Below are 576,716 nucleotides of genomic sequence, written 5' to 3' on the forward strand. Positions count from 1 at the left end.
TAGGGAAAACAATTTTTAAAACACTTGTAAGTTGCTAAGGAACTGAGTTTTTGGTTTTCACTTTTAACTGTTGATGTGCTGCTTCAGTTGGCCTCTTTGGTTATTTTTTCTTCAGTATTTCTTAGCCACCAATAGGTCACATTTGCTCTGATTGAAACAGCTAGACCTTGTTAAGGGCTGAGCAAATATTAAAACTTCTTGAGTGTATTATAATATAATAATAATATTAAAAATAATATTATAATATTATAAAATTATAATCTAATTTAATAATAATATTAAAGACTCAAACCTGAGCATGTCATGCACCTTCTTAAAGTTTTTTTTTTTTTGGAGTACATTCTCATCTGTCACTCAAAGTGCTTCAATGTTGAGAGCTTCTCTGCTAGTCTATATAGAAGAAGTGCCCCTTCCTCTGTCCTCTCCCTGGGTTCCTAAGAGGTCCTTTGCTGGCCTGTCATCTCCCTTCCTCCTCTTCTCTCTCCCTGTCTCCCTCCCTCCCTCTCCTAGGCCACCCAGCCCGTTTTGTTTTTTCCCTTTGCTGTTTGAGCCTCTTAGAGAGAAGCAAGGATCATTGAACCGGGTCCTGGGGCCCTCTGAAAGGCTCCCGGGTCTCTGGGGAGTAGTCAGATGACAAACTCTCAACCCAACCAGAACGGGTGCCCGGAATCCTTCCCACTAGGCACACACAGGAACCTAGATCCCATCCTGGAACTGCCAAACCCAGGGCTCCGCCCACCCCTCCCGCCACCACCGGGCACAATTGCCTCCCTCCGGATTTCCACCGGGGTGAACGAATGGGCTTGAAGGGAGACTCCAGATGCCAGAGACGCGTCTCGAAAAACGTGTCATTTCGAAGAAAGTCTGTTCCCCACAGGGAGTGCAGTTGGCAGCTGTAGCCACAGTCGGTTGCGAGAAAGCTCCCCACCTGGGGAAGCCAGGCGGCTCACGTGCGCGCTCGGCAGGGAGGACGCGGCGGCCGCGGGACTCGAACCGGTTGTCCAGAGGCGTCCTGGGGTCTGTCTGCGGCCTGGCCTGCTGGCCCAAATTAAAGTGGGAGGAAGCCGGCGTGCACAGCTGTCATCGGTCCGGCTGAGGCCTCCGCTCCCAGCCTTCTCCCCTCTCTCCCGCCTCCCGCCCCAGAAATGATCTCAAGCGTTGCCAGTTTGATTCCAGAGCCCCACTCGGGTGGGTTCTTTTGTTTCTTTGTTTTAATGACAGTTCCCAGCCCTTCGGCATGTCATGCGCAATTAATTCCCTGGCTCTCTCGAAGGCAGCTGGGGTGAAATTTTTTTCTGCATCATCCTTTTGGGGATAATTGTTTATGATGTGACGTCAACGGATTGCTTTTTTTCCTCTCTTGAATGGAGGTGAGAGCGAGAGAGCGAAAGCGAGCGAGAGAGAGAGAGAGAGAGAGAGAGAGAGAGAGAGAGAGAGAGAGAGAGAGAGAGAGAGAGACTCACAGATGTGCGCAGAAGCCACGGATACTGACATTTGGCATTCCTTCAGGGCAAAAGGAGGTTGGAATGGGAGCGTTAAAAGCGTGTTGCCAAGACTTCGGGCTGCACGGAATTATTAAGAAGTTTTTCTTAAAAAAAAAAAAAAAAATCCCCGCCGCAGCGAGCCACTTAGGTGCTCCTTTCATGCTAGAGTCCGCTGTTAAGGTGGCAGCGCCTGATAATTAATCTCGGGCACCCAGGCGCTGCAATAGGCTTAAGAAGAAGACGCGGAGGGGCGGGGGGAAGTGCGTCACCAGGTGGGGAAGGGGCTCTGTATTTGGTGACAAACGGGAGGCGCTGGGGTGGAGAGGAATGGGGAAGGGAAATAGGTTCCGTGTGCTCTCCGGGGGTATTGTGTCAGGAGATGCAGGCTGGCTACCATGTGACGCGGTCCAGAGCTGAAGGGATTGGCCGAGGCAGCGCAGGCGGTGCAGCTCGGCCGGCTTGCTGTTCCTCTGCCTTTCTCTCTCAGCATCTTCCTGGGAGCCTGTAGGTGAAGCAGCACCAGCAAGCATCCATGGCCTGTCTTTCGGGTTAACACTTGTCTCCTTTGGCTTCGGCAGCTGACACTGCAGACCTCAGCAGCGGCGTTGTGAGGACTTAACTGAGACCTGGAAGCGTATCCTCCTGTGTTTTTTCAGACTCCTTGGAAATTAAGGAATGCAATTCTGCCACCATGATGGAAGGTAGGATGCTTTCTGCTGAGGTTGACTGGCTTCGGGCAAGATTTGGGCAAAACAGCACGGAAGAATGTGTGCAGCCAGTGTTGGTGGCCGTTCTAGAACCTGGTTGCCAGGGTTTTGCAAGCATAAATGCTGCAGTTTCCTTGCAGAGAACCAGGGCTTGGACTAATGGAATCAACCACAGGGCTTCTGTCTAGCTCAGAACCTACAGAGAGCTCCCAGCTCCTTTGAGAGAGAAAAGCCTAAAGTATTTGTAGGAAGCTGAGCCAGAGCTAGGAAAGAGCTTGCAGAGCAAATAAGTTGGGAGAGAAGATAAGGTTTTCTTTGCTGGGTTCCTGGAACTACACTGATTAAACATTTACAATGGAAACTTGTTTTCTGAAATTGACATTAGACAGGAGAGGTCATTTACAGAGTTATCCATACTGTCATTTTCAATGAGCTGCTTAAAAATTAAAAAAAAAATCTTATAAGATATTTTTGTCTTTGCAATTTGCATCATATAATTAGAGTGATGGTTACAGCAAATTTGGTCCATGAACTGAAGTTTTACATTTATGCCATTGCAAAGAATGAACAATATAAGGAAAATATCTGGGCCTCTTGGCTCCTGAATCAGGATCTTATCAGGTTAAAAAAAAAAAAATGTGCTTCCTAAAAGCTTTCCCCATGCAATGGTTCTTAGCCAAGCATCAAATGATTACTTGCTGATTATCTTTTTGCATTCAATATTAAGTGTAAGGAGGAACTTTCCCTGGGGAGATGCTATTTAAACTATATATTATTCTACCAAATTACCCTTCCCAGGCTGAGATAGTGACAGCCAAGATTGCCTCAAAAAAGCTGCAAGCAGATCAGGAAAGAAGCAGTCAGCTCTATGCGAGCTTTGATTTTCTGTTTTCACACTACAGGATGGTGCAAAACTCCTGGCCTTTCCTAAGATGACAGGCAGAAATTTGTCCCCAGCCTGGATTTTACAGTGCAGAATTGAGTACATAATGGGTCTCAAATCAGCCATGAAAATGGCAGAGAGGCCACCTCTTAAGCCAAAGTCTGTCTTTCCAATTTTAAATATTCCTTAGAAATTTACCAAAATGGAATTAAGGGGAGGATGGTTTCAAAAAAAAACAGCAGTGTACTTATTTGACAGAAATGAATTCTTTTTGCTCTCTCTGTCATCATGTCAAATGTTGTTAGTGTGATTTGGGGGAGTGAAGAATTCCAGTGTCAAAACCCACAGATTTTGGAAAATAGCCTTATAAGAGAGATTGGGTTTCGTTTTGTTATGGAACCTGATCTTGTTTGTAAAGGGATCTCAAGCTAGTTCTTTAAATATAGGCAGGCCTAAATAAATTGAGACTGCTAGCACTTTAAGATTAAACCATTTTTCATTAATTCAAAATGAGTTTAATCTTTTAATAACAAGGTAAGGCAAAGAGAGCATCACTTATGTACTTTTCAATTAAAAGTCTATGTGGATTATCTTCTTCAGTTTTCTTTTTTTTAAATCTTCTATATGGAAGCACTGTATTTCACCAGATAAATTTCTTGTAGCTTTTCATAAAAATGCATCTGTACTCATTCTGATTAGATTCCAGTTACATATGGGCAATTGGAAGATCTAACATTGTACTTCTTGCCTTGCAAACTACAGAGCTAGTGTCTTCTCTGAAGGTAGTAAAATTTACTAATGCTCATTAATGATCCTCCCTGGTAATATGGTCTATTGTGCCAACCCAGAATGTCAGTTGAAAGCTCTGTGATAAGCTTATCTGAGCTGCCTACACTGAAATGAGAACTGTAACAAAGACTTGGGTTGGAGCTGAATTAGCACTATCGCCGGGTTTGCCAAATTTATCTAATGAAGGATATTATCTTAGCTCTGGTAGGAATTAGAGGTGACACTGGATGCAGTTGCCTTGTATCAGACCCTTGCAAGAGAATTTGTACAGATATTGCCACTAGTTCAAAAATTAAAGTGAAGCAAATAATTTTTTCTACCTATAGTCGTTATTTAAATTCTTTTCAAACCTTGTTATTTTAATGGTTCAGTGACCTTGGGAAAGCAGGTAGGAACCTTAACCAGAAATCCATCTGCATGTCAGTGTTCTTCCAACTTAGTTGCCAATCTCTTTGGCAATAATCTGTTTGTATTTCTGATATTGTATTCCAGAATTTCACCTCTGAATTGCTCTTACTCTGAAGATGTGACATAATGGTTATTTTCACTTAAGTCACCTGAAAAAAAAGCCAAGGTGTTATATCTACCATAGTAACCTTGGAAAGACAAGGAACCCCCTAAAAGGCATCCTAAAATGTTGTCTTAGCTGAAATATCAGTGGACTCTGAGAATGTGCCACCAAATATCTAGCTCGTTAAAATAGTGTCTGATCTCAACTTGTACATGTGTCTCTCTCACACACACAGTCACTCACACATACAGTCAGCCACATGAACAGCTTTCTATGGAGGGGGAGAATGAATGGCTGCAATAATATGTGTTCATTCTATATTGCTGAAGTATTTCAATCTGCTGCTCAGAAAAAAAGCATGGCCAGGGCAACTTTTCAAAGCCACTTCTCTACTTTGTGTAAAACAAGAGTAAACAAATATGCAATGGAATGGTGCATAGTTTAGTTTTGTGTCCTTGTTTTTGTGGGACAGGATACAGGCTCCATTCATTCAACAGCCTATTCGGAATCCTGGTCATAGAAGAGGAATGTAACTACCTCCCCAGTGATTCTAAGGTCATGAAAGACAGCTTAATAATTCTGCAGGGACCTTAAGGGGGCCACCAGTAGTTTGTGGGTTCATGATTCTATATCAACTATGTTTATTAAAAATATATATTTAAAAAAATACTTGATTTGTTGCTTACTATATTCTTCCTTTTTTGGAAGTGTTTGGTATTGATTTGTTACTTTTCTGAAGAAAGCCCAATGATATAGATCATATGTGGTATAAATGTGAAGGGAAAGATAAGCAATAAAGGGGATTATTTGCTTAAGTGTGTGTGCATTGGCTACACTTACAATGTAGTCTATTTGGTTAGGGCAACTTCAGGACTATTTTCCATATATTATTATTAAAGTTTAAAAATGGCATTTTTAAAGTTATGTTTCCAAAGATAGTGAGGCGAAGCCAGTATTTCTTAGAATATCTTTTTATTCATGAGGCTGCCTGGAAAGAACTTTCCTTGTTCATGCAGAAGTGACTGAAAGTGCTTTGTGTTTTTAATTCCATACTCAGGGTTTTAGGTGCTGAATCAGAAAGATAAGTTTCTGGGTGCTGATTGTTTCATACTATATAACAATGTTCAAAATCAGCAAGTGTATTTTTTAAGGGCTTCATTGAAATTCAGGGTGATTTAAAACATTGTATTATGTTTACTACTGAAAATAAATGTATTTAATATAGCAGTACTTTTGCAGAAATTTTTCTAAATCTCAAAAATAAAAGATAATACACTGACACAGAAAATGATGGAATGAAATTTGAACCTATCAACAACAAGACTCTAGAAATTGGCCTTCTAGAAATTTTTTCTTTTAATTTTGTATGAGGATGGGCAAGGTAGCCAAAATGAAAAAAAAAAAGAGGCCTTTGTTTCTTTAGTTATATATTCCATTTTTCTCCATTTTAAATATGAGAATTCATGGAACCATATCCTTTGGTTCCTTTCTAATTCCTTTTCTGTCCAAAATCATTATTTAGATGGTTTGGACACTATTTGAGGTTAACTGAAATTCTGTTATTGCAGTAAGCCCTATAAACAATAAAGGCTTTTTTTCCTATATAGAAATGGAGTTTTATAATACTTAAAAAAAACTCTTTGATGTGATCAAAAAGGAAGAAAGCAACTGAAGCTGGAACTATTTATTTTACAGTTAGCTAAGAAGTTTTTTAAAGAGAATGCTAATTAGCTCTGCCAATCCCCTTACCTCAAATAGTGAAGCTACTTTAGAAAATCTAAGCATGTGTGTGAGATTCTAATATATATCCCATCATTTATAGTTTTTTTCCTTCTCTGGGACTATGTTGTTTAAGACTCTTTAGATGTATAAGTTCCCATCTAATTCTAAGGTCAACTTTAAATCTCTAAAAAGAATACATAGTCTTAAAAAATTTTAGATAATCCATGCTAGATGATTCTGAACAATTCTTTCTGTTGCAGTTGGCATATTTGTTACCTGTGTTTCAAATAAACAAGTTGCAGAAAGTCACCAACTCACAGTTTTTTTGGTCCTCAAAGTTCATTTGTGAGTTACTGGAACGTGTTTTCTCATAGTAACAGTGACATAAATGATGGTATCACACTAGTCCTTTGAAAGCTATTAGCCCAATATTATCGCATATCTACAATGAGATGTATAAACAACAGTACAGTTACCATAGTGATTAGCCAGAAGGGGAATGAATGATGGCATTAAATATATTTGTAATTTCAAATATTGCTGTTTGTTATTGCTATTAGTCTTCCATCCTGGTTTATCTAATTATTAACAAAGAAGTCTTAATTAGAGGATAATGAGAAGCTGGTAAGAATATTTGAAGGTATTGTTAGATATTTTCAAAAATTTTTAAAGACTCATAGCACTGGATTTTTCAATTATTTTCAATTTTACTTTCATTCTTGTGGCTTGTTTTTAATTCAATGTTATCACATTAACTCTTATTAAATGTGAGTAAGGTTATTACATAGATTCAAAAATGGAGTTGAGGGAGAAGGACAGAGAACTTACTGAGATGACTATAAAAAAGGCAAAGGGAGAAAAGGAATAACAGATTATAATGAATTTGAACTTGTATATCTGAAAAAGTCCCTGAGAATAAATTAACTAAATAAGAAGAAGAAGGTCATAGATACAAGGGGCTGGGAAACATTAAAAGGGAGGAATCCCTTAGGAGAAAGTGACTTATGGGCAGAGGTGCTGGGTCTAAACAAATCGTGTGGTGACTGCCAGATATATCTATGGGCACAGAATGGCTTGATTAGGGTGAGAAAGCTATGGGAGAAGTACTTTAGGGGGAATCTCCATTTTTTTTTTTTGGAAGATACTTTACTGGGTCTACTTTAAGGGGTCTCCATTTTTGCAATCTACATGTTAGTTAACTGCATCTACAGGATATTAGAAAAAGATATTTCAATACCTTATATCATGTTGGTACCTTATTTAAAAAATTCATTATCTTCCCATTTCTTTTAAAATCCACATCCCATAAGAGCCTGCATTCTCTGTCCTTCTTTCTTCTTCAAGTTCGTCTAATCCTTTACTGAGAGGCACACTAGTGTCTATCCCTAGTGTTTAGAATAAACTCTTTCCTGCCTCCTCTTCCCCCAGCTCATTGAATTGCCAATTCTCTTGTGACACGAGCATCCTCAGGAAGACTTCCCTATCGTTTTTTGTCATCTTAAGCTCCTAAACACACACTTGGGCCACTGAATCCGCAGAGCTGTCTTTATGACTTGTTGTTTAACCTTGTGTTCCCTGAATGTCTCACTCACAGGTCAAGCTCTGTAAGGGAAAGAATCTGGTCCACCATTTTCACCTCTGTTCCTGCAGCCCCCAGTAGATAACTAGAATGTTTGTTTACTGAATGAGTAAACTTAGGTCCAAATGACTCTGATGACTTATTGTACTTTTTTAGGTATTATTTTGGTATCATTATATTTAATAGGAAAAAGTTATGTTCAACTTACATTCTCACTGGAGAAACAAAACTCACAAAAACATGACACAATTAGAAAATAAGACAATGTATTATGAAGTGTTAAATTGTGAGACATAGATAATACATTTTGAGAAGCAAAATAAAGAGTTCATTTGAGAACACATAGTTGAGCTTTAATTATTTGGGTGATTATTATTTTTTTAATGAAGGTAACTTTTTTTTCATAGCTTTATTTTATTCATTCATTTTTTATGTGGTACTGAGGATGGAACCCAGGGCCTCACATGTGCTAGGCAAGCACTCTACCACTGAACCACAACCCCAGCAATTGGTGATTATTTTTAAGGAAATGATTTTTATAATGGAAAGATATACATCATGGCACAGCTCTTCAAAGAAATTATGAGTCGGTTTTTTTCAGTATCCTGTATGCTTTTTTCTCTTCTTCCCTCTTTTTGCCTTTTCTTGCTCCATTTTTCCCAATCATTCATCCCAGTTTTCTCTTCCTGGGTTCTTTTACCTTTTCTCTGCTTTATGACTAACCCTGAAAATGGTGTCTTCTAGAGTCAGAAGGCTTGACTTGAAATCAGGGAAATTATTTTTAAATAAATAAATGAATATAGATAAGTGTAATGTCGTACAACGTGTTCATGTGTGCAATGGCAGTGTTGTGGTATGTGAAGTTTTTCAGATGCCAAATTTTCTGATTGGAGTATTGGCTAATTTTAGGAGCTCAAGGTGCTGGGTGAAATTGTGCAGTTTGAGCTTTTGGTAGAAATAGCACAGACCTAGAAGTCAGACTTGAGTTTGAGTCTGAGTGTTGTGACTGCTTGGCTGTGTGCCTTGAAAAAGTTACTTTACATTCCAGGGCTCTGCTTCCTTGCAGACAAAATGAGATTCTTGATCTGCCATACCTCTAGAACTTCCAGCTCCAAGAGTCTCTGGCATTTGCTGATTGATTTGGATTCTCCACATAGATTCCCTCCAAAGGCTGAATTCTAAAGATTGACTCCACTTTCTCTCACCTTAAAAATATACTTGCATCTGGCACACAAACAATTTCAATGCAATGCTCTCTTCTTCTTGTTGCTGTAATCTTTTATCCACTGTTATTCTGTCTGTGTGCCACGAGTTGGTTTTGCATTTTTGCTGTATTAGAAGAAGAAAAGTGAATTTATGCAACTCTCCTTTAATAGTACCTGCTATTGCACTCTTCCTTTATTCTTCAAAAATTACATAACAAATGTTTCAGGCATCGTTCTGGATGCTGTGAGTTCAATAGTGAACAAAATAGATTAAAAAAAAATTCTTCCTATGTCGAGTTTCCTCTCTGGTGCAAGAGTGAGATGATTTAAAAACATAAAATACATAGTACATTAGACGGGGGTAAGTACTTGGGAAAAGAATAGAATGAATTGCATGTGTTTGCTGTAATAAAGAGAGTGATGTTGAAAGACCTTGAGGAGGAGACATTTGGGCAGACTTGAGGGACAGAAGGAAGGCAGTAGCTGTGTGATTATTTACATGAAGAGTTCAAGAAGTAGGGAAAACAGCAATTGTAAAGGATCAGAATGGCAATGTGTTAGGCACAGCAAGGAGGCTAATATGTCTGGATCAGGGAAAGTGATCAGGAAAAGAACACAGAAAGGTAATATATAAATAGGCACCTATGAGTCTTCTTCATTGGTAAGAAAGCAAGTTTCCTATGCAGAAGACTGTCAACATTAGCCTTTGTGATTCATGCACTAAATGACAGTTGGGCATTCAGAAAACTGCAGTTTTCACATTGATTCTACAAATGTCTAATGACGATACCTCTTGGATTTATTCTTCCCAAATATTTCAGTAAATGGATGAATGTCATGTCATTGCCTTAGCTCATTCTTCCAAGCTCAAAGTTAGACCTGAAATCTCAGCTGGATCTCTGAGCTTGAAATTCTCCATAGTCAAGATGTTAGCCCCCAAAATAAGGATTATTCTAGAATCAGAAAGGTGTGTCATAACTTTTAGGCCATATTCCAAAGATACTCATTTTTACTCTTGGTTCATATCCACTTCTATTATGCACCTTGACAATTGCTTTAGGATTCTTAAAAAGGTTGAGAAATTATTGTTGTAATTTGTACCTTTAACATCCCCCCAAAAGCTCTCATGTTAATGCAGGGATTGTTCAGAGGTGAAATGATTAGATTATGAAAGCTGTAACCTCATGGGTGAATTAATCCATTTGATGGATTAATAATCAAAATGGACTACTGGGTGATAACTCTAGGTAGATGGAGCATGGCTAGAGGAAGTAGATCACTGGTGGTATGGTCTTGGGAACTAATCTTGTCCCTGACTCTCTGCTCTCTCACTGTCTCCCAGCTGCCTTGAGCTGAACAGCTTTCCTTCATTATGCCCTCCACCATGATATTCTGCTTCACCTTAGGCCCAAAGCAATGCAGTCAGCTGATCATGGGTTGAGCCTCTGAAACCATAGGCCCAAAATAAACTTTTCCCTCCTCTTAAGTTGTTCTTATCAGATATTTTGATCAAAGCAATGCAAAGCTAACAAACTTATCCATCTTACATATATCTAATAAACGGCATAAGAAGGAAAATATTGTTCTCACATTGTTTTAAGATTATGTGACATTTGCACACACTTAAAAGTTTTAAAAAGTGCTTTTTATTCAACAAGTACATTTGGAGCCAATAAGTACATTTAGTCTCAGGTTCTGTGCTAGACACTGAAAATGAAAGGTGCGGGGCACACAATAGGGGGGTGACTGCAGTTCCCAGCCTCAGGAGAATCAAGTCTAGAACTGTCTATGATGTCACCTACTTAGGTACATATTTTATTCTCACAATGTCTGTGTGGTGGAAAGGATAAGTATTGCTATTCTTTTTTTAAATAGGAGGAAACTGGGGCCCAGTGAGGTTTAGTGACTTGCTCAAGGGACCAACTGTCAAGTGACAGAACTAGCAATCCTGACTCCTAGTCCAGTGCTTTTTTACTTGTGTCATAGTATGAAAAGTCCTGCTCATGCTTCAAATTGTCTGGCTGGGTTTCTGGATGACAAGGAAACATCAGACTGCCTGGATTTGATACAGTGTTTTCTCCATAACTAAGCAAGTTCATTTATTATCAGGTCATGATCCTTCAGACTTGCTATCAACTTGAAGACCACCTAATACAGAAGTGTCTTATTCCAAAAAACTCCTTTCAGGGCCACTCATTGTCACCAGGATGGTGTGATGAGAAGGGTCACACTGTGATGTCACTAACCCAGCGGACTCTAAACTTTCACAGCTTCCATCTGACAAACATTTTATTGAAAAGCCTGGCTCCCACTATGAACAAAAGTCCTTTTTCTCCTAGGAAGAGCTCCTGTTCCCTGGCATTCTGTGAAAGCGTTGCCATTATCATGAACACATGATATTGTGTACCATCAGTTGAAGAGTAACCAAACTGGCCAACCTTGTTTTACCATTGAGGAAGCCAGGGCCAAGTGAAAGAACTTACCCAACTATTTTTATTCTCTTTGTAAGAGGACAAATCAAAGTTTATTTTAGTAATGATTCCAAAAATGTGAATAGACAAAGACTTGGAACCCATGGTGTCTTTCACGTTCAAAGGTGCTGAGGATGGCTGGGTGACTGCCAAAAGACACACAAATGAAATGTGTCCCCAGGATCATCGTTCTACTGAGTGCACACACAATGTGACCATTTATAGCTCTCTCCTCTGCTTTCACAGCTCATGCATCTGCTGTGGGTGAGTCAGGACAGTAGAGCAGGAAGACCCAAGAGGGGCTGTGCCTCTTTACTAGTCATATGACCTTGAGTGAGGTCTGGAACTGCTTTGGCCTCAGCCTCCCCATTTGTAAGAGAAGAATAGCTTTGGCTTCCTATCTCATCGAATTGTTGTGAAAAGTCAAATAAAATTATAAATATGAAAACATCTGAAAGAGTGTAGTGGAGATGCCAGTTGTTTTCTCATGAGGTTCTTTCTTACCTTAGTTGTTGATTCCCTAGTATTTAGAGGCTAGATATGACTGCCTGCTGATTCGTTTCTTATGTAGATTATTCCTGCACCAGAGATGATATATCTTATCATCTTTGATTCTCAATGTCCAGGTGATAAGCTGCTCTTTTCTTGACTATGGATGGCATCATTAATCAATCACATCACCTGCCTTTGATTATCTCCTGTGCTTTGAAAATGAAGTCTGGTTTCAGCATCTATCACAACATCATATTCCAAAACCACCTCTGTGGGTTGATTGAAGTTGGCACATGAAATGACATCACTTTGCTTTTCCTACCATGGGCAGTTTCCTAAATTTAAAATACAGTGATCAGGACTAGGGGCTGGAGATATAGCTCAGTTGGTAGAGTGCTGGCCTCTGATGTATAAGAACCTGGATTCAATGCCCAGCACCACAAAAATAAAATAAAAGACTAAATAGAAAATTGGTGGTCTAGCTGTGCACCCACCATTACAAATGCCCTTAGAGAATCCCTGAAAATGACAAGTGAAAAAAATGCTCACAGCACCAAGCTATAGCAACAATGATAGGGAGTGGTCTTTAAGCCCTACAGCAGGTAGAACTCTGCTGCTCCTGGGCTACTAATTTAACCATGGGCTTCTTTGAGCCTCCTTGTGTCCCTCATTTGAAGAACTGTGTCTACCAGATAGCCAACTAGAGTTAGTGTTTGGATTTATCCATGATTCCTCCCTACTTCCAGTCCCACATCATTAGTCCTCCGGAGATGCAGACATCCTTCCTGAGGAGCTCTGGACTCTGTTCTCTTCCTTTTTCCCCCTGCTCACAAGCTGATCAGGCTTTGCTTTTTCTACCTTCCAATTTTGTCCTCCTTTCAGCTGTCACAGATCAATTTCCTCACCTGCCTTTGATTATCTCCTGTGCTTTGAAAATGAAGTCCAAATGCCTTAGTATCCCCTGCAAGACTGTCACACACAGGCTGCCTGGTTCTCTCATCTCCCACTGTCCCAGCCAGCCAGAACTCCTTGCCCATTCTTTCCCTTCTTTATGCAGTAACAGTCAGTTCTGACCATTCGAGGTCAGACCAAAGTGCCCTTTTCAACAAAGCCTCTTTACATGCAGCAGGTTGGGTGAGGTGCTCCCTTCCCTGTGCTCAGGTGGTTCTTGGTTCCTGACTCCCAAGGCCACATAGTGGAAGACTGGAGAGTATTGGCTTTGGAGTTAAGATTGACCTAGGTTAAACTCCATGTGGGTGACCTTGGAAAGCTAGCAAAAACATCTCCTTATTAGGAAAATGGGAGGGATGATAAGTCTTCTTCTCATAGGTTATTTAACATGTAAGTTATAAGAATTAAATCAGAAAGTGTACTGGTAGCACTCAGCGTTCTCCAGAGGCATGGCTGAACCAAAAGGAGATATACCTATGTGAGAGAGAGACAGACAGACATACAGAGACCAAAACAGAGACTTTTCAGGAATTGGATTACATCTGTCATGACAAATTCAAAATCTGTAGGTTAGGCTGGCAGGCAGGCAGGCAGGCAACTGGGGCAGGGGTTGATGCTGCAGTCTTTTGCTTAAGTATTAAGCTCCCAACAAATCTTAGCTGCAGTTTTCTGTTAGGAAAATCACTTTCTTGTACCTGCATGTTGGTTCGTTATGGAAGACCAAGGATTCTTCCAGGGCAGGGACCAAATCTTGCTTGACAGTCCCAGTGAGTGACGTGTGTAAGTGCTTGATAAATATCCTGTGACTGCGTAAATCCTGTGTAGGGATCACAGAGTTTTGGGAAAATGATGAAGCCATCCAGTATGGTTATTATGAGAATTGAATAAGCTAATATATGCAAAACTTTTAGGACAGCATTTGGTCCATAGCAAAGGCTTATTAAATTTTACTTTTGTAGTCATTTATTCTTATCTCCTAATCTGCTAGAATACAAGTCCAATCCATGAGAGCAAGGACTCTAAGTGTATCGCGTGTGTCTCATGCCCAGACCGGTGGCTAAAGCATAGCATTCCATGGTCACTACAACATTTCCTCTGTGTCCACACCAAAATGTAATCAAGAGTGTGCTTCGACTGTGCTCTCTCTACTCTCCTGCAAATACCCATCTGCTGTGTAGGATCCCTCTGGCTGAGAGCCACCCTCTGGTCCAGCAGCATGTGGTTTCTCACACATTTGCCTGACGTTTAATTGTTTTCTTCTGATTTTGAGAGGCCCATTTTCATTGTAGAACTTTTAAAAACAGGAAGACTCAAAGAAGATATTGAAATCGCCAATAATCTCACTGTTATGAAATAATCAATACTGCTACAATTTGTAGAATGCGGAACATGGACTTTGGAGTCAGGAAGTTTCTTAACCCCCAGTGATCACATCAATCAAATGGGTGAAATAATACCTACTGTAAACAATTGTTAAGGAAATTAAGTGAGATAATGTATCATTTACACTCAGCCTAGTACTTGGCGTATTAAGTAAGCACTCAATAAATTCTCTATCTATCTACATATGTCAAAAAGTTTAAAATTACATAAACACAGGCATACATACCCATAAGACTTTTGCACTTTACACTGGATTGTATCCTCTATCCTAGGCAGTGTCTATATTTGTAAAGAGAATGGGCTCTAGAAATAACTGCTCAGATTCAAATCCTGACCTTTACCAGGTGCATGAACTTATTCAAGTTATTTAACCTCCCTGGGCCTCAGTTTCTTCTTCTATACACATGATCTCTACCTATAAAGATTATTATGAGGATTAAATTAATTTAACTCATATTATTATTATTATTATCATAGCATATCGTATATCCCATATAATACATGCAAAGAAGAGTACTTGGTACAAAGTAAATATTTAATCAAGAAACATTAACTGTCACTGTCATTATCAAGAAGTCATCTCCAGAAGTGTTATTTGTACTGGCTTCATAACAGTTCATTGCATGAGAATTTATTTATTATTATCCTGTGGTCAGGTGTTGAGACTATGATCTGGAGCTTAGTTTGTGTATTGAGCTGGAATTGCTCAGGTTAGTGAGTCACGTGGTTGATATGAATTCTTGGCTCTTGTTTAATGAGCCACCTTGCTGAAGGGATGAGCTTTCTCTCTTGTGTTCCAGCCTTGGCATTGTCCCAGTCAGCTGGACGACTTTGGACTAGCTATTTAACAATGAGAGAGAAAGCAGGTAGTAGAAAGACAAATTGATTTTAATTCAAAGAAATACTAATATTTCCTGGCACCCTTGTTTCTTGGTGTTATTAAAGATGAGGCTAAGAATGTGCTAGGTGAGTAGGAAGTAATTTTGACATCTCTCTACTAGCTGGCCATCCCTCTAAGGCAGGTGACCTCTTCTTTACCTTTCCATCTGTGGAATGGCAAATGATATGAGCATTCCTAACTTTCTCAATTGGTAATAAGTATTCAAGCACAAAATATGTGGAAAAATATTTTGAAAACTATAATTTTTAAAATAAAACATTATGCAGAATTAGAACCATTAGCATCTTTAATATCTTGGAAATGCTTTTCAACTGAGGGGTAGGCTAAATGATTTTGAAGCCGGTGACTAGTGTTAGGAATCCCTGATGAAACCCTGCTACTATCATCCCTTGTCTCTCCATCTTTAATGCCCACAAATGATTTGCTTATTTCTGGAGACCAGGAGATGAGCACCTTTCCTAATTTGATAAATTCTTTATTAGAATGAGGAAAGGTATATGTAATATTGTTTAACATATTGTTACTGATAATGGATATGTAGTGAGTCAATTTAAAACCAGTTTAAAGTGTGTTCAACTGAAATCTGTCTTGGCCTAGTTACAAAACCACATAGAGACCTGTATAAAGTTTCAGATTATAGATAGAGAGGATTCAGTCTAATCCTCTCACTCTAAATGCCAGATCAAATTATTTAATCTGGATATCTTCTCTTGAGTTTTCTGCTGTCTTCAGATTCATGGCAACATAGTTCCCAGGGCACATTGAAGGACGGAGCTTGGCACACTCTTGATTACATTTTGGTGTGGACACAGAGGAAATGTTGTAGTGACCGTGGAATGCTATGCTCTAGCTACCGGTTTGGGCATGAGACACACACGATTCACTTAGAGATCTTGCTCTCATGGACTGGACTTGTATTCTAGCAGAAAAGGAGATAAGAAAAATGACTACAAAAGTTAGCTTCAGATGGTGAAAAAAAACAATGAAAGAAGCACAAGAAAACTGAAGAACAGAACATTTCAATGAGAAGAACAGAGACAAGGGGCCTAGGACTTATAAGCTGCTCAAGGATCAAGCAAAAAAAAAAAATGAGTGGAGACCAGAGACCAATAAGGAGGAAAAGAGACAGGAGAGAAGAACAAGATTCAGGTCAGGAAGGGCTTTGTGAACAATGAGACGATCTGGAATCTATTCTGAGGTCATGGAAAGCCACTGGAGGAGTTTAAGGAGAAGGTCATGAGCTCGTTTGCATCTTTAAACAATTACTTTGGGTTTTGGATGGACGTCAGCAGCTACAGATGACAGTTTTTTTTTTAATTTTAATGGAGTGTTGCTTTGAATCTGTGTTTGGTAATACGTACTATGGTTTTATTTAAATTTCTGTTCATTTTCGGGAAAGCTGATGGAAATTGGAAGCCATGGCAGTGTCCCTCCTCCAAGCCACCCATTGGCACCCTCACTGATGAGGTCTGAGGAATCAAAGGAAACACTTAGTTCAGCCATGGAGTCGTTTTTTTAAATTTTTTTTTTCTAATCCAAATGGTTCTGGCATTAGGCTTTTTCAGAGGTGTGTTGAGAGGTTAAAAAAAATAAAAAAGACTTTATTAGTGATCCAGGTGTATCATGTGCTTTATTTTCATGCACTTGCTTTTAAATGGCTTTGAAGTACTTTGATTCTTTGATAGTCATTTTGATAATGAAGCCGTTAGTTTATTAGGCTGACTTTCATCACTGGGACTCTTCCTGTGTAAGCCAGATCAGAAAGATAGAAGTACATAAGAGATCTTGCCCTTAACAGAGGCCAGGCTCTCTCTATTCCATTTTCCTCCACAAATGTTTCCATTAAAACCTCTTGTGTCCTCTCAGAATTTTATCAACTGGGGAGATCTCTACTGCACTTCTCCAACTCCACGGCCCCTCTCTTCCTACCTATGCCAAAACTCCCTGTGCTATAAAATGTATCTGTACCCCAGAGGAAAATATATGAGGTTTTCTGTAAAAAAAAAAAAAAAAAAAAGGAGTTGTTCCTGTTGCAGTCTTTTTTATACTACAAACTCTAGTTTTCTTTTGTGTAATTCCTTATACCACATAGCAGCTAAGGGAAAAGACTTGGAAGTTAAATATAATTGGGTTTAGATTCTTACCCTGTGAAGTACTGTGCCTGTGGGCCAGCCTGAGCTTCAAGTTTGTTCTTTTCTTTCCTCCATTCCTTCCTTCCTCCTTTGCTCCTTCATGTGTTTCTCTGCTATTTAAATATTTCTGTCATAAATTCACAAGATTGTCAGCAAGTGTTTATTGAGCTTCCAAACATCGTGCTAGGTACTATCTATGAACATGGTGAGCACATGTGAAATAGACCTTGTGGATCTTAGAGTTTTGTGACACAGATATTAAATGAATACAGATCACTCAATGATAACAAATGAGCCAAGTCCCATGAAGGAAGTACTGAAAGGCAGTTTCCAAAACCCGAACTGGTCCTGCAGGAGTGAGTAAAAGTTTTTATGTGTATTACATGTTACTCACTGTTCGTGTCTAGCCAAACATATTCCCTCTTACCTTTCCATTCATTGGAGCGTAGCTGCTGTTATTATCATTTCTCTTCTCATTACTAATATGACTTTTGCCTCTACATGTCCTGATTCAGTGAGGCTTCCTGGGACTTGTTACAAGGTACTCCAAGATGTCTGTTTGCTGTATTCTTGGTTACTTGCCTAGATCTGTTCTGCACCTGTGCTTCCTGACTCCTGCCAGCTTACCTAGCTTCTGACCTGGTATCTGAGTAGTTTCTGGGGCTAAACACACTGGAAATTTAGAGTATTTTTGTTTCCATCCAGGCTTTAATTCTCTCTTGGAAGGCCCCTGATTTGATAGCTCTTTCTCTAAAATGAATGTCATCAAAATCCTGGCACGACAACTGCTATGTTGCTATGCTGTTCCATAATAAAGCAGGAACATTTTAGGTAACTTTCCAGAAGTAAAGGAGGGTACCTTTCCCTGCTTAAGGACTTTTGAAGAGCTCCTTGCTGCACCCACTCTGTGCTATTAGCACCTGTTCTGGCTGAGTTACTGACCTGGGGGATATTGCTTCTTCCCATTATTATTGAGAAAGTCTTTCTTGTTCAGCATGACGTAGAAACTAGGTGTTTTGGTCACCTTTTTCACTACTGCGACTAAAAGACGTGGCCAGAACAATTGTAGGGAAGGAAAAGTATATTTGGGGGCTCATGGTTTCAGAGGTCTCAGTCCATAGACAGCTGGCTTCATTCCTCAGGGCTCAAGGTGACGCTGAACATCATGGTAGAAGAATGTGGCAAAAGGAATCGGCTCATATGATGATCAGAAAGCAGGGAGAAAGGTCTCCACTTGCCAGATACAAAATATACACCCCAAAGCCATGCCCCAATTCCCATCTCCACCAGCCACACCTCACCTGCCTTCAGTGACCATTCAGTTGATCCCGATCAGGGGATTAATTCACTGATTGGGTTGAGACTCTTACAACCCAATCATTTCTCCTCTGAACCTTCTTGCATTGTCTCACACATGAGCTTTTGGGAGACACCTCACATTCAAACCATACCACTAGGCCACAGATCTAATCCTCCAGCTTCATTATTCTTCATACCAAAGCCTGTAAAACTGTTTTTAAAATTTTTAATATTATCAGCACATGGGTTACATACATCTATGCATGGCAAATCTGTGATTTCCCCCATCAGATTGGTGAGAGAAATAGCTCTTTCTACATTGGCTCACAATCGCTTCTTCTGTCAAAATTGCTCAAATCCAAGTTCATTTTTTTTTCATTTTCTTCCTATTCTCTAATCAGATATTACTAAAAGATAGATTCCCTTCAATTTAGCCAAAAGATAGCTGCCCCCCCCCAACAACCCTGGGTGTCTGTATATTATATAATAAGAAAGACAGAAAATAACATTGACTCTGAAATGTTCCATAATTCTCCTAACAAGCAGGTAAAACATAACTACTGCCCTCCTCCAGGAGAGGGAAATGTTCAAATAGTGTACAGATTTATTAACATAAAAATAGCAACCATTTCTTGAGCTCTTGCGGTATATAAGAAACTGTTGAAATTATCTGTAGTATTCATTTCATCTAAGATTCACCATTCTATGAGGTCAATTCTGTGATAATTATCCCTCTTACAGAAATAAGAAACTGAGCCTTAGCTAATTTATGACTCACTGCACTAATTTATGACTCATCACACAAATGATAAATTTTAAAAGACGTATTTGTTTTCTATAATGCTATGAAACAACTACAATACCACAAATCAAAATTGCTGGCTAATGAAAAAAATGGATAAATGGTGGTAGAAGTAACAAAACTGTTATCCAGGATTTCTGTGTTTTGATGGTATTTAATCAGATTTGTTTGTAGTTTCTCGAATTCTGCTTTATAGTTTTCTGTGGCGCTGTCTTTTTAAAGCAACTTTTAATGAATTATCTAAGATGTTTGAGATAAATTTTCAATGCCTTTTTTAGTATTTATTGAGATTCTCTTATGCGCGAATGGGAACTCTATTTCCCCCCTCTTGCTTCAACAATTATTGGGTACATCTTCTAGTTTCCGCTATAACAGAATTTTTATAGTGTTTCAGAGGAAATTCAAGCATCAGCTGACCTTTGTTTAATATGAGAAATAAAATCATTCTGACTGTGTGGCTTGCAAAGGGTTAGAGTTCCCAACTTCACATTAATACCTTCATTGTAGTTACAAATTCACACCACTTTTGATTTTAATATTCCTAACAGATGCTCAGTTCTCTATAACTCTAATAAATTGCATATTTTAGAAACATGTAAAATTATGCAGCTCCTCTCCATGTTTATTTATAGGCCTGAAATAGAGCATGTATGCCATTTACTCTGCAGGAAATACAAATAAACCCTTAGGTGTTGCCTTGTACTTCTGCTCTGAGATTGTTATTCTCAATGCAAGTTCTTCAGTCAGGGTGGGGGAAAACAAAAACAGCAGTAGAGTTGGATGTCATGTATAAAGCACATGACCTCAAACTGCCGGAAGTCAAAAACTCTGCAGATTCTCTCAGGGTGAGGTTGTCTCACAGAAAGGCAGGCAACAGCCACTCAAGACTGGTAGTAATTAATATTTGTTATTAATCTGTACAGTTTTTCAATGTGCCGGACTCTGAGTCCAGGTCTGTATACATGTGGCTTAACTATCTCTTACAATAACCCTATGAAGAATATTCTTAATCCCATTTGATAAATGGGGAAACTGGGGGTCAAGGTCACATGCATAGCTATGGAATGGCAGAACAGGGTGGTACCCCTGAGTCCCAGTTCATGTGATGGCTGGGACCACTGATGGTTTGCCACCCAATTGTCACCATGGGCTACTGTGATGTGGCTGCGTTGGTAAGGCTCCTGTCCACTGTCATAAGCAAGGACTTCAGGTGGGAACTGTTCATGGCCTCCTCTGAGTTCTTGAACTTGCCTGTTTTGCTGTTTATGTATTTTGAAGGGCCTTTTGAAACTTCAGTGATTTTATTTAGCAAAATAATTTCCAGGACTGCGCTACCCTTCCTTCCTTCTTTTCTCTTCAGCCTTCTTTTAGATACTGTGTGCAAATTTGCCCTTCTACAATGAGCCCTCTTTTCTTTTCTCTTTCCTTTTTCTTCTCCTGTTCCCTTACCTGGTCTGCATTGTGTTGCCACTTCCTGTGTTCCTGTTCTGTGGCCTCTGCCCTAGATACTCCCTCATTTGTTCAAGTTTACGTAGCAGCAGGACATCATATAAGATGGAAGCCTGAGAAGCTAGTTTTCAAGCCTGAACCCTTCACTTATTCTCTGTGCTGCCCTAGCTAGTTTGCTTCTCTCTCTCTCTCTCTCTCTCTCTCTCTCTCTCTCTCTCTCTCTCCCTCCCTCCCTCCCTCCCTCCCTCCCTCCCTCCCTCCTCTTCTCTCTTTCTCTCCCCCTCTCTCTCCTCTCTCTCTCTCTTTTCTTTGCCATTCTGTTTTCATAGCTTTAAAATCAGTATTATAATACTAATGCCTATTTCAGAGTTTTTGTGAGGAATAAATAAGTTAACATATTTAAAGTGTTTAGCTTTGTGCCTGGCACATAGTAACTGCTCACCTAATCAGTTTTCTTCACTAAGTTTTGTTTGTTTTTGCAGAATGATAGGCAATTTGTATCAGAAAATCCCAACCTCAGGTGGAAGGAGAAATGACTTCAACCATCACAAGGAAACCCCTTACCCCAGGAAGAAAACAAAACAATTCCTCCCTTTAAGGTGCTTCCCATTTGTTCGTTTTCAAGTTCCCGTTGGCCACAACAAAGCAAGTTGGCTGACTGCCACCGGGACCTCAGAGACCAATACATCAGCCAAGTTTTGCTTTTCTCTTAACTCTTGCAATTCCTGTGTCTCCAGCTCCCCAGCCACTCGTATTCACAATGCTGGAGGATGCTGAAGCAAGCCCCACATTGTGCTGAGGTTGAGCTGAGTTTTGCAGTCCTAGAGGACAGACAGAAGCAGAGAGAACAGAGACTTTCTGCTCACCTGCTCGGTACCAGTCAGGCATCAGGGCACACATGGTAACTTCACGTGCAGGTGCGAAGGGAGGGAGCAAAGAACTCAAAATGACTCTCAGAGCCAGTTGCACTTAGAACTTTCCATGAAGCACCAATTGGATGCTCCATGACATTATAGATAGTATTATTTTTTTCCCACTTAAAAAAATAGTTACCAAAATGTGACTGAAAGAAGTTAAGTAACTTGGCTAAGATCTACCTGATTCCAGCCCCTGTGCTCTTAACCCTCTCATGATCCTGCTCCCTTTACTTCCTTTACTTCTTCCTTCCTATACTACCTCTCCTGGCCTCAGTTTCTTTATCTGTAAAGGGATTAGGGTTTGCCTCTGTGGTTTTAGAGTTTCCTGCCAGCCCTGATGTTCTGGCATTCTGGCGTGGGCATCTGAGTTTAGAAGCACTGTGCCAGTGGTCAGTTTCTAAGCGTCCATTTGAATGTGCACAGACAGGCTCATGTCCTCACTGCTGCTTGGTTTAGGCTGCAGCTGTCTGTGGCTCTGTCACTGAATCACATTACAGCTTACATTATCTCGCTTCCTGTACCAAGCAAATATACTTTGTTCCATTACCACTGAGCAAATCCTCTAAGGAATCCAACAGAGCTCCAAGAATTCTCTTCTGGTAGTTGCTTAATATGTGTTGCCTTGACCCACAAGTTAATGCAATTTCAGAAGAAAAGACCTGCCATGGCATCTAAGTAAGGTTGGGGTCAAATGGGGAGAAGAAAACACCCACCCGCCACTGAGCTCTACTGAGCTAAGTATCTTGCTTTGCTCTTCGAAACCTCGTGAGATTAGACACTTTCTTCATCACTCAGAGCAAGACCCTTGACATAGGCAGAGAATTCAAACCTGACTCTGCCCATACGTTTTCTACGATACTGTGGCCTTTCTGCACTGTGGTAGTAGAAAGAGTCACAAGATTAGAACTATTATTCCAGCCTTGCTACTCATTTTTAATGTGTTATTTCAGATAAAACACTCTTTATCTATAAAAGCAGTCAATAAAATTGATAATATCTTTAACTGACTAATCTTAGAGATTCGATATCTTGAGCCAAGTTAATGTCCTAATGATCTCAACTGGTTAGAAGGAGGATGAATTACATTTTCTTCTTCCTTTTCCTTTATCGGGTAAGTTCAGTCACCAAGGACTATCAGTCCTCTCTTCAAAATGCATCTCTCTGTCGCCTTCTATTTCTGTCACCACTGCTTTAAATCTGGACTTCATGCCACTGCTAGAATCCTAAAATAGATTCCCCTCTGCCCATACTCCCAGCTTGTACCCAATTCCCCCTCCATGTATGTGCCTGTGTGTGTGAGCGTGTGTGTGTGTATGTGTGTATGTGTGTGTGTGTGTGTGTGTGTGTGAGAGAGAGAGAGAGAGAGAGAGAGATAGAGAGAGAGAGAGAGAGAGAGCCTTGTGTGCTAGCTCACTTCTTGTTCTCATTTGAAACCTCAATTGTTCCTTCTGTATCCTTAGTGGCATCGAATTCTCTGGGCTTCCGTAAACGGGAACCACCAAAATAAACTTTCTGTTCTCCCAGGGCTACCATCTTTATCTTATCTCTGAACCTTTGCCAGAGTTGTTTTCTGCAGTTCTCTTCATCCAGTTCTTCCAAATCCTCCAAGGCCCAATCCAACTACAGAAAAGAACCCTGTCCCTCTTGTTCCTCAAGAGGGACGTATCCCAAGCACCCACACAATGCCAGGCTCACCAGAAGTGCTCGGTAAATATTTGTTGAATTAATGAAGGACTCCTTTGCACAAAGGTTTCCCTGACTACATCAGCCTGCATTCATGTCGGAGTCTCTCAACCCCAGTGGCTCCCATTTACTCTATGGTCTTTTAGTTTCAGAGAACTGTTTTGTTTTTATCCACTTAAGGAAGAACTAAAATCAATGAAACCAAAAGAAGGTTTCGAGTGGGATGAATCCTTGCCCTAGCTATTTTCTTTTCTTTTTAATTTTCTTTTGGGGGGAGGGGTACCAGGGATTGAACTCAGGGGCACTCGACCACTGAGCTACATCTCCAGCTCGATTTTGTATTTTATTTAGAGCCAGGGTCTCACTGAGTTGCTTAGTGCCTCACTTGTGCTGAGGCTGGCTTGGAACTTTCCATCCTCCTGCCTCAGCCTCCAGAGCCCCTGGGATTACAGGTATGCGCCACTGTGTGGGGCTGCCCTGGTCATTTTTCTTACCGAGGAATGAAACACTTCCTGTGCATCAGGCCCTGTTCCGAGTGCTCTATTAATACTCGACCCATTGAACGTAGCATTGAGAAGTAGGAACTTTTTTATCCTCATATTATTGATGTTAAAATTGATATCCAGAGAGTTAAGTAACTTCTTCAAGATAAGAAAGCTATGACATGGTTATACTAAGATGGAACCCAGACGTTCTAACTGCAGAATGTGCAATTGTCAGTACCACGCCATCTCTGGTACCACTGCAAAATACAGGAAAATATTGAGTGCCTCACCAGAGGAACCCTGTAGCTCCTAAAGCAGCCTCTATAGTCAATGAAACCCAATATCATCTCCTTCAGAATAGATGGGCTTTAGAGTCAGCTCCTGTTCATTCATAATCCCCAGTAAGATGCTCTCCCTGCTGTTTATAAAGGGATCCGCTCTGGTGTTTGACACTGTGAAACCGCGCCCTCCCTGGAGCTCCTCTTCTTCCTTTGAGGGGAATTCTCAAGGCTCTGAAGTGTCACATGACCACAGCAGGATGTGCCTTCTTTAAGGAAGCCCTACTTCCTGGCGCTTCTCTGGCATGGCATCCTAGGAAGCTCTTTACTGCAAGTCTCTGGTCAGCTGAATAAAAATGAAGTGGGCATTTGTGTTTCCCTGATGATTGGGTTGGCTCAACCTGATGTAGGTTCAAGTTCACAAAAGCGTAGACAGGCTTGCTTCCAGCCTTGCAATGGAGCTGGAGGAAGGCAGGCTGTGTGCCCAGCTTCTTGCAAAGCATGGCCTTGGATGTGTGTCACTGGTACCCTTAAAACCAAGGCTCCAGAAGCCCCCACCCCCACCAACAAATCAGGGAATGATTTGTGCAAGATGCCCTACTTCTGATGCCAACTGGACCCCATTCAAATGAATGTGCAGATCAGAAAGTGTTTTCTAAAGGGTGAGTGCATTCATCATGGTGAAATGTCCTATTAAACAAAATGTCTCAAACTGTCCCCCTGTCGATTATTCAGTCTTAATATTTTGATTCCATACTTGAAAGTTTTTTTTTTTCTCAGAAAAGCCTTGATCTTTATCATGTCAGTGCCGATTCATTAAGAAAATGCCACCCTGGTTAAATTATGTGCTCTGAGTTCTTGTGTGACAAACAGAAATTACAGTAGCATCTTAATGTTTACCAATTTACTGTTGGGGGTTCATGCAGTGCACAATAAGTTCACAACAAGGAGTGATTTGTAGTTTTCCTAAGGTGTAAACATGAATCATCCATTTGGGAATTTAGGTGGGATAAATTAGAGAATATACCTACCTAACTGGTCAGCACCCCCATCTCAACATGGTTATTCTCTGGAGGAGTAATTATAAGATAGGGATTCCCTGCAAATTAAAGGTAAAATCTCCTTCTGAATCAGATGCATTGTTTTGGATTTTTGTACAAATGGTTATGACGTGAAGCTTTTGGAATTTTCCCATTCTGTTTGTGGGGCAAGCATTGCTAATCAATCCACTACACTAGCAAACGCAGCCTCCATCAGAATCTTCTACAAAAAGTTAATTGGATTTCAAAAGGATTTAATGCCTGAAGATGAGAAAATTGCTCACGGTTGCTGGGCTTTGCAAGGTCTAAAATAAGCTGTCTCTTTTTTCCTTTATAATTTGAGCCTGATATTAAACACAGATTTCTCCATTCTCTCCTACACATATTTGGGTCTCTTAGAAAGAACTTGCCAAATGTTCTCCAAATACATCAGAAAAATGGGTCACTTCATTTGGTCTGCCCACCTCTGGTAAGGCACTAGAAATAGATGTTTGGGGAGGAATAGTTGAAGAAAAGGAGGAGTAAGGGCCAAATTCATAAAGGAGAAAAATAGGTACCTTGTTATGGTTTGGATATAAAGTGTCCCCACAAAACTCCTATGTTGATGCAAGCATATTCAGACCTGAAATGATTAGATTATGAGAATTGGGACCTTATCAATCCATCCTAACTTGGAAGGATTACAGTACTGTGATGGGTGGTCATTCTGTGCTGGTGGGGATTAACTGGAGAAAGTAGGTCACTGGGAACATGCCCTGGATGGATTCATCTTCCAAGTGGCCCCTTCATTTTTCTGTCTCTGCTTCCTGGCCACCATGAGGTAAGCAGTACTCATCACCGGGGCCTTTTACTACAATGATCTGACTCATCTTAAGCCAGAGTGGCGGAGTCAGCCAACCATTGACTGAACCTCTGAAACCATAAGCCCAGAATAAACTTTCCCTTCTCTAGGTTGTTTTTGTCAGGTATTTTGATCTCAGTGACCAAAAAACTGACTAACACACAGTAAACAAAATTTTATAAACAAATAATATGCCAATTAATCATCCAACTTATGGTACTGTAAGATAATCTACTTCTTGGCCTTGTTTGCGTATTTTGCCACACTCAAAATTAACTTTGGTTAGGAGAGAAAATTTACTAATCTATAGAAGACACTTAGATTTTATGGATTTGGATTTGTTTTCAGTTTTTAATAGTTAATACTTTTTTGGATTCCTCTCCTATAACAATCTGATGCCTCTCCTATAAACCTATTTGGATTCCTCTATTATAACAATCTGATGCCCCTACCATAAGCCTATTTGGACGTTAGTTTTCCTGCTGCAGAATAAGCTCCATAAAGACGGGAGGAGTGGGTCCTTATTTTTAAAATTCTTAATTTGCATCCAAGAAGTTATCAATGTGCCTTGGGTGTGGTAAGTTTGAATGAAGAAATGAATAAACAACATTTAACATGAATGGGTTTCATCTCAGAGCCTTATCTACCAGGAACTAATCATAGACCTGTTCCAATGACAAGTTCTCTTGAATGCAAGTTTTCTGAAATTGGAGATGACTGCATTCATCCTTCTTCTACTTTATCCTGAGAACTATGCTTGCTTCATGGCCATGAAACCTGTGTAACTGTATAAGAGCCCACACATAGAGGAGCCTCACACTTAATCTAATGCTTGGCCATTGCCTTCTTAAAAGTTCTAATAATTTTTGATCAAGGGGTCTACCATTTTCATTTTGCACCAAGTCTCACAAATAAGGTAGCTAGTTCTGCCCGAGAGCCCAAAATACTGTGCTAGAATGGCAGCTATGGATTAGCCTCCCTCCAATCTGGCTTTTCTCAAGTAATGGCAGGTTATGCATATGTGCTTCCTCTTGCTTAATAAAAGCCTCAACTGCATTCATTTCATTAGAAGCATCCCTTGTCATTTGGGTTCTAGATGAATAATTCTAGATTCCTACCATGCAGAGATTATGATTTGGCTTCAGAGAGTCAAAGACCAACAGGGAGGGCACCCAGAGAGGGGCTAACATGTGCAAATGACTTCCAGGCTCATCCTTCTAACTGGGGATGAGGGAAAGGAGAAGGGAGCTGAGCAAACCTGAAAGATCCCCCAAGAGATCCCTCAGGGACCCATGTTGCTGTGCACCTTTCTCAGCTTTCTCTTCCAGGGCTCAAGTGTCCTAGGACAGTTTTTCTCCAACTTTAGTGCATGCAGGAAACACCTAGTCATCTCCTTAAGATGCATATTCTGAGGCATTAGGTTGGAGCCTGTGATTCTTCATTTCAAATAGGCTCCCAGGCAAGGTCGATGCTGCTGTTGCATGGATTACACTCGCATAGCACGCTGACAGGATGCCAGTTTTCCGGTTTGGGGGCAGATCCTGAATTCCTGTTTCATCCTGGCTTATGGTAGAGTTACTGCCTTTCCTAAAAGCAGTCTGGCTTTCCCTCCCTTTTTCTGCATTTATTCTGACATGTGCCTGCACAAAGGCACGTGTACATGCTATGACTTAGCATGGTCAGAGCTTCAAATAAAACGTCTGACTCCAACTTCCTTAAACAACGATGAGATTTACTATTTTACACAACTGAAATAACAGAGGGAGTGTAAAAAACAGGCCCCAGGTACAATGTCATCAAAGATCAGGGTTTTCACCTCTCTTCTCTGCCATCCCGAGTAGTACAAAATGGCTGTGATTGTTACAGGCATTGCCTTTAGATAAGACAATGTCCAGAGGCACAAAGGAGCAGTCTCTCTGGTGTCTCTCATTTTAGAGCCTGGATACTTGTCTTCATAGCCCATCAGTTCCCAGAAGCCCCAGACATCTCACATCATGGGTCTGTTCCTAACTCCATCAAATATTTCACCAGGGAACAGAGTGGCTATGACACTCTTAGCTTGACGAAGATAATCAGGAAACACTTCCCAGAGCCAGAGAGGAAAGAGTTGGCATCCCTTAAAACACATGGATATGTAGAGGAGTAGATATCTAAAAAAAAAAAAAAAAATTCCGGTTATCTTGGAAAGAGGGAATGCTGAACTATGGGGGAAGGGAAAATGGGTACTGAGTTGGCAACCAAATACGTGTCTGCTCACACATTCTCCCACCTGGGTTAGTGAGCTTTCCATGGCTGTGACAAAACGCCTGGGAAAAATAAAGGAGAAAGGATTCATTTTGGCTCCTAGTTTTTCAGGGTTTTTAGTCCAATGTGGGTTGGCTCTATTGGGCCTATAGTTAGGAAGCATCATGGCAGAGGTGACAGAACAAAGCTGTTCACTTCATGATGGTGGCCAAGAAGCAGACAGAGAGAAGGGGGGGTCTAGGAACAAGACAGAGCCTTCAAGGTCAGGTCACCAAGGACACTCCAACTAGGCCTAACCTCCAAAGTTTCTGTCACCTCCCAATAGTCCATTGATTTATTAATCCATCCCTGGATTAATCCATTGGTGAGTTCCGAGCCCTCATGATCCAATTGCCTTTCAAAGACCCCCACCTCTGAACACTGCTCCCTCGGGGACAGAGCCCCTAATACATAAGCTACGGGAGGACGTTTTAGATCTAAACCATAACACGAACAAAAAGCCTTTATTTGAAAGAGGGCAACTGACCATCTCTTTGCAATCTTCCCAGGAAGTCCCATAGTATTCCATGGTGTATAGCTGCCCCAGACCTTCCACTGGAGTTGTCCTCCCCTGAAGCTGACCTGGAAAACGCTTAATTTGACTTTGAGAAAAAAAAAATAACCTTTATGGCTCCTCTTGGCTAGGCAGCTGGTCATGGATGCTTCATGACAATGCAGGACAAGGAGGAGGATGTGACTGTGAAGTAAGCACCTGGTTGGGTGTGGCTGTCAGTTTTACTTGATTGAAATAGTAAACATTTTCTCAGGTCCACCTTCCTCGGAACTCACTCCATCCTTGTGATTCATGTTCAAATCAAGAGTGGGAACTCTGAAATCCAAAACTTTCTCCATCCAGTTGTAGACATAGCACCATCTTCGCCAGCATGGGGGAGCGTGGTTCTTCTGTTTAGACACTAAAATGGATTTTACAGCCAGCCTTCTGGATAACATTCCTAGAAGACCCAGTGACCTGCCAAAAAAAAATACTAGTTTTAAAGTATGTTCAGAGAATGTGTTCCTTGATACAAATTCCTATAGTTAGAACATGCATGGAAAGAACCTTCTGTCCTGGTTATTATGAGTGTTATTTTAAAACAAAACAAAAAAAATAGGCAGGAAACATGGGGAACAAAGTCTCAGATTCTGAACCCCAGCTGAAGCCTCAGCTGAAACCTCAGTGATTTCTCTAACCAGTGATCTGAAACTAGTTACTTAACCTCTTCTAAATTAAGTTAAATTTATTTCTTATCTGACTCATCAAAAACAATAATTATACATATTAATGGGGTACCGTGTGATATTTCCGTATATGTATACATTGTGTAATATTTAAATCTGTTTAAGCATATGTCTTCTCAAACGCATATTATTTCCTTAAAATGAAAACATTCACAATCCTTTCTTCCAGCTTTTTGAGATATCTATATATAGAAAGAGAGAAAACATAATTGTTATATGTAGTCTCCCTACTGTGCAATGGCACACAGGAGCCTCTTACTGCTAGCCATAACTCTGACAATCCTTTGCCCCATGCCACCCTCCTCCTAACCCTCCCTCCCAAACTCTGGTGGCCACCTTTCTACTCTCAACTTCTATCTGATCAACTTTCTCTAGGATTCCACATGAATGAGATCATGTAGTACTTGTCTTTTTGTGCCTGGCTTTCTTTATTTAATGTGATGACCTCCAGTTTCATCCATGTTGTCACAAATGACAGGGTTTCATCCGCTTTTATGGCTGATTGGTATTCCATGGTGTATACTTGCCACACTTTCTTCATCCATTCATTAGTTGATGGACGCTTAGTTGTTTCCTTTTCTTGGCTCATGTGAATAGTGCTGTGATGAACATGGGGGTGTAGGTGTCTCTCTGATACACTGACTTCAATTCCTTTGAATATATTATTCAGAAGTGGGGTTGATGGCTCATATGATAGTTGTATTTCTAATTCTTCAAACTGTTTTCTACAATGACTGTTTACCAATTTGCATACCCATCAGCAGTATTGAAGCGTTTCCTGTCTCCACATCTTGACTATGCTTGTTACCTTCTGTCTTTTTTATAACAACTCTTGTGGGAGTGAGGTGATACCTCATTGTGGTTTTGATCTGCATTTCCCTGATGATGAACCTCTGTATGGTCTGGTTTCCTCATCTGAGAAATGAGGATCAGAATAGCACATATGTCTCTTGGATATTGTGAATATTAGGTATGCATATAAATCAAAAACTTATTAAATTATGTTGTAATCATGTACAAATATGCCACTATGAAACCCACTATTCTGCATGATTAATATGCACCATTAAAAATTAAATGAAAAAGAATGCTTAGAATAGAATAAGTCCTCTATAAATCTTAACACATGTATTTGTCTTGATATGCTTTCCATGAGGCAGGGCCTAAATTTATACACATTTTCTCTAATCCTCAAAATGATCCTGGAAGATTACATATATTGCAAACAACAACACCTAATGATAGCTGACATTAATTGAGCACCTACTATGTTCCAAGCAGCTTTGGTGACTAAACAGACACCATCTCATTGTAGCCTACCAGTAACTCACAGAAATAGAATTTTTCAATTTCACAGATGAGGAAACTGAAGTACAAAGAGATCAGTTAACCTGCAAATGACGTTCACTTTGTCCGTGACACTACTGAGACTGGAAGGCAGTCAGCCTAAATCTCACAGGCTGAACTTCACAACACCATTGATACTGGAGTCTATAGGCTATGATGTTGCGTGACTTGTTCACTCCACTCCTCTATGTTGCTTCCCCCAGTTGGGTATTAACTATCTACTCCATGTAAGAAAAGGCAGAGGGATTCTGGGATAAATGATCAATAAAACACAGCAGGACAGGAAGAAACAAAGAAAAAAGTTTCAAAGAGTACTAATAATAGCACGTAACTCTTCAAAAGGATTTGGAGTCTGCAAATCACTTTCATATTTAACTAAAGTAAATGAGGATGTTAATTGTCTTCGGTATGAGCTGTGCCTGCTTTACAGAAGCAGTGCCTGTGGGAGGGTACAAGGTCAGGTTCAAGTTCATAGCCAGGTGGAGATGACACACACAGTCCCAAGAGTCAGCTCCACTTCACCTTAGATGATACCATGACCATGCCGTCTTAGATCAACAATACCACCGCTTTAGGTATCAGAGCACTTTTGTGCAAATGGAACATTATAGGAAACGCAATGAATAAAAAATTCAGATGTTTTATTAGTATACATTTCTACTTTCAGTTTTATAGTAAATTGACAATAAAGTCCATAACTAGATCAGTTAAAATACAACAGCCTTAAATTGTGCTTCCAGTTTTTATCTATTTTGCTTTTGGCCGTCCATTCCTAATAAAATCTGGAGTCTGACCATAGTAATAGCTACAAATGTCAACAGCTCTGGACTTTTTAGTTCCCAGAGGTTTCTTATATATCAGTTTGAGTAGGTATAAGAGTTTCTTTTAGCCAAAAAAAAAAAAAAAGTGTGTTCTTTATTCGTTGGCATGTATCAGTGAGCATCTGCTATGTGCTAAGCACCCAGAAGCACCGCAACACCCGAGGGACATGGAGACAGGGTCCCTGCCTATGCAAAATTTTGGAAAGTGGTAACTTTAATCTGGAACCTGCACAGTAATTAGTTTGCATTGTTCATTTACATTTCTTTAAAATATAATAGACATTAGAGGAAATTTTCAAGCAAGAATATTTTTGTTAGGCAAGAATTTCAGGAGGCAAGAAGTTTTCTCTTTAAAGAGAAAAAGGATCATGTATTGGGTAGAATTTTAGAAGGAATGGAAGCACTGGGCGGCAGGAACTATGGTAGATTGAGTAGAAGGTGTACATGAGCAATAATGACTGGGACAAAGTCTACAGTGAGAGCCCGAAGCTGAAATGCTTTACCCTGGTCAGTAAGGAAGGATGGGTAGATTCCCACGCACTTGCTGGGAGTACGGAGGTGTAGGGTATTTTCTCCCAACAGCAGAATATTCTTAGGACTTGAACTTGAATTTTAGTTTGTTTGTTTACTTTTAACAAAACTGCTTTTTAGCTTTTTGAAAGAGGGTAGGGGAGAAAGAGCTGAATTGCTATAGAAAAAGATGTTAGAAGAAGTTTTAAGTATCCAGGAATTACCTAGAAGGGGACTGTGCAGTAACCTTGCCCTGCGACTTTGAAGAAGAGCAATGTTCCAAATTCAGTTTCACCTTACCTGCCTTGCAGGATGCAACCCTTCCTTTGTTATTCTCTGTTTGTTGTTGTTGTTGTGAAATTTTATCAACCACTATTCTGTGTGAGGAAAAATAAAATATCAAAATTTCAGCCTAACAGACAGTCTGAACAAGATATACCTAAGAGGAAAATTGGACTAAGCAGAGGGTCAGTGAGTGTATCCTGGGATATGTGGGCGGGGCTCAGGCATTTCTACTTCAACACTGAAGTGTTGTGTAAGGGGTCTGGGAGGAGGTGGCTCCAGGGAAGAGCCCATCGCCTGGCATGCTCCAGGCTCTGCCTTCGATCCCAGCACCATCACAAAGAAATGTTATGTAAGGCCAGAGGACTTAGGGCTGCCCATTTGGCCATAATGGCAAGAAGGCACTTTAGCCACACATATATCTATTCCAGAACCTTCAGTTTACAAATTTGATAATCACAACCAAGGAGAGGTAAGGCCAATGAAGAAAGATCATGAACAGATCTCCCCACAGCAAACCTGGTCCTCCCTCCACTCTAGCCCTGCCTCTTCACAAAGGATGATTCTGTGGTCTGTGGATGTTTGGGGAAAGTATTAGTGATTTAGAGCTCTCCAGTGGGCCGACTGGCTTAGCAGCTGGGAAACTCTGAATCACATCGGATGGAATGTTTTGTTTACTTCCTCCCCACAGGGCTAAAGGGGAGAGTGGGTTTGTTCCCCTCCCCTCTTCCCCGCACCCCCCCCCCACAACCAGTTTGCTGAAAGAAGTAAATAGTTTCCCAGTTCATCTGGTATCACTTCCAACCACTCTTTCTGTGGCTCATTTCAGAGGAGGGATATCATTTGAAATACTTGATTTCTTTTCAGAACCCGGCAAAGGGGAAGAAGACTGTCTCTTCTTTAACCCCTCTCTTAGTAAAGCTGTCCTTTGCTGTGATGGCACACTGTCACAGCAAAGTCCTCACTAGGGCAGCCAGGGCTACTGGGAAAGGAAGTGTGTCCAGAGATTGTCAAACCAGCTTGTCCCTTCAGTCCGCTAGCTTACTGGGCCAGAAATCCTTCTTGAAGGCAAATTAGTCAACACCCCGTGAACAAAACAATGGTGAGACTGGAGCTGCTCAGGTAGAAGGTAGAAGCCCAGAACACCTCCATCTCCTCCTTAGCTCGTAGAGTGGCCCCTGAGACATGTCTCTGTGGAAGACACTGGAAAACTACTAAAGCCATGAAGCTGATGCACACTATGATCACTATAAGCTCCAAAGTCGTCTCCCCAGGTCCTATGAGTGGCATGTCTGGATTTGAACTCACATTCTCTCTACGCAGGCTCGGCCCATTGGCCTTCTGTAGCTCACTCCTGTGTTCTCATGACTTATGCCCCACAAGGAACTCAGATCTCCTTGGAGGCAGAGCAAAAGGATGAGGTTAGACATGCAATATGTTGCTGTGTCCAGGAACCAAGGAAATCCCAGTGAGGTTGAGTCCGAGGAAGTTTGTTTGAATTGACAAACATGCAAAGATGGGACCCCAAAAATTATTTAGTGTACATTCACATGCTATTTAATGAGGTGAGTACCTTCTGAGAGACGCATGATCAGGTGATCCCATCACTGACCGATTGCACTTAAACAAACCCCCATGGAGCAGCCTACTGCACACCTAGGCTACACGGTATATATCTATGATATAACCTGTTGCTCCCAGGGACACAATGAAAAAACAACACAAGATTAAATCAAGCACAGGAGACAATGATGCTCTCAAGAGACTCAGTAACACGAGATGTATGATGCTGCTGCTGGATGACATAGCACACTGCTTGATGGTGAACATTACTTTATAAATGGGAATGTACTCAAAAATAATAAATAGCATAGTTAACACATAAGCCTGCAGTGCAGTCATTTACCATCATTTTTGAGCATTACAGACTTTACATAATTTTATGTGCTATACTTTTTTTATGACTGACTGCAGAGTTAGCTTTATTTTTTCACACTGACATCACCATAAACATATGAGCGATGCATACGAAGCAATAGGGATTTTTCAGCTCCATTAAATTCTAAGGAAATACCATCATATAGACAGGTGTTGACCAGAATGTGGTCATGCAGCATCTGACTGGAAGTTCTTAAAAGACTTGATATTTCTGTGTCACCTGCCATTTCCTCTCTACATGGGTCCAGATACTGTCCAAGGATGCCCTGTAGTCCTGAGCAGAAACAATATAAGTAGGAAATCATGCTGCATTCATTATTCTTTTTTATTAAAATGTCATGGTGGGAGATGTTCACCAAGCCACTCAAAGAGGAAGGGAATTAATTTTGATTGAATGCTCACTAGGAGTCCTAGTGTCACTACCTGTGGGACAGATGCCACTCATTCTAGCCCACTGAGCTTCCATCACCTACATCACAAAGAGGAATTGAGAGAGAAATGAGGTATTACAGAGAGCCCTTGGCCCAGTGCCTGGGTATAGTGAGCAGGCCATAGTACTAGCTATTATTTTTATTATATATCTAGTATAATAATAACACTTCTTACAATAACCCTGTGGGGCCTAGTCGTCAAAGTCTTCATTTTCCAAATGAAGAAATGGAGGTCTGGAAAGTTTCAGTGACTCAAAGTCACACCTTCAGGAAAGAGGCAGAGTAGATACAAAACCAGGAATATCTAACCACTGTCAATTTTAGACTACAACAACCTCTGATAAATCACTGCTTCAGTTTAATTCAGGAAAGAGATGTTTCTGCCAATGAACTGTCGTCCGACTGGTAATTCAGGTATTTCCCTTTTGGGAATCAACTTTATTGCCAAAGTATATTGATCTACTTGATCCAACATAATTTATCTTTTTTCTTCCATTTACATCGGCTCCCTTTTCCTGTGACCTGTTTTTTATTTACGTTTTATACAACTTTCTGTATTACTCTTGCTCAAATCTTTCCCCAGACTACCCAGGTTATCAGAAACTTGTAATAATTCAAATATAAGTATTTGAAGTCTATCTTAAGTTATAGGGGATATAAAAAGGACAAACTGAGATTTCTGACATTACAGAAGTCACAGTTGAGGACATAAGATCTATGCATGAAAATGATGAAGCAGGAAATAAATCCAGGTGGAGGGGTATGGGCAGAAAGTATAAATAGCACCAAAACGGCAAGAGATTTCTAAAATTGGAGGTTACATTGAAAAGCACTCTGAAAATTGAGCTTAGAATTTCAGAAAATAACATGTTATAGTGGAATTCAAAAGCTGGAAGACTCGACTTTAAATAAATCATTTGCCTTCCTCCTTTATTCAACACATTTCTGTTTACCTTATTTGTATAGGTACCAGGTAGTGAGTACAGTAAGAATGGTCTCTGCCCCCATAGAATTTAAAGTCTAATTTGTCAAACAACAATAATAACAACAACCCCAAATTACTTGTTCTGACATGTTGTACTTCTAGGAGAAAGCAGGAGATACTGAAATGGAATAGTCTAGTCTGAATTGCGACTAGTCATCTTGTTCCCACTTGCCAGTCTATTTTATTAAAGGCAAACTCTTATTTTAAGTAATTTATTCTAGATACTTTATTTTTCAGTTAGGTTCAACACAAACCAGTCATTATGCTGAAGAAATGATGTTGATGTCTTCCTCTTATGGAAAGAAATTAATCATTCAGCTAGAATATGTTGGAACAAACAAACACTGTATAAATTTTATTTTTAGAAGGATACTGGGGTGATTTCACTGGTGGCAAGCAAACCATCTCAACACACTCTGCCAGCTAATTTGCTATTTACATCATAGGACCATTTCAAGATTGATGTAAATAATAACCATTTTTTTGTTCCGTAGGACCATCAACTTTCTTAGGAGTTGGTTCTCACTCCATCAGAAACATTTGAAATAACATCTGATAATTTTGAAAAGGAAACTTTAATGTATTTGATTCCAAAATTCTTTATTTTATCTAGCCAAAAAAGTGTACTTTTTCTAAAGAAGTTCTCATTAATTTGGGGATTAATTTTTATCCTAGTATGCAGAACAGTGTACACCAATGAAATACCAGTCAAGAGGGAGTTAGATCTGAGTTTTAGTGGTAACCACACCACTTGATTGGTCTTAGTTTTTCAGTGGTGATGTTGGGATGATAATGACAACAAGGTAGTTGTGAAAGCATAGTACAAAATAGAGTATGTTTTATTATTTTTTTCCTTTTTAGGATGTTTTTACTCTCTTCTAGTAATAGTATCCAAAATTTTCCTTGGATATTAGCCCCTTTCCCATGTGGCGCAGACTTAGCCAATCAGAACAGTAAATGGTGATGCTCATAAAAATAAATGAACCACATCAACTGACTCAAGATAGCATGTGTCATACAAATTGGTCAAATAAAAATGAATTTTTGGAATTTTGTGGGCACTACATATTGAAGTAATTTTTTGTTTCGTTTTCCTGACCTTAAACCTGAGGCTACAGGTTCCAAATAGTGGGCTCGAGAATGAAGTTTCCACAGATAAGTTTTCTTTCTCAATCTATATATCTTTTATTTCCTTTTCTTGTCCTATTGCAATAGCAAGGATTTCCAATCCTATGCTGAAAGGTAAGGCAAGAGGGGATATCTTTGCTTTTAGCCTGATCTTAGTGGGAAAAGCTTTTGAGTTTATCACCATTAAGCTTAAAGTATTATTGGATGGATTTTTGTTGTTATTGTTGTTGTTTTTATTTTTGTACCTATTCTTCATCAAGTTAAGGAGGTTTTGCTCTATTATTAACTTACTGAAAGCTTTTTTCATTAATCTATATAGAATTCTGTCAGATTCTTTTTCTGTATCTATGAATATGATCATGTGGATTTCCTTTAGACTCTTGATGAAACAGATTACTTTAGTTGATGTTGAAATGTCAAACCAGGCTTGCATACTTAATGTAAATCCCAGTTAGATATATTTTATATAGTGTTGTATTAAATTTGCTAACACATTTTATATAGTGTTCTATTAAATTTGGTAACATATTACTAAGAATTTTTGCATCTATGTTCAAGAAAAATATTTATATATAGTTTTCTTTTATAATGTCTTTGATTTTTTATTAGAGTAATTTTGACCTCATAAATTAGTTAGGAAGTATTTCCTAAACTTTTACTTCTAGAAGAGATTGTAGAGAATTAATTATAATTTATTTCTTAAATATTTGGTACAATTCACTGGTAAACCCATTGAGTCCTGGGTGCTTCTTTTTTAGAAGTTACTAATCATTAAATTGATTTATTTGAGAGATACTGGCCTATTTAAATGATTTATTTTTTTCTTATTTAAATTTTGGCAGGTTGTGCCTTTTAAGGGTTTGTCAATTCAACTTGGTTATCAAATTTGTAAGCATAGAGTTTCATACTATTTCTTTATTATCCTTTTCATGTCCATTAAATCTATAGTGATGTTCCATCTTGTGTTTGTGATATTAATATCTTTTTTCTTAGCCTTGCTAGAGACTTATGTTTTATTGATCTTTGCAAAGAATCAGCTTGGGTTTTGTTGATCTATTATTATTTTTAATGCTCTTGACTGTATGAAATGCCATGCGTAGCCATGCATAAATTCTCTAATTACCATCATCCTAGGAACTTTTTGAAACTTCCCCTTTATGGCTTGAGGCCAAAACATTTTACAGAACTGACTCTTATATTACCATAATCCAAATATGCAGTCCAAGAAATAAATTTATGTTCTTTTGTCTTTTTCTATATATCTTTAAGCTGTGCAATATGGAAAATGCATTATAATGTTAAGCATTTTCCCAAGGCACTGATAATTAATAGACAAATATTCTATAGGCAAACCAAATTTAAAGAAGTACTATGTTATCTCCCTGACTATTTGATTTCTGTTTAATAATGTGAACGTCCAACTAGTTCTTTATTTTAGAAATTTCATTGCCATCCATTTATCCATCTATCCATTGATAAATATATTTAACAAATGTTTATTGAATACACTTACTATGTGACAAGCACTGTACTAACCATCAAGGATTTAGTATTAAGCAACATTCACATAGTCATCTGCTGTCATGGAACTTAATGTTCTTTTGTCCTCACTACTTGCTCACTCACCCTGATTCCCATCTTCCATCAAACTTGTAATAAATTCAAACGTTCTAATAATTCTATTCCATAATACTTTTTAATCTGACAATCTGTTTCTCTGCTATTTCTGCCTTAAATTGCTTCTACTTCATCTCTCCTAAAACACTATAGTGCCTCATCAACCTGTTTCCTAGCTTTGCCATAGTCCATCTTTCACGCAGCACCAGTAAAGTTGTCTTCTTGATAGCAAATCTCACGATTGGTCTTTGCATCACTGTGAGTGGGTTCACCAGATGTTAAGGGTCTCTCAATGGTATGCAGTATCACCTATAGAATATCACCCATGACATATTCTTGCCTTAATTAGTCCTTGTAAAATAAAGGACTATTTACAGATAGAAGAAGAAAATAAATGACACCAACAGGGAAACAAGCAAAAAGACAAATGCAATATGAGACATAGTCCCAATGGCCCTGTGCCATGTTCTTTGAGTAAGTCAGTGGTATGGGAATATATGAGTTCTGAGAGAGGAGGAGGTGCTATAAATTAAGATCTCTAAGAATCATTATAATCTAGTGCAACTGATTGAGGTCCTGAGCTGAGCAAACATACTATAACATGGATATTCATGAGATAACTAAAGACTTTAAATGTAGACTTGGTTAAATAGTACCAACAAAATATTTATAACTTAGCTGTGAAAATGGATTGTGGTTAGACAAGAACACATCCATATGTAGAAATATAGGGATGAAATGAAATAGGTTGAGAAGATTGCTTTAAAATCACTCATTTAAATAAATCAAAAGTGGCAATATCTTGACAACTGTTGAATGGTGATTTATACATGGTGATTTTTAGGTTATTCTTTCCTATTTATATGTTTTCAAGGAATTTTAAAGTAGTCAAATCGTGTAGTTATGTTTTTTAAAGTCTGCTAGATCTCTTGCTGTCTATGGAACAAAATTTAAACTCATGAGCTTGCCAAATGAATTGTTTCATAAGCTGAGCTCCAACTACTTTTCAACCTCTTTTTCATTTCCCCATGATTCTATGGTTCACAGCTCCTTTTCCTACACCTACATAGATGGCCCTCAAGTCTGTGTGCATCCCATTATCACTGCCCAGAATGTCCTTGCTCCCATTCTCACATAGCAAATGTATTCATCTCTAAAGACTCAGCACAAAATATTTTCCACCGAGATAAGAAAATCTGTAAAAATTAGTTGTTTTCTCCAAGTTTCCTCTTAATTCATGTAAGTCTTTCTACATTCTGTTGTAATTATCAAGCCTACGTCTCTGGATCTCTGTATTCCTAGCCTGCAGACATGGGGTGCTGGATAAGTCTCAGATAATAGTGTAAATATCCAAATAGCTCTTGGTTTGTAGTGAATGTCTACAGCACCAGTCCTTTCTTGGTAAATCCTTTCTTTGGTCTTCCCAATACCTAAAGAGGACAAATACAGAAAAAATAATTTTTTTATCTTGGCATTTTTTTTCCCCATCTAGTAAATCTTCTTAGAGATTTGATTTCTCTAAAATGGAAAAGTGATCACAGTTCTAAACTCCTGGGCTACAGAAATATGCTAATTCATTTATAAACACCACCAACAAATTGGCTCTGTCATTAAGATTTAATGGCTCTTAGAATAGCTGGGATTTATCTTTAGAAAAACACTGAGACTTGATTCCTTTAAAGAACTTTTTTCCCTGAGCCAGCAATACCTAATTTCTATTTAATTGCTTCGAGTTGACATTAAATTTAATTCCTTGGGTTCCTCCCCGAAATACATCCTCAGGGAAGCTGCTCTGGGGCTGTTTGACTGCAACACATTATTTTTTTTCCTTAACCCATGAATGAAAAGGTTTGAAATCATGTCCTTTCCTCTTTTTTAAAAAAATTTATTTTAGGAAATCTGTATATTATTGATTTCGCAGTAGATTCAAGTTTTCTGAATGCTTTAAGATTAAGTTAACAATATTTGGCAAAATTTGGACTTTTGTCACCCTCAAGGCTTTTAATGTGCATCCTCTAGTTAAATGAGTCTTCACTTTAGTGTGACACTAGGATGTTTTAAAAAGACGGCAGCAAAGATAAGAAAAGCTTAAACATGAGTCATTGTTACGATTTAAGTAGGAGGTGTGCCCCAAAAGCTCAGGCATGAAACAATGCAAGAAAGTTTAGAGGTGAGATGATTGAATTATGGAGGCTTGACCTGACCAGTGACTTAATCTACTTGAATGGAATAAGTGGGTGATAGCAGTAAGCAGGTGACTGGAGGAAGTGGGTCATTGGGGGTATGCCCTGAAGGTATATATGTTATCCCTGGTAAGCTTAGTCTTTCTCTGCTTCCTGATTGTTATGTTCTTAGCTGCCTTCCTCCTCCACACATTTCTGCCATGATGTTCTGCCTCACCTGGGAGGCCCAGAGCAACAGAGTCAGCCATCTGGGGACAAAAACTTCTAAAACTGTGAGCCCCAAATAAACTTGTCCTCCTATATACATGTCAGGTCTTTTGGTCATAGCAGTAAAAAAAAAAAAAGAAGGCAGTCATCCACTAGTGAATGGATCAGTATAATGTGACCTATACACACACTGTGACATTATTCAGCACTGAAAAGGAACAAAGCATTGATTCGTGTTACGATATGGATGAACCTTGAAAACATTGAGTCAACTGAAAGAAGCTAAACATGAAAACTACACAGTGCATTGTTTCATGCATAGAAAATGTTCAGAATAGGCAAATCCATATGGAGAGTAGATTAGTGGCTACCAAGGGCAGGGAGGGTGGAGGGTAAATAGGGAGAGAGACTGCTAATTGGTTTCTTTATGGAGTGATTGAAATGTTCCAGAATTAGTGGTGATGGGCTCACAACTCCACAAATGTACTAAAACCACTGAATTATACACTAATAATATGTGATTCATATGTCAATAAGGCTAGTTTATTCTTAAACCTAGGGGGAAAAATCAGAAGCATTATTTTTAGAGTAATGTTAGCTAAGGCAACAAGCACACCTAGATGTTAGTGTGACTTCTCATGACCAATTTGATGTTTCTTCATTTACATAACTGTCCAGTGCAAGTGGAGAGAGACAGTAGCCACCCAGCCAGTCTTTGAGAGATCCAAGTTCTTCTCATCTTTAATCTCTAGGATCTGCATCCTCTGCACCAGGCTGCCTCTATATTTAGTTAGCCGATGGAGAAAGACAGTGGGAAGAATCATCTCCAGTTCTCTGCCCTCTCAGCTTAGGATACTCCACCTCATTTCTATTTGAACTCCACTGTGTAGCATAGCACACCAATTGTGAGAGACTCTTGAAAATGGAACTTGGTCATGTGTCCAGAAAGGAGGCTTGTTTGGCAAGTGGCTCTCCAGTCCCTACCATAGTGTTCCCAACCTTCCCATTGCTGTTCACCCTCCCCAACTTGCTGTTGCTTATCTCCAACTGTTCATTATGTTTTACGCATCATCTAATATTAATTCTGTATTACATACAGTATCAGGCTTTAATTAGGCACACATGGTACATACCCATGAGAAAAACTAGATTGCTTTTCATCCTTTAAGGAAAGTGATCAAAGATAATAAAATGGGAGTTTTCAGTCTGTTCCTTCACTCCCGTTAGCTCATGGTCTTGTCCTCAGACATGTCTTTCTTCAGCAAATCTATTCCTGACACTTCCTCTTCTTAAGACATTCACTGGCTCCTTGTTGCAAATAGATGTGGTTTTCACATTACTGTCTGTAGACTGATTTTTGTTCATAATAAAATTATAAAAATTAAGATAATATTGTGTGTATGTGTGTTATTTATATGATTGCCAATGCCCTTACTAAAGACATTTATTTAAGAGATTTCATTTTTCTGATTTGGGGTGTGAAAATATTTTCTCTCATGAAACCGTGGTGCTGGCTGATTATTTTTAAATGTCCTTCCATTCCAAAGTAGGTTTAACCTTTTAATTTGTCAAAATGTGGGAAAGCAGGTGCTTTGAGAGTACAAAGCTTTAAAAAAAAATGTCTTTTGAGAGAAGAGTTTATACAATTGCTACTTACAGAACACTTGGAAAGCACATGATCTACATAGTCTGGACCACAGACACATATTTTGGCCTTCTTAAAAGGCCTGTGCCTATCTGTGGTTCATGGAGATTAGAATGAAGGGACTTGTGGAAATTTAGAAAGAGTTACACACAGGATAGGAGGCTTATACTGGATCATGTCTGAATTGGCCATGAGACTGATGCTATTCATGAAAAAATAACTTATGGTCCTAACTAAAGTCCATAATGCGCATTTTCAAAACCCATTTGGTCAACTTTTTTATTCTTATGTTTACTTGAATTTATGATTACATTCAACCTTGATCTTGCATTTACTTGTAAATGTAACCCAAAACTCAGTTTGGCTTTACATTTACTTATAGATGTACCTTCAAATCCTCTCTACTTAACTTTTGTTTTAGAAATGAGCCATTTAAGGGGCTGGAGTTGTAGCTCAGTGATAGAGTGCTTGTCTTGCATGTGTGAGGCACTGGGTTCAATTCTCAGCACCACCATATAAATAAATAAAATAAAGGTCCACCACCAACAACATATTTTTAAATTCTTGCGTATTATATGTATATGTATAAATGTATTATAAATGTATATTATAAATATATATTATGTATAACACACAAGAATTTAAAAATAGAAATGAATCATTAAAAATTTACAGTCAAAAACCTCAAAATTGAACCTAAGTATCCCTAGCACAGAGTTAATTTAGTAAATGTTTGTCCTATAACTCACATTGATTGACATCCTGTGCCTGGCGCAGTGTGTGTCCCTACTAAGCCACTGGGGCTTAGTTTTCATCAACAGAAAAAAGAAAGAATGGGCCAGTCTAATTTCTAATGTCTATTTTTAATTCTGCATACATCAAATGCCTCGTATATATTTACTTCACAGTAATATCATATCAAAAGCTTTGTTTTTTATTCATGGTTATAATCTGACAAACTTCACAGTAATTAAAATTTGTTTGTATGTTTTAAACTGAAGTAGAAATGATCTGCCATTTAGGTGTCTTGGAAAGACAGATAGAGGCCAAGTTTGCTTGTTATCCATGACATGCTTCAACAGAGCTAGGCCTCAGCAGCAGTTTGATCATTACCTCAAGAGCACTGTGCAGCTCACTGAGTTTCTAGGACCTTTCTTTCCAGAAATATGTGGGCTGAAGCTGGTAGTGAAGGAGCAGAGATCCAAGGTGGGGCAATATGTATTTATATGTTGCAGTGAGAGGTCAGAAAATAAGCATTTGCACTAAAAATATGAAGATGGGACTCAGAATAGATCCATCTGGAGTCACAGGGTTGATCAGAAAAAGAGATAATCTGTCAACATTAATGTTTCTCTTCTTGAAAGGGAGGTGCTAAGATAGTATCAGTTTGGAATTGCTGAAGATGAGCAAGAATAGAAAAACCTTTCTTCGTTAAGGCAGAAATTTTCTCCAAGAAGCTTCCCATCACTGAACCTGAGTAATTAATCCCATTAAGATGGGAGGGGGGGTGGCATTAGGAATAAAGTGTTCTGTAGTCAGCAACCTTGATTCAAAGTCTGGCTCAACCACTTAAAAGCTTTATTAAACTATTCAAGTCATGCACCTTTTCAAGCCCATGTGCCTTCAGCTATACAGTGGAGATCAGCAGAAGCTCATGATAAGGATTTAAAGAACTATGACCCCTGAACACACAGTAAGCAATTGAGGAATCGATACCATTTTTCTTATTGCACCAGCCTTGCATACATATCCCCAAATCTCTCCGACCAATCTTTTCTGTCTTTACCATTTTTGCTCCAAAAATTCATCTGTTTAATTTTATGAAACTGTTTGCAGTTTTACTCCTTTTCTTCTTCTTCTCTTCCTCTCCTCTCTTTGCTGATCCCTCAGAGTAGGTAAGGATGGGTGGTAGCCAGGTACAGACTGTTCTTAAAGGAATATGACTTCCAATTAGCTGTGTGGCCTCTGATGTTTGGGATCTGGGGATTATTCTTCAGTCATTGCAAACCAGACAAGGAGAATTACGGTCTTATTTCCTCTCCACCTCCTCCCCAGGCAGAGCTGCAGTGCAAGCTGTATGGTGCCTACTTCAAGGACTGCAGGGCAGCCACGGGAGTGGTGCCGCTCTGGGCGTGTTTGAGAAGGGCAACTGCCAGTGGGTGGGACGAGCTCTGGTGTCTCAAATAACTACCTACCTGTTAGACACCAGCCTGGTAGTTTCTCCCAGCTGAAGCTCAAGTTGCTGTTGAGATCACCCTCCTCCTATCTATGCTTATTAATATTTTGTCCATTCTTCAAGGTCCATGTCAAGATCCAGCATAAAGGCCTTTCTTAGTGTCCCCTGAACTTCTTCCCCTCTCAGCTCATAGCATGTCTGATAGCAGAGACTTTTGTCTTTAAATATCCTCGATTAATCTGGGGGAAATGTCTAGGGGCCTCCTCATGTAAAAGAACCCCTTTTAAAAGGTTTGTTTACATAGAATGGCTCTGAACAATTTCTTGTAATGTTCTCATTTTTTCGATTTGATAACCATCCTCTGTTTTTTAATCCAACCTAACCTTGATACTTAAATTAACTAATTTTATCCTCCCTGGCTTCTGATTCTGACCACATGGGGGGCTGATCATTTGCAAGTGAAGTGCATAGAGGAAAGAGGTCATGGGATGATTTTAACTGATGGGTGCTATGTTCATTCATTTGAGTTATAGTGACAAGTGTATTTATCCTTGTTTGAGCAAGAGTCCAGGGACTTGTTTCCTATGTAAAATGAGGTTTTGAACATAGCAGGTGCTCAAACAATTAATAATCTGAATTTGATGCACTAATTTATTTAGCAATCTGGAAAAGTAATACAAATGCAGTCTCTGTGTGTGTGTGTGTGTGTGTGTGTGTGTGTGTGTGTGTGTGTTGCATAAGCAGACAGAAGTAGAAAAGGCAATGACAGCCTTCTAGTCCTAGGTTACATATTTGAAATTTTCCTTCTGTGACTTCTTTTGCACTTTCCTTCATGAAGACAGCATTCAAGACCAGATGATCAATTCCAGCTTCCAGGTTGGTTTCTATGAATCGCTCCTCTACTAAGACCTACTCTAACCAAAATATCATGCTGACATTTATAAATCAGTATGCCTTTTTCAAGATGTTACCTCTTTTTTAATATCTGATTACCCCTGGGTAAAAATCTGTATGCATATGCAACTAGAATAAGATATATTCCATGCTTATGTAATTATATCAAAATAGATTCTGCTGTCATGTATAACTAAAAAGAACCAATAATTTTAAAAAAAAAGTTATCTCTTGAAGCAACATTTATATTTTACTCTTTCTCTTTTATCAGTTATAAATTACCATCATCTACCAGTACTGGCCATTATCGAGAGGTAGGGGACACCCAATGTTGTGAAACACTAGGTCCCCAACTGGAAGATCGCCTGAGACCGCTGGGAGCTTTTATTCTTCATCCCATTCCCTGCAGATTCTGAGTCAGGATATTTGGGATGGGTCAGGCGCTAGGAATTTTTTTCTTTAAAAAGCTTCTTAAATGGGGCTAATGAGGAACTGATGTAGAAACCACGGAGATAAAAAGATTAGGTTCTTCCCATTAGGAGTTGATGAGCTGCTCAGGAAGATAAGACATATGAGCAAATAACTCACAAGTTTTAATTATATGATGAGAGACCTCCTATCTTATAAAGTGTTCTCACATACCCCATCCCCTCTGCAGCTAATGCATTTTTTAAGATTCTATCTTTTCTTATAAGTAGGTAGTGAGGCAAAGACTGGCTTGTCTAGAAACCCAATGTCCTGACTGAGCCCAGCTGCAACATAGCACACCCCATTCCCTTGACTGCACAAACTGACTGGGTGGGGGATCCATGGTATCTGTTGATGGTGAAACAAATACCAGAACAGCAAGCAGAGGGCTGGGAGGTGCATCTACAAGTAAAATGAAACTGACAGTGCAGAGACACATCTGTGACCAGGTGTTTTCCAGGCATTTCATTTCAACCTGTGTGATGATAAGATGAACATGTTTTGCTGTTCTTGATGCTAATTTTTCATTTTCTTTTTTTAAAATTTTTTTCGTAGTTGTAGATGGACAGAATGCCTTTGTTTTATTAATGCTTATTTTTATGTAGTGCTGAGGATCAAACCCAGTGCCTCACGCATGCTAGGCAAGTGCTCTGCTGCTGAGCTACAGCCCCAGCCCTTATTTTCGTTTAAGAAGCTAATGTGAACGGAAGTGACTGCTCTATACTCCCACCTTGTCAGTACCCCACATGCTATTTCCCAAGACTACATGTGCATGGTCTCACCTGTTTTGTGCTGGCCCAGACCTTTATGTTAGTGTCTACAGGGATACTCATTAAGGTTCAAGATAACAGGTATTAGATGGTAGACATGGGGATGTCAGAAGTTTTGTTTATTTGGTTTTTTTTAAGCTTTTATAAAATGATAGACATAGACAGAGGGCAGAATTCCTATGACAAGAGCTTTAAAGCTATGCATTCAGACCTTATTTCTTAAATTCTGTTCATGTGACAAGACACCTGTAGAGTAAAAGCCAAGCTTATTAGTGCACATGAAAGGCTCCTTCCTCATTACTCTGACCCTGCTGACTCCCCAGTCTTATGCTCTTTGTCCTAGTTCTAAAAGACTTCTTGTATGTTCCCACAACATTCTCATTTTTTACATGCCCTCATCTTGGCTACTGATACTCATTCTGATAAAAATAACCCTCCTTGTTCATGCTCCCTGGATGAACTTCCCTGACTTTACAATACCTACTCAAGATTTTGTTCAAGTGTTATTTACCCCTCCAAAGCCTTCTTTGGCAATACTCTACCCAAATACAACTGGCCATCTTAGTAAATGCCAATTTTGTAAGTCCAATGGCTCTAACCGAAAAATTTTGAGTCATCCTATCCTCTCCATTTCTCCTGTACCACATCCCCATCTACCAACCATCTAATCATCTCTCAGATCAGAATATATCCCAAATACAGTCACTCTTGGTCATCTAAAAAGCTCTCACCCTTAGCTTGTTTCTTTTAATAACTTCCAAATAATCTTCTCTGTTTCCATCTCAGCCCCATTTGTATGTATTTTTCTACATGATAGAGCGATCCTTTTAAAACAGAAGGAAGACCATGTCACAACTCTTAAACGGGTTTTCATCTCACTCAGAAAAACCCTCACTACTAATAACTGCCTAAGAGCTAATACTTAGGCAGTAAGGCCCCACTGTCTCTCTGACCTCCTCTCTACTTCTCTCTGAACCTATGAGGGCTCCTTTTTCTTGTACCCCTTCAAGCACGTTCCTGTCTCAGAATCTTTGCACTTTCCGAAACCCCCTTCCCTTGATAACCACATTGTTCATTCCCTTACTTCAAGTCTCTGCTAAGTTGTCATCTCTGTTAGGTGACCTATCTCTTAGGTCTTTCTGAAGTGTTAGCACAAAGAAGCAAACATCACTTCAAACCACACAATCCACCTGGATGTGCTTTTTCCCCATCCATGGTACTTCTCGCCACCTGAACACAACATACATTATTTGTTCACTATCTCTCTTCCCATACACAGAGAGAATTTTGTTTGTTACTATGACTTTAATACTCAGCATAGTGCCTGTGTAAAAATGACCTGAATAAAACCATCCAATGTCGTGATTCATTGTAGTTATTTATTTTTATAATTAGGTATTTTTCCTAATTTGACAGGAATTCATTTCTTAACCATTCTTATCTCCAGTATCATAGCAAATAGTAAGTATTCAATAAAAGTGATCCCTGGGTTACTACTACACAGTGCCTTTTATGAAGCACTTTGAAATCCTTAATTGCTGGTTTACTAGTGGAATATACAGCTTTATGCATACAGTATAAAATCATGACAGCAAACACAGGCATAAAAAATGAGCCATTGTAACTAATAATCAGCTATGTATAAGTTTTATGTTAAAATGTATTTATTTCTTTATCAGTTAGGCCCTCTCTGCTCTAATCTGTAAGAAGCCATCGCACTATACCAAAAGATTAAGAAAATGCATGGAGAAATTTGGAGAATGATTGTCAAAACCACTTGTTTCATCCGTGGTCAGAACAGAAGGCCTCCTGTTGTACTGACACCCTCTGAGACATGAGAGCAAGGGTTGCCCTGTTCACTTGTCACTGTTCTAGACCAATAAAAGTTCCAACTATTTAAATTGCCTATTGGTTCACTAAGGCAGGGTCATACAGTGATTTAAGAGTAAACACTCTGCCCTCAGATTGTATATGTTTAAATTCCAGCTTGAACAGTTCCTAATTATTTGAGCATAGGCAAATTCTTAGCCTCTCTTTCCTTGCATATAAATAGGCACACTAACAGGAGACCTCAAAGTACTGATGAAAGGATTTAAGGAGATATAGCCACAAAATATATAAAACTATGCTTTGTTAATAGTAGTATCTCAAATGATCTATTGTTATTTAAATTATTATAAAATATAGTTTTCATTACATTTAATTGTACACAATACCTGCTAATTAGGTATTTCCTAAAAGGCTCTGCTAGTCTTGACTCAAAGAATAAATAAAAACGATTCATGATCCAACTCCATTTTATGGTCCATACATTCTCTTCTGTTTAAAATGCTTTGCCTGGCACATCCTTCACTCAGCTCAAGAGGAGTTATTATGCACTCTTCATTAGAAAATTCCACATTAGTGGTTTTAGTTTGTGTTCCCTGTGGAAGACTGAAGAATGATTGCCTTCGTAATACATGGTATTAAATGTAAGGTTGATATTAACTTATTTAATACTTCACCATTAAAAAGCACCAGGGACTTTTATCAAATTCTGCTTCTTCACCATGAAAGATACAGGACAGGTCATGGCCTTTCTCATTGTGTAGGGAGCTCACGACAGGCCTGGGGACCTGGTGAACAGGAAGCATCAGGAAGAGCTACAGCATGGCCCATCGTAGGTGTCTCAGTACAGACAAAGCTAGGTACCCAACTACTTTGGTGCAAGGAAAATTATGCCAAAATGGTGGGCAGGAAGAAACATTGGATTATACTCAGAGAAGAAGAAAAGAGAGCCTAAATCTCTCACTTCACAGAGTCAGAATTCAGGTCTCCCAAAGTCTATTTGATGCTCTTTATATTCTTGCAGCTCTTGGGGCTGGTAAAAGAGATTGTGACATAGCTGGAAACCTGGGAAAAGTTCATGATGATTTTAAAAAGGCTCATAGATGCTGAGTGAGAGTAAGGAGACAAAATAGTAATGGGGTAGAAAATACAAAACATCACTTGTTGTGTGATGTGGCCTTTGAAAATGAATGGCTATGCTCTGAGGTATTTTTTTTTCCCTTGGGGGAACTGGCCAGATGAACTGGCAAGTGAAGGTAGAAGGACGATACTGTTCAGCATCCCTTCCAAGGACACTATATGAAAATGGGTCAGGTCCCAGCTACAAATATGAATGGAGAGTCATTGTTCCCTGGGTGACCTCAGGAAAGGCATTTAGCTCTGAGTTTTTGATTAAGTGAGGGAAAAGACACTTCACAGTCTGAAGATGATTTTTTTTTTCCTAAAGGGCTTTGCCAATTTATGTCCATTGAAAAAGCAATTAACTCCTTCCAGTCAAAGAGATAGAAAGGATTTGGAGTCATCAGTGCATGAACAAAACTGAAAAGATCATCCACCTTGAACGACCCATGATCACCTTCATATAAATCAGCCAGGAGATTTCATTTTTAAATCTTTAAAAAATCTTTGTTAACTTTACCAGAGTGGCAACCAGTTGTGCTATAAAGAAAAAAAATATATATATATATATTATCTACAGGTATTTGTTGCTTTAAAACAAACCCAACTTAAATTCAGAATTGTGCAAAAATACAAATTGCGGAGTGACTTAATTTCACACATATTTATAAAACTCTTTAATATATCGAGTGCCTAATAGGTTCAACATCAGCTGCCTCAAAAGTATATGAGGTACAGATGGCTTTCTGGACTCTGTCTAAAAATTATTTATCAACAAGAAGGCGAAACAGAAATGTTTGGAAGTACATCAAAATATGTGCTTCCTCAGATAAGGTACCCAGCTATAATGGTATAACGGAAAAGCCTTAGCGATTCTGATGAAATCAGAAGATGAATTTGCGCAATAGAGAAGCCATCAGCTCTTTCTTATGGGAGAGTTAAAATACATGGTCTCAAAGTGTGGTCCAGGGACCACTTGTACAAGAGTCTTCAGAAGTGATCGTTATAAACTCAGATTAACGCACTCTGCTGAATCTTGGCAAGTGAACCCCCATAACTTCAGTGCACCAAGTTTCTTAGTTTTTTTCACATGTACAATCAAGTTTGTCAGCCGCTGGGATGGACTATTTTACCTTTGCCAAAATTGATGATTCTACTTTTTATTTTCATAAAGATCCAAAGTTTCTCAGTTCGTAATTAAACACATTTATTTCTCTGAATCTAAATAACACTTTTTAAAGTGAATGAAAGAGAAAACCCTTGTGCTGTCATTCTTGGTGAAGGTGTCCTATTTCTTATTTATTTCCTTCCTATTTCCCATTTAGCACTTTCTTCTGCATATCATTTGGTCACATGATATTGCATTTTTTTTTTTTTTTTGCATAGTTGGCTCCTGTCTACTCCACTGACTTTAGAATCCGGAAAGGAGAAAATTTTCTTTAATTACAAACCTCATAGTATAGCAATCAAAGTGTAGTAAGTGCTCAATAAACTTTTGTTGCACAGCTTTATCTTTGGTTAGTAAGGGTTAATGTTTGGAAGTCATGTTGAACTAAAATCTTTCTTGGGTAGACTTGGGACTTTCTTGCTAAAGAGGAGTCTGACCCCTAGAGGAGACCAAATAATCCCAAGAAATGCATCAGAGATAAATTAGTAAGTAGAATGCCTGGAGTCCTGCTTTGTTGGGTGATTTTTTATTTGTCTCTCACAAAGTAACAGAGGCTTGTCAGATTAAAGTGAAAAATGTTGTTTGAGTATCTGCTTCCAATTAAATTATAAGCTTTTTGAATTTATGAATTATATCTCAATAATCTCCATGTCTCCAATACCTGGCATTTAGCATAGGTGTTAAAAAGAAAACAATTGAATTAGACTGAATGTAACTTAGCATCAGGTATAGCCCTTAAAGTTGGAAAATGCCTAGAAGATGCTGTTTGTATTGCCCAGTGCCTACACAAACCAAGTTAAGTTCCTTAAAGATAAGAAATTTCTGAATACTTAAGGGAGAAGGGACTTCAGAAGTCATCTCTCCATCTCCCAAGACACAGACATTTCTTCTACAACAACTGTTAAAATTCCTCCAGTTCCAAGAAGCTCGCTGACCCTGAAGGCAAATGTGTACATTTAAAGTGCTCTAAGTATTCACAAGGTTTTCTCCATGAGCCAGAACCACTCAATCCAATGCATTACTGTGGGAACTTCTTTCCCCAGGTGACTATTTTCAAGAATTTCCATGCTGGTGTACTTAAGAATTTCTGAAATGTGACAGTAATCTTTTAAAAAGTATAATAATGTAATAATAAACTTGGTTAACAGAGAACATTAAGAGACTGGAGGCTTATGAAGTGGGGAAAGAAACTTGATTCCCTGCAGCCAAATTCTGTGCCAATGAATATGATGCAGGAAGTAGGACAGATGATTCTATGTATGCAAGGTCCTTCCTTGTTATCTGATGATTTCCTGAGACCACCACAGTCGTGCCCTGAATTTGCCTTACTTCATGTTTTTCATAAAAGTTTTAATTAATAGTATAACTTGATGGCAGGCTTACTGTACCTCCAAACATGAAGAATATGCCTTAAAAATGCTTACTCTTTTCATTGCAGTAAGGTCAGGCAGTATTCCAAGGTGCAAACCTTACCCAAACCACCTTCTAATTGCACCTCTGCTTTCTTGCGTTGTCATAATCTTTTGTACCCACTGGGCTCTACTTCCTGCCCTGTCACTTCTGGTCACAGGATGGTTTTATATCCTGCCTGGAATGTCCCTTCTTTCAATCACTGCACACACATCCTTTCCCATGGTGCTTCTTGCATTCTGAGCCATGATTTTGTTTATTTTGTTCTGTTTTTGCCTTTGATTGTCTGTTTATTTTGAGGAGAACACTGCATCCCTGAGACTTTGATCCCTTGTTCTTATATTTGTCTTCAGTGTAACATCTTTTATGCTTTCTCTTATGGAGTCTGAGATTTTAGTGTTATGATGTGGTGTGTCAGAACATTTGCTCTGCAAAATATGGGTCTAGTATATAAGGTGATGTTGGGTTGGATCTGCAGCTTTTAAAAAAAAAAAAGACCTTGAAAAAGCAAGTGACCTCTAGGGGCAGTGCTGCTTCCAGAAAAATAAAAATGAGCCTTAATTTTGTATAGGTATCCACTGATTTCCAAGTTTCATACCTACCAAAGAGTCTGTATCAGAGCAATTCCAAGTCTAATATTGCCTCCAGAGTTTCTGCTGAAAGAACTTGCTTGCTTGCTCTTCAATTGTTCTATCAATTGTTGGCAGAAAGGTGCTGAAGTCTCCCACTATAATTATGGATTTGTCTTCTTCTTTCATTTTCACCAATTTTTGCATCACATATTTTGCAGCTTTGTGGTTTGCTGTATACACATTTAAGATCACTAATGTCCCTTTTATCATTGTATAGTTTTGCTCCATGTCTCTAGTAATTTTTCTTGTTCTTTTGCCTACATTATAATAAATATAGTATAATACATATAGTATAATACAACATAATAAACAAATATAATGAATGATATAATAAATAAATATAATAATAAGTGTAATAATAAAGTCACTCCTGCTTTTCTTTGACTAGTATTTGCATAATATATCTTTTTCCATATTTTTACTTTTGATCTGTGATCTGTCATTTTATTAGAAGTGAGTTTCTTGTATACAGCATATAAATGGGTAATAGTTTTAATCCAGCTGGTCAACCTCTGTTCTTTTAGTTGATATGTTTAGGCCATTTGTATTTAATGTAATTATTGAAGTGTTAAGATTTGCATGTGCTATTTCTTGGTTGTTCTGTTTTCGCATTTGTTTTCTTTTTCCTGCCTTCCTGATGGTTATTACTTGTACACTTTTTATAAGGTGATGTTTTTAGAACTCTGTTTTTAACTGTACCTTTCATATAGCTTTTCTAGTGGTTGCTCTAGTTATTACATTATGTATACATTACTTACCACAGTATACTAGTGTCATCAGTTACTACTTTGAGTGAAGTATAGAAATTTTACTTCTCTTTGTCTCTTTACCCTCTCCCATTTAGGATATTGTTGTATCCCTTCTGTATGCTTTCTGATACCCCTTCTATATGGCTTTAGAACCACATCAGACAATATTATAATTTTTGCTTCAACCATCAAAAATCATTTAGAAAACTTAAGAGACAATGTATGCCTGTGATTTTGCTTATCATGTATTTCTCTTCTTTTCATGTTAGCTCTTCTATCATAGCTCGCTTTTTAAAGGCATTCTTTTAGAGCAGGTTGGCTAGGTGATGAATTCTCTGTTTTCCTCATCAGAGAATGTCTTGATTTTCCCTTATTTCTGCATATTTTCCCTGAATACTGTATTCTAGGTTGATGGAGGGTTTTTGTTGTTGATTGGTTAGTTTTAGGATTTAAACGTATTGTGCCACTTTCCTCTAACCTCCCTGGTATCTGATGAGAAATACACTGTCATTAGGATTGCTTTTCTCTTGTAAGTATGATGTCATGTTTTTCTGGTTTCCTTTAAAAATTTGTTCTGTTCATTTAGTTTTAAGAAGCCCTGTAATGTGTATATCTGTAGATTTCTTTGGGTTCGTCCTCTTTATAGTTTTCTCAGCTTCTTGAATCTGCAGATGATGTCCTTGTCAAATATAGAAAATGTTCAGATTTTTTTTTCTTTGAGCACTTTTACAGGCAATCCATCTTTTACCTATTTATCTGAGTCTTCAGGGACACAAATAAGAGCTCTCTTGTTATAGACCCATGTGTCCTTATAGCTCTGTTTATTGTTTTTGCTCAATCTGTTCACTTTATTTTCAGATTTGGTAAATTCTTTTTCTTTTTTTTAAAAAAGTCTTGACATTTTATTTGAATCATCTACATTTTTCCTGTAGAGGTGTCTATTATAATTCTTAAGAATAATGGTGTTAGAATTAGACAAAAATCCCTTCAAATTATAGCCCAATAATTCCTTGGCTTTGGCAAATTTACTTAACCTCATCTTATCTCCAAAAATTAAAAATAAATAAATAAATTTAAAGGATAACATCAACAGTGGCCTTGGGCTCTCCTCATGGTTCCATGAACTAATCCATCATTGTACTTTGTCTATCACCTGGCACAGGATAAATACTTTTAAAAGAAAATATCATGCTGATTTTGAAATCAATGTCCTTGGAGATTATTTAACATCATATGTTGCCCAAAGATACAGTTTTTTTAAAAAAAAAAAAGTATAATGTGATCCCAATTTTGATTTTTCAAATATTAAATAGATTGACACAGACAGGAATGAAATGCAGCAACATGCTAATGATGATGTTCTCAGTTGTACAATTGTGGACACTTCTTATTTTCTTTGTAATACAATTTTGAATGTTCAAATGCTTCCAGATTAAATCTTTGTTTTTCTTCCACATGTTTTTCAAATTTAGTGATTTCCATTGTTCTATTTTCCATTTCACTTATTCCCTGCCATTGAGCCCATCAACTGAACTTTTTATTTTAGTTAGTTTATTTTTTAGCAGGATAAATCAGATTTCTAATAATACAACCCCTGCCTTTTTTGTATCACTTTCTTTGGGGCTCTTGATATATGTTGGAAACCTGTGTCCATAACAAATTAGAATTAGGCTCACTGTTTAATCCTGGAATAGCTAGGTTCCTACGCTCCCAGTGCTTATGTGGATATTCTAGAATACTCTTAATTTTTATTGCTTTTACCTTAACAAATGCCAGGGAATCATCATTCTGAGAGTGAAACAATCACCCTGTAAAATTGACCACATTACTTCCTTTTAAGATAAAAGCAATCCCTGCTTTCTTGTTCTGTTCTTCTGTTAATCATCTTCAAAAAGGATAAGGAAAATGGAGGCTGCAGAAAAGAAGGAGAGGTGAAGGAAGAGAAAAACCTTTGTAAAGCTTAGTGATGTTTTCCCTAAATCTTCTCCCAAAAATAAAGACATCTTTTTATTTAACCTTTGTGTAGAAACCCTATTGCACACATTTTTAATTTTTGAACTTCCTTTCATTAAAAAGACAATAGCAACAAAATTGGGGCAATACTTCATCTGGATTATAATACTAGCCCTTGAACTCACAAATGAAATCTGCTGAGAGTTTCAAGTACTATCATTTTTATTCTGTTTGTTGTTTAGATCTTCTTTGTATTAACTTCAATTGTTATACTTCCAACAGGGTTGCATTTTTATTCTTTGACTAGGAATGTTGCTAGGAGATCATCTATTATTATCATCAAGAAAAGTTGGATCACTGCAACTACATTTGTCCCTTTTGCACATGAGAACAGAGTAGCACAGTAGTTAAGTATTATTCAAGTACTGATGCTTCCTAGTCCAAGTTGCCCCTAACTCACTGTAGAGTCTCTGGGAAGGCCCTGGCCATAGTTCTCCTTCAGCAGCTCTACCTGCAAAGGTGAAAAAATCAGAACCTCCTCTCCTTCAGGGAACTATTGAAGAAGAGTGGAGCAATGGTGTTCCAACCTCCCATGGAGGACATATTTGTTAATATGCAAGACTTGCCAATATGTGAGACCATGTGCTCTAAGGCAGAGATGTATTCAGTCTAATAATATTTGGTAATTTGATTTTTACAATAAGGAAATGAGTTAACTAGAGAGAGTTAATTTTTCACTCATTCTAGTTAGTCTTTCTGGTTTTTGTGTTTGTTGTTTTGTTTTCCCATTTTACATGGTCTGTGATCTAGAAAACCCCAGCTGCCACTAACAATACAGATTAAGCCTCACGATGCCTCATTCCTACTGCCCTCTTGATTTCACTTTTAGTTTGGGTCTGAGTCTTTGCATACTATTAAAATAGATTCTTAGTTGAGTATTTTCTTTGGTGGAACTTTATTGTTATTACTAGTTCTATACATTTTTAAGTGAGGGGAACATGCTGCTTCCCTGGTTATGTAACTTTGTAAATTTCGGTAGAAATGTGACATAGAAAAAGAAAGAAAGAAAGCTTCTAGCTAATAAGAAACAGACGCAGAATTTCTTCTTCTTTTTTTTTTCCTTAATTTTTTCTAACAGAAAACACAGACTTGCTTTAACTACTATTAAATTATATTTTAAGTTTTGTTAAAGATGTCAGCATTAATTTTCTTCATTGAGATTTCTCATACCTACATAGTAACTCCCTTTTTTTTTTTTTTTTTTTTAAACAGGGTTGAGAGTAAAGAGAAGGTGAAGGGTTCAGGGATTTCTCAGGACTAGAAGGAAACAGAATGAATTAATTTAATGTTTGCTGAAGAGGCTAAGAACTGCCTATTTTAGACTTTGTTTTCTTAAATCATTCGGGTACAAAAATTCCCTCTGTACTTAACCCCAATTTCTCTTCTTTTTTTTCAAAACAAACAAGTTCCCTAAACACTGTATCTTCTAGAAGGGCAAGAGTCTGTAAAGCAGATTCAAACTGTTGATCTTTCTGGGCCATAAATTCCACTGAGATTGGTTTTCCCAGTGGCTCCTGCATTTGTGAAGGGACTTTATGTCTCCTCAACATCTGGCTTCTAGCAGATGCCTGTGGTGAAAACCCAGTCACCATGACAAACACTGTCCTGATGCTGTCCCTTTCTGCCTAATGGACCCCAGCCCCTACAGCTCAACAAAAAGGGTGTTTGACAATGTTATCTGTAAGTACTCATTTAATGAATCCTCTTCAGCTGTGATAGAAATGTCTGGCTCTTTAAACCTTCCATGGCTATAAAATCTCCAATTCTACTTCTGAATATCAAGGTCCTACTCAATACTTTTGAACTTAGTCTCACCTCCTTTTTAAAACTCTAAAGTCATTATCCAGTAACTTTTGTAAAATTTCTTTTACAAATAAACGGGAAGCAATCGGGGCCCCAAGATGATAAGATGCTTTTGTTATTTCCTGTGTGTATGTGTTGCCTCCTCAGGATTTTAAATTACTTCAGGACAGGATCTCAAAGGAGCCTCAATAGAGAAAAGATTTTGGCATTCTCTACCACCACCATATCTAATTCAAAATAGAAATGACATCCTTGGGTCAAATAAGGAAAAGCAAGTCTAGCAAATTTCAAATTTTTCCATACTTTTTTTTTTTAAAGAGAGAGAGAGAAAGAAAGAAAGAAAGAGAGAATTTTTTTTATTTTTAGTTTTCGGTGGACACAACATCTTTATTTTATTTTTATGTGGTGCTGAGGATCGAACCCAGCGCCCCCGCGCTACTGCTTGAGCCATATCCCCAGCCCCATACTTTTTTTGAAAAATGTCATTCATTAAGTTTTCTAATTTTTGATGTCCCAAGAAAATGCATAGAAGACTTACTGGGTAATCCTGACCTGTTTTAAAACAGAATCAAATCTATTCTCCTCATAAGTTTCTAGGAACAACTAGAATCTGCTCACATCCATTTGTTTAATTGACAGTCCTATAGTAGGTCACCAAAATATTGGAGGACACGTTAGGAAATTATTTTCATTTGTTATTGGTTTTATGGTGTTCTATCAAAATTTCTTAAAATAAGGGATATATTCTATTTCTGTAGCACAGATGACAGTGACCTACTTGTCTTGCTTTCAAATTTTTTACCCCAACAAAACTCCATTCTTATCACAGCTTCTATATTAGTGAGAGAAGTAAAATTTGTTATAAAATATTTTTAGGGGAATAGAGACATTTTTGTATCATGCATTCATAGTAAAATTGAAATCTTATGTGTTCACCTTTCTCTAAGTTTCTGATGGATTCAACATTATTTCTGGAGGGAAAAGAGTTCTCTGACTTACCCTCTATCCACAGCCTTCCTCCACATTACGGATTTGGAACCAAAGGCCAGAAATAGCTGACCAAATCTTTTCCCATCAATGCCAGATAACTCTTTTCAATGAATCTGGATCCAATTACTAATAAGAGTTTTTTTTTCAGATAATTATACCTCATTTAGACAAAAAAATCTGATTCTTAAGTTCAACACAAAACTGCTAGAATGATGATTTCCTCAGGTAATAAATCTTTCTGACCCCTGTTTTCTTTATTTTTTTTTGGGGGGGGGGGTACCAGGGATTGAATTCAGGGACACTCAACCACTGAGCCACATACCTAGCCCTCTGTTTTGTAATTTATTTAGAAACAGATCTCACTGAGTTGCTTAGTGCCTTGCTGTTGCTGAGGCTGGCTTTGAACTCACAATCCTCCTGTATCAGCCTCCCGAGCCACTGGGAATACAGGCATGTGCCTATAATCTGACCCTTGTTTTCATAGGGTACCTTCTTTTCCTACTCCGTTCCCTATTTTTTCCCCCTCTCTGATGGATTTTTCTTTTTGTTGTTAATAGATTTTATTTTATTAAACCAGTTTTAGTTCATAGCAAAATTGAGCAAAAGGACAGAGATTTCTCATATGCCTCTTGCCCCAGCCTACACATATAACCTCTCCCATTATCAAAATCCTGAACCAGAATGGTACATTTTTTTACCACTGGTGAACCTACCCTGACACAGCATTACCTCCTAGAGTCTGTAGTGTTCATTTTTGGTGTTGTATTTTCTGTGGGTTTTGACAAATATATACATGACATTTATCCACCATCACAGAAGAACACAGAGTAGGTTTACTACTGTAAAAATATACACTCTGCCTATTCATGCTTCCTTGCTTCTTGCCCCTGGCAACCACTGATATTCATATTGTCTATAGTTTTGCCTCTCCCAAATTCTCATACAATTATAATCATGCAGTATAGAACCTTTTCAATTGTCTTCTTTTACTTTAGTAATATGCACTTAAATTTCTTCCATGTCTTTTCATGGCTTGATAGCTCATTTATTCTTAGAACTGAAAAAAAGTTTTATGTCTGGATGTACTAGTTTATTTATTCATTCACCTACAAAGGACATTATGGTTGCTTCCAAGTTTGGGCAATTATGAACAAAGCCGCTATAACATCCATGTGCCAGTGGTATGTGCATGTGGTTTTCAAATTATGTAGGTAAATGTCCAGGTTCACAATTGCTGGATCAAATGGTAAGAGCATGTTTGGTTCTATAAGGAACTGATAAAAGTTCTTCCGAAGTGGCTACACTATTTTTTATTGCATGAGAGGTCCTGTTTGTGCCACTGGGCTGTTCACTTCTCCCATGGGTTGATTGTGTCCATTGGCACATAGCATTTACTAAGACATGTGGCGGGTCAGGCACATGGTTCCCTTATAAGGGCCATTTCTAGTCATTTAGCGGACACGCAATGCTGGTCCTCATTTGCTGGACAACATGAAATGACTTTGTCTTAATTTCTTATGTATTTTGGTTTCATTTTCTTCTGTTTAAATTTGAGAGACATCAACATATTTTAAAGAATATTTATCTAATAATACTCTCAAAGAATATAATAAATATTTTAATAAACATTCAAGCTTCCTGGTAACATTATGAGAAGTGAGGTCTTGTACCCACGGTTGCCTATTTAGAGTATGTTTATCATTCTTCACAACTTGAAAATATAAAGTGTAATGTGAGTATAAATTGAGAAAATCATAGCTATTAAATATAGAAACAAGAACAGAGATTATTCATGGGATGATCTAAAAGGAATTAAAGTACTATGTGAAAGAAAAAGATGGATACAGTATTTTTTCTAAAATGTAGGATTTTACATCTCTACACCTCCTAACCCTTCATCCTCAAAACTATTTCTTTCCACTCCCTTGTAGGCCTCCTTGGAAAACTTGTTCCAATTTATCAGACCTGTTGCTATTATAATGAACATACTTTCTCACCCTATAGATGCTTACAAATTACATCTACTTCTTTTTCAGCAGTTTTATCATTGTGATGTGACCAGACAATCCAGACTCATTAGAGACTCCTATATAAAGCATAACTCCACTTTTTTGGGGGGAAGTGGGGGTACTGGGGTACCCATCAGTGCTCAATCATATTTTATTTAGAGACAGGGCCTCCCTAAGTTTCTTAGGGTGTCGCTAAATTGCTTAGACTGGCTTTGAATTTGCAATCCTCCTGCCTCAGCCTCCTCCACCTTTTTTCCTTTTTTTTTAGTTGTTGATAAACCTTTATTTTATTTATTTACACGTGGAATAATGAGAATCGAACCCAGTGCCTCACACATGCTAGGCTAGCACTCTACCACGGAGCCACAACCCCAGCCCTAGCCTCCTCCACTTTTTTAACATACAATAAGAAAGTAGAGATCAGGAGGCAAGAAAAGCAATGGAGACAGACAAAGGCTTTTCTTTCCTAGCTTGGGTGAGCTTCTGAATTTCTTCACTCCTCAGTCCTCATCCATAAATGGGGATGTTAATAGGAAGCAACATCACAGGGCTGGGTGAGAATCATGAAGTAATGTATGTAAAATGCATTAGCACCCTGCTTATCACTTACTAAACATTCAAATATTAGGGGGAAAAGGAAAACTTCTAGTTTCTTTGCACAGTGATTTTTTTTCTCTCAGCCTGGGATTTTTTTAGGTCTAGATTCTGAATAAAAGGTCTTCAGGAGATTGCAATGAAGGAGAATTTGCCAGAGGCATCCTTTTTGTTACTGGAAGCTTCTTGCCTGAACAGTGCTAAAGATGCCCTGATTGGGTGTTTTTATCTAAACATTGTTCGGACATACTTAGCACACTTAGTGCTAGACACTTACCTTCCAGTTGATGTGGTCTTTCTTTAGCCTTCTCAACACCACTGCTGACAAACACCTGGCACAGATGTGGCACTGCTTCCACCAGCACCTGTGGCGGACAGTGAGAATCTACTATGATCTGTTGCTGCTGCACCTGCAGTCACCCTCCAACCCCTTCACATCCCTGCCCTCCATGCAGCCACTACTACTCACCCATAATTTTTTACTGGAAGTGAAATGCATTTACTGACCTGGGAATCGACCAGAATGAAGTCACCAATACCTTCTTTTGAATGGGGCATGATATACCTCATTTCTCATCATTGTGTGCCATTTCTATTCACCATGGTAAGGGATTTTTAGGTCAACTTCCAGACCTTCCACAACTTCACAAAATAGGAGAGAATAAAGATATATAGCGATCTCCATAGTAAGTTTAAAGGGGCTGGTCCTTTGGGCATTTCCATTCACTGGTTCCTTAACCACTTCAGACAATTTACAAGAAGGATGGCTGGTTACACCAACCATCACAGGGAACAGTGTTCAGTGATGGAAGAGCCAGCTACAGACCCAAAACACGCTGGATGGAGGAGCTCCAGGAAGTTGAGCTGTGCTGAAAAGACCAGGTTCAAAAGGTCATACAGCTTTTGGTTCCATTTATATAATATTCTTGAAATGACAAAATTATAAAGACAAAAAAAGAGATGAGTGGCTCCCGGGGTCAGGAAAAGGGGAAGAGGTAGGTGGTTAGGCTGTTGAAGAGTGGCACGAGGGGTTCTTCTAACAGAAATATTCTGCATCTTGACTGTGCTGGTGTTCATGAGAATCTTCATGGGTTATAAAACTGCATTTAAAGAATACAAACACTCCTGAATGTAGAACTGGTGATATCTGAATGGATCGGTGGATTGTATCAATATCAGTTTCTGTTGATGATACTGCACTGCAGTTATAGAAGAGGTTACCATTGAAATGGGAAACTAAGTGAAGGGCATATGGGGTCTCTATTATTTGTTACAACTACACATGAACCTATAATTATCTCAAAAGATTTAAAAACATCTATAATGGGCATTTTGAGAATTGCAACTATTTTATCATAGCAATTAAGTGTTAAATAAAGGGGATTTTTCCTTCGGAATTTTGTAGAAGAGAATGTAGCACCAGTGTTTTCAAGCTTAAAATGGCTGTGTTCTACAGGGACACAGCCACATCTATGTTTATAGCTGCACAATTCACAATATCTAAACTGTGGAAGCAACCTAGATGCCCTTCAATGGATGAATGGATAAAGAAAATGGGGTATATATACACAATGGAACATTACTCGGCAATAAAAGAGAATAAAATCATGGCATTTGCAGGTAAATGGATGGAGCTGGAGAATATAATACTAAATGAAGTAAGCCAATCCTCAAAAAAACAAACGCCAAATGTTTTCTCTGATATAAGGAGGCTGATTCATAGTAGGATTGGGAGGGAGAGCATGAGAGGATTAGATGAACTCTAGATAGGGCAAAGAGGTGGGAGGGACATGGGGATAGAAAAGATAGTGGAATGAGATGGACATCATTACCCTAAGTACATGTATGAAGACACAATTTGGTGTGAATATACTTTGTATACAACCAGAGATATGAAAAATTATGCTCTATATGTGTAATATGAATTGTAATGCATTCTACTTTCATATATAACAAATTAGAATTTTTAAAATTCCAAAAAAAAAAACAAAAACAAAATGAGTATAAGAAATTGTCAAAATAAAGGAGCCTAAGGAGACAAAATGAGTTTTGTAGTATCCTGTATGGTATAATGTAACACAAAAAGGACATTACATAAAAACTCTGGAAGTCTGAATAAAGTCTGACTTTTAGTTAATGATTTTTTAAAAAATGGCTGTGTTCTTAAAATTTCCTAATATTTCCACTTTGGGGAATGTTCCCAAGGACATCTAACCTGAGTCACCCATGTTAGAGCAGAAGCTCTTTACCCAACATCTCATCAGCCTGAGAATCTTATTTAGTATTTTAAAGAATATTGATTTGTAGTTTGTCTCATTTTCTACTTTTAATATGACACAGTATAATAAGTAAGCAAAAATGAGTTAAGATGTTTTTCCCCATAAAAATAGAAAAGCAGGTGGTGCATGCCTGTAATCCTAGAGGCTCGGGAGGTTGAGGCAGGAGGATTGCAAGTTCAAAGCAACTTAGTGAGGCCTTAATCGACTCAGTGAAACCCTTTTTCTAAATAAAATATAAAAAGGGACTAGCTCAGTGGTTAAGTGCCCCTGGGTTCAATCCCTAGTACCAAGAAAGAGAGAGAGAGAGAGAGAGAGAGAGAGAGAGAGAGAGAGAGAGAGAGAAAGGAAAGAAAAGAAGGAAAGAAAGGAAAAGCCAGGAGTATTCTAGAGCACTATATAGTTCAGCCAGAGATGGCAAACACGGGGCCAGTGCTGCCAGTCAGCACACAGTCTGTGATTGATGTCATTTGTTGATCATGACACTTTATTTTCTGAAGAGTCTGGATGTTTCCTCAGAATCCTTCTTAACATACACTGCAGGTAGCCAGTGACAGTGAGTTGCCATTGACACAAGTTGCAGTCTCCATATATGTGCTATTTCTCCTTCTCAGAATGAGAGATTTTGCAGTGTACTCTATCCCCTGTATATGCCAAATAAAAAGAGTTTTATGCATTCACATTGTTTCCTCCCCCAGTTTCCCCTCATCGAGCTTGATTCACATGCTTGCTGAAGTGCTTTTATCTTTCATAAATCTTTCATAAATAAATACTCCCCAATGGGAGTGTTTTTGCATTTAAAATACAACATTTAAAAAATGCAGCACCATATGCAGCTGGAAAACTGTGAACAGATTTTTAAATTCCTTTATAAATCAAGAAGAAAAAGCAAACAACAGGTCAACATGGCGGAAAGTAAGTTCTCTTGGGCAACTGTTTATTTTTAAAACTATTTGTCCCTTTTTCTGCAATAACTAATACTTACTGGCAACTATAAGTGTCAAAGCTTGTCTAAATGCTGACATCAGTGACTTGTTTTAAGATAACTTTTAATCTAGGAGAAAGAGAAGAACGGGCGATTTAAATTTATTTTATCTATAAACACATGCAGAGTAGTGTAAGAAAAGCCATAAAAACTAGCAAATCATAGAATGGTTTGCCTGCAAGACAGAACTCTTCTAGCGCCCATACTTCTGAATATCTGTTGTATTCTAGGATCACAAGGTTCACACTGTGAACCAGGTTTAGAGGAATGAGCTTAAGGCAGTTCACACTTCCAACCTTAGACCATGATGCATTCCTCTAAATGAGCTCAGGTCTTTGCAAAGCTGAGTTTTAAATGGTTACTGTGATGGAGGCAAGTAGACCATGAAAATCAATGTGGAAGAGGGACTGAAGGAGGTGGGAGCTGGTCATACCATCAAATTGTGACTGTTATTTTTTTTTTCAAATTACATGTAGCATTTTATTTTCAAAAAATCTAGTAGGTTGTTAAGGACCTAAATGTTCATCAAGTTATTTGGACCTAACTTCTTAATAAATGGGACTGTTAGATATTTCTGTTTTATGAAAATATTACTTAGACCTCAAGTGAATTTGGAACCTCTGCCCTGGGGTCCTAGGGAATAATTTCATCCATGTGATCTCTTGTATTCCTTATGAAATCCCATAAGATAGGTATGATATGGTCAAAGAAATCGAGATTCACCTGAGTTTTAGGGACTTGTCTAAGTCTACCCCACTGGTGAGTGACTGAGGTTGTATGGGCTGTGAGTTGCCTAAAAATTTCATGGCAAAGGGAGGCAAAACTAAAACAAAATGCTGGCATGATTCTCCCAGGACACCATACTTTTTCTGCAAATCCTCATTTGTCTTCTTCCTTCCAAGTTTGAGTTGACAATAGAGAGAGGTAAACTTCATTTCACCTATCTCATTTTACTAAAGGAATATTTGTGTGGATTTCATTGTTGCCCCTCCTGGGTATGTGAGGAATATAGTCTGCCCTGGTGGAGTGAGGGTTTGTGCTCAGTCTGAATAAACGATAAAATAATATTAAAACAATTTGGGCTCCTGTAACCAAGACGACCCTGAGGTCCTGCAGAGAACCTCTCCTCAGGTTTCCTGCAGCTAAATGGCTGATCCAGCCTTTCAGGGAATTGGACACTTGGGATCTATTTTCAACCTGGTGAGCTCCAATTTAACACTGATGAGAGCGAGGATTTTCCCTCTGGCTCCTGCAAAAATGATCCCTGATACCATCTTTTTTTAACTTAGAGGGACAGGTGATATTAAAACCCAGAGTCTATTGAATGCTGATAAAACCTTTATAGGATTTTCTGTTTTGGCCTCTTTCGTAACGTTTAAACTGGTTTAAAACACAGTTCTCTCCAGGCTCAACCAGTTTCTGCGTCGCTTGTGTTGAATAGCATTTTACATGCAGCCTTCCGAACAGCATGTTAAACAGTCTTTATGCTTTCCAGCTTATTTCAATAAGCTTATAGAAATTTAATTTTAAAAAAAGATTTATTATAATGCTGAGTTAAAATGACTCACATTTAGACACAAAGGTATCTCTAAGATTGAATCTTTCTTTGATTTGAATAGCTTCCCGTTGTTCAGATATTTATTGACCTACATATTATTTGACATTCTTTCTGTTGGAAAATAGAGACCCAAAGGGGAGCAAGCACAGAGACCCCCTGTATAAATAGAAGTCGTGCAGTTAGAATTCCACTCTTGTGGTGGTTGGCAATAATAAGGCATTTACCAGTTCTGAGGGCTACAGGGAGAGAGTAGAGGGTTCTAGATAGTGCTACCAAGGCAACCTTTGAGAAGAGGTGCTCATTAAGTTTTATCCTGAATCTCGAGTAGGAGTGTTGCTGGGTGAATATGTTGAGAAAAGGAATTCAGTGCAGAAAAAAAGTATGTACTCAGAAATCAGAGGCCAAAATGGCATGCTGGGAGGGAGGAAGCCCATAGCTGAGAATTACTGGACTACAGAGTGATGTGGGCAGAACAGGAGACAAAGCCAGTGCACATATGAGGTTTTGATAGTCAATGGTCCTGAAGGCCATAGAAGTGAATGGGTTTTGTTAGCACAAAAGGGCTGAGTTGGGTGCAAACTTCACGGACCAACAGAGCCTTTATTTAGCAGTAGATTCACATCTCTGATGGACCCACTTTCCTGGTGGAAAATTGAGCCATTGGCCAAAGGGGGAGTCTGTGATTATATAGGTTACACTGAGAGGTGACTTAATTAATGAGTGTGTCAGTTTGGGCACTCAGGAATTTGAGATCTGTTTTTACTGGGCCAGATGGAGGGTCTGGGTTCAGCAGTCAGTACCTGGAATCTGCTTTTACTGAGCCAGATGGAGGGGTTGGGGTCAGCAGTCAGTATCTGGGAAAGGATTTATTTTGGGAAAGATCAATGCTTTAGCCTCCTCCCAGAGACTGTCATTCTAGGTTTGATGAATAGCTCCTCCCCAGGGCTTATCTTGTCACTGGGAAAGAATGTATTGGGAAGGGATCAATGTTATCAATGTGTTGCTTTCTTCCTCACTCCCCCTCCCCAGGCCACACTATTTGGGGGTTTGTCATTTTCCATATCTAATAGGTTTTATAGGGAAAGAACAAAAGGGCTGGGGCATGACCTGATCAGATTTGCAAATTTGTTTAAAAAAATTAAAAAAAAAAAAGTCCCTCTACTGGCAGTGTGAAGAATGGCTTGAACGGGTATGAAACCCAAACAGGGATCCTGCTTTCCCTTGGGGACCACTATGAATGTTGCTTGTCACTGCAGAGGATGGGAACAAATAGGCTAAATAGATACTAGGACCTTGCAGGAAAGTGCATGTTGGAGTAAATGTGTGAGATTTTCAAAATATTATAAAAAGTAATTTAAAAAAAAAAAAAAGGCCTTATGGACCAACCTAGCCAACTTGAGCTTGCCCAGGTTCTCTGCATGACTGGTTGCTAGTCCCTTCATGAATGACTCACTTGGAAGGCCACACAGACATTTGAGAGTCAGAAGCCCCAAGACCATCCATCCATGTCCTTTTACTTTACAGTGAGCATTTTAACTCCTCTAACCTTTGGTTTTCTTTTCAGAGACTGGTGAGAACTACATGATAATTATTCAATCTTAATTTAATTTATTAAATTATAATTATTCAATTATATTATTTGTATAACTTAATTATAGCTGCTCAAAATCTGTTCCCTTCTTAAGACACTTTACCTAAAGGACATTTCAGAGGTTAAGAACAGGTGCTGTTGCAATATTTGCAATATTCTCTTTGCAGTATTCTCCTTTTCTAGGGCTTCAGAAATGTGGCCAGTTTCCATGTGACAGAGCAAATACCTCTTCCACCTATGTGTTTCCTTCAAATATTAATACCCTCCAAAGTTCAAATCTTTCCCTGGCTGTCTTCTCAAGAGAAGGCAGAACATAGAGGAAAGAGCTGTATTTTTTTTTTCCCTTACTGTGAGACCTTGGGTGTTATGTTTTAAATGTGAGGTGTTCCCCGAAAGCTCACATGTGGGACAATGCAAGAGGTTTAGAGGAAAAATGATTGGGTTATGAGAACCAAATCAGTGAATTAATCCCCTGACAGGATTAGCTGAATGGTAACAGGAGGCAGGGTAGGGTGTAGCTGGAGGAGGTGAGTAATTTGGGGCATGCCTTTGAGCTATATGTTTTCTATCCTGCAAGTGGAGTCAGTCTCTCTCTCTCTCTCTCTCTCTCTCTCTCTCTCTCTCTCTCTCTCTCTCTCTCTCTTTCTGGTCATCCTATGAGCTGCTTGCCTCCTCTGTGCTCTTCTGCCATGATGTTCAGCCTCACCCCCAACCCTGAGGAATGGAGCCAGTTGTCTGTGGACTGAGACCTTTAAAACCAGGAGTCCTCAAATAAACTTTTCCTCCTTAAAAATGTTCTTGTCAGGTCTTTTAGTCACAGCTGCAGAAAAGCTGACTAAAACATTGGTCAAGTCATATCATCTGTCCTGGCCTCAGTTTTCCCATTTCTTAAATGGGGGTTATGCAGCCTATCTCTTAGGGTGTTTGTGAGGACTAATATGAACTCATTGCAGTAATTGTATTGGCTCTCAGATACCAACAGTTGAAGCACTTCTTATGTTCCATGTTTTTCTTGTAATTATTTTATTTTTTTACACAAATGGAGCACAGCTTTTCATTTCTCTGGTTGTATATAATGTAGAGCCTTTTTTTTTTTATCCCTGGACCTCAGAGCAACAATCCAAATGCCAACTGGATATTTCCACTTGCCCCTGCCTCTGACATCTCATAGTTAATAGACTTATAAACTTAACTTCTCCTTGAACTTACTTATTCTCTCGTATTCCCGTGTTCACAGCAATTGGCACATGGCACCATTATTGATTCTAACTATTAGAATAGAAACCCATGAGTTTGTCATCTGCCTCTGCTCAAGGCAAGGTCCTTGAGCTCATGGTTTCCTCTTGATTTTATCCTCTCTTCTCCATTCAAGCTTTCCTGGCATCACCACCCCTCACTTGGATCATTGTGAAGCTCTTTCCTCTTGTCTTCAGCCCAGAGTTTTCTATCCAGCAACACACCTGTTGATACCCATCCCTTCAGTGGTCCTCACTGTCTTCAGGACAGAGTCTCTACTATGTATCAAATGATGTAGAACTTGATCATGACCTTGGAAGGTTTTTTTTTTTTTTGCCATCTCATCTTTCTTCACATTTTCTTCACATTCCAGTGCTTGGAGGTACCCTCAGGCTCCCATGAATACCATGTCATTTCTTGCCCCCCACCCCCGTTGGTTCATGCTCTCTCCTGTACCTGTCTCCCCCCTCCCAGTTCTTCTTTCCCTCATTAGCTTCAACCAAATTTAACACTACAACTACAACCACCACCCTGGCAAGCCAGGGTAGGGGTACGATGTTAGAAGGACAACTCTAGTCTAGTGTGAAAGTTTCACAATCTACTTTTATCCCTATCTTCCTCAGTCCAAGCAACAGGGACTAGTTGTCACTGAACACTTCCTGAACTGAACTGCCCGACTATTCATTGCTGATGCTGATGATATTTCTGTGGTATTTTTTTTTTTGAGGCAGTAGTTAGTATGACTTTCTTGTGCCATTCTACATCACCTAGCTTCCTGGGACGGTGTTTAGAGACAACTATTTGCATGGTGAAAAGTTATTAACCTGGGGCTGAGGATGTGGCTCAAGCGGTAGTGCACTTATCTGGCATGTGCAGGGCACTGGGTTCCATCCTCAGCACCACAAAAAAATAAAATAAAGATGTTGTGTCCACCAAAAACTAAAAGATAAATATTAAAAAAACTCTCTCTCTCTCTCTCTCTCTCTCTCTCTCTCTCTTAAAAAAATTTATTAACCAAGACTCATTTTTAAAAAATATCTTTTATTTACCTATCTATTTATCCATATCTGTCTATATATTTATTTATTTATTTTATGTGGTGCTTAGAATTGAACCCAGTGCCTATACATGCTAGGCAAGCGCTCTGCCACTGAGCCACAACTTAGCCCCCTAAGATTCATTCTTGAAAATTTTGGTCATTTAGTTCCTCAAGCCCATCCTCCTAGTGAAAATGACTCTTCATAATGAACACAAAGAGAATTCTTGGCCTTCCAAGACACAAAGGTTGGTTTGGCTCAAAAAAAGTAAAAAGATTCTGCTGAAGCAATTTTCATAGTTCTTTAGAAATTTCTACAGTTTTCCTTTTCCTCTATTTCTTTTAGAATTTGGGGATTTCTCTTTTTTGTGGGGGGGTATGGGGGGGAGAGAGAGAGAGAGAGAGAGAGAGAGAGAGAGAGAGAGAGAGAGAGAGAGAGAGAGAAGAGCAAGAATATAATTGGAAGGAAGCCAAATGGCCTATTCCAGTGTTTCAAAATTTTTGCTCAACCCACTATAATAAAAACATGTTTCATTGGACCCAGATATGCAGTTAAACATTCATAAACAAATTACATGTGAAATGCTTTTAAAACCCAGAAAGTACCGATTTTCCCATATGAGAGATGCTCTATTTTCTACTTACTCTCTTGTATTCAATTTCATTTTAAAAATGCTCGTCAACTTCCAGTAAGTTGATTCCCTGACCCACTAACAAGCAGCTGATTGCAGCCTTAAAAATACTAATTTAGTTCAACTTCTGTTCTGATGCAGAAAGCCTTTCCTTATAATAAATTCAATAAGCAATCCCGCCTTTCTGAGGCAATATCCCAAGCATATCTGTGTATTTTCTTCCTGTCAGGGGAACGTAGAGATTCCACTAAACTGAGAAATTAGACCTCCACATCTCAGGCCTCATGGGTTTTCTACTAGAGTGACTTTGAAGTCCAAGTAGATCTAAGCAGTTCAAAGCTGTGGTAGTAGAAAAAAAAAACTTGACTCTAGACTTGGCCTGTGACTTCAGCTTCCCAAATACTGAGCTTGGACTAGCTGCATCAAGTTACCTGAAGAATTTTTTGATGCACTAGTTCAGAGGCCTTAACCCTAGATTTATGAGCGCAAAGCTTGGAAATATGGACATTCCATAAGCTCCCTGCATGATCCCCATGTGACCATGACTAGAAACCTATGACCTGGGATCTTCTTCTAGAGAGTAGTTATGCAGTCCACCTTCCTGGTACGGTTGTTAAGAGGAATAAATCGAATTCTATAAATTAAAACACATTTTATACACACTCACAAGCAAAAATAACCAAAAGTCTTAGGTGCCAAAGTTAAGGTCTTCTAGACCTTCCAATCAGAGTAAATTAGCAGGGTAATCTGGGAAAATTAACAATGGTTTTCTGAATTTTGAAATTTCAGAATCAACTGCAATGTTTAGACTGAGCATAACCCAACAACCCAAAAAACCACAATATAAATCAAAAAGTAGCATACAATCATCTCCCAGCTGGCTTGCTCTGCCCTTGCTCACCTAGAAAATTATTAATAATAGCTGAAAGTGTAAAGAGATGGATTTCTTTCTCCTAACAAGCTTGCACATTTTGCTTGTGGTAACACCAAGAATTTCTTAGAGCTTAGATAAAAATGTTCCACGTAAATTTTTAGAACTATGACAAAAAGAAGCCCTCAGTGAAATGTTGGCCTCTCTGAAATAAAATAACATGATGTGCTCTAGTTATTACCTGCGTAAAACAAAGGTCTTTGGGTATGCTCTTTTTTCCTCCCCCTTTACAAATGCATAACAAAATGAAGACTCAAGAAAGTCCACCTTATGTCTTATGAATAGGTAAAATCTAAATGAGTCAGTCCTAAAGTGAATTGTGGATGTTAAGTTAATGTACTTTGACAAGAGTTTGTACTGGAAAAAGAGAGGTACATAGAATATTCAGAGTGAGGAGAAGATATCAAAGGCTTTTCAGGTCCTGTATGAAGATATTTTACTTCAGTTCTCTCATGGTGATTATGTAGTAAAGATTTATATTTAATAATATAACATATAATAAGATTTATATATAAAGTCACATTCTATATAATATTTGTATATCAAATTCCACACTTTCTGTTTGAGTGATTTGGATTCTCTCTATAGCTATTGCTGTATAAAAGTTATGTTTCCATGTTAAAAATAAGCAAGTAATTATTTCCCAATGTTGCAAGATATTATAAAACTGAAGATATTTTAAAAACTAAAACTAAAGGGCTGGACTTGGAATAGTCACTTGCATGGTTTCTACTAGGGCACCTAAAATGTAAATCCCTGTATAAAATAGAATAAGGACTAGTCACTCAGATCACGTTATGCTGGACCTATCATTGAAAGACCCTTCTTTAAAACATGATATAAATTTTCAGGGTAGGAAAACCCAAACTTTTGAGGCATGCTATTTAAAGGAAAGTCTTAGAATATAAGTAAAATAAATAAATAGAAAAATAGATCAATACTAAAGATGCTTAAAATTATCATATTTGATACATGTCTGAACAATTGTTTTCCAGTTTCCCCCAATAGTTGAATAAGACAAGCTGCTAGAGAGTATTTTTTTCATCTTTCATAGCTAGATGTAATCAACTCCTAGCTACTTTGTCAACCTCAAAGGAACTTTGGAATGTGCTGATATAGGGAATAGACAATCAGAAAGGAGTATGAAGGATATTGACTCAAATTTTTTGGTCCTCCTCCCTTTTATTCCATTACTGACCAGAGGATAACAACACAGCAATATGTGCTGGGAAACACTTTGTAGTTTATGAATTCCCTTCATCTGTGTTATCTTATTTGACCTTCAGGGCATTTGGTGAGGTAGGCAGGATCTGTCTCTGGAAACATAGTCTAAGGTAAACTAAATAAGATGAGGTATCTGGGGAAAGGAGGACACTTGTCTACTGATCAGTTACTGAGACCATAAAGCTCAGTCTTTGGATTTATTCCCAGAGCTCTGAGTTTGATCTTACAATGCAGCAGAATATGCTATGCATGTAATCACCAAAATATAGAAGCAGAAAGACTCAAATGATGAATGAAGAAACAGCTTACATTTCCATTCTGGACATTCCAGACGAGATTCTTCCAGTGAGGAACAACACGGCATAGTGTTAGGTCAAAACATATGCAATTATGAAATAGTCAGAACAGACTGCTTTATGTGGTTTATCTTAGAGAGAAAGTCATTTTCTAGATTCAGCTGTGAAAACTGGAGTCTGAGCCCCCACTCTGACACTGTTGACCATGACCAGGTAAGTTTCCCTGAACTTGCGTCCTCATCCATGAAATGAGCAATATAGTGTTTATCTCACGGGACAGTTGAGAGGATGAAATACATGATGTGTTGAATATCCAACTCATAAACTATTTCCACTATATAAAAACGTGTGCTTTTACACTGGATCAGCTTTGGAGTGAGCTGGTGTTTTGCACAATCAGAAACAGCTCCCCCTAGTGAACATGTGGCCCCTTACTTCTGACTCTGAATCATTTTAGTTCTCACTCCCTCAATCCAGTATCTAATTATCCACTAAATATTTCTCACATTATATCCTAAATGATTATTTAATCCACTTTTTCTATTTTTATAGCAGTGCCCTGTTTTAAGACCTCCATAATATCTCTTGACTAGATGGTTACAATAATCTCAAAACTGGTCTCCTTACTTCTAGTCTTGGTTCTTCCACCTTTTTCCTTGATGCATATAAACCTAACAAAATGACTTCTAATAACCTACAGAATAAAATCCAGCTCATTACCATAGCATCATTTGTCCACCCCCCAGCCTGATCTTTATCAAACTTCCCTGCCTTGTCCCCTGTCTCTTTCACCTTACTTAGTTTTAATAGCAAACAGCAAATTATTTTTAGCTTTCCATGCACACAATCCAATTCGTTCTTCTGTGTGAGACTCTGGAAGATATCATCTGGTTTGACTTAATAAGCTGCCTTATCTGACAGACAAATGCTCCATGGCAGTAGCTCCCCAGTTGGAGCCCCATGGGCAGGTTCTCTAAACACTAGGCCCCTAGACTGTCTGCTTTCCTCACTTCAGTTCCCTTGCCCAATAAAAAATATATAAATGGGAGATTACCAAAGGTCGAAGAGATGCGACACCTCCAAAGCATTTCCATAAAGAATTGTAATGAGGCTTTGTTTTCAACCTGGATCCTTGATTTCAAGGAGACTGCTCGCCGTCATTACAGCAGACTCTGTCTAAAGGGACGTGGCAGGGAGGTGATCAGTCTAGATGTCAGAAAACCACTGTGTTATCTGGTGTCTCCCAGAACCCTCAAGGACTCCAACACAAACAGTGACTCACGACCCCTTTATATCCCGAAACAAGCTGACACTCTTTGTCAGCACACTTCTGAAAGGTTTTGACTTTTGATCCAGAAGGAAATACAGGCGAAGGCTAATTTGGTGACTGAGGGCTGAATAGAAAGAGGACATGAAGTTTTATTCTTGCTGCCTGACACCATGATTGCCTCTGTGGTTCAATTAGCTGTGTCTTGAAGAAACAAGGTAACACGAGTCTGATGAGCCTGGATGGAAGCCCGATTATACAGGTTAGGTTTCAATTGTTTTGTGGCTCAACCAAGACCATGTGACCCCAGTATTGGAATTACCTGAGTACTCTAGAAGGGGTAGATCACATTTTTCCTCTCTCCATGCAAGTCTTTTCATCTGGACATGCCTTAAGTTCTCTCAGACGTAATTTCAAGATACAGGAAGCAAAGAGTTAGATTTCAGATTTGTTTTTTTAAATAAATGCTTTTAAAAGCATTATAGAGTAGAAAAAAATACTACTCCTGGAGTCGCACGAAAATATATTAAATCTTAGTGCCATTTATCAACCATGGGTTTTGCATGAGTCACACAGTCTCTCCAAGATTCTAGCTGCCCACATGTAGAAAGAGGATGGCTAATACCCATCCAGTAGGATTGATTTAAGGGTGAGATAGATACTTGTATGGGAGAGGGCCTAGCATTATAATTAGCACTCAGGAGGGACTGTATCTTTTTATTTTCTTTCATCATCATTGCTAATGGCCAATCTCTTTGTTTCGAAAATAACTAGGTTTTTCTCCCCCGACCTCCTTCTACTCATATTTGAAAGCTTCGGGTCCGGCAAAATCACTGTGGCTGTTTGTAATAAAATCAGATGGATGACTAAACCAGCCAGAGAAAAAATAGGGCGGCTCCACGAGGGAGACATGACAGAGGGCTTGGCTGAAGGACTGTAATTTAGAGCATCCATCATCTTTGGCCCAGGGAGCAACACTGTAGTCTAAGCCTGACTTGAGCTCTGATTTCTTCCAAGGTGTTAAGAACTCATTTAATAGTGATGAAGACTCACCATAGTGCTTGTTATAGCTGGGTTGTCTTTGCCAAGATAATTTCTTATATGTTGCTGTTATACATTCATGCAAAACAATGCCTTCCTACAGAATAAGAAATTTAATATGCCCTTTGTGAATACATTCAGGTAGCCTATATAAACTCCCCAGAATAGTACACACAGGTTGGTAGATATATGTGCATGCCAGAATTCAATAAGGAGAGGATCCATAGCTTTTATTAGGCTCTCAGTGAAGTCTGTCACCAAAAAGAGTTTTTAATAATCACTGCTACTGCTACAGAGCGAAAGACCTTATTTGTGACAGCTATAAGAGACAGTTTTCAACCGTGTGTTTTTCCTGAAATCTCAGAACATGTGTCTTGATGAAAACAGAATTCAAGCCACACAGTTTCTTTGAACAGTATGACGTGATAATAGTTTTTACTACATTTGCAAGCATGGGGGCACACACCTATAATCCCAGCAACTCTGGAAGCTGAAGCTGGATGATCACAAGTTCAAGGCCACACTCAGCAACTTAGCAAGAAGGACTGGGTTTAAAAAAAAAAAAAAAAAAAAGTGGCTCAGTGGTGAAGTGCCCCTGGCTTCAATTCCTGGTGCCCCTCCCCCAAAGTTTTTTGTTTTTTGTTTTTACATTTGTTTCTTAGCTACTCCTACAGACTGCCCAAGGTCTTTCCTAAAAGTTGATAAAACACGCTCAATTTTATGATACTCTTCTAACCTTAAACTTTCCCTAGTATTCCCTCAAATATCAAAAATTAATTCTTTTTTTATTTTTTTTGTTAGTTGTTCAAAACATTACAAAGCTCTTGACATATCATATTTCATACATTTGATTCAAGTGGGTTATGAACTCCCATTTTTACCTTGTATACAGATTGCAGAATCACATCGGTTACACATCCACGTTTTTACATACTGCCATACTAGTGTCTGTTGTATTCTGCTGCCTTTCCTAGTGTCTGTTGTATTCTGCTGCCTTTCCTATCCTCTTCTATCCCCCTCAAAAATAAGTTCTAACTGTTTTTCTCAAATGACAGTTTCTTTGAGCATGGCTTGGAGTTTCCTCTTACACTGTCCAGGTAACCTGTGTGCATTACTTATAAATAAAACCTCTGACTATTGGAATACCCTCCCACAGATGTGAAACTGAGCTACTTCGGACATGGCCCACCCACAACCCGGTATTAGCTGGGTGACAATGGTGCAATCACAGTGGTGAAGTGGATTTTGCTGGAAATTGGTGGCTGGGAGTATTTGAAAAGAAGAAGTTAAAGTGACTGCCTCTATCACGAAAATAAAAACTGACAATTCAGAGAAAGAAACAGTGCATTCTTTTCCCCTTGCCCTCTATTCTATACGAAGGTAGTCCTGAAGGCCTGAAGGGATGCCCTACAATCAGGGGACACCTTGTCACAGAGATGCCTTTCTGACCTCTTCAATTTCCTGAGGCGAGGCCCACTTGAAAGGTTAGCAGTTGGTAGACAAAGGAACGTTCAGTTGGACCATTTCAGTCCCCTACAGTTCTTGCTATTGCTTTTCATTTCCTTCTTAAACTTCCTTCTCTATACTATTGCTAACAGGGAAAGGAAGCAGACCAGAAAAAACAGACCAGATAAAGCAGATGCTCCCAGAAGTGCTGGGAGAGAGAACAAGAAGCAAGGGAGGTTGGGGGAACTTGCCAGAAAGCTACTGAGTCTTTTAGCAAGTGTGTGGTAGTGGTGGGTGGGGGGAGTTGAACACCACATGCTGTCTCCTCAAACACCCAGCAGGCAGCATGCAAATGGCCCAAACCACAGGCTTGGAGTGCCACAAACCCAAATGAAACCCCATTATCCATGCTGTGTTGGCAAATGGTGGAACTTCTCTGAGAGGTCTTCCTCACTGCAAAGTGGAGATGATTGTAGCCACCTCCCAGTAGGCCATAGTGTATTAGGGTGATAATGCTTGAAAAGTACATGGTGGATATTCAGTAAATGCTAGCTTAAGCCTAGATACTTTTATTTCACAGGATTAAATTTTCTGAGAAACTGAACCCTTTAAAATCTCATTTTAGGGCTGGGGATGTAGCTCAAGCGGTAGCGTGCTAGCCTGGCATGCATGCATCCTGGTTCCATCCTCAGCACCACAAAGATGTGTCCGTTGAAAACTAAAAAATAAATATTAAAAAAATAAATAAATAAAATAAAATAAAATCTCATTTTAAATAATAATGTTTCTAAAATATGGTGAATATGCAGTTGGCTTTTCATATCCACAGATACCATATCTATTGATTCAATCAACCATGAATGGAAAAATTTTGAAAAAAAAAAATAATACAACAATAAAAATATAAAATAACACAAAAATAATACAACAATAAAAATGTAAATTAAAAAATAGTGTAACAACTCTTTACATAGCATTTTACTTTGCAGTACATATTATAAGTAATTGAGAGATGATTTAAAGTACACAGGAAGATGCAGAAATTTCTGTACAAATGTTGTACCATTTTATGTAAGGGACTTGAGCATCCATGGATTTTGAAATCCATTCTCCAAGAATAAACCAAGGGAAAACTATATATTATATATATTTACGTATATATACATATATACATATGCATCAGTATATATTCTTGTATTTCTTAAGCAAATGTCATCAAACATTATTTAGCCTGTTTTTTTGATGGTGAAAAGGAACATTTTTATGACTATTTAAAGCAATTTTAAAAATACTTTTTATGTCAGTCATTGTTCAGCATATCAATGGATACCCTATGCTGTAATTCACAGAGCTATTGGACATTGTTGTTACCTTTGGGCTGGTAGCCTGGAGAAGAAAGCTCTCTGGTTTGCTGAGGTGTGTAGTGTTATTTCCTCTCTGGCAGTCACCATTCCTACTGCTATTTAACTTTTTCTATTGACCCATTCTAATTTAGGAGGGTTCTTCTAGTCTGGAAAAGGCTCTTAGTAAGGGTAACAAGAGCAAATTATCTCTGTCCTTAAAACAAGAGGGACAGGACCCTGATTAATCTGAAGGTTTTTTTCTGTTTTGTCTACACAAGTGTTAGTACAGGGACTCAGACCTTATTTCTCCTTTCTTTCCTACTACTTCATTTCGTTTGCTGCATGGGTAGGGTGTCGCCATATTTAGAGTACATGTTCTTTTGTAAGTGAAGATTAGCTGGTATTTAATAGAGCTTATTTCCCCAGTAATAGAAGTCTTAACTTGGAAGCTTGGAACTCTCCTCTCAGTTCAGTGAATGTTAAATCTGTCCTGTGAAGGTCACTGGACTAGGTTTACCAATGGGGTACAAGATGAATGAGAACTGGATCCTGTCTTGAGGCAAGTCTAAGACATGTAAACCGTACTCTGAGGCAAAATCAGTTACATTCTATGATGAAGTCTTAAGTGACATTTGGAAAAATCCAAGGGTAAAGAATAGTTTCTGAAGACCAACTTCCTACAGGCATGGCAGGACATTTCTGGTCAACTTGGCAATAGGCAGGTTTCTACCATCTTGACTGAAAAGAAGGTCATCCAAAGAGAGTCATCCAAATACAAGCAAATAGAGCACAAAGGTATAGACACACTTAGAGATAATTTTCATTTGATTGCAGAGTAAAGTATTTAAAGAGTTAGAGTAGCAGATAAATCTGGAGAAATATAGTAGATCACATCCTTAAAGGCCACCCTGAGTAAGGAATTCTGTGTCCTGGAGACTTTAGACCAGATTAAATTCTGCTGAAATCACTCAGGCGGCTCCATGTAAACCAAATGGCAGAGGACAACAAGACATGTGAATGTGCAGTCACAACTTGCTTCATGATGGAGAAGATGCTCTGGGAAATACTTCATTGGGTGATTTCATTGTTGATGATCATCTTAAAGCACACTCATACAACCTACTTGGTGTTTGCTGGTTAAGCAACACACCTCCTTGATGCCATCAAGAAGCGTGGCGAACTTGGTGTATACGAGGCTGCTGCTGGCATAACACAACACACTGTTTTACAGCAAACTTCTTTATGAGTAGAAAGAGTGCTCTCTAAAATAATGACAAAAGTACAGGCTAGTCAATACATAAACCAGTAACAGTTGTTTACTATCATCTTCAGTGTGACATGCTACATAAAATTGCGTGTACTCTACTTTTGTACAACTGTTATCATGGTGGGTTTAGATACAGCAGTGTCACCACAGTGTCATCATGTCCCAGAACAACACGTTACTCACAGTAACGTGTTGTTCTGGGACATGATGACAGCTACGACATCACTAAGTGGTAGAAATTTTTCAGATCCTCTAGAACCTTATGAGATCACTGTGGTGCATGTGGTCCATCATTAACCAAAACATCACTATGAGACAAGTGACTGTATTTAGATGGTTATCAGTTCAGGAAAAAGAGAAGACTAGAGGACTGGGGATGAGAGTCCTTGCCTGGCACATATGAGGGTTGGATTCATCACCAGCCCCACAAACAAACAAAAGCATAGAGACAGAGAATGAGAGAGAAAATCTAGTGTTACCTCGGGTTTTTAAGTAATTTGAGAGGAGAAATATCTGGGCCAGCCTGACTGGGATGCTAGCAGACTTTTATATTAAGCACACAGCCTCTCTTGTAAACATGACTGTTCCAGGAAGACTCAAAGTACATTTTTGAAAAGACCACGTAATTAGTTTAATTCAGGTTCAGCATTTGGATCTTGGTATCTCTGTAGACCTCATTTCTAATGACATTTTGTTCTGTTTTGTTGTACTTTTTATCATTATTTAAGTCACCTTTGACTTTCCTTCTGAAAACTGTGAGACTATAAGTCAAAAAGTCTATTTAGAGTACTTAACAGAAAATTTAATTAAAATGCTGAGCCAAATTTCAACTAAAAAGGTATTAACGTCAGTGCAATTGTGATTCAAATTCAGATTGTCAGGTGCCGCAGTCCAGCTGCAGCAAAATAACTGGCGGGGGGGGGGGGGGGGGGGGGGGGGCGACAAGAAGATGACACGACGAACAACTTGTGTACATGTACATTGATACAGCAGGAGTGGGAGCCGTTTATTGTAGGACAGGAGGGGTATATATACATTCCACACAGCTTATCGTAATTAACATAAACTAGATACAGCAGTCAACCAATAAGAAATCTCCACACTTAATGGCTCACTGGCGCCACCTCACAAACCACTCCCCCTGGCAAAATGCCAGGCGCCATCCTGACTTCTTTACAGAGCTCTAACAGTCAGGGTAATGCCATTCAGACAAATAAAGGTTTGCCATACAGTTCCAGACATTTAGAAAGTAATGAGATATTGAGCATAGAATAGAAAGGGAAACTATATTCAAAAAAACCAAAGCTACTCAGTATGCTAGAGTACTACAGAACACAGACACATCATTTGTATCTTCTCTTTCTCAATGTAGTTGTATTTTTCATATTCAGACACATCACACACACATGCCCACTCATGCTTATAGTCATATGTGGTAATGTGTACTGAACTGATGGAAGGGGGTGGATGTTTAAATTCAGACTCAAAACTTCTAAAGATTTCTGTAATCATCACTTTTAAAAAAAAAATATTTGATCTTATTAGTTATACATGACAGATGAACAAATTTATGCACTTTGATATATCATACATAAATGGAGTATAATTTCTCATTTTTCTGATTGTACATGTTGTAGAATCACATTGGTCATGCAGATATATATATATATATTAATAATGATGCTTGTTTCAATCTACTATCCTTCTTACCACCATACCCCCTCCTCTTCCTTCACTCCTCTCCATCTTATCTAAAGTAACTATTCTTCCCTAGCTCCCCACCCTCATTATGAATTAGCATCCACATATCAGAGAAAACATTCAGACTGTGTTTCTTTGGGATTGGCTTGTTTTGCTTAGCATGATATTCTCCAACTTCATTCATTTACTGGCAAATGCCATAATTTCATTCTTCTTTAAGGCTGAATAAAATTCCATTGTGTATGTGTGCATGCACATATTTTTTTAAAATCTGTTCATCTGTTGAAGGGAACCTAGATTGGTTCCATAGCTTAGCTATTGTGAGTTGAATTGCTATAAACATTGATGTGGCTGCATCCATGGTAATATGCTGATTTTAAGTGCTTTGGATATAAACCAAGAAGTGGGATAGCTAAGTCAAATGGTGGTTCCATTCCAAGTTTTCTGAGGAATCTCCATACTGCTTTCCATAATGGTGCATTGGGAATGCACCAGCTTGCATTCCCTCCAGCATTGTAAGAGTGTATCTTTTCCCCACACATCATCGCCAACATTTATTGTTGTTTGTATTCTTTTGATAATTGCCATTCTGACTGGGGTGAGATGACATCTCCAAGTAGTTTTGATTTGTGTTTCTCTAATTTCTAAAAATGTTGAACATTTTTTCATATATTTGTTGAACAACTTCAACTATTACTTTTAAGGGGGAAAGTTAATTCAGTAAATCATAGTATAGATGTGTGTATTTTAATTTTGAAAATTTTAACAACTTATCTTAGGCCCAGACTCCATTTCCAGAAAATATGGATTGCGATGAGCCATTTATGTTGCTAAGCTTGCTGCATGCAAGGCAAATGTGATCTTCATTGCCAACTTATGAGATAAGATCCATTTTATGGATTTTACTTGGAGAGAGAACCTGGCAAAAGACTTGCTTTGGGGTCAGGTGATGAATACAGCTCTAGATCATGCTGTCCCGGGTAAACACTGTGTAGGATCATTTTGATAGATTGTTGAAAATTAATCAAGACTGTACAGAATCTTAACATTGCCTAATGGGGAAATGGAATTTCTTCCCCTTTTCATAATAATAGGGAAAGAGGGAGACCTTATTATTGGAACTAGATAGGATACTTTACTTTTATATATTTTACCATTTATAACCCTTAATTAAAATGATAATTAATTATACAAATAAATGATGGTATTGATTTTTACTCATGTAGCACTTTATATATATGAATAATTTTTTTCTCATTTAATACCACAATCACCTGAAGCAGGTATTTTACAGTGATATAAGCTGAGTCCTTGAAATATTAAGTGATTTTTTTTCAGTGTTACACAGCTCATTAGCATTAAAGCTAGAACCTATTTTCAGGTCTGAATGCAAATATAATAATTCTGAGAGGTTTGATTTCTGGAGTTATGGGGGATTAAACAAAAGGATCAAAATTAATCTAAATCTTAATTGATTGTCAAAATAGGCATATTTACCTACTACCACAACTGGAAAACTTAAGAGCTGAGAAGTGCTACAGTATTCAGTTGCTCTGGTAAATTAAGTATTTTAATTAGAGAAAGTTTGTGTTTCATACTCAACTATAGATAATAACTCAAATGCTAGTTTTCAAACAATTACATAACAGTACCTTTAGCACTAAAACTATATTTGATGTCATTTTGTCTTTGGGTGATCTAGAAAACATGCTAGTTCTTTATGTAGCTTATCATAGTCCTAATTATATAATTAATTGCTATTGCAATTGCCTTGGAGTTTTTTGGTATTTAGTACTTGGTAATAGACATCAATGGCAGGGGGAAAAGGTGTCACTTCTCCCACTCCAGGGCTTCCTAAGACTGCTACTTCATTTAAAATCTAGGTCCTTAACTTGACAATTAAGACTTGCATTGCTGGGTCTTGGCAACCTCATCTCATGTCACTCTTCACCTCAAACACCACACAATCTATGTATGTGTCCCTTGATGAGTAGATAAGGAAAAACAAAAAGTCGGTGACAGCTATCTAATGGAAGGAGTGTTCGCAGGTATCAGGAACTGAACTCTCTCACACAAGTCAAGGGTGACCGTAGATGCTGTATCCCCAGCCTAGAAGAGTCTCTGGTACATGATAGATGTTCAACATTTATCAATTGCTGAATGACAAGATGAAGAAATCTTCTGATAGTGATCCACAATACTCCAGAATTTTCAGGATTCTCAACACTGAGTGAAATGCTGGCTTTGTATCCCCACCCCAACTGGGATATTGGTGAAGAGAACACTGACCTGTGATGGGAAAAGTTCCCATTCTGAGCTTGCCAAGTAAATATATAAACCTAGAATCAGAGGATCGGTGTAGAACAGCACATGAATTTAAATGTTAAAAATGTAAGCAAAGAAAAGAGAATAATAATATGACCATTCAGCCCAAGAAGATGCTGAGGGACTGGCTTAATACATCTTCATGGCTACAAAGGTTTATTTTCCAGGAGAATTAACTTGATAAAAGACTAAGGAAGAGCAGGTTTTCAATGCAACTGGATGGATTTATGTGTTACTCAACTGCATAAAATTCATGACAGTAGACTTTGTTACCTATTGGGATTTATAGAGAAAGGGTGGGTGAATGGAGGACAATGGATGATTGTTATTATAAATCTTGCAAACAGAATCAATCCACATGTATCCCAGAGGCCTTAAGTCCTCTCAAAAGAATTTAGGTACATTTAGTTCCTTTTAAACCTTTTATTTCTGTGTGCATTTATCTGATAGCTGATCTTTTTAAAAGTATTAATAACTCTATGCTAATGTGTTTTTAACTTTCTAAACCATTCTCATTCCTTTCTGGAAGTAGGCTTCACGGATCCTAAATAAACTTGGCTGAAAGCCGGTGGTAGGTTGAATGAGGCAAGCCTTGTAAATCTTCTTTCCCTTTGCATGTCTCTTGCCTCTACTATGTAGTAGGTTAGAATAAACCAAAGGAATATGTAAAGGTTATGTTCCAAGTTTCTCATTTAATTGACCTCTGAAAAGTACAGTGCAAAGCATCACACAGCATGTGTAGTTATGGTTTGTACATTTTTAACAAAGAACTTGCTCCTTCCTTGATAAAAGATAAAAAGGCCAGGGCATATGAGAAACACTCCTGTTATTGCCCAGTTGGTTTTCTTCTGGATTTATTTTCTTGTTGAAAATGGAGGTTTGTTTTTTTTTTCCTAAATGAGGTGTGATGAATTACAACTCAATTGAATTCTTACGTTCCTACCTGAAAAACAGAGCCTATCAGAGCAGACCTTTAATTCAGTGCTGTCTACATGTCAGTGTCAGGCTGGGGAGATGGACAGAGACAGAGAAGCAGTAGAACAAGGAGAACAAAGGAGAGAAAGAGAAGAGGGAGACCATTTGACAGCTCAAGGTTCTAATGGAACAGGTGGTATTAACTATCTAGAGTTATTCTTTAAGGAGAGTCTGTGTCTCCCTACTAGGCCAGAAGCAGGAAGTTCCAAATTCTTTATACTGAACCTCTAGCTCAAGAAGAAGGAGCTCTGGCTTGCCTTCAGACCTCCTGGGAGGATCACCTGATCCATTAGTTTGTGACAGATTCACACAGAGAGAAGATCACCAATGCTTCTTTTTTTTCCTGCAGCTCTAGAAAGTTATGTTGCTTGCTGTGAGTCTTTGAATCCCCACTTATCTTTTTTTTTTTTAATTTTGTTTTAATTAGTTATACATGACAGTGGAATGCACTTTGATACATTATATATAGTGGAATATGATTTCCCACTTATCTTTTATGATAAATGTTAATTACATTTCTTGAAGCTAAGTTTTGTTTTGTTTTTGTTTTGTTTTGTTATGACTGTGGTAGCCAAGAAAAGCTTGAGATTTTGAAAACTGAATTATCTTTACATTTTGATGTGTTTTTATTTCCAAAGGAATAGACCTATAGAAGCTATTTGTGTTGAAATCAGGCATGTGGTTTCATTTAATCAGTTAAAATAGTTGATTTCTCCTTGTTTTGTAACTATAAACACTTCAAGAAACGCAAGAGAAATCTTCATGAAGTGATACCCTATGTATTGCAGGTGTTATGCAGGGCTCTTAATATTCATTTAAAACTTACATGAACTTTTTTGATTAGTAGATGAGGAAACTGAAGTTGGGAGGTTAAGCAGCTTGCTTTGCTCCTGGAGGTAATACAGACGAGAGTGGAACCCACATCTTGAAGCTCAAAGCTCACACTTTCCTTACAGCTGTGTATGTTTTCCGTGGATCTTAGTAGTGTATATATAGCTTAGTAGAAATTGTTTACCTGCTTAAAATTTTAGTGATTTCACTCAGTTCCATCATTACATTGATATTGGCATAGCAAACATCAAATCCTTTTGTATCAAATATATTCCATGGTATCTTCTTGAATATTTTCTTCCCTATTTCAAACCAAGGTCAAACATTTCTTTTTGAAAAAATGCATATTTAGTCCATTGGGGTTTTCAATTGCCTTTTAGAAATCTCTGATGTCTCATATGAATTTTCATAGATTGAATTTGAACCTCAAGGTACCATCCATCTCTGACTCATTTATGATTCATTGATATTAGAGCATGCCATTACAATTTCCCCAACTGGAAGTGTTGGGGAGGGATATCGGCCAAATTAATTGTTACATTGTATGCATATGTGAATATGTAACAACAAATACCCCTATTATGTACTACTATAATGCACCATAAAAAAAATATTTGGAGAGAAAAAATAAAAATTTCCCCCAAAATACTCAGCTCAGAGAGACTGGGTGCTGTCTTGTAAACAGGTTTGTGCTTCCTAAGCACAAAGATCATCCGGATTTCCTTTGAGTCACCTAAACATCAAGGTAAAGCATTCAAACCAAAGAGCATGTACCACCAACTTTGAACAATTTGTTTTGGTTAAAATTATAAATATGTAGCATAGACAATAAACATTGAGTGACTCCCATGACCTGGGTACTGAGAGACACTAAGCATATTTCCTGGCACTTGCTTTTATTAAGCATCCCATGTCTTCAGCAGTAGAAGAGGCACTTGAAGTTATAAGTATCATAAAATGTCATGGAAGGGTCTGGCCTCCATCTAACTGGCCTTTGGTCTTTCTATAAGAACGTCTTATGAATTGGATTACAGTAACTATATTTAAAACTTAGAGGAAACACTGATATGCAAAGAACCTTAATCCTTCCTGACAGAAATACAGTGACCATCATAATGAATAGACCTTGCCAGTCTGGAGTTGCTGTCAATATGCGGCATTATGCCCAGGGCAATTAAATTTGCCTGTTTTTCATTACTAAGACTAAATGTTTGGCCTGAATTTATGCAGAAAATAAGTAATTCCATTACATGTGATTCACCTTTAAGTAACCCTCTAAGTGGATGAAGACTCAAGTTGAAAACTTACATTTATTATAGAAATAATCTATTTAGCAAACATTTATTAGTTTACCTTATGTTCACCAGGAAGCATACAGAGGTTTGAACATGCAAAGTACAGTTCTTGTGTTTAATAAATGTGCAACCTAATTTGACAACAAAAAAAAAAAACACTTTTCATTAAAAAAAATCACATGGGAAGGGGTTGTTTTTAATAAGAAGGCAAAATTAATTGTGATAATAAGATACTCTAAATGCACGAGGAATCTGGACTCCGGAGTCAGACAGGTTTCGGAATGTTGTCTGCCAGTTACTGCCTGTGTGACCTGGTGCCAGTTATTTCTCATGCCCCATGCTATACAGTCTATATGATAATAGCTCCCACCTTATAGCATTGTGTTAGGCCAAGATAAGGAAGTTTCTGGCAAATTTCCTGAAATATAAATACTCAATAAATTGTCCCTATTCATTTTTATGATGTGTTTTAGGCTGAACTCAGTTTTTCAATGTACCATTGTGCACATTCTCCACCTAAAAATGTAATGAGGTCACAATATGCCCCTCCCCCTGAGCCTCTGCTTGCAGGCCTAATGCCCATGCATTCAGACAGGTCCATCCTGTGCAGTTTGAGGCTCCTTCTCCTTCCCTCATACTTCCAAAATACAAAAATGGATGCCAAAAAAACTGAATCTCAATGGAATGCAGATTGCAAAAATCAGGACAACTCATTTTTTTTTAACAATTATACTGACTGACTTTTTAAAATAAAATAGTTAAACAAGCAAGAATTGGGTGATGTGCCTGTTGAACTGGGCACAGCTCTGGGTGCTGCAATAGTCATCAGGATCACTCTACGAGAAGTTGGTTGACTTGGGAAGCAAACAGACTTTGTCTCAAAATCTTGGTCTCTTATGTTTCTTTCATGATTTCAGAAGAAGAACACACTCACTTTGAGTCTGTTTCATAATCCCTAAATAGGGAGTCAGTTACCTTCTGGGGTTGTTGGAAGAATTAGCCTATCTATATGCCCAGTGCTTGGCATAGTGGCTGACACAGAGTACTCCATAAATAGGAGCTGCCTTCCCCTCACTTCAAGTGATTACAGAGAGACAAACTGACACTGCCTCTCCAAATCTCATGTCCAGCAAGGAGATGGATTGTGTTTATAAAGTAGCACAGTACTTAGACTCTCTGTTGTTGCAAATGAGAGTTCTCACGTAGTCAAATTCAGATTCGAATCGAATGCCAAAGACAGCCATACATTTTTCATCCTTCTCTGCTGTCTTCCTACTTCTGTTTTGGGGGAGTATTACATGGGGAGACATGCATGAGATGCATTAGATTTCCTATTAACTGTGTCTCTGTACTGACCCTAAACTCCAACCTTACCGCCTCTTCCCAAAGCTGCTTCTCTTCCTCCAGAGCTCTAGGTCACTGAGGAGCTGGCTTTGTTCCTAGTCCTTGCCTTGTCCAGCTCGGCTCAGAAGCACAGTGTTGGGAGGGGAGTGGGAAGCAGGAGGAGAAGTGATCCAGAAATGTGATTCCCCCAAAGTGGCGCTTTCTTAAGGATCTTAAAGGTAGTTTACATGGGTGTTTAACATCAGCAATTAGACAAAGCCATGTGTAAGCCAGGCTGTGAAATGAGTAAGCAGAACAGGCAGAAACAGCGCCTTCAAAAGGCTGCTCCCCAACAATCAAAGACACAGCCAGCACCAGTCACCACCTACCTCCCTCCACCCACCCCCAGTGTTAGAACCAGGCTTTCTCCTTAACTGTTCCTTTCATCTCTTCCTAGCCCAGTCTGTTTAGAATGGCTCTGTGATAAACTAATTGTTGCCAAGATGTTAGGGAGATAACCATTCCACATGTGACCTCTCCTCCATGTCATTTTACCAGCTAACAATGGAAAGGAAGGAGTCCAGGACACAGAGAGGAAGAGGGGCTTCTTGGTGGGATCCTCACCTACACTTCTAGGCATCTTCTATGTGGCTGGTCCTCACTGTATGCTTACAGGATGCCACCCCCTCAGTTATCTCCTGTTTAAGACTCAGCCAGAACCATGCTAGCCCTTCATTATCAGTGCAACAGAATTCTCTCGCTTTGGATCTTTGTTTTGATATTGGCAGGGAAAAGTCCTTTCATTTTTCAAAAGCACTTAATTTTTACCCTCCCATTCTCAGTAAAGAATAGGTGACCAAAATCTCTGCTAGGAACAATTTAACTGCAGAAATTAATATTACAGTCTTCATGTAGTTATGGAATCAAAAGTGGGAATCACTGGATAAAGTGTTTTTTAAGCTTATCAGATTATCAGAGTATCTGAAACTTGTTATTTTTAGAGTATCCTTAAATATCATTTCTCCTTTTTGAAAAGTTTCTTTGAATATTTTTTCTTATAAACTCTCAAAAGACATAGTCATCCTTCTCCATTCACTTTTAACAGTGTGATTGCTTCTTCTAAAATTTTCTGAAAAAAACGGTTATAATAAGAACAACGTATACTTTATAACTTCATTTGCTGTAATCTTTTGGTTTTCTTCATACTTTTCCATACTTCAGACTTCTCAAATCTTTCCACTTTCCTGGGGGATAATTTGATCAATGCTTTTTCTTATTAAACAATTTGATTTGCATTTTTTCTGGAATTTCACATATATGATATATTGCTACTTATATTCCATGTATAAGTGTATTCTATGTATTAGAAACATGACTTTCAGTGAAACTATACTTACAAATTGACACGGCATTTTATGAAAGTATGCAAATTCTTTTATCTCATTACTGGCTGATTTGGTATATATAGGCCAAGAGGTTGACACACAAACAGAATGTAGTTTATATTAAGCTGTGTGATTAGAAATGATGCTGGGAATGGTTTTTAATGTCTCCTAACTTCGGATACAATGTGCTTTTTACTGGAAAATGGATAACTCGTAATGTTTTTTAATTCCTATTGTTTGTTATCCAGATATGGTGGTCAAAAGCAGGATAGGATCTCTGGAAAACTACTATAGCCTATTCTGTTGCTAATTTAATACAATAATTACTGAAATTTGTGTGTATTTTCTAATCTATTTGATAGGGTATGTTATCTCTTAAAGATTGGGCTCCCAGAAATCAAGAACTTGAAAGCAAAAGATAAAAACAAGATTAGTTTTGTGGTCTTAAAATCACCAGTCATGATTTGTGAATATAGCATTTATTGTGAAACAAAGCTAAACTGGAAGCATAGAGAAATCATTTAGGAGAGTAGAAATCTAAGGAAAATTGTAGGAAGAAAACAATGTGACTATGATATTTTTTCCCTATAAGAAAATACAACCATTGGAGGTGAGAGAGAAGTAAAAGGTTTTAACAATAAAATTTTAAATGAAAGGGGGAGAGACTGTATCCCTAAATATTGTGGGTAGATGGTTTTAAATGTCAATAAGTTTTTCTCTAAACTCATCATTTGAAGAATAATAGAAAATTGTTCCATATGGAAAGAGATTTTTTTAAAAAAAAATAAACACTGACATTTTAAAGACCTAAGTGTCTTAAATGGTATGATTATTACAATGCAAAATTAGACTGCACAGAGACATTTTGGAGATTATATTTGAGCAGTATCCTAAGAGGCAGATAATAAATGACTCAGATAATCTGAGCGATTTGGGCTGACTCATATGTTTTGGAAGAAGGTGTCATCAAATCCCTGATTCTGTCAGTGTTTTTCCCTTTGTTCCACCTGGTAGTGCCAAACAAATCCCAAAGCGTCAGGGAGTTTTCTACCTCCAACTTTTCAAATCAACATTGGCATTTAGTATATTTGAAAAACATTCCCTAACATAAGTAACACAGGCCACATGTTTGCTGGCAACGTGCAGGAGATGGGAAGCTCAGACAGAGCCTTGACTAAATTAGAGCAGAGACCCAAGACTGGGTTTGGTTTGTCAGGATAGAAGAAAGGGGAATTTTTACCCTACTGCTGCCTGAATGGTGCTTCTTGGAACACTTATAATCAATAAATATTATCTGGTACCAATGTGAGATGTAGGGGAACATACAAATAAGGAGGCATTGGCCTCTATCCTAGAACGGCTTGGTCTATCACAGAAACTTAGGTAGTAACTAATGAGTGGTGACATTTGATATAAAGTATATTAACAACATTCTGGTGGAAGAGCCCAAATAGTCACTGTCTTCCACCACTAGGATTGAGAGGCCCTCACAGACGATGTAGCGTGTGGCTTGGGCCTTAAAGAATGAATTAAAATCTCAACCAGAGGTAAGGATCTTGTACACAAGGAAGAGACACTGGTACTAATGTTGAGGTATGTTCAGAGAATGGTTAATATCCAATCTAGCCTTGAAAAAAAAAATAGAAGACCTAGGAAAGAATGAGATGGAAATATAGAGTTGTGTCAGGTCAATATAGTTCTCTTGGTAGAGTTCACATGAGCCACTTCTTAGTATGATCTCAGTCTCAAGAATATGTCCAACCTGGAAATGGCTATTCTAAATCTGTGATTCAATTTTTTGACAGAGCCTCAATCTAGGTGATGAATAACAGTAGTCTAAGAAAAGCTTGCAATTCTCTCCATACCCATACGTCCTTATGTTGCTTGTAGTGCTACGAATTTACAGTGCCAAGTTCTGATAAACATCTATGGAAAATGTAGTAATGAGTCATGTATATATGCACAAACACATACATAAACTTGCTTTTGAACATGCAAGTTTAACAGCTGATGCAACTTCCAAACTAAATTTACTTGTGCTGCAATAGAACTCTTTGACCCTTTCCTATTTCCCCACAGGATTGAAAAAACGTACAAGGAAGGCCTTTGGAATACGGAAGAAAGAAAAGGACACTGATTCTACGTATGTACTCTAAGAGCATCATGCCTCTGCAAACGAACTCTCAGGGTGCTGCTGTCACTCAAAGATTGCCTCAGTGTTTCCTTGAATATCCTGTAGTTTTCTTTGTTCTCCTCATTTCTGGGAAACTGTAGTTTCTCAGCATAATTAGTTAGTTATTAGATTTGTGCTAAAAAAAAAAGGTGAAAAATTATCATCATATGTTCAGTTTTTCATCTCTCTCTCTCTCTTTTTTTTTTTTTTTAAACCACCTGGTAGCCCTGCTTGCCAGCAGTCCTGGGAAGCACAAAGTATGACTGATGGTTTTGTGGGGACCTAGAAGCACTCATTTCTACTTCTAGGGTTGCTCCTAATATCTGAATGGAAGAAACAACAAAGCACCTGTTTAGCTAGATTAGTTCTAGCCAAAGACAGAAATGTGTACTACATACTATCCTAAAGCTCTTACTTGAGATGCCAAGATTTTGTACAAGCAGAATCATAAATCAGCCAACAGAATTCACAGGAGTGATAGGATATTTGTCTGTGAATAAGCAACTAATGCCAGAAACAATGACAGGGATGCTTTTATGTGTTTAAATGGTCTTATTCAAGAGAATTGATTGCCCATGGACACTGATGGGCCCTTGAAAACATCAATAAATAGCAGTTTTATTCTATGTTTAGTTATTTGACCATCTGGAATTCTTTTTCAAAAGTATTTGACTCTGATACAAAAATCTCAGATGTCCTTCTGAGCCAGGCAGATAACTCCATACATGAGGTTCACTGGCCAGAACTCGGCATTCCAGTGAAATCCCCATAAGGAGAGAATCGTGACTCAGCTGTGGCTGGCTGTGACCAGGTGGAAGAGACCTGGGGTGGTCTGCTGAGTAGCAGAATGGAGCTCATAAACCCCTCATTTGGCTGTATTCCCTGAGAGAAAATTGGAAAATGGAAAAATCAAGGTGGTATGAGTATAGGTGAAAATGAAGGCAGACATCTTGATTCTCTGTACATTTTGTGTGTGTGCATAAATTTTCTCACAAGATGCTCAGTATTTCCCTGTGCCCTTGTCCTCCACAAACTTGTAATTCATGGATAAAATACTGACTATATGAATTAAATGATCTTTCCTACAACTAAATGAGATAATATTTGAAATGCCTACTAGTACTTAGTGTTTCATAAATGCTCCGTAAATGACGGCTGCTACTATTCTTATCATTACTGATACAAATCAATAATAATAAGTTCCTTGTGAGCAATTGAAATGGAATTTCATGGGAATTTGAAGGTGAGAAAGTTTACATTTGGACTGAGGATCTATGATGCTTCAAGGCAGGAGGAGTCCTTAGTTTGGCCTTCAAGAGGAGGACATGCATTTCAGGCAAAAGGAGCCACAAAAGCAAAGGTAGACAGGTGGGAAAATCTAGGCATCCAGGACCAGGTAAGTGGGGCAGTGTCTACCTAGGCTATAGGTAAAGGTGATAATGGGAGGCAACGCTGGAAGGAGATGAGTTCCAGATAGGAAGGGCCTCAAGTGCCAGGCTGAGGTATCTGGACTTCCATTCTTACTAGTGGGTAAGAAGACCTGAATATTTTTAAGGCAAACAATGTGAAGGATTGGGAGGAGAAATGTTGTTGTTGTTGTTTTATGTTTTGCCCAGATGCCAAATGTCAACTCTCTTTTTTTATATTTTCTCTTTGGGTAAATATTTCCTGAAAATTACATTTACAGAATTGTTTTCTAAATTATTGAGTTAATTCTTTTTTTAGGATCATATTTACATTGTTTCTGAATACATTTGTCATTTTCCTAAAGATTAACCTTGCAGAATAAGTGCTGGTCCTTTTGCTAGGGTTGAAACCCCTGGGCTCTTATACCAGTTCTGCCCATAATTCAACAGCCTTCGAAATTACATTTTCCCTCTCAGGGCCTAGTTTCCTCACATGTTTAAAAAAGAAAAAAGTATACACTAGACGAAATCAGGTTTCCCTAAAGGCCAGATACCCCACCAGCATATCAGCAATCTGTTGACACCTACAGTGTGCCACCTGTTGTGTGGGACACTGCTGCATGCATCTCAGGAGGACATTATAGCAGAAGCCAACTAATTTTCTATGAAAATAGTGTTGATAACTGCACCAGAGATTTCTGGTTTGTGAAGAAAGCTAAAAAGCTTTCCTGAAAGGAAAAGAAGAGGTTAAGTCACCTCCCTGGGATCAGCTGAGCTAATTTACATGTGGCCAAAGCACTGTTCTTCCATCTCCAATACCAAAGCTATGAAGATGAGTAAGTTATTCCCCATGGCTTTGGGTGGACGCCCAATGTCTCTCTGTGGTACTTTAAATGAAACATTTGTTTAGAGAATCCCAAGCGTCTCTTCTTAACTCCTTATCATTTGAGTGCCCAAATTACTTACGGGATAGCAAATTAGTTGTAAACTGGTTCCCCTATTGGTGATTGGTCCAAGGACAAGCTGTTTGGTATTTTTTTTCCCCATGAACTGCCCCCACCCCCATTCTCTAGTTGGATCTCATATCATTTTTGGAAAATGAATCATAATTGCAAAGGGGTTGGTGAAATGCTCTGGCAATTTACTGTCCCTTCAGCTTTAGTTAATGCTTATGTTAGACTGCACTCATTGAGACCTTGTGGATGCAAACTGTTTTCAGGGCTGTTGCAATTCACTGGCGTTGCTAAGCAACCTGCTAGGGTAGCTGCCAGCTCCAACTTCAGCTGATTGAACCTCTGTAGATAAAGAGTCGGGTAAGGACCAGAGCTTCCTGATTTGATCATCGTTACAGTGACTGGTAGAGGAAGAGAGAGAGCCTGTGCTAAGTGGCAGGCCCTGTGCAGGATATTTTGTGGCACTGATACCCTTTTTAATCCTCGAAGTAATTCAATAGGATTAATAGTAATATCTCAGTTCTAGAGATGAGAAATCAATACCAAAAAGAGTGAAGTAACTTGCTAAAGATTAGGCAAAAAATAAGGCTTGGAACTAGTATCCTAGTCTAGAAACCAGTACCTGTGCACTGGTCATCCAGAAGAAGAGGTGTGGGTGGACGAGATTGTAACCCAGGGTTTTAGTCAGCTTTTTCACTGCTATGACTAAAGGACCCATCCAGAACAATTGTAGGGGAGGAAAGGTTTATTTAGGGGCTCACAGTTTCCGAGATCTCAATCCATAGACAACAGGGTCCATTCCTCAGGATTCGAGGTAAGGCAGGACATCATGGTGGAAGAGGGAAGCAGCTCACGTATCGATCAGAAAGCAGAGCAAAAGAGCGACTCCACTTGCCAGATACAAATGTATACCCCAAACACACCCGCAATGCCCACCTCCATTTTAATTACCTCTCAGTTAATTCCTATCAAGGGATTAATTCACTGATGGATTAAGACTCTCACAACCCAATCTTCTCTGAACCTTCTTGTATTGTCTCGCATGTGATCTTGGGGGATATCTCACTTCCAAACCCTAACATCCAGACAGGAGGGTGAAAGACAAATGGTAGAGTTTCAAGAAGTCACGAAAACTTCTAAAACAAGAGGCCAGCGGTCCACAGTGGATGACTAGTTTGAAAATAGATACCCGTGAATATAATGGGTCTGCCATTAAAAAGAAAAATACTATGTTAAAATAAAATTAAAGACTTCATGAAATGAAGGAAATGAATTTACAACATATACCCAAGTATCTGAGGCAGTTAAAATCTTTCCCCATCCTGGAAGAGATTATGTAAAAATTATTCTTTAAGATAAAGTTTAATGAATATTTACTGTGATCTAGGCACCATTTCAGACTTTTCACTTTTATTAACCTATTGGCTCCTCTCGTAGTCCTGTGGGATACATGCCATTTCTAGATAGGGAAATCAAGACACAAAGGGGTGAAGTAACTTGCCTGAGTTTCTATAGCTGGGAAATCTACATTGGTTGTACCCAAGTAGTCCAGCCCTAGAGCTGTCCTCTTAGTGACTATGTTTACTCCTCCATGAGAGAAAATACCAGCCCATGTGTATTGACTGGATTAAAAATCAGACTCCAGTGCTGTTATGTACAATACAGTCTTTCTGGTTAAAAATTTAAAATAACATTCCAATAACTACTGTAGGCACGAGATCAGGTGGCTTCCCACTTAATATCCCCTAGTGAAATGTCCTTGTGTCTGAACCAACAATGGGCACCACTACAGCCAAGCTAATTTCCAAAGGCTTCTCTTCTCCACATCTATTGCTGACTGTCCCTAAAGGCACTTCCATAGAATCAGTACCTCTGAATATGTCCTATCCCTAAAGTCATTGATGCAACCACCTCTTTCCCAGCTCACTTAGCAGGGGTTGAAATCCTAACAGGAAATGCCCATTTTTGCACAGATAGATATATGAAGGAAACTAATCTTTGATTAGTATAAGTTGGCCTCTGTCTTCTTGCTTTTGTCCTATTCTGGGCTTATTATGGCCACCATAACTCACTGGATAGACTTGCCTGCCTTGTTCTTTCTTTGTTGAGCATGTCTTTTCATTATTTTTACCCCATTGTCCTAGCCACTTGCCTGTACATTTTAAGTACCCAATATTTGTTCAATGAATTATAACTTTTGTCAGATGAGATTTTTTTTTCTGCCTTTCTATTTTAGATGAAATTTCTTTGAACCATTTAATTCCCATGCCCAGGAAATGTCCAAATATTCCAGGGTTTCTATCAACTCCCATTGTCTTTCAACATCTGAGTCCTCTTTGCTTTTGGCCTGAGTATCACTGAATTAACCACTGCATCTGTTTGGACAGAGAACTAATTATCAAAAATGATGCTACCAAATGTTTTGTAATCCAGTTGGACTATTCCACTCATTTTGAAGTGGTGTTGATGGGGAAGGGAATCATCTGAGCCCAAGTGTCTAATTGTCTTCTCTCTCCTTATAGCTCTCCCTCTCTATTTCCCACCACTCCCCCCCCACCACCACCCTATGAAGCAATAAAGAATTTCCTTAGCTGGTTCCACCTTCTCAAGAACAATTCCAACCCCACCAAATTCCTAGAAATGTCACAGTTCTCTTCAAGTACTTTTTTAGATTTTCTTCCCCAAAATACAAGTTTCTTTCCAAACATAAATCTGGTAAGCTCCTTACACAAGGAATTAATATCAGAAGTTACCAAGTGACAGTGGATACCCTCTTTGCTTCTCCCTACTTCTGCTCATCCAGTCCAGTTTCCAGTGTGCCTGCAAGTGAGCAGTTTTGTGTTCCTGGTGAAGAGACGTCATAAAATAGAAAATAAATTATTATAATCTCTAACACCTTTGAGGACTTAGAATGTGTCAAGAATGTGTTATAAGTTTATTTTATACATACATTTATACAGACCCACACACAAACTTAATATAGCTTAAAGAGGTTAAGTAACATGTTCAAGGTCATAGAACTATGAAATGGTGAAATCCAAACCTACAGATTCATCTTACACTAAAGCACTGAGCACCTCAGCAGAGTGTCCCCTCAAAACAACTCCCCTGGATTTTAGTTATCAGAAGGAGCCATTTGGCAAAATATGCCCTCCTTCCTATTCTCCTATAATCAAATATATGTAAATACAGAAATGAGGAGAAAATTCAGATTTTCAAAATAAGCTCGAAAATACCTCAGAAGTTTCACCTAGCAAGAGACAGTTCAGGACCACTTGCAGTGGGTGGAAAGAGAACATAGGTTCACATGTGACACTTTTAAAGTAAGATTGGCAGACTCTAATGAAATCTCTTCTCAAAACTCGGCCAAGGCACTGCACCACCAACTTGTGCCTTTGGGCTTCAGTTTTCGATGATCATCTTTCTCTCACACCTCACTCTCAGATATCACTCCCCCAATTTGTTTTGATTTAGTTTTCCTTATACAGGTTTATTGGGGTGAACTCAGGGGAGCAGAAAAGTGTTGGTTCATGATTCTTATTCTTGATACTTTAGTCTGTGTAATCGGAAAGATTCACGGTCCTAACTATCAACTTCTTTTTGTTACAGAGGTTCACCAGATCGAGATGGAATTGTAAGTATTTAAATGACTATTTTTAATGGTTTGCACTTCAATATATACTATATTTAAATTTTCTGCAGCTCCATTTATTTTTCTTTTCTCTCCTCCACCCCCGCCCCAGAGGGAAAAAAAATAGCTTGGAAGATTTTTCTGACCTCTCACTGTTATAATTTTCTCTAGTAATTGCATGAGACATACAGGTAGTCTTGGTCAAGTTACATTTATTTGGTGTATTCACCTAAAACCCTGCCAAGGAGCAGGCAAGCAAACTAGTCATGGAAATGATGGCTCCAAAGCCAGACAGTTCATGCAGGGACTGCTACTGTCAACTGTTATTTCATTTCCAATTTAATGATGTAAAAGCTCATTATGAGAGAATGTTTTTCTCCAACAGAGGCCACAGAGTCATAAAGGAGCTGGGATCCAATAAAACTGAATGAAGCTTTTCCCCTGGCGTAGCTGGGCTGCAGATATATTTTCTATGTTAAATTCAAAATTAGGAAATGGTCTTAAAACCACTTAGGCCTGAATTTACAGCCTGGAAGAGGAACGTGGGTCCACTGGGTTTAGATTTAATAGTCACTCTGGCTCCTTGCTAGCCGCCAAGATTTCTTGCTTTTTTTAAAGAAGTCTGTGGTGCACGGGCTTGGGTTTATCAGAGTTGCTTGTATGAGATTCTGCCCCAGCTTCTAAAATGACTTCCTTCAAATCTAAATCAGATGCCTATTCAGAAGGTTCAAAAGAACAGCTGTTACTGAAAAAAAAAAAATGGACTCACATTAGGCTCACTGGGCAGAAGTGGGCTAAAATAAACCTGGTGGTTAAAAACTTATTTTTTTTTTAAAATCACCCTTTATAATATTATACCTAAATTGGGGTGCTAATTGCAGCTATAGAAGGAGTTTTTCTCCCGCACTTGACTTGAGGTTCTTAGCTTTGGGGTGAATTTTGTGTTCATGTGGTTCTTACTATGAAATGTTAAGAAAAATAGACAGAAATTGATCAGACATTGGGTAACACTATAATCAAGGCTCTATTCAGCAGGGGAAAAAAAAGACCCAGAAGACTCAGCTTCTCCTCACCTCTTGCTTCTGGCTCAGAGCCCTCTCGTTAACTCTGTCTCAGGTACTCTTTGCTTCTGTTTCTTCTCTTTGCTTCTGGCTGGTTCTCCTCCCTGGGTCCTCTTGTCTACGCCTCTCCCACCTCTGCAAGGCTCTATTAGCTACTCTGCTTTCTATCCTGGCTGCTCCAGGACTGGAGTGCTTATTTCTTGCTTCTCTCACTCTGTCACTCTCAGTCTTGTCCTTTGTCTTTCTTTCTCCAAAAGCCCTGCTCATTGTCACTGAGGCCCTATTGCTACCTCACTATTCTCTGCTCTTCAGGGAACCACCCATTTAAATCTCTAGTAAAACACACACCATGGTACCTGGTGCAGCAGCTGGCACAGAGCAGGTAGCTGAACATGAAGCTGTGTTAATGAAGCCAGTGTTCATTCTGGGGACCCATCCTCCCCAGTCCAGGGCTCCACGCCCAGATCCCCAAGCCCTCCTTCCCTACACCATTCCAGATTCCATAAAGTTATCTAGTAGAAATTTTGTCCTCTTTATTGCTTAATTAGAAATGCCACAAATATCATTGGTCATAGGTCACTGGTCAGTCTTACTTGGAAAGAAAAGAATTATTTAATTTCTCAGGTTATAACATAGTCCTGTTGTGAACAAGACTACATTCAAAAGTTCATTTTTCTCAGAACCAGGGTATACAGCTTCATAGATAACTGGAAGTTATTAGCCCATTGCAACTTTTACCATTTGAAAATGTTAAGATTCCTTCCAAAATCTGGCCACCGAATTTTGAAAACCAGTGCTGTCTGACTGGGTTCAGATTCTGTTTGTATTGAGTGCTCAAACATCTCCACCTGATTTTCTTTCAAACTCAAACCAATTCCTTATCTGCTGACTCAGTCCACTTTTGTATGGCTAAGACAACTTCCAAAGGATTGTCTTTTGAATGTCTGAAGTTGAAGTTTATAGTTTCACTAACATGTTCCAAATAAACTACAGGTGCTGGTATGCCCACCTAGTGTTTATAAACTACTCAGCAAACACAGGGCCTGCACAAAAGCTCTAATTAGTAGTGCCCACTTAATTTCAATGTCTCCAATTTTGCTGAAGCCCATTACTGATTGCAATGCTTTTAATCGCTTCTTGGAGGGGTTGTGTATATGAAGGTGGGCTTGCTCTGCTGCCCACTGGCTGAGGATCCCCGTGGCTGGCAGACTTGTCTGTCATGGTGGTGAGACTTCAGACAGAAGTGTACAATAACATCTTTGCACAGGATTCACTAACTTTTTCCCAAGCAGTCCCCATTTCTCTTCACAAATAAACTAGTGTTCCAGGGTCACAACCCTTGCTTGAGATCTTCTCTGCTCATCTCTATCAGGAGTGCAGGAAAGGCACAGATTTGGAACTGTCAACTGTGTGTGCTGTATGTATTGGTGACCCCCAAGAATATTTTGACCAGGGGAAAACATGGCGGAGCTAAACTTTTCATACGTAGATATACAACAGTTTTATTCCGTCTTTTCTTGTATGTCTTGGTGTCTGTTCTCTACTTGTAAACTAAGTCTAAATGAGGAATAGATTCACATGGTCCCTAGTACCTGGGACACATCTTCCTCCTTCTCCCTTCCCTGACCTAGCCAAGCCGGCCTGCTGAATAGAGCCTCATTATGGGCCCCAAAGTCCACTCTTTGAGAAAGGAACCCTGCCAAGATTGGTAGGCCGTACAATTTGGCCTAGAAATTGTTTCTCCTCTGGTATGTTTGCTGACGCCATGTGATTCTTTATGTGTCTTGAAGAACAAACAGATCCTTTAACAACTTTTTTCTACATGAAAACAATCAATTCCAGCAGCCCAGCCCACATGAACCACCCTACAATAACAAAGCAGAGTGTGCGCGTGAAGGAGGAAAAAAAGTTTCGGTAAGGAAACAGATTTTAGTTTAAAATTTCCAAGGGGTTGTAGAAACAGTGAGTAAAATCCAACTTTGAATTGTGGAAAATACAATAGTTTTTATTTATTCCACTTAAGAGGACTCTTTCTTCGGTATTTCCAAATGACTTCTTGAATACCTGGGTTCAATTTTTAAATCAACCTTATTAACTTTATGTATTGACATCTGAATATTCATTTAAAGAATGATCAGGTATAAAATATTTGTGTTTCCTTTGTCATAGACAAAGGACAGGGATTCAAATTTTAAAATTCAAATTTTAAAAGAATATTCAATCTATAAAGAAGGCTTTTGCTATAATAAAACATCACCATGCAAATTGAGTAGTACCATTTATTAGAATAAGCACTATCTCAATAATATAAGGTATATGGCAGGACCTTGCCCTGTGGGAACCAGTATTCTTGACCAAAGGATGTAGGGTCAGAGATACTGATTCTAGTCCAGGCTATGCAATAACTATAGCTATGTTGTCAAATGTGGTAACCACATGTGACTAGTTGTCTAGAATTCAGCCCCTAGTCATACTTACAGATTTTAAATACTTCACAGCCTCTCGTGTCTAGTGACTACTATATTTGACAGCACATAAATAGAACATTTCCAAGTTCACAGAGAAGTTCTACTGGTCAGTGCTGTCCTAAAGGATCATTTACAAACCTACCTTGATAGGGAAAGGATAATATTTAAGTAGTACATCATATATTTTCAACACTTCCCACCCAAAGATCACTACATAGCTATGAGCTGACCTCAGATAAGAGGGGCACCCACAATGGAATTTTGATTAATATAATTGAACATAACTTTTACTATATTCATTGATTTAACCCATTATATTACTAAGAATAGATAATAAGCTTCATCAAAGTAAAATGCCTATTAAAACAACTTTAGCATACTTGTGAACATCGATTATCTTGAAATAGCAGTCATAGGTTTGAGTTATAAAAGTTACTAATGTCAGGTGTAGAATTATAGAAAATACAGAAGAGGAAGAAGTGAAAGAACATATTAGTCCAACTCCAAGAGAGAAAAAAAAGTACTGTTTGTCGGTGAATAACTGATATTGCTTTGAAAATTAGGCCTAATTGTCAGTGGATGTTTTCCCACCTAAAATATTCTTCCCTGTTTATTCAAGGTTTTCCATTTGAAATCAATAGATTTCATCTTTACCATTATCATTACTATGAGCTGTACCTTGCTTAGTATTTGAAAAGAAGGATCCCCCCACCCCTTGGAGTCTAACCAAAAGAATTCAGGAAGGTTCTGGCGTAGCTTTAACATAGTAATTTTCACTTGCAAAACCACAGATATTTGTGAGAGTAAACTGGCATGAATGAGACCAAATTACCAATTCTTCTAATAAAGACAAGTGTGTGAGTGTGTGTGTGTGTATGTGTGTGTGTGTGCCCCAAAAGAAATGTATTGTTATGATTTGTAGTTTGTGTTTAGTATTTGTTATTAAAATGTGTATGTTTTAAAAGAAAAAAATGTATAGGTTCTGCTTTTCCTTTAGCTCAATTTTCCATTGATTTCCAAAAAAAAAAAATTCAGGAAATTCTTTATACATAGTGTTAGATATGTTATCAAGAAGAAACACACACACATAAATACACACAGACAATAGATATGAAATTTTTTGCACTGAACATATAGACTATCTTGGATTTGAAAGGCTTTAATTATAGAGATGATATTCTAATGGAAAGGAATTGCACAACTGAAGATTTTGAAGTCAATAATTTACCCAATCTCTTTGGTGTTGAGATAGAAATCCTTTGTACTAAGGAAAGGTTTAAAACCTAAAAGGTGTATTGATATCAGTATCATGCTGATCACAAAATTCATGAGTTTACTCCTCTGGAATCAACTTAGTTCACTGGATATCCAATCATTATAAATTAAATTCTATATTGAACTTGGGTTTTGTATATGCTTTCTAAGAAGGAGCTGGAACACTTTGCATTTAAGTTATATATAAAAAAATGATGAAGAAGGAATTTTAAAAGAATCACACATGCCAAAAAGAAAATAGGAACCAGACTTATTTCCAGGGGAGAGAAAAAAAATGTTATTATTGTGACCCAATGGACTATGTTCTCAACTGTATCTTCATAAAGTATATATGTGCAGAGTGAATGTGGCAGATTTTTTAAAAGATCTTTGTACAAGGTAGAAAGAATATTTCTGAAACAGCAATTCAATAGAGACAATTATATGGGAAGATTGAAATGATGTCCAAGCACAGATTGTCAGGAGCAGGAAAAAGAAACAAATAGACACATGTCCTATGTTCCTGGGTGCTGGTCCATGGAAACAGGACAGAGTTCTTGTATTTGTAAATTCTAGCATATGTAGAAAGAGTGAGGTCACCAACACATCTATTCCTTGCACCCTGTTTACACTTATTAAATTACTGCCAATTCTAAGAATGCCCTGTCAACATTCAGTAAGTGCTAGTCAATGACAACTTTTATTCTGGGTTGTCTAGTGATCCTCTGTGTATACCTGAAAAGCTTACTTCCCATCTATTTGTCAAATTGGGTTTCAATGCTTGCATTGTAGTTCAAGTGACCTTTGTGATTGCAAAATTAGAGGTCCTGTCTTCAATCCTCATGCATTGCCATTTGATGTGTCATTCTGAGATCTGCTATTGCGCAGTAATATACCATTGCTCTGTGTGCTAAATACAAGAATGTTCTTGGATAGAGCCTCCATTACTGACCCGATTTGTGTTTTTGTCTTTTGCTCACAAAAAAAAAAAAAAAAATAGAGAATTTTAGCAATTTCCTTTTGGGTGATGCCAGATCCTTGCTTGAGAGCTTGTGGTCATATGTCATGATTGTACTAGGGACCAAAATAAAACTTTAAGATACTCAAGAGACAGCATAATGCTGATATACAGTCAGCTTGCAAGGAAATGTGCTCATGGAGGCACAGACCACATAGATAAGGAAAGTTCACCATTAATCCTCAAATTTGATGAGAAAAACCATTTGAAAAGAATCTCGACATTAGTTTTAATAACTAGGAGCTGAATTAACTAATCCAGAGCTGACTTCCTTTATACTTTATCAAAGAATTGTTAGAAAAAAAATTAAGTCAGTGTTAGAAATGCTAAAAGATTAATTAATAACTTGAATGAAAAGTCTTTTAATATATTGGAACTAATTGTGTATGAGAGCAGCATGGAAATAAAAATGTTTCCATTCAAAATATATGTGTATATGGTTATATCCCCTGAAGGTATAGAGGATTAAATTATAATGTAGGTGCTGCTAATCCTTCTGTAATTGAATAAAATTTGAATAGCTAGTTGCTAATACCTCTGTGCCTAGGTATCTTGTGAAATATTTAGGCTCTTTTACCTAGTGCCATGGCATCTAAATTAACCATTCAATTACATCAATGTGTTTCCATAATAGGCTGCTCTAATTTATCTTTCCAGGGCTGGATTTTGATAGCTCTTGCTAAATACAGAAAAGAGTTAAGTGGTTTTCGTTCCATTCTGTTTTCTTTTTCTTTTTTTCATTTAAATGTTTCCCTGCTGAATTTTATTTTCAAATTTATTACAGAAGAAAAGCAATGGGGCACCAAATGGATTTTATGCAGAAATCGATTGGGAAAGATATGTGAGTATCAGAATATTGTTTTTATTTATTAAGCATTCGGCAACTTTACAATGAGTTGAGACACTCATATTTATAAGAGGTCTTAGAAATAAGTAAAAGACTTTCCATCTCATTAGGAAGTGCCTGGTGCATTTAGGATGGTGGGGAGATGAAGAGCACTGAAGTCTGCCAAACCCTCCACATACCAGCTCCATGTGGCCATAGAATAGTTTTGTGCTGGCCAGGAAAGAAAAAAAATGAAGTCAGTATAATAGTTACTTTCTAGTTTTGTATCAAAGATTCAAGAGTTAATTATTTGCCAAACATTTTAGTAACCTATAGGACTCACAGTAAGTACTTTTTTAAAAATGCTTTTTCTAATATTAACTCTTGGTGTTTCCATCCTGGCTCTATTTCCCAGCAGCTTTGAGGGTCAAGTCTAGGCAGTTAACCCCTGAATTTTGGTTTCATGACAACTACTATAGCTTCTTGGTACCAGTTTTTCTCAGGGTGAATAATAATCACTTTTTGTTTCTCACGGGGTGAAGGTAAATTCCAGCTGAGACTTAAAGTTTCCCCATTTTCCCCCCAAAACCAACTAAGGTCATAACCATATACTTCCACAACAACAGCCTGTTGGATCCAGCCAGGATCCCTCCTATATTTCTAATCAGATAGAACTTTAAAATCATTTTCACATTGAAGATCATTTCTGTTGTGTATTAGGTGCCCAAATTCATGATCTCCACAAAATGCCTTTGCTCTTATCCCGTGACTGTCAGCCCAATCTTCCCTTTTCATGAAAGTTACCCTTCATGTTTAATATTTGTTAGTAAGACTTCATATTTGTTAGTAAGACTTTTGTTTTTATACTAAATGAGTCTATAGTTATTGAATGCTCAGTTTCAGTTATAATAGTAAATGCTATTAATCTTTACAACCTTAAAAGGCAAACACTACATTATCTGCACTTTAGAGAAACTGAGGCTTTGAGAGATAAAATTCTTTATGCTTTCCCCCTCTGCAGTTCAAGCATGTCCCCTTGCCAACATACTATCTGTCTTCTCTTAGGCCTCTTTCCCAGGATTAAGATCCTTTTGATATTTTCTTTATTTAACTTTAAAAAATGACAGTGGAATGCATTACAATTTTTATTATACATATATACCACAATTTTTCGAATCTTTATATATAAAATATGTTGACATCCAATTCGTGTCTTTATACATGTACTTTGGATAATGATGTCTATCACATTCCATCATCCTTGCTAATCCCCTGCCCCCTCTCTTTCCCTCCCACCCCTCTTTCCTATCTAGAATTCATCTGTACCTCCCATGCTCCCCCTTCCTACCCCACTATGAGTCAGCCTCCTTATATCAGAGAAAACATTCAGCATTTGTTTTGGGGGGATTGGCTAACTCCACTTAGCATTATCTTCTCCAATGCCATCCATTTATGTGCAAATGCCATGATTTTATTCTCTTTTATTGCTGAGTAAAATTCCATTGTGTATATATGCCACATTTTTTTTAATCTACTCATCCACTGAAGGTCATGTGGATGAGTAGATTAAAAAAGTAGGTTGGCTCCACAGTTTAGCTACTGTGAATTTTGCTGCTAAAAACATTGACATGGCTGTATCCCTGTAATATGCTGTTTTAAAGTCCTTTGAGTATAGTCCGAGGAGAGGGGTCAAACAGAAGAAAAAGTAGGCCCTAATCTTCATCATGTGGGATTAGGTCCCAACTTCCTTAATAAGACTCCTATAGCACAAGAATTAAAACCAAGAATCAATAAATGGGATGGAATCAAACTAAAAAGTTTCTTCTCAGCAAAAGAAACAATTTTGAGGTGAACAGAGAGCCTACATCTTGGGAGCAAATTTTTACCCCTCACACATCAGATAGAACATTAATCTCTAGAGTATATAAAGAACTCAAAAAGCTAAGCACCAAAAGAAGACAAATAACCCAATCAACAAATGGGCCGAAGACCTGAACAGACACTTCTCAGAAGAGGATATACAGTCAATCAACAAAAATATGAAAAAATTCAGCATCTCTAGCAATTAGAAAAATGCAAATCAAAACTACTGTAAGATATCATCTTACTCCAGTCAGAATGGCAGCTATTATGAAGACAAACAACAATAAGTGTTGGCAAGGATGTGGGGGAAAAGGTACACTCATACATTGCTGGTAGGACTGCAAATTGGTGCAGCCAATATGGAAAGCAGTATGGAGATTCCTTGGAAAATCCTTTCAATATTTCTAACAGTTCAGTTCCTCAAAATGTCTAACACCCTCTAAGTTATCCTAATTTCAAATTATTGACAAATATTTAGTTATAAGGGAAGCTACTAGAGTGATTTCTTCTGTCAAAATTAAATCTTCTTACCTAGAAGAATTTTGTTGTGTTTTATAGAATTCTTTAATATATCTCAAAACAAACAGGAAGAGTGATCATTACAATATCAGATTACTCATCAAATACTTACATATGACCTTCCATCTAGCAAACAAACCCTAGACCCCAGTGCTGTTCCCGGTTGACACAAAGTACTTAAATGAAGCATAGCTTCCTTTAAGTGTGTTTAGGCCTGAAAATGAATCAGATCACACGGGAACTGCTGTTGTAATTATGCATTACATAGCAATTACTCCAAGAAATGGGAACAATTATTCCAAGAAATAGGAAGAATTTTATTAGTGTATTAATTTTATTTAATACATTATATCATCCTAATTTTGTTAAGACAGATCTCAGAAAGGAATAAGCTTTAAGCAAAGGCCTAAAGTACAAGTCAAGGATAAGTGGCTATATATTCCAGTGAAGAGAGTTCCAACCAGAGGATAATACATTCATGAGGACCCTGAAATGAGAAAGCTTTGCAACTTTCAAGTCCCAATGTTGACAGTGGAGAAAACTGCAGCTGGAGAGGGGCGGGGGTGGGGGGTGGGCCGGGGAGTATCTAAGGCTAAAGAGAGCAACAAGAGGCAAATCATGCTGGGTCTTGTTGGCTACACAGAGATGCTGGGTTTTTATGCAAAGTGCAGTGAGGAGCCAGAGACAAGTTTTCAGCAGGGAAATGGCCTCCCTACAGTTGCATTTAAAAAAAAAAAAAAAGTAATTCTGAGTTCTGAAGGAGAAGGACAACAGGGAAACCACAGTATGTGTTCAACAATGGGCAGCTTTCAGACACAGAAAGGAAAATACTATATATGATCACTTATAGGCAGCAAATCTTTTCCTAAGTCAGATAAATAGAAGAATAGAGACTAAATAGAGAAGGGTAGTTCCCAGGGGCAGGGACGGGGAAGAAATGAGAGAAGTAGGTCAAGAGGTACAAATCTGCAGTGAGGTAGGATGAGTAAGTCTAGATCTCTAATGTACAGCATGTGGATTGTAGTTAATCAAATTGTATAAACTGAAAATTGCTAAAATAGTAGATTTTAGATGCTCTTACCTCCACCCCCACCCCCACACACAAAGGGTAACTTTGGAAAGTGATGGAAAAGTAAATTTGACTGTAGTAATCATTTCACTCTGGGTATGAGAACATCATGTTGTATGCCTTAAGCACATACAGTAAAAATAATTTGACTTTAAAAAATGGTGGCTTTTTCCATGGAATTCAGGTCCTGTTCTCATTCCATGGTCGTGATGTTTTTTATTGTTTCAATAAATGCAAAACTCATCTCCAAATCTCCTCTGTCACTGCCAGGCCTGTAAGCTAAACCTCAGCAGGGCACTCCTCATCTTCTTCCCCTCTGGGGCATAGGGCATAGTCTCAAAATGCCATGTCTGACATGGGCTGTGTGTGCTCTTGAGAAATGACATTCTGATTTCACTTAGTTTCCTCCTGATTATTGGGATATTTTTTTCCACATATCATTTTTATGTCATTCAATGAGATAAAATGTGAGTCACCATATTTACCATATAATAGGAACTCAAATATGAAATGTTAATCCCAGTATTGCAAACTGCCTTTTATCTTTCCTTTTTCTAAAAGTAGTGGTCGTCTGCTATTAGAACTAGTTCAACTGGGAATACCAGCAATCTCCCAGGAATAGAGGGTAGAAATCTTAGATTCTTCTGAAATTTCCCTCTCCTTTTTCTCCTGTGATTGATCTAGTACCAAGAATTAGCAATCGATCCTTTCCGATGTCCTTAATGCATCCTATCTCACCACCAAAACTTGAACCATATTCTCAGCACATCTTGCCTGCATTGACGCATGTATTTTAAATTAGCTTTCTCCAGTTTCTTCAGCTCTCAATCTATCTGGAAGTATTCTTTCAGAACACCTTAAGATTCTGCATTTGGCATGTCCCACCCTGAGAGGCTGCAGCAGCTCTAGAGAGTCCAGCCTCCAGCCTGGCACATTGACCACCCGTGGTCTTATTGTCCAGTCTCCTGCTGCATAGCTGTTCTCCAGTTGTCGTCTCTGCTATTGCCTCTTTCTTCCCCATTTTCCTGCCATAGTGTCTCAATATAATCTGTTCCTGAATGTTCACAGGGGCTCCCTCTCTGTTCCCTCCTGTTTCAGAAGGCACATGTGGACCTCATGCCTGATGCTTTCAAACTTCACTAATTTCCTCTTCCTTCTAACACTGGTATTTTGTATTGTCATTAATTGTTGCCTACCCAAATCATTTCAATTCCCTGAGGACAAACAATTTGCATTTTGATTTCCCCATGTTGCTTAGCAGTCCTCAGCTTACAGGAAATGCTTGATAGGTTCCTCTCAAGTCTTCTTCCACTGACAATGTCCTTTTTTTTATTTATCCAGTAGGAGGATTCTCCAAGTATCCTTGAGTAAATATGTAAACATATACTGCTCAGCATTTGCTTCCAGAAGTTAAAACCTTTGGCCCCCTAAAATAAGAGACTTGTCTATATCCTTACATAAAAGATAGATAGTGAATAAATGGATAAAGAAAATGTGGTGTATATATACACAATGGAGTTTTATTCAGCCATAAAGAAAAATGAAATTATGTCGTTTACAGGAAAATAGAGGGACCTAGATAATATTTTGTTAAGTGAAAAAAAGTCAAACTCAGAAGGTTAAAGTTTTCTCTCAAATGCAGAAGCTAGAGAGAAAAAAAAGGAAAAGAAAGGTAGGAGAGCAGGGATCTCATGAAAATCAAAGGGAGGAAAATGACCATGGGGTGGGAGGCGGTGAGAGAGAAAGGGGAAGTGCTAGGGAGTGATATTTCCTGCCATCTCAGAATACTTTTGTAGTGACAAATTATATTGCTATACTGTGTGCATGTATGAATATGTAACAACAAATCACATCATTATATACAATTATAATGCACCAATAAAATGTGGAAAAAATATGAAAAATACTCTAGGAAGAAAAATGTGCTTCTATCATTTCAAAGTAATAATTGCTTAACATATACTTGTATTTTACAGAATTCACCTGAGCTGGATGAAGAAGGCTACAGCATCAGACCTGAAGAACCCGGCTATATCCTTTCTTTATTATTTTTTTTTAATTTTAATTTAGAATCTCAGAAAACAGTAAGCTAAGGTCAGGTTTTACAAAGGTGATGAAATAACCTAAGCTACTATTCCTAATAGGAGAAATGAATAAATAGCACAGAGAACAGCCTGATTGCTAACAAGCAGACATTTTGCCTTGATCTATTAATAGAAAAGAGAGAGAAGCAAAAGAAATGTGCTAAAAAATAAAAAACAAAAAACAGTGTGCATTGTGGGTACTGAGTTGTCTGCTAAAATCTGACATGGCAATGTCATTTACACTGACTGGAAAATAGCCCTTACTGTCCTCTCCCCTCCAGTTCATCTCTGGGCAAAGCATGTCACACTCTGAAGCACCACCCAAGACTCTTCACAGATGATCCAGAAAGAAAGAAGTCTTTCTCTGAGAACGAGTGAGCTCATGCATGCTTGTGTGTGTGTAGAGTGTAACACAACACATGAGCGATGACAGCAAAAATTAGGGTATGGATCAGTATTCTTTGAAATTCATGATCTCTGATCATATTCTAAGGAAGGGTAAAGAAAACCTAACTTTTTATCTCTTTTATTTTTGTTTGTTTTGCTTTGATTTCCTGCCATCTCACAATACTTTTGTAGTGACTATGTGCAATCACTCTTGTCATATTATACTCATCAATGTCTCCCATTAGAAGAAAGAGCTAGGTATCTTTAACTGTGTTCTACCTACCAAAGGAAAGCACTTTTATTCTTCGAGTGAATCGGAAGAGGAAGAAGAATCACACAAGAAATTCAATATCAAGATCAAACCATTGCAATCTAAAGACATTCTTAAGAATGCGGCAACTGTAGATGAGCTGAAGGCATCGATAGGCAACATTGCACTTTCCCCGTCACCAGTGGTGAGTGGCTTTTTATTTCAAGCTTTGGTGAGGTTGGACAGACAGCTGTGTTCTGCCTGTCTGCATTTAGCCCATCATAAACCCCCTACATTGGGGGCTTCATGCAGTCACCATTGTATGAGGTCTATAAGCCTCAAACAGATCATTCTAGCTTAAGAAAGTTTTTGCTCATTCAATACTGCAGCTCTTGCATTTTTGAAAATAATACAAATATATGGAATCACATTTTCTTTAATTTTCCTGCAAACATGTTTTTAAAAAAAATCATGAAAAAATATCCAGATTTATTTCTGAAACAAACTTTAACAATTAAGAACATGACATTCACAGATTTACTAATAGTGACTTTTAAAAATACATTTTACTTTTTTCTCATAAAAAATACACAAAAGGAAAACTAATAAAATTGGCTTTGAAAAACATTTTCCTAGCTGTGTTCCAAAAGAAAACATTCATAAATATCATAATGTAATTAGATGTAACTTGAAACTCATATTCTTCATTATATTTTATGATCAATGTTCTCATCTTTAAGATACTTCAAGTACAAATATTGACCTGTTTATATTTTTCAAATGAGTGTTTTCCTATAGTCTGTGCTTCCTTTCCCCAAATCCCATCTATTAAATTTCTTTAGTTTCTTGATTCTTTCAACATTTAGTACTTTTTCTATGGTGTTTGATAAATGCCACCATTGTTATCTAAAAATAGCTGTGAGGAGCAAATGAGGGCTTTCAGACTGGCAGCTAATGTGTTCCTGACTCCCTGCAGTGTCCACCAGAGTAACTGAATAATGCTAAACAGTTTGGGAGGTGCTTCTGGAGATGTCTCAGACTTTCTAAAGGAGCCTAGTCATGCATCCTTTGAGGATGAACTTTGACCAGCTGGGGGTGAAGACCATCTGTAAGGATGCCTTCTTTACAGCATATGTTTATAACAACCCTTGTCACTTCTGCGGGTGACAATCAAAATGATTGCTGGTAGCAACCAACCATAGCAAATGATACTTCAGGTAATTTTTAATCATGTACTCATGTGCTACCTTAAAATACAGCCCCAAAAAAGAGAAGCATAAAATATATGAGTTTTCTTTCTCTTCTGCAATGGAAGATAAGGATTTTAAAATGAAAGAAATATATTTCTAGTAACAGGGGCGTATTAACACGCACACTTCCACTTTTCACCTGACATATTTCAAATTGATTTTCAGTTACCAAATCATCTTTTTAATTGTAAAGGTCCACAAAAATGCTAGAAACTCATTGATATTCACTTCCTTCTAAGGTATAATAAATGTAGTGGGCACTTGGAAATTATCTAGGGTGAGTAAAAAAAAGGCAAGTTCACGGGATTAAATGAACAAATAAACGACTAGCATAGTCCTGGAACATAGAACTTACTAGTATAGTCCCAGAACATTTGCTGAAAGCTTGTTGAACCTAAGAAAGGTTTTTGAACCCCACGTCCAAGACCCTATATGCCTAAGCCATCTGGTAGGTATCCCTCCCACCCAATGTGTTGCTAAAGGTGCAGCAAGAAAAGGAGTTTTCTTTGAGCTGTTCTGGAATCTGTTTTTAGATTACATGAACTTAAAATTCAGGTTCTGTTATTAAAAGACAAACAAATACTATTAGAAGACATTGTCATTTTCTGACACTGTGTCTTAAGTCATCTCAGATTATTTAGGGGGAGTTCATTTGGAAATGAGATTTTTTTCTGATTTTTATTCAAAGTTATTCCCAGAATCAGTTGAATCCAAGGTGTTTTCTTTTGAAATTTGGAATCATTCATTTCTAACCAGTAGTGATGCTATGCTGCATGTTAGGTAATGGCTGGATGAACAGAAACAAATTTCAGTCAAGTATCATCTTGCTTGGTTGATTCATAACCCTCCAACAGTAACAGTGCCTCTCTCTTACACAGTTCATTGCCTTTTAAGGCAGACTGCTTCATTGTTGAAAGAAAAGATCTTCTCTGTTAAACTAAATATGTAATTTTTTGTCCTTGGTTGTGATTTTGTTCTTCAAAGGATGAACAAAGGAAAAGTTTCCTCCTTTGCCAACTGGTTTTCCATAGAGCAGATGGATTTCAACTCAGAGTTTATTGTGCAGAATATTTATTAAGGAGTGACCTTGGGCTTAATACCTATGGGATGGGGTGAGCAGAGGCAGAAATTGGACTGTTTAATATGTCCAGCAACAGCCTGAGCTAATCATAGGAGATCTATGAAGCCAGAAAATGATCCTTCAGTTTACCTTGAGTTTGGCTGAGATGAAAAACCTTTTTACTGCTGTATCAGTTATACCTCTCCTAGGGGCCACCCTAGGAAGGGATGTGACCTTGAGCAAGGTAGCTTTCTGTAGCTGAGGCAGACCTTGTGCTGGCAGTTGAAGGCTATCAGTATTCCTCCTAGCAGTTTATGCAAGGAACCTTAGGAAGGGAAATCCGCACTTTGGTGTCCACCACAAATTCCTGGATCTGACATAGAGCCTGATTATCATTGCCATTCAATAAATGCTTGCAAATGAGTAAAGAAACGTGAATGAGACCAGGCCAAGGAAAGAGCTCTGTGGCACATCACCTCACTCTAGCGAGGTTACTCATCCATATTTTAGGCATCTTGTTCACCACTCAGTGACTCACCCAACTGAGCCCTCTTCCCCGCCTCTTTTTCTTTTCTTTTTTTTTTTTTTTAATTCTACTCAAACCAGTAATGCAATGCTGAATTTGAGAGACCTGGAATGTCTGCAGCATTTCCTGGATCTACCAGATCAGAAGCCCCATTAGAGAGAGTGATGGGTTTACTTTGCCCTGGCATGTTCTTTGCATTGGCACCTAGGATTACCACCTTCATTTCCAAGTTCTTACTGGCCCATCTGTTTAAATAATTGGCTCTAAAACTTTAGGTTACTAGGAGACAGCAATGTGGTAGCATAAAAAGCAAAGAACATGAATTCAGGCAGACCTGGGCCCCAGGCCAGAACTGTCTTATTCTACCTTATATGCAAGCCCCATAACTGCTCTGCAGCTTTATTTTCTTACCTGTAAAGAGCTAGGATGATAACAGTCCTGAGGGAATTTTTTTTACAGATTTCATAGGTCTATGCCAAAGGTAAAGCACTTGGGTAGTTATCAATGATTAAATGAGTGAAGCACTCAGAGTATCCTAGTAATGGTAACTGACACTCTGCAGGCATTTGTTTCTTCATTACTAATCTACATATTTTTAAAAATCTTTTTCTCCCTATTTGAGGGTCTTGCTGTGCTTCCCCCACACCCCATCTCCTGCTCTAAAAACAACTCACTGTGTTTTCATGCCCTGGAATCTAATGTATATCTTGGGGTTTGAATTCAGTGAAAGGAGCCTGGGGATCTCTCGCCTGCCTTGAATTTTCATTCTTAACTCAATTTGACCCACCTTTAAGGGAAATTGTTTTTAATTCAGCTTTCTCCCATCTGGATATTTATGATTCATTTTTCTTTCAATACAGATAAAAACTACTTACCCCTAAAGGAACTGAGGTATAACAGGAAAGATGACAGATCTGAACCTGGCCTTTTGCTAGGTGTGCTGTTTAGGTGTCCTTTGACCAGTTTGAGTCCTGGATTTTCCCTCTCTAAAATGGGAATAACAAACACCTACAGATAGATGATTGTGATGTGTGTGTCTTTTTGATAGTATAATATAAACACCAATCCCCCAAAGAGAGAAGATAGAAACAGAGATGTGAGATGATGTCTTTTGCTTCCCGTTATCCCACACAGAGTAGGTGCAAAACTCTATTAAATCATCCGACAAATAGCTTTGTTCTTAAAGAGTAAAATTATTTTCTGAAAGGAACTAAATAAAATAATGGGTACAAGTACTCTCAAGTATATGCCTTTACAAAAGCAAACAAACAATAACGTCAGAATTCAACATATAATTGAATGGAATACAATTCTCTTTAAGGTAATTTGAGAGAAATGAAAACAGGTACTTATTCCAGTTGTGTTACAATTACTCAAACAAGTGAGCTCTACTCCTTCTTAGCTGGTGATCCTAGGCACATTACAAAATCATTGCCTTGGCTTCTTTATCTGTAAATGGAAAGAATTCCCATGCTTATTTCATATTGCTACTTTGAGGATTGAATGAGTTAATAAATATGTACATGTATTTATTATATTTATAAATATTTACATATAATAAATACTCAGTATATTCAGAGATTATCTCATCAGAATTGTCTGCAGACACTCTAGGTCAAATTTTTTAAAATTATCATTAATAGTGGTAAATTAGGTAAGCCAAACATCCAAAAGTCATTTGGCTCCACTATCAGTAATTAATTATCCTAAGCATTATTAAGCATCAAACTGAGAAAATACGTAACCTTTCAGCAATGCCTATGAACTGATTTTAAAGGAAATTCCTTTCTTAAGTCATTTGAGTAACATCTACATCCCCTGAATCAGTGTGGTGCTTCTTTCTGGAAGAAAATTTCTGTGTCATGTATGCCCCCACCAAATTTGTTTCATGGAGAATGGACTTTCTTACTCCCCTTCAAGTTATTTCACCATATATTTGTTGAATCCCTTCCATGCATGGGGACCTGAGAGCCTGTAACAGAAATATTGAACAATATGTCTAACCTTCTTACCAAAAAAAAAAAAAATTACCAGAAAACAACCTATAACTAATATTACTAGCACGACACAGAAGCTGAAAATCCCCTTGTGGCCCAAACCCCTGCCTGCCTTCCCCCTCTGGCCTCCTTTCTGCATCTCCCTGCTTTCTCACCCTTCCCAGGGTCTTACATGTAGACATCTGCATTTCTTCTGGAACCCACTGACACATCTGTAACCATGTGCTGTGCTCACTAGGTACTTAGAACCCTGTGGCTCCTGCAGTTTTCATGGAAGTAAAAAAACAAATGCTATGGTTTAAGTCTTTTTGCAATCATTTCCCTTCCTCATATGCTGCTACTGACCCTTGGTTCTGTGAGCCATAAACACCGCCGGCTTACCTTGAGAAGTTGTGTTTTACCCAAAAGTGTTTAGTTCTTCATTGATTAAGTTTTGCTCAGGAGTAAGTCTGGACCCTTTACATTCTGACTCAGCACTTTGACTCAGCTATTGGCTCCGTTTAGGAAAAGGAAAGTTTATTTGCTCACCCTAAATATTATGCATACAGTTTCTGAGTACTCACAACCCTTCGAGTGCTACTGATGGATGTCCAGCATCCCACAGTCCCAACTCTGCAGCCCACCTCCTGGCCCTTCCCCCCCAGACAATCACAGATGCTCCTTTCTACAGCACTTCATGTTTCAGCCCTTGTAACAGGAGAACCAGGCTACTGACCAGGTCTGCTGTTAGGTCATATGTGATTTCTAATTTGTTAAAATTCGCTCATTTTATATTCAGACTTCATGCACCTTTGTTTCAAATGTTAAAGAATGACAACTCATTTTTTATGTGACTTATATTTCCATTACCCCAAACAATGAATCAGTCAGCAAGTACTTTTTATGTCAGTGGTAGGTTGTAATCATGCTTTTATGTGTTTGATCATGTCATGATCAAAAAGATGAAATGAGCAGCAGCACTCTTAAAGAGCAGGCCTGTGATGATTTGTAGCCCTATTTTGCAAAGAAACCAGCCTCTTGGATACCAACACTGATCAAGAGGTTATTAAAAGTTTGAGGAACCAGGACTGGAACTCCCGTATCTATCCCCTTTCTGCCTAGGGAAAACACAATGTGTTTTCCCATCCACCAAGGTGGGGTCTAGGATTCAGTTACCTTTCAGATCGGGCTCTGCTGTGTTCTCTGGCCTAATGGTCTCTTTGGAAAGCTCTCTGCTGTCAGGCTGACTGGGTATAAGGCAAGAGTACCAAGAAGGAGAGCATTTCCTTTGAAGCTCAAGGGCAAATAGGAAGAAACAGGCTTTTGAATCAAATCCGTGTCTTATTATCTGCATATCCTGGAAAGTTCCTTAACTCAGAGGATCCAATTCCAAGTATGTAAAATGGGAACAATAGTTATGGACCGTCCCAGGGTCAATGGCAGAAAGATGGGAATGGTGTTGCACAAGGCCCCCGTGCCTTGTCACTCAGGGGAGGCCCATTCACTGTCACTTCCCTTTTAGCGGCACCCTCCAGCTGAGAGACCTTGTGGGAGGCAGAAGGAAAATAAAAATAGTGAGGGAGGAATTGAGCGAAGTCAAGAGGAAGGCTGAGAGAAAAGATGTGAGAGTAGGAGGCACCCTATTCTGGTGTGTAGGCTAGTGCCTCCTCCCCTGCCCTGTAAAATGCAGTGATAGGAGGAATTAAGGAACTTGATGTTGAGTTCTGAAGGAGTAATTAGTTTTAATATTGTTTCCTGGAGAATTGCAATCCATAACAGAGTTATTTATCCAAAAACTCTGAGAAGGGGGAAAAAACTTTGAACTGGAGACAGTCTGGTGCTGTTTGTTCCAGGTGGCCCACCCACCCTGCCACCCCCAAATTGGCCTGCCAGAGAGCAAAATCCATGCATTTGCTGCTGCTTGGTAACACCACCCCCTTTCCTGTCCTCGCTTTGGCAGAAGGTTCAGCACCCCGTTGAGTTCAGTAAAAACAAGGAGTCATCAGTCGGGGAGGAGAGCTCCCATCTCCTACACACCAGCACTCTCTCCCCGCAGAAACACTTTGGTGGTGCAAGGAGTGGCTATTATACTGCACGCATGCTCCTGGTGACTGCTCAGCCCCTGAAATCATATGTAGCCAGGCCGTAGGCAGGGTGCAGCTTTGGTTCTACACATCAGGAAAGCTGTACAGGGCAACCATGATTTGAGTTGGTCTAGACCGGGCATATAAGTGTCATACGAGCTGCCACTTCCTCCTCCAAACACTCAGCAGACCTCGAAGCTAGAGGTAGTTTGAGAATCCCCCTCTACAATGAGCTACAAGCCATTGGACCAAAATCAGCCATTATTAGCATCTGACATGAAACTTTTCTTTTCCCCCTAGACCTTATAGAAAGGATAGATAGGAAAAATGGGTGGAAACTTTCTTTTTCAAAATATATTGTTCCTTTCCCTATATTTTAAAAAACCACAGACTGGCTGCAAAAGTATTAGTTATGTCTAATACACATTGGCTCTCTCCTTCGTTACTTAATGTATTTTTCTGGGAGAATTCTTTGTTGCTTCCATTTTCTGACCTCTAAAATCGCAGTATCATTTTCCAAATCTTCCATGTCCACCTTACTTTGATAAGAAGACATGGTTGAGTTTTTGTATGTTTTGATCTCCTTGAAAATGAATGCGTAACACACTCAGTATTCAATCTGGAGCCCCTTAGTCATTACTTCCCCAGCTAACATTGGTTGTGGTTTCTGAGTACAAATACTATGTATTTGTTCCCCCATGTGAGGTGTAAAGAGGCAGATTTTCCTTCTTTAACTCCCAATTCTTGAGTTCTACTGCTTCAGGCAAACTGACCTCATTTATGGGGTTCAATCAGAGTGGTTCATGACCACACTTAATTTCTGTCACCAGCTTAAAATGAATGAGACTACATATATATATACAATATTGACCCAAAAAATATTAGAGTAGCCTCACCAGAACAGCAAATTCTCAACTGACATGCTCTTAATTATGATGTCAATTGTAATATTTAAAAAGGCTAAGTTTTATATCTCTATTTTGATTGAGTTAGTCCTTCTGATATGGAGTTTAGAATTTGAAACTATTCTTTAGCATCTCATGGCCATAATCAGAGCAGAATGAGCTCTGTAAAAAAAGAAATCAATGTGAAAAATACATTTTTAACACAAGAGTAAAGAATGAACAATTCATTGAATATTGGGTGTTTGACAACCCTTTCTGCACTCAGAAGTTGTAGGTTCTTAGCTGTTTCTCTGAGTGGCTATTTCCTCTAGAGCTCACAACATTGGAGGACACATAGTAGGTGCTTTAAATACTCCCCTTTGATTGATTGGGTGGACGAATGCTCTTCACCATGGAAAATTACCCGGAACTTGGTGGCTAGTCAGAAAATAGTACAACTTATAATCTTCATGTTATTTTATAAAAGGAGCAAATTATGGTTCTCAATCTCTTAGCTCTCTTCCTCTTCAACTCCACAAGTTTCTTTCTCCTTTACTGGAGATTTGAACAATATGGGTAAAAACTTCCTGTTTTTCTTCTCTTAAAATTTGCAGGTAATTTAAAAATGTTTATTAATGTATTTGTCTACCACCACCCCTTACCATGGGTCCTAGTTTTTGTTTTAACACTCTCTTTCCTTCATAATCTGATAAAATGTCTCAGATTTTTTTGTCACTTTGACATCCTTGACCCTAAGGTCAAAAATCTATGATTATGTTTCTTATGCTGATTTTCATACTAAAGGATTTCTATAAATGTACAAATAATAGTATAAAATAAGTATGACAGGGTAGGAAAGAAGTATCTATCTTTTTGCCCTCTAAATATTTAGATATGTCAGAAATCTATAGCAATGACTATAATTTTAATTGTTTTATTAAAAAACTCAGAGTGTGAATTACCCACACTAATGATATAAAATTTTTTCCATAAACTGGGGAAAATGTCATTCCTACACAGAGTGAAGTTGACATTTTTTTCTTATCTCTCACATCTGTCTGAAAGAGAGTCTCTAACTGCCCCTGGACCCTATCTGCATCAGGGCCAGCACAGAGCCCGAGTTGCTTGTCCTGAAGTGGACAGCAGAGATGGAAGTGAGATGCACTGACCTCATTCTGTTGCTCATTTAAAACTCCCTTTCTACCTCCTAACCTACTGGAAACCCCTTTTTATATATTATATTATTTTTAAACATGGTATATTGGGGAATCCTGCTGTATCCATGTATTTTCAGATTTATTTTTTGTTTTGTTTTATCTATGCCTCTTCTCAGTAGCTGCTTGTTACTGAACATCCATACTGGAGAATCCCTGATAAGCAGCAGCAATGAGCTGCTTCAGAAGAGAGTAAACCAAACTCTTTAAGTAGCTTTCCCAACCCTCATGGTCAGGTCACACCCAGTCCCCAAGACTAATACCTGCAATTCTTCCTGCTTATTTCCATCCTCCTGGCTCCCCAGCAGGACGCTCTTCCCCCAGATAGCTGCATTTTGACCACCCTCAACAACGTCAGGTCACCTTCTCAACCTTTGCCCTGGCATTTCCAAACTGCTTTATTTGCTTTGCTTATAAAAATTGCATGTATCACCGGGCACGGTGCAGCACACCTGTAATCCCAGTGACTCAGGAAGCTGAGGCAGGGGAATCACAAGTTCAAGGCCAGTCTCAGCAACTTAGTGAGGCCCTAAGCAACTTAGTGAGAGCCCATCTCAAAATAAAATATAAAAAGGATATGTGGCTCAGTGGTTAAGCACCCCTGGGTTCAATCCCTGGTATGGAAAAAGAAAATCCTTATTTAACATAAATACTTTGCTTATTTATTCCATTTATTATTTACTTGTGATCTGTGTCCTCTTAGTCCTTTAAAAGTAATCTCAATGGAGTCTTTTTGTTGTTTTTGTTTTTCACCAATGTGCCTACAACAGTGTCTCATATTGATTATGTGCTCAATAAATATCTACTAATGGCTTAATAAATGAATAAATAATACATTTGCGCTCTGTGAACACCTAACTAGCCATAAATAACTCATAGGAAGTGATTATTTTATAATAGAATCTCATTAGTTATAATAAAAATTCAGAATACAGCCATCCCATTATTTTTAGGTTATGCAATTGCAGCTCTTAAAAGGGCTTTCAGATTGAACTTGACTTTTTAGGTCTCGATTCTACTCTCTGACGCTCAATGCCAAAAACCCTCATGGGCAGCTCAGGTCTTATTAAGCTGTTAAATGTCAGGAATGTACTCAGAGCACAAACCCTCATGTAAGGGTCATCAAAATTCTGGTGTATATTTCCTTAATATTCTACTGTTAGCTTTGGCTCTGGTTTTAAACAGAATCCAATTTTAAATGTTGCTGATTTCTAGCCCCTCGTGCAAAAACATAGGCTTTGACAAAACCTAATTTGTAGAAATGCTTGCCCCTTACCAAGTTTCCTGGAGCAGTAACCCAGTCAGAAAGAAATTTTGGCTCTGTTAAGGGCAGGAAATTTTGGCTCTGTGGGTTCTTTGGAAAATTCTTGATCAAAGAAGGAGATGCCCTTCAACAAGACTTGCAAGTTCGGAATTGTGGTTTTTATTTGTTTGTTTGTTTGGTGCTGGGAATTGAATCAAGGAGTGTTTTATCACTGAGCCACATCCCCAGCCCTTTTTATTTTTTATTTTGAGACAAGGTCTCACTAATTGCCTAAGGCCTCACAAGTTGTTAAAGCTGGCCTTGAACTTGAGATCCTCCTGTCTCAATCTACTGAATTGCTGGAAATATGGGCATATGCCACTGCACCAGGTGGTAACTATGTTTTCTTAGGGCATCACATGAAAAAATCCCTGTTCTTAGAGATCATGCAGTGGTCATGTTTTAGGTAAATGCATTGTCCAATCTAAAAATTTACTTATTCTATCTTTATTTAAAAGTGAACCTGGAAGTAAATATTTCTTCAATTCTCTTTTTTTCCCATAATTAAAAATAAACTCTAATGCTGTTAGAGTACTTTAATTTTTATTTTTTAATATTTTTATTTTTAATTGGTGCATATTAAATATACAAAATAGTGAGTTTCATCATGGCATACTTATATATACATAAAAGTATAACCAATTTCACTCCCAAATACCTCCCCTTGCTTCTTTTTTCCTTCCCCTGTTTCCCTACCTCTACCCTAAGGGTGTCCCTTCTATTTTCATGGAAATTAGTATAAAGGTTCCTCAAAAATCCAAAAATAGAACTGCCACATGATCCAACTATTGCACCCTATGGTATTTATCTAAAAGAATTAAGGTCAGCATACTTTAGAAATACACGCATACTCTTGTTTATCACAGCACAATTCACGATAGCCCCATAATAGAATAAGCCTAGGTGTCCTTCAACAAATGCATGGATAAAGAAAATGTGACATATATTCAGTGGAGCTTTATTCAGCCATAAAGAAGAATGAAATTATGTTACCTGCAGGAAATTAGATGAAACTGGAGATCATAATTTTGAGCAAAATAAGTCAAATTCAGAATTTTGTGTTTTTTTCATGTTAGCTCATTTTAAATCAAGAAATATTTTTGTTTTCCCATAAAGAGAATTGTCATGCTTTGTTTTCTTTTTCCTTTTTTTTAACATTCTGAAGAAACCCTTAAATTAAGAGGCCATTGACTAAGTGTAGGTAGCTGCTAATAAAACAAAACAACATGTTGAATAAAGATGGTTTCAGACATCATGCATTGTGGGATTGAAAGATACAGAGAGAAGGGCAGGGCCCCTTATCATTTATGTGCTCATGTTTATTCTTTGGATGTTAATTAAATGAAGTGTATTTAGTTAGACAAAAGACTGAAAATTATATTTTATCATTAAGAGTTTAATCCCAAAGACTGAAAGCCTGCCTCTAAACACAAGTTCACGCTCCAAGTAGCTTGTTCTCTGACACCTGCTACTATAAATATGATCTGTTTAATTCCTTCATTGGAAGGATACAAGTGTATTTTCCAGACTCTATAATCTCTGAGTATTCGCTCCATTGTTTTTAGATCACAAAGGTGATAAGACCCTGAAAGTGGGTTCAGTGTCCTTAGGGGACATGGCTAGACTAGTCTCTCTGGGGTTAGATAATCTGGGATCCAGTCACAGCCATGTTCCTTTGTAGTTATGCGACCTTGGAATTCCTCTGAGCCTCCTTTTCTTCATGGATAAATTAGAGACAATATAATGACACCAACCAACCACACCAAGTAAAACAATAGCAAATTCTTATGGAATTTTAACAATCAGTGTCATCCATGTTTTTAATCCTTACCCCAACCCTACAAGAGCAATCTTACTATAGGATTACCCCTACTGTAGAAAATGCATAATGGAAGTACACTGTGACTTAGCCAAAAGCATCCAGAAAATTAAGGGTTGAGTTAATTTGAATACATAAAACCTCACATCCTCCTTCCACCATGACAACCCCTTACAGGTTATTTGATTTTAACTTCCAAATTATTATTTGTAGATTAAGAGCCTGGATCTTGTTAATAATTTTCATTTCTCTGTGCTACTTACCAAGCATCTGCCTTTGAAAGTGGCCTCAAGGATATGGCCCTCTCTCAGTTCTCAGCTGCTCTGCAGCATGCATATTTGCTATAAAGAAAATTCCACCCTGGAGATCTGATCACATAATTCCATACTAATGTCTGCGTGAAGCTATGTCACTTTCTTGGAGCTTTTGTAACATATGTTAGCACCTAAGGTCACTAATGGGCAGAGAAATTAACAATTAAGTGGGAGCTAAGTGAAATATTTATAGGAGCTGGTGAAGGAACCATTACAAATGGGGTCACGTGCCTTGTGTCATTTACAATTCAGCCTTATTCCAGAGAGCAATTCATCTTGCCATATATCAAAAGGCTATGCTTCAAACATTTGTATAATGTTTTAATGGCCCTCAAAAGTGAATTCAGCAACATATTTTGAGTGCCTACTATGTACCTAGCACCATGTTTGGGGCTAAAGAGGGTTCATTTGTAACATTACAGTGAGTTAATAATTGAGTAGAGACATCTAAATGATACAGAACAAAACAAGAACTGGGAAAATATGGTAGCAATGTGTACCTTTGTTTTCCCAAAGGCTAATAAATGCCTAGCAAATAGAAAGGCCTTCAATGTTTATTTATTGTTTTAAAGAAAAAGAATATGCTACCATCAAGCGAGAGTAGGGGACAATTTATTCTGACTGGGAGGCTTAGAAAAAGATCTCATGAGAGAAATGTGACTGGGTTTGGAGAATGAATAAGATTTTGACGGGGGAGAAGGACAAGGCTTGGAAGGCAGAAGCAGTGTGGACAAAAGGCAAGAAAGGGGCCTGGATATAGCTCAATTTGTAGAATGCTTGCCTCACATGCACAAGGCCCTGGGTTCAAACCCTAGCACCACCAAAAAAAAAAAAAAAAAAAAAAAGGCAAGGGAGCCTGTGAGTGCTGTCTTTGTCTGGAGGGGTCAAGGAGAGCTACAGCTACACATGGGCCTCATAGAAAGCCCACAGAGGAAGGTGAGGCTGTGATGGCAAACTGCAGACCACAGGAAGGCCTTCAGAGCCCTGAACAGGGTTCCCATTGTATTCTCTGGCTTTTGAAGAAAGGGGTAATGCATTAGCTTCTGTTTCTGGAAAATGATTCTGGGGATAGTGTAAAGAATGGATTAGGAGATAAAACAGGAAATAAGATCAGCACCAACTAAGAAGTGTGTGTGGGAGACTACTGGAGTCCACAGTCAGCAAGAAACAATGAGGGCCTTGCTAAGGCAGTTGCTGAGGAAATGAGAGGATTGACTCTCTAGGAAGTGTCCGTAGGCCAGGTGTGGGCATGGCTGTAATCCCAGTGCCTCTGGAGGCTATGATAGGAGGATCACAAGTTCAAAGCCAGCCTCAGCAACTTATCAAAGCCCTAAGAAACTTAGGGAGATGAGACCCTGTCTCAAAATAAAATAGAAAGGGCTGGGAATGCTGCTCATTGGTTAAGTGCCCCTGGGTTCAATCCTTGGAACAAAAAAAATTAAAAAGAGTCCATGGAGTGGTGGGGAGAATGAAAGATAGCTTCAAAGACTCCATGGCTCTAGCCAGAGCAGCTTGAGAAAACGTAAGTACCAGGTTTTCTAGGAAGACTAGAGTTTCTGGGAAAGTCATCTTGTAGTTTCATGACCAGATCTGGCTGCAATACATAAATGGCATTTCCTAACCACTTTCAATATGACAAGAGCTACTTCTATTTTCAGGGCACAAATCTGTTTGATAAAATAAACTATTCAAAAGAAAACTCAGAATGTGCTCCAGTGAAGGCCATACCTTTTGCCCTCTGAAGTTTGAACTAAAAACAGCAGCCTAGAAATGACCATATCAGACACAGAGGAAGTATGTACAGAAGCAGTGCCTTACAGAGCGGTCTTGTGAGGTCATTCTGAGCCTTGGGTATTTCTTCTAGAAGATACATGTTACCTCTCTCATTTTCTCTTTATTTTTCCTCCCCATGCCTTCGCTTTTAGAGGAAAAGTCCGGTAAGAAATAAGAAGTCTTTTCCATGTTTTGGCCAAATATTATTAATTCTGTTCACTGTCAGCATCTGCATATCTAATGACTGTGTTATATACCTAAACAAGTTTGAATTTGAAAACAAACCTTTTGAACCAGGAAAAGATCTAATTACACCACCTGGGGAAAAAAAGGAAGTTGGTTGCTTAGTGATTTTGCAACCCTGTTATTAAGGGCCATGGGTAATTTTGTGAAGATTCACCTCTGTTTCAGTCACAGGCATGTGATCAAATAAATATTGTAGGTGCTACGGTTTCTTTATTGCAGCTTCCACTTAAATTAGTCAAACTACACATACATACCGTGAGTTAGGCAAATATTTTTTAAGTTGATTTTTTTGTTTAATGTACAACATGTAGCAACCTGAATGGTCCTGAAGCTGGCCTGGGAAAAGGGAGTTTTAGGGAGTCTTGAAGGTTTTTTGTTAACTTGTTTCTGTTTTAGTAAATCAAAATATCCCCTCCTGGAATTGTTAGAGACTGAGAAAGAGAATCTTTATAAAATGTAAATCATCCCCTGCATGTTACTTTTTAGTGCCAAGGCTGATTTTTAATGACAGCACAAATTTGTTATGAGGTACCTACATCTTTTTATTTTAGAAAAACATGGAAAGATCTCAGGGTGGGAGGAGGGGCTTATGTTCTTTTCATTGCCTGTTTTATTGGGAACATGTTCCCAAGATACCAATGGTTGTCTGACACACATGACCACTACTGTAAAATGTAAAAATGTATTTTCATGTTAACAAACACCAAGAAGTGGTTGGTTGATTCTACCTAACTCACCTAAGTGGACACTGCAATAATTCTGTCACCTCTTAGCCGGCCGGCTGAACCATTCATGCCAGTCTCTATACCACATGCAGAATGCTGCACTTGAAGAAAGTCCCTGTGAAGTGGGCTGGAGAAATGGAAAGCACAAAAAGCATTGAGAAATGGGATTGAAATATTAAAATTTATCAAACTATGGGCCCACATCTTTTTTTTTTTTTCCAAAAACTAAAATGAGCGTCTATTGTTATAGTTACGATTTCGGTGATCACTAAGCTGAATGCCCACTTCTATAGTAACTGTCAACTATATGTCGCATGTTATGTGACAGTAAAACATGGCTGGTGTCCTTCAGTGACCTTTCCATATATATTGCCAATTTCATCTATTCTTCTTGATCCTGGATCACTCTTAGAATTAACCAAATTTGACCACTTCAAATTTGCCTGTTGTACTTTACAAATTCTCCATTCCTCATTGGTTTTACGCCTATTGTCCTTAAAGCAAATTTAGCAAGTACATCTTTTCATTCTCATCTGTGTGTCTTGTCCTCAAGAATGGGTCTTCCCCCACCCCCTTGCCATGTTTTTCTTTGGAAATCTCTGTCTTGTTGATGCCTTGGAATCTGAATGATACGTTGGTTAGTGGCCGGTTCTTTGTTTCATTTCCCACATGGAATTTCAGATCATCTAAAACATGATACAACAGGTATTCTCTGTGATCAGACTTGTAATATATGGGGACAAGGTTAAATACAGAAGAACAAGGACAATAGTGGCCCCAATAGGAGCTTGCTGGATAGTTTGTTCCCACCCAAGTGCATTTGAAAATAAATAGTACTGTTTGCTGGGATCATAATAATAAACTTAATTCTAACAATCTAATTCTTTCCTAGAAAATTCTGCAACATGAATCCCTTAATTTTCTGTGATCAAACCACATAAAAATGTTTGATGCTTTGTAGTTTATCACCCATTTTTCTCTGTTTCCCCAAAGCACTGAATTTAGCAAATGAAGATATTTCAAAATCTGAGGCTTGGTTATTTAGTGAATTTGTAAGCAAGACAAATGATGTTTAGTTACTTATAAGTTTCTCAAAATACTTGACCACCTTGGTTAAGACCAAGGTATCTCAGGGGTTGGGAGTGTAGCTTAGTGCTAGAGCACTTGTCTACCATGTGTGAAGCCCAGAGTTCGATCCCAGCACAGGACAAAAAAAAAAAAAAAAAAAGAAAGAGGAAAAAAATAAATGATTAAGGGAACCTAATTAACTGAATTTAAATAAGTGTTGTTGTCCAAAAATAATATTTTCTTTTACGGAGGGATATTCATATTGAAAATCATATAAATTTTGAGATAAACATGTTCTAGCTAAAGGAAGATCTTCATTCTAGTGACCAAATGATAAGTTAGCTGTTAACTCTTTCTTTATATTTTTAGAGTGGGTAATCTGGGAGTTGATCATCAAAACAAAAGTGCAAAGGAACATAAAAATGATTTTCTAGAATACACCAGAAACCCAAGAGAATTGAGCAACTAATGTTTAATTAGGAATGTAGGAAATCTGTTCAAAACACAAGTAGTCCAACTGCAAAGACTCTAAGCAATCAGGAATAGAGATGAAATAACAACAGCAGATCTTATGAGAACTGATTATGTGGGATACAAATGCCTGCAATCAGGGACAAATTGGCCACCTGCAGATTCCAAACAACTGAATAGGTGTTTTATTTGGTTGTGCAGTTTAAAACAATTTTAGCCTACATTTGAAAACTAGAACATTTCAAATTTTAAAAAAAAATTGGATATTCATCTTCTCTCCAAAGATCTAACAGCAGCCAGGCATAGTAGCACACACCTGTGATCCCATCAACTCGGGAAGCTGAGGCAGGAAGATTACAAGTTTGAAAAAAACCCAGGCAATTTAATAAGACCCTGCCTCAGAATAAAGAGAGAGAGAGAGAGAGAGAGAGAGAGAGAGAGAGAGGGGGAGGGAGGGAGGGAGGGAGGGAGGGAGATGTAGCTCAGTGGTAGAGCATATGTCTACCACATGGCCCTAGATTCAATCTCTAGTACCATTAAAAAAAATGTAAATAAATAAATAATCAAAAATAAAAACAAAAATAAGACCTAAGAGCACTAGGCCCACATTTGCACCTGGCAGATACTGGGTGCTCCTGAATAGTGGCCAGTTCCCCAGGACTTCGTGACCAGCCCTGCCTTGACACCCAGTACCATATATTCCTCCCCCTCTAGGCATTTGAGTCTTTAAGTCTTGACATAGATCCCTTAATTTTTAGAATAAATCAAGACCAAATACTAAATTTATTTTCTTCTATCTTTGATGCAAATTCTGTATGTCAGTAGAACAAAAACAAAATGCTAAATGCTTCGAAATTCTTGAGAAATGACAGGGGAAAGGGTAAAATAGAAATTTTAACAGACAAAGACCCCTCCCTCATGTCTAATAATAATTTGGCTCACCTTTTTGTCCAGCAGAGCTCTTCAGTGGTGATAATGTATGTAAAGTCCTTTCATTTTATTTCTGGAAAAGCTTTTCTTTTGAGGATTTCAGCTATCCCTTAATTGTAGAACTTCTGTGTCTGCATGTTGTATGACTTATACACGTGGCTTTTGGATTCATGTTAATCAAACAGTGCCCATGTGAATTTGAACATTCTAGTCTGATGAAAGAATTTGGAAGGACAGTTTCCAAAATGCTATTTCTTAAGAGGATCTTTTTCTAGGAAAATTATAAGTTTGAACTATTGATTTTAAATACAGGTTTTTATTTCATTAAAAATTAAGATACAACAATTTGAGTGGATCAATATGTTCAAAATTATTTTGAAAAGCTCTTTTATCATCTTACATTGATAATTTTCTTGTAGATAAGATTCTGACTCTCTATGGTTGAGATCTGCATTTCATATCACATTACTTCTTATAATTCTGTACTATAGGAACTGTGTCACATTTAGTCATCTATTTTGAAAGTTTGTCATGAAATTCCCACATGTGATTTTTGGTGGTGCTGCTGGGAATCGAACCCAGGGCCTGATGCATGCAAAGCAAGCACTCTACCAACTGAGTTATATCCTCAGCCCCCACATGTGCTTCTTTATAAAATAACTTTGGTCACCAACGAATCTTCCCCTGAAATAGTGAATATTCCTCAAAACATGATATAGGTTAGTCATAAGTGATCTTATTTAAATTCAAATACACAATTGATAAGTGACTTTTTTTCTAATTTTGCTTAAATTGCATTCATACAGACAGGTTTATAAGAAAAGTGGGATCAATAGGGAACAGTCCCTAGAAAATAGGGCAAATAATAAAGTCTAAATTGTTACAAGGAAAACTGACTAAAGTAAGTGTGTTTAAAGTCCTAGCCACTTATGAAACCGGTCTGAGAAATCACAGTTCCTGGATGTTAGCCTCAGTGATTCTCTGCTCTAGAAATCCTTCCACAAGGTCATACTTAAAAATCACCAAAAGAACAGAACAGAAGATCTGAGATCTAAATTCTGCCTCTGGTTCTGGGGTTTTACTAGCTGTGTGTCCTGGAACCTCCCTTTCCTCTCTGCATCATAAAAGTAGTGGATTAAATCCCCCTGGAGGCCTCCCAGATAAAAAGGCTACAGGCCTTTGTGTCCTGTCTGTTCTGAAAAGTAGCCAGCCTCCTCCTGTGAGCAGCCTCCTGTACCTCTCTTGTGTTGCTCTTGACCTGAGTTGTCTGAGGCCAGGAGTGAATCTGGTGAATCCTGGATTAGCCCATATTCACATCCGCAAACTTCTGCACATCTCTCTCCCCTCCCACACCCTAGTCACTCATGTTACTGCAAAAAGATCCTAAAGAGGGACAGTAATCAGGGGCTGTGGGGTAAATTGTTGGCAGCTACAGTCACAGTTGGAGGAAAGAGCGGTCATGTGTCTGCTTGTTTGTGTTTTCCAGACACGGTTGGGTCCACCCATGTTCTGTTGCTTAGCAGTTTTCCCTGTTTCTCCTGTGTTTATCAGGAGCTACTCATCTTCCCCATCACATGCCTACTCATGGGATGCCCACATCACCAGGCCAAGGACAGATACTTAGCAAAAAATAGAAGGTCCTCAGAAACACACATTCTAAATAGAACACTAGAAAGAAAAACGGAAGAAGAGGGCTCTCTACATTCCTCCTAATTTGTTTGGAAGCTCCCTTTTAGGCCCTAGTTATGGGAAATGCATCTGTGATGCTTGCTAACAACACCCAGTTGCACACAGGGAAACAGTCTTCCCTGCACTCTCTACTCTCTCAGACCTTCCTCTTCAAATAATCTGGAGAAAACTCCTTGTGGTAAGACATTAACACCATCAGTAAAGACTTTGTATGTTTCTGCCTTGTTCTTCCATGCACATAACTAAAGCTTGAACATCCCCATGAGCAAAGCTGTATCAGACAACAGTCCCTCTGTAAGGTTCTGTAAAGCCTTCTATGGTTTAAAGGAACCCTAAACACAATGCCTGCCTGTCTTTCTTTCTCTGGCCTGATTATTTGGGGTGTGTGTGTGGTGGCCATGTTGAAGTCTTGGATTGTCCACGCCTGTTGACTGATCCATCATTCTCTGACTAGGTGTCTGTTCTCTATTCCTTTTTGCTGATCACAGAGGCGCAGCCCGGTAAGAACTCTCAACATTTTACCTTAAACATGTATAGAGAAAATTGCTGCCAAGGCAAGGTGGCCAGGTTGGTTTCCCATTAAATTTATGATAACTCGGTGTGAATGAGGCAGATGAATTAGGTTTACTGGTTGTAATCCTCTGATTTTCTAAGTGTCAAGGGCATGTTTTAGAATTATCAGAGCATGTTTCCATAACAGAATAACTTGATACTTGGGAATCCTAACTCCTAGTGCTAAATTTAAAAAAATGTATTTGTATACATTGTGGTGTGTGTGTGTGTGTGTGTGTGTGTGTGTGTGTGTGTGTGTGTGTACATCTCCAAGGACTGCAGATTGGCCAGTAAGCCCCATAGAAATTGATAGTAATGTGATAATAAAGAATCATAAAACTATAAAGAAAGTAAAGAATCATTTTTTAAGCCATGTTGTTCTTAAGCCTGTGTTCAAAATATGTGCTTGGACCATAACTTACATACATTGATATACATACTTAGAATTTACATTTTGGGGTCAGACTTACTTTCAACTCAATACTCCTAGATTGTAGGATCACTCTAAATTTCATCACTGAAGACAATTCTGGAAGGTAGATCAAGGGTAGTTCACATTGATCTAGTGGAATCTCGTTTTCCTCAAGTTAAAGAACATGAAGAATGTAGAGCAATGACAAGAGCCTGATGTTTTTGAAATGAGTCCCCTCCACCCTGTCTACCTAGCCAGTCACTTTAAAGAGGAAATGAAACTGAAATCAACACCCTATGAAATATCCCTATGCCTGTGTCTGCTCAGCTAATTAGTTTGAGGCAAGTACCCTGCCCAGGTGATGCTGATGGTGTTCTGTTTACACTGCACACCTGAGGTTAAACATGGTGTCTGTAGGGACAGCTCTACACATGTGAGGATTCCAACCCAGCAGTCGGATGGTACATCAGATGAGGAAAAGAGTGGGTTTCGTTAATTGAAAAATAAAGAAAATGGATTCACAATATACATATAGCATCAATCACTGAAAGGAGGAAAATATGTTCATGCATTAAGAGGAGGTTTTTAAATCAATGGGCTTCTGTCCCGAGTGTGGTTTGGGTGATCACCCTAACCCTGTTGGAGATTTATCATGGTGACAAGTGTGCTGGATCCAGCTCACAGTGGGACTTTTTTTTCCATTGCTGTGGACTTGCTGCTGGTATTTTAAATATCTGTTCCTTTCCAAATTGATATTCCCTTATTGCTTCTAATTTCCAACCGACAGGGTTTTCTTGTATATTTCTTCCATCTCTGGCTTGTCCTTAACTTATGATCATTCATTCATGAGAAGTATTTAATAAAAGTGGTATAGGGACTGCTTCTCTAGTGACTTTCAGTAATAACTGATGAATACGAAAGAAGCTTTCTACCATTATTGTTTCTCGGATATTAACATTTTTAATAAAATGAATAGGACAGAGAGACCAAAGTACCTTCAGTCCGCCCTCTGGAATCTCCTAACAACTGGATATCAGTTCTCACAGAACTGGATGGGCGCTGTTCCCTCAATGCCAAACTTATTGATCTTGTATTTTGACTATTTAAATGAAAACTCCTTAAAACCTTATTTAATTCTCACTATCAAGAAGGTCTCTAACCCAGAAAAAACATTTTTAGCCTCATTTAAACAGTTGTTTGTCTACATACCCTTATTTTAAAAAATGAAAAATAATAAAAATAACCCTCATATCCAAATTCCCCTAATGATCTTAGCAGAATTAAATAAGCATATTTAAATTTTTTTGCTAATTATGCACGAATCTACCATCTGGCACATGTAGTAAAGGAAAACAGATTGCATTTTGGTCAAAACAAGTCATAAAATAATAATTGGATTGAGCCACCTGCCAGAAAACACCTAATAGATCTTTGTTCAGATTGAAACTGCTCCTCCATCCTAATTTAGTTCAAAAGAGAACAGAAAATTCTGATATGTCCTTAGGAAAAAGAAAAGCTTCTTACAGTTCTATTACAGAGGTGCTGGATCTTGTCCTAAGTTGTTAGTGCTGTAGTCTGAGAGAAGAAAACAGATCTGGGACCATCAGGTTGAGCTTTCACCATCGATAGAAAATAGGGGAAAACTGTTTGGTGGCACCTCACCAAGATGGTCCATGGTCCTACCCCTTTGCTTTCCTTGCCCTCAACTGTCCCTCGTATTCTCTTAAGTCAGGCCATGCCAAGTCATGCCCTACCCCATGATGTAACCCTACAGTGGTCCCATGGTAGCACCCCACACAAAGAATCTTTCACAGCTTCTGTTTTTAATTCAAAAATTGTTATCAATTCTTCTGTTTTCAGAATAAGTTTATGCCAAGACATTATAAAAGCTAGAAATGACCTGCTCCACAGTGTTTCTGCCAAAACTATTTGCATTCCAATAGCATCATAATGTCTTGAGCTAAAGAATAACTTAATCCGTAGATTGATGGGTCTAGTAGCAGGCATGTGGAAGAAATTGGAGAGGTGGAACTCCTTAGCTTCCTGAATTAAGTGGTAGAAGCCCCTAAGTTCCCCTCCACTTTAATACTTGCCAATTTTTTAAATTGAATTAGTAGCTGATGACTGGTTCTACTAACACTTTGGAGATCCCACCTGACTAGGAGCAGTCAATATTCCTAAATACAGTCTAGAACTTTCAAATGTCAAACATATGTTAAACTTGGATTTACTCTCTTATCGGTTAGAGTTTAGGAGGGGTTTTGTTTTTAAGGGACTATTCATTATTTGACTTTAATTTCTCAAATCTACCCAGGTAAGGGCTTTTTCTCAGTCAAAAGACTTAGGATTTACCTTCCCTTCCACACTATAATCTTCAAATAAAATGAAAAACTGATTTATGTGTGTGTCCACAAGTTCCAACTTAAGTATGGTTCTGAGAAAATTTTTATTTTTTCCTTCTGCATTTCTTTGAGTTCAGTTTAATTGCAATGACAGAAATGATACGTATTGTACATAACATATATGTGCTCGTAAGCCTTATAGTGTCTATTTCTAATTCTAGGGTGCAATTAAAAGGAACTTATCCAGTAAGTATATCATAGCTACCAGACATAGAGTACAATTTGAAAGAAGAAATAGTTCCTTGGCTCTTGGAGCATATATATACATTTGATTTATAAACTCTTGGGTTTGATTTTTAAAGCTTACTTTTTGTCTTTTTTTTTCCTTTTTTAAAATGTTTTTTGCTTTTACAGCAAAGAATTCTTGTTATAATAGAGTGCTTCTCTGGGTTCTGAATAATTAATGTTTAAATTCAAAAACTTAATATTATTTTTGGAAAAACTTTGCTATTTTCTCCCTGTATTTGCCGACTATTGCTGTATTATTTAAGTTTAGAAATGAGTTTAATCAAGTGTGCATTTGCTAATCGGGGTGGGGAGAAGAGGAGGCCAGAAGGAAATGAAGGTAAATTCAACTTACCCATTCTTATGTTATTTGATATAAATATTTTAATCAACCAAAGTGATGATATGATATGGGTTATAATATACATAGGGCATGATTTTCCTCTGCTGCATACAACACATCCTAGGGAATTATAAATTCACGGTTCATAGTTAAAAGATAAAACATTTTCTTGGCATTTCAAGAAGAGAAGAGGCAAAAAATGCTGTATTCATTTACTATGTACATATGGCTGCTTTGTCATTGTTTTATGGTAATTGGGAAGCAGAACTGATCAAGGCAGCAGACATTCAAAGACTGGTATGCTATTCCACTGAGTGCTGGAGTGTACAAATCTTCTATTCGATGGCTTGTTTATGGTAATTCCTTGGTTAATGAGGTTTTACAAATGCCAGAGAAGATGCCACTACATGTGACAAATATATTTCTGTTGCGTGGCCAGGGGAGAGGGTTTCTTTTGCAGAGTTTTCTTATTGAATTGTTTATTGATGGGACTTCAATCTCTAAGTGTTTCCAAACATAGTTCATTAGACACATCAGAAGGGAAGGGTAAAAACGTGCCTGAAAAGGTCTTTTGTCCCTGTGCATCAGGTGAAGAAGTGGCCAGGCCCCGGCGTTCCACACCAACTCCAGAACTTATAAGGTGAGCATGAAAGACATGAATTGTGTTTTCTGTGAGGCCTCAGGAACTCTTAACGATTAGGCAAATATCTTCTGGTCTAAACTCTTAGTTCCTGTTAATAAAGGGCATACCTACATGTAGAAATTCATGCATCTGTAGCATGTTACCATTTCTCATAAGTGCAGCCCCAGGGAGACTTTTTAGGGAAATACTGTGCAGTTATCTAAAGTAACTCCCTATCAGAATATGGTCCCTTCACTAATGAAAAGTCTAAAGGTCTATATAATAAGAACTTTTAGCTTCTGAAATTCTGATCTGAAATACATTTATATGGCTGACTCTATGAAGGAAAGTCTTTGAGGTTGTACACAACTTCATGATGCATCTCATCTGCCACAAACCAAAAGAAGCCTCTGGTGTTTGATTTTAGCAGAACATTGTATTTCACAGTGTATTCTTTGGGTAAAATATTATACAGATGCGCACTGCTTTCCCAAAAGGCTGCTATTTCTCTTTAATATCTTAAACCTTTTAGGACTTTTCCTTTCCTTCCCAGCCTCTGTCCTCTCCTCTCCACCCGAGTCCCTCACCACACGCAGATTAGTATTCACAAGGTGTGGAGTAGAAATGGAGAAGGTTGTGCAGCTGTGAGTAGAAATTAGGAGAGAATATATGTTGTGTTCCTCCTGCCCCCCCCCCAATATCGTCAGCACTCTTCTTTTTTCTCTGATATGAACTGTACTGGAGTATTAGGAGGTCATAATGAGCCCTTGGGGGGGAGGGGGACAATGAAGTTAGGAGCTGAGCAACCCAGTTTCTTGTTCAAACACCCAATTTCTTGGGTGGCTTGTGACGTCGCATCCCTATGCTCCGCTTTTAGCAATCGTACATAGACTGCCTTACTTACAACCCAGAGATGTGGTAAAGACTCATAAAAATGTTTTTTTAGATATAAGGGCCAAAGGGTACTTTGCAATAAACTATTATCTCTCAATATTATCTCTTCTAGACACAGAAAATCATGATGCTTTGAAAAACCTTTTCTCCTTCAACTTATTTCCACTTGACCTGTACCCTGGCCCTCCACTGAGAACCAGAGATTTTTATCTTTGACTAATACTCTTGTCCCATAATACATTTGACATCTTGATGTAATACTTTCTAGCCATAAAGTAGCTTTGTATATACATTCTTGCACATAGATATGCATAAGACTTTCTATGAACTTTCATAACTTTTACTATGAACAAGTTATTTTCATCACTAACCATTGGTTTCTTCTCCCCGCCCCACACACACATTTTTATCAAGAAAAATATCTGAAAGCTTGTATATCTTTTTGAGCATTAATTTTTGAGCCCTCTCTTGTATTTTGCCTCAATGTATGTGACTTAGCAAAAAGCCTCCTGATGACACTGTGGCCCTTGCTCCCCTCTTTGGCCCACCATTAGAATCAGCGTTTGATGAACAGAAGACGGAAGGTAAGAAAAAAACACTATGCCTCTTAGATTTGTTTCCTTTTTCATTAAATTATAACTTATCTAAAAATATATGTATATTTTGAGGTATGTTTTTAATGTATCATCATATCTTCATAGTAAAGAAGAGTTCCAATCTTGGTTTATTTTCCAAGAACAGGAGTTTAGATTGCATATTTCTGTTATTTTAGGATGTGACATTTACTTCCAGAAATATCTAATAGCTAATAAGCTCATTCCTCGAATAAGGTTGGTAAAAATTAATGCAAATCTATACAAATCCTTATTGAGGAGTCAACACTCTGTGACCAAATGGCTGTCCTATGGGGTGTTAGCAGGAGCATGAATGGAGCCAGGCCTTCTGGGACTCATCACAGTCATTGTCACTGGCCTCTCTGTTGCCTTTAATCTCTTTCCACCCCATTAGTGGAAGTGACCATTAAATTGTTCATGACAGGCATTGTTTCCTGGTTCAAGACCCAGAAAAGACTTAGTCATTTGGCAACTTAGAAATCAAATGCTATGAGAAAAATACCTTCATTTATGCCATCGTTGCTAAGCTTTCTTATTACACATTTATTCCTAGTGTTAAATATTTAACTTTTTAGAATCAACCATGTTTTTTGGATGGCTTAAAAATAATATATACCTTGCTGTTATAAGATAATCCCTCTGTACGAGAGATCTAATCTATTCCTGAAGTGCATTTATGTCCAATGCATGTATCTCCAGTAGCTGTGTTTGATGATATGCATGTATTTATAAAAATTGTTTCACTTAAAAACATTATGGTGTGTGTATATATATATATATATATATAAAACAAAATGGTATCTTTCTAGGACCCAATGGTGAAATACCCTTATGTGTTAAGAATGCTTAGAAGTATAATGAGTATAATGCCTAAGATTCAGTAGCAAAGAAACAACAAATAGAATTTTTTAAAAAACAACAGAATTTTATTTGTTTCATGTGAACAGTCTGAAAGAAAGCAATATTGAACTGGTAGGGTCGATCTACTGTCCACATTAGTTACCTTCATCTCTGACTCCAAGAGAGATACTCCAACTCCTCACACGCCTCTGTCAGAGGAAAAGTGGTGGGGAGAGGCCAGTGGAACTCTGCCAAAAGTCAGAGCAATCTGGAAGAGACACCCATCACTGCCAGCCAAAGCCCACTAGAGAGAATCTGGTGTCATGTAGACAGCTAAACTCTTTGACCATAGAGAAATGGAGAATGAATCTCGGAAATTAGCAGCAATCAGCCACACCTGAATATTTTCAATGATTTAATAGTTAGGAAAATGTATAAAGAACATCTCTAAATACTCCTTTAGTTATTTAAATGTATATAACTTGGATTCCCTCTGTTAAGGCAGCCTTGCAGTCAGGCAATTATTTGTCTTATTTGTCTTAGTAACTCATCTGCAATCAGTCTTGCTTTTCATGACAGAGTTGTATGATGTGCAGAAATGGGATTTGATTTTTTTGACCTGAATCTGTCTATAACTATATAGAAACGTTATATAAAAAATAGAAGTAGTTCTTAAACATCAAAGTGATATTCCACATTGAATTCATGAAAGTAATGCTGCTTCACAACAAAACAGAGCTAAGATCATTTCTGAGGTATGTGATAGAGAGGAGAGCCATGCATGGACTTGTCAGTCAATCTGATTTATCTGTCCATCAAGTGACTGCAGCCCCTGAAGTCCTATAAAGTTCTACCATTTGCATCAACCACATGATCCTGCAATGGATTGATTCTCCTAGTACTAGTTTAAAAGGCCTGGAAGGCTATCTATATTTTGGACTTATGAACAAGTTATTTTTTTTCATCACTAATCGTTGGTTTCCTCTCCCCAACGTGGCACCGATATCACCACATTGGTGGTGTTATAAGGATTAAAATAGATAACAACAGCAATTGCTCTTCTGATAAATGTGCATTTTACAAACATTTCATTTGTATCCATTACTTGCTTCAATCTTGTCAGTAACTTATTATCTCCACTTCACACTGAAGGAGGGAAGCTCATAGAGGTTCAATGCTTTGCACAGGGTTCTAAAGTAAGACTAGAGGCTAGATTCAAATGCATATCCCACTAGCTTCCCAGTCTGCAGTCCACAGTGTAATGAATCACCTCAGTACTTGCTGAAAAGAGGTAGCTATTCTCACCATTTCCATAATAACAAGATCAGAACAATAGAAAAGAAAGAGAAAAAAAAATATTAAATTCAATGTCCTTAGATCCAAAACCTAATTGTCCTGATTTACTTCAGATGTCTAAGCATTTTTTTTTCTGGTGCTCTTAAGATATTCACCAACCATTTTTAGAATAATTATGTCTCTTTATGAGGCTGCAAAAGGTTTTTGTAAAGACCCTGGAGACCCTTTAAAGATAGAAACCACTGCACAGAACCTGGGCATTTTCAGCTTTGAAGCATATTCATAAGAGATTTAAATAAACCAACTTATAAGAAAACAAACATCCATGGAATCAATGCCCGAATTTTCAAATGGATACCTGAATTGGAGCCAGTATGTGTGCTGATATTTGGAATGTCCTTAAGTGACCACCAGGAAGAAAATGCAGAATCCATTTTGAAAGTTTTTACTAAGCTATATGCAAACACACAGACGCCCCCTCCCACCCCTACACACCACACTTCTATTTCTGTTTTCCATTTAAAAAGAATGGGAGCAGCACATTGCTAAATTAATTTCCCAGTATAAGGCAAGGGGAGATAATTTTGTAAAGTTCAACTTTAAATTGAAATTTTTAAGTTCTAAAATCCAGGGAGGTTCTTTTTTTTAACTTACCCTGGGAAATTCTCTTTTTTATGTTTCCAGTTATTTTAGATCAGCCTGAGATATGGGGTGCAGGCCAGCCAATTAATCCAAGCATGGAATCGCCAAAGTTAACAAGGCCTTTTCCCACCGGAAGTAAGTTATATGTCTGCTCTGTCTGGAAAAATAAGTGACTCATTTTACTGTCTGTCTGCAGAATGAAATCAGGTGACTCCTAGAAAGTCAACACAAGCAAGGCTTGAACTGTACGATATTGAGGGGAAGATGTTATTCTAACAGGCCATAGAGTTTAAAAAGAGGCCATGGCAAGTTATCTAAGCCAGAGACGTAAAATTATTAACCTTGAACGATAGATTCTTCTGATGTCCCACATGTTCACCCACTCATTCATTCATTTCATATGTATATGTAAGAACCAGAAGCAAATGAGCTGAAGAATCTGCTGGGCTGATGAGATATGGTCTCTGCTGGTCCTACAGAACAAGTGAGGCTTCATAGGACAAAAAGAACACATTGAGATCAAAGAAGGACAGTTGGAAAGCAAGAGAAATTGCTAGAGAGAAGCTGAGACAGGAAATCAGAACAAATTTATATCAAAGCAGCCATCAGCCCAAACAAAGCTGGATGGCTAGAGGAGGTCCAGAGATCTTTATAACCCTTCACCTATGATGGGCTGGACTATTTAGACTGAATGCATTGCTTATTTGGCCAGGTCACCTGTATGGTGGGTTACCTGAACTTTGCTTTCAGTAGACTGCTTGCACCAAGCAAGCATATGGAAGGTGCTCCTTAAAATACCTATGGGAGGATTAGATCTCAGGAAAAGGTGGGATGGGGCTGTAGAAGGTAATTTAACTCCTAGAGGCTCATGTACAGACCAACTCATACTTCTTCCAATTCAACATCCCCAGGGTTTTGCCTTTTAGTTTTTAAAAATGATCATGGGAATTATCCCAGAGGATTCATAATCACAAGCCAGAGGTTATTTGTTGAGAATATTATTGTTATCAAGCCATGTAAGCCAACCTTTCCAACAATATTTTTTCAAAAACAGAGTAGAAAAACAGCATCATCAGCAACTCTTTTTAAACTACTGAACTTTGAAATATGTATATGAAGAATGTAAAACAGGGCTGGGGTTGTGGCTCAGTGATAGAGCACTCACCTAGCACATGTGAGGCACTGGGTTGCATCCTCAGCACCTCACAAAAGTAAATAAACAAAAATAAAGATATTGTGTCCAACTACAACTTAAAATATATATAAATATATTATATTTATATATAACATATATAATTTATAATAATATAATATATATATATATATATATATATAAATATTTTAAGTTGTAGTTGTATATATATAAACTACAGCAGCATAGTTTGGAATGTTTCTCCATGCTACTAGGAAACAAAGCCAGAGGAGAAAACCTGACTTCCTTGAAAAGCTTTCTTTTTTTCTTTTTAATACTTCATTTTATTTATTTCTCTATGTGGTGCTGAGGATCAAACCCAGGGAGGTGAGCGCTCTACCACTGAGCCATAACCCCAGGCCCCAAAAGCTTTCTTTACAGACCTAAATTGCCCAAACCATTCCTAGAAAATTCTTCCTAAATGACAAGAAGGTAAACAAATGAAATGTTTGCGTAGCTGATGTGTTGCTTCAACACCACTTATTTCAGAGCCGTGAGTTTTACATACTGTAGTGGCACCTAGCACGACAGAGGCTGTTGTTTATTGATGGACATTGTATAATTCTGCTCATTTCATGGTTGCAGCATAGGGTTACTATTTCAAGTTATTAGGCTTTGTGGTATTTTACTTGTTTTATAGTGTTTTGTTGATGACAATCTTGATCAACTTTTTATAGAAACCATTACTAAGGAGACTCTGATTGACTGGGAAAATATGATCCACAACAAGTGCTGTTTTCAGCAGCTCATAACGAAGATTAAGGGCCAAGTGCTCCTAAGCTTTGAGAGGACAGCTGTTAGTCATGCTTATTGTGGAAAGAGCCCTCCAGCTTACATGTGCACCCGACTCAGCCTGCTTTCAGGATATGAAAGATTAGAGCACATCCAGGTTCACATCTGAACCTTGAGATGATTTATGAAAATAGTGTGAACTCTTTTGAGTGAACCAAATATGGCCGGTGACAAGAAAACATACATTAAAGGGAAGAAAAAAAAATGTAGCTGTTGAAACAGTAATTTTTAACCTCATCCATAAAGTGATGAAGCCCTGTTCAGAAGAGTAATCTCTTGGTGGAGACCATAACACTAGACTTATTTCTATCTGAGGATTTTGTTGGCTGTCATTTTTACCAAGGGAACCTGTTCATTCTTCATTGACCCAAGTCACTTTGCCTCTGACTTTCATTATCACACCTGGATTGTTAACTGTCTGTGAACATGATTTTCATCATCGGTCACAATTCCTTGAGGGCAGAGGATTTTTATTCAACCCATTTTGTTCCTAGCATAGCAGGTAGAACTTAGTTGTGGATTGAAGTTTATTAAATAATATTTAAATGAATAAAACATTGATGTTATTGTTACTATCTGACATCCTTTTGGCAAACTCTCATTCTCATAAAATGGAAGAACTTTAATAATCCTGCTTTAATCTGTTGGCTTTGAACTTGACAAAATTTAGATCATTGATGGTATTTCCAACATCAAGTCTCTCAATGAAAAAACTCTAATCCTGCTTATCTAGTGTCTTGTGTACTTTAGGAAGAATGTAATCAATAATACTTGATTTCTCATCTCTCTACAGCACCTCCACCACTGCCTCCAAAAAATGTACCAGCCACCCCACCTCGAACAGGCTCCCCCTTAACAGTTGGACCAGGTAAACTTCAGGTTCCTTTCATCTAAGATTATATGGCAAACAGGCACAGCCCTGGACCTCAACATTCCCTTGATGCTTTGGAAGTTGTAGTCTACATTAAAATGGTACAATGTTGTCATTTAGTTTATTTCCATCACAATGTATTGTGCAAACTTATTTTAAAATACCACTTCCAGGTTTCACACATGAAAGAGAGAAAGAAAGAAGGAAGGGAGGAAAGAAAAGAAACTTCTCACAATTTTGTCTTGGTAGAATAAGAGCCACATTCACTTATAAAGTGAAGGGGGGGGGGAATACCAATATGAAAAGTTGTTTAATTAACCATTCCTCTTGTTGGATCTTATTTTGGTGATTTAAAAATTCAAGGCACAATTTGAATTTTTCCAGGAACCAATAAAACTTTTGCTAGAACTAAAACTGTCTAGTCTACAAAGACATAAAATGGTTCTCAGGATGAGTGGTATACTGTTGGTGTGGAATTTTTTTCCCCCGGTAGTCATTCAAGTATTTACCATCTTATGGCAAAGAGATGTATAAAGATCATGAAATGTGGCAAGAAACTTCTGCATCCTTTTAGACAGATATCTCAAAGACATATCTTTGCTTTCAATTAAAATCAATAGTATGTATTCAGACAATTTATAATCTACCAAGTCTTATTGGACTGTCAAATCAAAAGTAGTAATGGTTATTTTATGGATCTGAATGTGGTTCTTTGTCATTTTGGAATTCTATAGCAGTTTCATCCTTTGCAATTTATGCAGCCTGGTGAATTTGATAGGTACAGAGAGGGTATTTATCAACAAAAGAGAAAGCAAGAAATGTCATTTATGAAATTTATATTGACTTAAACCCCCCCCAAAAAAACCGTTCAGAGTCGCATAAGTACAGGCGTTTGCAAGTTTGAGCCACTGGGGTCTCCTGTATTTCCAATAAACTATATTAGACATAAATAAACCTACCAGCAGCCAAATTATAAATATTGTGTGCCACGCAAAATTCTACCTCATTTATCTTTAGCCTTGGAACCATGAAAGTTAATTCCTTTCAAACTATAAATATGGAAATGACAAGCCAATTCTTACAGCCCAAGAGTTATTTAAAGGTAAAATAACTTCTGGTCATGCCCTCCAGTTATTTAAGTAACAATTTCTAATTTGAATAATCTCAGTTTTAAAAAAATAGAGTTCTTCAAATTGCAGTTGTTATCAACCGTTTCATGCCAAGCGGTAGAAGACAAGTTTTTAACTTTTGCCTCTTATTATTGATATGAATTAAAAAGACTAGCTGATGCCATCTAAGACAGAGACTTCTGTTTTGTAACTGCAGATATATACCACACTTAAGCATGCGATGTTAACAGATGAGATTTGATGCGAAAAAGAATTATTACATTTTTATGATTTTCTTCTCTATTAAACAGGCATATGTATAGCAGTGCCAATAAGTAGCAAATGCTTCCTCAGTAACCCATGAGTGTCATGTGTATGCATGTGTTTAAAAATATTTGTGTGAGAATGTCTCTTTAATCTTTGTGCTGTGTTTCTGGAGTATTAGAAGACCTACAGCTAAATGTGATATCCATTTTTTTTAAACTAACAGATATCATCATCAGTTTCCCCAAACACACTAGAGCAGACAATAGTCATAAAATATGTGTGTGATTTTTGGCACAGAAGTCTTTGTCTACTGTGTTGTATTGCAGTAGCCCATATTTTCAGAAACAAACTCCTTTTGGAATTTGTATTTTCAGAGCCTATGTTTCTTATAAATTGAACATGAGTTTCTTGAAATGCTCCCTTGGTTCTCTTGTAAGCAGCCTTGAGAGCAGTATCATGCTCAGCACTTTAAGTGATGGTAAAAGTGGCCAATTGTTATCACCTTGCAAGAATAAATAGTAGCATCAAAATATAACGCTCACATTATGGAGGGGAGATCTCTCCTTTCGCCTTCAGCTCCTAACCCAGCCAGATATATACCCACGAAGGCACCTCACAGGGCAATATATCTACCAGACTTTGCCTCACCCTTATCACCCTCCCCCCCCATATAAATAATATTAAGAAAGTCAATTAAAGTTTAAAACCAACTACTTTGACCACAGGAAATGAACAGTCAGCCACAGAGGCCAAAATTGAAAAACTACCCTCCATCAATGACTTGGACAGCATTTTTGGCCCAGTGTTGTCCCCCAAGTCTGTTGCCGTGTACACTGAAGAAAAGTGGGTTCATTTCTCTGACACGTCCCCGGAACATGTTACTCCAGAGTTGACGCCAAGGGAAAAGGTGGTGTCCCCACCAGCAGCATCAGACAACCCAGATGACTCCCTGGCTCCAGCCCCTCCCGGCCCCCCGGCTCCCACGGGTCCCCCAGGACCTCCTGGGCCTCCTCGCAATGTACCATCTCCGCTCAATTTAGAAGAAGTCCAGAAGAAAGTGGCTGAGCAGACCTTCATTAAAGATGATTACTTAGAAACAATCTCATCTCCCAAAGATTTTGGGTTGGGACAGAGAGCAACTCCACCTCCCCCACCACCACCCACCTACAGGACTGTGGTCTCGTCCCCCGGACCTGGCTCGGGCAGTGGTACGGGGACCGCCAGTGGTACGTCTTCTGGTTTGCTTGTGCTCCGTGTGCCAGGGAATGGCCGTGGCTGCTTGAGTGTGAGCAACACCCTCCCCCTGCCTGGCAGTTGGCCGTAGAGCTCCAGCCATTCCTGCTCTGGTCTGGGTGTCCTGTGGCCCCGTGGCATGCCCCAGCCCATCGAATGCTCGCAGTCGTGGTCCAAGTCTGTGGATGTGTTCTGCCCACCCAGCCCATAGGAGCGTCCTCCTCCACCCTGCCATTTAGGTTTTTAAAGAAAGCTGGAATGTCATTGTTAGGAATTCAGGAAAGTTCTAGAAAGGCATATTTCAGAGAGTGGTCTGATTCTCTTGTCTGATGCCTCCTGAGAGTCCTAGGTTTTGTAGGTCAACGTGGGGGGGGAAGGAGGGTCCTGTTTTTTTCTTTTTGTTTTCATTTTTTTTTTTAAGTGGAGAAAGAACTTTTTTTTTAATGTAAGATTTTAAAAGGAGATTTTAAAGAACTACATTAAATAAATAAATGCCTTAGCACATCCCCACCCTAAGGGAGCAGCCACTGCAGACAAACTTGTTCTCAGATCTCACCACTTGACACACCCATCAGGCTATGACGTCAACGCCAACGGTGGTGACATTTGATGAAAAAGTCTACCAGAAATGTACCTTTGGGGAGTCTCGATGCAGATTCTTACATCGAATTTGATTTTTTGTTTGTTTCTTTTGTTATTATTTTGAACTTCATTTTCTGTCTTCTAACCATGAAAGGACAGAAGCTCTTGCCAGGCATACCAAAGAAATATCAAGATCTTAGAATACAAATAGGATATAGTTTATTCCACTGTTGCTCAGATTCATCTGGCAAGATCCTGCGAGCCTTTCCTCCCTTTCAGGGGTTCAGTTTCGGCACCTTCTCTGGGGGTGCCAGGTGCTGTTTTTTCTTTGCTTTGAAAGAGGTAACCAAGGTCTGGGGCTGTCGCTCAGTAGTAGAACACTTGCCTAGCACATGTGGGGCACTGGCTTGATACTGAGCATCACATTAAAAGTAAATAAATTTAAAAAGATTATTGTGTCTATTTATAACTAAAAATATTTTTTTAAAAAGAAAGAGAGGTGACCAAGCGTGAGATATTTAGATCTGGTGAGAAAGAAAGGGCTTGTTTCTGTTCTGATTGTCACTCACCACTGCTCCCTCTTTCCCTGGAGTGCCCTCCAGTGATTGTTCCACATTTGCCTCTGTGTTTTTTAAAGCAAGAGCATCAAAGGGGATCAAGAAAGGGTGGGGGTTCACCTGTGCCACAAACAATACCATATTATTAAGTATGCCCCAGGCCTTCCTCTCCCCAAGAAGAAAAAAAAAATTTTTTAAATTTTTAAAAAACCCTCTCAATACCTGGTACATATACCAGGTATTGAGAGGGTATCACTTGGTTGCTTTGAACTCACAATTCTTCTACTTCAGCCTCCCAAGCTGCTGGGATTACAGGCATGCACCACTGTGCCCAGCTAGAAAATTATATTCAATAAGCAAATACATTTGGCAAACATGGCATTAAATAAAATGAGCAAGTTTCTTTACCACAGAACCTTGGAAACCTTTATTTTGTCAATAATAAGCATTTCCTGCTTAGCACTATGCTAAATGCTTTGTGTACATTATTTCATCCTCACAACAACCCCATATGGAAGGTACTATTATTTCCCCTATTTTATAGATAGGAAAACTGAGGCTCAGAGAGGTCAAGTCATTTGCCCAAGTTTATGTAGCAGGAGATGACAAACTTTGGATTCACAGGTCTATCTGATCCTGAGCCTGTGTTCTTACCCCTGTACTCTCCAGGCACTTCTGTGAGGTTTGGTCACAAAAGATTCCAGACTTAATTAACTAACACTGACAACCATCTATATTGCACAGTGTCATCCACAAAATCACCAAAATCTGCTTTCAGAACCTACTGTTTTGTTCACCTCTCTAATTCCGAAGGGTTATAGCACCCACCGCCATATCTCTGTTGCTTTTTTAGTTTTGTTCATGGATTACAGCCTCTGTATTTATCTGTAAAGGTACTAAAAGGTTGCTGTGTTAAGCCTTCAGACAGCAAACCTGAAGAAGTTGTCTCTCTAAAAAAAAAAAAAAAAGTGGGGGTTGTGCCTTTGTTGTTTCTCACAGGGCTCTCTCTCCTGGGTCCCGCTCGCAGTGCCCTAAAAGGACATCTCAAGGAATACCCAGCTCTCTCCAGTGGAGGGACAGAATGCTCTCCCCAAAGCAAACCCCTTTAGTGGGAGGTATGGAAGACGAGGAGACTTCATCCTTGACTTGTGTTTTCATCACCTTTCACAATGCTCTGGGAGATATTTGTTTAATTAAACACTTAATTATTAAGGAAGAGAGAAGTTTTAGTTTTCTTTCTGGAATCTTTGAGAGTTTCATCATTTTAATGTTTAACTTCCATAGCCTTATTTGAAATTATTTTATATGGTTACCAGTTAAAGACTACAAATTCTTAATAATTGGTCTGGAAAAAGCTATACTTTGCTGGCATTAAAAGGATCGAATTTTCAAGTAGGAAATTGATCTGGTCCTATGAAGCCCATAAATAAATAAAACCTTGCACCATCATTCCCTTAATTAAGTCCCAGTTTATTTGCTGTTAATCTTTTATTGATGAATATACACAGACTGTCAAAAATAGAATTTTAGGATTACAATAATAGAATGAGTAGCTTCATGCTTTAAAGAAAAATGATGCTCCTCATTACCTGCCTTTTATAATGCATCCTGATGGGACTAACTTTCCTGGGCTTCTTTAACTGATTTTAAGTGGGTACCATTATTCTCACATCCTAGGGTGTCCTAACCAAGCTGTGAGAAGCAGAAGTGCTACCTGCTGTTGAAACACAGTGGGAAGTAAAGAATTTGCTCCAAGAACTTCAATTTCCTTATGGCAAAAAGTTATAAATACCTAGTTTGGCCAGAATAGTGCTTTATTGGAATATAGATGCTGATTCCTGGCAAAGGCTATCTGTTTTCCCATGTTGATTGTGTGCCAGGGGACAGAAAGGAAAATAAATTTTATTGGCCTTCAACAGGTTTGGACTAGGAAAGAAAGGAGTTCATCAAGTGAAGATGTTCAGAGAAACATCTTCCAACTCATGAAATATTAAAAGATGTTATTCATGTCATGTGATGACACATGCCTGCAATCCCAGCAACTCAGGAGGCTGAGGCAGTAGGATCCCAAATTTGAGGCCAGCCCCAGCAGCTTAGCTAGACCCTGTTTCAAAATTAAAAAACAAAAAGGGCTGGGGAATAGCTCAGTGGTAGAGAACCTCTGGGTTCAATTTCAATCCAGGGGAAATTGAAATTTTAGTACTGGGTGGGGGCAGAATTTTAAAAGTTATTTACAATTTCACATACACACACACACACACAAACACACACACACACACACACAGTTTGAGATGCAGAGGTTGAATTAACCAAAATATACATTTCTTAACTGCAAGTCTTTTTAGAGCAATGGTGTCTAGGAAATCACTAGCCACATGTAGTTATTTTACCCGTGATCATAACAAATTTAAATTAACATAAAATCCAGTTATTTAGATACAGTAGCCATGATTCAAGTGCTCAGTGGCTACCTGTGAGTAGTGCTATTATTGAATATTGTGTTCTAGAACATTTTCGTCGTCACAGAACGCTCTATTGGAGAGTTTTAGAGCTTTTAATTGTTTTTATTACCAAAGGAGGGGAAAAAAGAAAATATAGTATATAACCATTCCCATACATGCTTAACACTTTTTTCCAAAGAAATTGTGTAATTGTGTCCTAAGAAACACAATTTGGAAAAGGTCATTTAGTTCTTCCATATTTCAAAGTACATGTATTTTAATTCACTTGATTCTCCCAGTAATACTGTGGGTACATTAGCTTCATTTTACAGATAAGGAAACAAGCCCAGAGGTAACTTGACCAGGGTCACAAAGCTAATGAGTACCAGAGCCAGGACCTGGCCCCATGTCTGTGGGATTCCATAGCCTGTATTTCTGCCACTTCCCCCAGCTGCCTTCTCTGTCCCCCGCACCACATGGACACATAAGAAGTCAAAGTTGAAGCTATAGATATTTGGTTTTCAATGGTTACCAAAGAAACCATGTTGAAACATCACATCAAGAACAGCAAATGGATCAAGAGCATAACAATTGTTTCCAACTTTTGTTAACTCACAAAACTCAATGGATGTGTAATTGTTAAAGTTAAACCTTAACTTTAACATCTTAAACACTGCATCTTAAAACAGTGGCGCTGTCCAACTTATTTTCTGAATCGCGTTTGGGAATAAACACTACCCAAGAAGGAAATCAAAGTACAATTGAAAATCCAAGAGGTTAGGGAGGTATAAATATTATCCATCTACACCCTTAAAACACAAACAACTTCACAAAATCTTGTGAAGCCTTGGGTCAACTGTGGAATCACCCTCAGGCCCTGTGTGTTGTCTGCTGACCCTCAGGGTCCCTCAGGCAAGGTGTTAATCCAAATATCCTTTAAATGCTTTTAACATATTCTCTTATTTTCCTTCTAAATGCACAATAAATCAATTATATCGATTCAGTAAAGAAAAGGTGATTTAAATGGGAGTATCCATAAAGGAAAAGGAAAACAATAAATTTTTAATTAGCAATTAACACTTTTTTCTTTACTTTTTAGTTGTGTCTTTATCAAAAGATACTCTTTACCATCATCATCAAGACCTATTGCCTTCTGTTGCTTAACATTTTATAGTTTAGCAAACACTTTCATAAGCATTTTTAGTTTCCCTGTTATAACTAACTTGTAAGTAGAACAATGTCTACTTTTTTAAAACAGGGGAAGCTGAGGCCCAGAGAAGAAAAGATCCCACAGATAAGGAGAGATGGCCAGGCAGGAACTCAGACCCTTGGACCCTCCACCCAGTATTCCACAGCCCCTCAGTATTTTCCTGAGCGTTACCGAGAGAGGATTTTTTAATTTCCCTTCTGGAACATGGAAGGAAAGAATAAACGGCCAGCTTTTTCTTAGGATTGATTCAGAAGACTATTTCTTAGAAATAGACCCACAGAGAAACATTTGGACCATTCCTATAGAAGGTTTTCCCAAAGCTGAATAGAAACCCCTTTCTCCATCATTAAAAAAAAAAAGAGTTCCCTAAGACTTCCTGACACAGACTCCATTGTTTCAAGGTTTATTTCCCATCTTTCTGCTGTCATTTCTATCTTCTGAAGTCCTCCTGGGTGCAAATCTACTAACACAATATTCAAATCAAAACTTTGAACCGGGACTTGTCCAAACATACTCCATTTTTTAAAAAGAGAACATTAATCAGAGAGACTGAGAACATTTACATTGAGAGAGATTTATACAAATTGACCATGTAAAAATAAGCACAGATTTTATGCAAAATGTGGGACTCCACAGTCTTTCCAACATTATAAGAGCTTGGGATTTGGAATTAAATATACCCTTTAAGTGCCAGGATCTTGAACATGTTACTAAATATCTCTGAGCCTCTGTTTTTATTGAGATGCTACCAGTACCTACCTCCAAAGCTTACCATAGGGATCAGGTAATAAATGTAAAGCACCTAGCATAGATCTTGGCCCAATAAAATAGAAAGGGAGAGTTCAGTAGAAGTAAGCATACAGAAGGTGGTAGTGGTGGGGACAGATGGCATAGAGAAGAGGTGGCAACAATCATTAATAGGATTTCACACTAATGTCGAATAAATACTGCAGAATAAACTCAGAATAAATAGTACAGAGAAACATGCTCAATATTTCAGATTGTTGAAACAAGAAGCAAGGTTCACTCCCAAGGCTATCCTCAAATGAGAACAGACTCTGAAACGATTGGTTTTGCTACTCAACTTCAAAGGACTTTGTGGATGTGAAGATCTAGAGATTGAGATGCTGGTTTAGAACTCCAGAGACCACAGATTTGTGGTGTATTTCGAGGGAGGAAGTAGGTGGGGGTGGGTAGTGGGAAAGAAGCATGGATACTTTTCTGGGGCAGGATTTCTTAGAGTTTTCTTGAGATAGTGTGACAACCTATGTTCTAATCGGAAGTGACAAAACTTCTGAACAAGGACTGTTGAAATACTGATTGACTTTCCTGAGGTGTTTGGCCAAATAGTTTTCCCATGCTCCCAGGCATATGACTGAAGATGGGCCCTTGAGTGCAGAGACCCCTCTGGTGTGCTGATTGGTGTGCATGCCAGCCTCTGTGTGTCATCTGTGTTTCATATGCTTGTCATGGACAGCCAGAAAAGTAAATCCAGGAGGCTCTTTAAAAAAACGACTATGAAAATCATCACTCTACGTTGACATTACTGAACAGAGTTCACAAAATTCTCTGAATTTGGTGTTTCTATTACTGTGATTCAAAAACACAAAGAATTCATGTATCATCTAATTTTCTTTATTATATTTTGTCCTTTGCTTACTTCAAGTGTTTGGGGACATTAATAAAGTTAGTGCCCATATGTTGACTCACAGTCAAAAGCATAATTCTCTTACCCCTGCTTAAAAAAGAAAAATATAATGTAGAAAATCCTTCATCTTCCTCTTCCTTTAAGTTCTAACCTTTATTCTTTGTCATTTAAAAAAAAGAATCAGAGAATTTGCCCTAAGTTTAGTGGGTATGTGACTAAAATGAAAAGTACCACCAGGCAAGAGTCATAAGAATTCATCTTCTGTCACAGATAGAGTAATGAACGGATTTACCTTCACTGGGTGTCACATGACAAGAAAAGGTAATGAGCTTCAGCTTCTGCCATCAACCATAGTTCAACTGAATACATTTTTCTTTATTAAAAAAAAAAAGAAAAAGAAAAAAATGCGTGCTACAGTGCTTAGCGTAGAATTGCCAAACCAAATGTCCAGGCATTGTATTGTGATGACAGCATTCTGGTCACCTCTGCTTCCAGCCATTTCTAACACTGGCCTGTTTTCCAGGTGCATCATCTCCTGCTCGACCAGCCACTCCCTTGGTTCCCTGCAGCAGTACCACTCCACCTCCACCTCCTCCCCGGCCTCCCTCCAGGCCAAAGCTACCTCCAGGAAAACCTGGAGTTGGAGATGTGGTATGTTCCCCTCTGCCCCAGCTTGCTCAGAATCAGATGGAGAGATCACCAATAGCTTCAACTTCAGGTCTAAGCACAAGAACAGGACATCTCAACTTCAGGTTTAAGCACAAGAACTCTTTCCCAAATGACCTTTTCAGGTGGTCACTGAAAGATAGTCACTGCCCACAGGTGTATCTTTCAACCCTCCTCAAGGGTCTATCATCTTTCAAGCCAATGTCTGAAATGAGAGTGGGATGCTTGGGCCCTCACCTCTGCTACAGGGATGGATGTCAGTGCATATAGTCATGATCAATTCTTGCTAACCCCTTTAGAAAGAGAGGTGTTTCCACTCACAATATTTTTCTGATTATTGGAAAACTCCAAGAGAGAGCAAGTGCTGGTTTCTAATCCTAGAGTACAGATACATTCTTGGTGGTAGGTTCACTATGTGAATGTAAAGAAGAAAGCATCAGCCCATGGATTTGTTGCAGAAGTCTCTTGTATTGTAATTTAAGGCTGAGGTGTGGAAAGCAATCTGTGCAAACAACTGACAAGACTGTGGCAGAGGTCAATTTTGTTGGCATCTGTATACAGTCTTTGGCTTGCTAGCACAGTCCAGGATTTTGTATTTAAACATCTTTAGATTGGAATGAGATTTTACAATGCTTCCTGCTCAGCCCCTGAGAGCGTGTGAGGACACATCACAGATCCCATCACACATCCTGGCCTCTCTAAACCCAGCATATCCACTGAGTTCAGCCATGCTAGGGTTTATGGTTCCTCCAGCTCTGCTCCCCAAGCTGTTGTGTAGATAAAGCCCATTTTACTGTGAAAACAGGCTGTCCATTTGCCTTTAGGGACCTAAGTTGTCCTATCCGAGACTGGGAGACATTAACAATATGGAATCAAAGTACTACAACCTGTAACTGACCTGTGATCTCTTTTCTTCTCCCTACAGCCCAGACCCTTTAGCCCACCCATACACTCTTCCAGCCCTCCTCCGATAGCACCCTTAGCCCGGGCTGAAAGCACTTCTTCAATATCGTCAACCAATTCCCTGAGTGCAGCCACCACTCCCACAGTTGGTAAAAATTATCTCCTCTCTTTTCATCTGTTTGTGGTTTTGACTGGCTAAGTTTTCTGATCTGAATTCCCCGGGCCCTGTGTTTCTGGTTGAAATTGTTTTGCTATGTGTTTTGCTACTGTCAACCTTCCAAGCAACCTTCTCAGCAAAGGAGGCAAAAGACTTGACCTACGCCAATGAACCAATAAGCAGAATGTGAAAACCTGTATTTTGCAGGGATGGTCTTATGCTATTCCATACAGAGCTGTTCACAAAGCAGAGAAGAAATTGCCAAGGAAGGTCCTGTGATTTAGATATTTCTTATTAAAAAAAAAAAAAAAGGCAGTCTCCTTTGAGGGGAAATGTTTAAATTCTAACTGGGTAACCACACCAGAGATTGCAAAAATCAGAACTTTTATTATCTTGAAGGTTTCATTTTTCATCATTTTTGGTTGTCCCGAGGTTGAAGAATGGTATCAACATTGGCATGGTGAGACATGAGAAAAAATTTTTTTGACTTTTTTTTTCCCTAGTGCTTCTCAATGATATGCAGTCAATTTTCCCAGAAAAAAAAAATTAGTCATTGCTGGCATTTTCTGTAAATGCCTTGTGCCTCTTTTCTTATGCTGTGATGAGAGTGAAGAGTTGAGGATGGCTGCTCAGCTGGATGGTTTTCTCAGGTTTCACTGCCTCCTTTTGCCAGGAGCATCTTCCCTCTGCCCAAGGCCGGACTCTGTCTCTTCCCACCTCCCATCAGCTCCTGCTGCCTCTCCCCTCTTGCATGGTGGCTCTGACCTGGGGCTTTCCCATTCCACTTCTCCCATACAACTTCCTCCTCATTGTCTTCCTTCGTTCTCTAAACTCCCCTCCAATTCACCCAGCTGATATAAACCAGCTGACCCCCACCCTGCCTCGCTCAGAAGGACCATCAACCAAAGCTAAGTGAATTCCTTCTGCTACCCAAGGAAGAGCACCCTGCAGACTTGCCCATGTGAGAAGTAGGTGAATCAAAGTCTGAGACTTAATTCTTGACAACTGCCTATTTTCTCAGAGAAATAGGTTAAGATGGGCTTCTTAAGCACCCCCCAAAGTAACTTCAACTCCACCCCAGACTCTATATGTTACATCAGATAATCCCCAAAGAATCCTTCAATTGTGGTGAAAATATAGGCAGTTCTCTGTGAGATTTATTAATGTTTTTATATAACCACATCTCTTCCTCATCTGCATCAATTGGGGCAATTCAGGGCTTCTGTTTTTCAATGTCTGTTAGCTCATTCTTTCTGGTTTTGTTTATTTGGTTTTTTTGTAACATCCTAACCTTATTTTTTCTCTCTTTTTCTTTAATCTCCTTGATTGCTACAGCCTTTCCCACACACACACACTACCACTACCACCACTCCCATTCTACTGTTTTGTTTTGTCAAGATCATTTATTCCACCCACTCCATGTGATTTGCCTTGTTGGTCAGAGAAGAAAGTAAGAGTGAACTGTCACTCCTACAGCATCCCCCAGGTGACCTCAGATGAACTAGATAGTGTGTTCTTTCAACTCACTTTGATTCATAGAGAAAACTGAACACACAGGGAATTTGAACTGTGTCCATGTTCTAAGCAATGTATTTCTATACTCCCTGCTGCTGAAATCTCAAATCCTGACCCAGTGACTCTGATTTTTAATGTATCTAGTATGTGTTCTTTCAAGATTAAACCATGGAGGGGTTAAAAACAATAGCCACGGAACAGGCTGGTCTTACTGATTCACGGCTGAGGATCATACTGATTTAATCTGTTTGGTTCTCTTATTTTTATTTGGCTTCATCTACCCACTGAATTCCTCATCCTCCTGTTCCTTATTTCCTCCTTCTGTGGGTCGCCTGACAGCCTCTTCTCTCTGAAGTAAATGCATTATTAAGTAACTAACCAGCAGTTTCTTGTGTGTTGCTATTTCTCTTTCTGGGGAGGATGGGCTTTGGCTGGTCAGCACTATGGGTCTCGTCGTGGCTGACTTGGAATGTTGATTTAATGTAGTCAAATGGCTTAGGGGAACTTGAAACTTTCAGCAGCAAATTCCCTGAAGTTGATGGCTCAACATTTCCTCCCATCACTGCAATACCTTTTTGACATTTCCTATGGCACTTGAACTGTAATCTGGGCAAGTATATGGAAACCAATGAGCCCAAGTTTAAAGTTATCCAAGAACTAAATTTTTAAGAGCAGGTCTAAACTTTCTACAATAAAATTCATGCAAGAAAATGTCCCTAAAGAGCTTTCGATATGAAATTTTTCATAAGAGCCATGAATATCAAGTAGCTACCAAAGAAACTCTATGCATAATAAAACCTGATTGATAGGTGATTTCCAGAACCTTAAGAATTGACCAAAAAATATCTAATGCTACATGAGCAAAATGGAACTTTCTGTGTAATGTCACAGAAATTTGAATGATGAAGAGCTCCTACTCAACTGTATGTCATCAAATTTAAGATATCCCTGATTAAAAATTACACCATTGTTTTATATATGACTAAAAAAGAGAAAAAAGGTATAAATTGAACTAAGATGCAATGTTTTCTTATATTAATTATAAGACCCATTCCAATTTCCAATAACTTAACAATGGAATACAGTAAAATCTTTGTATTACAAAAGTAGGCTCATAGGACCTGCATTGTATGATTTTGGGGAAAATTCTGTTAACATTATGAGGACAGGGAAAATGTATAAAATTATTCTATTATAAAAAACTAACTCAGAAAGAGAATGAAGAGAGTTATCTCTAATAATAAATATCTAATTTTTATTACACATGTCTTATTTTTGAGGGTGTTAGTAGTTTTTTTTTAAAGATATTTGCAAATATCTTCTTTAGGACCCCACTGCAAAAAGACCATGGGAAAGATAATCTTTCTTCCCTGTTAATTTGAAGTTATATTCCTTTACTGGTAGTTATACATTTTAAATTGTATCTTTAACATGCAAGTAAAACTGAAATGAATGAAAAGTAATCATGTCTGGATACCAAAGGAAGTATCAGATGGATTGGATGCTTCCTTCAGTCCAGAACTTTGAGCAAAATTGATTTGTATTCAGTAGCAGAACCATAGCATCTAAAACATAAAACATTTCCTCCAAAGTGGTTAGCAATTCTTAAAACAATGAAAAAAGAAAAAGTATGCTATTTTTTTTTTTTGGAATGACCTGTCTCCTGTGCACCCATGGATATTATTAAATGGAATTGCATCAACTTGTTGTAGCTACCAAAGAAATTTTATGCATAATAAAAACTGATTGAAAGATGATATCCTAAAACCTTAAGAACTGACCAAAAAAAAAAAAAAAGCTTCCCTACCTTATTCCCTAAGTCAGGCAGCAAACTAATAGAATATTTTCCCCAAACATTATGGTTGTTGCGAGTATTTTTTTCTACCCTCATTCATGTCTATAACTTTGCATTGTAGATAGGGTTGTTCATTCCTGGTCTTATTATGATTTTTATTCAGTTTTGTACTAAAGTTGTAATACTACCTGTAAGACCTGTGGCAATTTTGTTAATTTAATCACTTTTTAAAACAAAAACCCCCAATTACCTGTTTTTGTTAGTTGGTGAGAGAGAGATCCCATGTAAAGATCTAAAACAGTTGATGTTCAGAGCATAATGTTGTGGTCAATGAGCAAAGACATTTATCCACAGCTGGATATCATAGCCAAAGATGAAATTATGATAATGCTGTTGAAAATTAACGGTCCATAACTATCAAAGGCAGGTGCAAGGCAAATTGAATTTGGATATTGATGAGGGCTGAAATGGGATAGTTCATTCAGAGACCTGGGATTTATACGGTTGCTTTTTATGGTCATGTTAAAAGCTAGCTTCTCTTTTCCTGGGGGGAATGTGCATGCTGGGCAGGCCTGTTGAGCTGTCAGGGTCCTGTCAGGAGGCTCTGGTTGATAAGCATATGTCTGGCCACTTGAGAATTGTGTGGAAGTGAAATACACTTGCATAAGTCAATTATTTATGATGCCTTTAGCAACTCCCTGAGAAGGGCAGGTGTGACTTCTTCCCTGGAGCTGACCCATTCACAGATGCCAAAACCTGACATTTTTTAAATTTTAATTTCTTCTCATAGAATCATTATCAAATAAGCATATCACTTTCTATATCTTAACCACAATGCCAGTGTTTTAAGTTACATTTCCTTTTTTTTCATGAAAATCATTCCTGAGTTTCAGTCAGTAGAGTGTGCTGTTTGATTTCATTTGGGATTTGTATTTGTGTTTTTGTTTTCCATTCGTTTATGTTTTTTTGGTTCGTAGTGTCAGAAGATGATGTTTTTTATGACAAACTCCCCTCGTTTGAAAGGCGCTGTGACACGCCTGCAGGTATGGTGCTAGCTGAGTGATCTCTAGATACGTAGACTTTTAAAATCCAAGCCATTATCCATCTGAATGCTAGAAACTTCATGGACATGCTCCTCACCTCATGAGTGTCCAGTGCCTCTCAGATGCACCCTGTACATTTAGTGTTCATTGTGGAACTCATGCCACCGAAACATTTGTAAGTGGACATATTAAAAAAAAAAAAAGCAGCAGGTTGCATGACAGTTTCTCAGTGAAAAGGTTTGAGAAAGGTGAGATGCCATTGCTTTTGTGACTTTTCAAAGGAAGGAATAATTTAACTGCTCACCATTCAGAATTACGTGTCCAGTAACTGCTTTTTAATTTAAAACGTAATAGAGCAGCATCAGTAATCTCGTTTTTCTCTTTGGTACAGTGGTAAAGGGTGGTTTGTGTCTGGATGCCTAAGGTGATTCCAGCAGAGGGGATGGAAGACCTGAGACATCTTCCATGAACTTTAAATTGATATGCAATGCTGTTGTCATTTAAAAGCTAAGCTGATGTTTCATACGACCCATAATACTGGTTTATCTTTCTGGAAACATGGAAGGGGGTGACATTGAAGATGAAATGGATACAGCAATTGCTGAATGACAATTTGCCCAAAATTAGTGCAGTTAAAATATGCTGATGCCCCTGCATGGCCAGGAAGACTTCTGCTCCCTGCACACGAGCACCAAGTATCAAGCTATCAACAACCGTACCCATCCCCTTAGGCTGCCATAGCTTTGCTTCTGCTTTCTGATCCCTCAACTAAAAAAAAAAAAAAAAAAAAAGACAAAACATAGATTGCCAGTCTTCCCTTTTTCCTGCACGCTAATGGCATGCAGTGCCTCTGCCCTTCCCTGTAGTGAGATTAATGACCTGCTCTGTAACTCACATTGTGTCCTTCTCTCTCCCTCTCCTTAACCTTTCCCATCCCGCTTCAACTCCTGGCCATACAGAGAATGAACAGCCTTCCCTCGTTTGGTTTGACAGAGGAAAGTTTTATTTGACTTTTGAAGGTAAGTAGTACATAGCATACCAGATTCTAATTTATACTCTCCTCATCCTTTGGTCCCCTCTGGCATTTCAAAATCCTAGTTCTATCCAAACGCTTTCTATCTAAAAAAAAAAAAATGCTATGGCTACTTAGAAAATATTAAATACTGAAGAAAATAAGACATGAATTTGGTTTGTATGTGATCTTCAATTTTTCATACTAAGCAAATGAAAGCTAATTTGTCATTAATATTAGTCACTTGATTAACTGTGGTCAATTGAAAAACAAAACCAAACAAAGCACATCTTTTCTTGGCCAAGGAACTTAACTCTGTCAACCAGGGCTCTTTCCTAACTCTTTTGCAAATGCAATGCAATGCAAAAAAAAAAACACATGAGGACATTTTTGGTTGGTACTGGTGATTAAGTTTGTTTTCAATAATTCGTATTCCAGATGCAATATGCATTATCATGAACTGTAAATATGTATATAAATATATGTATATATTCTTAAACCAAGATATGCTACATAGGGGATCAGAAAAATGGAGAAAAGAAAAAAGAAGTATTTTAGTAGGCTTGATTTTTATCTGAAATTGCAATTGGAAGGGCTGCAGTAAAATGGTAACTATTGCTGGACTCGCCATTTTAGATAATTAAGGAAAATAAACCTAAATATAATGTTAAATTTCTAAGATCAGTTTCTTATATGCTGAATTAAAGATTATCAATCTTCTGTTTTATACTTATGTTCTAAATCATCTTAACTGACCAGGAATTTGACAGAATTGCCCACTTAAACTAATAATAGGAAAAAAAATTTAGTAATTTAACTTAATTAATGGCTCATCTTACACATAACGATTTATCACATAAGCACCTACATAGCTAAATTTATCTTGGGACCAGAAGTTGGCCACAAAATATTCTACTCTAGAGAATAGAATCTCAGTATTGAACTTTATAGTTAGTAACAACAATAATTTTTCTAACTTATTGCAAAATTCAGAATGGCTGATGTATATTAGTAGGTAAGATGGGTGTAGTTCTTTCTCCCAACAGTGAATTTTTGTTTGCAACATGGCTCTTGATATGGAAGCCCCTAACTCAGAGTAGGTTGGTTTTTGTTGTTTGTTTTTGTTTGTTTTGCAGTACCAGTATTGAACCCATGGGCACTCTATCACTGACCTACATCCTCAGCCCTTTTTATTTTTTATTTTGAGACAGGTCTCAGTAAGTTCCTTAGGGCCTCTAAGTTGCTGAGGCTGGCCTTGAACTTGCAATTCTTTTGTCTCAGCCTCCTGAGTCACTGAGATTACAAACATGCAGCCAGCAGCTCCAAGTACTTTCCTTCTGTGATCTCATTTCATCTGTACAACTGACTGATGAGGAAAACTGAGATGCAGATAACCTAAGTAACTTCCCCAGGATCACACCCCAGGCAGAGGCAGGGTAAGGATTTAAACTCAGGCCACTAAGCTGGAGACCACTTGTCTCCCTCTTGACCTACTGGGCATACGTAACCTCATTCAGTCTCTACAATAGCAGTGGATTTTCCCTCATCTCCTAACTTTCCCACTCTCTAATTCCCTGACTCCAGAGAGTCTTTTACTTCCTTGTGACATCTTTTCTCCAGTCCTTCCATTGTCAGTCAGCCTGCTTGTCCTGGCCTACATTCAAGTTCTTTTCTCTATCCAGGTTAGAGGGAAAAATACATTTCTGGAAGAACCTTAATCTTTTCTACACAGAACCTTAATCTTATCTAACCTTATCTTATCTACATTCTCTTCTGTTTGGAATTATGTTGTCTCTTTGACATTTTTTTTTTTTTTTTTTGCATTTTGAGTATCTGGGTTCCTTAGACAGGTTATTGGTAAGACTGAAGCATGAGACTTGGTTATGGGTAAGTCACAATCATAGAGAGCTTATGACTTTCTTTATACTGACACAGTGATTAAAAAAATACAGCAAGAGGTGAACAGGTCAAATTCTTCACATCACAAAGATACTGATTCATTCACTCAAGAGTCACTAAAAAAAAAAAAAAAAGGAAAATTGGAAAGTGTGACCAGTTTTTTGCTCTGCTAAATTCACAATGTTCTTTGGGCTGGAGGTGCCTATTAATTGTGCCAACCCTCACTGAAGGCCCTTTTTAATAAAAAAAAATACAGCAAAGTTATTCTGTTCCCACTCTGTGCAACTTACAGCATTAAGTACAAATCAGGTGGGAGAATTTTTTTTAAAAGTGATGTAAGCCTGTCTTCATTAAAAACATTAAAATTATGGCCACTAGCTATTCTGAGTTTTTGTATGTCAACTGTACTGTCAAGATGAAATGTATTGTCCTTTCCATTAAAATAATGGAAGGTCACAGAAGATTTTTTTAAATAGCCTGCACATGTTAAAATGATTAAGTGGAATGGAACCTGCAGAACGTTCTGGGAGATCTGCCAAGGGTTTCAGTATTCACTTTGCCTCTTTATAGTAGACCAGTTGCCTGGTTCTAAAAATCCCTGAGACTGACCAACATGTTGATATTCCACTTGGTTTCCTGCTCTTTAAGTCCAGTGCACTGTCCCATTCATATTTAATGTTCAATTGTCATGCTGGTGATAGAGTAGAAAGCCAGCACAGTGTTCCCTCATGCCTAGGCTGAGGCATGAGGGAACACTGTGAATGCCCTTCTACAGAGGACATGAATGTACCAAACTCAAGTCATAGTTCTCTGATTAAATACCCATGGGAAAGCTTAAGAGTAGATGGCAGCTTCTACACAAAGCATGTTGCCATGCAAAGGGTACATGGTTAGTAAAAATAGCATACTATTTGGACTCCTCTGGGTGCTGCTGTCCTTGTCAGTAGTGCTGATGTGATGTGTAACTGAGGAGGCCTTAACATGTCCACATTCTGAACTAATTACTCCACATCCAGAGGTTCGTGTAACCTACACAGCAATCATGTGAAGCAGGCAATATTATTACTCACATTTTAGAAATGACTGAACAGAAGCTCTGAGTATTTAAGTGATTTTCTTGTGGTAACACAGCTATCCAGTGATTAAATCAGTTCAAGGGGAATACATGTTGAGTCATGGAAGTGATGTTCCTAATCACTGTAATGTCCAAGTCTGTTGAGGGCCACAGCTGAGTCGGGATGACGCATGGCATTTTTGCCAGAAGTAGTAGTTGAGAGGTAACGCCAGGGAGCCATTAAGATGATGACTTTTGAGTTCTCTCGGAGTTCCCGTTGGGTTCCGGTTGAGCTCCTCTCGCGGGGATTCCTGAAGAGTTCGCATTGGTTGGGGAGGTGCCGGAGGAGGAAATTTCTGGTTGGTGGTTCCTGGAGGAGCTGAGTGGCATTCGGGAGAGTTCCCGGGGACCGTGTGTAGAGTGTGCTGGTGGAGTTCAGAAATAAAGTTTGTTCCTGCTCGAGTGGCTCCTGATTTGTGCCCAGCCAGACTGCACACAAGTCTTCAAGAACCATGTGATCTTGAGCATTTAACGTCTCTGTGTCTATGCTTTATCATCTTTAAAATGGGAGATATAATGCTCACCTGGCAGGACAATTAGGAAAATCAAATAAAATAGATCTATTTTTGTTTATTAAGGTAGTATATATTATGAAAGTTTTTTTTTTTTAATTCACATTTTGAGGTTACATTCCAACCGAGTGAGGAGAATTAAGAAAAGGAACCAAGAAGTTGCTTATTTAAGATGCATGTCGTTTTATATTTCTGTATTTTCCTTGGCTCTGATGTGATCTATTAACTCTAAGGATTTTTTTTTTGTATTTCCATCAGATTCATTAATGGTGTGTTTCCCTCCTCTTATAATCATACTGATCTAAAATGTAGGTTTCTGAAGTATCAGTCAAAAGAAAGTGAACATAATCCAATAGATTGAAAATATATTAAATATTGGACAGCCTTGGCTTTGCTTGAAATTAAAGACTTTCACTCCCAGAGAGGAAGACATGAACCCTGAGTGTGTGTCATACTTGCTGGTGCAGAAACAGATTATAGAACTGAATTTCTCATCTGCCTAGAGTTACCAATTGGGGAAATCAAGAACAGCACAAAACCTTCGGCTCCAGAAAGAAGGGTTGCTGTGTGTAGATGATTGTGAAACCTTAAGTGCAAGTTGAATAGTTCCCTAGAGCAAGAAAAAGAAAATAGGGCCAATGCTTAATAGAAAAGAAAAGTTAAAGAAGATTCACAAACTCCTTCCTGCACTCAGTGGTTCACAACTATTTCATGAGCTCTTTATAGCTACAGATTCCTATGTGGGAATTATGGAGGTAAAATTCTGCCTTCTAAGAATTTACCAAAAAAAAAATGGCAGCATTTAGCTCTTCTTAAAAAAGGCATTCTGTGGCATATGCCACAGCAGAATTGCAAAAACATTTTTTTAAGTATGAAAGATCTTTAACAGGGAAGAGTCTGTGATAACTTTTTGGAGAAAGAGGGATCTGAGCCTACCTATATTAAAGGAGGACTTCAGAATGCTGAAAGTGTTCCAGTTTGAAGGAACAACTGAGCAGAGGTATTAGAGTGAGTAATATGTAGGTTGTGGTCAGGGATAGTAAACCCTGGAGAGGCAAGGAGTGTTTGAAGAGATGATCGTGAAAGGTATGTAGAACTCATATCCTAAAGCTCATCCTCATATTGGAAGAAGGAATAGAATGTCAATCCTTATACAAGGTTGAATTTTGAGACACTTAAGAGAAGGGAAGTGGTATGACTTACTGAATCAGCCCAGAAGTGTTAAGGGACTGACTTACCATTGCCATGGAGAGACATCTAATCAAGTGTGGGAAGGAGTGAAAGTTGATTCTGAAACTTCCATCCTGAGGAGAGAAGGGTACTGCTGTCAACCAGGAAAAAGGAATTGGCAAGAGCAAAGAGTTTGGGTCATGACTTGCCCTGAAGACCTCTCAGGTGTGAGGCTTTCCACTCAGCATCCATGTAGTGTGAGTCCAGGAGGAAATGGACCGTGGAATCTTGGAAGTCACCTGCTTGGAGTTAATGGTTGCATCTAGAGAAGCAAGGGTATAACCTTGGGGCATGCCTGTATCCAGCAGCCATATCAGAAAAAGAACACATTGTAATTTGGATCTTGCCCCTTTGGGGTTTACTTTAAATAGCCACAGAAATACTAGTGATGGAGTTTGAGTGTGATATTCAGTGATTTTGTTTTCATAGCATATATTAATTTCCCAGCTCTCTTGCTGATCTGGCATCTCTCAGCTGTTCATGCTGAAGCAATGCCTGGCTGGCTAACCCAGTGGCATTGAGAAGAGCATCAGAGCACCAGATAGGAAGACTGCAGCCATCATGCAGCTGCTCTGTGGCTGTTACTGCAGATACAAGTCAACACAGAGACAATGCTCTGCTGCTTTTTCCTAACTGCTGGGCATCAGTCTTTTGTCCTCCCTTGGTTGCATATTCTTCTCATCTATTTTGCAACCTTTTTGTTTCTTTTTTTCATTTTCTTCTTCCTGACATCCAGATGTGAATGTCTGAACATAATATGAGACTGAAGGAATCTTTAATACTTTTGTATACCATAAATAAAAATGCACTGACATAGAAACTTTAAAAATAATTGAATAATTTTGTAGTTCTTTGCTATTGAATATAAAGAAAATTGTTTTCAAAGGATACTTCATTTTTCTTTTTTCATGTAAAAAAGGATACTTCATTTTTCTTTTTTCATGTAAAAAAGGATACTTCATTTTTCTTTTTTCAAGGCCTTGATAACAGTACTATCAAGACTGATATCATATCTGTATTCATTCAATCTGTGTTTATTGAGAGTCTCCTTTATGCATGGTACCATGAAAGGCATTGGTATACAGCAGTGAACAAATAAGAAGCACTTAAGAAAAATGTCCCGAGTTCTCTACCTATCTCCACAGTAATCTTACAGATGTATGTCATGTTTAAAATAAGAACATTTTCCCATGATTATTATTATTATAACTCTGATTATTAAAGTTTGACTTAAAATACTCCTCTTGGTAGGTTCAACATGCATATGCCTAGCCATGCACATATTGTTAATATTTATCAGGAGCCAAGGTTGCCTTTATATGTTTATGTATGTGTGTTGATTGTGATGGAAGCAGAGAAAAATGTTAAGATTTTTCCATATTTATTAACTGCAACAGGTAGATATCTGATAGAGAAAATAATGAACAAATTAGTAGAATAAGGCCTTGATAACAGTGCTATCAAGACTGATATCATATCTGTATTCATTCAATCCGTGTTTATTGAGAGTCTCCTTTGTATGTGGTACCGTGAAAGGCATTGGGATACAGCAGTGAACAAATAAGAAGCCAGTCATTAAACAGAGAGTTAAAATAATGTGTGAAAAATATTATAATGAAGGAGATAGGGTACTTTGGAAGCATTTTCAGGAAGTCCTAACCTGGTCTAGAAGTTAGGATGGTGGAAAAAATTAAGAGTGACATTTAAATCTATGTAGAGTCTACTTAGAAGCAATATTAAACATTTAAAGAGCATTAGAATGATAAAATAAAATCTTACATAATGTGTAAATGTTACCCTAAGGGCATATGGAGTTTTATCCTAGATATTAGAAATAGAGTCCCAATTAATATCAGCACATGCACATACACACACACATATAAAGAAAAACATGTGGATTAGATAGATAGATAGATAGATAGATAGATAGATTGATTTGATATATATATTTAACAAATATGTATATTTAATATCAGAGAGGTGTACATGTTTGTGTATGTGCATGTGTGTGTGCAGGGGCTCTGGGTGAAGAAGTCTTCTGATTCTCAGCTATAGCCTCAGCACAATGTGTAACTAGGCAAGTCACTTAAGTCTTCTAAGACTTAGATTCTTCATGTGGAAATTGGAATGATAATGGCATCTCTTTTATAGAGTTGTGATCAAGATTAAAGCCAAGTCCTGAGTTCAATGTATGCAAAGCACTTCATAAATTTTAACTTGTCCCGCTGTTATCCAACTTCATATATCCCTTGTTTATAACATGGCTCTGTTCTACACAGTTCTTGCCTCCTTGGGAGGAGTTTGAGTTGCAGACTTGGAGCATTCTAGTTTGCTTCCACATAAAATAGCTGACAACTTGGTTTGCTGTGAATTGCTACACTTGGCCTCCCTCCTTGTTAGCAGCAACAGCAAGGGATCTTTGCTGCTTATGGAGCAAGAGAATGATTCGGAAGCTAGTTCCACCTCCCTGCTGCGCACACCCACCTCCCCAAAAGCCCGTCATTAGAGCTGACTTGTAGAGACTAATGATCTGCCTGGAGGCACACTCCTCAGGGCTCAATAATGCCAGGCGGAAATCTATAACCATTTTTTTTTTTACTATGTGATTTATGAATTAAGGCATTTCAACAGAATTGACAAGTAATTCTAACCTTCCGGAGAAAAGACTGGGAAAGCTAAGAATCCCATAGGTAACTAACTTATCTTTGGATGGTTCTGTGTCTTTGTCAGACAATAAATTTTGGGTTTATTGTGAGTCTTTGTAAAAGAGCTGTGAACAGATTGAGGCTGCAAACTCCATTACAAAGTACTCTTTTTATGGACTGGGAGTATAGCTTAGGAGTAGAACAAATGCTTGGCCTGCACCAGGCCTTGGGATCCATCCCCGGCACCATAAAAATAATAAATAAATAAAATAATAAAATAAGAGGTTTTGTGAACTCTGACTACCCCCAAAAGACGTAAATGACTGATGAAGGTATACTAGCAGTTCAAAGAGATGATGTCAAAACTCAGGAGAATCTCTCATTTCTAAGTGCTTTAATGTATCAGAAATGGATATATTTAATTAATGTCACATATACCCCAAACAGATTTTAGACAGTCACTTATGAAAGTTCTTTGCTAGCTATTAACTACTATAAAATGTAATCATTTCCTAAAATAATAATTAACATTAATGAATGCCTAATATGTGCTAGCCATGTGCTAAGTCATTGACACTAATTGCTTCATTTATTAAATCAAAGATTGATTTGAAGCCATTAATATAAGCCATTGCCCTCAGGCTCATAACCCTTCTGTGTTCAACTACTTTCTCCTCATTTCTGCCAGAGCATGGGCTGTCAGCAGACAGGAGATATTACAGACTTGCTCCTCTCTTCTGCTGGCTCTGCTGGAATTCACCAGAGCACAGTAGATATAGTCTTGAGGCCTCTTTTCCTGCTGGCACACAGGCAGCATCTGCTATGTACAATTAAGTCTCTTAATCTATTATTCAGAGTAATGACAACATGGCCTCCCTCAAGAGATGACTGAGGGGCTCAGAGCATGCCTCCCGGTAAACCCAAGAGGCTCTTCTGGAGAGGGTCACCAGAGAACAGGGACAATGCTAAATTTCCAAGGCTGCTTAGGTGGAGTTACAGTCATCATTGAGGAGAAGGGTCCAGGAAGAGGAAGAACAAGATTTTGCCTGTTGTGGACTCTACTCCCAGCTCATGCCTCTGGTGCTCGCAGCTGAAACAGCCCACATACAGGCATTCCAACATCAGCAGGAACCTTCTTCCTGCTTCTCCACTCACAGCTACTTGCCTCCTTAGGAGAAAAACTTTCCGTTGTTTTCAACATTACCAGCACCCACTTTTTAACTATAATGAACCCATCAAGAAATAGAGGAGAAATGTAGAAACCTTGGATGTTATTTAAAATCCCAAAATAATTCCCAATATCTATTCATATTTTTTCCACAATACAAAAATAATACATGTTCATTACAGAAAAGTTGGAAATATAGAAAAGCACAAAGAAAATGAAATAATCTATAATCCAATAACCATAAACACTTTAGTCATTTTGGTTTATTTCAGTTCTGATATTTGTCATGTGACTATGTGCATAAGTGTGTATGTGTGTAGTTTATAATATCATACATACAGTATATGATTATGCAGCATTTTCTGTTAATATATGATAAATGTTTTCCTTGTCATTACAAAAAAAAATTGAAATTTGAAAATCATAGTTTTTTATTTAGGTCATGATATTAATTTAAACACAACAAATTTTTCAAACAATATGGAAAAGCATAAATAAAAAGTAAATACCACTCCAAAATCATAATCTCTAGAGATGATTAGTAGAGATAACAGTTTTAATGTTTTTGTAAAAATTCTTGAAGAAAATCTTCTTGTGAATGTGTGTGTGTGTGTGTGTGTGTGTGTGTACACACACACACACACACACCCATTTACTTGATCCCAAAAATGCATTCAATAGTATATAATCCACTGGTTTAACAACTTTTCAGAGGCAAAATAAACTTTGTTAAGTGTAGAAAAAATTTGTTTTCTAACCATTGATAGCAAAGTACAAACCACTATCTTCCATATCAGAAGTAGAACCTAAACCTGCTTCCTATTCAGAATCTATAGATTTGTCTGAATCATGTCTGGCCATTCAATGGTTATGCTTAATATCATCACAGTGACTTGGCTTTTTAATACCTTATGTTTGTAATCTTGACCTGTTTATACCCTTTTAATTGATAGTCTAATTTTGCAACACATCAAAACTTTCCGAATTTTCAGAGTTGCTTTATAAATTGCTGCAAAGTAACCAGCTGTCCTGAAAGTCAGAAGTTTTTGGTAGATGGAATCTTAGTGCCTTGAGTTTTCCTTCATGATGCATGAGTCAGTCATAACCTACTTGTTCCATCTTTCAAAAGTCTGTGGTTTAGAGTCCAAAGAATGTGGCACTTTCTCCTGTCTCCAGCAGCAAAGACAGATATATGGCAGTTAATAATCTCTGAACTAGAAACTCTTCAGTGTCTTACTGAAGAATTTATTTTCTTCTTTTCCAAATATAAGTTAAAATTTAGACACATGAGGAGCTATCAATTTAAGTAACTCATAAGCTCAACGGAGAAGAACAGAGAAGAAAGTGAGATGAGCTGCTAAGTTCTACTTGTGGTTACATTCCCAAGGGCATGAGCAAAGATCATGGTGGCACCTGCTCTGTTAGCAGCTGGCAGGTTTCTTTTGACACTGATTACAAGCTGTATCTTAGGTTCAGAAATGTTAAGATGGTTTCAAAAGTTTGTGTTTTTATAATAATAAAGGAAATACATACTTTTTAGTGCAACTAGAATATACTCAGCTTGGTAACCTTCAATCAACATTTTAAATTTACTTTATATAATAAGTATATATAATTGTGCATACACCTCACACAACTCACTCACACAAATCTGGCCTTTTCAAAAAATATTTTGTTTTAGGAAAAAAACACACTAAATACAGGATTTTTTAAACACTGGTAGGTGAATAAGTGCAACTTTAATGGTAAAAACAAATTAAAGAGGCAAAATCTACAATCATTTGCCTTTAGGAAAAAGGGTATTTCAGATCCCATTCAAGACACAAGTGTGACTCCATCACCTGGAGCAAAACATCAGTTTTGCTTTCTTAGTTCAACATGCCCATTTAAAACAGTTTCAGAATGGAGGCAAGAAATGACATTGAGCCCAGAGCAGTGACACTTTCCCGTAATCCCAGCAACTCCAGAGGATCACAAGTTCGAGGTAGCCTCCACAACTTAGAGAGAACTCTAAGCAACTTAGTAAGACCCTGTCTCAAAATGAAAAATAAAAAGGGCTTGGAGGTGCTGGGATTGTAGCTCAGTGATAGAGTGCATACTTAGCAGGTGCAAGGCACTGGGTTCGATTCTCAGCACCACATAAAAATAAATAAATAATATATAGGTATTGTGTCCATCTATGACTTTAAAAAATTTTTTTTGAAGGGCAAGGGATGTGTCTCGGTGGTTAAGCACCCCTAGGCTTAATCCCTGGTACAAAAAAAAGTGACACTGAATAAATTACTAGGAATTCTTTATTTTTAACTTTCTATTGGCACTTGATTAAAAAGACTCCATGTCACACTTTATGGTAGACTGTATGTTAAAGCCTGTGCTCTAAATATTTGTTTTATTTAAAACAGGACCATATAAAACCTTGTTTTCAAATACATCTATCCTTCCTGGTATTGTCATAAACCTATACTCATTACATATTACACTGTCCTCTTGGAATGTAGTTTAGAATGACATTGACTGCTGTGTGTTGTGCAGTAATCCAGTTATGTGTCTCCTTTACCCTCACTCTTGTCATTCTTTCAATATCTTTCAATATTCTTTCAATACTGTAGGTTTTGCCTCTTTACTTTTTTTTTTTTCCTTTTTTTCCAGTTTGGGAGAAACCATGAAGTAATCTAACCTGGCAAGTTTTAGTCTAACCTGGGAAATAATCTAACAAGAGAACTGTCTCCTTGTTCTATCTCCAACTCCTTGATGTATATCATCATTTTAATGGTTCTGTAGTATTATATTATATACATGTATCTATTGTTTATTAACAGATATTTAGGTTTTTACCTCTCTTTTCTAATATATACAATGGTATAAGGAATATCCTTGAACCTGTAGCTTTTTGTACTTGTCTGAATGTATCCTAAAGATGCATGAGGCACTGGGTTTGATCCTCAGCACCACATAAAAAAAATTAACAAAATAAAGACATTCTGTCCATCTACAACTACAAAAAAAATTTTAATGGAGTTGCTAAGTGAGAGAATATGCATATTTCAAATACTACTACATATTGCCAAACATGCCTCCAAAATGTCCATCACAGCATTATGATTAACAATGTTTTTATGCCTTTATCTACACAATTGTGTCAGTATTTTTTAATCTTTACAATCTAATAGGGAAAATGCAATATGTAACTTTTTAGCTCCATTTCCTAATTACTGAAAACTTTTTTTAGTATCTGCATAATGCTGCATTCCATCACTACTCATGACTTATTTCACCCACTTTAGTTATTAGATATGTAAATTATTTGAAGTTTTACCCCATGCAATGAATATCTTTACACATGATTCTCTGGCCTTAAGATATTTTTCTTAGAACAGGTATTTAAAATTGGATTTATGGACTAACATTATGAACCTTTTAAAGATTCATGGTGCACATTGCCAAACAGCTTTCTAGAAAAATCTTGCAAAATTTTACTTCCACAAACATCACATGAAAGTGCCAATTTTATTATATTCTCAGAAGTATGTAATATTAGCTTTTTCAGATCTTTTATGATCTTCAAAAGCAAAAATTACTTTCTTCCTATTGCATTTCTTTGATTAATAGTGATACTGAAAATATTTTAATACTTTTTAAGGTATTTATGGTTCTTCAGTGAATATTTCTGTTTCTTTTAAAAGTCTTAATATTTCCCAATTCTCTGTGAAAATGGGCTAGTGCATTAGCCTAAGGCAGAACCTTCTAGCAGCTACCACTTCTTTGAAGACCCCCAGCAGACTTATCACACAGGGACCATATTCCCCCTGCCTGTTGTTCTTGGATGTCATTTCTAGAACCTCTAATTCTCCTTATCTTCACCTGGCTCTTGCTTTTTCCATCCAAGCTACTGGACGTGTTTCATTGTCTACCTACCTGAGTTTGGCCTTGCTCCTGTTTGGTTTGAGCCTGACCCAGGCTTTCTCTAGCTTCTCATTCCTGAATCCCCTGACCATGTTCACATATTTCCAGGCTCAAGGATTAACTACATTGCTCATAGGAAAACCATCTCCTGGCTTGACCAGAACCTCCTTCCCTATACTCGGTTCCCTTGGAAAGTCCTTTCTAGAATTTTCCCCCCAAAATCTTGACTAAATCACAGATAATCATAGCACTGCAGATATGACTCATTCAGTATAAGTGTGAAGATAGAAAAATTACTATTCTTTAATAAATCCAGTACCTTACATTTTTCTCAAGTTGTTGAGTTATATGAAAACATTCACATCCTTGGCCCTTTTAAACCTATAGATCAGTGCTTCTCACACTTGTTTTTCATTATTCCCCCTTCACTTATTCAGAGATCCTTTTTAGATTTATTTTTTACTTCTATTCCCCAATAGAATGTTAATATTACACATGTAGTATACATCTGACTATGTACTTTATGTATATTTGTGTGTTTTATATATTTAAAAAGTAGGATTTTGTATACATTACACATGTAGTATACATCTGACTATGTACTTTATGTATATTTGTGTGTTTTATATATTTAAAAAGTAGGATTTTGTTCATAATTTTCCAGGAACTAATTTTTACCTCCTTTGAGGTGACACTAACCCATTAACAATGCATGCTGTATGGAGTAAATCTTACTAACCCATTGGGTAAGCATTCACATATGGGGTAGGGTTTAAGAATACAATTAAAGTTACATGGGCTTCGGTTCCAGCTCCTCTACTTGCTGTAGAATACATTACCGATGGCAAATCATTAATTTCACTAAGCTTTAATTTCCTCCTGATGAAATATACATAATAATGGTATGTGCCTCTAAGAGATGTTTTGAGATGGGAAGACATATGCATGTAAATAATTCCATGCAGTGGCCATCCCATTAAGTGCTTTGCATAAGTTTGCTCTCCATATCATTATTCACATCCTTCATAGTACCAGGCTATAGCTAGCTCAATTTCAGATCAAACTCTCAGTGCTGTCAATGTGAAAATCCTTAGGATTTGGCAACAAGACTCCTCATGTTAGACAAAGAAAACAGTAAATTCTTACCTGAGGAACTTAGTTGAATATGTGGCTTGCTATGGTCTGGTGATGAAAACAAAGCACAATTTTCCCGTTTCCTGAGTCGAACAAAATAGGCATTATTTTTGGGTGACAATTTAAGAATATTAAGGAAAGACTCAGTTTGAAGAAAAACTCACTATCAACTATGACAAAAAATATTAGTTGATTCCATGTTTCTGGACTACACAGAATTTCAAAAGCAAAAGTGTGTGTGTGTGTGTGTGTGTGTGTGTGTGTGTGTGTGTAAACCAGGGCAGGGCAAGTAGGCAAGGCAAGGAGAAAGGCTGAAAACAATTGTAACCCTATTTACTTATACCTTGAGGCAGCTTGTATGGGAAAGCATGGAGCCAGATAGACCTAGGTGTGAATTCTGATTCCGCTACCTTCTGATTATAAGAACATGGGCAAAGACTAGTTTCTCTCTTTCTTGATCTGTAATATGTGGTAATGCCCAGCCAGACACACAACTGTACTCATAATTAAATGATGCACTATATGTAAGGCATAAAAGCCAGTGTCTAGTTCAAAGCAGGTATTCGATTATATTGGCTCCTTGCTTTTTGAAGTCCCCCCCCCTTTTTTCCTTTATTGTCACTAAGAAGGCCAACTGATGCTACTTTCCTCTCAACACAAGAAGCCAAGGTAGCACTTACAGAGGGAAGCTTCTTGAAGTTTTTAAGCCTCAGGTTGGCCAGCTATAAAACGGTGATAATAATATGTTTTCCATAAAAGCGTCAGCTTCCATAAAACAAACATGTGGAACATTTAATGTCATCCCTGGAATTCAAAAAGTATATGCTCAGATTCACTCTCATCATAAAAGTATTATTTTTAGATTAAATAATAGTATTAGACTGTCAAAACTCCCCAAAATTTAGTCTGTAGATTTTTATATGCAGCATGAACATACATGTACACTTACAATACACATATATTTTTTACAATGTGAACCAAATGTAAATCATAACATTCCAAAATGTAAAGGAAAAGATCAAATTTGACTCTTCTTTCCCCAAACTTATTTTAAATTAAAAAAAAAACAAGCTGCTGTAACTTTTTTAGAATTACTTTATTAATCATCAATTCAGCTCATAAGGTCACATAAGTGTGTTCTCACATTTTCAATTTAAAGTCTCATGATACTGTTCTTTCTACTGACCTAGGAAGAACTTCTAATCTCCTCACGTCCCCTCCTATGCACACAGCCTTGAGGGCAGCCTGAAATAATACATGGCATGTGATGACTCTTGGTAGATTTGTCCTCACTGCTAGTGGTAATGGCTACCAGTGCATTGAATACTCTGTACCAGGTACTGCAGGTGAATCCCTACCCAAACTGTTCAGTTTTGGTGACCTTGCAGTTAATGGATTCTGAAGGCAAGCAAAGGTCATGATGACATAAAAGTATTTACTTCTAACATGTATATTCATTCCAATATCCATTTTCCCAAATTAACACTAGCACATATCCCCATCCATTATGTGAATGCAGAGCCAGTAAGTTTTTTCATAAATGTCTGACCTTACAAACAATGGCTGTACTATCCAAATGCGGTGAGTGCATCTCATTACAGAGTAAAATTGCTAACCTTAACAGGGATGTAGCATTCTATGAAGTCAATGAAAGTGATTATGTAAGTCTGCTTCAATCACAACCAAAATCGTCGTCCATTGAGTTGACAGAAATAAAACTATTATTAATTAAGGACGGGGTGGGGGGAGTTTGCTTATATCATAGCCACCTTAAAAGAAAAAATCAAGAAATTGAGAGGCCCTTAGCAATAATGGCTTCATTTATGGTCATGAATCAAAGCCAACTCTGAACCTCAGATGGTATGGAAAGCTATAATACAATTTTACTGAAAAAAAAATTTGCCCTTCCTGAAAATATCAGCACAAATCATTTGTGTTCATTTTAAGAACTTATTAAGTAGCATTGTAGCTCAATATTGTTAACAAAAGATCTTTCCACAAGTTTGGTTTATGACAATTTAGAGTCTCAAACAAACCTTTCTCTCATTATATACCATGAAATTTTAATACCCATTTTACCATGAAATACTAGTATCCATTTTAAATACGTTAGTTTTAAGCAACTTTTTGATATTGACTATTCTCAGATAACAAGGTCATCCTGTATTATCATATTTAATCCTCACAATATCTGTGAAAAGTATCCATTTTACAATATGATGAGGCCAAAACTCAAAGAGAGATTAGATAATTTTCCCAGGTTCAGATTATAGATTTGTTCATTTGAATAAAATAAGTATGCATTTAGTCAATTTTTGTCTCCTACAGGCATAAGTACTATACCAAGCACCTTAAACAGATACAACAGCCATTTATCTGACCTGTAACAAGTTAGGCATGTATACACAAAATTCATTTTTGTTTTAAAAACAAAATTTTAGTGATAAAAAAACCAAATCCCAGTCTATCTTCACTCTCAGTGAAGAATTACATTTGTAGTTTCATCTACCTTTGTTTTCCTAAAGGAAACATCTATTCAGTTTTAGATAAGCAACTCTAATTCCACAACCTCAGTAAAGCTCACTTTGACAAATAACAGCAAAAAATAAATAAATAAATAAAACTAGAATGTTTTTTAAAATATGGTCCACGTTAAGGACTTCACAAATGTTACTTGGTATTCACCACAAGTCTTTAATATGGACATTTTTATTGATATTATCTTAAAGATGAGGAAACTGAGTCACAGGCTTTAAATAATTTATCCTTAGTCATACAGATTACAAGTGGAAAAGCCTGAAATTTATACCCAAGTCAATATGATTCTAGAGCCCAAGTTTTCTTTACTTAAAACCATGTAATAGCATCTCCTCTACCATGCATTTATCAATGCAGTGATAAATAAATTTAGTGTCCCATTCATTTATGTTTTTATTTTCTGAAAGTTTATACATTTGTTTCCCCAACATTCTCTCATACATAGTGGAAGCTCAACACATATGATAGAATCACACAAATCACCAGTGAAGGGGGACTATTTTCAGGGCAGCTTATTTCTCTATTAAAAAATTGTTCTTACTGTAAAAATTTTTAAATGCCTATAAAAATCTTAAAATCATAGGATCCTAAAACAGAGTATTCAGTGATTGCCTTCATTTCTTGGTTGAGAGAAACTAAGGTTAATTGACTTCCCCAAGGTCACAAAGCTATTAACTTGAAGATACATAGCCTTGACCTCTGGTCCCCTGAGTCACTGACTAGTGATATTATTTCAGGTATTATAAAACAATTTCCAGAGCCTTCTTTTAGTCCTCTCAGCCATAAGGATTGTTTCTCACCATCCTGGACATTCTCCTGGTTTTATTCCAGTTTCCAATAATCCTATTAAACAAAGATTCTGAGGTTCTGTGGAGGAACAGAAGCATTCATTTATTACTAATAGCATTATGATTGAGTATAATCGTTATGTAAAATGTCCTGGCCTTCTTTCTTTATTTATATATGACAGCAGAATGCATCACAATTCTTATTACATATATAGAGCACAATTTTTCATATTACCCTGGCATTCTTAACAGTTAAAAATTATCTGCTTTTTGGTTTGGTCCCAAACCAAAAAGTAATCAAATTAAGGAAATAGTTAAAAAGGAGGAGAAGATCAATTCAATTCATACAAAGATGAATTTCGATTAGTACATAGAAATGGCCTAACAGTAGGATAAGGTTTGTAGAATAATAAATAGTTGTGGGAAATGATATGAAAAACAGATAGCAATGAGGAAAATTATCTAATAAAAGAAAAAAGAAAAATCCAAAATGGCATACTATAGATGTATAGGTATGTCCAGAAAGTAGAGTTGTAAACTGTGGGTCTTTTAAGGTAAAAGAATGATTTTGGAAATGCTTAGTGTTCTGTGTGTTTCTGCTTCCTTGGAAATTATGATGAGATCTACAGCAAGGACTATATGCCCAGAGGTAGGCATAGCTAGGTAAGGGCTGTAGGAGGAAGGACACAGATCATGAGAGAGAAAACTAAGTCAGACTCTAGATGGCCTTGTACATCACAAGTTGTAGTGAACTAGTGTTCTCATTGCAATCTCATATGCTTTTGAGCCAACGAAGACAGTGATCACTCCCAGCGATCTTTCTGTTACTCCTCCATTAATACAGCCCAAGTTAGCTGAAGTGTTTGGAACCCAACAATAGAAAGCTGATTAGCTGAAACCCCCAGAAGGGTTTTTTCCCCTCACACATTCTTCCACCAAGTCAGTCTTCCTCAAGCTACAATTGTTTGACTAATTTTTAAACTTGATAGGTAAGCATTTCACACTGATTTGTGCCAATATTTTTTTAGTTATTGCCAGCTAAGTATCCCAAAAATTTGAGAAATTTTTGAACATTTCAATAAACCTGTTATTATTTTAGATAACCTCTGTATACGATGTTAAATTATGATAATTATCATAAAATAGCTCATTGTTGTTCAGTGTTTTCTATGAACCAAGTGCTGGGCTAAATGCTCTAACTTATGTTATCCTGAGGACAAGTCTACAAAATGGGTATTATTACATCATTCCTGCCAAAGATCATTTAGATAATGAGGGCAGAGACAGAACTCAGTCCTAGGTGTGTCTAATGTCAAATGCCATGCTCTCAGCCTCTACAATGTGCTATTTCTGAGCATTTTTTCTAGTTTTATCCAAGGAACTAGAGAGCCCAAACTAAGGACAGACCTCTGAGATCATGTCCCAGAGAGTTTCTCCTCAAAACAAAAGAAAACAAAAAAGACATGGAATCCCTGATTGATGCTCATTAGATATTGTGATTCATCTGTCAGACTACTTAGAAAGATTATTATCCACCCAACTTCCACTATTCACAAGAATGTCATGAAAGACTACTAAATGCTTAGCAGAATTAAAAAATAAAATACCCATAACATTCTCTTTTATATATGAACATCTGCATTTTTCACCAATTTTCTTTTCTTTTTAAGAAGTCTCACCTCATTATTGTCTCCCTCATTAAATTGTCTACCACAATATAGCCAATGGGATCTAAACTAAAGCTCACAGCCCCCCTCTCAAATATTTCAGGAGACTCTCATCTTCAATAAAAGGTGTTCTAAACTCAATTCTAGGACCCTCAAGGATCTTATGGAATTTATAATACTTCTTCAAATTACATAAATTAGATAGATAGATAAATAGATATAGATAGATAGATACTTTGCTCAGAAAAACACCCAGGATTTGTATAAGATTGTCAAAAAGAAAGTATGATTTTTTAAAAAAAGAAACTATGATTTTAATGCCTATAAATCATTTACAAAATAAAGATAAATTTTCCCAAACATTTATACAAAACTCTTGATGACCTGAGATTCATCCATTTCCATGTCTCACCCTCCAGTACCAGTTGCACTCTCCTCCGCACATTGACAACACACTCCCTGTGCTTTCTCAAAAGGCCGTGTGTCTGCTCAGGCCCACATACATGTGCATGCTGCTCTCCTTTCTCCTCCCCTTCATGAGACCTTATTCATCCTCAAACCTCAGCTCCAGTATCATCTTCTCAGTGAAGCCTTCCTTGACCTTTTCAAACAGCAGTTGAGCTTTGCTCATACCATTCTTTAAAAGCATTTATAGAATTACTCTAGCGTTTGCAGGTTTTTCTGCCCCCTCACTAATTCCAACTTCCAATCAAAAGGTGACTGTGAGTATTCCAGCCCTCTCTCCACTCTGGCCCTACTTTAACCATTACTTAGGGAAGCACTTTTCCTCCAGAACCTATTAGTCACTCAATAAATATTTGAGTGAATAAATGAGCAAATAAACTCAGTAACAACATTACAAAGTAATGGCCTCTTTTTTATTGTGCCTTCATTATTTACAGATTTGTATAGACTTTGCCTTACTGAGATCCAACAATGGATAATTAAACATATATTTACAAAAGGGTCAATGTAATTCTGGTTCTGTGATAGGGAGTGTGGCAGTGCCATAAAAGAAGCTCATGCCTTAGTTCCTTCATTTTAGGAATTTACAATCCCACAGGCAACAAAGACTTAGATATACACACTCTTAATAGTGCTATAGGTATTTGCCTGACCTTAAATAGTACCACAATCGCCTATAGGAGGTAATATAATCCTTAGATTATGTATGAATCTTTAAATCATACAAAATCTCAGTTAACAATTTTAAATTGTTTGTATACCAGCTATGTAAGACTAGTAAGTTATATAAAATCTCTGAGCCTTGTTTCTGGGGTTAGTCAGTTTTCCATTACTGTGACAAAATACCTGAAATAATCAGCTTAAAAGGAGAAGGGGTTTATTTTGGATCATGATTTCAAAGTTTTCAATTTATGGTTGCCTGTCCCTTTTGCTTTGGGCCTGTGACAGCACAGTACCTCATGGTGGGAGCACATAGCAGTAAAGGTTAGTTCTTGTGACAGCAAAAAGCAAAAAAAAGAGAGAGAGAGAGAGAGGCTGAGGTCCCAGTGTCTCTGTCAGGACCATACTCTCAATGGTCTACTTCTTAAAGGTTCCACCACCTTCTAATGGTGCTATAGGCTAATGACCAAGTCTTTAACATACTGGCACTTGGGGAACACTCTAGGTCCAAACTATAGCAGTTTTGTCAACTGCAAAATGAAGATAATACTCTCTTCCAACATAGACACACAGCAAGTGTACAACAAATAATGGTGGTGGAGGTAACCCTGATAGTGAAGGTTGATAATGAAGATACTGCTGCTGTTAATACATATTTAACTATATGGGCTGGGGATGTGGATCAAGCGGTAGTGCGCTCGCCTGGCATGCATATGGCCCGGGTTCGATCCTCAGCACCACATACAAACAAAGATGTTGTGTCTGCCGAAAACTAAAAAATAAATATTAAAAAATTCCCTCTCTCTCTCTCTCTCTCTCTCTCTCTCCTCTCTTAAAAAAATGCCTGACATGTTTAACTATAAGTGCTTCAGGACAAGGATCATGTTTAATATATCATTGCATCCTCAATACCTAAAATGGCACCAGAGACACAGTAGATATTAAAAAATGTTTGTTAAGTTAATTGTCAGTTACCAAGTCCAAACTATTGGGAGCCAAGAGAAGACAGAAAAGAAAGCAATTAGCATGAACTAGAATGATCAAGAAGGGTTTTATTGAGGAAGGAAGTATACAGAGGGTAGAATTTTTGCATAGCTGGAAAAGACAGAAGTTACTGAAAACAGAAGAAAACAACTCAACACTAGCATATGCCAGAAGTGGGGAGAAGTGAGCATGAGACATAAATACTATTTACTGTCAGTACCATGCCTCGAGGTTAGTAACGAAGATGGCAATTCTAACCCTTTGTGCATTTGGAAACTACAGGTTACAGCAAAATGATACAGTTGAATCTTTCATATAGACAAACTGTATGGTATAGTGGTGAAAATATGAGCTTTCTAGAAAGACAAATTTTGGTTTACCCTTCTGACCTTCAGCTTTCTCTTCTACAAAATGGAACCAGCATGCCCATTGGGCAAAGGTGGAGGTGGAATGAGATAATCCATGTAAGGCACCTAATGAATATGGTGTCTGGTACACAGCAGGTGTTCAATAAAGCAGGAGAGCTGCTGATATTTTTACAGTGTGAATTGGTGCATTTACGTGCTTGTAATTAGGCACTATGTACATTTTGGTTGTATATGTTTTTAGATGTGTAAACTTGAGCTTACTTGAACTAAGAATAATTCAATTTTTTGAAATGAAAATAATCCAGAAAGGGACAGTGTGTGTAATATGATACCACTTGGCTGTTGGGCCCTTCCAAAGTTTTAAATGTGAGCAATTGACTAGGTTGAATGCTCAAATGGGAAATAGAAAAGTAATGATCTTATTTATTAACTACCTGCTGCACAAACTGTCATGCAAAATACTGCCTCATGCTTTATGCAAGACATTTGAAAACTCTTGTGACTTTGTTCTGCTTGGATTTTCTTTTCTGTAGTGATACGTAATTGAATGAATTTCAAGTGTGTTTGTCTGTAAACCAGCCAAATATTTCCTTTCAAATACTTGAGCTCTATGTTGAATATGCATTCAGAGTTATAGTTCTTAGCACATTTTTTAGTAATATATTTTATACTTTAATCCTTTTATGGGCTTTTAGTTCCATATATACTAGATGTCTCTTAATAAATGAAAGCATTTCATTTCATGCAGGTTCTTCCAGGGGACCCAGCCCCCTAACCATGGGAGCCCAGGACACCCTCCCTGTTGCAGCAGCATTTACAGAAACTGTCAATGCCTACTTCAAAGGAGCGGATCCAAGCAAGTAAGCCTTGGACGTGGTCCACTGTATTCTCCAAACTCTATCCTATTTAGCAGGGGACAGCCCAAATGTAACTATATTACTCTTTATCTTAAAACCATAAAGAATTCAGTTAATAATAATAGTTGATACACCTAGAATAGAGGATAAAATTTAATTGGTAATATTATCTCATCTGCTTTTTAACAAGCATCAAAAGATCCAACAATCTGATATCTTACTGTTTAGAAATCTCTGATTCAGTTTTAATTGCAAGTAACAGAAACCCACTCTAATTCTGTCAAAGTTGAGAAAGTTTATGGTCCCCTAAAAGCTACGTCCAGATTATTTCTTTTATGTCTTAGTCTTCCCCAGGAGGGAACAACCCACATATAGGTGGAAATAGTGGATCACTGGAATGTTAACATGGAAGAAAAAGACCTTCCCCAAATGCCCAATGAAGCAAGGGAATAAGTTATATGATATCCTCACTAAGAAGGAAAAACTGTCCAAAAAGAAGAGGAAAAATTAAAATCATAGCAAAATTAAAATTCTAGGGGAAAAAATTCAGTACTCTGTATTCACATGACCCTGATTTCATTTATAGCAATATGTACTGACAATGAACTTGAACTGAACATATTTGTGGCATCATTAAATATTTTACATCTTGATAAGGAGTTCCATGGATAGGATTCAGAAAGTCTGTGCATTCCCTGAAATTATATTGCATATCTTTTGTGTGCATTTTACCAGAGAAGCAACTACAGAATTCATCAGTTTACCAAAGGGGTTCATGATAATAAATAAATAAGTAAATAAATAAAAGAGTAGCTATTAGTCCACACTGAAAACTAAACACCTAAGTCAAACCAGTTTTTAAATGTCATAAGCATGATACCAGATCTTAATCTGATTATAAACAAAGGGGAAACATAGGGAAGGGAAAAATTGCTCTCTTAATTTTTTTTTTTTACTTACAAGGACTAAGGCTCAGAAAACCTTACTATCTATGATAGGAAGAATGAATTTAAAATTAAATGTGCATGCAGACAATTTTATTAAAAAAATTTAAAACAGTGATGATTAAGTATTATTAGAACTTGAATCCCCATATATATTTTAAGTGGCAATTTGTATGACTAAGTGTGAATCCTCTTTACACTTTAGAAACACTAGTTTTTTTAAAGTCTAACCCTAACAAAATTATACAGCAAAACCAATATAATTAGTAACTCCACCTTTAGGTGTAATGCCAGCCCCTGGGATCTACCAATCTCCCTAAATGTCACATCTCTTTCAACAATATGTAGATTTTATTCTAGGCCCATGGGTTAGTCAGCTTTTCCTTGCTGTGATCAAAATACCTGACACTAACAACCTGGAGGAGTAAAGGTTTATTTTGGCTCAGGTTTCAAAAGTTTCAGCTCCATTGCTGAACAGGCAGAACATCATGGTGGAAGGGCTGGAAAAGGAAAGCTGCTCAGTTCAAGGCAGCCAGGAAACAGAGAGAAAGGGGAGGGGGACAAGATGTAGTTCCCAAGGGCACAACCCCTAGTAATATACTTACTTCAACCATGCCCCACCTGCCTACAACTTCCACCTCCTCCCAGTAGTCCATAGTGTTATTAATCCATCAAATGGATTAATCCACTTGATGGTTATATTAACCCTCATGAGTCAATGAAATTAAAGCCCTCATGAACTAGTCATTTTCCTAAAACCTCTAGACATTGCTGCATGGGGAACCAAGCTTTCATTATACCATCCTTTGGGGAACTTTCCAGATCCAAACCATAATAGTCCATAATATTGTAGAGAAATAAACTCTGTGGGCTCTGGTTTCTCTCATGTCCTTTCTCAATCATCTTCTAAGCACTTGAACCATGTGCCATATAGAAATGTGTCTATAGAAATCAAAACCTACCTCATCTGAGCTTGAGCACCAGGCTTAGGCTGTGTATATACATACCTTCTACATACATGCTGGTTGTGCAGGATCTTTTTTTTTTACAAAGAATCTGCATAACTTTCTGTCTTATCAGTTCTAAGAACTATTTATTGACAACTGACATATACCTTAGGAAACTCAAGCTGGCCTTCATTGAAGGAAACAGACAGATACATGCTTTTTAAAAAGAAGAACTAAGAGTGCAAAGAGAATGGTATGCTGGTGTGAAAACCACTGGGAATCATACCAGAGTGAATTCTTTTTTTGTCTGCTTCTGACTCGGCTTTCACTCACTCCCTCACTTATTCACTCAGAGAGCCCTAATGGGTCTTCCACTTACACTTCTGTCCTCTAGAGTCTACTCTCCTCATGTCATGTCATTCCTCGGCTCAAAACCCTCCTATCTTGCTCAAAGCAAAAACACATAATGCTCTGTCCTTCAAGACCTGCACACCCTCATCTCCCTACTCACTCTGGGGAAGGCATGCTGGTCTCCTGGCTGTTTATCCTTCATTTCCAAATCCTAGCCACACCTGCAAGACATGCACTTTACCACTGAGCTACAGCCCCAGACCATCCTTCTGTGGTTCTTCCGAAGATTTATCAGAGAACTTCCTGTTTAGGTATATAAAGTAACCACATTTCCTCCCTCCCCACTCAACACTTCCTTCTTCCCTTCCTCCCCTCTTCCTCTTTCCCCATAACCCTCCTCATTAACATCTTACATGTTTTTCCCTGTTGTCCATTATGGTTCTCTTAACCCCACTGTTTTGTCCACCATATATATATCCTTAGCACCTAAACAGGATCTGGCATGGAATACTCAAGGGGTGCTTGCCGGACAAGTGTAGTAGAAGGACTCACCTAACATCTACAGAATGGCTACTGTGTACCTGCCATTGAACTAAATAGGACGAGTATTGGTGATGAAGATAGCTGATATGGAAAATAAGACTTGTGCATAAATGTAATACACAATGTATTACAGTCGTTTTTGGAGACAGTCCATAAAAGAATAGGTGCAGATGTCGGGCAATGGGTGATAAGAAACCCTTAATAGGGGCTAGGGTTGTGGCTTAGAGGTAGAGCGCTCATTTACCATGTGTGAGACACCAGGTTTGATCCTCAGCACTATATAAAAATAAAATAAAGATATTGTGTCCACTTATAAATAAAAAATAAATATTAAAAAAGAAGCCCTTAATAATATTTTTTGTTTTATTCCTAAGAAGTGGTATAACCCCTGTGGGCCTATCACAATACAAGCCAGGTTTTTTTATACTGATTCAGTCTCCCTAGCACACATGACAGTTGGGTCAGGAGGTCTGCACCTGTGAGCCTACTGACCATGATTGTAGCATTCCCATGAGCCAAATAATTTAGTGCCCTTCCTATGTCCTTTCTAATTAGCTCAGCCTTTGGATATATATATCTTATATATTTGTGTGTGTGTGTTTGTGTGTGTGTGTTTGTGTGTGTGTGTGTGTGTATATATATAGATACACACACACAAACACACACACATACACATATATACACATATATGTATATATGAACATATGTATATATGGCTTATGGATATATATGCAATCTGTCTTCAATTATAGTGTCATAAATAGTTGCAGTATATCTTACATTTATTCTTATAACATTTCATTGAAATGGAAGATCCACTGTATTTCATTAAAATTTTGAGATCTGAAATTCATGAACAGATTATGATGTTGAGAGCCATAGCTGAAGCGGCTATATTCCATGTTCAGGCAATAAATCATTTTATTTTTCTTCCTTCATTATTCACTTTCAGGAAACACTTCAGATTCTATAACCAGGTAGAAATAAAGCCAACTGCTATCTTGCATCAAAGCCACTTATTTTCAGACAATGGATCCAGAAACCTATTAGCTTAATTATTACATACAATGTCATGCAATAATAACACATTCAAATATAGGTATGTTCATTCCCTAAACATGGATAGCACCTGGAATAGGTACTCTGACTTTTGCATCTTTTTTAGTAGGTCATTAGGCAGAGAATCTTTAACCTTTGCTACATTACCAGTTCACATTTGAATAGCCAAGACATTAAAAGATAAGGTAAAAGGATTAATTTTCTAATCCCTTAGAAAAACTTGAGTTTCTCAAATATGCTACCCATCTCTTATCATCATATGTTAATTATTTATTCTGTATTGTCTTCCTGTTTCAACATATTCTATTTGTTGCTATTGATTCTAGTGCATTACATAGAACTTGGTATATTGTATAGGTACCATATCTACAGTTTTTAGAAGTATAAATTTATTCTTATAACATTTCATTGAATTCCTGCCCTGTTATGTTCTGCATTTTGTGCACCATTGTCTTCCCAGAACTGAAAACACAGTACTTACCTTCACAATAGTAGATAAGAAGTACAAGAAACTACGTCGATTTCCTAAAAATGATCTGTACTTGTGTCCAATGGGACCAGAGAAAGGAAAATTAAGGAAGGTTGAAGCCCTTTTGAAAGGGCTTCCCTGGAACTGAGTCTTATAATATAAAAAGGATTTTGCTTAATATACAAGTCAATGAAAGAGGCATATAAATAAAAGATGTCAAACTGCATATTCATTGAAGACCTCTTATGAAGAGAGTTGTGGGCTTAGTTATCAATGTAGTATGTGGAAGTCTCACTTGGGAGGAAGATGTATTTCTGGGGACAGCATATAATTCAGATTCAACATTCACCTTCCCAAACTGGCCAGTGTTACAGCTGACAGCCAGCAAACATGGTGCTGCCTGTGTCAATAGTGAGAATCCAATTTATAAGTCATTCACCACTTGACTTTAAAATTTTTGCCATTCTTGACTAACATTTCATTTGTGAGGATTCACACCACTTGACATTTTATACATAAAGTTTGTTCATATTTCCATATCACATCATTTTTAATTTCTGTAATTCGAACTCACATTAAATGTAGCCACCTGATAGGAACAATCATTAAGGTAAAAAAATTATTTTCCTTTAGTGGATATTCAAAATAATAAATTTTATATAAAGATTTCAGATCCAGTTAGACACTGGATGGATTAATAAATCAGCAAAGATCTGCCTCTGACAATGGAGATGCAGAAATATAACTGAGTAGCCTCTGTACTTTTTATTCTGGACTATGCAAACTACTCTGTTACCCAACACTGAAAGCCCTTGGGAGGCAGGAACTGTTTTACTGTTCTTTCTTTCTTTTTTTTTTTAAATTTCCTCCTGCTCAAAATAATAATAATAATAACAGCTTGCATGGCAAGGGAGTGAGTAATTTTTTTTTACTTAATAAATGTCACATCCTCTCCTCTCCAACTTGCTTACAAAAGACAAACTCATTCCCTACCAAGACACTTCTTAGATTTCCTTTTCAACAACCTAGAAAAGAAACTGAGAAGGCTCCCTATCAATTAAAAAACACAAGGGCCACTACTGCTAACTGAAATATACTGAGTGATGGTAGGTGCTGACATGTAAATTAACAAGTGCTCTGAAAAACTGTGGTTTTCTTCCAGAATGTAATATTCTACATTTCCATGTGTTGACAAACATCAAGAGTAGAATTAGCTTGAGGAGAAGCTAATTTAGGCACCACTTAAACACCAGTAATCAAACAAGGTTAATGAATATAAAAAGTAGAGGAGAAAGACAGCAATTTATGCCCAGTCTGGGAGATCAGTAATATTCTCCAGGGGAGACAGAAATGCAAACTTTCAGAAAGCAAAATTCTTATTCAGAGCGGTGCAAATTCATGGATAACATCTGAGTGAGGGAGACATACATGGCAATTTGAGGAAACTCATCTTTCCTCGCCCTACTTCTAACCCAGACCCAGCATTACACATACAAAGCTGTAGCAGTTCTTCCCACCCACTATTTTGAAAATGTACCATCTCACCTGAGCTAGGTGTATCCCATCAATCACAGAGTTGCACAGTACATCAAGTGACTATGGGTGAAAATTGAGTCTTCTGTTCTCAAATGTGAGCAAAGTTTTCATTTATTAACCTAGAAATTTCATTCTTGAGTTTGGAGCTGAAGTGATACATGAGTCAATTATCCAGATGTATAGGGAAATCTTAAAGAAGGTCTCTTGTTTTAGATACAGGTATCCCCCAATGTGTAGAGGGAGAAATAGGTTTCAGGAAACCCCCACACACATACACAGATACCAAAATCTGCAGATGCTCAATTCCCTTATGGTACCATGTTAGCCTATAACTTATACAATCCTCTTATATACTTTAAATCATCTCTATATTATTTATAATGTCTAATATCATATACATTATATGATATTAGACATTATAAATAATATATATATATATAATGGCAGTATCCTGTACTGTTTAGGAATAATGACAAGAAAAAGAAGTCTGTAGTTGTTCAGTACAGACACAATTTTCCATGGAATCTGCAGAAGCTGAGAGCTAACTGTATTTTCTGTTTTCCAAAGAAAAATAAACTTTTTGAGATGTTTGCTTCTGACCAAGGTAGAGTATCAGACCAATTTACTCTCTCACGTGGAATAGCTCAAATATGGGCAAAATGCATGAAACAAAGGTTTGCAAACACTGGACCTCAGGTGAAGGACTGTCCCACTGAAAGGTGAGGTGAGCTGTGCCAGCTCACTTCTTCAAGTAATTGGGCATGGCATAGGCAGAGCCCTGCAGACTAACTGTTCACGGGGAGGTGTGTTGCTGAGACAATCCACTGCCAAATTGGCTTAAGAAGATGCCAAAGGAAACTAATGGCAGGTGGTGCTGCTGGCCACCATGTACTGCAAAAGCAAGAGCCCAGAGCCAGAAACCCTTCCTGCTTTGTAGAATCTGGTCATTGGGGCAGCCCAGTCACTTGAACTACATGAGCCCATAGGAAAGCTGCTTATGATACTGGTCACTGGCAGAACTACTTTTACAACCCACTCTAGGGGACACCACATTCATTGTAGGAGTTTGGCCCTAGAAAAGCCCTGTACATTATAGGAACCTGCCTAACAAGCCCACTGGAATTGAACATGCTTTTTGTCCAGCGCCCTCTACTGACAAGACTTAACATGGAGTTTGTTGGCAAAAAGAAGGAGAAAGGTAATAAGTTTATTTTATGTTGAAATTAATACAGTGATTCTAAATTTCATATGGAAATGCAAGGACATACAATACCCAAAACAAATTTGAAAAAATACGAAGTTGGTGACTACCATGACTTGATTTCAGAACTGTTGTAAAGCTACAGTAATCAAGACAGTGTGGTATTGGTTTTAAAATAGGCAAAATAGATCCATGAAACAGAACAGTGGATCCAGACACCATCCCAAACATGAACAATCGAACTTCAAAAAAATCACCAAAGTAATTCAGTGGAGAAAGGATAGTCATTTCTGAACAAATGTGCTGATACAATTAGATAGATGCTGCATACAAACAGATAAACTCAGATCTATGTTTCACACTGTATATAGAAGTTAACCAAAAATAGATCACAAAGTACATGCAAAACTAAAAAGAAAGAAAACTTCTATAGGTAAAAAAAATTTGACTACTTAGGACACTAAAAGTATAACTGGATTAGAGATAACCTATAAGAAATAAATTGATGAACTGAAAACTTGCCCTTTAAAGTGCTCTTAGGAGAAAGGAAAAACTAAGCCACAGACTAGAGAAGAAACTAGTAAAATGCTGTCATACAGCTTATTTTCCACTTTAGAAAACAGTTGGGTAGTTTCTTCAAAAGTTAAAGATACACTTACCATGTGTTCCAGTGATTCCACTAATGTTCTTACCAAGAGAAAGGTAAGCATGTATCCATACAAAGGCCTAACATACATATTTATCACACCTTAATAACAGACCAAACTGGAAAGAACCTGAATGTTTTTTCAACAGGCGAATGGATTCTTTTTAACATTGTAGTAGTACAAACAAGTACTTCAGAGCAACAAGAAGAAATGAATTATTGATGCTCACAACTACATGGATGAATATCAAAATAATAATTCTCATAGAAAGAACTTTGACACCTCTAAAGTACATTCCTTGTAATTCTGTTATGTAAAATTCTAGAAATTGCAAACTAATGTAGTAACAGAAAGCATATTAACAATTGCCTAGGGATCAGGAGTGGAAAGTTGGGGTAGAGAGATTACAAAAATGGAGTTAAAAGGCAGGAGGGGCACAGGGTTGTGGCTCAGTGGTAGCATGCTTACCTAGCATGTGTGAAGCACTGGGTTCGATTCTCACAAATAAATAAAAAATAAAGGTTCATCGACAACTAAAAAATGTTGAACAAAAAAAAGGCAGGAGGAAAGTTTTAGGGTGATAGAAATGGTTATCTTGGTTGTATGGTGACTTCACATCATACAATGTTATAGAATTTTATGCTATAAGTAAGTACAGTTTCTTGTATGTTAATTGTGCCTTCATAAAGCCCATTTAACAAAAAAGGTGTATTTTTCATTCCAAAATATCATTTTATTGGGGGTTGGGGTTGTAGCTCAGCAGTAGAGCACTCACCTAGCATGTGCGAGGCCCTAGGTTTGATCCTCAGCATCACATATAAATAAAATAAACATATAAAAATCATTTTATTGCATTAATTTTTAGGTCTGATTTTATAATTATGACCAAATAGACAAGTTAATAGAATAAAGAACTAATTAAATAGGAAGCAAGAACTTTACCTCATGAGTATGTAAAAGACTATGCTCAAGGCACTAACCCCATTACTCAAAGTCTCAGTAAAATGTGACAATATGATGCAATTTAATATCTTGAAACGTGCTGCCAAAAATTCAGAAATCAAAGTGAGAATCACAAGAGTAGATGATTTTATTTGTGAGGACAACCTATAGACTTTGTACTTTGATTCTTATAGTTCAGTCTTTAAAAGTAAGTTTTAAGCAACAAGTTCTCATGTAAATTAGAAATGACTTAGTAGCTGAGAGAGGAATTAAGAGCACACCTATCATCTCTCTTGCTATTTATATACTTACCCAAATCTTTTCTTTTTCTTAGATGTTTTGAGTGACAGTGTATTGACCTGGATTTCCTCTCTCTCTTTTCTCATGTGTTTTGATACACCAGATGTATCGTTAAGATTACTGGAGAAATGGTATTGTCCTTTCCTGCCGGCATCACCAGACACTTTGCCAACAACCCATCCCCAGCTGCTCTGACTTTTCGGGTTATAAATTTCAGCAGGTTAGAACATGTCCTGCCAAATCCCCAACTTCTCTGCTGGTAAATATGATTTTGCATAAATTTTTAGATATATGTGGTTTAGTACTTTGTACTTAGATGACAAATATACCTTAGCAGTAGCACTGTGGCTAACTACCACTGCTCTGATATGCTTGTAAATTCAGAACTTTGACCAGCTGTCAAAGTTTTCCAAGGATAATTCTGTGTGTATGTGTAGCTGCATATGCATATGGGTATTTTCATGAACAGCTATCTAAAGTTGTTAAAGAGTCATTGAAAATAATTCAATGTGTTAGTGACAATTTATTCATTGGATAATAAACCCAATAATAGGGAACTCCTTTGTTGTATCAGCATCTTTTAAAATTAAATAATATTTGAACCATGAGCTACTCTTCACATGAACTTAAAAAAATTTTCTTGTTAAACATAATTATATTATTATATTCATTATAATGGTAAGTGTTTTGATGGATATTTACAGGTATGATATCAAAGAAGTTCAAGCCAATGTGTTTGTATAAATACTTTTTCACATTTTCTAACTATTAAATCTGAAATTATGTCTTTATTATGCATGTGAACAGCTACACAGACATACATATATTCATGATATTAAAATGATAAAACTATATCAAGTTACTTATTTGCAGTGGATGAGATCAAAGGAGTCATTCTTGGTAGCTTCCTCTTCACTAAATCCTTATATTCTATTTAAAAATCTCTGTCTAAAGTGGCCACATTTTTAATTTGCTGTAACCTCCTTGGAGCAAGTGGCCACTATCATTTCCCTGGACCACTGCAAACTGCCTCCCTTCCTGAATCCAATCTTGCCTGGCTACAATGTGTTTAAATAGCCAAATGATGTTTTCTAACATGACTCAGGCCATCTTTGCTCATAACCCTCTGGTGGCTTCACATTGCATCTGTCTAAAGTCAAAACTTGTTACTATTTCCTTTGAGCTCCAAGTGTACCCTTGCCTGGCCTCTCTCCCCTGAGAATCTCTCTGGCTACAGCCAGGTCTGCCCATCAGTGACAGGCTGAGTCCCACATCAGCCTGGATCTTTCATTTTCATGGCAGGGCTGCATGGGTGACTCTTTAGCCAGTGATTGCCCATTTGGTTTTGTTATGTACTGCTGCTTCACCATCACCACCACCCCTAATTTTTAAAAGACAATGGTGACCAAGCTGTTTTCACTGCAGTATAAGCCTTTGGGCATCTATCATCTTAGATCCAGCCAATTTTCTCATTTATCTTTACTAAAAGATGTCATTGAGGTTAGCAACCTGGAAGCATTTAGGTTTGCAATCCCTGTGACTTCTACTTTTATCTTAGGAGAGGGGTTTGCCTTCAAAGAATGTTCAGGAAAAATTGTCAACCCAAATATGAGACTGAAGAATTCTCATGATTTCTTAAGCATTGACGAGTTCTGTGTGTCTGTAGGCATTTAATTGGCAAAGCTTTCTGGAATATTTATTAAAGCAGGTTCTTTGAGGACATAATCATGAATATATGGCTTAGCTTATTTTTAAACTGAGCAGATGCATTTGTTTTTAAAACTAGCATGATTTTAAGTCCTTTGGGTATAGATTGAGGAGATAATGTTTATAGCAGCACAATTCACAATAGCTAAACTGTGGAACCAAATAAATGCCCCTTAATAGATAAATGGATAAAAAAACGTGGCATATATACACAATGGAATATTACTCTGCAATAAAAGAGAATAAAATCATGGCATTTGCAGGTAAATGGAAGGAGTTAGAGAAGATAATGCTAAGTGAAATTAGCCAACACCCCAAAAACAAATGCCGACTGTTTTCTCTGATATAAGGAGGCTGATTCATAGTGGGGTAGGGAGAGGGAGCGTGGAAGAAATAGATGAACTCTAGATAGGTCAGAGGAGTGGGAGGGGAAGGGATGTCTTTATGGTTTATATACTCTTGGATGAAGTCTTGAATGTTGAAAAGGTAGCATGGGAATTTTAGTGTCACCCTTTTGTCCTTGGTTAGTAATAAAGACCATGTTTTCCTCTGGCCAATTCTTTAACTGGATAATTTCTAAAAGCTATGGGTCAGGTGAATTCAAAGCAAATAAACATGTTCGGCTTTTTAATTGCATTAACTGACAAATTTAGGCAAAACTGAGATGAACTATTAAGATCGGAGTATAATTCATTCTTTAAAGCAACCATAAAAATCATGGTTTATAGCAATCATGATTAACCATGATTGGTGACTAGTTAATGTTACTGGGTACTCACTGAGAATTAGAACACAATATTTCCTCGCTATGGATTTCAATCTGTTAACATGATACTGTTCAGAACCACATTTGTACTTAATCTACACAACTGTGAATAATATAATGTCCAGGGTGGATAGAGAAATCAGATGGCAATTTTCTGTGATGCTGCTTGTGTAGATGCTATTTGTTATAAGCTGCTATTTAATCATTTTTCTTCCCAATTAAATAGTGATAATACACAAAATGATGCCAATACCAAGGAATTCTGGGTAAACATGCCAAATCTGATGACTCACCTAAAGAAAGTGTCTGAACAAAAACCCCAGGCTACATATTACAATGTGGACATGCTCAAATATCAGGTAAGCGTATTTATGTGGCCAGGGTGTCTTTCACATTACAGCTTCCGTTCTAAAGTACCATATTAAATAAAAATAAATAAAATAGTATTTCTTTTAATATTATATGAAGGCTGTCAATATAAGGAAATGGACACCTTAAAGAGCTACTTTGTGACCAATGACAATAACATTCATGTGTATCTTTATTTAAACTTATAAATGAGGAGTAGGGAGGATAGGAAGGGCAGAAGAATATAATAGACAATATAATTGATGTATGTACATTCCATGTATGTATTATATGTCAAAATACATTCTGCTGTCATGTATGACTAAAAAAAATTAAAAATAAACTTATAAATGAAATATTCTCTTCAAAAGTTAAATAAACGTGACAAAATGAAGATAACAAAAAATTATATTAAAAGTGTAAGTATCATTAAAATAGATCACTGTAATTTTAAGACCATTAGTGTTCTAAAGCCTCTCTTTTAAATAATTACATGTAAATAAACTAGGTTTTTTCATAGTGTAATATTCCTATGAAACCATTCTAATAAAGCTTAAGAAATAACTCAATGTCAAAAATATGTTCGATAAAATATAATATTGTATCTGAGAGCTTTCTTTTGGTGCCTAGGATTACCCTTACCTGAAATTATTACTGATCTAGTAAATAAGTCTATTAGAAACAACATTACCTGTCTGAGTGTCCACCTGATTCCCTTGACCTCCTTGATTTTTTGTTTTCCTGTACTGGAGATCCAACCCAGGACCTTGGGCATGCTAAGCAAGTGCCGTTCCACTGAGTTACACTCTCAGCCTCTCCTATATTGTTTTTAATGCATTATAATTTTGAAGAGTAAATATATTCAGAGTACTTTTCTTTGTATGAGGAAAGTTGCATTTTAATAGAAATCAGTACATCTCAAAAATGACTGCACAGTGTAGTTACCAGGGAATCCATAGACCAATGCTGGCTCTGAACTGATGCCAAAAAGAAATGTATGGGCAGACATTTAGACATAATATGTGCCTTCACCCTGACACCGTCGGATATTTGTATTTACTTGTGTCAACCTAGGTATCTGTACTTTTTAATAAGTTACTCAAGTGGTTCTAGTGCACTCTGTAGTTTGGAAAAAAACTTAATTGAAATGTTGTTTGAAAATGGAATATCCATATGGTGGTGTGTATTACATAAATGCAAACAAACGTAAAGTTTTTGCCTGAGTATAGTATTGTCACAGGAGCAGAGTTGTCTCTAAAGAAGGGTCTGAGGAGTTCCCAGTGGGATGGGGAATTCAACTCAGCAAGGTCCTTGACTTTCATGCTGGAAAAGAATGTTAGCACCACCAGTCAGCGGCATAGATAGGTTTATTTCAGAAAGTAGATATGCATTCAAGGGAGAATGCAGGCCATTCAGAAACACACTGGGGTGGGGGTGGAGGCGGGCTGGCTCTCTTTCTAAAGGAAACTTGATGAGAAGTCAGTATGGAAAGGTATATCGGGATGATATTAGTCCTGAAATTTCTAGGAGGTTTCTGGTGGTCTGGTCAATCTCTGAATCCTTAGGCAGACAGGGTCTTCATTATCTGATCAATAGATAGCACTGGAAAGTTCCCTAAGTTTAGGTTCCTCAAGATACTATATCTATCATTACTTAATCTATTTGTGGGGGATGTTAATTAACAGTGCTAAGATAGAATTACAGATCTCCCAGGAATTTGGCAATAACAAGCCTGGGTAATAGACTGACTTAGAGTGTGAGAGTCCTGGAAAAGTATGCAAAACTTTAAATTAAAATTTTATTTCCTGCCCTTCCTTTATGTCTCCTTTTTACCCATCTATTTTTCTGCCGTACTTCAGTATCATTTAAGCTTTAAATATCATAAGTTATATAGTACCAACAAACATATGCTATGGCATAAGCTCATTACTTTTATAAGTAAAAAAATAATAGAAAATGTATTTTATTTAATTTTTTCCAAAATATTTAAGTATGTCTGGTGGCTGCTGTGAGCTTGTAAGAGAAATGAAAAGGAATAAGAAATGGAAAGTCCAAATTTAATTTTTACCTGAACGGTTAAATTTCAGGGTACAATGTGTGTTCTCCTGTCCAACTGTGAAAAGAAAACTGTAGTTATTTCCCTTCATGAATCTAATTACAAACACTCTATCTACATTTTCAATTCATATTAAAAGATTTTTAAACTTCTAAATCCTGTGGAATATTTGTATTCTCTATGTTTGTTATTGATTGAATCTAGAGAGTAGATAATTCACTTATTGCAATATGAGCTTTGTGTAAAATGTAAAGTGTAGGCAAGAGATTAAATTCTAGAATTAAGTAAGTTTCTCCATGGCCCCTGACCTTGGGTACTTAATTTCCCAGAACCCTTTCTGCAGCTGAAAATAAGGGTAAAAATATACCCATCTAGAAATTTTATAGGTTATTACAAGGAGCACATAGCCTACTATATTTCAAAGTACTCTGAACTTTTTGCTGTGATTCTATTGTATTGTTGTTTTTCAACAATGCAAGGAGATGGGGTTGGGGACACTGCTAGCATTTTGTGGGACTGCCCTCAAATCACAGCATGTTTAGTCTGTGGCCACCAATAGCATGCCCCAGAAATTGGGACAATCAAAAATGCATCTTCACCTATGCAAAAAGCCCCTCCCTGCGTAGAGGAGCCCTTACAGAGTTGAGAGCTACTACTGAGGGTGGTAGAGAAGGAGAGAGTGCAGAAAAAGCATGGAGAGGAAGGTGCTGCCCGGCTTTTGATCTACTTTAGATAACAGATTTCCCAAAAAAAAAAAAAAGTTTATTTGTAGGAAGGATTATACTGCTAACAGTATTTTAAGTTTAAAAACTATTATAGTGGCTGTCTGGTTAAAATTTTCATCAAAATTCATATCTGTCATCTTATAAAGGAAGATTCGAGGAGGAGAGGAGGAGAGGGAGGGTAAGGGAGAATAATGGTAAAGTGGATGCGATCAAAGTATGTCATGTGCACATACGAATATGTCACAGTAGAGCCTGTTATTCCAAATAATTAAAATGCACTACTATGTTTTTTAAAAAAGAACCCGTTTCTGGACTGTCTACAACAACCACCCCTGCTTGTGAGCCAACCTACCCTGAGGACCCTTCCCCAGGGCGTTCATATGTGCTGACATTTCCAGTGAGTTGCGTATATTCTTCAAAAGCAACAAAACCCATATTCCCTGAATAAAAATCCAAGCTCAAAGACATCCCCCATGCGGTCCCTACAGTGTACACAAACCTAGCAGAGGAGAATCTCCAAGAGATCTATTCACAATCATAATCAAATAGTGATAACACTGAATTTTTCACTGTGGACCCAGAATTTGAAATTATATTAGTCTTTAGAGAAGACAAAATGCTGTTGATTCTTTCAAATCTGACTTTGTTTTGGTCTAACTAACTCATGGTTGATTCAAACCAGAAAGTAGTTCTTCGAGTTAGAGGACCAGAGATCAAGTCTTTCCTCTGGAAAATCACAAAGGAGTAATAATAACCCTTTTTGTCTATCTCACAGTTTGCTGTGAAGAGCAAATATGGTGAGAATATTAATAGGAAACATTTATTAAAATATGAATTCCTTGCTCCGTGCTGGACCTGTGCTGTTTCATCTTCTTCAATCTTCCTGACAGCCCTGTGGGAAAATATTATTATCATAATTCCCATTAGGCATACAAGGAAATAACTGAGGCTCAGCAAGATTATGTCCAAGCTTCTAAGTAGCAGAATCTGAATTCACACCAGGACTGTCTAGTTTTGTGGCCTTTGTGGTCTCAGCTCCTAACCAGTGTGCTATACCTAATCAGAAGGAAATGCACTGTAAATTCCAAAGTGCCCTAGAGATTTGAGCAATTGACTTTATATTTTTAATCTGGAACAGTTTGCCTGAAGTACCCAGCTCTCTCTCACATAGCACCCTTTATAGTGCTTTTCACTGAGTGCTCCTTTGTGAGCCACACAAACAACATTATGACATTTTGATACCTAAAACCATTCTTTTGGAAGATAATCAGAGCTTCTGGCTTAGTTTCACATTAATGTTTGAACCTTAAATGTTCCCTTTCCTGTTGTCTGGAAAGGTATCTGCCCAGGGCATTCAGTCCACGCCTCTGAACCTGGCAGTGAACTGGCGATGTGAGCCTGCGAGCACAGACCTGCGCATAGATTACAAATACAACACGGATGCGATGTCCACAGCCGTGGCCCTGAACAATGTGCAGTTCCTGGTCCCCATAGACGGAGGCGTGACCAAGCTCCAGGCCGTGCTTCCACCTGCAGTCTGGTAAGAAACCGTTCATCCCTTGGTTGCAGACTCCTTGGCTTTTGTGTTTCCTGTAGCAGATCACAGTAGGCCAATGTTGGAGGGTTCAGGGCAGGAAACATTATTTTAAGCAATAATGATTTAGCACAGGGATTTCAATGCTTCCATGATGGTGGAAATGCTAAAGGAACAGGCTTAGGCTGCACCTCCAAGAATGTTTCCCAAACATTGTAAGAACTGGCCCACCAAGGGACTGGCTGCGTTTGCCATAGCTGTGGGAAGGAAAAAAATCAGGAGACTACCAGTGGAATCACTAAACTCAAGAACCCACTCCTGTAACTCTGATGCAAAGATCAGGAAGTTCCTGCCTCTCAACACCTGTGATACTAGAGACCAGACTGCACCCCTGTGTTGGAAGAACTCCACATCTCAGTTGGGTCGCTGGCCAGAGGGAAATAGTGAAGGCAGCAAGAAAAGGGCCTCTGCCTCCCTCTCCTTCCAGGTCTCAAACTGTGCCTGTAACTGGTGGGACCAAATTTGCATCTCAGACTCTTATTGCAAGAGCATCTGGGAATCACAGTGCACCTCTTTTAGCCTCTGAACTACATAAAAAGGCATGGTGGTGAAGGTAGAAACTGAATAGATACCGAGTGCCAGAAGCGTCCATGATAAAGGACTTGTCCTAGAAATAACATTCTAGTTTTTCCCTATTACCGTCAAAAACAAAAAGTATAATTTTTTAAATGATGCCAGCCAGATGACAGTTGCAATTTAAATGTTCTGAAATTATTAGCTAATACTTTTTATGCTTTCAACAGATGTGCTCAAAACTTTTTTCTAAACTTTTTATTATCCTCTAAATGTCTACCCCACCGTGTTGTAGCAAGTTAGAATCAGAGAGAAATGTATGTGTGAATAGGTACATAGGGATAATTTTTAAAATTATAGCCAAACTTTTCAACATTCTTTTAAAAAATACTATCTTGAAAAAACATGGCGTTCCTTAAACTGAAATGTACATATAGAAAGATCTTTTTTTCTATTTTATTTTTAGGAATGCTGAACAACAAAGAATACTGTGGAAGATTCCTGATATCTCTCAGAAGTCAGAAAATGGAGGTAATGAAATCAAAGGCTTCTTTTATTTAGTTTATAAAGCTGAAATAACTTGTAGATAAATACTAATTATGGAGCTGGGGTTGTGGCTCAGAGGAAAAGCACTCACCTAGCATGCGTGAGGCACTGAGTTCGATCTCCAGCACCACATAAAAATGTAATAAAGGTATTGTGTCCACCCACAACTAAAGAATAAATGTTTAAAAAATGACAATTATTGAACCAAAATACTTGAGGCACTAAAAAACAAGCAGACTATTTAACACCATTTTTTCATTTAGTTATTTCAATCAATAAAAACAATCCTTCCAGTACTCTTCCTCTTCCCCTTCCTATCAAGACCTCAACTCACAGACCATCCTTTCAGGAAAGAGCTCTATGGAGGCATGTTCCTGTCCTCTAGTAGATCCATACTCCTAAAGTAAATATTTTTCACTCTCCTCTGATATTATTCAGAGTTATGAAAACACATGGCCTTCCATGCAGCATGCCCCCAAATTTTGAAACACCATTTTGCTGAATACATTTCCACCAACGTGCAAATAGAAGTATTCATACTATTCAATGACACATTTCATTCATCACAATTTTGTCACTAAAACTTATACTATTTCCAAGTAAGTCCAATGTTGTATTTTAACTTTCTAACTTCCAAAATTATATCCAGAACGTTGTGTTGCCTATTTTCTTATAATATTCCCCCTTTTTTTTTTAAGGGGTGGGTTCCTTGTTAGCAAGATTTCAGCTGTCTGAAGGCCCAAGCAAACCTTCCCCACTGGTTGTACAATTCACAAGTGAAGGGAGCACTCTTTCTGGCTGTGACATTGAACTTGTTGGAGCAGGGTACCGATTTTCACTCATCAAGAAAAGGTTTGCAGCAGGTAAGTTGGTATCTCAAATTCTATTTGCAAAAATAAGGTTGCTTTTGCTACTCTTCATTAAGGAGGAATAGGTCATAGTTTTCTCCCCATTTTCCTTCTTCTTCTCACTCCCATTAGAAATCAAAACAAACCAGTAGTTGAATGAAATACAAATGGAACAATGACCTGGAAATCAGAAATCAGGAAGCTACTTATGCTAGCTCTGTTTCTTATGTTGGCTGATGAGTCACCCACTATGCACATGTGTGTATTGAGGTCAATGGAATAAAGCCTACTTTTGTTATATTGGCAAATAAGATAAATGCTGTTTGTCTTTGCATTTATCACCTTCTGAAAACATTTTTAAAAAAGGAAAAAGAACACAAAATTTTTGACATACCTAAGGCATGGGAGTATTGGACTTCTTGTAAACTTTTAGTTCCATCAGGACTTCATAGAGTTTAGATGTGGCAAGCTTAGCTGAGAAGTAGAAGAATCTATTTTCACTTTAATAACAATTTTAAAGAATATAAATCACAGATCGGAACCATTTACCCATGAAATGAACATGACCAGGTTTTGTTTTGCAAAAAGGCTAGGTTTTTTCATTTTGTTTTTGTAAATAGGGCAGGGGGAGGGCTCCCAATACAAGGTGATTATATTTGTCAAGTATAATTTTCCAGGATGAATCCTGGTTTGGTATGGTTTTGGGTTTTTTTGTTTTTGTTTTTGTTTTGTTTTGTTTTGTTTTTGTGGTGCTGAGAATTGAACCCAAGGCTTCACCCATGCTGGACAAGTACTGTACCACTCAGCTTTATCTCAGCCCCAAGTCCTGTCTTTCATGCCTGCCAAACTGCTATGTTGACATGATTGTTAATTATAACTCTTTTACTCTCAAAAATAAACCAAGTTGGAAAATGAACTGTATGAGCACCCTTCCTAAAATAAGTTGGATTCTCACATGCAGGGGAAAACCCCACACACCACCACCTATTCTGAGCAAAACTCAAACCTCTGCAAAAAATGGAAGTGTTAAAAGTCAACTAGCTGATGTAGAAAATTGAAAGTTTAAAAACTTTTACATAGTGGGCCAGGCACAGTGGTACATGCCTGTAATCCCAACGGTTTAGAAGGCTGAGGCAGGAGAATTATGAGTTCAAAGCCAGCCTCAGCAACTTAGTGAGGTCCTAGCAACTCAGTGAGACCCTGTCTCTAAATAAAATCCGAAAAAGGGCTGGGAATGTGGCTCAGTGGTTAAGTGCCCTTGAGTTCAATCCCTGGTACCAAACAAACAAACAAGCAAACAAAAACCTTTATGTAGTTTGTGTTATTGTTGCAACGTAAAGTATGCAATATTTGGCTCCAAGGGATAGGGCAAAAGGAATAGAAATGTTACCTATATAATAATCACAGTATCAAAATCGCAGATAACCTATTGATATGTTGTTTTGTTTTGTTTTGCAGGAAAATACTTGGCAGATAACTAATAAAAATCTTATGCAAGGATTCATATAATGAAGAACTGTTGTATGAGAAACAGGTTTTAATTCTGGTTTGATGAAAGCAAACCAATGTCTGCACTTGGGATCTATCAGCTGGAAAGTCGATGGCTTTCAGCAGTGATTTCCCTTACACCACACCATGATGACCAATCCTACAGTATTTACTTCTAGGTGTAATATTGTTAATGGTTTTCAAATGTAATTATTGTATTTGTAAATTGTATTCTCATTCCAGTAAGGCAGTTAGACACTTGAGTTTTAGCATTTTACCATTCCTGAAATGGATGTAATTTAAACCGTGGTATGTAAATTCAATTGTAGTACTGTTGAATGGCACAATGCTTACAGAGGTAGATTGCATTTTGTCAATATATAAAATTTAAATATAATATTGATAGCTGTCATAAAGGGGGTGCCACATATAAAGAAACTTAAATGGAACGAGAAGAAAAAAGAAACTTTCTTTTCTTCAGTCCTTAGTATGTTTTACTCTAGTGCTAAATAAAAAGTCTATCTTCAAATGTTTAGTGGGTTAAATTCAGAAACTATTTCAGAAAAAAAATTCTAAGGTTACAGCATATTCAAAGAAAAGCATTAATTACCACTTTTTAAAGAGCTTTTTTTTCAAACTGCAAATTTCATAAAAATGCAAACTATAAACAGGGCCTCTTATTTTTATAACTTGTGTAAAAAGGGAAAGCAATTCATATTTAAAGTTTAAGTATATTAAATTATAATCAAGAGTAAAGAAGATGTCAAAATCTTAACTACTTCCCCCTCTCTCTGCAGTTTAGCAAATGTGGAGATTGCTGAATAACCAGTCCGACTAAAACCAAAATTGTGACTTTAATCTTTAAGACTTTCCATAGTTGAACTGGTTAACAACGTTTGCACAATTCCTCTGAACAGATGGTCTCTCTCATCCAGCCTGGGGGAATGACACCTTGTGTCTTCCTCTTTACCCACAGGAATCAAAACACTGAGAATAAGAATCTCAGAAAATAATTTTTAGTTCCCTGTTTAGATCCAGAAGGAGAATTTTAATTGTTATCATTTTTATCATTTGGGAAAGAACAAATAAGCTTTATAAATGAAATTCTATTCACATCATTGTACAATAAATTTCCTTTGGGATGATTAATATTCATTGTATAAATCTGTCAATCTTTGCTCTTAATGGGGAATCAAGAAAAGAGTCATCTAAGTCATCTCATTGCCCCAAGGTACCATAAAAATTGCAATTTCTCAGTCTGGCCCCAAGACAACTCCTTCAATAGTCCCAATCATAAAAATCCTCCCCCATTAAGATCTGAAAATGTTATTCTGTCGTTAAGTCATAAAACTTACTTTAAACATAAACTAAGTCCTATTCTGGGTTATACTATTAAATAACTGAAATTAATTGTTCTATTTGCCATTAACTGCTAAATTTCAATTTATATTCACTCAAATTTGACAAAGAGTCTTTGGCCACTTTAAATTTTAGAATGAAATTAAATTTTTTAGGTTTTACTTTTAAAGTGAGATTGTGACTGGTAATTGTTTATAGTGGAAATTTTTAAATTAATATTTGTTCTCTTCAATCAATGCTTGCTACGAAGAGAATGTTTAGAATGACCTGTTTTACCTTAAAAGAATTCTGACTATTCAAACAAGCTGTCAGTTAGTTCCCCAAAGTCCTGTATATTGAAGCTTTTTTGAACAAACTAATTAATATACTCATTTTAAGTAAAAATATTCAATCTGATTTTGAAATCAAATTTGAAAAATGCAAACTTTTAAATCCCCAAAACATGAAAATTCAGAACACTAAAATCAATGGAGAGCACACAACAGAAAACTGAGAATTACACATAGTAAGAAAATAAAAACGTGGTTTTTAAGTAATCAGTTCATGAAAAAACATTGAATATTAACACAAAGCATATTAAAAATGTGTAAATATTACTGGTTCTCATGTTTTTCTCTTTATATTTTATTTTATATAGATTTAGACTGAATTAGTAATTAAACACAATTTTTTTCCAAAGAATAATTTTGTTGATATTGTAAAAAATGTAATTAAAAATATAGATTTCGGTAGTCTCTAACATTGTTCAAATGTTTCCAGGAACTAAATCTGAAACTATGAAGAAATCCTATGACCCCATATTTGGCCTTCATGAAACCAAATGGAAGTCATTGATTTCAAAATTGTTAAGTATTGAATAACCAGAACCTCAATAAGAATGTATTCCTTCCCCCTTCAGAAAATAGGTCAAATAATAACACAATAAGCTTGTATCAGGGATTTAGATTTTGGTGTTTTGTTGTTGTTGTTTTTTTTAATTATAGGTTGAGCCTATATTTTCACAGTACTGTAGAATAAGAATTCATGTTCTTAAAAAAAAAAAAAGATCCTAAACAATGCAAAAGTCTCAGTTATCAAAGACATATCAAGTCAGATTCATGATCAGTTCCTAGGTCAGAACAAAGTAGACTAGTACATCCTAAGATGATTTGCAGTATAAGGGGTTAAAATTTTAAAAAAATTTTTAAAAAGTTCTAGTTAACCTGAACACTGTTTCCTGAACATTCTGATTCAAAAAGCCTCTGCTCTAACAAGATAGAAAGTATAAATGGTACTGCTTTATTTTGGCAAGATGAAAAGTATGTTTTTCTCTTCAAATAAATCCCATATTTTTATGAAATTTTTAAAAATAAATTCTTATTAATAATTAGTCTGAATTTTATCATAATTGGAATGTATAATTACTAAGAATTAAATACTACATTTTAAAGCTCTACTCACTTCATCTACAATCAAATGAAAATTCACTGTGTGGTATTTGGGAATATATTCACCTCTAAGGAAAGAATGCCCACATTTCTTGTGATTTTGAGTGAATACACAGAATCCTCAGAAAGTCAATGACAGATGTTCTTTCTGGGCTTTGTATTTTTTTTTTAACTCAATCTCAATCTGAAAAATGTTTGACCTATAATTACACAAATTTCCATTTTAAAATCTTCTTTTCAAAGAAGAGGATGAGTACATTAGTTCTACCATTACTCCTGCTGCGTGACCTTAGATAAGTCTCTATACTGTTCAGTTCTCTTCTTTAGAATGAGAGGCTGGGACTGCTGTGGTTTTCAGGCTTTTCTTCATAGCAGGACCTCTTTCTAATAAAATTTACATGGAATTCTGTTAGGCAAAACATCTCAAAGCATCTTCTCCAGCAGCTTAATTTAAATACCATAACAACAGACAGATGAGGTGTAAAGTATATTCTGACTCTGAAGTTCCAAATTCCACTTTATTCAGATAAACCACTTTTAAGGCGCTATAAGGAAACTTGTACATTCATGGTAATCAGTACACTGTGAAAGTGAATATATACTTGAGTGCTTGCTGTGTACCAGTGACAGATATAAGCTCCTTTATTTCTTATAAAAAATCCAAAAATTCTTTAAGTACTCCTTTTAATTCCTGTTTTCCCAATGATGTCATTAAGGCTTAGAAAGATGGACTAACTCACCCAAGTGGTACTACAACTAGAATACCCAATTACTTTGAAGGCACAGGAGCCACCTTGAGCTCTTCTAATTTGTCCTTGGGTGGGTGGGGAGAATCTCCTCTATTTTATTTTATTACACACACTCCATTTGAATGCCAAAGTAAAAGACAATATGAAAAACTAGCCTTGAAATAAGGATAATTCAATAACAAAATTGTTGAAAAAAATCAGTGTTTCTCAAAGTACGGTATATGGACCACTTGTATCTTCACATAAGAGAACAATGATGTGGTCTTAGTCATCACTATAACCCCAAGTTTTTATTGAATTAATAAATCTCCAAGGATGGAGTTTACGAATATGTATTTTGGTAAGCACTCAAAATTTCAGAATCATTGCTCTAGTCGTTCTTCAAAATCTTTTTCAGTTCTGGCATTATATCAGAATTTATATATTAATATAAGGATTAAATTCTAAATTGAATATCATTTTTCTAGTGAGTTTATTTTTCATTCAGTAAACTTAACTTCCTTCAGTCTTAGAAAAAAAAAAGATAGTTTTATAATTATTTTCCTAGAAAAATTCTTACCTTTCTTTTTTGGAGTCCTTCTGTTATGCTGTTACCTTCTCAAAGTAGCTTGAAATGCATTCTCTTATTTTCAATTCTCTGTCCTTGTCTTCATTGTCTTAAAAGACTTGAGATAGTAGGAGGATCATACATTGTCACTCATTCCCAATACCAAGTTCTAATAAATGTCTCCTTCCTTGCAAAGGACACCCAGACCTCTATCTTGTGAGTTGGCCTTCTTTATTTTATAGCTTTTTTTAAATGTTTTTTTTCTTGGTCCATTTGACAAGTAAACTAAACTTTTCATTTATTTATATTTGGTGGTGAGAATTGAACCCAGTGTCTCAGGCATGAATCAGCCTTATTCTAAAAGAGTTGCACCAATCATTTTTATTTTTGAATTTTTCAAAATAATCACAGTTTCTCCATTAAAGTTGGTGATACAGTAAAATATGCAGATACCTACCAAGAAGGGGAATGTGGGCACACATCTCTGTTTCTGCTTTTTTCTCCCCAGAAGAGTATACATTTAAGCCAAATCCCATTTAGTCTAAATGTATTCATTTTGTCACATGATTTTTATATTAGCAACTTTTTAAAAAATAAAACCAGATTTTTTAATAATATCAAAATCAAGGCAGGCTCTAAAAATCACTTTAATAATTAATGTAAGTATCATGTTTCCATGAAATTAATACAATAAGTCAAAACAATTAGTCAAATGGGGCTTTTTGGTTTTTTTAAATTTTATTTTATTTATCAAACAGTATAGAAATACCACTTTCTTACTCATGGATTAACCATGGTTACTTTTTCATTACTTTTTGTCCATGGAATATACAGAGGAAAAAATGAGATAGGAGTACGTTGCTTAAATCTCCAAATATCAAAAGAAAACAACAAACACCTTCCTTTCTTTTGTGCCAATTTTTTTTTTGTTTTGTTATCAAGGATTTTGAACTCAGAGGCATTGGACCACTGAGCCACATATCCAGCCCTATTTTGTATTTTATTTAGATATAGGGTCTCACTGAGTTGCTTAGCACCTCATTTTTGCTCGACTGGCTTTGAACTCAAGATCCTCCTGCCTCAGCCTCCAGAGCCACTGGTATTTTAGACATGTGCCACCACTGACTACAGCTGCATTTTAAATGTTGAAACTTTAGTCTCCTTCTTGAAGGGATATCAGATTTTAAGGTCTATCAAGTTGACTATTGTGAGACTATTTGTTTTGTCCTCAGGTTTAGTATGTAATTTCTAATCTAAAGGGTATTTCTATAAGAAAAAAGTCCTCTGTCGCCCTTTGCCAGTGGTATAATAATTTATTCTCTAACTTTAATTCTTGAAGTTATTTTTCCTTTGATTTATAGTATTTCTGATCTCCTTCTTCTATCTTTAGGGCAGTAGTGCATTGGCCTCTCCTGAATACATCTTTAAGGTTGCAAGAAAAGATGTTTTGACTTTGAAATATATTTTTAAGTACCCCTTAATGTTTTAGAGAAAAGATGTAAAGTATATATTTGGACTATATTAATCCACACACTGGTATTTTCCAATCCACATTCAGGTCCACAAGTTTGGGCAATATTCATTGTGATCCAAAAATGAGTGGTCCTATACCATAGTCCTCACTGCTTGGATTTTTGACAATAAATATTGTGTTTTAACGAAACTCAAGAAAGTTATTGGATCAGTAAGACATTATTTCTAATCATACCTTGAAAAACTTTAGAAAAGTTTTCTTTTAATACTCATACATATTCCAATAACAGCAAATAATATAGCCAGGGAATTTTTGAAAAGATGCTTCTAGGATTTTGTTTTAACTTTAAGAGAATTCTTCCATTTCATGCTATCTCTTTTCATTAGTATCTCTTAGTGAATGTAACTTTCTCACCTAAAATATTTGTAAACAAAACAATGAAACATATTTTGTTTTGTTTTGTTTTAAATTTTGTCTCTAAGACCTGCATCTATGAACAGCACATCAGGGCCCCAATTGTTAAAGATCTTCCAAATTCTTGGCAGAGTAAAATTAATGCTAGTGAGCAATCTACAGTCATATTTTAGCAAACAGCTTTAAGAAACCAAATCATGATAGATAAATGTTGACAGTATTTTACATAAGCTTGTTAACAATTATATGAAAAACATTTTAGTTAAAGCTAAGAACAATGCACTATTTAGCATAGATTTTTGTAGGACTCCACATTCTTTTAATGAGCATTTCACAGTTATTGTTTATTTTGCTTATTTTTTGCAAATCAATATCTATCTATATATATACATATATACGTGTGTGTGTGTGTGTGTATGTGTATAATGGATAATGTTCCTTTATAAAATTCCTGGGTAAATTGTTTACAAATAGAAAAACAGTAAAGCTGAATTACTTTACATTTCTCCAAATATAGATCAATTTTTAATCCATTCAGAGTTTGTGCATAAGCCACCTATAATTCCAAAATGTTCCACTGAATGAGTATATCGTGCAAATGTTAATTTCTCCTTATTCAGTTTTATATTATTATTATTTATTATTATATATTATTGACATTTTTATGGCAAAACAAATGCTTAATGTTATTCATGTATGTGTTACCATTTTAAGCCATTTTAAATAATACACCAAATGACTATTACAAGGATCACTGTCCCAAGATGCAAAGAAAGATTTTAATTTTTTTCTTTTCTTTATGAGTTGTTAGGATGAAAAATCTTAAAGCTGTGTTGATTTTGCAGGTCAGTATTTATTTCTTACTTTGTTATGTGAATATGCATGAAAGAGAAGAAAGGGATTGGCTTCTGATTCATTCATTCATTTATATTCTCCGCGCCCGCATCTCTTTTCTCCTCCACTTCCTTCCCTCCCCACCTTTTTCCCTCCTTCTCTCTTTCTCTAAGTCTAAGGGAATTGGGAAATTGCCACTAAAGATTTTTCCCTGAAAAGCCAAGTGTTAGTATGATATTATGCTGATCCATCTATGAGCAGAGTTCCACTATAGTCAAGCAGTAATTTACAGCTCTGGCTCTTTGAATACTACTGTATTTTAGTTAAGAAGTCTTTTTGTTTGTTTTTCACTTGGATAGGAAGAGATCTGTATGAATGAAATGGTCAAATTTTCATTTACATTCCTACTAAGAGACACAATGTAAGACATTGATTTTTTTTTTAACTTGTACAGTAAGAAACTAGAAAAGGAACTCAAGAGAAATTTTGCTGTGGTCTAAAGGTAAAATGCAATTTAGTTAATTAAGAACAATGGTGTCTGTATGTGCATTGATTTGGTGATAGATATTATTTAGAGTTCATCATCTATGAAGCAAAAAAAAAGATACTGAATTTCCTTACAATCTTGTGCTGAGTATATCATTTCACAAAATGCCTTGGGCATAAAATATTTATAATCAGAATTATGGATTAGAATACTCAAAATACATTTTAAATTTAGTCAAAATGTGGTTGCCTCACCTTGTTTTGCTCCATGCCCACGTATACAGGGCATACTTTATTCTGACACCCTTCCGGCTCAGGATATGATGAAGGTCTGTTGCCTCTCTGCAGATCTCAGAGGAGACCAGCAAAGCTGCAGACACTTGCTGCCTGCAGAGCTGAGCAGAGCTTTTGCTGAGCGCTGGGGATGAACACAAAGTGTTGACTTGTTGGAGATAATCGTGAGACCATCTTAACTTTACTTGCCTTATAAGTTAGAAAAAGTGTGGATATCACTTTTTTGTAAATACTGATTTTTATAAATGTTTTTCCTTCCTAACTTGCCCTATCACTCATTTCACAAAATCTTGAATATGCAATTATTTGTCATGACACATTACTGCAAATAAGGTTCCCATTTCAGAATAAAGTTTAATTCTACCTGTGAGTAAGCTGTTATTGAAATGTGATTTTTTTTCTGGAAAAAAATTAAAATAAATTGAGTTGTGAACCTCTTTTATTGCCAGCCTCTTAAAAATTTATGTGCATGTCTGGGACATTTCATTGCATGTTGGTGGTGGGGATGATGGGCCAAGGGTCTGGCAAAAGTCAAGGGCTTTAGAATCAGACAAATCCCAGTTCTATGGTTTAACTGTAGACCAGAGCATGTTACTAAGTAATTCTCCATTGCCTTACCTTAAAAAAATAGAACAATATGGCTCCAAAATCATAGGGTTGTTGAACAGATTAAATGATTTCATTTAATTTATTTTGTTTTATCTATCAGTCCCTGAGCAGTTCATAATTAATCCAGGGTAAATATTCAATAAGCAATGCTTTACTGGTGATATTTTCCTGTGAATGGGGATTGGGATGAGCCAGAAAACTTCAATGCTCTTCTTCCAACACTATGTTAACTGTGCTTTATTGTAATCCTAATGTGAGTTATTATCATCAGCTAATGCTGGCTACAGTGAACACTCTTCAGGAGCCTGTGCACTGGATTAGGAGCCTAGGGACTTTATCTTATCTTTTCCTCCAATGGGGGGTGGGGGAATGTTTACATACAGGGTTTTTTGTTTTCTTTTTTGTTGGGGAGGACTAATGTTCTTGGAGAAGGGGGTGGTTACTGAAGGGGAAACAGGGCTTATTAGTTATAGCAGCCTCCATTCCAAAGTTTCTTAACCTTATTAGGCTAGGAAGAGTTCTGCCCCAGCATTGTTAACAGGCAGCAGTTAATACCCTGTGTTAATACCAGGGGAGCCCTTGGGTATACTACTTAATATCAGAGAATCTCAATTTTCTAATTCTGTAAAGGAAGAACAATCCTTTCTTGATAAAGTTGCTGAAACAACTGAATAAACCAAACAGTCTCTGACAAAGATAAAGTTTCAATTACCCTTGTCATCAATCCTTTGTGCCTTGAAAGGGGAAGATGCTTAGGGGCGGGGCGGGGGGGTTGTTGATTGCAATCCCGCAGCACTTCTTATTTCTACCCCCTGACAACCGCGGAAAAGGGAACAAGATGGAGAGGCGTCTTGAGTGCCAAATCTCTGCAATCCCAGAACGCAGTGGACTGCAGGGTGGCCCCGTCTACAACCCTAGAGCGGCTCAGAGTACCACATAGCGGCCAAGTCTGGCGGGGCGGGCGGAGGGCATTGTTTGAGGAGGTCACCCTGGAGACCAGTCGCGGAGTTCAGGGGGAGTGCGCCGGCAGCCGCTGGCAGAGGGAGACCTGGCAGACAGAGCCAGGCTGCTTGCCCCGTGCCCGCAGTGAATGAGCCGAAGTCCAGGTGGCCCCTTGCAGAGCAGCTCTCGCCACCCTAGCTGGGCTGTAGGTAAGGGAGCTCTTTCTGTCGTGCACAGGACTAGAGGGGAGGAAAAGCGGTTGGAGAGGTAGAGGTTCAATAGTAAGAAATGGTCTTCCATGACCCGGATATCTCCACTACCTTTTTCCTCTTTCTTCCAACAAATAAGAAAACCTGATCCTAAATCTGGGAACTGGAAATAGGTCCGGGCCTTAGGACCCCACCCGCCCAAGTGCCTGGGCTTCGAAGGTGATGCACGACGCGCGCGCGGAGCTGCCCAGCGTGGCGACCCCTAGAAAGCCAAGCAGCGCGAGTTCCAGGTGGTCCTCCTGTGGCCAGCTGCTGCACCTCTGGGGACCTCCAACCCAAGTTCCAATTGGGGTCTTCCCGGGGTGGGCGCGGCCTGCGGGGCAGCTGGGAAATAGCTAAGGAGGGCGAGGGCTTCCTCTGACTTTGGAGCTGAACATAAACGACTCTCGTCATCTGGCCGCCTGTGTTTCTCTCTCCACATCCCTAGTCCCCTTGCAGGAGCACTCATGCCTCATCCACATAGGCCCAGCGGGGCTCAGGCCGCTCAGATGCCCAGGCACACGCCCAGGGCCCGCCCTGGCACTGAGGATACTGGAATGTGCGGCGTGATCTTGGCCCTTCACACTCCCCTGCCTGGTCCTGTTCCTGCCTAGCGCAGTGTTAAGGCTCTGAGATGCACAGATTATGAAATAATTTAAGTGAACACCTGAATAGAGGTAGGCAGTGAGGGCATCACAGTCAGGGTGCAAGTCTGGGAAGTCCACTGCTTCCAGATTTTAAATAAGCCTTTGTGAGAAGGAGGTAGGTTTTCCAATAAATCACTTCATTGAAGTTAAGTCCTGTTAACCCTTTACAAAATAAACCGCTTTTGATAGAGAAAAACAAACAACAGCTCTTAGGGGAAGTCAGTTCATTTTAATCTTATAGCAATAGCAACGTATTAATTAGTAATTATTTGCGAAGATTAAATGTGGAGATAATAAAAATACAGATTTCTGGTGTGGGTGTGGAATAGCATCTTCTACACGTAGCTCTTTTTTTCAATTACTTCCTTCCTCTTCACCAGTTCTGCAATTTAATATTTACTTGTGTGAATTAGATACACTGTTGCATAAATATAAGTTCTCAGAGTTCTATTTCCAGTTATAAGTGACCAGAATATCAACACACACTATGTATTCCTCTTGAGGAAACCTCACTTGGCCATTCTAAAAGGCTGGGTAAAGGATTTATGTACAATATTTGGGTAACTAAAAGGTTTTCAGATATTTCTTTTGCCATTTTGCACAATTTGTCTTCCATACAGTGTGATGATGTCAGACTTCCCTAAGGACAAAGCTGCTCGTACTCTGAGGAAAGGTGGGAGCGTGGACTCTCCAAGTGGTCATGATTTCCGCCGGAAGGAAGGTCCTGGGCGCACCAGAGAGTGAGTGATGGGTGTCTAATGAAATTCAATTATTGAAGAAAAATTATTAAATTCAATTATTGAAGAAAATAATGTTCATCAGCAGGGGGAAAAAAAAAGTCCTGGGGGACATGAAAAGAGAAAATGGGCAAATACAAGGCTATTTTGGGGGGCCTTAAGAAAAAGAGGGAAAGCTTAAGGGACATGTTGACCCTATCAGCATATGTACTGTTTCACAGATTACCCTGAAAAACCCTGTTCCCAAGAGAACTGCTACATGTAATTTGCACCAGCCACCCTTACAAGTCTCTTGAATTCCTCTTCTCCATGTCACACAACTGCACTTTGTGCATTTTTAGGATCAATATGTACATATATAATATACTTATTATTTAGTACAAATTTTGTACTGTATTTTCATGGTCTTCGTATCATTTTTTTGGTTTTTTTTAATGTCTTTTTCAATGGTTATATCATCTTTTATGAATTTAAAATTCTGGATTAGTTAACCATTTTCAAATTACTGGCATTTTTTTTCTTTTTCACCATAAAATATCTTTCTGCTTGGTTATTTCTCAACAATATAATTAGTGGGTCAAAGGATAATGAGTACTTTGTTTTGTTCTTGCTACATACTGCATTTACTCTGCTAAAAAGATGAATTTCATGGCACTCCATTTTGACCACTGTTGGCAAGAAAATATCAAATTATCTGATGCAACAGTCAATAATCTATGTAATAGATTTTCCTTATTAACAGTCTCCACAGGGTCCAAGGATGTGGTGTATTAATCCCCATGGTTGGGAAGTGGGAGCTGGTTTGTTTGCAAAACAGAGACTAGAAGAATTAGAATAATTGGAATTCTGAAACCAAAAGCTTTCTATTCTCAGCATCCTTTAGTGCACTTAAAACTCCACCTTCAGTATTAGAAGTTCGTAGATTACATGTGCAATCTCCCTCATTTGCAAATGAAAAATGAATATAAAGGAAGAGCAGTCCTGGCATTTGTCAGAAACATAGGTGGAAGAATAGTTAACTTTTGCTTCTAATTCTAAACCATTCTGGTTGCTACCTCCAACATTTAAGAAAACAAAGTCTTTTATTTTTTTTTTTTAATATAAGGGATTGAACCCAAGTGTGTTTTACCACTGAGCTACATACATCTCAAACCCCACCCTCTTTTTTTAAATTTTGAGACAGGATCTCCCTAAATTGCTTATGCTGGCCTCAAATTTGAGATCCTCCTGCCTCAACCTCCTGAGTTACTGGGATTATAGGTTGGTTCCACTGTGTTCAGCTAAACAAAGTCTTTTAAAATTTTGTTTTAAAATAATTGCTTAAATTCAACTGACTTTTACCAAGAAACTATTCAAATAATCATCTGATATAATGTCCCCATAATTTTTAAAAATGCCCTCATTCAAAGACTAACCTAACATCCTTTTTTGCAGGGTTTTCATTTACTTCATCCTTACCAAAACACATTAGAAAATCATATAGATGCAGGGTTTGGTGAAGCTTGAAGAATTAAAGATCACTTTTTAACCCATATTGATGAAGCATAAATTGAAATTAAAATTTTTAATGCAAAAACTATTTTTTTTCCAACACATTGGATTTTTATCTAACAACTACTTTTAAGTAGCACTCACTTTGGTTTGGACTCTCAAACAAAACATTTGAAATGGATCTTCTACTTGCACATTTTTCCTTAAACAACCAATGAACAGCTTCCAAGTCCCCTTGCAATGCAGACTGCTTAGGAAGCCATCATCCCAGTTCTCATTCTACATTCCATCCTATGGTCTGCTTCAGTCAGAATAGCTGATCCTCTTTCATGATGTAAGTCCTCCACTGTTAGGAAAATTCCAGAAGCTCAGTGGCTATCAAATGCAGGTATTGTTTGAAATTGCAGTGCTTTACAATGCCTTATAGAAAAGCATTAAATTTGAAAATTATTCCAAAACAAATCAACAGCATAAAGCATATCGTGAAGTATCCTGAGGACTTATGACTTCATCTCATTTCATTTCCCTAGTTAATACTATTGGGTGGACATCTTTCTTACTGCGAAATAATCTAGGTATGTAAGATGAGGATACAGAACAAAACATAAGTATGGCGTCTGGAGTCCACAGATCCTGCCTATTCCCAAGGCAGCATCTTCCCCAACATTCTGCAGCATCCTACCCTCTGGCCACTATCAGCAATCCCTCTGCTGTCTGGCCTGTGGCCATTGCCCCATGCTGCTGCACTGTGGTGCAATCCCACTCCTTGCCTAGATTGCTGTTCTTACACTCTTCGGGCTTCCCTCTTCCTTTCCTTTAGATCTTAACTCCATCTCCACGCCTCCAAAAAATCTCTCAAATTACCCAACCATGACCACCACCACCTCCAAACTAAGTTGGAGTCTCTTCCTTTTTCTCCTGCTGCTTTCCTTTTCTACAAGAACCTGTATTTAGAGATCTTCTCATCTGTCTCCTCTGATAGACTGTGCACTTCTTGCCTTTGTAGCAGTAATCACACTAAGAAGGAAGACAGAAAAGAGTAGGTGGGGCTGCTGGCAGGCTGCTCCTTGGGTGTGGTATAAGGAGCACAGAGTTAGTCCTTCCATTTTGGTTCTCTGTCCACCATCTTCTGCGGTGGTAACCTGTGCATAAAGGGATCCTGGGAGTAACCAACATCTGAGTGCCTTCCAGTTGTGAAAGAAAGATTGAGTTTACATTTGACAAAATTATTGTCAACTCTTCTCTGGATTGGGTCTTTTTTGTTGAAGCTTCTGGTTTTATTATAATGTAAATTTTATGTTTCATTAAAGAAAAGAAGAAACCTCCTAAGCTGGACCTCCTCAACCCAACATCTTAACTGTTGACACAGTTTCTTTCTATACCTACATAGTTGTCATCAAATTGCATCTGTACACTTGAATTCTGTTTGTTTTTCACTGAAATAACTTATGATGGCAATCGCTAGCATTCACTGAGTCCTTATCATGGACTTCATTTATGCCTTACAGAGGCTCTGTAACAGGGGTTGGCAAGCTACAGACAAGGATTAGGTACAGCTAGCCACCTGTTTTGGTGTGGTCTCCTGGCGAGATATGGGTTTTACATGTTGGAAAAAACTTCAAAAGGAGAACAGTATGTTATGTCCATATGAAAATATAGTAAGTTCAGGTTTCAGTGTCCACAAGTAAAGCTTATCAGAACATAGCCATACTTGCTTACTCCTGTTCTGTCTCTGGCTGCTGTCACACTGTAATGGCCGAGTCGAGCAGCCATGACAAAACCTATAGGGATCCTTGGCAAAACCAAAAATACTTGCTATTTGGCCTTTTACAGAAATGCTTGCCAACTCCTGCTCTATAAAGATAGGTGTTACTCTCTTCCCCATTTTACAAATGAAAACAAACTTAGAGAGTTTGAGGCTCTGAAGCTACAAAATTAGCAAGTAGTAAAAAGGCTTTTTCTCATTAGTCAAGTATTTTCACTCCCAGAAAATTTGGCAATGCATGTGTAATTTGCATTAATGATACTGTTCCATTTATTCACCAGAACCTTCTGTCTCCCATCCCTTGGTCAGAGCAGGTACTCACAATGCTGTCTTTCTGGCTGGAAGCTCAGCCTTGGCAGACATGGAACCCAGTTTGAAGAGATGTGTTCTTAAAATAGAAACAGAAGCTGTGAGGTTCAAGTTTCTTCTCAGGATAATGTGACATGATATCCAGACTTACTTTCTCTGAAAACTAGAGTCCTTCTAGAGGCTCAGAGTGAAGGGTAGGGGCTGAAGAATCTGGCTTTTACCTCAAACCAAAGTTACAGTGATATGTAACCAGAACTTTCTGTGTTCTCCACTTTAATCTACTGAGGGCCACACTCTGTACTTTTTTACTTATTTATTCAGGGATTAGTGAGCTTCTACCATGTGCCAATTATTGTGCCACTTGTTAGATATATGTTTAAAAGATAGGTAACTATGGGCTTCCAAATGAGAAAAACTCATCTTTCTAGTGAATGGAGAGCCACCTGGTAACTCTTTTGCACAGTAGGGTAGGTCTTTCCAGTAAAAGTGAACAAATTAGAAAGAATTGTGTTCGTTACTTCATTTGAAGCATTTATGAACCACACAGAAAACATCACTGCTCTTAAGGAGTTTATAATCTGATGGGAAAGACAATGAATAAGTGATCTTAAATGTGATGAATTTGTTCTGTGATTCTAACCCACACTATTATGAGCTGCTTTGGAGCAATGGTGTGTCCAGGCGAGAGATTTGATCAGAGCTAGGGACCTAATTATATTTCCAGCTACATCAAACTAATGCCTCAACAGGATCTGATTGAGATATAGCTCCCCCCATGAAGAGAGAAACTCGGAGAAATGAAAATGGCCATGTTTCCAAATCCAACCACAACAATAGCTAGTTTTGTACTTTACAGGTAATTAAGCCATTTTACATACAATATCCATGTGTCTAACCTGTGGGTTAGATGGAGAAGATTATTAGATTATCCTCCACTTATTTTTGTAAATGGGGAAATGATGGATATTTTCTGAAATGGTGTTTTTTTTTTGATAGATGGTACTGGGAGAAAATATGGAAGAGAAGCTATAAAGCAAACTGAGGAAAGCATACAATAATATATTGTGTTCTAGGAGTAAGGAAAGTTATCTTCAACAAGATCCCAACATGAAGAATCAAGTGGTAAAGCAGAAAGGTGTTTGATAAATATAACTTCAATAAAATTTAACATTTCTGTTTAGTAAAGGATATTATAGATACAGCTAATAGAATGGTAGGAGATATATGTTTAAAAATTTTGCATGTTAACAATAAAAAGGATATACATTTTATACAAAGGAGATAACAGTTTTCAGAACCAAAGCCTAAAAAGCTAAACAGAATATGAAAAGATGCCCAAAAACACTTGAAACCAGTAAAATATCAATTAGAACTAGATACCGTTTTGCACCCATTCAAATGGTAAAGCATAAGAAAGGAAAATAATACCAAGTATCTGCAAGGAGTTTATAATCTGATGGGAAAGACAATGAACAAGTGAGAATAAAAGTCTTCGATCTATTCAGCAAAAACATCTAACAGTGTTTTAAAATTTTAGCTATCTGTGTGTTCCTTATTCACTCAGCTTTCTCAGAGCCAAAGTCAGTTTTCACAGTGGCCCGCAAGTCCCACCATGATCTGGCTACCATCCTTTGTAATCATCCTTTTTCAGCTCCCACTACTCTGGCCTCTGGACCCTTTCAATCCACAGTTCAGCACTATTGCATGTGCTATCCTCTGTCCATGGTATACTTTTCCTGTGCCATCCACGTGGCTCATTTCCTCACCTCCTTTGAGTATTTGCCTCCTTTGAGTATTTGCCTTGGCCACTTGGTTTAAAACTTCACTCAGGCCAAGAGCAGAGGCACCTGTAATCCCAGTGGCATGGGAGGCTGAAGCAGGAAGATCATAACTTTATAAACCAGCTTCAGTAACTTAGTGAGGCCCCTAAGCAAAACAGTGAGACTGTGTCTCTAAATAAAATATTAAAAAGGACTGGGGATGTGGCTCAGTGGTTAACCTCCCCTGGGTCCAATCCTTAAGCAGGACGACTGCATTCAGGCACCCTCTCCCTCAACAACACCCAAACTCCTGTAATCTGATCTACTTTTCCCTGTGCAGTTGTCTCCTCATACAATACATAATTAAACTGTTTAGTATTTACTGTCCACTATCTTTCTTTCCTCATTACAATGAGTTCTATGAGGACAGAGACCTTAGTTAGATTGTTCCAGTACTGTATCCCAAAGATCCAGAATAGTGCTTGGCACATAATGATCCCTCAAAAAGTGTTTTTTGATCATCAAGTAAGTAATTAATGCATTATGTTAATTCCTGAACAAGCAACTTGAATTGCTCACAGAAAAGTTAGATTCAAAGATCCACGTACATATGAAGTCCAGGGTGACTGGGGACTTTTACCTTGTAGGCACAAGATGTGTTTAGGCAAATAGAAAAGTGCTCGTTCAAATGTTTCATACAAGATACATTTTTGGCCTCTATGCTGAACATTCCATCATACATCTATTCAAAAGAAAATGAACCATTTCATCTGTGTTAGAAATCTGCTATCAGGAGACCAAGATGGCTGCGAATAGAGTGCATCACACCCCGTATACTGTGCCACTGCGCAGGTGAATAACGAGTTAGAATGACAAAAAACTAGCTTGTTAGGAACGTACAGCAAAAGGGGGGTGCACCAAAACATAGAAGAAGGATTTCCAGCACCGAGGTCTGGTAATTGAGTCTCAAACTCGAGCCAATTGTGCGACTGGAGATCCGGGCTGACTGATTCGAGCGGCCCGCCCCGAGGCTACAGATGGCGGGGCGCCGCCAAGAAGCAACCAGCAAGCAGGGAAAAAAGTGGCTGCAATTCTGGGGAATCCTGCTGGCTGAGCCCTCACTGACCCCCGGGCTGAGTTTGGGATTTCAGACGGGGAAGGAAGCAGTACAGTTCTATCCCCCACAACGGAAACTCCACCAAGGAAACCAGCGGCCACCATCTTGGAGAGCTGAAGTAACCACCGCCACTCTCCGACAGATTGCAACAATAAAACAGGTGTGTTTACCCAGCTCATCTCCCACACAGCGGGGAATTCGGGAATTCGCATAAAATCTCTCCTAGGCTTTCCGGGGGAGGGACTATCAGAGCAAGCCTGCATAAAGACGCAAGGAAAACTAGAGACACCTGACCTTCAACTCTCCCTCCCATAAGCAGCGAAAACGAAACCTGTCTAGCCAGCGCTGGGGGAGGGGCTAGCGGAAAAAATCAAAACAATAGAGTGCCGGGGTTCCCAATAGCCACCCTCCACACCCAACAAACGGCAGGCCCAGAGTACAGTTTGAACTGCCGAGAGGCATCACTCAGGGGAAGACTGGTCTAGTAGGAGAAGCTAGGACTAGCAGGAGAAACCACGGGACTAGAGACCAGGCCCTCTTGACTGGGCGGCTGGAGACTGCACACCCACCAGTGATCGATTGATTGCCCACCATCTGCCTGCACGACTGGGCGGCTGGAGTCTGCCCACATGCCGGTGACCAGGAGCTGAAACCAACTAGAGACAGTCCAGTCCCACACCCCCATTCAGACACCCTGGTAAGGAGCCTGGGGCCCGCCATAGCAGAGAGGTGACGTCACTGGAGCTCGGCCGTCGGAATTCCTTCCCAGCGGAATCCACTTTAGCAGGCATAGTCTACCAACATAAAGGAGAGACAACAGAGATATACAAAACCAAAACAAACCTATAGAAGAGAGCAAAAACACAGCAATCAAATAGAGCTGGAAAGTAACGTGAACATCATGACAAGGGAAAAAAGGAATACAAACAATGCAGGACAACTTAATTCTACAGGAGGACCTAGAAGCATCAGAAACAGGGATAGGGAAAGAACTCTGATGGAAAGGAATATTAGAGAAGACATGAGACAGCAAGTCCAAGCAATAAAAGTATATTTTGAAAATGAATTAAACAAACAAATTTAAATGGCAAAGAACGAGCTTTACCAGGAGATAGAGATCTTAAAAAAAACAAACAGTAATCCTAGAAATGCAGGAAACTATAAACCAAATTAAAAACTCAAACAAGAATATTACAAATAGACTAGATCAAGTAGAAGTCAGAACATCAGATAATGAAGACAAAGTTTATCAACTTGAAAAGAATACAGTCAACACCGAAAAGATGCTTAAATCCCACGAGCAATCTATTCAAGAGATATGGGATGTCATAAAAAAAACAAATTTGAGAGTCATCGGGATAGAAGGAGGCATAGAGATTCAAACCAAAGGAATAGACAACATATTAAATGAAATAATTCTAGAAAACTTCCCAGAGATGAAAGATGGAATGGATTGCCAAATCCTGGAAGCCTACAGGACCCCAAACATTCAAAACCATAATAGACCAACTCCAAGACATATAATTATGAAGATAGCCAACATATTAAAAGAATATTAAAAGCTATGAGAGAAAGGAGGCAGATTACATTCAGGGGTAAACCAATTAGGTTAACGACTGATTATTCATTACAGACTTTGAAAGCGAGAAGATCCTGGAACAATGTATTTCAAACACTGAAAAATAATGGATTCCAACCAAGAATACTGTATCCAGCAAAATTAAGCTTCAGATTTGACAATGAAATTAAAATCTTTCATGATAAAAAGAAAGCTAAAAGAATTCGCAGCCAGAAAACCAGCACTGCAAAGCATTTTGAGCAAAATACTACAAGAAGAAGAATTGAAAAATAGTGCCCAAACCTAACAGCGGGAGGTATCTCAGTAAAGGGGGAGGAAAATAACCAAAAAGTAAAAACTAGCCAAACTAAAATAAATAAATAAATAAACATGACTGGAAGTACAAATCATATTTCAATTGTAACCTTAAATGTTAATGGCCTAAACTCACCAATCAAGAGACATAGGCTAGTAACCTAGATCAAAAAAAAAAAATCTAACAATATGCTGCCTTCAGGAGACTCATATGATAGGAAAAGACATACACAGGCTGAAGATAAAAGGTTAGGAAAAATCATACCACTCACATGGCCCTCAGAAGCAAGCAGGACTGGCCATCCTCATATCGAATAAAATCAACTTCAAACCTAAGTTAATCAAAAGGGATAAAGAAGGACACTATATACTGTTAAAAGGAACCATCCACCAACAAGACATAAAATTAGCAATTTGTATGCACCAAACAATGGAGCTGCAACATTCATAAAATAAACTCTCCTCAAGTTCAAGAGTCAAATAGACTATAACTCAATAATTATGGGTGACTTCAACACACCGCTCTCGCCATTAGACAGATCCTCTAAACAAAAACTGAATAAAGAAACTATAGAACTCAACAGCACAATCAATAACCTAGACTTAACCGACATATATAGAATATATTAACCATCATCAAGTGGATACACGTTCTTCTCAGCAGCACATGGATCCTACTCAAAGATAGACCATATATTATGCCATAGGGCAACTCTTAGTAAATATAAAGGGGTGGAGATAATACCATGCACAATATCTGATCATAATGGAATGAAACTGGAAATCAATGATAAAAGAAGGAAGGAAAAATCCTACATCACCTGGAAAATGAACAATATGTTACTGAATGATCAATGGGTTACAGAAGACATAAAAGAGGAGATAAAAAAATTCTTAGAGACAAATGACAATACAGACACAACATACCAGAATCTATGGGACACAATGAGAGCAGTTTTAAGAGGGAAATTCATTTCTTGGAGTTCTTTCCTCAAAAAAAGAAAAAAACAACAAATAAATGAACTCACACTACACCTCAAAAACCTAGAAAAGGAAGAGCAAAACAACAGCAAATGTAGTAAAAAACAAGAAATAATTAAAATTAGAGCAGAAATCAACAAAATTGAAACAAAAAAAAACATTGAAAAAAATTGATAAAACTAAAAGTTGGTTCTTTGAAAAAATAAATAAGATCGACAGGCCCTTAGAGCCATGCTAATGAAGAGAAGAGAGAGAACTCAAATTACTAACATACGGGATGAAAAAGGCAATATCACAACAGACACTACAGAAATACAGAAGATAATTAGAAAGTATTTTGAAACCCTATATTCCAATAAAATAGAAGATAGTGAAGATATCGATAAATTTCTTAAGTCATAAGATCTGCCCAGATTGAGTCAGGAAGACACACACAATTTAAACAGACCAATAACTAAGGAAGAAATAGAAGAAGCCATCAAAAGACTACCAACCAAAAAAAGCCCTGGACCGGATGGGTATACAGCGGAGTTCTACAAAACCTTCAAAGAAGAATTAATACTAATACTTTTCAAGCTATTTCAAGAAATAGAAAAAGAAGGAGCTCTTCCAAATTCATTCTATGAGGCCAACATCACCCTGATCCCAAAATCAGACAAAGACACTTCAAAGAAAGAAAACTATAGACCAATATCTCTAATGAACTTGGATGCAAAAATTCTCAATAAAATCCTGGCAAATCGAATACAAAAGCATATCAAAAAAATTGTGCACCATGATCAAGTAGGATTCATCTCTGGGATGCAAGGCTGGTTCAATATATGCAAATCAATAAATGCTATTCACCACATCAATAGACTTAAAGACAAGAACCATATGATCATCTCGATAGATACAGAAAAAGCATTTGACAAAGTACAGCATCCCTTTATATTCAAAACACTAGAAAAACTAGGGATAACAGGAACTTACCTCAACATTGTAAAAGCTATATATGCTAAACTTCAGGCTAGCATCATCCTAAATGGAGAAAAACTGAAGGCATTCCCTCTAAAATCTGGAACAAGACAGGGATGCCCTCTATCACCACTTCTATTCAATTTAGTTCTTGAAATACTAGCCAGAGCAATTAGACAGACAAAAGAAATTAAAGGCATAAAAATAGGAAAAGAAGAACTTAAATTATCGCTATTTGCGGATGACATGATAATATATTTAACAGACCCCAAAGGATCTACAAAGAAGCTGCTAGAGTTAATAAATGAATTCAGCAAAGTGGCAGGATATAAAATCAACATGCATAAATCAAAGGCATTCCTGTATATCAGCAACAAAACTTCTGAAATGGAAATGAGGAAAACCACTCCATTCACAATATCCTCAAAGAAAATAAGATACTTGGGAATCAACCTAACAAAAGAGGTGAAAGATTTATACAATGAAAACTACAGAACCCTAAAGAGAGAGATAGAAGAAGATCTCAGAAGATGGAAAAATGTACCCTGTTCATGGATAGGCAGAACTAACATCATCAAAATGGCGATATTACCCAAAGTTCTCTACAGGTTTAATGCGATGCCAATCAAAATCCCAATGGCATTTCTTGTAGAAATAGATAAAGCAATCATGAAATTCATATGGAAAAACAAAAGACCAGAATAGCAAAAGCAATTCTAAGCAGAAAGTGTGAATCTGGAGTTATAGGGATACCAGAGTTGAAACTGTACTACAAAGCAATAGTAACAAAAACAGCATGGTACTGGTACCAAAACAGGCAGGTGGACCAATGGTACAGAATAGAGGACACAGAAACCAATCCACAAAATTACAACTTTCTTATATATGATAAAGGGGCTAAAAACATGCAATGGAGGAAGGATAGCATCTTCAACAAATGGTGCTGGGAAAACTGGAAATCCATATGCAACAAAATGAAACTGAATCCCTTTCTCTCGCCATGCACCAAAAGTTAACTCAAAATGGATCAAGGAGCTTGATATCAAATCAGAAACACTGCGTCTGATAGAAGAAAAAGTTGGCTATGATCTACGTACTGTGGGGTCGGGCTCCAAATTCCTTAATAGGACACCCATAGCCCAAGAGTTAATAACAAGAATCAACAAATGGGACTTACTTAAACTAAAAAGTTTTTTCTCAGCAAGAGAAACAATAAGAGAGGTAAATAGGGAGCCTACATCCAGGGAACAAATTTTTACCCCTCACACTTCAGATAGAGCCCTAATATCCAGAATATACAAAGAACTCAAAAAATTAAACAATAAATAACAAATAACCCAATTAACAAATGGGCCAAGGACCTGAACAGACACTTCACAGAGGAGGACATACAATCAATCAACAAGTACATGAAAAAATGCTCACCATCTCTAGCAGTCAGAGAAATGCAAATCAAAACCACGCTAAGATACCATCTCCCTCCAGTAAGATTGGCAGCCACTATGAAGTCAAACAACAACAAGTGATGGCGAGGATGTGGAGAAAAGGGTACTCTTGTACATTGTTGGTGGGACTGCAAATTGGTACGGCCAATTTGGAAAGCAGTTTGGAGATTCCTGGGAAAGCTGGGAATGAATCCACCATTTGACCCAGCTATTGCCCTTCTCGGACTATTCCCTGAGGATCTTAAAAGAGCGTACTATAGGGATACTGCCACATCAATGATCATAGTGGCACAATTCACAATAGCTAGACTGTGGAACCAACCTAGATGCCTTTCAATAGATGAATGGATAAAAAAAATGTGGCATCTATACACAATGGAGTATTACGCAGCACTAAAAAATGACAAAATCATAGTATTTGCAGGGAAATGGATGGCATTAGAGCAGATTATGCTAAGCGAAGCTAGCAAATACTTAAAAAACAAATGCCAAATGTCTTCTTTGATATAAAGAGAGCAACTAAGAACAGAGCAGGGAGGAAGAGCATGAGGAAAAGATTAACATTAATCAAAGACGAGTGGGGGGAGAGAAAGAAAGAGAGAAGGGAAAGCATATAGAAATGGTAGGAAACCTTCAATGTTACGCAAAATTACATATAAGAGGTTGTGAGGGGAAAGGGGGAGGGATACAAGGAAGAGAACTGAACAACAGCAGAGGAGGTAGAGAGGGAAGATGGGAGGGGAGGGGAGGGGGGATAGTAGAGGATAGGAAAGGTAGCAGAATACAACAGTCACTAATATGCCATTATGTAAAAATGTGAGTGTGTAACCGATGTGATTCTGCAATTTGTATTTGGGGTAAAAATGGGAGTTCATAACACAATTGAGTCAAATGTATGAAAGATGATATATCATGAGCTTTATAATGTTTTGAACAACCAATAAAAAGAAGAAAGAAAGAAAGAAAGAAAGGAAAAGAAAGAAATCTGCTATGATGGGCCATGCCCCTTCTTGATGATCCCATAGTAACAAAGAGGTAACCTTGGCACCCACAATCCCAGTGTTACCTCCCTGATGATTGCTGGGTACAGTGTGGTTTTGAACTTGTGTGCTCACTGGGGAGCTGCAGCATCAGTTTCCTCAGCTATCCTTTACCATCACCTCACCAACAATGTGAGTAAAACACCCCAAAACTACACCAAAATTCAGTAAACTTACTGAACTCCCAAGAAAAGGATTTTTCTATGCATATTTTATCTTACATTCTACATTACATTTGTTAAAAATGGGTTTAATTTTTCTTGTATTACCATTAACTCCCACTTTGCTTAATATATTGTGGTCAAAAAGTATTTCTTGAATGATTTTTTTTAAAAAAAAATCAAAAGAACAAAAATATAAATTAGAACCTGAAGCCTTTTTCTCTGTGCACTCTGACATTTCTCCACTGGGAGGCAGCAGATGACCTTAGCAATAACTTCCCCCATTCACCAGACCCTCCCCTCCAAAAAACATCTCACTTCATATTATTATTATTATTATTATGTACTAGAGATTGAACCCATGGCCTTGTGCATGGGAGGAAAGCACTCTTATCAACCGAGCTATATCCCCAGCCTAAAAAATGGCCCACTTTAATGATACCACTAAGGAGATGGTGGCTCCAGGCATTTCTTATTTACAAAGACAAGGAAGAGATGATACTTCTGACATTTAGTTACCTCTTGTTTCAGCTTCAAAACTTCAAAGTAAACAATAATGTATTGTAGGTTTTTCTTAAAAAGAAATAAGAGCTGGGAGAAAGAATTTTTGATGTTTTCATCCAAGGAAATGATAAATGTTTGAAAAGGTAGATATGATTACCCTGATTTGAACATTACACAATGTGAACATGTATCAAAACATCATGTGATACTCAAATATGTACAATTTTATGTGTCACTAAATAACTAAATAAATGGTGAAAAATGGCAGTGAAAATATCTGAAAGAGAGCTCTCAATAAGAATAGATGCTATGGTGTCTGCTGATATTTAATTGAAGGTATTGTTACTGTCTCCAACAGTCATAGCAATAAGACAGGCCTTGTAGTCTATGTAATCCATGGATGGGTCAGTAAGAAAATTTGCAACATGTTTTTGAGAAAATAAATTTCATCAAAGAATAAATAAGTTCCACACTCTTTTCAAAAACCACAAAACACAGTAGTTGTGAATGTGTGAGGAGAGAAGAGAGTTAGTGTCTGAAGGGCATTGAGCTAAAGCTCATCCAAGAGGTGAGGCGAGGGTCAAAGATAGCTGATGGAACCTCTGTTGTAGCCCTGGATGGATGCACAGGTTCAAAGCCATATTGCTCTCAGCAATAATGAGAGGTTAGTATGAGACATTTCCAAAGTCAGCCAGCTACAATGTAAGAGCTAAAGATTGTTATTTTGTACATACGCTCTTTCTCCGTGAAAGCTAATTTTTAACTGTTCTCATAGTAGCACATACAATTGCCAGCATTCACTGAATTCTGTATCAAATTTATATATTTTGATATAAATTTTATGGGACAACTGAAATTCATCCACTCAACTTGCAACATTGTGACAGGAATCTAATACATATATGATGATATACATTTATTATATATATACCATTAATAATTAAAATTATAATTTATTTCTGGAGTACCTCATGCTTTATCTTTAAAGATTTGAAAGGGCTTGAGTGAAGCTATTTATTGGTAGGAAATATATCCACATTTTCCTAAGTCAGTGTTCTGAACTTATTACTAAATCCCCCAATTTTAAAATATAGGAACTCTTTCATTTCTAAAACTTTGCCATACCCATATTGTAGTTGAATGTTATTTGCCCATATAGCAAGTATTTTTAATATTTTAACTCTTTTCTCAAGGACTGAATACCTTAGTTTTTTTTTTTTAAATTCAGCTCATTCTTCTTTTTTTCTCTTTCTCTAATCCATCTCATTCAGATATCAGAACTATCAGATCTGGGTTTTCAAAAATATCATAAATAGGGTTTAGGGTGTAGCTCAGTGGGAGAGCACTTGGCTAATGTGTAAAGCTCTCATTTTGATCTCCAGTACTTCAAGCAAACACACACACACACACACACACACACACACACACACACACATACACACGGTTTTTAAAAAGTAAGATTTTTCTTACAATTTTTCATGAAGTTATAGTCTTGATGAGGACATGGGCAGCCTCGCAAGGTATGGAAAACAGTTGACTAAACATGATAAGGTTTCCAGGTTTCCATCAAACTATCTGAAACCTTATCCCTCAAATCCTCATCTCCTCCACAACATTCACATCCGGTTTCATATTCTATTGCTTGAAGCATTGCCCTCAAAAATGGCAAACTGCATCAATTAGAATTTGTGTCAGTTACACCTAATGCTTCTTATAATTATTTATTTAAAAAACAAGCACTAGTCTAAATAAAATAGGAATTTATTTTTCTCTTACATAAAAGAAGCCTGGAGAGAGGCAATTCCGGGAACTGGGCTTTGGTCATTCTGATCTATATGATCCACAGGTCATCTCAAGGACCAAGAAGCTGCTGAGCTCCTACCATCATATCCATATTCCACTAACCAAGGAGGGGAAAACCAGGTTTCTGTTGGTTAAATTCACTTTGTTTTGTTTTTGAGGAAGCTTTCTCAAAATTTCCACCTAACAGTTTCATTTGCATTTCATTAGTTCAAGCCATGTTAACTACAATAAGAAAAAGAGAATAAGAATTCGCCTTTAATTTAAACAGAAATATTCTCACAAACTTACGGATCTGTAACCAAAGTAGGAGAGAACAACATTGGAAAGAAAATGGGAGTCCACACCACAATGCTTATTATAATTTTCTTTATGATAATGGAATACGTGAAACAACTTAAAAGGTCCAGTGACTAAATGGTTAACAAAGTGCAGAATATTCATATGGTAAGTGTTGTCTTGATGTTTAAAATATTGATGCACACTACTCTTTGTTGACATGGAAAGTTATCCATGATACAGTTTCAAATGGGAAGATAAAATAACACCAGCAGCTCTGCTACAATTTCCATATGCAAGATCTATCATTGAAAAGATTTTTTTTTTAATGTTGATAGTGCTTAGGTAACCACTGAGGTTTGTCATTTTTGTATAATTTTCTTCCTTTATCATTTTCTACGTGCTTTAAATTTTTTACAAGTATACATTGTTTATGTGACTACTGTGGAAATAAAAAGGTACTGAGTGAAATCATCTTCAATAATTCATAAAAAGCAATCTGTGAAACTTTCTATTTGCATGCCAATATTTTACCATTAGAGTTTTAAAGCTGCCCTTATGACACTAATTTCATAGCAATGATACTATGAAGTATATGATTATTCATCTTCAAGTAAGTCTGAATAAAGCAATAGTGAGGATTTTTGTTTATAAAAAATCCTTATTTGCCTTAGTTTTAGTCTTAGACTATTCACCCTAGCTAATTTGAGTCTTGTACCAACTCTACTTACCACTGTCTCTGAATTTTTAGTGTGGTATTTAGAAGAAAAGAAATAGGGTTTTTATCAAAACCTTCTGAAGGTCGTGCTTATAAATTTTAATTACAGTAACTGATTATGTCAAGTAGTTATTTTCATTCTGTCAGATATCATCATATGTGAGACTTTGTCACTGGGAACTCAATAGGGAGCTCAATATTTGAAATCTGTCTTCCTCCCAACATGTATGGCATTAAACCCTTTGCTTCATTTCCTTTATCTCTGAAATGGGTAGAATAATGACTCCTTTGCTTATGTTACAGGATATTGTGAAGGTTTTAAAATGAGATAACTGATGGGAAATGTTTTGCAAAGCTGAAAGCACCTACCATTCTGGGGTGCACTGAGTGATCTCAGAATAGAGGGGCTTATTTATACAACATGGGGTTTTCAAAGCAGAAACGTTCATCTTTGATACTACCCACAACACCTGCGGCCGCTAGAGCCAATTAGGTTGCTTGCTACTTCAAAGGGCAGCAGAAAACCGAGGCACACAGGTGTTATAAAAAAGAAGAGAAAATCACCAATCCAGAAACCCACCACGTTGGGGGGGGTGGGGAAAGGAGCCAGTATTTCCTGCATCCCTTTCTTGGGCTGATTGGGTAAACCTTAATTTATCCTGTAAATTGTATTGTATTAAAAGATTTTTCAAATAAACTATCCATGTTGTCCTTAAAATATCAATTTGCAAGAAGTTCATTAATTCCACAGAGCAAATTTCAACTCCTTACAGAGGGAAAACCCCAAAGGGTTAAGAACAGATATCTCGTTCTCATTTAATTAAAGCAAAAAAAAAAAAAGCCTATTTAGAAAAGTGGTCACTCTGTTCACACATGCTATTCTAGCATATCCTTTGAAATGACATCTGTCTCAACTTCCACATTCACAGGTGGAGGAAATTGGGGGTAGAGAGTTCGAAGTTGAATTTCATCTGCGCTGAGCTGAATTAAAGTAGTGCTGGAGGGACAGTGGGGGCTCCCCTTTGCTTGTGTCTCCTATTTAGCACCTGGATAAGCTCAGGTTGCCTTGGTAACCAAGCCCAAACTCTTTCTTAATGTTGAAAAGGGTGATTGATGCTTATTGACTTAGAATAGTTTGGGTGAATTGTGGTTTCTTTCACCAGATAAGTTTCTCATTTTTCTCCTTTATACTGAAGGGATTTGGTAGGAACATATAATAGTGAGCTTTTTATAATACCCTATGTATACACAGATTTGTTTCCCAACATTTTAAGCTCCCTTATATATCACCAGTCCCTTGTGAGCTTTGTCTACTTTGAGGAATATTTTTGCATCTGTGTTAGAGATGCAATTGGCAGTGGCTTTTGAAGCAGGCACTCTATCACGCTATAGTCAGCAACCCAGGGGCACTTTCTGGATGGCCAGATGACCTGGGTAACTCCACCAGCCTTCAACCACTCACTGATACTTGCTCCAACTAACTTCTCTTCATCTCAGTTGTTTTCATCTCTAACATGTTTTAGACTTTAAATAGGTCCCTGGAATATTTATATAAAGACTTCCTTGAAATTTCCATAGAAAAAATTTTACCTCTGTAAATATATTAGCTTAAAGCAATAGTATGGGTTTTTTAAATTATTATAATAAGAGTGGTTAAAATGTATTTTCTCCCTTGCTTTTAGCTCTATGAGTACCGTGTCTTATATGGATGAACCAGGCCAACGTGACGAGGTCTCTCGCCTTCCAGTCCAGATGGAGAACACCTACCAGTTGGGTGTGTTACTTAATCACTCATCCCTCTTATAAAATTATAATAACTGATGTTTACTTAAAATGATATCTGATAGCCTGTCATTGTCTTCAATCCTGGCATAAGAACCTTAATTGATTAATTTGACGCTGCCTTAGTTTCTTCCTCTGCAAAATAGGAACATCATTTATTGCCTGCTTTTCTTTACCAGTGTTTCCTAAATACAAAGTAATTCACTGGGAGGCATTGATGTGTGTTTGACATAACTAAATTAAGAATTTCATTAGATATTTCTGGATGGAGTTATTATATACATTTTACACACACACACACACACACACACACGCACACACACACACACACAAGTTAAGTGAAAGATATATGCGTTGATGTTTTTTATCCAACAAAACCAACCAGTACTGTTGATGGGTGGAGGAAAAATCTTCAAGGCAGAAGCAAATAATTTGTGGTCCCCTGTTGACAGAGATGTTTATCTATTACCACAGAGGTTTCAGGTCTTTGAAAACAAAGATCTTTGCACCTGCCCCTATACTCCCAAGTGGAGCCCATAGCAAATATCTTTTCCCATTCATGTTTCTCATAGACCCACTTGTTTTCTCTAAATATGTACCTGCCCACGATTATCTGAATTTATGTGTAATTACTGCTCTATAGAAATTCCACAGAGACTTCCCAAGAGGAAAAAAAAAAAAGGCCCCATGAGCCAGGGTAATTCCATCTGTGACCAGTTAACCCCAAGAAAATTATAAACTACCAGCGCATCCTACTAGATCCTGTATGCAGTTTTCGACAGTAATCTCTAAAACTGCATGGATTATAGGGCTTCATCATTAGTCAGTCGACTAGGTTTCCACTAGCTAATATTGCTGCCATCAATACATTTTTATACTCTTTCTGGTGACAATACCCAATTTTCCTTGGGGATGTTCCACAGCCACGACCATTACCACATTTTGTCCACACAATTCTGCTGTGACAACGCTGGCTTCATAGACGGCACAGTAACTGATTCTGGATGGCATGTAACCCTGGTCAATCCAATAAAAACTTCTGAGATGAAATTCAGGAAATATTGTCTGAACTGTTAGAGAAGCAGATAAGGCCATGGAATCCAAAGAAATGTAGGATCTGTGGTATTTTCTACCCTCTTGCCCTCACATAGAACTCCACATGAAACAGAGAGAACAACTGAATCCTGGTGCCATATTTGAATCCTAAATCCAGTTAGCTATCTTAGACTTTTCAGTTTGGTGAGATAAGTTTGGATCAGGATTTTCCCCCACTTATAACGAGAACTTCTTAAGCACTGGGGGCCTATACCCTTGAGCTACACCCACTGAAAAGCTTTGAATCAGATTTCAAAAAGATAAGGCAGTTGAAATGTGAATTCCTGTGTTTCTTCTTTGTGAAGCTACATTTTCACAACGTATTTCTTTAAATAGACAAACTAAATTATCTTATCAGTTTTAGTACTGGGTGTTGGACCAAGTTAGAAAAGTAATTTCAGGAAAAGCTTAGTACAGATAAAATATTTCCATATTTTTTATAAAAGTCTGTGTGAATTATTTATTTATGATGAAAGTCTCTTTATGTTCCACAATCCACTTTTTAATTTTAGCCATTTTAATCAAAACTGTATTTCCACTTCTACTTATTTCTGGGCTTATTTTGCATGAGAAAGGTACTCTGTGAGCCTTTAGTAAAATTTTCTCATATCTACACAATGTAATACTGGCTAGAAGAGTGGGGATGGAAATCAGTCAGTTACCAACTCTATCATGTTTAAATTTTTATTTTAGCCAATGACGTTAGCATCGCCTAAACACATCTTAAGTGTATAGCAGGTTTGTCCTCTCTTTGAACAATTACAGTTACCAAAATTGAGGTGCAACATGAATGTAATTCATGAAAGTAGGAGAGGAAATGGAGAAAGTTGTTTTTTTTTAAAGTAAACATAATTTGCATTTTTTCACTAATTACTAAACAAGAGTACAGAAGAACACACAGGCTTGGGATCTGATACATCTAAATTTGAATTCTGGTTTTGATAAATTCTAGGCAAATGATATTTGAGTTAAGTGTTTAACATCCTTGAATCTTAAGTTTCTTCATATGTAAATAAGGATGATAGTCTATGAGAATCAAATGAGTTAATCTATTTGAATTGCTTCTCGGTTGGTTTCTATTGCTCCTGAAAGTGTCAGACTCCAGAAACATACCATAATCTCTAAGAATAAAGGCCTCCTGTGATATTCAATGAAGCTTCCTATTGATTATAGATGAAGTGTTCCATGAGACTTTTTCTGGAGTTATGATTAAAGTGGTGCCTGATTCTTTAAAAACGTTGTTTATAAGCATGAGGGCTTTTGTTACACATCTTTGCAGTCACATGAAGACAGCCTGCCTGAGAATGAAGCAGCGAAATAGTGAGAACCTACGTACTGAGAGGAGAGACAAAGATCACTTGAGCTCAGTTTTGGTGCAGTGATCGGGTCCTGTCTCTGGTGTCAGATTTTCTTGGGCAGAACTTGTCAATCTCTCAGTATTGACTCTGTGCCACCCCATGGGTCCTTCCCAACCCTGGGGGCCTTACTATCTTCCTACTTATCTCCTCTCCCATCCTGCTGTCTTCTCAGCAAGGCGCATCCTCTCCCACCGCTTACTTCAGAGGGCCATAACCACAGTCACAGCAAAACACCAATAAAATAAATATCTAATGAGTGTTTCATTATGTGGTACAACTGTTCTAAACATTGTAAATATTTAACTCACTTAATCCTAACGAAAATTAATATGTTGTAATTCTCATTACCCCAGCTTACAATTGGGCCTGGATATATTAAGTGATCTTAACTATAGCTGTCCTCTTTTAAATCTATTTTTAATTTTATTTGGTCATAATTTCTTCACATCTTTGCCTTTAAATTTCTAAAACAGTTGGGGAAAAAGCTACCTAAAAAAAGAAGAAAAGCTAGTCAATTCTGAAAGTGACTTCAGAGAAGCTTAATTTGAAAATCAAACATTGACTCTATCTATCTATTATCTATCTATCTATCCATCTATCTATCTATCTATCTATCTCTATCTCTATCTCTCTATCTCAGCATCCCAACCTAAGCAATGGATGATGCTGGATGTATAGGGAAAGGCCACAATGAAATAAGAAAAGAAATTTTTATTTCTATATTTCAAATTTTTTTCAAAATAGAAGCTTATTAATAGAATTGGAAAAAAAACTGAGCAAAGTATGGAAAGAACATTGGAAAGACAATGGGAACTATTGGGAACAGGGACTCAAGTGTCACCCAGATTCTCTTTCTAGTGCTAACCTGTGTGCAGGCTTCCTTTCTACAATGAAAAAATATGTCCTTTGGCAGTTCCTAAGATTCACAAGTCTTCTGCTAAAGGAAGAGGTTGACTCTTTTTTTTTTTTCTAGTTCCAGTTTAAAATAAGAGTGTCTAATTAGAAAGGACTCTAATTGGTCTGTCTCAGGGCAGTGTCACCTGTGAGTCAATCAACCATGCTCAGAACTTGAGCTTATGGAAGGTGAGAGGTAGATCCTAAAGAGCCACATGAGTGGAGAATGAAGAGATCAGTTCCCAGAAAGGAAGATATTGTTCCCAGAAGGAAGAGAGGAGCACTAGGCGAACAAAATACCTGCACTCAAGGAATCTGCCATTTTCTAAAGGAAATCAAGCATATAAGTAGATACAATGCCAGGCAGAACTAAGTTCCATGTGAGTGAAGATGGCCAGGAATATTCAAATGGAAATTTTCTATAAGATCCACAGGAAAGTAACAGAACTGTATGAATTGGAACTAGTTTACAGGGGTACTTACATATGTTGCTCTATCTCTGACCCCAAGCAGCAGGAGCAAGCCATTCACAGATTGATAATCTCATGTCTGTTCCATAGAAGAAAGATGTCTGCTGAATAATGGTTAGTTTTAATAGTGGTTAGTTCTCAGAGTCATCGTATCACATGTGTCGACTTACTTCCCACCACGATTTAAATTGAAGTGAGCAATTTCTATATTATCCAAGTGAAAACACTATTTTTGGATCCTCAGGTGACTAGCCTATGGTCACAAACTACACCCTTCTGTTAAGTTCAGCCTAAGAAACTGCAGCAGGAAGGTAGAAGGGAGGACTGTGTAGCCTGGGAATTCACTTTCCTGGATCCCTGCCCATGGGCTCATCTCAGCCAAAGGAGGCTAGCTGCTCACAAGGGAGCCATCTCCACACAACTGTTCTGGGATTAAGAACTGCCTTCCCGGATTCCTCCAGCCAAGGGTTGGGTGAGAGTAACATCCTCACTTCCACTGGCCATGGAGGACTGCACTATCCCTTAGGATTTCCTCCGACCCCGTCAGACCCTTGATTGAATCATTCTGGATTTTCCTAACTTCAGTTTGCCATGTTTACTTAGACCCTGACAGATACAGGCATTAAACTAAACTTATTAATAGATACTGATGACTACTAAAAGAGAATTGGATATGATTCCCAGTCTCATTCCTTCATCTTTATCAATTCAGCAGTGACTCAGAGTGTAGATGTCAAGCCCTGACACAGTTGCCACGTTATATCATGACATGAGCAGATGACCAGAGAGATCATAAGGCTCACATTCCAGGGATGCAGGATAAAATAGATTCGTTTGAAATAATGACCTGAATGCGAACTAAATGCGGTCGAAAATATAAATTCTAGTATTAGACAAACCTGTCCATCCCAGCTCTGCCACTGTGTGATTCTAGACAGGTTAATGAAATTAACTTAGACCTGTGTATTGGAGTTAACAAGGGAGATTCAGCTCAGATTATAAACAATTATATAAACAAAAGTAAAGTGCTTATCATGGTGCCTGATACATAGAAAATGACTAGCAAAAAAAAAAGTAGCCATTATTTGTGTGATGATTATTATCTATAAAGTGTTTAATTCTATTTAAATTCAGATATCATACATTAAATATTTATGTGCTTAGCACTGAATTAGACTTTGAAAAGGATAAAATCCAATCTTGCTTACCATTTCACTGGAGAGAAACTCAGATTTGCCTTAGCTATTATCAAGTGGATGATGAGCCAGTATAGCAGCAGGGACCAGTGTGCGGGAATTAGGGAGAGCTGAAGGGATGAATTGCACCTGAGGGGAGGTTCAAGTCTATCTGAAGAAGACATCTGAGCTGGACTTGAAATATGAGTGGATATTTCTCAGATGCACAGATGGGGAGTGGTGCTCCACTTGAAAGTAAGTGCAAGAGAAAAGACACGTGAGCATCCTTTAAAAGACAGGTGGGCCCCAGGAGCTGGAGCAGCATGGGTATGGGGGCTATGGCAGAGAAGCAGAGACCATAGGTTGGTTAGGAGCCAAACCATAGAACTTGTCGAGCGAAATATCACTTCAGAGTCCAGGGTTTCAAGCAATTGTTCTCATTGCCAAGTGGTAGGTAAATTAGAGGATGGAAGAGCTGGGGAGCCAACTGGAAATATGTTGACACTGAAGTTAAGACACCAGCATGGGAACTAGGAAGAAAGATCTGCAAAGTCAAACAGTGTTAATCACACTCTGTACATAGTCTGATGTATTGTCTTCTTTTCTTCCCCCAGAAAAACCTAACTGGACACCTCATTAGGACCTCTTTCTTCCTTATGATATAGAGGCCACCAGACTAGTAAAGGCCTCTCCATGTTTCAGTGTTCTCTGATTAGTCTACGGGCAGGAGGATATGATTTTAAATTACTTCTTACAAAGAACTTCCCATGTGTATTTTCAGGTCCTATCAAACATTTTCCTGTGGTCACTGTTAATCATATCTTGCAAGATGTGTTGACTGACTATCTGCAAAAAGAAGAATATGAACCAGAGTTCTGCAGACAGATAACTAAAACAATTTCAGAGGTACATGTGTGATTTGCCTAAGTGGTTAGCTATAACTACAATATTTGCTGAAAGCACACCACATCTTCTACTTTTAATGAAGGAAATTCACCTTTCAGTAGTAGTTTAAAAATTATGTTTTTTTAAACTGTTTATTATGTCATATGCCATATATGTGTTATATAACAAGCATTTGTCTAAAACAATGTAGTTTTTTCATTTCTTCTAATTAGTTATACATGATATTGGAGTGCATTTTGATTCATTGTATAGAAATGGAGTACAGACTTTCATTTCTCTGGTTGTACTTGATGTAGAGTCACATTCATACAATGGTATATATACTTAGGGTAATGATGTCTGTCTCATTCCACCATCTTTCCCACCACCCCACTACTCCCTCCCCTCTCCTCACTCCCCTTTGCCCAGTCCTAAGTTCCTCCATTATTCTGTTCCCTTTCTCCCCTCATTATGGGTAAAACAATGTATTTTGAACACAAATATATAAAAACTACTCCACTTTAAAAATTTTTATTGTAAAAGATAGTGTTTGGATCATCATTTTCTTTTCACCATAGCAGCTTTTTAAGAGCCATTAAATATAGACAATGGATCCCTAAATCCTTTCTAGTTTTATCAACAAAATTACTACCAATTTAGCATGGTTTCCTCTGCTTTGTGTTTTTAGTGAACTATTTAATAAACCTTTGTGACTGCTCGAGTTACAAGAGATTGCAGAGAATGACTCCTGCTCAGAACTGAAAGACAGTATGACTCTAGTTTAGACTAGCCTAGTGCTAACACTCTTGAAGGGATGCCACCTTAATTTAGGTTTTCAAGAACACAGAATTAATGTGCCCTGAATGAGTTTTTCCATGTGCCTTAGAAAATGTAGATTTATTGCTGATGTTATGATTTTTCCCCTGAACATCCTATCACATGAGGACAGTTCTAAAGGAAATCATAGCTTCAGTTCTACAACCACTATGGAAAGCATCTACAATGGATCACGCTGTTTTTTTTTAAATCCACTATGTTTATAACAAAGGTTGAGATTTCTGAATTTTCATATGTGGCTAAATAAGGAACCCTCTCCTTTTTTTAAATTTCTAGGTTATTAAAGCCCGGGTCAAGGAATTGATGATTCCACGGTACAAACTAATTGTAATGATTCACATTGGACAACTGAATGGTCAGAGCATACTTATTGGAAGCAGATGCCTCTGGGATCCTAAAAGTGATACAGTTTCATCCTATGTTTTCAGAAATTCTTCTCTCTTTGCTCTTGCAAATGTCTACGCAGTTTACTTTGAGTGATTGAAACTGAGAAATGTTGATTTTTCTTTTCAAATCATGAAATGGGCTGTATCTATGCACACACAAAGTGTTACTGTCAAAAATTTTAAGCCTAATACTTCAAACAACTGGAAGCTTTTGTAAGGATCAGGGTCAGGGAGGGTGTACGAGAGAGTCTTGTTTATCCACAGCAGGAACTAAGTCTTGGTTCTGTTGGATTGTTTTTCATAAACATAGCTTCTTATTAAATAAAACTTTGGGTAGTAATTATTTTATTTATCCTTTAGCTAGAAAGTTAGAATTTCCTGCAGTCCTTTTTGATGAAGAGAAATTTTGGCAATATATGACTATGTATCCTGGCCAACAGAAGATAGTGGAATAGTCAGCATGGTATACACAAATGATAAATGTTAATATGCCTCAGTGCTGCATATAAAGGAATACTGGTTTTCATTTTGCACTTAATAAATTGAGCAGCATTCATTAACTGCAATTATTGTTACATGTACCTGACAGTTGAAACTGCTGAGGTAGAATTAATGACTTCATAACAATTACCATGGTCCCATAGGGCCTCAAGCTAAAAGTAGAAGCTCTTGTGGGCTGCCTGCACTTTACAAAATTGTGGAAGGACCGTACACTGGCTCTTCGATAATGGAAACTATAACTGAACAAAGGCTTTTTAGGACACTGATGTAGACATTATATTAAATATACATGATGCTTAATAGTAAATGTATCTGTAACACATAAAATCACGTATTAGAAAGAGACACTACTTTTAAATATACACTGCCTGATGTGTCTCTGAATAGGTTCGCCCCCACTAATGAAATTTTACACAAAATGTATAGCTGGCAGCTTAACAAATAAAACATGTATACTTACCATTTTGTTCCTCTGAATTTAATACCAAAGTGACCCAGTGTGGTTTTGAATGGATGGGCATTAAAATTTACAGGGCTGAAATAGCTTATTATTCTGCTGGTTAATGTATCTTATACCATGGATCATTTATTTTTATGGAGCTTTCAGGCCTTTGTGTGCATGTAAAACGATGCTGTGTTGTTCCTGGATGGTAAGTCGACTGCCTAGAGGACAGTTGTTAAAGGTCAAAGACAAATCTTTCACATATGGAGAAAATTAGCAATGTTATAGTCCCAAGGAAAAAATGATGTGTAATTCATATCAAAAAGAAGTTAACAAATGGAAAAACCAGTCATTGCTTTCTACTTTTAAATGTTTGGGTGTCTTTACTTTTCCCTAAAATGTAGTAAAAAATGCCTGCCTTTTAAATCCCTTTCCTTCTCCTTTTTCTGGCTTACCAAATGACTTTTCAAAGTGAATTTGTCAATTTTCAGGGTTGTTTTAAAAAAAAATTTTTAGTTGTTGATGGACCTTTGTTTTATTCATTTATTTATATGTGGTGCTGAGAATTGAACCCAGTGCCTCACACATGCTAGGCAAGCGCTTTACCACTGAGCCACAACCCTAGCCCCAATTTTCAGTTTTTTTCTGTTAGTGCTTTCATGGGAATATGTGTGTGTGTTAATCTATCACAACCAATATTTGTCCCGTCTCCACAGGTCGATTTTGGATCTGGATTACATTATAAATCTTGTAACTAGATGAGCTTTGTGTTTTCATTACACGTTTGTGAACAACTTCCTTCTTGGACCAATGGCAGATTCAATCTCACGACAATTTTGCATGAATAAAGCAGAATGAAGAAACATTTGTAGTAGATAGAAAGCCAATTGTAAAAATGTTTTAAAAAGTATTTTTTTTCAGAGTGCTAAATTCTATTCCATGAAATAATTTATCAGCATTTATCCTAAATTTTAGCGGGCATCAAAACCTTAAAACATGGTAACAGGTAAAAAAAAAAAAACAAAAGAAGCAGTTCCTCATCACATTGCCATGTACTACTGTAATTCAGATGAATTCAGAGATGAATTCCAGCAATTATATAGCAGTAGAAGAATATACAGTAAAAACCAACTTCTTGTGACTAATTTAGGAGAGTGCCAGTGACCACACAAAGCCTTGGGGTAAGAAATTTTTAAGGAAATGACACTGTAAATTTGCAGGAGTTATTTTACTCTAAAAAAAATGCTTAACATCCCTGGCATTTCCCTAGGCTTCCTATGTGCCATTCTTCTTCCTGGACCAGCTGTGTCCCTCCTCACCTCAGAACATTCGCTTATGCTCTTCTCATCTCAGAACACGCCTCCCCATTCCCTGTCAGCCCCTTTCTTCACTTTTCTGAGTCAGCCTCAGGTCTCTCCTTCTCTCCAAGTCCTTCTCCCCCTGTCGCATCCTCCTGCTCTCTCTTCTCTGATGACTCTCATAGTTGAACTCCTGCTGGTTCCTCAGTTAATTTTTTGAATATTAGTTTTGTTTCCCCATACTAGGTCAAAATAATGGAGGACATGGACCACATATCCTGACAACACCTTACAAATAAAATCTAATTCATCCTTACCCTTAAGTACGTGGCCCAGAGTTGCCCAACTCCAAGCTTCACAGAAAACAGCAAAGCACAGTCCAATCTTTGAAGAACGAGATTGAATCCCATCAGAATAACAGATGGAAGGAGACCCTCATTGTTATACAAAATACATATATGATGATGTGAGGAGGAAGAAAAAAAGAGAGAGAAATGTGTCACATTAGATTGGGTAGAGAGAGGTGATGGGAGGGGAGTGGAAGGAGGGAGGGGGGATAGGAAGCGCAGCAGAATAAAATAGACACTAGTATTGCTGTATGTATGTAGGTGGCCGTATAACCAATGTGATTCTGCAACCTGTACACTTGGAAAAATGAGAATTCATACCCCATTCGAATCAAAGTGTATGATATGTCAAGATCATTGTATTATCAGGAGGAACTAATTTTTTAAAAAAAAGAATAACAGAAGTACACAGGTGACCACAATATAGGGCAGAATTTGTAGTCACAGGAAAAGTTCAGGCTGCTTTTGTCTGATTAGAGGATTTATGGACAGCTTCATGAAGGGAAGTAACAACTTCATCTAGACTATGAAGCGGGTAAGTAGAAGTCCAACAGACACAGGAGTACAGCAAGGAGTATAAACTGGATCAAACACAGCATTTGTGAAGGTAAGTTGGTTAGAAGGTGGTAAGACTGGAAGGTGACTGGGTAAGGCAGTGACCCTCAGACCAAGGGGAATCATCAAAGGCTTTTCAGTAGAACAGTGTAGGTGAAGCAACTGGGAGCAGATGGTGGAAAAGAGCAGGAAAAAAAGAACATGCAGGAGAGATGAGAGGTGATGAAAATATGACCCAGGCAATGGCATTGAAAACAGGAGACAGCCGTTGTGTGCGACCTTACATGGACAACGTCTAAAGCACTCCAGCCTAGAGAGATGGCCTAAGGTTTCAAGCTCTGGGTGTTTGCAGACTTCAGACCAAATCCTGCCATTCCAGGCACTTTTTAAGTAAAATTAAATAAATCACTGATCTCACCAAGCTGCAACTTCCCTGTAGTAAAGTAATACTAATGTTGGTGCCTACCACACAGGATTTTGGAAGATGAAATTCATATTTGCTAAATTTAACAGCATAATTCCTGATAGATAGCCCCTGATGAATAGTAGCTCTTGTGATTGAAAGTTTAAATCTAAGTAATTAGAATTATGATTCTGTTAGCAAAAATAGGGATATCAACAGAAAGGGTTTGAGAAACAAAATACCAAGTTTTATTTGGCACTGGGAGTTTCAGTTAATAGTGGAACATTAGATAGAGACAGCCTCGGGCAACAGAAACAGCAAGACTGGAGCTGAGAAGCCACATCAAGGTAAGAGGTTTAGGACTTGGCAGTCATCCAAATGGAGACTTAGCATCTTCCTCCTGCTTTATAAAATATTCATTAGCCAAATCTTCAGCAAGCATAGTCAGTACTAATAGCAAATTACTGAAAAAATTCAGTTAGCTCTGGGAATATCAACCAGAAACACTCCCCCCAAACCAGCAGGGAATTTACTTTTCCCCACAAAACCAAAATTAAGTGATGCCTTCCTTTATTTCTTGATAAGAAAAAAAAATCCTACATGATCCCTTTGGGTTGTCAGACATCAAAAGAAATGTAGTTTCTTTAAAAAGAAATGTTAGCTTCTCCAATGAAAGTATCGATGCTGTCATCTGCTGTCATTAACAGAATGACTTTAAAGAAAACACATAATGGGAGGCCCTATGACCAAGTCCAACAGATTATGTGCCCAAAAGTCAAGGCTAGTTTAGTTCACTCACTTTCTAAATTCTTGGGAATTATTCTGTACATGGGAATGATTTTTAAAAACAACAGTTGAAAAATTAGAGCTTAACCCTCTTAGAGAATGAACATTTCCTTGCTGAGACCATCATGTAACCTATCCTTCTAGATAATGCCAAAAATGCATCAAGAAAACTCAACCTTACATAGTTACTGATAGTTTGCTGTGCCTTTTTTTAATATTTATTTTTTAGTTGTAGTTGGACACATTACCTTTACTTTATTTATTTATTTTTATGTGGTGCTGAGGATCAAACCCAGGGCCTCACACATGCTAGACGTGTGCTCTACCCCAGCCACAACCCCAGCCCCTGCTACGCCTCTTTACTGCCAGCATTTTATACAGGCGTGGCCTGCGCCCACCATCTCTGGTTTTCTCTGTTGTTCTCCTCGTCTGATACTTTCACCTTCTGCAATCTGGTTCTCATTTCATCAATGCGTTGCTTTCACAAACAGTCAAAGTATTCCCACAGGCCAAATGTGCAAAACATCCTCCTGCTGCGTTCCACCTCAGCTATCTTCCGAACTCATTTCTTTTGAGTAGCCATGTAATATAGGTGTTTGGGGGATTTTGTTTTTGTTTAAAAGCATAGGTTTGAAAATAAACATCTCCTTTTGCTGCCAATCTTTATTAGCTGTATGCCTTTGGGAAGTGGCTAGTTCTCTGTGCCTATTCCCTCAACGGTAAAAATGAATGTAATTGTGGTCACCACTTAGGTTCTTTTCATGAAGACTGAACAGGAAAAGAATACATAAAATATCTGATGCATACTGGATGCTTACTCTCCACCTCTCATTTCTTTCCATAGAACCTGTTTCCTAAAAAATGGAGCAGATATTTTTGCAATTTCTGTTCATCACCATAATTCTATGCCCTGTGTTACTTGGTTGGTTTTTTGTTTTCTTTCTTTTTAAACTTTTACTTGTCTCCTACCACCTTCTTTGAATGGCAAATACTTTCTCTTCAAGACCACCTTTATTATAGTCTTATTCAGTCCCAAAGTTAGCCTTTCTTTGTTCATCTCTACTTAATTTTGTGTATCTTCCACTCAGAAGTCTTAGCAGCTACAGCAGTACTTTCTTGGTTTCTTACACTGATTTTGCTTTCTGCTACTTATTTTTTCCTTAGTGCCCATTTGAACTCATTTATTCTTTTCTTCACGTGTATGAACAAACTACTAGCAATTCATTGACACTTAAATATGTTAAGTATCTAATTAAAGTCTCCCCCGGCAATCTCTTTTCAAATACTTCTTTACCAATTTAACTAGTGCTTTTTAGTGCAAGATATAACTTGAAACTTATATGTCTCCACCCACCCATCAGGCTATTTCCCTACCGAGCAAGAAGGCAAGGAACCAGTACAACCAGTATGGGGAGCACCCGGGGCTTCACTTACATTGATGATGAAAAAGGGAAAATGATGTTTCCCAGAGACAAGGATGAGGGTGTCATCCAATGTCCAGAAAGATAGATAATCAACCTGACTTGCTTAAGGGGTGCTGGGAAATCATTGTTTAAATTCATATGATATATATTAAGTTTAGATACCCATTTCATTTTAAAACTGAAGAAAAATAAACTACATTTTTGTTTAATTATACAAATTATACAAATTTCCCTTTACTATGATAGGATAGCTAAAAATATATTTTTTGAAAAACACAGCTAATGTGCTTGCTTGTGTTCCAGTTTACAAGCACAAGTAAAAGTCACCTAAGGAATCACTTCAAAAACAAATAATACCATTTTTTGACTGGGTTATTTGATTTTTTGGTGTTCAGTTTTTTTGAATTCTTTATGTATCCTGGGGATTAGTGTTCTATCTGACCTGCGTATGGCAAAAATTTGCTCCCAAAATGTGGGCTCTCTCTTCACATCATTGATTGTTTCTTTTTCTGAGAAGAAGCTTTTTAGTTTGAGTCCATCCCATTTATTAATTCTTGATTTTATTTCTTGCACTTTAGAAGTCTTGTTAAGGAAGTCAGGGCCTAATCCAATATGATGAATATTTTTCCTACTTTTTCCTCTATTAGGCCACAGGATTCGTCTAATTCTTAGGTCTTTGATCCACTTTGAGTTGAGTTTTGTGCATGGTGAGAAATAACTTAACACACACAAAAATCAAACAACCCAATCAATAAATGGGCTAAGAAGCTGAACAGACACTTTTCAGAAGAATATATCCTTTTGATGAACAAATACATGAAAAAATGCTCAAAATCTCTAGTAATTAGAGAAATGCAAATCAAAATTACTCTAAGATTTTTATCTCACACCAATCAGAATTGTAGTTATCAAGAATACAAACAACAGTAAATATTGGTGAGGATGTAGGGGAATACATTGCTGTCCCACCATACATTGCTGGTGGGACCACAAATTGGTGCAACCAATCAGAAAAGTAGTATGGAGATTCCTTAGAAAACTTGGAATGGAACCACCATCTGACCCAGCTATCTCACTCCTCAGTCTAAAAAGGACTTAAAATCAGCATACTATAGTAACACAGCCACATCAATGTTTATAGCAGCTCAACTCAAGTAGCTAAACTGGAACCAAATTAGATGCCCTTCAATAGATGAAGGGATAAAGAAACTGCAGCATATATAAACAATGTAATATTACTCAGCATTAAAAGAGAATAAAATTATGGCATTTGCAGGTAAATGGATAGAATTGGAGAATATAATGCTAAGCAAAGTAAGCCAATCCCCCAAAACCAAAGGCCAAATATTCTCTCTGATAAGTGGAGGTTGATCCATAATGGGGGGGGGAATGGAGGAACTTTGATTGGGCAAAGGGAAGGAAAGGTTAGGAAGGGGGCATGGGGGCAGGAAAGATGTTGGAATGAGATGGACATCATTACCCTAGGTACATGTATGACTGCACATGTGGTGCAACTCTGCATCGTGTACAATCAAAGAAATGAAAAGTCGTGCTGCAATTTTGTACAATGAATCAAAATGCATTCTGCTGTCATATATACCTAATTAATATAAGTTGATTAATTTTAAAAATAAAATGGGCAAAAAAAAAAAGAAATAGTACCAACCTGGAACATTCAGAGATTAGAGAAAGAGGGAACACTTCCTATCTTACTTTACAAGGCTAACTTAAGTCTGATATTAATATCTTATAAAAATATTGCAAAAAAAGAAAATTACAAATAAATGTTTTTTTATAAAAATGTTTTTTAAAATTCTAAACAAAATGTTGTGAATAAAATAGTAATATGTAAAAATGGAACTACATTATTAATAATATATTATTATTAATATATTCTAGCAATTTGTGTGCAAATAAGTAAAAACTCACTTAAAAAGTTATATAATTGACTGTATGTGTATTGTATTTCAGTGATTTTTTAAAACTTTCACCAAGCTTAAGGTACTATATTACAGCTTTTTCTTCCAAATTTTTAAAGAACAGATAATAGCTTCACTTTATAAAACTAAAATAATTTTTATTGCCAAAATATATTAGAGATCAGTTTTTCTATAGACTTAGATACAAAAGTTCTAAATAAAATACTAACAAAGCCAGTTCCCTCTGAATATTTGAAGAATACTACACCATTGTCAAACTTATTCTGAACAGAGTAATTTCAAAATAAGGAAACACCACCAATATAATTCTTCACATTAGCAAAAGAGAAAAGCATAATATAATAAAATTAAATAAGTATTTGAAATATGTAACAACAAAGTCCATCGTTATGTATAATTATAGTGCACCAAAATATGAAAAAAATAAATATAATAAATTAGAAATTTAGAAGACATTTTTAACAAAATAAGTACTTGATAAATATGTAGTATAATACAGCTCTTTAGATAAGCAAAAATAATGAGTATATATAATTTATGCATATATTAAATATATTGCTTTGTTGTCTATAATTTTATGTTTACTTATTTTGTGTGTGTGGTGCTGGGGTTGAAATCAAGGCCTTGCGCATGTGAGGCAAGTATTCTACCATCTGAACTATACTCCCAGCCCTTGGTGTATTTACTTTTAATCAGCAAATGTCACTCAGAGTAAGGAACACTGAAGCCATCTCCATGGAGGGATGTCCACCGCCACTGTTACAAAAATTCTTTCAGTGGCTGCCTTCCCAGTGAGACCTCTGCCCCCACCCAAGCCTCTCTATTTCCCTTCCATGGCTTATTTTCTTCTCAGAATCAGTCATTATCTGATATTTCTCTTCTTTACAGCTGCCTTCCTTGAAAATATTCACCTTTTTTGTCTATTTTATTCACAAATATATCCTCAGCATCTAAAACAGCGTTTGGTACCTTATTCTCTAATTAAATAATTATTGAATAATAAATAATGTAATAAGACAAGAATGTGAACCAATCAATTCAGAAGTACCTTTTTACAAATAAATGATAATATTGTATACCTAGATCCATTTACCTGTCGTGCTGTTTATCATATTTTCTCCTCAACATCCCACCAAGCTTCTTTTGGGTAGTAGAGTTCAACTTCTGCTCCATCAGTTCCTCCCATAACCTGTCTGCCTGTCTTTTTTAGTACTGCTGGGCCAACAGTGTGTGATCAGATGTCTCTGTACCTAGGAGACATCTGGTTTCTTTTCCCAGGCTTCATCATAGATGTGAAGTGGTTCCTTTCTTCTTCTTTTTCTTTTTTTTTTTCTAATTTTGTTAATTTTTTTTTTGTTGAGACATGATATTTGTACCTTCTTACAAGGCATTATGTGCTGAATTAATTGATATATAAATTGAGTAATGATTAAATCAGAGTAATCAGGTTATCTGTAACTTTAATCTCTCATTTCTATATAGTTAGTACATTCAAAACCCTCTCTCCTAACTATTTGAGGATATTACAATGCCTTATTATCAATCATATTCACTCTACCATGCCATAGAACACTAGAATTGATTCCTCCTAATTGTAACATTATATCCATTGGCCATTCTCTTCCCCCTACACACACACACACACACACACACACACACACACACACACACACACACACACCTTTTTCCCCTCTTCTCCTGAGTCTCTGGTAACCACTCTCCTACACTTTATTTCTAATGTTGGAAACATTGTGTTTTCATTTCTGCAAGTCATTATGTATGTAATCATCAAAGTTGTAGAGATGTTCTCCATTGGTACATCCCAACTACTCGTGCAAGCTTGTGGTCTTTGTTGACTGTTCAGTCTAAGATGGGATCAATTACAACGAAACAATAAAGGTCATATAGTTTGAGCCAGGAATGGTAGCAAAACTTGGAAAATAGGCATTACAAAGAAGGTAAAATAAGCTGTTATCTCATCCAGGAAAAAACTTGTCATTGTATATTTTCACTGGAAATTTAAACATTTACTTACGATTAAGTAAGAATCAAGGTGTTTTTTCAAAAGACCTGAAAATGTAGTCCTTTGACACCTCCTTGAGAAAAGCCAGGGGCATATATGTATCAACCAAGTCCCATAAACAACAGAAACTCAGAGTATGTTTGAGCAATGAGCTCCTTCCTGAAGTCTGGGCCACCTTGATTTTGCCTCTCTACTGCAGAGATAAAAGGACATTCTATTCTCATTCTAGAATTGAGAAACCAAGACCCAGATAGCCAAGCCAACTTGGGAGAATGAAGCAGGATGATTCCAAGTTCCTGAGCAACTTAGTGAGACCCTCCTCAAAATAAAAAGGCTTGGGGGTATAATTCAGTAGTAAAGAACCCCTGGTTCAATCCCCAGTAGTTAAAAAAGAAAAAAAAAAGATTATGCAGTTTGAGCCCTTGCTTTACTAATTATTCTGTAGCATCAGATAGGTTATTGAATTTCTTTGTACCTCCATATTTTCACATAAAATATGAGGATAAAAGTAATAGGGTGTTTCAATGTGTTTGTGAAATTTACTTAGATAATGTATGTAAAATTCTTAGCACCGTACCTATAACACATTAATGCAATAAAATAGTAGTTTTTTCCCAATTACTGTGGATAAAATACGTGGACCTTGCTGGTCTTTTCTAGTTTTGTTTTGTTTTAAATAATGTGTTTGGGGCTGGGGGCTGTAGCTCAGTGGCAGAGTGCTTGCCTAGCATGCCTGAGGCACTGGGTTCGATCCTCAGCACCACATATAAATAAACAAGTAAAATAAAGGCATTCTGTCCATCTACAACTACAAAATTTTTTAAAAAAAATTTTTAAAAGGAATGTGTCTGAAATTGAGCCAGGTGCAGTGGTGCACACCTATAATACCAGCAACTTGGAAGGCTGAGACAAGAAGATTGCAAGTTCAAAGCTACCCTCAGCAACTTAGTGAGGCCCTAAGCACCTCAATGAGACCCTGTCTCTAAATAAAATACAAAAAGAAAAAAGAAAATAAAAGAAAAGGCTGGGAATGTGTCTCAGTGGTTGAGTCCTCAGTGTTCCATCCTTGGTGTGTGTGTGTGTGTGTGTGTGTGTGTGTGTGTGTGTGTGTATAAAAGAATGCAACTGAAATTGATTTTCATGTTACTATTAAGTAATGGCAGTTGATTTCTGTAGGCCTGCCATCTCCAAGGAAATAAAGTCATTCTCAATTGTGAAACTTGTCTTAAATACTTATAATCTACAAGTCTTTTTATACTACAAGTTTTAAGAATCCTGTATTTCTTTTGAAGTTGGCAGAGTTAATATTTTACCACTGTTTTGTCTTAAACACTTTGAAACTTGATTCAATATGCTTTGATTTCACTGGTTTTCTTGTTTCCTAACTATTTTACATTATGTGCTTGTTTATAATATTTGTTTTATCTTAAAACATTCTGATTATACTATGGACATTCATTAAATGAACATAACAAATAAAAGAGAGAGACACACCTTGGGGGAAAGCAAGGAGAATTGAGGGAGAATGTTAAGGATGCATTGTGGAGTTAGTTCCCAGCTCTTCTTCTAAAGGATGCTTGGAGAGGGATTGAGTATGGGAAGGATGTGGGAATGGTATCAGTCTGGTGATCTCTTTCATGGTCTTCATTATCTGATCAGGAAAAGTCCTCTAAATTACATCTTTTTTTCATGATATCAGATCTCTCTTTTTAATTAACAATGTACAGGTAGATTGACAGATTTCCCAGGAATCGGCAGGTTTAACAGTCCTGCAAGACAGACTGGTGTACCAAGTAACATGCTTGGAAAAGTATGTGGAACTTAAGAATTAAAATCTGGGGCTGGAGTTGTGGCTCAGTGAGTGCTTGCCTGGCATGTGTGAGGCACTGGGTTCTATTCTCAGCACTATATATAAATAAATAAATAAAGGTTCATCAACCACTTATATATATTATATATATCTACATATATATAGTTTTAAAAAAATTAAAATCTCATTTCCTGTTCTTCCTTCATGCCTTTTTTCTACCTATTTCTTATTTCTTCTATCCTATCATGAGTACCTGGTGGTAAAGAACACTTTGACTAATAGACCAGTTTAGTATGACTGCTTTGATTCATACTGAGCAGCTTAAGTTTGGAGCCAGTAAAACACAATCCACTTAGCTGTGTTTAGCTGTGTGACTTAGGACATATTTTCTTTTTCTTTTTTAATTTTCAAAATTTGTTCCTTCTAGATATACATGATAGTAGTGTATTTTGACATATTATACACACATGGAGTATAACTTATTCTAATTAGGCTCCCATTCTTGTGGCTGTGATGTGGAATTTCACTGGTGGTGAATTCATAAATGAGCATGGGAGAGTTATGTCCAATTCATTCTAGTGTCTTTCCTATTCCTGTCCCTTTTCCTTCGTTTATTACCCTTTGTTTTAATTCTGCTGAACTTCAATTTCCTTATCTGTGCATTGATGATAAAGTACTGTTTGTAATGCATGTAGGAAGGGTTTAAATGCTATGCACAGCATGTTAACATGACCACCGACATGGAGTTGATAGTGTTCAAAGATTGACTATGGTACTAATAAGAGTGGAACTTCAGTTGAACAGAAATTTTGACTTTTTTTTTTTTTTACAACACAACTGAGGGGTTGGCTGTCAGAGTAGAAAAGGAAATGTTGTTTTGTGGTTGTCTTGTTTTTTTATCTGTGAAGATATCTACTGCACAACAATGGTTTGGCTATCTGGGTCTTGGTTTCTCAATTCCAGAATGAGAACAAAATGTCCTTTTATCTCTGCAGTAGAGAGGCAAAATCAAGGTGGCCCAGACTTCAGGAAGGAGCTCATTGCTCAAACACACTCTGAGTTTCTGTTGTTTATGGGACTTGATTGACACATATATGCCCCTGGCTTTTCTCAAGGAGGTGTCAAAGTACTACATTTTCAGGTCTTTTGAAAAAAAAAAAAAAACCTTGATTCTTATTTAACCATAAGTCAATGTTTAAATTTCCAGTGATACATAATAACCAACAAGTTTTTCTGGATAACAGCTCATTTACCTCCTTTATAGTGCCTATTTTTCAAGTTTTACTACCATCAGCATTTTCTATTTACTGTTGGAAAGGTATTCACAAATTTTAAAAGAAAAAAAAATCACAATGAGCTTGGTTTAATGGCATTTTTATTTCAATTTGCACAGTATTTTAAATGTCAAAGCATTATTTAGAATTGGAAAAGAGTGCATTCACCTTGGCAAAGGGAGAAAATAGGCGTCACTGTGTTTTTAACCACTAGATACAGCTTTTAGAAAAAACCTGCCAACTGAAAGCCATGTTCTATGATGGAATACTAGCATCCTACAAGGCAGTAGAACAAGGAGATTAAATGCATGCTAAAGCTCCGCCACCCATGGAGAATTTGCTTTTGCCTTAACAAAGTGTGCTCAGATCAGTCATGGAACAGCCCTCCTTGCAGCACAAAGTTTCTAAGTCTTGTCTTGACATCACCAAATGTTTCTTTGACTCCCAACGCCTTTCCGTGGATATCTGTCCATCCCCAACATGTTCCTCGCCTGAGGAATCCACTTTGGGCAGGTCCTGGGCTATGTTTTCCTCAGAAGCCTCATGTCTATTTGGGAGTTGAAAGTAGTTTCTTTTCTCACCTGTAGGAAAGGAAAAAACAATGCTACCTTAAATAGCCCCAACAAAGAAGGCAGCAGCTACCTTCTGCTCTTGAAGAAATGAATTAAATTTCTGAAATGAAATTGAATCCCACATGTGATTTTTAAAAATATTGTTCTGATTTCAGAGAGATTTGGCCTTTGAGGAACAGCCCTGTCATGTCTACTCTTCATTTTGCAGAGGAGGAAACGTCAGTGTAAAGAGTTAAGAGTGACATACCCAGTGTCCATTGGCTGGTTAGAGCCAGATCAAGGCTTGACTGGTGCTGGCCACCTCTGCTCCACAACTAGCAGCTTCCCAAGGTTGTTTTTTTTTTTTTTTTTACTTGCTATAAGCAAAGAAAAACCCTGTGTGTTCCCTACAACACTGATGAGAAAGGAAGGACATGGAGACTTAAACTTCTATATCTGAAAATAAAATGTAGGACATGCTGTTTTTATTTACATAGCTTCTCTCACTTACAATTCATTTAAACTTACTTTTCAGGGCCTTAGCACACTAACAGCACCAAGAAAATTAGATGAATAAATGCTGGTTGGTAAACCAGTAATTGACCATATAAAGAATATATGGGAAAACCTGTGAAAGTTCTAGTACATAATATTATGATTTTGGTGGTGTCTAAAAGAGATCGACTTATACGTTCATTTCACTGCCCCAATATTTCAGAGATATTTCAAATGCTTTTTTTTCCCTAGTACATTTTGGTTTAGTATTCTAGAGAGCAACAGAAATCCTAGTAAATATGCGTACTCTCTTAAGATTAAAAACCCTTATTGTTTCTATTGCTACCTAGTAATATAAACCTCAATGTTAAAGCAGTAATGGCAAGATCATGCTATTTCAAGATATTAGACCACCAAAATATGAACGCTGTGGGTCATTTTCTAAAATATTTTGTTTACCAAGTTCATTTTAAGCTAAATTAGAATTTTTACAGTCTTACATGTAATTGCAGCATTTATTACTAATCAGTTCTTATATTTTTTATTGTAAAGCATAGCAAATAAAACCCATTGTTAAAATAGTCTTTTAAAATTTTTTATTTGTTCTTTTTAGATATACATGACAGTAGTATATTTTTACATATATACATGGAGTATAACTTAATCTAATTAGGAACCCACTCTTGTGGTTATACATGATGTGGAGTTCACTGGTCATCTATTCATATATAAATATAGGTGAGTTATGTCTGATTCATTCTACTGTCTTTCCTATACCCATCCCAACTCCCTTTTTAAATCAAGTACAAATAGATGCATACTGTATGATCTGACTTAAATGTGGAATCTAAAAATAGTGGAAACACAGATAGAGGAGAATAGAAGTTACCTAGAGCTGGGGCAGGAGGATGGGATGTTGGGGAAATACTGGTCAAAAGGTACAAAATTTCATTTAAATGGAAGGATTAAGTTTGAGAGATCAGCTGTACAACCTGGTGACTACAGTTAATAGCAACATGTTCTATTGTTGAAAATTGCTAATAGAATAGATTTTTGAGTGTTCTCACCACACATTCATGCACATACACACAAACACAAGATAAATATGTGAGTGTTGTATATGTTAAATAACTTGGCCATTTCAAAGTGCATACAATATTAAAACAATATGTTGTATATACACAATTTTATTTGTTAATTTATAAAAAAAAATAAAGTAATAAGTGCTGTCATTTATTGCAATAGTTTACTCTCTTTGGTGCAGTGTAGAATAAACAAATATTTTGACTCTTGAAGCCAGATAGACCTGATTTGCTTCCTAGCCACATGGCTGAACACCTGGGTGGACAGTTTTCTCCTTGGTAAAATGGTAAACAGTGATAATATTACCTACTTTTTGCATCCTTATCAGACTGAATGAAATGATACATATAAAACTGCTTGGCACTTAATAAGTGCCCAATAAAAATTTCTTCCTTTCATCATTATTTGACACCTATCCGAATTCCAATTTATTACATTCTGTAGTTATCTTGGTGTGAAAATCTTGCTATGCCAACAGTCCCTTGAAATTACTTACTTCTATGTATTGCACATCGATAACACCTGCAGTAGATGCTAAGCTCATGGAAGGAGCCAGGCAAACCTATGATTTCAAACAAAAGCCTAAAGAAAATGAGATCTTTTTTTTTTTTTTTTAAAAAGTAACTCACCTTTTTCCCTAGCCAAATTCAGCTTATTTGGATAATCCCCCTGACTGATATAGAAATGGCTTAGCAGTTCTTAGAGAAACAGTTATTAAGATAACTGTTAAGCCAGGCACAGTGACACACACCTGTAATCCCAGCAATTTGGGAGGCAGAGGCAGGAGGATTGCAAGATTGAAGCCAACCTCAGCAACTTAGCAAGACCCTTTCTCAAAATATAAAATAAAAAATAAAAGGGTGGAGGATGTAGCTCAATGATAGGGCGCCTCTGAGTACAATCCCTAGTGCCAAAAATAAAATAACTGTTAAGAAAATCTAAGGGGGAAAAAAAGGGCAGGTCTAAAGAGTAAGGGACACGAGTCGTGAGCCACTTTACCTTGCTGAGCTTGAGGGATTCCCTCCAGGTGCCTTCTCCACCTGGAGCTGGCGCAGATGTATATGACTGTTCTTCTGTACTCCAGCCCACAGAGCTTCACAATCTCCTCGCTCCTCGCCTCTGAGATGGCAAATAGGACAGAGAGTAGAAACAGAGTGAAAATGGAGCCCTTCATTTTGCTCAGAACTGAATGAGAATCCGATAGGGAGTAAATTGCCCCGATCAAGTTTTAAAGAAACCCTCACCCTTTTGACTAATTTATACTAACATCCCTGACACTTTATTGGTCAAAACCTCATTTTAACAATATTTGCTAAGCACATATGTTACACTGTGAAGTATTTTTATGATTATTATATTTTTATGATAATGTATTTTTATGATTATTGCTAGCTATCACTTCTGGAAACCATTATTTAACTGTTAGTCACCTTTGTGAGACGATAAACAGACACTCTCTTGGGAGACATCACTGAGACTCATGGACTCCAGAAGCAGTCAAGCATGAATCTCAATCTCTGCTTTGCTACTTACTGACTGATGCAGGGCAAGTTTCAAACACTGAACCTTAAGAACCGTATCAAAAGAATGGGAAACCCCACCTGATAAAAGATTTTTTTTTTGAGTATTAAAAGCAACATCTATGTCAAGGTGGTGGAAAGCCACGCTTACCCATGCAGACTGCCATGTCCTGGGTTTGATTCCTGGCTTCCCACTTAGCAGATCTAGAATCTTGGAGCAAGTTTTTTCAGTATTCTTATTTGTAAAATTTGCTGCTGGTAATAACTATGTCAGAGAGCTAATGAGATAACATGTCTCCCACTTGATACAATAAAGAGTCAACAATTTGCTGCCCTCTTCCCTAACCATCAGAATTGACTAGGAAAGACAACTTTTGTTCAGAATTCAGGAGAACCTTGACTAGAATCTTCATTGCTATTCTTCACCCCTGATTTAAGTTGCCTTTCTAAGTACACCTTTCTATTATAACAGAAAACTGAAACTATAATCCCAAACAGCTAAATAATGAAATCCCTTTTTCTGTAAGCCCTCTGAAAACATATTTCTGCAAAGCTCTTAACCTAAACTGAGAAGGATGACATTTAAGATCTCAAAGAATTGATGACTCGCTTTTGAGCAAATTGAAAAAAATAACTTTTTAGTTGATTCTGTGGGGGGAAAAAGAATTCCCTCAGTCTGTGGCCAAGATCCTATCGCCCACACTTCCTAGTCCATCATTTTCTTTTGTAGGAAACAGGAAAAGACAATAAAACATATACATTCTGAATAAAAAGTATTCTCACAGAAATCAACATTATTTCAAATAGTCTGACTTTCTCCATCTCTCTGACTGCAGCGTGGAGAACAGATGAAGGGTGGCAAGACTTCAGATAGGAAAAACAAAGAAAGACTATGGTGATGATTTAGATGAGGTGTGATGATGGCCTAAACTAAGGCCAGAGCAGAGTGTCTAGGGCAAAGGGGTATTCAAAAGATAGGAGGCTTGGTATTAATTGGGTATCAGGGTAATAATGTACAGAGAACAGTGAAAAGTGGTACCTAAATTTCGGGCTTGCACAACTGAGAGGTATAAAGAGTCATTTGCTATGAAGGGACCAAGAAAGGAGGAATAGTTTTGTGGTCAGACAAAGCTCTTCCATCTTTTGATGGAGCAAAATTACAAAAATGTCTTTTGTCCAGGGGATACCTTCATCACCAAACCTAACACACCTGGAGCACCAACAACTCTTCAGTTGTTCATAACCAAACTTCTTTTATCCTTTCAAGATTTGTATTCCCTGCCTTGATAATGCCAGTTTTCACAAAGCACTACAGTGAAGCTATGATCAGGGGCTATCAACTGGGATTTTTCACAACCCAAAGGATGATCCCTTTCCTGAATGTCAGGCATTCTGGAAACTGAATCCTTTTGTCACCCTCACTTAATCCCTCCGTTTTCAAAATTAGTTTCTTTTTCTGCCAGCTTTGATGGTCTCTTCGGGGCTCATCTTGGGATGCTGATGAGAAGCCACTATAATCTGAACTCGGTCGATAGAAAAATGGAGGCAAGTTTATCAATCTGGTCAATTATCCTGATGAAAAAGTTAAAGGCCAGGCAGAGCCGACACCAGGGGGGCTCTCGATGTAGCACCATGACAGGCATCGCCGCCGCCTCCTTCTTCTCCAATACCTGCCGATTCGGGGGCTGCGGACTCCACTTCCCCACCCTGGCAGACCTCATCGAGCACATCGAGGACAACCACATCGATACAGATCCACGTGTTTTAGAAAAACAAGAATTACAACAGCCAACCTATGTTGCCCTGAGTTACATTTATAGGATCACTAGGCAATGCTGAGCTGACGTGGATCTGGGACGAGCAGTCTGGGTGTCTCAGAACACACACTGAACCCGGATCGGCTGAATTCAAGCTCCCGTTCGCCTGCTTCCCGCAGACAAACAGCTGTGACTCAGCACTAATCCATCCGTCTGAAACAACTGGTCAGCCCTTCTGATCCTACGGAGGTAAATGCCAACCGAGCCTTCATAGGTAGTGGCCACAGGTTTGAAACGGGGCTTGGGAGAGACAGTAAGGACCCACCCGTTGCATTGGTCACCCGGCAAAGGGAAACGAACTGTCGCCATTTGCAAGAGATACCACCATGGCAGACAACTGACGTCATCAGACTGCGGCGGAGGAGATAACTTCATTGAAACCTGCGGCTACAGGTGTGTAATTTGCTAGCCTTCCCTCTCCACACATCAGGGAAACCTTAAGGGCCAATCCCAGCTCTCCTGTAAGGGCCTCTCCCAGCTCTCCCGTGAGCATGGTAGCCAGACCGAGGGAATTAGAGGTGGCGCGGGACCCGCGGCGCGAGACTACCGCTCCCACCAGTGCTGACAGCTGAGGTCTTTTGCACCAGCTACCGGGGGTGTGGCTACCGGAGGGGCAGTAAAATTTGCTGAGGATTCTCAGCCCCAAGCTCTACAAACTTAGGGTCTGAGGGATTGGCAAACTGGAAGAGTGTGCCCAGTCATTCATGAAAACAGGGCTCCCGGGAGCAGCAGACCTGGCGTGTACCCAGTATTGTGGTGAGCGGCACCTGTGAGAGGGGCCTGGCTAGAGGAAAAGTGGGGAGGTGACTAGACACAAGAGGACGCCCTAGGCACCCAGGATTCGAGACTCGCCCAGTCTGGGAGGAAGAGCTGCTGCACAGTGATTGGTTTACGCGTATTGATAGGAGAAACTTGGCCTGGTGGTCACAGCGCCACCTACTGGAAGAGAAGTTAATCAAACTCTAAGACTGCATTTATTAGTTTTTATTTGTTTGTTTGTTTTTTCTTTTTTTTTTTTAATTTTGATTTCGGGTTTTCTTTCATTTTCATTTTTTTCTTGTTTTTTTAATTTTTTTTTACAATTTTTAAAAAATTTTTTTTTCTTCCAATTTTAATTTTAATTTTTTTATTATTTAAAAAAAATTTTTTTTCTTTTTTTATTTCCTATTTTTTTTCTTCTTTTGTCTTTTCATTTCTTTTCAATTATCTTATCCCCCCTTCCTTGAATTCTACCTGCTTACTCTCATTCTCTTTAGTGACTTTTTCCCTTCCCTTCTAATACCTTTCCTCCCAAGCATCAAATAAATTTATAGGAGTAAACAGTAACTCAGCAGTCAAACAGAACAAGAAGTAACATGAGCAGCTTCAAAAAGCAAGGAAGAAAAGGAGTACAAACAATGCAGGACAGCCTAAATATTCAGGAGGACCTAGAGTCATCAGAAAAATGGTCATATAAAGAACTCAAGGAACACCTTAGACAGATGGAATGGAACCTTAAAGAGGATACGAGACAGCAAATTCAAGCAGCGAAAGAACACATTGAGAATGTATTACACAAACAGATAAAAGAAGAAGTTAAGCACCTTTATCAGGAGATAGAGATTATAAAAAAGAATCAAACCATAATCTTAGAAATGAAGGAAACTATAAACCAAATTAAAAACTCAATTGAGAGTATCACTAACAGAGTGGAGCAAGTAGAAGCCAGAACGTCAGATAATGAAGACAAAATATTTCATCTTGAAAAGAGTCTAGCCAACTCAGAAAGGCTGGTAAAAAATCACGAGAAAAACATCCAAGAGTTATGGGATAACATAAAAAAACCAAACTTACAAGTCATCGGGATAGAAGAAGGTACAGAGATTCAAACCAAGGGAATGAGTAACCTGCTGAATGAAATAATTACAGAAAACTTTCCAGAAATGAAAAAGGAAACAGATATACAAATTGAAGATGCATACAGGACACCGAGCACACAAAATCACAGTAGACCAACGCCAAGACACATTGTTATGAAGATATCCAATATACAGAACAAAGAGAAAATATTAAAAGCTACAAGAGAAAGGAGACAGATTACATTCAGGGGTAAACCAATAAGGTTAACAACGGATTTTTCATCACAGACACTGAAAGCAAGAAGGTCATGGAACAATGTATTTCAAACACTGAAAGACAATGGATGCCAACCAAGAATTCTGTATCCAGCAAAATTAAGCTTCAGATATGACAACGAAATAAAAATCTTTCATGATAAACAAAAGTTAAAAGAATTTGCAGCCAGAAAACCAGCATTGCAAAGCATTTTGAGCAAAACACTACACGAGGAAGAAATGAAAAACAATAACCAAAACCATTAGAGGGAAGTGCCTCGGTAAAGACAGAGGGCGAGGGGAAAAATAATCATGGAGAAACAAACTAAATTTTTTTTTTAAAAAAGGATAAATAATCAAACATGGATGGAAGTACAAACCATATATCAATAGTAACTCTGAATGTTAATGGCTTAAACTCTCCAATAAAGTGACATAGGCTGATATCATGGATTAAAAAAACAAATCCAACAATATGCTGCATCCAGGAGACACATCTGATTGGAAAAGACATACACAGGCTGAAGGTGAAAGGATGGGAAAAAATATACCACGCACACCGTCCTCGTAAGCAAGCAGGGGGTGGCCATCCTCATATCAAATAAAATCGACTTCAAGACTAAGTTAATCAAAAGGGATAAAGAAGGACATTATATACTGTTAAAAGGAACCATTCACCAACAAGACATAACAATTATCAATATTTATGCACCAAATAATGGCGCTGCGACATTCATAAAACAAATTCTCCTCAAGTTCAAGAATCAAATAGACCACAACACAATAATTATGGGTGACTTCAACACACCTCTCTCACCATTGGACAGATCCTCCAAACAAAAGTTGAATAAGGAAACTATAGAACTCAATACCACAATCAATAACCTAGACTTAACTGACATATATAGAATATATCAACCATCATCAAATGGATATACTTTTTTCTCAGCAGCACATGGATCCTTCTCAAAAATAGACCATATATTATGCCACAGGGCAACCCTCAGTAAATATAAAGGGGTGGAGATAATACCATGCATTTTATCTGATCATAATGGAATGAAACTGGAAATCAATGATAAAAGAAGGAAGGAAAAATCCTACATCACATGGAAAATGAACAATATGTTACTGAATGATCAATGGGTTACAGAAGACATAAAGGAGGAAATAAAAAAATTCTTAGAGATAAATGAAAATACAGACACAACATATCGGAATCTATGGGACACAATGAAAGCAGTTTTAAGAGGAAAATTCATCGCCTGGTGGTCATTCCTCAAAAAAAGAAAAAAACAACAAATAAATGAGCTCACACTTCATCTCAAAGCCCTAGAAAAGGAAGAGCAAAACAACAGCAAATGTAGCAGAAGGCAAGAAATAATTAAAATCAGAGCGGAAATTAATGAAATTGAAACAAAAGAAACTATTGAAAAAAATTAACAAAACTAAAAGTTGGTTCTTTGAAAAAATAAATAAGATCGACAGACCTTTAGCCATGCTAACAAAGAGAAGAAGAGAGAGAACTCAAATTACTAACATACGGGATGAAAAAGGCAATATCACAACAGATGCTACAGAAATACAGAAGACAATTAGAAATTATTTTGAAAACCTATATTCCAATAAAATAGAAGATAGTGAAGACATCGATAAATTTCTTAAGTCATATGATTTGCCCAGACTGAGTCAGGAGGATACACACAATTTGAACAGACCAATATCAATGGATGAAATTGAAGAAGCCATCAAAAGACTACCAACCAAGAAAAGCCCAGGACCGGATGGGTATACAGCGGAGTTTTACAAAACCTTTAAAGAAGAATTAATACCAATACTTTTCAAGTTATTTCAGGAAATAGAAAAAGAGGGAGCTCTTCCAAATTCATTCTATGAGTCCAACATCACCCTGATTCCGAAACCAGACAAAGACACCTCAAAGAAAGAAAACTACAGACCAATATATCTAATGAACCTAGATGCAAAAATCCTCAATAAAATTCTGGTGAATCGAATACAAAAACACATCAAAAAATTGTGCACCATGATCAAGTAGGATTCATCCCTGGTATGCAAGGCTGGTTCAATATACGGAAATCAATAAATGTTATTCACCACATCAATAGACTTAAAGATAAGAACCATATGATCATCTCAATAGACGCAGAGAAAGCATTCGACAAAGTACAGCATCCCTTTATGTTCAAAACACTTGAAAAACTAGGGATAACAGGAACGTACCTTGACATTGTAAAAGCTATCTATGCTAAGCCTCAGGCTAGCATCATTCTGAATGGACAAAGGTTGAAGGCATTCCCTCTAAAATCTGGAACAAGACAGGGATGCCCTCTATCACCACTTCTATTCAATATAGTTCTCGAAACACTGGCCAGAGCAATTAGACAGACGAAAGAAAGTAAAGGCATAAAAATAGGAAAAGAAGAACTTACATTATCACTATTTGCAGATGACATGATTCTATACTTAGAAGACCCAAAAGGGTCTACAAAGAAACTACTAGAACTAATAAATGAATTCAGCAAAGTGGCAGGATATAAAATCAACACGCATAAATCAAAGGCATTTCTGTATATCAGCAACAAAACTTCTGAAACGGAAATGAGGAAAAACACTCCATTCACAATATCCTCCAAAAAAATAAAATACTTGGGAGTCAACCTAACAAAAGAGGTGAAAGATTTATACAATGAAAACTACAGAACCCTAAAAAGAGAAGTAGAAGAAGATCTTAGAAGATGGAAAAATATACCCTGTTCATGGATAGGCAGAACTAACATTATCAAAATGGCGATATTACCAAAAGTTCTCTATAGGTTTAATGCAATGCCAATCAAAATCCCAATGGCATTTCTTGTAGAAATAGATAAAGCAATCATGAAATTCATATGGAAAAATAAAAGACCCAGAATAGCAAAAGCAATTTTAAGCAGGAAGTGTGAATCAGGCGGTATAGCGATACCAGATTTCAAACTATATTACAGAGCAATAGTGACAAAAACAGCATGGTACTGGTACCAAAACAGGCGAGTGGACCAATGGTATAGAATAGAGGACACAGAGACTAATCCACAAAGTTACAACTATCTTATATTTGATAAAGGGGCTAAAAACATGCAATGGAGGAAGGATAGCATCTTCAACAAATGGTGTTGGGAAAACTGGAAATCCATATGCAAAAAAATGAAACTGAATCCCTTCCTCTCGCCATGCACAAAAGTTAACTCTAAATGGATCAAGGAGCTTGATATCAAATCAGAGACTCTGCGTCTGATAGAAGAAAAAGTTGGCTACGATCTACATATTGTGGGGTCGGGCTCCAAATTCCTTAATAGGACACCCATAACACAAGAGTTAATAACAAGAATCAACAAATGGGACTTACTTAAACTAAAAGTTTTTTCTCAGCAAGAGAAACAATAAGAGAGGTAAATAGGGAGCCTACATCCTGGGAACAAATTTTTACTCCTCACACTTCAGATAGAGCCCTAATATCCAGAGTATACAAAGAACTCAAAAAATTAGACAATAAGATAACAAATAACCCAATCAACAAATGGGCCAAGGACCTGAACAGACACTTCTCAGAGGAGGACATACAATCAATCAACAAGTACATGAAAAAATGCTCACCATCTCTAGCAGTCAGAGAAATGCAAATCAAAACCACCCTAAGATACCATCTCACTCCAGTAAGATTGGCAGCCACTATGAAGTCAAACAACAACAAGTGCTGGCGAGGATGTGGAGAAAAGGGTACTCTTGTACATTGCTGGTGGGACTGCAAATTGGTACGGCCAATTTGGAAAGCAGTTTGGAGATTCCTGGGAAAGCTGGGAATGGAACCACCACTTGACCCTGCTATTCCCCTTCTCGGACTATTCCCTGAAGACCTTAAAAGAGCATGCTACAGGGATGCTGCCATATCGATGTTCATAGCAGCACAATTCACAATAGCTAGACTGTGGAACCAACCCAGATGCCCTTCAATAGATGAATGGATAAAAAAAATGTGGCATCTATACACAATGGAGTACTATGCAGCAATAAAAAATGACAAAATCATAGAATTTGCAGGGAAATGGATGGCACTAGAGCAGATTATGCTTAGTGAAGCTAGTCAATCCCTAAAAAACAAATACCAAATGTCTTCTTTGATATAATGAGAGCAACTATGAACAGAGCAAGGAGGAGGAGCAGGAAGAAAAGACTAACATTAAACAGAGTCATGAGATGGGAGGGAAAGGAAGAGTAAAGGGAAATTGCATGGAAATGAAGGGAGACCCTCATTGCTATACAAAATTACATATAATTTTGTGAGGGGAATGGGAAAATAAACAAGGAGAGTAATGAACTACAGTAGATGGGGTAGAGAGAGAAGATGGGAGGGGAGGGGAGGGGGGATAGTAGGGGATAGGAAAGGTAGCAGAATACAACAATTACTAATTGGGCATTATGTAAAATTGTGGATGTGTAACCTATGTGATTCTGCAATCTGCATTTGGGGTAAAATTGGGAGTTCATAACCCACTTCAATCTAATGTATGAAATATGATATGTCAAGAGCTTTGTAATGTTGTGAACAACCAATAAAAAAATAAAAAATTAAAAAAAAAAAGAAAAAGTTAAAGGCCATAACAAAAGCCCTAGGTGTGCAGCCTCACATCTGGAGACCTCATTTTCCCCATTTTAAGTTCAGAAGGTTAGGCTGGATTGCTCAAGGGCTCTTCTGAACTTGAAATTCCAAGTCTTGCTATAATTATGTGATCATGTTATTCTTACCTGAAAAAGCTTCAGAGGCAAAGTGGACTGAATTATACATATATGATTGTGGGAAAACAAACTCCAATGTCATGTATAACTATAATGAACATTTTTTAAGAGACAGGAAAAAAGGAATGAAAACCTAACAGGTTGTCATATAGGACTGTCCTCTCGGGTCTCCAAATAGCACTCCTTCCACATATTTCAGGGTCCAATTAGAGGACAATGAAAATGAATCTTTCCATTTATGACCAACCACAGTTTACTGTTTGTACATCTAACAGGAACATTTAATTCTTTTTGTTTGTAGGTTGACATAACTATTTGCCCTCATCTCGTCTATTATTCACTTTACTCTTTGTGTGGCTTTTAACAATGGGGCTGCTATAACAAAATAAAGTGTCTGGATAGTTTATAAATAACAGCAATTTATTTTTTATAATTCTGGAGGCTGGAAATAGAAATATCAATGTGCCAGCATTTTTAGATCCTGGTGAGAGCCCTCCTGTGGTCTATAGACTGCTGCTTTCTCACTGTCTCACATGGTGGTAGGGGAAACTAGTTTTCTGGGGTCTCTTTCATAAGAGCATTAATCTTAATTATGAAGACTCTGTCCTCATGATCTAATCACTTTCCTAAGCCCTCAATTTCTAATACCATCATTTGGCAGTTAAAATTTCAATATATGACTTTTTGGGGACACATACATTCAGGACATAATAATATGTTATGGTCCTACATTATAGTTTCCCAATTTTCATAATGTTATTTTGAAGTTGCAATGAGCTAAAATAAATAAAGCACCTATTATAATGTGTGGTGCTTATAGATAATAACTTAGCATCATTTGCAATGGATTAACAGTTTTTATGTTTGATTGGAACTAGTTAGTATGGGAATTTACTGTGTAACTCTCAATCCTAAACAATCCATAAATTTGCACTGCTGTAGTCTTTTTCTTTCTTTCCTTTTATTCTTCCACAAATAAATTCTAAAAAGGTAGAGTTTTAGGGTACTGTATCTTGAAGTGTTTTCTTTAGAACATGAGTCTTTGCAGATATTTTGGGAAAAAATGATTCCATGTTAATAGACCCTTTCTTAGAGATTGATAATGTATATTAATATAGTAAGGACTCAGAAATTTCCTATTGTTAGGAAATTTCTGCAACCTTAATTCAACTTTTCTCCCACATATTTAATCCTGGAAACTCTCTAATGATGGAACTAACATCTAGGATAGCCATGCATTTCCAAAGTAGACATTTCTAGTCTTTCTCTGTTCAGGAATATGATAGGATTATATTTCTCTGTTTCTTAAAGTTGGACATGTGACGTATCTGGGCAAATGTCAGTGGAGGTGACATATATCTCTGGAATTTAAGGATGGGCACAGACTGCCTCTCCTTTGCCTTGATAAATAACAATTTAATGCTGGAAACTGGTAGCTGCCTCTGTATATTATGGAGTAGAGAAGTCTATTCACCTATAATGAATATGCAATACGAATGAGAAAGAAACATTTATCATTTAAACTCGCTGGTATTCAGAGATTGTTGGTTACAACAACATAACTTGGCTTCTCTTGCTAAGTATAATTATCTTTAAGTAACTGACATCTTGCAGATGTAGAGAATGTTTATAATGATCCAAGATTTTAAAACAGGTAAGATCAGTTGTTTTTTGTTTGTTTTGGGGGAGTTTTTCTTTTTTTTTCCATACTGAGGGTGGATCATAGGGGCACTTAATCACTGAGCCACATCCCTGGCCCTATTTTGTATTTTATTTAGAGACAGGATCTCACTGAGTTGTTTAGCACCTTGCTGTGGCTGAGGCTGGCTTTGAACTCTCCATTCTCCTGTCTCAGCTTCCTGAGCCCACTGGGATTACAAGTGTGCCACTACGCCAAGCTCAATATCAGTGATTTGACTTTAATGACTGGAATTAATTCCCACATGCTCAATATGATTATCTGAAGTTCTACTGTTAACATAAACCAAAAATTCAAATTAAGACGACCACGGATTTAGTAAACATCTTTCACCTGTACACCATTTGTCAAGGAACTATGGCTACAGTGCACCTAGTCATGGTGTCTGAGGCAGGTTGGCATCAGTTGGAAGTACTGTCTATGGCATCGGATTTGGGACATTAAATCTCAGTTCTGGCATTTAACATCCATGTGAACTTAGGGCATATTTAATGTCTCAATCTCAGTTTCTTTACTTCTAAAATTAAGATAAAAGCATGGACTTCATTAGGGTAGTTGTAAGAATTAAATGATGAGTACTAATCAGTCTAGCACAAAGGAAACTTTCAATAGTTTGATCATCAATGAAAATTATAATGGTGATGATTTCATCAAACAATTCCTTGTGTCTTCAGTGTTAGAATGATACAGTATCCATATTGGTACTCTAATTTCTAATAAGAGACCTTGAGAAAGTATTTTACGTGTGATTTGATTTTCTAATTTGTTAGATTGAAAAAAATCACAGGATCAGTTATCATTGCTAAATTATAAAGCATATCACATATAATTATTTTATAATGACTGAGATCTCTATATGTAAATGCATTAGCAAACATTAATTTATTTTACTTTTTATTAGTTTTTCTATTTATATGACAGCAGAATGCACTACAATTCTTATTACACATACAGAGTACAATTTTTCATATCTCTTGTTGTATACAAAGTATATTCATACCAATTTGTGTCTTTATACATATATATTATCTTATTGGATAATAATGTCCATCACATTCCACCATCATTTCTAACCCCATATCCCTCTCTTCCCCTCCCATACCCCTCTGCTCTATCTAGAATTCATCTATTCCTCCCTTGCTCCCCTTCCCTACCCCACTATGAATCATCCTCCTTATATGAGAGAAAACATTCAGCATTTAGTTTTTTGGATTTGGCTAACTTCACTTAGCATTATCTTCTCTAACTACATCCATATACCTGCAAATGCCATGATTTTATTCCACTTTATTGCTGAGTAGTATTCCATTGTGTATATATGCCACATTATTTTTATCCATTTATTGAAGGGCATCTTGGTTGGTTCCACAGTTTAACTGTGAATTGTGCTGCTATAAACATTGATGTGGCTGTGTCCATTCATTCTTAATGTGTCTACTCTTCATGGCACAACTATTTACCTAGCTGTTCCTGGGCGTCATTCATGACTCTTCACTCTGTCTCCATTGTATAAAACCTTCTCTATACAAACATCCATTAAATCACCAAATCCCATCAGTTTTACCTTCTGAATTTCTGTGTGATCCATAATCAGTCTATCCCTTCTTGCATGACCTCAACAATCATTCTTGATTGGCCTTGTCATCAATCAATTTTCCATACTGCTGCCCAGAATGATCTAAAATGTAATTATTACCAACCTTTAAAACCCTCCTATAGTTTCCCATTTCCCTCAAGAAAAACATCCAAATTTCTTTAATGTGGCCTACAAGATGTTTCATGATGTGGCCTTTCTCTACTTGTTCAGGTTCAATTGTGTTAGATACCTTCAAACTCTAAAAGTTCTAGTGATATTGAACACCTTACAGATACTGAAATTCCTTATCGTTTTTCTCTTTTTTTTCTCCACCTTTGAAATCTGGTTAACAACTTCTACTCTACAGATATCTGTGGAATGGATATTGAAATACTATTTGCATAATTTTTATGGATCTTTCTTACCATTCATTTAGTGATTTTTAAAAATGTCTTATCATAAGAATCAAAATGAGCAAGTAACATACAACACAATAGCAAACCAAACCAGAAAAAAACAATAATAAAATGATCTGATTTTTAAAAAATAGGCAAAGAACTTTTTTTTTTCAAAGACTTACAATAGCCAACAGGCATATGAAGAGGTGATCAACATCACTAATCATAAGGGAAATGCAAAGCAAAAGCACAGTGAACATCACTTCCCATGTTAGGATAGCAGTTATCAAACACACACGAGAGAACAATATTGACAAAGATGTGGAGAAAAGGAAACCTTTGCACACTGTTGGTGGGAATATAAATTGGTATAGTCATCACACAAAATGAAATAGAGATTCCTACAAAACTTAAAAATAGAACTCCCATGTGGTCTTGACATTCCACTTTTGGTTATGTATCTAAAGGAAATGAAGATATCCTCTCTCCCATGTTCCTTCCAGCATTTTTCATTATATTCAAGATACAGAATCCACTTCTACGTTTCTTGATGAAAGAATGGATAACAAAAGTGCAATGTTAAAATATATCTTGAAAAAAATTGTTACTTAAAGCTTTATTTTGTATGATCAGAGCATCTATTTTCCTTTTATGCTTTTATTGTTGTCACTTTGCACTTCTAGAAATAAAAACTCAAGCCAGATGTGCTAATGCATGCCTGTAATCCCAGTTATTCTGGAGGTTGAGGCAAGAGGGTTGAAAGTTTGAAGTCAGACTCAAACACACACACACACACACACACACACACACACACACACACACACACAACATGGGGGGCAGATGGAGAATGCCACGGAGTTCAATCCCCAGGATCACACACCTAATAATCAAAATATGTGCAATAATTTGAAAATTTAAAAAAAAATCAGTGAGTTCTGATGTAAGATCCCTCAAATATCCTGTTCTTCCTGGAATAATGATTCCATATCTTTTAATAGGTGACTTATTCAAAGAGAATACATATATGATAAAAGTATATTTTTAATGAGTTATTCTGAATGCTACTTAAATGTCTTGTGAGTTTTTAGAAAAGCAATGCCCATTTTTATAAGATCCATAACAATGTTTTATATGTTCCACCTTAGTGGACATGTTTCATTTTCTGTTTAATTCAGAAATTAGTGTCATGTAAATTACCAGCCTTTTAGTTTTATCATCAAATAAGTATGCCAACCCAAGGAAATGAAGGCAAATAGCCTAGTAAATGTTCTATGGGTTGGGAGATAGATTTGAGTATTGAACAGAATTCTGAACAAACAAGACACAAAACCTAAATGTTCCATGAAGGAGGAAATGAGCTCATCAGCACAATCTGTACCTCCTGGGGAAGGAGAGGGCAACCACAGGCAATCATGAAGGGCAAAGAGGTTCTTTAAAGACCAGGACCTGGGGATGTGGATCTGGGTATTATGTACAATGCTGGCATTGTGCTGGTGATTTATCTTGGAGAAACATTGTTCCCAAAATGGATGTCAGGAACACAGCCTCACAAGATAATGCTAGTATTTGCAAAAAGACAATGATCACAGATTTGTTTTTAAGCCTTTGTCTTAAAGGAAAATAAATAATTTTACATTGTTATAGATCAAAAAAGCTGACTATATTTATCTACTTTCCAGACTGATTTATATTCTCTATATATTCCACTGTTAAAATGTTTTTTTTATCTTCTCTGATGTTAAAATATTTTGTTAGTATTTTGAGGAAATTATGTTTAAGATATTAAATGATGTAGTGATATAGAACAAGCATGAAACCATAATTTTGCCACTAATTTGATAAATCATTCCTTCAACGAATATTTGTTGCATTCCTATTCTGTAGAGATAACTGTTCTAGATGCTAGACACAGTGTGGTAAGCAAAACACATAGACCCTAACCCTTCAGGAACTTAGTCTAGGAGGAAAGTGGATATTAAGCAAACGATTTACAAATAGACATTTAGCATACCAGGTATGAATCTCAGTTTAGCAATTCAGTCATCCAAGAAACATATCTGCGCCAAGGGATTTCTAGTATCAGAGATGCTGCTTCTTCAGTGTTTGGCTTCTTCAGTTCTAGTGGCTCGTGGTTGCTTCTGCACATCACTTGTTGCACAGGGAATAGTTTTCAAAGATGACTGTGGTCCCTCCTAAGTTGCTACTTTCTGTACAATATTTTTTAGCAACATGTTTTTTAGACATGGGTTTTCTATGTTCTGTGGCTCCCCAGGCTCCCTCTTTTCTGTATTCCCCCACCTTTCCCATCCCTGAGGAAACATTGTATTTCTTTTTATGTTTAAGACACTTGGTCTATGTCCCAAATACCTCCCCTAAGTTCTGTGCTTTTATAGAACAAAATGGATGTCTTTGATTTATTGTCATTTTACATGTCTCCTTAAACTCATAAGCACAGAACTGGTCATTTGAGAGGAGAAAGATAATGAAGAAAAATAAGGATTGAAACATTTCTAGATATTGTCCCTCAACCATAATTTCTGAAATGGTGCTATGTGGGAAATCCATGGAGGCTTGAAAACATTTAATGAAAGGACCAAATATAGTCTGGCTAGTCTTATGGGATGGAACTCAGAAACAATGTTCCTTACAAGTTGAGATATTAAGAGAGATCTAAGGGTGAGTAAAGAGTTAATATGCTGAAGGAGAGAGATGAGTTGGGAGCTGGCTGTACAACAGAACAATACATATGTGTTGAGGACGAATGGCAGGTGAATGCTGAGAAATATCAAGTTTACAAGCATTATCCTCTTTGGATAAAACCTTAATTGCAGAAAAATATTCATGCCTAAATTTTTGGGTACATTTCAGCAAATTATATGGACATTAACCATTTACTATACAGTAGTAGAAAGTATGTAAAAATTGTTCAAAGCTTTGTGCTTGTGTTCAAGCTTGACCAGTTACCAGTAGAATGGTCTTTGGCATGTTAAGTACCTCTCCAAGCCTTAATTATAACATTTGGAAAACAGAAGCTATGATGATAGTATAATTACTTGTCAGTCTTGTCCCATAGAATTATCTGAGGATACATGGGATAATGAATGTGAAAGTGTTCTGCAAACTGTAAAAAATGTGAATATGCATTATTACTACTATATTGATAACTCAATCTAGTCACAGTAAGATTCAACATTTTCTTGTAGAGAGACTCTTGTGACAAAATAATAAATATTAAGCATTCTAATTTATCATCTATAATTGTATATTATTCCATAGAGATGAGCCAAATCAATGCACTAAATATGATACAATTATTTAAGTAATGAGTATAATCTTCCTTTCCTATCTCAGCTGGAAGAGTAGCTAACAATATACTCTCAGAAAACAATAATGTAAGTTGTGTATGAAAGATGCCTGATAGGAAGTGACCAAATGAAGTAATGAACACCTGGCATAGTCGCCACTTCTAACCAGCACACTGATGTGGTGTGGTGTGTGTGTTTAAGGATAACATGAGATGGATAACATGAGATGGCTAATGGCTAAGCAAAATTTTCATTCAATTCTTAAAAACATATGGTAAGGGCTGGGAGTGTGGACCAGAAGTAGAGTACTCGCCTAGCATGCACCAGGCACCAGGTTCAATCCTCAGCAACACATAAAAATAAAATAAAGATCTTGTGTCCACCTATAACTAAAAAATAAATATTTTTAAAAATATATATGGTAATTAGTTTACTACAAGGATTCAAAGCTAGCTAAGAAAGCAAGCGAATGACTCCTTCTGAAATTCCCAGGTAAAAGGTAAAATTAAAAAATTGATGCTAACCTACAAGTATGGGTGAATCATTTAAGACTATCAGTGCAGGGATGGGAAGGGTGGAGTAAAGTAGGTTCAGTGCTTTAAGATCAGTTGTCCAGAATCTGAACAGAACAGCTTTCTCATTTAGGTTTGAGGAACCTAAAATATGTACATTTTTAAAAGATAAATAAATATATAATAAAAAGGAGCATATTTTTAAATCAAATTTTTATTTTCGTACACAAATTGTTATAGAAAGTTCCATCTTCTAGAAAGACAAAGATAATCTTATTCACTTGTATCAGTAGAAAATTTATAATCCTTATAACCTGACCTAAACTCTCAAATCTACCTGAAAATTCCCTTGCTTTTGTTTAAAAGATAGCTCCAAAGAAATGGAGACTGTGAAGCAATGGACACTTGAAAAAGGTAGCTCCCATTGTTGCACTAATTTAATTCTGTTTATATATATGTGTGTATATTTTTCCCTAGAGAGCTTAGTACACATGCTCTCCTGTCCACTTACAAGAACAGGCCACAGGACACAGTTAACAAACCCAGGACTTGTTAAATCACATGGAGCCACCTCTTTGCGATCTATATTTGGAGGAATCATCCCCCTATTTCTACAACCTGTCTCTAGTGTGATCTATACATCAGAGACTTTCTATTTTCTTGCTGAGTCCACTAAAGTCCAAGCTTAAAGTCCAGAGCAGATTCAGAGGAAGATGTCCTAGTTTGTTCCACATTAACTTTTCTCACTGAATTGGGAGGGTGGTGCCTGCTGGCCAAACAATATAATTCTGATATTTGCTGTTATGTTTGTCAGACAGTCTAATAAAGTTCTATAGCTGCATCTCTCAGATCAACGAGGATAAAATTTAAGGCTACAAATTGCATATGAGAATACACTGCTCTCATTATACTAAAAACTATGTAATTATAAATCTTGGAAAACAAAGCTTAAAGAGCAGATTAAAATTGATGGAATTTTGTATTATAAAGATTTGGTTTAAGTAATTCTAATAATTTTGCTCTTATATCCTGTGAACTTGTTAACATTGCTTATTCTAGTAGTTTTTTCACTGAATTCCTTAAATTTTCTGTGTACAAGATTTGCATCTTCTATGAATAAAGACAGTTTTATTTCCTAAAAAAATAATAATTTCCAAATTTGGCTTCTAAAGAAATAATTTTCTAATGCATTTGGTCATTTTATAAGTGTGGGTGTATATATAGTATATATATGAGTATACAGGATATATGAGTATAGCATATACATATGTAATATAATATGTAATATATATACTCATATGACTAAGTATAAATACCTTAAGATTTCAACAAAATTCTTAGAACTTTTACTTTCATAACAAAGTAATCATATATTTCTGAAAAGTTCATTACATTTAAATGGAAGTTATATATCAAGTGTTGTTTTCTATAATCAAAATCCTAGCTTACAGCCTATTTATACAAACTATTAAGTATTGAACACTGTTCCTTTTTCTTTAAACAACAACAACAACAAAATATTATAAATGATGAATTGTCCTGGTTAGTTTGACTTGGGTCCAAGCAAAGCGTTTATTGCATCTCCCTGAAAAGAAAAGAAAAAAAGTCACACAATTGAAATGCAATAAAATGCAACTTAAAACGTAAAGTAATCTTTAAAATACCATTTAAAGTTTATAACTCAGTGATGCACATGTAAAAGGCATCCAATAAGAATGAAAATGGGAACAAATATGGTTAACTTTAAACAGTGACAGGTACTTCCTAGTATAAACTAGTTCTTTCCTATGAAAGATTCTTTTAATGAAATACGACAAATAATTTTATAAGAATTCAATAGAGAAAAATTTTAGTAGCTCTTAGTGAACCTTAATGCTTAAACCTGAGCTTTCTGTTCTGTAAAATACCCGTAAAACTTAATGATATCTTCAGTTCTTTCATGATCTGTCAATGCTTCATTTAGTGAAAAGCACCTCTTAATTTCCACGTGGTTCTGTATTTTCATTTAATGATACTTACATCTTTGTACTAAAAAATGACAAAATTATCATATATAAAAGGATGAAAACCAAAGTTTTTTTTTTAAAGAAAGACAATAGAATATATAAGGAAAAGAAGCAGAAAACTAGTTTTCTCCATTGTCTGATAAATGTAATCTTGAGAAAATCAACATCTACTTCTAAAGATTGTTGTGAGAGCTGAATAGCTAATTTATGGGGAAAGGTTTTGTAACCTTAAAAAGTTGTAAACACTTTAGATAATATAAGTTTTGATAAACTGTATATGAATGGCATACATTATACCATCTTTGTCACTTTCCCATCCTTCAAGCCCTAATGTACCAAATTAGTTGCCCAGTCCTGTTAATTCTAACCTTAATTTGTTTTTCAAACTTTCTACTTCAGTCTCTCACTTAGGAAAATGAAAATAGATCACTTCTCTAATTTGTTCAATGTTTATCCTCAGTGACTAAGGCAGACCTTGTCACATAGTACAAACTCAGTAAATAATCTTCAATGAATGAACAAATGGTCTATTTTTTCTGCCTTCTATGTCTCTCAGAACTAATTACATATTAAACATTTATGTTTCTAAGATCCCATTTTGAACATTTCACTTTTTAAAACTTTTCCTTTATTTTGGAAAAAAAATGTAAATACTAAGATCACAGAGAAAAAATGCGGCAAATATATTAGATTGAACTGTAACATTAAAAATAGTATCCAAGAGTGATTCTTTAACAGTTTACTTCCAAAAAAGACTGTCTTCCTGCAATGCCTTATTGAAATTGACTTCTGTCAAATTCTTTAACTATAAATCTGTTCAAGGCAAGATTACACCCCTAGCAACCAGCCCACATCATGCCAGAAGAGCTGGAGCTTTCCCATCATGAACGTGGGGCAAATCCTGTCAACAGTTTGCTACATTATAAAGTTACAGATGCAACTGACTTCCTTAACAAAGACCCTAAAACTCAAGAAATAAAATCAAGAATCAATTAGTGGAATGCCATCAAATTGGAAAGCTTCTGCACAGCAAAGGAAATGATTAAGAGCATGAATAGAGAGGTTGCAGTATGGGAGAAAATCTTCTGACAGGATATTAATATGCAGAATATGTAAAGAAGTAAAATCACATCAACTCTCCTTCCTAATAACCCAATCAATAAGTGGGCAAAAGAACTAAACATATTTTTCAAAAGAATAAACAAAAATGGACAACAAATATATGAAAAGTGTTCAACATCTCTAGCAATCAGGTAAATGCAAATAAAAACTATACTAAGATTTCATCTCACTCCAGATAGAATGGCAATTATCAAGAGCACAAACGATAATAAATGCTGGTGAGGATGTGGGGAAAAAGGTACATTTATACATTGCTAGTGATTGCAGATTAATATGACCACTCTGGAAAGCAGTATGGAGATTCCTCAAAAAAAAAAAACAAAAAAAAAAAAAACAAAGAATAGAATCATCATATGATCCAGCTATCCCACCCCTCGGTATTTATCCAAAAGAACTAAAATCAACATACTATAATGATATAGCCACCTGAAATTTTATAGAAGCACAATTCACAATAGCTATATTATTAAATCAACCCAGAGGCCCATCAATACATGAATAGATTAAGACATTGTGGTATATACACACAATGGAGTTTTACTCAGACATAAAGAAGAATGAAATCATGGCATTTTTTTTGGTAAAGCGATAGAAATGGAGAACATAATGCTGAGTGAAATAAGCCAGTCTCAGAAAATCAATGGTAGTGTTTTCTCTCATATGTGGAAGCTGGAGCAAAATAGAGGAAAGAAGGAGGGGAGGATCGGATATCATAAAGATAAGGGGAAGATCAGTAGAGTAGAAGAAGATTGAGAGAGGCAGGTTGGGAAAGGGGAGGAAACATAGAATGTTTTTAAAAAGCATACTATGTATAACTAGAAAGAACCAATCAAAAATAAATAGATAAGCAAAAGGAATATCTGTAGAGGAAGGAGAAAAGGGAGGAACATGAACCAAAATCGAATTCCATGCATAAACGAATTTGTCCTGACAGACCCACTACTATGCATAACTATAATGGTTAAATAGAAAAAATGAAGAAGAATTAAATTTATAGGTGCAAGCCTTGTGCTCTTGATAACTGCCATTCTATCTGGAGTGAGATGAAATCTTAGCATAGTTTTTATTTGCATTTACCTGATTGCTAGAGAAGTTGAACACTTTTCATATATTTGTTGTCCATTTTTGTTTATTCTTTTGAAAAATATGAAAAAATATGAAAACTAGGCTGATGTTATCCCTAACCATAAACCCGGAGCAGGTAGGACAGGACTCATTCAGGAAGGGCCAGAATGTCAGACATCATGTCACTTAAAATATCCAGGACACAAAAATTCAAGTCCTGCTGTGCAAGGCCACACAGGATGACCAGCAATCACAGAGGGATAAACATGGTCCAAAACTACTATTGATCTTTATGATTTTTTTCCTAATAAACACTTCTACAGCATTCTTGGTGCATGTACTGTCTGGTAGTTTGCCTTTTATAAACACATAGCCACCTAAATCAATGAATGCCATTTTTGCTTTGGATATTTTTAAGTTAAAAAAAAAAAAGAAACTTTACTGATAGCAATTAAAGCTCCCTTTATCCCCTAACCAATCTTGTTTTCCCCTTATCCCTCACTTCCCACAGGCTGCCTCCATAAATTGGTTGCATATCTTTCTTATAGATGAAATCATAAGCCCTTTAAACCTTTGAGACACTCTTGGTTGAAATTAATAAAAAATACAATAATGTTACTTGATAAGGTATTTTGACAAGAAATGATTTTGACATTACTTACTTTGAGACTTCAAATTACTATTATGGCTAAAGTTATTCTCTAAAAACTAAGGAAGACAAGGTATATCAATCAAGCATGAGTTCAGCTGTGACATCATACCCTATTAATAGGTTTTTGTTTGCTGTTATTTAATATCAAATACATATAACTCTGAACCTTTCAAATACAGTGCCCCAAATCATGAAAAAACATTTGTATCAAGAAACTGCATTCATTTAATAATGTATGGGATACATTTATTAAAAGAAAATTTTGCTCACCAGTCTTTTTTTTAAGTTGTAGATGGATACAATATCTTTATTTTTTATTATTTATTTTTTTATGTGGTGCTGAGAATCAAACCCAGGGCCTCACATGTGCAAGGCAAGCACTCTACCACTGAGCCAAAACCCCAGCTCACTCACTAGTCTTAAATCATTAATTTGTGTGTGTGTGTGCATGCACACACACACACACACACACACACACACACACACACACACACAAACACTACTCCTCCAATACTCACACTTTGCTAAAAATGTTCAAACTATGGGAGTTTCAAATTCTGCTTGCAGAGTATACTGCTCAAAGAAAAAGACGGTTCTAATCAATTTACATCCAAACATAAAAAATAAAGCATTTTTCTCCCATACTCCAGTCTATATTTTAACTATACTAACTATAAATGCTTTCACTAAGAATATTGTTTTTATGTTTAAATAGTATTAACATAAATTTTGGCAGCTTCCTTAAATTTGCTTTTATCACTCAGCACTGCTCCCTAGATTTATTCCAAGTATGTCACATTGGCACATTAAGATACATATCATTTAAATTTCTGTATTATAGTAACACATGGGAAGATGCCACCTTTTGCTTATCTAAGTCTTCCACTGATGATCACTTCAATATAGAAATAATAAACATTGTTCATTGTTTTCACATTAGCACGTATTTCACATTATTACTAATTAATTAAACAAAGTCCTAGGAGATGCATACAATATAATCAGATGACATTTAAACATCTCTAAGGGTTATAGTCCTACTAGATAGGAGAACTATAACAATTGAGAATTTAATGACATGGTAAATAAATGAACTGAAGTAAATCAAGTGAAGCAGCAACATGGTCAGGAATACACACCCTGAGGTGAGAAACATAGGTAATATATAAGGAGAGCTTGGAAGACATATCTATGCGCCCACTACATCTGGAGGGCATTTACAATTTCAGTACAAAGCAGAGTTCAGTCCAGCAACAATGGGAGTTAGAAAAATCCTCTGAAGAATCCACAATTTCAAATCTCATTTCCTGGATAGCATCTCTATTTTCTTTTACAATATATTTATTTATTTTTAAAAAACAGCAACTTTATTTTATTTATTTATATGTAGTGATGAGAATCAAACCCAGTGTCTCACACATGCTTGGCAAGTGCTCTACCACTGAGCCACAACCCCACCCTTAATTTTTAATTTTTTAAAATTTTTTCTTTTTAGATACACATGAGAGTAGAGTGTATTTTGACATATTATAAATACACGGAGTATAATACACTCTAATTAGGATGCCATTCTTGCAGTTATACATGATGTGGAGTTTCACTGGTTGTGTAATCATATACGAACATAGGAAAGTTAAATCCAATTCATTCTACTGTCTTTCCTAGCCCCATCTCCCATCTTCATTCCCCTTTTTCTAATCCAAAAAACTCCTATTCTTCCCTGCCTTATTGTGTGTTAGCATCCAAATATCAGACAGAACATCCGGCCTTTGGTTCGTTGGGATCATTTATTTCAATTAGCATGCAGTCTCCAATTTCATCTAGTTGCTGGCAAATGCCATAATTTCTTCCTTATGAATATATTCCATTATGTATGTGTACCATTGTTTCTTTCTCCATTTATCTATTGAAAGGCACTTAGCTGGTTCCATAGTTTAGCTATTGTGAATTGAACTGCTATGAATATTGATGAGGGCACATCACTATATTTTACTGATTTAAAGTCCTTTGGGTATATGCCAAGGCATGGGATAATTGGGTCAAATGGTGGTTCCATTCCAAGTTTTCTGAGAAATCTCCATACTGCTTTCCAGAATGGTTTCACCAATTTGCAGTCCTACTAGTAACATATGAGTGAACCTTTCCCTCCACATCCTCATCAACATTTACTGTTACTTTTATTCTTGATAATTGCCATTCTGAAAAAAATATTGCCATCCTGATTGGAGTGAGAAGAAATCTGAGTAGTTTTAATTTGCATTTCTCTAATTGCTAGAGATATTGAACATGTTTTCATATATTTTTGACTATTCATATTTCTTCTTCTGTGAACTTCCTCTTCAGTTTCTTAGCCCACTTATTGATTGGATTATTATTATTTTGTGTGTATGTTAAATTTTTTGAGTTATTTATATATCCTGGAGATTAATGCTCTACCTGAGGTGCAGGTGGTAAAATTTCTCCCATTCAGTAAGCTTTCTCTTCATGTTCTTGTTTCTGCCGCAGTCTGGCTGGGCACAATTCAGGAGCCACTTGTCAAAAGAAACTAACTTTATTTTTAGAACTACAACCGTCAAACAAAACAGCTCCTCAGGGAAAAAACCCTCAGAGCCCAACTGCCACCACCGGCTTCCACAAGCCTCTCACCCCCACACCAGCCTCTCAACCTCCCACAATCCTCCTGCTCTTGAGGCCGATTGGCTGGGTTGCGTGGGCAGAGCCAAAGAAGTCCCCCAATGAGCAGCTCCATGGAGGAGCCAATCAGCTAGATGTTTCTGGGGCCGCTGTGAGCCAATCATCAGCTGGCAGTCTGAAGGGCAGGGAAACAGCCCAATGAACATCACAGCAGAGGAGCCAATCAGCTAGATGTTGCTGGGGCCACTGTGAGCCAATCATCATCCGGCAGCTGGAAGTTTGCTGGCAGCTAGAAGTTTGCTGGGGCCCCTTTGGCTGTGGCTCTCAACAGTTTCCTTTGCTGCAAAGAAGCTTATTAGTTTGACATCACCCCATTTATTGATTCTTGACTTTACTTCTTGTACTTCAGGAGTCTCGTTGAGGAAGTTGGTTCTTAAGCTGACACGATGGAGAGTTGGGCCTATTTTTTCTTCTAATAGGCACAGGGTCTCTTGTGTAATGCCTAGGTCCTTGATCCACATTGAGTTTTGTGCAGGGTGAGAGATCTAATTTTATTCTACTACATAAGGATTTCCAGTTTTCCCAGCACCATTTGTTGGAGAGGTTATATTTTCTCCAATGTATGTTTTTGGCGCCTTTGTTTGAGATAGCTGTATTAATGGGGGTATGTTTCTGTGTCTATTGTGTTCCATTGGTCTTCATATCTATTTTTGTGTCAATACCATGCCATGTTTGTTACTATAACTCTGTAGTAATATTTAATGTCTAGTATTGTAAGCATTCTGCATCATATTTCTCATTAAATATTGTTTTGGCTTCTCTGGGCCTCTTATTTTTTCCAAATGAAATTCTTGACTGCTTTTTCTATTTCTATAAAGAATGTCATTGCACTTTTAATAGGAATTGCATTAAATCTGTACACTGTATGGCCATCTTGACAATATTAATTCTGCCTATCCAAGAACATGGGGGATCGTTCCATCTTCTAAAGTCTTCTTTAGTTTCTTTCATTAGTGTTCTCCATTTGTCACTGTAGAGGTCTTTCACCTCTTTTGTTAGATTGATATCCAAGTCTTCTATTTTATTTTTGGGGGCTATTGTGAATGTGATAACTTTCCTAATTTCTCTCTCAGCTGATTCATTATTGGTATATAGAAACTCAATTAAATTATGGGTGTTAATTTTATATCCTACTACTTTGCTGAATTTGTTTATGATTTCTAGAAGCTTTCTGGTGTTTTTTTGGGGGGGGTATTTAAATATAGAATCGTGTCATTGGCAAATAGGCATAATTTGAGCTCTTCTTTTCCTATTTGTATTGCTTTAATAACTTTCTTTTGTGTAAGTGCACTTCCTAGGGTTTCAAGGATTATATTGAATATAAGTGGTAGAAGAGGACAGTCCAACCTTGTTCCAGTTTTTAGAGGGAATGCTTTCAATTTTTCTCCATTTAGAATGATGTTGGCTTTGGATTTAACATATACAGCTTCAAAGTTGAGGTATGTGTCTACTATCCCTAGATTTTTACTGTTTGAACAAGAATGCATGCTGTATTTTGTCCAATGCTTTTTTTGCATCTGCTGAGATAATCATGTGATTCTTGTCCTTAAGTCTATTGATGTGATGAATCAGGTTTGTTGATTTCTGAATGTTGAACCAACTTTGTAACCCCACTCGATCATGATGTACTATCTTTTACATATGTTTTTGTGTAAAATTTGCCAGTATTTTATTAAGAATTTTTGCATCTGCTGGACAGAGTGGTGCACACCTGTAATCCCAGCATCTTGGGAGGCTGAGGCAGAAGGATCTTGAGTTCAAAGCCAGTATCAATAATAGCAAGGTGCTAAGCAACTCAGTGAGATCCTGTCTCTAAATAAAATACAAAATAGGGCTGGGGATGTGGCTCAGTGGTTGAGTGCCCCTGAGTTCAATCCCAGTACCCCAACAGCCCCCTGCTAAAAAAAAAAAAAAAATTTGAATCTGTTTACTAGGGTTCCTGGTCTGAAGTTTTCTTTCCTTGATGTGTCCAAGTCTGACTTTGGCATCAGGGTCATAATAGCTCCATAAAATGAGTTTGGAAGGTTTCCTTCCTTTTCTATTTCATGGAATAATTGGAGGAATATTGATGTAGTTCTTTGAGGGTCTGATAGAACTCAGCTGAAAATACATGTGGTCCTGGGCCTTTCTTTGTTGACAGATTTTTGAGGGTGTCTTCAATTTCATTGCTTAAAATTACTCTGTTTAATTTTTCTACATCCTCCTGATTCAATTTGGGTAGGTCATATGATCTTCATCATTTTCTAATTTATTAGAGTACAGATTTTCAAAGTTGTTTCTGATTATTGTCTGAATTTTAGTAGTATCTATGGTGACATTTCCTTTTTCATGACCAATTTTAAAAATTTGAGTTTTCCCTCTCTTTTTCTTCTTTAGCATAGCTTAGAATTTATCAATTTTACTTATTTTTTCAAAAAACCAACTTTTTGTTTTGCTGAGTTTTTAATTTTTTTCCAATTTCATTAATTTTGGCTGTGATTTTAATTATTTCCTGTCTTCTGCTTTTGGTGTGTATTTGTTCTTATTTTTCTAGGGCTTTGAGATGTATTTGTTAACTTTCTATTCTTTTAATGAATGAAATCAATGCAATCATTTCTTCTCATAGAACCACCTTCATAGTGTCCCAGAGATTTTGATATGTTGTGTCATTATTCTCATTTACCTCTAAGTATTTTTAAATTTCATCCCTGATTTCTTCATATATCCATTATTCATTCAATAGCATATTATTTAGTCTCCAGGAGTTACAGTAGTTTTATTTCTTATTTTATCATTGATTTCTAATTTCATTCCCTTATGATCTGATAGAATGCAGGGTATCATCTTTATTTTGTTGTATTTGCTAAAAGTTGCTTTGTGACCTAAGGTATTGTCTATTTTAGAGGAGGATCCATGTGCTGCTGAGAAGAAACTGTATTTGTTTGTTGATGTATTTTTTAGTTCTGTAGTTTTTTTGTTTAGTTTTTGTTTCAAGGATCTATCCAGTGAGAGGAGTGTTAAAGTCACCCAGTATTATTGTGTTGTGTGTTTAATTCTTGAAATTGTTAAGTCTTTGTTTAATGTATGTAGATGCTCCATTGTTTGAGGCATAAATATTTACAATTGTTATGTCTTGTTGATGTAGAATTCTCTTGAACAGTATGAAATGTTCTTCTTTGTCCCTTCTGATTAACTTTTGTTGAAGTCTACTTTAACTGATATGAGTGCAGAAACCCTTGCTTGTTTACGAGATCCATGTGAATATTTTTTCCCATCCTTTTACCTTAAGTATGTCAATGTCTTTGAATATGAGGTGAATCTTTTGGAGATTCTTCGGTCCTGTTTTTTATATCCAATCATTGGATTGACGTGTTTAGGCCACTCACATTCAATGTTATTATTGAGAAATGATTTTTATTCTTTGTCATTTTGATTTATTTCTGGTTTTTAATTTGAATTAATTTCTCCTTTGATTATTCTTCTAGTGTAATTCCTCCCAATGCTGGTTTTCACTTTATTTTTCATTTCTTCTTCATAAAATATTTTATTGAGTTGGTTTTGTGGTTCAGACTTTCTAGTTGTGGATTCTTTTAATGTTTGTTTTTACTATCAAAGGTTTTTATTTCACCATCAATTCTAAAGCTTAATTTTGTAGGTTATAGTATTCTTGGTCAGCATCCATCTTCTCCCAGACCTCCTAGCTTTAAGGATCTAGGTTGAAAAATCAGCTGAAATCTAGATTGATTTCCCTATAAATGTGACCTGTCATTTTTCTATGGTAGCATTTAAAATTCTATCCTTATTCTGTATGTTACGCATTTTCATAATAATGTGCCTTGGTGTGGGTCTGCTGAAATTTTGTATATTTGGGTCCTATAAGCCTCCTGTATTTGATTTTCCATTTCATGCTTTAGATTTGGGAAAATTTCAGTTATTATTTCATTGAAAGATTTGGTTTGTATCTCTGAGTCTTTATCTATCTCAATAAATCTTAAATCTGATCTTTTCAGGTTATTCCATATTTCTGAGAAGTTCTGTTCATGTTCATGTTTTCTTAACATCTTTTCTCCATGGTCAATCTTGTTTTCAAGATTATATATTTTGTGTTCATTGCATGAAATTCTGTCTTCTAAGTGGTCTAGTCTGTTGGTGATGCTTTCAGTTGAATTTTTAATTTGATTTATTGATTCTTCCATTTTGAGGATTTCTGTTTTTTCCCCCAGAATCTCTATATTTATATTTTTATTGAAGCGACCTTTTGCTTCCTGTATTTTCTCCCTTACATTGTCCTTTACCTCACAGATCAATTTAATTATGAGCATTCTAAACTCATTTTCTTAACATTTCTTCCACTGTGGTGTCAATGGATTCTGTATTTTGGTTAATTTGGGTGATTTGTTCCCTTGCTTTTTCATGTTATTTGTGTGTTTAACCAACTAGCATTGGTTTTGAGGCAGTAGAGTTTCTACCCTGTGGACTTAATAATGTCCCAATTAATTAATTAATGAATTATTATTCTAGTACCTCACAGCTAAGCAAGAGACAGATACAAACAACAGCCAATGCAAATAACTTACATCATTAAACCAAACAGTTCTTGTTATGTAATCTACACTGTTGATTGTCACAATAATCAGAAATTATATCAACAGTTATTGCCCATGGTATAAACAGTAAGTTTTCAAAAAGATTTACACTTTCATGTAGTGGAAAGGGATAGAACAGAAGTGATGTAGGATGTGATGATTATGAGGGAGGAGGAGAGAAAATAGAAGCAAAACATTAAAGAAACAGTAAATCAACAGAGATTGACTGTTAGCAGAGGAAAAGAGAGAAGATTCAAGGGAAGCAGGTGAGAGGAAAAATATGTATAAAATAAAAATTAAATTAAAATAAAGATATAAAAGATATAAGAACAAAATTGATATATACTCATCAAACATGTTAGCCCTTTAAAATACTGACTCATGAAAAATAAGTGTAGGAAAAATAGAAATGAGAAAAAATAAACAGAGATGAATATGTGTAAGTAGCCAGTTAAAGATAGAGTGAATTAAGAGCAAAGATGAAGAAATGAGGCAGGGTAGAATAAGATTTCAATAGGTGAAGAGGGTAAATGAAGAAGCAATGTAGGATGTGTTTATTAGGGAGAAACAGGGGAGTAAAAGAATTAAAGGAAGAGTGAAAGTGAGAACAATAGAATTTGGCTGTTAAGAAACAAAGAGAAACAGAGTTGTGAAACAGACAATAAAAAATCAATCCAAAATATAGTAATCAAAATCCTAGCCCTCAAAAAAACAGAGCACAAAAAAATAACTGCCTTAAAGAAGTGCTAAAAATGAAAAAGCAGAAACAAATATACATGTGTATAAATGTATAAATGTTCATCATGTATGAATTAGTACAAATTCAAAAACAAAACAAAATAACAGAATAGTCAATGAGAGTATATGCACACTATCTATGCCAAACTGTCTTTACATTTCTCAGTTTCCCTTCACAGCAGGGTGGTGTAAGGAGCTGTGGAAAATACTTTTGGCTTCCCTTCCAGGGAATAGTTGCTGTTGGGTTCTATAAGTTAAGTTTCTCCAAGTGAAGCTCTCAGGGGCGGGGCTTAGGTCTCATACTGCTCCAGGTGTTTTATTGCTTGGGGAGTTATCGGGCCTTAATGAATCAATACACACCTGGGCCTGTACCCCACCACTCTCCCCAGGGCACCAGTCATGGGAAGGAGAGTCAGTACTATGCCCATCCTGTTGTTTGGAGATACTGGCCTTTTTGGCTTCCCAAGGTTTGTTTAGCACTGAGCTCAGTCACTCAGCCCATTCAGATTCTCCCTGGTTCTGCGCGCTGCCAGGTTCAAGGGAGCGGGGAGGGCAGGCTTTCTCCAGGCGTCTCTGATCTGTATTATCCCTAGGCAAAATGGTCTCTATGCCAAAAATTCTTTGTGACAGAGATTATCCTGATTTACTAGACTCATTTTAGATCTCACGGTTAGCGTCTGCTGGATTCATGTGACTCAGCCCTGAACTCAAGGATCTAAGTTCCTAGTGTGAGTTGGTGCTGTTGTCACATGCTTGGAGGTTCCAATGTCTTCAGCTTGGGTTCCCTGTGCACAGCAGGCAGACTCATGTGACTTTAGTGAACCAGTTTAATAAGCCAAATATTCTGGGTTCAGGGCAGGCTGGCCTTCTGCTCCTGGGACTCCCCACACCAAGACTTTCCTAGCACTTTTTAGTCTTTTCCAACCTTGTGTGTTAATTTTCCTTGTTCCTGCCAGAAGCTCAGCTCCATATCTATTCTTTATCCTTTTCTGATGTACCTACATTTCCCACTCTTCAAGGCTCTCTGTCCAATACTGAATATAGTGGAGTGCTTTTTTCATTCACCTCACAGAGAAGTAGTTTTCTAGCTACTTGAGTCCCGAGTCATGAAGCTGTGAAAAAAGCCTCTTCCTATTTATCTGCCATTTTGTCCTAGCATGTCTATCTCATATGTATCTCAGTTATCTGAGATAATAATTTCCAAAAGTACTTGTAATGTTATTCTTTTTTTATCCACAGAATAAGCATTTGTATAGAAATCATGTAGCAAATGAAAGAGGTAGTTTTGATAGTTTTAATATTTTGTGTTAAGAAATTTTTATATATTCATATTTTATTTATTATATATGAGAAATTTTCATATTAGATATTAACATTAAAATTTGATTTTTACACAAATTTGTAACTGAATATAGACTAGTAAATATAGATTTAAATTTATGTTAATTAACTTATAAAAAGCATTGGAACATTAGGGGCTGGGATTGTGCCTCAGAGGTAGAGTGCTCGCCTGCACGTGTGACAGCTTGGGTTTCATGCTCAGCACCACATAAAAATAAATAAGTAAAACAAAGATATTGTGTTTAACTACAACTAAAAAATAAACATTAAAAATAAAAAAGCATTGGAATATTAAAGAAAATTTAAAATTTGTCATATTTCAATTTTTTAATTTATGAAATTAATAAGACTACTTTAAATAATTAAGATTTGATTGTCTACAAAACAACTGAAGTACTTAAAATCCAATATTTAAAATTCCCCTTTTGCTCCTCCCTCCTCCTTCCACCTGATTTTCTTCCTCTAGTCCATGGGTCTCCTTCTATTTTATAAGATCCCCCCAGCCCACCCCTGCCAGTTTCCACATGCAAGAGAAAAATACAACCCTTTTTATTTGAATCTGGCCTATTTTTCTCAACATGATGCTCTCCAGTTCCATCCATTTTCCTGAAATGATATTTTTTAATTCATTTTTATGGCTGAATAAAATTACATTGTTTATATAAACCACATTAACAAAATTTAACTGTTTCAAAATCTCACTTAAAATGATTATTAAAATCTACATTACTAACTTGTAGAAAAAGTCAACCAATTTTTCACAATGATAAAATTGTAAAACAGGAATTCACAGAAAAGGAAAATACAATATCAAAAAATTTATGAAGCAACAGTCATTCTCACTGATAATGAAGAAATATGCAACTGAAATTACATAAGCTACTAGTTCACATTGATTGAATTGACAAAAATTAAAGTATTAGCCAATATCGAGTACTAGCAAAGCTATAGAGAATTAGAAACTCTGAGACAAGGGTAATGGGAATATATAAATTATAAGAGCCCTTTTTACTACCCCAAGTTCAGAGTTTGTGGACCAGTTCTTAGAGTTCTTGTGAAATAGAACCAAAAGAATCATGAAATTTAGAGAGAGAGAGAGAAAGAGAGAGAGAGAGAGAGAGAGAGAGAGAGAGAGAGAGAGAGAGAGAGAGAGAGATTGATTTAAGCCTTGAGGCTCCATTTAGGATTTGAGGGATATGAACAGAAAAAGAAAATAATGCTATGTAAACAGAAACAAATGTCTATTTCAGGAACATGTCTATTTCAGAAACAAATGTCTATTTCAGCAATATCTAAAACTATGGTTATATCATATAAAAATCTTTGAACATGTACAATAACCACTTTAGCTATACTTAACAATTACTAAGTCCTGACTGCATACTCAGCACAATTCTAATTTCTTACAGATAATGTTTATAATTTGTATGTTCAGCTATATTATTATTCTCAAAATCTATCTTTTACAAACCAAAAAAAATAAGGCTGACAGAAAATCTAAGCCTATTAGGTAGCAACTCTTGGAATCTATGTCCTTTCCATTACAGTACACTAAAGATACTTAAAAATGATATATCCATTGCATGTTACAAAGTTACAACTGAATAGATTAATAAAACACAAATTAAATTGAGTCTTACTCGGCCAGAGTCCAAAGCAGTAGGCATATTTCTCAGTTCATACACAGCAACCTGTCCATCACTGTCTCCCACTAGAAGACAATCTGTTTGTTTGGCAAAGAGAATAGTTGTGAACTTGATTCCAGGGTTAGCCACATTCACAATCAGAGGGTCCAAACTGTAATGAAACATTTTATTTAAAAATTCAGTTGTTATATTAAAATGGTATTTGTTAACATACAAACTAAGAAAAGTTCCATATTTCTTTTTTTTAACTTCATGTTAAAAAAACCCTCAAAAGCCAACAGGTGTTCTTGTGCACACCTATAATCTCAGTTACTAGGGAGGCTGAGGCAGGAGGATCTCAAGTTCAGAGCCACACCTTAGCAACTTAGTAAGGCCCTAAAAAATTTATCAAGAACCTATTTAAAAATAAAAAGAGCTGGGAATGTGGTTCAGTAGCTAAGCAACCCTGTGTTCAATCCTGGTACTAAAATAAACAAACAATAACAACAAAAAGCCTGTTTTTCCAAACTCAAAATAACTATTTCACACTCCTTAATCAGAATGTTCTTTGGATTCAACACTGCAACAGGATTCCTGACAAAAATTCCAGCCTGCCAAACTGTCCAGCAGACTACAAACTTGCTAGAACCCATGAATGTTTGAGTCAATTCCTTAAGGTACATCTAACTCAATATAGATATGGAGATGAAGATAAGTGATTGAGACAAAGGCAATCATTCTGCTGGTTCTGCTTCTCTAGAGTGCCTTGACTAACACAACTTATTAAATAACAGTTATAATTAACAGAGGAATGTATTAATCCAAATGAATCTCTGGAACATAAGAGGACATTCTGAACAGGACCTTTTTCTTGTGTTGGTCATTAAAAACAATCCATTCATGCCTTCAAAAAGAGAACAGAAGTAGCTTCTAAATAAGTGTTGTCCTGGGAACCATAGTTTTACCAGAAAAATTAAAATCTGAGCTTAGAGCATTTAAATTGCTACTTTTTAATGTTAGTTATCTCCTACTCAAAAGTAATTAATTTTGTTATGTAGTCCTTGATTTTTGGTTGATACTGATTTATACAACAAATTATGACAAAAATTTTAAGTTATTGAATTATTAACTTCTAGAAAATTGTTACTATTAAGAATAGACTCACTGAATAAGATTATTTGAACAAAATATACTTTCCTGCTCCTTCTGCTAATTTCCATAAAAACTTATGACACTTTCTAATGGAAATAGCAACATTAAACTTTTCATTCCAGCATGTAAAAATTTTCATATTACGAAGAATAGATGGATCTAGATGACCTTCTATTATCCTTGGTGTAACATCTTAAACAAAAAAAAATTAAGTACATATCCTTTTTGAAGAGTTTTGAAATAAGGTAAGAGAATAAATAAATATTGCAAAAATAATTATTTTGTCTCCTTTCTTTATATTATTGCAGAAAATCCTTAGTTAGAAATGTAAGCATGCTATGTATGATATGGCAAAATAAATCTATTGTCATGTATATCTAAAAAGAACAAATTTTTAAAAATGGGAAAATGAATTAAGTATGCCTCCCTGGGTTCTCCTACAAACTAAGCAATGAATAGAATTTAAGGTAGTTATGATAATCTATATCAGCCTGTAAAAGTTTGAGAAAATGAGTAAACTATTTTCATTCAGATGCTTTAAAAATACATGTTATAAGTAATCAATGTTAATATCATATCTTGACACATATCTTTATTCATAAAGGACTCGTGTGAAGTAAATTATTATTATTTGTTTTAAAGTAACTATAATATTCTTTAACTGATGTCAAAACTATCAGGTACCAATTAGTTTAAACAGCTTTAAGAAAACATTAACTTACGTGCTAATGTGAAGGTCCCAAATCTCCACTCTGCTTTCATTAGCAGCTGCAAATATATAGGATGATTTTGGAGACCAGGCAACATCATAAACAACGTGAGTAGTTGGATAAAAACTCAAAAATGGTTTGAGATTCTCCTGATGCCATATCATAACACCCCAATCTGCAGAACAGCTTAAGAATACATCGTGACAAAATGGGTTCCATGTTACTTTATACACTGGGCCCTAGGAACAGAAAATTAAATACATTGGCAAATAATACTTAATATCTTACATTTAAAACTTGACTGGCAAATTAAAAATACTAAGATTTCTAGCATATTCAACATCATCCATTATTGCATGGGTATTATTTAAGCTGAGAAGAATAATATCATAAATTTAATCCTCCCTTAATTAGTCCATATAGAGATGTAAAAATACAGTGGTATCATTAAATATTAATATATTATACTTTCTTTAAGAAAATAACAAGTAGTATTAAGAAAATCAAGAAATGAAGGAGAAAAGGAAAGAAATGTGAATTGAAAAATGATAAATATATAGATTAGGTATGGGCAAGAGACAGTTTTACTTTGGGATCAATATAGTATCATAAGTCTTTTAGAAACGAACAGTGTCACTTCCATAACTTGCAAGAAAAAAAAAATCAATGATAACAAGAAGTCAAATAAAATATATCACACATTATTGGTGCTTTTTAAGAAAGCACTTAATTCAAGCTACTATTTTTACTACAAATTGTAAATTTATTGCATGTTAAATATACTATATGTAATACTATTTTTGCAAAAATACTATAAAATAAATTTCCCATACCTATTATAATTAAACTAACCTTATGTCCTCTGTAGGTTTCTAGGTATTGTTCATTATATGAACAAGAACACTTGTGAATATGACCTTCTTCAGTGCCAGCCAAATAGATATTTGTGTCCTACAACACAAGAAATCAAAATGTATTGACCTGTGATATATTAGTGAGTGTGCTACAGATAGAAGGTGGGACAATTCAGGGTCTATTGAAATCAATTAAAAAACCAAAATAATATTGAATATAGTTGTCTATTGCCTTTTTCTTTCTGTTATATATTTATAATAATGAAATTACTGGAAATATTACAGCACAAAAGAAAAAATATATATATCCTGTACTAGAATAGAGGATATTACTTAAATATCCTGTTTAAAAATTACATGGAGATAGGGAAGAGAGTGGGAGGGAAAGGGAGGGGGAAGGGGATTAGCAAGGATGGTGGAATGTGATAATCATCATTATACAAAGTACATGTATGAAGATTTGAATTGGGTGTCAACATACCTTATATATAAACAGAGATACGAAAAATTGTGATATATATGTGTACTAAAAATTGTAATGCAAAAAAAGTACATGTATAATGGCATAAAAAATTACATGGAAAAACTTTGACTTAAATAAGGAAAAGACTTTTCAATGTTTAGATTTGCCTAATGATAGAGCTAACAATCTAGGGAAATGATAACTGCTTTTTTCACTGGAGATAGTCAAAAGAAAAGAGATAACTTAACCATAAATATTTATGTATACAATGTTGAAGAAATTTTAATTACTGGGAATGAGAGGTTGAAGCAGATGGCATCTCAGACTTCTTGAACACTAAACATGTATGCTCAATAGGGATTTAAAACATCTGTGCATAGTGGGTCATGAAAAGTCTTTAAAAAGGCTGAAAGTCAATACTCAACGTACTGGCTATACAGAGTTATGGTCATAGACCAACAACATTGTCATCATGTGGGAGCACTTCTGACCTGCAAATTCTCAGGCTTTACCCCAGACCTACTAACCAGAATCTGCATCTTAAAAAGATTCCCAAGTGATTTGTATGTACATTAAAATTTGATACACATGCAGTAGTATATGTAAGTATTTAAAACTGCAAGGTCAGTGTCAAAAGGTCAATTGCCTAGTACATAAACTCTGAAATCTCATGCAAGAGGTTTATTGAGGAGTGGTCTCAGAAACAGCCTCCAAGAGGGAAACAGGACTAGTCAAAGATTTAGGTTGAACTACAACTGAAGCTGAAGTTACAACAGACAGATCAGTATAACCTGTAAGAAGTTCTAGGAAGGCCCTTAAGGGACAAGAGTACTGCCTTTAACTGGGCATGATGATGCAACACTTGTCATCCCAGCAATTTGACAGGCTGAGGCAAGAGAATCACAAGTTCATACTGGGCTTAGCAACTCAGCAAGACTTGTCTCAAAAGTAAAATATAAAAAGGGCTGGGATACAGAGCACCCCTGGGTTCAATCCCCAATACTTCAACAAACAAACAAAAACAAAAAAGCCATAAACTTGGTGGCTTAAGAGTCCTGCCATAAAGCAAGAAGGCCAGATGTTTTATATTCTCCCCCTTCCAGAAACCAATCAAGCAAGATAATATACTCAACTTTAACCATAATAAATAATGAAACTAAATGTAAGTGATTTTAACATAATAATTAAAAGGCAGAGGTTTTAAGATTCTATAAAATAAACAAGATTCAACTATATGCTGTCTACATAAAATATATTTTAAGTGCAAAAACACAAATAGTTTTAAAAAAGTGATAGGAAATGAAAATCATGCTAACACATAATGCTAGTTAAAAATCTGGAATGGCTACATTACTATCAGACTAAGTGAATCTCATAATAAATAGCATAATAGTTATAAATAAGTTCATATTTATAAGAGAGTTAGTTAATCAAAAAGGCATACCAATCCTAAACATGTTTGTGCATACCTAATAACAAAGCTTTATGATGCAAAAAAACAAAATAGAATTGCAAGGAAAAATAGACAAATTAATGATTATGTTTAGAGAGTTTCTTTCCTCTTTCCCAGTCACTGATTGAAAAGTAGGAACAAAATCAGCAGGGAGATAGTAAATTTGAACAACACTATCAACCAACTTAATTTGATTGACATTTTTAAAACACTTCACCCAACAATAGCAGAACACATATTTTTGTCAAGTGCACAGGAATAATTGCCAATAAAGGCCACAGTCTGAAGTTTATAACATATCTGAGTTCAAAAGGATCCAATTCAGAAAAAGTATATTCTCTGATTATGGCGGGTTGGAATTAGAAAGCAATAACAAAATGACTTTTGGAAAATCATCAGATACTTAGAAACTAACATATCTTTAAATAACATATCCATTAAAGAAGAAATAAAAAGAGAAATTAGAAAGTATTTCACATAGAATGAAAATGAAAATATAAAAAGTCAGAATTTGTGGGGTGCTGCTGAAGTGGTACTTAGCCTATATTAGAAAATAAAGAAAAGTTGCAAATCAATGACCTCAGGTTTAATCTTAAAAAACTAGAAAAACAAGAGTAAATTAAAACTAAATAGAAAGAAGAAAGGAAATTATCAAGATAAGAGTGGAAAACAATATGTACAGAACAGAAAAACAACAGTGAAACTCAGTTAAATCAAAACTTGGTTCTATAATATCAATAAAATTAGTAAAATTTGAGTTGAATGTGATGGTATGATTCTATCCTTCTATATACACACTATGGGAGGTTGAGGTAGAAGAACCACCAGAGCTGAGGGGTTGGAGACCAGCCTGGACAACATAACACAGTGAGATCCCCAGCTTGAAAAAGAAAAGCTGATGAATTTCTAGACAGATTGATCAGGAAAAAGAGAAGGAAGATGAAAATGAAAATATAACATGTTAGAATCTATAGGGTAATCAGAAAATTACTAATATTAGGAATTAGTTGGCATTACTACATATTCTTCAGTTATTAGAGACCAAGGGAATATTATTATGCCAATAAATAAATAGGCAAATTCCTTAAAACACACACATTCCTAAAAGTCACTCAGAAATAAACAGATAACCATAACAATTAAGATTTTGAATTTATAATTTAAAATTTCCCTATAAAGAAAATTCCAGGCCCACATGACTGATTAATGCAATAAAATATAATAAAGAAATTATGCTATTTTATGCTAAACCTTTTTTAAAAAAGAATTCGGTGGGGCCAATATTACCGTGATATCAAAATCAAACACATAAAAATAAAACTTCATACCCATTTTTTTAATAAAGATACAAAAATTTCACAACAAATTTTAGCATATTGAATCAAACAGTATATTTAAAGGGTTATAAGTCATGATCAACTGGGTTTTATTCCAGGAATAAACATTCAAAAACAATAATTAATGTAATTCATCATATTAACAAGCTTAAGAAGAAAAAATTTATATATTAACATCTGAATAGAAACAGAAAAAGCATTTATCAAAATCCAATATCCATTCCTCATAAAAATTCTCCACAAACTAGTAATGTAATGGAAATTCTACAACATGATTAACTGCATCTACAAAAAGCCTTCAGTAGGTTTTATACTTTAACAGTAAAGGACTCAATGCTTTTCCCTTAAGATCAGGAATAAGACAAGATTGTGTCTGTTTTCCTCACCTCTATTCATTATTGTATGGGGAGGTTCTAAGCAGTGTAATCATGCAAGAAAACAGAAATAAAAGGCAACAAGATTAGAAAGGAAGAAGAAAAACTGTCTTTATTTTCAGACCACATGATCATCTGGAATTCCTTAGCAAATGGCATTTCTAACACACCAGACTAGGGTCTCTCATCCCAGCACTATTTACATTCTGGGTCAGATAATTTTTTATTTGGGTAGTTGCTGGTAAAAGGAGGAGGCTGGTTATTGGTACATTGTAGGATATTTAGCAGCATCCCTGTTCTCTGCCCAGTAGATGCCAGTAATTCTTCTTTATCTTCACTCAGCAAGCTTTAACCACCAAAAATTTGTCCAGACAATGACAAAAGTCCCCTGGAAGAAAAATCCCCCTCTCCTTGCTCATGTTGAGAACTACTGTTTTCTAGAGTCAAAGTGAAGCTGTATTACAGGATTTGTGAATGAAGTCAGTAAGAAGATGGCTACAGTATAAAAGTGAAAAATAAAAAAGGCCTGAACTATATTCACAATAGTAGCCTTGATCTGGAAAAGAAGGGACAGTAAGATTTAAATATTGTTTGAACAATAGGGTAGAATAGAGAAAGAGCTCAATTTTTGTTTGCATAGTGAAGTAGAGGTGTTACTAAAAAGATGATCATATTACATGTAACAGAAAACATGGGATTTGTTTTCTGAGAAATCAAAAGTGTCTGAATTTTCTGATCCCTAAGTACTTAGAGATAAGAAGAATTGGAAAAAAAAAGTAGAACTTTATTAAATATGCTCTGATTTGACTCTGGTCTTGACAGACATGAATTCAAGAGATCTTCCTAATTCCCCAGTCCTGAAAGTGGTTACTCCCACTGAAATGCAGAGCACTATATAGATTTGGGTTGCATAAGCATAACAGAGTAGCAGAATGGCCAATAGGGGCAAGATAGGACATTGTTAATCACACACTTGTAAAGAGAATCCTTCCATAGTTTCTCAGAAATGCACACCTCTCCTCTATCTGGAAAAGGAGGTAAGGGGCATAGTATATATAGCCAACTAGAATATGCCATTCCACCTAGGGTTGACAGCTATATCCATGTTTATTTTTTCATGTACAAAGCACAATATTTATTAGAATGTCAACATTTTGTCTTATTTTATATCTTAATATATTTCAATTATTGGAAATTGTTATATGCAATAGTCAACAATGGGTTGAAACAATTCACCTTGGGATGAAAAGCAAAACACATTCCAGGAGCCTGTCGAGATATCAAAGCTTCACCTTTCTTCTCTTTTTCCCCTCCTTTCTTGTTGATGCCACCAGTAGTTCGTCTCAATCGCATCAAGTCTTTATTTAAGGAAAAAATATAATTTGTCATTAATCACATGAAAAATAGTTCAAGCATCATGTGTATCTTCTCCACAATATTATTTCTGTCATCTTTTGCATGTGATTAGGGTAAAATTAGCAAAAATTAGAACAATGAGCAAACACAGTTTTATTATTACTAGTTCATTAGGATATTTTAATTCCATACATTTCAAAACAAAGATAATGCAATGTTTATATCTTAATATATTTCAAAATATATTAATATATACATATATTTATATATGAATCACATATATGTATATATTATATATGACATATACTATTTATATACTATATTATGCTAAAAATATATGTGTATTTATTTTATATATATATTACCATGACAGTCCAATCCTTTTCGTATAACCCATTTGGAGATTCTTCCATCTGCTGATATAGAAACTAGGATTTCTCTTTTGTCATCACCTGTTGTTCCTCGATCTTGTTCTATCCACTGTAGTTGCCATACAGGTCCCAAATGTTTTCGAGGTGATTCACTAAAACAGGAAAATGTCAAATATAGGCTCATCATCATCATTTTTTAAAAATTATAACTAATTTATGAATGTAATGCAAAAATCGCATGTAATATCAGCAAATGAGCTACAGACATTCATCAACATTCAATGAGATTTATTCTGAGAGCTTCAAGGTAGAATAAGGTAGTAGGATAAAATAGTCTTGTAAAGATTTTTTATCTATGTGTATTAATGGTACAGGATAACAGATTTATTGTAGCCTAATCTTACATGCATATAACATAATTTGGTCAATTTCACTCCCCAAATATTCTCCTGACCCTCTTTTCCTCTTTCCCCTTGGTGTGCATCATCCATCCTAAAGGTTGCCCTTCTACTCTCATGATGTTCTTTCTCTCTTTTTCCTCCTCCTTCCCATAGGAGAGAAAACATGATACTTTTCTGAGCTCGACTTATTTTGTCATCTTTATGGTCTCAAATTCTGTCCATTTTTTCATAAATGGCATAATTTTGTTCTTTGTGTGAGAAAAATACTTCATTCTATATAGATACCACATTGTATCATTCATCCATTGACAGGCACCTTAGCTGATTCCATGGCTTAGCTTTTGTGAATTGTGCTGTGATAAACTCAGGTATGCAGGTGTCTCTATAGTGTGCCAACTTTAATTCCTTCAAGTGTATACCCAGGACTGGTACAGCTAGATCTCCTGGTAGTTCTATTTTTCAGTTTCTTGAGGAAACTATTTTCCATAGTAACTGTACTAATTTACATCCCCATGGACAGTGAGTGATGGATCCTTTTTCCTCACATCCTCACCAGCATCTAATACTATTTGAATTCTTGATGATTGATTGCCGTTTTCGCTAGGGCCAGATGAAATTGTATTATTTACTTCTAGTTTCCTTATTTAGTTTTTGTTTGGAAGATCTATCCAGTAGTGAGAGAGGTGGGTTAAAGTCACGCAGTATTATTATATTGTGGTGTATCTGACTCTTGAAATTGAGAAGAGTTTGTTTGATGTACATAGACTCCATTGTTTGGGGCTTAAATATTTATGATTGTTATGTCCTGCTTATATATACTCCTCTTAAGAGGTATGAAATGTCCTTATTTGTCTCTTCTGATTAACTTTGGTTAATCTGAGATGAGAATCGAAAACCCTGATTGTTCAGGCAGTCCATATGATTGATAAGTTTTTTTCCCATCCTTTCACCTCAGCCTGTGCATCCACTCAGCCCATGAGGTGAGTCTCTTGAAGGCAGCATATTTTTTGGTCTTGCTTTTTAATCCAATCTGCCGACCTATGTCTTTTGATGATGAGTTAAGGCTGTTCACATTCAAGATTATTACTGAGATATGATTTGTATTCCCTGTCATTTTGATTTATTTCTGGTTTTTGGATTTATCTTAGCTTCTCATTTGGTTGAATGTCCCTTTAGTGTATATCCTCCCTTTGCTGATTTTCACTTTTTTTTTTTCAATTCATTCTCATGGAATATTTTGTCAATAATACTCTGTAGTGTAGGCTTTCTAGTTGTGAATTCTTTTAATTTTAGTTGATCATGGAAGGTTTTGATTTCATCTTCAAATCTGAAACAATTTTGCTAGATATAAAATTCTTGGTTGGTATCCATTTTCTTTCAAAGCTTGAAAAATATTATTCCAGGACCTCCTAGCTTTGAGGGTCTGGGTTGAGAAATCAGATGAGATCCAAATTGGTTTTCCCATAAGTAATTTGATTTTTTTTCCTCTCACAGCCTTTAATATTTTACCTTTATTTTCTGTAACTCATTCTCATTATAATGTGTCTTAGTTTGAGAGCCACAGCCAAAGGGGCTCCAGCAAACTTCCAGCTGCCAGCAAACTTCCAGCTGTCGGCTGATGATTGGCTCACAGCGGTCCCAGCATCATCTAGCTGATTGGCTCCTCTGCGGTGATGTTCATTGGGCTGTTTCCCTGCCCTTCAGACTGCCAGCTGATGATTGGCTCACAGCGGCCCCAGCAACATCTAGCTGATTGGCTCCTCCACGGAGGTGCTCATTGGGGGACTTCTTTGGCTCCGCTCACAAAACCCAGCCAATCGGCCTCAAGAGCAGGAGCATTGTGGGAGGTGGAGAGGCTGGTGTGGGGGAGAGGCTTTGTGGAAGCCGGTGGTGGCAGTTGGGCTCTGAGGGTTTTTTCCTGAGGAGCTGTTTTGCTTGGCGTTTGTAGTTCTAAAAATAAAGTTAGTTTCTTTTGACAAGTGACTCCTGAATTGTGCCCAGCCAGACTGCGGCATCTTGGTGTGGATCTGCTGTAATTTTGTACACTTGGGGTCTTGTAAACCTCTTGTATTTGATTTTCCATTCCATTCTTTGGGAATTTTTCAGCTATTATATCATTGAGAAGAGTGTGCATTGTTTGGTTTGTATCTCTGCTCCTTCATCTATTCCGATGATTCTTAAATTTGGTCTTTTCATTTATCCCATAATTCTTGGATGTTCTGTTCATGGTATCTTATCATCTTCTCTGCATGGTGAACTCTACTTTCAATATTATATATTTTGTCTTCATTGTCTGAGGTTCTGTCTTCTAAGTAGTCCAGTCTGTTGGTGAGGCTTTCTATTGAATTTATAATTTGGCTTACTGATTCCTTCATTTAGAAGATTTCTGCTTGTTTTTTTTTTTTTCACAATCTCTAACCCTTTATTGAAGTGGCCTTTCACTTCCTGTATTTTTTCTTTGATTTCACTCATTATACTATCCTTTACTTCACATATCAGTTTAACTATGTACAATCTGAACTCCTTTTTGGACATTTCTTCTACTATGTTATCAGTGGCTTCTGTTGTTGAAACATCTTGATTTGTTTGGGGCACTTTATACCCTTGAGTTTTCATGTTGTTAGTGTATTTTCCCAACTAGAAGTATGGATCTAAGGCAGCATAAACTCAATAGTGTCCGTAAAGGTTTCTAGCACTTCGCTTTTAATGGTGAGAACAATATTAACAGCACCCAGTCTACATGATATACAGCCTTAATCTTAATAGCTCCCACTAAGGTATCTACTGCTTTCTTGTATCTACAGTACAAACAGAAAATTTGTTAAAATGGTTTACAATTTCAAATGCTGGATGAGAGAACAGAGGTAGTGTAGTATTTGAAATTCGTGAGGGAGGAAGAAAAAAATCTAGAAGTAAAAATTCACAGGAAGAGTGCAAGAGAAGCTGACAGAGATTGGAGAAAATTTGGAAAGAAAATCCAAGAAAATAGACAAGAGAGAGGAAGAATATGAGCACAGAGAAAAAATTAAAGACATTAGAATACAACAAAAATGCAAAACACCATTCTTATATCATTGTCCTCCACACACTGATGCATAAAAAACATCCTGTTCCAAATATGGTAGAGAGATTAGCAAATAAAAAAATAAAATAAAATAAATCTTGCTGGAAAGTTGAACTGTCTCTGTCAGTGTTCAACAGTTTCTCAGCCCTGTCTCTGACATCTTTCAGGATTACCAAACCCAGATCAGCTCTTGTAAACCCAGTCTCTATCCCACCAATCTGGGCTTCAGATACCTCAGGCTCAGCCATGCTGCAGTCCCAAAATCTCAATGCTGCTCCTACTGCAGAGAGACCACTAGGGATACACTCATGCAAAGGAGCAACTCCAAGATGGAGCAGCAAGACAAAGGCAACCAGTACTCTCAGCAGGATGATCCCAGGCTCCTCAAACCCATAGGCATCCCCACTCTAGACCTGCAGGTCCTGGTTGGAGTTCCCAGTCAGAGGCTCTTGTGGTGGTAAACCTGTTGGCACCTGGGCCTCATGCCCTGGCTAGTGTCCCCAAATGGGTGCAGCCACATGCAACCAAACCTGGAGTCTCCTCCAAAGCAGTCCTCTAGACCATGGTAGCAGTGATAGTGGCAGTGGTTGTTGGAAGCAGCTAGCAAGTCAAAAGCAGTGGTGGCTACAGCTGCAACTGCCGCTGTGGGGACAGCATCACCAGGCAATATCTGGAGATCAGCAGCAGTGTTGGCTTCAGTTGCATCTGGGACAACAGTGTCTTCTGTGGAAGCAGTATCCAGAAAGAAAACCTCCAGGCAACCTCAGGCTGGCAGTAGCAGAATCAGAGGCAGCAGCAATGGCTGTAGTGGTACAGGTGGAAGTTGATTGACAGAAGATTTCCAGTTCAGCGGCAGAGACCCCGGAGGTAGCAATGGAAGTAGTGTCTGAGGTAACTGAGCCAACCAAGGCTGTGCCCAGAGAAGAGACCTTCTGGAATGGCAGCAGTGTCTGTGGGGCAGCAGCGTCTGCGGCAGTGGCCCATCATCATCATCTTTTAAAGGACTTCAAGTGTAAGTGATAAGAGCAGCTCCCTAGAGTATTGTGACCTACTTATATAATGATGTTTTTATTGTATTTCAAAAAACAGGAAAGACAATCAATTTGCCCTAATATGCACTAATGTTTTTCAGTAAGGAAAATTTTACTGGCTTATAATTATATTCGCTATCCCTTAACAGGAATACAAAAGCAAAGATTGTATTTTATTACTCCATACATTAGCTCCTTCTCAGTTTAGTTGTGTAAATTCTGACTTTTACTTTATTTTAGACACATTGACTATAAGTGTCTTATTTTTTATAAACTATTTTTCATAGCTTAAATCAATTAGTCATTTAAATAATTTTCAAGTAAATAATTCTTGCAATATTTTGCTTTCTTGCTATGTTTCAAGATTGCCCACTGTGGTTCTCTTTATGGTTGATACCTGACTGTTTCTGCAAAATTAAAATCACGTTTCAGATTGCTGACTTCTATCAGAGTAATGGGGTGCTCTATTCCTAGTACTTATTCCCTTGATTTTGTTATATAAACCTCCCAATACAACAGTTTGGAACTTTTTAAAAATCAAAAGTGCCTTTTGAACATTTGTAAAAATTATGGATCCTATTCCTAGACACAAGCATAAAGTTCCATTCTTACAAAATTATGAAAATAATTTCAAAGTTAAGGGTAAAAACCTTTGCTTTAATGACAATTTCCCATTCTAACTAAGTTATTCAAACATTATTACAAGTATACCACTCCATTTTTAGGTTGTACTTGTCTAGTAAAAAACCTAACCAATTTGAAAAATTTTCATCTTCAACTTTCTCATTTTTTCAACATAACTCACTCATTCATCATTCATTTACTTTCTGCTGTTCCATGCCTGATATTCTGTGACATACTGAGACTACAAAGGTAAGACTCAATCCTTACAATTGAGGAGTTTATACATAATCTTGGGAAGTCTATCTGTCTGTCTATCTATCTATCTATCTATCTATCTATCTATCTATCTATCAATCTATTTACAAATAATGTGTATACAGTGTGACACGGGCCATAATGAAGATATGTATAGTACACACAGAAGGAAAGAATGAGAAGCCTTCCTGGAGAAGATGGCCTGAAGCAATTGTTTAAGAATAACAATAAATTGTTAGGCTGAAATAAATTTGTTGGTGAGGTGAGAGAGAAAAAGATGAAGGAGATAATTGAAATAGGAAACAGAAATACAGATGGAGAGCATGAAGAAGTATTACATGTTTCAGAAATAACAATAGAAATTTCAATAACACAAATATTCACTTAAAACTAAATAACATTAGAGTAAGTCTTCCTGAAAAAGTATGTATTGTATATTTACCTAATTCTTATATTCTCACCTACTATCCAGAATTGGAACATCTGTGTTGCTCTGTACATTATAAACTGCAATTGTGCCATTGTGATAGCCAACTGCTAGCAGGTTAGGTGTTTCAATTGAAAAATCCACAGCAGTAACTCCATATGGACTCTGATAAATGCGTTCTGGCCACTGAATAAAGAAATAATTACATTTTAAACTTGTTTTCATAGATGATAGATAGTAAGGCAAGATATGATGGTGGCAGAGACTAATCTGGTAGCAGTAGGGAGGTGAAAAAAATCAGTCCACATTCAGTTACTCCTGTCTTCCTGACTCTATTATAGATAAAAATAAAATAGTTTTATTTTTATCAAAGTATGAATCAATCGTACTTGATATCTTTAATAAATGCATCACTGGATTCTATAATACTATAGTATTTTGGTATTCTTTCAGCAGGATTACCATGAGCATCACATATCTACCTTCTTATGGAAACATATAATGGGTAACAAATCATCTAGCATATATTTCTGTATTCCAGTATTTATTTTAGACTTGTGTTACCTATTATATCTAACATAGAAAAATACACCAAAACATTCTAATTTGCTCTGCTGTACAAGTCCATCCAGTGTAATTTAAATTCTTTCCTCTTTCTAACCACACATGTGAAAAAGAAGACAAATTACTGATAAATTCTCTGTGGATCTTTCCATATTTAGAACAATTTGCTTTTTTCTTTTATGCTATATAAGCCTAGTGTCCTGACAGACTGGAGTTATTTAGAAAAAACTAACCACTTTTTATATACTCTTTAAACACTTCTCTAAATTTTCCACTCTGCATTTCAGTTGCTTTTTATTTATTTTGTACTGGGGATTGAATACAGGGTACTCTACTACAGAGCTACTGAGCTACTCACATTTTCATTTTCTTATTTTGAGACAGAGTATTGCTAAATTGCTAAAACTGGCCTTAAATTTGCAATCTCCTATCTCATCCTCCTGAATAAATGGGATTTCAAACGTGTGCCACCTCTCCCAGTTTAGATTTCAGTTTGGAATTAAAACTAAAGTAACAGACTGACTAGGCCTTTTTAGAAAAATAGATTACCATGATTCTTACTTATTCTCTTTTAAAATTAATGACAATAAGAAAGTCAACTTATTTTATATCTATTGAGGATAGCAGAGGTCATGTCATAAAGACCGATTCATAATGTTAAGAAACAATTAAGTCTAAAAAGAAATGTTTAATTTTTTAAGAATTTTCATTTGTATATTCATTCTTCTTTATAATTAGCTGTGATTATATAATTAATACTGGTTCAATTATGCATCATCAGATCTAACAGCATATATAAGATGCTCAATAAATATTTATTAAATAAATTCATGAATGAATTCCCTTTACCCTGTATAATCAAAAACATATTTTAATTATTATGGAGATAAACCAATGAAAATGAAGAAAAAAATCCTAACAAAAACTTTATGAGAATTTTGTCAACATTTAAATAATTAAACATGATTATTATTTCTGTTTGGGTTACCATGGGATTCTTTATTGACCAGCAGCAAGCCAATCCTCTTTTTTGCTCTTGAAATCCAAAGTGCCCATACCCCACAGCCAAAAGGTCCTAAAAAACAAATAAAATATAGATTTAAAATAAGACAGGGTAGGAATGTAGCTTAGTGATAGAGCACTTGCCTAGCATATGTGAGGCTCTGCGCTCAATACCTAGCCCAGCAAAAAATAAAAAATAAAATTAAAATTAAAAATTTCAAAAATATTTGGAAATATATAAAAATATCTATTAATGAACTATCTTATACAATGCTGGCAAAACTTTTTGATTGCAGAAAAAATACCAGTAGAATATCTGTTTTCACCCTGTCCCTCCATTTTCCTAAGTAAATAAAATCAATCAGTATAATCCTCATTTTTGGGCTAAAGAATAAATATCTACAAAGAACTAATTGGTGATTTCAGTGGTGCAATCAGTACTTAAAAGAACTCATTGCTAACAAGAACTCTTACATATTGACATAATCTTCCCAAGACTGTTAAAGACATTTGTGTTAAAGGCAGATGCTATGGAATGAACGTTTCCCCCACAAAATTCATATATTGAAGCCTTAACTTCCAATAAAATTGACTTTGAAGATAGGGCTTTTTGAAGGCATCAGAGCTCTGTCTTTTCCACGTAAGGATACACTGAGAAGGAGGATGGAAGAAATTCACTGGGAATAAAATCAGTCAACACTCTGATCTTAGACTTCCAGACTCCAGAACTGACAGAAATACATTACTGTTGTTTAAGATGCATAGTTTATGGCATTTTGTTATGGCAGTCCAAGCTGACTAATATGGCAGGTCAGTTCAAAAATGCATATGTAAACAAATATGGACAAAAGTCCAATGACTGACCAAACCCAGATAATCAGAATAACTTGATTTTTAAAATATTATATTTTCTGGTAACCACCCAACTTTAAAAACCAATGTCATCTCTCCACAATTCCCTCTGTCTTAAGACTGTCTTCAGAATTACCCTTTCATCAGACATTAATAAACCCCTTGTCATCTCTTTGAGATTCTATATAGGCACTACTCTAAGAAGCATTCTCAGTACCAAAGAGACTCTCTTTCGTACTCCCACAGCATTATTTAATTTTTTTAACCAAAGCATATGGAAAAGTATTCTATGGGCACACTCTATGTGTAACTCAATTACTGCTGCACCTTAACAGACTGCCAGCAGAGTGACTGTCTAATAAATATCTGCAGAATAAATTAATAAATATTATATGCCATATAATGTACCATATCTAATATATTTCTTTTTAGTTTCATTCCAAATAATTTAATCCCAATAGCAATGAATTAATTTTGAAAATGCAAGATTATTCATTTACTGAAAATGTTTCATACATCTTTATTAAAGACTGCTATTAAAGTAGTAAATCCCATTTATTTATAAGATGTCCCAAAATGTGGTTTTATGAAGACAAATCTGTAGCAAGCCTACTTTATTTTATTAAAAATAATAAACATAATAAAATGATGTGTCATTTAGGTTTCAATACAAATAATTATACATAAATGACAACTATTACATTTGCACACCTAACCTGATAAAATGTGTTAATGAAGTAATAAGACTAATTCTTCTTTTATTTTCAATTTGTTCATTTTAGTTAAACATGACAGTAGAATGCATTTTCACATATCATATATACATGGAGTATAACTTCCCATTCCTGTGGTTGTACATGATGTGGAGTTACACTGGTCACGTATTCATATGTGAACACAGGAAAGTTATGTCTGATTCATTCTGTTGTTTTTAATCTGCCCTTCCTTCCCACCATTCACCCCTGTCCAATCCAGTAACCCCCTTTCTTCCCTTCCTCACTGCCTATTATGAGTCAGCATCTGCATATCAGAGAGAACATTTGGCCTTAGCATGATAGTATCCAGTTACATCCATTTATTGGCAAATTCCATAATTTCATTTTTTTATGGTTGAGTAATATTTCATTGTGTATATATACCACATTTTTCTTTATCCATTCATCTATTAAAGGGCACCTAGGTTGATTCCATAATTTAGCTAATGTGATTTGAGATGCAATGAACACTGATGTGGCCACATCACTACAGTATGCTGATTTTAAATCCTTTGAATTTATGTCAAGGAGTGGGATAATTGTGTCAAATGGTGGTTCCATTCCAGGTTTTCTGAGCAATCTCCATACTGCTTTCTAGAGTGGTTTCACCAATTTGTATTCCCACCAGCAATATATGGGTGACCTTTTTTCACCACATCTTCACCAGCATTTATTGTTACTTGTATTCTTGATAATTGCCATTCTGATTGGAATGAAATGAAATCTCAGTGTCGTTTTAATTTGCATTTTTCTAATTGCTAGTGATGTTGAAAATCTTTTTCATATATTTGTGGACTGATTATATTTGTTCTACTATGAAGTGCCTGTTCAGTTCTTTAGCCCATTTACTGATTGGGTTATTTGGTTTTTTTGGTGTTAAGATTTTTGAGTTCTTCATATATCCTGAAGATTAATACTCTACCTGAGGTGCAGGTGGCAAAGATTTTCTCACACTGTGTAGGCTCTCTCTTCATGTCCTGATTGTTTCCTCTACTTGAAGAAACTTTTTAGTCTGACACATCTCATTGATTCTTGATTTTATTTCTTACACTTCAAGAGTCTTATTGAGGAAGTTGGTTCCTAAGCAGATATGATAAAAAGTTGGGCCTACTTTTTCTTCTAGAGGGCACAGGGTCTCTTTTCTAATGTGTAGGTCCATGAAGCATGTTGTTTTGTGCAGGGTGAGAAATAGAGGTCTAATTTCATTTTATTACAAATGTATTTCCAGATTTCCCAGCACCATTTGTTGAAGAGGCTATCTATTCTTCAATGCATATGTATGGACCCTTTGTTTAGTATGAGATAACGGTATTTATGTGGATTTCTCTCTATGTTTTCTGTTCTGTATTATAGTCTTCATGTCTGTTTTAGTGCCAATACCATGCTGTTTTTGTTACTATATGTTTGTAGTATAATTTAAGGTCTGGTATTATAAAGCCTCCTACTTCACTTCTCTTGCAAAGCATAACTTTGGCTATTCTGGGCCTCTTATTTTTTCCAAATGAATTTCATGACTGCTTTTTCTATTCCTATGAAAAACATCATCAGTACCTGAATAGGAATTGCTGTAAATTTGTATAGCACTTTTGGTAGTATGGCCATTTTAACAATATTAATATTGCCTAACCAAGAGTATGGGAGATATTTCCATCTTCTAAGGTCTTCTTCAATTTCTTTCTTTAGCATTCTCTAGTTTTCATTGTAGAGGTCTTATACCTCTTTTGTAATTTTGATTCCCAAATATTTTATTTTCTTTGAGGCTATTGTGAATGGAATAGTTTTCCTAATTTCTTTTTCAGTAGATTCATCATTGATGTATAGGAAAGCAATTCATTTATGGGTGTGAATTTTATATCCTGCTACTTTGCTAAATTAATTTATGAGATCTATAAGTTTTCTGGGGCAATTTTTTTGGGGGTTGTTCTAAATATAAGCATGTTGTCACTAAATAGGGATAGTTTAACTCTTCTTTTCCTATTTGTATCCCTTTTACTTCTTCTCTCTAATTGCTCTGGTTAGAGTTTGAAGGAAGTTGTGAAAGAGGGCATCCCTGCTTTGTTTCAGTTTTTAGAGGGAACGCTTTCAATTTTTCTCCATTTAGAATGACATTTGCTTTGTTTTACCATATATAGCTTTTACAATGTTGAGATATGTTCCTACTATTCCTAATTTTTCTAGTGTTTTGAAAACAAGTGGATGCTGTATTTTGTCCAATGCTTTTTTCTGCATCTATTAAGAAAATCATGTGATTCTTGTCTTTTAAGTCTATGGATGTGATGAATTACATTCATTGATTTCTGTATGTTGAACCAACTTTTCATCCCTTGGATGAACCCCTCTGGATCATGGTGCACTATCTTTTAAATATGTTTTTGTATAAAATTTACCAATATTTTATTAAGAATTTTTGCATCTATGTTCACCATGGATACTGATGTGAAGTTATTTATTCTTGATGTGTCTTTGTCTGCTTTTGGTATTAGGGGGCTTCATAGAATGAGTTGGGAAAGGTTCCCTTCTTTTCTATTTCATAGAATAATTTGAGGAATGTTGGTGTAAATTCTTCTTTGAAGGTCTGGTAGAACTCAGTTGAGAATCCATGTGGTCCTGGGATTTTCATTGTTGATAGACTTTTGATGATGTCTTCAATTTCATTGCTTGCAATTTATCTGTTTAGATGTTCGATGTTCTCCTGATTCAATTTGGGTAGGTCATATGTCTACAGAAATTTGTCAATGTCTCCAAGATCTTATATTTTATTAGAATTTAAGTTTTCAAAACAAGTTCTGAATGTAGTCTGTATTTCAGTAGTGTCTGTTGTGTTATTTCCCTTTGTATCACAAATTTTAGTAATCTGAGTATTCTATTTCTCTTTGTTAGCTTGGCTAAGGGTTTATTAATTTTATTCATTTTTTCAAAGAACAAACTTTTTGTTTTGTCTATTTTTTGGATTTTTTTTTGTTTTAATTTCATTGATTTCAGATGTAGTTTTCATTATTTCCTGTCTTCTATTGCTTCTGGTATTTATTTGTTCTTCTTTTTCTAGAGCTTTGAGATGTAATGTTAGGTTATTTATTTGTTGACTTTTTATTCTTTTAATGAATGAGCTCAATGCAATCAATTTTCTTCTTAGTATTGCCTTCATAGTGTTCCAGATTTTTGATATATTATATCACTATTCTCATCTCTAAGTATTTTTAAAATTTCATCCCTGATTTCTTCACATTTCCACTGGTCATTTAATAGTGTATTATTTAGTTTCCAGTTGTTAAGAGTAACTTTTATTTCTTATTTTATCATTCATTTCTAATTTCATTCCCTTATGATCTGACAAAATGCAGGTATTATCTCTATTTTGTTGTATTTGCTAAGAGTTGCTTTGTGACCTAAAGTATGATCTGTTTTAGAGAAGGATCCATGTACTGCTGAGAAGAAAGTGTATTTGGTTGTTGATGTATGAACTATTCTATGTTATATCTGTATAAATTATTGATTGTATTTTTTTTGGGGGGGGTACAGGGATAGAACAATTGAGGGACACTTGCCCAGTGAGCCACATTCCCACACCCTATTTTATATTTTATTTAGAGACACAGTCTCACTGAGTTGCTTAGTGCCTTGCTTTTGCTGAGGCTGGCTTTGAACTTGAGATCCTCCTGTCTCAGCCTCCTGGCTGCTGGAATTAAAGGTATGTGCCAACATACCCGGCATTGATTGTATTTTTTAGTTCTATAGTTTCTTTGTTTAGTTCTTGTTTGAAGGATCTATCCAGTGGTGAGAGAGGGGTATTGAAGTCACCCAGTATTAATGTGTTGTGATTTGTTTGATTCTTGAAATAGTGAAGGGTTTCTTTGATGTATATACATGCTCCATTATTTGGGGCATAAATATTTAATATTGTTATGTCTTGTTGATGTAGAATTCCCTTGAACAGTACGAAATGTTCTTGTCAATCTTCAAATGTCCTTCTTCAAGCCAATTAACTTTGGTTTGATGTTCACTTTATGAGGACAGAAATCCTTGATGTGAATGATAAGATCTATATGAATGATAGGTTTTTTCCCATCCTTTTACCTTAACTCTGTGGATGCTTTGAACACAAGTTGTCTTTTGTAGACAGCATATTGTTCGTTTTTCTTTTTTTAATCCAATCTTCATGTCTTTGGTCAACGTTTAGGCCATTTACATTCAATGTTATTATTGAGAAATAATTTTTATTCCCTGTTATTTTGATTTATTTCTGATTTTTAATTTGATTAGTTTCTCCTTTGACTATTCTTCTAGAATAGTTCCTCCCAATGCTGGTTTCCCCTTTTTTCATTTCTTCTTCATGAAATATCTTATTGAGTATGTTTTGTACTCCAGGCTTTCCAGTTCTGAATTCAATTTTAACTAACTCTTGTTCATTATGGAAGGTTTTATTTCATCATCAATTCCAAAGCTTAGTTTTGCTGAGTATAGTATTGTTGGCTGGCTTCCATGTTCTCTCAGACCTTGATATGTTATTCCAAGGCTTCCTAGCTTTGAGGGTCTGGGTTTAAAGATCAGTTGAGATCCAGACTGATTTCCCTCTAAATGTGACCTGTCATTTTTCTCTCGCAGCATTTAAGATTCTATCTTTATTCTGTATGTTAGATATTTTCAAAGTAATGTGCCTTGGTGTGGGTCTGTATATTTGGGGTCATGTAAGCTTTCTGTATTTGATTTTCCATTTCATTCTTTAGATTTGGAAATTTTTGTCTTATTTCAATGAAAAGATTGTACATTCCTTTTGTTTTTTATCTCTGAGCTTTCTCTATCCCAATAAATCTTAAATTTGGTCTTTTCAATTTATTCCATATTACTTGAAGTTTTAATTTGGTTTATTGATTCCTTCATTTCAAAGATTTCTGTTTTTTTCCCCAGAATGTCTTTCTTGAAGTCATCCTTCACTTCTAGTATTTTCTCTCTAATTTCACTCCTTATACCATCCTTTGTTTCACGTATCAGTTTAACTATGTAGATTCTAAACTCCCTCTCTGACATTTCTTCCACTGTGTTGCCAATGAATTCTGTTACTGGAGTATATTGGTTTGTTTGGGGCAATTTATTCCCTTGCTTTTTCATCTAACAGTATGAATCTAAGGCAATAGAGTTTTTAACCCTGTGGATTAGAATGTCACTGAAGGTTTCCAGTACCTCACTGTTTAGGGAGAGTCAAATAACAGCAATAACCAATTCAAACAATATATTGCATTAAATCAAATAGTTCCTTCTATGACATCCACAATGTTAATTATAATAATAAACAAATGATATGATCAGTTATTGCCTACAATAAAACAGCAAGTTTGCAAAATGGTTTACAATTTCAAATGTTGGACAGGGAGAGAAGAGAAGTGATATATAGGATGTGATGATTATGAGGGAGGAGAGAAAATAGAAGTAAAAAGATTAAAGAAAGAATGAAAGAGAATAACAGATTGGCTGATAGTGGAAGAAAAGGAGAAAAAGAATAAAGAAAAACACATAAGAGAAAAATATAAAGTGAAGTATTAAAAATTAAAAATAAATCAAAATAACAGAATGTAAAACAAAACTAAGACATTACTAATCAAATATCCTAGTCCCCCAAAAATTCATTCATGAAAAATAACTGGCTTCAAAAATGCTAGAAATGAGAAAAAAAATCAAGTATGAGTATACATAAATATTCATGTAGCATTAAAGTCACAATTGAAAAGAGAAAAAGAATTTTAAAAAAATTCTTGATGATTAAAAAAGAACAAAATCATGACATTTGCAGGTAAATGGATGACAATGAAGAAGATAATGCTAAGTGAAGTTAGCCAATCCCCAAAAAAACAAATGCCAAATGTTTTCTCTGATATAAGGAGGTTGACTCATAGTGGAGTAGGGAGGGAGAGCATGGGAGGATTAGATTAATTCTAGATAGGGAAGAGGGGTGGAAAGGAAATGGAGGGGGCAGGAAAGTAGCAAGGATGGTGCAATGTGATGGTCATCATTATACAAAGTACATGTATGAAGACTTGAATTGGGTGTCAACATACTTTGTGTTCAAACAGAGATATGAAAAATTGTGGTATATATGTGTATTAAGAATTGTAATGCAAAAAAGTACATGTTCAAAGACATAAATTGGCATGAACATACTTTATATAATAGATATGAAAAACTGTGCTTTATATGTGTAATAAGAATTGTAATACATTCTACTGCTGTCATGTATTTATATATAAAAAAATCAATAATAAAAAAATCTTGATGAAAAGTTAAAGAATCTTTCCATTGAATTTCAAAACTTTCTCAGCTTCTTTTCGTAGCGGGGTATGGTGGGGTCTTCTGAAGCATGATACTTCACCCTGGGGATGTTGAAGTGAGAGAGGTAAACCCATAGATGGAATTCCTGGAGGCAGGGTTTAGGCTTAGGTGAGCTCCAGGTTCTTCACTGAATGCTAATTGGTCTGGATAGTTTAAATCAGTGCACCTCCAGTGCCCAGGACTTTGCTGGTCCCTGTCGAAGACTGGATCCCAGGGATCTCCCTGGGTTTCACTCAAGTCATAGAGGAGCTAATTCTGAATTCCTTATATCACCTGTGGACCCCTTGTTTCCTGGTCTTGGGTTCAGTCTTCAAACTCAATTTATCCTGCCGCCACCTTTCCAAAATCCTGGCCAGATATGTCTCTCCAAGAAGGTCCTACAAACCATCAGATTGGTGGGGAAGGGATAGAGCCAGGTGGATTTCCTCAACCATTTGTCCTCTATATAAACCTCTCTCCATGTCTGATTTTCTCCTGATAAGTTAAGCACACTCTTTGTTGTGTAATGTTTGCTTACTGGGCCTGTATTTCAGGCGAAACTCAGGTTTGCAAGAAATTGGCTCTTTTAGCTGCCAGTATCCATGCATGTGCTGCAAAATCATTCCTTCCTTTGTCCTCTGCATGCCGTGGGGAGAGATGGTGGTTTCTTTCCCCCACAACGATATTGTGCACTGCGCCTTTCAGTTTAAGACAATTTCCTTGATCTCTAAATGCTCCATACCTAGACATGCCTCAGGTCTCCTAAAAGTGCAGGTTCCTATAATTGCCTTATCCCTCCACTTTGCTCATGGAGGGACCACTGTGGATATTGCTTGCTGCTTGGTCATGGCAGTGGCTGAGCTGCTGGGGATTTCTTCCTTATTTTATTATATCCAACCTCTTGAGTCCCCGATCTGCTTTGAATGTCTAGTTTTAAATTCCAGTGAAGTCCACCACCCTGCTTTTTTTGTTCACCCACCTTGATGAGAAGCTGCCTTTCTGCTTTTTTGGTTTCACATCATGAAAAAGCTAGGAATGCGATCTCCTTTATTCCGCTATCTTGAAAACCACCATAAGGCACAATTCAGGATAGCTAAACTGTGGAATCAACCTAGTGCCCTTCAATAGATGAATGGATAAAAAAAAATGTGGCATATATAGACAATAGAATATTAATCAGCAATAAAAGAGAATAAAATCATGGCATTTGCAGGTAAATGGATAGAGTTGGAAGAGATAATGCTAAGTGAAGTTATCCAAAAAACCAAATGCTAAATGTTTTCTCTGATATAAGGAGAATGATTCATAGTGGGGTAGGGAGAGGAAGCATGGGGAGGAATAGATAAACTCTAGATAGGGCAGAGGAGTGGGAGGGGAAAAGAGGGGGCATGGGGTTAGAAATGATAGTAAAATGTGATGGACATTATTATCCAAAGTACATCTATGAAGACATGAATTAATGTCAATATACTTTGTATACAACCAGAGATATGAAAAATTGTGCTCTATATGTGTAATAAGAATTGTAATGCATTCTACTGTCATATATAAATAAATTAATTAAAAAAGCAAAACATCATAAGGTTAATTCTTAAACATATGTAATACAATGTAATTCTAAAAAAAAAATAGTTTTGACCACTTTAAAAACACACTATCTCAAAGATAGTGTTATTCTCCAAAAGGTTTCTGAAATTGCTAAATTCTAAAATTTAGATTTAGAAATGGGAAATGTCTTCAGAATGAGTTTATAAACTCCAGGAGGAAATTGGCTTTGTTATTCTATAATTATTTCTTCTTTACAAGCAAACATACCATTTCTGAGCTTGATTCAGCTTGTTTGTTTGTTTGTTTTAAAAGGATTTTTGGCAGTGCAATAGTTAAGGGTGAGAACTTGGTGCCAGGTTATCTGTTTAGATTCTGACTGTTTCATTTAATAGTTGTGATCATTGGGTAAGTTGTTTAAACTTTTTGTATCTCAGTTTCCTCATCAACATAATGAAGAAAACAATAATACCTAAAAGTGTTAACACAGGTGTAACACAACACTGTCTGGTTTATACTGTTTAAGTGTTTGCTAATATTAGTAGTAATAGCATTTAAAGGAATCTCAAAATTATTTTGCCTATTTGCAGAGTCATTGGATTGAAGTATATACTTCTAAATATCACTATGAGGAGAATCTGAATTTTGTTACATGAGTTTTGGTATATGTTAAAATTAATCAACTATATATTACTTTCTAGCATGTGTCTTAGTATCTGAAATGAATTGAGAATACCATGTCCCAAGTACATGTCCTAAAATAAAAATGATAATGTTTTATATATATGTATGTAAACACACACACACACACGTACACACACACACACACACACACACACACACACACACATGATCTTGTAACTGTTTTTATTTTCCCTTTTAGAAATATGAAATAGTTTTAGGGACATTCTAAAATTGAGGAATAATTTTAATTAATTGCCTCATAGAGGAAAAAAGTCTTCATTACTAGAATTTGACAGTTGTCCTTAAATCCTAGAGATGGAATTATTAAATATTTGATAACTTACTGTATTTGTTTTATTCCAGGCAAGGCTGCTTATGTTAAGGCCTTTGGTTAAGTCACAGGAAAAAGACCAAAGTCGTTCCAAATTGGCTGGTTCTCCAACTATTTCTTCTATTTCTTCCTCCTCCTCCTTAACTTCTTCCTCTACTTCTTCAAGTTTTTCACCTTCTAAAACCTCTTTAGGCTCTTCAGGTTCAAGTTCTAAAATAAAATAGAAACCTCATTGTATTCTATACCTTTAGGGGGCCTTCCAAAGTCTCCAAACAGGATATCTATCTGACACTTAGAATTTAAGCACCATAGATCTACTAGATCATATGACCAAAGTGATAGGGTACTTTGAATAATAGCCTGGATCTGTTGCAGTCTCCGGTTGTTCTGGGTCCTACTGAAAACTAGCAGTTTTATTGACCACTCAGTAAATGGGCCAGGCTAGAACATCCAGATTAGGAATACACTGCCTCCATTGTGCCTCCTGCTTTTCTTTTTGGTTGGAAAGGGACCAGGTACAAAAACTTCACCTTAGAAGGTATAGCTCAACTTATCCCACCAAGGGATTCCTAGAAATTCCACTGAGATAGAAGTTACCTTTTTCTATCAAATTTATTTCCCACTCTGTGATGTGCAAATGTCTCACCATAGGTTTAATACTTGTTTACTAGGTCCAACTAGTATAATATTATCAATGAAATGGACCAGTCTTGTGAAAGTGAAAGACCGTGTATATTAAATTATGACACAGGGCTGAAGAACTGATATATCATGGAGATAAGATAGTAAAGGTATATAGCTTCCAACATTTTTTGTCACAGAAATTGAGAAGAGAAAAAGGAGCATTGCCTTATCAATAGTTATACATGATATATGAAGAAGACATATTAGTTTACTCAGACTACGAAGTTCTATCTGGAGTGCCAGTTTCCCTTGGAGTTACCACCTAGATTAAGTTGATAATAATTCACTGTGATTCTCCAAGATTCATGTTTTCTACATAAGCCAAATGCATGAGTCAAATGAGAGATATGGTGGGAACCCACATCCCTGCATATTTCACGTGTTTTGCAGTAGCTCTAACCTCTACAATCACTCCGGGAATGTTTCATTGCTTTTGGTTTACTATCATTACCATCCAAACTTTGTAGCTTACATTAACATTCATTCTTGGCGTTACATATTCTATGAATCTTGACAAATGTATAATGACATTTATCCTCCATTATAGTATCATACTGAACAGTTTCACTGCTCTGAAGGTTTTCTATGCTCTACTTTCACCCTTTCCTGCCCCCTTACCCCTGGCAAGCATTAATCTTTTCACTCATTCCATAATTTTGCCTTTTCTCAACGTAATGCAGTTGGAATCATGCAGTTCTTGGCCTTTTCAGATTGACTTCATTTGCATTTAAGTTTCCTCCATGTCTTTCATAGCTTGATAATCTATCACTGAATAGTATTCCAATATCTTAATGTACCACAGTATATTTTTCCATTTATTCCTGAAGGACATCCTTGATTGCTTCCAAGTTTTGGTAATTATGAATAAAGCTCCTATAAACATCCAAGTTCAGGTTTTATATGCAAACAAACATTTTAAGTCATTTGCATAAATACCAAGGAGAAATAGTTACATTGTATGGTAAGAATATTCCACCAGCAATGAATGAGAGTTCTTCCACACCTTCAACATCATTTTGTATTGTCAGTGTTTTGAGTTTGGCCATTCTAATAAGTGTATAGTGGTTTCTCATTTTTGTTTTAATTTGCAATTCCCTAATGACATATTTTATATGCACAATTGCCATATGTGTATCTTCTTTGGTTAAATATCTCTTCAAATTTTTTATTTATTTTTAAATCATGTTTTTTATTCCCTGATTGTTGGGTTCTAATAAATTTTCCTATATTTTGCACAATTGTCACTTACCAGCTATGGTTTTTTCCCCACACTTTATTGGTGCTACTATAGTTGTACATAATGGTGGGATCTGTCTACACATTTGTACATGCACATTATATAATTTGGCCAATATCTTTCTCCAGCTATACTTCTTCCCCTCAGCTATGTCTTTTGCACATATTTTCTTCGGTGATTTGTTTTCTTATTTTCTTAATGGTATATTTCACAGAACAGAGGTTCTTAATTTTTACAAGGTCCAGCTTATCAACTATTCCTTTGATTTGTTTGTTTCTTTGATGTTTTATTTAAAAAAATCATTTCATTTGGGCATGGTGCTACATGCCTGTAATGCCAGTGACTCAAGAGGCTGAAGCAGGAGAAACTGAAGTTCAAGGCCAGCCTCAACAAATTAGCAGAGACCTTGTCTTTAAAAAAAAAAAAAAAAATTCTAGAGATGTAGCTTAGTGGCAAAGTACCTGTGGGTTCAATCTCCAGTTCCAAAAAACAATAAATAAATAAATAAATGAAATGTCATTGCAATACCCAAGGCCATTAAGGGTTTTCCCTGTTATTTTCCAGTAATTTTATGATTTATGTTTTGAGCCCGTAATCCATTTGAGTAAATTTTTGTGAAAGTTTGAAGATCTGTGTCTAGATTCACTTTTTTTTTTGCCAAGTCTAGTTGCTCCAACACCACTTGTTAAAGAGACTATCTTTTCTCTGTTATATTGCCTCAGTTCTCCAACATTGTTACTCTCCTTTGGTATTGAATATTCTAAGTATTCTAGGTCTTTTAAAAGTCCTCCCTCCCACTTTCTTAGTGACCCTTTTATCTGTTTCCACTGACTTATTTTTCTTGTAGTTATAGGTCACATTTTCCTCCTTCTTCATGTTACTAATAATTTTTATTGATGTTGTTTGTTGTGTTATAAAGCTGATGCATGGATTTTTTTTTCTTTAAAAAGTGTTTAAGTTAATTTGGACAAGTAGTTAACTTACTTTTAGGTTAGAATTCTATTTTATGGCCTTTTAAAAAGATTGTTGGAGAGTTTAGACTAGACTTAACTCTGGGGCTAGTCAAGCCTTATTGTTAAAGCGTCATCCTCTAGATATCTATTGAATGCCTCAGTTATGCAACAAGGTCTCTCTGTGGCTACTCAAAACTCAATATGTATCTCTCCATCTGGTGTGAACTTTGATACTTGTACCTCATAATTGTTCTTTGCTTGACTTTATAGTGTTTTATTCTAAATGTATAGTTTAGGTTGCAGTCAAAGATTCAATGGCAGCTTTTTGCAGTATTTTATCTGCTATAGCTCCCTCTTCTCTGATTCTCTATCCACAAATTCCAGTCCTCCCAGCTTCCCTGACCTCTAGTCTATGTCTTATCATATAAGCAAAATCACAACACTGTACTATGGTTCCCATTCCTGCATGTGGTCTCATAACTGTCTATATTCTAATTAAAACTAGAAGTACTATTTCACTTTTTAAAAAAGATCAATGATGGGCTTCAAATTACTATGGTAGGCTTTTAATTATTATGCATTAATCATAGTAAACTTGCCTTCCTACCATAAACAAATAAAAAAACCCCTGGATGTGACATCTGTTGTAAATGTTTTTAGGCACTGAACAATAGATAATGCAGGACTGTGAACTACATGGTAAAGCTCATTTTAGCATAGGAACAATTTCCTGATCACAGAGCTGGGAAGTGCTTTAGGATGGTGGAGAACACAGTAATACCAGGGGATTTTCTGAGTATGAGCCCATTACTGTGCTTCTTTTGTAATGAAGTTAATTCCTTGGTCAGAAACAAAGCTATGTATCAATAATATGACAGTACAAAAGTTGGTCTGTAAGACCATAGACCATAGTTTTGGTACAAGCATACTGGTAGAAGGGAAATCCATATTTAAAGTAAGCATCTATTCCAGTAAATACAAAACAGCAAGATGGCCATGGTTCTATAAAATCATCCTGTCACCAGGTAGAAGACTGTGGAATGGCTCCATATTGAGAACTACATTGGTCTCTGCTGCTGGCAAATCAATGATTCAGCACTGATAACAACCAGGTTGACTTTAGTGAGCATAGGCCCATGTTGATGAGCCCATGCATAGCTCTGCCACTATGGCCACTTTTTTCATGAGTCCACTGGATGAAGAAAGGAGTGGCTGGAGAAAGAGACTTAATAGTATCCACAGTATGGGTCATACTATCCACCTGATATGAATTCTTCTTCTGTTGACAGCACCCTTTGATGAACATTAATATATGACATAAATATCTTCACATCCTTTGCCCATTTAGAGTGGTCCATCCACATAACTCTTTGCCAAATTTTTTCATCACTAGTTTCCTAATCATGGTCTTTTCAAATCATTGACTCTAGCAAGTGAATCAGTTTACAATCACACACCTGGATATTTCTCTTTTTAAGCAATGTGTACAATCAGGTGTACTGCTTGAAGTTCTGCCCACTGAGAATATTTTCCTTCGCTAGTGTCTTAAGAAATGTACCAGAAAAGGGCTTTAGTACTGCAGCTGTCTACTTTCAAGTGGTGTCTGTAAACCTATTCCTAGTCCTCTTTTCCTCTGTCAACTGATTATAAGATGAAACCATAGATTCAGAATGAAAGAGAGAAGACTCTCTAGCAGAAGTAAGAACTATGGGCATTTGGGCCACTTCTTCAAGTATCTTACTTGTACCTTCAGGAACTGCTTGGGCCCTAACACTTCCATTTGATGATGGAGTACTACTGTGCATGCCCAACTTCATGGCTTGGTGAGTAAGATAACACCAGTCTATGATAGTAGCTCAGGTCATATGGTAATTTGATGGCACATGGTCAAGTATTCAGTTTCCATAAAGGCCTAGTTATAGGTAAATGGCTGCCTCTCAAAATTATAAAGGCATGTCCTATGATTAAAGCATTATTATTATTATTATCTGCCACTGATACCTCAAGTACCACTGGATATGCTTGATCTTATATGATCCAAGTGGCAAAGGAGTTTGTATACAGCATTCTTCTCTTCTGAGCCCCCAAGTTAGCAACATGAGGGTCACTCAGTAAATGGGCCAGAGTGAAGCATTCAAACAAGAAATGTGTTCTCTCCAAAATCCTAATAGACCCACTAGTTATTATATCTAGGCAACTTATCTTTGTTGACTGTAGGAGAAGCCAAATGCAGCAACTTGTCTTTGAACTTAGAAGTGATATCTTTACATGCTCTATACCACCTAAACCACTATTAATTTCACTAAGGTAGAAAACTCCTGAATTTTAGTTGGATTTTCTATCCTCTGAAATGAAAATGTTTACCAAAAAGTCTAGAGTAGTTGCTATTTCTCACTCACTAGGTCAATCGGGATAATATAATAAATTCAATGGAGCAGTATAATATCTTTTGAAAGGGAAAGGCAACAAGACACATAACTTACTGTGAAGTAAATTAGGACATATGGTTAGAGAGTATACTCCTGAGGCGGGACAGTGAAAGGATACTGGCCTTGCCATTCAGAAAGGTTTAGCACAAGCATTAGCTCTTGCCAGCTGAAAGCAAACAGCTCCTGGGTGGCTTTATAGATAGATGTGCTTTAAAAGTCATTTTTCAGATAAACAGCTGCTTACCAGATACTAGGAAATGTGTCACTTTGTTCAAACAGTGAAACTACATCTGGTACAGCAACTATAAATGGAGTCAACATAGTTCAGCTTATAATGCACTATCATTCTCCAAAATTCATCTATCTTCTGCACAGGTTAAACAGAAAAGTTGAATGGAGATGTGATGAAATCATCACCCTCACATCTTTCAAATCCTTGACAGACTAATCTGTGCAATCCCTCCAAGGATGAGTACTGTTTTCAATTTATTAAGAGAGAAGCAGTATAATCCTTCCATTTGGTCTTTTCCACAGTAATAGCATTGACTCCAAAGGTTAGGGAATCAATGGGGGGATTCTATCAGCTGCTAAATATGTTGATTCAAATTATGTATTCTCAATCTGGGAAAATAATCACAGGATGAGTTCAGGAACCCACTGGAACCTACAGAGTCAGACTTAAGCTAAAACTCCATGGATCACTGAAACTACATAAGCCCCTTTTCTGACTGCAAGGCCTCAATGACATTTTAAGTCTCCTGGAATCAGGCATACCAGATCCAGTGTCCAGTAGTCTGAAAGGTCTGATTATTCTCTTTTCCTCAATACATAGGTATTCCCTTTGAGGCAGGCAGGGAGAAATATTAACATATTAATATATAGCTAATCCATAAATAAGTTTATAAGTATAAATTCATGGTAGTATACCAGGGCCATTCCTTAAGGGAACCTGGTCTCTCTTTCATTCAAAGGGTTCTGGGTCTATAAATTGGCTTAAATCTGGGAATTGATTGAGGGGTGATAAATCTATTTTTATGATTCAAGTGAGACACATTTTACCTGGAAGTTTTCTGCTTACAAGATCAAGTAAGAATTTAGTAGGCTTTCTATTTATTTTACTTCTAGGAACACCATGATTAACTAGCCAATGCCAAAGATCTACAGAAATCAGACTGCTCTGATTATGGATTTGTCTCTGCTATTCTTTACAGTAACTAAGCCACCTTGCCTTTGATGGTTGAATGCCACCATTTGGCCCTGCTACCTTAGGATTCAATTATTCCCATTGCCTTTAAATTTTCTAATTGAGTGATTTTGATTCCCACTGTTAAGTTTTGGCATACAGAGAGAGAAACCACAAATCACTTTAATGATGTGGGACTCCCCATACAAATCTGTTTCTCAAATTCATGAAAGATATGTGAACCCTCCTAGCATGGATGACTAGATTTTAAGTGAGAAGTTCACTCTAGCATTCCAATCTCTCCTTTTCTACATGACACCAAGGGAGACTGAGCATCTCACTCATGATGGGTCAACTTTTAAACAAACCAAGAGGGTAACCTAGCAGAGCTCTAACTCCCTATGTTGCAACTTTAAGTTAAGAATATCTGCTTGGTAGGCCCATATTAATAAATTTAGCCTGATCCAACTTTATGTTTTTTTACACCATTATCATACTTGTAATTACCATTTTACACCATTATCATACTTGTAATATCTATTCTTATATCTATCCCCCAGAATTTTGCTTATATAAATTAGAAAATTCAAGGAGCTCTTGTAGTGCATCACCTCATGAGTCATACTTTTTATCTCATCTTTAGGGACCTGCTGAGACTTGAATGTGATTATAGATCTAGAAGCAAAAAAGGGTGGTGGGTGTATGTCTTAAGGAGAATCAGTATTGTCTTGCCTGGGAACTGGCTAAAGGGAGGCAGACAATGAAGTTTATTTCCTCATACATGTCACTAAATTCCTTACCACTGTGGTTTGGAATGCCACCCATTGAAGGGTGGAGAAAACATTTCTACTGGCAAAATTCATCGGAATTTAGGAGCTCACTGTCCCCAGCTTCATTATATTACACAAATCCTCATCTCAACTTTCAGGATCCTGTTGGTTCCCAAAGATGCCCTCACATTAACAGGAGATATCCTGTGAGGCTGAGAGCTCAATTTCATTATAATTCAGCCAATCACTTTATGAAAGCTTATGTTTGATTTTCATTAGTTTTAACCCTGTGATTATAGGAGAGAAGATTCTCCTTAAGGGAATATTTAGACGGTCAAAGGTTATTTTTGTGGTGCTTGGTCCAGGAATTAAAATCCTCAAGTTCATCCTTTCTTTCCATTCCTTTGTCTAGGGACATTAGGCACAATCAACCAAAGTTATCATATTCCTTCACTTTCCACAAATGTTATAAAATATCATATAAAGAGTCACTAAGTTCCTTCCTCTTATAAGTGTTTGATTAGGAGTATCCAATGCAGATATTTTGTGTATCTCTTATAAACAGTTAATGCTATGGACTATTAATGCTTTCTATACTCTTTGAGATAGAATTCTTAGCATTGTTAAATCTTATCAGGTTAGACACCTAATTTTAAATCTGATAAGATTAGAGAACAAATTTCAGAAACTCTAAAGTGAATTAAGGAAATTAATCCTTAAAATTCTGTTCTCTAAAGCTGCTCTTTGTACCAAAATCTGAATTAGACAGCATTCTCCTGAGAGGCATAACCAATAGAACTGATGAATAGATGGATTAAAAAAAAACTTATTAGGGGAATTGAGTCCTATAATTATGTAGATTGAGAGATTCTAAGAGGTTGTTTGTAAGCTGAAGACAAAGGGAAGCCAGTACTGTGGCTCAGTCCTAATCTGAAAAAGCTCAGAACTAGGAAAGTCAGTGGTGTAATTCTCAGTCAGAAGCCAAAGGCCTAATAACCCAGAGACCTGCTAGCACAAATCCTAGAGTCCAAAAGTCATAGAACCTAAAGTTCTAATGTCCAAGGGCAGGAGAAGAAGGGTATACAAGCTCCAGGAGTAAGAGAGGGGATGTAGAGAAAATTTTACTTTTACCCTGCCTTTTTTTTTTTTGGTACTGGGGTGTGGGGAGCCATTTCTGACACGTGATTGGGTGGCTCCCGTTAAGGGTCTGAAGCGTTCTGGCTGTGTCGGAACTTTCCCGGCCCTTTCCTGATGAGACAGCCCATCCGTGTAGGAGTGTGCCTGACCACTGACCCAATCACTGACCCTGACCTTGGAGTGCAGTCCCCGCTCAACCTTCATTGGATGAAATTCTCCCCTGAATCTCTTGTTCCCTAATAAAAAGCTACTCCCAGGCTGTTCAATCTCTCTTTCTCCTGCTAGCCCTGAGTAATCCTTGCTGCCCTGCTGGGCGGTTAGAGGAGGGAACCAGAGAGGGGAGCCATCTTAGACTTGGCAATGGAAATAAGATAACTGAATCTGTGTTTTATTTCGATCTCATCTAGCTAACTTTTATGCCAAGAACCTCATTAATGAAACCATTGAGCTGGCCGCATGGTGGACTGGGGGATTAAACTCACTGAGCAATGTCTCCAGCCCTAGTTTGTATTTTATTTAGAGACAGGGTGTCAGTTGCTTAGTGCCTCCCTGTTGCTGAGGCTGGCTTTGAACTTGAGATCCTCCTGCCTCAGCTTCCCAAGCCGCTGGGATTACAGGCAAGTGCCACCATGCCCGGCCTTACTCTGCCTTTTTGTTCCATCTGAGCCTTCACGCAATTGGATAGTACCTACCCTCATTGGGTGATGGAAGATATTCCCTACTTGGTCCACTGTTTCAAATGCCAATCTTTTCTGGAAACACTCTTACAGACATACTCATAATACTTTACCAATTATTTGGGTAACCTTTAATCCAGTCAAGTTGACACCAAAAAGTAATCATCACAGATAGCATTCAGGAGATAAAAGTCTGAATGTACCTAATGTCAAGGCTCCAGGATATACAGAGTAAAACTGATAAATGTAGAGGAACCAACACAGATAATCCGTAATCCTAGTTGGGGCCCCCCCACCCAGGTGCTGGGAAATAACCTAGGCCCTCACACTATGCTATACCCCTATCCCCAAGATTTTAATACTATACTTGCCTTAACTGATAGGTCAACACACACTCAATAAAGACAAAGTTAAAAAAAAAAAAACTATCAACCAATTTGATATAATTAAAGAACATCATGCCAAATAACAAAAGAAAACAGAATATTCATAAAATTCTGAGGCATAAAGTCTCTTATATTTTAAAACACAGAAATCATATAAAATTGCCATTAACAGTGTTAAATTAGAAAATAAATAGTTAAAAATTATTTAAAATTTAAAACATACTTCTCGGGCTAGGGCGGTTGTAGCTCAGTGGTAGAGCACTTGTGTAGCATGTGTGAGGCACTGGGTTTAATCCTTAACACCACATAAAAATAAACAAATGAAATCATTCTGTCCATTTACAACTACAAAAGTAATTTTTTAAAAAACCACACATACACTTCTAATCTCTTGGCTCAAAGAAAAATCCACATGTGAAATTAAAAATTATTTTGAATTGGGGGCTGGGGATGTGGCTCAAGCGGTAGCGCGCTTGCCTGGCATGCGTGCGGCCCGGGTTCCATCCTCAGCACCACATACAAACAAAGATGTTGTGTCTGCCGAAACTAGAAAATAAGTATTAAAAAATTCTCTCTCTCTCTCTTTAACTCTTTCTTTAAAAAAATTATTTTGAATTAAATAATAATAAAAAACACAACATATCAAAATTTGTGGTATATAATTGGTAGAGTACTTACAGAGAAATTTACAGTATTAAATGTCTATGTTAGACAAGAAGAAAAATGTGAAGTTAATGACCTAAACTTCTACCACATTAAACTATAAGAAGAAGAGTAAATTGAATACAATGTATATAAAAACATTTTTTAAATGGAAGAAACTTCTTAAAAACATAATTTAGGAAAATCAAGAAAGCAAACCAATGATCCACAGATGGATTAGTAAATATCCAATTAGATTAATAAAAAAATCACTGTTACAAAAATCAAGAATGAAATAGAAGCTATAATTATTATATCTTATAGATAATTATGAAATATAATTTAAGGAGATAATATTATGAATCTATTTATTAAAATATATTTAGCAAAACAGACAAAATGAACAAATTCCTTACAAGTTACCAAAATGAACACTGATAGAAATAGAAATCTGTTAAAACAAATTAAAAAAAAAGAAAGAAAAACAACAACAAAAAAGAAATAGAAATAGAAATCTGAATAACCCTATATCCAACAAATACACTATATTTGTAATATTAAAACTTCCCACAAAGAAAAATAAATAGCCTAATGCTTTCACTAGTAATTTTACCCAATGGTCAAAGAATATTATAAAGATTACAGAATTTGAAAAAGTGAATGAAGGAAGATTTTCAAAACTCATAAGCTCATCATAAAATTCATGATACATTAGTTCTTTAAAAGAAAATTACAGAAAAATATATGTAGGAGCATGTCACAAAAATTCTTAAGTATTAAAGAATAACTGAATCCATCAATATGTAAAAAGGATAATACATCATAACCAAGTGAGGATTAAGTACAGGAATTCAGTTTGCTTTAACTTTTGTTAAATCACTCAATGTAATTAACCAAATGGACAAACTGAATAACTAAAAGGTCACTTTAATAGAAGTAGAAGAAAAAAATAATAGATGAGAACTTTGGACAACACTCAATAACCATTTATCTTAAAATTGTCTAGCAAAGTAGAAAGAGAAATAAACTTACTGAAACTAATAAAAAGCATTTCTAAAATTCTATAATTAACAACATATTCAACAATTAAATATTGAATGTTTTCTCCCTAATGTTCTCACCATGAGTATTCGGCATTTTACTGGAAATCCTACTCAGTGCAATAAGTTAGCCAATCCCAAAAAGCCAAATGCTAAATGATTTCTCTGATATAAGGAGACTGATTCATAGTGGGATAAGGAGGAGGGGCATGGAAGGAATAGACACTCTAGATACAGCAAAGGGGTGGGAGAGGAAGGGAGGGGGAATGGGGATAAAAAAAGATGGTGGAATGAGATGGATATCATTACCCTAAGTACATGATGAAGACATTAATGGTGTGACTCTATTTTATATACAACCATAGATATGAAAAATTGTGCTCTATATGTGTAATATGAATTGTAATGCATTCTGCTGTCATACATAAAAAATTAGAATAAAAAAGAAAGATAGAAGGCTAAAATATTGATAAATAAAATCATATTTGCAAATAATATAATAAAAATACCCTGATTATCTACTATATATTGCTTATAAATATACATACATATATATTTATAAAATAGAAATCCTAAAGAAGCCACAAAAATAAAATAATAGACTTAATAAGAAAACTCTTTAAGAATGCAAGTGGAAAGCCAATAAACAACATCAATGATTTCTATATACTAGCATGAAACAATTATAAAATTAAGTTTTAAAAAACAATAACATTCAAAACATCAAAGGCTAAAATTTTAAAAGATAATGGGAGACATTGAAAATATTTTTAATTGCTGATATTTACAAATTCTTACCTAAATAATATGATCATAGATGAAATGAATGTTGAAACAATGATCATAGATTAAAATACTAAATATTATTAGGCTGTCAATTCTTTCCATCGATTCAAGATTCTATGTAACCTAAATCAAAATCTTTGCCAAGTTTCTAGTAGAAATTGGCAAACTGATCCATAAAACATATATGGTATAAAAAGCAACTAGAATAGTCAAGGTCATGTAGTAAAAGTTTTACAGGAGTACTCTAACTGAAATTTACTATAAAGCTACAGTAAACAATATAGTGTATTGCTATAGAATAAAAAATAGCAAGAAATGGAGTGCAGAAATAAACTTACATGGTAATGTGATTTTGGAACAAGTGTCAAATAAATTAATGGGGGAATACAAATACTGTTTTAAAAGTTATGCTAATGGTATTGGCATCAATACAGACATGAAGACCACTGGAACTAAATGAAAGATACAAAGACAAATTCACATCCTAACCATCTTTGATAAAGGTGACAAAAATATATCTTGGAGAAAATATGGGTCTTTTTAACAAATGATGCTGTGAAGACTGAATAGCTATATGTAGAAAAATGAAATTAGACTCCACTCTCTCACCCTGCACAAAACTCAAATAAAAGTGGATTGAAGTCTTCGAAATTAAATCAGAAACTTTACAACTGCAAGAATAAAACATAGGGTCAACACTCCATCATATAGGTGCTGGCACTGATTTTCTTAACAAGACCATCAAAGTGTAAGAAATAAAATTGAGAATCAATAAGTGGGATGCCATCAAACTAAAAAGCTTCTGCACCGGCAAAGAAAGTGATTAAGAGTGTTTAGAGAGAGCCTACAGAATGAGACAAAATCTTGGCTAGCTACTACTCCAATAGGAGATTAACATCCAGAATATACAAAGAACTCAATTAAAAAAGATCAATAAATGGGCAAAAGAACTAAACAGAAACTTCTCAAAAGAACACAAATAGCCACAAATATATGAAGAAATTTTCAGTATCTCTAGCAATCAGGAAAATACAAATCAAAGTTATACTAAGATTTCATCTCATTCCGTCAGAATGGCAATGATCAAGAATATATGCTGGCTAGGTTTTGGGAAAAGTTACATTTGTACATTGTCAGTGGGAAAGGCTTGTACAATCTCTCTAGAAAGCAGCATAAAGATTCCTCAAAGAACTAGAGATGAAATCACCATATGACCTAGCTATCCTACTCTCTGGTATTTTCCTAAAAGATCTAAAACTAGCATACTACAGCAACACAGCCATGTCAATGTTTATAGCAGCATAGTTCACAATAACTAAATTATGAAATCAATCCAGATGCATATCAATAGATGAATATAATAAAAAACTATGGTCCACATATACAACAGAATTCTACTCAGCCATAAAAAAAGAATGAAATTATGGTATTTTCTAGTAGATCGATGAAAATAGAAAATATAATGCTAAGGGAAATAAGCCAAACTCAGAAATGCAAAGGTTAAATGTTTTCTCTTATATGCAGAATCTAATGCTAAAAAAAGGAAAGGGGAAGGGAAGGATAGAATAATATAAAGAACCAACCAAATATAACTTATTAGACAAGTGAAAGGAACTCAAATAGAATCGAAGAAGAAAAATAAGAGAGGGGAGGGAGGATGAGAGGAAAAAGTAGGGGATAATGGACTGAAATCCATTTCCATGCATTTATGAGTTGGGATAAACCCAACTACTAAGTATCACTATAAAGTTCAAATTAATAAATCTGAAAAAATTGTAAAATTATGCTGAAAGAACTGCATCGGGGGGGGGGGAGAGAGACAGACTGACTTGAAATTTATCTTACTCTGCTCACAAAAATTAATCAAAATAGATAATGTGACAGTAATTTATCTTACCATAACTATTTCACTATATATGTATCTCATAGTATGTTGTATATCTTAAATATATACAATGAAATTCATTAAGAATAAAAACATTAAAAATCAGAATACATAATAGACATAATCATAAAAGCTAAAACTATACAGCTTTTTAGGAAAAAGCCTAAAAGGAAATCACTACAACCCTGGGGCAAGGAAAGATTTTTTTAGAGAGGTCATGGAAAGAATTAACTTAAAAAATAATAGATTATATTTTATCAAAATTAAAACCTGCTCATCATGAGATTTTTTTTCAGCTACCCCTAGCCTGATCAAGAGATATAAAAAAATAATATATTGATAAGCCAGAGAGTTAGAGAAAATATTTGTAATATATGTATGTACTGGCAAAGAGTTTATATGCAAAATATATAAAAGTAAGCTTCAACAACATGATCTTTAAAGAGACAATTTTACAGTGGGCAAAAGCTTGGATTAAACATTAAACAAAAGATATATAAATGACCAAAATTAACCACATAAACAAATACTCAATATTATTTGTCTTCAGGACAACATTAAAAAGATTGCCAGTCAAGCCTGGTGTTGTGGCACATGCTGGTGATTCCATGATGCAGAAAGCTGAAGTAGGAGGATCAAGAGTTTGAGACTTGTCTCAGTAACCTCTCTCAAAATAAAATGGGTTAGGAATGTTACTTAATGGAAGAGCATCCCTGGATTGTTCCATCTCCAGTCCTAAATATGGCGAAAAAAAATTACGAGCATCAGGTGTTATGAAGAATGTGGAGCAACAGGGATTCTTACACACAGCTTGTGAGAATGAAAGATGGTATAATTCTTTGGAAAAGTATTTCATAGTTTATTAAGAATACATCTACCCAATGACCCAATAATTTCTAAGTATTTGTACAAGAGAAATTAAAAGCTATCTACCAAAAGACTCATACAAAAACACGCATAGTAGCTTTATACATAATAGCCTCAAACTGAAAGCAACACAGACATCCAGCAAAAGGAGCAACAAAGTGTTATGGTATATTCATACACTGGAACACCACTGAGAAAAGAAACAAATTAATTATACACACATCAACCTAGATAAATCTCAAAAATATTGATGTTAAGTAAAAGAAATCGGATTCAAAAGAATAACTACTATTCAAATCCATTAATTTATATGGTATGCCAGAATAGAGAAAGTTAACTTGCAGTGACAGAAATCAGGTCAATTCCTGACTGAAAGCAGGTAAACCTTATTTAGAAGCACAAGGTAATCTTCAGGATTGGTGAATATGTTGTATGTGTTGATTAGGGTGTTGGTTATTCAAGTTCATAATCTTCAAATGTATAAAAAATACAGTTAAAATATATACATTTCACTGAATAATTTTCACTGAAAATATTTTTTACTGTATTTTGTTGGGATAAACCTGACTACTAAGTATCACTAAATGTATTTAAAGGAGTGATAAATCAAAATTCTTGCTTTATAAATTCAGTATTTAGAGTACTCTACATTGCAATCACACAACTTTTTAAATACAGGATGAAAATTTACATATATAATGAAAATTTTAAAATATCAACCTAAGGTGAGAGAGAAACATAGTTTTTCAATATTTTTTCTACAAGTATCCAGGTAAAATGGTTACAACCATTTGTTATACATATTATTTTATAGCCCAACCTTTTGATGTAACCATATGTAAGATTAACTTTGCCTTGAAGGATCAAGAAAAATTTCATGAAGGAATTTGTTGTAATCCATATTTGAATACAATAGGCAAAGATGAGGCAGAGTCAAGGGTGGATTGCCAAGCAAATTCCAACTAAATGTCTTAAGGCAGGAAAGCTTAGGTTCTATTTGGGGATTACCCAGTAAGTCTAGGATAGCTAAATTTAGGGTCTCTAAAGTAATACCAAGATATAAAGTAGTCTCTGGCATCATTGAAGGCATCTTTTGAATGGTAAACTCTGAGGTTTGGAGTTTATTCTAGGCAATAGGAATGTATTGAAGATTTTTGAGTAATCAATTTCCATGTCATGTTCAGGATATATCTGCAAGGCAGGATGCCATAGCAGAAACAGGAACTGAATGCTTAACTTAATTACTTAAATGTAACCTTAAAAAGTTTCTAAAGGTTTCATTTTCTTCATTCTCATATTGAAAGACTGAATATGATAAATCTCTACATTTTTAAAAGATATTCTAGGGGCTGTGGTATAGGTAGCTCAGTTGTAGAGTGTTTGCCTAGCATGCACAGTGCCTTGGTTCAAAGCCCAGCACCACCAAAAATAAAAAATTAAATATTCTGTGAATATATGAGATGGGATTGTAGCAACGAGAACAGGAAGAATGCCCCTGAAATAAAACTAGGAAGTGGTAATAAAAGTCAAAAACTGAAAAGTATCAATGGCAATGGAAAAGGGAGACTGAACATGAGAGATACTGTGAAAGTAAGAAACTAATTGAATGCAGAAATATAAAGAGCCAAAGATGCTTCTTAGAAAGGTTTTTTGGCAGGTTTTTTTTTTTTTTTTGGAATAGACTCTCCTTAGTTATACTTGACAATAGAATATATTGTGATAAAATTATACAATTTGTATAATTTTATCACAATAAAATATATTGTGATAAAATTATACAAATATGGAATATATTTTATTCTGATTCGGACCCCATTCGGCATGATAGTGGGATTTACTTAGGTATTTTCATGTGTACACAGGAAAATCAAGTTAGATTTATTCTATTGCCTTTCATATTCCTATTTCCTTTCCTTTCTTTTATATCTCTTTGTCTAATATAAAAAAATTCTCTTCTTCCCCTCCCACCCTTTATTGTGGTTTAACTTCTACATATCAGTGAAAACATTTGACCTTTGATTATTTGGGACTGGTTTATTTCACTTAGCATGATAGTCTCCATATCCAACCATTTACTGGCAAATGTCATAAAGTCATTCTTATTTATGGCTGAGTAATATTCTATTGCGTATATGTACCACAATTTCTTTATCCATTCTTCTGTTGATGGGCATCTATGTTGATTATAAAGCTTAACCATATGTGAATTGTGCTGCTATAAAGATTGATGTGACTGTAGCATGATGATTTTAAATCCTTTGGATATATGCCAAGGAGTAGGATAACTGGGTCAAATGGTGGTTCCAGTCCTAGTTTTTTGAGGAATGTCCATACTGCTTTCTAGCATGATTTGCACCAATCCGAAGTCCCACAAACAATGTACGAGTATTCCCTTTCTGCAGAACCCAACATTTGTTGTTACCTGTATTCTTTCTGGGGAATGCCAACATTTGTTGTTACTTGTATTCTTGATAGTTTTCATTCTGACTGGAGTGAGATAAAAAATCAATGTAGTTTTATTTTGCATTTCTCTAGTTACTAGAGAAGTTAAACATTTTTCATATATTTGTTGACTATTTGTACTTCTCTTTTGAGAAAGGTCTGTTCAGTTCCTTATACATGCTTATGAAGTTTTGAATCTAAGACAACCTTCTGTTGGTTCCCTAACCTGGACTTCACTGCTACTTACATGTTTAGTATTGAAAACTGTATAAACATGTCCTCTAATAAGTAACAACCCAGCTTGGAGATTAGATTTAGAAATATGTAAAAATACCTTTTAAATTTCTTAAGTTATCTGAGTTTATCTAAACATAATCATTTTTTAAAAATACCTTTTAAAATAGGAAGTTGACGATAAGCTGCAAGTTTGGGTTGAAATATATTTTCCATTAGAACACGTTCCATGAAAAATAAATCTTGATGAAATTTATCAGATTTTAATATTGCATCTGAGTGGTCCTCTTCATCATCATGGATTTTAGACATAATTACATTTTCTATATCCATAAGAGAACTAGCTTCACTACCTGCAAAATACAAACATGATACAATAATAAAATATCTAAATAATACTAGATGGTTCACACATTCTAAAAATTCAAAAATGACATGTTGTCATATCAATTTGTTTTCCTCCAGTTTCCAACAACTTTAACAGACATTTATTAAAATGTTTTCTGAATAAATAAATGCAATATAAACATATATTGACTTGTTTGGACTTCTTAACCATAAAAAAAAAAAGCTGTTTTTCAAAAGGGAAGTAATGATAACCTCCTGAAATAATGTGTATCTGCCTTCATGTGTTTTCTGTTGTTATATCATAATGCCATAAACTGGGAAATTTATAAAGAAAATAAACTTATTTCTTACAATTCTGAATGCTGTTAAGTTCAAGTTTGAGAAGCTTCACCTATAGAGGGTATTTTTTTACTGTTTCATGACATGACAGAAGGCATCACATGGCCAGAGACAGGAAGCATGCACTCAGGTCTGCCTTCAATCTCCTATACAGCCACTAATCCTACCATTGGGGCCCCACCCTTATGATCTCATCTAACTCTAATTATCTACCAAAGGCCAAACTTCCAAATAACATTAATATGGATTTCAGGATTATGTTTCCAACAACTGAACTTGGGGTGATACATTAAAACTTCTTAACACTGAAGTAAAATTATCAGTCTTTATATAATAAAATTCTGACTTGATGATTGTTTTATGGAAACACTACACTTCTGTAGTAGTTTTTTATTACTGCTATAAAAAAATACAGTGACTTAAAACAAGGCAAATTTACTGTCTTCTAGTTCAGTAGATTAGAGGTCTGAACCAAAACCAAGGAGTTGATATAAACAATGTTCATTTTGGAAACTCAAGAGAAATATTTGTTTCCTGGACTATTTCAGCTCCTTAGAGGTTTCCCACAACCTCTCCTCCATGTTCAAACACAGAAACATTGCATATTAGACCTTCTTTTGTCAGTACATCTCTGTCCCAGACCAAGCTAAGAAAGGTCCTCCAGTTTTAAGTACTCACAAGTTTAGGTTGGGCCCAATTAGTTTAGATAAGATAATCTCCCCAGCTGAAGATCCTATTGTAATCACCTTTGAAAAAACTTTTTTTTTTTTTTATCATGTAAGGTAATCCTCTTACCATGTAAGGTACTCTTGAGACTCCAGGGATTGGAATGCGTACAAATTTGGGGGACCATAATTCTGCCTACTACTCTGTTTAATAAACTCTTAAACAGAATGAAGGAAGCTGGGTGTGGTGGTGCTTGCCTGTAATCTCAGTGACTCAGGAGGCTAAGGCAGGAGGATTGGAAGTTCAAATCCAGCCTCAGCAACTTATCGAGGCACTAAGCAATTTAGCAAGGCCCTGTCTCTTAAAAAACAAACAAACAAACAAACAAAAAGAAAAACATAAAAAGGGCTGGCAGTTATTACTACTTCTGTGAAAACTTTACCCTATTCCACCTGCTAAATTCAACTAAAAACACTGGAAATTTTATATGTAATAAAAAATAAGGACACCCCTTGAAGGGAAGAAAGAATAGGGGAAAACAAGTAGGAGGATACTTGAGAAGCAAGGAATGATACGGTGGTGAATTCCTGGGGTATTCTTTTTGTTTCATACATTCCCAAGCCAGCAATTTGGAAACGCCATGGGGCATAGACAAAAATGCCCACAGAAGCCTATTCCCTTTATCCAAAGGACCAGAAAAGGAACATCCATGAAAGAGAGATTTTAGATGAAAATCATTTTACTCCAGCCAAACACTACAAAAACAAAACAACTTTGTCAGTATGAAAGTCTAGGCTCCCACTTCGCCTTGGTGGCTTGGAAGAGGTTTTATTTGTTTTGTAACAAAGTACCTCAATCCTCTGACCTCCTACTATGTGCAGTATCAGAGAAAGCACAATAAAGTCAGGATAATCATCTCCACCAAACATAAACAAAGTATCAGAAAAGAACAGTTGGGGAGCCTAGAATTCTACACTCATCTGGAAGTAACAAATTTTCCCTTCCCCACCCTGCTGGAGTAATCAGTGTTGGACTAATGGATAATCAGAATTTTTATCACTGCCCAGCAGTAATGAACACAACCTCCATTCTGTAGTGTCAATGGAGGCCACATGTGACTCTGTAATAAGACAATCCTATACTTGCTAGCCACAAGGTATCAATGGAACTCAGAGCATCCATTACTACTCAGCAGTGATGAGGATATCAGAGGAAACCAAGTAGGATATCTGGACTTCCATTCCCAACTTAGTAGAAATCAGGCAATGACTCATATTTTCCCCTGCTAGCATAGTGTCCAAAAAAAAAAGCCTAGTAAAATGGAAAGTTTTAAAAAGATCTGAATCCTAACACAATACATGAAATACCCAGGTATCAATTGAAAGACATTCACTATACCAAGAACCAAAAAAATCTCAACTTGAATTAAAAAACAAACAAACAAAAAAGAATAGATACTAACACTGAGAGATGGTAGATTTTATCTGTTAAAAAATCAAAATGGCATCATAAAAATGCCTCAACAGTATTTATGAACATACTTGAAGCATACAAAAATTAGGAAGTATCATCAAAGGAATAGAGCATCTTAGCAAATAAAGAGAATCAAATGGAAAATTTATAAATGAAAAAATACAATGAACAAAACCTCAAGTCAGGGACTCAACAAGTCAGGGGCTCAACAAGTCAGGGGTTCAACAACAGAATGGAGAGAAGTAGAGGGACAAAAATCAATAAACTTGAAGAAAGTATAATAGAAACAATCTAATTTTTAAAACAGAGAAAATAGTGTGAGAAAAGTGAACAGAGATTCAGGGACTTGTGGGACTGTAACAAAAGGTATAACATTATCATTGGCATTTTAGAAGAGGAGAAAGAAGGTATGATGGAAAAAGTACCTGAACAAATGATAGCTGAAAACTTTCAAAATTTGGCAAATAACAACAAAAGATTAAAGAAACTAAATGAAGCTGAAGGAGAATAAACCCAAAGAAATATACACAAGAAACATCATATTGAAACTATTGAAAATAGAAGGAAAAAATCTAGGGAGCAGTGAAAAAGGAATTATATCTTATCTATAGAGGGAAAATAATTTCAGTAGCAGTAGGGTCTTTATCAGAAACCAGAGATGCTAGAAGCAAGTAGCCCACATTCTTTTAATGTTGAATGAAAAGAGCTGTCAACCCAGAATTCTACACTCAGTGAAAATATTCTATAAAAATAAGGGAAAATTAAGATATTCTTAGACTGCAGAATACTAAGAGAATGTCTCTCCCCCCCACCAAAGAGAAAAAAAATCCCAAGAATAGCTAAAGAAATTCCCCTAAATAGGAAGAAAATGTGATAAAAAGGAATTTTGGAGCATCAGAAAGGAGAAAAAGGACAATGGGGAGAATTAAATAAAATATAACTTCCTACTTTTGAGATGTTTATGATTGAAGAAAAATTACATTGTCTGATGTAGTTCTACATCTAAATATCTAAATGTTTCAATATCTAAATATTTAGAAATATTTAAGACAAATAGGGAATTATGAAACACTGTAATGGGAGATAAGGTTTCCTGGAACTGTTAAAATGTTGGCATCAGTAGACTATGATAAGTTATTTGTATAGAGTGCAATATGTAGAGTAAATCCTCAAAAAGTTACAGAGATAAACTAAATACATACATACATATATATATATGTCTTTATGTATTAGAGTAGAATCATAAAAAATATTGAGTAAACAGCAAGAAGTTATTAAAAAGATAAAGAAGAAACAAAGAGAGTAAAAAAACCCAAACAAACAGTAGCCAATTTTCTGAGTAATATATAAATAAATGTTAAATATAAATTATATTTACAACTCAAAGGCAGAAATCAGCAAATACAGGATTAAAAACATGACTCAAATATATGATGTCTATAAGAAATTTATTTCAAATATGTAATATAGGTAAATTGAAAGTAAAAGGATGGAAAAAATAATCTATCCGGCAATCATTATCAAAAACAAAGTAGGAGAGGCTATACCATTATATGCAACAGACTTCATAGCAAAGAAAATTACCAGAAACACATAACAATATTATATAATGACTGCAACAAAAAGATATAGTGATCATAAATGTTTCTATAGAAAAAAGTAAGACTGTAAATTAGGTAAGGCAAATACCATTAGAACAGAAAGGAGAAACAAATCCAAAATTCAATAAACTAAAAAGATAGTAAATTAGCAATAAAATACACAAACCCAACAACATCATTAGCTTTAAAAAAAAATCTTAATTACTCTCTACCCAAAGCCCATAGAATACACATCCTGAACCATAAAACAAATCTTACAACATGTAAAAGAAGATAAGTCATACTAGGTTCAAAGAAGAGAGATCAAAATGTGTTTTTTAATCATAATGGAATCAAATGAGAAATCAATAGTGGTAAGATAAAAGGAAAATCTCCTAAAACTTGGGATTTAAAAAACCACCCCAGATAATCTATGGATCAAAAAAGGAAGTTGTAAGGAAAATAAAAAATAAATAAATTTAATGAAATGAAACCACAACATATCCAAATTTGTGGAACACAGACATAGCAGCGCTAAAAGGAAAATTTGTCACATTAAATGAATATATTAGAAAACAGAATAATCAATAATCTAAACTCCTTAATCAATAACAAAGTCAAAAGAAGAAGAAGAAGAGCAAAATAAACTAAAAGCAATCAAAAAGAAAGACATAGAAAATATAATATCAGAAATAAATTAATATGGAGGTGAAAAAAAATAGAGAAAGTCAAACAGAGAGGATCAATAAAATTAACAATCCTAGCAAAACTGACAAAGAACAAACTGCTAAAATCAGGAATAAAATAGGAGATGCTATACCCCCTGCCAAAATTAAAAGGAGCAGGGGAGCCCAGGCACAGCGTAGGCCTGGGTCCACCCCTGACCACCAACGCCTGGGAGCCCAGGTCTAACCCACTTCCATCTTGAGACAACTATAGCCATCCCCATAGCCTTTCCCACGCCTTTATCTTGGGAAAATAGATAGGGCCTAGAAGCAGCTGCAGCTTGGAGAAGGCATCCCAAAGCCAGTGTAAGGCCCACCCTTTCAGCCCCATCTCTGAAAGATGTTGCATCCATCTTGGCGCACCTCCACTGTTGTCTCAAGTTACCTCCTGCTATTGCCACCACCACCTATAGTTGCAGTAGTATCCATCCTGGGATATAGGCAGGAAGCCCAATACCAAGGTGAGGTACAAATAATCTGAGGTACAAATAAACTGACATAAATGGAATATTTCAATCTTCAATGTGGAAATACATTTTCTTCTCAATAACATATGGATCCGGGGGCTGGGGATGTGGCTCAAGCGGTAGCGCGCTCGCCTAGCATGCGTGCGGCCCGGGTTCGATCCTCAGCAGCACCACATACCAACAAAGATGTTGTGTCTGCCGAGAACTAAGAAAAAATAAATAAATGTTAAAATTCTCTCTCTCTCTCTCTGTCCCCCTCTCTCACTCTCTCTTTAAAAAAAAAAAAAAAAACATATGGATCCTTCTCTAAAAAAGACCATATATTATGCGACAAAGCAACTCTTAGCAAATATAAAAAAGTAGAGATACTATCTTGCATTCTATTGGATCATAATGGCATGAAATTAGAAATCAAAAAATAGAAGCTACTCCAACACCTGGAGACTAAATAGTATGCTACTAAATGAATAACAGGTTTTGAAAGACATGAGGAAGAATATTAAAAAATTCTTAGAGGTGAAAAGGAACACAGATACAACGTATCAAAATCTCTGGGACACTATGAAGGCAGTACTAAGAGGAAAGATTATTTCATGGAGTTCATTCCTTAAAAGAAGAAAAAGTCAGGCTGGGGATGTGGCTCAGCTGATAGAGTGCTTGCCCAGCATGCACAAAACCCTGAGTTCAGTCCCCAGCACCAAACGAAGAAGAAAGAAGAAGGGAGAAGAAGAAGAAGAAAAAAGTCAACAATTAAATGACTTAACACTACATTTCAAAGCCCTAGAAAAAGAACAAATCAACACCAAAAGCTATAGAAGACAGGAAAAATTAAAATCAGACAAAAGAAACAATTAAAAAAAATTGACAAAACAAAAAGTTGGGTCTTTGATAAAATAAATAAAATTGACAAACCCTTGGCCATGCTAATGAAGAGAAGGAAAGAGAAAACTCAAATTACTAACATGTGATGAAAAAGGAAATATCACAGCAGACACTTCAGAAATACAGAAGATAATTAGAAATTACTTTGAAAACTTCTACTCCAATAAAATAGAAAATATCAAAGGCATCGACAAATTTCTAGAGTCATATGATTTGTCCAAATTGAATCAGGATGATATACACAATTTAAAAAGATCAATTTCAAGCGATGAAATAGAAGACACCATCAGAAGCCTACCAACCAAGACAAAGTCCAGAACCAGAAGGACACACAGCTGAATTCTACAAGACCTTTAAAGAAGAATACCAGTTTATCATAGCCATATGATCATCTGAAGAGATGCAGAAAAAGCATTCAACAAAAGAGCACCACTTCATGTTCAAAACACTAGAAAAACTAGGGATAACAGAAACATATCTAAACATTATAAAGGCTTTCTATGCTAAGCCCCAGGCTAACATCATTGTAAATGGAGAAAAATTAAAAGCATTCCCTCCAAAAACTGGAACAAGACAGGGATGCCCTCTGTTACCATTTCTATTTAACATAGTTCCTGAAACACTGGCCAGAGCAATTAGAAAGATGAAGGTTACGGATAGAAAAAAGAACAACTCAAATTGGCACTAGATGCCAACGGTATAATTCTATACCTAGAATACCCAAAAAATTCCACCAGAAAACTTCTAGAACTAGTAAAGAATTCAGCAAAGTAGCAGGATATAAACTCAACATCCATAAATCAAAGGCCTTTCTGTATATCATTGATAAGTTCTCTGAAAGGGAAATAAGGAAAACTACTCCATTTACAATAGCCTCAAAAAGACATAAAATACTTGGGAATCAACTTTGCAAAAGAGGAGAAAGACCTCTCAACGAAAACTACAATATGCTAAAGAAAGAAATTAAAGAAGACCTTAGATGATGGAAAGATCTACCTTGTTCTTGGATAGGCAGAATTAATATTGTCAAAATGACCATACAGTGTACAGATTTAATACAATTCAATCAAAATCCCAATGACAAGCCTCATAGAAATAGAAAAAATAGTCATGAAATTCATCTGGAAAAATAAGAGACCCAGAATAGCTAAAGCAATCCTCAGCAAGAAAAGTGAAGCAGGTAGTATAAGTCTAACAAGCCTTAAACTATACTACAGAGCAACAATAACAAAAACAGCATGGTATTGGCACCAAAATAGACTAGTAGACCAATGTTACAGAATAGAGGACACAGAGACTAACCCACAAAATTACAATTATATTATATTAGACATAGGTGCTAAAAACATACATTGGGGAAAAATGACCTCTTCAACAAATGGTGCTGGGAAAACAGTAAATCCATATACAACAAAATGAAACTAAACTCATATTTCTTACCATACACAAAACTTAACTCAAAATGGATCAAGGACCTAGGAATTAAACCAGAGACTCTGTGTCTAACAGAAAAAAATAAGTAGGCCCTAATCTTCATCATGTAGGATTAGACCCCAACTTCCTTAATAAGGCTCCTATAGCGCAAGAATTAAAACCAAGAATCATTAAATGGGATGGAATCAAACTACAGAGTTTCTTCTCAGCAAAAGAAACAATCTGTGAGGTGAAGAACCTACATACTGGGAGCAAATTTTTACCCCTCACACATCAGATAGAGCAGTAATCTCTAGGGTATATAAAGAACTCAAAAAGCTAAATAGAAAAAAAAAAAAAACACAAATAACCCAATCAATAAATGGGCCAAGGACCTAAACAGACACTTCTCAGAAGGAGATATACAATCAACCAACAAACAACCCAATCAACAAATGGGCAAGACTTGAACAGACACTTCTCACATACAATCAATCAACAAATATATGAAAAAATGCTCATCATCTCTAGCAATCAAAGAAATGCAAATCAAAACTACTCTAAGATATCATCTCACTGCAGTCAGAATGGCACCTATTATGAAGACAAACAACAATAAGTGTTGGCAAGGATGTGAGAAAAAGGTACAATCATACATTGCTGGTGGTACTACAAATTGGTGCAGCCAATATGGAAAGCAGTCTGGAGATTCCTTAGAAATCTGAGAATGGAACCACCATTTGACCCAGTTATCCCTCTCCTCGGACTATACCTAAAGGACTTAAAAACAGCATACTACAGGGACACAGCCACATCAATGTTTATAGCAGCACAATTCACAATAGCTAAACTGTGGAGCCAACTTAGATGCCCACTTCAGTGGATAAATGGATAAAAAAAAATGTGGCATATATACACAATGGAATTTTACTCAGCAATAAAAGAGAATAAAATCATGGCTTTGGAGAAGATAATGCTAAGTGAAGTCAGCAAATCCCCAAAAAAGAAATGCTGAATGTTTTCTCTGATATAAAGAGGCTGATTCATAGTGGGGTAGGCAGGGCAAGCATGAGAGAAATAAATGAATTATAGATAGGGTAGAGGGGTGGGAGGGGAAGGGAGGAGGCAGGAAATTAGCAAGGATGGTGGAATATAATGGATACCATTATCCAGAGACACGAATTGGGTGTCAATCTACTTTATATACAAACAGAGATATGAAAAATTGTGGTATATATGTGTAATGAGAACTGTAATGCAAAAAAAAGTACATGTATAAAGACATGAATTGGCGTGAACACACTTTATGTACAAAGATATAAAAAACTGGGCTCTATATGTGTAATAAGAATTTTAATGCATTCTGCTGTTGTGTATTTTAAAAATAAAATCAATTAAATTAAAAAAAGATGATGACTATTAAAAAAATACAACTGTTTCTTTTTCTGAAATTCTTTCCTTCCTTGTTCTCTGGGAAACCTACAAATAATTCACTATAAATAATTATGATTAAAACATAGTTAAAATCTACATGAATATAAATGTGATTAAAGAAACAAAAGAATATAGGTCATATACTAGAAATTTAGATTTAAATAAAAGACTAAACAAGATAAAAAGACCAAATTTAAAGATCTTAAGGATCTAAAATCTCTTAAGGAAATATAGTCAATTATAAAGTAGCTGTTTTCTAGAATTTATCAATTTTCTTTAAACTTCATGTTTAAAACTATTTACTAACTTACTGAACTTTCAAATATTACATGTGTCTTTGGATCAAAATCAGTGAAAGTGAAAAAAGTTTAATTATGAAAATTTGTCAGAACTTACAAAAACTCTGTGAGGTTATAGTTATTCTGAAATAAAGACTATTCCTTAAATTTAGTAATATAATTTTATAAAGACTCTGCAGGAGAGATAGATAAAATCAGGTTAATCACAAAATATTTGCGAGTGGATGGCAGGCATAACGATCTATGTCTGAAATCCCAGGTATTCAGGAGGCAAGAGGATTGCCTCCATAATTTAGCAAGAACCTGTTTCAAAAATAAAATAAAAAGTGTAGCTCAGTGGCTTCACTGGCTTCAATCCCTTGTACTGCTAAATAAGTTTAACAAGAAGAACAAAGGAATTTAACAAACTCTTTACAACTGGACATAGTAAAAACTTTTCCATGTTTGCAAATATGCTAGGAAAGTTACAATTTTATGTACTTAATCACAACATTTTATCTTAAAACTTAGAATACTAAAAGCTAAATTGTAATGCAGGGTTTCTTAGCCCTGCATTAGGGACTTCTTTGTTGTAGGGGCTGTCCCGAATACTCAAAAAATTTTAGCAGACCCTTGTCATCCACCCACAAGATGCTCTGAAATGTCTCCAGACATTTCCAATGTACCTGTGGAAATAAAATCACCTGCAGTTGAGAGTCACATTAATGTATTGCTGTTTTAAATGGGTTTTGATTAAAACATAGTTAAATATATATATAATAGAACTCATGTGTGTGAAAGAGTGTGAGACCAAGAAAAGAGGCCATGAGAAAGAACTTTGAAAATTCTGCAGATATCTAGAATTCAAAGCAGTGTGAAAGAATAATAGCATTATTACAGAGTAAAAGCTTTCTGTTCCATCAGAAAGAAAACTTTGCCATTGTTAAAAAACAATTTAAAATGTCATGTAAAAGCATCACTCAAAAAACTGAAATAAATAAAATCTTACTTTTCCCTATGGTACTTTGTACCGGCTCTTGATCCCAATCTTTAGGACGTACATTTGCTTTACTATCTGATTTAATTGCAGATTGTTTTGATGATAAAGATGAAAGTTCTAGAGCATTGTATGAATCAAACAAATCCCAGGTAGTGGCCATCATGCCTAAAGAGAAAGAAAGGAAAAATTATTTGAAATCAAAACTATTGTATCGGATTTACACAAAATCAGTCATAGCAAAATCTAAGAATATCTAGTACTTTTTTTTTTTAAATCACTGTTTTTATAATAATGGCAGAAAGTAAATAAAGATGACAAATTCATGAGGCCACCTCAAGAGATCCTCTGTCATCACACTATTAGCATATACAAATACCTTAGTGCTTTAGGGATAGCTCCAAATTATCCTTACTGTAATTTCTGATCTCCACACCTCTTTTCCTTTTTCAAGCTTATATGTTATAATATCAGCAGTCTGTTATTATGGGTCCACTTAGTGATATGGACCTGGATAATAACATGATAAGATTTTTATATTCTTACATATCATGGTCAACACATACATATTATAGTCTCCAGATCTGTTTATTTGAAAAGAAATGATTCCATTTTTATCCAGTAAAAATTTCTTATATTCCTATTAATGTGAAAGGTTATACTTGTTGAGAAAATGACAAATTCTGTTTTCAAGAAATTTGGAGAGCGGGGCTGGAGATGTGGCTCAAGCGGTAGCGCGCTCGCTTGGCATGCGTGCGGCCCGGGTTCGATCCTCAGCACCACATACCAACAAAGATGTTGTGTCCGCCGAGAACTAAAAATAAATATTAAAAAATTCTCTCTCTCTCTCTCCCTCCTCTCTCACTCTCTCTTTAAAAAAAAAAAATTTGGAGAGTAGTAGGGTTATTATCTCTTTTTAAACCTTGTTTAAGTTTGTTAAATTTGTTCATATCATCTAAAAATAACAATAGTCCCCAAACAAAAACTGGGCATATTACTAATCTTCAAATAATAATAATAATTTAAAAGTTGCAACCCCTTTCACTGCTGATTTATACCACTTTTTAGCAATTATTTTGTCAGTGATCACAAACAATATATTTCTAAATGTTAAACTTCCTAACTTTCAGTTAAATCATGGTGTTTTAATAAAATAATTCTTTTCCTTAAAAATTAAAAATAGAATCTAAACTCAATAAATGCAGTTACTTCATTGCTAGAACTATTGTTTTCCTAATATGAAATGAAGGAGCTTTGGTATCTAATGTTTTCTTTTTTTTCTTTTCTTTTTTTTTTTTTTAAAGAGAGAGTGAGAGAGGGGGGAGAGAGAAAGAGAGAGAGAGAGAGAGAGAGAGAGAGAGAGAGAGAGAGAGAGAATTTTTAATATTTATTTTTTTTAGTTCTCGGCGGACACAACATCTTTGTTGGTATGTGGTGCTGAGGATAGAACCCGGGCCGCACACATGCCAGGCGAGCTCCCTACTGCTTGAGCCACATCCCCAGCCCTCATATCTAATGTTTTCAATAAGTAAGAATACTAACTCAAAATTTCATAATTTTCTATCTTAATGAAATTTTTTAATAGCATCTAATGAGTAATACAAAGAATAAATATTACTATATTTTAATGAATTGGAAAGAGTACAATTTCTATGTTTATAAAGAGATCTAAGAAAGAAATTATATCCATGAATATTGAATTACTTTTTTTTTTTTTTTTTGGTAACCTTTAACTGAAAGTGTGGTAAGCTCAGTATGTAGGAATATATTGTTACACAGTCATTAATAATATAATTGCTACACAAATAAATATACATATTACAAATTAGAATGTTAAGATATTAGGGTGATTTAAAACTTTTTTATTTGAAGACAACAAATTACTGCTAATTTTAGTTTGAACATAATTACTTTTCTTAGTTTAAATAAGTTTAACAGAAAACCTCCAACCCATCAAACTATAAGTTAAATATTTTCATTTTTATATATCAAATATATATACCTCAATGATAAATAAATTTATGTCTCAAAAAATATATTTACATATCTCAATAAAGCTGTTAAAAAATAAAATCTCAAGCTACAAGCCCTAATATTATGTTCAAGAAGAGTAATAAATAAAAAAAGACTGCATTTTCCAATTTTATAGTTATATATTATTAAAGCTCTTAATTTAACTGGTAACAGAAAAAAAGTAGTTTAAATTATACTTTTTTTTTTTTTCAGCATTTCTGGGTTGGTCTAAGATATTTCCAGTGGGAAATGGGTTGTGATAGGAGAGTGTCCAGGAGCTTTAAACAATTAAGGGTGTTCTATTTGTTAGGCTGGCTAGTAAAGCACATGGAATCAATTCTTTCTTTACACTATACACTTCTATTAGTGGTAGTATTTCACAATAAATGTTTTTTAAGTATTAAATACATTAGTTACACTAAATATTTCAAATACAACCAAGTAAATAGTAAGGTTTAATCATACAATAAAAGCATATCTCTTCTCTGCCTGATTTTGAATGAAACTCCAAGATAGATGCACAAAATAAATGGAGATCAAAATATTACCTTCATTACTGGTAAGGGTGATTGAAAAATGTGGTCTTAAATCTACAACTAAACAGATTAAATACTTCTTTACTTCAGAATGTATGGAATAAATACTAACTAGCATAGCTAGATACGCAATAACCTGTTCAGCAGGGGTGAGATCAGAATGCAAGCCTTCTGGAAGTGAAAAATCATAACTAAAAAATTTGGAAGTGGTCGAGCTTTAATTCATTTTCCTAAAAATTTCGTTATCATATTAGTCATTTTTCCTTTCTTAGGAATGAATGAATAAAGTACACAGAGAGGTCTGAAATTATTAATTTAGCTGAATTACTTCTGTAAAGATTCACTTAATGTGAGAATGACTTTCCCCTGACAATATACATATAGCAAATTCTGGTAAAGGTGGTTGTTCAAATAACTGAATTTCTTCAATTTATCTAAAGACACCTAATAGAAAGGAGATCAGGAACTAAATTAAGAGCAGTAATGGCAAGCTATATACAGAGAAAAATCCAGGTAGATAACACTGTGTGAGGGGTGGTGGGGGGGTGTCTTTCACTCCATTAATATTATATATTACATAGATTGATTTCCATATGTTGACCCCCTCTTGTATCAGTGGGATAAACACTACCTGACCATACTGTATAATCCACTTAATATGCTGCTGAACTGAGTTTATTTATACTTCGTTAAGGATATTTACATCCATAATAATAATGAACATTGGTCTGTAGTTTTCTTTTATTTCAATTTCTTTATCTGACTTTGGCATCAGAATAATGCTGGTCTCATGAGTTTCAAAATGTTCCGTTCCTTTTATTACCTTCTCATTTTTTAAAAGATTTGTATTAAATCTTCTATAAATGATTCATAGAATTCACCTGTAAAATCTTTGAAAGGAGGTTTTTGGTTACTAATTCAAGCTCTTATTGTTTTAGTAAGCTTTAGCATCACTGTGACCAAACTACCTGACAAGAACAACTTAGAGGAGGAAAAATTTATTTTTCCATATGGGTATCAGAGGTCTCAGTCCATAGAGGCTCCATTCCTCTGGGTCCAAGGTTGAGGCCGAGTATGAACTCACTAGGTTCCAGCTCTCATAATCCAATTACTATATATCTGAACACTTCTGCACGAACACAAGACACTGGGGAATGTCTTATATCCAAACTATTAAATCTGTCATGCATCTGTTGAGATTTTCTATTTCTCCTTGAGTCAGTTTTGGCACTTTGTGTGTGTCTAGGAATTTGTCCATTTTATTTAGTTATCTAATTTATTGGCATACAATTGTTCGTAGTATTATATTATAATTCATTTTGTTTGGGGAAGGTCAGGAATCCCACTTTCACTTCTGATTCTGGTAATCTGAATCATTTCTCCATTTTTGGGTAGTCAATCTTGCAAAAGTTTTGTTAATTTTGTCTATCTTTTCAGACTACCAACTTTTTTTATTTACTAGTTCTGAAATCTTCTTATCTCCACTCTAAACTTTATTATTCCCTTCCTTGTGCTAGCTTTTGTATCTTTACATCTTAAGGTATAAAGTTAGGTTACTGGTCTAACCCAGACCTCACACTTGCTAGGCAAACATTCTACAATGAGCTATATCAGCTATAAATTTCGCCCTAAGCATTGCTTTCACTGCAGTCCATAAGTTCTAGCATATGGTATTCTCATTTTTATTTGTCTAAAAGTATTTTTCAACTTCTCTTGTATTTTATTCTTTAACTTACCAGTTATTTAAGAATATGCTGTTGATTTCTACATAATTGTGAACTTTCCACTTTTCCATCCATTATAGATTTTTAGTTTCATTACACTATGGTCAGAAAAGTTCTCCAGATGATTTCAAAATTTAAAATTTTATAAACTCATGTTTTGTGTCTTAATATAATGGTCTATCTTAATGTTGCATGTAAACTTGAGAAAAATATGTATTTTGCTGTTTAGAGGTTGAGTATTCTGTGTATGTTTGTTATTCTAGTTAGTTTATATTGCCATTAAAATCCTATATTTTCCTACTGATCTTGTTCATTGTTCATAATTGGCAGTGGTATATTGAAACTATTATTGTAAAATTGTTGATTTTATCCTCCAACTGTGTCCATTCTTGCTTTGTATCTTTTGGGTTTTTCTTGTTAGGTGTATGTGTTTATAATTGCAATATCTTCTTTATAGATGTTTTTGTTTCTTATAACAATTTTTCTAAAGACTCTTGCATAATACTAGTATAACTGTCTTAACTTTCTTTTGGTTTCTATTGGCACCCTTTCGCATATACTTGTGTCATTGGATCTAAAAACCCTACTCCTTACACAGCTCCATCCCACCACTTTATGTTGTTTTCAAAATTATGTTTACACATTATATGCCCATTAACATAGTCTTATAATTATTGTTTTTTTTTTTGGAGAGTGGGTACTGGGGATTGAACTCAGGGGCAGTCAACCACTGAGTCCTTTATGAGTCACTTTTCTATTATTGCTTTCAAGATTTTTCTCTTTGTCTTTTGACAGTTTAATTATCTAGTGTTTCTACCTGGATGTCATTGTTTATCCTTCTTATAGTTTGTTGACCCTCTTGGAAGTGCAGATTTATGTCTTTTATCAAATTTGAAAAGACTCTGGTCATTTCTTCTTCAAACATTCTTTGCATCCTTTATCTCCTTCCTCTCTGAGAGTGACATTATGTATATATAGCCATGCTTATGGTATCTCATGGGTCCCTCAGGTGTTGCTCACTTTTATTTTTTTCTTTCTGCTACACAGGTTAGAATTTTTAAATTGATCTATCTTTAAGAATCAATGATTATTTCACCATCTTGCTCAAATCTACTATTGAAAATTCCAGTTTTTCCAGTTCAGTTATTATACTTTCAATCTCCAGAATAATTCTTTTTACAATTTCTTTTTATTGATATTCTTTATTTGTTCATACATCATTCTCTTCACTTAGTTTAGATGTTTGTCCATAGTTTCATTTAGCTCTATTAACATATCAAATGTAATTGATCTAAATTTTTGTTTAGTAAGTCCCATCTCTGTTTCCTCATGGAAAGTTTGTTAATTTACTCTTTAAATCAGCCACATTTTCTTGTTTCCTTGTATCTTTTATAATTTCTTGTTTAAAACTGAAAAATTATTATTTTAATTCCAGAAACCAGATTCTTTTGTGGGGGGAGTGGTACCAGGGACTGAACTCAGGGACACATGACCACTAAGTAACATCCCCAGCCCTATTTTGTATTTTATTTAGAGGCAGTGTCTCACTGAGTTGTGTAGTGCTTTGCCGTTGCTGAGGCTGGCTTTAGACTTGTGATCTTCTGCCTCAGCCTCCCAAGCCACTGGATTAGAGGTGTGTTGCCACTGTGCCCTGCCAGAAATCAGATTCTTTATGCTTTTTGTTTTTAATAGTTTTCTGAGGATAATAATTCTTTGCTTAGCAAATTTTAAAAACAAAAATTTTGTAAAATTCTGTGTTCGCTGTCTTCTGTTCTCTCAGAACTCTTTGTTCTTTAGCTTGTGGTAAGCTACTGTCCTATCAAAAATTTCCTTGAATTTCTAGATCTCCCCTCAACCTCCTCTCTCTCTCTCAAAAAAAAAAAAAAAAAAAAAAAAGCTTTTTAACTAAAAAAAGAAGGAAAAGAAAAAAAAAGAAAATAAATCAATTCCCAATCTTTGCAGATATGCTCTCTGTATTGCGACTTTCCTTCAGTGTGTGGCCAAGCTATTTATAACTTTTCCTTAGCCTTCACTTCCTGTGCCTACTGAGCCTAGAAGTCAGTTAAAGGTAAAGACTTAGGATCTTCTCATATTCTTTTGGAGAATGTATTCTACCCAAAGCATGTACGAAACTTTTCAAATTCCCCTGTATTTCCAGGCCTTACGCAATACTCTAATTTCCAAAACAAACTCATCCATACACTTTCCTTCACAGGGTTTGAGATATCCCTTGTTTGGTTAAGTTGTATACTCTTGCCACAAGCAGCAGTGAGTTTTTTATGACAACTTCTCCAGAGTCTCTTTTCTGAAATACTAGTATACTCATATAATTTTCTTTTGGTTACTTCTGACATATTTTAATACGTATTTGTGTCATTGTATATGTTTATTTTTCTTAAAATGTTTTAGCTGTGAACGGATAATTATGAGTATAATGCATTCTACTATTGTCATATATGTAAGAAAAAATAAATAAAAATAAAAAGTAAAAAAAAAAAAGAATATTTTTGAAGAATACCTATGTACAGCTGCTTTATTGCTTGATAGAGTTTTGAGTTTGGTGAAAAAAAGAAAACTGCTTTGTCTCAGTCCTTCAGGTAACCCCAAGACAATTAAAGAAAACAAACTTAATTCTTTGAGATAAGATTCCCTTCGAGAATAAGATAGGCCAAGATCTCACACTGCAAAGGTGGGTTACTGCCTTTAATACTACCACTATGCGGGGTATGGTGGCACACATCTTTGATCCCAGCTACACGTGAGGCTGGAGGACGTGGATCATAAGTTTGAGCAACTTAGCAATTGCTTGTCTCAAAAAATAAAAAGAAACTTGGGATGTAGCTCAATAGTAGAGTACCCCTGAGTTCAATTCTTTGCACAAACACACACAAAAAGACCACCACTTTAGAGGGAGTGAGGAAAAATAAGTGAAGATGCCACAAAAATTTCCTAACAATGTTAAACGGCTTTTGTCGTTTATTGCTAAGAGTTAATGGGGTGCTTTTAATAAATCTTTTATGTTACCTACAATTTACTTCTTTAGAACTCACTTTTCCTTCAACATTTTAATGTCACAATTTTGAAAGATCTAGCAAAGTTTTGAAGGAATTTAAAGCTAGTACCAATGTATTTCATTACGTAAGTTCTCGGATTAGCTTTCTGAATACTTCCTTTATTGCATATTAAGTTGCTTTTTTCTTGATTCAGCTCTTGCTTGGTTGCTATAGACTTCTGACTATTTTCTAGAGTTCTGACAACAGTTCCATTTTTTTTTTTTTTTTTTTTTTGGTGGTGCCAGGGATTGAACCCAGGGCCTTGTACATGCGAGACAAGCACTCTGCCAATTGAGCTATATCCCCAACCCCAAGAATTCATTTTTTCTCTTTTTTTTTTTTTTGACATTTCTTTGGAGAAACATATTGCTGGAACCACCTATTCTGCCATCTTTGCTAATGTCTCATAAGACTATTTGTCAGTTAATGCTCTTGAGGTATCTGCTATGGTCTAGAATAGCCTCAAAAGCCTATGTGTTAAAGGATTGGTAACCAGCATATGGCACTATTGGGAAGTGGTGCAAACTTTGGAAGGTGGGACCTACTGGAAGGAGTTTAGTCAGTCAGAATGTTCTTGAAGGAGATATTGGGATGCTTGGTCTCTCCTTTGTATTTTGCTTTTTGTCTGCCATGAGGTGAACAGAGCTCTCCTTCCACATGATCCTAACACCATAGGCCCAAAACACCAGCGCCAGGTGATTTTATATACATATATGTATGTATCCAAAATAAATCTTTCTTACTTATAAGTTAATAATCTCAGGCATTTGTCACAACAGCAAAAAGCTGATTAATAAAGTCCTAAATAGATATTAATATTTCATACAAATAATGATCTCTTGGTTTTCTCCTTAAGAATATTAATGTTCCACCAGGCACCGTGGCACATTCCTATAATCCCAGTGACTCGGGAGGCTGAGGCAGGAGAATCATGAGTTCAAAGCCAGCCTCATCAAAAGTGAGGCACTAAGCAACTCAGTGGGACCCTATCTCTAAATAAAATACAAAGTAGGGCTGGGATGTTACTCAGTGGTTGAGTGCCCCTGAGTTCAATCCCCAGTACCCCACCCCCACAAAAACAAAGAATATTAATGTTCTATATCTGTTCTTGTCTTACCACCAAAGTTGAAAATGCCAATACAAATGAAAGATTACTATAATAGTGGTATGCTTTTCTGGTTCCTATATTTCCATGGGGATTATCTCAGTTAATGTTGAAACAAAATGTTTACTTTTTATTTCAAATATTTTATCAAGAAAGATCCTACTATGTCTTTACAGATAACTATATCAAGACTGAATCTGAATATTTTAAATGCTTTTTATTTTTTTGTAAGAGATATTAATCTTCTGCCCTCAGTACTTGCTAGGAGCCACAGAAAAAGTATTATGATACATGGCACCTTTGGTTTAGGTGACTGCCAGCTAGTCATTGAGATGATTTGATTATGTTAAGATTTACATTCATATGGAAATTGGACTCCTGCTGTTCACCTCGCCTGCTACAGGACTCATGTTACAGGACTCCCGGAGAGTTCCCATTGGTTGGGGAAGGATAGTAGGAGGGTATTTCCGGGGGAGGTCCGGCCCCCGGTTCCAGTAGACGCAGCCACGTGTGTGGACCAGCTTGCTAGCGGGGCGCACACGGGTCACTGGCAGCCTTTTTAAAATAAAACTTTGTTTCTGCTCGAGCGGCTTGTGATTCTGTGCCCAGCCGGGTTGCGGCAAGTACTCCTCATTCTAAGGTTTTCAAAGCCAGACTGGCATATACACCATTAGTACTCTGATCTTCAGGCCTTCAAACCATACTGTCAGTTTTCCTGGGTTTACAAATAATAATTCATGGTACTTCTCAACCTCCATAACCATATAAGCCAATACCTTATAAAAAAAATCTTTTTATACAGATATATGTTACTTAAAAACAGTTACAAATTAAGAAAGTTATGATATCATTAGATAATATAATCTAATTCAATTACCATCATATATGTGGTCCATCACTGATTGAAACATGGTTAGCACTGCATGACTATGTGTGTACATGTGTGTGTGTGCACCTTATTGATTCCACTTCTCTAAAGAATCCTGCCCAATGTACACATATTATAAATTACTCTCATATTTATGGATTAAGCCTCTAAGAAGATCCTTGATGTGGGCTATATTAGGGGGGTTAGGGATTATTCTTTGGTAAAAACTTTCCCATTACTTCAATTATCAAGTAAAATTCAGTCATTTTTTGAGCAGTTTTGATAATTTTGAGTTCTATAAAGAATGATTCTTTCCTTTATTTTTAAATCTATTAATAAAAGTAGCATCAAAGAACTCCTTAATCATAAATCCTAGAATTAGACTTAGCAAATACAGCTTAATAGCTACAGACCTCTCCATGTTGAGTAATCTCTCTTTAAAATTTGTAGCCTGGATGGCGAGGATGTGGAGAAAAGGGTACTCTTGTACATTGCTGGTGGGACTGCAAATTGGTACGGCCAATTTGGAAAGCAGTTTGGAGATTCCTGGGAAAGCTGGGAATGGAACCACCACTTGACCCTGCTATTCCCCTTCTCGGACTATTCCCTGAAGACCTTAAAAGAGCATGCTACAGGGATGCTGCCATATCGATGTTCATAGCAGCACAATTCACAATAGCTAGACTGTGGAACCAACCCAGATGCCCTTCAATAGATGAATGGATAAAAAAAATGTGGCATCTATACACAATGGAGTACTATGCAGCAATAAAAAATGACAAAATCATAGAATTTGCAGGGAAATGGATGGCACTAGAGCAGATTATGCTTAGTGAAGCTAGTCAATCCCTAAAAAACAAATACCAAATGTCTTCTTTGATATAATGAGAGCAACTATGAACAGAGCAAGGAGGAAGAGCAGGAAGAAAAGACTAACATTTAACAGAGTCATGAGATGGGAGGGAAAGGGAGAGAAAAGTGAAATTGCATGGAAATGAAGGGAGACCCTCACTGCTATACAAAATTACATATAAGAGGTTGTGAGGGGAATGGGAAAATAAACAAGGAGAGTAATGAATTACAGTAGATGGGGTAGAGAGAGAAGAAGGGAGGGGAGGGGAGGGGAGGGGGGATAGTAGGGGATAGGAAAGGTAGCAGAATACAGCAATTACTAATTGGGCATTATGTAAAATTGTGAATGTATAACCGATGTGATTCTGCAATCTGCATTTGGGGTAAAATTGGGAGTTCATAACCCACTTCAATCTAATGTATGAAATATGATATGTCAAGAGCTTTGTAATGTTGTGAACAACCAATAAAAAAAAAATAAAAAATTAAAAAAAAAAATAAGAAAAAATAAATAAATAAATAAATAAATAAAATTTGTAGCCTGGAGAAGCCAATCTGAATCATATTTTCTGCTGCCTGCAGGGTACTAGGAAAGGGAAAGCAAGGAATCATGCATATCCACATTTCTACTCCCTAACTGATCAATTAGGTAAGTCACACCTTTATTCCTAGGTAGAAATAAGTAAGAGAATAACAGTGGAGATGAACACACTCATTTATACTCTCTCAAATAAAAGAAAATATTAGGAATAGGGAATAAATGCTCCCACCTCTAAGACAGATTAGGCAAGATACACATGTTTGCCTCATCTATTTCTACAAATGATTTAATAATTTTTGTTTCTCTAGGTGTAACACTAATTCATTAATAAAAATGTTTTTATTAAAAACTGATTAAATGTTTTTGCTAGAAGTTCATTTTAATCTTTTAAAAATTAGTTTATAGTTTTGTTGAGTAGTAAAGGCAGTTAAGATCATCTGTAACCTTCATTATAAGTATTCCTTTGGTCATACAGGAATGTTCTATATCTGTTCTTGTCTTACCACAAAAGTTGAAAATGCCAATACAATGATGAAAGATTACTGTAATAGTGGTATGCCTTTCTGGTTCCTATATTTCCATGGGATTATCTCAGTTAATATTGAAATGAAATGTTTACTTTTTATATACATATTTTTGGCTATAAAATATTCTCAAGGATATTAATTTGTAAAAATTGAGAGAGTAAATGCAGTCATTAAGAACATAGGCTCTGGAGTAAGAACAAATTAGCTAATTTTTTTTTTTTTTGCCTATTTCCTCATCTACAAAATGTGCAATAATAATAGTGCCTAACATATAGAGTTGTGAGAATTAAACCAGATAACATACATGAAGGGCCTAAAATAATGTCTAGAACATTTAAAATGTTAATTGTGGTAGATATTCTTTGTGACATACTAAAAAATAAATTTATAAATCTTTCATGAACAACTGAAGAATACAGAATACTATGATAGAGTATACAAAAAATCAAGATTGAGTTATGTTATTCAAATCTATATCTTTATTACTTGTTACCTTATTTTTCAAATTCTGAAAACTATAGATCAAAGTACATAATTATTACTGTGAATTCTCCAAATTATTCTATTTTTGCTGTCTATATTTCAACATTTATTTGTTGATTGTCAGACTCAAGGAGCATATACTAAAACATAGTAGTTTATCAAGGAGAATAAAACAAATTACCTTTGTCTTCTGTTATGATTTTATCACACTGAACATCTTTATTCTTTGGTGCACCATTAAAAGTCTGCATCATCCTTTCAACATATAAGTCATTGCCTAATCTGTTTTTACAAAGGCTTTCATAATTCTTATTTCCTTGGCTGTAAATAATAAAGTAAAACCAACTCATTAATAAAAATCAATTATAACTGCACATATTCTCTATGTATGTCACCATTCTCCATTTATGTCCTCAGCATCTAGACCTAGGATTTGTTACTTCTGTTTATTCTTATTCATAATGAATTATTTCTTTATTGGTTTGATGCATTTTTACTTGATATTATTATCATTAATGTGGCTATACCAAAAAGTGAAGTCAGAGTTCAAAAATATTCTTCGGAAAAGATTGACTTCCAAAGGATGCTTTTACACTGTACCTCTCAACATCTGGACTACTTTCAGTATCCACCAGTAATATACTAGCACTATTTCTATAGAGGTTTTAATAAGTTCTCTATAGAACTTTAATGTAAATATATAAAGTTATATACTCCTTCAAAATACTACTTTTGTGACATCCTCAAAGCATATTTTCAGAATTGGTCAGTTCTTAGAACTTTTTTACAAATTTCATTATTTTTTTTTGCTCTGAGGAATTTAGAAATGTGTTTTCTAACTTCCAAATGCATATATGTGAATGTCTTTTAATTGTGGCTTATATTACTGTTGTTGTTGTTGTTTTTCTTACTGTACTGCATTGTCAGAGAATTTAATCTATTTGATTCTACTTCTTTAAAATTTTTGAGATCTTGTTTCATGGATGTTCCATGTTCTCAAAAAGAATATGTTCTCTAACTATTGAGGGCAGAGGTATGTTAAGTGCAGAGGTCATTAAGATTTTGTTCAAATTTTCTGCATATATACTACTTTATTTCCTGGTTGACCTATCAATGATTAAGAGAAGTGGTAAAATCTTCTATGTGTAATGATACTTATCAGGTTTCCAATTTTGTTCTCTATATATTGAGATTATTTTATTAGGAGTATTTAAGTTTATGCTTATACCTTTATACTATTGAGTGACCTTTGCCTCTGATAGGTGTTGTCAGTTTGTTTCTTTGAAGTGATAAAAGTTTTTTTTTCTATATTTTTCTTCTGTTTTAAAAATATCCTCTTTGTATTTGGTATTCTGGAGTAGTACAATGCACTGAATGTTTTTTATAGCTTTCTTATTTATTCCTATTTCTGTGAAATGGTGTCTCTCAATAGTTGAGAAAGTCATTATGACTCTGAGTACCTCTATTTAATTCTGTTTTGCTCTTTCTGACTGTATTAGACATATATCAGACCATTTTATTCTACTATAAACATAAACATATTTTAACTTTTTTATACTTTGTTATTTTGTATAATTTATCCACATCTATTTTCTAATTTATTAAATCTCTAATCAATTATGCTTACCATGTTGCTGTTTATTTTCAACAATCATATAAATATACCTTATTATAAAGTTCTTTTTCCAAACATGAGTCATAAATTTGATAGTTTCTTAATGTTAATGATGTTTTAACTCTTGCTTAAATATTTCACACATATATTATATATCTGATAACATCATTATCCATAGCCCTCAGTGTCTAGATCTAGGATTTGTTACTTCTGTTTATTCTTATTTGTAATAAATTGTTTCTTTATTGGTTTGATGTATTTTTACCAAATTCAATCTGAGGAAACAGTAAGAGCCTGAATGGGGTACGCTTTCCTCCACAGATTTGTGTTTGCTTCTGAAAACAGCCAGCATTCCTAGTAATTTAGGATCTCTTAAGATAATTTAGGTGCTTTTCTCTCTCCTTTATTTTCAAAGAGATAGAGTCTCACTGTGTTGCTCAAGCAGCCCTGTACTCCTAAGCTAGGTTGTTTTTATTTCTTTTCTTTTTGTTAATTTTGGGGATTGAACCCAGAGCCTCATTATTCTAAGCATACATCTACTATCGAGCTACATCCTCAGGCCCCTTTTTTGGGGGTCCTAGGTACACTTTCCCTTACTTTGTATAAGCCGGTAAAACTATGTTATTCATGACCTAATTCTATTAAACTTTAGAGTCCAAATAATTTTATAATTTTTTATACTTTGGGGAGGGCAATGTCCTAAAATTATTTTAGCAATAGATTTTATAGCATTATGAATCACATTTAAATGACATTTGGGATGAAATAATCTGAATAATTGTATTAATACTCTCTCTATATAGACTATATTAATTTCAGACAGAAAAGACTTCAGAGCAAGAAAAAAAAACAGAGATAAAAAAGGGCATTACAAAATCATAAAAGAGCCAATTCTCCAAGAACATACAATAATATGTTTGCGTCTAACAATACAGCATCAAAATATATGAGACAAGAATTAATAGTGTATTTATACTCATTAATAAAGAGAAATAAAAAAACCTGCTTCAATAGAGTAAACTCCTTTACTTCCCCCAAAATATTTTCCTTTAAGTCTTAAATATAAAAATGTCAGTTCTTTCTTTTTAATTTATGTGTGCATAAAATATAGTTAAAATCTATACTGAGACTTCTTTATTGCCTTTATTTTTGTCTTAGAAAGTCACATAATTTTTTAAGTTTAGTTAATTGACAAATAATATGCACAAATATATGGGCAAAATGTAGTGCTTTGATTAATATATATATATATATTACTTAATCTGATTTTGTTTGGTAAAATCAGAGTAAGTAGTATATCTGTCATATCAAACATTTATTATGTCTTTGTGGTGAGAACATTCAAAATCTTCTCATCCAGCTATCTGGAAATACACATTGTTAATTATAGTCACCCTACTGTACAACAGAACACCTTGTACCTATTGATTAACATCTCCTCTATCACCTTCAAAAGTTCACCTGATTATTAAATATGGTAAAACCATGGATTTTTCCTCTATGAAAATTTACATATAATATAAACCTAATTTCACAGGGCACATACAGTTAGTGTACATTCAGAAATCCCCCAACGACCCTTCATAGAAACAAGGTACAGAACCCCTGCTTTAGCATCTGACATATAGAAGCAATGTAGACAGTTGAACTATACATACATTACTTTCTCAGCTTCTTCAGATTCTACAGAGATCGTAACTGTTGGCAAGTCAAAAAATCGTAGCATTTCTGACTCTGTAAGTATTATCTCTATATTCTTCTCAAGGTCTTCTTTTGTTATAGTTGTTTCAGGCACTGCCCTCATAACTCGTAAATCTGAAATACATAATAAAAATCATTAACTAATTCATATTTTTATTTTGCATTTTTTCCTAATTGTCAAAATATATGATGAGTCATATGTTGCAGGTGAAGCTTATATGATAAAGGAACAGCCCATGTTTTGAAATATAGTATATTCCACTTCTCTGAAACCAAACTGCATCTTACAGCCCATAAAGTGTCTTCTTTGCTGACTGTAGCTATCAAGCCTAGACTAATCTTATATCCAGTCATAACTAACTCCAAGGAAATCCCCATTATAACTGTTCCACAATATTAACAGGGATTCTGCGCTGACTGACTATTGGTACTACTCTTGCAGAATGTGGGCATAAGTTTACTTGGGGGGATATAGCATGTAACCCTTCTGTAAGCCCTGAAGTTAATTTCTAGTCTATATCTACAACGATCTTCTTATTGTCTTTTGATTTAGATTATAGATAACCTCAAATCATCTTCGATAGGAGCTTCAAAGCTTCTTCAATAGAAGTTCTCATTGACTATATCAATTAAAAAGGCTCAAGATTATTTTGAAAATGATTGGCAAAAAACATTTAGGACAGTCAGAAGTCTAAGATTTATGGAAAATTTTACTGAGGATAGAGTTTTGGGGCTGAGTGAATTTGGAATTGGTTATGTAGACAAAAAAGAGGCATGACATGGCATTATGTTGGAGTTTAATATATTCATTTAATCAAAGAGTGTAAAGAAGGAATCCTTAGGACTTCAGGATGAATAAAGCTTGAAAAACTTTAGGAAACTAAGAACATACAGTTTCCAGAGAACTTAATCTCTTCGAGAGAAGGCCCATAGACTTAGAAAAACATATTCTTAATAACCTAAAAAAATTTATTTTTTAAAAATATAAACCAATCACAAAAATTTGGAATGGCTTAACAAATTATACTCTTCTACGAAAACTAAATAGTAGTTGAATGTAATTTTCAAAATCATGAAAATATATTTGTGATAGAACACAGAAAAGTCTGGAGGAGTAATCAGAGAGGGTGCACCCCAAAGCAGATGTCAACAACACACCTGCCTAAACTTCCAGAAGGTCTCCATTCTTACAGACCTATAAAGAAAGTACGTCACTTAGGCGCCAGCACAGTAGGCACAGTGTTGAAATCCCCTAAATGGCCTAAGTCATAGGGAACTACACTAAGAACTCTATTTGGAATTGAACTCAACACTACACACAAACTGACAGACATGGTCAAGAGAAGGCTGCTTATTTAAAGAGGGCCTTCATCTTAAAGTGAAAGAAGGTTCCATTCCAACAAATGCATTAATCTCAACATAGAAACAGAAGAAATATGAAAAACAAAATAAGGCTTATCTGAAAGTTAAGTACTCCCTAGAAACTGATTCCAAAGAACTGTAGGACAAAGAATTCAAAAGATTAATTTTTAAAATAATCAATGTATTCAAAGAGTATATGAATAAATAACTGAATGAATTAAGAAAGACAATGAATTATGAAAGAGCAATTCAATAAGAGATATAGATTCTAAAAAAGAACCAAACACAAATCTTGGAAAACACTCAGTTGGAAGCCTCATCAATGGATTAGATAAAAAAAAAATAATAAAGAATATCAGGATTTGAAAATAAGCTCATCACATTTAGAGAATAATAGAGAAAATAGAAAACAACTGTGAACAGAGCATACAAGATCTCTGGGACAACATTAAAAAATCAACCATACAACTCATACAATTTGATGAGTAAGTCAAACTACAGGCTAATGATACAGAAAACCTATTCAATGAAATAACATCAGAAAAATTCCAAGTTTGGGAATTACATGGACATCTAGGTATTGTAGTCATTTAGAACATAAAACTGACAAGACCAGAAAACAATCTTCATGACATATTACAGTTAAACTGCCAAAAGAATAGAACAAAGAAAGAATGTTAAAAGCAACGAGTATGAAGTCAGTTGTAAAGATCAAGCCATCAGAATAACTGCAGAATCTCACAACAGAAATTCAAAAGGGCAAGGCATGGAATGATATGGCTTAATAGCCCTGAAAGAAAATAACTACCAACCTAAATTACTAAATCTAGATTTTTATGGTTTGGATATGAGGTGTCTCCCAAAACCTCCTGTAAATGTAGGCATATTCACAGGTAAAATTATTAGACTATGAGCGCTCTAATCTCATCAGTTCATCCTACTTTAAATGCTAACTATAGACTAGTATGGCGTAGCTGGAAAAGGCATCTCACAGGAATAGAGGGCATGATCTGGAAGGGTGCATCTTCCATGTGACCCCCGCCTCCCCTTTCTTCTCCTGAGCCTGCCATGAGCTAAGGAGCTTTCCTCCACTGGGCCCTTCCCCCATGATATGCTGCCTCAACTTGGGTCCACAGCAATGGAATCAGTCATCTACAGATTGAAACCTATGAAATCATGAGCCCCAAATAAACTTTTCCTCCTTTATTTGTTCTTTTGGTCACAGCAATGGAAAAGATTAATAAAACACAGCTGTTGTCCTTCAGATTCAAAGAAATAAACTCACCAAGATAAACATAAAATAAAAGGATTCATGACCACTAAATGGACATTACAGAAGATGCTTAAAGGAATCAGATAAGGAAGCAAGGTAAACATAACCACGACAGCATGGTAAAGAATAAAGCTTACTAGATGAGTAGGTAAACAAATGAGAAGCAAGAAAGAATCAAACAAAACTATTTCAATAAACCATTCATTCACTGAGGCCATCTAAAGAAAAACTGCATAAAATGCAGTTTGAGCCCTACCTTACAAATAAAATTAAAAGCATCCCTAATAATAAACTTCCTTCTGGTTATGCAACGAAACAATGGTTCTCAAACTTTAGCATGAATAAGAATCATTGAAGGACTTATTTAAGGTTTTACTAAATTTTTTTAAAAAATCAATAAATTTCTTATTTTAGAGTAGTTTCAGATGTATAGAAAAGTTGCAAGAAGGATGTTGGAATGTAATGAACATCATTATACAAAGTACATATATGAAGACTTGAATTGGATGTCAACATACTTTACATACAAACAGAGATTTGAAAAAACAATTACATTAATTGTAATGCAAAAAAATACAAAGTACATGTATAAAGGCATAAATTGGCGAGAACATACTTTATATACAGAGATATGAAAAATTGTGCTCTATATGTGTAATAAGAATTGTAATAAATTCCACTGCTGTTGTGTATTTAAAAAATAATAAAACCAATAAAAGATGAAAAAAGAAAAGTTGCAAGAATATTAGAGTTCCTGTATACCCTGCATTGAGTTTTCCTTTTTTAATACTATCTATCATATTTAATACAACTAAAGAAACTATATGGATACTTCATTATCATCTAAAGTCCATATTTTATTCCAAGTTTCTTAGTTTTTAACTGTCATTTTTCTCCTTCAGAATCTCCTCCAAGATATGTAACATTATATATAGCCATCGTGTCCCCTTAGATTCCTCTAACTGTAACAGTTTCTCAGACTTGTTTTTGATAACTGAGTTTTGAGGAATACTGGTCATACATATATTTTGGAAAATGTGCTTCAGTTTCGATTTGCTTGATATTAAACACAGTAATGGGCTTTTCTAGAGGAAGACTACTGAGGTAAACTGTCATTCTAATCAGATGTGTAGGGTACATGTTATTAACATGACTTATCACTTATTAACCTTAACAACCAGGCTGAAGTACCATTTTGTCAGGTTTTTCTGCTTTAAAGTTCTTCTTCTCCTCCCCACTATATATACTGTACTCTTTTAGAAGTAAGTCAAAATGAAAAGTTCCACCTTCTTGAGGAAGGAATGTCTACATTATTTATCTAGAAATCTTCTGTAAAACTGATAAAATCAGCATACTGTAGCAATATAGCCATCTCAATGTTTATAGCAGCACAATTCACAATTTAGTCAAATTATGAATTCAACAATATGCCCATCAATAGACAAATGGATTTAAAAATTGTGGTACGTACACAAAATGGAGAACAACTTTTTTTTTTTAGTTGTAGATGAACACAATACCTTTATTTTATTTATTTATTTTTATGTGGTGCTGAGGATTGAATCCAATGTGTCACCCATGCTAAGCAAGTGCTCCAGCACTGAGCCACAGCCCCAGCCCACGAACATCTTGCTGAGTAAAATAAGCCAGTTTCAGAAAATCAAGGGTTGAATATTTTATCTCATATGTAGAAGCAAAATAAAGGAGAGGAGGAGGGGAGGAGGGGAGGATTGGTATCATAAAGACATAGGGAAGATCAGAGAGAAGAAGATGGAGGAGAGGAGGGATGAGAAAGGGGGAGGAAATGCAGAATGAATTTTTTAAAATAAAAAATGTGCTATGTGAATATGTAAATATACCATAGAAATTTCACCTTTATGTGTAAGTAGAAAGAAACAATCAAAAATAAACAGATGAGCAAAAAAGAAGATCAGGAGAATGGGAAGAAGAGAGAAAAATTAATTAAAATTGAATTGCATGCATATATGAATTTGTTAAGATGAACCCAACCAACTACTATGTTGTTAACTATAACGCTTTAATAAAAAAGAAAGAAAAAAGAATTCTTCCATAAAGATTAGTCTAATCTGTGTCTTTTATTCATTCATTTATATCAGTATGGATTCATAGTGTTTATTTTAGTGATGGATCCAATGTTTATTATTTGTTGGTTATTTGAGATAAAAAGAAATATGGAAATGATTTCTAATAGCTACCACAGATACCATGGGAGTATCTATCTACCTATTTATAAATATAATTAAGACATGGAAGGATTCTATAATGGTATCAGATTGTGACAAAATAATTTAATAGCTTTAAAAATGTATGAAAACCTCATTGAAGGAGTTTTGGGAAAGGTATGAACAGAAATATCAGTGGAAATGAGTAGACACTGTACAATTAAAGACAGTAGTATTTTCATTACCTGTTAAACTAGATAGTCTTTCTCGTCTAAAGGATGGTTCTTCTAAGTCTTCTGCTATTGATTCAGTTGTTGATATACTTGACTTAGAAATGGTACTGCTTCCTATAACTGATCTTTAGCAATATTAATAACATTGACATTTAATAACATTACTCATTTATTTAAATGTTCTTATGGACAATATATAAATTAGAATATATTACCAGAAGGGAGAAATCAAATATACTATAATCATATCAACAATATAAGTCAAAATAAGTTGATAAATTAACTTTTAAAATACTAAGTTGATTTTTTATCTTCTTTAGATAAAAAGTAATTCAAAATATATTTTAGAATAACACATGCCAGATGTATGTTTAAACAAATTCAATGTATTCCCAATGTATTTAGGACAAAAATCCAAAATATAACCTACAATCTCAGCCTCTTCATCTCTATTCTCTCTCTTGCCTTAAGATTATTTTATTGCTTGTCTGTTTCTCAATCTTATAGAGCTCATCAGAGCCTCACCCTGAAGTATTTATCCTTTCATTTTTCACCTCCTTTCTGCTCATTATTCAAATTCTATCATAAAAATGTGATTTGTTCAATTTATAAAGATCCTCCCAAAACTAAATAAAAAACACATCTATGTACTCAGCAGGAGATCAATGGAAGAATCCAGAAATAATTTTCTTAAACATATGAACTTAACACCATTCCATGATATCATACAAATTTTATTTTTTATTTATAGTTTTCAACTGCCCACTTAAAGAGTGGGTCAACTTTATTGGAACATTCTTTTGTTTTACCTTGCTTTCCCATGACTTTCATTGGCAAACTTGGGGGCAGTCTCTAGAGCAGTAATTTGTTCTGTATTCAAAAATAAACTAGAAATCAAACCCTAGCAGAATAAGGAATTTCATGGGCAAGGGAGCAAAATGGAAAGCCACTCCCCTTCCCATAAAAATATAGCATAAAAGAAGCTGAAGAAGATAAGGAAAAGTATATAATGAGAATTTGCAATCAATTCTGTGTGATGTTAGCTCCTTATTTTGGTTCCCCAGGTATTCTTAAGTAAAATCTACATACTTTTTACAAACCTTTTCTTTTTTGGGGGGTTTACCGGGGATTGAACTCAGGGCACTTGACCCCAGGGCCATATCCCCAGCACAATTTTGCATTGTACTTAGCGACAGGGTCTTTCAGGGTTGCTTAGCACCTCACTTTTGCTGAGGCAGGTTTGAACTCAAAATCCTACTACCTCAGTCTCCCAAGGTGCTGGGATTACAGGAGTGCTCTATAGCACCCGGCTCATAAACATTTTAATGTGAGAGTGCAGGAAGTCAAATCATTCAGAGTTCTGCATCTAATTAAAACATAAGCAACATAGAGAAGGCACACTAGGAAAATAGGCTTTAGCTGAGAAACTAGAGACAACTGCTATCTAAGTTATATATACGAGATTTAAATAAAAAGACAATATATATATATAAGGAGGAAGAATAGAACAATACCTTGTAAACTGCCCTAACATACTAGGATTTACTGTATTCTGATACAGGCTATAGGAAGAAATAAATTCCGATCCAAGTGATCCTTCTTGTGATGTCAGTAGTTTACTTGGTTTTGCTGTACCAACATGTGGGTCTGGACAATAAAGAGGTCGGGGAGTAACATCAATTCCATTTGCATCAAACACCTGTAGAAAATAGTATTTTAAAATTAAATAATTTAAAATGATGGGATTTCTAAATAATAGGACTTAGAAAATAGAAACAACTCTACTATAAAAAAAGTTCATAGGATAAGATAAAACAATAATAGAAAATTTTATACACAAAATTTCTTAACTAGGCATATATTTTTTAAAATCTATGTTTTATCTATATATAATAAATAAGCTATGCATTACTTAATAATGAGGATATATTCTGAGAAGTGTTAAGTGGATTTTGTCATTGTTCAAAATACAGTAGTTACCTAAACCCAGATGGTATAGTGAATTACTCAATGTGGCCTCTCAGTGCAATCAAGAAACAGTATAAACACAAAACATATGAGGCTGTGCTGGCATAATAGCCATGCTGTTTTACAGCAAACTTTGAAAAATAATTATAAAAAGTATTTAGCATAGTAAATACACAAACCAGTAACACACTTATTATATTTTGTACTATACATAACTGTGGCACAATTGTAGGTTTGTTTACATCAGTATCACCACAAACACCTAAGTAATGCTTTGCACTAAAATGTTACTATGGCTATGATATCAGCAGGTGATAGGAATTTTTCAGTTCCACTACAATCTTACCAATCATTGTCATAAATGCTGTCATTGACTCTTACATTGGTATGCAGCACATGATGACATTAATTGCGAGAAATAAGAAAGGTAGAAAGATATCCAGTTGTTAATATTTTAGCCTATTTAATTATTGTATATACAGGCTTTAAAAATTCATTATTTTAAGTTAATATTTTATTCTCGATTTCTTACATATTTCTGGCTAATTTTTAATTCTTTTAATCATAAAATTTTAAATACAAATATGTAATTAAAATAGAACTGCACACTTAAATAAAGTAAATATCTTGTAATCAGAACTAACATAAAATATTAGAACCCTGATAGCAACTCCAGAAACCACTCCCTAGTCTTAAACCCTTCCAGATTATAGCATTGTCTCTCGATGATGATAATCATTAACTTAAAATTCTGTCTTCTTTTTGTTGTTTTATGGTGTGCTTCCTTAAACAATATATTTTCTAAAACCCATGTTGAAGTAAAATATACAGTACACCCATAAATTTACAGCTGACTTTTCAACAGAACACACACATAACCAGCATACAGATTCATAAACACAAAATTACTTTATCACTCTGCTACATCACCTGTATTTTCTATTTTGAGAAGGATCTCACCAAGTTATTGAGACTGGCTTTCAACTTATGATCCTTCTGTCTCAGACTAGCAAGTTGCTGGGATTACAACCATGTACATTACTCCCGGGCGAATCCTTGTTATTTTTAGCCTTTAATATTTTTGTATAAATTTTAGAATTATCTTGATAAATGTATAAAAAATACAGATTTTGATTGAACTGGCAAAAGATCTGTGAATCAAAATTTTCACATAATCTACATACTTAAACATGACCTTTCTATGCATGAAAATAACCTCTCTATTCTTTGGATCCCAATAAAAATATTTAGTGTAAAAAACATTGGTATGTGCATCTTTTGTTATACTCTTACACAATTACTTGATACATTTTTGTGCTATTACAAATATTACTCAAAATATCTGATTTTTAACTATTTGTTGCTTGCATGCAAATTCATATAAATATGTTTTTGCTTTGTTTTTAAGTCTGATATCCAATAAACATTAATAATTCACTAGGTGACTTTAAATTTTATATGTAGATAATTCAGTAATCTACAAATACTCAATATTTTGCTTCTTTCTTTCCAGTTTTTACTTTCATTTCTTTTTGATGACAAATTGAACTAAGACTTCCAAAAATGTTGGATAGAAGTGGCATTTTCCCCCCCAGATGTCTCCCCATTTGATACAATCATTTCTGTAGGACTTAACAGATACCCTAAATTCTATTAAGGAAGTTCCTCTTGATACTCAGTTTTTTAAAATTTTTGTGTAAATCATGAATATTCAATATTACCAGATATTCTGTATTGAGATAACCATATGCTTTTCTTTTTTTTTCCTTCCCCCTTTAAGCTATCAATGTGTTGAATTACATTCTGGATTTTTGAATGTGAAACCAATCTTGATTTCTTGGTATAAATCCAAGTTCCTTATGGTATATTATGCATTTTTGTTGTTATTAAATAGCATTTGCTATTATTTTATTGGCATATTATTTTCTTCATCTATGTTTGCATAGATGAATTATTATGAGAATATGGTTGCATTCATAGTTTAATGTCAAAGTAACACTACCCTTATAAAATGAGTTTTGAAGTACATCCACATTTTGTGTTCTGTTTTCATCCATATATCTTGGCATGTATCACAAGTAAAGCCATCTGGGCCTAGAATTATCTTTGAAAGAAGGTTTTCAAATTACTCATAAAATTTCTCTAATAGCTTCCACTTTTAAAGAATTTTTCCATTTTATCTAATTTTTAAAGTTCAAATTGGAATAAAATTACATGTAATATGCACTAATTAATTCTTTCAATAGCTTTTAATATATATGATTGAGTGAGTTTGAGTATTTTCACAGATAAGTGCAACTATCACCACAATTAATTCCAAACATTTTTATCACTTCAAGAAGCCCTATATCCTTTAATTATGACCCCTTAACCCTTGTCTGTCTCCTAGTCCTAGGCCAGCACTAATATACTTCAGGTCCCTATAGATTTCATATTCTGGACTTTGATATGAGTAGATTAATACACCATGGAATATTTTGTCACTGGTTGTCTCAATTATCATGTTTTCAAGATTCATCCATTTTGTGATATACGTCAGTGTTTTATTCCTTTTCCTGCCTGAATAATAATCTATCATACAGATATATTACAGTTGCTTAGCCATTTTTTCATTGAAGGACCATTTCCATATTTTGGCTATTATGAATAATGCTACTACAAACATTTATATACAACTTTGTTTGGGAACACTTTAATTTTTCATGGGGTATATATACCTAAGAGTTGGGCCCTAAGGTAAGTAAGACTGTTTAAACTTTTAAGGAACATTAAAGAAAACACACTTTTCAAAATTAATCAAATCATTTTACATTCCCACCCACAGTGTATGAGGGTTCTGATCTTCAAATCCTTACCAACCAATGTTATCTTACTCTAATTACAGCATCCTGGTGGGTGTGAGTTGGTTATAATTATGATTTGAATTTCTGATGATTAATATTAAGCAACTTTTCACATACTTTGTGACCATTTGTGCTTGCCTTGGAGAAATGAGCAATTAGATTATATACCCAATTTTTAATCATGTTATTTGTCTTTATTGATGAGTGGCTAGTGTTCTTACATATTTTAGATAAAAGTCTATGTACCTATCCTGCCTCCATCTGTAGTTCAGCTCCGAGCTACTGTCCCTCTGTAAACATTACAATTCAAGACCAAGATTTTGCTGTCTATCCCTATGGAGGTGGCTGGCATTCTCCCATGAATGTGTATTACTTGTTTTACCCCAAAAGCTTCACTTTCAAGGTAGCTAACATTCTCCTTTACACTCTCAAGATGGCCAGCATTCTCCCTTGAATGTGGATCCACTTTCTTAAACAAACCGGTCTTTAACTGGCACATGCTAAAATTTTTTTGTCACATATTCCAAGGACCTCTTATCTTGAGTTGAGGTCCTCCTCTCTGGAACTCCTCTGGTGATAACCACACCACCTTTACTGTCTTAATCATGGTTTTACTTTGGTGAACAAATTTATAATAGCTACTTTGAAATCTTTTTGGTTAAATCTGACCATCTGATCCCTCTCACTGGCAGTTTCTGTTGTCTGCTTTTTCTTGTGCATGGTTTGTGCTTTCTGTACTTCTGTGGAAAACTGGAGATTTTAGATGATGTATTATAGTAACTCTGGGTATTGATACCTCCCTTCTCTTCAGAGCCTGATATTATTATTATCTTATTTGTTTAGTGATTGGTTGAATTATTTTATTGAAGCCTATATTCCTAGTATGGATTAACTATCCATTAAAAGATGATATTGAAGTCCTAGTTTACTGAGATTATAACCTTATTTGGAAACTGAGTCTTTGCAGATTTAATCAAGTCCAAATCATTGGAGTAAGCACTAACCCAACGGCTCAACGACTGTTGCCCTTAAAAGGGGACATTTGAACAGATATACACAGAGGGACAACAAAAAAAAACAACACATGGGGATAATGTGATGTGTGATGTTATTGGAGTGATGCCTCCACATGGAAAGGAATACCTGGAACTACTAGAACCTAGAAGTGAAACATGAAACAAATCGTACCATTCAGACAGCACACCTTGATTTCAAATTTCTGACTCCCAGAACTAAGAGACAATAAACTTCAATTATTTTTTAACAATTTCTTGTCCCTTGTTAAGGCCTAGAAAACTAATATCCCTCATCTCATTTCATAGCCCTTTGCTGTTGATTCTCAGTGAGATGGTATAGTTTGGGTGGGCTCACAAACCTCTGGGAATGTTCTGACAGCATTAAGGTTCTGTTCCCCTCTTTCCCTGTCCACCCTCAGTTATTATTTTCAACAATGCCCTAGGGCATAAATGCCCTACAAATTAATCCAATCATGAAGTCTGATTTATCAAATTTGTCTTTAAAAGACTGTAATTTTAATGTCCCATCTAAAAAATCATTTTCTGATACATTCAAAGTTAAATATTATGCACTTTTCTATATATGCTATGTTTTGATTAAATGTTTTAAAGTCTTTTGTTATGAGACAATTCTGATAATTAATTTGATGACATTTTCAAGAGTACATTGCTGAGGAGAGTAGATGACAGTAGTATATTAGCTATAATTAACAACAGATAATTCTTAATGTCCTAAGTAGACTTTTCTTATTCTACTACAATATTCCTATTATTCATAGTGAGTTACAGGAGCCATTTGCTAGTATTATGCTGTAAGGAATGTTATGGAGTAAAAATTTTAATCAAATCAATATTTCAATATTTGAAGTGATCAGTTGATTATTCTAAAATTCCAATAGTTTTACATGATATCATTTTAAAATAAACCCAGAATTCTCAAGAATATTACCTGTATTGTCTTAATGTTGGGAATATTCAATTTTTCTATTGATCTCATTTCAGGTGGAATAAGTAAGTTTCTTGATACAGTCAGTTTGCTTTGATTTGAACCAATATATCCTTTGTTTGGAGCTTTTCCTGTGGCATTAAAGCTAATAGACCTCCTTGGTAATAGTGAGGCATTATTCCTATATCAGGAAAAGACAATACAAGGATCCATGATTGAAAAGAAAAATCAATACAAACAAAAAAGGTACACTTTCATTTATAAACATGAATAATCTAACCATATAACATGAAATAAATAGCTGCTTGAGAGATTATTTTGCATAAGCATAGTTCTAGAGAGTTTATATACACTATGTGACTTTTCTCCTCACAACAACTCTAAAAAGTTGCTGTTAACTTTTTTTCTGGGGTGTGTGTGTGCAAGGGTGGAACCCTGGGGGTACTTTATTACTGAGTAGATCCCTAGTCCATTTATTTTTATTTTGAGACAGAGTCTTAGTAAATTCCTGAAGCTGGCCTCCAACTTAACATTCTTATGCCTCAACCTCCCAAATTGCTAGGATTATAGGCATGCAACCATGTGCACTATTAACAGTTTATGTAAAATCACAGAGGCTTAAATAGGGAAAATTTTCTTACAAGAGTTGAGATTTGACACAGGATGTAAGATTCAAAGGCTATACTGACTTTTGTGAGTCTTATATTCTTACTTACAAAACAGGGATTATAATAGTATCTAACTCACAGTTTCTTATGAGTAAATGAATTAACTTTGGTATTATGGTTAAGAAGTGTCTGGCACCCAGAAAGCACAAACACTCTGCAGTTACACAGGCAGATTTAAACAGAAAAGAATATCATGTTCCCATCTGAACAAATAATGATTTTTGGAAAATTTTTTTTAGTTCTAGTTGGACACAATACCTTTATCTATTTTTATGTAATGCTGAGGATCAAACCCAGTGTCTCACATATGCTAGGCAAGTACTCTACAGCTGAGCCCCAGCCCCAAATAATGTTTGATTTTTATTAAGAAAAGTTATAATCTAAATATTTGTGTCTGAAAGAAAGAATTTTACTTTTGGATTTACTCTATAAATTCCTAAAAATAGAACCTACTTTCTATTCTTTCTAGTGTTCTGTACTATAGTTTTCTATAAAATGAGGATGATCTTCCCTTAGCTTATAAAAAGGAAATATGCTGCCAAAGAAAACATTTTAATAATACTTTTAATTTTTAATCATAAAAGATCAAACAAGAATAAAATATCTTTAAATGACAATTATCAATTCAGTTTTCATATTTATTTTCTTCACAGCATTGTTATTACTATTTGACATTTTGTTTCTTGTTTTCCACTCTTCTTAGAATGTAGGCACATTCAGGGTAGAAACTGTCATACTCATTGCTATGTTCCTAGCACACAGCCTAGGGCCTAATATATCATAGGCGCTAAACACATACTTTTTAAATTAATGTGAAAATGAATTCCATTTGCACACTATTTCAAACATGTTCAAGTATCCTACCCTATTTCGTTTCTAAAGGACTATACTATCCTGACAATACAAATAAAAGGTTTCAATTATGTAAAAACTCCTTCATATCTTTTCTCTACCTGCTTAAAATTCTGCTTCCTGCAAACTCATCAATATATTCTTATCTTTTTTCCTCATTCAATAAGAGTTGATATTCTATAAGACTAATATTTCTAATATTTTTATCTATGTTTTGAAATGTATCTCTTCTAAGGAACTCTTCTCCATGAGTTAATCCCAAGTCTTTTAATCGTATTATTTCCCCATGAACATGCTTCAATCATCTCATCTTTTCTTTAGCTATGCCTTCCTCTACCTATTAATAAATCTCTTCTCCCTTTCATAGTTCAGTTTTCTAAAATATTAGCCAATAATACTGTCTCTTTTTCTTTCTTTTTTTTTTTTTCTGTGATGCTGGGGATCAAACCTAGGGCTGCATGCATCCTGGGCAAGTGCTTTACCACTGAGCTTCATGTCCCACCCTGTCTATCTATTTTTTGCTTCTCTTATCTAGTTCCATTTTTTCATTAATATCATCCATTCCTTCAAATTGTTGAATCCAAGGCACTCTTCACCTTTGTAGCATCTGACAGTTGACTATTTCCCTTTATGAAAAATTGACTTCTCAAATTGGTTTCTATGACACCAGTTTCTTATTCTTTAACCTCCTTGAGACCTCTGATCTTCCATTTTCTACTAATTAATCTTTTAGATTTCTCTTCATTTCTAGCTAATTCAGAAATCTATAATACGTCAGTAGAATCATTCCTTTCTTGCTACCGTCAAGTCATAAGTTTCTTTCTCCTTAACTTTTTGCCCTAAAGTCCTTTTTACAAAGTCCAGTACTCAGGGCTGAACTCGTAGCTCAGTGGTAGCTCAGTGGTAGAGCGCTTGCCTGGCACATGTGAGGCACTAGTTTCAATCCCCAACACTACATAAAAATAAAGAAAGAAAATAAAATTATTGTGCCCAACTACCAAAATAAATAGACAAATAGATACATAGATAAATAAATATATAAAAGATGCAAAATCCAGTCCTCATGTTCTATTTTTCCTTTAATTAACTCCTCTTTCATATATTACAACAGGCTTGAACCTCAGCAATCTATTTTCTCATTATATACACCATACCTAGTTTCAGTGGCCATGTATATTCTACTGTCTAATACCATCACTTCTGTCTCTCTTCTTCCATCCTCTGAAGATTTTTTACCTTGAACCATGGGTGCTCTCTCTCCAATATTATCCCTGCCATAATTATTGAGTATTTCAATATCCATGAAGCTAATCCTTCTACTACCGTAGCTTATTAGAAAACTTACATAAATGATGTTATATTGCTACTTTAACCACTTACCCTAATGATCAATATGCTTGACCTTGTCTTTAGAAAAGTCAATGCTTACTTCCTATTTTTTCAGTTTAAACACTCTCTTAAACCACAACATCAACAATCCTTCAACTTTATTATGATCTTTAAGTCCAGATGCTACCATCTTATGTACCTCTATGTATCTCTTTTCTCTTGATCTTAAAAGTTATCATAATTGATAGTTAATTATTATAATCATTCCTTTCTTACATTCTCATCCCCCTTTCCCTTCTTTTATGTCATAACACTTGCTGGTAAAACCAAAACCATGGTGAATTCCAATCATGCTCTTACTTTAACCTTGCACCTATGTATTAACCATGTTTCTAGCTTCTATAAATCTGATGTTTAAAAATGTGCCCTACATGTACAAGTCAGACATAGCTTGTTCTGGACAATATGGAAATATGCCTAAGTTACTGTGCCTTGGTTTCCTGCCTCCCTCATATCTCCCAGCCCCAGAAGTCCTCCTCTTAGGAGGGGATTTTTCAAATACACATCGATCAACAGTAAGTCCACACTCCTGACAACCTCTTTTGAAATCCCACATTCTGGACAACAATACTTGTTCCAATCACTCCACTGTCAAGTGTCAGCCCAATAGATAGCCTCTATGCTTCAAAAACAACTAAAATTATTCAAAGTAGCCAATCCTGTTTATACTGTCTTACCCATTCCTTCTGGAAGAAACCAAAAGAAAAGCTCTTATTCACAGTAAACCTCCCCATACCTACCCTCAACACTAAAGCAAATAATCATTTCAATATTCTTATCTTACTTATTAGCAGCATTTAATCTAGCTGTTCCTTTTTTTTTTTTTTTTAAACTTGGATTGTGGGACACTCCCTTTACCTGGTTTTCCTCTTAGTTTTTCTGTAGCCTTCATCATTAAACTTCTCTTTTCTTTCTATATTCATAGCCTAATGAACTCATTCAATGCTATGACTTAAATGCCACTATGTGAAAATGAATCCGTAATACATAACTCTAACCCATATACCTACCTGCCTACTTGACATCTATAAAGGAAATTTAGCAAGTCCAAAACTGATTTCCTGGTGTTAACCACCACTACCATTTCATCCTTTTCAGGAAATTTACTTCTTATAGTCCTTCCCATTTTTTTTTAAAGGATATTCTGTTCTCCCAGGTTCTTAGGTGAAAAAAAGTAAAAAATATCCAGAATCCACTCAATTATCATCATCTTTATTGCCACTATCCTGGTCCAAACACAATCTTATCTTTTTTGAATTACTGCAGTGCTCTTTTAACTGTCTTTTTACTTTACCTGGATCCCCTGAAATCTATTCTCCACACAACCTTTTAAAAGCACAAGCAAGATCAATTCAATTCTTATTATAACTTGTGACATATAAAATAGTCATATTTCACAAGAAAACTTAAATCCCAAAAGGACAATTGAAATACCCAAATTTAATCAAGAACTCATAGGCCATGTGTTTGAGCAAATTTCTTAGTCTGTTTCTTTACTTCTCTGTAAATTAAGGTTAATAACAATACCTAATTCAGAGTTAGGGTGATCATTAGTTTTATTTCTAAGGTACAATGAGTAGATAAAAATTATAAAATAAAAATGTAAAGACTCAAAGAGAAGGTAATAGGGTCAAGGGAAAAAACTGGAGAGAGAAAGAAGAACCAGACAGGAGGCATTCAGGCAGGCAATAAATGAACCAGTAAAGTCCAAGGTTAAGTGTGGTGAGCCTTTTCAGTGGACAGTGGCCGCCATTACAAGATGGCGCCGGCTTCCGCCGTGGTCTGAGACAAACAACTCCTTATTAGGGAGAGTTGGCACGTCACTGTTTAACACCCTATGAGAAAGGTCCACGTGGCGGCTTTGCATTGGGGCTTGGTGTGCTTTATTAAGTGTGGGAGGCGCAAGCGGAGAGAGAATGCTTGAAGACATGTCTGAGTAAAGGCCTGAATAAACTGCTGAGAGAAGATTCCTGAGTCCTGTCTTCCTTGCGGGCAAGGGGTCACGACAGTTAAGGAAATTTAAAAAAATCTTCAGGAGGATAATTATTATCAAATGCTCAGAGAGATGGAAAGAAAGATTGAATCTGGTGACCTTTGAAATCTTTAGGTTATGATTTAGGTTATAATCCTTTGAGTAGTTTCTAAAAAGCAATAATGACAACAGATAAGAATTAAGGAGTGAACAGACTTTCTTTTGGTTTCCAGTCCAATATGTAAAGCCCTTGAAAGTCATCTTTTTTATTTTTGGTGGTACTGAGGATTGAACCAAGGGGTGCTCTACCACTGAGCTACAACCCAAGATGTTTGTTTTCTACTTTCGTTTAGGTCCACCAGAAAATTGAGATCATAGGGAAAAGAACTACCTTGAAAATTAAAGAGGTAGGTGAAAACAGAATAGCAGTGTACAGAAAGCAAAAACTGCCAATGGAATAAGTAGTGGTAGGAAAACTTAAAGGACAATTTACTAATTACTGAAGACTGAGTGCAGACTACCTTGAGAGATAAAAACTGGGGATCCAGCATTATGGAGGGGCCCACACTTTCATTTTCACCTCCATAAGTTCACCAAGTTCTCCGGATGAAAATCAGAGACAAATTCCCTCAGGGTTCTCGCAGATGGATGGAGAGTAATAATTCTGAAATACACACAAAATGTATTTCATTTCTGTTCTCCTTAACAAGGCCCATCTTCAAGGAAACTATTTTAAGAACTTAACCACTTTGGGTTTTACAACAGCATATACTGGATGCAGGAAAAGAAAATACCCAATTCTAGCCTGGCACGGTGGCATACGCCTGTAATCCCAGCAGCTCTGGAGGCTGAGGCAGGAGTATCATGAGTTCAAGGCCAGCCTCAGCAAAAGTGAGGCACTAAGAAACTCAGTAAGACCCTCTCTCAAAATATACCCAACTCTGATACCTATTAGTTATCTTGTCCCAATTAAAGAGAAGAAAAAAATGCTAAAAAACACTCATAAAGTTTACACCTCAGGGATAAAGGCCCACTAAAAGATTTAGTTGTTGGATTATAGAATACATCCCCTTCTCCCTAAATCTTGCCACCACCACACCTGGGCTCTGTTAATAGGACTAAATTAATTACCACTAAAGAACTACAAGGCTCAAACTCCACTTAAGAAGGAGGCTCTATCTACTATGGTAATAAAAATGGCATGCTATTGGCACCAAAACAGACCCATGGTACAGAGTAGAAGACACAAAGACAAACCCACATAAACACAGTTATCTCTTACTAGACAAAGGAGCCATAAACACACACTGGAGAAAAGATAGACTCTTCAACAAATGATGCTAGCAAAACTGGAAATCCATATGTAACAAAATGAAATTTGCAAAAAACTCAAAAGTTGATTAAGGACCTAAGCATTAGACAAGAGATCCTGAGCCTACTAGAAGAAAAAGTAGGTCCAACTCTCCATTATGTCACCTTAGGAACCAACTTCCTCAACAAGACTCCTAAAGTGCAAGAAGTAAAATCAAGAATAAATAAATGGAATGGTATCAAACTGAAAAGATTTTTCACAGCAAAGGAAACAATCAAGAAGGTGAACAGAGAGCCTACAAAATGGGAGAAAATCTTTGTCACCTGCACCTTAAATAGAGCATTAATCTCTAGGATATACAAAGAACACAAAAACTTAACACAAAAAAATCAAATAACCCAATCAATAAATGAGCTAAGGAACTGAACAGGCACCGTCAACAAATACATGAAAAAATGTTCAAAAGCACAAGTATTTAGAGAATCGTAAAATGTAAAACTACACTGAGATTTCATCTCACTCCAGTCAGAATGGCAATTATCAAGAATATAAGTAACAATACATGTTGTCCAGGATGTGGGGGAAAAAGGTATATTTATACATTGCTGGTGGGACTGCAAAATGGTACAACCACTCTGGAAAGCAGTATGGAGATCACTCAGAAAACTTGGAATGAAACCAACATTTGACTCAACTATCCCACTCCTTGGCATACACCCAAAGGACTTCAAATCAGCATACAACAGTGATGCACCCACATCAATGTTTATAGCAGCATACTTCACAATAGCTGAGCTCTGGAACCAACTGGGTGCCCTTCAACAGATGAATGGATAAAGAAAATGTGGTATACATTCACAATGGAATATTATTACTCAGACATAAAGAAAATTGAAATTACAGCATTTGCTAATAAATGGATGGAACTAGAGACTGTCATGTTAAATGAAATAAGCCAATTCCCAAAAACCAACGGTCAAATGTTCTCTCTGATATGCAGATGCTAATACACAACATGGAGGCAAGGGAGAAAAGAACAGAAGTTTACTGGTTCAGATAAAGGTGAATGAGGGAAGGGAGGGAGGGAGGATGGGAATTAAAAAGACAGTAGAATGAATCAGACATAACTTTTCCACGTTCATATATATACATGAACAGTTTAACTCCACATCATGTATAATCAAAAGAATGTAAAGTATACTCCATGTATGTATGTCAAAATACACTCGACTGTTATGTATATCTTAAAAGGAAGGAGGCTCTAAGGAAACTTAAACAAACAGAAGAGATAAAACCAAGAACACTAGAAGAAACTAAAGCTTTCCACAAACAGTAAATATAAAGTCACAGCCACACAAAAATAAAAACTCACACTGAAGGCCTATTTATCTCAGTTCATGTTACACCATACAATATGTTCTATTTTCAACAGAAAATTGTAAGGCATATCAAAAGGAAAAAAAAATTGTGTGAAGAGACAAAATAAGCATTAGAACCAGACTCAGATACAGCAGAAATATTAGAACGGTTCAACTAGATTTAAAATAACTTTCCTGAATATGGTAAGGAATCTAATCTAACAGGTGAATAATATCCAAGACAAATGGGCAATGCAAATAGATGAAAATACTAATACAGAATTGAAAGGAAATATGAACATATAGGGAATCAGAATAAAGGAACTAGGCAGTGTTAGCACAAAAGGACCAGGCAAGGTGCAAACTTCACAGATCATCAAAAGCCTTTATTCAGGAACACAGAATGAAGCCACTGATGGACCCACTTTCCTGGCAGAAAATAAGCCACTGGCCAAAGGAGGAATCTAGGCTCCAGTATATAGATTACACTGAGAGGTGACTTAATTAATAAACATGTCAGTTTGGGCACTCAGGAATTTGGTTTTTTGTTGTTGTTTTTACTGGGCAAAGTAGGGTCTGGGGTAAACGGTCAGCATCTGGGATTTGTTTTTACTGGGCACGATAGAGGGTTGGAGGGTCAGCGGCAGCATCTGAAAGGAATTATTTTGGGAGAGATCAATACTTAAGTCTCTTCTCAGGGGCTGTCCTTCCAGGTTTGATGGACACCTTCTCCCCAGGGCTTGTTTTGTCACTGGGAAAGAATGTATTGTGAAAGGATCAATGCTATCAGTATGGCTTTCTTTTTCACTCCTTTTTCCAGGGTCATACTATCTTGGGGTTTGTCACTTCTCATATCTAATAGGCATAAAAATGAAATAAAGGTGTTAAAGAAAGAGCCAGTGGTTATTTTTTCCATAATGAGAGATTTGTCCAATATTATTAAGCCAATGGGAAGGATCTAATTCAGGAGAAACTGAATTGAGAAAGTGGAAAATTAATAAATGCTTTGAGAGATTCTTTACAACTTCAGGATTAAATCCTAAAAGGAGGAAAAGGAGAACTAATACATCAGGTCAAGCCAACAGATTGCAAACTTTATTTCTTTTTAAATTATATAATATGGCAATACAGCTACCTCAAAAAGATTACATTGCTTCCCATTCTATCCCATCCTTTCTTTAATAATTAATTTATTATTAATTTGTCATTATTTAAGAAATTCCCAAGGGAATTTTCCTAACACTCTCAGCCACTAGAGAGCTGTATAACTTTTAATTCACTTTGAGATTTTCAAACCTAAAGGTGGAAACAAAAACCAGACAAAATGAACAGTAACCAATTACTTAAGTACATCTTTACACATTCCTTTGTTTAATCAATAAATATTTACGAAGCATGTTCTTTAGGCTAAAAGACACATCAGGGAACAAAACAAAAATCTGTCCTCATTGAGTTTCATTACTTGTGAAGGCAAATTAATAAGCAGGTATATAACTATAGGGATAAATTTTATGGAAAAAATAAAGGGTGAGGGATCAAAATGCTGGATGTATTATTTTATGGATGGTGATATCTGGAAAAAAATGAGTTAAAGAGATTATTTTGGAGCATAATATTCCAAAGAATGGTAAATGTAGACAAGCACAAATACGAATAACGTGCCTGATGTGTTGTGTAACAAAGCATGCTGAGAGTAAATTACCCAAATAGCACCCTGTAAGAATGTGAGCATTTACTCTAGTAAAATATGAAAAAACTTGAGGAAGACAAATCACAATGACAACTTTATGGAGGGTGCTGGGAAAAAGATTAGACACCATAATATGACAATGAGTTATATGATACTGCTAGTCTCAACTTATTTTGCAGGTAAAAATCATTGATTTATTGAGGTATAAGAGAGAAGTCCAAGGTACTCCAGAGTTTTTCACCTCAGAAACTGCCAAGTGGAATTCACCATTTACTAAAGTGGGAAAAACTTGCAAAAGAAGGATTTGGGTTTTGAATATAAATTTTGAGATGTCTTATAATTTCTAAGTGCAGATGTTTCCTTTTTCTTGGGAGGTCTTGGATAGAGCTAAAACTTGTGAATTACCCTTATCAGTGATTTTAAAAGGCATAAGGCAGTAGTGAAGAGAACAGGTTAAGGAATGACCCAGCAACACTCTTGATGTTCAGTTATGGGACAGGTGAGCAGATCCCAGTTAAGTATTTTAAAAGAAGTAGCCATGAACCAGGGGAATATCTAGGGAAGAGAGAAAACAAAATGAAGTATTTCAAAACTCAAGAAGTGATCAATAAGATCAGAGCTGCTAATGGGTCAGTTAAGAACAAAAGTGTAAACTGGCTACTGTGTTTGGCTGGATGGCTATTGTTGACTTTCACAAAAAGGCCTTTTTTGGTGGAGTGGTAGGATGGACAAAAGCCAGAGTACCATATTCAAAGGTGAACAGAAGGTTCTCTTCCAAGAACTTTCAACAAGTTGCGATGAAAAAAAGATCAATTGCGCTGAAGAAGATTGGAGAAAGGGATGTTGAAGGTTTGTGAAGAGAGAACAAAAGTGATCTGGAAGTGCCAGAGAGATAAATAAACTGGGGAACTTCAGTGGAATTTAGTGAGCAGCCCAAAGGAACCATTTCAAGTTACAAGCGAGATAAGTCAGCAGAATTTTAAGGCAGGATAGTTAAAAAACAAAATCATCTAGTATCAAGCAGAGCAATGTTTAATCTGAGGTTCCAGAAGCTGATGAACCTGAGCATGTGAGCAGAGCATAGAAGCATCAAACCAGAATGTAGATGGGGGGGGCGCCCCCAAACTCTAAGTACTAGGAGGACAAGTGGTCCCAAACAAAACCAGGTCTTCTCAGAGCAAGCAGAGCACTATTGGTTTTTAAAAGGCTGCTCCAGGCGAGAGAAGGAACCACTGCCGCCTGGGAGGGCTGCTGACCATACCCAGATGCAGTAAAATGACCCCTTTCCAAATCTAGGGAGAGTATCTAGAAGGGCTCCCTCGGCTGCCCACGGGAATTGAATACGATTTTCGCGCCGGAACTTACGGCGAGAGGTTTGGCTGCTTGCGGCTGTTTGTCGGAGAAACGGGCATGGTGGCGACGGGTTTGGGAGTTGTCGACCACCCCTTTCCAGGCTGCTTCTGGAGTCCCCAGTTCCCCAACCCGGGGCGTTAGCGGGTAGCGCCGAGGCTCAGAAATGTTTGCCGGGCGCCATGGAGACGGTGGAGCCCTGGCTCAACAAGCGGCCGCGCGGTTGGCTGGCGGCTCGAGGCCGAGGAGGAGGGCGGAGGCGGAGGGGAGGGCAGAGGGTTGGTGGAGCAGGAGGAAGCTCCGGACGACGACTGGAAGGAGGAGGCGGGCGGCCCGGGCCCCAGGCCCCTCCCAGGCTCTGAGTCTCCCGGCTGCAGGCGGATGGATGGGGCTTCTTCAGGCGGTGGTGGCAGCAGCGAAGGTGGCGGCGGCGGCAGCGGCAGCGGCTGTAAGTGCAGCCTCTATACACCATCTCTCCCCTCTCACTCCTCTTGGGATGAGGGGCTCCTGAGGTGTCCTCAGTCCCCATTTTCTCCCTCCCCTCCCCCACTGCAGAGTACCGCCCGGAAGACTCTTAACTTCCGGGGAGGGGCTGCCAGAGAACGCGCCTGGTCGCGGGCCGAGCGGAGGCGCCGGCCACCGGAGGCGCATGCGCAACTCCCTGCCTCCGCCCACCCCCTCCGCGCCCGATCTTTCTGCTTCGCGGTGGCGGCAGCGCGGGTCTCCCTGGCGTCCACGGCGCGCTGGGAATCCGCTGCGGAGTGAGTTTGCCTCGCCCCGGTTGCTCCAGCCCCTTTTACCAGTCGGTCCTCGATCCTGGTCGGGTTGGGGTCAAATGACCACTCCCCTGTGGCTCCACCCCTTTCCCCTGTGTTTCCCCAAATGTGTCCGGCCCTGGGAGGCTCCCTCCGAAACACTGCAACCCTTGTGGTAGCGGGGTCCTGGGCCAACCTGCCCTTTCTAAGGGAGCAGAGGAGGGAAGAGACTGCAAAGATGGGATCGCCGTAAGGAAGCTAGGCGTGCTTGCTTCCTTTGGTGATGTTTCAGCTTATAACGGAGAGGTCCCTGGCCTGGAACGCATCTCTGGTCCTTGCATGCTGTGTGACCTTGGGCGAGTCGCTATCCTTCTCTGGGCTTCAATTTTCCCCATTTAGCGCTCCTCCCCACAACGCTAAAACTGTAATTTTGCAGGAAAACTTATCGCAATTTTATGACCAGTCTAAGGCTGCTTAGCACACCCGACCCCGAGTTGACCGAACCTTCTTTCTTAACTCGTGGGTGAAATACGGCGACCTATTTATTGGGTTACTTTTATTCCTTTACTGTTGGTTACAAATTGCATTAATTTTTTCCCAAAATTGTACTGGGATACTTGACCTAGTTCCCAGTAATGTTTTTAAAAATTTGAGACAGAATGGTGCTCTTGGGATAAAAATTGTTTCTGACTCTTTGCTACTGAGGCTCTCTTTCCTTTAATCCAGATGGTGTGGTGGCTCGATTCTCCCAGTGCCTGGCTGAGTTTCGGACGTGGTTAAGAACCAACTGGTTGAGGTTCAATGCAGACAAGACGGATGTGATGCTGGTAGGCAAGGGCACACTTGGAGATGAAGGGAGGGAAAATCCAAACTCCCTCAAATATTATAAATATTACGTTACTTTTCTGTATGTTCCAGTGTTTGAGAACTACTAACAGGCCAATAACTTCCAGAATTTGGGTGAGATACTTAACATCAGCGATGTATAAAATCTTAACATATTAGTTTGTAATATACTGATGAAATAGGGCCACTGGATAAAGCCACCTGATAAGAATTATGAAAAGAAAACCAGAACTGTTCTCTGAAGAACCAAAGGCTATATAAGTGTTTGGGGTGTTAATAATAAAAAAAAAAACTAACAAAAGTATGATGCTTATTGTTGCATAGATATAGGCTTCCAAATGTAATACGTTACTGCTTTTGCAACCTGCATTCTGCCTACTAATGTGAAGGTAAATCTAAAATGTTATTTAAGAAAACAAGTTTTAATAGTTTACAAAACAATCTCAAAAGGACTTGGACCCTGAAAATTATTAGATACAGAATTTGTTTTTAGGATTTTCGATGTGTTGTGTTCACCTATTTCAGTATATCAGCCCCGGAGTTAAAATTGTAACTAGTCTTTCCTTGGTGCATTTTGAGAGCTTCCTTTTTGACTTGCATGAACATGTTCCCATAGTATAGGTGTATACATTTCTTGTATTTGAATCAGGAGTTGGTCCTGAATAAAAGGCATAAAATTGTCAGATGAGTTTTTTTTTATGGGTTAGTTTAAGGTTGAGGTAAATTTGTGACCCTAAATGCATCTGTCAGTAGCAATATAATATCTTAAGGGGTTCATGTGTGTTTGTGTGTATGTATGCATTTTATAGTTTCTGAAATTGTTGAATAACTTTTGAATGGAGGATTCAGTAAGTTGCTCAAAAACATTTCCCAATATAATAATAATTGTGAGTAGCTTAATGTGGTAGAAAATTAGTATTTGCTTAAAAACAAGGAGAGAGTAAGAGCAAAAGAGGCATTTATTTAGACTTTCTGTAGGAATTTTTTTGTTTGGGGATATAAACCATAATACTCACATAAATTTGGAATTAGTCACAATTTTTTGACTTGTACAGTTCTAACAGAGCTGCCATTTTGGCTGGAATTAATAATATACAGTACAATAATTTTGAACAAGTCATAGTTAACAATGATTTTTCTCACGCTTTTAGCTTTATTATGTCCTGTTTGTAGCTCACTTAATAGCAATAGGATTTAAAGATATAGTTTTGTTAAACTAAATCAATGACTGTTGGCATTTGAATACAAAAAAGATATCTGTTGAATTAATACAAAGTACCAAAGAACTAAGGGTAATAGATAAAAATGACTAAGTCAGATTCTGGCTTAATAAACAGAAGAATGTTTCAAAATTTGAACTTTTTTTGAAAACAGCAGTCACTTCATGAGATATGGTGAATCACAGGAGGTGTTTAAACATAAGCAGAAAAGCCTGGTAGTAGAAGCATTCTGAGGAATTCCTATGCCAAAGTATAAAGAAATTGACTAAAAAACCTATAAAGTCCCATCCAACACTAAGATTGTATGACCAGTGAATAGTTAGTTCTTACGTATTTTATACTGAAGAGGTTAAGCAAGAGTTTTGAGAAAGACTTTTTTCCTTAAAGAAGCTCTGTAAAGAGTAAAATGAGTGAAAGTAACTGAATTCCATAGTGATGTGTTACCTATAACTTAGAGTACTAGAACTTTTTCTCCTTCCTTTAGATTGACTAAACCTACATTTATAGGAAAAAAATGTAGAGGGAATTTTTTTTCCTAAATAACAATGCCATTTAAAGTTAATAGCATTGATAAAGAAATATTAAACTTAAAAGTTGTTTAATAGCAAGGTAAATATCCATTTAAAAATGTCTTAGATCCAATTTCCTAACTTCCAGTATTCATTTCAGTCCTTAACAGGACCTGATCCCTTGTTCTTTATTCCAATTGGGATTTTTGTATATGGTTGAACTGAAGAATCAAAGAATTAATGGACTAAAGCAAGCAAGTTATTTCTGTGCCTTGTATTTTAACAATGCTTTAGTCTTTCCCTTGATAGCCAGCTCAATTTCATATATTAACTTTCATGTTTTAATGGAAAACTTTCCCTAAACTTTCTGGTATATAAAACCTAAGTTTCCTCTACCTCTAGGCCTTTTGTTGTTTTTATCTGTACCCACCTCAGGGCCAGGCACATACATTGTTTTTTGCCTTTAGCTTTTTTCATCAAGTGTATCAAGAAAATGGTTTATTAACTGACATTTCTAAAAAGTCATTTTACTTTCAGACCAAAATTTAAAAATTCAACAGGGTAACTCATAGAAACTATATATCTATGCTAAAATATTTATTCTCTCAAAAGAATCCTCAAAAAAAACACTTTTATATATTTTCTTAAAGATAAATGGAAATACTGTACAGTACAGTTAATGGTAAAAATTGTTTGTAGACTTGGGAACTTTAAAGTTTTCCTTTCTCTTCTTTCCCTTGCTTTTCTTTCAGTAGAAAATGTGCATCAGATGTTTATGTTTAATTGGTTTACAGACTGTCTGTGGACTCTTTTCCTGTCAAATTACCAGGTAATGTCCTTTCACTTAGCAGCTACTTCATATACCTGTAAATGCAGTTTATTCATGCACAAATTATTGGACATAAGAGTTTCAAGTTAATATTGTCTTTGGAAATATTTAGGAAAATGCTTGATAGAGCCTAGAATTTTAAGGGAACACAAATAATTTTAAAAACAGTGTCCCCCATATTGCATTGTAAATGTTTAAAAAAATTGTGTATGTACACATTTATGCAATATATTATAGTCTCACATTATTTAGAAGAAATGAATAATTTTCATTTAATTATTTGATTTTTTGGTACTAACTTTTGTTGAAACTGCATTAAGAATCCTTAAAGATGGGGGGTGGATAAAAAAGTGTCTTTTGAATAAGTCTTTTTAAATTCCTGGTTTAGTAAAGTATTAGTGTCCACCTTAATAGTGCCTTGGTATTGGCTAGTATCTACTTTAGTAATGGAAGTGAAACAAGTTTGTTACTTTGAAATCATTGGCTCTGGCAGTCATCAGTATTGGTATCAAGGCCAACTGGCAGCTCTAGGCCAATACATTAAAACTTTCAAATCGCAGGCATTGCAAACAAGTAGGTTCTTCCATGCAGTCAAGTAGATTATTTATGTCAATCAAAGAACGACTTCTCATTATTTTACATTTAAAATTTTTGTTTAGTTGTGCAAAAATTCTATCATTGATGTATGTTGCTACTGGCGTCATACAGTGTGTGAAGAAAAACAAATGAAATTTGAGGATGGCAGACTACTTAACAATCCCTTTTCTTACTCTTTGCTCTGCCCCTTCTAAATTGAGGCAGGATCTCAAGTTCAAAGCTGGCCTCAGCAAAAGGGAGGCGCTAAGCAACTCAGTGAGACCCTGTCTCTAAATAAAATACAGAATAGGTCTGGGGATGTGGCTCAGTGGTCCAGTGCCCCTGAATTATTCAATCCCCAGTACAAAAAAAAAAAAATTTTTTTTGGATGTGGGATGTTAATTTCCTGTCGGGAATCACCGAGAAATATTTGTAAAGGGATAACCGCTTTACAGTTCGTGCCGCTGTTGCATCCCAGCAACATCCGTTCTCCAGCATTCAAAAATGACCGACTTGTAAAATAGAACGTATTTTCCACTGCTTTGTAAATGCTGGACGGGGCTCTGGTACCTTCTCGCGCCCTCTCTGCCCAAGATGCGCGGGCTCCCGTCGCAGGTCCTTTGGGGCGGGCGCCTGGGGCCGAGATGCCCAACTTCCCCACACCCACCTTGGCCCCGCCTCGTCCGCGCTCTACCAGGAGGGCTGGCCGCGGGGCCGCGCGCGCGTTCTCGCGTCCCTGCTCCGCGCGTGCTAGCTGGCCTTTTCCCTCCAGTCCAGCCCAGCCGGGGCGCCGCGAGGGGGCGGAGTGGGGTGTGGTGGGCGCGCTCGGGCGGCTCCTGCGCGTTCCCGCCGAGGCAGCGGCGGCGGGAGCGGCAGAGGCGGCGGCGGCGGCCGGAGTCCCGTTGCTGAGTCTCACATCCGGGTTCTGGCCGTGACCCAGCCGCGGCCGCCGCGGAGATGTGACCCGGCAGTACGGCAAATATGGCGGAGGTAAGGGAGCGAGCTCCCCCTCCCTGTCCCGGAGCCGGGCGCCCCCGGGCCCTGGCCGGGGAGGAGTGGAGTGGGCCTGGCCAGGAGAGGCCCAGCCCTGCTGGCGCCACTGCCCACCTGTTGTCCGGAACAGGCCGCGCTCTGGGCGGGAGCTTTCCCTGGAACTTAGTTGGGATGGGTCCGGGGGTAGGAGAAAGCGGAGACGTAGTTGGACTTCGGGGCCAGTTTGAAGGGCTGGGTGCTACGCAGTAGTGCAGGGCGAGGGGGAGGGGGCGCTGGTCTGGGAAGGGGTGCCTGTGGCGCAACTTCGCCGGCCGGTGCCAGGGCCGGAGAGGAGCCGCTGCTTCCTCTTGCGAAGTTTCTTCCCTCCCTAACCGAGATGCTGTTGCGCCCTTCCGCGTCACCCCCACCCGTTTGCTGCTGACACCCATTCCCTGTTGGTGGAGAAAAGGCTGAACGGCCTTTAATTCTCCTAGTAAAGATAAAATGAGCGTGGAGAAAATCACGTTCCCAATTCTGCCTTTCAAACTAGGGGAATCTCCCCATTTCTCCGAAGAGTTAACAACTCCCTCCCCCGCCTTTCAACATACACACCGCCGCCGCCAGGTAGAACCTCTGGAGTTGCTTTTCTACCCTTCAACTTAACTCCCTTCACCGTTTAGCACACCCCCCCAAAACCAAATCAAAGCTACTTATTTTCCTTCTGATTTTTGTTTTCTTAAGAAATCCCCCCCCCTTACTTGTCTTTGCTCATTTTCTAGTAAACAAGTTTCCAAAGCCCCTTTCTGCTATGTTAGATTGGTTTGCATATTTGGAACACGAAATTGATGACAAACAACCACTTGTTGGTTTATAATTAATTGGAACTTCGTATATGCTATTAAAAATCCAAATTTTGTGTCTCGTTTAAGGTTTTCAACATAGGGAAGTTTTGTGATTTGTTTGTTTTGTTTACTTTTTTTCCCACCCATGTGAGAATTTCGTTACTCTTTATCCCTGAGTTCCCAGTCATGTATTTGGACTTGTGTGTCTCCTTGAAAAGCCACTCAACATTTGGTTAATATGGCATTACTCTTGTTAGAATTACCGTATTCATTTTTAGAGACACCTAAAAATAAATTCAGGAAGTAGGTAATTTTATTTGTCCTTTAGCCCCCAATTTTTAACTCCTTTATTTGCTAACTAAAATCAGTCGTATTTTTGTCAATACCATAATACCCTTTTTAGACCTTGGAATACAGAAAAACGGTTAGATTATGTAGCTTTTTTTAGGTACCTAAAGGTTTGTTTTCTGGAAGCTCTTAGGATGTTATTTCTACTTGTCTTATGGAAACTAGATTTATATCTATGTCCGGGAGTATTTGCTGTTAAAGAAGGAAGAGGTTTTATTGTACCATGACTTTGTGCCGCTAGTACTCTTTTAAAAAACAATATTTCTGGTGTATATCTAAATTTAGATCTTATATTTTCATTTCTTTGGCTTTTTATGGTTAAAAAAATGCGTTTCAGAGCACAGGAGTTGGAAAGCATAGTCGTTTCTGTTTCACTTAAATGTGACTGGATTTAATCTAGTAGTCTGATGGTTTTTACCTAGATTTTAGAAAGCAGTGAGGATTGTATTGTGTATTTTGCTTGATACGTAGAGAAGGAGTAGTAATGCAGCAATGGACCTCCTTTCGGTGGGTTTTCATTAGATAAGTAAAATTGTGTTAAGGAAGTAGTGTTTCTTCCCTTGTGGTGCTCAATGTTTGAGCTTTAAGTTGTGTGATCATAATCCAAGATAGGTTACTAAGGAAGAAAAATAACTTTATATGAAAATACATTGAAATTTGATTTTTTAAAAAAAGTCATCTAGAAATTTTACTGCCCGGTGTACTGAAAACATGTTTATTAACATCTTGTTTCAGAAATTAAAGATGGTTTCATTAATGTAAGAGAAATAGTATTTGGAGTCACCTATCATTTCCTAATATTTTCTAGTATATGCTTTTTATTACAAAGTGTATATTTTTCTTAAATATTTCATTGTTTGGAGAATGGAACTCTCATGTTTTCAGGAACACATGGATGGTTCAATTTCAAGAAGAAAAAATGATTTTATTTTCAGTGTATTTATTTAATGACTTGATATCTTTAAATCATTTTTTATATTCTTCAGTTACTTGTAGATGGTTTTATTTATTGTGACTTTAAAGGAAAAGTAGAAGAACCTTGGTGTGTCCTATTAAACAATCTAAAATAGATGAAGAGGTAAAAAGTAAAAATGATTTAAATTTTTTGGTCTCAGTAATTCAGTAATTGAGCTGGGGGTGTAGCTCAGGGGTAGAGAGCTAGAATAGCATGGAAGACCATAGGTTCTATCACCAGTACTGCCATAAACAAACAAAAACAAAACCCTCAAACTTCAGTAATTGTGATGATTTTTTAAAGACTGTTGGTTTTAAAAGATTAAATGAATGAGAAATGCTTTGTTTATAGCATCCTTTTACTTTTTGTATGAGCTCTCAGATTTATTCTTTGTGATACATGTGGTAAAATAATTCATATACTGAACTGTTGTGCTTTTGATTAAGTAGACCTGAGTATTGATGTTAACTTAAGAAATAACAGTGCAGAGCAGCAGTAAGCAGTTAAATCTTCGGGGGGAAAACAGTTATTGAAGAAACATGTCTCCAGAGGAAAATGTAGGTTTTATGCTTCTGGGTTTTCTTTTTGTTGTTGTTTCCTACATAAGAGAATGACCCTGATTTTTAAGAAAATATTTTAATTCTTGAATTCAAATTATTTTAGATGTACTAAATATGCTAATTATTCATAATTTTGATCTAATCATCCTAATTGAATCCATAATAGGAAATATGTATTTAATGGTTTAAATTGTATTAGTATTAAAAACACTTAATATACTCAGAAAAAAATGGTAAATGCTCCCTTTCTTAGCACTTTTTAGTAAATTTCACTTTGCTTATTCCTTAAAATTATTTACCATCCTTTTAAAAGGAGGCTCTCCTTGTCACACTTAAAGGAAATTAAAGGGTAGTTACAGTTTTATGAAGGCACTGAGAGAGAAAAAAAAAGAGGAAGAAATAGTTGATCCTTAGGGTTTTATAAGGAATGTGTTATAGGGACCTTGGGAATGAACAATTTGTCATTTATTTTCAAAGTTTATAAACATGTAAGGGACTTTCTTCTCAAGGAAAAAAAAGCTTCAGCACAGTGCAAGACCTGCTCTTTTTAATTTTTTCTTCTTTTATCCTATGTCACATTTCTATAATAAAATGAAAAAAATAATGAATTTAATACTGCTAAGTATTTTAATATTTTTAAAGATGGTACATGAACTATTCACTCACTATTTATTTCTTTTAAAAATACTCCTTAGTACTTTTTTTTAAGAGTACTTGGATTTTGTGCTTCAAGGAAATAGGATCATGACAGTGTGTGAATTTCTACTGTTAGCAAAACTTGTTCCACTGCAATGGATTTAAGCCTTAAATAATTCTATATTCTGGTGTTTATTTGTTTGTTTATTTATTTATTTATTTATTTATTTATTTTTAGTTTATACTTCAAAAAAAATTAAGGTTTTATCCAAAGTAGGCATGAGCACCAATGCATCAGAGTCCTAAAAAGCTTAGTTTAGTAGAAGTATGAGAGTTGAAATACCTGAAAACTTAAAGGTTTGGTGGGACAAAGAAAGAAGTGAATCACTGGAACTGGGGTTGTGGCTCAGTGATAGAGTGCTTGCCTCACATGTGTGAGGAGGCACTGGATTCTTAGCACTGCATATAAATAAATGAATGAAATAAAGGTCCCTTAACAACTGGGGGAAAAAAAAGAAGTAGTAGTGAATTATTTTAAGATAATTCTGGAGGGACTAATCAGTTTCTCAAATAATTTAGAAATAAACACTTCTATTGAATCTTAAGGGCACCGAATCCCACCCCCTTACATATAATATGAATAGTAAACAGCTTCATAGGAATTTCTTGATTGATGTTCAGATCAGAAGATTTGCAAATGGTTTCAACGTTTATTGCAGTAATTAAGCTGTTCACTGCTAGGGGTCTATTCTGTTGAGCTTATTTTGTGGCTTAGAAGTATGACTGTTATATTTTGTAGATAAGCAGTTTGTGAAGTAGCACCCTAAAATAACTTTTTGCAAATTGAGGTTATCTTTTCCTTATAGTTCTAGATTCAAAACAAAATTATTCAGAAGAGAAAATATGTTCATTCATTTAGCTAAATACTCTTTAGTGGTATTACACATTTCAAACAATTCATAATAAAAGTAAGAAACTTGGGTCTTGAAAATTGAAATGATCTAAATTTTTCATCATAGAGAAAGTGGAACTTGAGCAGAGTTTATACAGTTTTTCCTAAGTCATACAGTTAGTCTGGCACAGTTAAGAGTAGAACACACCAACAATAAAAATAAATAAATAAATATAAAAACTCAGACAAAAAAAAAAAGAGTAGAACTCAGCCTTCTGCATTCCTAATGCTTATTTTCCATAATATCATTCTATCCTCCAAATTATTCTTATTGTTGTAAATTTATTAATTTTAATTCCAAAACATACTTAACTGTTTTATACCCTAGCATTTCTGAAAGTAACAGCAAAGTATGGGACATAATTTTGTATGGCAGGAGAGGGTACTAAGCCCTGGGCATAGTATCCCTGCAACTTTTATCCAAGAAGAGGGTCCCAAACTCCTTCTGACCTCTCTCCTTAATTGCTTTGAGAATCCGATTTAGCCTCTATAACTTCAGGAGATGTTGGCTACACTTAAAGAAATGGTGATGGAATTGGTTTGAGGGGGGGAAGTTTTGTTCACTTATTTGCATGGAAAATAAGCTTTTGATTGGCTGAAATAAAAGAGCCTAGGAATACTTCCTGACTATACTACCTTAATTTTTTTTTTTTGTAAAAATGTTAATAGTCTAGCCTTTTTCTAGAATCAATCTTTTATCTCCAGATTACAGTTTTCTGTTGCATGAAACACTTCCCACCATTTTCCACCATGTTCTAGAAAAGTGAAAAGAAATATTTGAATAATTAGGAGGCATTGAGTATTTTTGTTATTACTGTTAGTAACTTTATCAACTAAATTTTAAATATACTGGCAAGGATAACATGCTATACAAAAGTTAATAGAGCACTTTTTTCATTTGAGTTAGCATACTAATTACCTTTAGGTTTGTCTTTCCAGTATTGTTTCCCATCTCTGATAAAACAAGTATATATGCACCAAAAAATTTTCAAAATTATAACTTTGAAAAAATAGTACCAAGTACTAGGTTTTCTTAAAAATTGAAAAGAGAAGAAAATGAAAATGGTTTATAATTCAACAAAAGAGATTGGAAAATTCCAAGAGAACAGAAAAACGTAAAGTGAAAAAAGCCTCTTCTCCCTAATTTATCCCCTAGAAAAAGCTATTATGAACAAATTCTTATGTATCTTTTTGAGGAAAAAAATTTATGCATATTCTAGCCCAGTTTGTTGCACATTCTACATTTTTTAAATCTTAATTTTCTTAGCATTTGTTTCTCTTTCAACACAAACCTATCTGTCTCATCCTTTTTAATGATTTTATGGTGTCCCATGGTTTGAAGGAGCTATATATTATTTTGAACTAGTTAAAAAGTTAAAATGGATTTTGGTTTTCCCCCAACTTTTTGCTTAGAACAACATTGTGGTAATGAATGATATACATATATCTGAATGTACTGTTTTAGGTATATCACAAGGGAAAGTTCATGTTGGCAAAATGATGTCAAAAATTGTTGAGCTAACTCCTTTCTACCAGTAAGGTCTAAGTGCATTTTAAATATTCTTAAACCACAATTTAAAAATTTTTCAGCTTACACTCATATTTTGATCTTTTTCTGAAACCAAGTGTTTCTATAAGCACTTGTTTACGTTTAATTTTTTGTTTGTTTTAATTTTCCCCCTCTCTTACCCCTTTCTAATTTGCTGTAGTAATTGTAATTGGTGCAAGTTTTCTTGGAGGGTATTGTTAGATAGAGATATCACTTCCTAAAAGACATAGGTTACAGTCCGGTAAGACAGATGTCAACTCTGTTCACATTTTAAACGTGCTTTGAACTGATAAAAACCATTTTAGAAGGAAATAGAAAGTAAGGGGAAAGATAAAAAAGTTAGCAAAAAATTATGAGGTTCTTTCTCTGGAAGGTATAAAAAGAACTCTGAGGTGTCAGAGGTTGTAGGCTTCATGTCTGACTTCATTACCACAGTGGAACCTTTATCTCATTTTATATCCCTGGGTTTACTAATCTATAAAATAAGGTAATGTTAGATTTACGGTTATGATCAAGAAACTATGCCTTTGAAAATGTGTAGCATTATGTAAATATAAATTAGTTCTATATTTTTTCATAGCTAAATAAAAATTGCCCTCATTCCACCCTGAAACTTCCCATATTATAATATAAGCTCACATTTTATCTTGAAAGATAATCATTTTGTCAGTTGAACAATGTAATGTTCACAGTATGAACTGTTTTCAGATGCTAGTTTTAGAAGCTCATTTTTTATTTAATTGGATATAGACAACTTGCAAGAAACTAATCTCATTCCTGTCTCCTAAACTGACACAATAAAATTTTATTTTGGATGTAAAATACTAAAATGTATATGGATACTAAATATGGGCAAACCATTCTGCCTTTTGCTCTTCCGTGCTAATCAATGCTTGACACATTACATTGACAATGATCACATTACCTCTGACGTAATGTGATCATTGATGTAATCTTTGAACTTTGTGTGCTTTGCTCTATGTGGGCTATACTTACAAATGCTACCAGTTCTCTAAATATTTGGTATCTGAAAAAGTGGAAAATATTTGGAACCTTTTCAGAACTTTAAAGTGGTAACTATTGACCAATAAAATAATGATCATTTAGGGTTGGTGAGGCCTCTTGTAGATACCATTTGCAATTCAGCATCCCTAGAATTATTCTAGGTAGTGTCAGTAAAAACATACCCTTCAATTTTAGTAATTTGTTTTTAATCAGAAAGCCTTTTTATCATAAGACTGTCAAATGAGATAATTATTGGAGTGTAAATTAAAACTAAATATTTGCTTAAGAACTATTTCTCTTAAGTTTCTAATTCATAAGTAATGCATATTTTTCTTGTTTGTCATATAAATTTTGTTCTAAAAATTCTCTAAAAAAAAAAAAAACAGCATTGCAGGTGTGATGGTACACTCCTTATAATCCCAGTAGCTGGGAGGCTGAAGCATGAGGATCACAAGTTCAAAAGTCAGTCTCAGCAACTTAGTCAGACCCTACACAACTCAGTGAGATCCTGTCTCTAAATAAAATACAAAAAAAAATGGTCTGGGATGTGGTTCAGTGGTTAAGTACCCCTGAGTTCAATACCCAGTACTAAAAAAGAAAAGAAAACCAACATTGTAAGACTACTCCCTATGGTAGTGAACAATCTGATGAAGGTGGTCAATAATGTTGCTGTAGCCTTGTATGGAGATTGGGTTTATACTTGGAAAATAAAATTTAACTGCATGAAACATGAGTGAATTAATATTTTAAAATATTAGTTTGCTGTGTAATAATTGTGATGGTTAAAACCATTTCAAGTCGTAGCTGTGCCCCAAAAGATGTTAAGGAAGCTAGAAATCTTTTTTGTGGTTACATTACTCTCTTCATGTCACCCCCACTCTTCAGGAGTATTTAATTGGAGGAAAAAAGCATTATATTGACTGTTCCAGCAGAGTAACTTTTAAATAATTGTAGTGTTGTGGCATTGGAAATAAAATACTAGATATTGTTATTTTTTCTTAGATAATGCTATAAGAAAGAACCATTCCAAGAATTGATAGGGAAAAAAATAGGACCTTTGAAAAAGTGTGCCCCAAGAACCCAAGTCACCATGAAATTTAGAATGCCATACTTAAAATAGTACACTGTATACAATTTTCAAAATGGAACTTAAAACATTTTATAGGAATTTGTCTTTGACCCTAGCTTTTGAAAAATTAAGCATCATTTTCCTAATTTCTTTTTCTTCTTGCCTCTCTCTATCCCATTACTTAGCAGAAGCAAAGAATATTGCAGTATCCCTATCATTCTATTGCTAGTGCTTTTGGCCTTCCTCCCTGTCTGTCTTCTAATGGACGTGAAATAGGTACCTCTGAATGAATTGGCAAAGTTTTATTTATAAATTTATGTCATTTAAACATCTTTTACTGAATTTGTCTTGTAGGAATTGTAGATAAAACTTGTTTATAGTTGTAAATTAACAATTGAGGTAAAATACAACCACATACTTACTGACATGTGGTAACATTACTAAAATAAGTTCCTACAAATTTTCATCTTCATGTTTTCCAGTTGCTTGTGGTTAAATTTATGAGAGATAGAATGGTACAATAGAGGAATCTTGCAGTCTCCCCTTAGATAACCTACCCTTTCTAGTCTTTAGTTTGAATGGTTACTAATTCTGTGATAACTTTTAAGAAATAATTATTTTTTGTTAAAGTTAGCCTATACTTCACATAACATTTTTAATTCTTTCCTTTTTCTTTCTTACAACATAATTTTTATTTATAATGATGCCTTTAAGTCATTTCTGCCTCCATTTTCACAGTTCATTTTTTTTTAAAGCCATAGACTAGTTTGATAGCAAACTTTGCATAGTTTTTTCTTTATTGGAAAGACAAAATGTATTTCAGAAAATTCCAAGATCTAAAATCACGCCTCTTAATCCACATGTTATGAGGCCCACTTTTGCTTTTAAAATCTGAATGAATTTCATTATTATTATCTTCTTTCTAGATTCAGTAGTATTCTAGATTTTTCTCTATGCTTAAATATAATAGAAAGTAAAGGGTTATGTTGAAGGTTTTAGTTTATTTTAAAACAATTCAGACATTAAAGCTTACCATAGTTTTTGGTGTGATGTTTGTCATCAGATGCTTCCTATATTGTTTGGGAAGATGTGCTATACAAAAATGCTAATTTGTCTTTTTTTCTCCCCCTCTTCAGCCATCTGTTGAGTCTTCAAGTCCAGGTAAGTATTTTCTATATTTTTTTATGATCTATAATTGCCTAACATTTGTCCTATTAGTTGCATAAAGGCTAGAGGAGTTAGACTGTCATCTGACTTGCTTTTTTTCTGAATGCTTCTTTTCTCTGGGGAAAAAGAAATGGATGAAATGTTTCACTGCCCATGAAAGTACAGGTGAGGCTGCCGTGGGTTTGTCCTCATGACTATTTTTGGGTCCTCTTCCTCCCTCCCCCTCCTTTCCTCTTTTTCATTGATGAATTGATGAATTTTTATTATGATTTCAAGTTGTTATTTGAATTGAAGCATATGCAAAGTGTATGCTTTAAAGGGGAATCAATTAGGTTAGACATTTATTTGTGTAGGACATTCAGAATGTTTCATTTGAGAAAAAAACTTATTAACATATTTATTGGGGCAGGAAAATAGAGTAAAAAAAAGATTCAAGAATTGAATAGTATTGTAAGTTAAGGAAGCAATTCTTAAATTTGAGTAGGATCAAGTTTTATTCTCTGACCTTTCATCTAGAATTTTTTATTTTCCCTCAGATACAGTTCTTTTATTCCTATCTTAAAGGTGTAAACTTGTGATCAATTAGGGTCACAGATTTTTTTGTTTGGTCACTGTAGTGGTGTTTAGAAATTAGAATATTTTATATAAAATCTAAATTTAAGATTTAGGGTTCTCATGATCTCAGTATCTTTGGTGCTTCTGGGTACAGCATTCATATTGAAATTCAGGAGCAGGAAGGAAAGAGTCAGGTACTAGTCTTTTTGCCTTAGTGTCCAGGGACTTTACCAAGTCATGGGTTATTTGGATTAAGGAGCATCCCTATGTAGAAGAGTGTGAAAGGGAGCCTTCTGAGGCCTGGTAATGTTTTATTTAAAACACATCTCACATATATTTAATATTTAGATATGAGATACATTCCACATTATTCCATATTATTGTAGCAATCACCTTTCTGTGTCTTTAGTTTTAGGAAGAAAGCTTTTTTTAGAAATGCTTAAAATAATGGTCCAGGGCCTTTTCATGAATAAAAATCATTATATACGGTACGGTTGGACTAGATTACTTCCGGAACCCTTGTAAATAACTAGAGTGCTCAGTTTACAGTTGATTTTGTCTTTATTTCAACTGAAAGCATTTTACTTTTTCTAACATGCTTTGTGACGTTTCTGAAACTCAAGGATATTTTTAGCTTTCTGGTTTATAGATATGTTCTGGATGGGTTGAAATTGGAAGTAATCTGACCTCATATAAGTATTATATCATCATATCTTTTTTAGAAACTGATCATTTTCATTGCAAAAAATAGGTTCTAGTGTTCATTAATATTTAGACTGTTTAGATTTTTTTTAATCAGTTTTGAGGCATTAAGCAGCAAGTGCATAAATATATAAAAATAACTTCTCCAAAACTAAACTCAGTTTGCATCAGCCTGGGCAGAACAGAAAGAATAATGGAGATTAAAGAACACAAATATCTTTAATCACCTTTGCTACTTGTTGAATACTTATATATGTAGATTATTTTATTTTTTAGATTGTTTTCTGACTGAGGAAAATATTTAGAGTTAGACAATGTTTTTTAATATCAGGCTTCTGCAAAAAAATAATGTTTGTTGTAAATAATGCTAGTAGAGAATTAACAAAAGTTAATGGAGAAAATCAAGAATTAGAAGCCCCATGTTAAAAAAAAAAAAATTGGTCCATGGCAAAAGACTGTGCCCTTTATAGCATGCATACTTTGGAATCAATGTTAATAATTATAATCACATGACCATACTAAATAGTTTGTTCAAGACTTCAGCCAATGTAACCTGTAAACCAAAGTGGAGGTACAATGAAAAGCTTTACCTATGACACTAGTAGCCATTAGAATCTTTGAAAAGGCATAAACTACCTTTTATGCAGTAAGATGGCATTTTGCGATAAAGCTGTGATATTTGCCTTAACACTGAAGGAAATTTTTATGTATACAACGCACTAGACTCCCTACTCCTAAGAATTTATTATTGTGGTATCCTCCCCGATCTTCACCCCCGGTCCTGTAAACAGCCTAATGATGGACCTAGCAATTGACAGAAAGGAATAGGATGATTAGTTAGTTAGGATGATTAGTTACCTAAAAAACAAGGTAAAAAGTCAGATAAAACAAAACAGTCAGATTAAAGCTAGAAAAACAACAGAAATTGAAAGTTAATAAGTTAACAGAAAAAAGTGCAGTGTGTATGTGGGCAAGAATTTGGAATGAAACGGGAGAAATTCACCTACACTTTGTTATTTAATGTAGTGAGGCAGTGAAATGTCTTACTTGGCTTTACAGATGAGGACAAAAAATAGGGACTTCTGGTAAGTTAAATAGTACTTGTGATTTGATACTGTGTATTCATGGCTTGAGGTTTGTTTGTTTTTAGTTGGTAAGAGAGTAACGAATAGTTAGGAATTAGTGTGATTATTTTTTATAATACGTGCATTTAAGAATTATGTTATGATTAGGATAATGTACAAAGAAATGGTATGAGGTTTGGGTTTTTTTAAGGGTTGTTTCTGCCTATAAAGGAGAAGAAAAGTAGAGCATCATCTGTAGAAAGACTTAATTATTGATTGCTGTGTATCTCGGAAGATTCCTGTGTGAACTGAAAGTTTCCTTTGAAAACTTGGAAAAAAGAGATAACAATTAAGACAAAAGTCTACATCTAAATTAATCATTCTTAAATTGTGCTCCTATGGAAACCCTCACTCACTGTTAGGATGCCCTTCTAAATGTATGCCAAGTTTTTCTTAATTCCAGTAGAAATTAAGATGGTATGCTTTTCTAGGTTTTTTGTAATTCTAAAACTGATAATCATTAATAACTCATTTTTATATATGATTTGGCTAACAGTTATATATTTAGTAATTCATATTTAATACCATTTTTTTAAATGCTCCTCTGAGCACACTGCCTTCTGACCTGGCTTGCGATTCACTCATCTTAGTAATAGGCTGTTCTTAAGTACTCTTTGAAGCAGGATACTTAAGGACTTACATAAGGCATGGAGTGCAGTACAAACATAGGAATTGGAATTAGACACAGGATTCAGATTCCATCTTTGCCACCTACAGTCTCTATGAGTTCTGGGGTGCTACTTAAATTCTCTAAACCTAAAATCTTTTTTTTTTTTTTCCTCCTTTTAAATGGTGTGACGATACCTACTTGATAAAATTGTTTGAAGATTAGTGAGGTACTGTATGTGAAGTGCCTGAGCATACTATCTGGCAATACTAAGCAGAAAAAAATGGTTCTTATTTTTTAAAAATTTGGAAGGTGACTGAAGAGCTCTGGGCTTTTGGTATTTTCTTATCCTTAGTAGTCTGGCTTTCAAAAGTCAACCTGTATGTCTCTTTGTTTTATTTAATAGTTCTCTTATTAGAGAGAAAAAGGATTAGTACATCTGTTAATATAACTTTGAACAGTTTAAATTGATGTTAAGTAATGCTTTTTCAAACTTAAGTCCAGGGTTGGCAATGGTCAAATTTGTTGATTAATTTATAGAAACTATAATTCCCAGCCTTTACAGTCTACCATTACAAAGATTGACCCTATTGAGTCTAGCAAAATTCCCTAATCACCAATATAAAAATGGACAGGCTTCCAAAATAGTTACCCTAGACTATATTTAATGGTTTCAAAGAGAGTTTTTGTATGCAATTTTAATAAATTTTGCTTTTATCTGTCTTTGAGGAATTTCAGAACAAAATCAACTTAGTAAGTTAAAGTCACCTACTCAAATATTAGAATGTGTTCTCAGGAAGTGCTGATAGAAGAATACTTGAGTTCATCTATTTTCACTATACTATATTGTGTCCCAGGTAATTCAATGATACGGATACATTCCAGATAAATGTGTCATTGAAGAGTGTGTATACATAAACCTAGGTGGTATAGTCTACTACACACCTAAACTGTATGCTGTAGGCACCATTGTATATGCAGCCTGTCATTGACCAAAGGTCTTCATGCAGCAGATAAGTATATTCAAATGACTGTTTATTTCACATTACAATGTATTCTTCTCAGGGGCCAGAGGGATCCTTACTCATTGCTCATTGAGTCTATCAAACAGTATTTAAATGGTTAAGATTGTGAGTTTTTTTACACCCAAAGTCATTTTTAATTGATATGGTCAATTTATTCTTTACAACTTAAGCTTCACAATCAGAAGATTACAGCACAGTTTTTAAAGCTATAAATATTTACCCTCCCTCAATTTTGCAGTTGTAACTGAACCTATAGGAGTAAAAACAGGTCAAACTCTAAACCCTTAGAAGAGTGTTTTATGTAGGACTGGGGATGTAGCTCAACAGTAAAGCTCTCTCCTAGAAGAGTTTTGGGTGTGTGTGTGTGAGTGTGTGTGTGATAATGAATAAGTTCAGGAATTTTAAAAAGCAGTAATATTTACTGTTATAACTTTCTATGATAATTTTTTTACTTATATGTGGCTTCAATAATGTATGTACACTAAATTAATAAGATATACCTAATTTGGTTTACCATATTTTTTAAAATATTCTTTACCAGGAGGTTCAGCAACATCAGATGACCATGAATTTGATCCATCAGCTGACATGCTGGTTCATGATTTTGATGATGAACGAACATTAGAAGAGGAAGAAATGATGGAAGGAGAAACAAACTTCAGTTCTGAAATAGAGGATCTTGCAAGGGTAAATAATATTAAGAGCTAGAAGATGAAGCAGTTATAACTTTTTTGTGGAGAGAGAAAACATTGAAATTTTGATGCTTTGGTTTCGGGGAATATCATTTGATCATAGGTGGAATATTTGAAGTTTGAAATTAAATAGTGTTTAAAAAATAGTTTTATTATGTGAAATAATAGAATTCAGTAGTGAATTTGGTAAGGGGTCACAGGGCTGGGTCAAAATGGATTATAAAGTAAAACAATTCTAAATTTCCTCTTACATTTCTACTACTTTTCCCCAGTTACTATACCTTTTATTTACTTCCCTTCAAAGCCAAAATATTTTAAGAATTGTCATCATCTCCCATTTACTGCATAAAGTGTTCTGAATTGTTCTGTCCCTTCCTATCAAGGTGACCCTTGACATTAATTGTTATATTCTTTATTATATTCACTTTTCTCTGTCTACCTCACTTTTTCTCAGTGCTAATAAATGCAGTTTACTGTTCCCTTCTTCTACTTGAATTCTGGAGTACCCCACTTTACTTTTTTCTATCCATTCTCTCCCCCTCGCACCATTGACTGTCTTGAAGACTCTTTCCTTTAGCCAAGATTTAAATGTTTGCATTTCTTGATTTTCAGTTCTGGAACTTGTGTTTTTTCCCTCCTGTTTCTAACTAGATAAATGCACCTCAAAGTATAGTTGTGAGGGTCAGCTGCATCATCAGAGTTGTCATATACTTATATTTTTTTTAATATTTTTTATCTATCTATCTGTCTATTTATGTATGTGTTTATTTGGTGCTGAGGATTTAGGCAAGCACTTTACCACTGAACCACAATCCTGGTCCATAGATTTATTTTTTTAAAACAACAGATTCCTCTGCCTCTCTCCAGGCATATGAAATCAGGATCTCTGGGAATGGGATTCAGATCTTCAATGTCATTAAGCAGGTTTGAATTGTGTGCACAACAAATTTTGAAAATCTTATCAACCTGTTTTTGTATATGTTCAGTTTTTCTACATTGCTAGTATTAAATTATTCCCTGTCTCCAATTTGTTCATCCAACTTGGCATGTCTGCTTGTATATTTCAACAGACATCCCTAAATTTTAAATATCCAAGCAAGAACTGTTGATTGTTTTCTCTGTGACTGTTCCTTCCCTACTTCTCTATCTCTGAAACATACTATTACTGTTTACCCTTTTGTTTAAGTCAGAAACTAGGGAGTTAGCTTCTTTCTCTCCCAATATCAAATTTCTAAATAAGCGTATCATTTCTACCCACAAAAATATTTCTTGTCTGATTCTTTTGTTCCCTCTCTTCCCAGGTTGCAGTCATTTCTATCCTAGATTATTACTATAGCTTCTTAACTGGTTTTCCATTTCCTCTTTTACTGTCTTGCTCCTACTATATTTCTTCCCAGCAGCCATGATGATCTTTTGAAAATGTAGTTGAGTTTATTTCAACCTCCTGACTTCCTGTTGTTCCTAAAGAAAATTCAACCTGTGCAAGGCTATCTGAATGATAAGATTTCTCATCCATATACTGCATTGCCCCTGTTATTGCTATTTCATAACCATACTAGCTGCTTTGTTCTTGGATTTTCCAGTTTCTCCCTGCTTTGAAACTTTTTCAGCAAATAAACACTCTGGAAGATATTTTCAAAGGCTAGCTGCTATGGATTTGTTGTTGCTCCTACAGAATGGTCTTTCCTATTCCTCAATTAGTGTTATTTTTTGTTTGGTTGGTTTTAACCACTTTAGTATCCTATTCAATGCTTTTTTAAAATCCTAACTCAATTTTTAAATTTTTATTTAATTTATTATTTGTAACCTCCACGAATTTAGTGAGGAGAAGGGACCTGTCAGTTTTATTCACCAGTGTAATTCATGGTACATAGCAGTGTGATCACTCCAAAAAAAAAAAAAGAATGAATGACTACATAAATCAATCTGGCATGCTCTATAATATGATCTGCTTATACTCCATGTTAAAAAGAACATTAGATAAATGACAGTGCCAACTTTTAAGGATTTGGAATATATAGTATGGAAAAATGACTGTTTTTACTTTCATAGTAATAATGACTATGTTTCAGAATTTTAGTTTGAAGCTGGCATGATAGTATATACCGGTAATTCCAGTGACTCAGGAGGCTGAGGCAGGAGAATTGAAAGTTCAACGCTAGCCTCAGCAATCTATCAAGGCCCTAAGCAACCTATCAAGACCCTGGCTCAAAATAAAAAGTGCTAGGAATGTAGCTTAGTGGTAAAGCACCTCTAGGTTCAATCCCTGGTACAAAAAAAAAAAAAAAATTAAGAGCTTATAAAGAAATTCTCTTGCCATTTAGGCAAGTCTTATTAGATAGTACCATTTTGGATCATTTAGTGATTAGAGCTGACTTAATCCATAGTGCCTAAGCAATTTAATAATTTAATTATTTTGAGCCAGAGAAGAATATCGGTCTTGGTGGCAGTGGTGTATATTGGTTATCACAAAACCTTTCAAGAATTGATTAAAAGCACATTAAAAACTTAGAAGTCTTCTTTAGATAGCATTAGACAGGGATAATTTGCTTGGAATCAAAACCTAGGTGAACATCAAGGGAAACAATTGATTTATGAAATGCATGTTGTGAATGGTACTGAGGATTAAACCCTAGGCCTTATGCATGCTAGGCAAGCACTCTACCAAGAGATCCATCTCCAAACAAATTTGTATATTTGGGGTCAGGGGACAATTAATTTATCACTCAGTAGCTTCATATATTTCTGAAATGGAAAGGCAGTTATTTTCAATTGTTTGCCTATAGTCACAGAAACTTTAGCTATATTTTCAAATAATCTATCATGGGGTAAAAGGCATAGGCATAGGAGGGACATGTTATATTTTCCATATTATCACATTCTGTGTTAGTACAGTTTGTAATAATTTATGAGGTGGAATGATGGTTTGCTTCTATTTCAGAGAATGGGCTATTAACATTTACTTAGTATAAAATTGTTAATGGGTCCTACTGATATTATAGGTATATCATTATCTTTCCCTATTTCTCTATTTCACATTTCTATCTCCTCTTAGTCCCCCCAAATTTGCTTTCAAATAATCCCTCTTTAGGAAATAGTAATTAAAATAGAATTATTTATAAAAGTTAGAAAAAGTAACAAAAAAGACAATGGAACCAATCCTTTTATTTCACCCAGTCTTATTCCTTCTCACATTCTTCTTTTAACTTTTCTCAAAAACCATTGAAATCTTAGGTTTAAGAGTATCACCAGTGCTTTCGTAGGTAATCTGAAGCTAAGGTGTTTGAGGGCTAGTATGTTATATTTCCTATAGTTATAAAGTTGTTAGGTATGAATCAAACCAAATTTGTTTTTGTTCTTATTTTTAAAAAATGCACAAGATTTTATGTTGATTACATTTGCTTTTATAGAAACAAAATGTTAATTACATTAGAAAGTGACAGTGTATTTTTCACCTGACATTGGTTGCATGTAATGATTTTATGAAGTAATTGTGAACAAACTCCTAATAATTCGTTCATAAAGTGACTGTAACTGCATAGTATGGCTTTAAGTTTGATTTGAATTCTAACTTTTTAGTGGAAACTGTTGATAGAAGCAGCTTTGATTTGTACTATTATAATTGTATGTATATAGTCAACATTAAAGGTATTTTAATTAAATAAATTTAGTATTTAAATGTTTTAATGGGGGCTAGGATTGTAGCTCAGTGATATAGCACTTGCCTAGCATGTATGAGGCCCTGGGTTTGATCCTCAGCACCACATTAAGATAAATAAAATAAAAAAGGTATTGTATCTATCTATAACTACAAAAAAAAATTTTAAATGTTTTAATAGATATAAATAGGTTAGAATTTATTTGTAGTGATAGTAGGAAGAATATCAAAATCATTCCCAGAGTAAAGAAACTTCATTTGCCATGAATTTAGCAGTTCTCAAGTTTACCTTTGTTTTCTAAATACTCTTAAAATTCAGAGATTAGTAATTGGGCACAATTACAGCACTACATTTGGGAAAAGAAAGGTCAGGATTATCTGTATCTTTATGCATTTAGATATATTTTTGGAAAAAAATCACACTTTAGCAATATTAATATTTAATATATATTTTTTTTACATTTGGCATGTTCCCAATGAATCTCCAGAGCTGGAGAATAAAAATTAAAATGTAAGAGATTGAGATTTTTCTTGAAGTATACATACAACTGAATTATATAAATACAAAAGAAAGCCCATCGAAGGGATTATAAAGAGTTCATTGCCTTCATCCCTTCATAGTTTACCTTCTAACCAAGCCCCAACCCCAAGAGGTTGATTACCTTAGGAACCATCTCTCTAATCTGAATGTCGTCCCTTAGGTCTTCCTGGCTGGAAATAAGGTTCTTTCCTTCTTTCTCCTCTCTTCATAAGCATTTATGGTTTTGTCCAATTTGGTACAGTAGATATAAGAGGAGTCTACCCACTTAATGGCCCTAACATCTAGGCTAGCTAGCATCTGTTGCCACATACAATAATTTCTTAATGACTAACCCTTTGGTGCAAGAGAGAAATCATCTCTTTTTCAGCCAGATGATTGACAACACTACAGCCTTATTGCTGATGTGTTTGATGACTTTACCCTATCATCTTACACGTGGAACAGATTCATTTTAGATATTTTGTCTTTTTAAAAAGTCTATATTTTTACCTTTATTTGTCTTCCCTTTAGCTTATGCAGATATGATTGCCCCCTTTTTGTTTCAGTGCTTAGATAGCTTATTTTCTTAAAGCACAATATATAAGTAAATGCATAGTCTTATATTTTTGTTCACTTGTATTATGCCCATTTTCACTGTTCCTCATAATCTATTAACCTAATACTTTTTATCTTCATACTACATCAGGGTAATGTGCACTTACCACATTAGGTTTCCAGGAATCCAGGAAGGCAATATATATACATATATAAGTAAGTGAGTTAGCTGCCTGGGTTCATAATTCAGCTGCACTCCTTAATCAGCATGGTGACTTGGGATTAACATTGTTAAGATTCAGTTGTTATTATAAAGACAATATATCTAAAGCACTTGGCTCAATATCTGGCACATGATGACCTCTAAATAAATCTTAATTTCAAAGCTATCTGTGACCCACAGCTATGATCTACTGTGTTCCCTCTTTGTACCCCCTTTTCTATTCTGTTAATATTTGTATGAATGGGGATAAAACACTGCTAGGTTATTCTGATGTTCCAATTTAAATTGAAAGCCCCTTCCTTAGTCACCTGGTAGAATGCAGACTTGAATAACATGAGAAGTCTTCTAAAACAGGTAACTAACAGCTCCTAATACAGTAACGTACTGTTGTTTGAATTTATTCATCAGTTTTGTTTTTTCCCAAGAGGGAAATAACAATATTTGCTGTATAGGATAGCATTACTGTGCATAGCATCAAAACCTGTGGAGTACAAAGACAGAAAGAAATCCATCTAGAATTAACTGCCAAAATGAAGAATTTGGCATAAGACCCAAGGGATTTCATTAAGGGTAACCAGACCTTGGGGGCTCCAGGGACACCAAGATATATTTTCTTTGCTTCTACTTTTCTGATTTTCCTTTTTCGTATCAACTTTTGTCACCTGGTGCTGTCAGTTTCTAAATCTCCCAGATTCACTGCTTGTGACAGTTGTCTTTCTTTAACTGGCATCATTACAGAAGCAAACCATGAAGCGCCAGTTATCTGGGTCATACTGTGTCTGCCTACTACCGAGTAAGGTTTACTTCTATTTACAAACCAAGGAAAACTAGAGAAAAAAACAAATCTGTTCACAGTTGAATCATGGATGACAATCTGAACATTCTCAACTTGGTTATTGAAAAAAAGGACAGAAGGACATGTCTGGACTGATAAATATTGCTGTACATTGTTGCCTGGGGTCTAAAAGAGCTAGGAGAAACCTATGAACTTTTCAGTCTGTCTGAAGATGATGGCCATCATATGTTGTCAGACACTCCGTAAACAAAGAATGTATGAAATTCAGTACCAAATCATCCAAGAGTTAACATCTTGTTACCTGCACACAAATACTGATGAATTGCTCTAAGTAAACAGTGTGCTAAGAAATGTAAGAAAGAGTATACAGTATATAATAAATGTTCGAGAGAATGAAGGAAGTTAAAGAAAAACAAGAGGAACTGATTGTCAAGAGACGCAGACTGTTCTAAGAGATTCTACTTCTGAGTCCAGTCAAAAATAAGAATTGTATACTATCCCTCTGCAGGTTTTTTTATGTTTTTCTGTTTATCTTATATACACACATACACATATACAAACAGACAGTTCTTTTCATTGAGATGTTTGTACATATTTATGGGGTACATTATGGTCATTCAGTAGATGTGTACAGTATATCATAATCAAATCACGACAGTAAGCATTTCCTTCTCTTAAGCCAGTTGTCATTTTTGTGTGTTGGGAATTCATGCTGTCCTAATCATTTTGAAATATATGTGATTGTTTTAACAAGTAGGTACCCTACTGTGTTAAGGAAGAAACAAAAATAATTTCTATATTTTGATTTGGGGCCCTTATATCCCCTTCTCTGTATCTAATGACCATTATTTCTTTCTGTCCTTATTAATCTCCACAAATGAAAATTTGCATATTTCTCTTAATTGACTGAATAATGACCTCTAATTCCATACTTGTTGCAGTAAATGAGAAGATCTCATTCTTTTTTATGTTCAAATAGTATTCTATAAATATTTCTCATCTTTATCCATTCATCCATTGAAGGATATCTGGGCTGATTGTATATTTTGATTATTGTGAATGGTACATGGGGTGGCAATGAACATGAGTGTGCAGATATCTTTTTGATATGATTTCATCTCCTTAGGATATATACCCAGTGGTAGAGCTGCTGAGTTATATGGTAGTTCTTTTTTTAGATTTTTAAGGAACCTGCATACTGATTTCCATAATGGCTATACTAATTTACATTCCCACGAACAGTGTATGTCTTCCCTTCTCTTTTTGATGATAGCCCTTCAGACTGGGGTAAGATGATATCTCATTGTGGTTTTTGATTTGCAGTTCTCTGGTGATCAGTGAAATTGAGTTAAAAACAATATTTCTAATTTAACAGTAACAATAAAACATCATACCTCAAAAAAGTTCTTGAGTATAACACTTCCTTTAAGAATCTAAGTAACCCTAGAGAAACTAGGTTAAAAACAAAAATACCAATCCTAACTTTATCTATAACTGATCTTTCAGTAATGTGTAGCTATTTGAAATTAATTTCTTTTTGCTAGTTTCTGTAAAGTGTATCTGTTGTAATCAAGTTGACCTGATTTTTCATTTTTGTTTCTGTTGCCACTTCCTGTCTTTTTTCTGTCACAGCTCTATACTGTTTTCTTCTAATTCAAATAGTTCTCCTTCAAGTGCACTATACGGAGGCCACTTTTCACCCTTTCTGGTTCTTCACTTAGTCAATATTGGAAGGATTGCTAAATTTTTCTTTGAGAAATGAATTTTTATGCAGTGAGTCACACTATCTTTGCATGCAATAGGGAAAATTTTTGATGAGATCATGGATGTCAGACATTCTTTGTTCTTCATAGTGGAATATTCAGTTAGTATATAATCTTTTGTAGGGTAACAAAATGGTGATAAGCATTATTAAAGAAAATATTCAAGCCTTACTACTTTCACTGGAAAGGCTGATTAGCTGATACCTTATGCTAGACCTCTGAGATTAGTGATTCTCAAGGTGGTCCCATACTAATACCAGCAGTATTACCTGGGACTTTTAAAAAAGAAAGATTCTTAGACACCTCATCTAAGTCCTATTAGGTTAGAGACTTGGGTGAGGCCTAGCATCCTGTTTTAATAAGCCTTCAAGGTGGTTTTACTTCTTGTGAATACGAACAACAATAGAGAACTGGAGGATATTTATTTGATAATCTATATCTTAGAGTAAATCAAGTGTTTTATTCTAGTCTAGAAGATGAGTTCAAAGTAGAGCACTGCCACTTAAGTAGTTGTGTTGTCTCTCAAAATATGTTAATTCAGTTTTAAAAATTTGAAGGTAGTTGGGCACAGTGCTGTGTACACCTGTAATCCCAACTATTTGGGAGGTTGTGATAAGAAATGTGAGTTCAAGATAGTGAGACTTCATCTTGAATTTTAAAACATGAATAAAAATTAGGGGAAATAGTAACATACATTTGGATGGTTTTGAGGATAAGCTAAATGTGGAACAAGATCTTCATGAATTCTTAAAGCCTATATAAATCTTAGTTGCAAACCACTCTACTAGTCGTTCCTGCATTGGCTTTTATTCATACTAGTGGCATTAGTGACTCTTGTTCATAGTAGTAACTTAGGTACTGAACCTGCTTCTAATTTGGGGTGCAAGGTGAGTTTAATATTATATGAGGTGGGATTAGGAGGTCTGGGTATTACAATAAAGTTTTTATCTCAGTGCACTCTGTCTCTGCTTGTTTTCCTCATTTGCAAATAAAGGTAGCAAACACTCCTTCTAGGTTTTGTTTTGTTTTTTTTTAAGATTATCTAATGAGATTGTGTAATGTTCTGACTGCTTAAGAGAGAGAAGGTAAAATCAAAGCATGTATCATAGCTTCCTGGAACATAAGACATACTTGATAACTATTTATTATTGTGTATAAATATTGTGTATATATCTTTCTTTTCTTTCTTCCTCTTGATTTTGAAGTTCTGTTTTACTAAGTACTGACTCCTGATTTGCCAGTTTCAATGTCCTTATACAAGATCCTTGGAACATGGGCCAGATCTGCATAGACCAGATCATTGAACACCTCAAACACTATATGCTATACATAACCATAGTATAAAAGTTGTCAGTTAAGTATGTCAGCTGGTCATTTCAGCTGGAGTGGCAATATCTTACATTATAGTTACCACTTTTCAGGTTATACCTTCTGCAAATCCTTGGTTTCTCTTTCAGATTCAGGATTACAAATTGGTTTCCATTTACAATGGGAAATAGAAGTATCAATTGGTATTTTTTTCCTGTAACAAATTTTCAAATTATAAGCCAGATATGGCTATATACCTGAAATCCCAGCATATTGGGAGGTTGAGACAGGAGGATTGCAAGTTTGAGGTTAGCCTTAGCAAATTAGTGATGTCTTCAACAACTTAGTGAGACCCTGTCTCAAAATAAAAAAATAAAAGGTTAAAGCACCACTAGGTTCAATCCCTAGTACACAACCCCCCAAAAGAAAGAGTTTCAAATTATAATTGTTAGATTACTTACTGAGTGTGGATTCCTGATGATGGGGGTTAATTTTTGTTATCTGTGTGATAATATCAGGTTTTATTTTACATTCTGACATACTCATTGTCTCTGAGCAATGTATTCAACACATGGGTTTAACTGATTTCTTTCCATAAGTAAGGCACAAAATGCTGGGGAAATATAAAACATGTCTTATTTCACAAGTACCATTTTTCTGAGATTTAAACTGACCAACACTTCTGTTTTTGCTCGTTGTGTGTGTGTGTGGTATTTAAATAATTAGGATTAAACTTTTTATAATCATAATTTTGTCATGTTATCCTGATACTTATATCACTTCATTACTGATTAGAGTTGAGCACCTTCTACAGAAAATTGGCATCATTTCACTGAATAAGGATATATCTGTTTCATCCACAGAAGGTTTGTTTGTTGGGAGGATTAAAGAAGGTTTCTGGCTGAGGCACCATTGTGTACTGATAAGTTTATGGACTTTTTGAGTTAGCCAATTTAAATCTGGCTCCATGATGTGTAACTTGTGATTTTGAAGGAAATGTTTACCTGTATTCTTTTATCTATGAAATGGAGATAATGTAAGAGTTCCATAACATAGATGGCAAGGATTGCTCAAGTAAATGATTCTGGATTAGGATAGCCATGTATTTGTTATGTAACTAATATATTCACTATCGTTCCTGCATATGTTATCACTATTTTTCAGTGATTTGGTTGGAATTATAATTGATGAGGTTTATAGGAATATTTAAAAAGACTTTAGGATCTAGGCTTTAGAAATATTTTAACTTTTATTATTTGAAAATTCTTGATGTTATCTTTTGTATACTTGTTGTATAGTCTACAAATAAGAATCACCAATTTCAGAAACTTACTTTTATTTTGGTTTATTTAGGAAGGCGACATGCCAATTCATGAACTTCTCAGTCTTTATGGTTATGATAGTACTGTTCGACTACCTGAAGAAGATGAGGAGGAAGAAGAGGAAGAAGAGGAGGGTGAAGATGATGAAGATGCTGATAATGACGACAACAGTGGCTGCAGTGGGGAAAATAAGGTAAGGTTATACACTGTACAGTATTTGCCTTCTTATTGGTAGAGGATATATGTTCTAAGATCCTTAATAGATGACTGAAACAAAAATACAAAGCTCTTTGAGGTTTGTAAATTAGGTATAGTAAGAGATTGAATGTTAAATTTTAAAATATTATGGAAATTTATAATATAATAATAAACAGCAATTTGGTCATTGTCATCTCACATTTCTTTTCAGTACCTTTTCTCAATCATATATGAGCTTACATAATTTTTTTTTATGTTACTGCTTTTAAGTAATAAAGCAAAATTGGCAATGTGTGTTCATTTTTCTGTTTTTGTTTTTTAATATAATCTTAATGTAAGAAGAGGTTCACAATTGCCATAGGAAGTTTCTTTACCCTTCAGTCAGGTCTGTTGGCACACACTGGTAATCCCAGCAAATTGAGAGGCTGAGGCTGGAGGATCACAAATTTGAGGCCAGCCTCAACAATTTAACAAGATCCTAGCTCAAAAAAATAAAATTAAATTTAAAAAAATCAAAAATAAATAGAAAGGGCTAGGATGTAGCTCAGTGGTAGAGTAACCCTGAGTTCAATGCCCAGTATTGCCCCCCCCAAAAAAAAAGTCAGTTTCTGCATTCTTCACCCAATTTCCCTTAATTTATGTTAAATAAAGATTAATTGAAACTGAGAAATCACTGATATAGTACTGTTAACCGTAGACTATTTGAATTTCGCCAATTTTTCTACTAATTTTCTTTTTCTTATCCCAAGGGCCAAACCACAGCATCATGTTGCTATTAAAACAAACTTTGAACACCATGGTGTTCCATCTGCAGTGCAGCTATATTCTTTACATCTTAAATAAATTTATTATTTCATAGGAAGAGAATATAAAGGATTCATCAGGTCAGGAGGATGAAACTCAGTCTTCCAATGATGATCCATCACAATCTGTTGCTTCTCAAGATGCCCAGGAAATAATTCGCCCACGTCGATGTAAATATTTTGATACAAGTATGTGTATATAATTTATAAATTATATAGTTGGAATATAATTTTTACTATTTTAAACATTACCTGTGATTCTAATGTGTCTTTCACTATTCTGTTTGAATTCATTTATTCTGATATCTATTTCAAAATTAAATGGAGTTTATTGTAGATTCTTTGTTTAACAATGTTAAGGCCCTTTTGTCAGTAACTATATAGTAATTATTATATATCATGTACTACCTCATTGGATGTGTTCCTTTTATTTCTTGTATTCTTTCTCTTAGTTTTCCTTTTGTCTCAGCCTTTTTTAGGTATACTCATGTATCACTTAGCAAATGACATGCATTCTTTTTTTTTCCTGTTTTTTATTGGTGCATTATAATAGTTCATAATGATGGGATTTGTTATTACATATTCATATATGCACACAATGTAACAAGATAATTTTGGCCAGTATCATTTCCCAACAACTAGAATATGTTCTGAGAAATGTATTATTAGGTAATTTCTTGGTTGTGAGAACATAAAGAGTGTACTTAGATGAACTAAGTGACTACATCATCATATACTCTTATGGGACCACCATAATATATGCAGTCTGTTGTTGACTTAAAGGTCATTATGCAGAGCATGAGTACATTGCTTTGTCTACCCTTGTGGCTCCCAGGTCTAAAGAAGTGGTTGATCTTGAGGTAGAAACATATTTGTATGTTTCATCTAAGTCCACCATGTTTCATTGTAAGTCCACATTACTCTAGAAGATAGCTTTTTGATAAGAATAAGTCAGCTCCCAATATTATAAGATTGTTTATGGTCTAAATTTCAGTACTTTAAAAAGGAAGAAAATTGTGTGAAGAAAAATAACCTCATGAAATGTTGTAAGGAAATATCTAAATTAAACATGGCTACTACTTTAGGTGATTGTTACACATTTAATTTAGAAGTGAACTTAGTACTGCTAATTATAATTTTTGTGAAATAATAATTGTGAGTTTTTAATCAAAGATGGTCCAAGTGAAAGTGTTAGTGCAAGAAGATATTAGTTACTGAAATAATTGTTAATTTTCTTTAAGGAAAATGTTGTTTTTCCCTTAAGTTAAATCAAGATCCACTTGCCAATGTTTGATTAAAAGTAGAATGCTAAGTGGCTACTCTGCCTCTTTGAACAATATTTATTTCAAACTTCTAATCTGGTATTTCAGTTATGATAGATATGTAGAAACTATACATATACCTCCTATCTTAGCTTCTCCATGGCAGGCTTACGTTATTTTTATGTGTAATATCTTTTTGAACATTGTGTGCCATTTTAGATTTGAGAAAATACTGACACTTTAATAATTTTCCTATTTTTTACCCTTTTGTGTAAATGCATTCTTACTCCCAAATGTAAACAAACAACAGCTTGCCAGTTCTGAATAAAATGGAGGTTGGGAGTATTGAGGTCTTTCAGATATAACCCTTATTGCACATGTTCCACCTATTGCACTAATTTTGTAGTAAATAAATTAGTTTTCCAAGAGCACTGTTTGGAAACCACTATTTTATCTAGACTCTAAGAAATTGAGATAATGTAATTTATTCCATCACAAAGATGTTGGTAGCAGAATGAGGATTAGAAGCAAATTATCTTGACTCTAAATCAGTTTTCCAGAAGTCTTTATAGGAAATAATTTCCTGAGAATATATTTGTCCTAAAAAGTTATGGTTTTTTTTTTTTTATTTGCTTTTTATTTGTTTATTTTGGTGAGAGAGCAATATTGATTAAAAATATCTTGGCCTAACACAGCATATGCCTTTTAACATATCTAAATTTTTATGTTAAATGTAAAATTATTTTAAAGACACATAGATGTAGACAGAATAACTAACCATTTTATACTATTGTTATTTATTCTAGATAGTGAAATAGAAGAAGAGTCTGAAGAAGATGAGGATTATATTCCATCAGAAGACTGGAAAAAGGTAAATAGAACCATATTTTCCCAAAACTTAGATAAATCAATATTTAAAAAGCCAAATGTAATTGTTCTTTTATTTTGATAAAATTGATGTGTCAGCCTTTTGTGACAGGTAAGCGTTTGGTAAATGTTCAAATTTCCATTTAAAATGGTCAGATAATCTTCTTTTGGTACTAGGGATTTGTATTAGTGAGGGTTCTCTACAGGAACAGAATTGACAGGAAATAGATGGGTGGATGGGGGTGTGTGTATGTGTGTAATAACCACATATATGTGATTATGAAGAGGAGTAGTAGGGATTTGTATTAGGGTTGTCTAGAAGAATAGAACCAACAGGACGTTTATTTATTTATTTATAATCATATATATGTGAGTATAAAAGGGAGATATATTAGATTGACTTACACAGCCAGAAGCTGGGTAGTCCCTCAGAAGAGTGAAGGAACTAGAGTTTGATGTCACAGCAGCAATCAAGAAGTTATTCAAGAAGAATCAAGCTTGCATCTGCTGCTGCTTCCTTGTTCTTCCAACTTTTGTTCCCATCCAAGCCCTTCAACTTTTAGTTGGTACTACATACTTTGGGTGGGTCACCAGTTCACTGTTCCACATGCTAATCATTTGTAGAAACACTCTCATCAACACCCAGAATCTAATCAAGTTTACAATTCAGATATTAACTCTTACAGAATTGAACCCAGGAATACTTTATCCCTGAGCTACATCCCTATCCTTTTTATTTTGAGACAGTGTCTCACTAAATTGGCCAGGCTGGCCTCAAACTTGCTATCCTCCTGCCTCACCTTTGCTGGGATTACAGGTATGAGTGCATGGGCCACCATTCCTAACATTTTAGGTCTTCTTTGTTTTTGTTTTTTGTTGAGTCATACGCAGGATTGAACCCAGGACCTTGCACATGCTAGGCAAGCACTCTACCAGTGAGCTACATCCCCAGCCCTTATCTTTTATAAAATAAAATGATAATATGGGGGAAAAAAATGGACTGTGCTAAGCAAGTCAGTACTAAAAAACCAATTTTAGACATCAAAATTTCTGAACTAATCCTGAACTGATGCCTAATTAGGCTCTTATTGCCCTGTAATAAATATCACATATGACTTTTTAAAGGTATATATATTGGAAAACAACTGTGGGAACTTTGATATTTGTTAAATAAATGTTGACAGTTTAAATTGCAAAATTTTCATTCTGTATCATTTTATAAAAGGAAAACTCTCAGAATGATTGAATTTAATGTTATTTGTAATTGATAAGGCTATTATGTAAAGAAACATTTGGCTTCTGTATATACACAAATAAGTCAATCTCTAAAAGGAATCTAAAGTAGTTTTTATTTACAGGATATATATATTATTATATAATTAGCCATAATGTTAAAGAATTAATTTTAAATTGTTGCAGAGAAGTTGACCTCTTAAGAAAATCTATCAAATGTTACATGGACTTGGTTAAAATCATTTACATAGAAGAAATGACGTAATTCTTGTTGAAATAGAGGACCTTGTTCATAGATTATCTTGTTGAAAGATATTTGCTTGATATATCCTCTTTTATTTTTTAAAAAAGAATCTAGTTGACTTTTTTGGTTTTCGTCTTCCTGGGTTTGATTATAAATTTAATGCATGAACTATGAAAAGTCAAGATTCTTAAATCAGTTAATACTTTCAAGCCATTTCCATGTTTTTGGTTAGATTTTTTTTTCTCTAGAAAAAAATCTTTTTTTAAAAAAAAAGAGCTGATCCTTTTGATGATTAAAATAGGGAAACATTTTAGAGTTTCTGTTGGAAAGAGGGAAGTAGTCAGATGTGCTTGGATTGTCCCACCTAAAAATTCTTGCTTCAGCCAGAATTGATCTAATTATAGGTTTTCAAAGGGACATTTCTCATAGACATAGACACATATTGTATCTGTTAGCAAAGGTATAGAGGCTAGATAACTTTGAGTAATTATTGGTGTCTGAAGAGTTGGAAAAGCATAGATTGTGCATTCAGAAAGTGACTGAATACCTGTAATTTGCATAGATATTAAGAACTTTTCTCCAGAAGCTTAGTGTTTTGCTTCAGGAATGGAGGAACATCCTTTGGAACATGTTATATAAGTACATAGATTAAGTGTTAAATTGAATGAAAGCAACAAAAAAGATGTAAAAGAAAAGATATCACTGGAGGCTAGAATGCTCAAGGGCAATTATCCTAGCATGTTTTAATTAACTGGAGTGAGTGATGGAACTGAAGACAAAAAACAAGGATCATAAAAATTACTACCTATTGGAACTAGTGTAGTTAATGAAGAACAGAAGTTTAGAAAGGGAGAACTTAGGAGAGGTGAAACCTTTGTTATTGGGGGGTTATTTCTTCCTCAGGAAAAATTACATAATAAAGCAGGCTATAGCAAATGTAGATCATTTCTTTCAGTATAATTTTGTTATAGCAAATAATGTCAAGATTGAGAGATTTGTTTTTTAAAGGTATATAAGATGAAGTTGGATTTTAATAGAACTAGGGTAATAGAATAGCTTTTAGGTCAAACCTGAGTTAAGTTGTAGCTATAGAACTTACTAATTCTGTGTTCCTGAAGAAATTCCTTTTAGCTTCATCTGTTCATAGATTATTTGAGAATAACAATGACAGCCTTATGGGGCTTGATGGAGAGTAAATGAAAGTTACATATAAGATATCTGGCACATAATGACTTCAAATGCAATTTCCCTTCTTTTCTATATTACTACAGAACAAAGTAGGTGAAAAGAAATATTCTGAACTTAGTAGACAAAAGGAAGTGTGGTGTTTTCATACTAGCTCAGCTATTCCCAATCATGGCTTCATGTTAAGAGTCACTTGGAAAACTTTTAAACACCACCAGGGCCTTTATCCATATATTATTTAATTGGTCTAGAACAGATCCAAGCATTGATATTTTTACAAGCACTGCCAGGGTTGATAACTTGACTATTCTTTGGTGACTAAAGTATTCATGGGTGACTAAAGTTAAAAGTAGGTACAGGGAATGACAATAAAAAACTCTCTTAATAGCGGGGGAAAAAGAGAATTCCTATATAATTGCAGAGAAAATTTTGTTCTATACAGTATTCTTTCTAGAAAACTAATCATAAGAAAGACTGGTTTTCCTCTATAGGTACCATAATAACTATTACATACAGTATGTTTTTGGAGTTAAAATAGGTAAAATGAAGTTCTAACATCAGTGGGATAACAATAACAGGAAAGAACTTTTCAAATCCTAAGAGATAAGTAACTTCCTAAACCATGATTTTGTGTCTGTCCTGCCCTAGACTTTATTTTGAAAATGTCAATTAGTTTGTTTCCATCATTTTGCCACGATCCAGGGCCTTGTGCATGCTAGGCAGGCACTCTAAACTGAGCTATATCTTCAACTCTGGTTCCCATGAGTTGTGAAATCTCATTAGTGTTGATTTTCAGTTGCCTTTCTGAATAGCCAGTTTCACCTAATCTGATAGGACTATATAGATTTGATTACCAGATTTCCTGTGATAATTTAATTCTGATTCTATGGAAGTTCTTTTAAATTTTATATTGATTTAATAAAAGTTAGACACTAACCTGCTTATCCATTTAGTTTGGAGTTTGATCCATTTGGTCTCAACAGAGCTTTATACAAAACTTTTGTATTACTTCCGTAACCCTAAAGCTCTGCTTCCCAGAATTAAGTTTATCTCCGAATCACCTAGAGAGTGTTAAGATACTGAGTTCTATCACCAGCATTTCTGGTTCAGTAGCTATGACATAGGACGCAAGCATTTGGGTTGCCAACATTTCCCAGGGAATGCTGATCATGCTCCTGAAACAAATACCATATTTTAAGACCACTATCTTAAATATAGATACTCTTGAAGAAATGCTGTACTTTCAGGTGTTTTGTGATTATCTGATTAATTGAATATAGAATTCACTTTTCATTTTTTATTCATTGTCTACATTGCATTTCAACCCATTGTTATTGCTAATATATTCATCCAATCATATCCAAGCTCTTATCTATTATTAACTCATTCATCCTCACAATACTGCATTGAGGTAATTAATTGGTTGTATCTGTGTTTTATGACAGAGAAACCAAGGAGAGCTTACTCAAGAAGATGGTTAAGCTAGAAAATTAATATAAAATCTATGTTACTAGCTCTGACTATTGTTTTATGTTATTTTTAAAATAGGAGATTATGGTGGGCTCCATGTTTCAAGCAGAAATTCCAGTTGGCATTTGTAGATACAAAGAAAATGAAAAAGGTGAGTTAGTACTGAACTTACATAGCTGCTTAATCTGTTAAGGTGATGAACTGTTATTTTATATTTAAAAAGAGCTAAGAACTTGACAGCCTACTAAATAACCTCATTGGTTTATGAATGAGAGCCCTGTATTATATTAAGAACTATAATCTGCTGTTTTCTAGTTTTGCCCATATAAGTCTAGCAAAACAAAAAGTGAATGCTTTTTTGTTTTTAAGTAACTTAAAGCATCCCAACTGTTTATTTTTTAAAACAAAAATTTTAGAAAGAAATTTAATATTTTAAATGCTCTAACTTTATCTTTTTTAACCTTATGAAGGAAACACATAAACATTTATTTTAAATTTAGTCTTTTAAAACAGGCTACTTTGTATCAAAGGTTTAAAAATAAACTGGAGAGTAAACAACTGTTTTTGGTTTTTGTTTTTAAAAAAAGCTTATTTGCTTTTGAAACTTATGTTACTGAAAAAGATGACTTTGGTATTTGTGTTTTTAAAATGATTCGCAAATACAATTTATTTTCTTAATGAGCTCATATACAGTGTAACGTTTCTCAAAACTTGACATTTTTCTTCATTTGTTTTTAGTCTTTTCCACATTTCACCTTTATGTACAGAACTCTTTAGAGTTAGGAAGTCTTTTGTCAGTTTATTTTCTTTTGCTTATTTTCTTTCCCTCCAAAAACTTATTTTATGTTTTAAAAATATATATACCCTCAAAGCAGTCAAGGAAACACCAGAGGCCAGTAAATTTTTGTGACATAAATTTTGTTTTGATAGGCCACTTAAATGTTTACCACTTTCATTCACTTTTCAAATTCTGGTAACATATAGGACTTGTTATATGTTGAAATTCTGTGCATATATTCTGAGAACATGTTTTAATTGTGTGCAGAAATGAATCATCCATTGGCTTTTATATTTACTTTTTTTTTAATTTTTTTTTTTTAGTTGTAGTTGGACACAATACCTGTATTTATTTATTTTTATGTGGTGCTGAGAATCGAACCCAGGGCCTCACACATGCTAATCAAGCACTCTACCGTTGAGCCACAATCCCAGCCCTATTTACTTTTTATTTTTTAATTTAAATATATATGCTTTACTTGTGTAGTGGTTAGTACCATGGATTTCTTTTCTTTTTTTTTTTTTTTTTTGTTGTTGTTGTTTGTTTGTTTGTTTTCCCCTGCAAATAAATGAAGAACTGAAAATTCAACCTTTGTTCCTTTTTAAAATGTGGCTAATTTTGGCTTCGTGTTTTCAATTTTAACACTATTTTCAAAGCAGATACACATGATTCTTTTTCAGGAAAAGATATGGTTTATGAAGCACTCTCATTTTAAGAGTTTGAACATATTGGAATTTGCATGGAAGATTAGACTTAGGAGAGTCACCTTCTTTTGGAGGGGTCACTGGGCCTTTCCTCAGATGCCAAGTTCTGAAAATGCAGGCTTTTATCAGAATGCCCAGAATTTGTCTTCATTTATGGTACCTCTGTATACAATCTGAACCCAGGAAATCATTTTGTAAAGTATCCTATACAATTAGAAATAAAACTTGTCAAAAAGGTAGTGTTAACTAGTGCATTCTTATGGAAAAAAATTGTAGGATATTTTTTAAAAAATTGTAGGATATTTTTCATTTTTAATATAGAGATTATATGACAGATCAGCAGTCACTTTTTTTTTTTTTTTTTTTTTTTTTTTGCTACTAGAATTGAACACAGGGATGCTTTTAACACTGAGGTAGCCCTAGTTCTTTTAGCATTTTATTTCAAGATAGAGTCTCACTAAGTTGTTGAGGCTGGCTTTGAACTTGCAAGCCTTCTGCATCAGCCTTCCCTAGTCTCTGGAATTACAGGTGTGCACCACCATGCCTGGCAGAATTCTCCTTTTCATCAGTATCAGAAAACCACTCTCTTGATTATCCTGGAGGGTTACTGACACATTTTTTCCTCTCTGCCCTTGGATATTCTTTCTAATAGAAACACTTAGACATTTGTTAGTTTCAGTCATATTTCATGCATGCTTCTTTGAACCTGTATATATTTTGGTTACAAAATCTCCTTAGCTACCATTAAAATTTTCTTACATTTATGTAAATTATAATTTATACTCAACACAGTATATAGTCATCCCTTGCTATATGTGGGTATTGGTTTCAGGACACCCCCTCACCCTGACCTTGTGGATACCAAACTCTGCAGATGCTTGAGTACCTTATATAAAATGTCATAGATTTTGCATTTATCATATGCACATCTTCCTATATGCTTTAAAATTATCTCTGGATTACTTCCAGATACCTAATATAATGTCATTGCATTTAACCAGATATATCAAGAAGAAAAGGTTTGTACATACTCGGTACAGTTTTTTTTTAATTCCAAATATTTTCAATTCATAGTTGGCCAAATCCACAGGTGCAAAACCTGCAAATATGGAGGGCCAACTATATTATAACCATTTGTTTATCCATCTGTGTATCCTTATTGCTAATTAGTTGATTTTTACTACATAGGCACTTAGTAAAACATTTGGTATGTAAATTAATAATTGGGTACAGAATGGTATTATCAGAACTGGATATGTAGTTTGTAATTTCGATCAGTACCCAGCTATTTGGCCTTAGATACATTATTTATTTTTCTCCTTATCTATAAAATTATAACAGTAATATGTATTTATAGAGTTTTGTGAATTACAGGTGAAATTTACTGTAGAACAAGCTCGTAAGTGCTTCGTAAGTGGCATTATTAGTCTTATACATTATGTTTAGTTTTTACCAGCCAGTCTTCAGAAAGCATCAGTTGACATTTGATACCCTTTTGCCTGCCAGTGACAAAAATCCAGCTCAATTATTTTAAAATTACTGGGTTACTTTACTGGAAATCTTTGCTGATCTGGTTTTAAACACAACTGGATTTAGGGAGCTCTTATGCTCCCTTTTTAATTTATTGTCAGGTAGTCTAAGATGCCTGTTGGGAGCTTTTACTTAAAGCATGAGAGCCAGCAAAAATGAGATTACCTCATCCCCTGGAACTCCAACAGAAGTCCTGGAAAGATCCCCTATTGACTTAGCTTGAGTCGTGTACCTGACCAGAGGAAATCACTATAACCAGAGATGAGTTTATACTCTAGTTTGCCCTTGCGTGTCGCTCATTTATCTGTTCCTGGGACTCTTGGAGGGTATTATAAGCCCTATCCAGACCGTAAGAGAAAAGGTTTAATTCTGAAAGAAATGAAAAAATATCCTACCGTTCATAAGGTATTTTTCAGTTATGCTTTATGGTTTCTCCCACATGCTAAACTGAATAAACACTGTGGTTTTGTGATAAGACCAGATAAAGAATAATGTTAAACAATCTACGTTGTACAGGACAGCCCCTCACTACTAAGTACTATCGAACTAAAAAAAAAAAAAAAATGTCAGTGCCAAAATTGAAAAACTTGGACTAGATAAATTGAAAATGATGGACTGTTTAGGAAAGTGGAAAAGACCAGGGAAAGGAACATTCATTATGTTTTCATACTTACATGACAACTTTTAGATGGCCAGGAATTATTAAGTAGTGAGTAAAAAAGGACCATGTAAATTGTATCTAAATAACATTGTGTGAATTATTTTTCTGTGTTGGTTTTTGAGATGGATCTCACTGTTTCATTGTCAGGCTGAATTCATGGGCTAAAGTGATCCTCTGCCTAAGCCTCTTGAGTAATTGGAACTACATACAGGTTGCTCTGTACATCTGGCTCTTATTTTTATTTCTTAAGTAACTGAACTAGAATAGTGAATAAATGCATTACTCTTAATTGATACAAGTTGAATATACCTTTTTCAAACTGCTTGGGACAGAAGTATTTCAGATTTCAGAGCATTTTGGATTTTGGATTTTCCAATTTGGTATGCTCAACCTATACTAGGATTGTTAAAAAGGCAGTTTATTAAACCTGTTGGAAAAAGTTACATAACTTAAAGGCCATGTCAGTTAATCATTATTGTTACATTTTAAAAATGTGATTTCTGCTGTGTACCCCATTATTACACCAAAGTACTGGTTCTAGATCAGCATTTTCATCCCTAGCTATTATATTGGATTAGATAGAATTTTTACTTACACATTAAAAATGAAATACTTTTAGTGATACTGGCAGTTAATAAGTAGACATTTATTCATTGAAAATTAGTATCCTAGATGGTGAAAGTTCGTTTATAGTTTTGTAGTGGTGGTCTGTCAGTTTCCTATGTCATTTTATTTTTTTTCATTCTCAGGTTAGAATGCATAGTAACCCCCTCTAGTTTCTTGCATGCAGTCCCTGCTATCCCAGCCACACATGGTGGATTTTGTGAAATTATTTCAAAGATCCATTTTGCTTATTTAACAGGCTTAATTTGATTACCATCAATTTTTCAAATTGTATTGGGGAAAATAAAATACCTGAAATGAGACATGTCAGTGCCTTGCTGAGTGTGGTCTGTAGACCAGCACCATCAGAATCATCTGTGAATTCATAAGAAATGCAGAATCTGGGGGTCCTATTTTATACCTACAGAGTCAGACTCTTTAACAGACAGCAGGAGTACTTCCTCAACTTGCCTCAACTTACTAGTGAATTCTTGCCTTCTGAATTCAGTCATTTTATGATCATATGAGATCGTGTTTTCTAGTAATATAGTTGCATATATTTGTGCTTGCCTTTTAAAAGTTCTGTTTAGATGTGGCAGTTGATTTAGAATGAAATAGTTTCAGAAGATTGTGTCACATTTCAGTGATTAAGATATTAAAATCAGCAGGCTTATGTCATTTAATGTAATTATGATGAAGAGTAATTTTTTTTCCATTCTTTTGATGGTTTTTTGTTCCCATCTTATTATACATATAGACATTATTTCTCTTTTGATCTTTGCTATGTTTTATCATAAGAGTGGAGTTTTGAATTTTTAGTCATTTCATAACACATTTCATTAAAGGCTCCTATTGCCTATGTTTTATTGAATCTGTTGTCAGAGCTTACATATTTTATTTAAGTGTAAATTTAATAAGAAGATCATATGGTCTGTGTCTGGAATCAGTAAAGGTTTATTCTCTCTGTAAATGTCATTTGTTCTTGCCTTATGGTCATTATTGAGTTCACTGTAATTGTGTAAATGAAGTATATTATTCAAAGGTTTTTGAAATTCATCAGGGCTAGCCTATTGTGTTTAGCCACAATTCCAAGAGTCTGACTTTTGTGATTTGGTGCCATCTGGTGATGGCAAGTTTTCCACTTGACTTAAGTAAGACTATATTTATATTCCATGACCCCAAAATATTGGTAGTGATAACAGAAACATCTTCCAGGTGGTTTGTGTTTATATCACAGGCCTAAATGGGATGATCTAGCTGGGAGAGCACTTGAGACTCAGGGACCCAACTTTCTGAAATAGCCTTGTCCACCCCCAGAATAAAAGTAATCTATATTGTGCTGTTTCTGAAGAACAGACTTAAGAAGAGAACAGAAATCAAGAGCAGTACTCCAGATTCACTCTTGTAGGAATTTTTTATATTTATCATTTAGAGTTTAACTAGAATTATAGCAGCCGGTTAGAAAAAGAATGATGTTTTTTAAGGAAAAATTTCTAGATACCATCCTTTGTACTTTAAGGAAGAGTATCTATTTTGGGGAACACAAAAAAAGTAGAAAATTTTAAGGAAATATATGTGTTGTTGGAAGACAAGGTAATTTATGTGGAACCACTTAAAATATTTCTTGGTACATAGGGGATAATTAGCTGTTAATTCCTTTTCATAATATAAAATTATTGATGTTAAATTTTCTCTCTCAAGTGGGCTCCTTATATGTCTGGAATTTTAATAGGTTTTTTTTTTTTTTTTTTTTAGGAGAGAGAGAGGGGGAAAGAGAGAGAGAATTTTAATATTTATTTTTTAGTTATCAGCGGACACAACATCTTTGTATGTGGTGCTGAGGATCGAACCCGGGCCTCACGCATGCCAGGCGAGCGCGCTACCGCTTGAGCCACATCCCGAGCCCATGTCTGGAATTTTAAATGACAAAAACCATTTAAAATCTAATAAAAACTGTCTACAACTCTACTTCCCCTCTAACTGTTGTGCTGTATCTTCACCCTCACAACCAAACTCTTCTTTAAGAATTTTCTGCTTTATTTCTTCACTTTCCATTCACTCTTCAGACTGCTCCATTGTGGCTTCTGTTTTCACCTCAGTACAGAAACAGTTTACCTCCTTGATAATAAATCTAGTAACTTTTTCAGTTTTCATCCTGGTTGTTCAGTAAGATTTAATCAGTCTTTGAAACCACCGTTTGAAACACTCTTCTCTTGGCTCCTAAGATGCCCTATTCTTTATAATCTGTGTTATGACTGTTCCTTCTTAATTTTCTGTTTTCAACTTTTTTTGGTAGATACTTTTTATTATTTTATATGAATGTAAGTTGACATGTAGAATTCATTTTTCTCATTTTGTTCAAAATAAAATTCGAAAATGCTGTCTTCTCATAACTCCAGTGTTTTCAACTTCTTGACATTTAAAATTCCAATAGTCTGTTTTAGGTCATCCTTCTATTTTTTGAATTTTGATGAAATTTTGGCTTTAATCTTAACAGTGGAAACAATGATAAAACAGATTTTTTTAAATTATGACTTTTATGGAAGTGATATGTATACATTATAATACGTTGTTGATAGTTGTAGAAAAATATGAAAGTGACAGTAAAAAATATTGCTCCAAATCTCACCACCAAAAAATAACCAGTGTTAACATTTGCTGAGCATTTTTCTGACATTGTTTCAAAAATATAATCACGGCTAACATCCATTGAGCTCTCATACATTAGAACGGTTTTAAAGTGCTTTAAATTCTTATACCTTCACAAGATAGAGTTATAGTTATCCCACAGATAAGAGGAAGTAACTTGCCTCGGGTCATATAAGTAGTAAGTGGTGGAGGCAGAATTCAAATGAAGAGAGCTTTGGAATTTGGGAAACTTAAGGAAGGTCAGATTATATCTGAAGGGCCCATAAAACAGTTCCTTATCTCTGTGTAGAATGCTTAATTCAAGTTGGCTGTAAATATTACCCAAGAAAGAAGTGAAGACAAGTAGTAAGACCACATTTTACTTTTTAGTTTTCAGCATTTTGCTCTTAAGTACAAGCTATTTATTCAATCATATGTTTCAATACAAACTCATCAATTTTGGGCAGTTTTCATTGACATTTTATTTTATTAATTTAGTATATGAAAATGATGATCAGCTCCTGTGGGACCCTGAGTACCTACCAGAAGATAAAGTAATTGTATTTCTTAAGGATGCATCTAGAAGAACAGGTGATGAGAAAGGTGTAGAAGCAATTCCTGAAGGATCTCACATAAAAGACAATGAACAGGTACATGAATAAGAAACAACTTTAGAATTTTTCCCAAATAAGTTAGCCATACACATTTATAAATGTAAATGTTTTTCATCTCATTTCATTGTTGTTAATTGTATCCCCCAAAACTCCTATATTATTATTAACAGGGAATCTGAGGTTATAATCAGTGTAAGACTTTACCATACTTATTACATTGGAATGATTTCAACTCGAATTAAAAAAAAACTTAATGTTTTATTTTGCCTGTACGTACTTTTGATACACTTTTAAAAATACCTTTGCCTATCCCTGAGAATCTGGATATTATCAAGTTAGGATACTCATTTGAGATATTTATATACGTGGTAAGACCAGCACCTACTATATCTTTTTTATCATTGTTTTTTTTTTCCTTTTTTAATTTCTAAATTCCTAGGGTTCTATGGCTTCAAATTAAGAGTACTTATATATTCTACTCTACCCATTTAGAATATCAACACTAACTTCATGTTCATTTTTCTTTGGCGCTATGTTGCATTCACTAAAACTATTCAGAAAAGATAGATAACTACTGGAAAAGTCTTTAAGAAATTATAGCAGTGAACTGAACTGTTCATAGTCTGGATCATACATCAAGTTTTATTTTTCTAGGCTTTATATGAATTGGTTAAATGTAATTTTGATACAGAAGAAGCATTGAGAAGATTAAGATTTAATGTAAAAGCAGCTAGAGGTAAGCATAAATGTTAAATTTTTATTTGTTTTAATGATTTGGCAGAAATTTTAAAATTTAGCTCTTCAAGTTTACCTAAATATATCCTAAACTTAATAATACTGATTTTTCCGGATTTAATAAATATTTACACAACATCGGTGTTAAAGAAGGCCTTATGGGAATGGGATTAAGTCAGTCTTTTCTTTTTTATAGGGAGGGAGAAAAGCCCATTTAAGTGAAAAATATAAAAAATATAATGCCTTATAATTTCAGAATATATTTGTAAATATTTTATTATTTATTGGTAATATTCATGTGAGCTAAATAATATAACAAATGTTGCCTTCACTTTAAAATTGTGAGACTTAGATCTCTTGACTAAAAGTAACTTGGCTAAAATAACTCATAAGTAATGAAGTCATAACTAAAATGCAGATTTTACTGTAGATCTGGCGTTCACCTTTACTTACCTATAGTTAAGTAACAAGTGAGAGATACTTATTTATTCAACAAAAATTTGAGGGCCTTCTGCATTCTGAGGGTATAATTTTTGAACCAAAGTCTCTGCCTTCATGATACCTAGCAGCCTAGAGAGAGAAATAGTTATGATGAGTTCTTCCAAGAAGAATTGGGGGTGCTATTATGATCTATTGTAGGTAGCTCCGTGGAAGAATGCTTGCCTAGCATGTATGAGGTGCTAGGTTCAATCCTCAGCACCACATAAAAATAAAATAAACATATTGTATTCATCTACAACTTACAAGAAAAAAATCTGTTGTAGTTGGACTTAACCTAGTTGAAGAGAAAGTAGGATTTTAGAGGAGGCTTCCAGAACAAAATATTTTTTCTGGCATGTAAAAGAATTGTCTAGGTGAAAGAGGGGGATAAGTATTACGTCAATTGCAGGGAGTAATTCTTAACCAACCTGTTACCATGCACAGTGTCTGAAGTAAGAAATAACTTAGTAAATTTAAGCAATTGAAAGTGGATAATACAGTTGGATCAAGAAGAAGTAAGGAGAAAGTTGAGGCTGGAGAGATAGAGACCAAATCATTCAAAATTTTATTAAAATCAGGAGTTTTTGTCACTTTATCTTCTCTAATGATCTATACTAGAGCTAGGGAATAAAGTATTTCCCTCATTTTTTACCAGAAAGTTAGATTTATATTTGCAGTTTTGTTTGCGATGTGCAACATTTGAAACAATATTACTTACCAGTCCCCGACCCCCTTCCCTTTTTGTCAGAGGAATTATCTGTTTGGACAGAGGAAGAATGTAGAAATTTTGAACAAGGGCTGAAGGCCTATGGAAAAGATTTTCATTTGATTCAGGCTAATAAAGTAAGTAATGATGCATATTCTCATTTTTACATAAAGAAAGAGTTTAACCCAAATAATTATATTATCTTAATTTGCTGTATTTTCTTATGCTAAAGTTTTTATAATGAATATTATAATTTTGTAAACCTCTTGACATAAATTTGCCAAGTGACTGTTTTAGTGCATATTATTGGAAGTATTTGAGAATTGAACTCAAGTATGTCAACCAATTTCTGGTTGTGGTGTTTGTGTGTAATGCAGTTACTGACAGCTGTTTTCTGGCAAGATGTGTGTGTGTCTCTCTCTCTCTCTCTCTCTCTCTCTCTCTCTCTCTCTCTCTCTCTCTGTCTCTCTCTCTCTCTCTCTCTCTCTCTCTGTCTCTCTGTCTCTCTGTCTCTGTCTCTGTCTCACTGGGAATTGAATCCAGGTCCTCACAAAAATTCTCTGCCACTGAGCTACATCTCCAGCTCTTGTTAAAAGATGTTTTAAGGAGGGTCTTTTAAATAATTTTGAAATTTTGAAGCACTTTTAACATGACATTCTTGACAATTAAAATATTTATTACATTTGCATAATTCCTGAGTGGTTTAAAAATCACATTATGTGGGGCTGGGGATGTGGCTCAAGCAGTAGCGTGCTCGCCTAGCGTGCGTGCGACCCGGGTTCGATCCTCAGCACCACATACAAACGAAGATGTTGTGTCCACCAAGAACTAAGAAAAAATAAATAAATATTAAAATTCTCTCTCTCTGTCCCCCTCTCTCTCACTCTCTCTTTAAAAAAAAAAATCACATTATGTTTTAATGTTTCAGAGGCATCTATTTATGGTGATGATAAATTATCACCATAAACACCATAAATAGTTTTATTTAGCATGATTATTTATCATTCTATATTGATAATATAGTCTCTCTCTCCAAAGAATTTCATAATTACTTGCAAATTTGGGGGTTTAATTATTGCAACTGAATTCAGGTATGATTTTTAATAATACCTACCCAGTGATAGTATAGGAAAATAAGTTGTTTCTGTGGGAGATTAGGACAGACAAAATAAAGACTCAGAATTTAAATATAGGAAATTAATCTCTAAGCTTATGAACATCATATTATTTTTAGCAAATTCAAGAAGCTTAGCTATACATATTTTCTTTTATATGGTAGCTTGTGTAGGACCATGTTGAAAGTGCCTAGCCTTATGGCTGAAACTCTAAAATAGTCTTTTACTATAGTCCTCTTTTTTTATGCTTCTGTGATCAGGTAGTGTTCACTTGATTTGTTTCACAACATATTTAACATTAATTAGTTCATGTTCACTAAAAAAGATTTACTTACAAATTCTATTAGTTTATTTTTCTTAATCTTGATATACATTAATTAGTTCATTCCCAATTACCTTGTGTTTTGGTAATTAGCAGACTATGTAATAAAAGAGAATTTTTGAGTCTTAGCATTTAGGATAACTTAAAGATAGATACAGTTGGTATCAAAAGATGTATGACCCTAATGTGTCCAGATCATCTGATAATCTCAAATATTATCAACACTCGAGGAAAGGACTATATTGTGCTAATGATTGGCTGTTTGTGTGTTTCTGATTTTTTTTTAACCCATTACTTCATGGATGAAAGGGACATTTCTGATCAGATTTTTCTACTATTTCTGCTTGAATTCAAATACTATTAATCAAACGATGCTAGATTACCTGTAGAGGGCATCCCTAAAATGGTAACTGATGTAACTAGCAGAAGCACCAACCCCTACCTATACAATATCTTTTTTTTTTTTTTTAAAGGAGTAAGAACTTCCTAGGTGGCTTGAAACTATGAGCCAAAAAAGTCTTAATATTAAGTCTCATCAAGAATAACATCTTGTTTCTTTATAAAACATTTGATAAGATGATCTTTTAATGTTATAGAAGTCATCTGACATATGTACTAGTTACTTCAGTGAACAAAAGGAGGACAGTAATTCCCTGAGGAAGAATAATGGTTCATTGAAAATATCAGGACTTTATTTTTATACTTGGAATCAAACTTCAGATCTTAATCATAATCTGTTATGAAGGCTTATTTTGTTGAAGTTTTTTGACTTGGCTTAAATCTGAGAAATAAGATTCTTTTCGAGGCAAAAAAAACTTAAGAGGTTGATTTTTTTTTTTTTTTTAATTTTAATCCTCATACTGCTTTCATTCTCAAGAGAAAAATGGTTCAAAGTTGTCAAGTGTAAGCAGAGAGGAAGAAAATGTATATTGGATAAGGAAAGGTATCATCAGTTGTCTGCTTCAGGATCAGAAATTTTATGGGTTAAACAAACACTAATTCATATTCCCCAAGCAAAATGATGACAAAGGAGATTTTGTCAGTATCATTTGTTAATCCCCACAAATCTTGAACATTATATGAGAGGGGATCCATTCATTTACACACATAGGTACAGCACAGTAAGGCACAGGAGTGACTTAGTAAACAAAGCATAAGCATAATTATAATCACTTTTATCACACTGGCATATCCTCAGACTTTTTAGAAGGTAAATTGAATTAGTCTGGATTATTGTTGGGGCTAGCAATAGAATCTTTTGAAAGAGATTAAAGGTAGATTCCCTATGTGCTTTATCAGTATAGAAGTATTTTTAAACAGTTCATAATTCATTTTTCACCTAAATGCCATTTCCAGACATTTTCAATAAAAGAGCATTTACTTTGTAGTAAATTATTAGGATGGTGGGGTAGCCTTTAAAAAGTAGAATGTTAAATATCTGAAGATCAGTTGCCAATGTGTTAATTCTCTTAATAGAAGCTTAGAAAGAAGGTATCAACATAGTTGCTGCAGTATTTTATTTCATATGTACTATAATAGATCAGTTAAAGATAAGTTTATTTTCAGACTTCAAATGTTTTTCATGGAATAACTAATAAGAAGTAGATGATTCTTTAAAAATGGGTTTGTTTGTTACAGGTACGAACAAGATCAGTTGGTGAATGTGTAGCATTCTATTACATGTGGAAAAAATCGGAACGTTATGACTTTTTTGCCCAGCAAACGCGATTTGGAAAAAAGAAATATAACCTTCATCCTGGTGTAACGTGAGTTAATTTTTTCCTTTAAGGCAAAAAAAAAAAAAAATTTTTTTTTCTTTTTACTTTTCTAGCACTTTCTTAAAAGTGTAATGGTTTTTAGACTCTTACTTTTGTAATAAAATTACATTAGTTTAAATTTTTACCTTTATAGGGCATTTATACTTTTCAGTGTCGTATAAAAGATTGTAAGCCACATCTCATATTATTCGAAACAGCAAATCTATCATTAAAGCAAAGTTTAGAGTGTATATTTTTGTTTTGTACCCCTGAGAAAAATATATCAGAACAACTGTGGAAAAGTGTGTTATTATACAGTTTTAATCCCTAATAATTCTTTGAGAGCAGTGGAAATAGGAAAAGTTTTGTTTTATAAAACTAGGTGATATGACTAATAGAGGCCCTTTAAAGAAGAAGGAAAATTAATATTTTTCCTTGTCCAGTCTTTTTTGATCCCAGGAACCAAAATAAGATTTGAATATGATGTTCTAAAAAGGGAAAAGTAAAGGCATATAATAAATCCGGTCAAATTGCATCCTCTTTTTTGCTACCAACTTTTTATAGAAGAGAGAAAATGCACATAGTGACTTTCTTTTTCCTAGCTGTCCTGAATCTTTAAGAGAATATTTAATCATCCAGCTCTAGCTTTCTCCCAATGACATAGATATAGGTTGTTGAATGTACTCTATGCAAAATGTTTTGTTATACCTAATATAGTTCTTGTGCATCAAATTCTTTCAGCCTCATTCAGTCTGGCTTTGGAATAAAACATACATTCTACCACCTTTAGAAACAAGTAATTGTTAAAAGTATATACAAAGTACAAAGAGTATTGAACTCTTTTTTTTTTTTTAGTTGTATGTGGAACACAGTACCTTTATTTTATTTATTTTTATGTGTGATGAGGACCAAACCTCACACATGCTAGGCAAGCATTTTACCGCTGAGCCACAACCCCAGCCCAAGTACTGAACTCTTCATCTCATGCAAATCATTGTTTTAAAATATCAATGAATTGTCATGGCAGAATTAACTTTATATGATACTGACCTTGATTATTCCCTAATGTTTGCAGAATATAAAATAATGCAAAGCTAGGGCTTGATTTGATCAATACTCATCAATAAAGATGTTCTTAATTAAGGCTGTCAAAATAATTGATTTTCAAAGATCTGCTTTACATGTATATTTGATTGTGTTTTTTAAACTCCTAGGCTGTACTTTCTTGGTTGCATTAAATTGTAGGTATGTGTCTCTCTTGGTCACTTCCTTGGAGGATCCAATATTCAAAAGCCCAAAAGCAAAATAGTTTAAAAAGGAATAAATGAGTATAATTGGCTCTTGGAAATCATGAGACCATGGACTGTGTACTTCATCCCTTGTTATTCAAAGCTGGTGATTGGGTGTAATTTTATGTAAGCAGCATTCCAGCGTTACTACTTAAGTGTTATTGAAATAAAATTTTTATGGGTTATTCATTGGTAGTATACATGCATTATGATATAGGACTAAATATATCTCTCCAGTAGGCAGCGTATATCTTAAAATTTTAGTCTCAGTTTTCAACTATTCTGTAGGGAAAAATAATAGTAACATCTTTCATTTTTTTCACCCATTTCAGAAATAATGTTCACACATGAACTACAGTCAATCTGTCATCATCAGCAGTAAGAACATAAGAGTTGTCATTCTGGGTCAGACTCATGGTTCATCCAGTTTTCTCTTTGAGAAAGCATCACCAAGGGAAGTGTTGTGGGCTGGCTTAGTTGGTCCTCTGTGATGTCAAGCTCAACAGGTTAGGTAGGGATGTACCACCAAACATACTAGTTTCTATAATAATCTCTCCATAGTTTATGAAAACTTTTTGAAGATACTTATATCTAATAAGCTTGAATCCTGCTTAAGTATTCTGGGATGCAGTAAGCATAGTAACCCATATCTTATGTTTTCTCAGGCTATAAGAGTTAACAGTGGTACCTTATTGAAATGGTATGATGTGAACAAATGTGTTTTTTCCCTTAGGCCAGATTACCATGGTTTTGTAGACATCAGTTATAACTCCTCTGGGTCTTTTATAATGCTTTTTTAAAACAGAAAGAACCATAATTTATTTTTAAGTAAGATTCATCCTTTTTAGCTGTACAGTCTTCAATAAGAAGCAGTAACCAAACCATACATGATTTTTCAGATAGGAAGAAATTGTGGAGGTTTGTTTGTTTGTAAGTGTAGAGAAATTTTTCTGGTTTGCTTCCATTTTCTATTAAAACTTGCATTTTAAATGCTGTATTAAAACATGAAATTACTGCCTATAGGGAAAAATTTGTGAGTTTTTCTTAACCTTTATAAGTTCAAACTCTGTAGTTCAGAACACATTATCCTGAAAGTTATTTATTTTTCCATTAAATTGTTATCTTTCATTTGTTTAAAACAATGAAGCATGTTTGCTACTTTTCTATCTACAAATAGTTTTTTGAAAGATCTAGCCACACACAAATTTGAGATTTCATTCATCTTTAGAAAATGACGATCATTGTTCTTTATATCATTGCCATATTCAGAAATTTTAAATAATTTTGATACCTAACAACTCTAGCTTCCTTTTGGCTTTTAACATCCTTTATTTTTCATTCCCACTAAGCTATATTCATTTTCACCCTTCTTAATCATGTATCTTCTGTTCTCTTAGCCTTAATTTCTGACATCGCATTGGTATTCATCAAACTCATTTCCATTTCTTTGTACTTCAGATTACTTATGTCATTGTTCTGTAATTATAATCTTCATTTATAAATGAGGAAAATAATGCCCCAAAATGATTAGTCATAGTGATATATGTTTCTATGATATACATTGGCTTTATGCCTCAGACTATTTGAATCATCTTGAGGTTGGATACGACCTTCCTCTATTTATGATAGCCTCATAACCCAGGTGGCAGTGGTCATAATATAGTTTAAGTTTATAGCTACAATTAATAGTATATTGTAGAATATTTCCATGAAATTTCATAAAAGTCCTAAGAGGTTTAACTGTTTCCTTCTTACATTCTTAATTTATTGCAAAGTTCTAAGAGACTCATTTACTTTTAAGGAATTTTAAAATAAGTAAGTATTTATTGAATTTATTGATGCAGTGGTAAACAAAATAGACTAAAGCTCCTGCCCTTGGGTAATTATATCTTAGTACAGGAATAAGCAAACATTTTTATGTAAAGAGATAGAAAATAAATATCTTAAGCTCTGCAGATCTTAAGGTCTCTGTCACAACTACCCAGCTCTGTTGTCATTGCATGAAAACATTCATAGACATTAATATGTGTGGCTACATGCCGATAAAACTTAACAGATGGCTAGCCCACAGGACATAGTTTGCTGACCTTTATCTTTTACAAAACATTTTCAAACATACCTAATAGAACAACCATGTGTTAGGTAGGACAGGTATAACTTATCTGCATTTTATAGGTAAAGACACTAACCCTCAAAGAGACAAGTATTTAAGCCCAGATCTTCTCACCCTAACCCAGTGTCACTTACCACAACTATGTAGTTACGAATAACACAGGGAAGAATTGCGCTCATCTTAAAAGTTACTGACAGTATAAAAATCCACTGATAAGCCTGAGAACTTAGCTTATTATAGCTCAGATTTCACAGAAAGGTAATAACAGAAGGTATTTAGAAAGATTTTTGGAGATGGTCAGTCCTCTTCATTGTGTCCCAGTTTATCTTCCTTGTGCCTTTAGGAGCTTTAAAATCCAGCTTTTGTTCAGAACTTATTTTGTGTTCCTGATGACAGCATCCTGATCTCTTCACTTGCAGATGCTTCAGTTTTAGTTGGGCCACCCTAAGCACTTGCCTACAAATTTAAGTTTTTAAACTTCCCATGGGTCTTTAAATTTTGCTAGTTTAAAGCCTTTATGCATTTTCCCTATAAACATGTAACCAAAAGAGACTTCATTTAAATGTTTAGATCCTGGTGCAAGATATGAGGCATTAGATTTAATGGAAGTGAAAATTAGGATATTTTTGTTAATGAAAACTTGAAAATTTAACCTCATCTAATGTAAATTTTAAATATTTTTATTGTAAGAAAATAATTGTATTATTATTTAACTTAATTTTAAAGGGACTACATGGATCGGCTTCTGGATGAAAGTGAAAGTGCTGCTTCAAGTCGAGCACCATCCCCTCCCCCAATTGCCTCAAACAGTAGTAACAGCCAGTCTGAGAAAGAAGATGGCACTGTAAGCAATAGTAACCAAAATGGTAAGTAAAACTGATAAAACATTTCTATTCCTTCATGGTGAGGGACACTTTTCTTTCAGTAGTTCAAGAAACTCAGTTTGTGTTTTTGCCAGACTTCCAAAGCAGAGAGTGAAAATTTTTAAGTAACGTATGAAACATATATAATGTCAGCATACATGTATTTTAAAAGACATAGAATACATAGTAATTGGAAAGAGGTTCTCATTAACATTCCTAAAAAATAAATTTACTAAAGCATACTACCAACAATGTCCATTTCTTTTTAAGAAATTTGTTTTCAGTAGCATCTCTTATCTAGATGAGATGATGCCTGGATATAAGTATTGGTGTTAACTTCTAAACCAGAATTACAGGCATTTCACATCAAGATTATAATTATTTATAAAATACCTTGAATGTTTGTATCATTTAAGTTCTGTAAGCCTATAAAGAAAAAAAATAGGTAATAAGGGCAGTGCTTTGACTATTTAATAGCATAATAACCTTGAAGATTTTCTTCAGTATCTCATGATACATTAATCCCTTTGTGCATTCAGGTTGAGTGCATTTTTGAGCTAGGGAAAGTAGAATATTTTCTTTGAACCAGAATGTAATATGCTGAATATTTTTCAGGTAATTAAACTTTAATTATCTCTTGTGGTGGGTCCTGTATTTACTTCCTATCACCAAAATATGAATTCCATTTTGCCATCAATTCTAGTATGATCTTTCTGTCATTCCTTACTTTTATTAGAATAATTATCCTTTAACTTTTCTTAACCTATTGTGGAGGAATTTGTATTTACTTTTAGCACTTTTTTTAAGTGTACGTTTGGACACTGCAACATTAAATTTTTACAAAACGGATTATTTAAATCCCCTTAGATAAATATAGTGTGTGATCTTTTAAAGCACAAAACCGATAGATTTTATTAAGAATAAAAAAGTTATGGCATCTTGATTTTATATGGCTGTAGAAAATTTTAAGCTTCTATAATAATAACCATTGATTTTGTTTTTACATAAATTTAGAAAGTCAGCCCTTTTGCTAAGTCTGGATAGTTTATGTGTATCTCTTTGGTTCAGCTTATTTAGGCTATTAGATCCAGTGCCTCTATTTTTTTTTTTTCTTTTTTTTTTTCTTTTTTTTTTTTTGTACCAGGGATTGAACCGCTGAACCATATCCCCAGTCCATTTTTTATGTTTTATTTAGAGACAGGGTTTCACTAAGTTCCTGAGGCTGGGTTTGAACTCCAGTCTTCCTGCTTCATCCTCCCAAGCCTTCAATGCCTCTTTGTTGTCATATAATACCTAGTATTCTTTTAATATATGCCAAAATTTGTGAGGTGCAGTGGCACACACACGTAATCCCAGCAACTTGGGAAGCCAAGGTAGGAGGATCACAAGTTTGAGGCCAACCTCAACAACTGAAGACACTCTCAAAATAAAAAATACAAAGGGCTGGTGATGTAGTTCAGTGATAAAGTACCCCTGGGTTCAATCCTTAGCACAAAATGAAGGGAAAAAAATTAACATGCCAAATTCTATTCTTTGTTTTTTACATTTATTAACTTAACTTGATTTTTACAAGGTATGTTGTAAAGTAAACCTGTTCTGATCCTCATTGAGTATGTGTGATGAAAATGAGGTATAGAGAGTGTAGGGAGTTGGCCTAACATCACACAACTAGTAAGTAACGGAGCCAAAATTTAGATCATATCTACTTTGCTTCTTTGAAAAAAAAAAAAAGGTATTTTGCAGTAGCTGTTTATAATAGTTTACAAATTTAACTTTTTTGTACTAGCAATTTTATTTATCTTTCTTTCTACTTAGGGGTGTCATCTAATGGACCAGGTGAAATATTAAACAAAGAAGAAATAAAAGTTGAAGGATTACATGTCAATGGACCAACAGGTGGAAATAAGAAACCACTTCATGCAGACATGGATACTAATGGTTATGAAACAGATAACCTAACCACTGATCCAAAACTTGCCCATATGACTGCAAGAAATGAAAATGATTTGGATGAAAAAAGTGAGAGACCTGCCAAAAGGCGAAGGGTAAACAGCAATGGAAAAGAAAGTCCAGGTTCTTCTGAATTTTTCCAAGAAGCAATATCACATGGAAAATTTGAAGAACTTGAAAACACAGATGACTAAATTTTAGGCCTATTTTACTTTATTTGGAAAAATTCTGGTGTGACTAAAATTTTCAGGGTTGATGGGTTACCTTAAAAATTTTTTATTTCCTACAAGCAATTGGTTAAAATTTGAAAATTTAAATTGAATCCTAACTTTTTAGGAAATAAGATTTTATAATTCTACCTCTTTTCAAGATCTTTTTCTTCACAACTATCAGACCCTTTCAAGGATATAAAAATAATTTAGCAAATTTGAATGAAGTAAAGATATCAGTACCTTTTCATTTTATGTATTAATCATAAAATCTCACTATAAGATAATTTTAGTTTCATATGGAGGAATACCAGGAAAGAAAGGAAAAAAATAATAAGTTTAGAGTTCTGCTTAACATCAATTTTTCTGAGTTTCTTGAAATATCCTTGTAACAGGCATTGTTTCTTCATATAAATTGAGTATCATTATTAAGGGAACCCTTATGAATCCTGAAAGTTATGCTAGCATGATTTTTTTATATATAGAAGTTTAAAATAAACCAAGTCAGGTTTGTATATGTAAAATTGTTGACATCAATGATGTCTTTCCATATTCTTATCTGGGCTTAAGAAATACATTCTGTATTTTTCCAGATTCTTTGTAGCCTTTGAAAGATTTTTACAGTACATATGTCTTGACTGAGCTGTCCTTTCTTAATACAAAAAAGCTTGTATAATTTTCTTAACTTGTACAGTTGGTAAACTTTTATGAAAGGAATTGATATCCTGAGTCTGTCAGCTTTCATTTTATTTTGCTAAGGTTTTTCTAATGAATTTTTAAGTGTTTATGTAGTTAACTAAGTCCTGTTTCTTATCCAGGTGGCAAAAGCCTTCATTAAGAATAGTGAAAATTTGGTTTTTTTCAAATTTCTTCTATGGAAAAATAATTTGAGAATTCTGAAATTAAGCATGATGCTTAGATTGCACAGTTTGTTTTTTATTTGCTATAATTTTCAAAGTTATTTTTTAAGTAAAACAAAGGTTTAATGTCAGCTTAAATGTGTCATGCTGACTAGACTCCTGTTTAGTTATTTTTATATGCATTATAAAGTTTCCCAGTTTTGCATTAAATCAATAGAGGGGAAAAGGTTAAGTGATATTAATATATTGGCACACAAGGAGTAACTGTTGATTTTATGAGAAAAATGATGGAGTTTGAAGAATTTTCAGACCTTTGCAATATAAGCCAGTTTCCAGATTTGATAATGTTTTTCCAGAATGAAAATAAGATATATAGATAAAACCATTTCTCTGTGTGATGACAAATGGGATTATCCATCTGCATAGTCATGTAAGGGTGCCATTTTATTTTTAGTGCAAAATTCTTGTTAAGAAAATGTAGTTTTATACAGCTAATAGACCAACCTATATCCAGACTTTTATAAAAGATTATTATCTATTCTTTTCTCACACAGACATATCCCCAAATGCTTCTTCCAGTTCATTTTTAGCCATCAGTTCAAGAAGCCAATGCCTTTTAAAAATAAATCTTCAGTAGTCTTCTTTTTAATGACTCAATTGTCTAATGCAACTGAGTAGAGGTTTGCACTGAGAAATTGTCATTTAGGCCTTACCCTCCCACACAAAGTGTTAACATTTGTTCACACTGCTTCCTTTCACCAATATGAACAACTTTTTTCCCCAAACAGTGTTTAAAGCCACTTTACAACACTTGATGTCATATAATGTACATTCACTGTTGTTACATAAATATACAAGTAAATCAAGTTTTGGGTAGAAGTGTCAAGAAGCAATGAATTTTTTGTTGTTTTTGTTTGTTTTTACCTAAAACATTAATTTATCCAGAATGATGGTAGTTTTAGCAGATGGTCACAATCCATTTTTAAACCAGATTTTATGAAATGAATCCAAAGCCTCCTAGCTCTTCGTCAAAGATGGTCTTTAGAATAGCAATCCTGTGCTTTTTTAAATGGTTGCAATATTAAGATGCCATTTCACCCTTTTTAAAAGATACATTTTGTTTGCTGGTTTGTGAAGTTCTTACAAATTTATTATAGGAATGTTTTAAGTAAATTCTCAGGCATGATTACAAATGCAGCACATGTATAAATGTTAGGAAAATTTTACTTTTCTTGTCTTTTTAAAATATGCATAATGAACATTCCACTATTATAATACATAATGTTCAGCTTTTATTAAATATTTAATTGTATTTTGTGTTTATACAGGCATTTCACACTTCTTTATAACACAGCCACTATAATTTGATAAGTCATTACACTATTTAAAAATTTTTAGTAATATCATGAATTTAATTTGCTTAAGATTTAGTACATTTCATAACTCTTGAACTCTTTGACAAACTGCATTGGGAAAAGAAGCCTTTGTTAGTAGTTACTATCTCCCTACCCTACTCCCACCCCAGCAAAGCACTATCAGTTTCATTTGGTATTGTTTTATGATGTTTTCAGATAGAGTTCAGAATCTGCAACTCAGTTCAACACAAATATGTTGAGCTTTAAAATGTATTTGAAGTAATATTTAAATAGGCATTTAAAATTATGAATTAGATGTTTTTAAATTTATGCATAGTAATTTTGCACTGTAAAATATTTACCTTCTCCCATTCCCTTCTGTCATTTCTGAATATGCTTATTAAAATATTTTTTTAACATATTTGTGTACATAATGCTGTGTGAATGATTTTCATTAGGTTTTAGTTACAGATTTTTAAATCTATATGATGATGCACATTATTTTACAATGCAAATATTTACAATCTCTTTCTTCCACTCCTATGCTTATTGCACCAAGTAGTTTTTCAATGGTTCTTCTTTTCTTTTACCTGATACTGGGTGATATATTTTTGTCCCCACCCACCCACCCAGAGATCCTTTAGTCCTAGAACTTCCATTCACCCTGTATCTCTTTCTCTGGACTATATAATTAAAAATAATTTATTCATTTCTTTTGCAGTGGAGTTCACATCATATAATATTTTGCAAAATAAAACTTGTTTCTTCACAATATTTGCTTTGCTATCAGTGGATAATTGAGTGGGAACTTTGAATAAGTGGAGATTGGCAAACTTCCATGGCAGTAGTTAGATGTGTGCTGATGTGCCGAGGGATTAAATACCAAATCAGAAATTTCTAAGGTTTTCCCAGCTATTATTCATAACATCAAAAATGCCACTGTAGAACATCATCAGGAGGAATAGGAATTTCCAGATTTTAATCTTCTGTCTCACTGAAAAGGACTTTTTCTAATACATGTTTACTGTAAACTTCTTTATTATGCATTCTTAAGATTGTCTGGATCTGGGGCTGGAGTTGTGGCTCATGGGTAGACCACTCGCCTAGCACGTTGAGGCCCTGGGTTCGATCCTCAGCACTACATAAAAATAAATAAAATAAAGGTATTGTGTCAACTACAACTAAAAAATACTTATTAAAAAAAAAAAAAGATTGGATCTGCTGGCTGTAGTGTCTTACACCTGTAATCTCAGCAACTCTGAAGCCGATGAGCCCTTCCTTGGATTATAAATTCAAGGCCAGCATCAGTAATTTAGTGAGGTACTGGACAATTTAGATGCTGTCTCAAAAAAGGAGGGGGGGGGGACTTGAGACTGTAGCTCAGTAGTACTAAAGTACCCCTGAATTTAATCCCTAATACTATCCCCCAATTCCCCCCCCCCATTTTTTTTTTTTTTTGTGTGTGTGTGTGTGTTTTGTGTAAATCGTTAGGCATGGAGTTTTTCCCTTTCTGAATATGATGTTTTCTCATAGCTTGTCTATATACTGGCACATATGACTTATTTGGGTTGTATAAGGTACTTTAAATATTTTTTTTTTCTGAATAAGAAGTAGTTTGAATATACTTTTAAAGACTGAAGGAAGGTTCATATTTAAATGCTAGCAGTGACAAGTTTTCTTTGTGTTTACCTTATTATCCTGCATATATTTGGGCTTGTAAAGAAGAAAAGAGATCTAGGCCCTGAATTGGGAATGGTTTCTTCCAGAAACTGAACATCAAGCAGATTATATAAGAGTGATCTGAACCATTTTAAATTCCTGATCAGGCTAGGGTTAGAGTAAGAATTTATTCAAAATAGGAACTCTTCAGTACGTTAGTCCTGAGCTTGTCACCAGCTGAGCACTATTCTTGTCACTAGTTGGTCTTTTGCCAAGTGAACATGAAAAACCAGTTCTGGTATAAGGAGCTAATAGTGATACCAGTCATTCAGAGTATGCTCTTTTGAATTTATTATTTTAAAAATACTGTATCAGGCATGTGTGAGGCCCTGGCTTCTATCCCCAGTTCCACAAAAACAAAAAATACCTCCATTACGTCCCTCTGAGCATATGTACATACATATTTTACATGATGGAAATTTATTTGGGTGGCTGCTGGTCATGACCTTTCGAACAGCCTAAATTGGAAGCTTCATGAGCTGCTTTGCTGTATGGTGTCTCTGCTGTTATTTGCATTTGCCTCTAGTGTTTAAGTGACAGTTGTTTGCATTTTAAAAAGCATTAATACCTGCAAAATTCATAGGTGGCTAGTGCAAGTACCAAGCCAAAGAGAATGAATGACACAGCTTACTGTTGTGTCAGATATACCTGTGGTTGAAAAGAGCAGGATGACCCCATTTTTTGTGAAATGGACATATTTTTTCCATTACATATGCATAGGGAAATAAGTCATATGCCAAAAGCAATAGTTACTTCCAAATTGTGGAATTACTGTGGTCAAACACCCTTAGTCTTCTGTTACAGCATATGTCACAGATGCCCTTTTGGTTTTACAGAATTCTTTTCCCTATCTGGCAGTATGCCTCTTGAAAACAAAGCATCTGCTCATCAAACAAGTTAGATTTTTCAATTGACCTGTGAACATTTGTCTCACCTGCTCTAAAAGGCAAGCAAGCCTACCTTTGGTATTTCCCTGTGCCTTTGAGAATAAATCCTGAGCTGTACTTTGTATTGCCCCCATTTCTTCTCACTTGCACTGAGAATAAAAGGGTATTTTATTCTACTTAACTGTACATGGCAATACATTTTGACAAATCATACATAAATGGAGTATACTTTCCCATTCGTCTGGTTGTACATGATGCAGAGTTCCACAGGCCATGTAAACATATATGCACATAGGGTGGTAATAGCCAATTCATTCTATTATTATTACCCCCATACCTCCTACCCCCTTTTAACTTCCCTCTAATTCAAAGTATCTATTCTTCCCTACCCACCCTTCTCCTCCCATTGGGAATTAGCATCTGCATGTCAGAGAAAACATTGGCCTTTGGTTTGGGGGGATTGGCTTATTTGACTTAGCATAATATTCTCCAGTTCCATCCATTTATTGGCAAGTGCCATGATTTCATTCTTCTTCTACCATTGTGTGTATATACCACAATTTGTTTATCCATTCATCTGTTGAAGGGCACCTAGGTTAGCTCCATAGTTTAGCTATTGTGAATTGAACTGCTATAAACACTGATGTGGCCGTGTCACTGTAACATGCTGATTTTATTTAATATGCTGATTTTAATATGCTGAGTATAAAATGAGAAGTGGGATAGCTGGGTCAAATAGTGGTTCCATTCCAAGTTTTTCTGAGCAATCTCCATACTGTTTTCCAGAGTGGTTGTTCCAATTTGCAGTCCCGTCAGCAGTGTTTGAGTGTGCCTTTAAAAGGTGCATTTTCATCTAGGCACAGTAGTAGTTACCCCATTGCTGGTAAAGCAACTTTTTTTGGAAGTTTAGAAAACCTTTCTTTCCTTAGATGGCTCTCAGAGTAACAGCACCTCACATTGGTTGTGTGCTTCTATACATCACCCCCTAGATTACACACAGGTCCAAGTCCAGTTCTGTGGCTTGAATAATAAGACTAGTATTCAAGTGGGGACAATCTGTTTAAATCTTTTAGAGATTTTATTTCTTGTTACAAATTTGAAAAGTGTTTCTGAACCACTGTCATTTTCTGTCCATGTTGATGTTCATGAGGTAGATCCTGTAGCCAGCGGAGAAAGCAATATAATTTAATGCTTTGAGCCAAGCTAATGTCTGTTAGTACTTCTAAATACTCTTCTTTGCAAACTCCTCCAAGCCTGGCCTTGCATTTCCTTATCTCCAATAATACCTCATACTGTGTTCCAACCAAAGGAGTGCCTAAAATATGTGTTTTGTTCCTCCTGTTCAACCTACAGTCTTCATTCCTTCATTTCTTTCTTCCTCCCTCTCCCTCCCTTTCTTTCTTTGTTGCCAGTACTGGGGGTTGAATCCAAGGGTATTCTACAACCTACATTCTCGACCCTTTTGAGACAGAGTCTTACACTAAGTTGTCCAGGCTGGCCTCAAACATGTATCCTCCTCCCTCTGCCTCCTGAGTCACTGAGATTACAGGTGTGTGCTGCAATGCCCAGCATTTACAGGCTTTTTATTTTGTCATACCATCCTTTTTTTTTTTTTAATCTCCACTCATCCACATTCAGCCATGTTTAAGATATCTGATAAGATATTGTGGTAAACAAAACCACTAAACTTAGTAAAATAAGGATGATACCTGCCAGGCCAGTATCACATAGCTTTTAAGACTATGAGATGACACAGAGGAAATCTCTTGTCCCTGTGAGCACTGGATAAAGGTAATAGGACAGGTCTACAATCTCTTATCTAAAAAATTCTGGTCTTATCCTGTGACCAGAATTTTTTAGAGAAGAAATTTTTTAAAATAACAACAGCAAGATGTCTGAAACAGAACCCTATGGTCAAACACGCTTAGGTCCACGCTAAAATATATTTACACAAATTTCAGATCAGACTTTGATGTCAAACATAGGCAACAACCCAAGAAGGCAACTTTGTTTTCAGAGCCCTGTGTATTTTCATAATTGCAAACTTTTAGTAGCTGTTTTAGTCAGCTTTCTGTTGCTGTGATCAAAATACCTAATAACGATTTACAAGAGGAAAAGCTTATTTGGGGCTCATGCTTTCAGAGGTGCAATTCGTAGTCAGCTAGCTGACTCCATTGTTCTGGGCCAGAGAGAGGCAGAAGAATGAAAGTTGCTCAATTCATGGCTATCAGAAGCAGAGACAGAGCAAGGATCCAGGGACAAAATATATTCCCCAAGAGCAGTCCCCCAATGACCTACTTCCTCTAGCCATGCGCCTTCTGCCTACAGCTACCACCCAGTAGTCCATTCGAATTATCAATCCATTTAATTGACTAGACCCACATATTTACAGCTCTCATAATCTCATCATTTCACCTCTGAACATTTACTTGCATTGTCACGTGAGCGCTCTGTTTTGGAACAGCTCATACCAAAACCATAAAAGTAGCCTCCAAATTTCTGCTAGCATTCAGTTGGCAATTTCTTGGAACTATCTTTACTTTCTATGTGAGTGACAAAGAGGTAAGAAAACTAGCAGGTGTACTTAGACATGTACAGCAGCTACAACAGAATCTTGCACTCTCTGACCCTTCTGCAGGGCCAACAGGAATCCTGTAAACAGCCTGTGAAGTTGAGATGTGGGCCTCTGGAGCCCCATAGCAGTCCTTTCATTTTATAGAAGGGAAAAATCAAGGCCTAAAATGGGAAAACAGCCTTGTCCAATGTTCAATAACCTTAGATTCAGCTTCTTAGACACTCAAATCCCCCTATCGTTTTCCTTCCCAGCACTTAATAGTTTATATGTATTCATGGCTAGGGACATGTGCTCAGCCCTTGCCCAATAGGTACCTATGGCAAGGGAACGGGGTACCATTAGCAGCTCTGTCACTGTGGCTATGCAGTTCAGTCTTCATCCTAAAATGGCAGCTCTCTCGAGTCATTTGGCTAGATGAGCTGTGGAAGAGTCATTTCCTCAAAAGGAACATGTGCTAGTCAGAGAAGGATAATTACGGAGATAAAACATGGCAAAGGTCTACATTATTAAGTGGTCACTGTTACAAGCACTGTGCTGAACACGTGTATCTAAACCAATCTTCACAACAGTGTTTCCAAATGAGGAAAACTGAGCTATGAGAAGTTGAAAAATTCTTTCCAGTGATCTGAATTTTGTTCACCTATTTTCCTAAGTCTTTGTGTTCACATAAGTGTATTGTAGGATAGAAAACCTGCTGCTTGCAATCAAACCACTCTCCTAGCTCTTTCCCCACAAGTCAGTCCTAGAGAAAGGAAATTCCCTCAAGATGGGTGCAGGGGAAGATGAACATAAATCAGTATGCTCTGAGAATAGGGATGTGAACCTCACTCTATTGAGAAATAAGAGGAATGGGGTGCAAGACAGGCTGGACTCCAGGCCACTGAACTTCAGTTATAGAAACTACTACCCAGGCCAAAATTGAGAATCTGCAGTGCTGTTTGTCTTCAAAGGACACCTCAGGGTCCATTGCTATGGAGTTCAACAGTGACTACAATGGAATGAAGACAACAAAGTCCCTCTTGTATTTTCCAGGGACCAGACTATTTCCCTGGATCTTGTATAACTTTAGGGAAGGACTGAAATTGAACCCCCTGTTAGGTGGCCCACATTGGGGACTCAGATTTAATTTGATTTATAAAAATAAGTAATATGACATTTTTTTTCATAAACATTACATTTCCCTGCTTGTTTTAAGCAGCTTCATCATCACTTAAAAACGGAAAAAAAAAAAAAAAAAAACAGACTTGTCACCTGTTAATTCTACCTCAGAAAAGAATTTAAATCCTTTTTGTCTTTTGTGCTTTCACGACTACACTTTAGGACTTCTCGCTTGGAAAGCAGCCTTTTCTATCTGGGACACTTAGTTCCAGTCCTGCCCTTCCATGCTCCCCACCCCCACCCTGTAGCACTCAGCATTCCTGGTGATTCTGTTACAATGCAGATCTGATCTAGAACAGTTCCTCAACTTAGTCACACAGGTAGCCAGAGAGCCAAATCTTCCTGGCAGATTTTTGTTGTTGTTGTTGTTGTTTTATTTCAATTCCTTTGAACAGGTGTGCAACCATAAATCCTACCACTCACTCACTATTGTATTTATTGACTGCACTCATTTGGACCCACACTCCTGCCTGCCCCTGTGAGGCATTTAACCTTTCCAATCTCTGACTTCAGTGTACAACCCAAATACTGTGTCTGGTTTAATCTTTCTAAAATGCAAGTGAGGATCTGTTTCATTCTTGCTGTTTTCAAAAAAATGTAGCTTTTAACCAACTACTGTTTAGAATTTTCATTAAGCAAATATTATAGTGTATCAGCGTGCTAAGCACTGTTCTAGGTGTTGGGGGTAACCCAAAGAACAACCAGACTCAAATCTCTGCCTTCATAAAGCTTAAATTTGGTTAGAGACAAGTGCTATGGAGATAATGCAAGGGAGGGAGGAGAAAAGGGATTGTGGCAAAAGCAGGTTGCCATTTCACTTGGTGTGTGTGTGTGTGTGTGTGTGATATGAAACCCAGGCCAAGGGCAATTGTTTTTCTGCCAGTGCTGGGGATGGAACTTGGTCTCATGAATGCTAGGCAAGTGTTCTACACTAAGCTAAACTTACCAGGCTGGTCAGGAAAGACCCCCAGCAAGGAGAGCGTGCACCCTAAAGACACCAAGGGAGGATGCATTCCAGACAGGGAGAAGTAGGTAGTAGAGGCCCCAGAACATTGGGTTATCTCCTCCAATACCTTCTCAAATTTTAGTTTTACTTCAGGAATCACCTCAAATGCCATTTCCATAGGAAAGAATGAAATTCTCCCATATGTTCTTAGATATAGCTCAGATACACATTCATGATTTTTGCATCATTTGTAAACATCATCCTCAAAAATATTCACTGAAAAAATAAATAAGGATAAGCTAACATAAGACATTCTTAAATAAATCCTACTATCGAATTCTTTTAACATAGGAATGTAACCTGGAATGTACTCTAAGGAAAGGGTTTTGGAATCAAAGTCCGGATTTAAATTTCTCGGGTGAAGCTGAACAAATCTCTTAGCCTGTTTAATCCCTCTGTATTTCAGTAAACTAGAGTAAGGACCAAATACCGCAAAAAGCATGTTTTAGGGCTAACCCAGTGAAAGAACATAGTTGGCCCTCCTTCCCTCTAAGCAAACGATTTATGCCCTAAGGACAACTATTGCCACAAGAGGGCGCCATGAAAACATCTGGAAAGGAATGGCTGCCTTTTCCGATTCAACCAATTGCCACTTTATGCTTAAGCTTTACATCTATGGGGTAGGAACACTAAATGAATGGCATCTGATAAGCATGTAACAGTGAAGAGCTTGGTAACATTAAGCCTACTAAAGGTGCACTAGAAGAATTAAGAATCTGGCATGATTTGTGAAGAACAAAGATGTATGAAGTCAGTGAAGTCAGACTGATAAGGTTTGAGTTTCACAACACAAAGACAACTGTACCTCCCTGAACTTTATCTATAAAATGTGGTTGTGACTTGATGGATGGATGGACAAATGGATAAACTTCCCACTCGCGCCTTCCCAAACTATGGGTACTTGGCAACTGCCCACCTCTGGTGGGTACATAACATTACCAGCTCTGTTCTGCTCTTCTCAGCAGTGCTTTGTCTAGTGTTCCCCCATAAATTGCTTTACAAGAAACCAGCAAAGGCTAAATGGAAAAAAAAAAATGTATCCTTAACAAATTAGAAACAAAAGTCAAACTAGAGATTTTTAAAAGTTGATTGAAATGCATGCCTTTAGAACAATCTCTTCAACAGAAGTGAGTATATCCACATGCAAAAGCGTAAAGTAGGGCCCCTACTTGACACCACATACAAAACTTAAAATGTATCCAAGACCTAAACATAAGACCCAAAGTTACAAAAATCTTAGAACAAAACATGAAAAGCTTCATGACACAGGGTTTAGCAATGATTTCTTGGTTATGCTACCAAAAGCACAAACAAGTAAAAGTAGATAAAATGGACTACATCAAAATCTGTGCATCAAAGGATATAATCAACAGTGAAAAGGCAACTTATGGAATGGGAAGCGTTTGCAAATAATATATCTGATTAGGGGCTTAAATGTAGAATATTTATAGATCTACTACTCAACAAAGAATCAGTCTGATCAAAAAATAGAAAAAGGCTTTGAATAGACATCTCTTCAAAGAAGATATATAAATATCCAACAAACATATCAAAAGATGTTCAACATCACTAATCCTCTGGGAAATACAATCAAAATCATAATGAGATTATCATCTCACACCCATAAGGATCAGTACTGTCTAAAAAGCAGGAAGTAACAAGTGTTAAAATGTGGAGAAGTCAGAACCCTTATGCAATTGGTGAGAATGTAAAATGGTTGTTTCTCAAAAAAGTAAAAATAAAATTACTACATGATCCAGCAATTCCAGTTCTAGGAACATATCCAAAAGAACTGAAAGTGGGATCTTGAAAAGATTTTTGAAGACCCATGTTCATAGAAATATTATTCACAATAGCCAAGAGGTAACCCAAGTATCCATCAACAGGTAAACAAAATATTACTCAGCTTTAAAAGAGAAGGAAAATTTGACGTGTGCTATGTGGATAACTCTTCAGTACACTATACTAAGGGAAACAAACCAGTCACAAAAATACTATTATATGAGTTCACTTACATATGGTACAGAGTGGTCAAGTTCAGAGAAATAGTGTTAGTTATCAAGTCTAGGGGAAGGAGAAAATGGGAAGTTTTTGTTTAATGGATATAGTTTCAGTTTAGCAAGTGAAAAAATTCTGGAGAGTAGTTGCACAACAATGTGCATATACTTAACACTGGTGAACTACACACTTGAAGTGGTGAAGATAGTTTTTTTTAATTGCCTTTATGTGCTCCGCCCTCTGACAGGCCTTAATGTATGTCTGCTCTGTTGAGTCCACCTGTGCTAAAATGATTCTCCTTGCAGAGCATATTTTATTTGAGTTATTAATTAATAAAGCTGCTCAGAGGCTAAGAAACCTGATTATGTAAATGAAATATCCTGAAAGCAGGTTATCATTTCTTCAAATTCACCACAGTTATGTCAAAGACACTGGATATTTAATAATATGTACAATTTTTCAAAGCATTAGTAGGGGGAAAATTATTTTTCCTGTTACTAGTCTCAATCAACTAACTGGATGCTATCCCTCTTAAATATGAGTAGACTTCTGGCTCTTGATTATCCTCTTTACACATTTAGAAAGAAATCTTAATGCATGTTTTCAGGAAAAAGTATTTATTTGACACCATTACAAAAATATTTAGGTACATAATTTTCATGTTTACGTCACCTGATTTACATAACTCAATCCTCAGAACCTTTTAAAAACACTAAATAAATCGGTCAATAGAATCTATATTGAAAAAATATTATGAAAGGCTAACATTTTTAGACAAAAATTAGTTGATCATCAGCATGAGAAAGAAAATATTTGTGAACAAAATAATTTCTAAAAACAGTTTTCTGAAACAATAAATCTAGCCAGTAGATTTCTTTTTAAAAAGTATTTTTAATTATAAACAAAGCTAAAAAACAAAACATACAAACAATGACATCAAAACAAACACCAAAGCATCCTGACACTAAAAACTGGAAGACGGGTTTAGAAAACAGAGGTACGAGCGCCAGGGATGCACATATGCCAACAGCTCATGCCTGGGAGCAGAGGCAGCACACAGTCAAGGGCATTCATTCTGAGAAGGGAAGGAAGACCGTCTGGCCGTAGAGTTAAGTGACAAACTGAGGAAGTTTTAACTGAATTACCATTATGAAATGTAATGATCTTCCTCTGATATAGAAAATAGCTTTCCTTTTTTGAAATTTACCATCATACTATGAAAGTAACTTTTTTTTTTTTTTTAAACAGAATCACCTGCATCACACAATGGTTACAATTATATCAAGCAGCTATTTAAAAAAGAAAAGACAGTGAACAGAAATAGGTAACTAAACATTCCAAGGTCAGGAAATACATTGTCTAGGCCTCTTTCATTTAAGGAGCACAAATTAAGAACCTTGTTTTGCCTATAATCCCATCATGAAATAGGGACAGTAGCCACATTTTCTATGTGCCTAATAGGTACTAGACACTGCATTAAGTTATTTCATATTTATTATCTCATTTATTATAAACATTTTTCCTCAGGGAGGGAAAAATCAATTACAGCCTTTTTCGTTAGCAGGAAACAGTACTACATAATTATGGGGAAGCAAGAACATTAGCAGCTGAGGAAGAAGAACCCAGGCTATGCACAGAATTCTCAAAGTTGTCTTATCTCAAACTTAGAAGACTGATTTGATTTACAAAAGACCTCTCAGATTAAAAAGTTGCTTTCCTCTATGGGAAGGGCACCATAGTACAGTGACCTGGTAACTGTGCATGCAGCTCTAGTTCACAAATCATTGACTCCTTTTATCTGTTTCCCCTCTCAATTTGGGTCCAGGCCACCACCTTCAGCTAAAGAATTGTATACTCCTTGACAGCGAGACCCATGTCCTATTCATCCATTCCCCCACGCTTAGCAAAATGCTTGATATACAACAGCTTTTAATCAAATATTCACCCACTGAACAAGCCCATGATTAAAAAAAAAGCAAAGGCAGCCCCAAAGCCTTAGGTACTCTTCCAAGCCAATCAAATGTGAAATTCCATTATTTGGGTGAAGAACCTACCTCAGCTTTATCAATTGAAATCTCCCATGGATTTCTGATATGATAGGATTACAGAAAATTTGCCAATGCATTTTTTTTTCATCTAAATGCAAGATGGATGTTACAAACGACTAACTCATAGTTGACAGCCACATGCAGCAATTAAAATTAAGTGACATGGTAGCAATGTGCAGTCTAGGCAACCAGGATTATTCTAATCTATGTCACATTTACTACAAGCAGATTGGCCAGAGGACTTCACCTTCATTAACTCAAGGAGAGGAGCCATTAGCTCCTTTCAGAATTCTCAACATAGTTCATCTGTCTTAGTGGGCAAACTAAGGATTTAACTCTATACTGCCTCTTATCCTTTCAGAAGGGAGTTAATAGGTCAAAGCATTTTTGCTCATCAACCTTGGAACAAAATCCAGACATTCTGAGAGACACCAGATTATTGAGCAAATGTCTACACTGTATTATACCAGAAAACCACAAGCTCCAAAAAGTGGCCAGCCACTCTATTCAATCTCAAACTTACCCATGCCACTCTATCTTATCTTGAAATGGTGGCAATAGCTGAAGGAGGTCTCTCAAAATCAGAACACAGACAGAGCAGAAGCTGTAAAATGCTGTACCTGCTCCTGTCAGTCAGAAGGTTCAACACAGTCAGGGGCTCTGAGGTAGTACATTCCATGAGCTCTACTTATACATGATTTTCTCAAATTAACCTGGAAAAGAGACAGACTTCTAAGGGAACCTGATCCTCAAGAAGCAGTTCAATCCCTGGAGGAGTTCTAGTCTTGACATATCCAAAGGGCTTTCTAATAACAAAGTTACCTCCTTCACGTGGCTGACAGAAGGAACAGAATTATTCAAATTATCTCTAGCTAAGCTATTGCATCGAAGCAAAACCAGACAGTTATAGGCAACATTCATAGCCTAAACTACATATCAACTGAGATCAGCCTGGAGGTTGAATAAAGGCTCCATGATAGAGGGTACCCTGTCCTTCTCCCTAATTTGCAAAGTCCATTTCTTTCTGACACCAAATTCAGTCAAGCACTTGCCTCTTTGAAAGAATTCAAGCTAACTCAGTTGGCATCCCTGTTTCCTTACGGAAAGGCTGTTAAATCAAATGGAGCATGGTTTAATGGAAAAAATGTGGAGTTTGATTTATAAACAAGTCATCTATTTTCTCTGATTCCTGTTTGTCTAATAAGTAAAATAGAGATAAATAAGACACAATATTCTTGCACTAGAATTTTTTTAGTTCAGATGATCCTGGAAAAAAGTGAGCCTATGGTGGGGTTCAATATAATTTTACAAATAGAAAAAAATCAAAATTTTCCTGGTCTCCTGTTGAGACACCAAAATATTAATAGTTTTAGGTCAACAGAGCCCAGTAGTTTCCAAACTCAAACAGAAACTAGTGTGTACAGTAGGGCAAAGGTACCAGCTTCTGGTACAGACTGTACTACCAGCCTGACAAACACACTCCTCTCCAGTCAATGGATGTCTCTGAGCCAAGCCATAGAACTGTGTTTAACACTTCCCCACGAGGCAATTCAGGCAATGTTCCTTCACAGGTCCTGTCCCAGGATGCAGCAGACAGAGCATCTAGGTGGGTAGACCCAAGGAGAGGTACGTTCATGCCATTTAAAAAGGAAGGAATGCTGACACTGCCAAAGAAAGGTCCAGCCCTGACAATACAAAAATCCCAACCAGCTTTTCCTCTCAAACCAGTCATTCACAAATGTGGGACCTCATCATACTGATCTGAGAAGTAAAAATAGAAACCAAACTCAGAGGCGGCAGGCATAGGGAAAGAGGTGGTGATCACCTTGCCTGTCTGCCATCCTTGTAGACAAGGGGTCAGTCCTGAGCTGAGCTGGTTTACACAATGCAGCTTTTCACCTCAATGTCACATTGCAGCATTTGGACTCACACTGTGTGGGATAGGTAGGGCAGGTATTTTAACCCCATTTACACATCTGCAGTTTCTGAGAGGTGAAACAACTTACTCATAATCCCAAAATCTTCTGAATGATCTAAGAACTAAATTCTCCATCTTACCCTTTAGTCACTAAGGCAGGAAGGAGATCTTCCAATTACTTCCCCAAATGGTGTCCAGCACTTAGCACAATGCCTGACACATACACTCAGTACATTGTAGTTGGATGAATGAATGAGTCAAATAGATGAGTAAAGAGTACAATGCCTACTTCCTCCATCCCTTCATTATCCCATTCTACATAACAGAGAGGGAACAACATTTTAAAGGAATCACTCTGCTCATCCCATCAGTTCTCAAGAAAGTGAACATGGAAAGCAATACATTCCAAAAAAACATGTATTTTTTTTTAGTACCAAAGTTGCTATCTTTGGCAAATATGATATTTATGAAGACAATGCAATCAATAAGAAATAAAATTCAAAGAAATTTCAGATCGGCTGCATTTCTGGCAAAAGAAAGATCAAACTACTCCAGACACAGCAATGATTTGAATGATAAGGCTCCAGTAGGAGCACATTATATATGCAGCTCTCAGGGACCCCTGGATATCAAACTATGGAATAAAATATTTTCGAAACACTGATGTTTCACTGTCAGAACAGAAGAAAAATAAATTAAAAAGCCCAGTACATTTTCCAGTTTGATATAAATTAATTCAAACAATATATTTAAAATAGAGTCAATTATAAGTTTCTCTCATAAAATTTCAAAAGGCAGCAATCAATCCTTGGATTGTACAAGTGCAAAAGGAATGGCATTTTCTCGTAATCATCTTGGCATCTGCCAGAGTTCTGAGTTGATTAGAAACTTGGGCACATGCAGTTGGAGCAGTCCTCTGGTCACACTGCTCCTTTCCCCTTCATGTCCAGCTTGTTACTGGCCTCTGACTGTTTGCTCAGCTGCTCCTCAGTGAAAGTGATGTACGAGTACACCAGGCTCCCAGCAATACTGCAAAACAGAAAACCACCATGAGGCAAGGAGGAAGGGGAAAAAAGATGAAGGAAAGAATATTTATAACAGCAAAAAAAAAAAAAAAAGATAAAAAATAAGTGTTCCACAGTAGGAAATTACATAAATTCATATAATCAAACACTATGCCATTAAAATTACCTAAAATAAAAACAGGCAATGACATCTTAAGTGAGAAAGAATTCTATAAAACATTGATCCTATTTTATTTCAGTGAGCATGAGTATATGCACAATCTGCATCCGAGCAGAAAGTCTGGAAGGAACACACCAAGAATAGTGGTTACATCTGGATGGTGAAATTAGAGTGATTTTTCTTTTTTTCCTGCTAAAACAAGTTCATAGTAGCAAACTTCTCACCTTAGCCCTCAGCCTGTGACAGTTCCTGGTACACTGGTCTGTCCATCAGAAGGGTTCACTCTTTGTTTTATCTAATCTAGGGCCTTGCATATGCTAGGCAAATGCTCTAGCACTGAGCTATACCCCCCACTCCAGGTTCACTCTTTGAGGATAGTGATTATTCTATAAATTTTCTGTGAGGACCTCAAATCCACTCAGGATCTATAACCTCCTTTACCGATCACTAAGCTAAAAGCAAGTAGAAAGAGCCCAAAGATCAGCATTTCCAGCCTGCCCTGTCCTGCTCTTCAATGAGGGCTGCTACCCAGGGTTCTCTTAGATCTCCAGCCAGCTGGGTGTCTGGGCTGGGATCTGCTTTCATATTTTTCTGCCATGGGTTTGGCCCTCATCTTCTGCCTGACCACAAGGTTCGTAAACATGCTGCTGATTTGAAAATCATTCTCTTTTCCTCTGAGCTTTGACATCCCAGCCCCAGGCCAGCTACTCACAGTGAGAGAGCCTGTCTCCTGCTCCCACAGAAAGGAAATGAGGCACTGGCATTTTACTGCTCATGCTTACATAAAACTATCCATTCTCTGAAAAACGTCAACCAGTCATACACAAAGTCTTCTCCAAGCCAACCTTCACAATCAGTTTCTCATCTGAGCCTAACAGCACACAGTAATAAATCAAATTGTTACTAATTATTAAAGTCTATTATGTGTCACGCATTTTACATTCATTCCCTGCTGTTGCAATATTCCTCCAAGGTATAATATCCCTGCAAAGTACCTATTATATAGACGAGGAAACTGAATCCTAGAGTCATAAGAAGCTTGCTCAGCATCACAAACCATCTAATGATGGACCAGAATAAAGCCCAGGTCAATCCTTCTCCACTGTAGTCGCTGCCTACTTGATGGCTCCTATCCATTGATATTGCACTTACTTGTTCTCAATTGTCCTCATCATCCTGTAAACTTCTCAAGGCCTTATTCCTTAAGCTCTACAACATTTCTTACACAGGACCTGGCACTTTGAAGTGACACAGTAAGTAATTGCTGAACTGAATGTCCTTTATCAGTCAAAAACTGGCCTGGTGGGCCCAATCCTGAGAGTGCCAGTGTTCACAGCGCTTCCTCTTTTCCTTCATATGGTAACTTTTTTTTTCCATTTTATTGTTTCCAAATTTGATCTAACTCTTCTGGAAACCATTTGTTTTTCTAGTGTATCAAGTTGATGATTTGCCTGACAGCTGGGCTGGGATTCATGGAGATGGCTTACTGAAGTTTTTACCTCTAAAGGTAAAAATTCTTGGAGGGCCATACTGGTATCCACATGACAGTCAATTCTCCTTTGCCTCCAAACAAAGAAGAAGGGCTGCTCCTTTATTCCTTCATTCCTTCCCATAATAACCTAAAAATAATACTCTGTTATTTTTTCCTTTCAAGACAATCTTTGATGTTCATATTGAGCCCAATTCACCTGACTAGAAACACTGGGAAATACAGAGCAGAAGAAGACAAAAGAATGTCCTGAAATTTATTCCAGCCCAGTCCTATTCATGCTCCCAGACCCTATTCTAGTAGCACAGTCAGTATAATGAGAAAAAAAACGTGGACTCTAGGGTTAGGTCTTAGTTCAAATCCTACTAGCTCTGAGACCCTGGAAAAATTAATCTGAGATTCCATTCCTGTATTAATCTAAAGAATGCTATTATCTATCTAGGCTAGTTTGAGGATTAAATAGGATTAAACCCATAAAGAATCTAAACCTACTTCTGACACAGTAAGTAATCAGGAAATAGCATCCTCTTTTTCTCCCACCTTCCCTGCCAGCCCTAACACAGACCAGAGAGGAAATGTATTGTTAACAAAAGATAGTCCATCCCAGTGGCTCTCAGCGGCTCGGGAGGCAGAGGCAGGAATATCATGAGTTCCCTAGCCCCAGAAACTTAGCAAGGCACTTAGCAATTCAGTGAGATCCTGTCTTTAAATAAAATTTTAAAAAGTGCTGGGGATGTGGCTCAGAGGTTAAGCTTCCCGGGCTCAATTCTCACTACCAAAAAAACAAACAAACAAACAAACAAAAAGATAGTCCATTCAAGCTCTTATTAAACAAATAAATGGCCGAGCATGTGGTTCAGTGGTAGAGTGTGTCTGGCACATGCAAGGCCCTGATCTCCAGCAAGGCGGGAGGTGTGTGTGTATAGTACAGGGAAGCACAACTATATAAAGTAGATAGCTTACAAAGAAATTTGCTTAGCATAATTCTAGAGGCTAGAAAAAACCAACATCAAGGCAAATTCTGTATTTGGTGAGGAACATCTTCCTGGGTCAGATGGTGCCTTCCTACCTTGTCCTTTAATACAGGAAGTGGGGTGGGTCTTTAAGGAATCTCATTTAAGAGAGCTCCAACTCCATGACCCAATCACCCCAAGGCCTCACTCCTAATACCATCACCTTGAGAGTTACAACTTAAACACGAATTTTGGAGGAACACAAACATTCAGTCCATACCAAGGAGACTTGGCAAGATGCAAAAGGAGAGTCACATTGTGCCATATAGTTATTCAAATAACCAGAGCAAAATCAAAGCACAGAACCTACTGGTCCTAACTCTGAAGCTCAAAGAACAAAGAACAGTTGTCTATTCAATTTTCACAAATTCCAACTTGAGGCAACAACAATAGATTTTTTTTTTTTTTTTTTTTTTAGTACCAGGAATTTAACTGAGGGGTGCTTAACCACTGAGCCACATCCCCAACTCTAATTTTTTTGAGACAGGGTCTCACTTAAGTTGCTGAAGCTGGCTTTGAACTTGAGATCCTACTGTCTCTGCCTCCCAAAAGCACTGGGATTACAGGTGTGTGCCACTATGCCCACAACGAAAGATTTCTTATTTCATCTTTATTCCTGACTTGATTATTACCAAATATTTACATTTACAGAAACAGAAATTCATGAATCACTTGAAGAGGACTAAATACTCATCAATAAGTATATTATGTGTCAAGCAGCAATGAATTAATATTTTGTAACGGAATTTTAAATTGCTCTCCAGTAGCATTGGGAAAAAGAGATGGAAGAAGAGGCAAAAGAAGATAGGGGAAAACCTAGATATTAGGTGGGGTGGGAACCTGTATCTGAATCGCTACCAAAGTCTAAATCACAATCTTCTACTATTGCCAATTCATTTTCTATTGGCTCCTCAAATGTTCACTTCAGTGTTGAGAACTATCAGTAGAATTTATATATTAGACCTTCTTAAATATTCATTAAATTAAAAAAATCTCAGAACTGATCAACAAGATTTTTAAAAAATTCATGTTAAAAATAAGGTACAATCACTACAAATCTTTTTTGAAATCCAAGCCATTTTCCACCTGCATAATATTCAAACCACAGACCTACCAAGCTGCTGTGGCAGAAACCTCTGGGAGATGCTTGGAAGAAAAAAGACAAAGCTACAATTTCCTATAAACACAGGTCTAATCAGAACACTGTGAGTCTGACTGCGTAGTGCCGAGTTGGCTTTATCTGCTCTGAATCTATTAAATATGATGACTCTACATCATTTATTCTAATCTACTTCTGATCTTTCAAAGCAATGCAAACAGCCTACCTCTTCTAGACTGAGTCATGAAAATACTAGCTTTCAATAGTTAAGATGTCTGTTATACAAATAACGTATAGTAAAAATGTCTTCAATGGACCGACCCCATAGCCAGATAACAAGACTGAAGTCCAAGCTTGTCTTCATCTCATCTTAACCACTAACATGCTTGTTAATATGTCTAGGCAGATGGCTCTGCCTCCTAGATTAAGCCTTGCCTTCTACGTATAAAACATGCCAAGCCACATCAAAATCTAGGAACCAAAAGGTTCGATTCCCGCTATTTCTAAGAAACACAATTTCTGCCATATAAATGAAACTGGGTGTCTAGAAATCACATTCCTACAGTGACCAGGGATCCCATCTCAATGTCCATACAGCACTGTGAGGAGCCCTTTCCTATCTTCCTTCTCATCAGCTAAACAAAGCAGAGCTGCATTGTTGCGCTCTTTTATCACCATTCAGAGCTTTCAAAACTGAACAGAAACAGAAGAAACACAAAAGTTGAGTAAAAAGCATCTAACTATAGACTCTGCTGCTATAAAGCTGTAACATTTTGCAAATTATTTAACTCCTCAGAGCCTTACTTCCTTCATCTGTGAAATGAAGATTATAATAACATTCTTGTAGGCCGGGTACAGTGAGCATGCCTGTAATCCCAGCAGCTCAGGAGACTGAAGGCAGGAGAAGTCAAAGCCAGCCTCAGCAACTTGGCGAGGCCCTAAGCAACTTGACGAGAACAAAAATAAAAAATAAAAGAAGCTGGAGATGCAACTCAGTGTTTAAGTGCCTCTGGGATCAATCCCTAGTACCAAAAAATAAATAAATAAAAATAAAAAACATCCTTGCAGGACTAACATCAAATTGTTAATATAATTATTAATAGAATTAGTATTTTACTTACTATATAACATGCAATTAATCAGTTAACACATAACTAATGCATTAAATTTTACACTTAAATTATATATGGGACAATAAATCATTTCAAAAAGCATACAGTAGCCATCCAACAGGGGTAAAAGACAAATGCTAGGCCTGGTGCAGTGGTGCACACCTTTTAATCCCAGCAGTTTGGGAGGCTGAAGCAGAAAGATCACAAGTTCAAAGACTGCCTCAGCAACAGTGAGGCACTAAGCAATTCAGTGAAACCCTGTCTCTAAATAAAATACAAAATAGAAGTATGGTTGTGGTCAAGTGCCCCTGAGTTTAATACCAGGTTCCCACCCCCCACACAAAAAATGTCAAATGCTAAGATATATCAGGGGCCAACACTACCAAAGGTCAAAAAGAAGATAGAAGTTCTGATATCTGCTGTTTCTTTGTACAGCTTGGCACTCACCCACTCACAACATCAGGGAGGAGTCCCAAGTATAACAGGGCCTTCCTGGTTTGGGTCATCCTGACAAGGCCTTAACTGTACTACAAACAGCCAAGCCTCAACCACCTATTATCCACAGTTTATTATTAATAACTCTCAGAGTGTCTTCCTATTTAGGAGCTCATTCTCCCTGTTAGGAGACATTTGTGGTCTCTCATACTTGGGTGCCAATCTACTTTTACAAAATTACCTTTTGGAAACCAGTCTCAGTCAAGCCACATTGGTATGCCTACTGCCCACCCTACCCCACACCTGCTTTTCCAGCTCCATGCTTTTTTTTGTTCAGCCAGTATTTAAGAAATGGAATACCCATCCTTCTCTTTCCATATCTCTTAATCCTGCCTTCTCATCAAATATCCTTTCTTCTATGACATTTTCCAAGCAGCTTTGTAAGATTTTATTTTCTGAGACCACACAATCTGTATTACTGATGCCAGCTATTCTGTGACATTTAATGTGATGATAGTTATGAAAGCTCTTTGGAGAGATTGTACAAAAAGTGGTTACTGCTGTCAATGCCACGTAAGTGCTTAATGTTACCATAAATGCAGCATGATCCCTATATAAATGAAAGTTATTGCCAATTAACATAATTATTCCACATTTCTCCTATTCCTTCAGGGTAATCTCAACATAGTGGCTAAAACTAAGTCAGATCATATCACTTGTTCAAACTTCTCCAACATCTATCTATCAAAAATCATTTTGTAATGACTAAAAAGGTCTGCCCTAATCTACTCGTCTAACTCATGGTTCTCATGGTCCTATCTCCTTTTACTCATTCCACGCCAGCCACATTAGTCTCCTTGTTTCTAGAATATTCCAGGAACATTCCCACTTCAGGGTCTTTTCACTTACTCTTCCATCCAGAATCAGCATGGTTCATTACCTCAATTCCTTTAGGTCTTTACATGAAATCTAGTTTTCTCAGTAGGTGCTCCCCACTCCCAAAAATTTCCTTAACTCACTTCCTCCCTTTATTTTTCTTTATTATTATTTATCTCCAACTAACCAAGCATGTATTTCACTCATTTATCTTTATTTTGTCTCCACCTTTAGAAGGAAAACTCTATGAGGGCAAAAATTTTAATTTGTTTTTAGTGTAGCGCTATTCTCATTGCCTAAAAGAATGTCTGGTTGTGTGGGAGGCATCTACCAAGCATGTGCTGATAAACAGTGGGTTCCTGGGTAGATTACAAACTCCCAAAATGAAATTCATCTTTGGTTTTGCCAGGCACTAAGCAATCACTTCCTTTAACATATGTACAGAATGGGTTCACAGCTGACTTTTACCCTGCCTGCCAAGAGAGAGAGAAAAGAGCAGTAGTAAGGCAGGAGGTAAGCAAGATTTCAGAAATGTCTGAAATCCAGAGGAGCCGTTATAAACCCTCATCTTGTGTCCCCTCTGCTTCTTACTATAGTAGCTTCATGACCTCAGGCAAGTTATTACACCTCTCTGAGGCCCAGTTTCATTCTGATGTGAAGTAGGAGATGAGTTCATGAAATGAAAAGGGGGCTGTCATATACCAGGTGTTCAACAAACAGTAATAACTCCCTGTTGTCTTCCCAGGTGCCTAGTAATATCATTTCTATACTAAAATAACTGTTGATCTTTGCACAGACTTTAAAAATAAAAGTGCTTTCATTACAGAAGTCTGGCCAGAATAGGAACCATTCCATCTGCCTAGGAGTTTTTGAAGTTTGCCCAGGAATAAATTTTTTAAAAGCCAAAAATATTTGCAAACCCTGTTGTGATGTTTCACAGCCCTTGACAAGGATATTATTTTCTTTATTAACTGGTAAGAGTTGGGCAAATGCTCTCTTTCAGATCAGAATTCTATTAAGGTTCCATGTGTATACACAAGTTCGTGGAAGACTGCACGACAGAAAAGTCAAGGAAAAAAAAAAGTCTGAATACTTGTTTCCTATCAATTCCTTCTGTTTGGGTGTTTTGGAAGAAGTTTCTTAGACTTTCAGGAACAGTCCTTTTTTTGCTCTTTTGACATCTTGAGACAAAAGTATTTCCATTATTTTCTTCCTTGCTTCTGTGTTCTTCTTTCTTTACTCTTAAAAACCCATAAATATGGGTGAAAGACCCCCATCAGAACTACAAGAATACATGCTATGTGTTTTCCACATGTAGACAAACTTCCTTCAAATTCTTGAATCTCTTGCAAAAGAACCTCAGACCTCCTGACCATCTAACATACCTCCCTCAGAATATCCTAGGGACTCACTCAAAGAAGCTGAGTGGCAGAACTAAGAAAGACAAGTCTAGCTCAAGCCCCACATTTTAGAGATGGGAAAACTGACATCAAGAAAACTGAATCATAGATAGGTAGTGGCGTATGAGCAACAAAACACAAGATTTTTTTTTTTTGCTATATTTCAGTTCAACTCTATTCTGTTATGAACTTAACATTAACTAAGGAGTTAGCTTTCCTCCCTATGACCTACTCAAAAGTACAAGGTCTTCCAGTGAGAAGACTGGTAAGTGTTACATCAGCAGCAACTAACTGATGACACAAAACAAATCCTTTTCTATTTCCAAATGAGCAAGCCACTGAGGAAAGAAGAACTTATGAAGAAGCTCTTCAGGAGAAGGCTGAAACCAGAACAGACTATAAGTATGGAATTATTCAAGAAGAAAAGCCCTAGCACTAAGAAGCCACACAGACTTCTAAAGAAACAGGCAAAAGAGTCCAAAATGAGAACGCTAAGCTCAGTAGCTAGACCAAAGTCCTGGGAAGCAACTCTACAGCTGTATTCTGAGCTGCACCATGTCCCATCCAGAGACTGTGGAGACAGTAAATTGGTTTTTGTTACAAAAAAGGTACCTGGTTTAAGAGCACATAACTAATGTGGTTCACATTATGAAGGGATATAAAAATAATATTAATTCATTCATCTATCTACTATTTACTAACAATATTGAGGTTAACAATGAAGACTCAGAAGACTCATAGACAAATTGGTTCACATTATGAAGGGATATAAAAATAATATTAATTCATTCATCTATCTACTATTTACTAACAATATTGAGGTTAACAATGAAGACTCAGAAGACTCATGGACAAATCTCTTAACAGCTGGGTAATGCAGGGTAAATTTCCTAGTTTCTCTGTGAAACGGAAGTTACAGTACCTATCTCACAGGGCCATTAACAAACTGGGACTTTATCTAAACTCTGTAATTTTGTTTGTCAAAAAAGACGGTTAATGAAAAGCCCCAAACTGGGAAAAAATCTTTGCAAATCATATATTTGATAAAGGATTTGTAACTACAATACACGCAGAACTGTAAAAACTTAAGAAGAAAAAATATATACCAAATTTTGGAAATGGGGAAATATCATTTTACCAACAAAAGAATATATAGACTGCAAATTAGCACATGAAATGATACTCAGCAACATCAGTCATTAGGGAAATAATTAAAATCATAAAGAGATACCCTTATAGGCCTATTATAATTGTTAAAATTTAAAAAACTGAACAACAACAACAATAAAACCCTTCGGATAATCTCAAAGGTCAACACAGGAGCAGCTGGGACTCTAATACATTGCTGGAGGCTGTGCAAAATGGCCCTGCCACTTGGAAAACAGTTTGGGAATTTCTTATAAAGTTAAACGTATTTACACTACAACCCTGAAATTTTGCTCCTAAGCATTTATCCCATTAAAATTAAAACTTATATACACACCTTTCTAAGTAAATGTCTATAGCAACTAACATATAATAGCTAAAAACTGCAAACAGCTCAATGTCTTTCAAATGTTGAAAGGATAAAGTGGAATTTCCATTCAATAGGACAGTACTCAGCAATAAAAATGATACATGCAAAAACATAGATGGAGAGCTGCAGCAGTAGCTCAGTGGTAGAGCGCTTGGCTCGCATGTTTGAAACCCTGGGTTCTATCCTCAGCACCACATAAAAATAAATAAATAAAAATAAAGTTATTGTGCCCATCCACAACTTAAAAAGAAAAAAAAAAAGGAAACTTGTGTGCAGTACACTAGCTAAAAGAGCAATACATGTGAAAGAGCAGCTCAGGAGTTCAAAAGCCAGCCTCAGCAAAAGCTAGGCTCTAAGCAATTCAGTGTGACCATGTCTCTAAATAAAAACAAAAAACAGGACTGGGGATGTGGCTCAGTAGTCAAACATGCCTGAATTCAATCTCAGGTATTTAAAATTAAAAAAAAAAAAGCTATAAACATATCATTTACATAACATTGTGGAAACCATAGAGACAGAAAACACCTTCACTGGGATCTCAGGGGAGTGGGAGGGGCTAAATGAAAAAGGGCAAGAGGAGATTTTGGAGGGCAATAGATTGTTTTGTTTCTTGATTGTGGTGGTGGTTATAGGAGAGTATACATTTGTCAAAACCCAGTATAGTACACTTTTGCTATATTTAATCATACATTATAATTTTTTAATGGTAGAAAAAGAATCATAAAAAAAGGTGAGTTCCAGACAATCTAAGAATGCGAAGCTGTGAGGATGATAATGTTCTCTGGAAAGGCAGCATTATTCTTTTTTTTTTTTTTTATTGGTTGTTCAAAACATTACAAAGCTCTTGACATATCATATTTCATACATTAGATTCAAGTTGGTTATGAACTCCCAATTTTACCCCATATACAGATTGCAGAATCACATCGGTTACACATCCACATTTTTACATAATGCCCTATTAGTAACTGTTGTATTCTGCTACCTTTCCTATCCTCTACTATTCAAGCCTAAGTCACAGGCCGTGGCCCAGACTTGGATGGAGTACAGAAACATGTTCCCTCTTCATTCTATTCATTCCCCATCCTCTCTGCTTTTTTTTTTTTTTTTAGGCTTGGCAGAGCCCTTAGGATCCTGTCACTTGGAAAAAGGACTTTAGGAGAATTGGAAACAGGAATCTCAATATAGCTCAGATCAGGAAAAAAAAAAAAAAAAAACAAACACCACCACCACGACCCATAACAAAAACCCTCCCTAAATCACAGAATCAACATTGGATTAAGCCTGAAAAGATACTAAGCCTCCTATCTCTAGCACCTGAATCATACCAGAGAGGGCTCTTCAAAAACTTTTCTTAAAAAAGCAAAAATACTAGGAAGGGTGCAGGGGAGCAAGATATGTCCATGTGTAATCATAGGTTATTTTAAGAATACAGTTCTATTAGTGATTTTCTTCAAAGCACAGTCTGTCAATATTAACTGACATCATTTTCAAACAAAGTGAAATCTAATAAGTAGCTCCTGTAAATATGGGATTTGTTTGTTTATTTTGGGCACTGAAGATTGAGCCCTGGGGCACTTAACCACTGAACCACATCCACAGCCCCTTTTTTGGGGGGGGTGAGAGGGACAGGGTCTCGATAAATTACAGAGGCTGGCTTTGAACTTGCAATTCTCCTGTCTCAGCCTCCTGAGTTGTTGAGATTACAAGTGTGCCCCACTATGCCTAGCTGTTAAGTTTGGTTTATATATTAAATATGAAAAAAGTATCTACAATCTCTGATTCTGCTTACTGACTAGTGGAAGAAAACTAAAAGAAAGGTAAGCAATGAAGTCATAATTTTCATTTTGAAGAGAAAAAGTGGGGATATATTAGATAATATACTTTCCTTGCCAAAAGCTAATGAACACATTATAATGGAAATATTTAAATAGGAATCAGGATACCTAAATTAAAATGCCAACTCTGCAAAGAATTTGAGTGCTAATTGGCTGAATAAAGCATATTATATATCTCCCTAGCCTTGTAATAAAATGGGGATTAAAGAGAGATATGGAACTTTAAAATTTATTACAAATGAAATGTGAAAGCAATTAGAAATTACTAAAAATGTCAAGAATACCATTGACATCATTGTCATATAGTCTAATAAAATGGTACCACTTAAAAAACTTGAACCAAGACTATATAATTAACCAGAACTACCTGTTACAATAACTCCACTAGAACAATTTTCAAGATGTTCCTTTTGATACATATTACAAGATTCATGTTATAATATTTCAACACTTTCAGATACCCAGGAGGTTTTCTTTAAATAACCTGAAATGTGAAAAAAGATAACCTAACTTTTATTTATTTACTTCTTTATTTTATAGCTTTATTGAGATATGATTAATACATTAAAAAACTGTATACTATTTATTTATTTAATAGTTTTACTGAGGTGTTAGTGATACGTAAATGCCTACATCTTTCAATTATTTATTTTGTAGCTTTATGTATATAAAACCTACATACATTTAATGAATACAAATTTATGATATACATACACCTCTGATACTATCACCAAATCAAGGTAGTGAACATCTCCATCAGTTCTAAAAGTGCCCTGTGTGCCTTTGCCTTTTTATTTTCTTTTTGTAGTAAGAATACTGAACATGAGATCTTCCCTCTTAATAAAATTTTAAGTGTCCAACACTACATTAATATAGGTACTACAATGTCAATACATATCTACGATTGATAACTTCATACCCACTGAACATCTCCTCCTCATTCTCCCTCCTCCCATTTCCTGACAACCATCATCCTAAAAACATCCTAAAAACAGTCAAACAAGTGGAGTCATGCATTATTTGTCCTTCCATGACTGACTTATTTCACTGAGCATGATGTCTTTCAGGTCCATCCAGGATAATGGAAATGATAGGATTTTCTTGGTTTAAGGCTGAATACTATTTCATTTCACATTTTTAAAATCTATGTATCAGAGAAAATTTGGGTTGTTTCCATATCTTAGCTACTTATGAATAATTTTTCTATGAGATCCTGATTTCAATTCTTGTGGATGTATGCCCAGGAGTGGAAGTGCTAGGTCATATGGCATTTCTACTTTTAATGTTTTGAGGATCCTCCATACTGTTTTCCATGGCAACTGAACATTTCCACCCATATTCTGTGGATTCCAATTTCTCCATACCACTGCTAACACTAGTCTTTTGTTTTTTGATAGTAGCCATTCTTAAAGGTATGAGATGGTACTACACTGTAGTTTTGATCTGTGTTTCTCTGATATTGGTGATGTTAAGCACTTTTTCCTATACCTGCCAGTCATTTGTATGTCTTCTTTGAAGACTGTCTTTGCCCAATTTTTAATCAGGTTATGTTTTTGCTATTGAGTTATGTGGATTTCTTAAGTATTTTGGAAATTAACCCTTTATCAGCTACATGGTTTGCTAAGTCTTTTGTCCCATTCTGTGGGTAGCTTTATCTCTCTGCTGTCTCCTTTACTGTGCCAAAGCTTTTTCATTTAATGTAGTCCCAATTATCTATTTTTGCCTGTGCTTTTGATGCCAGATCCATGAACTCAAGACCAAGGTCATGAAGTACTATCCTTATTCTTTTAGGGATTTTACAGTTCCAGGTCTTATGCTTAAGTCTTTAAACCAATTTGAGTTGATTTCTGTATATAGTGTAAGATAAGAGAGTGATTTCATTATTTTGCATGTGGATATACAATTTTGCCAACACCATTTATTGAAAGCATTATCCTCTCCCCACTGTATGTTCTTGGCATCTTTGTCAAAAATCAATTGATCACAAATATGTGGTTTAATTTCTGGGTTCTCTATTTTGTTCGCCCAGAAGGCTTTACGCCAGAACTCTATTTATTAAATTATTTCAGCTTAGTAATAAATTCTGAAATCAGGAAATATGGTACCTCTATCTTATTCTTTCTCAAGACAGCTTAGGCTGTTCTTGGGTCTTTTGATACTCTGTATGAATTTTAGGACTTTTTTCTATTCTGTAAGAAATGCCATTTGGATTTGATGGGAATAGCACTTAAATCTGTGCACTGCTTTGAGTAGTATGGGCATTTTAACAATATTAAGTCTTGAAGAAAGAATATACAATATCTTTCCAATAGCGCATGGGGGGTGGGGGGGTCTTTGATTTTTTTATCAATGTACCATAGTTTTCAGTGTGTAATAAATATTTTGCTTTCTTGGTTAAATTTATTTATAAATATTTCATTCTTGATGCTATTTTAAATAAAATTGTTTTCTTAATTTCTTTTTCAGGTGGTTTAATATATAGAAATACAACAGTTTTTTGTATATTGATACCTAACCTTTCTATCTTACAGGAGATTTGAGTGGCAGAGATCTGAAACAGAAGTTCTTACTTCATTTTGGCCATTATATCATTTATTTCAAGGAAGACAAAAAGAAAACCAACTCATCCCTGAGTTGAGTCTATATTTGTGTCACATGATCCTTTAATTCAGATTTTTAAAAATGAAATTCAGGGTACACTCAGAACAGATTCTCCATTTTACCCCATCCCTGACCCTTCCTCATATATATTCATGAAATATTAAGACCGATATTAAGGAGTGAATGGGTACTTTACATTTATCATTGTTTCACTCTAATACCTCTAAAGAAATAGTTATTCTCATTCCCAACATATAAGAAAACAAACTCAGAAGGGATAAACAATTTGCTCAAAGTCACAAAGAAGGTAAGCATCAATGCAATTCCAATCAAGGTCTCAAACTCAACCTCTTAAAATATTCATTCTTCAGTTATCTATATACTATACCAATCTTCCTACCAACCCCTGATCCTTCAAATAACAAATGATTTTTCCTCTAAAAGACAGACAACAACAGTGGCAAATTACATGTCAGGGAAAGGCCAAAAATGATTTATTAACCTGTTATTAATATTAGTATTAATTTTCATATTGATTCATCAGGAAGATAGAATAGTTATTATCATTGGTTACATTTTAAGAACTAAAAGATAAAAGAAATTAAACAATTTGCTGTATGTTAAAAAGATATTACCTATACTACTAGAGATCCTTACAGTTCCCAAAGTGCTTATTTACCAATCCATACAGAATTCAGAAAGCAATTATTCATTAAGCAACTATCAGGACTCATCCTAGAAGCTTGAAAAACATCAGTGAACAATAAAAGCAGAGATTTCTATCCTCATGGAACTTACATTCTAGCAGGGGAGACAGATATAGTAAATACAAGTAAGCAAATTATATATGATATTAGATGGTGATGCTCTGGAAAAGATAAGTAGAAGAGGCAGGGTAAAAGGATGTTAAAAGAAAGAACATTGCGCTTTAAAATAAGCTGGTCAGTGTGGATTTACTTGAGAAGGTAACATTTGGGCAAAAATTTACAGACATAAAGGAATAAGGCATGCAAATGTTCCAGGCAGAAGAAAAATCTAGTCCAGCAGCCATAAAGAGAGAGCATGCTCAACATTCTAGAGAACAACAAGAGGTTTAAGTGGATGAAGTGGAGTAAGAGAGAAGGTAAGAAAGTTAGAGAGGTAAAGAGGGGACAGATCTTACAGGATCTAGTAAGGACTTAGAAAGCTAAGGTAGTTATTGGGAGAATTGAAAGAATGATCTAATTACCTTTGATAAGCCTACACTGACTATTCTGTTGAGAATTGACTGGGAAGAGGAAGGTTCATTAGTCAAACCAGGTATACAAGTATTTAACACTAGGGTAAAAATCTAGACCAGAGATGCTGAGGTTAAATGATGATGAAAGTAATGCAGAAGGTGTGAAGTGATCCTTTGCTGAAGATAAAGCCAACAAAATTTGCTAACACACTGGACATTGGATACAAGATAGGAAAGTCAAAGATAACTCCAAAGTTTTTGAATTGAGCATCTAGAAGGATAGCATCTCCAACAACCAAGATGATAGAGACAGTGGGTGGAGGAGAAGTGGAGGAAATAAAAGTTTTGGACAGGTCAGCTAGATATGTCAAGTAGGCTGTTAAACAAATTTAATTTTAGAACAGGGGTCTGTCCCAAATATAAACGTGATAATTTTTAGGCATATAACTAACATTTAAAACCGTGAAATTCAAATTGCCAAAACTAGAAATGATTTTTCATAAATACCTGAACTGATAAAGATTAAGTAAGATCTAAAGAAAGTTACTGATATATACAAATCAATTGTAACAGGGCTGGTATTCTTTTTTTTTTTTTTTTTTTTTTAGTTACAGATGGACACAATATCTTTATTTATTTATATGTGGTGCTGAGGATCGAATCCTGTGCCTCACACGTGCAAGGCAAATCTCTACCACTGATCCACAACCCTAGCCCAAGAAGTGGAATTCTTTAGCTCTTAATTTTTGAGAATGCTTCACTGCCAGCTAGTATAATTAAACAACTGTCCTTTGAAAGCTAAATAAAGGAAGTTTACCTACCAGAAAAGATTTCCTAAATACTGTGCACAGAATATGAAATTATTTTCTCCCTTTTTCTCAAAAAGCATTATGTAGAGACATTAAATATCTAGCACAATATAAGCATTCCATAAATATTATTTAATAAGTAAATAAATTTGCCATTAAATAACACAAGCTTACTGTGACATTATTTTTAGTATCTAAACCCTATTTGTCAATGAGGTTATATTTAATTAAACATTTTTATTTACCTGATATTTAAGCCAATGAAATTTGTCCATGTGAAAATATAATCTCCACCAAAGACCATTCCAATGTAAGTTATTAATATATTCTAAAAAGAAAAAAAGTGATATATTGTTACATAGGTTTAACCAAGTTTTTTAAATGTACATATAAACTCATCCATGCTGTGACCTTAAATACCCTTAAAATACAAAAACAAACAAACAGTAACAACATAAACCCATTAACCCTAAAGTGAGTGTAGTATGAACAAGGACACCAGTAAGAAGTCAATGACATTAACCTGTTCCCAAATTATTTCTCCAGAAGTAAATGCTTGTAGATCATTAACAAGATTATCAAACTTTCCCTGCCTTGTGGGATGGCTGACAGATGGCTTTTTACTCTGATTGGGATAACTACTGATTATGAGAGAAAGAATAAAGAATGAAAGAATGCTAACATGCAAACATCTTTCCTCTTCTTTTAAAAAGGAAAAAGGGGATGATGGGAACTTTGCCAACATGAAGACTATTATTAGAGAAATTTTCCTTGCTATCTTCAATAACACATTGGGAAGTCATTTTGAAGTATTATATCTAAAATCACTTCTGACACTCCTAGGTATAAACATCCAGCTCTCTTTAATTATCTTCAGATTAAAAAAGCAGAAAATGACTTTCTAAAGTTTAAACTATCATTCAATTCCTTTCAAATATTCCTTCTTTTATATTCATAAGTTACTGCTTCCCTCTCTTTTGAAACTACCATAAACTGTCAATGTAGCAACATTCCTGGATCAGGCCTAAAGGCCAGGACTTGGTTATAGCTTGGTGGTAGACTGCTTGCCTAGCTAAGGCAATCGGTGCAATCTTCAGTAGTGAAAAAAACAAAAACTAAAAACAAAACTTCGAAATAACTTTCGAAAGAGTGCTCTTTCAGAAAGCATTCAAAATTACACCAGCTCTTCTAGGTCTAAGGACAGTGACAGCAAGTTACCTTACAGCAGGGTTTTTTTTTTTTTTTTCTTGAATTTGTAGATAGACATCAGGACTTTATTTTATTTGTTTATTTTTATGTGTGCTAAGGATCAAACCCAGTGCATCAGACCAAGCGCTAAGCCACTGATCTACAGCCCCAGGCCTAGAGCAGATTTTGTTACTGAAGGATAAAATATATGTATTTTGTAATAGTAAACTAGGCCAATAGGTATGCTGGAAAAGTAAATAACAGGACCTCTCTTTGAATACAAAGATCCAGGGAGAAAGTGAATTAATTTGCATAAACTGTCCAGGAAACTTCAGAAAGGAGGGGGGCCTACCAAGAGCACAACTTGCTGCTCAAAATCAGAAAAGTTGTAGGTATATATTAGGGTATCTTAAGCAATATTTGCTATCAGGAGGACACCAACCTCCCCCAGACAGAATGTTACAGGAAGCACAGAAGAGTATACTGTGAGCTCAAAACTAAGACTGTAATTCTCCAACTTTAGTGTATCTGAGAATTACCTGGAAACCTTGTTAAAAATGAAGATTTCCAGGTTATACTCTACAGATTGTGATTTAGTTTATCTGCAGTAGGCCTGGGGATTCCTTTTTTAACCAGAAATACTAAGTGATTTTCCTATCACACCTCACCAAAGAGAAATGAGGAATCTGACAGAGGGTTTGTGAAGTTGGGATCCTTAAGAACAGAAAGAAGCTTAAAGCCTCCTGAAAGAACAGCTGAGCAGAAAAGCTAGTAAAAGAAAAGCAGAAAAGTTAATGAAAGAAGCACCACTGTAGCTTTGGTAGATTCTAACTCCCATCTATTAGCTCTCCTTCAACAGTGAGACCATGCAGCAGTGAGGAACAAAAGCAATTAATCCGGTAATACAGTTTTTCCCTCAAAGGTCTGAAATAAATCTGCTCCCTTGGGACTGAGTAAATCCTTGGTTACTTAATTATATCAAAAGAATATATCAAAATTATATCAAAAGTATACCAAAAGAAAATTATGGACACACATTAGGTATCACTGTGTGTGTATCCCATGTTCACAACAGTCAAGTACACACTAAGAAATTCCAAGCAAGTCATTTAATTATTTAAACCAAACATAGGCTTTCCTACCCCATCCTTCTCCTTAGCTAAAACATGGTACCAAATGCCCTATCTCCTATGTTCTAACTGCTCTTATTCTAAAGATACAAGCCATCCACTTTGCTCTTGAAGCATCACTATACAAAACCAAAACACAGCAGAGAGCTATTTTGAGGGGCTAAAACTATCTCAGTCAGCCCAGTCCCTTGTCTTTAGCTTTCTGGGAGAATTCACACAAGTGACTTGTTATAGCTTAATTTAGAATTCTATTCATGTCAAACACTCTAATTTCATGATTTGAAGCTACAGACTTAGGAAATTATAACCCAATCTGATTTCTAACAGGAGATTGGGCAGGCCTCATTCCACTGGGGGTGCAGAACACCAGGGATGGGCCCCACTCCACTGGGGGCATGTTTTACTTAGTAGTCAGTAAAAATGTTACCTCTACTGATGACTATTGAAGCATCAGAAAGGAAGCCACCAAAGTAACCATCCTCTTCTTCCCAAATGATCATGGACTTACCTCTCTGTCTTGTCTTTTTTAGAAAGTAAACCCACTTGGCTAATTCAGATATGCCATGACCTCCTTGATTTTAAAGAGCTAGAATCACAAAGTCAGATGAAAGAGGCCTCAGGCTTCAGTGAACTTTAGCTCAATACTCAAGTCAACTTGGCTCTCTTGGCTGAAGACAAATGAGACTCCCTCAAATAAAACAGTTCAGGAGGAAGCAACATTACTGAAAATGTCAGACACAATTTTTAAAAGCGGGTCATATAAGGTCTGGCTCAGTCATAGGAAAAGCACCCTTGATTAGCTTTTGGCCAACACCTCTTCACATAGAACACCAGAACTCAGTGAAACAGAGCAGTTCTTGCTTCGGTTAATGGGATGGGCCTATCACTACTAAGCTATTCATCTGCCCTGTCACAAATAGCCTAAATTTTCTTTCTTCCTCTACTCTAAGATAATACATTTTCCTTTTCCCGCACTCCTCAGAGCTAAGTTGCCTGCAAGCAGACCAGGCCCTTCCTGAATTCTTAAGGACTGTTAGAAATGCAACACAACCCATCAAAACTAATAAGAGAGAACAGGAAATAAGGATTATGGGACTTAAGAACATAAAAAGATTATTATTTTAGAGGATCAATAATCAAAAAAAGCACATACAAAAAGATACCAGTATTTTTTTTCAACTTACCTTAATACAGCCAACTATTGTAGTTGTAAGAGCAGAATTATACTGAGTGCAGAGCACTGTGGCATACATCAAGATGAACCTAGGGTGAAGAAGGAAAAGGCACATCATAATGAAGACCCAGTGCTTACTTTAAAATAATCTCTAGCCAAGAGAAAATAGTCAGTGTTGGCCATGCTAGCTCATTCTGGTCACCGAGCAACTGTGAGCTTTCTTCACCTCACTGTTGTTACACTGAAGCTTCAGATTTTTTAAGACTTCTAAAGAGAAACACACATCCAATTCCTGTCCTGGTGTTTTTTTGATCCACTCAACAAAACCATGAAACTTATAATGATGAGTATTCTTTAGCAATCATGCTTCCTACTATCTCACCTAAGCTAGACAGAAAGCTCAGATCTCACAATCCTAGCTCACTTGTATACCTCTTATGAGGACAATGTGACCTCTGGACAGGATGAAGGCAAGAGGGATTCTTAAGGATGGAAGAAAATCAAACTGGAACTACTTTAAGAGGGGATACAGGCTCCCTCAATAACTAAGTAGCAGCACTTGGAAATCCTAGGTTTCCACTGAGGCTTTTGAGCTGACTTAATCCTAGGGAAGCATGTCATTATATTCTGAAGCACCTGCTCACTATGTCCAGTCACAGATAGCTGACTGGCTAAGGGAAGGACACATTATAGAAACATGAAAGTGAGGAGAGCTTCATGTTTGCAGATACTCTTTGCCTTTTACATCTTCTCTTCTAGACAGAAGACAACATGGTAGAGAGAAGTCAATTACCCCCAAAGTCAAATGCAGCCTTGCCATCTACTGCTTATGCAAACTTTGATAATTAATTTTTGAGCCTGCTTTCTCATAGGTAAGAGAACAACAACATGTGTCAAACTGTCAATGTATAGATAAAATAATGCATACTGAAATATAATGATGCTTATTATAGACAAGGCCAATGGATAAATATCAGCTCTTTTCTTCCTCTAACATGACTTTGGGATCAATTCAGCAGCCTTAAGAGCACACTCCCAGGTGGTACTATGAGACCACTTGAGTCTGGAATTGATTATCCTAAGCTGACACACTCAGGAGCCCAAACAGATACTGGGAAATGAGGCAAATGAACTCCTGAACAAATTTCTCTAATCTATGTCTCTAGGAAAACTACCTGCTAACAAGGTGATAAACACTCACCCCATCACACAGGAGAGGGTGAACTGTAGAAGAAAGAGGGTGTCGGCCCAACCTTCAAACTCCATTGCCTGTAATACGCAAGGAAGCATTAGATTTTAGAGCAGGCCCTCAGAAGGAGCTCATTCATTCATTAATGAAAATCCTTTTATGTGTGTACCCCCAACATGCACATACACACATGCACGTGCGCGCGCGCGCGCGCGCGAGCACGCACACACACACACACACACACACACACACACACACACACACAGGCATGCATTTCCCTGCATCACTCCCAGGATAGAGTGATGTTCAAGTTTCAAATATATCAAACTGAACCAACAAAAATTTTTAAAAGACATCCTACTTTCTAAAATGTAATGTGGGGAGATTTTATACTTCTCCCTACTGGTGCAAAGAAATATCTATTTTCTTAAGGCACACATCCACATCTGGCTAAACTCAGCTATTCTCCCAGATGGCTGTTAATGTACTAGCGTTAAAGGTTTTCTCCAACATTAAAACACATTTCTAGCCAGGTGCAGTGGCGCACACCTGTAATCCCAGCAGCTAGGGAGGCAAAGGCAGGAGGATTGTGAGTTCAAAGCCAGCCTCAGCAATTTAGTGAAGCACTAAGCAACTCAGTGAGACCTTGTCTCTAATAGAATACAAAACAGGGTTAGGGATGTGGTCAAGCACCCCTGAATTCAATCCCAGGTACCTCCTCCCCACCTCAAAAAAATTTCCTCCTTGGCAGTATGTGAAAACTCAAGTATAGAAGTAATTATACAAATACACCTAAGGTCTACTCCGGGAGATTTATTGTTCATATATATATGACATGATATAATATCATATATATCATCACACACACACACACACACATATATGCACACACCACAATTTGTTTAGTCAAGAATCAATGGACTTTTATTTGGACTGTTTCTAAAATTGTTATTATAAATAAAGCTGCAATTAACCTTGGAGTAAAAGTCTATTAACACATTATTATTTGCCTTTGGTAAATATCTAGGACATTAGATTGCTAGTTCTTTTGGTAAATTTATCCTTAATTTTATAAGATAAACTTTTTTCTTATAAACTGTGAACTTTTTTCCAAAGTAGCTACATAATTATATATTCTCCCCAGCACTGTATGAGAGCTCTCACCATTGTACATGTTCATCAATATTTAGAATTCCCAGAGGCTATTCTGGTCAGTGACGTGTGGCATTTCAGAATTCTAACTTGTTTCCCTAATGACTAACAAGGATCGGGTATCTTTTAATGTGCTTATCTGACATCAGTATTTCTTTTTTTATAGTCTACCCAAATCTTTTGCCAAATTTTAATTAAAAGTCTTCTGATGATTAAGTTTTAAGTTTTTTTTATACATTCTTGATGAATATCTTTAATCATGTACATCTGGTACACACAAACATGCATGGATGACCTAAGAGTAAAAAATAATCAGAATTATATAGCAAAAACCTTAAATAAATCTCTCTATACTCTATATACAGGAGTTCCTTCCCTCCTTAATCTCCCATGCTAACGGAGCACGACTCTGACATGTATTAAGTCAGGCCTTGGGGCACTATGCTAAAGAGGATTTAATTAGGTCTGCTCATAATGAAATAGAAAACTACAGCAATAAATAATACTGCCTAATATTTGTGGAGTGCTTCTGAATAGATCATGTCATTTGAGTCCCATGATCACCCTCTAAGATGAAAAAGCCAAGTCATATTATCCCCAGAAGACATCAAAAGACTAACTAACTTTAGGTCAAATAGCTAATATATTAGACTCAAATCTACACATTCCAAGTCCATGGCTCTTTACAACGAACATTAAATTTTATTCAGGAAAAATGCCCCAAATATATACTGCATAGCCCCCACCCTTGGGGACATAGTAACTATTCTGTAGAATATTAAAATAAATCTTATGGCCATTATTCTATTTATACGATTCAAAAACAGAAAAATAATTCTCAGAGGATTTATTTTCCCCATTTCCCTAAGTATTTGGCCTATGTCTGAAGAAAGCCAGTCTATGGCACAAGTAGCCTGCTGCATTCCTCTACTTTACCATAAGAATAGATCTTTGACAGCAACAATATCAGCAGCAGCCATTTGAAAGTACAGCTGAATGACAAATATGACCCATTTAGTCACCTCAAGAGCCCACCCTCCCTGCCATCTACCATAAGGACAGCATTAAGAAAGCAATAAAAGCTACCACTTATTACAAGCTTCCTATGTGCCAGACTCAGAAATATTCAGTAACTTTTCCAAAATTATTCAGCTAGTAAGAGCTTGTTCAGCTCCACAGCCTACAGTCCTTCTATCTATACTTCTGGGAAACAACACAAGTTTTTCTACTCAATGGCTGCTCTTATCAGATCTGTGAGTCAAAAGCAGGAGTTCTACTTGTAACTCTGCATTAACTTTCTGTGAGGTCATAATAAAGTCATTTAACCTCTATGAGCCCTTGTCTATATTACAAAGGTAGAAAACAATCTGCTCCTTCTGCTTTTTGTTAGAAACAACTGGGAGAATAAAATATGATATATAAATTATATAAATATACACAGAATTTATAAACAGAAGAGATTATTTACTTAAGCTTCCACCACTACCATTATTAACTCATGGTGGTAGATTTGCAGGGAAGAAAAAAATTTTTTTAAGGTTCTGGGGACTGAACCCAGGGCCATACACATGCTAGGCAAGTGCTCTACTATTAAGCAACACCCACAGCCCCAACAGGCAAACCTTTTTATTTTCCCTATGATAGGAGATACAGAAGGCACAACGATCATGTACTTTTTTTAATCAGGAAAAATAAAATGTTTAAACAAAACTTCTGCCTCTAGAGAAAACTCTGATAAAGAGTCACTGTGACGAGAATGACCTGACTGGTCATTCTGTGCATAACACAGAACTAAATAGGACTCTGCTACAAGCTCCATGATCTGCAATCTTGGCTAAGTGGTGGCTGTGGTTACAGACTGAACATACAAAGATGCTTTCTTAGGCTTCCTTCTGTTTTGAATGAAGTCTCCACCTCTACAGGTGCTGGTGGTATCATGTAATTCCACGGGTCAAAACCTCCAGGAGTGAAAAAGTGTCATACAATCAAAGGGCAAAGGTTATATGGACCTACCATGTTCTGTGTAAGATTTTTAGTCAAATAAAAATATTTAAAACAAAAAAGGTTAACTATAAAATTTGTTCTTTACTTGCTTAGATAAAGGAAATTAAAAGATTTAGGGAGTATCTGAGTAAGATTAAGCACTAAAATGACATACAATAATAAAACTAAAATCTAGTCCAGGAATGCAATCAGATTTTGTCTTTTTTTTTTTTTTTTTGGTACCAGGGATTGATCTGAGGGGCACTCAACCACTGAGCCACATCCCCAACCCTATTTTGTATTTTATTTAGAGACAAGGTCTCACTAAGTTGCTTAGCACCTCGCTTTTGCTGAGGCTAGCTTTGAACTCACCATCCTCCTGTCTCAGCCTCCAGAGAACACTGGGATTATAGGCATGAACCACTGTGCCCTCAAGATTTTTTCTTTTGTACCAGCTCTAATTGATTAATTCTGGCTGTCTGAACCACTGTAGTGGGAAACATTCTGAGGCTAAACATTCAAATAGTCACAGTATTTTCCTTTCAAAAAGGAAAGTACTGTGACTATTTGTCCTTGTCCATAAGAGCACAGGATAATATCTGCACTGATTCACCACTCCTGATCTAAAGAGAAACATGGAATAATTTCATTGTGCATTTCAATCTTAAGTGCAACCCCACTTCCAGGGAAACTTGATAAACAAAAAGTCAATAACTTATTTTATATGCAAACTAAAATCTGAAGTATAAATGAGACATTTTCTGTGTTTTGATTTCTCCCTGCTTACCTTGAAAAATCTTAACAAACAATTTAGGCTTTCTATACTCTATATAGAACATCATGGTAAAAAGGTTGTAAATGATGTAAATCTATTTTGAAATTTCTTTCTCTTAAAAAAAAAACTATTGAGAAAAAAATGTGGCCTTTTCTAAAAGTAAACTGCTAGGAAACTTGCTAAGGCAGAACAAAGATAATGTTAGTGGTGCAAATGATCTGCCATAGTTCTCTCCCTGCCTTGGGAAAGTCAGGTGAGTTCCCAGAATCAGTGGTGCTGGGTTACCCACCTTGATACTATTATAACCATTTTCTACCTCTCCTGCTCTGCCCCTTCTCCTAGCTTAAATGAGAATATGAGCCCAGATATTTTCACTATCTCGCTGCTCACTACGCTCTGCCACCAATATAAAACCTATGTATGATGACAAAACTACACTTACTAAACTTACTAACCAAGTTTCTTGCTCCTCTTGAAAAGTCACATCCTCAAAAATAAAAATGACTAATAACAAGAGTAGTCACCCTGGACAGGCTACCCCAGTAGCCTAAAACTTTTTCATAATTTAAACAGCAGTGCTTCATAAGAGACACTTCCAGACAGATGATTTGTGTGGCAACTTTTCTTGTCATTCCCCTAAGCCATGGAATATAACTAGTGATATAATGAAGACATTATACAATGTCCCAGTGCCTACAGTACTGGCCTTGTGAGATTCACAGCAAGAGGTCTGTTCTTCCATTCCTACGTGAGAATACCTAGCAGAGTGTGCTGCCAAAAAGCAGAGCTCCAACTCCTGTGACTCTGAATCACTGGCTTTGTGCTGCAAACATTCCCTTTTGGAGGCAGCAACTAATGAATTTAAACACAATCTGTCCTGACACTTTGGAAAGTCATTAGTGAAGTGATGTCCACTCCACCTCTACCTATATTAATCAGATATCTTTTATTAACAGTAAGCTTGTCTTCATATAATGTGTAGGGACTTTTTAAAATATTTTAGAAGATTTGTATTTTAAAAACATTAAGTACTGAAATATTGGTTCTTTGGTTCAAGGTAAATGCAAGACTTGCAAACCTTGAATAAACTTTTAAAACACAAACATACACACACACATACACACATACAACCAGACTAGTTTCTGAGAATGCTTTTCCAAGGCTTTCCCTTGTACTATGTGCTCACTGGGATGCATTGTTCAATTGGAACTTGCCTTTTAATCTTTAAGGTAATTTAGTTTTTTCATCCTTAACCTCCAATTCTTCCTTAAAGATTGTATCAATCCTGTCAAATACCTCTCTGGACCCTTCAGAGCCTCTTGTTGGATTCTTGCCCTAGCAGAGGAAAATTTTTCTTCCTTTGCCTACTTAGGTTAATAGTGAGACTTTGAGAAAAATAATTCAAATCTGATTTTGCTTTAGTTTGCATCCAGGTCAAGAATCTGCAACTCTAAAAATGCAAACAAATAAATTTGTTCTATCTTTCCCAGTTATTTTTGAAGTTAGGATTCATCACAGAATATTCATCATTTATTCTAAAAAAATAATATTTTTCTAATTGTTCACTTTATAAAGTACAGTTTTTAAATACCTTCACATGATTCTACAATAAAAACAATTCAGAAAAATGAAGAGTTTGGAAGTGTCCCTTCATTCTTTTCTATATACCTATTCCCACACACAAACACAAAAATTGATGGTTACTTTATTAGTTTCATATATAATTTTTCCAGTTCCTTTATTGAAATAAGTGAATAAACTATGTGTGTCTTATTTTTCATTTCATTTTACTCAAAGAAAGCCTACCCTTTGCACCATGCTTTTACATTTAACCACTCATCATGGAGATCTTTTCATTCAATACAAAGAGAGCTTCCATGCAATAAGTGGCCTAAGCTCAGGAGAGCCAGGAGTCCCACGGATGAAAGCAGTTGATCAGCATTGATTATCTGGGAGCACTAGATTCAGGCCAGCTGGGAGGACAGCAGCCTAGTAGTGTCCACACCAATATGACTTTTACTGCTCATAAATTCTGTCTCTTCCCAGAAAAGGACCTACTTTGAGAACATTTTATCCCAACCTCTCCATTTTATACATGACAAAGCAGAATGGGAGAGCAGAAGGACTTATCCAAAATCAGCTAGTGCATGGGGACAGACCTGGAGGTTGCTGGTTTTCTGCACGTAGGCCCAAATTTCTCTTCATTGTTCCACTTATATCACTAGCTTTTAAGAACTTGTTACTACTTGGAGAGTAAATTTCAATTTCCTATGTCTAGCACTGGTTCTAATTTAGAAGGAAACAGGGTGTGGTATAATGAGAAGAGTGACAGCACCAGTCTTACAATCAGGAAATCTGGGAAATCTAGACCTGGGTCCTCTCTAGCCCCTATTTTCTCACTTATGAAATAAAAGGTTTGAACCAGATGCTCTCCAAGGCCTCTCCGAGTCTTACACTTCTATCTTCTAACAACACTTGCATCTATGCCTATGCTCACGCTTAGTTCTGCCCGGAATACACCTTTCATTTCTCCTCTTCCACCTTTCTCAAGGTCCACCTTGGCTTTCCCTGATATGTACCCATTCAGAAAATGCTAAGAGCTCATTTCTCAGGATTCAGAACATGCTTTTTTCCTCAACCTAGATCTAGATTATAGATTACTTCCTCTCCAAAAAGCCACAAATTGGTTTCTCAATCCATTCAGTTCATATCTGCTTAAATGAATTTTGTAAAGATACCTTTCTTAGCTAACTTACTAAAAACAGCACTTCCCTTCATTCTCCTCATGCTCTACTTCTCTTCATTGCTCTTAGTATATAATTTATGTGTAGTTTATCTCACCCCACTGGAATCCAAGCACAATTAAAGCAAAGACCTTGGTCTTTGTTTTTTTTTTTTTTTTTTTTACTTTTCAATTCTTAGAAGAGCATCTGACACATAATAAGCATTTAATGTGGTCTTTGAAAGAACAGTGATTGTTTGTAAATAATTAATGACAAGGACAAGTTGCTGACTACTTCTAATACTACTCTTTTAACCACCACTGAATTGTTTCTCACATTTGAAGGCTTGTCCTACAAGAAGTACCTGCATGAAGTCCCAAATGGAAAATGTAAATCAGGGACAGCAGATGGTTTTGGGAGATACATGTACTCAGGCAAAAAGCAAGGGTTCTGGAGTCAGACCGGTTCTAGTTCTGAACCTTGCCAACTGGGCTTGAGCATGTTTCTAGCATCTGAAAAACAGATAACAACCTACTACAAAGGTATATAACAAAGATCAGGGGAAATTATTTATGTTGAAGTATCTTGTCAGGTAGAAGGCATCATACCAAATAGGTAAAGTATACTAACGGCCAGAAACAGTCTTAAATTGTTTTTTGGCAACAGCCTCATTTTAAAATGTATGCATAAACACTCATGTTTGTCCAAATGTACATATGCACATGTAGGAAGAAAAGCACACTGACAATCTGACAATGAATCAGACTCTTAGAAGAACATCTGACACATAATAAGCACTTAATATGTTCTTTGAAAGAACAGAGAAAACTCTTACCTTACCATATATCCCATTCTTTAATGCAAACCCTTTTAGATAAGGTTTCAGACAAACAAACCACTGTCTACTGTGAAAATCAATCCTCCAGTGGAAAAACTAAACCTCAGACCTCTTGTAGAACACTATGAGCCTCCTGGACACCTTGGGTTATGTAGGCTTCCACCTACTACATACAGACTGTTTTAAATAAAAAAATAATCACTCAACCACCTTTGTAAGTTTTGTCTCTAAAACAAGCCCCAAAACAGACTAACACTGCTTATTGCATTTGGTGGTTAAGAAAACAAGAACTGGGCTGGGATTGTGGCTCAGTGGTAGAGTACCTGCCAGCACTCATACATACATGGCCAGTTCATACATGGCCAGTTCCATGGTTCTGGGCCTGAGGTGAGGCAGAACATCATGGCAGAAGAGTACAGTGGTGGGAAACAGCTCAGGAGTGGTCAAGAGGAAGAGCTCCTATACAAGGAAAAAAGAAAAGCCCCCAAGGCAAGGCACACCCCCAGTGACCCACCTCCTCCAGTCACACCCTACCTGCCTACAGTTACAGAATCACTGCTATTTCGAAGAATATATATTAAGTGCTTATTATGTAACAGATGCTCTTCTAAGAATTGAAAAGGAAAAAAAAAAAGATCAAACCCAGTGTGAGGTACTGGGTTCGATTCTCAGCACCACATAATAAATAAATAAATAAACAAACAAATAAATAAAGGCATTGTGTCCATCTATGACTAAAAAAACATTAAACAAAAAAGAAAACAAGAACTACCTCATTAAACAACAATTATTGATACTTAACTCACACCATTTCCTTCCTAACCTGAATACTCATAGTACTTACTAATAGGCATGCACTTTGATATTGTCTCATACCTAGGCTTTTGGGGGATACCTTACATCTAAACCGTAAGGAGTATGTTGCTCTTAGAATGGCAAGTCTGCTCCCTAATAAGATGGTACGGTCTTTAAAGACGATACCATTTTATTGCAGCTTCTTTTTTCTTATTTTCTGAGTCTAACACAGTGAGATATACAATAGTCTTTAACTATATGAGAATGTTGAGATGGAGAAGATGTTAAGGAAAGAATGTTTAGAAAAAGAGCATGGGATTGTAAGAAAGCCAATATCCATTTGTACCACAATAAATATTTTATTAGTAATAAGAATGAGAATAAACATTTATACAAAATCCAAAATAATGATGGAGTTTCACTATAAAACAATGAGTTCAATTTCTAAAATTAGTTTATCATTCTAACTGGAAAATATTTAAATGAACTGACATTCTTCAAAATCATTATTCTTCTAAAATAAACCTTTCTTGACTTTGCCTGGCACTTTTATTGGAAAAACAAAAGACTATTATTCAAAATTCTACTCTTCTGCTTAGAAATAGAAGAAAAGAATAACAGGAAATCTAGATCTAACATAGGTGACAAAGCAAATTTTCACACAATGAATAAACATTCTTAACTATACTAAAGCATTTCAAAATGAATGTGAGTTACTGAATTTCAAAATGTGCAAATTATAACTTTTTACATAAATTGTCATCATTCTGGAATGAAGAAATGTCTCCTTTGGTCAATTTTTTCAGTAGCTACAAGCTATTGGTCAAAGTTTTAATATAATGAAAATTCTGTCTTTGCTAGGTCCTTAGAATACCTAACCATATTAATTCTTCCAACTTTCTCATATACAAATTGGCCTAGAGAAAAGGAACCATCTTGCCTTTAGGGGCTGGTCATTTTACATCATATTCTTACTCCAAAGAGTAAAGGGTGCTTCAGTCAGGGTCTTGCTAGGAGGAAGCAGACCACTGTGGAAAGACCCTAGTCTTTGCTATAAGGCTTGGGTTTAAATTCTGATCCTACAACCCCCCATCCCCCTACCCTATACCCCTTACCCCTTAGTATGGCTTTGGTACTTTCTCTGAACCTCTGTTTACATTAGTAAACTAGAGATAATGTAAACTTTCTAAGCTATTATGTTATATATAGAAAGCAACTTACAGATAATACAGATTCAAAAAATGCTAGTTTTTCCTACCATTTTCTTCACAGTCACAGAAATTTACTCATCACAACTGGTCAGAGCAGTTAGCTCTATTTCCTACTTGAGGGCCATTTCTAGATCTTCTAGTACCCAGGTCACATCATAGAACTTTACACATCTATTCAAAATGATATGTGCCAATTATTTAAAAGAAAGAGGTCTTATGTAACTATGTTTCATAAATTATCAGTATCCTGTCTTTGTTTCAAGAACAAGTTTTCAATAGTCTAACTGCTTTCAAAAACCTTTTATTTCAGCCTTCACTGATCTGTGGGCATCATCACTATCTTAAGAATGAATGAGTAATAAGTATTTGATGAAGTACTAGCCAGAGGGATTATCAGAAAGAATCTGGGACAGAAATCCTTGGTAGGATTCTAAATTTCAATTTGATTTGCAAAATGTTATAAATTCTAACAATAGGGAATTAACTTTTTCCCTAGGAATATAGGTTTATTTTAGAGAAAAATTCTTCTCTAGATTTACTTTAGTACTCTATTTTGGATTTACTTAACTAAACATTTGCAGAAATTGGTTACCAACATTAGTTTCTATTTATATGGTCATGGCACCACATAGTAATAAGTATCTCCTAAGGAAAAAAAAACAACTTGGAATTTAAGCCAGATGACAATTGTCAGAGAAACAAAATTCTAGTGATGCCTAGAATCTTGCTTAGGGTTAGGGTTAGGGTTAGGGTTAGGATAGTTTGCTAAGATTCCTATTTTATAGTTTAATAAAAATGTAAAAATTCCCTTCCTCTATTCTGGCATATATGAAAAGGACACTAGTTAGCATGTACTATTTTTATGCTGACAAGAGCTATTTTGAGGCACCTTAGTACTCTCCAGCACTTATGCCAAGAAGGAAGTTAGCATGACATAAGTAAACTAAAGAGTAAATTCTCAGTGTGTGGTTACTTAATAAGCACATTTCTTTTTAACAACCCCACAGTCTATTTTTTTTGGTCAAAAACAATAAAGTAATTCATCAACATAGCCATTTAACCATAATTAGAAAGTCCTACCTTTTGTGCATCTCCTGTGAAATATGCAATGGCGAGGGTGGGCAGAATCATGAACAGTGCGTTGTAATAGAGGAGACCATATTTCCCCAGCTCCTAGAATAATAATAATAATAATAATAATAATAATGATGATGATGATGATGATGATGATGTATGATTTCGTGTGACTTTCTTAAGTTAAAAAGGCTTTAATTTCAACAGATGCATTCTAGTCTGAAATGCAGCACTAAGCTTTATGCTGTATGATTCACTTTCACAGGACCAGGATTATAAGTAGTCCTGAAATTATAGGTAATAAAATTTATGATTTATTTAAAGTATCTCCATGTTGGCCATACTAGGATAAACCAAATAATTAATTGTTTATGGTCACAAGTAAAACTGAAAAGTGGACCTCATTTTGCATGGCAGCAAGCAAAATGCCATAGAGAAACAAAGCAATCTTTAAGAATAGGTGCCCAGTCAGCCAGAGACATGTGCTATCCAGGAATGGAGGATGTATATAGAAGCAAACAAATGATTCACATCATTCATATAACTGACAAATAACAAAAATAGAAATGCCAAAACTGTTTTCTTTTCACATTTTAACTGTTTTGAGTACTTTTTAAAATATTTTTTAGTTGTAGATGGACACAATGCTTTTATTTATTTATTTATTTTTATGCAGTGCTGAGGATCAAACCCAGTGCCTCACAAGTACTAGCCAAGTGCTCTACCACTGAGCCACAACCTCAGCCCTGTTTTCAGTATCTTTCTTCCCGACTCCTGAATTTTTTTTTTTGTTGTTGTTACTGAGGATTGAATCCAGAGGTGCTTTACCATTGAGCTACACCCTCATAGTTTATTATTTTTTTTATTTTAAGACCAGGTCTCACTAAGTTGCTGAGGCTAGTCTTAAACCTGTGATTCTCCTCCTCAGACTCCTGAGCTGCTGGGATTACAGGCATGTACTACCATGCCTAACTCTCCCAAACTTCTTAAACACAGTTCACCAACTAAATTTTACTTAGGACATCATCATAAACACACATTACTATAGCATGTTCTCATACAGTGCTGCCCTTAATGCTGTTTAATTGCTCCTGTGCTATTTTTTTCATCAGTATTTGTGTCTGTTTCAGAGTTTTTCTTTCTGTTTCTCTTGTTGCAGATTATCTTTTACACTACTGGCAAGCCTTTGCCTCTAAACAGAACGCCACTTTAGTTTGCCGATTGTAATCCATGAAATGAAAAGCAGATCAATGAGCTTAAAAGTTCTAACGTAAATAAGTTCTAAGTCATTTCTAAGTGAGGAACTAAATGTCTCTCCTAGGAGTAAAATACTCTGAACTTTTTTTTTCCCCTTAGGTTCTAGGATGTATTCTAGACTGCACTGTTCAAAAATAGTAGCCACTAGCCACATGTAGCTATTTAAAGTTAATTATAATTACATAAAGCTTCCAATTCAGTTCCTCAATTATATCTGTCACTTTTTAAATGCTCAATATCCACATATGTCTCGTGGCTATTAGTAAAAAACAGCAGAGAGAGATAAAGAAGACTTCCAACATCAAAAGAAATTCTATTGGACAGCATTGCTTCAGACAATTGAAGCTGCTGGATAAATGTTTTAATTAGTATTTATTCTCCAAAGCAGTAAGTGGATTAAAAGGAAACACACACACACACACCAGAGTAAGACCAAACTTCTATCTGCTCTCTTTACTTAATAAAGGCAAAAATGTTTACTAGCATCTTCCTTTGAAATGCAATCATCATACAGTCATCAGGCAAATAAATGAAGGATGAGACATAAAAGGCATACTTAGGGAAAATGTATAGGAAAAAAATCTATACTGTCCCTAGTTCTTCAAGGATATATTTTTTTTAAATTCTCTGAGAATAATGAATGGGATAATCACACAATCTGTAATTCTCTGGAGGAGAAGGCAAAGCCCTGGCCAAAAGGATTCCAACTCAATACTATTATAACTATTGAACAGGATATTTATATTTATTTATCATCTGAATTTCAAAAAAAGACCTGAAGTAATTTCAGAAATATTGTAAGTATAATATAGCAGAGTAAGAACTAAGCAGAACAGGGGATTGTGGCTCAGCAGTAGAGCACTCGCCTAGCATGTGCAAGGCCCTGGGTTCAATTCTCAGCACCACATAAAAATAAATAAAAAAAATAAAGATATTGTATCCAACTACAACTAAAAAAATAAATATTAAAGAAAAGAACTAAGCAGAAAAGGTCATCTGACTGAAGATAAAACACGGGTAGAAAATAAGATAAAACCATCATCAGTTATAAGACTAAATTATGAGATAAAAACATACCAGCTGCTCAGGAAAAACTATGGTGACATCTAAGATAAAAATCTCATATGGGTACTCACCTAGGATACATTATGAAATCAAGAACAACTCCTTCAAAAACAACCCTATGATGCAGCAAGCTGAATTCTATATACCTGTTTTTTACTGTAATACAACCTCATAATGTATCAAAAGAATTGTGGGTCAAATACTCAGCTTTCTGATGGTCTGGCTTGATCTGAAAATAAATTTAATGTTTGCATACTCAAAGTATATAGCGAACAAACAAAAAATATTCTGAAATGCCTTCATGTCCATGCCACCAATAGAAGGCAAAGAGCTGGATGTACAAAGGTCATGTATGAGATCCAAGCCAGGAAACTCAGCAGTACCCCTCAGGGAGAGAAACTAATGCTTCCTCAGGATTCCTACCATTTGTCGGGCAAGTACACAAAGGTCATCCTGTTCTGCAAGCGCCTTCCAACACTCACTTCCCTTCAAGATTGCCCAAAGGCTTCAGGATATTTCTCTTGTTACAGGTCCCTTACCAAGTATCTTCAGAACAGAGCCATGAGCATTTATGACATTTTTCTCTATGAACTTTGTAACCTTCCTACCCCGCTCTAAGTCAATATTCCCATAATCCCTTCCCAAAAGCCATTAATAAAACCTAATTGCTAATTTAAAAACTTTCTTATGTGAACACCAGAATATAGGCATTTACCCTCAGAGAACCCCCATGTCTCTCCCATCCCTTCTAAGTATTTTTCTTTATTCCATACTTTTTACCCTGATGAATTGCTATTACCATTCCCAACATCAGTAAATATCTAATAAAGAAGTTTTAGATAGCTACCTACTTTTGAATCTAATTTTTGTTTTACGTATGCACCATTTGCTGCTGTCAGTACATCGTTTATCAGAATAAAAACATATCCTTCCAGATCAAATGCCAAGTCAGAGCTGCAAAACATAAGCAAAACTTTAAGAATAAGTTAGATTTAAAGAACATGCATTTAATTTTTAATAGGTCTGAACTACAATATTTGCAAGAACATTTCTTTTCCAACTAAATGAACACTAGGTTATTTTATCAGCTACTAGTATTTCTTGAGTCCTGGTCACAGTTGGCAATTCCATACTCAACAGGGATTATTTTAGAAACAAAAACACTAATGCTTAAACACATCATAAGGAATAATCAATTATGCCAGTTAATAGTAAACTGTTCTGAATTCAAAGTCAGACCAAATCAGGCAGAAGGCATCACTTTCACAAATAAGGAAATCAAAAGTTCTTAACATAACATTTTTCAAAAAGTTCACGCAAAAGATGGGACTAACTTCCACAGGTAGTTGGGCAGAATTTCTGAAGTATGGATCACAGTAAGTTGTGAGAGGGCACATAGTAGGAACTCAAATACTTACTCAATGAGGTAAAACTAGTAAGACTGGGGAAATTGAAAATCTCTGCTACTTAATAGGGTAGTAAGCACAAGATAAGAAATCTGTAAATTTAATAGAATAAATGAATAATCTAAGCAAAGTATGCCTTCAGCATACTTTAGCACCCCAGCCAAAATGGTGGCCTCACATTCTATGACTTTGCAGAGACACGACAATGCTTGTAGCTGAACTTCTAAATGGAACCAAAACCTGAGGAGCTGCATACTGCTGCAGTTTCAGACAGGACTAGCCTAATGCACAACCCTAATCCAAGCATCTGGCAACACTCTAACTTCAGGTTCTCTTCTTCTCCATCTTTTTCACAAGCCAAAGGTTCTAATTAAGCAGGGCTAGTTAGAAACCCTCCTCAAAGCTTTCTGCAGGCCAAAGTGAGTCCTGAATAAACCTGTTGTACAATTTTGGATCTCACTGGCTTCAAGGAAATGCTTCAAAATGTTCAGAGGTTAGCAGAACACCTTTAAAAAGAAAGGCAGAAACCTAGTGTAGAATTTTTCTCCAAGGAAACAAATACAACATTTGGCTATAAAACCAAATTCTGGTAACAAATTTTGCCACCCTCTCTTTTTTAGAATGAAATTTCACTTGGAGATGTAAGATAAAATAGAATTTAAATTATACTTCCCCCAGTTACACCACAGGGATATGATGAAAGTAAATGAGCATCCATTGGAATACCCAGATGAAAATGTATGTCAGGTAGAATCTGTGACATCCGTAAATCCATATATGCATGCCCAGGGCTGAGTAAAATGTATCAGGCTTCTAGTGATCATTTTCATTTTCTGTCTTTGGGTATACATTTTCCCCATGTAATTTTTTTTCTTTATTTATTTTTAAACTGCAGCAAAATAATCATGTATATTTTGGGTATTTGTGTGATAATTCTATACATACACAATGTGTAATGATCAAATCGGAACAATTAGCATAGTCATCTCCTTAAACATTTATCATTGCTTTGTATTTTCCTCATACACTTTAAAACTAGAACTTTTATAAAAAGGGGGAATGTTCCAGTAATCTAATAAGACTAAGTAATGACATCTGTAATGTATCTTAAGTGAGGCCAAATAAAGCAATAATATTAGTCATTATTCCATAAGTCAAGGTATTCATTGTCATTTGCCTCACCTCACAAAAGAGCAGACACCATTTTCTTTAAAAATTTGCAAAGTAAAAGAATGCCACATGGTTTATGAAATCGCATAGGCTCTGAATTCAGGCACACATTCAAACTCCAGCATTTATTAGCAGTGTGACCTTGAGCAAGTATAGAACTTTAAGTTTCCTTTAACTATAAAGTAGGAAAATTATACCCATAGCATTCAGCACTATGAAGAATACATAAATAATGTGAAAATATTTTGAATGCTGAATGCTGAAAATATTTTGTGGCACACAGTATGTACTCAGTAAGTACAGGAGAATAACAAATCCTAAATTACATGAATTTAAGAATCCCAAAAATTTGAATTTTGCCAGCCTTGACCTTAACACAGCCAAAGATTTAACTTCTGAAGAAGACACGACTTTTACTTAGGCTACAAAAAAATTATTCTGATTGGTAATTGATCATTCACTATCAAAATGTATTGACAATTTTTAATATACTATCTATAGGCCCTCATCTTACCTGGCAGCTACAAAGGCTCCAATAATCATTGCAAATACGGTCATCTGAATACCCCAAGAAAAAGTCTTCCTACAAAATAAGATAATTAAAAAAATATATATAAGTGACTTTATTATTTGTACAGACATATTTCATAACAGGCAAAAAAACCATAAACAATTGTATTTTAAATATTTCCAAGGAACTGGATATTTAAAAGAATCTCATTGATGAAGCAAAAACTCAATTTGCTATGTAATTAATTGCAGTCATTCTTCTTATTCTTACCATTTGTTATTGAGTTGGCATTTTTGTAAGTAAGGATTTTTATAAGTAGGAAACACACATTTTCAGTAAAAGATATAAATGCTATTTAAAACCTAGAACTGTGATTCTGAACCAGCTTCACTCAGTGGCAGCAGTAGACAACAGAAACTGTAGAAAATTAAAACTCAAGTTCAGATAGGTTTCCAACTCGTTTAACCTTCCCAACTACTGCTCCCACAAACTATCAATTTGATGGCAAGGAAAGAATTTAAACTTCTCAAGAGCTGAAGTAGAACCAAGACAAATAATTTTAATATCTCACATATGCTGGGCACCTATTCAAGGTGCTTTAAGTTGTTTAAAGAGAAGATGTATTAGAAATTTTGCTCACTTGAGTAAAACTCCTTCAGCAAACATTGTAAACAGGATGGAGAACCTTCTTAAAACTGTAAACATTGGTAAGCTGCAAAAACAAAGATGATTAGGTAAAATAAAGTTCAATTCATTTTTTTAACCAAGATTTTTCAAATTGGTAATTTAAAATAATGCTAATCATTTCCTTTCCTATGGAAATTCCATGCTGATTAACTTCTGATTAAATTAAATCCTTACTTCTCTCTAGAAATAAATGATTTAAAAAGCTAAAAAAGTTGCTTTTAAAAAACTACTAAAAGTGAGAAACATTAACTATACAATGGAAAAAATCATACATCATAAATAATACATGTATTTTTAAATTTTACTTTGCTAAGTATACAAACATCCTGATATACAGATGTTAGTCTTTAATGTAAAAGGGCCTATATCACCTTTCTTCACTAGACCACTCCAAAACACCTAGGAAAATCTTACCCCATAAAGCATTCCTTGCTTGTCCTTTTGTGAAAGTCTTCCATTAAATTCCTAGAGCAATTTGCTTGCACTAATAAACATATGGTTATTTCTGAATATGTCTTATCTCACTACAAAGTGCCTTATATTTAGCTGGCAAACAAAGGTAGGGGATGGATGGATGGATGGATGGATGGCAGGCAATGGATGAAAAAAAAGCAAACTATAAGCAGCATTTCACAGCAGACCTTCATTTCTTTCCAAGTGGGGTAATGAGATGGAAAAGAATGCCCCACCCATGATAATAAATCTGTCTCACTTGGAACTCTCCCCAGAGATACCCCTGGCCATCCTGTCAGGTTACTTGCTTTAAAAAAAGGAGGAAATGAAAAATGATATGCCACTGATTCTCAAGAGATCTCACTACTCATGATTATCCAAAATGCCAGAGCTTCAGCTCATGTGGAAGTAGTGGAGCCATGGGTTTCTGTCAAACTATTTTCCTATGGGTGTCTGTGGAACATCACAAACCACAAAGGGGAGAAGCCAGGAACTGGAAGGTTAGAGGGTAATAGACAATGTAGTCAGAGAGAGCTACTGCTTCTTTCTAAAAGTAAAGATGCTGCCTCTATAATTACATGGAAGTGGGTAAGATATTAATCATATTTGTTATCAGGGTTCCATCTCATTTTAACTATTTCATGTGAGAAGAAAAACTGAAAGTTCTCATTTCCATCCTTTTTTGCTGTTTGGAATCTGCCTAAAATATAGTACTAATTAACTATATTAATGAAGAGAAATCCCAGAAGCCTTTTATCTCTCACTACTGCAGGTCTGGGAAAATAATGAAAATCCCCTATCATAGCATTTTATAACATTTTAAATACCTCTAACATCAAAATGAGACAGGATAAAGCAACTATTCTTTCTCTTCAAAAGAAATGAGCTTACACTAAAGCCTTCAGTGCAACCTTCATTATTTAGTAACAAAAACTTTCTAGTCCTTCCATTTTTTCCAGAATCAGTAACAATGCATTAAGTATTTGACATTTACGTACAACTTTAAGAACACATTATATTAACCTCACTAGTAAAATAAAGTTATCCATACTTCAGTTTCTTTGTGCTGAACAGTCCCGTGATTTGGTTCCCAAAATATAGTAGAGGTAGTGGAAACGTCTAGAAAATTTAAAAAGGGATAACAAAACTCAATAATAAAGATAGCTAAAACAAAGTCCTTTCAAACAGAAACAGTTTTGCTTTTATGATCAAATTCTTTCCACTTGAAACTTAAGATTACTTCTCATAAACAATTCTGAGCCCCAGGAAACACCCAAACAATATTAACTATTCTCTGAGACACAACACTAAACTGGCAGAAAGCAAGGGAGGAAGACAGGGAAGAAAAGAAATATGAATATGATTGACCAATGTAGGACAGAAACACTATTTGCTTTAAAATATGATAATGTATTAGCACATGGCTCTAATATCAGCAGAAAAAGGCAGGCATTTTATCTTGATGTGGAGTCAAGCAGAGGTAGACAGAAGAACATGAAAATAAACCCAAGAATAATGAATGCAGGATACACTGGCTAAATTAGATGGATATAGAAACTGCAGAACTATTGCACTCCCAACAAGTGAGCATTAATTAAAACAAAAAAGATTCCTGGGGTTTTTTGCTTCCTTAATTTTACAGAGACTGTGAACTTCTCTAACACAGATTACTGCATTTATTCTTTAACTTCATAACATGTGCTCTATCTAGAGGTGGATTTCGTTACAGTTTTTAAATATGCAAGGCTGGGAATAAAAAAAAATACAGTGACTCCTTCTCATAAAACAAAGTACTACTTTTTTAAAAAAAAAAAATCTTTTACCTTTCGAGGTACATTTCTGTCAAAGTCGGGAAACTTGACTACTCTGAATGCCTTTCCCACCCAGAGAACTGCCACTGTAGCCACCATCTGTAAACAGAGAACACAGATGCACTGTTCTACATATAAAGACACACAGAGAAGTTCTGACAACATAAAACCATGTAATGCTGAAGATTCCAACTAACCTGGCCAAGTCCAACACATAGCGAGGAGGGAAATCTATAAAAAGGGCAAAGAAAGAAAGAAAAAGGTCAGAAAACCCAAACATAGCTCTCTGAATTCAACTTTTGCACCGACAATCTTAAAATGTCTTTTGATACAAATCCACACCAACGTCTGTCCTTTATTCAAATAAAAATCTTATGAGAAAAAAAAAATCCTGTCGGTTATGAGGCCATACCGCTGATTTTATAGCCTCGGGCGGCCACTTGTCTCATCTTGTCCGATTCTACAATTTCGGTAGGCTGCCTGCAACGGATTTTTCAAGGAAGTTAAGAAACAGATCTTTTCAACGGTTTCACACCTTAAAAAAAAGCTTCTGCTCCAAGTCCCCGTGACAGCAGCAAAATAATCGTAAATGGGCGTGAAGATGCGCACGTCCCCAGAGACTGTCAGCAGCGCGGGGACAGGCTGCGCGGAGGAAGGAGCGCATCTCACGCTCACTTCCCCGCAGGCAAGCACAGGGCCCCTAAAGTCACCAAGCAACTTTGCTCCAGGCAACGAAAGGCAGGATGTTCAGGGAGGGCGCTGCACCCAGGGCATGGCAGACACTGCCGAAGGCGGCCCGGAGCGCGCGGCTGTCTGGAGCTCCACGTGCGGAGCCGGACCCCCAGCCCCGGCCGGCGCGGCCCCGCCGCCACCCTCCCCCGGATCCCGCCCAACTTTACTCTGCTTCAACTTTGGCAACCAAAGTCCAGGGAGCCTGCGCCGCCGCCCGCTCCTCCTCGCGGCCTCGGCCGGCGCCGCCGCGGCCCTACCTGTAGTTGGTGAGCACGCTCTTGTTCACCACCACGATCAGGAAGGAGCTCACGCCGTAGAAGCCGGCGGCCAGCAGCTTCAGGAACACGGTCAGCGTTTCGGCCGACGCCATCCCCAGCTCCTCCTCATCTCTGTGTGTGGAGGATTTCGCGGGGGCTTCTCCTTTAACCCGAGCATGCTGACGTCTATGGACTTCCGCCATGGCTGCGGCGGCGGCGCGGGCCTGGGAGGGGAGCGGCGGGCGGGCCTGGCGGCGGAGCCTAGCGGCGCGGGGGTTTGCGGCCGCGGCTTGCGGGGAACTCGCGGGGTCGGGGCCTGCGGATCGCGCCGACAGCACGCTCGCCGGCTCCGCTGCCTGCACAGCCGCCGCGCGTCCCCGCCCAGGGGCAGGGAAAGCCGGGTTCACACCCTCGGGGACTTTGCTCCCACATTGTGCAATGCAGGGTTAGAGGGGAGTGGACGCCAGGCTTGGCCAGGGCAGGGGCTACGGAGGACCTGGAGAAGGGGCAGCGACGACCCCGAGCCCGGCGCTCAGAGGCAGAAGCCACTCGGGGGCACTGGAGTACCAAGCGGCCCTGGATGAAAGCTACACAGTGGGCCTGCGCCTGCGCAGGAGCACGTGCAGGGGTCTCTGCGGGCCGTGTACCTGGAATGTGCGAGGCGGGCCGCCCGGGCTAGCCGCCGTATTCTCCAGATTACTGCCGCAAAGAGAGTGCCGACCCCTCGCTGTAACAGGTGGCAGGCTGAGTAGTGATGGTTTGTTGAGTCTAGACTCAATTTGAATGTGGTTTGCTTTGTGGAGGTGGTATGGGTGTTTTTGTTTTTATCTCTCTTACAAGGGATCCAAGCCATTTTAAAACTATCAGATGTCACTAAACAGTAAGCACACAACAGACATTTCATTCTGCAAGGCCTCAGACTTCTCATACTTTCTAAACTCAGAATACACTGAAGCAATTCTTTCTCTGAAGATTTGAGGAGGAATTTTTTTTTTAAGAAAGATGTTGACATATCCAAAAAAGTAGCAAGATAATCAAGCCCCTTGGGAATTGATAAAAGTGTAAGGTGTTTGCAGTCTAAAAGACTTCAGTTGCAATTCTAGAATTTCTTAAAATGTCCCCTGCTCCCAGCTGCGTGTTTTGGGGTCAGTTAGATAACCTCTCTAAACCTGCATCTTCCCTTCTCTATGACATACATATTTCTGGCACAGAGCTTGTTTTCAATACATAGTAACATCATTATGGAACAGTAGCAAAGAAATCACATTTTGTTCACATCTAATTTTAATAATAGGAAAGAACTTCAAATTGGTTTCCCTGAATGCTAGATCTGTGTGTGTTTTGTTTCCTTTTTCACTATTTTCCAAACTGGTAAAATATACATAACAAATGTATCACTTAATCACTTTTACTGGCATTAAGTACATTTGCATTGTTGTGTAACCATCACCATAAAATCCATCCTCGAACTTTTTCACCATCGCTGACAGAAATAATCATCCCCATTCTCCACTCCTTCCCTCCCCCTGGTAGCCTACTCTGTGTACCTCAAATAAGTGGAGTCATGCAGCATTTGTCCCTTTGTCACTAGCTTGTTTGACTTATTGTAATGTGTTCAAGCTTCATCCATGTTGTAGCATATTCAAAATTGTAAGTACAGACACCCAGCATGAAGTTCTTAACACGGCCTTCAAAGGCCTAGGTGCTATGGCTCCTGTCCACATCTCCAGAGGCACTAGCCACATTTCCCTCCTAAGCTGCAGCTAAATCAGCAGCAGGGGTTCCTGCTTTGTATCTTTACTGCCATTTTTCTCTTATTTCCCCCACCCCAGTGAAGAACTGTCTCCTGATAAACTCTTACGTCTCCTTCTGTATTTGGCAAAACATTACCCCTTCTCTGGGTAGCCTTCCTTCATACTTCCCCTCACCTCATCTTTGTTGAGGGCAACAGCCCAGTCCTGATGACGCATGGCATCTTTGCCAGAAAGGAGTGGTTGAGAGGTGTCACCAGCAAGCCATTGAGATGATGATGGTTATGTTAAGCTGTGCATTCAATTGTATATTAGACCCCTGCTGTCTACCTTGGCTTGCTACTTTGGAGTTCTTGCAGGGTTGGTTGGGGAAGTGCAGGAGGAGGGATTTCCAGAGAAGGGATTTCCCGTTGGTGTGCGGTGTGTGGTGTGTCCCAGAGAAGGCCGCATTCGGGGCGTTCTCGGGAGTTCGAAAATAAAGTTTGTTCCTGCTTGAGTGGCTTGTGATTTGTGCCCAGCCAGACTGAGGCACATCTTTATCAGAATTGTTATCTCTCCTTCATGGCCCTCCTGTTCCATCTTTGTATACCCCATTTATATATTGCCTCACTCTGTCCATGCTGCTATAACAAAAGGCCTGCAACAGGGTAAATTATAAAGAACAAAACTGTTTCTCACAATTCTAGAAGTAAATCCAAGACACTGGCAGGTTGGGTGTGTCTGGTGAGAGCTGACCTCTGCTTCTGAGATGGTGCATCCTCAGCAGCTGAAGAACACCATGCCCTCAGATGACAGGGAGGTCAAGGTCAAAAAAAGTTAAATACTGTGTGAAGACTCTTCTAATGCATCATCACATTGAGGGCAAAGCCCTCATGACTCAATCCCCTCCTAAAGGCTTCTTAAGACTATCACATTGGCAGTTAAGGCTTGACTATAAATTCTGGAACAGACATTCAGAATGTAGCATAGAGGCTCTGGATTGCATGTTTATGTGTCATTCTCTTCCACTAGACAGAGAACTGCTTGAGAACAGCAGCTGGCCAGGGCATCTACCATGGTTCAGATGTTTTAGTTGGATGAATCAATGAATGGTAGCTTTATAACTAGCAAAAAGGAAAAAGACCAAATCTCTTCCTTGAATTCTAGCAGCAGCAGAAAAATGACTAGAATGTTATATTTTGAATGTATATATTTTGTAAAAAGGATAAGTAACTGCTCATAATAAAAGTAAATATGTCCACATATATGAATATATGTTTACACACATATTCTTGTACATTTTTTTAACATAGAACTAAGGCAGAACACTGATTCTCAAGCCAGGCTTTGCTTCTGATACTAGTTTTGTGACTTTGGGAAAGTTATTAGACATCACTGTGCTTCAGTTTCCTCCTCCATAAAGTGATGATAACAATAATATCCACTGTTAGGATTATGGTGAGAATTAAATGAGTTAATAAATGTAAAGTGTCTAAAACACAGTAAAATACTTTACAAGTGTTATTATAATAACAATGATTACTGTTATTATTATTATCATCATTGCTATCATGCATACCTTTCTCTTTTCACTTATGATTCCTTGAGGAACAGGCAGACATGACTCTCTTCCTTATTCTCTTCTAAAAACTTCAAAGTATCCCATTACCTAGATGATCATAATTTATATAACCTTTCTTATGGATATTTAAGTTATTGCCAATTTCTCAGTTTATAAACCATCCTTGTCCATTCAACTTTGCGCAGTGGAAGTTTCTAGATGTAGAATTGCTTAATCAAAGGCTACCTTTTTAAAAATTAATAAAATCAAGAAATCAATCTCCAAAGAAGTTGCACTAATTTTATAGTACCACTAACACTACATAAAAATAAAACTTGTTTTTAAAGTCAGAAGGCATCAACAGTGGGGAAAAAATATGAAAGAGGCCAGATAATAGTTCTTCAAGTTCTACCCTGTGGAGATAAAAATCACATAACAAATTTGTGCAATAAATCAATTGCGATTATACAAAATGAAAATAATCTCCTAAGAGCACTGATCCAGGTAACACCTATTATTTTTCTCATGTGACTACATTATTTATTGACAAATATTTGTTAAAACCTACCACAGGCCAAGAACTACATTTGATTTTCTCAACGCCAGTAATGATTGGGTTGCAATGAGCCCTCTGTAAAATACTGTGTCATCTAAAAGAGTCAAACATTCTTAGTAGGTGCCCAAGAATATAAGGTGGATTGCCATACTCTAACAGGATTTTGTCCCTTTTGTACATTATAGGTACTTACACTATTGGTTAATTTTTGGTATTTTAAGCACTCAGACCTGTTTACTAACCTGAGTAACTATAAATGGAGATCCACACATTATTTAGAAACTGCCTTAAATGTTCTTACTGAGCTAAATCTACTCTATTTGGAAAGGCCAACTTTATGGATTGATCAATTTTAGATCTAGCTAGATAGAATTACTTGCAGAAAATCTTTGTAATTCAATCATGTCTTTTTTAAAAAAATAAAAATCCATCATGTTTCTTCATCAGGGAAAATTGTTTCTCTACACTATTTTTTAAACATAACTCATATTATTTCTTTTTCTCTGCCCCTCTTCCTTTCAGTTGTAAACATGGAGTTTGAAGTCCTTGTATTTCGTGCCTATCTTGGTGCCTGGTATGGCATTTGTGATGAGTCATCATTGACTGTGGCTTCAACAGATTGGGCCACTTGCTCTTGTCCTGGCATTCTCATAGGCCATTTAAGGTTCACTTTCATTCACCAGCTTTATGTTTCGATGCCAGCCTAGATCAATGACCTGCTGTGCTGTACTACTGGTGACTTTATAGTCAGAAAGCAAAGGTCATACAGGTTCTCTATTTAAATTATGCTGTTAAAATTCTGAGGCCCAAAGAACGTGGGAAGAGTGTGAAGCTTCTCTGCACTGCCTCATACTTCTCTAGTTGGGCTGGGAGAAATGAACCTGTTGATCACTTATGGTGGGCCTGGCGATGTATTACTCATATAATTCATTTTCACATCTTGTCCTTACTGTCGCAATGGGCAAAGTTGTGACTTATGCAGTTCTGGGAGAGAAATAAAAAATATCCACATGCTTCTGCCCTTTTCAATGCTTTATTCACTCAGATCACTCAATATGATCTCACTCTATAGGTTCTTAATCAAGAAAATGGCAATTCTTAATGCTAGGCATATTAGACATATAGACATAGTTCACAGCAAACAATTCTAGATTAATTTTAAGCACAGCAAACACTTAGTCATGACAGACATTCCTTCTGCATGCTAAGCTCAAGTATCAGATCAAAAGTCTCAAACCTTAGGCTCTAAGTCCAGCAGCTGCACACTCACTCAGAAGGTGGTGATCAGATAAGGAACCAAGGCAGGCTTCTCCTGGGGTGAAGCTGACAGCTGGCTGAGGAGGCAGTCATAGGGAGAAGTCCTTTACTCACCAGAGTCAAGAGGCTGCTACAGAGTTTGAGAGCAGTGAGAACAATGCAGAAGATCAGGAAGATGAGAAGAGTTGGGATATCAGTCTAGACCCTCATCAGGCTCTCAGCCTTGTGTGCATCAGTGTTAGTTAGCTGAGTGTCTGTTCATTTGCTCCATCATTTATACTAAATTTGGGGGCTTCTGACCATCCCTTCAATCCCTGTCAGCTGCTACCAGATTTTTCAGTGACATCATTCGTCCTGAGGTTAAAGCATCTGGTCTGGTGGTCCCCACATTGATTTTTCTTGCTTCTCACTCTTATCAGGGATAGGGCAACAAGCCAGAGGCTTCACTCTTGAGTTTATCAGGGTGGGAAGAAGTGAATTATTTGTCTGAGGGCCATACTGGAGGGCTCCATAAGTGTGCCTGGTGAGACTGCAGGTTTCAAACTGAAGTTTTAAAATGGAGTTGCTTAGGCTCAGGCCTAAGGCCATCCTTATATTTACCCCTCTAGGAAGTAGGCATGGTAAAAAATGTGTAAACATGAAAATAGGGGCTGAGAAGCATATACTAGATCTCTCAGCTCTAAGTGACTGGGTACAGATTTGCCCTGAGGTCTATTCAGCACTGGGTCTGTACTCTTTTCCTAAACAATCCTGCGTCATTTGGGGCAGGTGGACAGAGCTGCTTTTTAAAGACGTTTTGGCAATGTCGATACTTCCTTTGATTGTGATTAGTGGTTTTCAACACTATAAAGAAGAATAACTAGGATAAAAGAATAGCAGTCTATGGAAGACATGATCTGTAATGACTCATTCACAAATATACCAGATACTAAGTTAGGCATTGGCAATATGAAGACACGTCAAACTCAGTATGTTTATATCTGACCTTTAAACAAATCTCTTCCCAGTCAGCTGCTTTTTCTATCTCCAGTCTTGGTAAACTGACCTCACTGTCTACCTATGTAAGCTATTAAACATCACTGAGCTTCAGTTTCCTATAACTACTCCCTAATAAGTCTTCAATCCCCACCAAACTAGTTTTGCCCATCCCACTGCACTGAAGTTGCTCACTCCTAAGTCACCCAGGACTATTGTGGAGCTAAAACCTCAGTGGACACTCTTGGTCTCTTGCTTGACTCCTCCATGACACTATAAACCCTTCCCTTAACTTCTGGGCCACTCTGCTGCCAGGAAGTCCTCCTGGTTCTTGGGCTGCTCCTTTTCATTCTGCTTTAGTGTCCCCTCCTTTTTGACCAGATCTTTTAAGTTTCACATTCCTCAATCTCGAGTATTTTCATCCTATTGTATTTCATTCCATGGTTTCAATTATGATTTGTTGTTTTGCCAGTGCTTCCCAGATCCATGTCATTTGTGTTCTTTTGAACTCCAAATTAATAATTCCACCTGTCTCCTGAATATCTTCAACATGTCTAAAACTAAGGTCATCATTATCCCTTTAAACCTAGCATCCTGCTTCTCCTCTATTGATCTGTATTACGCTCAGAAAATATCAGCTGAAATCCTGGCTGGCTTAGCCATCCAAAATACTTCCCATTGATCAGATCTAAACAAAATTTAATCCAAGTGTTCAATCAGTTGATTCCCATTTATATGGGAATATTAATATGATCAAGATCTCTGTGACCTATATTATGGCAGAGAGAGGAGATTTGGTATAATCTTAAATAAGACTATGATAATATCCTGCTAGCCCTTATATATAAGAGGTAAACTGCTTTTAGTTGGTTATACAAATCAATATAGAGAGAAAGCATTTTCCATGTTAAAGTGTCTGAGTATTTCTATGACTAAGTATCAGGAAATGTAATTTTGATTTGCCCCAGTAAAAATACAAGTTGATAATCACTTATCAAAAATGTGTGGGACCAGCAGTGTTTCATATTTCAGATTTTTTTTTTCCAGATTAGGGATGCTCAATCTGTAGTACATTTGAAACCTCAACTACAATTGGAGTTACCTCCTGATTAAGTTTAGAATCATGTTTGCTCAGGTTTGCCTTCAGCATTGGACAGACATGGGAACGTGAGAGCTGTTACCACTCACTCATCTTTCAATGCTTTCATGATGGTATTAATCCACAGTTCCTTTATATACATGATAATTCTTTCTGTTTACTGTCCTGATAAGGAAGAAGTTTCAGAGGCTTCCTCTTTCTACGATCATGGTCTTTATACCATAAGTGAAAGAGTCGATGTCAGGATTTTGTCAATTGTCAAGTATACCTATTATGTAAAATATATCAACATATCTCTGTTCTAATTATACATTTAAAAATGGCAGCTGGGTGTGGTGGCACACACTTGTAATCACAGCTACTTGGGGGGCTGAGGCAGAAGGATCACAAACTCAAGCCCAGCCTGGGAAATTTAGCCAGATCCTGTCAAAAAAAGAAGAAGAAAAAAGTGCAGGAATGGGGCATGGAGAAATAATCACATGGACCTGCTGAACACATTATTTCAAATTTAGTCTAAGATTCTAATTATCACCTAACCCACCTAACCCATTTCTTTAGTCTGAATGTTTATGTCTTCCACCCCAAAATTTCTATGTTGAAATCCAGTCTCCAAAGTGATAATATTAGGAGGTACTTCTAAGAGCATCCTTTGCAAGTGATTAGATCATGGGAGCAAGACCCCCATGAATGAGATTAGTGCTGTTACCGCTCTTGACCGGTGACTTGCTTCCCCAATGTTGAAGAATAACTAACACCAAAGAAGCACGCCGAGGCAAGGTCAGAGTATAAATTAGAAGTTTATTAAAGGACAGCAGAAAAGACTTCTCCGGGAGGAAGAAGGGGACCCAAAAGGTGGAATCCATGGAAGTGCGGTTGTCTCCCCTTTTTATAGTTTTGGGGATGGAATGTAGGTCGGAAGGTCTGAGGGGTGGGACACTTCTTTGTGATGGGCTATCTTTAAGTTTGCTGGGGGCTGTCATTAACACTTCTTTGAGGTGGACTTTGGCCTAGGGCCTTTTTGGAACTTCATTAACATTCCATGAGTTGTGCTGTTTTCCCTGAGTCATTCTCAGCATGGCCTCCATTTTAGATTTCACTCCATATTAGACTTAATTTATCTAACTACACTGACTACCTAACTTTAAATCTGGCTTCAGTGCCATTATAAAAGAGGCCAGAGAGACCCCCTCACCCCTTCCATCATCTGATGATACAGCCAGAAGGCACCAACTATTAACCAGATAGTGGGTCCTCACCAGGCACCACATCTGCCTGTGTGTTGATTTTGGACTCATTACTCCAGAGCTGTAAGAAATAAGATTTTGTTGTTTATAAGCTACCCAGTTAATAGTATTTTATTATAACGGCCAGAACAGACTAAGATATCCAAGTAAACCCCCAATTAGACCCCAGGACTGTAGGTGTCCAGTAAATAGTATCAGTTAGCCAGTGTTTGAAAATCCCCAATAGGCCATTTCCTTTTCCTCAGTACTATACACAGTTACCCTGGTAAATGACTACAAATTCCTTTGGGGAGGGCTTGGAGGAAGATATACAGTATACATTTGTGGCTATTATCCTCATAGATAGTTGAACTCCCCTTAAATCCATGGGATTCTCTTCTGTAAGTAGGCTGAGTTCTGAAAATTGAGGAAAAGACCATGACTCTCAATTTCAGAGACTTGGGTCAGGTATTTTTGCTATCAGGCCTTTTTTTTCCTATTATGTAGATTAAGCACCATTTTAGTAGGCTGCCTGTCTTTTTCATTCTAAGAGAAATTATAATTGATTAACTACTGCCGAGAGTTCTGTGGGCCAAAACACTATGTTACTGTTTTCCTTTTATGGTAAATATGCCCTACAGCACCTTTGATGGTTAAAGTACTGCTACTTGCACCAGAACTTCTTTATTAAATTTGAGAGCCCATCTCAATGGTGAAATTTCCCATCACAATTGACGGCTACAACAGAATTCTAAATGATTTATATGTTCCATACAGAAACATGCTTCTTGATATGGTAGAGATGGGAGGATCCTCTGGATTCTTTTAAGGATGTGGTTGAAGAATGGGTATGGAGATGACTCCTGACAGATATATTCCAACATCCTGTCTCTTTAAATCTTGAGATTTCTTCCTCTACTTTAAAATAGGAAATTCTGGTATCTGAGCCTCATTAAACACAGGCCACTGTTGCCCAAATCTTAGTCAACCAAAAATTAAATTGTTAGAATATTTCCATCTGGAAGAACTAACACATTAATTTCCAAACCTCTGGTAAGTACAGTCTTGTCAATATATTTGACCCAATTCAGTGTCATATTTCATCTTCCTTAAATTCCTATACATATTCCCCAAGTTTACACTGATGTAAATTAGGAAAATTATATAATTTTTTGGCTCAAGAACTACTTTCCCTGGATTAGATTTTGTACTTATTCCCTGGTATATGCTGATATCTGATTCTAGTTATGGGTATAGTGGATACAGTTTTCAAGTAAAAGAAGGTTAATTTCCTCAGACACAGGAAGATAAGTTGCCACACTGTCAGAAGCTCAAAGTAACTTGAGAATTCAAAATTCTCAACTCTTTCGAAGTCTAAACACATGTGATCCTACTCCAAGTTTTAAGATCCTTTTTCTTCCAATTTTCCTAACTTCTACATGAGAAACCTGGCAAAGTTGTCAATCAGCTGATGTTGTGAATTCTGTAAACTGGACAATTAAAGTATTGTTCATTTCTTTACAATACTAACCCTGTGGCTACAAGAAGAGGGAGATTCTTTAGGGCTACCATAAAGTCTCTCTGGTTCTCTGATGAGATTTTACAGACAGTGTAAGGGCCTGAACTTGTTACTTTCTTTCTGTAAATATTTTATTGCACTCAAAATTCTATCCCACTCCACAGTCCCATAGTAATTATAATTGCTAATGGCCAAATGCAGTAGGCACATGTTCCTGAGGCATTTAATTCAGTGGGCACTTCAACACAGTCAATTGCAGGTGATAATTTAATTAATCATGATACTTCTACATAACATGGATTACTAGCATTCATTTCCCTTTAGCAAGGAGCTCAGCATGACACTCAAGCTTAAGGACAAAAACAAAATAATTCTAAGTCCTATTTCTAAGGTATGTTTCCTGGGACAAATATGTATATGAATCAGGGTCCAGTTGAGATACAAAAATCCACACAGGTTTTTGCATTGCAGAGAATTTAACAGAGAAGTTAACAGGTGTTAACTAGGTAAATGAAAGGTTGAAAAGAAACTTTCCAAAATAGAAAAAACCCTAACACATTATAGAGAAGAGAAGAGAGAGCAAAAGAAAGAGGCTGGAATTTTTAAATCTTAGAAACTTAAAGGAGGAAGCCCAATAGCTAAAACTCAGACCTCAGAGGAAGTCATGCAATTCTACTGATACTGGAGTCTTTGAGTTAAGGTCTGGGTGACAGACCTTTGAAGAGAGCATCATATGACTGGTCCTGTTGTTCTGGTGGGGGAAGGGTGTGATGAGGCTGTTTGGAAAATGCAAAAAAAAAAAAAAACAAAAAAAAAACGCTGCAACCTGCATTCAGCTACAGCTATAGGAAGGACTTTGCTCAGCTTAAGTGAAGAATAATAGCTGTCAGGAAGCAGATAAGAGCCTTTCCTTCTTTCTCCTCCAGCTTTGCAGCCCCTTTCTACTGTCACCTATGACAGAATGTAACATAGATCCAGCCAGCCAAGCAGGCATTATGATTTTCAAAAACGCAAACAGCAGCTTCACAAAAACAGGATACATAAGATTAGGTTTGTAACTGAGAGACAATAACTTAATATTTGTTTTAATAAAAATTACCTCCATCTGCCAATCTGCTTACCTTAGAAACCTAGTAGTCATTTTCAGGGCCTCTCTCTTCTCACCTGCTTATATAAGCTCCTAAATATCTCTCAAGTCTGAATGCAGTGACATCAGCATCATCCTTCATCGAGACTACCACAATGGCATTCCAACTAGCCTCCAGTCTAGAAGACTGTTTCCCCTCCAAATTTTCCTTTATACAGCAGCCACACTGACAGTGAGTGATTCTGCAAAAATGCAGATCTGATTAGGATAAAATCTATCTCCTGATTTATTTCACTACACTCTCATTTTGGCTCCCCCTTCTCTGCTTATCCTTGACATTCTTTAGTTCCTCAAAACACATCCTCTCATTTCTGTAGGTTTGTCCCTGCTTAATACTTGACATATAGATTAATCTCCCATTCCTACAAACTCTATATCCCACCTCTGGCTAACTATTTCTGGTCGTCAATAAGATAAATAATACTCAGTAAGTATTGTCACTAATCCTAGACACCATTTCTATATGCCCTTACGAGGCATAACAACTTGAGTCACTAACATGTTCTTTTTCTCCCTTATGCTTTCCCCCCATTCACATTCAGACCACAATGCACAGGTAACTGTTATCCCAGATGGTTGCTATTAGAATGTATTTATGCTATTCACAGTATTTATGCTGTGAATTTTTAGATTCTGCACTTAAAGTCCAATAGTCAACCACCATTCTACTTTATGCTTTTCTGAGTTTGACTACTTTGGATACCTCATGTAAGTAGAATCATACAGTATTTGTCCTTCTGTGACTGACTTATTCCATTTACTATAATGTTCTCAGGATTCATCTATGTTGTAGCTTAGGACAAGGTTTCCTTCTTTTTTAAGGCCAGATAATATTCCATTCCATTGTAGTAAGCACATACCACATTTTTTTTGCCATTCACTTATATATAGACGGTAACTGATTACTCCTCTTGACTGTTGTAAATAATGTTGCCAGGGAACATCAGAGTGCATATATCTCATTAAGAGCCTATGTGAGGGGGGAAAAAAAAGAAATGTGTCACATTAGATTGGGTAGAGAGAAGTGATGGGAGGGGAGGGGAGGGGAAGCGGGGATAGGAAGGGCACCAGAATAAAATAGACACTAGTATTGCTGTATGTATATAAGTGTCTGTATAACCAATATGATTCTGCAACCTGTACACTCAGAAAAATGAAAAATTATACCACATTTGATTCAAATGTATGATATGTCAAGATCATTGTATTGTCATGCACAACTAATAAAAAAATCCTTTCTTCTACCTATTTTGAGATTGTATTGAGATTTCTTTCATTGCTTCTAAAATTAGAAAATTATACTTCATAATAAATAAAATAAATATTTACTTCTATTTCACTATAAAAAAAGAGCCTATGTTCAATTCTTTTGGATATTTATGTTCAAAAGTGGGATTTCTGGATGATATGGTGATTCTAATTTTAGTTCTTTGAGGAAATGCTATACTTGTCTACAGTAGCTGCACCATTTTAATCCTCACCAATGATAGAGCACAATGGTTCTAATTTTCTATATTCTTTTAAAAAATGTATATTTTAGTTGTAGATGGACACAATACCTTTATTTTATTTATTTATTTATGTGTGCTGAGGATCAAAACCAGTGCCTCACATGTGCTAGGCAAGTGTACTACCACTGAGCCACAACCCCAGTCCTCAATTTTTTATATTCTTGTCAACAATTGCTATTTTCTGCTTCATTGATAGCAATTATCCTAACAAATGTGAGATGACATTTTTTATTGTGGTTTCAGCTTACACTTCCCTGATGATTGGTGATGTTGAGTATGTTTGCATATACCTGTGGACCATTTGTATGTATTCTTTGGAGAAATGTCTGTTCAGTCCTTTTGCCCATATTTTAAATCGGGTTGTTGGTGTTATTGTTATTATTTTGCTATTGAATTATGAGAGTTCCAAATACCTTTTGGATATTAACCCCTTATCAAATTTATATAGCTTGTAAAAATGATCTCCCTTTCCATAGTTTGCCTTTTACTGAGCTACTTGTCTTCTTTGCTACGTAAAAGCCTTTTTTTGGTATGAGTAGTCCCATTTATCTATTTTTGTTTTTAAACCTGTTTTTGGCATCAGAACCAAGAAATTTTTATCAAGAGCACTAGTGGGAGGGGCTGGGTTGTGGCTCAGTGGTAGAGCGCTTGCCTCTCATGCATGAGACCTGAGTTCAATCCTCACTGCCACATAAAAATAAATAAATAAATAAAAATAAAGATTTAAAAACAAACAAACAAAAAAGAGCACTCGTGGGGATTTTTCTTTATGTTTTCTTTTTAGGATTTTTATGGTTTGGGGACTTAACTAATCCATTTTGAGTTGATTTTTGTGAATGGTCTAAGATAAGGGTTTCGTTTCATTTTTTTCCACGTGTATATCCAGTTTTCCTAGCATCATTTGTTGAAGAAACTATCCATTATACATTGTGTAGTTTTGGACCCTTATCAAAGACCATTTGATCATATACATGTTGTGTTCTCTTGTCTGTGTCTTTATGCCAGTACCACAGTGTTTTGATTATCATAGGTTTGTAATATGCTTTGAAATCAATATGCATGGGGCCTCTCCAGCTTTGCTCTTCTCTCTCATGACTCTTTTGGGTTTTTCAGGATCCATATGAATTTTATGATTATCTTTTCCATTTCTAAAAAAATAAAAATAAAAATGCCAGTGAGATTTTCATAAGAATGGCACTGAATCTATGGATTGTTTTAGGTAGTATGGACATTGTAACAACATTAAGTCTTCCAATCCATGAATGTTAGATGTCTCTCCATTTATTTATGTCTTCTTCCATTTTTCTCAGTGACATTTTGTAGTTTTCAGTGCTAAGTGTTTTGCCTTCTTGCCTAAGTTTATTCCTATCTATTTCATTCTTTCTTGGTGGGGAGAGGCATGATGGAAATTGAACCCAGGGCCTCATGCAACCTAAGGATGAATACCACCATGGAGCAAAACACACTAGCCCCCCTTTTTTTGGTGCTAATATAAGTGAGATTATTTTTAAATTTCTTTTTTAGGCAGCTCATTGCTAAACTATAGAACTGCAACTGATTTTTATAGATTGAAGTTTTTTAATCCTGCAAACTTGTAGAATTTATTAGTTCTCATAATGTTTAAAGGAATTTTAGTTTGGGTTTTTTTTTTAATATACCTTTATTTTATTTATTTATTTTTATATGGTGCTAAGGATCGAACCCAGTACCTCGCATGTGCTAGGCGAGTGCTCTACCGCTGAGCCACAACCCCATCCCCAGGAATTTTAGTTTTTAATGGGCATTTCAGACTATGTCATTTGCAAACATGTAATTTTACTTTGTGGGAAGTTTCATTCATTTAGAAGTACTAGTATTGCCATTTTCTTAGCTGTCTTCTATCTGGCCTATAACATTTTTGTCCCTCTTTTCCTCTCTTTCTTCTTTTGTGTGTTTTTATTTTTTCTTTTGTTTTGTAGTGCACACTATGATTTCTTTCTTTTTCTTTTTGTGTATTTTCTATAAGTATTTTTTTTTTGTGGTTACAGTGGGGCTTATATAAAACATACAACAATCTATTTTAAACTGATAACCACTTAACAACAGTTTTGCATATGAAAATTTCACTCTTTGACTTCTCTTCCCCTTCATACTTTGTGTTATCAATGTCACAAATGACATCTTTTTCTTCCCCTGTGGTGCTGGAGATTGAAACCAGGGCCCTACACATCCTAGGCAAGTGGTATATCCCCAGCCCTCACAAATTATATCTCTTTATTATAATATCTATTAACATTTTATAGTCATAATTTTTAACTTTTATACCAAAGTCAGAAGTGTTTTGTGCACCACAATTCCAATACTATGGTATTCTATATTCAAATATATGTTTACCTTGGCCAGCAAGCTTTATGCTTTCACATTAGCATGTTATTGCTTTGCATCTTCATTTAAACGTTAAAAATTCCCTCTAACATTTCTTGTAAAGCAGATCTCATGGTGATTAACTTTTTCAGCTTTTGTTTATTGGGCAGTCTTAATTTCTCCTGGATTTTTGAAAGACAGTTTTGCCAAATATACTATCCTTTTTGGCAGGTTTCCCCCCCACTCCCCCAATGCTTTAAATATGTTATTCTACTCCCTCTGGCCTGTAAGATTTTTCCCTGAAAAATCCACTAATAGTCTTCTGGCAACTCACTTGTTCTCTTGCCCTATTCAACATTCTCTGTCTTTGCCTTTTGATATTTTATTATAATGTCCTTTCCCAGATTCGAGAAGTTTGGGGCCATTATTTTTTCAAATAAACTTTGTGCCTCTTTCTCTCTTTACCTTTTGAAAGCTCCATAAGGCATACATTGGTCCACTTGGTAGTTTTCCATCCCTGCTTTAGGCTTTCTTGACTCATTTTCATTTTTTTTCTTTTTTGTTGCTCTGACTGGATAATTTCAAGTGATCTGCCTTTGATTTTGTTGATTTTTTCTGCTACTTGAACCTCTCTAGTGAATTTTTCAATTTGGTTGTTGTATTCTTCAGCTCCAAAATTTGTTTGGTTCTTTTAATTATTTTCTGTTTTTATCATTTTGATTATAAATTTTTTTCCTGTACTCATGAACATCTTTATAATAGTTATTTTAAATTCTTTGTCATATTTTTTTGAGGATTTCATTAAAGTTAGCTTCTGGACATTTATTTGCACCTTTGATCAGATCATTGGAAAAAATAGCAACCTCTTCCAGTCTTTCTAAACTGAATTTGTATAGTGAAAAACCTTCCCCAATTAGCCCATCTAGAAATTCTGAGGACCTCTCAAGACTTTTTCTGCATATGCTCTTCTTAGAATTATACATGTACATTCCCAAAAAGAGAGATCTGCTAGTTTCCTTCCTTCCTTCCTTCCTTCCTTCCTTCCTTCCTTCCTTCCTTCCTTCCTTCCTTCCTTCCTTCTCTTGATCTATCTATTATCTGTCTGTAATACTACTATTAGTTCTCTACAGCTCCTGAAAGTCACTCAATTTTGTTCTTAGTGTACCCCCAAATTTCTAAAACATACTGGATCCCATTGATGACCCAAGTCAGATGAAACATAAACTAGACCCTTGGATGGTCCCCTGAGAGACAGAACATTGGATATACCCTTCACTCTTTCCCCTCTCTCCACAGGAAATGCTGCTGAATATATACCCTTTATCTGCTATTCTGTGGGTCCTCTAGAATAGCAGCAAAACACCCACCTCTTCTTTGTTTCCAATGCCCCTCTATAATATACTGGATTCTGTCCACGCTCTGACACAGGAGAGGCAGAAAACTAGTACCACAAAAGATGAGAACAGGGCTGGGATTGTGGTAGAGCACTTGCCTAGCATATGTGAGGCACTGGATTCGATTCTCAGTACCACATACCAATAAATAAATAAAATTTTAAAAAAAATTTTAAAAAAGATGACAACATTGGATACATGCTAATTCTTTCTCTCTTTTGGAAGAATAGATTTTCTCTCACTTGTTCTGTACTTATCCAGGTATTATGAAGGTATTATGTGAGTCAGTAAATGCTGGTCCATCTAATGTCAAATTGATATTTCCTTTAGGATAGGAGAAAGTCTAGGACTTCCTATTGCCCTATCTTGTTGACATCATCACTTTCTAGTGATTAGAGTTTAGATATGTCATCAAAAACACATTCCATAAAATTTAAAAAAAATCAATAAATTGGATTTTATTCAAATTCAAAGCTTTCTTTTTGCAATAACATTAAGAAAATTATAAGGCAAATCACATACAGGGGAAATACTTACAAATCACATATGTCAACAGATTTTTGCTCCAAATATATAAGAAGTTTTTACTACTCAATAAGAAAAAAATATAAGCAATTAAAAATGCGGAAAATATCTGAACAAACACCTCACCAAAGAAAATGTACAGATGAAAAATGCATACATGAAAAGATGTTCAATGTGTGTCTTCAGGAAAATTATGTGAAAACCACAATGAGATACCACTACACACATTACAGTGTGTGTCCATAAATCCTTGATATTTCTTTCTCAAGGGAATAGAGTTTAATTTCTTACCCTTGAGTGTATGCTGGTCTTAGTTACTTTAACAAATATTCTGACAAAGCATGGAAAAATAAAATAATAACTTTATATTAGAGAACATGGCAGACACCACCTTAACCAAGTGTCACCAGTGAGTGAAGTCATGTTATTGACCTATTCTCACCGCTATAATGAGAATGCACACTTCTGTGGTTCCCTTCTCTAAAGCTCATAACCTTCATCTAATAATAAGAAAGAAAAATCAGACAAACTCAATTTGGGAACCTACTGGTTCCTACTATGAAATCTACTATGAGCATGCTGCTGTCACATATAAAGAAAGAAAGAATTAGAGAAAGAAAGAAAAGAAAGAAAGAAAGAAAGATCTACTGTGAAACACAAGGTAATAAAAAATAAGGAATGACAGCTCAGAGGACAAGTATGAGGCATGCTGACTAAATTCAATGTGTTATGCTGAATCCAGATGAGAAAAAAACACATTTTTGAAAAGCTAGTAAAATTCAAATAAAAATCTTAGTTTTTTTTTTTTAAGTGGTTTTCATTGACCAACCTATTTAAAATGTTGCAGGTTCCTAGATTCTCTGTCCTCTAATCCTACCTTGTAGTCTTAGTTTTGCCAGTTTTCTAAAAGATTTTAGAAAAATCTTTTTTTAGTTGTAGATGGACACAATGCCTTTATTATTTATTTATTTTTGTGTAATGCCGAGGATTAAACCCAGTGCATATGTGCGAGGCAAGCACTCTGCTGCTGAGCCACAATCCCAGCCCAGGTTTGCCAGTTCTTGACTATGTTATTTTTGTTTATTTTATGTGTCTTCCCAATAAAATATTAGCTCCATAAGCAGAAGTCAATGTAAGGTTTATAAGACTTGAAGTTTTGGGGAGCCCTTTTTAAGAAAAAAAATAAAACTATAAATGAAGAACTGTAGAGAGCAGATGAGCCCCAGGTCATCGCTGATCCTGTGGTGTTGGCAAAAGCCAAACCTGGGAAACATTCCTTGCCAAAAGGCGAGGATTTTGACAGCCTTGACACTGGCTCTGATGCTAATAGTTATCCGATGTTCCAGTACAAGAGGCTTCCTGGGTGCAGCAGGGTAATAGCAGGATGTTCTTAGCACTGTGATGGTAGGATAGCTGCAAAAATGTTTCTAGCTTTGTAACTTTTTAATGCACAAAAAAAAACTCTTGATAAAACTCACAAGCCTTGAATAATTTACAATGCTCATATAGTTAAACTTCCTGATTATGAGACCCTATATAATAAACTTGCAGAGCTAGTTCTGGGTCACTGTTTCTCCATCAGAGTGCAGTGTCCCACCTGGTCCCAGCTTTGCTTAAAAATTTCTCTGTGTTTTCTTTGTCTCTGTGTTTTTCTCCATCTCCTGTTGCCCCTACTTGAGATTCTTTTTTGATGCCACACAGATCATGGTAAAGTATAAAACTTACTGTCTATTCACAGGGAATCAGGACTAAGACATTTTAAGAATGTGACAAGTAGCAGAAAATTAACATTAATTTTATTAATTTTCTGTCTTCAGCTATATATATATATATATATATATTACCTCTGTATATGATAGTAATTCTGTAATATAGTTCTCATAAATTGATTGAAAAATAACTCATTTTCTCTTTTATTGCTTTGCTAGTTTATTTTTATTATCAATACTTGGGATTTATAAAACATGCATCTTCACACTTAACAGACTCACTGAAGTATAGCTACAAATCTGTGTTCTACAAACACAGGAATTCTGATGACTTCTATTTTGCATAGTTCCTATGAAAAAAATAAGAATACAACATATCTTTCACTGTATATACATTTTTAGCATATTTTCAACAAGCAAGAACTTATTCTAAGTATTGATGAAACCTCAGTTCTTTGCTTGTAGCTGTATTGGTGATGAAAATGTGTTTTACAGCTAGCTTCCAACTTCCAACTTTCAAATCTTGTTTCTGCTTCTAGCCACAAACTTCACAGTGGCCACCACAGGACACATTTTGTTTCATGTTATGTCCTCTGAACTTGTAGCATTGTGTCCTGCAGTAGACAGCACAATAGGCAGTAGTAGTATTCTTGGAAGCCATTAATTAAATGCCTCTGTATAGATGTGGTTGCATGCCACCTCTATAGATCCAGGTTAGATTTATTCTTAATGCAGCTTATAGCCACCCTATAACTAGAATTCCTAAAATATCTTTTGCCATTTAAATATCATCTACTAAAAAGGCAAGGGCAGAAATATTGGAGTGGAAAGGGACAGCATCTTAACCACTTGCAAATAAGATATCTTCTATATGTTTTTTAAAATTTGTAAAATACATAAGACAGGTAAATATATTTTGCTAATGCCCCTTATGGGGTCTAAGAAAAAGTTAATGCAAGTGAGGAACCATGAAATTAAGTTCCATTGTTATCTTCATCCACGTCCCTAAGAGTGGGGAACTCAGTTTTTGCTCACAGCTCTATTTTCAGTACATAGAACAGAAGGTATACACTGTATGTATGTTAAATTAATGAATGAATAACAAAAGGAGGGAAGGAACAAAGGAAGGAACAAAGGAAGGAAGGAAGAAAAAGGAGAAGGAAAGAAAGGAAGGAGGAAGGGAGAGAGAGATAGAGAAGTGGAATAATTCTTCACACATTCTGGATTATAGAAGCATGAAATAGTTTCTCCATACTTAGAGAAAAATAACTACCATTAGAGTAATTTCCAAGGAAGGACATTGCATTGAGCCAAACAAGACAGTGTAGGACTCTAAACCATTACAAGTATTAGAATAACATGTCGATACAAGGAGGTGATGTATAAACCTATTTTTTTTCTTTTCTTTTCTTTTCTTTTTTTTTTTTTTTTTTGCAGGATCAAGGATTGACTCCAGGGCTTTGTGCATGGTAGGCAAGTGTTACACCACTGCACCGCAGGCTCAGACCCTGGATAAATCTACTTTGAACTCAGAGAAAAGAACTGTGAAATGGCTCAGGAGAAGGAAGTCCTGGGTAGAAATTTGGGTAGAGTCAAATGAGCAAAATAAAATTAAGATTGAAATTAAAATTAAGATTGTCCAAGTAGACATTGCTAAAAATGTTAGCGGTATTATAGACTTTGGTGATCTTGGAAAGATCAATGCTATTGATAAATAATATAGCTGGGTGTCCACATTAGCTCATCAATTCTACTTAGGGTTTGTATTCAATAGTAGCATACCAGTATGGCCACCCTATAACTAGAATATTGAAATATTTCTATAAAAATGGGGGAAAAAAAGTAATTTCCCCAAGTCCTCCAAGACTTGACCTACTACCATGGTCACTCTGGTCCCTTCTGTGGAATCTGCCAGACCTCATCATACACCAGCAACCAAAGGAATAAGTCTAAGAGTGACAACATATTATAGTCATAGTTTATTCTGATTGGCTGATGTCTGTTCTGAGTTCCTTGTAGAACCATTTGCATAGAATCTCCAGTGCTGTTCCGCAGTTAATAAAGGTGCATGGAAGAAATCGTGAACTGAGGGGAAGCCTAGTCTCACTTTCCTAGTACCCTGTGGGTTAACCCACAGGGTAGACCACTTGTACTCTCTAGAGTCGAACATTCCCAGGGTAAAGCATTGGGTAGGTAGCCAGCTTTCCCACAAAGCTACCAGAGGGCAGAAGCCAAGTCTGTTTTGTCACCATTACATTCCCAGCAGGTAGCTCAGTGATGGCACATAGTAAGCACTCAATAAACATTTTTTTTAATTGAAAATTTAATAGCAAAGAAGAAAAGGGTTTAATCTTAAAAGTCTAAACCTAGAAAGATCATCCAAAATCTTAGGAAAAAAATCAACAGGTGGGGAACCTAAGGTTTGAAGAGGTTGAAGGTCTTTACCAAATGAACATGAGTTAACAGAACTGGTTGTTGAACCCTGGCCTCTTATACTCTTATATCTTCATTCATAGTGTGTGTGTGTGTGTGTGTGTGTGTGTGTGCACGCTTTTGTTTTTGTTCTTGTTTTTGTTTACTTAGCTTCCTCTCTTAGCTCTAGGTAGACAGGTAACCCAGTTTGAATTTCTCACAGAATGAAGAAATTCACTAATATTTATCATCCCCATGAGAATGGGAAATTTTAAGTAAACTCCAGAATTACATGCAGAAGTGATCTCATACAACAGTTGCAATTGGTGCTGTTTTGCTTCTCTTCTGGCAACTGGTGGGCAGGTTGAGGTCAAGAGATTGATGAGAGTGGGAGAGTTTGGGATGGCCACAGGGACTGAATATATGAGGGGGAGTCAACAGGAGTTAAATAAGATTGCTGAGGGCTGGGAGAACAGGGCTAAAGTCAAATGGTTCCTACCCAGCAGGACAGATGTGTTTTCTCTGCAATGTCATCAACAACAAATAATTATCCAGCCCCAAGTATTAATAATGCTGAGTTTTAAAAGCCCTGCCCTGGAAACATTCTAAGTGTTTCAGAGTCACATGTGGCTGGCAGCTACTCTACTAAGCAGCGGTGATACCGATAATTCTATCACTGCTGATAGAAACTCTATTAGACAACTCTAGTCTGGAAGATTTACAAGACCCTTTTTTGTCTCTAAGGTCACAAGCAAAACAATGAAAGAAAAGAGGGAAAAAAAAGCAAAAATTATAAGGATGCCAGGAGAAAAGAAAGAAAACTGTCTCTGAAGCACCAATTACTTGGAACCACTAAACAGGTAGTTCACATCTGAAACGGAGAGCCCATATTTTGGTTCTAGACATATTGTTCACAGAAAGTGCAGCATTTGGATCAAATGAACTATTGTCTCTCAATAGGCCCGTTGACAAATTAAAGGCCACCTTGGAGGCTACCATTGCACACTACTTGTCTGACGAGTCCTTTTCTTCTTTCTTGTGGTCTCACTGTTAAAGCTGTACAGGCACAGCCCGATCGATGTCTTTTCTGGGCAGAGAATGTCCACAATAAAGGTGTTCCTTAAGAGTAAAATAAGCAGTAAATAGGATTTACAATTAATATTATTTCCTTGGCTTTAATTATGAGTGGTTTTAGTTTTCCCTTTGGGTTCCTGAAATAAAACACTCTTTTATTCACACCACACCTGCGTCCAACTCTGGGCACCTGACTCCCAGAGAAAGATGAACTGTTCCTGGTGTCACTGAACATCTGAATGGCTTCCGGGAGAAGAGAAATGTGTAAAAACATTATCCAGTACTTAGAGATAGGAGAGGTGATTACTGAATGCATTGCAGTGGAATGCTGGGAATTATCTGATGGGATAGCTGGTGGATTAATTAAGTCTAAGACTATTTAGAAGAGGTTAACTCATAGAAAACCAATAATAATGCAAAGAGTACCTGCCCATAGCAATGCAAATGAAATTATCTGTAGAGATAGCATTGATTTCCTTCCAGCAGAAAAGATAGCCCCAAAGTTTTCAACTTATCACCTTTACGGTATTGACCAGCTTCGCATTCGTTAGCATATTCACTTTAGCATTTTTTTTTTTTTGGCTGCCTTGACTATTTAAATGTCCTCATATTTTCTTTCAAACTAGTTTAGCATCTCTTTATTAATGAATGGGTTGAATAAAAGTGTTCAGTTTATATTTCTATGAGAGTCAAGCTCCACTTTTGAAAATTATACTTAAAAGAAATCTAACTGGGTCAGGTATTGTTTCTGGATCAAGCACAGTGGATCAAGTGGGGTTAGTGGAAGCCACAGTTTTATGACATATGACAATGAGAACTTCCTGACAGTTTGTGCTCAATATCTTCTGGTTCACCTTCAAATCGATTTGTCATGCTAGGGAGAACAGAATTAATTTATATGAATCACTTCACTGGACTCACTTAACCCAGGGTTGGGACTAAAATGAGGCAGGAGAGGCACCTAGACACAGAAGGGGGCATTTACTTGCAGGCTTGACCTTGTTGTTGCTAAGCACCTTCTTACAATTTGTGCCCTTTCTTGCCTCACTGTAAATCCCAACTTTTGGTTGCTTTTAGCCAATGAGATACACCACAGGCTTAAGAGGGCAAGAGGAAATTAGGGTTCAGGAATTATTAGCTAAGCTTCCTTCCCAAGGCGTTACCATGGGCTGGCATCACATCCTGCTCTATTTGGATTCTGTGAATCCCTACTTCCTTTCAGCCCATAGGCTACGAGATGACTAGGGCTGGGGGACGACAGGAACCCTCACAATAGCCTCTTATTAAATTATTCTCAAATTATCCATTTGATTGTATCACCCGATTCCTGTCTGGTGTCTTTTAGTGAGGCCTGAAAGTAGCACAGGCTGCTTTGAAAACAGTGCCTGCTCCATTCCAGAGGTATTCTAGCCAAGGCTTCAGGGACACTGCTGAGAAGAAGCTCTCTGCTCCAGGAAAAGGCAAAATCATTTTTCCTATGATTTCTAAATACAGAGGCTGCAGAGTTCAATTAAAAGCTATAGAGTGTGAGTGTGTGTGTGTGTGGGGGGGTAGAGACAAGGAAAAAGAAGAGTTAAGTCAAGAGAAATCCATTGCCTTGTTATCATATTCATAGTAAAGCCAGGTGTGTTAATGTTAACTAGGACATTTACATTAATAAAAGTGCTGGAATTGAGAGATTTTGCTGGATCAAACTTATCAAAAAGAATTTTTGATGTGACTATCTGGCTGTGCACTCCAACTAAAGTTTAATAAATTTTATTATGCTCAGGTATAGATTTGATTTGCTTATGCCAAGGACCAATTACTTAATTCAACTGGAAGAAAAATTTCCAGATGTGCTGCATATAATTTGACAAAGATAGTAAAATGTCATATCAAATTTTAACTATGTGATGTTCTCAGAGAAAGTGTTCTTTGTGAGTAGATAACACTTGCTAAATGTCCATTATTCATGCAGGAACAAGTAGGGATTTAGACTGAACCAAGCTGGAGCAGGCATGGAAATGGGTGAAGATGGGCCAGGGCACTAGAATCTGAGTTCCATGAGAGTGTGGCTCAGAAAGCAAGGCAAGATTGATGACTTGCAAACAGTTTGAGTTGCTGTAGCAGTTTCCCCTGCCACCCAATCCACATTCATTCTGGGCCTGTACCTGTGCCAGGTGCAAAGAATTCAAAGGTTCTAAAATACAAATCTGCCCTATGAGTCTTTCCCAATCCTGGCAGCATTGATTTTTTAAATCTTAAATGCTATGTGATAGAATCAGAGAAAGTACATTGAAAGAAATGTATTAGGATTTGTGATGGCTCATTTTGGTTGTCAGCTTGACTAAATTTGAGGAATACCTAGAAAAGTAGTAAAGCATTTGTCAGTGTGTATCTGTGAGGGTGTTTCCAGAGAAGACTGGCATGTGGGTCAGCAAACTGAGTGGGGAAAACTGGCCCTATATGCAGGTGGCATTGTCCAGTAGGTTGGAGGTCCAGACAGAATGAAAATGTGGAAGAAGAAAGTTCAATTATGCAACTGAGCTTGAACTTTCTTGAGTGGGTGCATTTTTTTTTTCCTGCTGCTATCATCCATGGACATCAAAGTTAGATTCTTTAGCCTTTGAATACAGATTTGCTCAGTGGCAGATTTGCTCCAATATCTCTTCAAAGGGCTTTCCAGACCATCATTCTGACTGGAGCTGCCTTATTGGCCCATTTTGTGCTAAGGCTCCCAGCTTCTTGGACTGAGCTGCTAGTGGGTTTCCCTGGCTCTCCAGCCTGCAGAGGGTTACTGGGGGACTACTCAGCCTCTGATCATGTAAGTGAATCCAACAAATCCACTCTTATAACTACATATATTCTATCAGTTCTGTTCCTCTGAAGAACCCTAACAGAGTCTGAGGAGGCTTAAGAAAATAATGCCTATCTTCCCTGCTCAAATTTGAAGGCAACTGATAGATGTAGCAGGTAGATTGATGGCAATCATAACAGAGTTTAAGCTGTTTGACAGCATGGCTTAGTTTTGAGAGAAAAATAGACTCAAGTAGGACTGTTCTGCTTCTTGGTCCCCAATTGTAAGATCGCTCATCCAACGTAACATGTGAGTCTCCAGAATACACACGTTTACCAAGGATTGCTGCTCCTTTTGAATTAGGGCAAAAAGAGAAAAGAATCAATTCCCTTCTGCTTATAGTCTTTTAATGGATGAGTCTTATCCAATCAAGAAACTTGGGCAGACTGCTAATACCTCTAATCAGGTTTCACACCCCTAATGAGGAGAAGTAATGGGTGAGGTAGGAGATCATTGGTGCTATTATAAGGAAGACTACACAGGAAAACTAGAGAGGTAGGGAATAAGTGTTCTTTATTCGTTTTTCCTTACTTACTATGCATAATTATTAATTTTATGGTAAATCAGATGAGTTCCTATCATTTCCTTTCATATTAGGAAAGTTATGCTTCCACTTTTATGAGACTGTCGCAGTACCTTAGTGACCATAGACCTGTGCGTGGTAGAAGATAGACGTCTTGCCTACTGTGGGCTGGGGCTATAGAAATGTTAAAGGAAAAACTTTAGACAATTTAGATTTTAGCACGGTTTGAGAAAGAATGATCAATGAATCAGGCAGCACTTTAGAATCAGATGTTCAGAGATCTCTGCCCAGCAGTGTGAGCAGTGAGCTTTTATAGGCTGAATATAGAAGCAAAGTAGAGAACTCACATGAGTAGTTACAACTAGCCATCTATTTGGGCTTGGTGTGATGAGGCATTTGCCTTATTGGGTATGGGGTGATGCGTTGGCTGCCCGTGTTGCTGAAACTCTCTCCTGTGATTGGCTGAAACGCAGCTATTTGTCACATTCCTAAATTGGGTTCCAGTTTATTTATATACTGGGTTAGGCTGCCATTAGTTAGGAACTCAAAGCATGGAAACAACCTCAGGCTAATGGCCTCCTGCTTATTTAACAGAAATAAGCAGACCACAGTCCCCCAGTGAGGCATCTGGGAGAAAACTCATGGATCCCTGACAGCTTTTCATGAGTTTAGTGGTTTCTTTTTGGCCTCCAGAACATTTACACAGAATCCAAGGCAACCTTCCAGCGAGGTGATCCACAGATCCAAACTGGCCAGCTAGGCAATGTACAGTACCATCTGCATTGCTGCCTGTGACTCAGACTAGCCTTTGAGGACATGTTCAGATGTCATTGTAGAATAGAATCCAAGTCTGATCTTGACCCCAATGCTTGAAAGCCCCAGCAGCTACGGAAGAGAAGATAGATTCAAGCTGAAGGTAGAAGAGAAAGGTGCCGAAGTTAAAGGTGCCGAAGTTAGGTTGCCACCTTCTCAGAATCCCCTGCTCCCAGTTATGAAGTTACTTTAATGAAGAATCCTCAAGCCAAATGTAATTTTAAGTTACTGCAATACTTTCTTAAAGGATGAAGCTCAGAAGCACCTGCCCAAACTTCCAGAACAGTTTAACTAATACTGTGGGCTAAAGTCTGAATACTATCGATACGTGAAACATTTAATTTAGTAAAAAAAATTGGACACTTCTGAGAATATCTTTTAAGAAGTTATACTTACATTAAGAGCAGCCTAAGGGGAAAAGGCGGGAAAAGGAAGGGAATTTTTATTGAATGCTGCAATGCTCAAAATACTAGGTATTATTTAATCCTGAAAATACTCAAATTGTAATAAAGTACTGTTGTCCCCATCTTAAGATGGAGATAAAATAAATTGAGACTGAAGATCATTTTATTTCGTTTGTCCAAATTCACACCTGTCTGCCCTATCCCAAGGCTCACTCACACTTCTCTCTGCCGCTGTCTCGGAAAAACTGCCATCATCCCTTGTACCATTAACTCTGTGTTCTCCTCCCTGTTGTTCTTATTGTTGCTACTTACGAAGAGTTTGTGACCCGGCAGGGGACTCGGGAAACTGCTCTGCTTTGTCCTGACTCTAAAGGAGGGAAGTCAAGGGGAGAATGGATGACAATTAGAACAGAACAGAGGGAAAAAGAAAAGTGACTCATGACTGAGCTGCAGCCGCTCTCCCACCTCCGCAGCCAGTAACGGGAAGAAAGGAGGCGGCGACAGCTCTGCCCCACCTCCTCCTACGCCCGCGACCTCCTCCCCCGGGAAATTCTCAAAGGCTCCGGAAACCTTCCCCTAAATGCTTCTAATCCAACCAGCTTCTCATGTACTAAAAGTGAAGATTTTTAAAAAGTCTTTTCTTACTCAGCTTTCTCTTTTTAATTATTGGAATTATATAATTATTGCTTTTTACCATTTTTACTTAAACTCTCTGGGATAAAATGATAAATTAAAAGTCTTTTGTGGGTTAACCTTGGAATTTATCACTTTTTTCCCCCATATTTTTGTTTTTTTTTCCACGTTGGGGATCGAACCCAAGTCTTTGCACATGCTAGGCAAGTGCTCTACTGCCCCGCCCCGCAAGATTATTTTTATGTAAAATACATTCTGAATTCCAAAGAAATGAATTACAAATGAACTTTTGAAATGCAACTTGTTTCTTTACATATATATATTTAGTTTTAGGTGGACACAATATTTTGTTTTTATGTGGTGCTGAGAGTCGAACCCAGTTCCTCATGCATGCCAGGCGAGCAGGCTATCACTTGAGCCATATCCCTACCCCGCAACTTGTTTCTAAGATGAATTCTGCCTTTATATTGTTTGATATAATGAGAAGTTAATGAGAAATAAATAAAATGTAATGTCAAGATATATTTTATAGGCTTCACTATCAAAATTATGTAACTTACAACTAAGAATACGTTCTTCTTTTAAATTATTTACCAATTCATTTTTTAAAAATCAAATTTACACTTGGAAAAAGCACTATATAGTAGTGAAGTTCCAATATCTCTGACAAAAAAAGTTACTCAGAATTTTACAAAACCCTTTTAATTGTATACATTGTTAATGTGATACTATTTATCCATGGTTCTCTAAAATGCTGATAAGGATTAATTCCACAGTGATAAATTAAAGGTATGTTTGTCTCATTTGATATTCAATTATAGAACAAGCTTATTGGCTTCCAACAGCAAATATCTGGTTAGTGCATGCCATTCTTGGTCTTGAATCAGACTTTACTGTAGGAATGCTAATGACTGATCAATCTAATTGAGATAGTAAAAAGTCATGGACTAGTCCCTCTAATTGATAATTATTTCCCAGTGTCCTATTATTTACTAGAAAATGTTGATTTTTCTCCATTGGACCACTGTCGATTTGTAACTCCAGTTTCTATGCCTTGCTTTCTTGAGCCATTCATTAGAATATTAGAATTTGGATTCCTTTTATCATCTTGAAACTTGGTTATTTGCTTCTTGTTACCAAAATACTACTGTACAAATGACATCTTTGGAGGCCTTTAATCATCTTTTGACAACTTTAACAAATCATCCAACGGTGTTACGTCACTTATTTTATGAACTTCCAATATTTTTTTCGAAGGCTTTGAGTAGTCTTTAATAGGTGAGGCAGTGAATTTGTGTGTGTGCACCGGCTTCACTGTAGAAAGAATTCTTTCAAATTTGTGAGTTTTATCACTCTTTTCTCGAATAACAGGTTTATCGAGATAGCCCACACACTTTTTTGTGAAATGGGAAAAAGTCGGTGAGATAGTATAACTTCTACTCCAAAGTCTGTCTTTTGATGGCTGATCACAAGTATTCTTCACTGTTTTTTGGTCCACTCTCAAAGATGTGGCTTGTTTATCTTTTTCAAATGTTATATGTGTAGTTCTTTGGGGTTCTGAAAAGGTAATCACTTCGTTGCCAATAAAAGATTTGAGCATCGCACAGTTTCTTTCCAAAACAAAATTTGTTCTTTTATGAGGGTAAAGTTTTTCGTTTTGCCAAAGATGGGCAGAAAGTCCATTTTTTGTGAAAAGTAACATTTGAATATATTTTTTATCATGGAAAATTATGGGATTTGTGTCCTTTTGTTCCTGAGAATTAAAGGAAAGAATACTTAGTCATAAGTCTATTGAGGTAAAAAAGCTACAAATATTTTAAATATGAAAATAAAATTTTCATATAGGATAGAGCATTGGGATGGTATTTTTTAAGTTTATGTCTTCTGTAATTTAAAAAGCATACCAAAAAATGATTATGTAAAAAAAAATCATAAGAGACATAACTGATTGTAAACCAAAATTACAAACACCGGGTTATTCTAGTACAAATTCAAAAAGTTAAAAATTATCTGATAATGGTTATATCTATTGTAAACCAATACTTAGCATACTAAAAATATGTAACATATATTTGTGGAATAAAATAGCCAAAATAATAGGTTGACTTAAAGACAGACTTTTTACCATAATAATGGTGAAATCTGTTTGTATGATTTGCAATTTTAAATTTTCCCCTCAATTCCTTTTTTAGCTTTCATATTCTCTGTCTTGTCCTAAGTAAAAAGTTTTAACTCCAAAGAAATTGGTCAAATACATATATTATCAGTATTCATTTGGCAAATGTAAGTCAATGATTGTTACTTTTTCTTTAAGGCTGTAATTAGTGAAATAAGAAATTAAATTCAAGCCTGTCTCAGAGACTAAGACAGGAAGATCATGAGTTCAGAGCCAGCCTCAGCAAAAGCAAGGCACTAAGCAACTCAATGAGACCCTGTCTCTAAATAAGATACAAAAATAGGGCTGGGAATATGGCTCAATAGTTAAGTGTCCCTGAGTTCAATTCCTGGTCTCCCCTGCCCAAAAAAAGTGAAATTAAATTCATCTTTTATGAGTGCTTTTAGTATGAAAGGTACATTGATGTCTATGATTACTAGAAAAAAATATTTAGTTTTGTGATCACAAGTTTTCCTATTTAGCCACAGTAGTGAAAGTCTCTTATATTTTTGATCTGCCCAACACCTTAGGGAATTTCCTACCTTACAGGTCTATGTGTCCTTGGGTGAAACAGAAACTATCTTAGGCAGCCTTTCTGGGGCTTGAGCACAGGCATTTGATATAGGCTCTGCCAATCAGATATACCTAGGAGAGTCTTCAGTTCAGAAAAAGGAGGCAGTGTGAAAAATTGCAGACTGTGGAAACTATTCTAATGAGGGTGGTAGAGGCCATATCTAGCTTTGAGAGGCATCAAGAGCAAAGGCCTTAGAAAGTGTAATCCCTTGAGCATCAGTTGGGAACTGATCTGTACAATAGCAAGGGCCCCAGTGGAGCATTCTAGAGCTATACTTGAGTGATTCCTGACTAGATAACTTTTATGACAGGTTATCTTTTTAACTTTCTCCGAAGTTCATAGTATTAGTATTTATTAAATAATAGTAGATATTACCACTTGAGAAGTTTCTATCTTTGCTGGACTAATGTCCACTATTTTGGCATTTGGATTTTTCAGTTCATCCTCAAAACACAAGGGGAGCAAGGTGTTCTTTCTTACTGAACAGTGGTCACTCAATGGATCACTTGTGATTGGCTTCTTTTCTTTTGTACTGAAATCATTCGTTGCTGGAGGATACTTCCTTCTGAAAATGAACACAAGTTCAAGGAATGGTTTATTGGATTGATTTCAGGTTTTCGGTTCTTGTCTGCCTCTGCTTATCCCTATACAAGTCACTGACGACATCTCCAATTCCTGTTCCATAGACTTTCAACCAGATAAGATCATCAGTCTGGTTTGTAGGAGAAAACAGCAAAGCAGAGGTGGCAGCAAGACAGTCTTTTGTGGGACTTTGAGGTGGGAACGGAATGTATTGTGTAGGTTGAGGAGAGCATACAAGTAGAGAATTCTTAGCCACACCCTTTAGTGAGAATTTTAGAGAAGCTTTGCAGGGTAGATTCATGTCAACATAAGGTGACTTAAATTTTGTTAGGAGGATGAAATAAGCATAAAGAGGATTCCAGGTCTTCCTTGGTTCACTCAGGATGTGGATAGTGATTTTAGGCTAGTCACAAGGGCTTATTATTGCAGGATGGAGGTGACCTGCAGCAAAGGTTTGACAAAGGTGAAGTATAGATAGTCTCGTGGAAAGAGAACCAGCCTGGAGGGCATGACAGAGACTCAGAGGGCCTCCCACACCAGTGAGAATCAAGAATGGGCCATAGCCAAGCTCAGAGAGAACTCGCCATGGGTTTCATGAATCCTGGGGTTGCCAATCCTGATAGCAGCACAGGTACATTGGTCAGGTATATTTTCCTCATTCTCAGAATTCACTGAGCCCCTCACCTGTATAATCCTCAGATATTAACTTGGAAAGAAACAGAAGAATGAGTTAAACCTCAAGAGACTATTCATTATTGCTCTAAACAGAGTTTAAATACATTGGATTAATAGGACTTTTTTAAATTATAGAGGTTTAGAGGCTCCTGAGAAAGAAAGATCAGAACTTGATGGAAAAAAATAAAGAAGCTACTTTTTTTTCACATCCATGTTATAGTGTAATTAAATTCATCTCTCTACTACAAAAACATAACTCTGTTCCTTCTGCTCATTTTTTTCAGGGCTTCCTCACCAGCTAACTTTGCTCCAAGTCTGGAGCCTATGAGCTGAGTAGCGTTGGACCATTCACTGGATGGCACTATATGGAACTAAATGTTGAAAATAAGCTAAAATAAATTCATTGTGGTCAATTATAAAATAAAAGGAAAAACTCATATCCTACTAGAAACATCACTGAACTGAATAGAATGTTAAAAATTTTAAAGTAAATTACCTCTTATTTACATCATCTTCTAAGAAACCAATTGACTCCAATGATTTTCTAGAATTTTTTTCGATTTGAGCTGAAATTATAAAAGATTTTCATAAAAGACACACATATATTATGGCATTTAGAAAATATTTGTATAAAATATTTTACAACTTAAAATAACATGAGAGCACCTGATCTGCAGTAGCTACTCAATAAGTAAGTTCTATCTTGAGTGAACAAGAAAGAACTGGAAAAGACAGATGGAGGCTTTAATATTTAATTAAGGCAGATGGAACACACATGTGATGATGTCCAAAGAGAGATGTCTTGCAGAAGGAAGCTTTCCTAAATTTTCAGGCCTGGCTTGTGTGTCAAATCATTATTAACCAATAAGAAGCCTCATATGGTTAAACACTATTGCTGTGGAGAGAAGTCATTTAGCAGCTATTGAACAGATCTTGCCACCTGGCATAAAGGAAGTGCCCAAGGCTGAACCTTCCAAATATGCCAGATGACCACCACAGCATTTTTCTGCTTTCCCAAGTGTTCTCTGATACACATGTTGTTAGCAACATATTAAGCATTTTCCTGTCCTCTGGTCGTTGATATTCTAGTGCAGTGCTTCCTAAACTTTCCACATCATGGCAAACATTCTGATGACTACTATTTGTATAGTACACCTGGATATACACTTGAGTAGACCTGTGTGGCAGGCTGTCACAGGGCCAACTGAACAGCCTGAGGGCTGAAGAATCAATATTTTAACATACATGTTTTAGAACTCCCTCAAAAGAATTACTCCTTTCACTCTAGCAATCCAGTGGGTAGAGCATCACACTCCAGAAGACCCCACCTAAAACTGCTGAGAAGAGAAGCTGAGAATATTTTCAACTCCAACGGAAAGAATTCTATAACTTTTCCTTAGTTCTTTTTTACTGTTTAATTGTGACCTTAATGGCACATGAACATTTATACAGTTTCAATTTCTTTTTCTACTTCTCATTTCTAGCATTTTTGAGGCCAGTTATTTTACATGGATTAGTTTTTGTGAACTAGGATTTTTGACTAGCATATTTTAGTTTTGTTTTGTATTCCTTATTTTAATTTTTAATTAAAAAATTTTCTCCTACTGTTTTGCTTGATTCTTTTCTTCTGCCAACAGTCAATCTCTATTTTTCTCTTTCACTCTTCCTTTAATATTGACTTCTGTCTTCTCTCTTCCTCCTTCCTAATCATTACATCCTATATCACTTCTGTTTTCTCTTTGTCTATTATTTGAAAATGTAAACCCTTTTTGCAAACTTGCTGTTTTTAATTATGGGCAATAACTGATCATATTATTTCTGTTTATTGTGATAATTAACATTGTAGACATCATAGCAGGAACTATTTGGCTTAATGCTGTAAATTATTTGCATTGGTTTTTGTTATTACTTGTCTCCCCCTAAACAGTGAGATACTGGAAAGCTTCAGGGATACTATAAGTCCACAGGGTAAAAACTCTACTCAGATCCATACTGTTAGATAGGTAGACATACAAACAACATGAAAAAGCAAGGGAACAAATCACCCCAAGAAAACAAAGAAACTCCAATAATAGAATCCATTGACACCACAGTGGAAGAAATGTCAGAGTAGGAGTTTAGAATGTACACGGTTTAAACTGACCTGCAAAGTAAAGGATGATGTAAGAGAGCAAATACAGAGAGCAAAAGATCAGTTCAATAAAGAGATAGAGAGTGTGAAAAAACAAACAGAAATCCTTGAAATGAAGGAAACAAATATTCAATAGAAATCATCACTTATAGACTAGGCAACTTGGAAGACAGAACCTCAGGCAATGAAGACAAAATATATAATATTGAACATAGAGTTGACCACAGAGAGAAGATGTTAAGAAACAATGAAAAGAACTTCCAAGAATTATGGGATAATATGAAAGGGCCAAATTTAAGATTTATCAGGATAGGTCAAGGCATAGAGATATAAACCAAAGGAATGCCCAATCTTTTCAATGAAATAATACCAGAAAATTTCCCAAATCTAAAGAATAAAATAGAATATCAAATATAAGAGGCTTATAGGACCCCAAATGTGCAAAATTACAATACACTCACATCAAGGCCCAGTATAATGAGAATGTCTAGCATACAGAGTAAGTATAGAATTTTAAAGGCTGTAAGGAAAAAAAAAATATATCAGATTACAGATTGGTGGAAACCATTACAGATCTCAGCTGATTTCTCAATCTAGACCCTCCAATCTAGGAGGTCCTGGAACAACATATACAACTCTCTGAAAGAAAATGGATACCAACCAAGAATCCTATATCCAGCAAAATTAAGCTTCAGATTTGAAGATGTAATTAAAACCTTCCATGATAAACAAAAATTAAGAGAATTTTCAACCAGAGAGCCTGAAGTTCATAATATTCTCAACAAAATACTCCATGAAGATGAAATGAAAAAAAAAAAAGTGAAAACCAGCAAAGGGAGGAACAATACTAAAGGAATAGTCAATCAAAGGAGAAACTAAGTCAAATTAAAAACTAGAAATAATCCAAAATGACTTGGAATACAAATCATATCTCAATAATAACATTGAACATTAATGGCCTAAGCTCATCAATCACAGACTAGCAGATTGGATTAAAAAAACAAGACCCAATAATATGCTGTCTCCAAGAGACTCACCTAATAGGCAAAGACACCCTCAGACCGAAGGTCACAGGATGGAAAAAAAAAAATATCCCTCACATGGAGTCATTTATTTTTCTGGATCATATTACTTCAGCTATATTCAGACTCAGAGACAAAATCCTCCTAACTTAGAGGAGCAAGGTGTTGAAAGGAAAATTGAAGAAGAGACAGGAGGCTAGTTCCTAGGAACCATAAAAATAATCATAGGGAAATTTATTTCTGTGAACTGTGTATTTAGTGAAACCTTTCCTGACTCTAAGGTGATGGTGGCAACGGGTAACTCTGTCCATTTGCATGTGAGGTGTCATTTGGATTTCATTTTTTTTAATCTCTTTTTTTTTTGGATAAGCAATTCAGTTTCAGGAGGAATTTAGTCAAAGAAAGGTCTCGCAGCCCATGGGCCATTTGATGGAATCATTTCGACATTGCATACATCCAAAAATGATTCCTGGGAAATAGTTTCCTGTCTCTTCTTGTTGTCAACTTTCCTTTCAATACCTTGCTTCTCTATATTAGGAAGATTTTGCCTCTGAGTCTGAATACATTTGGAGTAATATTCATGATCCAGAGAAAAAAATGACTAGTCATGGCCATCACATTTCTCTCAAAATGCTGCCAACATAGACTTGGAATACTGTTTGACTTGCAATGAGGAAAGAAATTCCACAGGAAGGGTTTCTGTCCTTCTGCAGCCCATCGTTGTCGGACCCAAGGTGAGTGTGTGCTTGTAGTCTTTGTGATGATGCTGGAGGACAAGTAATGAGAATGTTTTCTACTGGTTCTTTTAGTGTTGTTTCTTTGCCCCATGAAAAGGAGTTGCTCACTGACATAGGAATATTCTTTTGATTTGCTTCGTATTGTAATATGTGGCAGATTTTCTTTGTGTCTAGAATAAACCGCTTTAGAGTACTTTCAATCTAATAAACTTTCCTTCTTTTTGTGATTCATTTTGGCCACGATAAACTTGTATTTATTTTTTTCAAATTTCCCTGAAGTCTTAATTTTGAACTTAGATTTTTTAAAAAAAAATTTTTTAAAAATGCTTTTATACAATGATTCGAGAAATTTTTTAGACATCTGCTTCCTAAAAGAGTAGAACATCCTGCCACTGCTCTTAGAGACAACAATTTTCTTCAGGGGAGAATAGAGTCTTTTCCAGCTTGAAGGAGTAAATCTTGAATGATCTAAGCTTGTGCTTTTCAAAATGTGATGTGAGTTACCCATTTATGTTTTGTGAAGTCAACTTAGTAAGTTGGCTAATTAGCCTTTGAAAAACATGAAATTGAATAAAGTATAATAGGATGTCTCACATAAATCCTTATCAATAACCGTACAAAACACAGAAATATTGCAATCAAGTTCAACTAACAGAAAGAAAGAGAGATAATTTGGATTCCATAAACCTGAGTCTTCTAGCATATAGCAGAATATCTAGATCTAATTTATATATCTCTCTATATATGAGTGTAATATTAAAAGATACTTCTTGTCAGGCTTACTGGTTACACTCATGTAATCCCAGAGATTCTGGAGGCTGAGGAAGGAGGATCATAAGTTAGATGACAGTCTCAGAAATATAGCAAGACCTTGTTTCAAAATAAGAAATAAAAGGGCCAGGGCTGTAGCACAGTGGTAGAGCACTCACTTAGCACATGTGAGGTATTGTGCTGAAAGCCATAGCCAAGAGGAAGGACGCATGGCCTCTTGGGTTGAAAAGTGAGGCCAGCAAGCCACTGAGATGATACTGATTATGTTAAGATGTGCATTCAATTGGAGATTAGACCCCTGCTGTCTGCCTGGGGGGGTGGGGCCTGCTACTTTGGAGCTCTCGAGGGACTCCTGGAGAGTTCCCATTGGTTGGGGAAGTGTGGTAGGAGGGAATTCCGGAGGAGGGATTTCCTGTTGGTGTAGTATGTCCCGAGAGAACGCCGCCGCGTGCGTGGTTCGCGGGAGAATTCCCGGGGAGAGTGTGGAGTGTGCTGGTGGAGTTCAGAAATAAAGTTTGTTCCTGCTTCAGTGGCTCGTGATTTGTGCCCAGCCAGACTGCGGCAGTATTGGGTTCGATCTTAAACACTACATAAAATTAAAATAAAAGTTTTTTTTTTTTTTTTAATGGTAGGCATTTTTTAAAAAATAAAAATAAATTAAAAATAAAAAGAGCTGGGGTATTGCTCAATGGTAGAGTATCCCTGGGATCAATCTCCATTACTGAAAAAATAAAAGAATTTCTTACTGTGGGTCATTTTAAAAGCTGGAAAAAATTATTTAAGCTAATGATTACTTGTTGGTTTAGATATGTGTTGAGAGCCACAGCCAAAGGGGCCCCAGCAAACTTCTAGCTGCCAGCAAACTTCCAGCTGCCGGCTGATGATTGGCTCACAGTGGCCCCAGCAACATCTAGCTGATTGGCTCCTCTGCGGTGATGTTCATTGGGCTGTTTCCCTGCCCTTCAGACTGCCAGCTGACGATTGGCTCACAGCAGCCCCAGCAACATCTAGCTGATTGGCTCCTCTGCGGTGATGTTCATTGGGCTGTTTCCCTGCCCTTCAGACTGCCAGCTGATGATTGGCTCACAGCGGCCCCAGCAACATCTAGCTGATTGGCTCCTCCACGGAGCTGCTCATTGGGGGACTTCTTTGGCTCTGCCCAAGCAACCCAGCCAATCGGCCTCAAGAGCAGGAGGATTGTGGGAGGTTGGGAGGCTGGTGTGGGGGTGAGAGGCTTGTGGAAGCCGGTGGTGGCAGTTGGGCTCTGAGGGTTTTTTCCCTGAGGAGCTGTTTTGTTTGGCGTTTGTAGTTCTAAAAATAAAGTTAGTTTCTTTTGACAAGTGGCTCCTGAATTGTGCCCAGCCAGACTGCAGCAATATGGATACGTGAGGCTATTGTAGCCAAGGAGACATAATGGAAAGTCTTCTTTGGGGGAACTTGTTTGTTTGTTTCATTCTTACAAAGGGATAAAAAAAAACTTTTCTCTTTTTCAATGGATGTTATTATCCACACAGTTATCTAGAATATCAACTTTATCAACTTTAAGAAGGTCTAAGCAATTTAGTGAAACCTTGTCTCAAAATAAAAAATAAAAAGTGCTGGGCCTGTGGCTTAGTGGTTAATGCCCCTGAGTTCAACCCCAGAACACAAAAACAAAAACAAAACAGAATGGTCCATGAGCAGTGGTTCACACCTGGAGGACAATTAACGAGAATATTTTTTACTGGTTCTTCTAGTGTTGTTCCTTTCTCCTAGGAAAAGAAATTGCTGAAATTTGGAATATTCTTTTGAGTTGTTTTGTATTGTAATATGTGGCAGCCTCCTAGTGGCTCAGGAGGCTGAGGCAGGAGGATGGCAAGTTCAAAGCCAGACTCAGCCAAAGTGAGGCATTAAGCAACTCGGTGACTCCCTGTTTCTAAATAAAATATAAAATAGGGCTGGGGATGTGGCTCAGTAGCCAAGTGTCCCTGAGTTCAATCCCTGGTACCCCCATAAAAAGAAACAAACAAAACCCAGAATGAATCAATGAATAATAAATAAAATCACAAAGGAGTTAGAAGACTAGAAGGCTAGAAAGATTCTGTATGCTATATGTCATACCAAGTAATCTGGACTTTATCATTTTTGTATTAGAAAGTCTTGAAATGTTCCTAAATCATGACATATATGGTAGTATGATCAAAGATTGATATTCTTTAGTAAAGGATTTTCTTAATGCTTGTATTCCAAATTTAGATGCATTTAACTTTCAGTTATTTCAATAGTAGCATGCAATTTGTATACCTTTGAAAGTAGGGTCTCTTCCCTTTGTATAAGCATTAGATTGATTGCTGGATATAGGAGAAAAGATTGAAGAATTCAATGATCTTCTATATCCTTGTCTATTCTGTGAATGTAGAAGATGCAAGGGCTCTTCATTTTCTGCCTAAATATTGGGAAAATTAAAAGCTATCTTAGAAATTATTTCTTCCCATGTGTCTATTGATACATAGTTTCATTTGATTATTCATTTACCTCATTCACATTCCAAGTCTCTAATTATAACAGCTATCTGGTTCTTTAAATATTTTCAAATATAATATTTTTTTCAGTCTCAAAAACTCCTCTGAGATGGACATTATCACAGTATCATTCTTTTTTAGTAACTTTTATTTCCTTTGTCTTAAAACTTAGCCTTTATATTAACACAAATTTATTTCTACAAATGTAAACAAACATCTAAAGTTCAAATACTAAAGAAAAAAAATTCTCTGCTTTAATAGAAATGTACTCTTACCACATAGAGTAGATACTTCAGAAGAGTTCTGAATAGAGAAAAAACAACTAGAAAAAAAAATTCAGCTTTTCCAAAATTAGTTTCAAAGATTATATATATATATATATATATATATATATATATATATATATATATTTAAATTACAGATACCTAATAGACACAGTAGTGCGTGTCTGTTATTCCAAAAATTTGTGAGGCTGAGGCAGGAGGATTGCAAGTTTCAGGTCAGCCTCAGCAACTTAGTAAGACTGTCAGTAACTTAGTGAGACACTCTCTCAAAATTAAAAATAAAAAAGGGCTAAGGGGTATAGCTGCATGGTAGAGGGACCCTGGGGTTAAATCTGCAGTATCAAAAACAAAAATAAAACAACGGGTACCTAGATATCCAAGATAGACATATGCATACATAATACAAAGTGCATAATTTGTGATTCTCAATAGATAAACCAATCAATTATTTGGGAACTACATTTTTTTTCATACTAGACATAGAAAGGGTTTTAGTTCTGATTAATATGAAATAAAATAAGGTATACGACAGAAATCGAGGCCATAAAGAGGTCACATTCTTATTGGATAAATATGATTAATATACATAAATTAATAGTAAGTGATGCAATAGAGTAATATCATCAAGAACTAAACCAATGAACAAAACCTGTAGCTGAGGAACAGTTAAAAGAGAGGGATATCAATAAAGGCTGGAACAGACAGAAAAGATTTCATAGAAATGGGAGAATTTAATGCTAAGATTTGAAAATGATGGCATTTCAGGAGAGGTCAACAACATAAGCCTGGATAGTCCATAAGATGGTTAGGAAAACAGCATATTCCGAGCAGAAGGCATTTATTATTGATTGAGTGTAAAGGTAAGTTTGAGTAGATAAGAAGGAGAATTATGAGATAGATAAAATATATGTTTTGAAAGACAAATGAAACAAGTGTATTATAAAGAAAAATTATCAAAATTGTCTTTAGAAGTAGAAAATTGGAGCATACCAATAATTCTTAAAAGAAATGCAAAGAAATTTCAAATAATTATCTCTACAAAGTAGTTTAAAAGAACAACCAGGCCCTCCAAAAACCAAGGAAATTTCTTTACCATTAGACCCACCTTATAACAAATGCTAAGGGAGTCCTACATCTGAAAGTTCCCAAATGATAAACTACCATCATTAAAAACACACAATAGTATAAAACACATAATAGTATAAAACTCAGAGGTACAGAAAATACACAAATAAAAAATAGAAGGAGTGGCTGGGCTCAGTGGCAGAGCACTTGCCTAGCATGTGTAAGGCATTGGGTTCAATCCTCAGCACCACTTAAAAATAAATTTTAAAAAAAGTTATTGTGTCCATCTACAACTAAAAATAGTTTTTTAAAAATAGAGGTAGTAATACCTTGTTACCACAGAAAGCCACCAAACCACAACAATAAGAGAAAGAAAGAAGCAAAGGAGACACAATATAATCCCAAATCAATTAACGAAATGATGGGAGTGAGTTCTTACTTATCAATAACAACCATGAATTAAATGCATTAAATTTCCCATCTAAAAGATATATACTGATTCAACTATATGCTGTCTATAAGAAATTCACTTTACTGGTAAAGACACACATAGACTGAAATGAATGGATGGACAATGATGTTCTACACAAATGGAAACCCACAGTGATTAGGAGTAGCTATACTTTTATATCAGAAAAAAATTTAAGTCAAAAGCCATAAAGAGAGACAAAAAAGAAAATTACATAGTGATAAACAGAGTAATTTATAAAGAGATATAACAATTACATATGCATTCAATACCAGAACATCCAAATACATGAAGCAAAGACTATCATATCTAAAGGGAAACATGGACTCCAATACAGTAAGTACAGTAACAGTTGCGACTTCAACACTCCACTTTCAAAAACAGTCAGATGTAGAAAATCACAAAGAAACATCAGGGATAAAATATACCGTAGAACAAATGACTTGACAGATATCTACAGAATATCCATTCAATAGCTGCAGAATACATTCTTCTCATCAGCATATGAAACATTCTACATAGGATGGATCATATGTTAGACCACAAAATAAGTCTCAATAAATTTAGGAAAATCCAAATTATCTCACCTATCTTCTCTGACCACAATGGAATAAAACTAGGAATCAACAGTAAAAGAAACTTTGGAAACTACAAATGTACAGAAATTAAATAACATGCTACTGAATGACCCAATGGTCAATGAAGAAATTTAAAATGGAAATTAAAAAAAATTCTTCTTGAAACAAATTAAAATAAAAATACAACATATTAGAACTTATGGAATATATCAGAGCAGTACTAAGAAGGAAGTTTAAAGAAAAAAAAAAGGCCTACATCAAAAAAGTAGAGAGTCTGGGTACTAGCTCAGTTGTAAAAACACATTATACCCCCCAAAAAAATTAGTCAAAGGAAAGAATATACTAAAAATCAACAAAATTATAAGTTAATTCTTTTGAAATCAACAAAGCTAAAGCTAGACTAAGGGCAAAATACTCAAATAAATACAATCAGAGTTGAAAAAAGAGACTTTACAATTATATTACTTACAGAAATACAGAGGATCATAAGGACCTACTGTGAGCAACTATACATAAGAAAATGGAAAGTCTTAAAGAAGTGGATAAATTCCTGGTCACATACAATGTACCAAGGCAGAGAGAAGAAATTTTCTTAGAGAGAAAATCTAAGCAGACAAATAATGAGTAACAGGATTATAGTAGTAATAAAAAGTCTCCGTCCAGAGAAAAGTTCAGTACCTGATGGCTTCACTGCTGAATTCTACCAAACTTTTAAAGAGAACTACTAAATGAATTTGGAGAGGGAACTCCTCCAAATTTATTCTATGAGTGTGGCATTATCTTGACACCAAAACAAGACAAAGACACAACAACAAAAGGAAACTACACGTCAATATCTCTCATAAACAAGGATGTAAAAGTCCTCAACAAAATACTAGCAAACTGGGTTTAATAGCATTTTAAAAAGACTGTACACCATGAACAAATGGAATTTTTCCCAGGTATGCAAAGACAGTTCAACATAGTCAAATCAATAAACATGATTCATTTCATTGATAGAATGAAGGGTAAAAATCAAATGATCATTTCAGTAGATGAAGAAGCAGCTTTTGGTAAAACGCAACATTTATTTGTTTAATATTTATGTTTTAGAAGTAGTTGAACACAGTACTTTGTTTACTTTTTTATGTGGTGCTGAGGATCCAACCCAGGGTCTCGCACATGCTAAAGGAACGCTTTACCGCTAAGCCACAACCTCAGCCCCACCCCCAACATCTTTTTATGATAGAGTTTCAACAGCATGTACAGCCAGAGGAATGAGAAGTTGTGGTCCATTTGTGTACAATGTGTCAAAATGCATTCTACTGTCATGTATGACTAATTAGAACAAATTAAAAATTAAAAAGACTTTCAACAAATTAGATATAGGAAAAAATATACCTCAATGCAATAAAGTCCATATAAATGACAAACTGACAGCTAACATCATACTCAATAGGGAAAACTTGGAAGTTTTTCTCCTGAGATCTGGAATAAATCTAGGATACCCACTTTCATCACTCTTGCTCAACATAGTGCTGGAATTCTCATGAGAGCTATCAGGCAATAAAAAGAAATAAAGAAGGAAGTCAAATTGTTCTCATATGCAGATGGCATGATCTTATATACAGAAAAACCTAAAGATGTGACCAAAAAAATTGTTAGAACCAATAAATTCAGTAAAGGGGTAGGATAAAAATTCAATTTATAAAAACTAGTAATATTTCTATATAAATCATTAATGAACTAGCTGAAAAAGAAATCAAGAAAGCAATTCTATTTACAGTCACTACAAAAAAAAACTTAAAATGAAACACCTTGGAATAAATTTAACCAAGAGGATAAAGAAATTGAAAAACATTCATACACACAAATGGAAAGACATCTAATGTTTATGAATTGGAAGACCTAATATTGTTAAAATGTCCAAACTAGCAAAAGCAATCCACAAACTCGCTGCTATCCCTATCCCAATTCTGATGGTATTATTCACAGAAAGAGAAAACAATGGAAAACTTTTATGGAGCCACAAAAGACCCCAAATAACCAAAGCAACCCTAAACAAAAAGAACAAAGCTGGAGGCATCACAACACCTGACTTCAAAACATATTACAAAGTTATTGTCATCAAATCCTATTGGCATTGTACTAGTGAAAAAACAGACACACCAACCAAGAACCCAGAAATAAATCCACAAATTGACAGTCAAGTGAGTTCCAACAAAGGTACCAAGAACATATGTTGCAAAAAAGACTCCAATAAATAGTGCTGGGGAAACAGAATATCCATGTGCAGAAGAATAGAATTAAACCCCAACCTTTCACCATATATAAATATCAACTCAAAGAGGACAAAAGACTTAGATGTAAGACATGAAACTACTAGAAGAAAATGCAGGAAAAACACGTTAGGCTATTGATAGGGGCAAAGATTTTTTGAATAAGACCTGAAAAGCACAGGCAGCAAAATTAAAAAACAGACAAATGGTATCATATAAACTAAAATGCTTATGCATAGCAAAGAAAGCAATCACCAGAATGAGGAGACAGATTACAAGATGAGAGATAATATTTGCAAATTAGTCATCTGAAAAAGAATTAATATTCAGAATACATAAGGAACTCAAATAACTCAATAGCAAATGGACATGTGAAAGGTTCTCCATAAGTCAGGGAAATGCAAATTGAAACCACCTTGAGATATCATTGGTTATTATTAAAAAAAAAAAAACAAGAAAATTCTGATAAGGATGCAGAGAAAGGGGAACTCTTGGATACTCTTGGTGGGAAAGCAAATTACTACAGACATTATGTAAAACAGCATGGTTTCCTCAAAAAACTAATAGAACTACCACATGATTCAACAATCCCACTATTGGTTATATATTTTTTAAAAAAATCAGGAAGCTGAAGAGATTTCTGCACTCTCATGTTTATCACAGGACTACTCAGAATAGGCAAGATATGGAATTAACTGAGATGTTCACTGATGGGTGAATGCATAAAGAAAATGTGGTCTAGATATACAATGGAATATTATTCAGCCATAGAATAGAATGAAAACCCTTCCTTTGTGGCAACATAGATGGAGCTGAAGGATATCAATGTTAAGTAAAATAAGCCATACACAGAAGACAAACACTACATATTATCACTTGTATGTGGAAGTTAAAAAAGTGGGTCTCACAAAAGTAGAGAGTATAATATTGTCCACGAGAGGCTGAGAAGGGGAGGGGAAGGGAAAACAGAGAAAGGCTAGTTAAACAGGTAATAAAAGAAATTCAGTTAGTGCTCAGTAGTAAAGCACTTGCCTAGCATGCCCAAAGCCCTGGGTTTCAATCCTCAGTACCCAAACCCAAATACAGTTAGATAGGAAGATTAAGTTCTAATGTTCTATAGCATAGTTGGGTGACTATAGCTAATAATAATTTATCAGACATTTCAAAATGCCTAGAAGAGAGAATTTTGAATGTTTTCAACACAAAGAAACAATAAATGTTTGAGGCATTGGATATGCTATACCTTGATTTGATATTACACCTTATATATGTGCATCAAAATCACACACAGTAATCAATAAACTTGTAGTTATATATGCCAATTAAAAATTAGAAAATTACCAGACCCAATATATATTTCAATAAAAATTAAAGAAGAAACCATTGAGGAACCAAGGCCTTAGGGAATCAGCATGCTTGTGGATTAGGGGAACGGGTGAAAGTGTAAACTTTAAAGGGGCGAGTGCTTCTGAGTTAATACTACATTGGACCATGCTGTTTACAGCCACACCCTACTAAGACCTCTTTACAATTATGGCAAAGCAATAAAAAAGTCAGTCTATAATAAAAGGAAAGCAGGGAGGTGTGCATTTTTGGAAAGGGAGGGGACAGAGGGGCTTGGGGGTGGGTCAGGCAGATATCAGTATATGAGAGAGATTTCAAAAAGATTTCTCACAGACAGATAATTGAAACTTCAAGTAAGCATAGCAGTAGAGTCAATAAAAAAAAGTATGCTGTTTTCCTGATGAGATCTGGAGCAACTCCAGGCTTAGAGGTGGCAGATATTAAAGGCGAGAATGAGAAAAAAGTTATAAAGAGACAAGTTAACTAAAATGCTGTCTATATATAAATTTCTGAGCCATTTGCTCCTTCCTCCATTTTTCAGTTACCCTATCCGACATGCAAAGTTACAGGAAATTGCATTTAATTAATCCCAGGCTAAAATAAAGAACACCCTTCTCTAAACTTGCTGCTAGTGTAGATTTTAGACCTCAACAGTCAGCTCTTCATGTTGACTTCTGAAAGGAGGGCTACCAGACAAACCACCCGCTCTCTACCATCTTAGCCTAAAGTAAAGAAAGGCCACAGAGAACTCTCATATACCCAGAAGAGTTAACTTTTCAACCCTGGGGAGAGGATTACATATAAAATTGATGGCAGCTTCCTAGAAAACTTAACCTTTTTTTTTTTTTTTTTTTTTTTTTAGTACCAGGGATTGAACCCAGGAGTGCTTAATCACTGAGTCCCATCTCCAGCTCCCTTTTTATATTTTATTTAGAGACAGGGTCTTGCTGAATTTCTTAGGGCCTCACTAAGTTTCTGAGGCTGGTTTTGAACTTGAGATCCTCCCGCCTCAGCCTCCTGAGCTGCTGGGATTACAGGCATGCACCACCACGCCCGGCTGCATTCTTAAATATGAACAAATGAACAGTGTTTTAGTCTACCTGAGCTGATATAATAAAATGCCTTAAATGGGGTAATTTCTAAATAATAGAAATTTTGATTCTCAATATTGGAGGCTGGCAAGTCTAAGATCAAGTTGCTAGGAGATCTGGTGTCTGATACAGCCTTGCTTTCTGATCCATCCACAGATTTTTGCTTCCTTGCTATGTCCTCATGGGATGGGAAGAACAAACAGCTCCCTCACTCCTCTTTAATTCCCTAATCCCATTTATGATGACTCCTAAAAATCCTATTCTTAATATCATCTCATTGCAAGTTTCAACACATGAATTTTGAGAGGATACATTCAGACTATAACAAACAAATCTGACAAAAATCAGCAACTTCAAAGATACATATGATAAATGAAAACCCTGAAACTGGAGGAAATAGGTAGTTTAAAAAAAAACAGATAAGAATTTAAGAAAATAAACTTCAATATATTTAACATTTTTTTAAAGAGAGTGAGAGAGAGAGAAAGAGAGATAATTTTTTAATATTTATTTTTTAGTTTTCGGCGGACACAACATCTTTGTTTGTATGTGGTGCTGAGAATCGAACCCGGGGCCGCATGCATGCCAGGTGAGTACGCTACCGCTTGAGCCACATCCCCAGCCATATTTAACATTTTTTTGAGAACAAATGTGACAAGAATCTATAGGGGAAAATAATCACCAAGAATATGAAAGAAACATTGGAAATTTAAAATATGATTGCTGAAAAAATAAATAAAATAAAAAATTAAAATATGATTGCTGAACAAAAATTCAATAAGAAGATATGAAGAAATAACTGAGGAAAATTCTCATATTAAAGGAAAAATTTTCAAAGAGACAAAAAAATAGAACTAGGAGTTGCGATGCACACCTGTAATCTCAGTGACCCAGCAGGCTGAGGCAGGAGGATTGCCAATTGTGAGCCAAGCCTCAGGCAATTTTGTGAGATCCTATCTCAAAATAAAAAATAAAAAGGAATGGGGATGTGTCTCAGTGGCAAAGCACCTCTGAAGTTAATTCCCAGTACTTTATGGGAAAAAAAAAAGAAAAAAAACCCAATAAAACAATACAGAGTTATCAGTGCAAGAAGACTAATATCAGATTATCAGAGGACAGAGAAAATAGTGGAGTGGAAACTGAAATAATAGAAAGAAATGGGGAGGGCACTTAGTAAAGACATTTGGCTTTAAGGCAGAGTCTACTGAACATTTAACAGAATAAAATGAAATAAAATTTCCATACCTAGGCACATCCTGAAGACATTTCAGAGCAATGTTATTAACGAAAAGGTCCTACAGTTTGTTTTTTTTAAAATTGATACAAAGATTGAGAACTTCTAATAATATTAAATTATACAGCACAGTGGAATGTTGTCTTTGAAATGTTGCAAAAAATGATTTTGAATCTCTAATTCTACTCAGCCAAATTACGAATCAAGTATGTGTGAAAAATAAAGACGTTCAGCTATTCATGTGCCATTTCTAGGGAAGATTATTGACAATGTATTCTAGAAAAATAAAAGCAAAACCCAACATGAAATAAAAAGACATAGGATTCTAGAATCTGGGAACTACACCAGGATTGGAATGAGCCTGGTGACAGTGACAGAGGAGGCTTAAGAGAAATGGGCCAGGTTTAGAATGAGAAGTCACCAGTCACCAAGAACAGTTCCTCCAAGAAGACTGGAGTGGGTGCCACTCAGTGGAGAGGATGAGTAAGACACTTGATCATATCCACACACGATGATAAGAAAGTGGCAGGCTTCTTTTCTGGAAGCCGAGTTTCTTAGTGGTCAAGAGCAGGAATTGGACTGCTGGGTTCTCTTGATTCTGTTCGCTATGTTGTTTATCTTCTTTGTACCTCTGCTCATTTATAAGTAGGGATAATAGTACTTGATTTGGTTGTTGAGGGTGTGAATTTTATTTTAATATAATTGACACACACCTAAGTACCATTGGTATTTTCCATTGGTATCACCATTCTCCACAAGAAAAAGAGAAGTGAGCAGAAATTCCAGCAGTAGAAAACACAAAGGTGAACAACACAGGTGTGGTCCAAATACGAGGGAAACTAAAACACGGCAACTTTTTGAGTAACGAATGGAGACTAAGAGAGCCTCTTGTTTTTGTCTTGTACCCACTGAAAAGAAAGGTTATCCTAACACAGCCTTACTTGGTTCTAAGATGAATGATTATTTAAAATGTCATAATAATAGACATGCTGTTGACAGCATTTTGGCTTTTAGAATTAACCTACTTATTGCAAAGTGAAATGTAATCCTTGACCTAAAAAAAGCAAAAATATTACTTAATATTCTTGATCTGAGGAACGGGGTGTGGAGGAGAGTGGGAGGAAAGGATAGGACTGCTACAATCTTCATCTTATATGGGGGGAATCAGGTGCTAGTGATTATAGAGGATAAAAAAGAAAAAAAAACAGATACATATTTCAATTTAGAAAAGTTAACAATAGAACCAGCAAAAAAGGTAACTACCAAATATGCAGAAGAGGCACAAGAGGTGAAATAGGAAGTAGTGTAAATAAGTTAATTCATAATCTTTTTATTGATTATTCAGTAGCTATGTTTAAAGGTGATAATTTTTTAAAAAAGCAGTAGAGGGGCTGGGGATGTGGCTCAAGCGGTAGCGCGCTCGCCTGGCATGAGTGCGGCCCGGGTTCGATCCTCAGCACCACATACAAAACAAAGATGTTGTGTCTGCCAAAAACTAAAAAATAAATATTAAAAAAATTCTCTCTCTCCCCCTCTCTCTCTCTCACTCTATCTTAAAAAAAAATAAAAAACAAAAAAATTAAAAAAGCAGTGAAACTTATTTTTTATAAATGTGGAACTAATCATAAGAAATAAAGCCCATAAAGATTAAACATGTCTGCCTCTGACAGAGGAAATGAGAGAGAAGCAAGGATGGAGAGGCTGTGTGGCCTTCTTAGCCTTTCTGTACAATTTAATTTTTAATATTGTATGGACTGTTTATTTCTTAATGAAAATGTTACATGTTCTGTATAAGATGCTAGCAAATTTATTACAATGAGCACACTGATTTGTGATGTGATCAAATAAATTTTAATTAATCATGAACCTAAATAACCTAAGTAGGTGAGGATAAAACTGATCATTTGGATGGTGGACACTGCTAGTGTTTTTTAAAATTATAAAATATAGGAGTATGTGACAAAATATAATGGTTATTAATTATGGTTACTGGGTATGTCTATCTTCATATTTCTTTCTCCATATCAGCAATCATCAGAGTTAATAATAAATAAATAAATACCTAAAACACTCTTTTAAGTGATTTTTCCCTTATTGATTCTCTGGATTAATTTCTCTCTCTAGTCCCCTAGATACAACCTGGTGAATAATGCCCCAGGGCACGCTCAACACCTAAGGCTAGCTAGTTACTTTTCAGTGTGGCCATGAAAACGTCACTCAATGATCATCAAGAATTAATATTCTAGTTACCTGGGAGGCTGAAGCAGCAGTATGACAAGTTTGAGGCCAGCCTCAGCAACAAAGAGAGACCATAAGAAACTTAGTGTGTCCCTGTCTCAAAATAAAAAAACTGAATAAATAAATAGAAAAACTGGGGATGTAGCTGAGTGGTATAGCTGGGTTCAATCCCCAGTGCCAAACACAAACAAAACCTCAAACTAACAAAAAAAGAGTCAATAGTGTTGATTCTAAACCTATTTATGGTAATGGTTATTATAATTATATAATTTTATTTAAGTTGAGAGTGCTCAAAAACATCATCTTGGCTACACATTAAAAGATTAACAAACAGATATAAAATTTTCATATTACAAATTTAAATAAAATGTTTAAGTTATGCATGTATATGTTTTAAGAAATTATATATTTTCTTTTCTGTTGTTCCCACACATAAAGTTTTATATAATATCAGAGATAAAATCACTTTATATCCTTATGCTTTTGAATTCTAAAATTCATTTGATTCCAGAATCTGTAGAAGCATTTATATGATAATTAGGGCTAGTTCAAATTTCTATTACGTAGCAGTAAGTATACAAATTATACCTACCTCCGTTGTATTCTTAAGATAATGAAGGAATTTAACAGATCTTGGTTTTAGATTTTCTTGTACTGGTTCTAAAGAAATCCAAACACAAATGACATTTTCATGCTTATCTTCTTGGAAAAAGTGAATTTTTAAATAAAATAGAATTATATGTGCTATTCAAAAGAATCCTTTGGTTAATCCTTTTGAAAAGAAAAGTATTCCCCCTCAATCTACACTTTTCTGCTCCCAATTATGAGTTTTATTAATCTAGTTTCTTGTTATTTTTGTCGCAGTACTGGGGATTGTACCTAAGACCTCACACATGTTAGATAAGTGTGCCACCACTAAGCTATATCACCAGTCCTGGATTTTCTTAAAGTAAGCATAGTGTAAAAGTGAAGCATACAGACTTTGAATTTAGCCTCACTACATCCAAATCACACCAATTTTGTGAGTTCTACCACCTTAGAAAAGTTACTTAACCTCTCTGAGTGTTACTTTCCTCAGCTGTTCAATGATGGTCCGAGAATTCGATGAGATGATAGATATAACAATATGGAGTCTGATATCCATTAAATTAAGAGCTATTTATTGATCAGCTGCCCTATGCCAGGTGCTGGTGCTGGATCCTGGAATTGTGTTCTTACCCAGTGATGCACTCATTTTAGTGGGTAACAGAAAATAAATAAGCAAAAAACCAAAGGATGAAATAATTATAAATTGAAAGACATGCTGTGACAACAATAAACACATTTTGGTAAACAAAAATGATAGAGGGATAGACAAGAGAGTTTCTCCTAGAAGATGCTATCTACTGACATTAGCAAATGAGGAGTAGCTGTGGAGCTACAGAGCAAGAGTGCGCATGAAAATCAAAGAAAGATCAATAAAGTAAAGTAAAGGGACCAGAGGGAGGGAAGAGGGGAAATACTGGGGAATTATATTAACCAAATTATATTGCTACATTGTGGGCAGGTATGTAACAACAAATCCCACCATTACGTACAACTCTAAGGCACCAATAAAAAATTATATATATATATATATATATATATATAATTATATGAAAAAATATATATATATGAAAAAAAGAGTGAATGTGTCTGGGCAGAGAGGAGCAGGAAAGTCACTTCTTTGTGACAACCTGGCAGTTATATGGAAAGGAGGCTGGAATGTGTAGTGGGGTAAAAGGCAAGGAGGCAGGGGGAGAAGTTGAATGCATCGGTGAAGGACACAAGACTCAGTAAGTTCACAAGACTATTTTATAAAAAGTACAGACTCCATCCAAAGGGCAGTGAGAAGCCATGGAAAAGGCTTTAAACAGAGATCCTGAACAGACTTTAAAAAGATCACTCTGGTTTTAGAAAAGAAAATACATTATAAATTTCTACTACCATTACAGAGCGTCAGCCAATTAGTACCAGCCCCCTTATTGAAGGCAACTGAAAAATTTGGATGAGATATTTTTTAAAAATCTAAAGAGCATCAAAGAGCTAAAAGGTATAAGGGAACGTCTGATCCTAAATCTAGAAGAAGGTAAGAATTCAGATATGTAAGCCCAGCAGGGAAAGCCCTTTCTGAACTGAAGGTATTTGTGATAAGAAGCTCGGGTCTTGAAAGGCACATGAATTGAGATCAAAAGCCAACCAAAGCCCTGAAATGGAATATTTGATTTATTCTTCTGTTTGTCACCTCTCCCCAAAACGTCACATACATTCATTTTACCTGGGATCCCAGAGGGTTACAACGTTAATTCAGAACAGACAAGCTTGCTGATAGAGTTGAAGCTAGTGCTTCTGCCATTTATGTGTTTCAGGGAAATTAAAGCCTTATATGTGGATTATGATAAGTATTCATAAGTATTGCCTCTAGATACCTTGCAGAAATAGTAAAAACATCTTCTCTGCAATAAGATATCATCATCCTAATTCTTAATTTTTCCTGTATATAATTTTCTGAATAGTGACCAGCACACATTCAAAGATCATAATGCAAACAGGAAAATATAACATTATAAGAGTGAACCATCGGAAATAATAGGCAATGATGAAACAGACCATTGATGATTTTAGTTTCCAGGCAGGGAGCAAGAGATCAGAATGTCTACTATGTTTAAAAAGTAAGAGACAACCCTGAAATAGACATAAAAGTAAATTTTAAAACCATAAAAGTAACATAGCAGATGTGAAAAATATACATTCCTATTTTTTCTTCTAACATATTTTAAAATTTTATATACCTTTTCACCTTAAATAATAGATCTGGTTCAGTAACAGATGAAAATGGAAACATAGAATATAGGTCTGAAGAAAGAATTAGGAACTCATTGAAGAAAGATAAAAAAGAGGGAAAATGCAGACAGAAGAGGATAAAAATCTAATATATATCTTATCACTATTCTAGAAGGAGAGGATAAGAATAAAGCATTGAACATGATTTTTGGAGAAACATGGATGAGGATTTTCCAGAACTGGTGAAGAAAACATTACACAGATTTACAAAGTTCAGTGACCCTTAAGCAATATGAATAGAGACAAATCGATCCCTGGACATATCATAGTCAAAATACATAAAAGCAAGAAAAGATAAAACCTTAAAAGAGAAATGGTAAGTAGACTGAATTACCAATGACAGGAATGAAAGTCAGAAGGTACTAGAAGGAAATTTGCAACATGCGGAAAAGAAAACAACTTCCAACCTAGAAGGTCTGTACTGAAGAAAATATTCTTCCAGAATGAAAGTGAGATAAAGAATTTTTGGAAAAAACAAAAATTGAGAGTGCTTACCACGAGATGACGGTAAAATTCCAAAGGAGGAATTTAAGACAAAAAAGAATGCCAGATGTAGACAGAGAAGTAAAAATATAAGTCAACAAAGACTTTGTAATAATAATAATGATAGTGTCTTATGTGCTTAAAATATAGAATATTAAAATATACAACAGTAAGAGCAGAAAAGTTAGGAAAGGAGTAAAATAATTTGCATTCAGACAATGGAATATGAAACCAAACCATGAAAACGGAAAAAAGTTTATCTTAAAAGGTTGCACAATGTATAATTCCAACCATGTGATATTCTAGAAAAAGGGGAAACTGTCAAGATAAGTGGTGAGAGGGGTTTGGGGTGGGGGTGGGGAGGGATGGATAGGCAGAATGCCAAGAAGTTTAGGGCAGTGAACTGCTGCTCAGCATGATGAATGGTGAATAATGTCATTGTATGTTTGTCCAAACCCATAGTACTTTAACACCAACAGTGAACCCTAATGTTAAATGAAGATATGGGGGATAGTGCTGTGCCACACTACACTCAGGTGACAGCAAATTTAATCCTCTATGGAGCCATATTGTTAATAGGGGAGGGTAAGTTGGGGAGAGGCAGGAAGTATATAGGAACTCTGTGCTTCCCACACGATTTCACTGTGAACCCAAACCTGCTCTAAAAAATAAGGTGCATTTAACAAAAATTCAATGGAAACAAAAAAACTACATGAAAATTACCTTCCTATCCTTGTAAAATTATTAATATTGACAAGGGTTTTCTAATGTACTTCAAAATACTATTAATAGTGTCTGTGTTTTTAATAAATACAATATTAAAATGCATAATAGTAATAGTAGACAGAGAGCAGTAAAATAATTTAAGGGTTCTGTCCAGAGGAGGTAATATTAGATTCTGAAAAAGTGCATATTTGTAATTTCTAGTGTGATCATTTAAAGAATAGAAACAGAGTACATATATAACTTTCACACTAATATAAGGGAAAAGTGAAATTTTAAAAATCAATTCTAAAGACAACATAAGAGAATAGAAAAAGAAGCAGAGAATAAACAGGGTGTACAGAAATAAGATGGAAGATTTAAATTTAAAGATATCAGTAATTACATTAAGGATAATGTTCCATTCCAAAGAAAATGAGATTAGGTTTCTTTCAATTTAACAACATGATGTTTGCAAGAGATAAATTTAGACCACAATATTATACAAAGTGGTAATAAAATGATTTTTTTAAAAAAGGCATACCATGCCAATGCTAGCTAGAAGAAAGGTGAGATAACTGTGGTAACACTGATTAACAAAGCAGTCATATAATGAAAAAGGGTTCAATTCACTGGAAATATATAATAATTCTAAATTTTGTAAAACAAGGCAAAATTTGACAGCATTATAGGAAAAACAAGTCCGAAATTTTTCAGTTATTGACAGAAAAAGCAAGCAGAAAAATTTACCAATGATGTAGAAGAACTGAAAATCAGAGCAAACAAATTTGATCTAAAAGACATAGGTAGAACACTCTACCCACTGCAAAATATACATTATTTCCCAGCATCTATAGTGCATTTACAATGAACTTGGTGGTCATGCTAGTGCTAATTCTGTAGGAATAAAATTACATGGAGTGTAACCTCTACCCATGTGCAATTGTGCTAGAAAGCAACAATAAAAAAGATAAATAGAAAAGTTCATATAATTTGAATTAAAACATATACTTGTAACTACTTAATAGATCAAAAAAGAAATAATAATGGGAATTTTAAAATAGTCATGGTTCTCTGGGAAACATTACTCTGCCAGATGGCAAAGCTTATTTTAAGAGACAAACATTAATGTTGTGTGGTACTGATTCAGAAATGGACCAATAATCTAATGACACAGAGTAACAAGCCCAGAACACAATCCACGAGTGTTAGGAAGAGAACAGCCTTCTTAATAACAAGCTGAGATAACTGGCTATCCATAGAAAAAAAATTAATCAGACCCCTACCTACTCAAAATTTATTTTCAAATCATTTAACTATAAAAATAAGATAATCTCTTTACAATCACAAAGGATAGAAGGACTTCCTAATTATAGTACAAAAAGTATTAGTCATATAGGTAAAGATTCAGTATATTTGAACTTATTAGTGTGAATAAATTTCTGTTCATCAAAAGGACACAATAGGGTGCTTGCTTGGGCAGCACATACACTAAAAGTAGAACAATACAGAGAAGATTAGCATGATCCCTGTGCAAGGATAACACACAAATTTGTGAAGCATTCCATATTTTTTATAAAGACACAAATGGGTGTAAATATACTTTGTGTACAACCAGAGACATGAAAAATTATGTTCTATATATGTAATAAGAATTGTAACGCATTCCGCCGTCATATATATATATATATATATATATAAATAATAATAAAAAGTAAAAATAAATAAAATGCCTGTATTTTCTATTTAAGAAAAAGGACATAATAGGGGGCTGGGAATATAGCACAGTGGTAGAGTGCTTGCCTGCCATATGAGAGGCCCTGGGTTCAATCCTAGCACCACACATTCTCTCTCTCTCTCTCTCTCTCTCTCTCTCTCACACACACACACACACACACACACACAGGGAAAAGACACCACATAAAGAGGAAAAGGAAAACCCACAGAGAAAGAAAAGATATTCATAATACATGAAACCAACAAAAACTAGTAACCAGAATATACAAAGGAATAAATAGTAGACAAAAATTGAATTTTTGTAAGTAGGCAACATGTTTTTAATTTTTATTTTTCCCACATCTTTTTTGGCACATTATAGTTATACATACTGATGGGTTTTTTTTGTTACATATTCCTACATGCACACAACACACAATATATCAATATAATTTGACCAATATTCCCCAACACTTCCCCTCTTCTTCCTCACCTCCCACCCCTGAGTCCCTTTTCTCTACTGATCTTCCTGTGATTTTCATGAGATCCCCACCACTCACTTTTATTTTCTTTTTTCCTCTCTAGCTTCCACACATGAATGTAAACATATGATTCCTAATCTTCCAAAAATTGAATTTTACAGTTAGCTTAAAACCTGGATGGTTTCTAAAAGTATAAATTTAATTGATCAATAGTCTATGAAAAAGGTGTCTATCTTATTAGTAATCATAAAATGCAAATTAAACCACAATGACATGCTATTATTATACATGACCAGATAGGTAAAATTTGAAATTGGCAATTTCAAGTGTCAATAAATAATCAGAGCAAAAAAAAAAATCTCAAAAATCTGGTAGGAGAATGAATTGGTACAAACACTTTGGAAAGTTTGCTCTTATTTTTTATAGTTAAAGATAAGCATACCCAGTAATATGCTCTTGAGAAACAGTAGAATATATAAATATGAATGTTCATTTTCACATGGTAATTGCTGAAAATTGAGAACCCTAAATTCAACAGTGGATGGATAAATTGTGAAATATTCACACAACAGAATATTCTACAGCAATGAAAATAAAAGAACTACACATCCACGCCTAATCCCAGTCACTCAGGAGGTTGAGGAAAGAGAATCTCAAGTTTGAGGCCAGCCTCCACAATGTAGCATGACACTGCCTCAGGATAAAAAAATAAAAAGGCTGAGGATGTAGATCAGTGGTAGAGCACCCGTGGGTTCAATCTCCAGCACCACAAAAAATAACCAAAACCAAAACTATAATAATACAAATGACCTTATGAAGACAAGGCTAAGAAAAAGAAAATATAAATAAAAACATAGTGTATGATAACATTATATATAGTTTTTTTGAAACCAGAAAAATCAGGCACACTATATTCTTCAGACAAACACACAGAGGGTAAGAATATAAAGAAAATGAAGGAAGTGATTTCCTAAGAAGGTAATGGGAACCCTTTAGGGAAAAGGGAGGGAGAAATTATCTGGAAAAGGTCAAGATGTTGGCAATATTCTATTTCTTGATCTGGTTTCTTGTTATGTAAGTGTTGGTTTTTTACAATGGCTATTATACTTTACATTTTGATGTTATATGCACTTTTTGGTCTGTTATTTCTTAATTTATAATGGTTTAACAAGAAAGAAGGAAACTGATTAGAAAAAGGGCAAGAATGAAAGATGTACCAGTTGGCAAACTACTGTGGTTGTTTGCATAAATACAAGGTGATGATGGCTTGGATTACGATGGTGGTACAGAAGTAATGAAAAGATATGAATTCAAGATAAGTCAGAATGGAAAAGACTGGATTTCGGCGGCGAGAAAAAGGGGAATCACAGGTGGCTTCTGTTTCAGGCCTGAGGATACTGGAGGAAGGGGTGGGGAGAAAAGGTTAGGAGTAATGATTGGGATATGGAATTGTGTGTCTTGTTCTAGGCATTAAGTTTAAGATGCCCGTGAAAGATTTATCTAGAGGTATCATTTATGTTGTTTAATATAGGCATGGCATAAACGAAGGATTTAATAGCATCTCTATGCTATTTTAAAACATTAAGACTGGATATGATCACCTGAACACAGTGTAGAAACAGAGGCAGGCTCAGGACTAGCTCTGATTAAATGCACCTACATAACATAACAGAAAAATTTAAAAAAAAAAGAGAGAGAGACGTTATGAGATAGCAGGAAAACAGACGTGGGTCCCAAAATCTCCAAGATGAAAGTGAAGGAGGAGGGAGCCATCAACCAACTATATCAGTATGGAGAGGTGGAAGAAAATGGGAACAAAGAGATATCCTTGGGATTTAGCAACGTGGAGATCATTGGTAATCTTAGGCAGTGTAGTTTCAGAAGTGAAGGCAGGAAACTGAATTAAATAGGTTGAAGTTTAACAGGAATTGAGCAAGTAGCCCACTGTGGTGGCACAAGCTTAGAATCTCAGCTACTCAGAAGGCTGAGGCAGGAGGATGCAAGTTAGAGGCCAGCTTGGGCAATTTGAGACCACTTGTCTCAAAACAAAAAGGTGCTGTAGATGCCATGGTGCATGCCTGTAATCCCAGCAACTTGGGAAACAAAGGCAGGAGGGTTGAAAATTCAGAGTAAGACCCTAAGTGACTTAGTAAGACTGTGTCTCAAAATTTTAAGTTTTTTAAGAGGGCTCAGTGATTAAGCACCCTGGATTCAATCCCAGATACCAAAAAACAAAAAGCAAAACAAACAAATCTGGGGATGATATCCAGTGGTAGAGCCCCTGCCTAGCATGCATGAAGGCCTGGGTTCAGTCCCCAATAGCAACAAAACTAAACAAAACAAACGAACAACAACATGACAACAACAAAAAACAGGAAATAAAGGCAGTGTGTATAAATAAATCTTTTGCATTTAGATTATAAAATATAATACAGAAATGAGGCAGTGTGGGCAAAGTAGAGACAAGGGGCCTTAGTCAAGGAGACTGAGGACAATGATGTCAGTGAATGGCTGTTTGATAATGGCAGAGAAAGTAAACCAAAGGCAACATCACACATTCAAATTCTCTGAGGGTCTGTACTGCTGGTTCGTAGTTCACTGATTCCCCAAATTTCTAATCCTGAAAGTAAGTTTCTATTAAGCAAGCTGTCTCTTATTAAGCAAAACTGATTATTTTAAGTTAAGCAAGTTGATTTTCATTTAACCATAACAAGGAAACTCCTAGGGTTACGCTGAAAGGAAACTTCAAGTGTCTGCTATCCTCGTAGAAGAAAGAAATACTAAAGATAGACATAAAAAAATATATTCATGAATTATGAATTGTATAAATTGTCCATTGTGATATTTAACATCTGTTCGTTAAATTCTTTATTGCTCATACCCTGCTTTCAACAGAGACATTAAATTATCAAGAACTTTGAAAACATACAATAATATATAGTAAATATTTAAAGCACCCATTAGCAAATCAAAGGAGAAGGAAACATGTTATACAAAACATTACCTTTAACTTACTTTCTTTTTTTTAATATCTATTTTTTTAGTTTTAGGTGGACACAATATCTTTATTTTATTTTTATGTGGTGCTGAGGATTGAACCCAGTGCCTCACACATGCTAGAAGAGCACTCTACCACTTGAGCCACAGCCCCAGCCCTTGACTTACTTTCTTGATTTTTTATGTTTGTTGGAACAGATTGTGATCTTAAATTTAACTTTTCAAAATCACTCTTTCTGGGTTCAGGTTCAATTTTGAAATAGACACATCTGGAAGACATAAAAAACAAATCTAAATTAAAAGAATCAGAAAATTTATAAAACAAATCTAAAAAACAAGTTTTGAGAAATATGTGAAGTTCCAGTTATATAAATTTAGATATTACACTAATACTATTATAATAAAAAGTAGAAAAGATTGAGCAGGAGCTGAAAATACTACTGTTAATCATTTGAAACAGAGGGGACAAGAACCCCACTGTTGTGATAGGGTTAAGGGCAGTCCAAGGACACTCACTCTCCACAAGCTAACTAACCTTTTCAGAAAACTATGCTGCAAATTAGTCCCATGAGAAATTGGGGGCATTGCAGACCTGAATTAAAGTGGTGGGACACAGAGTTAGGGACAGTCCACATACCAGAATGGTCAATCAGATAGGATCACAGCATTTATGTACTGTAGACAGAATGTCCCTCCTCTAAATTTAACTGGTCTGTTCCTTTAAAATTTTGTATTTTATTTTAAGTGCTTATTCAATGTCACTGGAAAATACTTCTACGATTGTGCGGTACTCTAGTGAGAATGGGCATATCCTGACTCTAACTGAAATGGGAATGGGTCAAGTGTCCCACCCTGAGAATGATGCTGGCTCTACAGATGTCTCTCAACTTACGAGAGGGTTATGTCCTAATAAATCCATAGTGAAATGAAAATACTGTAAGTAAAAAATGCATTCACGGCCTTGGTGATGGGTAGAAGCTGGAAGAATTTCAAAATGCATGCTGGAAAACAGCTGATGTTGCCATGAAGGGTCTCACCCTTTTTAACTGAGGTGCTGACAGCACTGTATCCCACCTGTCCATGCACTCTAAGAGGTCTGTGGTGGGAGTGGCAGACTTGGTGCTTTTCTGAATTGCTTCTGGGCCCTTCTTCTCTTGCTTGAAGAATAGAGTATGTTTTACTCATGTTTATAGCAGCACAATTCACAATAGCCAAACTATGAAACTAGCCTAGGTGTCCATCAATGAATAAATGGATAAAGAAAGCGTGATGTGTACAAACAATGGAGTTTTATTCAGCCATAAATAAAAATGAAATTAGAGCATTTTCAGGAAAATGGATGAAACTTGAGACCATTATGTTAAGGGAAATAAGTGAAACTCATATGTTTTCTCTCTTATGTGGAAACTATAGAGAAAAAAGGAAAATGAGAGTAGGTGTGGATCTCCTAAATATCAAAGGGAAATCAGTAGAGGAAAGAGATCAAGGGGTGGGAGGTGAGGGAAGTGCTGGGGAGTGATACTGACTAAATTATATTGTTATGTTGTATGCATGTATGAATATGCAACAACAAATCCCATCAATATGTACAATTATAATGCACCAATAAAAAAATTGGAAAAAAAAAGAATAGTGCATGTTTGCAGCTGAGTATCTATACAGATGTCTCTCAACTTATGAGAGAGTTATGTCATAGTATCTATGTTCCAAACAGCTCTACAGTCTGGCCCTAGAGGGTCTGGGAATTTTAACAGTCATTAAAAAAATTTTAAAAAACAATCAAAAATTTTTATTTTTTTCCCCATTTTCTCTGTTTTCTTTTGTCACAGCTGATAGTTTTTTTCTGCTTTATAATTTCATCTTTACTCTTGACTTCTGTTGAAATCTAATTAGGTCCATGTTTGTTCATAACCACATTCATCTTATTATCCAATGGTCAGTCTACACAAACCAAGTGTTCTCTTCTAAATGTGCTTTTTCACATTTGGAACATGGGCAAATTGAAACTTTTCCAAATATTTAAGTTATTATTCCTTTTTGCTTAATTCTATCTTCAATTCATTATCTCTTCTTGTGTTTTACTGTATGGGTCAAGAGAACCAACCCCACTTAAAAATTTCTCCATCTAAATACACAATTTTATTGTTCACAAGCTCTACATGCCACAAAATACTAGAACACACACAATTCAGCCAAGTTCTCTGCCACTATTTGTAACAAGCACCACCATATAATTTCAAAAGTTGAAAGTAATTTACTGTTTTTTTTTCTCTTTTCACATGTGGTTTGCTGTTTTCTTGCCTTAAAAATGAAAATGAAATATATTACTAATTTTATTTCCTTTCCTTTGTAATCAGTTTTTTCTGCTCTTAGAATTAAGTGATTTTTATCATAACTTTAGCATCTTGGTGACCCTTTTGATCTGAAAATTCAACTCTGTCTTTAAAAGAAGAGCATTTTTTTCCCCTAATATTTCTTGGATCATTCCTTAACCATCTATTTTTCTCTCTTCTGATTTGTGTATACAGTATATACACATTTACATATTGAGTACACTGAAACTGTGATACATGTCTCTTTTCAATTGATAAGGTATTTTTTTGCAAGATTCTGCCTTGATTTAATCTTCTAAAGTACCTATCCACTTTTCATTTGCATTTTATTTTCAATTTCCCCATTTAGTTTGTGATAAAGGTTTACTTTTTAATCTCCTTTTTCTCTCTGATGATTTGTCCTTAAGACACATATTTTCTAAAGCTTTCTTCTGTTCTTCCCATTAAATTTGCTTCATGAGGAGTCACCTGTTCTAAATGTTTGGTTCCATCTCCCTCCTTCAAATGAGTCTCCTTAAATGACTTGGTGATTTCTCTTTGGCCACTCTTTCCTGTGAGGGTGGATTCCTCTGACACCTCTGAAGCTCCAGTTATTTGGGACTCTAATTGGGCAGTAAGATATAAGAGCCTCATGTAATGAATCACTGGCCACACAGGTGTCATCTAGGATCTCTTGATGAAGAAAATGAGAAATGAAGAAGTCTACAGCAATGGTTCTCAAACCACTAGCTGTATATTAGAATTACCCAGAGGGCTTTGAAAAACACACAGACTAACAGTTCATGATCTCAGGGGTTGGGGGACTGGGCACATTTTTAAAAAGCTCTCAAGTGATTCTAATGAGCAGCTACTATGAGAAGCCCTGCCCTAGACTCCCCAGTTTCTTCACTGTATGGGCTAATGGGAATCCTCTTCCAGCTCCTCAGAGAAGAGAACACGTTCAATGGGTACTGAAACTCTCTCTAAAGAGAGTTGGAGGAGGTAAAGCCCTTCACTTCCCAGAATCCTTGAGGCTTAAAGGAACCTGTACCCATGTAACTGAGGAACTCTGTTGGTCATAGCAAGTTAGGCATAAATCTCTCACATAAGTGCTCCACTTTTTTTTCACACTTCCTGTTCCCACCCTATTCCATTTAACTATTAAATCACATGTTATCAAAGATATTAAAATTTTTTGCCTTAATTATCAAGAATATAAGCGATAATAAGTATTGGAAAGGATGTGGGGGAAAAGGCACACTCGTACATTGTTGGTGGGACTGCAGATTGGTGCAACCACTCTGGAAGGCAGTATGGAGATTGCTCAGAAAACCTGGAATGGAACCACCATTTGACCCTACTCCTGGGTTTATACCCAACGTATTTAAAGTCAGGATACTACAGTGACACAGACACATCAATGTTTATAGCAGCTCAATTCACAATACCTAAACTATGGAACCAACCTAGATGCCCTTCATAGATGAATGGATAAAGAAAATGGGGTACATATACACAATGAATATTATTCAGCCTTAAAGAAAAATGAAATTGAAATTTACAGGTAAATGGACGGAACTAGAGAATATCATGCTAAGTGAAATAAGCCAATGCCCCCAAACCCAAAGCCGAATGTTTTCTCTGATAAGTGGATGCTGATCTATGGGGGGGGGGGCGGGGTAGGGAAGAATGAAGGAACTTTGGATTGTGAAAAGGGGAAAGGGTGGGGCTGTGGGGATTGGAAGGACGGTAGAATGAGACAGAGTTTATTATCCTATACACATGTATGATTACACTACTGGTGTGACTCTGCACCATGAACAGCCAGAAGAATGACAAGTTATGCTCCATTTGTGTACAATATGTCAAAATGCATTTGGCTGTCACGTATAACTAATTAGTATAAATTAAAAAACAAAAATAGAAAAAAAAATCCTAATCTGCTCCCCAATTTTCCCTTCAATAAAGTTAGGACCTAAAAGGAGTTTTATCAAAAAGCAAAAGAAATTTTTATGTTTTTCATAATTCAAAAATATTAATTTCTTCAGAAATACTCAAATATTATAACAAAAGCATAAAATATTAAAAAAAGAAAAGTTTGCCTCTTGTAAACATGGCTTAAGTGTATTTCCTTACTGTCTTATTTTTAAAGATTAGTATGTATGATTGTATATTGGAAAAACTAAGTTTTAATTTTATTGTTGTGCTATTTTTTTTGTGCCTACCATGTGTAGGCAATAAATTTTAAATTTTTCACATACATTAACATATTTAATTCTCATGAAGTCCCTATGGAATTTATGTTATTACTATCCCCTCCTGTAAAATAGGAAAGTGAAGCATAGAGAAGTTATATAACTTGCCCTGCATCGTAAAGCTAATAGAAAGCAAAGCTAGTATACAAACCTGACGACGAGTCTGTAAACTTCACCATCTTAATCTTTATACCAGGTTAATATCACTCAGATTACATGATGTCTATTGAATTAGGAGAACAATTTGGCTCATTAAAGTTCACTAATGGGCTGGGGGTAAAGCACAGTAGTAGACTGCCTTCCTAGCATGTGTGAGGCCCTTGGTTGGATTCCCAGTAGCACAAGGGGAAAACAAAAATCTACATAGACTGCAATTGTATCCTCAATTCATGTTTTGTTGTTGTTTTCAACATTTTTTTAATTATCTATGGACCTCCATTTTCCTCACTTATTTATATGTAGTGCTGAGAATCAAATCCAGCACCCCACATGTGTGAAGCAAGCACTTTACCACTGAGCCACAACCCCAGCCCTTATATGTTTTTTAAAAATATTTTTTTAGATATTGATGGACCTTATTTTATTCATTTATTTATATGTGGTGCTGAGAATCGAACCTAGTGCCTCACACATGCTAGGCAAGTGCTCTACCACTGAGCCACAACTCCAGCCCCCTTTATTCATATTTAATTATTTTTTCCATACATGAGTTTCTCTTCTTGTTAAAAAAAATGAATTCACACAACAAAACCATATATACTGTGTGTATACACACATGACTTTTGTCCTTCCCTAGTTCCCTACTTCCATTCTATGAATTTTTTTCTGTGAATTATTAAAATATCACATCTTAATAGGGACAGTTCTATAAATGATTTTGAAGTAAAGTTATTGGCTTGTCTACCTAAAACAAAGTAGTAATGTAAGACATTTGTGATAAAATTAAATTATGTAAATCATTGTCATTAACTTGTGCGAGGAACAAACTGCTTTCTTCTAACTTACTGCTTCACAATGGGGACATGTTTTATTATTCTAGTAAATCACAAATTAAAAATATCTGAATGAGCTGTATTTTGTGCTGTTATCAGAATGCTAAAAAGCAAAAAAATAAGTAATACAGTTTTCCATATCATGTTTTATGATAGACTGGGAGTTGTTTGTCCAACTTTCTTCCAGATACCTTCACCTGAATTCCCCACAGGCATCTTAAAACTTAACAAATCCAAAATAAAATCCAGCTCTTCTCACCTTAATCCTCCTACTCACCCAAGATAGAGCTGCTTCTATCCACATATTCTCTACAAAGCACTATGATGCATGCACCTGGGCATCAAGCCCAGGTTTGAGGTCATCCTATTGAATTAGATGGTGATAAAGAGAATGGGCTCTGAAATCAGACTACCAGGCTTTAAATCCTTCCCCTTGCTAGTTGTGTGACATTGGAAGTTATTTAACCTAACACATGGATTTTTTATCTGTAAAACTGTAATTCCCACATTGGATTGTGACATAAAATAAATGAGATAAGAACAGTATCAACACTACCACCAATATCCAGTTGACCTGGTTTGATTCTATTTCTTTATACTTCTTTTCAGGCTCTCTACATTTCTGATGCTTGGAAAAATTACAGAGCATTACACATGTACATATGCTAGCGAAAGACCAGGTATGACATGATTAGGCTATCCATTGTTAAGTACACAAAGAAACTGCCTTATTTAGTTTTCTAGGCAGGCATTTTCTTGTAATATATTAATTAAAGTTTAAAATAAATCCTGACATTAATTTGGAGAAATGTCACTGACTAACTTTCTTTAAAAATTCAGAATTGTGTCTGGGGATGTAGTTCAGTGGTAGGGTTTGCCTAGTATGTGAGAAGTACTGGGTTCCATTCCAAGCACTGTGGAAAAAAAAAGTATTTAAAAAAATAAATAAAACCAAAAATTCATAATTGAAATTACCATCTATGCTAGTGAAATATCATACAAATATTTTATAAGCTGGGAATCTTCAAATAGTAATCTAGTATATCTTAACTCATAATTATTATAAAATATATCATATGACAAAGTTTTCATGTTATATACATTGCATAATTTAATACAAATATAAAGCAATGCTTCCAACCTTCAAACTGAAAGTTTGAGGTCGTTATGATAGTTACTTTTTTGATTTTTTAACGTCACGTGACTTATCTTCCATGGTCTTTGATGCTGTCCTCGATGCGGATTGAAGGGTAGCACTACCCTCTTCAAATTCTGAATGATAATCAAATGTCAGGGGTAAAGTATTTTCTGTTCCTATATACTGAAGCTTGTTTTTCTGCAACAAAACCAAAGTGACAACAAATAATTACTTTTCCTAGAGGGAATATCCTGTTTGGATAGGTCAAAAATTCATCTCACTTTACACACACACACACACACACACACACAATGCATGTGGCAGGCAATAATGAGAGAATATACAGATTGAAAACTGGGGTCTTGTGCCCCAACTTTTATGCCTTTGTTGTGTGACCTGAACAAGCTCTTCCCACCTATAAAATGAGGGTACTGGACGAGATGACCACTCAGACTCCCTTCTAATGCTAACATTGAGATTACAAGGAAAGACTTGTCTATGACATTTAGCAAAGACAATGTCTTTAAAGCAACTTGGAGAGACCCTGTCTGAAAATGAAAAATAAAAAGAGCTGGGGACGTGGTTTGGTGGAAAAGCACCTCTGGGCTTAATCCCCAAGACCAAAAAAAAAAAAAAAAAAATCATTAAAATATAAAATATTTACACAGATGGACTGAAGAGAAAAGAAAAACAAATATAACTAAAGAGTGAGTTAAGGAGATGGAAGTTATCTCTAAAAAATTCTCTCAGGGTACAGCATAGAGGAATAAAGGTAAAACTTTTGAAGGGAAAGTTAAAGAAATGGTGGCAAATGCTGGTGATCCCAGCTACTCTGGAGGCTGAAGCAGGAAGACTGCAAGCTCAAGCCTAGTCTGGGCAACTTAGCAAGGCTCCATCTCAAAAGTAAAAATGGCTGTGGATGTAGCTGAGTGGTAGAGCATCCCTGTTTCCATCTGGGTACAGAGGTGCGGAGCCGGGTCGGGGGGTGGCGGGGGTGGGGGGCGATTAGGGAAGGAAAGCAGAAAAAGAAAGTCAAAAGATAGAGGGAGCTTCTGCATCTGCCCATGAAGGATTAAGTGCTATAGTAATTAAACTCCTACTGTAAACAACCAGAAAATCAGGCAGAATATATGAAAACTACCTTCTTCAGCAGGAATGAATCCTGGAAAGAAGAAAAAACAAATGAGGTGAATGCTGCAATAGCCCAGATTACTTCCTAGAGCAATTTCTGGGCTGAGGTTCAGGGAAGGGGAACCCAATGGGTCTGGGGGAATTCAAACCAAATTTTCTGGCCTTGCTGTTGTTAAGTTCAGGTGAAAGACAGCAGCAGTGGTCGTATTTTGGGGTATTAACTCCAGAGAAATGAAAACTTAAATTTATACAAAAACTTGTATAAAACTTGTATAAAAACATTCATAGCAGCTTTATTTTATTTTTACCAGTCTTATTTTTTTGTAGCCAAATCCTGACAAGAACCCAAATGACCTTCAATGGATACATTATTGAAACTGTTCCTCCATATAATGGAATACTACTCAGCAATAAAATTTGCATGTTATTTAAAATAACAAAGCTATGGATTCATGCAAAAATCTTGGTGAACTTCAAAGTCCATTATGTTTAGTGAAAAAGGCACTCTCAGAACTTTACATATCGGATGATTCTATTTGTATTACATTTTCAAAATTACAAAATTGTGGAGATGGAAAACAAATCAGTGATTGCTTTTCACGGATAGAGATGGTGAATGCAGTGGATAAAAGAAGTAGCATGAGAGTGTTGTGTACAGTGACAGAAAAGGGCTGGATTTTGATTGTGGTGGTTACACACATCTGTAAATGGAATAATACTGCATGAAACTATACATACACACACACACACACACATACAAATTCATGCTGGTCAAAAAATGAATAAACTGAAGGTAAAAACTGAAGAAAATCTGTAGTCCTGTTGACAGACATCAGGTATCAACGTCTTGGTTTTAATATTGTACCATAACTGTATAAGATGTCATCATTGTAGGTAACTTGGATAAAAGGTACGCTGGATTGCCTATACTGTTTTTGTAACTGCAAAAACTGGGTCTACAATATTTTTAAGTTTAAAAAATATTAAAAAAACAAATACCAGAGTGATTTATGTATTAGCTAATTTTCGTGTTAAAAAATAGATAAAATCTACTTTTATGTATGTAGGTGTCTATGTGTCTGTGTATTCTTATTCTAAATACATATAAATTTATATGCAAAGATAAATGTCTTTATGTCTATCTTTATAAGAGTACATAAAAAGATATGAATGAACAAACTCTAATTGTCAAAATGTATTTGCCTCTGATGAGTGGATTATAGGAAAGAGGCCAAAGACTACTAATTAACTTCTCTTTATTTAATTTCTTTATGTCTACTTTTCTTTATGCATCTCTATGCAGTTTAACTTGTTCCAAAGATATGTTTTATACTTACAATTTTAAAATAATAAAAGTTTTAAAATATGATCATATAGTGTGTATAGTGTGTGTGAGTGTGTGTGTGTGTGTGTGTGTGTGTGTGTATTTTTTTTATGGTGCTAGGGATTGAACCCAGGGACTTGTACTTGGGGAGGCAAGCACTCTACCAGCTGAGTTATATATATCATCAGCCCCAGTATATAATTTTAAAAGAATTTCCAGAAAACCAAAATTTAATTGTTCCTTTATGTCCCAAACTGGGTTTTGAGAACCATATTCTCTTTTATATTTTTCTTGAATTCTATGAGTCTTGCCTATTTATAGTTTACTTCAATTATTTCTGTAAGTTTTAATTATTTCTAATTTGGTAACTATCCCAAATGTTCTCTTCCTTTTAACATGCCCAAACTAAATAACTCAGCATATGTTTAACACGTTGGTAAGAACTATAGCAGTAGTCACATTTAATGTTCAGCAGCACAGAATTTTTAAGCAGGTGTGATATATACCATAACCTACTGTAGCAGCTGTCTGGAGGTTTTCTTGTACAGTTAATGAATTCTTTTTATTATCCACTTAGATGATTCTTTCACCTAATGTAATGATTTGCTTTTTACAAATTAGTTTATATTTTCAGATTAATGTATCATTAACTAAAAATCAAAATTATTATTATTTGAAATGTTAATTTTTTAATATATTTTTTTTAGTTGTAGATGGACATATACCTTTATTTATTTTTATGTGGAGCGGAGGATCAAACCCCATGCCTCATGCATGCTAGGCAAGCGCTCTACCACTGAGCCACAACCACAGCCCCTTGAAATGTTCATTTTTTAATGATTAAATTGAATTTAGCTTTCACTTTACAGACCTTTATTCTTCTGTTCATGAGTATCTTTGCTTGCTTATCCAGGAGTTCTAACTTCTGTAAGACTCTTTCTGCCATTGTCAGTAAATTCCTACTTAAAAAGGAAGAGAAGAAAAAAATCTCCGAATCAATTCAAATTTAAACATGCAACTGATTAGACATAAGAGATGACTCATCTTTACATTACTATTTACATAACTGATAGAATTCATGGAATAAATCATAGAATTATACATGTATCCACATTTTTTCAGAAGGTCACATGATCAGCACTCCCACATATGTGTGGGTCCCAGGAATTTCCATATTTAAGAGGAAGTTGAGTTGGAGAAACTTTAAGATTATTATATGAGAACTAGACATGACTCAGGCTTGAAGTAAGGACATGTGGCTTGATTTATGTCTATTTTATTTTGCCATGATATAATTTTAATAAAACTAAATGCAGGGTTCACATTTATATAGTTCACTGCATTTAAATTAAATTGGTCTGTGATCCAAGACTGTTAATATAGCATTTAGTCACACAGAAGGCATAGCAACTAAGCTGGATAGTCCCACTGTGGCAATAATTCATATTTCTGGTTAATTAATATTGCTGAAAATACCATCCGGGGTCAAGCAGTTTATATTAGAGGTTTGGTAAGTTATTTCAACATGAATACCTTGTCTAATTTAGTCCTGTTTTCAGATGTGAAAACAGAAGGCCACAAAGTACCTTCTTGGTGCAAGACAAATATCTTGGGGTAGAGTGGAAGCAAGAATCCAGGAAGGGTAGCTTCAAACTCCCTTTATTTATTTTAAAAATTTGAGCATTTGACTATTCATTTCATAAATCTTTTCTCAGTGAGTTCAACAGGCTCCAGTGGCATTTAAGTGTAAACATTATATGGGTCACAGAAAGTACTGAACTCATCAATGTTTTATTATTATTATTATTATTATTATTATTATTATTATTATTTGTTATGGGAGAAAATACTTCTGGTGTTTCCAATGGTCTGCAGACAAAGTTGGTCAAGTTATTGCCAAACATATTTCACCTGACCTTTGTTTGCTGGTTACTGAGAGAATGACTATTGCCTAAGCTAAGGGACCAAACTCCTAGGACTGCTGAACCGATTATTCATTGATAGGAGATACAGAATTGCTCCTAGGAGTCATTGTACTAAGAATAACTTACTTAATCCTCGATGAAAGTAAGGACATAACTTAGATAACTACCATTAATTGAAGCATATTTTTCTAGACTTTTAAACTAGACATACAATTAGCAATTCTTTCTAATTCTAATGCTAGTTTACATATAAAAAGCTATTTCCCCCTGAACTTATGGCATGAATTTAAACAAAGCCTGCTAAGTTAATATGAATTACAGAATTGAACTCATTAATGTTTTTAGTGTACATACTTATCTTCTTCCTAGCTCAAAAAAAAAAAACTATTTCTCCCATATTGTATGTGATTCAGTCAATATCACTTGGAGACAATTATGCATGAAAGAAAGATTCAAGCTCACATTATTTTGTACTTGATTTCTTTCAGTTCTTTCAACACTCTTTCCTTAACACACATTGCACCACGTATAAATTCTTAAAGCTTCTGATAGTACCTTTCTCCTTCCTGTCCCAGCATGCTCTCTGCCACCTTGCTATATCCACTTGCTTCATCTCATGATGTAATTTCATGTGTATTAGGGGTTTTTTTATTGCTATAACAAAATATCAGAGGCTAAGTACTTCATAAAGAAAAGAGGTGTGTGTAGCTTACAATTTTGGAGACTCAAAGTTCAAGATCAAGCAGCCCCTTTTTTTGGCCTGAAGTGAGGCCTCGTGGCAGATGATATTACAATGGTGGAAGTGTAAGACAGTCATTGTAGCACGGCAAGACACAAAGCCTTTAGAAAGCAGGGAGGGCCAGTTTTGCTCTTTTATATCAACCCTCTCATGAGAAATAACCAGAGTTCCTGGAGAACTGTACTAACTCCCTCTGAGGGTAGGACCTCCTGTGATCTAGTTACTTCCCACTAGGCTCCATGTCTTAAAGGCTCTATCACCTCACACATAGCTAGGCTCAGGAACAAATTCCTAACATGTGAGCCTTTGGAGGACATCCTAAACTATATCCAAACCATAGCATGAATGTGACAAAGAATTTATGCAAAGAAATTCTATTCTGTGGGTAGATAGCTTGCCTTATTATGACCTACATAACCAGAGATGTATCTGGGCAAGGGAAGATGCAGGATAAAGGTGTTAGGCACATGTGAGTTCCTTGGACTCTGAGCCTCCTACAGGAAAGCAGGGGAAGATTTTAGAGAAGAATAATAGATTACTTTAACATTACATATTTTTTTCTTTTTAAGGCCCAGGAACCAATCCTTTTGTGCCCTAAGGTATTTTAGTTTCTTTGTTTCCCCTGTGTGTGAATTCAAGGGGATAAGACGCCTCTATTCCTCAGTACAATTGCTTTCATGGGAATCAAAGATGTCTACCTCTCAGTAAGAGACAGAAAGGTAAGTAACCAGAAAGACCAGCAAATTGAAGCGAATGGGCTTCCCAGTTTAGGGAAGGTAAAAATTATATGAAGGACAACTGCGGCACACTGCTTACTTGTGGTAAGGAACAGAAAGCAGGTCATTTTAGAGTAAGATGTCCTATGTCTCTTACTTTTAGAGTCCTCCCATCTTCAAACTCACATCACACACTTTAAAATGTTCCATGTCATCCAGTTTTATATATATGGGATCCTATGATATGGAAAAATGTTTATGGTTTTGTTTAAAAATCATTTTTCTATGAGTGAATTATTTGGCTATGATATGAATTCTGGAAAATCACTACACGTATCACAAAATTTTTAAATTGAGGAAAACTAACCAATTATTTTTGAGTGTCAATAAAAATTTTATGAATACTAAATTTGTTAGTGAAACTAATAGAATATGATTCACTTTGAAGTCTTACACTTTGGAACCAAAACTTTTTCTTCCATTTTGCACAGTTTCATGGATCTTTGGCAATGTGCCAATCGTGCCTGATAAATGGTCTGGGAGAAGGTGGAGGTGAGGAAACACCAGAAATTAACTTTCTTGCTTTTCTCAATAAACCAAGGGTACAAAAGGCCTATTATAATTTAATGAATACTTTTTTCAATTTTTAATATTTTTTAATATATTTTTTAGAGAGAAAGAATCCTTAATATTTATTTTTTAGTTTTTGGTGGACACAACATCTTTGTTTGTATGTGGTGCTGAGGATTGAACCCGGGCCGCACGCATGCCAGGCGAGCACGCTACCGCTTGAACCACATCCCCAGCCCAATTTTTAATATTTTTATTGACTTTAAATTTTAAAACAAAATCCAGTTTGAATCACAAAATTCAGTTGCAATCATGACTGGAAATAAAATGTTTACAATATATTTCTAAAGCTATTATTTTCTGTAATAATAAGACGTTTAACAGCATAGCATGATGTGAAGTTTTCATTCCAATGGTTTAAATATTTTCTTAGGATGAATTACATTTTTAAAAAATTTAACACCATTTCATTGAACTGTACAAAACCAAAAACATATTTTTAAAAGACTTGCCAAACATCATTCATGAGTGTGTTTTCAAAAACAGCTCTACAGTGTGCAGGTGAAGCCGAGAGCTGTTTCTACCTTCTGGAAGGTGGAAACCTTTAGGAAGTGATCTGAAAAGGCTTCACCTTCACCATCAAGAAGAGCAGATTTGGGAATTTTTCCCCCCCAAAACTGTTTATACTTGATCCTGGTGGAGTACTGATACACACAGAACCCCGCCTGCCACATTTAATCAGAATCTGATCCACCTGATTCTGTGTAATGCTAAAGCTACCGGGTAAAGAACTAAGGTGAGAAACAGTATGGATATTTAGGAATGAACTCTAGAGGGCATGACTTCTAAAGGGGATCTATTATTTTATATCAGTAAAGAGGTGTTACTGAAACATAATCTCTCCAATATATGAACCTATTTTAAATGATACTTCAACTAGCAATAAGTTCCATTACATACTGTGGCCTAAAATAGTTTTTTAGAAAAAAGAGTTACTTTGTTATTCCACTTCTCATAATATCCATGCTGAGTATTTTCATATATCATCCAAGTACTGAGCTTTTTCATATTTCCAATGAGGTCAAACCTTTTATACTTTTGACTAATAAAGACTTATTTTCTATGTTGGACACATTTGGTTATTCACCAAAGCCTCTTGATTGGTAATGCAATGGACCCCGAGTCCTTGTAAATGATTAATATAAATATATAAAAAACTATAAGAGATTGATTTTGCTAGACTTTGAAAAACCTCATTTGCATTCCAAAACCAAACCTTAATGAGAGACCAAAGGGGCTGGAGATGTGGCTCAAGCGGTAGTGCGCTCTCCTGGCATGCGTGCGGCCCGGGTTCGATCCTCAGCACCACATACAAACAAAGATGTTGTGTCCACCGAGAACTATGCTAAGGGCCATTGCCAAGTAGGAATGACGCATCGAAATTTCCTTGCCAGCGTACCCCATGTTGCTTAGAGGAAGGACTTGTGGAAATGGACTTGCCTTGGACATTCCCTGTGACATTGCATGTATGTTTGAGAAAGGTGACCCTGCTCAAGGACCAGGGTGGATCCAGGTTTAGGGTGTATCCTGCAGGTTTTAGGGAGTATACCCCTCCTTGGGTTTAGGGCGTTCCCGATTTAGAACAATCTGGATTTAGGGCGGTTCCAGGTTTAAGGTTATTCCTGCTAGGAATAGGGCATATCCTGCTGCCTGAGTTCCCATTGAGTTCTCGTGGAATTCAGAAAGTATTTGGGATTCAAAGCCTGGTGGATGGGCTGGGAATGTGGCTCAGGCGGTAGCACGCTCGTCTGGCATGCGTGCGGCCCGGGTTCGATCCTCAGCACCTCATACCAACAAAAGATGTTGTGTCCGCCGAGAACTAAGAAATAAATATTAAAAATTCTCTCTCTCTCTCTCTCTCTCTCTCTCTCCTCTCTCACTCTCTCTTTAAAAAAAAAAAAAAAGCCTGGTGGAATACGTGAATTTTGAGGGCAGAACTTGGATTTCCTCAGAACGTGTTTGTAGAGGGCCGGTGTGAGTTCGGGAATAAAGAATTGCTGTTTGAATCTATAAAGCTGTGAGTGGCTCGTGATCTTGTGCCCAGCCAGACTGCGGCATTTGGTGGTCTGTACTCGGAACGTCTGAAACTTGGAGGTAAGTGAAATTGCTCACCCCTGAGGGAAGGCGAGAGAATGGGTGACCATTTCAAAAAACAATGTGTTCTTGTTTTGATTTATTTCGTTTTTGTTTTAAGCTGCCTATCCCTAGAAATTTCTCAGGCAAACTGGGAAAAATGGTTGGCTAAAGGTTTGAAGTTTGTCGGCCCTGAGGAAGAGAAAATTGATATAACGATTTTTTTATTCCGTTTTTGTTTCATTCAGTTTCGGTTTTGTTTTGTGCTATCTTATTGGGTTGCGTTATCTTTATAGTAGATTAGAAATTAGTAAAAAACAAACCAGAAAGGTGTTAAGTAAATTGTTAGAGGTTCAGACCATGGAGAAAGACATTTTAGATCAAGCAAAAGAGAAGGTCTCTTGAGCTAGTCAGACAGAGGAAGAAAATTTAAAGGAAAAGGGGTTATTAGGAAAAAGGCCACAACAGGAGGCTGTTACTAACTCCATTTTATCACCAGAGGGCATAATTCAACCAACAGCCCCACCGATGGAGACAGCTGAGTGGCCCTCAAACCCCATAGTTGATAAATGGGATCCTGAGACAGGACCTCAAAGATTAGGAGGGCAGTGAATTCACCGTGCTTTAGATTTTAAAACAATGAAGCAGTTAAAGGAGGCTGTAACAACCTATGGTCCCCAAGCTCCCTTCACGGTAAGCATGGTCGAGTCCATTACTAACTTGGACATGACGCCAGCAGATTGGGCTAGCATGTGTAAATCTGTGCTAAATGGAGGACAATATTTGTTATGGAAGGTTGCCAATGAGGAATTTTGCACGGGGACAGCTAGGCGAAATGCAGCAGCCAGTTACCCTCAAAGAAATCTAGATATGTTGTTAGGAAAAGGACCTTATGAGGGTCAATGGCAACAAATTGAATATGATCCTGCTATATATGCACAAATTGCTGCAGACGCAGTTAGGGCATGGAAGACTTTACAAGGACATGGAGATTTACAAGGTCAGCTATCTAAGGTAATACAGAGAGCTAATGAACCTTATGCTGACTTTGTAGATAGGCTTATTCAAACAGCTGCCAGAATTTTTGGGGATACAGATCAAGCAATGCCATTAATAAAACAACTGGCTTATGACCAATCAAATCGTTGCTGCAGAGAGGTTATTAGACCATGGAGACATGAAGATTTAAACACATATATTAAATTATGTAGAGATATTAATGAACAAGGGCAAGTCTTGGCAGCTGCAGTACAACAGGCTTTAGATGCCAGGCCAAAAACATGCTATAATTGTGAACAAACAGGACATTTTAAATTCTCTCTCTCTCTTTAAAAAAAAATGAGAGACCAAAGTCCATGTTGGCAAGTTAATGAATACTTTTCTGCTCTTTCTTTGAATTGGTGTAACTTTGGCTAATATTGGTTTCTCTGTAAACAGTCACATCTTCCTGCCTTCTCTGAAGTTTACTTGTGTCTTCAACTTGTTGCTTCTTCCTCAGTTCACCCCTTAAATATTGGTGCTCATAAGGGCTTGACTATCTTTCTCATCCTTCCATAAATTCTTGGAAAATAACCTCTCAAGACCTATGGCTTCATCTACTGCCACCTGTATTCAAACAAAATCTCCCTTCTGAATTCCAAACCAACACCGCCAGCTAACTTATATCTCCCATAGGAACTGCAACTGCAGATTTCAGAGTAAACTTCCCCTGTTGTTTTTATCCCCCAACCAAAAATCTCTTCCAATCTTCATTATCACGTTAGCATCTCTTAGATTTCTAGCTCATACTCTTAGGTGTCATAATGATTCTCAACCTTGGTTACACTGCAGAATAAACCAAGAAACCTCCAAGGAATAGCGATTCCCAGTTGCCACCCCAGACCTTCTCAGTTAGAATAGATTGAAGTGAAGACTGGTGATCGTTTTTAATGCTGTTGAAATGCAGCTCTTCTCAAAAAAAAAACAGAATTTGGTCCTCACTTTACTGGAAAACTCTTTTACTCCCACCCCACCTAAATGTGTATATGCTACACCTTAAATACCTTTTTAGCTCTTCTGTTCTTACCCATTTACATTGCTACTGCCTCCATTTGTAACTTCTTTCCTGGATTATTGCATAGCTTAAAAATTTGTCTTTATGTGCTCGCTTCAGCAGCACATATACTAAAATTGGAACGATATAGAGAAGATTAGCATGTCCCCTGCGCAAGGATGACATGCAAATTCGTGAAACGTTCCATATTTTTAATGAATTCTAATGCATTCTGTTGTTACATATAACAAATTAAAATAAAAAGATAACATTCATATATTTTTAAAAAATTGTCTTTACATTGGATCCATTCTATTCTCCATTCTATTCTTCACATCTGTATTACTTTTTTAAAAAATATATATATAATCATATGCCTTTCTGCTTAGAGCTCCAAGTCCTCCAACTGCTTTCAAAACAAATTTTAGGCCACGTGCAATAGCACACACCTGTATTCTCAGCTACTTGGGAGGCTGAGACAGGAGGATCATAAATTCAAGGACAGTCTGGGTTGTTTAGGGAGACCCTTTCTCAAAACAAAAAAATATAAAGGGCTGGGAATATATTTCCATGATAGAGTACTCCTGGGTTCAACTTCCTATATTACAAAGCAACCACCCCCCAACCCCCACCCCCGCCAAAAAACAAACAAACAAACAAATATCAAGGTCTTAATTTATCATATGAGGTTTATAGTCTGGCCTCTGGCTAAGTCTTTAACCTAACCTGCTTGTTGTTGAAATAAACTTGATAACTCTATCACAATGAAATGAACAACCTGTGGTTCCTCAAATGTTGTACCTCTCTTTATTTGTTCCTTTACTTTTTACACTTACCTAATCTAACTAAATATTTCATATACTTGTCTCCTCTTATGTATTTCTTGAAGGTAGGAACCTAATTTATCTTCATATTTAAGTGTACCTAACAACTTAAATAAATGAGTTAACTTCAGTCACAGAAGAAATACACAAGTATAAATGCTATTGCTGCTTTCAGCCTACATTCAAGCTTTTAGTTTACTTCATGAGTATGTACAAATCTTTGACAGTCCTATCAAGATTCTTCTGGATAAAGCCATAACTTAAAGAAGAGACAGGTGGATGAAGAGGAGGAGGAAGAGGAGGAGGAGAGGAAAAGGAGAAAATTGGTTGAAGGAAAATAAGAATTAAAGGAATAGATCTCATATTTAAAAGCAAGATAGCAAACATTGATTCTTCCCAACTTTCAAACTTAGAAAGGCAGCCTAGTATCCTGCTTAAGGACATGGTCTCTAGATTTAAACTGCTTGCACTGATTCCTTAACTCTATCACGTAACAGCTGTGTGAATGTAGTGAGTTGTGTTTAACTTGCTGTGTTGTCCATCTATAAAATAGAAATAATAAAAGTTCTTCACAGGATTGTTATGAGGTTCAATTGTGCAAATATAGATGGCAACATGTAAGTGTTTGATAGAATAAATGATCTAAGTGATGATATACTTACCAGTTAGAGATAAAATGGGATTTCCTTCCTATAAATGCTGCAAAATGCATGTTCTCCAGTTGTATACCATTTTATGTTTTTCTGCCATACCCTCCACCATGCAGTCAACAATGGTCTCCATATGTCTGCCTACTTGTTTCCTTCTCAATATAATTCTTCAATTATACCTCTACAAAATCACTTTGGAACTTAGGAAACATTAAGAATTTTAAGCACTTTGGTATCTTGTATTATAATCCAACAAAAATTTAAGAGCTTCTGTATAATGTCATCTAATTAGATTGTTTCCTTCCCTAACTTCCTCCTGGTTTCATTTTGAATTTTTTTTTAAATTATTATTTAAGAGTGAGCCAAAACTAAAACTCATGATCTATAAAACCCAAGGGTAGAACTTGAATCAATAGGAACTATTTAGGAAAATTGCCCAATCATTACAATGTCTCCATACCCCCACCCCTGAAAAAAAATTAGTTTTGTATTCAGTAGATCTAATTATCCCCTTTCAACTGATATAGTAACTGAGGTGGGACAGATGATCTCACTTAAAGAATTCTCACTGAAGCGTTCTTACATGTTCTTACAATTAGGGTGCAATGCTTCCATCTAGAATACAGGATTCTTATGTGGTCATAGAATCCTACCTCATAGAATCTCAGGGCTAGACACGTGCACAGTCTGTCACATAGACTGCATGGACACAAAGAGGACCAGACCTTTCCGATCCTGGCTTTGATTTCCATTGTCATTGTTCCATGTCTAATCTTCAGCTTTCTGGTTTTCTTCCCCTGGACTACTGCATCTTCTAATTTGCTTACCCCTAAAGTTCCTCCGCATCCTTCAAATGTTGATCCTTCAAAATGCCATGGGTGCAAATGCCATCGGTGCTGTCTTAAATAGGATCAGATCTAGCTCTAGTGTGCAAATCTTGGGTTGCTCCCTATTAGTTGCAGAGTGATCCCCCAAATCTTCAGAAGACATATGAGGCCATTCAAGAAAAGACAGCCTAAGATCTGGCTCAATTCCCCTTTCCAATGATCTCCCATCACAGCGTTTTGTCTTCCACCGTATTCTATCCTCCTTCCCTGGACATTCCCTGCCCCTTTTCCCACCATGTGCTGTACTCATGCTTTTTCTTCCACTCAGAATGTTCTCTCTTCCTGACTTCCAGTCGCAAGCCTACTCTATCAAATCCTGGTGTAAAGGTGTCCTCTTAAGAACTCTACTTGGCGTCTACTCATTCCTTGCCCTGTTTCTTGTGAGCTCCTGTTGCACTCTGTCCCCCATTGCCACACGTAGCATACACTGTTTCATGTTAAAGAGATTCACTCTTTGACACATCTCTTCTCCACTGTCTTGAAGCTCATTTAAAGCAAGAATTGGGTTACCCACCTCTGAATGCTCAGCGCCAGGCAGAGCATTTTAGAACTATCTGAATCTGAAAAATGACATTTTAATTTGGAGATGTCCCTGAATATAACATTTTAGGGATAAACATTCCTATTTATCTGTAATGAACAATGTTCTTTCATGATTTACTAGATACAGGATGAAATATGAAACAGTGAATTATTACACAATGTGGTTCTTGCCAAATCTGAACTCAGTAAAACTGTTTTGAAAGGAAACTCAGATTTATGTTCTTAATTACTGGATCAGCAATGACCATTTCTTGAGGGAAAAAATATAGTGAAATAGAGAACTTGCCAATTAGGACCCAATAAATTTCCAAAATCACTCTTGTAGTAAATCAAAGGTCTGTCCACATTGGACTTATTTCAGCATCAACATATTAGCACAACAGAAGATGAGTCATTACTAAAATAATACAGCTTTTTAAAACCTACTTTTAGGGACACTATTTTATTTTAACAGTGTGCACCTTGGGGACTGAAAAGAAAAAGAAACAAAACCCAGGGTTGTCAATATAATAAGCTCCCTTGAGAAGGCTTCTTCAGCAAGTTCTCAATGTCTCCTCTTAATAATTCAGAGAAACCAAAAAAATCTCTAAACTCACAAACTGAAGAGCAGAAGTGAGCAATTATCTAGAAAATGGAGACATTCAAATTTACTTTCATTTTATGGCTTTATCAGTTTAAACATTTATTCCTTGAGGACAAGGCCCCTGTCTTGTGTTTTTATCTGACAGTCTCCTAATCACTATCCTGAGACCACAGTAAGTTCTCATTTCATTTCCTAATGGTTAATTTTTTACTCCATAATGAAAAAAGTGGTGAATTCCTGCACTTCATATTCGAAGTGCAGACAAAAAGGTATCTTCTTTTCTTTTAAATCTAAAATGTTGATAAATGGTCCATGTTATAGACTGAATTATATTCCCATCCAGCTCATATGATGAAGCCCTAACCTCTAGTTCCTTAGAATGTGATTGTATTTGGAAAGTCATCTTGAAAGAGGTCAAGCTAAAATAACATTGTTATGGTAGGCCCTGGTCCTTATGACTGGTGTCATGTAAGAAGAGATTAGGGTGGGAGACAATACACAAAGACCTTGTGAAGACAGAGAAGGCAGCCACCTGCAAGCCACAGACAGAGATCTGGGAAGAAGTAGCCCTGCCCATACCTTAATGGGTTTTCAGCCTCCAGTTTTGTGAATATACACATTTCTGTTATTTACCTCACAGCCTTTATGACCTGCAAACTAAGGTAGCCATCAAATAGGGAGAATTAGTTAAAAATTTTGTTGTAAAGAGTTGCAACTATAAACCTGGTCCATATACTCAGAGAGTAGCCTACATTTTCTTGGCCCTTTTTTGTTATAAGAGAAATGGGGAGAAAGCTTACTCTTCATTTTTAACCTTTACTACAAATTGTCACCAATTTGAGGTTAAAAGAGAAGTTTCCAAAGGGAGGGGAAAATCAAAGAATTTTAAAAGTATGGTATACATGCTTTGGTAATATTGTGAGCAACCAATCAGATAAGGATTCAATGAATTAATTGGCCAACTCGAGATCACACCATAATTACCAACCACAAGAGTGATGAACTCCTGCCAACCATTCCAAGTACTTTCTGTCTTGAGCAAGTTGGGAATGCATCAATTATGCGCCCTTGAGGGCATCTCCCACGTCTCTCCCCGCCCCCAGTTCCCGTTCACCGCCTCCCCCCCCCCTTCAGAAAGTAGGGAGCACAAGTCGAAACACTTTATGCTGCAAATGATTAAATGGGAAGCCAACATCCGGGACAAAATTGAGGCAGCTCGGTAATGTTAAGAACAGGCGAAGGGGTTTTCTATCTGCCCCCCTCCCTCAGTCCCATGCTCACCCCTCCCAGGTTCACGCCGCGCCTCCCCATCCGCGCTCTGCCCCAGACCCTCCTGCCGGGAGGGGGCGGAAAGAGCCTCTCCTACCTCCCTACAAATGTTCACCTCCAGCTTTTCCAAACAAACTGCGCGTCACTTCCTCGGATGGCTCGGAACTCCCCGCCGCGCTGATCCAAAACAACGCGTCCTGTGTCCATAGAAACAGTGTCCAGAGCGCGTCCCCTCTGGAAAAGTCTTGAGACGTTTGCCCACACACTTTTGTCACTAGAGGCCAAAGTGATTCACCAAATACTTACGGGCCTAAAGCCCATTATGCTGAAGGAGTGGAAAGAAGAGAGGTCAGGAAGAGAGAAGAGCAAGGGAGAAGAACTGAGGGGCAGTTAACGTTGCTCCTCTCTATTGTCACTTCTTCTTCCTCTTGTATTTTCCTGGAAAGGCAGAATTTCAAAAAGAAGAGTAAATATACAGCTTGCAGGTTCGAATGGAGGTCGATAGCCTATTTTTGAATGGCTGATAGGATATTTTTTTTTCATGACTGAGGAAGTGAAAAAAGAATAGATCTTATTCACAAGGCCAGGAAAGCACCTATTCTAATTAGTATGATATAAATTGTATGGGTGGGCATGTGCTCAAGTGATAGCGTGCTCGCCTGGCATGCATGCGGCCCGGGTTGGATCCTCAGCACCACATACAAACAAAGATGTTGTGTCTGCCGAGAACTAAAAAATAAATATTAAAATTCTCTAAATAAATAAATAAATTGTATAGCAGGTGTGGGGACACACACACACACACACACACACACACACACACACACCCCGCAGAATCATAATACAAAACGGACTGACTTGAAAACACTTCCTATTTTATCAACAATATCAGGAAATTTCTATAAAATATTGGTTACATTTTTTACTCAAGAGTTATCTTGGTAAGCATTTTAAGAATATACCTTGTCTGATTCATCAAAATAAAAAAAAAAAAGAAAGAAAGAAAAATAGCATTAATTACTAAAAGATAAGTCAGTGCTAGTGGCAATGCCAGAAACTTGGCAAAAAAAAAAAAAAAGTGTGTTTGTGGATCTGTAGTAATCAAAATTTGACAGGGCTGGGAATGTTGAGGCCCTGATTCTGGGAATTCAACAGATGAGATTGGGCCACTTGCCCCCAAAAACAAACAGGAAAAGTAATTGTGAAAAGCATAAAAGAAACTTTAATCAGTATAGTTATCCTGGGAGACAAGGGAAACTGTGTCCTTATCTCTGTTATTCAGGAGCTGACTATGACTTTGAGATCTTGTAGAAAGGAGAATAAGGTCAAGGATTGGGTGTTTGCACAGTTGGAGGCTTTTCTTCACAGCTGCTGATGCAGATGATATTGGTCAGATGATCTTCTCAGTAGTGGTCTCCATCTTTATCTCAGGATTTGGCTATCAGGCTCTTTGGCTATCAGGCTCTCTTTATGAGAAAGTTACTGTTGCCTTGGACAACAGTAGTTTTGACTCTTGCCACAAGATATTTATCCATCAGACTTGTTATTCTGGAATTTAAAGTGACTCAGACTATAGGAAACAGATATAAAATGGAGGCAAAGATGCCAAGTCTTTAAACCTGCTTTTAGTTACCTATCAGACATTTGTAGGCAAAAGTGAAAAGTTTAAGTCTTTGTTTCAGGTTCAATCCCTTTCTCTCTCTCTCTCTCTCTCTCTCTCTCTCTCTCTCTCTCTCTCTCTCTCCCTCCCTCCCTCCCTCCCTCCCTCTCTCTCTCTCTCCCTCCCTCCCTCCCTCCCTCTCTCTCTCTCTCTCTCTCTCTCATACACACACACACACACACACACAAATTTGTGCTACAAGTTGCTAGTCATAATGCATAAAAAAACAATGGAATCAGTTTATTTCACATATTTAATGTATAAAAATACAATAATAAAAAGTATAAGGTAGTTTGATTCTATAAATTTAAAAAAACTATATTCATTTAAGAACAATAATTTGTACAGAATCGTAACTACAATGTACTTGATTGTGGTAATTTGCCTAAGATTATTATGCCTTCAGCTCATAAATTGATACAGAGATGAAATTAACCTCTTCTTTTTTTTCCTTCCTTCCTTACTTTCTTCCTTTATTTCTTTTATACCAGGGATTAAGCTCAGGGGTGCTTAACTATTGAGACATAACCTCAGACCTTTTTTTATTTTTTAATTTTGAGACAGGGTCTCACTAAGTTGCTTAGGGCCTCACTAAGTTGCTAAGGCTGGCTTTGATCTTGTGATCCTCCAGCCTCTGCCTCCAGAGCTTCTGGTATTACAGACATGTACCACTGCACCTGGCGAAATTAGCTTTTTAAAGAAAAATTAAGGTAAAAATGTTAGCTACTCATCACTCTGTAGTCAGTAAAATTTATAAAGCATGAATCTTATATAAAAATCTTAGAATATTGTCATTTTCTTAGTGAATATTTATGGAATACCTACTATGTGCCAGATATTTGGCTAAAAAATTTTTAAAAAATAATATGACACTAGACATCTATCTGCTTTCTCAAAACTATTTCTGTACCACCATGGCCACCTTTGTGGAGCTCAGCACCAAAGCCAAAATGCCCATTTTGGGTCTGGGCACCTGAAGTCTACTCCAGTCAAAATCAAAGAAGGTGTGAAGGTGGACACTGATGCAGAATATCTCCAGATAGATTGTATATGCATCTATTAGAATGAGAATGAGGTGGGAGGAGCCATTCAAGGTCCAAGAGAAGATTATATAATAGGAAGACCTCTTCATTCTTAGAAAGTTGTGGTATACCTTCTTTGAGAGAAACCTCCGAAAGGAAGCCTGTCAGAAGAACTGGACTGTCTGAACATCTTTCTTATTCACTGGCCACAGGGATTTCAGCCTGAGAAGAAGTTATTCCCCAAAGATGATAAGGCAATAGCCTCATCAGTATATTAACATTCTTGGATGCCTGGAAGGTCGTGGTAAATGAGGGATTGGTTATAGCCCTTGGTGTCTTCTACTTCAATCACTTTCATCTTGAGCAAGCCTGGACTCAGACCTGAACCAGTGACTAATCAGGTGGTGTGTCACCCATATTTCACCCAGGAGAAACTGATCCAGTACTGCCACTCCCAGGGCATTGCTGTATCAGTCTAGGACCCCCTGTGCTCTCCAGATAGACCTTGGCCCAAGCCAAAATACCCTCCACTTCTGGAGAATCCTGGTTAAAGAGATTGTCACAAAGCACACACACACACACACACACACACACACACACAATTCCCTGGCCCAGATTCTGATTCTGATCTTGTTCTAGATCCAGAGGCATATGATAAAGATTCTCAAGTCTGTGACATGGACATGCTTTGTTCAGAACTTTCAGGTCATTGACTTCAAATTGAGTGATGAGGAGATGGCATCATTGTCAGCTTCAACAGAAACCAGAGGGTCTGTGTCCTGGCTGACCGGGCTTATTTGGTGGAATATCCCTTCAATATCAAATACTGCAGCTCAACTTCCTGAGGGGATTATTTGGTGGATTTTTCTCTTCACTGAAGTGGATATGGCTCCCCCTGAGCCCTAGTTTAGCTAAGCTTATGTGAAATACTGTGTCCAACCTTGTCGTAGTTCAGAATCTAGGCAAGGTTTCTTTTTAAATTTTTTATTGGTGTATTATAATTATACATAATAGTTGGATTTGTACATGCACATAAGTTGTTCAATCTCTTTCCTTATGCCATCCCTTCCCCCTTTCTTCCTCCCCCTAGGCAAGGTTTTATTTAGATCCACGTTAAACCAAGAGAACACTATCACAGGGAAGTATGACTCAAATGAGCAAATGACAATTTCTTCCACTTAATTTTGATCTGATCAAATGTTAAACATCCGGAACTCTGATAACACTACAAAGATTAAAAGAATTTTAAAAAGATAATAAAAATTAATAATATCTCATTTCAGCCTTCATTTTCACTAATCCTTAATCCCCAACTAGTACCTATGGAAAAGGTGTTTTATCTTTAGTTTTAGAAATCATTGTCACAGGAGAAGAGATATCTCCAAAGAAGGGCCTGAGAAGGGATACTTGATTCAGGACCAGTAGGGTTCTTGGCATATGCCATGGGAAAGAATTTAGCATATGTCAAAGGTGTAAACACATCTTATTTAAGATGATAAAGACATTATCAAGGAAGAAAAAGGACCATCTCCAGAGGGAGACACAGCAGCCTGATGGTGTGAGATGGTGCTGGAGTTGGGTCTAGAGGTGAAGCCATGGCAGAGTTACACAATGTTGTCAGTGCTCTCTGTGCTTGCATACTGCCCTCATGTTACAAGGGCAAGGGTAAAGGGCACTTCCTTTGAGACTTAGCACCTCTCCCTTGTCTCAAATTCCTATCTCGAATGCACAGAAATTGTGATTTGCCAAACATCATTCAATTACTAAGTATTAATATAACATGCTATTTTCTCCTTAATAAAAAAAACATTGGTAGAATGTACACAAAAATAATTGAAATGAATTCTTTTTTAACTACTTTAAACACCTCAATTAAACTCAATAGGTTATCTACTAAATGATTTCATGAACTTATTTTAGAAAAATACTGGATAAAGGAGCCTAATGGATGTTTCATTTAGAAAGCATACAGAGTCCTTAAAATATAAGCTTTTTTTTTTTTCTGTCAGAAGGCAAAGAAAGTCAAATCCTACTTTGAGGAAAACTACAAAGGCCAACTACAAAGCTGGAGGGCATGCTTCTCAAGACTGTCATTACTTCTGCCACCAAGTTCAGGATTCTCAAACCCTGACTAGAGCCCTCAGGTTTGACAATTCACCAGAAAGACTCACAGAAATCACTGAAAGCTATTATATTTAGGATTATAGTTAATTGCATAAAAGGACACAAATGAGAATCAGCCAAGGGAGGAGGCTCACAGGGCAAAGATCATTGAGTGTGCAGAAGAAGTACCAAGCACGGAGTTTCCCTCAGGCTCCTTTGGTGGAGTCAGGACAACTGGCTGTCTTAGAATTGTCATGCGACCAGGGAAACTCACCTGAAGGTTACCAAAGTTTTTAGTGGGATTTCATCACAAAGTCCTGATTAGTTGATTCCTCACATGGTTAATGAGTTTCTAGGTTGACTGATATCATGTGACCAAAGCCCTCACCTTAAGTCACACTATTCATCTTTCTGCAGTGGCCAGTCCCCTCCCTAAGATTGTGCAGGTGTGGTCGGCTCCCCACCCTGAATTACACTGCTAGGCTATTGTGTGTGACTCAAGGTGCCCTGCAGACAAAGATCTTCCTGTCAGGCTCAACAACCCCAGGGCCCAGTTTACTTCCCAAAAGCCAGAGTAAAGGTCAAACTTTCTCTCTGGGCAAGAGATTCTATTCTACAAATTCTTTACTAAACGTCTAGTTCATAACCCAATTGAGTCAAATGTATGAAAGATGATATATCATGAGCTTTGTAATGTTTTGAACAACCAATAAAAAATATAAAAAAACAAACAAACAACAACAACAAAAATCTTCTATATGTGGTCCACCATTTAGTAGCTCAGAATGGTGAAAACCCCCACTTTCTGCCCTCTCTGAAGAAGGCAGTTTATTTTGCCCTTTCCCCACAGAGATTATGAGGTCTGGGAGAAGTGACAATATTCTTCAGCTTTCAGATTGTCCCTTTCACACCTTTATTTGCTTTTTATTTTAAAAAAGTCACCTCTTGTGAGGTTCAAACTAACCATCTCCTCACACCTACTTTATAACAAATTCCAGTCATTTCCACTTTCACAGACCTGGGAACTTCCTCAGTTTGAGTAGAATAAAATGCATAAAAAATACAATGCGCTCTTACTTTTATAGACCCTCCCACCACTTGATGGCAGTATACTAAAGTTTAGATGGTTGAAATTTTAGAAATTTAAAAATAGGAATAACTTGAAATGACACCAAATAGCTCTGATCAAAGCTGCAAAGCAACTCCCCCCGGATGTGCCCCTTTCCAGTCAGAGGGTCAGCTACTGTTACTATGTTGTAGGTTTTCAGAAATACCCTTTATTGAGCTGGGTTGGAGTCATGTGGTCGTAGACAGCAAGTGTGAGGCCCACCGTCAACAGTAAAAGTACTTTGCTTCTCCCCAATCTAGAATGAACCTATTATAGATTCATGCAATTGCTACTATGGAGCAGGAAACCACTGGATTAATACTTAACCACTTTACTTTGTATGTGTCTTTATTTTTTGCTGCTCCTGCGGCCTGATTTGTATCTTTCGCATTAGCATTCCTTATAGAAACAGGAAGATCTTTCTTTTAGTAAGAGAAGAGTTGCTTTCCTAACTCAATGCTGACCAAAAAAAAAAAAAAAAAATTGATTCTAAATGCTGATAATTATAACCTGATTTTTTTCCACTTCAGTTATGTTTGCATTTCTTCTTAAGCTACTGATAATGATTGATTGATTTATTATTATTTGTACTGGGGATTGAACCCAGGGACACCTTACCACTGAGCCACATCCCCAGACCTTTTTTATTTTACTTTATTTATTTTGAGGCAGGGTGTTGCCAAGTTGCTTAAGGCCTCATTAAGTTGCTGAGGCTGGCCTTGAACTTGTGAAACTTATGCCTCAGTCTCCCAAGCCACTGGGATTACAGGTGTGCCACTGTGCCCTGCTTAATAATGATTTATTTTAAAACTATGAACTAAATTCAATCAGAATTTAATATCAAATAGTATTATTATCATTGAACTAAAGGAAAAAATAAATATTGGTAAGTTGTTACTAATTATTAAATGATTAATGCTCTCTCAAACTCCCCTTCTTATTCCTTTTGGTTTCCTCCTACTGATTTGGTTATGATAGGAACAGAGAGATGCACATGTTGGGAACATGAAGTTAAGGGAATAATTCTATAAAATGGGCCCACTGTACTGACCCCACATTCTTTTTTTCAAGAAGCAAGTTACCTATAGCCTGCCTGGCTTAAGAAGACAGGTTATGTCAGATTCCTCAGCAAACTACCTGTGATCTATAGGAGAAATGAAGGCCCAAAATAATGTTGATAAAAGGAACCCAGGGGGAGACTTTTGTGACCCTTTCACAGACCAGATCTTAAACTCAAGAGAGATGAGGATAATTTCTCCTAAGTATAAAATATGTAAGAATTTATGGTAAAGAATCCAACTAAAATCAGTCAACACTGGTCAAAGTGACCTAGAGTTATCCTGGCAGTAGAGACTTTAAAGCCTGATGTCATCCTGCTGTCAGTCAAAAGTCAAGAGGTGGACCTGGGTGGGACTCTCTGGAAACTTCTCTGGGATCCCCAATAAAACTGGAGTGCAGTGTCTGGGGTTGTGGCTCAGTGGTAAAGCGCCTTCCTGGCATGTGTGAGGCCCTGGGTTTGATCCTCAGCACCACAAAAAAACAAATAAATAAATAAAGCTCTTGTGTCCATCTACAGCTACAAAACAAAACAACAACAACAACAAAAAAAAAACTGGAGTGCAGGAAAGACACACTGTCCCCCTCCTCTCTAAGAGAACCCACTCTCTCCCTTGACAATGTCCCCTTTCCCTTTTCCTATCTCCTCAATAAACTCATGCCTGTTATTTTGATTGACATGTCTGAAATCTTTCTGACTTGATCACAAGAATCAGGGTTTCAAGGCTGGAGGTGTCTTCGTGGTGCCTCAGTCTCCTGGAAGGGCCCAGCCCTGTAACAAGTATATCTATGTGGACTCATTTTTCCCCTCTCACTTTTTTCCCCCCTCTCACTTTTTAAATGTTGGTATTTTCTAGGGTTCCATCCTCAAAATTCTTTTTCCTTGAACTTATTCACCTACCCAAGGTGACCTTGCCCATGGCCAAGTTTCAAAGCATCACCTGTTTGTTGATGATTCCTGGGTTTAAGCTCTTGGCCCCCACCAGTCTCCCAAACTCCATTTTTTTCTTGTGACTGCCTAGGAAGGGTCTTCCCTGGAGGTCCCACAGACGTTGCAAACTCAACATGGCTGCACATTCACTTCTCCTCCCTAAACTTGTTCCATCCCCCTCCTTTTTCCCTTTTCATGTCGCATTCAGAATGAAATATTGGAATCATCTTAAGATGGCTAATAATAACATAAAATATTAAGTGCCTACCATCCTAGGAACTCAGTATTTTATAGACATTTAATTTTATTTAATTTTCAAAAGAAGTCTATTAAGAGAAGATGACGGTTAATATCATTTACAAATGAGGAAACAGACATTTGCCCATAGCTACAGAGCTAGTGAGATACTGATGTGACTCCATTTTTAAGAAACTAGCCTCTACCTCAGAGCAAAGCCTGTCCACGGAAGGGGGCGTGACCCTTGTCCTTGGAAAAACCCACAGAGCACTCCTAAGCACACACCCACCCTGCTAAGTTGTTTATCTACAAATAATAGGAGAGATCTGCTGCTCCAGGTGTCCCTGATTCAGTCAGGCTAGATGAGGACCCATAGCAACCCCCCAGCAACTACAAATCAGCATGAGACAGGGAAAATACCTGGAATGCCAGATGACCCCCAGTAGTTTATGGTGGTTGATAACATGTTGGGAAACCATGTAGTTTAGCACGTACACCCCTCATGGCTTAAAACCAATCAGTTCAAATGAATCACCCCTACCCAACTTGTTCCCGCCAGTGAATGTGCTAATCAATGTTAAGAGTTGTTGTTTGATTTTCCTGCGGTATGGAATGATTTGCTGTGTGATGTTGTGACATATACAGTATCCCCCCAAATACCTATAAAATCTCCCTGAACAAAGGACCGGGACTCACTCCCTGGAACCGCTGCATCAGAACGGTTGTGAGTCCAGGCTCGAGCTTGCAATAAAGACTCTTGTGTGATTGCATCGGATTCAGCTTCTGGAGGTCTGTTGGGGTCCCACTAGTCAGTACAGGAACTGAGATTTAAACCCAGACAGCATGTTTCAGAGTCTGTACTGTTAATCTACACTATTAATGAGAACAGCATCAAATATTCATATATTTCTAAACATTTTCTCATCTCTCTTGCAATCACGCTAGGACCGTTCCTCTAGTTTTGGACAGGGAAATGGGAATGGAAGTGACACTGTCTCTTCCAGGACAAAGCAGTTAAGAAATGCTACTCCTCTCACACTCCCCGCTCCCCTTAGTTAGAGTGTCAGGGAGGAAACAATTTCCTCTTAACCCTCATAAGTCCATAGTCAGGACAGAGCCCTGTAATAAAAGGAGAGATTAATAAGAGAAGAACAAACCACTTTATTGCAAGTGTGCAGTGCACCTCGCACAAGAGCAACCTCAATGAAAGGCAACTCAGAACAGTGGCTCAGAACTCTGCCTTATACAGTGTCTTCCACAGAGAACAATGAGGAGAAGTGACAAACAAGGGAAAACAGTTTTAAGTCTCCAGAGGTGGACACCATGGGCAGGT

At 36.2% G+C, this 576,716-nt stretch overlaps 7 protein-coding genes, 1 long non-coding RNA gene, 2 other non-coding genes and 1 pseudogene across 51 annotated transcripts; 7 read left to right on the top strand and 4 right to left on the bottom strand.

Annotated features, from left to right (window-relative positions):
* Window positions 1-1,043: 1,043 nt before the first annotated feature.
* Sgip1 (SH3GL interacting endocytic adaptor 1) lies at window positions 1,044-206,818 on the top strand. 23 transcript variants are annotated; one of them, XM_078026471.1, is made up of 27 exons: window positions 1,791-2,185; window positions 91,286-91,349; window positions 97,348-97,372; window positions 98,402-98,485; window positions 100,273-100,344; window positions 103,955-104,011; window positions 109,424-109,478; window positions 110,198-110,373; window positions 124,524-124,535; window positions 129,989-130,000; window positions 133,028-133,052; window positions 134,023-134,074; window positions 135,449-135,534; window positions 138,385-138,477; window positions 141,120-141,194; window positions 143,299-143,799; window positions 150,768-150,895; window positions 151,836-151,962; window positions 157,283-157,342; window positions 179,159-179,270; window positions 188,310-188,465; window positions 190,906-191,038; window positions 195,146-195,348; window positions 196,382-196,446; window positions 197,160-197,324; window positions 198,768-206,103; window positions 206,436-206,818. In XM_078026471.1, exons 1-26 carry the CDS (start codon window positions 2,176-2,178, stop codon window positions 198,788-198,790), a joined length of 2,571 nt encoding a protein of 856 aa, XP_077882597.1. In that variant the 5' UTR covers window positions 1,791-2,175; the 3' UTR covers window positions 198,791-206,103; window positions 206,436-206,818. The 23 variants fall into 23 exon arrangements, with proteins under 23 accessions (XP_077882582.1, XP_077882583.1, XP_077882581.1 ...); XM_078026456.1 differs by lacking the exons at window positions 100,273-100,344; window positions 124,524-124,535; window positions 129,989-130,000 and adding exons at window positions 1,044-1,188; window positions 156,258-156,323 and having other exon boundaries at window positions 2,063-2,185; XM_078026457.1 differs by lacking the exons at window positions 100,273-100,344; window positions 124,524-124,535; window positions 129,989-130,000 and adding exons at window positions 1,353-1,370; window positions 156,258-156,323 and having other exon boundaries at window positions 2,063-2,185.
* On the top strand, window positions 38,325-42,365 carry LOC144367720 (uncharacterized). Its single transcript, XR_013427243.1, has 2 exons — window positions 38,325-41,040; window positions 41,654-42,365. It is a non-coding gene; the product is annotated as an uncharacterized LOC144367720 (long non-coding RNA).
* Window positions 206,819-207,838: 1,020 nt separating the features above from the next.
* Window positions 207,839-236,343, top strand: Dynlt5 (dynein light chain Tctex-type family member 5). Its single transcript, XM_005332378.3, has 5 exons — window positions 207,839-208,141; window positions 209,448-209,567; window positions 227,447-227,538; window positions 233,320-233,444; window positions 234,537-236,343. Exons 2-5 carry the CDS (start codon window positions 209,452-209,454, stop codon window positions 234,738-234,740), a joined length of 537 nt encoding a protein of 178 aa, XP_005332435.2. The 5' UTR covers window positions 207,839-208,141; window positions 209,448-209,451; the 3' UTR covers window positions 234,741-236,343.
* An 11,190-nt stretch (window positions 236,344-247,533) lies between these two features.
* Insl5 (insulin like 5) lies at window positions 247,534-253,964 on the bottom strand. Its single transcript, XM_040288823.2, has 2 exons — window positions 250,578-253,964; window positions 247,534-248,030 (listed from the first exon to the last, which is right to left on the bottom strand). Exons 1-2 carry the CDS (start codon window positions 250,750-250,752, stop codon window positions 247,798-247,800), a joined length of 408 nt encoding a protein of 135 aa, XP_040144757.1. The 5' UTR covers window positions 250,753-253,964; the 3' UTR covers window positions 247,534-247,797.
* A 13,521-nt stretch (window positions 253,965-267,485) lies between these two features.
* Window positions 267,486-374,953, bottom strand: Dnai4 (dynein axonemal intermediate chain 4). Of its 4 annotated transcripts, XM_078026472.1 has the most exons (18): window positions 374,405-374,953; window positions 369,201-369,343; window positions 363,802-363,979; window positions 358,540-358,724; window positions 357,038-357,150; window positions 351,932-352,088; window positions 348,840-348,979; window positions 336,969-337,124; window positions 326,513-326,707; window positions 309,016-309,212; window positions 298,522-298,608; window positions 297,004-297,155; window positions 291,162-291,319; window positions 290,677-290,798; window positions 285,812-285,910; window positions 284,972-285,198; window positions 283,113-283,269; window positions 267,486-268,874 (listed from the first exon to the last, which is right to left on the bottom strand). In XM_078026472.1, the coding sequence occupies exons 3-18, from the start codon at window positions 363,847-363,849 to the stop codon at window positions 268,833-268,835; spliced, it is 2,235 nt and encodes a 744-aa protein (XP_077882598.1). In that variant the 5' UTR covers window positions 363,850-363,979; window positions 369,201-369,343; window positions 374,405-374,953; the 3' UTR covers window positions 267,486-268,832. The 4 variants fall into 4 exon arrangements, with proteins under 4 accessions (XP_077882598.1, XP_013217012.1, XP_040144752.1 ...); XM_013361558.4 differs by lacking the exon at window positions 369,201-369,343; XM_040288818.2 differs by lacking the exons at window positions 363,802-363,979; window positions 369,201-369,343.
* Mier1 (MIER1 transcriptional regulator) lies at window positions 374,669-432,984 on the top strand. 11 transcript variants are annotated; one of them, XM_021731079.3, is made up of 17 exons: window positions 374,680-374,837; window positions 374,945-375,150; window positions 375,871-375,971; window positions 378,475-378,548; window positions 389,149-389,173; window positions 389,308-389,344; window positions 393,734-393,879; window positions 404,061-404,222; window positions 405,087-405,219; window positions 407,099-407,163; window positions 411,370-411,442; window positions 418,694-418,845; window positions 419,464-419,545; window positions 420,773-420,867; window positions 423,806-423,933; window positions 428,053-428,192; window positions 430,005-432,984. In XM_021731079.3, the coding sequence occupies exons 2-17, from the start codon at window positions 375,039-375,041 to the stop codon at window positions 430,331-430,333; spliced, it is 1,854 nt and encodes a 617-aa protein (XP_021586754.1). In that variant the 5' UTR covers window positions 374,680-374,837; window positions 374,945-375,038; the 3' UTR covers window positions 430,334-432,984. The 11 variants fall into 11 exon arrangements, with proteins under 11 accessions (XP_021586756.1, XP_040144753.1, XP_005332431.1 ...); XM_021731081.3 differs by lacking the exon at window positions 374,945-375,150 and having other exon boundaries at window positions 374,669-374,837; XM_040288819.2 differs by lacking the exon at window positions 374,945-375,150 and having other exon boundaries at window positions 374,669-374,837; window positions 378,514-378,548.
* A 9,522-nt stretch (window positions 432,985-442,506) lies between these two features.
* Slc35d1 (solute carrier family 35 member D1) lies at window positions 442,507-487,647 on the bottom strand. Its single transcript, XM_078026476.1, has 12 exons — window positions 487,046-487,647; window positions 486,254-486,287; window positions 486,069-486,155; window positions 485,297-485,364; window positions 483,746-483,817; window positions 483,109-483,177; window positions 480,870-480,972; window positions 477,703-477,795; window positions 467,158-467,225; window positions 465,967-466,045; window positions 462,710-462,792; window positions 442,507-446,901 (listed from the first exon to the last, which is right to left on the bottom strand). Exons 1-12 carry the CDS (start codon window positions 487,246-487,248, stop codon window positions 446,793-446,795), a joined length of 1,068 nt encoding a protein of 355 aa, XP_077882602.1. The 5' UTR covers window positions 487,249-487,647; the 3' UTR covers window positions 442,507-446,792.
* Window positions 487,648-514,978: 27,331 nt separating this feature from the next.
* On the bottom strand, window positions 514,979-567,678 carry C11H1orf141 (chromosome 11 C1orf141 homolog). 7 transcript variants are annotated; one of them, XM_078026483.1, is made up of 10 exons: window positions 567,364-567,675; window positions 555,267-555,354; window positions 551,981-552,138; window positions 545,408-545,512; window positions 538,361-538,368; window positions 536,590-536,661; window positions 525,223-525,360; window positions 518,775-518,844; window positions 517,397-517,586; window positions 514,979-516,045 (listed from the first exon to the last, which is right to left on the bottom strand). In XM_078026483.1, exons 2-10 carry the CDS (start codon window positions 555,339-555,341, stop codon window positions 515,467-515,469), a joined length of 1,395 nt encoding a protein of 464 aa, XP_077882609.1. In that variant the 5' UTR covers window positions 555,342-555,354; window positions 567,364-567,675; the 3' UTR covers window positions 514,979-515,466. The 7 variants fall into 7 exon arrangements, with proteins under 7 accessions (XP_077882609.1, XP_077882605.1, XP_077882604.1 ...); XM_078026479.1 differs by lacking the exons at window positions 525,223-525,360; window positions 536,590-536,661; window positions 538,361-538,368 and having other exon boundaries at window positions 545,412-545,512; window positions 555,267-555,357; window positions 567,364-567,664; XM_078026478.1 differs by lacking the exons at window positions 525,223-525,360; window positions 536,590-536,661; window positions 538,361-538,368 and having other exon boundaries at window positions 545,412-545,512; window positions 567,279-567,663.
* On the top strand, window positions 541,516-541,622 carry LOC120891129 (U6 spliceosomal RNA). Its single transcript, XR_005735549.1, has one exon. It is a non-coding gene; the product is annotated as a U6 spliceosomal RNA (small nuclear RNA).
* On the top strand, window positions 562,618-562,724 carry LOC120891119 (U6 spliceosomal RNA). Its single transcript, XR_005735539.1, has one exon. It is a non-coding gene; the product is annotated as a U6 spliceosomal RNA (small nuclear RNA).
* A 2,162-nt stretch (window positions 567,679-569,840) lies between the features above and the next one.
* Window positions 569,841-570,793, top strand: LOC101959841 (aldose reductase-related protein 2 pseudogene; annotated as a pseudogene).
* Window positions 570,794-576,716: the final 5,923 nt, after the last annotated feature.

Source organism: Ictidomys tridecemlineatus, chromosome 11 (genome assembly GCF_052094955.1).
Source record: "Ictidomys tridecemlineatus isolate mIctTri1 chromosome 11, mIctTri1.hap1, whole genome shotgun sequence".
Lineage (NCBI taxonomy): Eukaryota > Metazoa > Chordata > Mammalia > Rodentia > Sciuridae > Ictidomys > Ictidomys tridecemlineatus.

Bases quoted from the DNA above. Each gene is read 5' to 3' on its own strand.
- Dynlt5 (XM_005332378.3), top strand. From the start codon at position 209,452: ATGATGTCAGACTTCCCTAAGGACAAAGCTGCTCGTACTCTGAGGAAA. The intron at 227,539-233,319 runs GTGTGTTACTTA...GTGTATTTTCAG, and splicing joins GGAGAACACCTACCAGTTGG to GTCCTATCAAACATTTTCCT. The intron at 233,445-234,536 runs GTACATGTGTGA...TTAAATTTCTAG, and splicing joins TAACTAAAACAATTTCAGAG to GTTATTAAAGCCCGGGTCAA.
- Slc35d1 (XM_078026476.1), bottom strand. From the start codon at position 487,248: ATGGCGGAAGTCCATAGACGTCAGCATGCTCGGGTTAAAGGAGAAGCC. The intron at 477,796-480,869 runs GTAGGTAGCTAT...TTATTATTCTAG, and splicing joins AACAAAAATTAGATTCAAAA to GAGCTGGGGAAATATGGTCT. The intron at 462,793-465,966 runs GTAAGTTGAAAA...TTTTCTTTTTAG, and splicing joins CAATAGTTGGCTGTATTAAG to AATATATTAATAACTTACAT.
- Mier1 (XM_021731079.3), top strand. From the start codon at position 375,039: ATGCGCAACTCCCTGCCTCCGCCCACCCCCTCCGCGCCCGATCTTTCT. The intron at 375,151-375,870 runs GTGAGTTTGCCT...CCTTTAATCCAG, and splicing joins CGCTGGGAATCCGCTGCGGA to ATGGTGTGGTGGCTCGATTC. The intron at 389,174-389,307 runs GTAAGTATTTTC...CTGGGGAAAAAG, and splicing joins TGTTGAGTCTTCAAGTCCAG to AAATGGATGAAATGTTTCAC.
- Dnai4 (XM_013361558.4), bottom strand. From the start codon at position 374,451: ATGCCCGTTTCTCCGACAAACAGCCGCAAGCAGCCAAACCTCTCGCC. The intron at 363,980-374,404 runs GTAAGTTCCGGC...TTCCTGATATAG, and splicing joins AAGCAGCCAAACCTCTCGCC to GAATAATGCCTCACTATTAC. The intron at 285,911-290,676 runs GTGAATTGTTTC...CTTGTGTTGTAG, and splicing joins GTTTTGCTTTTCATCCCAAG to GACACAAATATCTATTTGGC.
- Sgip1 (XM_078026471.1), top strand. The intron at 98,486-100,272 runs GTACTCTTTGCT...AATCAATTCCAG, and splicing joins TCTCGTTAACTCTGTCTCAG to CAGCCCAGCCCACATGAACC. The intron at 100,345-103,954 runs GTAAGGAAACAG...AATTTATTACAG, and splicing joins AAGGAGGAAAAAAAGTTTCG to AAGAAAAGCAATGGGGCACC.
- C11H1orf141 (XM_078026483.1), bottom strand. From the start codon at position 555,341: ATGGCAGAAAGAGTCTTACAGAAGTTAGAACTCCTGGATAAGCAAGCA. The intron at 545,513-551,980 runs GTAACTATCATA...TATGTCTTCCAG, and splicing joins GACGTTAAAAAATCAAAAAA to ATGTGTCTATTTCAAAATTG. The intron at 518,845-525,222 runs GTATACAAATTG...TTATAATTTCAG, and splicing joins AAGAGACCCTACTTTCAAAG to CTCAAATCGAAAAAAATTCT.
- Insl5 (XM_040288823.2), bottom strand. From the start codon at position 250,752: ATGAAGGGCTCCATTTTCACTCTGTTTCTACTCTCTGTCCTATTTGCC. The intron at 248,031-250,577 runs GTAAAGTGGCTC...CCTTTCCTACAG, and splicing joins AATCCCTCAAGCTCAGCAAG to GTGAGAAAAGAAACTACTTT.